At 47.2% G+C, this 523377-nt stretch overlaps 4 protein-coding genes, 1 long non-coding RNA gene and 1 pseudogene across 18 annotated transcripts; 3 read left to right on the top strand and 3 right to left on the bottom strand.

Annotated features, from left to right (window-relative positions):
- Positions 1–48376: 48376 nt before the first annotated feature.
- EVC2 (EvC ciliary complex subunit 2) lies at positions 48377–194263 on the bottom strand. 6 transcript variants are annotated; one of them, XM_063619376.1, is made up of 23 exons: positions 193962–194263; positions 183132–183186; positions 179897–180063; positions 174548–174616; positions 172458–172644; positions 166581–166690; positions 162507–162560; positions 146337–146471; positions 144038–144177; positions 121752–122076; positions 112788–113027; positions 109546–109721; positions 106776–106935; positions 103251–103705; positions 99204–99408; positions 96148–96270; positions 71277–71504; positions 62723–62937; positions 61186–61273; positions 54380–54576; positions 51512–51634; positions 51207–51308; positions 48377–49066 (listed from the first exon to the last, which is right to left on the bottom strand). In XM_063619376.1, exons 1-23 carry the CDS (start codon positions 194187–194189, stop codon positions 48799–48801), a joined length of 4050 nt encoding a protein of 1349 aa, XP_063475446.1. In that variant the 5' UTR covers positions 194190–194263; the 3' UTR covers positions 48377–48798. The 6 variants fall into 6 exon arrangements, with proteins under 6 accessions (XP_063475446.1, XP_055101629.1, XP_063475447.1 ...); XM_063619377.1 differs by lacking the exon at positions 48377–49066 and adding an exon at positions 50572–50678 and having other exon boundaries at positions 193962–194227; XM_063619378.1 differs by lacking the exon at positions 48377–49066 and adding an exon at positions 50572–50605 and having other exon boundaries at positions 193962–194227.
- LOC129464438 (cytochrome c oxidase subunit 5B, mitochondrial-like) lies at positions 58590–59072 on the top strand (annotated as a pseudogene).
- Positions 134612–158842, top strand: LOC129464440 (uncharacterized). Its single transcript, XR_008651594.1, has 3 exons — positions 134612–134774; positions 138831–138954; positions 158648–158842. It is a non-coding gene; the product is annotated as an uncharacterized lncRNA (long non-coding RNA).
- Positions 194264–202674: 8411 nt separating the features above from the next.
- EVC (EvC ciliary complex subunit 1) lies at positions 202675–322709 on the top strand. Of its 6 annotated transcripts, none has more exons than XM_063619725.1 (25): positions 202689–203028; positions 217222–217343; positions 225285–225368; positions 227585–227817; positions 230064–230148; positions 239018–239116; positions 242505–242642; positions 245428–245586; positions 250143–250359; positions 251099–251247; positions 253592–253690; positions 278978–279190; positions 289003–289112; positions 292278–292488; positions 293810–294016; positions 297456–297600; positions 300248–300359; positions 303725–303851; positions 305067–305160; positions 305891–306002; positions 306513–309775; positions 312984–313030; positions 317359–317534; positions 320610–320764; positions 322216–322709. In XM_063619725.1, the coding sequence occupies exons 1-21, from the start codon at positions 202824–202826 to the stop codon at positions 306592–306594; spliced, it is 3003 nt and encodes a 1000-aa protein (XP_063475795.1). In that variant the 5' UTR covers positions 202689–202823; the 3' UTR covers positions 306595–309775; positions 312984–313030; positions 317359–317534; positions 320610–320764; positions 322216–322709. The 6 variants fall into 6 exon arrangements, with proteins under 6 accessions (XP_055101409.1, XP_063475795.1, XP_063475796.1 ...); XM_063619726.1 differs by lacking the exon at positions 320610–320764 and adding an exon at positions 314103–314474; XM_063619727.1 differs by lacking the exon at positions 320610–320764 and adding an exon at positions 309923–309986.
- CRMP1 (collapsin response mediator protein 1) lies at positions 314476–387916 on the bottom strand. Of its 3 annotated transcripts, XM_063619744.1 has the most exons (15): positions 385038–385107; positions 384474–384694; positions 361216–361304; positions 355422–355606; positions 349684–349848; positions 344975–345036; positions 342941–343021; positions 336552–336620; positions 334739–334859; positions 332948–333104; positions 330164–330305; positions 329324–329494; positions 322186–322365; positions 319207–319372; positions 314476–315544 (listed from the first exon to the last, which is right to left on the bottom strand). In XM_063619744.1, the coding sequence occupies exons 2-15, from the start codon at positions 384504–384506 to the stop codon at positions 315453–315455; spliced, it is 1713 nt and encodes a 570-aa protein (XP_063475814.1). In that variant the 5' UTR covers positions 384507–384694; positions 385038–385107; the 3' UTR covers positions 314476–315452. The 3 variants fall into 3 exon arrangements, with proteins under 3 accessions (XP_063475814.1, XP_055101410.1, XP_055101411.1); XM_055245435.2 differs by lacking the exons at positions 384474–384694; positions 385038–385107 and adding an exon at positions 387411–387916; XM_055245436.2 differs by lacking the exons at positions 384474–384694; positions 385038–385107 and adding an exon at positions 383076–383440.
- A 4757-nt stretch (positions 387917–392673) lies between these two features.
- C16H4orf50 (chromosome 16 C4orf50 homolog) lies at positions 392674–522669 on the bottom strand. 2 transcript variants are annotated; one of them, XM_055245430.2, is made up of 15 exons: positions 520364–522669; positions 515818–516386; positions 509747–509885; positions 505882–506421; positions 492073–492202; positions 490552–490679; positions 486100–488574; positions 477928–478092; positions 473674–473730; positions 471435–471617; positions 465166–465214; positions 462740–462861; positions 454508–457342; positions 423500–423658; positions 392674–400448 (listed from the first exon to the last, which is right to left on the bottom strand). In XM_055245430.2, exons 2-13 carry the CDS (start codon positions 516102–516104, stop codon positions 457097–457099), a joined length of 4521 nt encoding a protein of 1506 aa, XP_055101405.1. In that variant the 5' UTR covers positions 516105–516386; positions 520364–522669; the 3' UTR covers positions 392674–400448; positions 423500–423658; positions 454508–457096. The 2 variants fall into 2 exon arrangements, with proteins under 2 accessions (XP_055101405.1, XP_063475790.1); XM_063619720.1 differs by lacking the exon at positions 505882–506421 and having other exon boundaries at positions 515818–516219; positions 520364–521295.
- Positions 522670–523377: the final 708 nt, after the last annotated feature.

Genomic DNA, 523377 nt, shown 5'->3' with positions numbered 1-523377 from the left:
CTTACTTTTGGCACCCTCCTGTCTTCCACCTGGCTCCACTGTCACTTCCCAGAGCTTTTTCCTCTGCAGGTGCCATTGTTTCCCAGGGTCTACCCTCCAGTGGCATGCTCAGTCCTCATTCACCCCCTTCAGAGCCACCTTTCCATGATCTCCAAGTTCCAAATGAGTTTCGCCCTTCCCTCATCTGAACCCCCACTCCCAGTAGAGCACTGGCAAGAAAGCAATCTGACTAAAGAAATCCATTCCCATGCAAGAATTTGTGTTAGGATTTACCTTGTGAATGGAAATTCAGGTGCACCGGGGCCAGCTGTAGACCAGTGGTGCACCAGGACATGCTGACAAAACCGAGTCAGGGTCCACGCTGTGAGTAGCAAGGATCTAGAACTTCTGCCTGTGGCCAAACCAGCCATGCCTGTTGATTTCTGTATCGTGTGTGGTTGTTCTCTTGCTACAACTGCAGTGCGGTGCAGCTGCAACAGAGACCCTGTGGCCCACGATGCTGAAAATATTTATCACCTGGCCCTTTAGAGAACAAGTTGCAGAGTCCTGATCTAGAAGACACATCTGGGACACTAAGTGCATAGATGGCAAATGCACATTTGCTTCGCTCACCTGCAAAAGCCAGGGGGTCCCAGAGCTTGGCAATTCAGCCCTGTGGGTTCCCAGGGGGAAGAATTTGCAGGGGAATGTATAGTCGATTTGCCCTCACCGGTTGACCCTTGAGCTTTTTCCAAACTGGGGCCTTAACCAGTAACGCTTCCCAGGTCAGTATTATTGAAAGTCTCTGTATTACTCTGTTCTCACATTGCTATAAGGAACTATCTAAGACTGGGTAATTTATAAAGAAAAGAGATTTAATTGACTCACAGTTCCATAGGCTGTACAGGAAGCCTGGCTTGGGAAGCCTCAGAAAACTTAGAATCATGGCAGAAGGCAAAGGGGAAGCAGGCATGTCTTACGTGGCTGGAGAAAAAGGAAGAAAGAGTAAAGGGGGAGGCGCTACATACTTTTAAACAACCAGATCTTGTGAGAGAACTCACCATCAGGAGAACGGCTGGAGGGAAATCCACTCCCATGACCCAATCACCTCCTGCCAGGCCCCTCCCCCAATATTGGGAATTCCAATTTCAAATGAGATTCAGGGCCGGGCCCCATGGCTCACGCCTATAATCCCAGCAATTTGGGAGGCCAAGGTGGGCAGATCAACTGAGGTCGGGAGTTCAAGACCAGCCTAGCCAACATGGTAAAACCTCATCTGTACTAAAAATACAAAAAAATTAGCTGAGAGTGGTGGCACATGCCTGTAATCCCAGCTATGCAGGAGGCTAAGGGAGGAGAATTGCTTGAACTCAGGAGATAGACATGGCAGTGAGCCGAGATCATGCCACTGCACTCCAGCCTGGGTAACAGAGTGAGATTCCATCTCAAAATAAATAAATAAATAAATAAGATTTGGGTGGGACATAAATACAAATCATATCAGTCACCTTCTTCTTGTGACCCTCCTCCCATGTAACCAGGCACTCCCAGAAGTCCTCTACACAATCTCTGCTTCATGTAGTTTGGTTTCCATGGTACTTGTCACACTGCCCAGTTGATGGTTTTGTGTCCCACTTCTCCCTGCCGCAGGCTGTGGGCTCCATAGGGTGGGCTATGCACAGGCGGCCCCCAGCACAGAGCTGCCTCAAGGCGGGTCCTCAGTCGATACAGAAGTTGCACAGACACGCTCACCCTAGCCCCCAACTTGAGCCATGTTTAGCAAACACCCATCACTTTGATGATTCAGCCCATGCACTGTGCCTCTCCTGTGGCATCATTTGCTATCTGTCCCCTTTCCTCTTCCAATCTCAAACATGAAATCACAGCACAGTCTCTTCCATGTTTAATTAGTGACTGTCACAAAGAACAGATAATCTGTTTCTTCCTGGGTGATCACAGACAAACATGATTAATGCATTTCCCTCTCGGTGTCTCTGCATTTCTTGTTTATCCCCTGCCTCTCTCAACACCCATTTTCTAATTCTTTCCACCCAGCAGGGAGAGTGGCAAGTCACACATGAGCCTTTCCTGGGAAGCATAGCTGCTATCCTTGCATCATCCTAATTCTAAAAATCGATTTGTGCAGCCACCTTCTGTGCTTAATTCAATAGCATTTTCTAAACAAATTAATTTCACACATTGTTTTAGTCTGAATGTTTGTGTCCTTCTAAATTTCATATGTTGACATGTCAACCTCCAGGGTGATGATATTGAGAAGTAGGGTCTTTGGGAGGTGATTGGGCTATGAGGGTGGAGCCCTAATAAACAGAATAGTGCCCTAAGAGATGTCAGAGAGCTTTCTGGCCCCTTCTACCATGTGAGGACGCAGGGAAAAGGTACCAAAAAGTGGATCCTGCCAAGACACCAAATCAGCCATAATCCTGGACTTCCCAGCCCTCAGTACTGTGAGAAGCAAATTTCTGCTGTTTGTAAACTACTCAGTGTATGATATTTTGTTATAGCAGCCTAAATAGACTAAGACACACATCATATTTTTAATTAATTCTTGACAATTAAGAGTGAGGTTGGGAAGTTCTCTAACAAGAGTTTTGGCTAAGACCAAGAGAAATCTGAGTCCTTCCTGATCAATCAGCTTTCTCCATCTTTCTCAAAGCTCTCTTCTGTTCCCCACCACCACACCATGTTCCCAAGAGAGTCAGGGAAACCGCAAAATAAGAATCAAAAAGACTATATCAATATTGAAGCCCCAACATATAACCCTGCTAGAAGGTCAAGTCAAAGCAAGAAGCACAGTATCAAAACCTTAGCAAGGCCCTGGAATCTTCCCAAAATTTCATTTTGGCACCAGCAGACTCAAGGGTGCCAAGCACAGCAGCCCAATCCATTAGTAATAGTGGCCCCATCAATGGCTCAGGTTCAGACCTGTCAGAAGGGACATTTCTCTTTCATTGTGGGAGAAATGAGTAAGGGTGCAGACATGCCTGGCAGAGGAAAATGTACAGAGATTCCCTTTTTCTTTGTATTACTAAGCTGTCAGAGAGTCCTACTCTCTCACAGAAACCAAAATCAAATAAACCCAGAATGTATTCACTTGCCTTCTAGACATCTTCTTCCATAGAATTTCCCCGGTCACTCTTTGTGGTCATGACAAGAATATATTGGTGGATATGCTCTTCTATATGACATTTTTGTTTTGTTTTGTTTTTTGAGACAGAGTCTCGCTCTGTCGCCCAGGCTGGAGTGCAGTGGCGCAATCTCGGCTCACTGTAAGCTCCGCCTCCCGGGTTCATGCCATTCTCCTGCCTCAGCCTCCCGAGTAGCTGGGACTACAGGCACCCGCCACCGCGCCCGGCTAATTTTTTGTATTTTTTAGTAGAGACGGGGTTTCACCGTGGTCTCGATCTCCTGACCTCGTGATCCACCCGCCTCGGCCTCCCAAAGTGCTGGGATTACAGGCGTGACCCACTGCACCCAGCCTTATATAACATTTTATGTCTATACCTCTGAAGTATTAGCCCCAGAGCCCTCCAAGCCTCCATCTTGGAGGGCTCTGGATGTTACTAAGGTCTTGACACTGGCCCACCTGCCCACACAATAACAGGGCAACCTAGACAGGGGAGCTACCTTGGTATGCTCAATGAACACCTTTGTCAAGACCAGCAAGTTGGAAAAGAGATGATGGAGGATGCATTCCAGGCAAAGAAGACCAACAGGCAAAGGGCCCTGAGTTCAGAGTTACCCTCAGTTCTTCCAAGAACAGTAAGGAGGCCAAGGTGCTGGAACTTAGTGAGTTGAGTGAAAAGTGGTACAGAGGTAGCTGCTCAGCCAAGCAGGACCAGATTATGGAAGTCCTAGGGAACCCCGGGGAAGAGTTTGGATTTGTGTGATGAGATGCCTTTGAACTGTTTAGGGAGGGGAGTGGCCACTGTGTAGACAAAAGACAAAGGGGTAGGGGTAGGGACAAGGGTAGAAACTGGGAGGATACCAGTTGGATGGATGATACAGCAATCCAGGAGAGACACCATGGCGGGGTGGCTCAGTGGGGGAACCCTGAAGATGTAGATGGATCAGTGATGTAGAGCACATCACAGTGATCTACCACTACATCACAGTGGCTCTCAAATAGATGGATCTGAGACATTTCTGGAGAACTTGAAGGTTGGATTCGGGTGATAAAGAAAAGAAGCAGGACTTTAGAGTCAGACTGACCTGGCTGTGTTACCTCGGACCAGTAATTTGAGATTTCTGAGTCTCAGTAATAATATGTTAGAAAACCAGCATGCAGATTAAATAAAGTCATGTATTTAGAGCTCCCATTGCCTGACATGCAATATACACTCTGTGAGATGTATCCTCTCCTCTCCTTCATCTCTCTCGCAAGAGCAATAAACGCTTTAGAAGCTTTGGGTTGAGCTCTTTTCTCGCATCTGCTTCTCTTCTCAGGGAGTTGGCTTTCCCTCTGCCCAACACCCATACCCTGCCTCTTCTTCCCCTTCAGCCCCCGATTCCCACACTTTACCTCTCAGATAAAAACATCAGCCTTGTTGAAAGGAGATCCTAGTAAGAGTCTCTGCTGTGGTCTTCTGAAAAGATTGCTTGTTTGCAAGAGGATTTTTCTAAAGGTGTGCGGTACCTATCTGCTTTCTGCTACAAGCAACGGAAAACCCAACTCTGACTGCCTTACAGGAGGATAAGTGTTACCCACTTAATAAGGAGTCCAGCCAGGCACAATGGCTCAACCCTTGTAACCTCAGCATGTTCGGAGGCCTAGGCAAGAGGATCCCTTGAGGCCAGGAGTTCAAGACCACCCTGGGCAACAAATTAAGACCCCCATCTCTACAGAAAAAATTTAAAAATTAGCCGGACACAGCGGCATGCATCTGTAGTTTCAGTTGTTTGGGAAGCCGAGACAGGAAGATCACTTGAGCATAGGAGATTGAGGCTGCAGTGAGCTATGATCACGCCACTGCACTCCAGGCTTGGCAACAGAGCAAGACCTGATCTCTAAACAAACAAACAACAACAAAACAATGAGTCCAAGGGAGGGAAAATCCATGGCACAGAATGGGGTTTAGATCAACATCATGGGAGCCCAGGTTGGTCCATCTCACTGCGGTGATGTCCTTAATGTGCTGGCATTGTTTTCAAGCTGGCAGCCCTCGTGGTTTTAGGTGGTGCCACAGACATGCACATACTATCCAGACACAAGAGCACTCAGGGGACATAGAAGGGGCTCTGCCCTCCTATGGATCTCTCTCAAAGCAGAGAAGTTTGTACCAGAGTGCCCTAGACTTTCCCTCATAACTCACCCGAATTTGGGTCACAGGCCCGTCCTGAACCAATCATAGGCATGGGGATTGGGATTGCTATGATTGGTTTATGCCAATTATAATCCACTCTCTTAACCAGGAGATGGGCTCCCCTTCCCCTGTGTGATGTGGAAATGAGAGACGCACGTGGCCAACATTGAAGTTCTGTAAGGAAAGAGGAGAAGATATGTTGGCTAAGCACATAGCTCTTAACAGAGGGAAACTGAGACTTCATTGAATTTGAGAGAAATCATTACAGTTCTGTTAGCAATGGTCCCCACATAGACCTTTCCAGCTTTGATTTACCAAAGAGAGACAAAAGGCACGGAAATTATAACTTTGTGTTTTCTTATTGTTTCATCACATAAAATCCCCTTCTGTGAACACAATTAGCTCATAGTCGTTTATGCTCTATGGTGACTATAACTTGCCAGGCTTCAGCGCATCAGAGATGGAGGACCCATGAAGAGCTTGGACAAAGGGAAACTGGTATTTATTGAGAACCAACAACATGCTGGGCCCTGGGCCACGTGCTCGGCCTGGATCATCTCATTTGATCCTCAGATTTCTGCTGGTCAATATTGTTATCCCCTTTTAACAAAGGAGGAAACTCAGATCCATTCTCTCATACCACAGAGTAGCTTTCTGTACATGATGAATTGAAAAACTGCCCTCAGTGGGTCTCTAATCCTAAAAATTAGGCACCTAGAGAGAGAGAAAGACTGTCTACTGTGTCTTCCATGTCCAAAGTCTCAGAAAATGCACTCAATACCCAACTTGGTTGAGGAAACAATCCATCTACCAGTCAGGAGTTGCCAGGGGGCTGTACAGGGAAAAGCATGGTAGTCATCCTGGAACCCTATGGGCTGGACTCAGAGATCACCTCTAACAAACAGAGCATGGAAAAGGAAAGCAAGTAATGTTAAAGTGGAGAAACCCAGCAGACCCCACCTAACCAAGTGATCAAAGATATCACTGACAGAACAAGTCACGTTGATATCATCTATCCCCTGAAAAGATATGATGGGAAGGGCATTTCCGTTCTGTCATACACTTCCGAAACATCCACAACTTCAGCCTCTCAATGAAAACACATCAGATAAACCTCAATTGAAGAACATTTTACAAAATACCTGACCATCACTCACCAAAGGATCAAAATCATGAGAGATAAGACAACAAAACAAGAAATTACACAGATGACAAGAGATGAAGGATAGCTGACCGTTAAATGTGATGAGGTGCCCTGCATTGTATCATGCCACAGAGAAAGCACATTAGTCGAAAAACTGCTGAAATCCATATGAGTCTATAATTTAGTTCACAGTAATGTCTCAATGATAATTTCTTAGTTTTGACAAATGTGCCATGGTTATATAAGATGCTGGAATTAGGGGGAGGTGAGTGAAGGGTATATAAGAACTCTTTTGTGCAATCTCTGGAGCTCTTTGATAAAACTAAAATTATTTTAAAATAAAAAGTTTTTGAAAAATGTCTGCAGAACTGCCTGGCATCAGCCCCCCTGACATCATTCCCTCTACCCTCACCCAAGCAGTAGCATCATTTTTTTCTAAGACTGACCTTGGAATTCTGCTTTCTAAAGAAACAAAGATACTCCTGAGAAGGGCAAACTTTCTAATTGTAGGTATTGGTGGAGCTCACATGTGCAAGGAGAAGCATCACCCCTTCTGTCTGTCCTGGTCTGTACAGACTGACATCAAGCCTGCTGGCTGAGAGGTCCCATCCCCAGGTGGAAAACTCAGCCAACCTTCCCCTTGTTGGGGAAGCTGAGAGACCATACACAGCCACACAAGCATGGCAGAATCCATGGGGCCACCTATGTTCATCAGCTTGGTCCTTTATTGATCAATTGAAAGCACAGGCCAGGATCACCCAGGCACTGGGGGGAATCAGTAGCACAAAAGAAAGGGAGCAGGCAAGATACACACAGAGAAGCTCTCCACAAAGGACACAGTTGATTTGGGGAAAAGAAGAGAACTTTAAAAGATTGAATTCATCTCCTCAGAAAGATTTGAGAGGACACTGCAGCCATAAAACAATAGAACAAACTACTCTGAAAAAGAATGAAAGAATATGAAGGAATTTTTGAAAGGTGATGGCAATCCCAAGTACATGGAGAAAACAGAGACCACACAAATTTTATGGAGGTATTAAATTATCACTTGTACCCAAAGACTATATACATCTATTACGCATCAGTAAAAGTTTTTTCAATTATTGCCAAAATAGAAAATTCAATAAAAGAGCTGAAAGAATAAGTAGGATAAATCCCACAGAACTTCAATCATCTCAATAAACACAGAAAAAGCTTTTGATAAAATCCAACATCCCTTCATGATACAAACTCCCAACATCCTGGGGATTGAAGAAACGTACCTCAAAATAATAAAAGGCCATCTATGACAAATCCACAGCCAACATCATACCGAAAGGGCAAAAGCTCAAACTATTCCCTTTGAGAACTGGAACAAGACAAGGATGCCCACTCTCACTACTCCTGTTCAGCATAGTACTGGAAGTCCTAGCCAGAGCAATCAGGCAAGAGAAAGAAACAAAGGCATCTAAATAGCAAAGCTATGTCCCTTTGCTGATGACATGATTCTATACCTAGAGAATCCTGAAGACTCTGCCAGAAAGTGCCTAGAATCAATAAGTCAATTTAGTAAAGTTTCAGGATACAAAATCAATGTAAAAAATCAGTAGCATTTCTATACACCAACAATGTCCAGCCTGAGTGCCAAATCAAGAACATGGTCTCACTTATGATACCCACAAAGAAAATGAAATACCTAGAAATACAGCTAACAAAGGAGGTAAAAGATATCTTCAAGGAGAACTGCAAAACACTTCTGAAAGAAATCAGAGACCACACAAATAAATGGAAAAACATTCCATGTGCATGAACTGGAAGAATCAGTATAAAAATGGCCATACTGCCAAAAACAATTTATAGATTCAATGCTATCCTATCAAACTACCAACATCATTATTCACAGAATTAGGAAAAAAAACTATTCTACAATTTATATGGAATTTGGTTTTGGAAATTTTATCAAAAATGTCAAAAAAGTTAAAATAATTAATTAAAACACGATCATAGATCATGACATAATACCAAAGTGACAAAAGATTTCAGAGGCAAATACAGAAAGTTGCATCGCCATTAAAAAAAAAAAACCAACTTTAGCTTTGTTAATATTGAGAAAACTTAGTTTACTTAAGTAATCAAAGACAATAAAGACAATGTGAAGGGCAGGAAATTATTTTAATTAAACACAAAATCTCTGTTTTCTAGGCAAATTACTTCAAGCATAAAGAAAAACACTTTGGCCAGGTGCAGTGGCTCACACCTGTAATCCCAGCACTTTGGGAGGCCAAGGCAAGTGGATCATATGAGGTCAGGAGTTCGAGACCAGCCTGGCCAACATGGTGAAACCCCATCTTTACTAAAAATACAAAAATTAACTGGGCAGGGCGGTGCACGCCTGTAATCCCAGCTACTCGAGAGGCTGAGGCAGGAGAATTGCTTGAACCCAGGAAGTGGAGGTTGTAGTGAGCAGAGATCAAACCACTGCACTCCAGCCTGGGTGAGAGAGTAAGACTATGTTTCAAAAAAAAAAAAAAAAAAATTTAATAAATCTCTTATCAAGAGCAGATCAATGATCAAAAAAAATTTTGTCCTCTTAATTGAGAAGACAAAATTCCAGTTTTGCATCAGTTTGCTTATGATATTAAGGGTCATTTTTAAAATGCTTATAATAAATTCATTCAGTTTAGTCAGCTTGACTGTATAAGATTCTCTCTTTAGCTCTCTATCTCTAACATTTTATATGCATCCAGTTTTTATCTTTTATTTATTGATTCATCCTGAAACAACCTTTTGAACCTCAAAACTGATAAAATTATTCTTTTCCTCAACGATAGCAAAAAAACACAACTTTATTCCTTATAACATCTCACTTTCATTGTAGCTTTTCATACTGAGGTATTTCCTTTATGATTTCTAGCATTTTTTGTATTAGAATTCTTAAGTCTTAGTGACTTTAATTTCTAGTAAAAACTAGAAAGCCAGGAAATAAGCAATTGTAAACTTCTATGGATTTGTGAATGCATTATTTCGTTACTCCTAGAAATATATATGCTTCATTGTTGTATAGATTTTCAGTGTGGCACAGGACATATTTATTAACAGACCCGAATATCTTTTGTTATTCTGTAATAAGAAGCCAAAAGAATAGAAGGTTAAACTTATGTTCAGCAATTAATGTTTCAGCATTATATCTTATTTGGAAATGATCAAGATATTCAACAAATGTCAATCATTTAATTTAATCATGTACAATTTTAAGGTTTTAGCTTGCAAAAAATATTTTGGAAACTAGTTTTAAGTACACATATTTTATAAAAACATAATCATTGTTGAAATGGTCATTTATAAACTTTTGCCCTGTTCACATTTATTAAGGCTACTTGGTTTTAAAAATCATGTCTGAATTGTTAATGAAGACTTCATGAGACATTAAACAAAACTAGTCATTATCTTATTTTCTTATAGACAAATCAGCCAAGTATCCAAAAAAAAAAAAAAAAAAGAAACAAAGACAAAGGTACAACATATGGCTCTTTTCAATTTTTAAATTGTCATGTTTTTCATACATCAAGCAACTTATTATTTATTATTTTGTTCTTAGGTTGAATTTATAATTGTATACTCTTAAACATACATAAGCTTTTAGATTAGTAAGTCCAGGTAGAAGAAGCTGTACGTGTGCGTTATATTTAATGTTGACAATGCAGAAAACGTGCCTGGTTTAATTAAATCAGCAAACTTTAAATAGGTTTTTATTTACCAAAGATTATCTAAAACCACGTGAACTTGAAAAACACTTAGGTTAATTTCTCTTTTTCTGAGATAACAATTTATGTAAGTTTTTTTTTTTTTTTCTTTTAAGCCAAATCTTCACCTAGGTACCAATATGACAGTTACTTAGGATGAGAGTTCTCTTAAAAAAGAATACTTTTAGATACAAAAGTCCAAATCTTCAAAGGTATACCTACTTCAATTTTGACTCAAAACTGATCATCCTTTATGGTTTAATCATGGACAAAAGAGGCATCCATAAAGAGGGTACAAAAGTCCCACCCCCCCAGATCCAAAGTTTCTTCCAAGGATACCTAAGAAAGTAAAGACCCTCATTGCTAACAGGGCAACAAAGGCTGAGACAATTATGACAAACTGTCCTGAGAGCTGGCGCAGTTCATACAAAGAGACACTTCATGTTTCAGAATCCTGGATTGCTGGCTAACTGCTGGCCACAAGCCCAACAGCTTGGGCCCCAGGCTGATAGAAACCAAAGAGCACATTTTCACTGATTACAAAGCCAAACCTTTATGACTTCAAAGAAGATGGAGAGTCTGATACAGGACAGGTGAGCCTCAAAATAGGGGATCAGCCTGAGAGGGTTCTTGGCTTCACCCAGGGAAGAACTCAAGGGTGAGCCAGTGGTGAGAGAAAGCAATGTTTATGAAGCCACTGCTGCTCCTTGCAGAGCAGGGCTAACCCATAAGCAGTGTGCCCAGAGTCAGCAATGTATAAGCTGTTGGCAGCTGTATTTATACCCACTTTTAATTATATGCTAATTAAGAGATGGATTATTCAGAACATTCTGGAAAAGGGGCAGAGAGCATCCAGAACCATATATGGTAACTTCCAGGCCATTGCTATGGCCCATTGCCATGGCATGTGTAAACTGTCACAGCACCCATGGGAATGTCTTTATGCTAATGAGTAGTGAGGGCAACTAGAGGTCACTTTCATGGCCATCTGCTTATTTTGGCTGGCTTCTTCACTGCATTCTGTTTCAACCATATCCTTTCAAACCAGATCAGCGGGGTCATGACCAGAAAACAAGCCTTGCCAGCCTCCTACCTCAAATCTAATTAATTATAATTTTCCTCCTTATGACAACCCACACAAAAGACAGAGATAAGAAAAATAAGGACTTCCTGGGAGGCTGTGGATCAATTACCAATGGACACCCAGAAGCAAATTCACAAGACTCACAATTCAAAGAACCAATTTTTTACCATTTTTTTTCCTGTCAGTTGAATTTGGGAAGGAAGGAACAAGCAAAAATTTTTACCTTCTTCTTTCAATTGGACACTACAGACGGAAATCCAGGAGAGCTGACCTTGGTAAGAATTCCTACTTTCTTCCATCGTTTATTAGGTCCCTCAGGATCCCATCTGTAGGCTCTAGAGTGAGTCAGAAGGTGCTCAACCTTTTAGGACAGAAACTGTTGGGACAGAAGAATACTCCTTCACCCTTTCAGGGTCCCAGGACGGTCCAAGAATTAAATTGACATAACGTAGATTAACACGAGCAAAGTACAACACAAGTTTTACATAGCATAGGAGCCTCATAAAGAAATAAAGATGCAAAGAAGCTGTCAGAGTCAGTTAATTCTTTACCAGATTTGACAAAGAATTATAAACTGTAAACATGTGATCAGGCAAAGGGTCTTGGGCTAGGGTGGTTAACTGGATAGAGAAGTAGCCAGCATGACAAGTGTTAGTTGAACAAGGCTCATTTGTACAAAATTCGTTCCACTTCAACTTTCTTGTCCTTCGTGATAAGAACCTTGCTTCTTCTCTAGTGTAGGGAGGACACCTTTCACATGGGAATTTCATCTTCTGCTTTTAAGAAAATGACATTCAGACTGATCTCTTTGCACCTGCTGTTTTTCAAGTGCCTTTAACTGAAATAGTCAACCTACCAAAATAGCATATTTTAGCCCCTTCAGGAATGTTGATTTTGTTTATTTTCATGCATTGCTTTTATAATTATAAAAGCTCATTTTATAATTATATAAAAGGAGACCTGGGAACACCAGCCTTCTTCCTTCCACATACAGGAACTGCAGACACTGCAGATAAAACACAGCCAGAATGCTTTGCTGCCAGCTGGACCTTTGACCCAAACCCCAGTGCGACTGTCTCTAGTGCTCACTCAACTGGAATGCATCAATGAAGGTCACTTTCTGTCCAGATCATGGAGTCTACATGAAAAGAATCAATGCAATCCTGTTTTTTTTTTACTGCTTTCTCTCTCTCAATTCTTGGATTAAAGAAAAACATAGCAGACCATGATGGTGCCCAGCTCAGACTCCCTCTGAAGCCTTTTACCAGCCCTGTGCATCCAGCCTAGCCCCTGTATGCCCTGCTGCTAAGGGTTTCCCCTGAGCACTGGGGCCTTCCCTGGAGAGCTGGAACAACTTGGCAACTCATTCTCAGCCCTTCCCATCCCCACTAACCCACAGCCAGTGACTGACCATTGGGGGAATATAAAAGCCCAGCACCTGTGCTTTGGAGAGGACAAACTCTGAGATATCATCTCTGCTTCAGCATACCACTCAAGACCAAGATGAGGCTGGGGTATCACCCAAGATGATACACTTGTTGAGTCTCCTCTCCTCCCCTATTTGTCCCCCACCCCCAACTGCCTCACTGGTACATCTTGGGAGCACTTCCTCAACAAATCCCTTGCATTGAATCCTTGGCTCAGGCTCTGCTTCTAGGAGAATATGACCTACTGGGGACAATAGTAATGCTGAATACAGTGGTGAACCAAACCAAGCAGCCTTTGACTTCATGAAGCTAATGGGGAAGAATAACTATCATTTCATTGATTGGATGCTTGGCACAGGAGGAGTGAGTACTTATATTCATAGATGAATTCTGTCAGGCAAGGTTGGGGAGTTGCTTCAGCCATCCTCTTTGGTGCTTATTCTAAGTGTGCTGTTTCCAGCATCCCAGCTTCTCAAAGGCACTGTGCTGCCTTCAGACACAGGGCCTATGGAAAGTGTGTCCACATTTAATGGGAGGTGGAGAGCCAACCTTTGCCTTTGTGCCAAGTCTCCTAAGAACAAACATGCGGAGCCTGCTCCCAGATGGACAAAGTTCCAATTCCCTTTGTCTTCCCTTTACAAGGCAGTCTCCTGAGACTCTGCCTTGAAGAAGTAGGATTGTGTCTGATGTGTTTATGTTTGTGGGGTTTTTATGTGTTTTCTTTTTTATCTTCCCTAGGAAAACAGAACTGAGCATCGGCAAAAAGCTGAGAATGACAAGCTCAGGGGATGAAAGACTGCCTTTCCCCCCAATTCTGAGCTTTTCTGACAGCTCCCAGCTGGGAGAAACCAACATGATGAAAAGAAAAAGAATACTGGAGAAGAGAGAGGGTGGGCAGAGCCACAACCTCATCCTCCCAGTGGTTCCTCTTGAGTTTGATTTGACAAGATGCCTTCCTACCCAGGTGACCCTGTGGGAACGTGCCAGTACCTCACCCCATGACCTCACTGAGTCCTCACAACAAATCCAGGGTGCAGATTTTTTTCCCCACTTGGAGATTACAAATTGAAATGCAGAAAGGTTAAAGAGCTTGCCTGAGGTTGCTTAGATAATAAAAGAATCTGGATTAGAACCCAGACCTACCCAGCTCAACAACTGAGTCCTTTTTTACTGGATTACACCGATCTCATGGGCATAATTTTATCTACAGTCTCTCTCTATTCCACTGTTTAAGATAAATCCTGTGAGGGTTAAATGAGATCCTGCATGTTCAGCACTTAGCCTGGAGGCTGGTGTGAGACAAGCACTCTATAAATGCTACCTAGCATTGTTATTGCTGTTGATGGTGTTGCTGCTGTTTTTGTTATTGTTACTGCTGCCGCTGCTGCCGCTGCTGCTGCTGTTGCTGCGGATTATGTGGCTGCTGTTTTTGATGTTGTTGATGACAATGTTTTCAATACTGTTCTTATTATTGTTGATACCACTGTTGTTGCCATTTTGTGGCTGTTGTTGCTGCTGATGTGCTGCTACTGTTGCTGTGATTATGCTGTTGACATTGTCACTGTGGATTTTGCAATGATGCTGTTGACAGTGTTACTGTGGATGTTGTGGTGATGCTGTTGACATTATTACGGTGGATGTTGTGATGATGCTGTTGATGCTTTACTGTGGATGTTGTGATGGCGGTGTTGACACTGTTACTATGGATGTTGTGATGATGCTGTTAACACTATTACTGTAGATGCTGTCATGATGCTGTTAACACGGTTGCTGTGGATGTTGTGATGATGTTAATGTTACTATGGGTATAGTGATGTGCTGTTGACACTGTGGGTGTCGTGTCACGATGAGGCTATTGACACTATTACTACAGGTGTTGTGATGATGCTGTTGATGTTGTTTCTTGATACTGTTATGTTGCTGTTGATGTTGTTACAATGGAAGTAGTGATGATGCTCTAGACACTGTTTCTGTAGATGTTGTGATGATGCTGTTGGCATTGTTACTGTGGGTGTTGTGATGACGCTGTTGACATTACTGTGGGTGTTGTGATGATGCTGTTGATGCTTTACTGTGGATGTTGTAATGGTGCTGCTGACACTGTTACTGTGGATGTTGTGATGATGTTGTTAACATTGTTACTATGGATGTTGTGATGGTGCTGTTAACACTATTACTGTGGATGTTGTGATGGTGCTGTTGACACTTACTGTGGATGTTGTGATGGTGCTGTTGACACTGTGGATGTTGTGATGGTGCTGTTGACACTTACTGTGGATGTTGTGATGGTGCTGTTGACACTTACTGTGGATGCTGTGATGGTGCTGTTGACACTTACTGTGGATGTTGTGATGGTGCTGTTGACACTTACTGTGGATGTTGTGATGGTGCTGTTGACACTTACTGTGGATGCTGTGATGGTGCTGTTGACACTTACTGTGGATGCTGTGATGGTGCTGTTGACACTTACTGTGGATGTTGTGATGGTGCTGTTGACACTTACTGTGGATGTTGTGATGATGCTGTTGACACTTACTGTGGATGCTGTGAAATGTTAACACTGTTACTATGGGTATTGTGATGATGTTGTTGACACTATTACTGTGGGTGTTGTGATGAAGCTGTTGATATTGTTTCTCTGGATCCTGTTATGTTGCTGTTGATGCTGTTACTGTGGAAGTAGTGATGATGCTCTGGTGATGCTCTAGTGATGATGTTTCTGTGGATGTTGTGATGATGCTGTTGGCATTGTTACTGTGGGTGTTGTTATGATACTGTTGACATTACTATGGGTGTTGTGATGATGCTGTTGACACTGCTACTGTGGATGTTGTGATGATGCTGTTGGCATTGTTACTGTTAATGTTCTTGCTGATGTGGTTGACAGTGCTATTGTTGCTATTTTTATTCTTGTTGCTGAGATGTTATTCTATTATTGTTGTTGCTGCTGTTGGCACTACTGCTGTGCTGCTATTGTTGATGTGATAATGTTGTTGATGTTATTAATGTTGACGTTGTTGTTGATGTTGGTGTTAATATACCCATCCAGATTCACTGCTTTTGTTACACATTTCCATACCAAATTTAATTTAGGCATAACTTACTAGTCACACAAGGATCTATATATAGCTTACCCCTCATGTTTCCATAGAGGCCAAGAATTTCCATTCCACTCTCCGGGAGAGATTTTGAGAGCCATCTGTAGCCTCTGCCTCCTCGCTGAATGGGGCACGCTCCTCTCAGCCATCCCTTTCAGAAATCTGTGCTGGCCAATGGTACATGTGACTGGGAGAATGAGTCTACCTCATTCAGGGGGTAAAGTAGGAGGAAACCCATATGGCTACCCACCTCAGGTACATGGGTCAATTCAGCCTTTCAGCGTGGCATTTTCATCCTCATGTGTCTCGCTCCTGTGTCTTAATTGGTTCAAAATTAGGAGATGAAGAAAGAGGTGCTATATTTACCTCCAAGACACCAACAAAGTCTTCATGATATAATTCAATGGCTTTTTACCTCCCCAAAGAATCCTTTCCTTATTTATACAACCCACAATGGTCTCACCCACCTATGAAGTTTTATAGCAGTTTGTTATTTACTCACATGCCAATAAATATTGTGAAATATGTGAACCTGGCTAGACTGTGAGCTCCTTCAGACTAAGAACATATCTTAAACATCCTCTCACTTATTGTGGTTCTAGACACATAGTACGTGCTCAATAAATGCTTGTAAAGTGAAATACATTGAGAGCTTAATACTTAGGATTGTTCCCATGTGGCTGAGTTTTTATGCCATCCTATGTTTTTGAATAAAAAATATTAATTGGAAATTTGTGTTCCAGAACTTATATATGATACATGAATGCCCTTGATGATACAGAAATGGGAAGAACTGATTAAGTTCTTTAGGTTTTTGGGGTTTTTTTGTTTTTGACGGAGTCTCGCTATTGTCACCCAGGCTGAAGTGCAGTGGTGCGATCTCGGCTCACTGCAACCTCCACCTCCCAGTTCAAGCGATTCTCCTGCCTCAGCCTCCTGAGTAGCTGGGATTACAGGTGCCCAACACCATGCCTGGCTAATTTTTTAACTTTTAGTAGAGACACGATTTCGCCATGTTGGCCAGGCTGGTCTCGAAATCCTGACCTCAGGTGATCCGCCCTCGGCCTCCCAAAGTGTTGGGATTACAGGTGTGAGCCACTGCGCCTGGCCAGTTCTTCAGTTTCTAAGGTCCGTCAGTTGCTATTAACTTCTTGTCATTACATGCAATTCAATAAAAGCATAATTTCTTACCTTTAGGGGCACTGCGATGGATGCCAGGTTTCCAAAGTTGAGTGTAAAATCCCAAGGGGTTTCAAGGTAGGCCATTCTCCAATGCTTCCTTTTACAACAGACATTGTGCCTGCAGGCTCAAGGGGCCGTGGGGCCTAAAGAGGATCCCATGAACCTTTCCACAGAATCGAGGGTGTGGCTTTGTATAATGCTTACCCCTCATCCCTCTAGGATAATTGTTTATTATTATATCTATTTAAGGAATACAGCATGATGTTCTGAAACACATGGTGAAATGACAACTAGTCAAACAAATTAACATATCAATCTCCTCACATAGTTAATGTGTGTGTGGTAAGAACACATAAAATCCAGTCTCTTACCAAATGTTCAGCATACAATACAATATTATGAACCATAGTCCTCCTGCTGTGCATTAGGTTAGACTTACTCATCCTACATGACTGCAAGTTTGTACTCTTTGACCTATAATCTCCAGGATTTTTCAATTCCTGAATTTGCCAGCAAATTTCAGCTGATTGAGGTTACCAGACAGCTGACTACCTCATAAGGTAAATTACTGTTTCTCAAGTATTTTAAGCTTTTTGTAGGTCTGGGTTCAATTCATACTTACCTGGTGAATAAGGTTTCAGTAATTTACAAATAAATATTGTGTTAATAGTATCATCTAACAGGTGCTGAGAACTTGGTGGGAGCCACACTCACCTAGCAAGCTACTTACCATGCTGAGCAGTTTCATGGATTTTCTCAGTCCTCACTCCTGATAGTAAAGACCAGTGCATCTCTAGCCTTCAGCACTCATGGGCATTTAATTCTCACAATAACACTCTGAGGGTGGTTATTACTGTTATTACCCTCCCAACTTTGCAGAGGAGCCTGGAGCATGCAGGGGTTCAGTTATGTGCCCAAGGCCAGGAGCTATTGAGGGAGTGGCGGCCCATATCAGCTGGCTCTGGAGGCTGTATCAGTGACAAGCAAACTGAGTCCCAGGTTCACTAAGGCATGAAAAGACTTCCCTTGTATTACTCAGGGTGCTCCAGGGAAACAGAACCAACAGAATGTGTATATATGGTCCTCCCTTGGTTTCAGGAGATTGGTTCCAGGACCCCTCGCAGATATAATAAAATGGTGTGGTATTTGCATGTAACCTACAGCACATCCTCCTATGTACTTTAAGTCAGGGGTCTCCAACCCCTAGGCCACAAACCTATCTGGCCTATGGCCTGTTAGGAACCGGGCCATACAACAGGAGGTGAGTGAGGTGAGTGAGCAAAGCTTCATCTGTATTGACAGCCCCTCCCCATTGCTTGCTCTCATTACTGTCTGAGCTCTGCCTCCTGTCAGATCAGTGGTGGCATTAGATTGTCTTAGGAGCACAAACCCTATTGTGAACTGCACATGCAAGGGATCTACGTTGCGTACTCCTTTTGAAAATCCAGTGCCTGATGATCTGTCACTGTCTCCCATCACCTCCAAATGGGACCGTCTAGTTGCAGGAAGACAAGCTTGGAGCTCCCACCAATTCTACATTATGGTGAGATGTGAGATGTATAATTATTTCATTATATATTATAATGTAATAATAATAGAAATAAAGTGCACAATAAATATAATGGTTTGAATCATCCTGAAACCACCCTCCTGCCAGTTCATGGAAAAATTGTCTTCCATGCAACCGGTCCCTGGTGCCGAAAAGGTTGAGGACCACTGCTTTAAGTCATCTCTAGTTTACCTATAATACATAATACAATGTAAATGCTATGTAAGTAGTTTTTACATGTATTGTCTGGGGAATCACAACAAGGAAAAAGTCTGTACACAACATTCATGGGTCTGACTAAATTTTTGATCTGCAGTTGGTTGAATCCACAGATGCGGAACCATGGATACGGAGGGCCACAGGTATGTTGATAGAGATTTACTTTAAGGAGGCTGGGAAGTCCAAAATTTGCAGGGCAGGCAGGAAGGCTGGAGATCCAGAGGAGAGCTGAGGCTGCAGCTACAGCCTAAAGGCCATCTGTGGGCAAAATCCCACTTGCTCAGGGGAGGTCAGTTTTTTCTGCTGTTCAGGCTTTCAACTGACTGGACGAGGCCCACCCACATCATGGAGGGCAACCTGCTCTGCTCAAGCCCACCAACTTAGATGCTAATCTCATCCAAAAACACCCTCACAGAAGCATCCAGAATCATGTTTGACCATATCTCTGGGCACTATGGCCCAGCCAAGTTGACTCATAAAATTAACCAGCACACCCGGTATCACACAGATATAACAGACCCAAGACTCAGGCCCTTGCAGTGTGACTGAGCCTGCATGTTCTTACACACGGGACTGGGAGCCTCTGTTTTCATCAGCTCTGCAGCCCACCCCATCTGCCAGCAAGCAGGAGTCAGATGTGCCCTTCCTTCTAAAGCTGACTGTCCTTGTCCTCTCCCCAGCGGCTGCCTAAGTGTGGCCACTGCTGCCTCTGCACTGACCATCTAGCAGAGAGAGCTTAGCTGCTGTTATTTATTGTCTTTAAGACTTCGTCAAGCACAGCCCTCAGGATGCTCAAGGTGAAGAGCATTGATCGAATCTGTTTCCTGGGCTGCTTGTCTTGGGTGGGAAGCCAAGCATGCGAGCTGAGCAGGGACGGGACCAGAGATGGCCAGCACCGGCAGGCAGTGTGCTGGACTCTAATGCCTGAGTCTCACTCCATATTCAGTACCCCGATATGAGGAAGGGACTCTGACTATCCCCTGCAAAGAAGAGGAATAAAGGAACCGAACCTTGTCCATTCATTCATTCATTCATTCAGCAGATCTGCCCACCATGTGCCTGCATTCTAGATGCTAGAACGTACCACTGACAAAACAGACAGAAATCCTTTCTCATGGAGCCATCATTGTGGTGGAAGGAGACAGACAATAAACCAGCAATTAAGCAAATGACAGTATGTGACAAGCTGATGAGTGCTAAGGGGAGAAATCAATGAGGGGAAAGGGACACGGGTTGGGGAGGAGATGGGGTTGCAATTTTTAATAGGGCAACTAGTGAAGGTCTCGCTGAGATGGTAATGCTTGAATGAAAGCTTACGAGCCACGTGGGTGTTGGAGGAAGAGCATTGCAGAAAGAGAAAGCAGCAAGGGCAAAGGCCCAGAGGCAGCCATGTTCCTGGCTGCTCAAGGAACAGCAAGGGCAGAAGTGGCTGGAGCAGAGCCAGTGTGGGCTGGAGTGGGAGAAGAGGTCAGGTGAGGAATGGGTCCAGTTGGATGGCTTTACAGGGCAAAGAAAGGAACCTGGCTTTTTCTCTGCCTGGGCTAGGAAGCCCTTAAAAGTCTTTGAGCAGAGTAAAGACATGGTCTGGTTTCCATATTCCAAGGACTGGAGGGATTAAGATGCTTGTCTCACGCCCTGCAGCCAGTAAGGGGCAGAAGAGCCAGCCAGTGCGTCTAGCTGTGGATAAGAGCTTGTTCTCCTGCACCACCCATGTATCTGCCAGAGTTCGTTTGCTAGAGTCCATATTGCTGCTAAGAAAGCTGACTGCCACAGCCATGTGAGAAAGAAAACAGGGCATGGGGGAAAGAGGGGTGGGTGTGTGCTAATTCAGGTACGGGGACAAGTCCCAAAAGGCCTACTGGAGGAGGTGATATTTGAGCTGAAACCCGAATGGTAGAAATCAGCCAAGGAAATACACAGAGAGCAGAGTGTTCAGAAATAAATGGTGCAAAGGTCCTGAGGCAGGACCCTGCTCAGAGTCCTGGGAGAGCAAAGAGAAGACAAACGTGGCAGAATTGCGATAAGCAAGGGGGAGATGAGGTCACAGAGGGAGCCAAGAGGCATATCCTTCACGGTCTCATAGGCTCTGGTAAGGAACTTGGATTTTATTCTTAAGAGCGATGAGGAGGCACTAGAAGATTTTAAGCAGGGAGTGATTTACATTTTTAAAAAAGATCAGCCTGGCTGCTCTGTGGAGAAAAGACTGGGAAAGGGCTTACAGGCTGCATGACTGGCACCTCACTTTTTTGTATGAAAAATGACACTGATTTTAGAGAGTTGCTGTATGAAGCTGTGAGAGAATGACATGAGAATGTTAACTCATGGAAGGGTGGGAATTTGTGGGTCCTTTTCACTGACATGTCCCCGATTCTGCAGCAGTGCCCACAGCAGATGCTCCAGCAACTATTGGTTCAGTGAGTGAGTGGATGGATGGATGGATAGATGGATGGATGGAGAGATAGATGAAAAGAGAGGCATCATATAAAGGTGAGAGACTGGGATGTTTCAGTGACCATCAAAAGTTAAAGCATTGCCCAACAGAACCTTCCTCACAGCAGTGAGAACTAAAGGGTTAATGTGACCTCTGAGGATTTTTCTTCCAGAGGACTGTGATGCAGTGCTAACAAATTTCCTGTGACCTTGTTAGGGGAAAATAATAAGCCCCTGCTAATGTATCAGATTAACATGTTTGGGCTTCCTGTTCAGAAACCTCAAACATCTCACCTCCATGTGGTCTGCAGAAAATTATTTTTTTAGATGCAATTGCGTTGAGTGATGGAGGCTTTGTGGCCTCTAATATGCCCACCGGTGGAAGAGTTCTGATATCCCAGTTTTTCCTCTGCAGTTCACAGTGGTCTGGCACTTAGCATAGCATCTGGTGGAGAAAAAAAAAAAAAAAAAAAAGCTAGATTCCTATTTGAATGAACAAAGGAAATGGTTAATGGCCATAACACAAGGGTTTTCTCTCATCTCTATTTTCTAGGGAAAACAGGAGGATTTTTAAAAAATTATCTCCCTTTTCTGTCAGCTGTGAAGAAGCTGCAAGTTTCAAATATGCCACCTTGCTGACGAGCCTTAAGTGATGGGAAGTAGGCAGAGGTTCCCTCAATACCAGTTCAAAGACATTAAAGACCCCTCCCCAGACTCCTCAAAGAATACCATATCCAGCATGAATGTTCAAATCCCCTGGCTGGTCACCTGCAGTGAGGACCGCCCATTGCCATCTCCAGTGAACACAGACATCTCAGCTCCCAGTGCCGACTGGGAGGCTGGACCCTGGAACCTCAGCCCTCTGAAAGTAACCTCTGCTGTAATCCACACCAGAAAGTGGATTTGTCAATGTGCTTGCCTCATCCAATCATTTTTCTCTTCCGAATCAAGGTTTTATGTGAGTGTGTCTGATTCATGAGGCCCAACTCACTTACCTGTCCTGAATCTCGAGGGAAACTGAGAAAGTGAGTTACAGGCTTCTGTTTTAGGGAGGCACGTGTGGTCTCAGTCGGCTCGGACTGCTATAACAAATTATTATAGACTGGGTGGCTGAAACAACAGACAGTTATTTCACACAGTTCTGGAAACTGAAAGGCCAAGATCAGGGTGCGGTATGGTCCTTGGTGTGTACATGCTTAGAGACAGAGGAGAGAGAGAGAGAGAGAGAGAGAGAGAGAGAATCTCCTGTTCTTCCTCTTTCTTTAAGGGCACTAATCCCACCATGGGGGCCCCACCCTCATGACCTCATCTAAACCTAATCACCTCCCAAAGCACCACCTCAAAATACCATCGCATCAGGGGCTAGGGCTTTAACATATAAATTTTGGGGGAGAGGGACACAGTCATTCAGTCCAGAGCAGAAATCATAAAGAGGGATATTTTCCAAATATAGGCTAGATAATTCAAAAACAAGGTAGCCCCAAAGATGCCCATACCCACTGCAGCCTTTCTCTTCTACAGCTGTCTCCTACACAGTGCCTGACACATAGCAGGTGCTCAGTAAGTGACAGCACCTCCTTTCCCTTGCCATGCTTCCCTGTTTAGCCTCTGCCCATCTCTACCTACAGGCCCGTCTGCTTGGGTTCCTGTGCTTGGAATTTTTTCCCATGGACACTTTCACTACAACCAGCACTTTAAATGAAAGAACAATTGAATACAACATGCAAGGTTCACCATATCCAACTTTAGCACCAATTTTAAACATAGATCCATGCAAATATTCAATGCAAATACATTTCTAAGATACCATTCTCTAAAAAATGTGGGTATTGACACTCTACTTATTATATCAGAACCTAGAGTGCCCCTCACCCAAGAGATGTTTAAAGAGCTTATTTGTATTACTTGGTTTCCACCTAATGTGCTTATTTATGTCTTTTGTTTTATAAGAAATGCATTTAATAATTTAGAAGCAATAAGGGAAAATATTTTTACATAAAAATATAAAAACATTTGCACGACAAAAAACATAAAAATTAAAATGACAAACATTACACTGGAGAAATATTTGTAATTTAAATCACAATACACTAAAAGAGTTATTATCCCTAACATATAAATCTCTGTCGGATTTCCCAAAGCCTCAGGAGAAAGAAAAACCCTGGAGAAAAATAAGCTGAGAAGTGAATAGACAATTCACAGAAAAAGAAAAAGCATCTTAATTGTATGAGAAGATGATAACCTTGTCATCTGAGAAAGGTAAATTAAAAGTAGTCTAAGATTGCCAACAAACACATAGTAATAAGGATCAGATTTATCTTCCCACTTGGAAAATATATATATATATATATATATATATATATATATATATATATATTTTTTTTTTTTTTTTTTTTTTTTTTTGAGACGGAGTCTCACTCTTTCGCCCAGGCCAGACTGCAGTGGTGCTATCTCGGCTCAATGCAAGCTCCACTTCCCGGGTTCACGCCATTCTCCTGCCTCAGCCTCCCAAGTAGCTGGGACTACAGGCGCCCGCCACCATGCCCGGCTAATTTTTTGTATTTTTAGTAGAGATGGGCTTTCACCGTGTTAGCCAAGATGGTCTCGATCTCCTGACCTCGTGATCTGCCTGCCTCAGCCCCCCAAAGTGCTGGGATTACAGGCGTGAGCCACGGTGCCCGGCCAGAAAATATTTTTAAATGGACAAAAGGTGCAAAACAATAGTTTTCAAGGTGTTAGACATTAGACAACAAAGGATAGTGACCCTGGAAGGCAGGAGAGAGAATGAGGTGAGCCTAGAGTTGCCCTGCTTTCTGCCTTGGGAGACTTTCCAAGCACTGCTGCAGGGAAGGGAACCCAGGCAGAGCCCAGAGGAGTTCAAGAGATTGCAGGGCAGAGTTTTGGAGAGAGGAGAGCTATGGAGAGCCAGAACACTGGAATCTGCAGGGGGCTATCCTCAACTATTCAGCAGAGTGACATCAGTACATGCATTGAGAAAATTACTTGAGGCCAGGGAGAGAATCACCCAAAAGGATTCCAGGGAACAATATTCAGTGCTCACACCAGCCGGGAAATAGTGCTGTTTCCCACCAGCCAGACTTGAAGACCTTGGAAGTCAGGGGTCATTTGGTAGAGGACTCAGAACAATCTTGTCCCAATAGTGGGGAATCATTAGCCATAGACTAAACATCTTAATAAATTATAAAAGCTAAACTCAAAAGGATCAAAGTATTTCCAAGTTCTTAAGTGCATACCAGAACAAAGCCCAACAATAGTTACAAGAACACAAAAATACTCAGCACCCAACAAGTTAAAATGATTGGCATTCAATCAAGGAATACCGGGCAAGTAAAGAAGCAAGAAATGTGGTGCAAAATAAATAAGAAAATCAATCAATTGAACTCAGTCCCGAACTGACATTATTGAAATTTGTGGGTGTCACTAACACATTTACTAGAGAGAAATTTATGGCACTAAATCCCATATTTAGAAAAGAAGTCTCAAGTCCATGACTTCGGATCCCCCTTCAAGAAAATAAAAACAGGAGAGCATCTTAAACCTAAAGTAAGCCAAATAAAGGAAATAACAAAGATAAGAGCAGATATCGGTGAAATACAAAACAGAAAAACAATGGAGAAAATCAATGAAGCTATAAGCTGATTCTTGGAAAAGATCAGTAAAATTGATAAACCTCTAGCCAAACTGATCTGGAAAGAAATAGAAAAAAAAGAAAAGGAAAGAAAAAACTGGTATCACTATAGATTCCACAGAAATTAAAAGAATAATAAAATATTATGAACAGCTTTATGCCAGTAAATTCAACCAATTAGATGAAATGAATAAATTCCTTGAAGTACATACATTACCAACTGTTATTCAAGAAGAAACAGATACTGTATACTCAAAGAAATTTAACTTTTAGTTTAAAATCTTCCAATAAAGAAAATGCCAGGCACCAAAATTCAAAGGGGGTAATTTGAACAAATATTTAAGGAAGAAATAATAGCAATTCTTCTCACACTCTTCCATAAAAGTTAAGTGAGAATATACTTTCAAACTCATTTTATGAGGCCAGTGATAGCCTGATTTCAAAACCAGACAAAGACATTACAAGAAGAGAAAACCAAAGATCAATATTCCTTGTGAACTTAGAAGCAAAAGTTCTTAACAAAATTTTAGCAAATAGAAACTAACAATAGATTGCAAAAAAGAGTAGTACATCATGACCAAGTTGAGTTTATCCCAAGAAGGCAAAGTTGATTTAATATTTTTTAAAAAATCAATCAATATAATTTACTCTATAAAATGATGAAAAACTAAAATATATGGCCATCTCAATGGGGAAAAAGCATTTGACAAAATCCAATGTCAATTTCTGATTAAAATCATTGACAGAGTAGGAATGAAGGGAAACTCTTCCCTACAGTAAAGGTTATCCACAAAAAACCCACAGCTAATATCACACTCAATGGCGAACAACCGAATTGAAACTAGTGGGTTATATCCGCTCTCACCAACTCATTAAACATTGTCCTGGAAGTTTTTGCCAGTAAAGTAAGGCAAGAAAAAGAAATAAAAAGCATTCAGATTGGAAAGGAAAATTTAAAACTGTCTTTATTCAACACCATGGTTGTCTAAATAGAAAACCTGATAGAATCCACAAAAAAGCCACTAAAGCTAATCAGTGAGCCTAGAAAGCTTGAAAGATTCAACTAAACCAACAAAAACCAATTGGATTTCTATACTTTAGTAATAAAAAACAGAAACTGGAATTTTAAAAGGCAGTATGATTAATAATAGTATTCCAATACTTAATATTTACAGTTGAATCTGAACAAAAGTACACTGAAACCTATAAAACATTGCTGAAGGAAAATTTTAAACATTTAAGTAAATGAAGAGCTAGACTGTATTTGTGGACTGGAAGACACAATATTTGTTAAGATGTAAATTCTCCCTAAACTGATCTATAGATTCGACACGATCTGAATCAATCACAGCAAGATATTTTGGTCAGAATTGACAAGTAATTCTAACATTTGCATGGAAATGCAATGGATCTATGACAGCCAAAACAACTTACTTTGCAAAAGAAAAAAATATATATATCTAACACAACCTGATTTAAGAATTATTATAAAGCTACAGTAATCAGGAAATGGTGCTATTGGTGTCAAAATAAACAAATAGATCAATTAAACAGAAGAGAGATATAGAAATACACTCACTCATATGTATATGGCTGATTTTCAACAAAGGCGGAATTCAATTCGGTGGAAAAAAATACTCTTTTCAAAAAATGATGTTGTACAATTGGATGTGCAAAAAAAGAGAAATGAACTTTGATTCATAGCTTGCACCATATACTACAAAAAAAAAACACACATGCACACTTTAAAATGTGACCTTGAGTTGAGCAAATATTTCTTAGATAGACACCAAAGCAAAATCCATAAAAGAAAAAGTGGACAAATTGGACTTTATCAAAATGAATAACTTCTGCTCTTCAAAAGATACTGTTGAAAGAATGAAAAGACAAACTGCAGAACTGGAGAAAATATTCCCAATCCATATATTTGACAAAGACTTTGTATCTAGAACGTACAATGAATTCTCAAAACTCAAAAATAATAAAATAAACAACCCAAAAGATCTAATCAGACACTCCACCAAAGAAGACAAATGGTTGGCAGGCAAACACATGAAATCCAAATTAAAACTGCAATGAGAAATCGCTGCTTGACTATTAGCATAAGTAAAATTTAAGAGACTGACTACACTCAAGGTGTGTGAGAATGTGGAAGAACCAGAACTCTCCTCCATGGCTAGTGGACTGTAACATGGTGCAAGCACTGTGGAAAGCTGTTTGACAGATTCTTACAATGTTTAATATACACCTGTGATATGTTCTAGCCATTCCACACAGATATATATCCAAGAGCAATGAAAGTTTATGTTCACATAAAGATACACACAAACGTTTGCAGCAGCTTTATCTGTAATGGCTGCAACCTAGACCAACCCAGATTTCCATCAACAGGTGAATGTGTAAACAATTGATGGTACATCCATACCGCTCTGCAATTAAAATAATGAACCACTGATACATGTGACAAGTGGATGAAAATCAAAATAATTATGTTCAGTGAAAGAAGTCAGAGTATATGCTGTTTGGTTCCATTTATATAAAATGCTTTAAAATGCAAACGATTCTACAGTGATAGAGCAGGTAAGCTGTTGCCTGGGTGTGGGCAAGGGGGTGCCCTAGAGGGAGGAATTACCAAGGGCCACAAGGAAATTTTTGGGGAGGATCATGTTTTCTTAATTGTAGTGATGGTTTCACAGCCATATCCATATTTCAAAGCACACCAAAGTGTATATCTTAACTGTGCAATTTATTATATATGAATTATACCTCAATACAGTTTTAACTGCCTTAATATACAATGTCTCACCCATCAGATTGCCGGAATTCTAAAACATGAACACCATCTACTGCTGGCAAACTTGTGGGGAGGCAGAGCTTCTTTTCAGAGAAGCCCTTTAGGTTTTAGGCTCCCTCCCCCAACCAGGGTCTAAGCATTCCCCATCATCACACACTCATCCATGCTAATGAATTTTTAAATTTTAATTTTAGCTTTTCCAGCTGCCTCTGACCTTTTCAGACAGCAGAGTGTTAGTCTGACTGTAGTGATAACATTGCTGTGTAAGAATACAGCTTTTTAAGGGAGGAATCGGGGTATGCAAAAAAAAAAAAAGAAGCCATTTCATGGATTCACTCATTTGCATTCATTCCACAACGATTTATTGACTGCCTAGGAGGTGCCAGGCACTGTTCTAGGCACTGAGGATACAGCTGAGAACAAGCCCCACAAAGTCTTTGTTCCCATGGAGCTGACAGCCCAGCGCCGGGCTACAGACAATAAAAACCCATCAGATCAATAGGGAGTGCGTCCAGTGGTGAGGAACTGAGTGAGAGGGAAGCTCGGAGGGAGTTGTTATTTCAAAGAGCAGGGTCAGGCAGGTCTCAGCGAAAGACAACGTTTGAGCATAGACTTGCAGAGAGCGAGTGCTGGAATAAGATGATTCAGAAAGGTTGAAAACAAGCTTCTTTGAAAGCACGTGGCTTCCTTTCCCTGCGTACGTGTTTGGAATATGCAGGAAGGACTTCACATCCTTGTGTCTCAGCCTCTCCACCTTTCTACCATGGCTTGAAGCAAGGTTTTTGATGTGTATGGGTTTGTTTGCCAATGTAAACTCAGCGTCCCAGGCCTCGCAGTGCCTCTCGCCAGCTTAGCCACTCTGGGCAGGTCAGTTCACATCTCTGAGCCTTGTTTTCCTTTTCTGTAAAAACAGATGATTAGGAATTCACCTGTTCATTCAACCAATATGTATTAAGCAGTTACGTGCCAGGGCCTGTGCTAGGTAGTAGGACACAGTGGTCCCTGCCCTCACTGAGTTTATATCCAGAGCAAAGGACTGAATGTGCGTGCCCCCCTCCCCAAATTCAATTCATATGTTGAAACCCTAATTTCAATGTGATGGTTTCAGGAGGTGGCAATTTTGGTAGGTGGTTAGATCATGAGGTTTGGCCCTCATCCCATAAGGATGGGGCCTTATAAGAGAAGCCAGAGAGCCAGCTAGCCCTTCCTGCCATATGAAGATAAAATGAGAAGGCGGTCATCTGCAACACGGAAGAGAGCCCTCACCAGTATCTGACCATGCCAGCACCCTGATTTCCTGTTTGCAGGTAGGATGTGGTGACTCACACCTGTAACCCCAGCACTTTGGGAGGCTGAGGTGGGAGGATCACTTGATCCCAAGTTTGAGACCAGCCTGGGAAACATGGTGAAACCCCACCTCTAGAAATAATTTTTAAGAAATTACCCAGGCATAGTGGCGCACGCCTGTGGTCCCAGCTACTCAGGAAGCAGAGGTGGGAGGACCACTTGAGCCTGGGAGTTTGAGGCTGCAGTGAGCGGAGATGGTGCCAGTGCACTCCAGCCTGGGCAACAGAGTGAGACCCTGTCTCAAAAAAGAATCTTCATTTGCCAACACCCACAGCTTTGATGGGGACCTCCTAAAAGGGCCAAGAGGCCCATCCCTCTGGGGCCACAACTCACCCTTGTCATCTGAGGAGGATGCAGGTTCATGGAGTAGACTGCCCAGGTTCTAAGCCTGGCTCCATCACCTACACGCTGGAGAACCTGTGCCCAGTATTTGATGATCGTGCCTCAGTTTCCCCATCTATAAAATGGGGATGATAATAGTAGACCTGACCTTGCAGAGCTGTTGTGAGACATTCACAGTTATTACACATGAAGTGCTACTCAGTCCCTGGCCACAGGGTCAGTTGTCAGGATTGGCTCCTCCAAGCCATCCTCGTCATGAGGGCCGTGGCATGGTGTCGGGGCAGTGTGCCCACAGCTGGGCTCACAGGAACAACAGCAGCTCTCCCAGGCCCTTCCTTGGTGTTCCGGGGCCACTGCCAGGCTCGGCAGCATCAGTAACCAATGATTTTCTCTGCCCTGCAATGTAAACAAGTCCTCCCACACTTCTCCCCTCCACCCACACTGTTAAGTGATGCGGGCAGAGCAGAATCCTGTATTTTTCTGACTTACTATTATGCAAACAGAGGCTCCAAGGACTGCAGTGCTCAGTCCAAGGTAACTCAGCTATATTTGGGACAAACTTGCAGGTAAGTTCTCATTTTTCAGACATCCACTCAATTAATCCAATCTCTGGAGTCCCTACCAGGTACTGCCAGAAGCTCTCTTGTTTCCCTGACCTGGAACAGGATACAATTCTGGTCTAACCAAAGTCTCTCCCATCCCTACCCACATTGTACCATCGCCATCCACCCCAAGCCGGCAGGAGCACTCCATAAACACACTCTTCCCTTCTGAATGACACAGTGAAGATCGGGGTTAAATTCTCAGCCACTGACTTCCAAAATAAGCTCTTGAAATCCATAGAAGACACAATTTTGAAGCCCAAAGCATTCAACAGCAAGAAGCTAGCCTACAGGGTTCAAAGTGTTTCACACATCCAGGAGTTGGTGGGGATGGGTTCTTAGTATACAGAGTATACCACAAATAACAAAATTGGCAAAAATACATTACGAAGAAAAACCAGTTTCCTAGCCCAACAAGAGGTAAGGTGCCACGGGGACGAGGAAGAGAGGAGAATGGGGAAAGAGGCTGATGGGAGCGTGCTCCAGAAGGAGTTCCACACCAAATCCCTCCAGGCAGAACCAGGGGGTGGGGGATAATAGGGAATATTATAGAAACCCCAGGTAGGTAAGATGTCAGGGGAACCGGAGAGGGAAATGGCACCTGCTTCTTAATTGCAGTTCCAGCCCCTGTGGGGTTGGCACCAGGGCTGCGAGGGGCATCTGGGCAGGACACTGTCACAGCATCCACCACCCCTGCGTAGCACATTTCTTGTGCCCAGAAAGGGGTGCAGGCCTCAGGTCTCAGGTCTCAGCTAAGCCCGAGGGCTCCAGGGCCATCATAAGGAGACCCAAGCACAGGTGACAGTGTGGGTGCCCTGGTGACCAGTAGAGAGGAGATCGACCACAGAACATCAGGCTGGCAAATTGTGCACCTCCAGGTGCTCATGTGGTGGAACTGGGCACCAGACACCCACTTGCCACATGAAAACTGAAATCTATGGGAGAAGAGGGAGGGAGACACCCCGCGGTCACCCGAGTTTAAACTAAAATTTACTAGGAAATCACTGAATTTGACAGGGCTTACCTGGCCACAACTTAAGGCTTTTTGCAAAATGAATGTTGGCTAGAAATGGAAATGAAGTTGTTATGGGGAAAAAAAAACAAAGAAAAAAATCTGTTTTCACAACCTTTATCTGCAAGTTGTCAAATAGTGGATCAACAGCAGAAGGAATTGATCCGTCCCTGCTTTCACAGAGCCCTCTGAGATTCAAATTTATTTTCTCTGGAAATAATTTGATTATCCATCTCACGCTACCCCCCACACACACGCACGCACACAAGAGGTGCAATTCTGTGGAAAGTTTGGGTACCTCCCATATTCATTAGCCTTCAAAACAAGTGCAACATAATCAGTGCAGGAGTCAGAGAGCCGAGAGTGACTCCGCGGGAGGCCCTTGGCTATTCAATCCTCCCAGGTCCCCAAGAGGGAAGAGTAAACTCCCATAATTCAAAAAAATGAAACAGCTTCAGGACAAATCACCAGAGTTCTCCGCGTATCAATTGGATGTTCACTTTGTAAACTCCAAAAACAGAATCACAGAGAACTAAACAGGGAAGAGAGGGGGTGAGGAGTTACCAACACTGTGGGGAAAACATGGAGTGAGTGACCACCGTTGGATGCTCAGGATTGGGACCCACAGATCAAAACTCGGTTTCTCAACTTTTTCCTCCCAAGGACATACAGGTCCAGCCCTGCAGCCCCCAGGACCAGCCCTGCCCACCCTGGCTCCCTTAGCTTCAGAGCCTCCTCACTCCCATCACTCCAGCCACAAAAAAATCCCTACAGCACTGGCACTGCACCTCAAGCCTGGGTACATGCTGCTCCTTCTGCTTGCAACACCCTTCACTGACACAGCCTGCTCGGCGCTCCAGGCTCAGGTGCAACGTTCTATTCTTCGTGTGGTTTTCCTGAGGCACTCCCAGAAAGACGGCTTCCTTCCACGATGCTTCACAACACCTGTAGATGGTCCTGTATGGGATCTGTGTCTCCATGTAGACACTGAGCTCCTCTCCAGGAGACATTCACCTATTCACTCATTCATTCATCCATCCATCCATCCACTGAACAAACATTTACTGAATATCTACTAGATGCCCATAAATAAATGACACACAGAAATGGTTGAAAGAATAAATAATGATTCCATTTTCAGGCCAGGGAGGTCAGGATGGTGTATTGGAAAGAACACAGGCTTCCAAGTCAGACAGATGAGTTAGAAGCCTGACTCTGGAATTTGCTGAGCTGGTGACTCTGAGGGAATTACTCATCTGAGCCCATTTTCCTCAGATATAAAAATGAGAACAGTAACAGGTAATATTTGCTTCTGATATTATTATTCGTTACTCAAAACACAGAGTTATCAGGAGGAAGTGAGAATCTGTGCAGAAGCGAGGAGCTTCCTGTCCCTGTAAGAGAAGAGGCTGGACCATCTCTGGTTCCCTGCTGGTCACATGGGAATTTGGCAGAGACGAGTTGCCTACACAAACCCTTTCTCCCTTTCTATCATACTAGAGAGTCCCAATTGAAAATGACCTTTCTTATCATCCCTTGCAAGCTGGGGTGCTCATGGGACTTAGTTCTGTATAAAGATTTAGTATAAAGATTATACCACAAATAACAAAATTGGCAAAAATACATTATGAATAAAAATCCGTTTCCTAGTCCAACAGGAGGTAAGGTGCTGCAGGGATGAGGAAGAGAGGAGAATTGGGAAATGATTTGCAAGCAGATGTCACTAAGTGGGGCTTCTGGAAAAGCTCTTTAAAGGGAACTGACATAGCTATTATAGTTTGCTCTTTTGCTTTCTCCATCTGACGGCAGCGGCAGCCTGTCTAGAGTGGCTGCTGCTATCATGCTGGCTGCAGCAAGGAGGCGCAGCCAGGGCTGCAGGAGGCACACTCAATGGAGCTGGTGGGAGCCAGGGACAAGTGGGAGCCCTGTACCTTCCGGATTGGTGGGGCAGAAGCTCCCCTGGTGCAGCCACGGCTGCCCAAGTTGTGACTGTGGAACCAGGCCTCCTACTCCATGAAGCAGGCAGGAGCCCCACCCCTGCGGGCACAGCTACAGCCTCCCAAACCACAGCTGCAGACTCAGGAATCTCTGCACTCTTGGGGGTCCAGGAAGGCCCCCATGCCCTTGCAGACTCAGAAGTGCCTGCTCCCACCATCTGGCTTCTCCCTGCTGTTGGTGCCTGCTCCGATCTCGGAGCAAAGTCAGGGCCAAGTCACAGCTTGGCCAGGTGTGCACACACTTTGGGCAGTGTTGACACACCAGCCCCCCACTGCCTCAGCCCCCTCTGGACTTTAGACACCAATAAGCATAGGAGGGAAGCCAAAGGGGTGCTGAAGGCAGCTTATGGCTGGCCTGCAGGTGCCTCCTGGGCGCCATGAATGGCAGCAGGAGGCAGAGAGGTTCCTGGGTGGAAGGGGGCAGATCCCCAGTGAGGCACCACCTTCAGGCCCTCCTTCAGGGAGGGAGGATCTGAAGGCTGGGGGCCCAGCTGCCGGACCCATGGACCAGAGTGGGAACTTGGGGTGCCTTTTCCGGGCCACTCATGGCCACCTATGGACCAACTGGCATACACTTCCTCCCCTCTGAAGCCCATACAAGCCCCAGGCTCAGCCAAATCTGAGCAGACATCAGGGAGACCAGCTGCAGAGCGGAGCTACCCACTCCTGGGCCTCCTCTGAGCTACTGTGTCACTCAACAAAGCTCCTCTTCACCTTGCTTACCCTCCACTTGTCCGTGTACTTCATTCTTCTTGGACAAAGGATAAGAACTTGGGACCTGCAGAAAGCGGGCTGAAAGAACTATAACACAAACAGAGCTGAAACACACCCCTTGCTCGCCATGCTGCGGGTGAAGAGGAGAGAAGAGCTGCAGCCCTTCGGTGAGCCCAGACCTGGGAGCTCCCTGAGCCAAGGCTGTGACTTCCTCTTTGGGGCCCAGTGGTTCCTGGATTCTCCAAGCCTCCGTGTGCCACCGCATTCCCCAGTGGCAGCCATGGAAGCTACCTGTGGTGCACCTGGACTAGCCACAGCCTCGCGGAGAGGTGGTGTCCATGCCGGCACCTGGAGCTGCCCACCCCACTGCAGAAGCTGGTGTGCCTGACTGTGCACAGTGGCTGGACCCCTCACTGGTTCACTCACACACCCCTCGCCACTCCATGCCTGGCTGCCTTTGGCAGGCATGGGATCTAGGCTGGTAGTGTGAGCCGAGCACAGCCTGCCAGGACAAGTGGGAAGACTGAACCCAGTAGGTCCAAGCAAAACTTGGGCAAAGGTGCCATCAGCCACAGAGATTTCCAGCCAGAAAAATGACACCCCAAAGATCCCTCAAAACTTCTCTTCACCTGGAATGAGGAAGAAATGGTGGGAGCTGCAGTAGCCACTTTGAAACCATGAGACAACGTTGAGGGTGGAAGCCATGCACCTAGGATGACCAAGCAGAAAGATGACATTAATGACATTGTGAAGCTCTTCTCCAGGCCACATTGCCTACTTCTAAGCTGTATGTCACATGTGAGGAAATTAAACACATATTTTATTTAAATCACTACTATTTACATGCAGTGGAACTCAATGTTTATCTGATGCAGAGAGTGTCTGCAGAAAATTTACCCAATCATAGAAAAGTACAATAATTGCTAAGAAGAATCATTTTGTGGTTGATTATTGTTATGTGAAATGGGTTTTAGATACTCCTAAGCCAGAAATATGATTACAAGGTAAAATATGAAAAAATATTTTCTCTATTCCAAACCTGTGATTTCAGATATCATTTTTTGTGCTCTTATCTGATGACAAAGGCAACAGAGATTCATTTACACAAATTTGGAAGCTACCGGAAGGCACAAAGGAAAAATAAAAGAAAATCACCGTAGATGACCCTCCAGGGACAAGCAGTGCTAACATTTACTCTACTTTCCTCATTGTTTTTATTTATCTGTACTCACTTACTAAAACAACAGTCCCTCCCTTCCTTCCTTCCTTCCTTCCTTCCTCCCTCCCTCCCTCCTTCCTCCCTCCCTCCCTCCCTTCCTTCCTCCGTCCCTCCCTCCCTCCCTGAATAGACAGTGATTGAAGGCTGGGTACTATTATTTTATACTGCTTCTTTTTTTATTACCATTATTTACTAAAGCTTTCTCAGGTCATCAAACATTCATTAACATAATTTTGAAACTGAATAGCAACAATAAAACTAACCTACAATTTTTATATTATGATATATTGTTATAATGTCAATATAATTTCATCAATAATACAACACAACTAGCCATCATTGATTAGGCACTTAACCAGTACTGGGTACCTGGGCACAGGAGTTTGCTTTCTATTTTACTCCTAGCAATAATTGGAAGATGAGGACTGTTTCATATCCTCCTTCGACAGGGGAATACAATGAGTAGTAAAGAGGTTGAAGAACTTGTCCAGGGTCTCACAGGTGGTCTGAGGGGCTAAGCAGAGCCTAACATAGGGGCTGTCCCCTGACAATGCCCACATGTGCATCTCCCATTCCGCCACACAGATTTTCTTCATAGTGATTTAAAGCATTTACCCATTTTCCAGTTGATGTGCTCAGCACTGGACATTTAGTCTTTCTGATCTTCACGATCCACTTACTTAGCTAATGATATAGTCACCATTTTACAAATAAGAAAAATGAAGCTGTGAGAGGTCAAACCCTCAGGAAGTGACAGAACCTAGAATGAACCCAGAATTCTGATTCCTAATACCAAGGACTTTGAGGTTTTTAATAAAAGTAATGCATATCCAAAGTTTAAAAGTAAATAACTGAATGAATTTTATGGCATAAGAAAACAGGCCCTGCTCACTCTTCCTTCCCTTTATATGGTTTTGCTCTATCCCCCCAAATCTAATCTTGAATTCCCACATGTTGTGGGAGGTAATTGAATCATGGGAGCTGGTCTTTCCTGTGCTGTTCTTGTGATAGTGAATAAGTCTTATGAAATCTGATGGTTTTAAAAACAGTTTTCCTGCACAAACTCATTTTGCCTGCTGTCATCCATGTAATATGTGACTTGCTCCTCCTTGCCTTCTGCCATGATTGTAAAGCCTCCCCAGCCATGTGGAACTGTAAGTCTATCCAACATTTTTCCTGTATAAATTGCCCAGTCTTGGGTATGTCTTTATTAGTAGTGTGAAAATGAACTAATACAGTAAATTGGTACTGGGAGTGGGGTGCTGCTGAAAAGATACCCAAAAATGTGGAAGCAACTTTGGAACTGGGTATCAGACAAATGTTGGAACAGTTTGGAGGGCTCAGAAGAAGACAGGAAAATGTGGGAAAGTTTGGAACTCCATAGAGACTTGTTGAATGGCTTTGACCAAAATACTGATAATGATATGGACAATGAAATCCAGGCTGAGGTGGTCTCAGATGGAGATGAGGAACCTGTCGGGAACCAGAGTGAAGGTGACTCTTGTTATGTTTTAGCAAAGAGACTGGTGGCATTTTGCCCCTACCCTAGAGATTTGTGGAACTTTGAACTTAAAGAGATGATTTAGGGTATCTGGCGGAAGAAATTTCTAGCAGCAAAGCATTCAAGAGGTGACTTGAGTGCTGTTAAAGGCATTCAGTTTTAAAGGGGAAACAGAGCATAAAAGTTTGGAAAATTTGCAGCCTGACAATGCAATAGAAAAGAAAATTCTATTTTCTGTGGAGAAATTCAAGCCAGCTGCAGAAATTTGCATAAGTAACAAGGAGCCCAATGTTAATCCCCAAGACAATGGGGAAAATGTCTCCAGGGCAGGTCAGAAGTCTTCACAGCAGCCCCTCCCATCACAGGCCTAGAGGCTTAGGAAGAAAAAGTGGTTTTGTGGGCCTGGCCCATGGTCCTCATGCTGTGTGCAGCCTAGGGACTTGATGCCCTGCATCCCAGCTGCTCCAGCCATGGCTGAAAGGGGCCAACATAGAGCTCAGGCTGTGGCTTCAGAGGGTGCAAGCCCCAAGCCTTGGCAGCCACGTGGTGTTGAGCCTGTGAGTGCAAAGAAGTCAAAAATTGGGGTTTGGGAACCTCTAACTAGATTCCAGAAGTTGTATGGAAATGCCTGGATGGCCAGGCAGAGGTGTGCTGCAGGGGGGACCTCTGCCAGGGTAGTGTGAAAGGAAAATGTGGGGTTGGAGCACCCACACAGAGTCCCTACTGGGGCATCATCTAGTGGAGCTGTGAGAAGAGGGCCACCGTACTCCAGACCCCAGAATGGTAGATCCACTGGCAGCTTGCACCATGCACCTGGAAAAGCTGCAGACACTCAATGCCAGCCCATGAAAGCAGCCAGGAGGGGGGCTGCACCCTTCAAAGGCACAGGGGTAGAGTTGCCCAAGACTAGGGGAACTCACCTCTTGCATCAGCATGACCCGGATGTGAGACATGGAATCAAAGGACATCATTTTGGAGCTTTAAGATTTGACTGCCCTGCTGGACTTTGGGCTTGCATGGGGCCTGTAGCCCCTCTCTTTTGGTCGATTTCTCCCATTTGGAATGGCTGTATTTACCCAATGCCTGTACTCCCATTGTATCTAGGAAGTAACTAACTTGCTTTTAATTTTACAGGCTTATAGGTGGAAGGGACTTGCCTTGTCTCAGATGAGACTTGGGACTGTGGACTTTTGAGTTAATGCTGAAATGAGTTAAGACTTTGGGGGACTGTTGGGTAGGCATGATTGATTTTGAAATGTGAGGACATGAGATTAGGGAGGGGCCAGGGGAATGATAACGGTTTGGCTATGTCCCCACCCAAATTTTATCTTGAATTCCCACGTATTGTGGGAGGGACACGGCGGGAGGTAATTGAATCATGAGGGCTGGTCTTTCCCGTGCTGTTCTTGTGATAGTGAATAAGTCTCATGAGATCTGATGGTTTTAAAAACAGGAGTTTCCCTGCACATGCTCTTTCTCTTTGCCTGTCACCATCCATGTAAGATGTGACTTGCTCCTCTTTCCCTCTGCCATGATTGTGAGGCCTCCCCAGTCATGTGGAACTGTAAGTCCATGAAACCTTTTTCCTGTATAAATTACCCAGTCTTGGGTATGTCTTTATCAGCAGCATGAAAATAGGGTAATACACCCCTCATTCCTTTTTCCAGAAACAAGTACTTTCAATTGTTTAGCTATTTCTTATGATTTTAACATTTATATTTCTAAAGGAACATTTGTAACTTCTCAGTGTTTTGTTATCCATTTTACATACTGACCTTCTACTGTGGAGATGAGGACTAAACTCTTCTTCTTATATGTATATACACACATATACATTCTTCCTCTCTCTCCAGATATCTAACGCAATTCAAGCACAATTTAAGTAAACATTTGGCATTTACAACATTATAACTAATAACTAATACATTTTTATTTAAAGCTGAGCCATATAATGCAGTTGAGTTAAATTTCCTTCCTGGTGTACCTTTTTCTATTTCTTAGAGTTAATAACTGGCTTGTATAAAAAAGGCTTATCTTTTGTAGATATATACAAATATTTATGGATGAAATTATAAGGTATCTGGGATTGACTTCAAAATACCCTGGAAGGGCTCCTGGCTATGATAGAGTCACAGAGGCTGAATCTACACTCCCAACTTAAACAACTAGAGAGCTGGCCAAGTTATAGGGAACAGCTATTCTCAGACAGGCAACAGATGGCACAGGACCATGAATAAATGAAGCAGGACCACGAATAAATGAAGCAGAACCACAGCTGCCTTTGATTAGTGCCTGGAGGCAATTTTAAGGCTACAGATCAAGCAGGGGAAACCCAAACAGAGTCCGCAGGTCCAGATGAGCTGAGGAGACAAACAATGAACTGAGACAACTAGAATTTATGAGACAGAATACTGAAGAGGAAGGCGAGGTAGAGAGAGAAAGAACATTAGATAGCAACAGAAGGGCCTCCATAAGTCTTTGAGTGACGATCTGTGCATACAGAGAGGAAACTAACAGAGCAGGAAAAGAAGCACGATACAGTAAGTTCCAAGCAATTCCCAAAGTTCACAAAGAGCCAGGAATATTTCATCTTCCCTCTGGTGTGTGATAGATCAGCTTGAGTCCTCTGATGGATACTGCCGGTATTGGTCCTTTCTCACATTGCTATAAAGAAATACCCGAGACTGGGTAATTTATAAAGGAAAGAGGCTTAATTAGCTCATGGTTCCACAGGCTATACAGGAAGCATGATGCTGGCATCTGTTCAGCTTCTGTGGAGGCCTCAGGAAACCAAATCATGGTAGAAGGAGAAGGGGAGGCAGGCATGTCTCCCATGCCAGGAGCAAGAGCAAGTGGAGTTGGTGGGGGGTGGGTGCTTTTAAACAAACAGACCTTGCGAGCACTCACTCACTATTGTGAGGACAGTTCCAAAGGGGATGGTGCTAAACCATTTATGAGAAATATGCCCCCATGATCCAATCACTTCCCACCAGGCCCCACCTCCAACATTGAGGATTACAATTCAACATGAGATTTGGTGCACATGGACCCAAACTATATCATTGCCTTAATAATGGGAATACATTAACTCTGGACTTTACCATGACAAGGCTAAAAACCAAGTCTCAACAAATCTGTAGAGACAGAAAGCCTCTAGGGCTGGGGTGGGGGTAGGCAGGAACATGAAGTTTTGGGGGAGTGACTATAAGCAGGTACAAGATTTTTGGAGGAGTAATAACATTTTTCAAAAATTAGATTATAGTTATGATTGCACAACTCTGTCAATATACTAAACTGTTCACTTTAAATGGGTGAACTCTAGAATATGTAAATTATATCTCAAGCTGTTAAAAGAAAAAATAAAGCCTTAAACAATTCAACTGATCCCAACTGACCTCACAGCATGCCGGAACAAAATCCAAAACTATTTACAAGTATCTAACAAAATCCAGCACCCAATAATGTAAAACTGCAATGTATGCATGCAATAAAAAATCCCCAAGCATGCAAAGAAGCAGGAAAAGATGACCCATATGCGTAACAAAAGTTCATCAACAGTAACTGACCTGGAAATGACAGAAATGAAAGAATTCACAAGTGAGGGCATTGCAACAACAAATATGCATTGTCATATGCCAAAACTGGAGGAAAAAACAGGAACATGACAACGAGAGAAATGGAAGACAGAAAAAGGAATCACGCCACTTCCAGTTTCAGTCCCAACATGTAAAGGGCTAGGAAGTTGGTGTTCCCACTCATAGGACAAGGAAAAAGTTGAGAAAACTGAAAATCATTGTCTTTTCTTGGACCCATCCGAGAACTGAGATCAAAAAGCCAACCACTACTTCCAAATCTGGAAAGACAAGTTCACCTACAGCGTCACAGCTGAGACCTGCTTATCTGGAGTTAGAAGGTGCTGGAACCATAAGCAGTAAGAAAACTTCATGGTCATTTTAATGAATTGTTGAGGGCTGAAAGTAGATTGGCATAACTTGCCCTGTAAGAAATGTTAGAAGTTCAGGAAGAAACTCTAAGGGCCTGTAGTCTTAAGGGGCCCCTCACACTTTGTTTGGTTTTACCTATAGCAACCTCACCAGATGCTCATGATAGAGAGATAAGAAAGATCCCCTAGTGGCTCTGGGAGAAAGAGTAGAAAAGCAAGCATTGTATAAGCCTGAAGCATCTGCATGACCTTATCCCCTTCCCCAGCACACCACCAGAGGGAAGACATTTTCCTGGCTCCAGCCCCCTCAGTCTTTCCTGTCTCACTTGAGGGAAGTGAGGAGAAGCTAAGAAACACTTGTGAAGGTCACAGCCCGGAGACAGAGAAGACTGGGAATACATTAAGTCTATCATAGCCAGAAGCCCTTCCAGAGTATTTTGAAGCCAATCCCAGACAACATATAATTTTATCCATAAATATTTGTGTGCATCTCCAAAAGATGAGTCCTTTTTATGCAAGCCAACTATTAACTCTAATAAAAACAAAAAGTTACACGAAGAAGGAAATGTATTTAATTCAAATGCACTATATGGCTCAGCTAAATATAAAAATTTATTAGTTATTAATGTTGTAAATGCCAAATATTTACTTAAAATTGTGTTTTAATTGCATTAGATAACTAGAGAGAGGAAGGGTGTGTGTGTGTGTGTATGTGTGTCTGTGCACATGCATGTGTGTTAGGAAGGAAGAGTTGGGTCATCATCTCCATAGTAGAAGGTCAATATATAAAAGCGGATAATATATATATATAAGGTCAATAAAGTAGAAGGTCAATATATAAAAGGGGAAATAAGTGTAGCCACCAAAGTCATTTTAAGTATAATTGATATGTTAAGAGAGGAGATAAAATAGAGTAAGAGAAAATGATTAATCAAAACCAGAGAAAGGAGAAAAAGGGAAGGGTGGGAAACAAGCAATTCAGCAGTGAATGGAAAACACTTGAAAACATGGCCGATATTAATCCAACTATACTAATAAGCACTTACAATGTGAATGGACTAAAAACAACTATTAGAGATTGTCAGATGGATTTTTTAAAGAGATCCAAATATATGTTGTCTACCAGAAACCCACTCTAATTATAAAAACGGAGACAGGTTAAAAGTAAATGGATGGAGAAAGATATACCTTGCTAACACTAACTAAAAGAGAGCTGGGATAGCTATATCACCTTGAGACAAACCAGACTTCAGAACAAGGAAATTTAACAAGGAAAAAGAAGGGGAATACATATGGTAAAGGGATAAATTCATCACCATATATAAGGCATAATATGATAGAACTGCAAGGAAAAATATACACAATATTTTTCACAATATATGCAAATTCAATATACACAAATGCACTACTATAGTTGGAAACTCTAACAGCCCTCCGTCAGTAATTCATAGATCAAGCAGGCAAGAAATTGGAAAGAACATAGTTGGACTGAACAGCACTCTCAATCAACTTGATCTAACAGTTACAGAAGAATCTCTTCTACAAGTACAGAATATGACATCTTCTCAACTTGGGTTGAAGCATTCACCAAGATGGGCCACATAATGACAAACTTAATGGCCGGGCGTGGTGGCTTATTCCTGTAATCCCAGCACTTTGGGAAGCCAAGGCAGGTGGATCATGAGGTCAGGAGTTCAAGACCAGCCTGGCCAACATAGTGAAATCCCATCTCTACTAAAAATACAAAAAATTAGCCGGGCATGGTGGCAGGCATCTGTAATACCAGCTGCTTGGGAGGCTGAGGCAGGAGAATTGCTTGAACCCAGGAGGCAGAGATTGCAGTGAGCCAAGATTGTGCCATTGCACTCCAACCCTGGGTGACAGCGCAAGACTCCGTCTCAAAAAAAAAAAAAAAAAAGACAAAATAATAGCAATTATACAAAATATGCTCTCAGATCACCATAGAATTAAACTAGAAATCAATAAAGGGAAATAATAGAATATAGCATAATATATTCAGATTAAGTAACACATTTCTAAACAACACATGGGACAATGAAGTCTCAAGAGAATGGTAAAAATATTTTGAACCACATGAAAATGAAAATACAACTTATCCCAATTTGTGTAATGCAGTTAAAGTAGTGCCTAAAGGGAAATTTATACTATTAAATGCATATATTAAAAAAGGAATAAAGACTTAAAATTAATAATCTAAACTTCCACCTTAGGATACTAAAGAAAAATGAGTAACTTAAGGCCAAAGCAATAAGAAAAAAAATGATAATAAAAAATAGAGCAAAAATCAGCAAAGATGAAAACAGAGAACATTTTATGAAACCAGAAGCTGGTTCTCTGAAAACATCAATCTAATTGACAAACAGCTAACCAGACTAACCAAGAAAAAAAAGAAAACATGCAAATTACCAATATCAGAAATGAAAGAGCAGTCTCACTACTGATCCCATGGACAGTAAAAGCATCATAAAAGAATGCTGTGAACAACTCTATGACCATAATTTTGGTAACTTAGGTGAAATGAATGAATCCCTTGAAAGACACAAACTACAAAAATTCACACAACGTGAAGGAGATAACCTAAATAAACCACATCTATTAAATAAACTTAATCTATAATTGGTACCCTTCCAAGAAAGGAAGCCCCAGACTCAGATCATTTTACTGGTGAATTTTAGTAAACGTTTAAGGAAGAAATAATACCAATTTTCCATAATCTCTTCTAGAAAATAAACACAGAAAGAATACTTCCTAACTCACAGGGCTAGTATAACTGTAATATAAAAAACAGATAAAGAAAATACAAGAAAGGAAAACTAGAGACCTATATCTCACATGAACATAGATGAACAAATCCTGAAAAATATATTTACAAATTAAATCCAATAATTTATAAAAAGAATGATACACCATAACCAAGTGGAATTTATCCCAGGTATGCAAGGCTGGTTCAACATTCTGAAATCATTTAATGGAATACATCACATCAACAGGCTAAAGAAAAAATCCTATCAATTGATACAGAAATGCATTTGATGGAATTCAATATACACATACGATAAAATCTCTCAGCACATTATAGAGAGGCACTTCCTCAACTTGATAAAAAATACATAAAAAGCCTATAGCTAATCTCATACTTAAATAATGAGAAATTGGATGCTTCCTCTTCAGATCAAGAATAAGGCAAAGATGTCCTCTTACTACTTCTATTCAATATCATATGGGAATCCTAGCTAGTGTAATAAGACAAGAAAAGGAAATAAAAGGTATACAAATTGGAAAGGAATAAATAAAACTGTCTCTGTTCTCAGATGACATAATTGTCTACATAGAACATCTCAGAACTGACCAAAAACAAACAAAAAACCCCCAAAACTAATTGGTGAGGATAGTAAGGTTGCAGGATACAAAGTTAATATTCAAAAATTGATTGCTTTCCTATATATCAGAAATAAATGACTGGAATTTGAAATGTTAAAAATACCATTTAAAATACCACCAAAATAATAAAATAATTAGGTTTAAATCTAAAAATATGTACAGGATCTGTATGCAGATAGCTATAAAACTCTGATGAAGGAAATCAAAATATCTAGACAAATGGAGGAGTAATATTTCCTATTCATGATTTGGAAGATTCAGTATTGTGGAGATGTCAATTCTTCCCAACTCAACCTATAGAATCTATAGGTCTATAGAATATCAATCAAAATTCTAGCAAGTTATTTAGCAGATATTGACAAACTGATCCTGAAGTTTATATGGAATGCCAAAAGACCTACAGAGTCAACACAGTACTAAAGAAAAACAAAGTTAGAGAACTCATACTAATTTCAAGACTTACTATATAGCTACAGTAATCAAGATAGTGTGGTATTGGTGAAGGAACAGGCACATAGATATTGGAACAGAATAGAGAGCCCAGAAATAGACCCACACAAATATAGTTAACTGACCTTTGACAAATTCCAATTATAAGGACATTCTAGAAAAGGCAAAATTATAGAGATAGTAAAATGATCAGTGATTGCCAGGGGTCCAGGTGGAGGAGGTAAAAGATTGAATGTGTGGAACACAGGAAGTTGTTTAGGGTAGTAAAACTACTTTGTATGATAGTGTAATTGTGGATACATGGCACTATGTGCTTACTAAAATGATTGTCTAACATTTTATACAAATTTGTATCATTTTATACAATCATTTTAACAAATACATAATGCCATGTCAATGCAAAATTGACTTTATCATATGCAGATTAAAAACATCATTTAAGAAATCCAGAGAATTCCAGGAAGCAATGCAGAATGTGTCAAAATAATCTAACTGCATTTCAAATGTAAGAAACAACTTTACTGAAGAGGCTGGAAGAAAACGATGCTGACCTAAGTGACTTCGGAAATGAGTGAAGTCTTTAAATGCAAAAGAAACTGCACATAAGTACTCTACTCTACGGAGAAAGTTGTTTCCCACATGGGTCCAGGTTATCAAAACCCTGATAATGCTCCACATATGTACTGGAACTGACCACATAAGTAAATGGCTGGGAAATGATGGGAGCCACATTTTTCACTGTTGGAATGGAGAGGAGAAGGGCCAGGTGTGGTGGCTTATACATCTAATCCAAGCACTTTGCGAGGCCAAGGCGGGAGGATCATTTGAGTCTTGGAGTTTGAGACCAGCCTGGGCAACATAGTGGGAACCCATCCCTACAAAAACGAACAAACAAAAACTAGCTGGGTGCAGTGGCACGCACCTGTAGTCCCAGCTACTTGGGAGGTTGAGGTATAAGGATCACTTAACTCGGAAAGTCAAGGCTGCAGTAAACTGTGATTGTACCACTGCACTCCAGCCTGGGTGACAGAATAAGACCATGTCTCAAAAAAATAATAAAAAAGAAAAGGGGGGAAAGCCAGAATGATCCATGTGGCAATGGATTTGTGTTGGAGATATCAGTAAATTCATATTTAGCATAACATAGACACAGATTATTACATTGAAAATATTAATGGACATGTGTATATAAACACGTTAGTATGTACACATATATTTTCTTGCTCTGTCAGCTTAGAGGGCCTAGAAGTAACAATACTCCAGTAGCAATAAGCACATCTAGGGCTCAGAGTTTACTTTCTAATGCCATTCTCCAACAAAAGGAATCAGACTCCTTGGAGAAATGTCTGATTCTAGGACTGGGACAGGAAATATAAACGATGAGAATCTTTTCTAGTGCTCATCTTTTATAATGCTCACCTTTTAGACCATCTTCTAGTGCCAGAAAATAAGGAAGTACTCAGAAAAACTTAAAAGTCTGCACTGATGGGGTTATGTTAAAGGGATATGGGAGACAACAGAAAGAGCTCCCAATGTTGAAAGCTGGAACAATTAGAGCAACAAATTATTATTGGATTATAACTCAAAGTATAAAATAAATATCCATGAGTCTATACTGATAGAAATAAATAATTGAAAAACTAAATGGAAAAGAGATCATCTCCCATGCAGAATTCCAAATAATCTATGTAGACACTTTGCCCTCAAGGAGGTAGACTTATGTCCCCATTCCTTAAATGTGTGCTGCTCATAGTGACTTCCTTCCAAAGACTGCAGTGTGGAAACGTGGGGGAGTCGTAAGCACGAAGCTGTCCCCAATTGACCCCTACCAGGTTTAACCTCACTCCCAAATTCCCACGGCAGGATTTTCGTATGTGCGTCTTACGCCTTGCATTTACCAATTATTTATTTTTGTGTTAGTCAACGCAACTAGATCGAACTCCTTAAAGACAGAATACACAGGGAGCTGAGCCCCTGCTTGTAAGTAACAAACCCCAAACTTGAGCTCAAGTCCTCTCAGTCCAAGTTCCTTGGAGCTTCTCTCTCACGAGTAGGCTTCTGTGTGAAGATACAGCCCTTCAAGAAAACAGCCTTCACCTAGAATGGCAAAAGGAATGAAAGAACACTTCATTCTCACATTCCTGTGAGGAAACATGAGACTGGGTAATTTATAAAGAAAAGAGGTTAAATTGACTCACAGTTCCACATGACTGGGAAGGCCTCAGGAAACTTACGATCACAGCAGAAGGCGAAGCGGAAGAACAGCACCTTCTTCACAGGGCAGCAGGAAGGAGAAGGAGTGCCAGCAGGGGAAATGCCGACACTTACAAAACATCAGATCTCATGAGACTCACTCATGAGAACAGTACAGGGGAAACCGCCCCCATGATCCAATTACCACCACCTGGTCCTGCCCTTGATACGTGGGGATTATAAGGATTACAATTCAAGGCGACATTTGGGTGGGGACACAGAGCCAAACCATATCAGATGGATTTTTGTAAAGATGTTAAAATATAATAAAATAAGCTACCTGATTGCACACCAACATTTCATCAGACATTACAGACATAATATCTAGTATCTTCACTCTACAACATCCCTACTGTGAAGTACAACATTAGGATCTTTGTTTTACAGATAAAGAGACTGAAGTTTAGAGTGGTAAAATGACTGCTAAGAAGTTGTAGAGCCACAATTTAAACCTGGTCTATCTGATTCCAGAAACACAGGCTTTCCCCAACACATCTTGGCATTATTTTGTGCAGTGAGTTTACAAAAGGTAAATCAGCAGTTAGTGTTTCTCTGTCTATTAACATAAGGAGTTATTATTAGGTTCAAATGCTAGATTTTGAGTGGCTTGGGCACCTCCTGTTGTTGCTAACAGCCTCTTCAATCAGGCTTCGGCCTATAATTTTGAGCCATTTTTTGAAATCTTTGCATGCAATCTACTTTCAACTATGCATAATTCTATCAGAGCCCCTGTAGAAGCCGGAAATTATCAGAAATGCAGGTAATTACCATAAAAAGGTAGAGAAGAACATAGATGTGGTGGACTTTACAGATCCAATTATATCTACTTGCCCAAGAACACATGGCCCTCAAGTAGTGGGGCAGGATTTGAACTCCAGTCTGCTTATTCCCAAGACCATGCATTCTCCACTCTGCTGTCCTGTGTGTAAAAATCACTCCATTTTCTCTGTTCTCACTCGAGGCCCACTGGACCTTCTGATGGATGGGAAAACTGGCGCCATCATCTCTTCTCTCCTGCATTCAAACTGCTTACCTGCACCTTCCCGTCAATGCAGTCATGCAGTCAAGTGGCAGCTGAAGACGGTGCGCAGCTGCTGTCCCCTGGGAGAAGTGCAACCCCAGCGAAGGTCCTTGTCGGGGTGCTGCATGCATGCTGATGGGAAACTGCAAATAAGACTTGGTCTTCTGGTTGCCAATGGAAACGGGACATCCATGGCAGATAAGCATTTTAGTTACAAAACTCAGGTTCAAATTGAGGATTCCTCCCATATAGGTGGTTTGATTATAGGCAAATTATTTAAACTCTGAGTCTCAGCTTCCTTGGCCGTAAAATGGGAATAGGGATACTCACCTTGCTGGGGTATTAGTGATCATTAAAAAGTAGGTTAAAGTTGTTGGAAGGGTCTAGCGGCAACTCTCATGTGATGGGTATTTGATTTTTTATCAATCATCCCTTTTTTCCCTTGCTGGTGAGAGGACTCTCATCCTAACCATCCCCTACTGTCAGAGAATACCCATTGTAATTGTATTATTTGCCTGGCTGATACTATGATATGGCCCAGCCCCAGTGAGACATCACTGGCCTCAGGCACTACTGTGTGGATGGGAAGGGTCAGCATTTACACAAGCTCTTGGTAAAACACAAGCACTTGTATGGAGTCTGTTTATAGGTAACTGTGTGGGGGCTGTTATGTGTCCCTGGATCAAGGCCAGGAGAAAGGACAAGGTTTGGGGGCCATAAAGTGTGAATCCTGATTTTGCCATTTATGAGCTTTATGATCTTGTAAAAATCACTTCAGTTTTCTATGCCACTGAATTTCCTCATTTGTAAAATGGGAAAATAACCCTGATTTGAATTGGTGATGGTAGACCCCAGGGGCTGACACGTTTTGGCAACTGGAGTGATGGAGGGCGAATCTCTCTATTGAACACCACACAGGGAACAAAACGTTAAGACAATTTCAAATAAATGCTTCCTACATAAAGCAAACATGGGTTTTATAATAAACAGCTTTGTGCAAAACACATTTATTTTTTAAAATTCCCTTTATAAAAATAGAATATGTAACAAATACAAAACATAAGAGCAGAGAATCTGGCTATCAACACACAGCCCATAGCTTATGCAGCAGAGGATGGGGTGTGGATTGCAGGGTGGAGGTCTCCTCCAGGGCCCTGGGGAGGTGGGGCTGAAAGGAAGGAGTGTTTATGTCCTTGTGATATGGAAGAGAGGGGGCCATCTGGAAATTCATGAGACAAGATTAAACCAAGTCCGTGGAAGTCGGCATGCACTGGGGGGTCTGTGCCTTCTGCATGTGCAATTTATATTTGTGAGTTGTACATTATAAACAAACACTGGTGGGCAGGAGAAAATCATCCCTTCTGTCTTCAGATGCTCCCTCGGGGCTTTCCCTTGGGCTAGTCCATGCCCAAGGCCCTCGTGGCCTTTTTGGCATTCAGAAAGTTCTTCTTTTTCCTGGGAGGAACGTGCAGTGAGATCTCTGGCTCCTTTGGATTTCTGAATATAAAGAGCTTCTCTCCTGTGTTTAATATATCAATGGTTTCTGCCCCTACAATGGGTACAGGGGCCAGTTCGCCAATGGGCTCCAGTGACAGGTGTGGCCAACTTCCTTTTCCAGAGAATATCATCCTCTCTCTGAGAGGGAGACATGTCTTCTGTAATATGCTAAAGAAATAGCAAAAGATCAAATTCAATATTTTTGGCAGTGTACCCTCTGGAGTGTTCTGAGTTCTCCAAGAGAATCCCTCCTTGGGTCCTGAATTCCCCAACCCAGTGCCATTTTAAGGAAAGGTTATTTTTCCCCTTGGTCACCAGATTGCTGTAAAATTAGCTGAAGCCTATAACAGTGGTGCACTGTAGTCAACTCTTCCTGGCTCATGACCATTCCATTTTCAGGAGTTTTTTGTTTTGTTTGAGATGGAGTTTCGCTCTTGTTGCCCAGCTGCAGTGCAATGGCACAACCTCAGCTCACTGCAACCTCCGCCTCCCGGGTTCAAGTGATTCTCCTGCCTCAGCCTCCTGAGTAACTGGGACTACAGGCGCTTGCGACCATGCCCAGCTAATTGTTTTTAATAGAGATGGGGTTTCACCATGCCGGCCAGGATGGTCTTGGTCTCTTGACTCCATGATCCGCCCACCTCGGCCTCTCAAAGTGCTGGGATTACAGGCGTGAGCCACCACACCCGGCCCATTTTCAGGAGTTTTGCGAGCCCACTGTCGTCATGTTGTTAGCGTGACATCAGATCAGCCATGGTGGGAATATTTACACCATGGAAATTGGCAAATGCTACAAATCAGAAATCACTGCCCTCCTCCCCACCAGCCAACTGTTAAACATTTATGGGCCTCACTCTAAAAGCAGGCTGATGAAACCTGGTTACAAAGCAACAGTTAGAAGTCAGGCAAAATGTGTTTGCCATAGAAGAGTGTGGCACACTTTGAGAATGTCCCATAAAAAGGTTGCTGGAATCCTGGCCATGGGCAGTCCAACCCAACTCCCAGGCTGCTCTTGATAATGATCGTGACTACCACCAAGAGCCCTGTGCATCCTGAAAGCCACAGCGCTCTCTCTCTGCCCAAGCAGGGCAGGACAAGGCCATGTCACTGGGGATGCACCTGCTGCATGTCAATGGCAGGCTTGCTGACCCTCCCAGAAGGTATGTGGTAGATTCCACTCCATTGCCATCACCACTAATTACTGCCCTTGGAGCTAGTAAGTCTGCACAAGGATTCAAACCCAGCTCTGTGTCTCCACCATAGGTCCATGGTGCCTCTAGGCAGAGCAAAGGCCTGCAGAGTGAGCCAGGGCAGTGGGACTATCATGTCTCTTGATCTGTATCCACTCCACTTCTATTAGTGCAGCCTAGGAATGTTCCTAATGGAATATTTTAGAGTTCTATAGAATGAATTTAATTTTCTTTTTCTAGGATTGCATGTACTTCTCTTGGCCAATATCCTGATCTAACTTATCTGAGACTATATTATGATAACCAGGCTACTAATGGTTCCAAGCGTTTTATCATGAATAATCTGTGAAGCTTGGTCTCAGCACCTTCAACTGAGCTCTGAGAAATTGTGGAAGGGGCAGGACTGAGGTAGACATGTCCCTTGAACAGCCACTGTTTCCGGAGTACACACCGATATCACTGCTTAACCCCTTATGAACCTACCTGATGTTGCTTTTTGTATCCACATCTTCTCTAGCTGGAATCACAGAAGACATTGGACAACGGTCTGCAGCAATTTAAGGCCACTCTGCCCCTCACTTCCCTCTGCTCTGTAGGTGTGTGATAGCCACAGCCAAGGAAAAAGGCATTGGGGTGAAGGTAAAGAGTGCAAGGCTGGAAGTTTAAGGAAATAAAGGGGGCAGTGAGGCAGCCCCAAATCTCATGGCCACTGTTTACCAGCTGTCAGCCTGGGGCCTCTTCTTCTGACCTCCCTGAGCTTCCATTTTATCATCCCCACTTTCTGGAAGGCTCAATGCAGCAAGACATGAAAGGACTTTGTGAACAGTAGCTATAAGGAATTCTTCTAATTACATTCCATTAAAAATAGCCATTAGCTAAAATAAATACAGTAATGTAAATGTTCATAAATGTTGAGGACATTCTCTCACTGCTAGCCACAGCTCATCTTCAGCTTCTAAACTCAGCCCACTGAATAAAGATTTGTGGTCTTCAGGGTCACAAATCTTCATCTGTTTGCAGAAACCTCCTTTCCTTGTCACCTGCTGCCTCCCCAGCCTGGCCCACAGGCAGCTTAGCTCACCCCCACCCCAGCCACATGAGCAGGTGCCCATCATTACCTCTGCTTCCTCTTGCGGGCCCACAGCATCTTTTCTAATCCTCTGCTTATCAGACCTCCTCGCAGTTTGCTGTCTAAGGCTTGCCACCAGCTCTGGTGTTTCCTGTAGGCAAGAAGGGAGTCTTATAGTTTCAAAAATATAATCTTTCGCCAGGCGCAGTGGCACATGCCTGTAATCCCAGCACTTTGGGAGGCCGAGGCGGGCAGATCACCTGAGGTCAGGAGTTCAAGACCAGCCTCGCCAACATGGGGAAACCCAGTCTCTACTAAAAAATATAAAAATTAGCAGGGCGTGGTAGTGGGCACCTGTAATCCCAGCTACTCCGGAGGCTGAGGCAGGAAGAATCGCTTGAACCCAGGAGGCGGAGGTTGCAGTGAGCCGAGATCACACCATTGTACTCCAGCCTGGGCAACACAGCAAGACTCCATCTCAAAAAAAAAGAAAAAAAAAAGAATAGAATCTTTAAGTGATGAGTAATCCCACCCATCTCTCAATGCCACCTTTGGTTGCCACTAGGACCCCCCATCCCCAGAGTGTTCACCATTTATTCTTTCACTCATTCACTGCACATCCATCGAACGCCTTCTACAGCCTCATCAAGATGCAACCTCTGCCCTCAAGGGGCCAAGTCTAGGGGATCACAGACAGAAGAAGGCTGACTGGGGATGGGGGAGACATTTGAGCAAAGGGAGCCCTTGGGGCACTCACGAAGGAATGGGATCTGTGCGCTGACTTACATACTGGCTGCCTCCCCCACTGGGATGAATGCTTTACGCAACAGGGCTTTGTCTCTTACCCTCCACGTAGCCCTAGTATCTAAGACAGAGGACACAGTGGGAGCTTCACAAGTGCCTTATGCATATACAAATACAGAAGTTGGGAAAGCACAGGGGAAGGTGGGCTAGGCAGGGAGCCCTAAAGCCATGAAGGTGCGTGGTCCTAGACTGAAGGAGAGGGCGTTGGAGAGTGTTGCCCAGGAAAGTGGGAGGCACCAGGTCAAGCCAATAAAGGATGTGCTAGACTCATTCCCCTGCCTTGGTGACTCACACTTGCTCAGCTGGTGGTGGAGATGGAGCCTTCCTACACTGGGCCAGGCAGGCTCTCTCCCAGGAGTCTAACTCCTGGAGCACAGAAGGGCAGTCCTCTGAAGGCAGCACCCCAGAGAGGACGCCCTGAGTGCTTCCCTGGCCCTGCCCTTCCTGGGGCCTGAACACTGCCTCTTTCCTGGATTCTGACATGGCCCTCAATACACTCCATTGTTGCTTGGATTAATTATTCAGTTCCCATTGCTTGAAACCCAAGACTCATAACTGATGTAATGGCCGGATGCCAGGTGCTGGGGACACAAGAATAGTGTATGCCCTGCCCTCAGAGATTGGGTTAGTGGCCTGGGACTCCAGAGTCATCCAGGCTGCCTGGCCATGAGGCTGGGCAAAGAAAGGCCATGCTCATGCCCATGATGACATTGACCTCAAGCCCTCTTGCCTCGTCCTAGCTTGGCCTGTCCATCTCTCCCCACTGGCCTCTCAAACTAAGCTGGCTGAAGGGGAAGCACCAAAAACAAGGTCCACAGAGGTGGTAGGCAGGCGGAAGTGGCCTCCCTGCAGCCACACACGTTCCTACTCCAGAGTCACCTTGAATACTTGCCACCTGCATGTCCGTGCAGGCAGGCAGGCAGGCAGCGCACTGGGAAAACCAGGCTGTGAAAGCTGGTTTTATTTTTAATATTATTAATAATATTAATATGATTGGCTCCTAATATTCCATGGAGGGGAGTAGCATAGAGCATGTAACTGTCATCCTGTCACTGGACATTCAGTTTGGCAGAGGTGGCCTCCCTCTGGCTCCCTCTTGTTCCTCTGACCAGCCCACACCCAGCCCTCTGACCAGCCCACACCCAGCCCTCTGACTGCGGTCCACATCCCACTTCCTGCCTATGCTGGGCCCCAAGGCCACTGGGAAGGCTCTTCGACCCTGCGGCCTCCTGCCCACACCCGCAGCTGTTGTTCCCTTTTCCCCACCCTCCCCCTCACCCCAGTCAGACTCTATTCACCCTCAGCAGTGCTTCTTGGCTTTTGGGGTCAGATACTCTGATAAAAAGTATCTCTGATATGGAAAACATTACCCCTTTTCTCAGGACAAATGCTATCTACACAGTCATGATGGTTCAGCAGGCTCTCGGGCTCCCAGATGCCCTCCTGGCCTCCTCTGCATCCTTGCTGAGGCTGCGAGCTCTGCAGCCTGGTGCTCAACGTTTTCATCCTGGCCATGGCTTTCCTTGCAGCCTCATTCCCCACCTACTCCATCCTCAAGGGGGCACTGCTGGCTGCCCCCCAAACCCACCTCACTCCACACCCCTTCCTGCCTTTCCCCATAAAGAGCCTTTACTGACCAAATTCACACCTGGGGCGCCATCCTAAAGGAGACTGTCTATGCAGAGTTACCCATAATTAAGGAAAAAATGGGCCCGAACTGAATGTCAAGTGACAGGATGACAGTTACATGCTCTATGCTACACCCCTTAGCATGAGGAGCCAGTAAAAATAATATCCACCTGTGCCACGTGTCAATAACATTGAAAGAATAAAATTTAAATTAATAACACTAGCAGGAAATATAATCTAAGTAATGGGATAAGAATTATATAAGGGGATGTTTGCATGAGAGTTAAAAGGTAAGTAGGAAAATCGCTTGTGCTGTAAGATTCTGAAAGGCAGAATGTAGCAAGGCTGTATCCACAGCATGCTCACTCCATACTCGACACACAAATACACATATTTACATCACAACACACTCACACATTTACGTACCAACACACAAACACATGCTCCCACACTTGCAGACACACACTCATAAAACCCAGCAGAGAAACACATTCTGGAGGAAGAAATGTAACGGCATGCTAGCAGTCATTTTTCTAGGTGGTAAAACCATGGATATTTCTTTCTCTTCTTCCTCTTTTTATGCATTTTTTTACATTTTCTTTAATGGGCATGCATGAAATATTTATGGCTCTGGGTAAACTTATTTTCTTGACTCTATTTAAAAAATAAATTGGTGACAAAATTAAAAAGTATGGACAAAATACATGGGCCTCCCATGACCTCGAGGACTCATGGGGACCCTTCTGGACAGGGACGTGCCCTGGGAGGCAGCCTCTCCACGGCACTCACTTCCGCCTGCCCACGTCGGCCTGCTCCGCTCCGCCATCGCTCTCAGCTGCGTGGTCTGCATGTCTCTCGGTGGCTGAATCCAGCAGGGCCAGCAGCTGAGGCTGTGAGGCTGTGGGCAGTACCACACTGAGGAGCCGGCGAAGTGTGGCCCCGGGCACCACGGCCATCCTCGCCAGGTACGATGCCAGTCTCAGCTCCTACAGGAAACAACAGAGGGAGCTCAGACCCTCGCCGCCTCTCAACTTGAACCGTCATTTTTAATTTATCACATTCTGAGGACATTCTGTCCTGGAGTGATAAATATTTCAGTAGCTTAGTCTGGAAAACATGTTCCCGAACTTTCAGAGCTGTGAAAAAAAAAAAAACCTATTTGGTCAGCAATCTTGGCTCCCCAGGACGCTTCTAAAGCCTCCGTCCATCCCGTCCAGCTGCTCTCAAGTCACTGGGGCAGTACCCAAATCCCCACAGCAAAAGCCCTGCAGCAGGGCGATTCAAAATGAATGTACTTTCTCCTCTTCCTCACATTCTGTGAGGCCATTAGGCACGAGGCAAGCAGTGCAGGCTCTGGAAACAACAGAAGTGTCCCTAACTAGTGGGCGATTAAAGACACTGTGCTATACCCATGCCACAGGATACCACTCTGCAGTCAGAAGAAAGAACTGGAAGGATCCCAGGGGCATTTTGCCGAGTGGAAACAGCCAGTCTCCAAAGGTCACGTGCTGCGTGATTCCATGCATGTAACCACCTGGGCGTGATGAGACTTGGAGCTGGAGAGCGGCAGTGGATGCCAGGGGTGGGGCAGGGGAGGTGGGTGTGGCCTTAAAGGGGCAGCCCAGGGTGGCCTTTGTGTTGGTTAACAGCTCTGTGTCTTGATGATGGTGCTGCTGGTTACATGAATGTACATAGGATAAAATGACAGAGAACCATACGTACATTTTATATCGATGTCAACTTCCTGGTTCTGATGCTGTCTGACAGGAACCATTAGGGAAAACTGAGTGAAACTCTCTGAAACTATACTAGCTTTGTAACTTCTTGTGAATCTAAAATAATTTCAAAATTAAAAGTTTTGGCCAGGCATGGGGGCTCACATCTGTAATCCCAGCACTTTGGATGGCTGGAGAGGAAAAGAGGCCCAAGGACAGAGCTATAGGGTGCCCAAAGGCCATGAGAAGAAGCAGTGTCCAGCAAGGGGCAGCCAGGGGTGGGAGGGAACAAGTCCAGGTGCCGGAAGCCAAGGAGAGAACGTGTTCAGAAGGGTGGGCTGGGGGTCCAGAGACCACAGAGAGGTCAGGAGAAACAAAGACAGGGACTCGACCCCTTGGAAACATGGGGTCGCTATGACCTTGGTAAGTGCTTTCAGTGAAGGCACGAGGAAAGGTGCTGTTCCAAATACCAAAGCTCCTTCCATGTCCTGACGCTCCCCATCCATGGCCTCCCTCCACTGTCACACTGAAATACTCGTTCTTGCCTGACCGTCCTGCTCGCCCAGGCCCCTGAGCCCTTACCCATGAGCTTCCTTCAGCCTAGAGTATATTTCTCCCAAGCTACTCTCTGTCTCTCTCCAGCGCATTCTTTTGGACTCTACATGAGTCTTCCCTGACCCCATCTTCTGGGTCAGGTGTCCCTTCTCTGATCTCGCATTGGTTTTAACCAGCTCTGCTGTAACTGTCCCATTTCTAGTGTGCCTCTGGAACCAGGCTCTTAGGATGAAGTCAGTGACACATGCTTCTGTCCCCAGCACTTAACCCTGTTCCTGGAACAGAGAGAGTGACCAACAGACATTTGTTGGATACAAGATGGATAAACAGTGACTTCATAAACACCCGGCAGATTCACCTCTTCCTGAGGCAGGGTCTAAACCGTTATAGTTGGGATCCCACCAGTCAATGTGGGGACAGGCCAGCCCATTGTCACAGCCCTTCCAGCTCCAGTAATCCTCCAGACAAGTCAATTCACCGGGTCAAGTCTTACTAAAATTGGTGACACAAAAAGCATTCACATGGGTCATGAGCTTTGAATCTGATGCCACCATCTACAGACAGAAATGGACCACAAAGGGTGAAAAGGGAACACTTTTACACTGCTGGTGGGAATGCAAACTAGTTCAACCACTATGGAAAACGGTATGGAGATTCCTTAAAGAACTAAAAGTAGAACTACCATTCGATCCAGCAATCCCACTGCTGGGTATATGCCCAAGGAAAAGAAGTCATTGCATGAAAAAGACACACAGACATGTATGTTTATAGCAGCACTATTCACAACTGCAAAAATATGGAATCAACCTAAGTGCCCATCAGCCAACAAGTGGACAAAGAAAACGTGGTATATATACACCATGGAATACTACTCAGCCATAACATGGAATGAAATAATGGCCTTTGCAGCAACTTGGATGGAGCTAGAGGCCATTATTCTAAGTGAAGTAGCTCAGGAATGGAAAACCATATATTGTATGTTCTCACTTAGGAGCAGGAGCTAAGCTATGAGGATGCAAAGGCATAAGAATGATATAATGGACTTTGGGGACTTGGGGAAGAGTGGGGGTGGGTGAGGGATAAAAGACTACACATTGGGCTGGGCGCGGTGGCTCACACCTATAATCCCAGCATTTTGGGAGGCTGAGGCGGGTGGACTGCCTGAGGTCAGGAGTTTGAGACCAGTCTGGCCAAGGTGGTGAAACCCTGTCTCTACTAAAAATACAAAAAAATTAGCCAGGCGTGGTGGCATGTGACTGTAATCCCAGCTACTCGGGAGGCTGAGGCCGGGGAATCGCTTCAACCAGGGAGGTGGAGGTTGCGGTGAGTCGAGATCGCGCCACTGCACTCCAGTCTGGGTGACAGAGCGAGACTCCATCTCAAAAAAAAAAAAAAAAAAAAAAGAAAAGACTATACATTGGTACAATGTACACTGCTCAGGTGGTGGGTGCACCAAAATCTCAGAAATCACCAATGAAGAACTTATCCATGTAACCAAAAACCACCTGTTCCCCAATTAAAATATAAAAACAAATGTAAAGAAACGGACCATAAAGCAACACAGGGACACAGCTCTCTAGGCAGAGGAGAGTGACAGAGAGGCCCGGAGTGGCCAGTGGACAGCCTCTCTCCCACTTCCTCCCTGCTCCTCTCCACAGGATGAAGGAGCAGCAAGAGGAGGAAGGACAAAGAGAGAAATGGAGGACTGAGCTTCCCTGATGATTCTTTTCTCTGGTACAAAAAGAAAATGGCAAAATATGGGGCTTCCTCCAGACTGGATGTGCTGGTTCATTTTATGTGTCCATTTGGCTGGGCCACTGTGCCCAGATATTCAGTTAAGCATTCCTCTTGTTGTTTCTGTGGGGGTGTTTTGGGATGAGATTAACATGTAAATTAGTGGACTCTGAGGGAAGTCGATGGCCTGCCATAATGTGGCTGGCCTCAGCCATCAGCTGAAGGCCTGGAGAGAACAAGAAGGCTGACCAGTCCTGAGCAGAAGATAATCCTTTCAGCAGATGGCCTTAGGATTCGAACTGCAACTCCTTCCTGAGTCTCCAGCCTGGAGGCCAACCCTGCAAAATTTGGACTCACCAGCTTCCACAATCACGGGAGCCAATTCCTTCAATAGATCTCTTTCTCTACAGAGACGCATCCTATCAGTTCTGTTTCTCTGGAGGACTCTTATTAATACACAGGAGTTGGGAAGAAAGAAATTCAGCTGAATAGATATTATTGGGCAGACTATACAAAGCACCAAGTTGGGGACAGAGAAAAACAACAAGCCTACCTGGTCCCTGCTGCCCAGAGCTTCTGGTCTGGCAGTACTTATTCCGCATAGAGCCAATTCTTCGGCAGAGTGCTATTGTCTGAACATAACTCATGTCTCTTCCAAAACTCATGTTGAAACTTAACCACAAATGCCACTGTTAGGAAGGGGGGCCTTCTGAAGGTGATGAGGTCATGAGGGCTCTGCCCTCAAGAATGGGATTAGTGTCTTATAAAAGGGCTCCAGGGAACTAGCTTAGCCCTTTTTGCCTTCCCATCCCCTCTGCCACATAAGGACACAACTTTCCTGTCCTCCAGAGGATGCAGCAACAAGGCACGATCTTGGAAGCAGAGCGCAGTTCTCACCAGACACTGCATCTGCAGGTACCTTCATCTCAGACTTCCCAGCCTCCAGAATTATGAGAAAATTGATAAAGAATTTCTATTCTTGAGTCGCAGACGCAATGGCTTCAAGGTTACTTCGCAGAGCTGGAGCACAGGCCACGTAGGCCCTGAGGGCTCGCGGCCCCAGTGGCGCAGCCACAGTGCGCTCCATGGCATCTGGAGGTGGTGTTCCCACTGATGAAAAGCAGGCGACTGGGTTGGAGAGGGAGGTCATGCTGGCTGCAAGGAAGGGACTGGACCCATACAATATACTGGCCCCAAAGGGAGCTTCCGGCACCAGGGAAGACCCTAATTTAGTCCCCTCCATCTCCAACAAGAGAATAGTAGGCTGCATCTGTGAAGAGGACAATACCAGCGTCGTCTGGTTTTGGCTGCACAAAGGCGAGGCCCAGCGATGCCCCCACTGTGGAGCCCATTACAAGCTGGTGCCCCAGCAGCTGGCACACTAAGCACCTGCACTCAATTACTCGAAATGTGCTATAAAGTTTCTTCTTTCCAGTAAAGACTAGCCATTGCATTGGCTCCTTCTCCCATAAAAAAAAAAAAAAAAAAAAAAAAAAAAAAAAAAATTCTATTCTTTATAAATTATCTAGTCTAGGAATTTTGTGTAGCAGCAGAAACAGACTGAGATGCATATAGAGTTCACAATTTAAAAGGGCCCACAGTCTAGAAATGAACCTGGGTGAAATTCCGCTGGTGACACTGGCTTTCTGTGAAGTCTCAAAGTAACAAAGGAAAAGGTGGGGGAATCAAAGTTGAGAGTGGGAGATGGCTCAGTTACGCAGAGACACAGGCCGGGGTGGTCATCTGCTTCAGACCCTTTAGAGCTGGTCAGGAAGAGCAGAGTCTGTGCAGCACCAAGCTGGGCTGAATCCCAAGCCCCCCATGAGCAGTGGTGGGCCCTCATGCCCTCACCACCTCTCTGTCCCTCAGTCCCTTTATTCATAAAACAGGATAATACTGCCTGTTTCCCATCTTTCTGCAAGGATTAAATGAATAACAGGCATGGCAGGTATTCAGGAAGCACCAGCTCCTCCCCTGCCCTGTTTGGACACTGTCACTCCAGTGCTAACAGTGGCACCTTGTTTGGTACAGTCAAGAGAATAATGACCCCTCCCCAAAATGTCCATGGTCCCATCCTGGGACCTGTGTAGATGTCACCTTACAAGGCGAAGGGTACTTTGCAAGTGGGAGTAAGGTCAGGGGCCTTGAGACAGTGTGGGAAAGTGGTTATCTTAGATTAGCCAGGTGGTTCCAACATAATCACCACGTGGGTCCTTAGAAGTAGAGACCTTTCCTGCTGTGTTAGGTCAGAGAGAGATGTGACGAGGACGGAAGAAGGGCCAGAGAGATGCAATTTTGCTGGCTTTGAAGATGAAGAAAGGAGGCCATGAGTCAAGGAATGTAGTTGTCACTGGAAGCCAGGAATATCCCCCGGCTGGCAGCCAGCGAAGAAACAAGGACCTCAGTCCTACAACCACCATGGGCCAAACCCTGCCAATTACTTAAGTGAGCAGGAAACAGATTCTCCCCCTAAAGCTTCTGAAAGGCAGGCAAATCTGCCAACACCTTGATTTTAGCCTGGAGAAACCCATGTTGGATTTCAGACCTACAGAACTTTAAGGTAAGTCTGTAGCTGTGATAAGCTGCTGTTTGTGGTCATTTGTGACAGCAGTGATAGGAAACGAATTCATTCGGGAAGCTGGGTGTGCCTGTGGATGCAGCCGGCTGGACATCTAAAAGCGCCCTAACCCCTCCTTCCTGTTGACTCCCTTCTTAGAGGCGGGGAGGCAAAGTGACTCGCACCTCCCCTGCAGCTAGCAGGGCCCACAGGCCAGCTCTCAGGTTGCAAGGGGAATCTGCTGCAGGGACTTGGGGGCATTTGCTTCCTTGATGAGAAAGAACAGACATGGTGGCAGTTCTTTGACCTCTTCCCTCCTTGCTCTGAAAGTTATGGCAGCTGGAACTGTGAGAAGGAACTGTGGAAAGAATCGCAGAACATGACCCTGATGTCACTGCATCAGCAAGCACCTCTCTGGAGTCATGTGGCTCGCATTTACCACTGTCTGAAGTTATATTTCCTGCTACTTACAGACACCAGAAGCACAGGAAGCCCATCGCAGGATGCGTATAAAACCCGATCGGTAGCAGACGGTCAGGTACATGACTGCATAAGGCTCCGTGCACAGCCTCAGGGCTCTGTATCAGGAAGGGAGGTGAGTCTGCAACTCTGGCCAAGGATGAGAAAGGTTGGCTGATCTCAACTCAGAGAGGTGTAGTGTGGGGTGCAGTATCACTGATTGATGGCTCTGGCCCAGTTTTCTCTTACCCACTTTGTTCCTGGTAGAACCTACTTTTTGTATATTAAACTTAGTTAAAGATTGAGAAGAAGGAGAATATTTGGGTGCCTGCCGAATCACAGAAAAGACGTCGACTGGGGCACATGTGATTACGGTTGCAGTTGCCGCCATTAGCACTGATTGAGCGTCCTCTGTGTGCTGGGCCCATGCTAGAGGCTTTGCACACATCTGCTCTGCAGGTTCCAAGGCTGGCTTTTCATCACCATCCTGGAGGTGAGGAAATGTGGATTCTGAGAAAAAGATGAAGTGACGTGCTGGCAAGGGGCGGCCTCAGACCCGGCCAGTACCTTCTCACCTGGCTGCACAGGGTCGCGAAGGTGTCTGCCTCCATGTTTTCCAACAAGTCTTCTAGCACGACACTGTTCTGTTGCTCCTCTCTCAAACTGGAGTGAAAATAAAATACACGTGAGTTCACTTTTGTTATAAAGTGATACTATGAGATCTAGTTATTTAAATAACAAAGAAGCACACATCTAAGCCACATGATTTTAAAAATATGTCCATAGAAAGAGACGGCCTTCCTTTTCTTGCCTAGGCTACTTTGCAAATAACATGTCAAGGAGGGTTCCCTAGGAAGGAGGCTCCTCGAAGTGAAAAGTTTCATGAGAGCTACAAGGAGACTTTCCTATGGCTTTACAGGGTGATCTCTGTGATGCTGCTTTGAAAACTCTGCACCAATCCTCACGGTGATGACCAAGAAGACCAAGATCTGGGGTCTACACCCACATGTGCCCTTGGATTGATGCAAACCCAGAACCAAAGGATGACACCTTTTCACATGAGGCTTCCTGACGCCCACACGAGGGGGTCTGCTTAACACATGCCTTAGCTAATTCAAGTCGGCTTTGTGGATCAGCCTCATGCTCTTCCTGGCTAATACACCCCAAACCTTCTGCAGGTGCAACTCAAATCAAAAGTTTGATCAGAAGCCATCTCCTCCAGGACATATGAATACTATATGCCCTAAAATCCCAGGTTAAATCAAGCCAATGCCTTTGAGCATTTCCCTCCAACCACGCAGATGGGGCACCCTCACAATTATTTCAATGGGACAGAACTGCACTTTGATGCATTTACACAGAAGATCGTGATAGGATGAAAAAAGTCATCTGTAATCTCAGTGCCCAGAAATCACATCCACTGAAATTTGGTCTATTTCCTTCCAATTAGTGTGTGCGTGTGTTTGCAAAAATTAACCACACTGTGTATAGACTTTGCCACCAATCCTTTCCATGTCCATCTTTTATTCACAGTGGAAAAGTATGAAGCTGTTAAAAATTGTGTTTTTCCAAGGATTCTTAATGCCACAGCCAAGGCTAAGTGCCTAATGTGAATTGAAAAACAATGTAAAGAACAACAACAACGAAAAGACTGGGGGTCTGTCTGTTTTATAATTTTACAAAAGCAGGATATAAAATACTATGCTTATGGTGAAACTGCAATAAGGCCTGTAGTCTAGTTCACCGTCTTGTGACAATGTCAATTCACGCATCATTATTATGTCAGATGTTACCAAGAAGGAAAGCTGGGGGAAGGGTACATGGCACTCTCCCTACTATCTTTGCAACTTCTTGTGAGTCTATATTTCAAAATAAAAAGTTTAAAAATATTACGTTTGGTAAAACTTCAATGATATTAAATGTAGAAAAGAAGGGCATCAGGGAAGAAAGAGTACGCTACAAAGCCAGCAGCTCGTATTGGAGCAATGGGATGACACCTTAGGCAAGAGGGTGAGAGCCCAGGTGGGTGCAGTTGGGCTGAGTTGGAGATGCCAGGTTCTCCAGGCCTGCTGGGGACTAATATTTTTGAGTGCTATGGGGCACACAGCATACCTCTGTTGATGTTGCTCCAGTAATGTCTGGCTCTTGCTCAGGGCTTGCTGCAGGACAGTAGAGACCTGCCTTTCAGAATCCACCTCCCCAGGTTCGTTCAGAATCCCGGGACCATCGGCCACCCACTGCTGCCAGCTTGCCAGGGCCTGCTGCTGCTGGGCCGCCTCCTGCTGCGCCAGCTGGTCCTCGAGCTTCCTCTCCAGCTCCTGGAGCTCCTACACAAGGAGGGAGCAGAGGGTAAGCCCCACTGCACAAGGTGGGTGGGGTGGAGGACAAAATCTGACCTCCTGGGTGTCTTGCTACGAGCCTGGCATGACGCTGTCTTGCCTGGTTCCCCATCCAGCTGTGCCACATGGTGCAATGTGAGTGCACCACGATCTCTCACCCCTGTGTCACCTCCATGCCTCCACATAGGCCGTTCCCTCCACCTGCAGTGCCTTTCTCTGTCTGCCTGACCAATCCCCAGTCTTCTTTCACCCCTCGGCTTAAGAAGAACCTCCTTGGTGCAGGGCTCCTCAGCGAAAGGATCCCTGAGTTCCTTGGGAGACGCAGATGCCCTCTCCTCATGTGTCCACTCACTACTCCTTGCATGCACTCCGTTTTCTGTCACCTGAAATCACTGTCCTGTGCCTTTCTGCTAGAGTGTGAGCTCTTTGAGGGCAGGGCTGTGTCTCCTTCTCCCTGCCTGCAAAGTGCCTGGCGGCTGGCACCTGTCACTGCAGATGGTGGGGTATCTGCATGCACCCAGCATGGACGAAAGCCAGGCTGGAACACAGCAACTATGGCAAACACCGCCAGTACCGTCAGGGTGCCGGGCACTGCTCTGTGTACTTTTCATACATGAATCTCACTGAACCCTTACAACAATGCTTCAGAATACATACTCTTAGTTCTCTTGCTTTATAGGTACAGAAACTGAGGCAGACAGAGTTAAATTAATTTGTCAGATGATGTAACTATTGAGTGGCAGATCCTGAATTTCAAGCCAGGCTAGCTGGCTCTGAAATTGTATTCTTAACCACTAGGCTGCACTGTCTCTCCTTGGCCAAACAGAAGTAATCTGCATTCTCGGGCCACCAGGATTAGATGGATTAGATAATCTCACACAAGAAACTGTCTACAGCCTGCTTAGGTGGGTGGTGGGGGGAGGCAGGAGGGCCCCAGGCCTTGGAGAATGCAGGCACATTTTTTTTTTTTTTTTTTTTTTTTTTGAGACGGAGTCTCGCTCTGTCACCCAGGCTGGAGTGCAGTGGCGCAATCTCAGCTCACTGCAAGCTCCGCCTCCCGGGTTCACGCCATTCTCCTGAATGCAGGCACATTTAACTCAGTATTTACCAGATTGGTCAGTACTATAATTAGGACTGGAAGGTGGACAGGGTGTTAAATCCTAAGAGGCCTTGGTTGGACTTCACCATGGGAGGGTGGTCCTTGATCCTTCTAAATAGGTACAAAATGGTCTAATTTTCTGCAAAGAGGTCAAAGCTTGCATCAAACACCCAAAAGGGTCTCAAAGCCCCCTAAAGACTCTGAAACACTATTCAAGAACCATGGCAGAAGAAAATCCGCCAGAGATAGACTGCATCTCTCTGTAGCATGGAGGCCATAGCATGGAGAACCTTCTATCCCACCCAAGCATTTGGGTGCTGAGCCTTCGAGAACTCCGGAACAGGGCTCCCAGCATGCTGAGATGTGGAACTATGACCATCCCTCTCGCTGCAGCACCCACAAGGAAACACAGCCCAGTGGAGTTCCAGCAGTGTGTGCCGTCATACTGTCAGCATGGCCAGGAGCTGGAGGCAGAGACCCCACTTCTACCCAGATGCCAGCCCCAGCCCACCTTGAGGAGAAGGGAGGCTCACACCTGAGCCTGTCTGTGTCACCAGAGGAACAGTGGAACACACAGAGCTTTTCAAGCACCAGGAGAGCCCTGGTTAGGAATGGAATATAAGGTGGAAATGTGTCCCACGGTTTATAATCTGCTGATGGTGTCCCCAAACCCCTGCACCCTTACACCTGCCTGCCACCTGGCACAACTGGAATCTGAAACTTGGTTCTGGAATTGTCTTCCCTTATAGCTGATTTCCTCGCCGGATTTTAAATGCTGAGGGCAGGGACTCAGGAGCATCGCTGACATGTTCTCCTCTCTCCCCAGCAGTCAGCACAGTGCATGGCTCATGGAAGAAGAAACAGCAACAATAATAACAATGATGATGATGATGGGATGACAGCAGCTGGCATTTACTGAATGCCAATATGGTGCCAGATGTATCAGCAGATTATAAAAGTTACATGAATTAGTTTGTTTAATCTTCACAAAATAACACAAGATAGGAATTTTTCATCATCTAATTTTATATATAAGGTAACTGAGGCAAGACAGTATAATGAAATCTCCTGAAATCACAGAGCTGGGCAAGAGGCAGAGTCAGGGGTGATTTCAGGTGTCTCTGACTCTGGGTCCCATCACTCAGCTCTAATGCCCCAGTAATCACTCCACAGGTATCTGCTGAATGAATGAATAGATATATAGATGTTGATGATGGATGGATGGAAGTGTGGATGGAGGGAGGGAAAAGGGAAGGAGGGGAAAAAAGACACAGAAACGGGGAAAGAGAGATAATAGATGGATTGGGGGATTCAGCGATGAACGAGACATGAAAACTCACTGTCTATTGAGGGAGAGACTCACGTCAACAGTTGCAGAGATGGGAAATCCATCATCTGCTTTGGGATGGAGGGTTACGGGAGCTGGAAAAGACCAGCTCTGCCAGGGGGAATCAAGGATGGCTTCACAGAGGAAATAACATTTGGGTTTGTCGTAAAATATGGATAGGAGTTTGCAAGGAGGTAGAGCAGAAGCATTCTAGGCAGAGGTCCTTCAAAGGGACACATGCCTGAATGTGTCTCCAATGCTTAGGGGGCAGCAAGAAGGTCCAGGGGCTAAAATGCAGGATCTGAGAGAGGGAGCAGTGAAAGGTGGGATTTTTAAATGTAGAGCTGGGGATGGGGCTGTGAATCATCACTTTTATTTTTCAGAAACATCGCCTTGGCCACCGTGCAGGGGGGTAACTGGAGTAGGGAGAAAGGAAGGTAGGCAGAAATTGAGGTTAGGACAGGAGCATGGGCTTTGGAGGCAGGTTTAAAGCCTGCTTTTCAGCTGTGGGACCTTGGTGAAATGACTTAAACTTCCTAAGCCTCAGCTCTTTCATCTGTAGAATGGGTATGAAAACGTCATGAGATGGACATGAGGTTTAAACACTTAGCCCACGGCTTTGGACATAATGAGAGCTCCATTGATGCTGGCTAATATCAAGGTTATTTCTGTTGTTCTGGTCTAGATACATCAGACTAACGAAGCTGGGCAGCCAAAGGTGGAAAGGAGAAAGCCCAGGCAGAATCAACAGATGGTGGCCAGTGGTCCATGGGGAGAAAGGCAGAGGGAAGATCAGAAGATGCTGAGGCTGGGCGTGGTGGCTCACCCCTGTAACCCCAGCACTTTGGGAGGCCAAGGTGGGAAGATCACTTGAGGTCAGGAGTTCGAGACCAGCCTGGCCAACATGGTGAAGCCTTGTCTCTACCAAAAATACAAAATTAGCTGGGCATGATGGTGCATGCCTATAGTCCCAGCTACTCGGGAGGCTGGGGGAGGACAATCAATTGAACCCAGGAGGTGAAGGTTGCAGTGAGCTAAGATCACACCTCTGCACACCAGCCTGGGTGACAGTGACTCTGTCTCAAAACAATAAACAAAGAAGAAGAAGAAGAAGATGCCAAGTGAGGCTCAGGAAAGTAAACACACAGCAATTTAAACTGAAATGCAAATACAGTGGGTACCATTTGTTTGGGGTCACATTATCTGTTAGGAGTAAGTCCATCCCATATAAATTTGCCTATCATTGTCACTTGGCCTTCTGATCCAACTAAGCCTTGCATATGTTCCAATTTTGCAAAATGAGCCTAAATCTTTCATCAGATGAGGTACACTTGACACAGTTTTCTTAGGAGTAATTTCTTCCAAAGCATTCTATTTCATGCTTTTTTAATTCTCCTGAATGTTTAACAGCCTAAAAGCCCATTCCCAATAGGAAAGTGGTTTACACAGAATGAGCAAATTGCAGAATGCAAGTCTAATATCTGGAACAAAACAACAGGCTTGTCTTCATTTCAAATGCAAACTCAAGTAAGAGTGTATCATATGCATTGCCTTACCACTCATTTAACAATAAGGCACCATCTGATTTATCAGCTGTTCCCAACTCAGGACACATTAACTCTCTGTTCTAAACAAACTGGAGGTAGGAGTTACTCAAAAGAGTTTTAGGATAAAATCGAAAATGTAAGTGTTGTACTCTCCAATTATTATACTAATAGAAATCAGTGTGGTCTCAAGTAAAAAGCAGAACTATGTGTTTCAGGGCTGTACTGAGGGTGTTTCTTGGGCACTTAGGATGAGCAGATGAATCATGCGCTGGAGGCTAAATGTTCCTGGTGTCTCACTCTGCCCCTAACTCACTAAATGACCTTGGACCTGCTCTTCCCTCTGCAGGCTCTATTTCCTCCATCTGGAATTCAGGGCAGTGATCCGCCTCCATGTTAATCACCTCGAGTGTAATACTTGCTGTGGGCTTTGGCTAAGTACTCTGTGGAGGTTTCCTCCTATTATTAATTTGCTACGGAATTTTATCTTGAATGGGTGTTAAATTCAATTAAAGACTGATATGGTTTGGATTTGTGTCCCCACTTAAATCTCATGTTGAATTGTAATCCCCAGTGTTGGAGGTGAGGCCTGCTGGAAGGTGATTGGATCATCGGGGTGGATCCTTCATGAATGGTTTAGTGCCATCCCTTTGGTGCCGTTCTTATGATAGTGAGTGAGTTATAGTGAGATCTGGTTGTTTAAAACTGTGTAGCACCTCCTCCACTCTCTCTTCCTTTTGCTCCAGCCAAGTAAGATGTACCTCCTTTCCCTCTGCCTTCTGCCATAATTGTAAGTTTCCTGAGGTTTCCACAGAAGCTGAGCAGATGCATCATGCTTCCTGTACAGCCTGCAGAATCATGAGCCAATTAAATCTCCTTTCCTTACAAATTACCTAGTCTCAGGTATTTCTTTATAGCAATGTGAGAACAGACTAATACAGAAAATTGGTACTGAGGAGTGGACATTGCTACAACAATACTTGAAAATGTGAAAGCAGCCTTGGAATTGGGTAACCAAAGGAGACTGGAAGAGTGTGGAGGGCTCAGAAGAATACAGAAAGATGAGGGAAAGTCTGGAACTTCCTAGAGACTTGTTACATGACCAAAATGCTGATTGTGATATGGACAATGAATTCTAGGCTGAGGAGGTCTCAGATGGAGTGAGGAACTCATTGGGAACTGGAGTAAAGGTCACTTTTGCCATGCTTTAGCAAACAGACTGGTGGCATTGTGCCCCTACTCTAGAGATCTGTGGAATTTTTAATTTGAGAGTAATGATTTAGGGTATCTGGTGGAAGAAATATCTAAGCAGCAAAGCATTCAAGATGTGACTTGGCTGCTTCTAACAACCTATGCTCATATGTGTGAGCAAAGAAATGACCTGAAACTGGACCTTATATTTAAAAGGAAAGCAGAGTGTAAAAGTGTGGAAACTTTGCAGCCTACCATAGACAAGAGAATGGGAAAAAGAAGGCTTTTCAGAGAACTTCACGGCAGCCGTTTAATCACAGCCCCAGAGGTCTAGGAGGGAAGAATGGTTTCCTGGGCCAGGCCCAGTGCCCCACTGCCCTGTGCAGCCTTGGGACTCTGCTCCCTGCATCCAGCCTCAGCTCAAAGGACCCCAGGTACAGCTTGGACCACTGCTCAGAAGATGCAAACTGTAAGCCTTGGCAGCTTCCATGTGGTGTTAAGCCTGCAGGTGCACAGAATGAAAGAGTTGGGTCTTGGGAGCCTCTGCCTAGATTTCAGAGGATATATGGAAAAGCCACAATGTCCAGGCAGAAGCCTTCTGCTGGGGCAGAGCCCTCATGGAGAACCTCTACTAGAGCAGTGTGGAGGGGAAATGTGGGGTTGGAGCCCCCACACAGAGTCCCCATTGGGACACTGCCTAGCAGAGCTGTGATAAGCGGGGCACTATCCTCTAGACTCTGGAATGGTAGATCCACTGACAGCTTTTATCTGGTGCCTAGAAATACTGCAGGCACTCAACACCAGCCCTTGAGAGCAGCTGTTGGGGCTGAATCCTGCGAAGTCACAGGGGCTGAGCTGCCCAAGGCTTTGGGAGCCCATCCCTTGGACCAGCATGTTCTGAATATGAGACATGGAGTCAAAGGAGATTGTTTTGGAGCTTTAAGATTTGATGACTACCATCCTGCATTTCAGACTTGCCCCGATGGGGCCTATAGCCCCTTTCTTTTGGCCAATTTCTCCCTTTTGGAACAGGAATATTTACCCAATGCCTGTGGCTCCATTGCATCACTGGAAGTAACTAACTTGTTTTTTAATTTATAGGCTCATAGGTGGAATGGACTTATAATTGTCTCAGATGAGACTTTGGACTTTTGAGTTAATGCTGGAATGAGTTAAGACTCTGGGGGACTGTTGGGAAGGCAAGATTGTATTTCGAAATGTGAGAAGAACATGGTATTTGGGTGGGACTACATCTCATGTCGAATTGTAATCCCCAGTGTTGCAGGTGGAGCCTGGTGGGAGGTGACTGGATCACGGGGGTCCTTCATGAATCGTTTAGCACGATCCCTTCGGTGCTGTTCTCGTGATGGAGTTACTATGAGATCTGGTTGTTTAAAAGTGTGTGGCACCTCCTCCTATTTCTCTTCCTCCTGCTCTGGCTACATAAGACATGCCTGCTTCCCCTTCACCTTCTACCATGATTGTAAGTTTCCTGAGTCCTCCCAAGAAGCTGGGCAGATGCATCATGCTTCCTGTATAGCCTGTGGAACCATGAGCCAATTAAACCTCTTTCCTTTATAAATTACCCAGTCTCAGGGTATTTCTTTATAGCAATGCAAGAACAGATTAATATAAAGACTTATTCTCTATATACTAAAATGATCACGAGTCACTCCCCTTTAATTTGTTAATCAGGTGAATTTTGGAAATGGATGTTTTAACGTTAAACCAACCTTATATTCCTAGAATAAACCCAACCTGTCCATAATGTATTAATTTTTTATAGATGGCTGTATTCTGCTATTTTGTTTTCAAATGGTACATCTATGTTCACATGCAAGATTGAAGTATAATTGTTCTTTCTGGTACTGTTCATGTCTGGTTTTGGTGTTAAAGTTATCTAGCATGATAAAATAAGTTGAGGAATACTCCCTATTTTTCTAACACCAGGAAAAATTCATATATGAGATTGGCAAAATACTTTAAACTTTGGCAATGCTCATCTACAAAACTACTGGAGTTGGGTGTCTTTTGTGTGGGTTTGGAAGATTTTAAAGTACTGAATCAATTTCTTTCATGGCAACAGGGTTATACAGACTTTTTTTCTACTTAAGCCAATTTTGGTGATTTGCATTTTTCTAGGTTTTGAATTCATTTCAGTTTTTGAATTCATCTGTATAAAGTTGTTTCATAACATTCACTTATTTTAAAAAACTCTACTGCATCTATAGTCATGTTGCTTTTTATACTCTTAATATTATTGTCTTTTATATTTTTTAATGGTTACTCTTGCCAAGGGTTTGTATATTTTATAAGACTTTTTTCAAAAAAATCTCTTCACTTTATCAATTCTATGGTAGTTTTGTTTTTTATTTTGTTTATGCTATATTTCAGAAGAAACATACTTTTTTTTTTTTGAGAGGGAGTCTCGCTCTGTCTCACCCAGGCTGGAGTGTAGTGGCGTGATCTCAGCTCCCTGCAACCTCCACCTCCTGGGTTCAAGCGATTCTCCTGTCTTTATAAGTATAACTAAGTAAAGAATCATTAACACTGAAGTGAGAGCATGTCTATTCACAACTTAGGAGTGCTTCCCTCCCCATACCAGGGTTTCAATAAATGTGAGGGTTTTTTTCCTTATTATAAGTAATTATGATAATAATAGATAATAAATGAAATTCTAAAATCTACACATAAAAGACCTAAAATTAGTCACCAAAACAGTTATTATCATAGCTTTTGTTTTACGGATATACCTCTCACATTTTGGAAAGAATGTGGCATGTTGCGATAATGCTAATAATTAGAATTTTTAAAATAATAAATAACCCAATACATTGTTGCATCTAGGATGCTGCTAATTGGAAGATACACTGTTGTCCTCCCTAGCACAATGAAAGAAACAATACTGCCAATGAAACCATGGCACCTGCCAAGTTTCAGAGATGTTAAAATCCAAAAGGGTTACTTCTCAGAGCAATGAAATAGAGCCATCTTTGGTTGAGAGAGTGCAAAGTACTCTCCAATAAGTCACTTCATTTAATCCTCACCACAATCCCGCAGCACAGACAGGACAGGGGTTGCAGCCTATTCCACAGGGGAAGATGCAGAGGTAGGTACCAGAAAGAACCAGCTCTGTCCCCCTCTCCTTCCCAGCGCCTGCACTCACCCGGCTGTGCGACTCCAGGATCTGTGTGCAGGCCGACTTGGTCAGCATCTCAGATGCACTGAGCTCTTCCAGGAGCAAGTCCTGGATGCTGAGGAGGGCGGTGTAGGCCGAAAGGGTCTCGGTCACCCGGGCCGCCTTCTGGAACTGCAGAGCAACAAGCGACCGTGCAAAGCCTCCCTCCTGTGCCTCCAGCCGCTGCACTCTCTCCCGCAGCAATTCACCTCGAACCTGGGAGGGGACAGGGATGGACCCAAACCCAGAGAGCAGTGAGTAGAGGAGGGTGGAGGAGAACAAACAGCCTTTCAGAGCTCACAGACCTGGGATTCTGAGAACCACCAAAGGTTTACAATGGAGACACCCTGGGAACCTGCAGGGAGCAATATCAGACAAGACTGTCCCTGCTTATGAAGACGCCAGGGGGCTTGGGGAGCCCAGCCATCCTTCATCCCATATGTATCGTCCTCAAGAGTCACCTGAGCCCATTGCTCTCCTTCTGAAAACACTTTTAAGCCTCTCCATGTCCTAGAGGATGGAAGTTCAACTCCTTAGCATGGGATCCAAGGAGCTCCCCACCCCAGTCCCAGCCAAGGTCCCCCTGGACAGGTCTGGTCTGTTCTTCTGCCCCTACCCCACTCACACATGCACAACTGGGACTCCCCTTCCCAACTGCGTGCTGTGCTGTACACACCATGCACTTTGTGTCTGTGGTTCGTGGTCTTTGCGATGACTGAAATGTCTTCCCATCCTCCCTTCCTGAAATTCTACTATTTGTCCTTTGGGTTATAGTTCCCACTGAAGCGGTCTCACTTCTCTATGTTTGTTTTGTTCCATGTAGGCTTCAAACCAGGTGCCCAGGGTTTACTTGACCTTGGGCAAGTCACTAAGCTCTGCATGCCTACGCTTCTTCATCTATAAAGTGGAGAAAATAATACCATCCAACACACAGAGTTTAGTTTGTTTTTTATCAGAACAGCTTAATTGAGGTATAACTTCTTTACAATAACCTGCACAAATTTACAGTATACAATGTGATAAATTTTGACATATTTCTACCCCTATGAAACCATCGCTACAACCAGGGTAGTGAATACATCCATGTTCTTGGTAATCCCACCCCCTGCCCCCCACTCAGCAACCACTGATGTGCTTTCAGTTACAATTGACAAGTCTGCATTTTCTAGAGTTCTTTTTTTTGATAAGTGAATTATACAGTACCTATTTTTTTATCTAGCGTTTTTTTTGTTTTGTTTTGTTTTGTTTTTTTTAAGACACAGTCTCGCTCTGTCACCCAAGCTGGAGTGCAGTGGTGCAATCTCGGCTCACTGCAACCCTCGCCTCCTGGGTTCAAGTGATTTTCCTGCCTCAGCCTTCTGAGTAGCTGGGATTACAGGCATGCACCACCACGCCCAGCTAATTTTTGTAATTTTAGTAGAGATGGGGTTTCACCATGTTGCCCAGGCTGGTCTTGAACTCCTGGCCTCAAGTGATCCACCTGCCTCAGCTTCCCAAAGTGCTGGGATTACAGGCGTGAACCACTGCACCCGACCTGTCCAGCCGTTTTGACTGAAGATAATTATTTTGAGATTTACCTTTTACCAACTTCTTCTGGGTTGAGGATCTCTTATGCTTCCCCCTTCCCTCCCTTTGTTGCTTTACTAACTATAGCTCTGTTTTGTTATTTTAGTGGCTGCTTTAGGGTTTATAGTACACATCTTTGACTTATCCCAAGTACCTTCAATTGATATATCACTTCACATGGAGTACAAGAACCAAAAATAAAATTCTAAGCCCCCCGCTCAACCATCTGAATGGACCACTCCTCTCAGCAAGGGTATTCCAAAGTCAACCTGAAAAACCAGTTCAGGCCATGATGGCAAGGGGGAGCTGAACATGCCTCCTTATACCCTCCTTTCCTTTTGGAATTTCAGTTAGAACAGACTCTTTAAGTCTGGTAAGAAACATTTACAATCTATTCTCTCTGAAGCCTGCTACCTGAAGGCTTCATCTGCATGATAAAACCTTGGTCTCCACAACCCCCTTAGTGTAACCCAGATGTTCCCTTTTTTTTTTTTTTTATTATACTTTAGGTTTTAGGGTACATGTGCACAATGTGCAGGTTTGTTACATACGTATCCATGTGCCATGTTGTTTTGCTGCACCCATTAACTCATCATTTAGCATTAGGTGTATCTCCTAATGCTGTCCCTCCCCCCTCCCCCCACCCCACAACAGTCCCCAGAGTGTGATGTTCCCCTTCCTGTGTCCATGAGTTCTCATTGTTCAATTCCCACCAGATGTTCCTTTCTATTGACAATAACTCTTTCAACCAATCGCCAATCAGAAAATCTTTTAATCTAACTATGATCTGGAAGCCCCCACTTCAAGTTGTCCCACTTTTCTGGACCAAACCAACGTACATCTTACACGTATTGATTGATGTCTCATGCCTCCCTAAAATGTATAAAACCAAGCTGTGCCCCAACCACCTTGGGCACACGTCATGAAGACCTCCTGAGGTCGTGTCATGGGTGTGTGTCCTTAACCTTGGCAAAATAAACTTTCTAAATTGATTGAGACCTGTCTCAGATACTTTTGGCTTACAAACGTTATGCTAATTTACTTCCATTTCGTGCTTCCTGGTCTTTGTGCTATTTCTGTCATACATTTAATTGTATATACGTTATAAACGTCACACTGCTTTGTTATTATTTTCATTGAAACAAGTCAATCTTGAAAATTTTCTTGTATTGAAGTGAAATGCACATAACATAAAATTTACTACTTTAAAGTCAATAATTAAGTGACATTTAGGATTGAGTAGCCCCCACCTCTATTTAGCCTGAGAACATTTTCACCATCCCTAAAGCAAAAGCAAATGCCATACCTTTTAAGCAATTATTCCCCAGTCTTCCCACCCCCAAGTCCTTGGCAACTACCAATCTTCTGTTTCCATGATTTTCCTTATTCTGGATATGTTATATAAATGGAACTACAGAATAACAACCTTTTGTGTCTGGCTTCTTTTACTTCGCATAATGTTTTCGAAGTTCATCTACCTGTTGTATGCAAACTTCATTTCCTTTTTATGGCTGCATAATATTCCATTGGATGTACAATCAGTCAATTTTTGGAAGATTTTTAAAATTCAAAGAGAATCTAACATAAGTACCCATGTAGTTACCATTCCCATTGCTCATTTTTTTGTGTGGTTCTGTAGCAGGAAGAGCTGCAGACAAAACCCCTCAGACACCGAGTTAAAGAAGGAAGGGGTTTTTTCGGCCAGGAGCATAGACAAGATGCCTGTCTCAAGAGCCGAGCTCCCTGAGTGAGCAATTCCTGTCCCTTTTAAGGGTGCACAGCTCTAAGGGGGTCTGCGTGAGAGGGTCGTGATTGATTAAGCAAGCAGGGGGTACATGACTGGGGGCTGCATACACCGGTAATTAGAAAGGAACCGAACAGGACAGGAATCTTCACAATGCCTTTTTTATGCAAATAACTAATTAGGTCAGGGGTCAATCTTTAACTACCAGGCCCAGGGTGTGGCGCTGGGCTGTCTGCTTGTGGATTTCATTTCTGCCTTTTATTTTTTACTTCTTCTTTCTTTGGAGGTAGAAATTAGGCATAAGACAATATGAGGGGTGGTCTCTTCCCTTAGTTCTAGATTTCTATCTGTTATGAAAATCCTTCTGCCTGATTTCCTATTTCTTGCAGTATGAATCTCTTAGTAAGGAAAACTTTCAGCATTTTAAGTCTAAAAAAATGTATTTCATCTTCATTCTTGAAAGATATATTTTCTGAATAAAGAATTTTAGGTGGCAGATTTTCCTTTTTGTTTTGAAGACATTGCTCCATGGTCTTCTCACTTGCATTATTTGAAATGAGAAATCGGCTGTCAACCTGCTCTTTGCTTTGTAGTGTATCTTACTCCTTTAGTTGCTTTTAAGATTTTCTCTTTATCAATGGTTTGGAGCAATTTGATTATGATGTACCTTGGAAAAATTTTCCTCAAGTTTCTTATGCTTGGGATTCACTGAGCTTCTTAAATCTGTGAGTTTATAGTTGTCATCAAATTAGGCAAAATTTTAGCCGTTAATTCTTCCAATATGTTTTCATCCTTCTTTTTCTCTCCTCTTCTCCAGGAATTCCAATTATCCACACATTAGGCCACTTGAAGCTGTCTCCTGGTTCACAGGTACTCTGTTCACTTTTCTCTGTTTTCATTTTAGATAGTTTCTATTGCTGTATCTCCAAGCTAACTACTTTTTTTCTGCAATGTCTAATCTGCTGTTAATTCCCATACACACACACACATATGTGTGTGTGTATGCAAATCAAACTTCTAGAGAAAAAAATGTGTGATATAGATGTAGACATATATATATATCTTTTTACATCTTCCATATCTATACTTAACCTTTTTGGAACACATGAAACACAATTATAACTGTTTTACCCCATTTATGCTGGAGGTTGCAATTTTTTGTGTGTGAAAAATCAGAACTTGGTGATGCCCTTGAGCAGTACAATATAAATAACTCCCACAAGCTTAGCATTCCAATAGTGGGACACTAGGCATAAATGGGTTAATGCCATTCTCTGTCAATCCTAACATCTGTGTCAGATCTGGATTCGTTTCAATTGATTGATTTTTCTCCTCATGAGGAGTTGTATTTTCCTGTTCATTTCATGCCTGGTACTTTTTAACTGAACTACAGACATTGTAAATTCTACCTTATTGGGTCCTGGATAGTTTTGTGTTTCTATAATTATTCTTCAGCTTTGTTCTGAGATGCAGTTAAGCTACTTGGAAACAGGCTGACCTTTTGGGTTATGTTTTTAAGCTCTTTTATGTGGGACCAGCATAGGGCTCATTATTTGCACTGCCGAGGCAAGGCCTTTTTGAGTACTATATTTGATGTCCTCTGAATTGAGGCTTTCTAGTTTGGATGGAAGGAACTGTCACTATCCCCAGCCTGGTGTGAACGCTGGGTACTCTTTTCTCTAAGTATTTTGGGTGGTCTTTCCCCTGGCTTTGAGCAATTTTCTTCCATGGAAGTGCTAAGCAGGTCTCAGCAGAATACTCAAAGGGACCCAGTGGACACCTGTGGAGTCTTCTCTATGCAGCTCTTTCTTTTCTGGGATTCTGTCCTGTGAAATCTAGCTGACTTGGCTTCCCCAAATGCTTAGCATTGTCTCTTTTACTCAAGGGGTCTACCCTAGTAGACCTGCTGGGTTCCTTCTTGCTGTGCCTCAGCCTGGAAACCCTTTTAGGGCAGTAGGCTGGGACAATGACAGGGCTGAACTCCTTTATTTCTTATTTCTTAGGGATCAGTTTTGACTGCTGCCCAGTATCCTGAGAATCACTGTTCCATAGATTTTGTCTGTTTTGTTTTAGGTGAGGGGTAATTCTGATACTTTTTATTCCATCTTGGTCAGAAGCAGAAGTCCCTCATAGGGTTATTCTGATTATTAAATAATCTAATATTGTTAAGTGCTAAGAACAGTGCCTGACACATTGGAGTGTTTAACAAATGTTGCTGCTGTTGTCCTTGGTGGTGGTGCTGGTGTTAATACTCTTATTACCGAAGGTGAAATATGGTGGGATCTATAAGGAAGGTCCATATATGGTGCTGTGTGGTTTAGAGAAAAGAGAAGGTGGAGGGGTCAGGGAAGGTCGTGACAACACTGGCATTTGAAGCAGACACTGAAGGATCCAGGCATTCAGGAAGAGGAACAGCATGACCAGAGGCACTGAGGCAGGGGGCCCTACAGAGACTTGTGAGGCTGAATTAGATAAAAGCTAAGAGGGAAAGTGGGAGATGAAGCCGTAAAGGTGGGGTGGGGAGAAGAACCCATACTGCAGAGGCCCTGAACTGTCAGGGACAAGAAGGCAGAAGCTTCCCCTCAGACAGTGAGAAGGGCAAGAGAGCTGGATGTCCCTGAACAGGAAAAAGTTGAGTGATGGGCAAGGCATGGAAAGAATTGGGTAAGAGGTGATCAATAAAAATAAAATTCTAAGCCCCCTAACTGACTGAATGGGCACCCTGTTGGCCAAGGAGACCCCAGAAAAACCTTGGAAGTTGAGTTCCCAGCCATAATGGGATGGGAGGTTGGACACACCTTGCTACACCCCCTCCCTCACTAACCATCATTAGGTTTTCTTCCCTAAAGGCTAAACAGAAACCAGCTCTTCCAAAAGACTCCACCCCGATATCAACTAACTGCCTGACACTGCCCCTCCTTTTTGCTGTTTTGACAAAGCAACCAACCAGCATTCCTTCCTGATAACACACACTGACCAGAGTGGTTCTGGACAGTCTATGGAGGATGCTCAGTGAGGGTTTTAGTGTCCTCTTCTTCACATTTTGATGTCAGAAGGTAGAAAACACCACCCTTAGATCATGCTAGCGCCACCATTTTTTTGTACATGGGACCTGTATTAGTCCGTATTTATGCTGCTATAAAGTGAGTAATTTATAAAGAAAAGAGATTTAGTTGCCTCCCCAGCCTTCAGGAAACTTACAGTCATGGCAGAAGGGGAAGCAAACACATCCTTCTTCACATGGCAGCAGCAAGAAGTACCAAGCAAAAGGGGGAAAAGCCCCTTATAAAACCATCAGATCTCATGAGAACTCACTCACTATCACGAGAACAGCATGAGGGTAACTGCCCCCATGATTAAGTTACCTCTCACCAGGTCCCTCCAATGACACACATGGGGATTATGTAAGCTACAATTCAAGACGAGATTTGAGTGGAGACACAGGACCCATGAAGCTCAATGACACTGGTGCATGTTTCTCCTTTCATAAATATTCATGACTCCTCCTATAGCTTATTAAATATGTATATTAAGCCACCCTATTTAGCATAAATTCCTGTTCCCTTTGCCCCTTTCTCTAAGTGCCTGTTTTCAGCTTCTAGCCAGAGGCTATGCTTCCTAGCCTGTCAGAATGGCCACCCTGCAGGCTACAACCCATTATGAGAAATAAAGGTCTCCTTTCCAAATTTATGAACCTCATCATGCTTCAGCTGACAGAAGTCTTCTTTATTACATGCCTGCCATGCGCTAAGGTGTTCACGTTATCTTTGTGTGCTCTCCATCTTCCCCTCTTGGGTGAGTGGGTGGTGGTCCAAGTGTCCAATAAGACCCAGACCCCTGCAGAGGTGCAGAGCAGAGGGCAGAATGAGATGGTCGTAAGGGAAACCTCAAGATTTATTTACGTAAATGCATGCATAAATGTGGGTGAAGTGTAAAGCCTTTTGTATATACTATATGAACAACATGGACAGTGAAATTAAAAAGAAAAAAAAAGCTTCTCCAAAATTCTTTTTTCTTCTTTGGAAAGCTTAAGTTTGTTAGTTCTAGCACCATGAGAATGTGTCTCTAGAGAGGGTTTTAATCCTTTGTCTAGAAGAAATCCGGGGAAACAACACAGATTTGCATTTCTATGAGGTATTAATGACAGGCTTCATTAAATATTCAAGCCACTGAGACTAATACAAATTCATTTGCAAAATGATATGCTGCTAAATACTCTTTAAACAAGAAGTTCAAACAACTTCCTTACTACTTTTCCCTGACAACATGTGGATTTCAAAGGAAAAGTTTCTTCTATGCATTATAATGTCCTTTAAACATATAGTAAAGTCTACCTGTGTCAACCAGCAGAGAGTTATTGGGATTCTAAAGAGTTTAATAAATCACACCTCTCCTTGCCCAAGTTTGGAAACAAATACAACTAGATGCAAGGGTGAGCCAGCTAGGCACCTAATGTCAGCTTTCATATTGATGAAAACTAGATTGGAGAATGTGGCTCACATCTGTATCCAAACAAATTCACAATCCCCCAAGAGTAGGCCTCCTTACCAAATTCATCACTTAAAAAACAGGTAAGAGGGGCTTCCTACAGGAATGCTGGCTCCCAAAGAGGAGGGGGCTGAGCTGAGCCTGCCCCATTCCTTCTTTAATCCCACCAATCACAAATGCCCTCCTTGGAGAAAAGTGGGCCAAGGGATGGAGAATCTAGTGGTGCCATTAGCAACATCCTCCAGTGGCAAGAGAGGCATTGAGAGAGGTCTTATTGTTACAGTAGGTAACTAGTCAGACATGAGCAGGGCAGGAGAGAGCCCCGCCAACTACCAGGAATGTCAGGTGGCCATCAGGTGATGGTCAAGTGGTTGTTAACTGCCTCTTTAAAATAATAATTGGTTACAGCTGGTGCCAGGGAACAGCAGTCTCCCAACAGATAGCAAAAACCTGAAACTGGTGATCAGCAGCTTCCCGATAAGAACTCAGGTGCTGGGCAAGTGGGCTCACACATGTGCACTAAGAGGCAAAATGGCAGAGTATAACTAGTATATCATCTTCTAGGAACATTCTACTGGTAAGGAAGAACGCCTCAAGTGAGCATGTGCACAACTTCTGTAAAAACACTGCATATGTGGCTCCTCCCAAGTGCTGGCAGGTCATTGTGCATGTGAACAGCCCACCCCAAGGGAAGAATCACGGGAGAAGGGATGTGATATGGTTTGGCTGTGTCCCCATCCAAATCTCATCTTGAACTGTAGTTCTCATAATCCCCACGTGTCACAGGAGGTAACTGAATCATGGGGGTGATTACCTCCATGCTGTTCTCCTGAGAGTGAGTTCTCATGAGATCTGATGGTTTTATAAGGGATTTTTCTCTCTCTTTGCTCTGCACTTCTTGCTGCTGCCATGTGAAGAAGGATATGTTTGCTTCCTGCTTCTGCCAGGATTGTAAGTTTCTTGAGGTCTCCCCAGCCCTGCAGAACTGTGAATCAATGAAACCTCTTTCCATTATAAATCACTCAGTCTCGGGTATGTCCTTATAGTAGGGTGAGAATGGAGTAATACAGGATGCAACCCTCCAGAAGTATGCCAATGTATAAAACCCCAAGTCAAAGGTTAAGCTGTGCAGTTGGTCTCTCAAGTCACCTGCTTGCCCCTCTTTCAAGTATGCTTTACTTCCTTTTCTTCCTGCTCTAAAGCTCTTCAATAAACATTTACTCCTGTTTGAAAACTTGCCTCAGTTTATTTCTGTCTTATGCTCCTTGGTTAAATTCTTTCTTCTTAGGAGGCAAGAATTAAAGTTGCCACAGATTCGTACAGATTTGCTGCTGGTAACATTATCAAGAAACTTGCATCCAAACATTGGGAGAAGAAGGCTAAAGAAACACTGCTGAAATATAAATGTGCATTTGAAGATTCCCATTCTAGTGGCTGGTCCTCTTAAAAAGCAGGTTAGTTTAATCCACGTTCTGCTGAATGGGTTCAAGATACCCAGAGCAGGTAAAAGGATGGGAAATGTTTAAAACTCCCTGTGGCATACTGTATCAGGAGGCAAGTAGATTCACTGATGGTCCATTGGGTTAATATTTGTTGAGTGAAATACTATCTTGCTAAATAAGCATCATTAGTGCTTAAATTTTAGACGTAGACAAATTAATTTATATGCCTAGAAAGATACTTCTACCACCCCTATCATCTATATTATCAAACTGCAAATTCCCCAACGAAATGAGGGGCATCACCTCACATCACTTGGCATAGTTTTGCTTTGTTGTATTTTAAGGTTGATCTATTAACTCTTACATACAAACTTACCACTGAACTAGCTGTGTGACCAAGGCAAGTTGCTTAACCTCTCTGAGTCTCAGTTTTTCCTGTGAAAAGGAAATAGTATCTGGTGCCTAGTGAGTACCTACTAAACAGTAGCTGTCATCATTATTACCACTTTACTATTTTCACTATTTCACATCATTATTAAATCGGATTTCTTTCAAGTTGCACAAAAAAGATAAAAATAATGGTTTGCCATATTGAGTGTTTCCCCCTATTTCAAAGAGGCTTCTTCAATTCTAATGATGAAGTACATGCACAATATAAAAAAATCTTTACAGTGGAGATTCCTAGTGAAGAACAGTGAATTTTTAAGATGCATCCAGTGCTTTCTTTAAGGCAGAGGGTAAATATGGGGGAAATGAGAGAGGAAACAACAGTGATAAAATTTTGAAAGTTAGAAACTGGATGACTGATTGGGAAAGAACTATATAGATCCCAAAAAACTGAATCCTAAGTAAGCCATGGAGTAAGCAAGAAGCAACATAATTTATACTGCAGAATCTACCTTCCCAAGTCTCAGAAAATGTAGTCATCAGATACATCTAGAAGTGGGAGGTAAAAGATGGAGCTAAAACAGAAGAAAAGGATAAACATCTCATTAGGAAACAGGCTCCCAGAATTCCCCCACCCATCCTTTGCTCAGCAGGCCACTCTCTTCCCTACACCCAGCAGATGACTGGAGATTTAGTCTCAGGAAAAGTCTCTGAATTTAGGGAAGGAAACTCACGCACATCTGAAAACAGAGGGCCCTAGTGAAAGTTTACATACTGACTACTGAAACCCCAGCTCTCTTCCTGCATTTGGCTTCCCAAATGTTGGGCAGCCAGGCCTTTACCATCTAGACAAAAGACTTGGAGTGGTCTTCTTTGGGAGATTCAACAAGACTTGATGAAAGATCTAAAGATACTCACACTGGAGATTCCCCTACAGAGTGGCCCAGCCCAGCCACCAGAGTGAAGGCCACAGTCTACAAGCCCTGGCTGTAGGCTCAGAGCCTTAAGGCAGTTTCTTATTATCCCACTCTTAAATATCATCAGATCACCGAAGATGACCACATACCTGGGAAAGCCTCTAATGAACACGGAGGTTAAGAGTGAACATGCAGGAATTTAAAAAAAAATCATTAACATTATCAGAAAGATATAGCAAGTGATAGCCTCAAAATAATAAGAGAATGTTTTTTCTTTAGGAAGACAGCATTGGGACGATGAAGAATTAGAAATTGAAAACATAAATGAAAAACTCAATTAAAGGCTTATAAGATAAAACTTAGGCTATCTCCCAGCAAGTAAAGCAAAAAGACAAATCGTAAAAAAAAAAGGAAAAAAAGAAAGAAATAAAGGACAAGAGGTCAACACTGGAATCCTGACAGTTCTAAAAAGACGAATTAGAGAATAGGAGATGTAATCATTAATAAAATTCAGGAAAATTTCCCAGAATTCTAGATTGGTCAAACTATCAGTTGAGTACGAGGGCAGAATAAAAACATTTTCAGTCCTGGAAAAATCTGAAAAACTCCAAAATACTAAGTTTCTTATGTGCCCTTTCCCAGGAAACTAACAAAAGATGTGTTTCACTAAAAACAAGGATGAAACCAGGAAAGAGGGGTGAAGGGAATTCATAGTGTGATCCCAAGATGGCAGCTGTGCATGAGGCACAGAGGTCAATTTCCAACTGGAGCACATCAGAGGCAGAGAGAGAGATGTGCTGTGAAAGATGGGACTAACAGAAGACATGACATGTGTGATGGTCCTGATAGGGGTATTTGGTCTACTATCAAGAAGAGGATTAATAAAGCTGGGCATCGTGGCTCATGCCTATAATCCCTGCACTTTGGGAGGGCAAGGCAGAAGGATTGCTTGAGGCCAGGAGTCCAAGACCAGACTGGGCAATGTAGTCAGAAACCTGTCTCTATGAAAAATTTTAAAAATTAGGGTGGTGCATGCCTGTAATCCCAGCTACCTTGGAGGCTGAGGCAGAAGAATCACTTGTACCACCCAGGAGTTCAAGGTTACAGTAAGCTATGATTGTGCCACTGCGCTCAACCCTGAGCTACAGAGCAAGATCTTGCCTCTTAAATTAAAAAAAAAAAAGGAAAAAGAAGTGGATTAAATTGGTGATAAATACATAGAAAAGTAACCAAAAAGGAAACTAAAGAACAATATTAACTCTAGGAAAACCAAAAAGTTATAAAGTAGAGAAAAAGGATCCCAGTTTTCTACAACATTCAACTGTGAATAATATTTAAGTGCTTATAATCACAGAAACCATAAATACTGATCTAACTATGGTGGGGGATGAGGAAAGAGCTGATATGTGGTCCAGGTTTAGAGAAGAAAAAGAGTAAAATAGTTTCCTAAGGAAACTAAAGGACAATATTAACTCCGGGAAAAACAAAAAGTTATACAGTAAAGAAAAAGGATTCTAGTTTCCTACAAGATTGAACTGTAGGTAACATTTACATGCTTATAATCATAGAAGCCATAAATACTGACCTAACTATAGTGGAAGATAATGAAAGGGCGGATATGTGGTACAGGTTGAGTGAAGAGAGTAAAATAGAGTAAATCCTCACCTTTTATAAAGGAAATAGATAGGAAAAGGAAATAGATAATCCCAAATTATAGAAATCAAGAAGTAGCAAAGCAAGTATGCTATTTAGAGTTATGGAGGTAAGCACCAAAAGACCAAGCTAAACAGTTAGAAGCTGTTAACTCTGGGGAGCTGAAAATGTGTGTGTGTGTGTGTGTGTGTGTGTGTGTGTGTGTGTGTGTGTGTGCATGTGCATGGCTGGGGGAAGCTACTCTTTTTTCAGCACAAGCCTTATAGAATTATTTGACTCTTTAAAAGAAAGGCATGTGTATGTTTGATAAAAATGAAAAGTAAAATTTAAAAATAGACAATCTAAAAAAGTGGGAGAAAAGTTACTAAATTAAAACCATCCAAAGATAGCCATGGTAACCTTTTGGCATGTGAAAGGTACAAACTGAATAGATTAGAAAGGTAAGATGAAGTCTGATCATGAGGCCTTGAATGCCAAGCTCAGGAATCTGAATTTTACTGGGTTCAATGGGAAGCTATGGAATGTCTCTCAAAATGGTGCTTCAGGGAGATGAATTTGACAGAGGCTGCCTCAAGGGATAAGGCGGGGCAAGGGGAGATGTGAGGATAACTGTCTGCAGACTTTCCCAATCTTTATGAATGGATGGATTTTTCGCTTCCCTTCCTAAATGGATTCCCTTTCAACATGCCTTCTTTTCTGAGCTCTTTAAGGACTATCAGGGTTCTCTCTTGTCAGGTCACTGAAAAGCAGCACATTATTCTGATGCTTAAACTCTAGTCCCTTCTGAAGTCAGAGAGTGTGAAGGGCCATTCCTGACAAGAACCAACTACCCAGCTGCAGAAACACAATAGGATGCACCGTCGCTGGCAATCAGGAGTTCCACTTCTGAATGAAGGCATTTCTAGTGAACGGTGCATGCATGACACATCATGAAATCTGGAAACAGTGAATGAATAATGGATGGGTGAACAGATACGTGGTAGATGTGCCATGCAGACAGAGAGCAAGATCATTATAATAAGACCAGAAATAATGGGTGAAGAGGAAATATGGTTATGTCATTTTCATTTATATTTAAGTGTTCCTAAAGATTATTTGTGAGAGATTTGTGTATACGCTGTTCAAAAACAGCACAAGAATCACACCAAAGAGGAACTGACATGTCCTTTCATTTCTGGATCCATCAAATGGATCTGCTAGCTAAATGCAGGGATGGAAATGGAGAGGCCCGTGCTTTAGGCTCTGTTCTACCATGTACCAGCTTTGCGACCTTGGATAAGCCTCTCACTCTTTCTGAGCCTCAGTATTCTCATCTGTGAAATGGAGATAGTAATAGTTGCTCCGACTGCTTCACTACAGAGGGTGTAGGATATATGCAGAGGGTCTAGGATTGTTTAAAACATCAAGGGGTTGAAAACAACCTAAATATCCAGTAGTTGAGAGCTGACGAAATCACTTAAGGCTCACATATACGGTGAAATGCTATGCTGCTGTGAAAAGTAACAAGGGAACTCTCATATATTGATATCAAAAATCTTCACGTTTTGGAGTAAAGCAAAAGGCAGAAATAGATAATAGATAAGTAGATAAGCAGTTGACTCTTGAATAACACAGGTGTGAATTGCCTGTTTCCACTTACATGTGGATTTGCTTTCAATTAAAGTTACGTCAATGTTAAGTGAAATAAGGCAGCCACAGAAAGACAAACATCACATGTTCATACTCATATATGTGAGCAAAAAGAATGGATCTCATGGAGGTAGAGGGTGGAAGGATAGTTACCACAGGTGGGGAAGGGTGTAGGGGAGACGAAAGAGGCTGGTTAATGAGCACAAACATACAGTTAGATAGAAGAAATAAGATACAGTGTTCAATAGCAGATCAGGGTGACTATAGTTAATAACAATGTATTTTCTATTTCAAAATAACAAGAAGGGAGGACTTAAATGTTCCCAACACATAGAAATGATAAATACATGGGGTGATAGATATCCTAAATACCCTGACTTGATCATTATACATCCTATGTATGTAACAAAATATTACCATGCATCCTATAAATATGTACAAATATTGTATCAATTAAAATATTTTAAGTTACGCTGAGTGTGTCTGCGTTTCCTGCCTCCCCTTCCACCTCCTTCAACTCTTCCACCTCTGCCACCCCTGAGACAGCAAGACCAATCCCTCCTGTTACTCCTCCTCTTCCTCCTCAGCCTATTCAATGTGAAGATGATGAGGATGAAGACCTTTATGATGATCCACTTCCACTTAATGAACAGTAAATATATTTTCTCTTCCTCATGATTTTCTTAATAACATTTTCTTTTCCCTAGCATACTGTCTTACACATATTTAATAACACACAAAATATGTATTACTCAACTGTTTATGTTATTTGTAAGGCTTCTGTCAACAGTAGGCTATTAGTATAATGGCATATTTGGGGGGAGTCAGATGTTACACACGAGTTCTACTCATGCACATCATGTGCAGGACTTAGCCGAACACTTGAGGATGCCCTGCAGATCTCTGGAGTGTACTCTGTCTCTTTCTGTTGGAGCTACCTTGTCTTTGGGAACTCTGCTCCACAAATCATAGAAACAACAGCCTCTGAAACTTTGATTTTTGTTTCTTTAACGTGGTGAGCCTGTTGGGCTCCACCTGTGTGGGAGGGGTCAGCACCCCAACCCCCATGTTGTTCAAGGGTCAGATAGACAGATGACAGACAGATAGATGGATGGATAGATAGATAGATACAGACAGACGGATCTATTTCCAATCATTGGTAAGTAAAACATGAACCGCATAATTTGTGCTGTGTCTCCAATCTGCTTTGTGGACTTGCTCAAATATTGAGGCAAGAGAAAGAAGGCACATTCTCTGTCCTGCCCAGGAACTCAGCAAAGAAGGGCTTGGCCAGGAGGCATTTTGAGTGACAGCCTTACAGTCCAACAGATCTGACAAACTTGCCCCAAGCTGAGGAGACTGGCTTGAGGCCAGGGCAGGTGGCCAGAATGTCCCTGCACCAAGTGGACACTGCACTGGGGAGGGTGGTGGGACTGACCCAACTGAGCATCACTTACAGCAACTTTGACATTCTCCCCTCAGGTTAACCGTATCCTTGCTGTGGCATGAGACCTTCCTGTGCCACGGGCACCTGTAGGTTCACAGAAGCCAATCCCCTTCCTGACGGGACTGCTGTAACTTTCAGCACAGGCTGACACACAGAAGGAAAGGACTAGGTCAAACTAAGATGAGGCCCAAACCCCCTAAGCCAACCACAGCAGAGGTTAGGAGACGAGGACGGACCAACAGAGACCACCCCACTGGTACTCCCCACCAAATATTCTCTACAAAATGCCTAAATCTGGTTGATTTTACTTCGAAATGTCTGAGATGCTAAGTGCAGCCTTGCAGACCTCATGACCCGGCTCCCACCCACTTCCTAATGCTTCCTTTTCCACACTCAGCGGAAAACACCCAGCCTTTTTGAGAACAAATCTTTTAAAGCAGACCTAGTATAAAGCCACAAGGTAAGCCTCAATACATTCCAAAGAATCTTTATACATACTTTGATCTCTAACTAAGATGCCATGAAATTAGAAATCAATAACAAATCAATAACACTTTTGGCGGAATCCACAGACAGGCATCACCTTGGTAGTGGGAATAAATTAGTCTTGATTAAACACAGCTGTTAACCCATGCCAACAGCGCTTAAAAGCAAGTCTTCAAAGGATAAAACTGATTCCAGGTAATTCAACTACTTGTCAGAGCTCTAACCCTACTAAAGAGAACACAATGAAATCCAGCATCCAACCCATGAAATTTACAATGCCCAGCATCCAATCAAAAATTACCAAGCATGCAAAGAAGCAGGAATATAAGATCCACAAACCAGAGAAAAACCAGTCAATAGAAATGAGGGAGATGGTGGAACACGCAGATAAGGACATTGAAACAGCAATTAGAGAAAGAAACAAGGTGTAAGAATTGGGAGGCTACAAAGTTGTAATCATTTGTTGACATTATGACTGCATAAAACATCAACGGAATCAACAGATAAATCCTAGGAGGTAGGCGCTTCTATTATCCACACTTGAATGATGAGTACATTAAGGGGGAGAAAGGTTAAATAACTTGCTCAAGGTTACACAGCTAGAACATGGCAGAGCTAGGACTCTGGAGCCAGCAGTCTGGCTCCCGGGACAGCATACAGGAGTCTGGAAAGGCTGATAAAAATTAGTTACATGTTTTATGCCAGCATTGAATAATCTAAAACATATAATCGAATCATTCACAATTACAGCCAAACCTATACTGTGTCTGGGAATCACCATAAAGAATACACAAGACCTTATGTATAAGGTCACCATATGATTTCTCTCCTAAGCTGAGAGAGAAAGGGAGGGCATGGGAAGGGACATGGGGATGATAAGGAAACTGGGACCGTCTCAAGCAAATTGAGATGTACGGTCTCCTTACTCATGAAAACAACTGTAAAATTTCACTAGAGCTCCTAAAAGAAGCTCCAAATAAGAAATATTCTACATTTTTGGATAGGATAGGCAAGTACTAAATGAATCTGTAAGTTTAATGCAATCATAATAGAAATTTATTAAGAAACTTGATTAACTTATTCTAAAATATATATATGCCCTCCAATGCCTTCCAGGCTGCAAATTCTGTGTCTGTGCATTTGTAATCAGTCCATCGGAAGGACCAGACATCTACAGCTGACTTTCCCATTTCTCATCTGGTCACTTTGGCCCCATGGGATAGCTACCTGTGACCAGAACTGACACCTTCCTCCCTTAATCCACCAGCTGTACAGAAAAAGTGGCAGCCAGAGGCTCATATTTGTCGGTCTCTCCTTTCCTCCAGGAATCAGTCACACAAGTCTTTCTGAATTAGTTGCACAGCCACTCGTTCAAGGTAGAGTTACACAGTAGTCAGGAGGGTTTTCTATCTGAAAGCAGGATGCAAACTTCCAAATGCTTGATGAAAGAACTGACTGCTTACCTGAAACTGTGAACATCTCAAAAGTAGAAACTTAAAACTGCCTAGCGCAGAGAAACCACCACACAAAACATTGCCTAAAGAAGGAAGCAGAACGAACAGGCATGGGGGAGAGCAGAGAAGGGCAAGGAGAAGATAGAAAATGGGAGAAAGGGGAGGAGACGGGAGGCAGTGGGAAGAACACAAAGAGTCATCTTGGGAAGTGAAGGCCTTCTCATCCTAACAGCTCCCTGCAGTCCCAGCCACAGGCCTGGGCTATGGAGGCAGACACACCAACTCCACCACTCGATGCTGGTGTGGCTGCGGACAATTCTCCCAATGCCTCCTGGCCTCTCTTTCCCCTTCCGTTGGATGGAAGAGTCCAGACAAGGGCCACATCAATTTGGGGCTGAGGGTTGGCATGGATATATGCTGAAGATTTCAGTAAAGGAAGGGGTCACCCAGCAGGTGCTCCTAGTCCCAGCATACTCTGCTGCCCAACAGTAAAGTCAAAAAGTCAAAGTCCCTCTGGGGACACCACACGGCCTGCCTGGCGTGGGCTCCACAGTGGGCCTCTTGGGCAGTGTCAGCAAGATGCAGCTCCATCTTTCCAGCTTCATGAACTCCAAGGGACCTCCCACTCTCAAGACATGACTGTGATGGTTAATTTTATGTGTCACTGAACTGGGCTAAGAGGTGCCCAGGTGGCTGGTAAAACATTATTTTGGGGTGTGTCTGTGAGGATGTTTCTGAAAGAGATTAGCATCTTTTTATTTTATTATTCTATTTTATTGAGACAGAGTCTTGGTCGGTCGCTCAGGCTGGAGTGCAACGGCGCAATCTTGGCTCATTGCAACCTCTGCCTCCCAGCTTCAAGCAATTCTCCTGCCTCAGTCTCCCAAGTAGCTGGGATTACAAGTGTGCACCACCACACCCAGCTAATTTTTTTGTATTTTTAGTAGAGACTGGGTTTTAACATGTTGGCCAGGCTGATCTCTAATTTGACCTCAAGTGATTCACCTGCCTCGGCCTCCCGAAGTGCTGGGATTACAGGCATGGGCCACCATGCCAGCCTGGAAGAGATTAGTATCTGAATCAGCACATAGTAAAGATTACCCTCCCCAATGTTGGTGGGCATCATCATTCAGGGCCTGAATAGAACAGAAAGTTGGGAAAAGGGTGAATTCTCTTTCTCTTCCAGAGCTGGGACATCCGTCTTCTCCTTGCCCTTGGACACCTAAAGTACTCCTGGTTCTCTGGCCTTGGGTCTCTCAGACTTAGACCAGCAGCTCCCCTAGTTCTCATGCCTTGAGACTGAATTATACCACCAGTTTTGCAGGTTCTATAGCCTCCAGATGGCAGACAGTGGACCTTCTCAGCATCTATAATTGCATGTTCCAATTCCCTGAATAAATCTGAAAAAATATCCTCCTATCTATCTGCCCATTTACCTCCCTATCTATCTATCTATCTATCTATCTGCTATGGGTTCTGTTTCTCTGGAAAACCATGATTAATATCATGATCAAGCAACTCTTAGTTATGGGCATTCACAGAACGAGAGCTGTCATTTTTCCCTCTGCAATTATCCTGCAAATAAAACATCTGAACAACCGCCATGCAAGTGCTAAGAGATGTAATCGATCAAATTCAGCAGGAACATCAAAGCTGTCAACTCAAGAGTGCCTATTCTCTTGGCACCTGCCACAATGAAATAGCCAACTGTGAAGATGGACTGTCACGAAAAGGTCACAGATGACAAATGCCTCGTGTCTGCCTTTCTTTGTGAGGCCTGGATCACGTAGCATGTGGAGCTGCTCCATTAGTGGGAAAGAAGACGAGCACTGCAGCCCACTCCAAAGTTAAAAGGCACCTCACAAAAGCCCTGCAACTAGTGGGCTATCATTGTCACAAGCCGCATTTCACAGATGCAGGAGCCAAGGCACGCTTACCCTGCAATGTCGCACTGTGGGAAATAACTGTCATTGTTTGGTGAAAACATTCTTTGACAGTTCTGATCAGGGCATGTGGTCAGGAGGTGGCGTGACAGTGGCACAGCACAGAGAGCTTCTGCTTCCCATGCTGGGTCTGCCACTGCCTGGCTACATAAAGGAACCTGGGCGAAGTCACTAACATCTCTGAGACTCAGTTTCCACGTTCATAAAACAGGGACGTTGATGGTTCTTACTTGTGGTGGAAGTTGGGAAGGGTAAAGCACGTAATGAACAAGGCACGGGTCAGCATAGCAGCAAGAATGCAGGTTTGAAGACCAGTCGTGACCCTGCAATCACTTCACCTCCCTATGCCTCAAAGTCCTTATCTCTCATAGAGCAATGACAGTGGCACTTCTGTTACAGGCTGTATGAGGATTAGAGTGGATAGATGGAAAGCACTTAGCTCTCAGTACACCTCACTAGCATATATATGGACTATGGACGTACATATAGGTACTCACATTTAGAACTCACATGTGGATGGCTCAGATGTACACACACACACATACATATACCTCTATTGTATGCATATATTAATACATACACATACACACATATACAGTGTCTAGCAAGGTGCCTGGCACTAAAATGCAAACAAAGGAAGTAGGCACCATTCTTACTAAAATGCCATCATATTTTAGGAAGGGAGGTAAGTTCTTCAATCAGTGCATAAGACAAAAACGAAATCTAAATCACCCTTGGAAACACCTTGGGGAGCAACAACTGGCCAGTCCTTCCTCCAGTGCTGGAGCAGATGGCTGTGTCTTCAGCCCAGGACCAGGTGAAGGGTCTGGCTTGTGCATGTGGGCTGGGAGGTAGGACAAAGATCTGCCCCAAATGTAAACCATGGACGTGAGCTCAGGGCAGGGGAGGGTGCCAAGACAGGCTCAGGGAATCGCAGACCTCCAGCTCCCTTCACCTCCCCGTCCCTTGAAGGCCTCTGCTCACCTGCCGGGCTCACCTGCCTGGTTCAGCTGGTCTTTACTCTTGCACTGTGTTCTTCTTGGTCAGTGTCTTATGTCTTGCTCCTTTTTCCTTTTTTTTTTTTTTTTTTTTTTTTTTTGCCAAATGCCTCTTGTGGAACTTCCTTAGGTGTCTATGAATGTGTGGCAAGTAGACTAGGATGGGTGAGCTGGAAAGGCCCAGGTTTCCTATCCAAATGGACGTGGCTTTGAGTTGCAAGGGTCACAACCCATTAGTTGGATGGTCCTAAACAAGTCACACAGCCCCCTGGTGATGCTGTCCCTCATGTGTCAACTGGATAAGGTGGCCCAGTACACAAGGATTCCCAAGGCAGGCTGTCATTGTGTGTACCCTCTGCAGCATGGAGATCCTCAGACGTCTCTTCCCCATTTGCCTTGGATCCCTTGTTCATGCTATGGAAGAAGTGATAACTAGTATGTTACATAGGACCAGGATGCCAGTGTGAACTAGGAGACGCTGCACAGAGGGCTGAGGCAGACCTGGTCACATCACATGCCTGGTGGTGGACCCTGGGTTGGGCACTAACCTTTTTGAGCTTAGAATGGACCTCAAGATGCCGTTGTTGCAGCAATGTGATGAGTGTGGAGATTCATGCTCATGAAAAGCATCAGCTGTAAGACTGGTATCTGACAGGAATTTGATAGAGACTAGAAACAGTTTTTCTTTTAGTATCACTATGTCATATTAGTACAGTGTACTAAGCCTATTTAATTATACACAGAGCCCTCTTCTATACACTATCATGAAAGCAGAGGCCTGGGAGAGTAATAAACTTCTAAAGGACCATAAGTGACAAACAAAAAGAATGAGGTTAAGGTATTTTCAGTAATAATACTGAGTCCTGGAATTAAAAACTAAAGAATAATTGAAAGAAACTAAGAAAGAAAAGTGGTAATGTGAGGTATAAAGCATTGAAAATGTCTAAATAAAACAAAAATCCTGAACAGGGCAAAAACAAAGAGAAAAAAACTAAAAGGCAAAGAAAACAATATTCTATACTTGCCACCAAGAGAAAATGTAAATGGTTGTGAAAATAAGTAATCTGAAACCTAAGTTGCAGAAACTTTAAATTATTGGGTACCTTAACGGAATATGATTATAGGGCCTGAGTCATGTGACAGGCAGCTGTAACCTAAGCTGCTGAGCTTTTGTTTCTCTGATTACAGATTAGCCTTCTTCCCAGACTACATTGTTTTGTAAAATGCTGTAAATGACTAGAGGGCATCAGAAAAGACCCCTTCCCTCAGCACTGTTGATCTTCCTTATAGATTAACTTCCCACTTCTCTCACACACAGACTTCATGGCTATCACATTTGCCAAGACAGAATGTTAAATATACTCTTTTAAATTGGAAAGGAAATGAAAACAAGCCATACAGAAAAGAAAACAAACCGTAACTAATTAAACTGTTGTAACTTATAAACTAGCCTTGTGTAGAAAATGTTGTAATCCTGTTAAATCTCTTTATTTTATTCTTATACAAGCAAGACCTTAACTTTTAGCTTTAGAGTGCTGACCCCATTTCTCTGCAGTCTGTATTTCCCAGATGGCAATTCCCAGGTTTTCTCTTGGATAAACTCTCGAAAACTGGGTTCTGATTCTTTCAATTATTTCAGGTTGACATGGTTTTAAAAAAAGAAAAAGAAAAAACTACAGGAAGGAATGTGCTTAGTTCCTTCTATTAAAATGACTAGTTTTGGCCAAAAAGGAGATGGGTCTGCTGGTTCAGGATCCGTAAGGGATTACAGCTGGGCTTTAGGAAGAGGGTGCTCCCTGCTGCAAAGGAGAATTAATTGGAAGGAAGGGGGAACAAACAGGAAACAGGAGGGAGCCTGCTGCATGTATCTAGGCAAAAATGATGCTAGGCAAGGCTGGAAACAGAGGAGATGGATTAGAAATAATTATGAGAGGCCAGGCGTGGTGGCTCACGCCTGTAATCCCAGCATTTTGGGAGGCCTAGGCAGGCGGATCACGAGGTCAGGAGATCGAGACCATCCTGGCTAACGTGGTGAAACCCTGTCTCTACTAAAAATACAAGAAATTAGCCGGGCATAGTGGTGGGCGCCTGTAGTCCCAGCTACTCGGGAGGCTGAGGCAGGAGAATGGCGTGAACCCGGGAGGCGGAGCTTGCAGTGAGCCGGGATTGCGCCACTGCACTCCAGCCTGGGTGACAGAGCGAGACTTTGTGTCAAAAAAAAAAAAAAAAAAAGAAAGAAAGAAATAATTATGAGACAGAGCAGGGGAGACGAGGTAGGGGCCAGGGAGGGGTTATGGAGGATGTTGAGGTCCAGCCTTGAGCCACTGGGTGGGAGCAGTGTGGTCTGCACCTGATGTCCCCATGGGTTACCACCTCTGCATCACCTTCTCGCTCAGACATTCATCCTGTGACTCTGCTCCAAGAGTGCTGGTGAGATAGCCCTTATCTTTCTCAGCCTGGCCTTTAAGAAGGTTCCTCCACGGGGCTGCTCCCCCATCCACTGGCCATGACCCAGCACTCCAGAAAAGCAGCCTTGTCAGAGCTTCAGCCCTCTGGATTCCCTCTGTGCACTGTGGCCTCCAGCACAGTCCAGGATACCCACTCCCTCTGCCAAACCAAACCCCAGCTTTCCCTTCACCTGCAGCTCTTCTCTGACAAGAGTCACCTTCACTCTGGCGGGTTTCGCCTCTTACAGAGGATCACAAAGCAGCCGGTACTCAGGGAAATGCTTCCTCTGCCCCCAAGTGTGGCTATTTCCTCCCTGTGCCAGGAGCTCAATGTGCACAGAACCCAACCTCTCTCCAGCTCTCTCCTCTTCTTGCTGTAAACTGGGAATAAACTGGGACAGCTTGGCTTACCTCTCTCACTTCTCTTTGGGACCCTGACTTCTGCTCTGCTTCCCTAGGGGTAGGCTGCCCCCAACAAGGAAACCCCTAGTGATATTGTGATTGGGTGATGGAGTTTGTTTAATTCTCAGGTAGTTTAGCAAGCCCACTGGCTCTCACATTGATGTATACCTCTTGAATTAGCCTTTAACAATAGGGAAGATGACATTTTGCCTCTGTCTGCCTAATCTTTGTCTTACTGTTCAATTTCATATAGAACCTAGGTGAGAATAGGGTTGCCACTTCCTGGATCCCTTAAGACATCAACAACCTGGACACACCTGATGGGAGACACTGAGCCCAGAGCAGTTTCTATGGCTCTTGGCCAGATCATGCATTCGTGTTCTGAGAAATACACCAGCACTAAAATAAAAACAAGCAAAAAAGCTAGAAAAAGGAGATAGATGGAAGGTAAGAACAAAAACAGCAGCTCTAAAGCATGGCTTCATACATTCATTCACTGAACATACTCCTGTTGGGAATCCACCCTTTGCAGGGTGCTGGGGAAGGCAGACAGGCACCCAGGCTGCGGTCACATAGCGTCTACTCTTAAGCAGCACCTTTGCAGAGGAGACCTTGCCTCCTTTCCTACCTACAGTCCACCCCGCTGCCAGCCTAATTCACCTGTAAGGTCACATTATCTAATTTCTTTCCTTAATAGCACTGATGACAGTCTATCATTTTAAGTGTTTATCATCCATTTCCCCCAACTAGAACGGGCTCTCCTCTACTGGAGAGCAGGAACCAGGGCTGCCTCAGTCACTGCTGCAACCCCAGAGTTAACTGACACAGTGCCTGGGACACTGTTGCCTCCCCAAAATACTTGTGGAACAAATTAACCATGTGATAGGTACTATGGTAAGGAAGAGTTGGAAGTGGGGTGGAATGAGTGGGAACATCTAGGATGTTTGGGTAAGGCTTCTTGGAAGGGGAGACATCCAAGAGCTGAGGGAACACCTCAGGACAGCAAGGACACAAGTTATTTATCCAGGTAAATAAAGGCGGAAAAGTAATTCCACAAAGACAGAATACAGATTAAAGCATCCTAGGAGACTGTGTGGTATGTGCTAGAACATCACGTATGAAATGGGGCTGGGCCAGGCACAGTGGCTCACGCCTGTAATCCCAGCACTTTGGGAAGCTGAGGTGGGCGGATCACCTGAAGGCAGGAGTTCGAGACCAATCTGGCCAACATGGTGAAACCACATGTCTACTAAAAATACAAAAATTAGCCAGGTGTGATGGTGGGTGCCTGTAATCCCAGCTACTCGGAAGACTGAGGCAGGAGAATCACTCAAACCCGGGAGGCAGAGGTTGCAGTGAGCCGAGATCACACCACTGCACTCCAACCTGGGTGACAGAGCGAGACTCCATTTCAAAAACACAAAAAACAAACAAACAAACAAAATGGGGCTGAAGGGAGAGCCCGGTGAGTTTGTGGGAGCATGGAGGAGAGTGTGAGAGAGAAAAAGAATGTGATGGAGGTGAAATGGCAGATGCACACGCCCCAGGATAGAGCCAGGCACAAATACAGCAAGTGACTCAGCCAGTGGAGGCAGCACCCGAGGTGAAGCCTGAAGGATCCTGTGAGATCCCCAGGCTGAGAAGTGGAGGGAGAGGGTTCCCAACAGAATGCACAGGGAAAAGGCCTAGGGGGAGGGTCTTCCAACTCTTTCTTACCATAGCACCTGAGTGAGTGAGTGGTTGCGTGGAAATGGACGGCACAGTCCCAAGGGCTCTGTGTGCCTGCAAATGTGTCAGCTATCAGACCAGCCCCGCCATGTGCAGAGAGAAACAGTGGGTAAAGCAGATGTACTGACCTTTTCCACCAGGTCTTCAGAGGCCTGTTCCTCACAGAGGTGGATTTTGTCTTCGATGCACTTCTTCAGAAGCTCTCCCTTGCTTTTACTCTTGGACCGTGACTTTCTCACCTTGGACTGTTGCTGGAGAGGGGTTGGGGAAGACACTGCTAAGAACGCAATCACCAGCAAGTCCATGCAGCCCCCCAGGGCTTTGCAGGTCAAGAGAAGTTTCTGCAGCTCCCAGAACTGCAAAACTCTGCCTTAGGCCAGAGAGGGGAGGAGAGAAGTATGTTCTTCTGGAAGGAGCTCAGTTTCAGAGCCTTTGATCTTCACATAATCTGGTGGGCTCCTCCCACCAAAGGGAGCAGAGGGAGCCTGGTGGGCAGAACCTCAGCTCTGCAGTCAGACAGCAGACCTAAGCCGTGTCCACCTCCTCACTAGCCACGGGACCTCAGACCTGTCAGCCTCTCTGAGAAGGGGACGCGATGAATGAGGTCCTTGTTCTTGCAATGCTTCCATGACAGTGGAGAAAACAGTCTGAAAACATGGAAACTAAATAAGGACACTAGGAGCAGAACCACGTTGGCGGACGGGACCTGGAAGCCCGTGGTGTAGACTGGGGCTGGGAGTGGATAGCCCTAGAGAGGGCCAGGCAGGGAGCCCATCGGGCACATCTCTGCCCATCTCCCAGGCATGATGTCAAGCCGGTAGCCTGAAACTGGCCTTGGGAGGAGGATTTACACCATGGAAATGGGCGAATGCTACAAGGCAGAATTCCCTTCCCCAACTTCCCTCTCCTCTGAGAGCTTTCCCAGCACAGGGCTGGTCAGGGCCCAGGCCACAGGGAGCCTTGAGGCCATGTTGGAACTTGGATCCCAGCTCAGAGGGCCGCAGAAAGGGCTGAAGGAAGAGGGTGGTGAATCTGACTTGCACATCTCTTTAGAGTTCGCAAGTAGCTTTGAAACTCATGTCCGTGAGTGGTCTGGGAGCCCTGGGGGCCCAGCAGATGAGGTCGAACAGTAGACACTACCTGTTTTGCGGGCCTAGATCAAAGAGAAGTGTGCAGGGAAGAAACGCAGGGGTTCCCTGGCGGTGACACAACAGGTGGGTAAGAACGGCCAAGTGATAGGGAATGCACTAAGCATCCACTAACATTGCTCCACCTGGCCCCATATACCCTCATTACACCCATTTTACAGACGAAAACATGAGGACTAAAACAACAACTTTATCCCCAGGCCTTGGTGCTTAGGAAACTGAGAGCAGGCTCTCCCACCACCTTCTCTGCCGCTATCTTGGGACTGAGCAAGTGAAGGGAGCTGAGGCTCCATCCGTGCAAAAGCATGACCGTGCTGGCCCAGCCTTCCCGCTAGAGAATGTGGAGCGAGCACCTTCATGACAGGGAAGATGACATCTGTCTCCTCTGAGGCAGTGGCCACAGCCATTTCCATCTGAAAACCAAGCACCTTGGGCAACTTTGAAGGCAGAAACTTCATTCCTGCCGGGACTCACCAGCTTCAAGGTAGGGGAACCAGCGGCTCATGGACTCCCTCCCCTCGCTTCAGTGAAGTGAAAATTATTTTCCCCCGTTGTTCAAAAATATTTAAAATTTTTGATAATTTACTCCTTACTCTTATTCTGTATCTCCCACATCCTTGTAAGAACAGAAGTAGGAAAAAAAAAACAGTACTTAAAAAAAAAATTAAAAGAATGTCAAAGATTCCAAGTTGTTTCTGCATCCACTGGTTTATATTCAGAAATAATATGTCTGAGTTTTTTTTATTTCTCTGAAGGAAAAGAAGTGAATTTAAAGTCAGGAAACACCAGCTCCAAGCCCAGTTCTCTATCTCCCATAGGGCCACTCACTTTTCCTCTGCTGGGCTGTTTTCTCATCTGTAAAATGAGACACCATATTGACCTCTTAGCATTGCTGTGAACTTCAGGTGAGATCATGTAAGCTTCAGTGATTTTCATATGTTTTCAGTCTCAACTATTATTACTTTAAGAGAAGCCCCGATGTTTTGTACACATCTGGTGCTTGGCTGGTGGGATGTTTAAGCCAACAAAATTTACTGCGCACCTACTATGCACTTAGCACCCTTGAGTGGTGAATGGGCCGCAGAGCTTACTTTTAGTGGAAACCCAGAAAAACGGGAAGTCAAGGAACCAGCACATTTCAGATAATGATAAATAAAATCATGAAACCCAGCATGTGATAAAGTATGCCTAGCGAGAGGGTAATTTTAGACAGGTGCTCAGGGAAGGCTTCTTGGTGGAAGTGGCATTTGAGCTGAGACCTCAACGGCCTACAAAGCATATACGTGGCAGAGAAAACAGAAGTTCGAAGGCCTTATGTTGGGAGCCCCAGAAGCAGAGCCCGAGGCAGGGATTAGGTGCACGTGGTTTCCTGAAGGAGTTCTCTTTAGGATCAACCTGTTGGGGAACAAGGGAACAGGACAGGAAAGGGAAGAGCCAAGCAAGGCTGTGGTCTCAGGTAAAGTTGAGCCTAAACTGGTCCCTGGGGGCTTTGGAGCAAAAACTGCACCAAAGAACTGTCTGCCCTCAGGCACATAATAGCTGCTCATTAAAAGGCAGCTGCCAGTCATCATCCTTTAAGACCCTGTGCAAAAGCCCCTTTCCCCCACCCACCTGAGCTGAGTTGAGCAACCCTCCTCTATGCCATATAGAAAGGCCTTTTGTACCCAGAGTCAGTCATTAGCTGTGGCTGGAGGAGGGGGCAGGAGAGACAGAGTAATATCTCAGGCCAGGCAGCTTCCATCAGGAGAAGATTGTGGCTGAGCGAGGCTGACACTTATGGCTGCTGGTGGATGGTGCAACAGCCCAGGCGTCAGGATCAGGGCATAGCACCAGCAGTGTCCACTATAGACTTTAAAGTTGGGACAGCCCTGGAGATTCCTGGAATAGCTGGACACCAATGCGGCCAGAGAGGAGAGGACGGGGGAGCATGAGGTGAGATGGGCTCAGGGTGGTGGAGAGGCCACACCCTCTAGGGCCAGCAGCTGGGAGATGGCCCTGCTTCTGTAATCAAGAGGCCACTGACAGGTCCATCCTACCTGCAGCTCAGGGGCAGCCAGGGCCTGGTCCAGCTTCATGAACTCTGCTTCTCGCCACGCAGTCTGAAATTGCTGCAGCAGAACTCGGGCCCGGATTTTGGGGAGGGCCAAGCTCCTGTCCATCTGAGCAAAGCAGCCATGGACCTCCTGCTTCATCCTGAGCAGCTCCTCTTCAGACAGGGAGAAGACTGAGGAGCAGAGCTTCCTGGGAGGAAGAATAGAGACACGCTCTTACACAGAGAAAGCCTGGGGGCTGGGCTGGGGTGATGAAGCCAGAGATGCAAAGCTCATTCCTCAAATCCATGTCTGCAGAAACAGCACTGGCTCCTTAATCATGCATTCCTGCCACACGCATTCCTTGAGCACCTAATGCATGTCGTGCTGCATAGGACATTGTATTGGAGCTAAGAATGAGAGCTGAATGAGGCCAGGCTGTGAGGGGGTCTTTGAGGAGGCAACAGGCCTTCCAGTGCCCACGACCTTGCAATTAACCTGGTCTCACTTCAGAAACAGACCTGTAAACAAAGTGCTGTCTGTGGAGCCTGGCCAGCAGCATTCTCTATGTAGGACCAATGGACAGAGGAGAGACGCACAATACTCAGCTCAGGGAGGTCAGGGAAATGAAAGTCCCTTATGATTGGTTCCGAAGGGTAATGACTGACAGCTATCATTCAGTGAAAACCGATTCCATGCTGGGAGCCATGCTGAGTGACTTAGTGTTATGGGTTGAATTGTGGCTCCCAAAAAGATATATTCAAGTCCTAACCTGGGACCTGTGAATGTTGGTTTATTTGTAAATAGGGTATTTACAAATGTAATTAAGAAGTGAGCTAAGATGAGGCCATACTGGAGCACAGTGGGCCCTTAATGCAATATAACTGGTGTCCTTATAAGAAAAGAGACAAACACACAGGGAGGCCATCTGACATGCGGGCAGAGATTGGGGTGAGACATCTACAAGCCAATGAGCGCCAAGGATTGCCAGCAACACCAGCAGCTAAGAAAAGGTATGGAACAGATTCTCCCCTGCTGCCTTCAGAGGGAGCACAGATCTGCCAATGCCTTGATCTTGGACTTCCAGCCTTCAGAACAGCGGGAGAATATATTTCCGTTGTTTTAAGCCGCCCGGTTTGTGGTACTGTTATGTTACTGCTAAGAAACAAATGCAATGACATCATTGCTGTTCCTTACACCAAATTACAGACAAGGAAATGGATGAACAGTCCCTCTTCCTTTCCAGCAAGGCCCACAGCCCACTCTAATGGAGAGAATGGCCACACAACTGCTTTCTCAGCCTCAAGGGGGCTGGTTCTGGCCCACGAGATGTAAGAGGAAATCTGCTCAGAAAGTCTGGACAGAATTATTCATTGAACAAAGATTCTCTGTAGATTTGTTTGAATGTTCTGGTTATGTTCTGCCAACGCAGCCAGCATTGACGGACGCTTTAAAATTCAGAATTATCTGCAGAACACCCAATGTGGTTGGCCAGAGTCAGCTTTACCATACCCAAATCTCAACGTGGGAATGTGGCTCTACAAGAAAGGTCTCTCGTGGAAAGAGAATGAGACCTTCAGAGACCACGCGAGCCCTCTGCTGACAACAGTCTGAGGCCTGACCCCATGTCATGTGACACCCGTCTTGGGTTCCTCACTTCATGGGGCCCAACGATTTTTAAAGCAACCTTTGGAAACTGCAGCAGCCCCCTTGCACCTTCCCTTGTGCAAAGCCTTTGCCCCGCTGTCTGCTGATTATGCCAAACCCAAAGTGAAAGCAACTCTGAGATGACTCTCAGTCATTATTCCTGCCACTTTCAAACCAGATCGGCCCTGAGCACTCTTGTCTTAATCCTCTGTTACGTAGTGCCAAGAGAATACAGAAATACAGGGGCGAGATCTTTGCCCTGAAGGAGTTTGAAATCAAGACAGGAACTTCGGAAAGAAGGCTCAAAGACACACTTTCTCTTGCAAAGATATTCCTCATTATTTCCTACTTTAGCCAACCAGTTTTACAGCAACCCCATCTTGGTTGAAATTGGAAAGCTTCTAAAAATGTGTTTCAAATCTATTGTGCAAAGCCACTTTTGTATAATGCCTCGGAAATAAAGGCTGCAACCTTTTAGAATCTTAAATAAGCAAAGTATATAAGCAGACTCACATTGCGTGCATTGTGAGTTGATCCTCTTTAACCCTTGGAAAAATCACACGCTTTTCTGACAGCCAAGTGAGAGTTCTCTTTTTCCCATTAAATGGCTAAATCAGCAGTGGCTTTAGTAACACTCCCTGCAAAATGAATCCAAATGAACTTGAAGAAAATGACCAGCTGGTAATAGGAATGCCAAAGTGAATTCACTTGCTGCGAAGAGTCCAAAGCAAGTTTCAACATGAGAAGAGAATTTTCTGGAATGTAGGCTAAGCTGAATAAATACTGTTGAGGGCAATTCATGGGAATAGGAAATGGCATTTAAGGATCTGATTTTTATGGACTAAGAGAAGATAGAATCTTGTTTTCTTTGTCAAGAAAGCTAAAGCTAACAAGGATTAAAAAATAAATGAGGCCAGAATCACAAAAGAGAGAGATGGGAAAGGGCCAAATGTCACTCAACGCAAACCGAGATAGTATCAATCTTTGCAAACACGTGGGGACCTATTTTCCTGGTAGCAAGGTCAGACCCCGGGGATGCAAACTGTATAGGAAAGGAAAGGACATTAAATGGTGGAGGCCAGCAAGATTCTAGGAGATAACTTCTACAAGGGAGGAGGGAAATTGCAGACAGATCCTATGTCCACTAAAGCGTCCAAGATGAGCCCAGGCTCTTACATAAACATTGTCTTCACATTTAAACTACTTGATAGTGTCACATACTGCCAAAAGCACCTTAAATGATTTGATTCAGTTTTTGTCGTCTTCATTTTACAAGTGGGAAAGCTGAGGCCCAGAGAGGTTAAACAAGTTGCACAAACATAAGTGGTGGTCCTGGGTCTTTTGGTCTACATTGCCCATGTCTCATTCTACACTGGCTAGGTTAGAGGCCCCTCCAGTTTCCAGTCTGTTGCCAGCCCCAAACAACCACCAAAAGCTCTGTTGGTCTCTATTACAGCACAAAAGGCTCCCTTCCTGGGCCAGGCCAAATCCCAGCGTGCACAAAGAGCTGGCAAATGTTTCCGGGAAGTAAAGGACTGTGGGCACTGGCCCCTCTGGAATATGACTCCCAACTTGTCTTGTTTCCACCACTCTCTCATGTCTTTAAAAAATTATTTGTGAAATTTATCTTGGGGGGCTAAGCGGGAGGATCGCCTAAGCCCAGGAGTTTGAGACCAGCCTGGGCAACAGGGTGAGACCCCGTCTCTACAAAAAATAAGCTAGATATTAAAAATAAACGTATCCATTATTTTCTAGTTACTGCAGCAGGAGTGTTAGGTGTGGTCCACTGCATCCCACTCAAAAGTGGAAGTCATTACATGGCTCTTGAATTAATAATAAAGATACATAGCCCGAGGGACCAGGGATGAAGGGGCCAGGTGAAAAGATGATGCAGTGTGGTGGAAGAACTAACACGCAGGTCAAGATCATGAGCAGCCTTGACGCCTGGTGAAACTAGCAGGGCCTGGAATGGCCTAACCGCAAACTCCCCTTCCCCCTCTGCGCCTGTGGATCATGTCCCCTCCCCAGGTCCCCCCAGGGAACACTTCTTATTAAGGGAACCAGCACATTCCCATTTATCCCTGAGTAGCTCCCTGGAGTTATTCAGCCCAGGGAATTATTCAGACAAGTCAACCACATTTTCCCCTGGAAGCCAGGAGCCACCCATCCTCGTTACTACAAACCCTGTGGGCCTGGTTCTGCACTCTGCTCAATCCTTGTAGGGTCCTGCATGACACTCGAGGTCCTCCCCGCGGGGCGTGAGTTTATATGACTAATTAACGCTGGTAATCTCATCTGTCTGGGGCCAGGTGTCTGATGCTTGGCCATCCCCACAACCACAGGGCAGGAATCTCCCCAGCATCAACGGGGTGGGGAGGGGTGATTAGGACCTGCAGGGGCACTCACATGAAGATCAGGTGCTCCCAGCGTCTCAGCTCCGCCTGCTCCTCCGTTGCGGCCTCAGGAGCATCATCCTTCAGTCTCTGCCTCACACTCTGGACACCCTCCTGGTCCCTGTCCCTCTCCTCTCCCTCCAGCTGCTCAGCCCGCGCAGCCATCTCCTTGCCGTGCTCCTCCAGGATCTGCTGCAGGAAGAGCCAGGGCACGCTGCGCTTGAGCAGCTCCTGGGTCATGGCTGAGTTCTGCAGGCGCCGCAGCTCGTCGGTGGCCTTCTCAAACAGCGAGAGGGTTAGGGTCCTGAGATCGTCCAGGGCGGCCTGGTCCAGACGCTCCTGCAGCTCCTCCAGGGCGGCGCCGTGCTCCTCCATCAGGCTCCTCCACTGGCGCAGGTACTGGCCGGCATCCTCAACCGCTTGGAAGGTCTCGCCGATGGAAAGCTGCTCCCTGCGCTGCTCCCTGTGCTGGAGTTTCAGAAAAGAAAATTACGTGGGGGTGGGGCTTGGCGGGTACAGCCCTTTGGCTGAAACACTTTATTACAGGAGGCACGGAATGTTTATAGACTTTTCCCCAACAATCTCACATTTGGAAAGTTATTCTGTTTTTTTTTTTTTTGAGATGGAATCTAGCTGTGTCGCCCAGGCTGGAGTGCAGTGGTGCGATCTTGGCTCACTGCAACCCCCACCTCCTGGGTTCAAGCGATTCTTGTGCCTCAAACACCCAAGTAGTTGCAATTACGAGCACGTACACCATGATGCCAGGCTAATTTTTTTTTTTAATTTTTTTTTTTTTTTTTTGAGATGGAGTCTTGCTCTGTCCCCCAGGCTGGAGTGCAGTGGCGCAATCTCGGCTCACTGCAAGCTCTGCCTCCCGGGTTCACGCCATTCTCCTGCCTCAGCCTCCCGAGTAGCTGGGACTACAGGCGCCCGCCAACACGCCCGGTTAATTTTTTTTTGTATTTTTACTACAGACGGGGTTTCATCGTGTTAGCCAGGATGGTCTCGATCTTCTGACCTCGTGATCCGCCCGCCTCGGCCTCCCAAAGTGCTGGGATTACAGGCTTGAGCCACCGCGCCCGGCCGGCTAATTTTTTTTAAATTTATTTTTTTAAATTTATTTGTATTTATTTATTTATTTTTGATACAGGGTCTCCTTCTGTCACCCAGGCTGGAGTGCAGTGGCACTATTGTGGCTCACTGCAACCTCCGCCTCCCAGGTTCAAGTGATTCTACTGCCTCAGCCTCCCCAGTAGCTGGGATTACAGGTGTGTACCACCACACCCAGCTAATTTTTGTATTTTTTGTAGAGCTGGGGTTTCACCATGTTGGCCGAGCTCCTCTTGAACTCCTGACCTCGAGTGATCTACCCACGTCAGCCTCCTAAAGTGCTGGGATTACAGCTGTGAATCACTGCACCAGGTCTAGAAAGTTACTGTTAAAAAAAAAAAAAAAAAAAACAGTAGAATCCTTATGTGTTCACCATTCATCGAACATGTATTTGTCGAGTAGGTAAAGTACAGGAGACAGACTGCCTAGGTTCCAGTCCTGGCTCCCCCATTCACAAGCTGAGTGACCCAAAGCAGGTATTTTACCCTCTCTGTGCCTCCATTTCTCTATCTGTAAAATGGGGATAATAATAGGACCTCCCTTTCAGAATAGTTGTGAGGATTATGTGAGTTACTTAATACACATACAGCTCTTAGAAAAGTGCCTGACATAGAGTAATTTACGCCAATAAATATCTGTTAGTGTTATTACTATGTGCTAGGCACACAGGATCTGCAAGTTGTAATATTATAAAGGGGGAACCAAAAAGCTAAGATCATTGAGAGACAACTTAAATGAGGTCAGTGAAGTTTTTAAGGAAGAAGATCTAAGTGAGATCTAAGAAAGGAGGTCTCATCTGAATCAGGTTAAGAAATGGGGAAAGAACCTTCCTGGGAGAAAGAACAGTTGGTGCAAAGGCCCCATGATGGGAAAAAAAAATGAGATGTATAAAGATGTCCATTATGGTGTTATTTATAACAGTGGGTCCACAGATAGTCTTGGTTCTATTTTGAGAGGACAGAAGATGCTCTTCCAAAGTAAGAACTCAATGAATGTTAGCACCAACCATTATCATTAGTCACTCAAGCCAGCACTCCTATTCCCTTGCCCATGCAGACATTACTAGTCTACCATAACCCATGTTCATGGGTCCTGGTGACCAGAGAGTGTCAATTCATTCATTCTACAAATACGTACTGAGCACCTACCAGGTGTCAGGCAGTGTTCTCAACAGTGGGGATGCAACATAAGTTTTTGCCTTCGTGGAGCTACATCCTAATTCTGGGCCACTTGTAATGTTTATCAAAAGTAGCTGCAAGAAATAATATTCACAGAAGACTTCCAGAATCTCCTATAAGATGTGGAGTCCATCCTTCTTTCTAGACACTTACCTTGGATCAGGCAAGACAGTAGGGAAATGGAGCCCTGGGCCCCACTGTTTTAATCCCTTAACCAGTGGCTCAGAGATTAATGGTGTGATGCCCAAAGATGGCAAAGATGGGGTATGCATCAGTGATCAAGGTCAGAATCATGGCTTTCTGTTGGGTCCCAAACTTGGTAATAAAGAGCAGAGTTTCTATTGATCAAATTTGAAAGTTATTCTTCATCCCCTCCCTGCAAATGGTGTCAACCAACTACTTGGTTGTCACCCTGCATGTCCCATACATTCCCTGAATCTGTCCTTATCCCCTGTACTCAGGGCTCTGTGTCAGTTTAGGCCCTCATCCGCTCACACCTGGCCAAGAACCAGAGCCTCCCATGGGGTTTGTATTCCCAGGTTCCTCAACTCCATCTGACATGGTGCTCACCTCAGCTTCCTAAATCACAGATCTGATGTCTCTCTCACCTCCTGAAGACCCTTCAACATTCCCCACTATCCTTGGATGGAAGGTAACCCCTTAGCCCAGCACATCATGCCCTGATTGACTTGCTGCTGCATTCCCTTCCAGGCCCTACCCTCGTCCCTCTGCACACTCCAGCCTCATCATATTCTTAGAGTCCCCAAATACATGCCACTCATGCCACTTACTATTTGACCTTGACCACAACACACACACACACACACACACACACACACACACAAACCCAGTGGTATCTCCCTCATAGGGTTAATATAGAGATTAAACAAGATATCTTACATAACACGCTTAGCACAGTGCTCATTAAGCACCCAATAAATGTTAGCACCTACCATCATCATTAGTCACTCAAACCAGCATTCCTAATTCCCTTGCCCATGCAGATATTACTAGTCTACCATGACCCTCTGCTGTGCTTGGGCTGGATAAGAATTGTAGCATCCTGCTGAACACTGCATTCCAAAAAGTCGCTACCAATCAACAGTAGATGGGACATCATGGTGTCTGCCCAGCTGCCCTTCTGATCCTAGTGCACCAATGGCAATGTCTGGCACAGTAGCTGGCACTTGATAGGTATTAGAAAGTGCTTATGCAAAAAATAAATATAAATAGCATCGTGCCTTATATACCTTTTGTAGCAACTCTCGTCTTCTCTTAGTTATTAATTTTTGGTGGAGCTTTTTCTTTTCCTGCTTTAAGTCATTGTCCATCTTCTGCTTGATTGAAAAGACTTCTGTCTGAGCCCGCTCCAATAGCATTTCCATCTGGTCTTCATCCAGGTACCCCGCTCTAGATGGAAAGGATGTAAAGTTAGGAATGTGGTCTCCAAACTCACCTGTAGCTTAACTGCTATTGTGCCTGAACACTCAACTCCATATTGGTTTTGTTTGAATCAGAAAATCTTTACTCTCCAGAAGAATTACGAGAATGGGCAGCTAAGACATTACTAAAGTACTAGCAGAGTAAGGGCAGAGAAAGCTCAACACAAGAGAGACATCATTAGAGTGGAAGTTGGCAAGAGTTCTGGGAGAAAGCAACATTTGAGAGGACCACTCTGGTGCAGACAGAAGTTTCCAAAGGGAGATGGTGGATTAAAAATCCTGGTGTCAAGAACAGCACAAACAAAGTCAAAGAGGCAAAAGCAGGGAATACTCTGTGTGACGGTTAATTTTACGGACCAACTTGACTGGCCCAGATGAAATGTTCTTTTTTTTTTTTTTTTTTGAGATGGAGTCTAGCTCTGTCGCCCAGGCTGGAGTGCAGTGGTGCCACCTCGGCTCACTGAAACCTCTGCCCCTCCAGGTTTAAGCGATTCTCTGCCTCAGCCTCCGGAGTAGTTGGGATTACAGGCGCATGCCACCACGCCCAGCTAATTTTTTTGAATTTTTAGTAGAGATGGGGTTTCACCATCTTAGCCAGGCTGGTCTTGAACTCCTGACCTCGTGATCCACCCGCCTCAGCCTCCCAAAGCGCTGGGATTACAGGCGTGAGCTACTGCGCCTGGCCAAAACATTCTTTTTGGGTGTGCCTGTGAGGGTGTTTCCAGTGGAGATCAGCATTTGAATCAGTGGACTCAGTAAAGCAGATGGCCCTCCCCAGCATGAGCAGGCATCATCCAATATGCTGAGGTCCTGAATAGAACACAGAGGCAGAGGAAAGAGGAATTTGTCCCTTTTTTTTCTGCCTTATAGCTTACAGTGGGACCTCTCATCTCATCTTTTCCTGCCCTTGGACTGGGACTTACACCATCAGCTCCCTCTGGTTCTCAGGCCTTCAGATTTGGACTGAATTATACCATTGGCTTTCCTGGGTCTCCAGCTTGCAGGCAGCAGATGATGGGATTTCTCAACTTCCATAATCGCTTGAGCTAGTTCCTATTTACATAGGAAGCTATTTGTATGGCAAGCTGGAAACAGCAGATGATGCTGTCCATATGTTTATATATCCTGTTGGTTCTGTCTCCCTGGAGTACCCTGACAAGTACACTCTGCTACCAGCATTACCACTATCATTCCTAGACTGCCTGCATCCCTGGGCTGAGTCCCCAGCTTGGCCCAGGGAAGACTCTGAAAGGAGGTTCCTTGAAGGAATGAACAGGTGAAGGAATCAGTAGTAGATACACGCTTTAGAAATATAATTACGTCTTTTAAAATAGAATTTGAAAAGAAGAGATGAAGCATCTTTCCCTGGTGACTGCTCACAACCAGCTGGTGGGCCCTTCAGTTCAAGGCAAAGAACTGTTTCTTTCACTTGAGTGCAAATTAAAATCAGGAATGCCAAGTAAATTGCAGTGATAAATTCATTAGCATCTTTAGGTGGGGAGTGTTTGCATAATTTGCACCTTGCCGAATCCTCACTAAACAGAGCAGGAGAGGGTCAAAGTCCCAATAAGGTTACCTAAGTAGCAGAACCACAGTAAAACAACAGATTATCATAAGAAAGCTGCTTTACAGTCATGTCCCTATTCATTTCAGAGCTTCTTGTAACCTAAAAGAATAAATTTTGTTCTTTACAATTAAGTCACCTCAAAGAATGGGTGAGAAGGAATGCTGGAGAGAGGCAAAGGATGGCACTTAGAACTCTGTGACACCACCATACACCTGACCACAGGATCCCAGGTGCTGCTCATTTGGAATCCGAGACAAGCATCTCCATATTTATACTTCGTGTCAAAGGTGAATGCGAGAGCCGGCAGTGTGCTAGATCTTAAAGAGAAGTGGGCTCTTCCATCACATGGTCCATGTGAGCCTCATCACTGATTTCTCCAGAATATGTTGTTGGAATTCTGCCTGAAAATAATCCGGGGTGGGGAAGTGTAGCTACATCAAAATTGGCCATGAGTGGGACTCATTATACAGTTGTCTAGACTATTGCATATGGTTTCAAAATTATGTAACACAAAGGATTTTCATAAGATAATTCCTTAGAAATGATAAGTGAGGAGCAGTCAGCACATACGCTGAATAAACAGAAGTAGTGGGTCTCCAGTGAGGAAGGTTTGTGTCAGGCAGTTCATTTGTGCCGTGGTGTGAATGTCACCTTCAAAACTTGAAATTTAATTGCCATTGTGACAGTATTAAGAGACGGGACCTTTACGAGATGATTAGGTCATGAGGGATCCACCCTCGTGAATGGATTAATGCCATTTCTGTGTTAGTTATCACAGGAGTTTGACCCCCTTTTTCTCTCTGCCTCACACATGCACTTCCTCCCACATGATGCCCTTCCACCATGTTATGATGAAGAAGGCCCTCACTAGATCTTGAACTTCCCAGCCTCTAGAACTGTGAATCAAATATATTTCTTCTATTTATAAATTACCCAGTCTGTGGTATTCTGTCATAGCAGCAGAAAACAGACTACGACAGTTTGCACTGTTGGGACAGTGTTGAGTGGTACCTCTCGTGCTTCTGAATGAGGTGAGTCAGCTGGGCTGCAGCGGTGCTCAGAAGGCCCTGCACACGGGTCTCTGATGACTGGAGGTTCTGGACCAGATACTCCCTGTGGCCAAATCTTTTACTTAGATGATATCTCTTACTAGCCTGGAAAAAGTCCATTAACTCTTCTACATTCTCCTGTCAATTAAAGAAAAATCAAGAAAATATGCCTAATTAAAATTTAGAGCATAATCTTTCTAGACATTTAAAATATTATTTTTCCTTTTATAAGAAAATACACAAGAAAAGAAACATGAGAATTAACACCTTTAACCTCCCTGCCTGTAACAGAGGCTTATGAGAAAATTACATACAAATAAGAAATGGGGGCTTTGAAAAGTGCATTCTAGACCCAGATGGTAAAGAGTTATCAGAACAACTTTACTGCCCTATGGAACATAAATTTCACTCATTCAGCCATTTATCCTTCACCCATGCACACACCCTTTCCACCTGTGGAGTTCCTACAAGTGCTGAGCACCAGCATGAGGTGCTGAAGTTCTGGGAGAAGTCAGCCATCAGCCCAACCCCAAGGAGCTCCCACCACCACAGAGGAGACAAGACCAGGATGGGCACAAAGAAAGCAAGAAGGTTTTTCCTCAGCCTACAAAGTGAACAAAACCCAGTCAAACACAGGAGAGTAACAACCTAGCTAATGCGTGGTGTGTTCTCTAGACCTCACACGGGGCCAAGACTGTTTCACGTCTCATCTAACTTAACCTAGGGAGACAGTACTGTTATTCCCATTTCACAGATGAGGAAACTGAGTCCACATCAGACAAATGGCTGAGCAGGGATTTGAACTCAGCAGTCTAATTCCAGGACCTATGCTCTAATATCATAATAGGCTGCTTCCAAAAATCCCACTTTAACCAGAGGCATAGTAATGAGACCAGGAACGTCAGTAGAACTACTCTATGGACTGGCCTGGTTGTCCTTTTTCCATCTGTGGAAATATCACCCATACAATGGATAACCAAAAGTGTCAACGCTTTGTTCAACAGGGAACACAGGACAGCATGGACGTTCTCCTTCCCACATAAGAGCTGTAACATCTCCACATCTCAACACTTGGGGATTAGCACCATCCAGTCACTGAAAAGCTGCATGGTCAGTCAGGTGTGGCTTCACACACAGTAGCATCTCCCTAAGAGCCACTGGCACCAGAATCCGTATAATAGGAAGGTTGCAGCAATGTTCCTGTCTCCACAGAGTGGGGCCCATGCGTGTTGACTGACGGGAGCCCATGTCGTAAGGAAATTCAGAATTGGTATCCTTAAATACTCTCACAGCTCTGGTCAAAAAAGCTTGTACGGCAGTACTGTTATCACCTGTGGAGTTACTTTTCGGCATAATATCATACACAATAGCATGCATTCTTTTTAACTTGAGTGCTCTGGCATTGAGAGTCAGCCACTGCTCATCATGAGAGTAAAATGACAACAAATCTGTGAATATCTAAGTAATGCCATGGTGTCTGAATACCAAGCTATGAATACGACAGAATTTGCGCTTTGTGTATGCTCACTGAGGATTTAGTGGGAAAAACCTAGATTAAATGGAGGGGGGAGCTCGTTCTCTTTCTGTCCTGGGTGCCTTCTGGGAGTGGGAGGCTTCTGACAATTACTTGGTCTCCTCCTGGGATGGCTCTGATGTCTCAGCCCTCACGCACTCAGCCTGGTGCTGGCTGCAGGTCCCCGGAGGATGGGCAGGGCCAGCCTTTGTCTTTGTAGTTGGGTGAATGCTGAGGACCCGCTCACAGACGCAGGGAAGGCCACCTGTGTCCACACCTCCTCTGGATGTTCCAGTTCATCTTTCGCCACTGTCTTAGCAATGGAGTAACAGAGGCTGGTCATGAGCCTTGATTCACCCTAGGTGGATGTGGCTCATTCTGCTATGGGTGGAATCTGTCCTTCTGGCACAAGTAGGGAATTTCAAAGTGGGAAAATTAACCAGAAAGCCAACTTTCTGGAATGATTTTCACTTATAAAGATAAAAATGAAATAGCAGTGTCCACCACATCGAAAAAGCACTGCTCAAGAACCACAGTGATGCACTCGTGACTGTGAACACATGACTGGACTGAGGAACAAATCAACCCCTGTGGGCCTGACTCTGCCAGATGCTGCTCCAAGGCCTCCAGCACCATCCAAAGGTACCCTTGCTGTTCTAGAAACAGAGGTTGGCTCATAACCTGGAAGAGGCAGCCTGTCTAAAGAATGACATTTGCATTTCTCAAACATCTTATTGACAGTCAAGATAGAAAATTCCATAAAGTAAAATAAGAGTCTGCTCACAATTACTCTTACCATCAGCTAGAGCAAGCTATCAGCACCCGCGATACTGCTGGGGCCAAACAACAAAGCACATTCTTGTAAAGCAGTGATGTCGCTCTGTGTGCCTGTGTGTGCACGCACTTGTGCATGTAAAATCCCTCACACAGGCCGCCTAAGAATTTCCACAGTGATGCTGACAGTTTCAGATAGACTATTTTCACTACCGCCTAAGAAATTATTCTGTTCGGCTAACAACATTCACACTCAAGCTGACATGCAAAAATACACAAATCCATCCAAGTATATCCAGGCACAGATACTAAACCCTACATATACATCAATACATGCACACATACATGCATGTATATATATATATTTTATTTGAGACAGGGTCTGGCTTTGTCACCCAGGCTGGAGCGCAGCGGTGCTATCATGGCTCACTGTAGCCTCAACCTCCTAGGCTCAAGCAATCCTCCCATCTTGGCCTCCTAAAGTGCTGGGAGCCACCAAGCCTGACCTATATTTACTTTCCACTGCTCTATACGTTAAACATATGTTATGCCAAGCACTAACTTTCCATGAGTCAGCTCATCAAATTTCCATCACACTCTTGTGAGTGTGGGAATTCTATCACACTTATATTATAGGTGAGGAAACTAAGGCTCAAAGAAGTGAGGTAACTTGCTCAAGTTCACACAGTAGACTGGTGGTGGAATTGCAATTCGAATCCAGGTCAGCCTGAGTTCAAGGCCTGTACTCCAAGCCTCATTTTCCCTGCTTACTGGAAACCCACACACCAAGAGATAGAAGAGAAAGCTCACTAGTGCACAGTACAAAGGAGAGGCAGGACCGAACTCCGAGAGAGGAGACATTTACTGAAACAATTCAGAAAAACTACTTTTCCATCACAGCCAGGCTGATTTATTACCTGTATTTTAGAATAATTTTGCAGCAGCGTTTTAGCTGCCTCTGGCTTCAATTCCCCTTTGAAAATAGCACTTTTTATCTGGGTAAAAAAGATACTGTGCAGTTCGTTTCTCTGGAAAACAGCCAGCTGTCTGTGAGCTTTGGCAAAGTCTTCTTCTTGTTGCAAAGCGAGAGACTTCCTCAAGTGCTCCTGTTCCAGGCCATGGAGGGTCCGCAGAAGGTTGTTGCACTCTACAGCAGACTGGAGAGAGGAGAGGGAGCGCGTGAGAAACTGACACACTGAACATGCACCTACATGTGCATGTAATGCAATGTGTACAGGCACATGTGCACACACAATTTGTACATGAACACACAGATGCATACACATATGCATTACAATATATACACACACGCACATGCAGTGTGTGCGTGCATATGTGTGCACAAGTACATGTGCACACACAGCATATACACACGCAGCAAAAACAATGCACACACACAGACACACACGCAGTCCCAAGCTGACAATAATGAGGTTACTAAGCCCTGGAATATGCTGTTCCAATCTGTCCTCCCCTGTTATCTAAATGCTTTCTAGAATAATCTCAGAGCAGAGTATTTACAGGGGTGGAAATCTGCAAATCAAACTGCTAGAAAATAGCCTGCAAAAAATGGAAATCTTTTTTTTTAAAAAAATGGAAATATCTTCACTATCAGTGGATCGTGCTGACAAAATTATTTCCCCTATCTTTCATTCTCAACTTTGCTGAAGAGAAAAATACCAGCAATCAGGCCCAAGTGCAGATCCTTTGGATAAAGAGAAGCAAAAGAGGTGTTAAGAAATGGCTGCTTGGATGCCTGCATAGTATGAGGTCCTGCGTGAGGAAAGAAACGAAGCTCCCCTCTACTGAGCTCCTGATCCATTTGCATACGGCCTCCCCCCAATTATCTCAGTAAGGAGCTGAGATATCAGAGGGAGCTGTTCTTCACTCCACATGGGTAGGCAGGATTCTAGAACGGCCCCCGATTCCCAGCCCCCAGTAGACATGCCACATAAATTCCCTCCCCTTGAGCATGGGAATGAATCTGATTAAGTCACTCCTGTGATTGGTTTACATTATATGGCAAAGTTAAGGGTGTCTTGATGATGTAATTAAGGTCACTAATCAGTTGACTTTGAATTAATCAAAAGGAAGACTCCTGGGTGGGCCTGACTCTTTAAAAGAAGCACTGGAGCCTTCCTAAAGAGAGAGACCCTCTCCTGCTGGCTTTGAAGAACCAAACAGCCATGCTGTAAACTGTCTCCGCAGAAGGGAAACTTCTGGGAGCTGAGGGCCTCAGTCTTGTACCCACAAAGAAGTGAATTCTGCAAACAGCTTGAATGAGCTTGGCCCAGGACCCTAAGCTCCAGAGGAGAATGCAGCCCAGCCAAGACCCTGATTGCCAGCCTGCAACATCCTGAGCACAGGTCACAGTGAAGCTGTGCCCAGACTCCTGACCATGGACACTGAGACAGTGTCACTAATGTGTGTGGTTGGTTAGGCAGGAATAGAAAACTGACACCCTCCATTTTATAAGAGAGGAAACACAAGCTTAGAGAAGGTAAGAGCTTTCCCAAATTCTCACCCATGCTCAGCTAGGGGAGGAAGCGTGTTGAAAGCAAGTGTTCAGGCTCCAAGCTCTGAAACCACTCCAGGCAGTGACAGTGGAGCTTGTTGGTGAAGCGAAGGCAGGGAAAGGCTTACGCGTGCAGGATGCGTGGGTACAGCCATCCCAAATGGCCAATAGAGGCCTGGCCTTGGGAAGCAGGCAGGTGTGGCATCATGCCATGGCTGGGCTGAGTAGAAGCCCAGGGAAGGCAGAAGGGGCTCCGGTGCAGAGGGCAAGGGCCAGAGCTCCTTCAGGCTAAAAAAGGTCGGAATGCTCTATCAGCCACCAGAATTCTCTAGTTTCAGTAAATAGCATCACCTGCTCCCCAATTTCCGAAGTCACAGACCTGCTCACCTCCACTTCCAATAACTCACAGAAGCTCACCAAGGTGATATGCTGATCTCTAGCTTTCTCTGTCTCTCCAGTCCCTTTTACTTATTGTTTGATTTGTTCAGAATCTGGGCCAGAAAGACAAGCATTATTTAGAGGCTTCCAAAGAGGTCCAAGGGCCAACAAGTGGCATCCCCTGCCCTGCGGCTGCTCACAGCAAAGCCTAGTGGATGACAACAGGGGCCAGGAGGCTAGAAGTCAAAGGCTTTTATGTGCATCCTCTGGGCAACTCTGTCAGGACCCGTGCCCATACTAATGGTTTGCCTTGCCCACCAAATAACAATTCAGTCTTTTTAAGAAGCTGATTTTATAACAAAGGATTAGATTCGACATAATGAGTCACTCTATTACAGAGAAATGGTATTCACAGCTGACTTGATCTAAATCAAAGGATGCAATTCACCAACAACCAGGAGGGTGGTCAGGACCCTGAGTCTGGGCACCGCAGGGGCATTCCACTACGAATGACTAGCTGGTGCCCAGTTATGTCGGTTCATCCATCAAAGTGACCTTCTTTTTTTGACAGTATAGAATTTGACAAGTCCCAAACTTCAATTTATTTTAATTAATAGAAATGAAATATGGGGTAATTTCCATTTAGCTTCTCACAGGCAAGATAAAAAGCAGACACACACACACAAATCCTAAAATAAAATTTTGGGGCTTTTTTTAGAATCATATCTCTGCCGAAGAATAAAGTATGAGGCAATGACGTATTTGTGCCATAGTGAAACACTCTCTAAAATACATGTGGACAGGACTCCCATGCCCACTCCAAAAGGGAGTTCAGAGCCTTGCAGATGTGAGTTCCACCCCTGACCTAGTTCAACCTCCTATGCCAGATATGAGAAAACTAAGCCCTAAAGCACACCCCTGGGCCTGCCAAACAGGGGAGGTCATGTTTGCAAATGAGTGAGGCTGCCTGGTGTGACAGGCACTAGGAAGTATTGGGGACTGGGGCAAAGTGCAAAGAGCACGCCCTGCCTGTAGGAGCGGCCTCCATCCCGTCCACCAAAGGGCTCTGCAGGAATATGGACTCAACACAGCTCAGTCTTCTCATCCTTTAGCTGGAAATCTGGGTTTTCTTACATAAAAGTTTATATTTTAAATATTGTCAACAAATGTGTTTTTTTTTTTATTATTTTTGAGACAGAGTCTCACTCTTTCGCCCAGGCTGGAGTGAAGTGCTGTGATCTTGGTTCACTGCAACCTCTACCCTCTGGGTTCAAGTGATTCTCCTGGCTCAGCCTCCCGAGCGGCTGGGATTACAGGTGTCCACGACCATGCCCAGCTCATTTTTGTATTTTTAGTAGAGGCGGGATTTCACCATGTTGGCCAGGCTGGTCTCAAGCACCTGACCTCAGGAGATCCACCTGCCTCAGCCTCCCAAAGTGTTGGGATTACCACACCTGGCCACAAATGTGCATTATAAAGGAATGTGAAAGTAATGATTACTCACCCCTAACCCGCTATTGAACTTCTCAATAAAAAAGACTTCAGGGAGATAAGGCACATGTATCCTATGGCTTCCAACACCTAGAAAAGCAAGTGTCCCCTGGAGGGAGTGTCCCATGGAGGGAGTGGGGGGCATAAACCTTAAGGGAGGATACAGAAGTTCCACTGTGAGAAGCACAGGCCTGCATCAGGCTAGCTGGAGCAGCTACCGTGCATGTTGACTCTACAGCATCACAAAGTGAAATCCCGCTCAAAAGTGATGACTGTGCTGTCGTACTCCCCATACTCAGCAAGACAGGCAAACTGTAAAAATGTTTTATAAAAACAAATCCATCAGAAACGGTGAAAATGTCAGAATTCTTGTGCTGAGGACAAAGACTCACCCAGGGGTTAGAAAGCCTCAGGCAGCCCAGGGCAAGCTATCTGCTGGGCCTCCTTTTTAAGTGGCAGAAAAGCAGCAGAGAGCCTGGGTATAGAAGACGAACCCCAGAGGACGGACCCAGCTCTGAACTGGATGCAGGAAGCTGGGTTGCCAGTCACTTCCACTCCAGGCTTCGGTTTGCCCACCTTCAAGTAGAAAGAGTTCACATTCTGTGTTCTATGCCACGGGCATCTTTAAAAATTACATTCAGTTATGAATCATAGTAAACCCTTGTCCAAGGCTGACTCAGTGCCGAGCAATGGCTGAAGTACTACACGAGAATTAACTTACTTATTCTCACAACAGCCCTCTAAGGCCTCAGGCATCATGATTATTCCTGTCTTAAGGATGGGGAAAGGAGAGCCAGGGTGACTGGGTAACGTGCCTACTGGAGGAAAAGAACGAGGAAATAAACCCCAGCAACCTGCCTTCTGTGCCTATATCCCCCAATACTCTCCCTAGGGCTTCTCAATGGAGAAATGCGCTGAGAACTATAAGGCATTATATATGCATTTAAATATTATAATATGAACAAATTTCAGCTCTACACTAATTACAGTCAGCTCTCTGTATCTGTGGGTTCTGCATCCATAGATATAACCACGTGCAGGTAAAAAATTTCTGTGTGTATTGAACATATACAGACTATCTTTTTTCTTGTTATTCCCTAAACAGCATTCCCTAAACTACTTTTTATGTGTTTATATAAACTATTTATAACTACGTAACATTTATATCGTATTAGGTATTACAAGTAATAGAGATGATTTAAAGTATACAGGAGCATTTGTGTAGGTTATGTGCAAATACGACACCATTTTATAACAGAGACTTGAGAATTTGTGGATTTTGGTATCCGTGGAGGTGGGATACCGGTGGGGAGGGTCCTGGAACCAATGCTTCCTGGGTATCAAGGGAGGGATGACTGTACTGTACTAAACTTTACTCAGTATTGTACTAAACTTTACTCAGGAAAGCTGATACTGCTCCTTTTGCTTTTCTTTTTTAAAACTAATTCTTGGTGGAATAATACATCTAAAATATTTTTATGTATTTTATTTAAAGATGACTATAACACACGACAGATAATTATAAAGTAGTCTGTGGTTTTGTGAGATGGAATAACTTGCATGGACTGGAAGGAAACTAGTTCTATTAAATTCTGCAGCTCAGATACTATTTCTGGAAACAGACTGGTTCAAATAAGGTGGCGGCTTGTCTTTGAACAGAGTGACCTAGGAAATTTAGAGTGATGGTGCCCGCCCAATACACACTGGCGGGCATGGTGGTGTGGGTGGGAGAGAGGTTGCAGAAAAGCCCTGGAGAGGGCAGGGTCAGGAAGCCCTGAGGAGGAGAGGGACTGCGTGACAGATGGGAGTAGGCCACGGACCCAGCATCCTATCCTCACACTCTCTGCATAAGAAAGCATTGCCCCAGGCAGTCTTTTGATAGCAAAGGCACTAGAAACATTCTAGATGCCCCACAGGACAGGTTCACATGGGGCGCACAGCAGGGCGGTGTAACCTCCACTGCAGGAGGGGGCAGTGTGCACAGTGGTTGGGGGCGTGCTGCTGGACATGAGGCTGACTGTCCTTGGGCAGGTGAACCTTCCCCAGCTCAGTTTCCTCACCTGTCAAAGTGAGATCCTCTCAGTCCTTACCTCACTGAGTTGTTGTGAATGCTAAAGAGACAGTCAATGGGATGTGCTTGGAACAACGCCAGACACACCGTGCATGCTAAGGAAGAATGAGCTGTCATTGTTATCCATCGTATTTTTTAAAAGTATTTAATAAAATCAGCAAATGTGTATACTGTGATGTAAAGTGAAAACAAGAAATATATACAATTATACAAACTGCATAATCCTTACTTTATAAAAATAAACGGATAAAGCAAAAGGCTAAAATGTATGCCGGCACCTGAGGGCAGGTGTGAAGGCCGCCTGAGCCATCCCTGTATCTCCAGGGTTAGGTATACAGTAGGAACTGAATAATGGGCCGAATGAATGATCCTCTGCCATTGAGTGGTGGGATGGGCTTCCCTTTATTTTTTTTGTTTTCAGGGCTTCTTCTTTTTAGCTTTGGATCTGAAATCAGATAGCCTTTCTGTAAGGGGCCATATTTTAGACTTTGCCACCTGAGGTCTCTGTTACGTATTCTTATTTTTGTTTGTGTATTTGATTTTTAAAACTCTTTAAAAATGTAAAAAACAGTCTCAACTTGCAGGCCACATAAAAACAAGCTGGGCAAGATTGGGCTCTTGGGTCCTTGTTTGCTGACTGCTGCCTTAAGGTACTGTCCAAGCCTCCCTTGTTGAGCATGAAGTATTTTTAAAGGTAAAAACAATTGGCTGTGCGTGGTGGCTCATGCCTGTAATCCCAGCACTTTGGGAAGCCAAGGTAGGCAGATCACCTGCGGTCAGGAGTTTGAGACCAGTGTGGCCAACATGGCGAAACCTTGTCTCTACTAAAAATATCAAAATTAGCTGGACGTGGTGGCGGGCACCTGTAATCCCAGCTACTCAGGAGGCTGAGGCAAGAGAATCACTTGAGCCCAGGAGGTGGAGGTTGCAGTGAGCCAAGACTGCACCACTGCACTCCGATCTGGGTGACAGAGTAAGACTCTATCTCAAAAAACAACAAAATAAATTGTAACAGATTTAGGAAAGAATCAAAAGAGAGATAATGGGATCATTTAGGGGCTGAATCACAGAACAGTGCATTCAATACATTCTTCCTAAGGGCTCAGCTCAAGGATGCGTGATGTTGAGCAGCAGTCATAGACAGGGCATTAGAGGGCAGTGTCGGCGAGGGAGGCTGCAGTGGACTGAATGGTGACACCCCCACCCCCCAAAAAAGGTATGTCTAGATCCTAACCTCAGGACCTTATTTAGAATAAGGGTCTTTCCACATGAAATTAATTTAAGATCTTATGAGATCATCCTGGATTATTTAGGTGGGACTAAATTCAACGACAAATGTCCTTATAAGAGATAGGAGATGAAAGGGTTACCAGGGAAAAGGCCACAGGAAGACAGAACAAAGATTCAAGTGATGCAGCTACAACCCCAGGAACACTCAGAGCCACCAGAAGCTGAACCAAACATGGAAGGATCCTACTGACAACTAGATTTTGGACGTCTGGCCTCCAGAACTATTATGTAACAGAATAAATTTCTGTTGTTTTAAGCCACTAAATTTGTGGTGATTTATTATGGCAGCCACAGGAAACTAGGACAGGAGAACCTAAAATGAGATGGTTCTGAAGGTAAGGGAGGCCCCAGGAGCAAGAGAGCAGGTGCAGGCAGGACAGTGAGGACCTCGCCCCTTTTCTTTTTTTTTTTTTTTTTTTTTTTTTGAGACGAAGTCTCGCTCTGTCACCCAGGCTGGAGTGCAGTGGCTCGATCTAGGCTCACTGCAAGCTCCGCCTCCCGGGTTCACGCCATTCTCCTGCCTCAGCCTCTCCGAGTAGCTGGGACTACAGACGCCCACCACCACGCCCGGCTAATTTTTTGTATTTTTAGTAGAGACGGGGTTTCACCGTGGTCTCGATCTCCTGACCTCGTGATCCGCCCACCTCGGCCTCCCAAAGTGCTGGGATTACAAGCGTGAGCCACCGCGCCCAGCCAAGACCTCGCCCCTTTTCTTTACTGCTCATCCCATGTCTGACCACAGATGACCATCTGTGAGTCACCAGTTGTTAACAAGAGAGCTGCTTATTTACTCCCAGGGGCATCCGTAGATGGCCACAGTCTGCGGAAGGGAAGCTGAGTTCAGAAGCTTGTTCTTAAGTAGTTGGAAGCCCTCCCTAGGGGAGTAGATGTTCAGAACAGGATATGCAGGCTCAGGTCACATGAACTGAATAAGCCATCTCTTTCACAGAGGAAAACAGAAATCAGGTTTGATTTGGTACACTCAGGAAAAACTCTAGTTCTTTCAAGGCAGCAACTGACACAACTTTTGGAAAAACAAGAGCTGATTTCTGAGCAGTCTAGGCCAGCCCTGGGAAGGCTGACCAGTGAGAACTCCAACCGAGCACTGTGAGCTGAGAGCCTTCTGCAGCCCATGGGCGCCAGGCAGCTGCTTTTCCTACATTGCTTCTCCCACTCACCCTGAGAGGTGGCTTGCCATTAGACTTGCAGTGCCTAATTAAGGCCTTCAGGAGCAGAGACGGAATGTACTAGACTGTGAGTCCAGGTTTTTCTGACTCTAGAGCCTGTGCTGGAGAGAACTGTAACCTAACAGGCTATATAGTACAGAGGAGGACAAATGGACTCTGACATCACAACTTTCTGTGAACCATGCCCTCTACAGACGTGCTCTGCTATGAATGAAGCCTTTCTTCTCTACCCATGAATTCTACAGCAATGTGAACATACCTCTATTATAACATGACTGAATAATGTCTCATTTTTTATGTGTACTGATTTTTTTATAAGATTATGAACTTCTTGAATGGAAGAACCATGTCTCATTGTTCCCTATACCTTCACTGCCTAGCCCAGTGCCTGAGAGACAGTAAGTAATCAACACATTTTTGCTAAATGAATTCTGGATAGATGGATGGGTGGATGAATGATAATGGGCAGATAGGTGGATGGGTAGATGGATGGAAGCATGGGTGAATGAGTAAATGGATGAGTGGATGGGTAGATGGCTAGATGGGGAATGAGTGGATGGGTAAATGGATGGGTGATGGGTGGCATGGATGGGAGAGTGAATGGATAAATGAGTAGGTGGATGAACAGACAGATGGATGTGTAGATGGACAGATGGGTGAATGAGAGGGTGGATGAATGGATAGGTGCACAGATGACTGGATGAGTGGGTGGATGGATAGTAGGCGAATGGGTGGATGGATAGATGATGATGGATGGACGGTGGGAATGGCTGGATGAATGAATGGAAGGATGAATAGATGAATGGGTGGATGGTTGGATGGATGATGGGTGGATGGATGATGGGTAGATGGATGGAGGAGGCAAATGGACAGATGAGTGGGTAGATGGATAAATGACAAATCCCTGAGAGAAAGGGAATTGAACGCCTTCCTTTCAGACCTGTCTTACCCTCTCACTAGCACGTTTCAGCAACTCTTCTGCTTCCTCCATTGCCATCATCTCTCTCTGGTACTGGTTTTCCATCTTCTTTCCTGTTTCCAGGTCACATTCAGCTGTCAATGCCACCATCTTCCGATCGTACTCCTCTTGTATTTCATTTTCCAGCAACAGAAACTGCTTTTTGAAAACAGCACTCATTTTTCTCTCTACTTGGGGTGAGAGGTGGCCACTGCTGGTAAGATTTTTCAGTAGAAGGGCAATGACATCCTTGCTGATTTGTGTTCGACAAGCCTCCAGATCTGCATCTGCCCGATTCAGGGTTGCAATCTCCAACCTAGGAAACACAAAAATCAAAAGAATTCCATTACATGAAATTGCAACAGAAACCAAAGGTCTTTCAAAGCTCTGAGGTTTTAAATTATGTGCAGGCAAGGGCTTTCTTCATCTTCCTTTTCTTCCTTTCCCCGCTCACTTCTGCTTCATCCAGTTATTGAAGGCCACTAGCTGACTCTTACTTAGTAAATTTGTAAGGTACCACGTGATGTACAAAAAGGAATATAATCAATATAAGACGTTTTTGTCAACAAGTAACAAGTCAACAACAACAAGGAAACCAAGGGAAAAATGGACAGCTAATATATTTGGAGGATTTAAAAATAAAGTTTATTTTACTTTTCTTCCCATTAAAAATTAATTTATGGACATGACTAGTACATGTAATGTCATATCCTGGATGGAATCCCAGAGCAAAAAAAAGGACATTAGATTAAAAACTACGAAAATCTGAATAAAGCATGGACTTTGATAACAACTGATACATGATCACACTGTATCAACATTGATTTGTTAATTTTAACAAATGTAACAGACTAACAGAAAATGTTAATAATAGGGGAACCTGGGTGCAGGATATATGGGAATTATCTGTATTATCTTCTCAATTTTTTTGTAAATCTAAAACTGCTCTAAAAATAAAGTCTACTTGAAAATATGTATGAGGTAGTTCACAGAGTCACAGTGTTCTGAAACTTGACTGGCGGTAGTTGCAAAACTGTATATACTTCCAGTAACACATCAGACTGTACTCTTAAAATGTGTGAATTTTATGCTATGTTAATCATACCTCTACAAAGCTAAGAAAAGCTACATAAAAAAATTAATTTATGTACATGGTAAAAATACATCTGAAAACAAAGACAAATAGAAAAAGAATTCATTCACTGTGAATCCATCATTCAATCAGAACTAATGAAGGCATTTAGTTATTTTTTTTTTTATTTTACTTTAAGTTCTGGGATACATGTGCTGAACGTGCAGGTTTGTTACACAGGTTTACATGTGCCATGGTGGTTGCTGCACCTATCAACCCGATATCTAGGTTTTAAGCTCCTCATGCATTAGCTATTTGTCTTAATGCTCTTCCTTCCCTTGCCTCTCACCCCCTGACAGGCCCTGGTGTGTGATGTTCCCCTCCCTGTGTCCATATGTTCTCATTGTTCAACTCCCACTTATGAGTGAGAACATGCAGTGTTTGGTTTTCTGTTCCTGTGTTAGTTTGCTGAGGATAAGGGTTTCCAGCTTCATCCATGTCCCTGTAAAGCATATGAACTCATTATTTTTTATGGCTGCATAGTATTCCATAGTGTACATATGCCACATTTTCTTTATCCAGTCTATCATTGATGGGCATTTGGGTTGGTTCCAAGTCCTTGCTATTGTAAATAACGCTGCATGTCTTTATAGTAGAAGGTCATCATTCAATTAGAACTAATGAAGACATTTTGTCATATTTTCTTCCAGCCTTTTTTTCTATGCATATTTTTTTCATAAATGTCCACTATTTACACAGATGCATGCAAATACAATTTTACCCTCTTTTTTCCCAATTAACATGGTTATAAGTATCTTCCAGTGGTATTTAAAAATTAAATGCTTCTTTACAAAGGTTGCAAAATATTTTATCATGTGATACACCACCATCCAATGACCATTCTTCTATTGTTGCACATTTGGATTACTTGCAAATTTCAAAATCTAAAATAATCCTGAAGTAAATTACTTTTTACAGAGCGCTTGATATTCACAATAATTTCCTCAGTACAGATTCCCACGAGAGGAACTGCTGGGCCAGATGTCAGCGACATCCATAAGTCTCCTGGCACATCCAGACAAACTGCTTTCCAGAAGAGACCCCCAGCCATACATCAGGATCCTCACACTTAGCCCCACCCTCCACCATGTCAAACATCTTTGATAATTTGATTTGGTATATGATTGTAAGAATACAAGGATTTTAAGAAAACTATTATAAAACTTGCAAGGGCTTAAGTATATGACTTCCACATTAACCGGGTTCAAAACTCGTCAATATTGACCAATCTTGTTTTCTCTACTGCCTTTAATGTTTGAGCAATTTAAAGCAAATATCAGATCTGTCATTTTACCCATAAACACCTCATTGAGCATCTTTAACTGTCAAGGAGTCATACGTAGACAGACCGATCAACAGACAGATGTGTGTATGTCTATCTAACAAGTAACTTGTCTACATGAATACGTACATGCATATCTACTTTACCTAACCTGGTTGCTAAAGGGTGGTAAAATATACTACCCCAAAATGTGGTGTTCTGGCATACTAACTATTTTCAGTTAAAGACACCTCAAAAGACAAACAAACTAGCAAGTATCAGATCACTCTGAGCTTCAACCTGTTTCTTAAAAGCAAAGGGATAAAATTCCCACGTGAAGGATGCCATCCCTATATTGGAAGGAAAGCAACATTCTTATCATCAAGCATGAAAACTTGAGACCAAGACAATTCTATAAAAATAGACCTGGTTAAAATAATTCTTATCCTTCTTTAGCCTCACCACGTAATTTAGTTGTTTTTTTCACAACATGCTGTTCTTTGTCCAACTCAGTATATTACCATTCACCTCTAACCGCATCTTTGGGTCTTCATTTCCTTATGTGGGCTCCAGTGTCGTGTCAAACTTATACTAAATTTGCATGTTGTTTTCCTGTTAATCTATCTCATGTCAATTTAATTCTCGGGCCCAGCTGGAGCCCCTAAGAGGGCAGAGGTAGAGTGTGACTACCTACACTGTCATTAGTATATATAAAATATTGAAAACAGGCCGGATGCAGTGGCTCACACCTGTAATCCCAGCACTTTGGGAGGCCAAGGTGGGTGGATCACTTGAAGCCAGGAGTTTGAGACCAGCCTGGCCAACATGGTGAAACCTCGTCTCCACTAAAACTACAAAAATTAGCCGGGTGCGGTGGCAGGTGCCTGTAACCCCAGCTACTCAGGTGGCTGAGGCAGAGGTTGTAGTGGGCCAAGATTGCACCATGGCACTCCAGCCTGGGTAACAGGGCAAGACTGTCCCAAAATAAAAAAGAATTAAAACAATCCCAATAATTAGAAATGTCTAGTTACCTGCCATTATTCAGACTACCTCAAGTGCCTCAAAATGTCTTTTTACAATTGAACATTTAATTCAAGAACCAAACAAAATCCCATAATGCCAGTTAAGTTTCCTTTATTCTAGAACATTCTGGCTATCTTTCCTTCTACAGCATTGATGTGTTAGGGAAGTCAGGCCACCATCCTGCAGAATGTCCCATGTTCTGGATTTGGCCAGTTGCTTCCATGGATGTCACCGTACCTCTCTCTATCCTCTGTATTTCCTATAAACTAACAGATCTAAGACCTTCATTCAATTCGTTTTCCTTCTTTTTTTTTGAGTGACCTTTAAAAATTGAGACAAAATATACATATATAATTTACCATCTTTTATTTTATTTTTTTAGACGGAGTTTCACTCTGTTGCCAGGCGAGAGTGCAGTGGTGCGATCTTGGCTCACTGCAACCTCTGCCTCCCAGGTTCAAGCAATTCTCCTGCCTCAGCCTCCCGAGTAGCTGGGACTACAGGCACCTGCCACCATGCCCGGCTAATTTTTGCATTTTTAGTAGAGACGGGGTTTCACCATGTTGGCCAGGATATCTCCATCTTTTGACCTTGTGATCCACCCGCCTCAGCCTCCCAAAGTGCTGGGATTACAGGTGTGAGCCACTGCGCCCGGCCACCATCTTTTCTTTAAGTGCGCAGTTCAGTGGTAATAAATATCTTTTATTTATATTCTTGTTTTCCTTCATCTAAACCTACCCCTTTCCATGCCTGGGCTCCAGTAACCACTATTCTATTCTGTATCTTCACAAGGTCCACTTTTTTAGCTCTCACATATGAGGGAGAACATGTAATATTTGTCTTTCTGTGACTGGCTTATTTCACCTGACATAATGACCTCTAGGTCCATCCACGTTGCTTCAAATAACAGGAATTTGTTCTTTTTTACGGTTGAAAAACATTCCATTGTGTATTTATACCATATTTTCTTTATTCATCTGTTGATGAGCACTTAGGTTGATTTCACATTTTGGCTATTGTAAATAGTGCTGTGATAAACATGAGAATGCAGATATCTCTTTGATATATTGATTTCCTTTCTTTTGGACATATACCCAGTAGTGGAATGGCTGGATCATATGTTAGTTCTATTTTTAATTTTTGAGGATTCCCCTACAGTGGTACTATATTCATACTGTGTGCTTCCTTTACGTCCATACTATAGGGTAAGGCTAGGGTGAATCCATAGGTTCAAGTGGTGCCAACATGATCCCTGCATTATAATATTTCCCATCAACCATGCATCTAATGATTTTAACATCCACTTCTTTTTTTTTTTTTCTTCACTTTTAAGTTCAGGGTAAGTACAGGTAGTACGGGTAAACTTGTGTCATGGGGGTTTGTTGTACATATGATTTTGTCACACAGGTATTAAGCCTAATACCCATTAGTTATTTTTCCTGATCCTCTCCTTCCTCCCACTCTCCACCCTCTGATAGGCCCTAATGTCTATTGTTCCCCTCTATGTGTTCATGTGTTCTCATCATTTAGCTCCCACTTAAAGTGAGAATATGCGGTGTTTGGTTTTCTGTCACTGAGTTAGCTTGCTAAGGATAATGGCCTTCAGCTCCATCCAAGTTCCTGCAAAGGACATGATCTCACTCTTTTTTAATGGCTGCATAGTATTCCATGGTGTGTATGTACCATATTTTCTTTATCCAGTCTGCCATTGATGGGCATGTAGGTGGATTCCATGTCTTTGCTATTGTGAATAGTGCTGCAATAAATATAAATGTGTACATGTCTTTATGACAGAATGATTTATAGACCTTTGGGTATATACTCAGTAATGGGATTGCTGGGTTGAATGGTAGTTCTGTTTTCAGGTCTTTGAGAAATTGCCACACTGTTTTCCACAATGGTTAAACTACTTTACAGTCCCACCAACAATGTATAAGCATCCTTTTTTCTCCACAACCTCGCCAACACTTTTTTTTTTTAATTTTTTTTATTTTTTGAGACAGAGTCTCGCTCTTGTCAGCGAGGCTGGAGTGCAATGGTGTGATCTTGGCTCACTGCAACCTCCACCTCCTGGGTTCAAGTGATTCTCCTGAGCCTCAGCCTCCTGAGTAGCTGGGATTAAAGGTGTACGCCACCACGTCTAGCTAATTTTGTATTTTTAGTAGAGACTGGGTTTCATCATGTTGGTCAGGCTGGTCTCGAACTCCTGACCTCAAATGATCCACCTCCTTCAGCCTCCCAAGGTGTTGGGATTACAGGCATGAGCCTCCACGCCCGGCCTATTTTTTGACTTTTTAGTAATAGCCATTCTGACTTGTGTGAGGTGGTATCTCATTGTGGTTTTGATTTGCATTTCCCTAATGATCAGTGATATTGAGCTTTTTTTCATATGTTTGTTGGCTACATGTATGTCTTCTTATGAAAAGGGTCTATTCATGTCCCTTGTCCACTTTTTAATGGCTTTTTTTTTCCTTGGGAGACCAAGGGAGGTGGATCAAATGAACTAAACAATCAATTGTTATCTAGATCCATGATTTCATTAGGGGTTTAAAAATGCACATTGTCTAATTCTATCATTTCTTCTGCATTTTTTAAGCTGAAATTCTTCAAAAAAGAACTTTCATCAATAATTCTGTTACTCTGAAATAAAGTTCATAGAGATTTATAATTATTTCTCTTCTATTTTATCAATTGTCTAATTAAAGGGTTGGTGTCATAATGAGTTTGGGTTTGTTTATCAGCTTGTTTTGTTATGTTTTAGCATGAGAGCAAAGGTTTATAAAACTTTTCGCAGCTTCCTGAGAATCTGAGTTTTAGTTAACTCTTACTCAGAAATCTACTAAGAGGACGAATATCAAACAGGTTACCAGGCAACATGGCTTATGGTAAAAATAATGCCAGATTGGTAAATTACACATGGATGAGAAGACTGGGAAATAAACTAAATACCTAACAGGGATGCCATACTTTGTACCTCCCTGACGAAGATGACTCTTGGAACTGGGCATATCTCTTGCAGGAACCTTGGAAGCTATGTCTGTGAGTTGTTACAAGAGATATTGCCACCTGTGGGGTAGGAATATTTTAAGTCAGAAAGACTCCTGCACCTGCTTGATATGGATTGCATCTCCCTGCACCTGACCTGTGTCACCTGGGAGGAAAATATCCCCCAAACAGTTGTGTAGGCTGTTGTGTGACCTGTGGCGAGGATACCCACAGGGGAATAATGCTGTCCTCACAGCAAGCAGTGTTGCAGCCCCTCAAACCTTCTGGGTAGATGAGGCCACGTATGTCCTGTAAGAGTCTTGTGAGTTCAAATGTTTAGCTGAACCTAGGAAGCCCCACCGCCTCTGCATAGTGTCACTATGAAATTGAAGATTTTTATATATTTGGTAGGTTTTGATCAACTGCAGTCTTTATTCTTTTTGATGCCTGAATTTTACCATCTTAGATTAAAATAGCTTCCGTCCCCTTAAGACACAACTTAGCCTAGTTTTAAACAACAGCTCATTCATTTGCTACTTTCATTTTCTCAAAAAGTGCTTATTGAACATGTGTCTATGCAACGAGTGCTTTGCAGGTTACAAAGGAAGAAAGAAACACAAGAGCTGCCTCAAGGCAGTGTGTGTATGGCTAAATGTCAAATGAACTAAACAATCAATGTTGTACAAGCTCAGAAAACAAAATCCCTTCTCTACTCTGAGATGACAGAATGGATTTCACACCTTAAACAAAGACTTACGTGGCAGGGAGGACAGTACCCCCACAAAGACATTCACAGCCTAATCCCCAGAACTGCAAACACATTAGGCTTCATGGCAAAGGGGAATTAAGGCTACTCATCAGCTGACCTTAAGACCGAGATCAAGAACAAGGCCTTTTAAAATAGGAAAACAGGCAGAAGAGGGGTCAGAGTTGGAAAATGCCATGTGGTGAAGGAAGCCGACATAGGAGTGATGACATCAGCTTTGGAGATAGAAGAAGGGGTCCCAAGTCAGTGAATGTAGGCAGCCTCAAGAAGCCGGAAAAAGCCAGGAAGGGAACGTCCCCTAGAGCTGACATCTTTTTTTTTTTTAATTGACAAGTAACAGATGTACACATTTTCTGGGTCTATGTGATAATTTAATACATTCATTTAATGTGCAAAGATTTAATCAGGTTAATTGGAATAGCCATCACCTTAAATATTTGTCTTTTCTTTATGCTAGAAACATTAGAATTCTTCCCTTCTAGCTATTCTGAAATGTGCAATAGATTATTATAGATGATAGCCACCCCACTGATCTATCTAGAGCTGACATCTTGATTTTTACCTGGTCAGACCTGTATCAGAGTCTGACCTCCAGAACTCTATAATACATTTATATTGTGGTAAGCCACAGAATTTGTGGTAATTTGTTACAGCTGAATAGGAAACTAACACACCTTACTTAACCACTCCATCCATCATTCATTAATTCATTAAGTTACATGAGCAAATGTTGCGGCTGCTTGTGTTGGGAAAACGGCAGGTGCTGTACCAGGTGCTTTACCGGTGGTTTGCTGTGAAAGCACCTGCTAGCTAAGGGGCCTGGGTAAAGAACTTAGTTTCCACACCAGCACAATGAGGACCACCCTCATAGGTTGTTGTTCAGAGTTAAAGAAGAGAAAAAACAGAAGGCACACAGCACAGCCTGGCATTTTGCTGGTTCTAAATAATAACAGTCTCCTCATTCTTGGTTCTTCCCTCTCACAGAATACTGGCTGCAGAATAGAGTAGGTGCCCACAGCTCACCTTCCCAGCTGCCTGGGAAGACAGTCCCAGAGGCACTCTTCACTGTAACAGTTTTAATGTTAATCACTATGGATAATCTGTCAGAAGAGGTGATGATAAAAACTGTCAGCGTGTTCCAAAGCCCCAAAAGACAAGAAAATGTCCCTCTAAATCGATTAAAATACCATGCCACTAATGAAGCCAACTCTCATCCATTAATTTCCCAAAGGGCTGCAAGAGAGGAAAACAAATATTAAGAATTCTTCATTTCCATACAGGATCAGGTCCACTGGTGAAGAGTTAAATTTTCATTGCCCCCTATGGCATTTTGCCATTTTTAATTATTCAGACAACAACGAAATACACATATTTTTCCATTCCCCTAAAAGTCCCTAATGATCCCATGAGGCGGACAGAGACATTTTGGGTTACATATGCTGGGCTCTGACTCTCGGGCATCTTTACTACTTCAACAGCCCGGCAAAGTTAGCAGGATTCACTCACTGCTTTCCTAGGAACATTCGTTTTTTGAGTTCACAAAAATGTCATCTTGTCACTGTGCTTCAAAGATGAACATATTTTCTCTGGCCAGTTTTGCCAAATATACAAACTGTACAAGTGATATTCCTCCTGGAAGTGACTGGAGTTTAGAATCACGTCCAGCACACAGGAAGCACTTACTAAATGTAAGCTATGAAAACTTGCCAATGATAACATCTTTCAAGGGAAACAGTACCGCTTAAATTATCCAAAAACTGATTAATACTTTGATTAGCTACTAATGATAAAAAAAAGAGAGAAGATGACATTAATTCTTTCTTCTTACTTATTCACATAAAAATTAATCCATTTCTCACCAAATGGCAAGCAAGGTGTCAGAACAAAATTAGGATAGAATTTGATACACATGCAGCAAATGTTCTCCAGAAAGTGAAGGAGGACTCATTAATCAACATGGTGGATAATGAATTCAGAAGGAAAATGAAATCACCATGGCCATTTTTTTATAATATAAATCTGGCATCTCCAAGGTAGCAGGTATAAGCACAACAGACCCCCAAAACCAGTTCAATATGAATGAAACCGAAATTTTCCTCATCAGAAGCTAATTCCAACAGACAGATAATACTGTAAGATTCCTCTCTGGGACCGTCAATCATGTTTATAAACTGTCCATTTGCGGGCATGGCAATGGAAATTTGGGGAGAAAAATACCTCCTGAGTATATTTGCTGTCCAAATTGTAATGAGAGGTTAAATGAGCGTAAAAATAGTCACCTACATGAGCAAAACACCAATAAGACTTACGACAAACCATTAAATTTCTAGTTTGGTAAAACCTAGACTGCAAGGTACAAGAAGTCAGCAGTTTGCATCTTTCCTCGCTGACAATTTTCCTCTTAAAGATTTCTGTGTTTAGAAGTGGGATTGGGCCTTCCCTCTCCAGGCCTCGAGCTACTCCTTAAAGGGGGCAAAGGTGCACACAGATGCCACTAACTCTTCCCTCCTGGGGTTTCACTGCCCACTCCCTACTCCACCCACTGGCCAGACTGTGACAGAAGGGTCAGCCCTGGAAGAGGCCAAAAGGAGAAGAGGGACTACCTCCCTCTGCCTCAAATCCTCCCTGTCCTTCATCCTAATCAACTTTTCCTGGGTGATATTTTATTATGTTTGGAAGCACGGGCTTGGAAGTCACATTAACTTAGCTTCTAATTTCAGCTTTACCCCTCAGGAACCGCATGAGCTCACGTGGGTTATTCATGTCTCTGAGCCTAGTTTCCCTGTTGGCTATGTGAGAATATTATCACCTACACCAAATGAACATCACTGAGAGGATTAGTAATAGTGCCTCTTATGATCAGGCTTTGTTTTAATCGCTATGTTTGTGTATGTATATATATATATATATATAGCCATTTAATCATCACAAAAAAATCTTATAAGGTAGGTGACTAACATCTCTCTTACAGGTGAAGAAACTGAGGCATAGAAAAATTAAAATACCTTTTTCAAAGTCATATAACTATTAAATGACAGAACTGGGATTTGAACCCATGACATGTTGCTCCGGAGTCCTTGCTGTATCACCTGTCCTACTGTCTCAAAACGGCACACACGAAGCACTTAGCCCAGTCTCTGGCCCAGAACAGACACTGGAAAATGTGATTTCTCATTGTTGTTGCTGTTGTTATGTCTGTCATGTCTTTCTTGACATCATTCTTTATGGCATAGAAAAGAAGATGCAGGGGAAACCTGATAAACACATGGATGGATGGGTGGATGGCTATATGGGTGAATGGACAGATGGGCAGATACGTGAATGGATAGATGGAAGGATGGATGAGTGGATGGGTAGACAGATGGAGGGATGGATGAATGGATGGATGGATGACAGATGAATGGATGGAGGAATGCATGAGTAGGTGAATAGATGGGTCAATAGATGGCTGGCTGGATGGAAGGAAGATTGGATGGGTAGATGACGGATAGATGATAGATAGATGTGTGGGTGGATGGATATATAGATGGATGGATGATAGGTGGACAGGTGGGTGAATGGGCAAATTGATAGATGGGCAGATGGGTGGATGAGTAGATAGAAGGATGGATGGATGAACAGATGAATGAAAGAATGGGTGGGTGAAAAAGATGGGTGGATGGATGGATGGAGGGGTGGAAGGACAGATGAGTAAATGGATGATGGATGGGTGAATGAGTAGGTGCATGGGCACATGGGTAGGTGGAAGAACAAGTGAATGGGTGGGTGGGTAGACAGATGGATGGATTAGTGGGTGAATGAATGACTGATAGGAAGGTAGGTAGAGAAATAACATTTGAAACTCTTATTTGGAAAGGCAAAGTGTGCGCCACCTGAAGGTTAGATGACAATCACAGGAAAGAACTGTAGCATGGAAAATGTAAAGGTGGCTTTAGAAATGGAATAAACCTTGGATGTCAGCTAAGTAAGTCACCTTTCCAACCAATACCTGGGTTTTCTGAACATCTTCTCTGCCAGGCATTCCCCAGCCTCTGCTATGTGCACCCACCACAATGGGGAGCTAGCTGCCCCTCCAGGCTAACTCCCCTTATAGCGGAGCTTAGAGAAGTAGAAAGGCCTGCTTCATAATTAGGTGACATTTGTCTCCCTAAAATTTCCATCATTGTGCCAGGTTCCACTGTCTTACCCATGACAACCTTGCATATATCTGATGATTATAATCAGGTGATCACAAAATATCACCAATCCAGGCTAAACAGCCTTAAGCATCTGACACGGAGCCTTGCAAGCCATGGTGGGGATTTGAGTTTTACCAGGGGACAGGGGGAAGCTGGCGAAGGCTTTTCAGCACAGGTGACCCAACCGGGTTCACTGAAAAGGTGCCTCTGGCTGGTGTGTGAATGGACTGGACGGTCAGGGATGGACGTGAGTTGGTGGTAGAGGCCAAGAAGGAAATAGCAATGGCTGGGACTCAGGTGCTGGTGATGAGGTGTTAAGAGGTGGAGAGCTCCAGGAGGGAGAGGGGAGAAGTCCCGAGCAGGGACCAGTGTGGAGGTGAGGAGAGGCTGCGTCAGGATGGCACTGCAATTCAGCCGGTTGTTTGTGGTAAACACCATGTTTACCACATGTGACACTGTATAAATGGATTTCCGGTTAAGGACAGATGCACCCTCCGGGGACTGTCAGCTGCCCAGCACTGAGATGGAGAACTGCATGTGTTTCCTGTGGCTGCTGTAACAAAGTACCACAAAGTGGGTGGCTTCAACCAACAGAAATGTCACCTCACAGCTCGGAGACCAGAAGGCCGAGACGAAGGTGTCAGCTCATGCAAACGGTAGGCAGCTGTGCCAGGAAGTTAACGTCCTCAGGAGCATCCTCCAGCCAGCAAGGGCTTGGAGCTGCTGGTGGATAAAAACCCCAAGGTGAGGGAGATGGCAGGGAGGGTCTGCAGCCTTAGACGAGGATTCTTGTGACTCAACTCAGAACCAACTAGAGGATGCATCAAACTAGAGGATGCATCATTGGGGTACTCTGCTGTCCTGCAGAAGTTCTCAAACTATTAAGCATCAGAATGACCAGAATGATTTGAAGATATAAAATGCAGCTCCCTAGGCCTGCTCTCAGGTTCTGGTTCAGAAGATGTGGCTTAGGGAGATGTATTTGTTTCGTAGGGTACTTTCTTACGTAGCCAAGTACCATCAGCTGGATGGCTTAGAACAACAAACATTTATTCCCTCACAGTTCTGGAGGCCAACGGTCCAAAGTCAAGGTGTTGGCAGGGATGGTTCCTCCTGTGGGCTGTGAGGGAGGATCCGTTCCATGCCAACTTGGTGCTGCCAGCAACCCTTGGTATTCCTTAGCTTGTAGCTGCATCATTTCAGTGTGTGCCTCTCTTCACATGGGGTCCATCCTGTGTCTATGTTCAGATTTCCCTCTTCTTAGGAATATACCAGTCATGTTGGATCAAAGCCCACCCTAATAGTCTCACCTTAGTGAGGTTACAACTGCAAAGATTACACTTCCAAATAAGGTTACAGTCACTGTCCGAGGAGTTATGACTTCAACATAGCTTTGTGAGGGGACACAATTCCACCCATGACAGCAACCCTGAAGGGACTGCAGTCCCTCTCCATCCATGACAATATCCAAGTAGAAATGGGTTGGCCATCTATTAGGCATACCAGAGACTATTCCTGCTGTAGCCAAGAATTTGGGCCGGATGACCACTAAGATCCTTTGCAGTATCCATATTCTAAGATTCTGTTTTCCTGGGAAGGTGTAAACTGCTTTATCTTCAGGTTAGCTCTTAACTCATGAGCTGGGACAATGCTCTTTCCCCTAGGAAAGGTAAGGCCATGGTAAAAAGTCTTTTCCTCTGGACAGAAAAGGGGCATTTGGTAAAAACTAGGGAAATCTGAACAGACTGTGAACTTTAGCTAATAATAATGTATTAATATTGGATCATTCACTGTAACAAATGTAGCATGCTAATATAAGACATGAGTACTAGGGGAAACGGGGTCTGGGAGATATGGGAACTCCGTATTCTCGTCTCAATGTTTCTATAAATCTAAAACTGTTCTAAAAAATAATCTATTACGTAAACAAAAAGTACAGCTGGACTCCTTAATGCGTGCCTGTTACAAACGAGGCCCACCCTCTCTTCAGCACTGAGATGCCAAGAATCTGGAGCTGCAATGGGAACTTGAAACGAGCGGCTGAAAACAGGCCGGGCATGGTGGTTCATGCCTGTGATCCCAGCACTTTGGGAGGCCGAGGCAGGCAGATCACCTGAGGCAAGGAGTTCGAGACCAACCTGGCCAACATGGTGAAACCCCATCTCTACTAAAAATACAAAAATTAGCTGCAGGTGGTGGTGGGCGCCTATAATCCCAGCTACTCAGGAGGCTGAGACAGGAGAATCGCTTGAACCTAGGAGGCGGAGGTTGCAGTGAGCCGAGATTGTGCCACTGCATTCCAGCCTGGGTGACAAAGTGAGACTCCGTCTCAAAAAAAAAAAAAAGAGGTTGAAAACAGCCTATATATCCTATACGGAGAAGAGGGGGCCTGGAGTCAGCCCTGGAGCCCAGGGAAGGCCCCCTGGCAGAGATGGCAGTTTTTGAGATGGGGTCTCTCAGAAGCTCCTCTTTGAGAGAAGAAGGAGGGCACACATGAATTTCTCCGGGTTCTGGAATCCACAGTGCCAGAGGGGACCTCTCACTGGAGACGCCTCTCCCTTGCATTTACATCCTTGAGGTTTCAACTTAGCAGTCAGCTTCTCCGTTCCCTAAGGCGACTCTGCCCACCTGCCTTTTCCTTGCATTTCCAAGGGTTTCCTCCAATCCTTGGTGGGCAATGGCAGTGCAGGCCAGGAGCCCAGGGGCATCACTGCGGGGGTGGCTGGAGTTTTGCTGATGTTTTCTGAATTCTACACTGTGCCTGGAGTAAGGAGAATCCTATGGACTGTGCCGTTGAGGAAACTTGGAACCCAGGCTTGGCTTGGGCATGTGGGTCACGGTTAATCCGTGTCCAGGGGTGTAAGCACCATTCCAGGCCGCTGAAGGAAGCCACTCTGTTGTTGAGTCAGGCCCCGCTGGCCATAACTGAGCAGAACGAGCAGTTGGGGACAGAGTGAGAAACATGCTGAGTGTCATGGGTGGGGTGGAAGCTGCCACTGCAATGCTGGTTCCACCTCGCGCTGTACGCTGCACCATGCTTCTTGGCACATGAGTCTTCTCTTCCTGCAGACAGTGGGTATTGAGAGGCTCCCTGCTTTTCTTGGCTTCCTCCCTGGCACCCAGCCTACATCATGCCTAGCGCTGAGGGAGAGCACAGTAAACACTTGCCAAAAGAACAGAAGGTGTTTTTCAGACAGAACTCCTCAAGAAATCCTCACCTTGCTGGCAGATGACAGCGAGAGTTGCCGTGGGAACCCAGCAGGCGTTCCCTCTGCTCTGCTCTCCAGTGACCCCTTTACAAACCCCATAAGAACCCCATCATTTCGGGTGCTGCACAGGAACCTGCCACCTCTCAGGAAATCCAGAAGCAAGGATCAGGTTTGAGGATAGGGCTACTGTCCATCGTAGCTGACCTTTGCTCCTGCCAGCCATCTGGTGCTCCAGGTGAACTCTGATACTGATGCATCCAGAAAGGTAGAAGGGCCTAGACACAGGTTATCTGTATCATGGGGCTGGAGTGAGGAGGGATTCAAGGGTCCACGAGGACCCCCTTTCACAGACTAAGGCCTCTTCCCTGCCACCACCTGTATGTCCAGCCTCCTGCAGTCTCTCCTCTGGCACTCGTTCCCTCTGCTGGAAATGCCTCACACACATTCTGACAAGTCCTAATGGCCCTTTAGACCCAGCCCAAACATGCTGGTTGAGGTTCACCTGGTACCGCCAGGCCTGCGCCACCCAAGGGACAGGGTTTGGTGTGGGAAACAGACACAATCCGAGCATCACAGACTGTGCTGAGAGCCTCAGAGGCAGAGCACGCATACACAGCCCCTGGCATGGACCAAATGCTTAATCCACATGTAAAAAAAAAACGGAAGGAAGAGAAGGAAGGAATGGAGGGAGGGAAGAAGAGAGGGAGGCAGGGAGGAAGGGAGGGAGGGAGAACAGAGTTTCAAAACAGCTTAGAACTTGGAAGGGAAAGAGAGGGGCATTATTTATGGGCCTCGTAAAACTGACCACCACCCCACAACGATCTCCAGTGGAATATATCACAACAGGTCATGAAGTGAGATGGTTCAATCCCAGAACTATTTCGTGAGCATCTGCCATGTGCAAGGAACCAGGTCTATCCCGCTCAACTCTGAGGGAAGTGGGGGAGGTGGGCGAGCTGCATTCTAGACTCAGAGAAGAGCTGCTTCCACTCAGACCTTAGGCTCTTCCCTCTTTGTGAGTCTCCTCTTGCATGATCTAAGAAGAATCTCCACCAAATGGTCCACAAACAGCCAGGAAGCACCAGAGGATGTCCTGGCCTTGGAGACAGAACACCTGGGTTTGAGCCCTGGACCAACCATTGCTGATGGACAGGTAACTGTTCCCAGCATGCCAGTGTCTAAGAAGACCCCTCAGCTCCTCAGAAACATTCCATAAACCATTCTCTGACACACCCCATCGAGTCCTCTAACCGACTGACACCCTCCTTTCACTTCTTCTCGAGGTCCCTCAAGTCTCCACTTCCTTCCTCATCCTCTTGAGATATTGTGATCACTTCTACCCAAAGATTTCCAGCCCTAATTCCTGGAACCTGGAAATATGACCTTCTAAGGGAAAAGGGCCTTTGCAGATATAATTAAGTGAAGGATCTTGACACAAGGAGACTATGCTGGATTATCCAGTGAGCCCTAAATCCAGTCCCAAGTGGCCTCCTAAGAGAGAGGCAAAGGGAGATTTCATACACACAGAAGAAGGGGAGGTCACGTGCAGGCAGAGACAGAAGTAAGTTGGCCACAAGCCACGAAGTGCTGCAGCCTTGGAAGCCCCAGAAGCTGGCAGAGGCAGGAACAACCCTCCCAGAGCATTTGAAGGGGGCATGGCCCTGCTGATACCTTGATTTCAGCCCAGAGAAACTGACTGGGAACTCTGGCCTCCAGAACAGTGACAGGGTGAGTTTCTGTTACGTGAAAACACCAAGGTCAGAGTGATTTGTTACAGCAGCCACAGGATACTAATACAGCTAAGTCCCTATCCCTCTCCCTCTCACCTGGAGAAGCTCTCCAGCTCAGCTCTTGTCCTGGCACCGGGATGAGGTCAGCACTGCATCGCATTGTATAGATAAGGCAACTGGAGTCACCAACATGGTAAGTGGCAGAAATGGGACTCAACCCCAGCAGTCAGGCCTGGGTTTTAACCACTGGGCTCTATGCCCTGCCTGCCAGTGGCCTCCATGCCTCCATCCAGACCACTGAGACCACTGCAGGGGAAGGCACCTCGTCCAGGCAGGGAGGCCCACCAGCCTCACACGGGCACTCCATGCTGCTCGGCAAGTCTGGGTTTCTCTAGTAAGCCACTTCCCCATGGTCAGGACTGTTTCACACTTTTTACATTCCCGCCTTTTCCTCCCCTGCTGTCCTTACCTTGAACTTCATTGAGAAGCATCTGACAGGTTCATCCCATGTTCCCTCCCCAAGCCACACACCTGCTGCATCTACACAGACTCTGCCGTCCTTCCTACCATGATAGATGATGGCCCAACTCCTGTCCAGTCCTTCCATCAAACAGAATCTCCCTGCAAGAGTGTCCCAGCCACAGGACATCCTTGGAGGAAGCTGGGTAGCCTGAAGAGCCACATCACATCTGGAAACATGTTGTGTTGTCTTCTGGTTTGAGTAATGCTGCACCTCCTCCTAATCTTTGCTATCATGTATCTTATAGCCTCAAATTTTCTCTGCAGGCGACTTTCCACCAAGAACACCATTGTGTAGAGGCACCTACTGTGCCAGGCACTGTTGGAGGCACTGGGGATGAATCAGCAAGCAAGACAGAAGGTCCCTGCACTCACAGAACTTACTGCTCAGGTGAGTAAGATGAAATACAACAACATTAATTGAAAAAAAAAAAAAAAAAAAAAGAGGTAGTTTCCGGCAGCCTTGAGTGTTGTGAAGAAAATTAGAATTTCAGGATAAAGAATGGAGGCAGTGCTGCTGTAGGGAAGGCCCCTCAGTGGCTCTGATGACTCTTCAATCTCTGTGCCCTCTACACCTCCCACCCTGGCCTGGTCCTTTTTTGGGTCCTCAAATGTCCACATCCCTTCCCACCTCCTGTGCATGCTGCCCACTCCAAAACGCTCATCACCAGCTCTCAGCTTAACAAGCCTCCTTTAGAAGAGTCCTCTCCAAGATTCTTTAACAGAGCCCCTTGCCCCGTCATAGCTCTGACCATAGTGTAGAATCAAAGAGTTACCAGCGCATGGGGTTGTGTTTGCTTGTGTACGCTCAATAAGGACAAAAACCAAGACTCTTACTTGCTAGTGTCCGCCAAACAAGAGTCTTGGATCTACCACAGTGCTTGGTGCAGAAGGAGACCTCAGCAAGAATCTGTTGGATTCATCAATCCATTAATTGCTTTTTTAAAAAGTACTGCATGCATGAACCAGCAACCCAATCAAAGAACAAGTGAACAAAGAACCTTGGATGAGTTGTTTAATTTCCTGGGCTTCAGGTTTTTAGAGATGAGGAACAAAATCATTTCTCTAAAGTGTTTACAAAGAATAAAAAGAGTAGTAGTTGTAAAAATATACCATATGGTTGGCACATAAAAAACTACTAAACACACATATTTAAAAGCCTCAATTTGACAAATACTCATGGAACACTTACTTTGTACAAACACAATTTCGAGATAGTTTAGAAGCAATGTTGGTAGCATCCAGAAAGAGTCCTAAGCTCGTTCTAATAATAGAGGAAACAGACATAGATCTGAACTTCTTTTTTTGTCTTATGTTCTTTGACTCTGAAAAATCTAAGCTCAGTCTTTTCAAAAAGCTGTTCGGTCAATAGAAGAAAAGATTGAAAACACTCAGGCCTAAGCCAAATCCATTACTATCTGTGTGACCTTAGGGAAAAACCAATAAACCTTTCTGAACCCCAGCTTCCTGATCTAAAACGAGAGAGTGGTGAGAATTAAATAAGATCACAGGCGAGAGGTGTGTGGCAGTGGTCAGGCCCAGAGTAAGGCTGGAGCTAAAACACGCTCGGCACTCCATGCCCCTAGAAGCTTCCAGGACCAGCCAGTCCTGCCCAGTTCCTCCCTCCTCCTGGTCCCAGCATGTGCTGGGACTGAGTCCACCTCCATTATAACCACGGTCAAGGAGCCTGATAAAAATCAAAGGAAATATTCCTTCCTCAAATCCTCTCTGTAAGAGACAGCCTATGAATAAGCAATGTAAAAGATAAACCACCACGCACACCTAGGAAATGCTCTTTGTCAAAAATAACTCAGCAGGATAGAGCAAAGTTACGGCTCTGATGGGGCTTGAAACGAGAGGGCAATCAAGTCACCTAATGGCATATTTCGAATCCCAGCTAAGCTTCATGTTAGAATTACAAATGGGATAACTGATCTGCCAGAGAAAAATGCTATTTTTAGTGCAGAGTGTATCACAGATTTCCATGCATACTAAGCTTCTGCCATTCTGAGTGACATTTTCTTTCTGGGAGCATCTAAGCAGGACTACACAGCAAGATGGAAAGATTAAAAGTAATTGGCAATGCTATAATTGAAAAAAAAAGGCTGGGTTCTTAAAACTAGTGTCCAACCACAATGCCTGAAACTGAATTGGCGTTCAATAAATATTGAATGTTGGGACAGGAGGGAGGATGGGAAGCTGGGGGAGAGGAAGAGAGGAATGAATTTAGCTCACAAGCTGAACAGTCTCGGTGCATGCTTGATAATCAATGCTAAACACTCTTCAGGCAAAATAAGACAAGCTCCCAAGAGAAATGAATATAAAATTCCAGAGGTACAAGAACAAAATCATTATAAACTTCAACATTCCTATTGTACTCAAGCATCAGGACTGGCAAACTGCAGCAGCTGCTTATAATTTCATATAATGTAGGGATAAAGAAAGACTGGGCTTCTTATGCCCCATCACTTTTTGAATAAAAAACAAAGACAGGAGGATTAATACTTTCCTATTTTAAAGTATTAATTACTTTAGTCGGAAGGCTATAGAGTACCACACACTTGCAAATTAAATATCCAGGTGCTGATTGCATGATCCAAATCATTTCACTCTAGTTTTCATTTTCATGTTTTGTAAGAAAACAGACTTTTAGCTCTGAAATCATTTGATAATTAGCTGCTCACACCACTTAATATAATAAGTGACATTTATGAACCTCTGCCAATAACTTCGCCTCCCATTGCTCGTCCATTTCTCCCTACTACTTCAGACAAGGTGGCAAATTTTAATTTGTAATCCTTGGCATTCTGATTAGGGAATTAAGTGAAAACGAAGAATGGCATCTGGATGGCTGCACAAGGCTTAATTAACCAAGCCAGACAACTCTGGCACCCAGAAATGGATTAACAAGCCCTGACTCCCCTCTTGGTGCAAGGTCAGCCCTGCACTTACGAGGCTCCAGGCTTGGCTCTTCACCAGGCACTCAGTGAGGAAGGAGCAGCCATTCAAAAAAGAGGAGAGTCCCTTTCTTCTGAGAACAGTCACTGAGCTCACAAAGTGGCATCAGTCAGACATAGCAGAGCTCTTCTCTCAGGCCAGTAAGTAGTTGCTCCTGAAAAGGATGAGGCAGAGCCATTTCTGGTTCTACCTAGGATCTGCCACTTTGTGTCACAGGACACCATTTCCTGGACCCAGGGAGATAGGATCAGGAAGCTGCTCAGTTTTGCTTCCCAGGTCTCCCATTTTCAGTATGCTTTCAATTCTCTTGAGAAAGACTCAAGGAAGGGCTAATCACCCTGACCACTTCTCTTTAGGGTCTGCTAATCTGACCAGGGCTCACAGGCAGCTATCACCATAAGGATGCATCCCCATCACAAGTCTCTTTCACATCATTACACATGACAGTATCACAAGGCTCTAGGTTATGGGTTCCCCATTTGAGAGATAAGAAAACCAGGCTCAGAGAAAGTCTGTAAAATATAAATGTGCCTGAGCCTAAATAGTGAGGAAGCTCAAGTTCCATTCTTCACTCACTACATGTATCACTGTGGGTAAACCTCTCAGCCTAGCTGAGCCTCAGCTACCTCAACTATCAAACACTGAAAATAAGATGCCATACCAAAAAGCAGTACCAAATTAAATAAGGGGTGTGACATGAGCACCAAATTAAATAAGGGGTGTGCACATTTCTAAATGCGACATAAACATAAGGTATTTTATCTGAAAACATAAGGCATTACAGTTTATTGTCATCTTGATGATTCCAAATTCACAGAAATTATCCTCCAGTGGGTAGTGAGTGGACAGTAAGCCACACACCTTTAATCTAGAATAAAAAAGGTTTCCTATAAATGGAATCCAATTTGAAGGGTTCACATTTGGCCCCATTATTAATCATCAGCAGTCTAACAAGAAAGCAAAGAATGTTAAAATAAAAATAATCAGATATACCAAATAAGAATTTGATCTGGGAGAAATGAAGCCCAGCTTTGAATGATCTCAATCTCTGATTGGATTAATATAATCCATAATTATGTTGCTAGCCACTCAGAAGAAGATAACATCACCCTCGCCCTGAGATTGTCTTCTCAACTTCCTATACAATGTCTAGCACATAATCAAAAATACACAGAGATACGAGACAAGAAAATATGATCAAAAACTGAGTGGTACTCTAGATAACAGACACAGAATGAGGGTATAGATAATAATGTCTTCAGTCAGAGACTTCAAAATAATTTTGTTTGGGAGTAAATAAAAAAATAAGATTGAGATTTTTGGCAAAAAAAAAAAAGGAAAATTACAGAAAATATAAAGAAGTCATCTTAAATATCTGATGAAAGGAAAGAAGGAACGGCAAGACCATGCTGATGAACCTTATCTAGTTAAGGTTACCTATTAGACTGTGACCCACGTGTCCATCCAGGAGAAATCTTGGACAATGATTAAGAGCCTGGACCATGGAGCAGATGACCTGAGTTTAAAACCTGACCCTATCATTTACTACTATATGCCCTTGGGCAAGTTACTTGATCTCTCTCAAGTTCTCATCCATAAGATGTTACAGAGAGCAACACCTACTTCATGGGCTTGTTAAGAGGATTATACGAGTTAGTTCTGTAAAGTTCTTAAACAGTGTCTGGCACTATCTGCTATTGCACATAGGGAGTATGATGTTAATATTCATTAACTACATAAGAAGAAATGAATTCAGTTCAGCACACACTCACATCACCTGGTCTAGCCTCTCACCCCTGCTGCCTCTTCTTTATTTTCTATACTCAATACCCCAATCTGCACATCAGCCACACTTGGCTACTGACATCTCACCAAACGCACCTTGCTCCTTTCACATCCTTACATCTGCCCTTTCTTTCCTCTGTCTGAAAATTGTTTCCACGCTTAATCAACTTGGAAAGCTTCTTCATAAGCTTTCAGAATCAATTCAGATTCTCTCCCTCTTAACTAATGACTACTAGACTTAATACCTGGATGATGAAGTAATCTGTACAACAAACCCCCTGTGATATGAGTTTACCTATATAACAAACCTACACACATATCCCTAAACTTAAAAGTTAAAAATAAATTTTAAAACAATTTTAAATAATTAGTTCAATGCCACCTGCTCTGGGAAGCATTTCTATGACTTTCTCAGAAGTAATTACTTCCTCTTCTGTGCTCTGCCAGCCCTGACCGTCCCATTAGCATGGTGGTCACCCAATTTTGTGGTCACTTCTGTTTATGTTTCAGTCTTTCCTACTAGATCAGACTTCCTTAAAGCAGGAAGTATGTCTTCTACACCTCTTTTCCTAGACGCCAAACATCCAGTACATAGCAGTTGTTGAATTACGACTACAGAGTGACGAATGATTAACTGAATGAATGAAATATACTCAGTGTTTGGCCTTATGTCACTGTCGTTAAAACATTCATCACATCTGTGAAAATATAATGGGATTTAGAATTCTTACTCTTCTAAGGCTTGAAGCATGCTCCCAGGGTCCTCGGAAGACAGAATGTCTATCATTTGGTCATTAAGGGAAAGGTCCTCATTCACGCCATCAGCTGAGGTGAACGGCAAGGGTTCCAGCTTGCTCTCATACTGCCAAACCTTCAGGAGAATTGCAGAAATAATAATTGATTGGGCTTTCTTGTGAGTTCCATGTGCTGAGAAAGCCAGGAGGGAAGGCCAGGGGTCTGCAGTCAGAGCACCCAATCAGCCCCACCCCTGTGACCACGGTAAACCCAGACAAACCTTTGCAAATGTCCCCGAGCCTCCGTTTCCTCTACAAAGAAATGGGATCATAATTCCAATAGCCCTGCGTGAGGATGTTGTGTGGGTAAAGTGGAACAATGGACAGAAAGAACTTTTCAACCTGTAAGACCTATAAAATATTTCACTATCATCATCTTTATCATTATCAGGTAGAGGAAACCTCACAACGGGTATGGTGGACCTTGACATCAGAGACCTGGCTGGTTTCTAATCAGAATATAGGATTGAGCAGGGCGTGGTGGCTCACGCCTGTAATCCCAGCACTTTGGGAGGCTGAGGTGGATGGATCACTTGAGGTTAGGAGTTGACACCAGCCTGGCCAACATGGTGAAACCCTGTCTCTACTAAAAATACAAAAATTAGCCAGGCGTGGTGGCAGGCGCCTGTAATCCCAGCTACTCAGGAGGCTGAGGCAGGAGAATCGCTTGAACCCAGGAGATGGAAGCTGCAGTGAGTCGAGATTGTGCCACTGCACTCCAGCCTGGGTGAGAGTGAGACTCTGTCTCAAAAAAATAAAGAAAGAAAGAATATAGGATTGTGAGCTGGAAGTGACATTAGAGATAACTAAGCCCAACCCTCTGATTGGATAAGAGATATATCTGTTTTGTCTCCAACATCATTAACTCTGCAAAAATGCATGATAGCTATAGCTAACCTTTAACAATTCTTGTCCCTGTGCCAGATATTATTTTCAGTGCTTTCTTTGTGTTATCGTGAAGCTGTTACAACAACGAAGTGTTGGTGCTCCCACTTTACATATAGGAAAACTGAGGCCACAGAAGTGAAATAACGTTAGTGAAGGTGACACAGCTCAAAAGAGCCCGGTTGATTTTTGACCCCAATCCAACTCTGAAGGCTGCCTTCTGTTTTAGTGCAGGCCACTGACCACCACTACGCTGGCAAAAAAATAAAGAAAAATGTGAGAAGAGTTCATTCTGTGACGCCAGGGAAAAGGTACTGCAAAGTCTTCAGGCCTTAAATCAAATTCATACTCTTGCTTTCCTCTGTGCAGTTCTCATGATCTGCCTTAATCTCTGGAAAATGAATCCTGCTCTGACATCAAAGCAGCAGGGTGCGTTTAGTTCCTCTGATAACAGCTTTGGGAGAATCAGTACAAGGTCTGATTAGATGGGACGTTTTTCTTCTCACTTTTGCCCGCCAAGGAGATTGTAGGCTGACCTCATTTTGAAATGACAATCCTTTCCTCCAAGAAGCAGGGACAAAATGAGCAACAGGCTCCTCACACAGGCTGGGGCGGAATTTCCAGCCTCCAGAGCCCCTGGGCAGGACTAAGTCCATCAGGACCCAGGTCCCTGATGAAACACACCCTTTAACAGCCACCTTCCCTTTCTGCCTCTCTTCCCACCCCCTCCCCTTATGTCCTGGGATCACTTCCCACATAAACTATTTGAATTGGAATTCTAGTCTCAGGTGATGGGCTGCGTGTGGGTGACGGGGTGCGTGTGGGTGATGGGATGCGTGTGGGGTGACGGGATGCGTGTGGGTGACGGGATGCGCGTGGGGTGATGGGATGCGCGTGGGGTGATGGGATGCATGTGGGTGACGGGCTTTGTATGGGGTAATGGCTGCAGCGGTTCTCCCCCTGGTTGCTGGTTAGAAATTTTAAAAACGACTAAACCAGGCATGTTGGTGCGTAGCTGCAGTCCCAGCTACCTGGAAGGCTGAAGCAGGAGGATTGCTTAAGCCCAGGAGTTCCTAGTTGTAGTGTTGTGTGATTGTGCCTATGAATTGCCACTGGACTCAGCCTGGGCAGCACAGCAAGACCCTGGCTCTTAAGAAAAAAAAAAAAAAAGAATGATGGGGATGCATCCCAGAACAAACATCAGTTTTGGAGGTGGGCCCTGGGCATGGGGTTTTGTGCACAGCTCCCTCAGCGATGCTGGTGGGGATCCAGGGCTGAGACCCACAGAAGTGGGGGATGAACTTCAACCTGACATCCACCACCTTCCAAACCACCCTCAGGGAAGACTCACCCGATGTCTGGTGAGCATGTTTCCCTTCAGACACTGATAGCGAACCATGAGGAAGAGGGCAGCCCAGGTCAGCACAAGGGAGAAGAGGAAGGCGATGAAGAATCCTGCTGCGTGGAGGCCATGGTGCGGCAGAACCTGTGGAGACAAGACGAGAGCAGGATTCATGCGTGGTCAGACTGCATGTCTCCCAGGCCACACAGATGATAGAGTGTCAGAGCAGACCAAGCAGGGAGCCAGGGGACTCACTTGCATTTGAGTCCCGCTCTGCCAGCTACCAGCTGGCTACCTGGAGGCCCTCGCTGGTCCTCTCTGAGCCTGAATTTCCTCACTCAGTGCATGACAAGACTGTCAAAGACCTGAGGCATGGTGATTTGCACACAACAGCATCATCCAGCCGCAAGCCTAGCACATCACAGACACTCAATAATGTTAAGTTCCCAAATCAAATACACGATAATCCGAAGGAAGCACTAGGGATCTGTGACATTTTCTGAGAATCATGGGTAGAATTTTGCAGATGCCAGAGGAAGAACCCATGGCACTCTCACCTTCCCGCTACCCTCTATAACTTTAGATTAAATAATTAAACGCCAATTTTTACGGTATTACATTTAGAGAAAATCTCTTGTCTTCTGACTGGTGAGATTAGTGGGCCACATTTACCCCCACCCCTCCTTCCCTGCTTCTGCCTTCCAGCATTTTTTAAGTTTATAGCATATATATTTTGTTCTGCAACCAGAATTCAATCCTGATTATTGTTTATAGGTTAATCCCAGCAACTACAAATTTTAAAAGATAATATTATTATTATGATTAGGCAAATGTTGCTCACTGCAGAGTAAAGTAATTGGATCCAATCCTGTGTCACTAAATATCCGCCCCTCAAAGGAGTATGTTCCTAATTCAGTCCCTTTTCTCACACTTTATCAATTATTCCAAATCAGGCTACATTTTTAGTTTGCTTCAATGTGAATTAGCACTTACTTGTGTGACATTTTGTTTTTCCTGAAGTTTTTCATGGCGTATCTTTTTTCTTCCTAGCATACACCCATGTTCGTAATAATACTATCTGTTACAGAGAGTCAAATTTACGTTTTCTTAAAGTCATCATTCCAGAGTTCTCTGACTTTCTGATCTAATCAGACCTGGCTACTTTCTAGGTTTTCTGGTATCATAGAGAGCTTTTTCTTTTTCTTCACTGCCTTCTATATTGTCACAGCATTACTCATTGAAGAAAAACTGTTTCTTGGATCCCATTTCTTCCTTTTTCTTGGATAATTCTTTTTTATTTTAATGAAGTATCCTAAGTATCTATTTATTCTCAAGTAAGTTTGTTTAGAGAAGATGTTCTTTTCTCACATCTGGCAATGCTGTCACTTAGTTCTCAGTTTGATTGACAGTATGGCTGGCTACATAATTCAAGGCTAAAATAACTTTCCCTCAAAATGTTGATGGTGCCACTCTACTGTCTTCTGACAGAAGTGTGCCTGATGACCTTTTAGAAGGATCTGTTTTTGTTTTCTGGGTGCTTTTTAAGATTTCCCCCTTTTCCCTATAGTTCTGAATATCTTAACATTTAAAAGAAGATATTTGAATACATTTCTAATAATATATAAAAAGACTTATATACTAATGTAACTTTGCAAAAAATACACACAGTATAATCTCCATTTCACTAAAATAATGTGCATATATAGATATACATGTGTAAATTATACAGAAAATCCTCCAGAATTTTATTTGAATGTAATTTCTTGATGAGCTTTTCCACCTTATTTATGCTTGTTTTCTAATATTTCTGCAATGGCTAGGTATTACTTGTGTAATAAGAGATAATTATTATTATTACTACTATTATTATGACGATTATAAAAAAAAGTAAGGCAAATTTGATAGATGAAAATCACCCAGACTGCTGAGGCTTTGTCAACCCAAATCACAACCCAACTTCTTCCTGTTTTCAATCCTGCTCCTTTCTTTTTCCTTTCATAGGGGGTCACTGATTGTACCAAGGGTCCCCAAGGCCACCTGCATACAATCCCACCCACAAGTATGGTTTATTACAGCAAAGAGATACAAAGCAAAGTCAGAAAAGGGAAGAATGGAGTAAAGCCCAAGGAAAACCAGGCATAAGCTTCCAGACTCCAGCGGAGTCACAAAAGACGTGCTTAATTCCCCCAGCGAGGGGTTGTGACAACTCATGTGAAATATTTTCTACCAGGGAAGCTCATTAGTGACTCAGTGTCCAGGGTTTTTATTCGAGGCTGATCACACAGGCACCCTGTGCCTGGCATGTACCAAAATTTCATACTCCAAGAAAAACAGCAGGTAGTCAGCATAAACTATAGGTGTAAAAAGCAGTTCAGGCACAGGGAGCCACTCTTAGCAGTTTTAAGAAGATGGGAATTCTGAAATCCACGTTTCCAGACATCAGCCCAGGATCAATCTTGTAAGAAAGCTTTTCTAAGGATAGCAGCCTTCAGTTTGATATGCTAACTCTTCTCTGCACAATGGAAAGCATATTATACCCCCAATTCTGCATCAGCATCTCTCTCCAGAAAAGCCAACCTGTGACAATTAATTTAATTCAAAATGGCTCCAGACCATGGGATACCGAATATATTGTTTAGGAGCTAGAAGACAATTAGCCTATTCCTCATTCTTGCAGCCACAGTGCAGACTGTAGTCAAGGTTACATTTTTTCTGACAGACCAATGAGGCCACCCTGACCTTCTAGATTGTCAAAGCTAAGTTAGGTCAAAAACAGGAGCTTCAGTTCAAATGCTTATTGAAACCTGAATCAAAGTGTGATGCCACTTATAACTCACCTTTGATAAATCAGCCTCTGTCCACAGAGGCTGTTATCAGAGACTGTCAGAGAACCAATTCTGTTTTCTTGCTCTAACATCCTCCTGATCCTAAATCTTGAATTTTGATTAGCACCAAAATGAAATCCAAGTACTCCATTTGTTCTAGACATGTCCCTCTGCTCCCTAAGCCCTGATTGTGTACCTACTAGACAAGAAAAAAATCGATAAGTGAATAAACATAAATAGCATTGCATGGAGGTTATGTCAAAATATTGATGGAAACTAAAAAAAATCTGTCTGTAAAAGAACACAGTAGCTAAAGATCAGCAATCTGTTTTCAAGATTGTTAATCGTTTTTTCATCTTCGAGAAGAGGGAATGGGAGGTAAAGGGGATTAACAATTTTGGTCACCTACAAAACGCCAATCTCTGGGCTAGACAAATGTAGTGAGTTGAGTTGAGTTGTGCTCTCCAAAAAGACATGTTGAAGTCCTAACCCCAATAGCTATGAATGTGACCTTATTTAGAAATTGTCTTTGTAGATGTAGTCAAGTTAAGATGAGGTCATACTGGGTCACAGTGAGTCCTAAATCCAATGATTGTGTCTTCATGAGGAGAGGACATTTGTAGACACACACAGAGAAGATGGCCATGTGAAGATGGAGGCAGATACTGAGTGATGCTGCTATAAACCAAGGATTTCAAGGAATGCTAAGGATTTCTGGAGCCACCAGAAGCTAAGAAGAGACAAAGGAAGATGCTTCTCCAGGGTCTTTATAAAGAGCGTGGCCCTGCCTGCCTACACCTTAATTTCAGACTTCCAGCCTGCAGAACTGTGAGAAAATTAAATTGTTGTTTTAAGGTACCAAGCTTGTGGAGATTTGTTATGGCAGCCTGAGGACACTAACACAATGCTTCATATACTTTACTTCATTCAATCTTCTGTAATCCCGTGGAACACATATCATCCCTGTTCTACTGATAAACAAATGGAGATGCAAAGAGATTAAAAAATTAATTGAAGTCCACAGCTAAAACAGAATTAGTTCTGCTGGACTCCAATGTCTACATCTGTCCCACTAGAGCTGGACACTACTTACTGTCCAGGGGGCTGTTTTTCTAAAATATTTTTAGTCCTAATCTCCCACACCATGGTAGAAGTTAGTTGTATGATTGACATTACATATGGGCAGCATCACTCTACTGTAAAAGGCAGGAAAAGAACTCTCTCGTATGTTCCTTCTCCCCTTCTGTCTCCCTGCCTCCCTCCCTCCTGCTTCATGAAGTGGAAGTGGACAGCTGAGTCAGGCTACCTCAAATCTCTTCCTCTTTCCACTTCCAGCTTCTAAATCCACATCTTGAGATCTTACTTTCCTTTGGCCACAAGGGCATTGCCAAGAAAAACTGAAGAGTAGAGGTACTGTGGGCAGTTCAGTGGAGCAGGGTCTAGATCAACGCTTAAAGTAGCAACACAGTTGTGGGAATGGAAGCCTGGATCTAGCAAGAGGGAAAAACCAGGGCCAGTTCTGCAGATCCCATCACCTTTCACACCCTTCTCTTACAATTCCTGCTTACTGACACCAAGTGACAAGCAAACCTAGGTACAGCCTACCTCCATGGGGCAAACCCACTCATGACCCTCACTTTCTTCATTTATCTGTGTTGTTAAATTATGTTAGGTCCTGCCCTGCCTACAACGCCTCTACTCTTCAATCTTCTTCCTCAGTGAAGAATGACCAAAGAAGAGTAAGATTTCAATATGTAATTTTATGAGAAGGAGGAGGCTCCATATAATCACTACCATCACTATCATCACCACCAACATTAATATTACCACCATGATTATCAACATCATCAATATCCCCATCATCACTACCTTCACCATCACCATCATGATCAACATCTTCATTAACACCATCATGATCACCATCAGCAGCAGCATCACCATCAAATTCATCATCACCATCACCACCATGACCGTCACCACCATCACCATCGCCACCATCAATATCAACATCATCAATATCTCCATCATTTTCATCTTTACCATCACCATCAACACCATCATGATCACTATGAGCAGGATCTCCATCAAATTCATCATCACCATCCCCACCATCACCATCACCATCACCACCATCACCATCGCCACCACCATTATCAACATCATCAACATCCCCATCACCATCATCTTCACACTGGCCATCACCACCATCACTATCAACATCATCAATATCACCATCATCTTCACCATCACCATCAACACCATCATTGTCAACATTATCAATATGCCAATCACCTTCACCATGACCATCACCACCATCATTATCAACATCATCAATATCCCCATCACTATCAATATCCCCATCACCATCAACACCATCATCAGCAGCATCACCATCAAATTCATTATCACCATCACCACCATGACCACCACCACCATTACCATAGCCACCATCATTATCAACATTATCAAAATCCCCATCACCATCATCTTCACCATGACCATCACAATCACTATCAACATCATCAATATCACCAGCACCATCATCTTCACGCCTACCACCATCAACACCATCATGACACCATCAGCAGCAGCATCACCGTTACCATTGTCATTTCAGAGAACATGTATTATGCAGATACTAAGCACCAGGGATGGATCCAAGTGCTTTACATGTATTAATCCATTTAATCTCCACAATAATACTCTGTGATGGGAACTATTTTAACCCCCACTTTATAATGTCATTGTAGAAATAAGTTTTTAAAATGGCCCAAGGTCACAGAGAGAGTAAGTAGTAGACCCGAGACTCACATCCAGCAGTTGGGGCTAGTGGCCTTCATACCCCACCTGCCTCTCCTAGGCTGGCCCTTTATCAGTAGCCCTGCATCGAGCCATCAAGGGTTTGTGCCCCTGTTAACACTTTCATTCCCACTCTGAGTATGCAGCTCACCTTTTGGGGGTGAGGGAGTAGTAGCAGGGCAGGATTTTGGAACTCCTGAGTCTCTGGCCAAAAGCCTTCCTAATCCCTTCAAATTTTAATTTTGTCCACAGACCAGGCTTTATTCCCTTTTTAATATTTCAAACAATACCTTATTTATTTTTGAGATACAGTCTTGCTCTTGTTGCCCAGGCTGGAGTGCAATGGTACAATCTCGGCTCACTGCAACCTCCACCTCCTGGGTTCAAGCAATTCTCCTGCCTCAGCCTCCCAGGTAGCCTGCCACCATGCCCAGCTAATTTTTGTACTTTTTGTAGAGATGGGGTTTCACCATGTTGGCCAGGCTCATTTTGAACTCCCGACCTCATGATCTGCCCACCTCGGCCTCCCAAGGTGCTGGGATTACAGGCGTCAGCCACCACGCCTGGCCTCAAACAGTATTTTAAGTGCAGAATTCTTACATCCATTTCACATGTGTAGAAACCAAGGTCTGCTATAATTTTGTTTGCCTGAAACTCTCTATTTAAGTGGATACATCAAGTGGGCTGCCAGGTTTGACCCCGTGTTTTGATGTGACACTACACTTTCCTGATGTTAATTCAATGAGTCAATGGAGCCCTGTACTGGGTGCTGGAAGAATGAGGAGGAACCAGAGCCAGGCCCTACTCAAGGAAGCTCACAGCCCCACAGAGGAATGAACAGGCAGGCAGATGCTGATGCCACAGTGTGTCTGGGCTGAGGCTGGGGAGCCTGGAGGACTGGGGGAAGGAGGGGAGCTCCTCTCCTAGCTCAAAGGACAGGAGAAGGCTTTCCAAGAGGTGATCCAGTGGGCAGAGGAGAATGAGCTGGGCCAGGGGGAGGGCGAGCCTGGAGAAGGACTGGCCTGAACAAGGCCTGAAGCCAGCAAGAGAAGCAGCCCCAGCCCGACAGGGCCTTCAAGAGCAGGTTAGGGATTTGCTGTGTTATCCTAAGGGAATCAGGGGAACAACTGAGAGGCTTTAAGCCATGAAGAAACATAGTTAGATCAGTATTTTAGAAAGACAACTCTGGCCGCTGTATGACTTCAGCCTGGAGGAAGGTAAACCTGGATGCCAAGGGAGAAATGGGGGGCATGAAAAGAGGCTGCAGGAGGCAACAGGACACGCCAGCAAGGACCATGGAATTTGGCCTTTGATGGGGGTTCAACTCTTAGATCCACTCCCTTCCACACTGTGGGAGACTGGGTCTCCCCAGCCCTGATAGGCAATAGGTTAAAAATAGAATTACCATACAACCCAGGAATTTCACCCCCAAGCATACACCCCAAATAATTTAAAACAGGTATTCAAACAAAAATCTGTACTCCGATGCTCACAGCAGCACTGTTCACAATAAGCCAAACATCCTGATGAATAAAGAACATGTGTATATCCATATAATAGAATATTATTCAGCCATAAAAAGGAATGAAGTTCTGGTGCATGCTACAACATGGAGGAACACTGAAAACGTGATGCTAAGTGAAAGACGCCAGACACAAAAGGACATGTACTGTGTGATTCCACTTATCTGAAATGTACAGGATCGGCAAATCCAGAGACAGAAGCAGATGAGTGGTTTGCCAGGGGCTGGGGGAGAAGGAAATGGGAAGTCACCAATGGGTACCAAGTTTCCTTTCGGAGTGGGGAAAATGTTCTGTAAGCAGACAGTGGTGATGGCTGCACAACACTGTGAATGTAGTAACTGTCAATAACAGTAAATGTTATGCTGTGTATACTTTACCACACACACAAAAACAGTGCCTAATGTTTAGGGTTATGGTACACAGAAGTCAGTAAATCTGAGCCGCTATTACTACTACTGTTGTTGGCTGGTGGGAAGGGCACAGATCAGGAGACAGAGTCAACGGAGTGTCGTGATGGAATGGATATGTAAGAGGCCAGACACGGGAACCAACAATGTCCCTGAATCCAGCTCGGGGGGCGGGATGCTGGTGGGACCCACCGCTGCAGTGACGAGTTCAGAACCGGAAGTGGCTGAGAGCACCAGAATCAGCCCCATGTTAATCATACTTCTGAGATTCCTTTAAACATGCTGCAGCCAAGTTCCACTGAGAATCACTATAAGTACAGATTCCAAAGAGCATCTTTACCTTAAACCTCATTGTCTAAGAATAAAGAAAAAGAGATGGTTATCCCAGCTTCCCATCCCCCAGAGTCCTCCTCACTTTCCTTCTTGTCTCTGGAAAAGAATCATCCGCGATTACCACCCTTTAATCACATATTAGCAGGAGCAGATGCCTTTGATGCATTCTGTCACTGCATTTATGAAGAGCGATGCCGGATAAACAGGCCTTTCAAAACGAATGCTTTAAATGCTCAGAATCCAACACCAAGTTACAAAAGCATGATGAAGAATTGTTTACAGAGTTTGACTTCACTTATATACTAAATATATTCATAGTCTTGTGGATGGCGAGATGTGAACATGTTAGCAATGGTTCTCCCTGCTGGTGGGATTATGGCATGAAGCTATTTTATTCTTCCAACTTTTCTGTACGTGGAGGGTGGTGGTAAGAAGAGGACATTTCTTCAAAATGCCCACAGTGGCCTTATATTAAATCCCACCCACCCAACCCTTCAAAACACAGAAAATGCTTGATGAACACGGGAGATGACATGAATGTTTCCTCCAGAACAGTGTCTAGGAATCATTTACTTGAAATCTTTTACTTTGAGCTTGAGACCCAAGAAGCAGAGAGGTAAGTGGCTTGCTGGCCCTTGTCACACAGTCCTTGAGGGGCAGCCCTGAGGGCAAAGAGACCCTTGGCCTCCCAGCTGACAATATGGGCAAGAGTGAGATCTCGAAGGTAATCACAGGCAGAGACAATCACACTTACCAACGCAGCTTTGCTAATTTACCAATCTAGCGAATAGCATCTGGAGTAGAGAACACATCACACAGCATGATTCTGACTGCAATGATGTTGAGTTCTGAACCTGGCCAGTTCCCAGAGCCTCTCTGGACCACAGGTTTTTACTCTAAAATGAGAAAGTTGGACTAGATAATCTTTAAGGTCTCTTCCAGTTCAACAATTCTATTCTGATGTCAACAAAAATGTATTAAGTGCCATCCAGAGAAATAATCTCAACTTCACACAGTGCCAGGCTTTAATAAATGATCCAGTGCAAAGGACCCCAGCCAAGGGCACAACTAGCTGGCCAGGGGAGGGCTAGGGCATCACAGTGTGCAGACGCTGGTCAGGGTCCAGAAGGAGGTTTACAAGTTGCCCAAAGAACAGGTAAGATAAGAACAGGATGTGCAAAACCAGAGCGTAATAGAAAACAAAGGCACCCAGTGGCCCTGGGAGATGGTTAGCAGGGGTCAGCTTTCCTGACGGATCCTGAATGGGGGCCCCTCAAGAATAGAAAGCAGGCAGCTTTGTGTTTTAGGCAAGACCACTCCAGCGTGGACAATGGGCTGGGTAGGGAGGAAAACGAGGCAGAAAGGATAGGAGGCTGGAGCAATAATCAAAACAAGAAATGCAGATTAGGGCAATGGTTAGAATGTCCACAGAGAAGGCAAAAATGATAACGTGCAATTGTGTACAAACCCCCAGGCCTACAAATCCAACTCACGGCCATGTGATTTTGCCTACAGAGTGACACGGGCCACCACTGTGCTTCAAGGGCATCTCGTAAGCCTCGTCTTTGGGAGATTCTCATATCGTAGACAGCTAGCTATTGTGGCATTCCATCTCTCATAAATTAATGTTAAGATGTTCTTTATTAAAAAAAGATGCTCTTTACATATTAAAAACATGAATCTTTTGTCTCTTATGTATATTACAAATATTTCCCCAAGTTTTTCACTTATCTGAGTGCTGTTTTTAAATGTAAAGTTTGTAACTATGTGTACCTAAATCCACCGTTTTCTCCAGATCATATCCTATTAGCCCATATTTACTTTTTATAAATTGTTATATTTACTTAGATTTTAATCTAATTAGGAAATTCATCTTTATCTTTCAAAAGACCCATTCAGTTGTTACCAAGTTCATGTATGATACATCCTCCTTCTCCCATTGGTTTAAAACATATTTATAGATGTGTGTGTAGATTTTATCTCTTGTTCCATTGGTCTGATGTTTCTTGTAGCAGTCAAATGCTGCATTAATGTAGCTTTGTAATATTTTTAATATCTGCTAGGGTAAACCTCCCAAATTACTCTTCATTTTCAAAACCTTCCCATCTGGGTTCATAATTTATATTTTCAGATGAAACTATGATTTTTTTCACATCCCCTCTAAAGTCCCATTAAAATTAGTATTGGAGGCTGGGTGTGGTGGCTCACGGCTGTAATCCCAGCACTTTGGGAGGCTGAGGTGGATCACCTGAGGTCCGGAGTTCAAGACCAGCCTGACCAACATGGTGAAACTCCATTTCTACTAAAAATACAAAATCAGCTGGGCCTGGTGGTGGGTGCCTGTAATCCCAGCTACTCAGGAGGCTGAGGCAGGAGAATTGCTTGAACCCAGGAGGCAGAGGTTGCGGTGAGCTGAGATCGCGCCACTGCACTCCAGCCTGGGCAACAAGAGCAAAACTCCATCTCAAGAACAACAACAAAATTACTATTGGAATTGCACTCTAAATGAATTGGGGTACCATCACAATTGGTTTAAATGTCTCTCTGATTAGACCTGAGATCCTGGCAGCAGAACACTGTGACCTGTTCTCCTGGTGCCCAGCACAGTACCCGGCTCTTTCATGGGCACATGTGATGAACACAGAAGGGGATATCTAGTGCCATCTGAGACCTGCATTCAATGTGTGATTCTTATTGTCTCTCAAAAAGACAGTACTCTCATCCAGGGGACAGAAAGGGGAAGATGACTTCTTGAGAAAAAATGAGAAACAATTTCTTGGGGACTCGTTTTCCTTGGCTGACATGTGTCAGTTTCACCCTCAGGAAAGTAACAGGAAATTAAGGAGATAATGGGGTAGCTCCCAAATGCGGCAGAATCTCTGTTTACACAATGGAAGCCTCACGTCTTTACCCTGTATTTTTAAACTGCCTGATGCAAATGTCAGGGGTGCTGCCACCCTCCTGGCAAGCTCATCCTATTCATCACCATTACACCTGTCTGGTGTAATTCCACTATCTCTTCAGGTCCCCCCGTCAGCCCTGCTGGAACACTTGCTATGACTGCCATGGCCTTGCCTCACCCTTATGTATGTGTCACCCAGTAGTGTTTGGTTCATGCCTGACCAGCAGTCAACACTGGCTTAACCTAGAAGTCAGATCTTCCGCTGCCCGTTCTCCAACTTTAATTAAATTTTACCTTCAAGACCTAATTGAATTCTTTCTCCTCCAGGAAGCCTGCCAGTCCACCCAGCCCATGGAGTTCCCTCTCTCTCTGCTGTCAGTGTCCATGGTACAAGCAATCTATATTTCAGGTCACAAACTCACAAACTCAGTGAGTGCTGTGCATTCTTCGGTCTTTTTTTTTTCATGTACTGCCTCATTGTGAGGGTGGGGATGGTAGGTGACAGGCAACCCGAGTGTCCATGCTGCCGCACACTCCATTACTTCCTAGAATCTTGCACTGAGCCTGACATATACTTATAGCACCTGTGTGGCCCCCGTGGGCACTGGAGCATGAGGCCCTGATGCAAAACATTCATTTTCAGCATCACAGAACATTTGGCACAGCTGTGTTGTTCTCATGTGTAAATAATAGTAATAATACTGCTGACGACAACAGCTGACGTTTATGGAGCCGTCACAGTGCCGGGCACTGTGCTGAGTACTTTACATCCCTTGATCCATTTACCTCAACAACCATCCTATGAAGTGAATATTGTTATTACTCTCATTTCACAGTTGGGGAAACTGAGGCCCTCAGAGGTAAGTGACGTGCCCAGGGTCACATGCAATCAGTGGAGGGACAGGGATTCAAAGCCAGGCCTTATGATCCAAGGGTCTGCTGGGCCCACACAACGCCATAGGGCCACCCTGTGCGTACACCTCCTCTCCCCACTCAACAGGGAGCTCCCTGAATGTGGTCCACAGCCTAGGGACACCTGTCTTGGCGGCTGGTGTGGCTGAAATCCAGCCCCAGCTCCACGGCCAGGACTTGCATCCACAGGTCTGCATCCCAAGGGGCAACTATTGCTCTTTCTCCTGAAGGCAACATGCAGGTGACGGGAAGCCTGGAAGACCTCAGCATGGCTCAACTCCATCCACAAGTGAGCCTGCGGCCGCAGGGAAGAGCTCAGAAATACCCTTACATGAGCATTCTCTGCCTTTCATTACACTCATACAGCGACCAACCACCTCCTCCTGAGCCGCAATCATCGTCGTTGACGACAATAAGCTCAATCACGGCATATTTACCTGTTGTGTGCCACCTACAAGGTACCGCACAGTGGGGGACACGGGCGGATCCGACATGGCCTTCCCCGCCAGGAGCTCACAGGCTACCAGGAAGACTTGTTACCAGTGCACCTGACCGCCCCACTAAACTGAACACTCGCCTAATGCCAGCCTTGTGCTTTCTCTTCATCTCTCCTGTGCAGGAGTCTGGCTCTCTGGGAGGTGGTGTGGCCCAGTGCCTGAGAGCAGGGCTCCGGAGCCAAACTGCTTGGGTTCAAATCCTGGTCCTGCCACTTACTAGCCATGCAGAAAAGAGTTAACATCTCCAGCCAGAGACTGGCATCCTCTGAAAGCCCTTCCTGTAGGGCTGGGCCTCAGCTGACGCCTGGGAACATGGATTTTGGGGTTTCCAATATTTTCTGGTAAGAGTGACTCTCTGTTTTCAAACAGTCTGTGCAAACAGTGTGGCTTATGCTGAGCACCTGCTTTCCTTCTGGGAGTCTGGAATCTTGGTATATGCCAGGCAGAGAGTGCCTACGTGGCCAGCCCCCAGTGAAAATTCTGGCACTGAGTCTCTAAGGAGCCTCCCTGGTAGACAATACTTCACACGTGTTATCACAACTCATGCTGGGGGAATGAAGCATACCCTCTGTGACTCTGCTGGGAGAGGACTCTTAAAACTTCCAGGTGATTTTCTCCAAACTTCTCCCCATGCAACTTTTCCCTGGGCTGATTTTGCTTTGTATCTTTTCATTGTAGTAAGTCATAGCAGTGGGTACAACTACAGGCATGCAGCACCTAACAACGAAGAGATGTTCCTAGAAATGCATTGTTAGGTGACTTCCTCATTGTGCAAACATCACAGAGTGACTTACACAAACCTAGATGATCTAGCCTACTACACATCTAAGCTCTATGGTATAATCTATTCCTCCTGGCTACAAACCTGTACAGCATGTTACTGTACTGAATACTGTAGGTAACTGTAATACATGCTAAGTATTTGCATATATAAATAGATCCAAGTATAGAAAAGGTACCAAAGCCTGTAATCCCAGCACTTTGGGAGGCCGAGGTGGCCGGATCGCTTGAGGTCAGGAGTTCAAGACCAGCCTGGCCAACGTGGTGAAACCCCATCTTTAATAAAAATAAAAAAACTAGCTGGGTATGGTGGTGGGTGCCTGTAATCCCAGCTACTCGGGAGGCTAAGGCAGGAGAATCGCTTGAATCTGGGAGGCAGAGGTTGCAGTGAGGTGAGAACGTACCACTGCACTCCAGCCTAGGCAACAAAGCAAGACTCTGTCTAAGAAAAAAAGAGAGAAAGAAAAGAAAAATATGTATAAAAGACAAAAAAAAAAAATACACTTGTATAGGAAATTTACTGTAACTCGAACTTGCAGAACTGGAAGTTGCTCTGGGCCAGTGAGTGAGTGAGTGGTGAGTGAATGTGAAGGCCTAGGGTATGACTGTACTCGACTATGGACTTTAGAAACACCGTACCCTTAGGCTACACTACATTTATTTATTCATGTTGAGACAGAGTCTCACTCTGTTAACCAGGCTGGAGTGCAGTGACATGATCTCAGCTCACTGCAACCTCCACCTCCCAGGTTCAAGCAATTCTCATGTCTCAGTCTCTGGTAGACAATACTTCACACGTGTTATCACAACTCATGCTGGGGGAATGAAGCATACCCTCTGTGACTCTGCTGGGAGAGGACTCTTAAAACTTCCAGGTGATTTTCTCCAAACTTCTCCCCATGCAACTTTTCCCTGGGCTGATTTTGCTTTGTATCTTTTCATTGTAGTAAGTCATAGCAGTGGGTACAACTACAGGCATGCATCACCTAACAACGAAGAGAAGTTCCTAGCACCACCATGCTCAGCTAATTTTTTTTGTATTTTTAGTAGAGACCGGTTTAGCTATGTTGGCCAGGCTCATCTCGAACTCCTGGCCTCAAGTGATCAGCCCACCTCAGCCTCCCAAAGTACTGAGATTACAGGCATGAGCCACTGTGCCTGGCCACTAAATTTATTTTAAAAATACATGCTGTGCAGGTTTCTTCAGCAATAAGTTAATCTTGGCTTATGTAATTTTGTATTTTTTATTTTATTTTACTTTAAGTGCTGGGATACATATGCAGAACGTGCAGGTTTGTTACATAGGTATACATGTGTCATGGTGGTTTGCTGCACCTATCAACCTGTCATATAGGTTTTAAGCCCCACATGTAATTGCCCTTAGCCCCCAACCCCCAACAGGTCCCAGTGTGTGATGTTCCCCTCCCTGTGACTTTATTACCTTTGTAATTTTTTTTTTTTAACATTTTGACTCTTTGGTAATAACACAGCTTAAAATACAAACACACTGTACAGCTGTACAAAAATAGTTCCTTTCTTTATATCCTTACTCTGTAAGCTTTCCACATTTTTAAGGTTTTTTTAAAAAAAACTTCTTCAACTTTTTTGTTAAAAACTAAGACACACACACATTAGCCTAGTCCTGCACAGCATCAAGATCAATATCACTGCCTTCCACCCTGACACCTTGTCCCACTGGAAGGTCTTCAGGGGGCAATAACAGGCATGGACCTGTCATCTCCTAGGATAACAATGCCTTATTCTAGAATCCCTCTTGACGGACCTGCCTGAGGCTGATTTATAGGTAAGCTTATTTTGGATTTGATCAGTGGAAGGGATACACTCTAAAATAACAATTAAAAGTATGTATAGTAGGCCAGGCGTGGTGGCTCAGGCCTGTAATCCCAGCACTTTGGGAGGCTGAGGCGGGTGGATCACGAGGTCAGGAGATCGAGACCATCCTGGCTAACACAGTGAAACCCCGTCTCTACTAAAAATACAAAAAATTAGCTGGGCGTGGTGGTGGGCACCTGTAGTCCCAGCTACTCGGGAGGCTGAGGCAGGAGCATGGCATGAACCCGGGAGGCAGAGCTTGCAGTGAGCCGAGATTGCGCCACTGCACTCCAGCCTGGGCGACAGAGCGAGACTCTGTCTCAAAAAAAAAAAAAAAAAAAAAAAGTATATATAGTAAATACATAAACTAGTAACATAGTCTTTTAGTATCATTACCAAGTATTACATTTTGTACATAATTGTATGTGCTAGACTTTTTATGATTGGCAGCACAGTAGGTTTCACACCAGAATCACCAAACAGGTGAGTAAACGCACTGTGCTACGATGGATGTTACACAACCACATTATCACTAGGTGACAGGAATTTTTCAGCTGCATTGTAATCCTATGGGACCACCTTCATATATGCAGTCCACTGTTCACCAAAATGTCATTATGTGGCGCGTGCCTGTATATGTAAGTCCCATGAGTCAACCTAGAGAATCATCGAACCCGGGGGTGGGTGTTGGGGACCCTGACATTCTAGCCATGGGATCTTGGGCCAATCACTTGACTTTAATGTGCCTCGGTTTCCCCATCTAAAATGGCAGAGATTTTAAAATAGAATCTGTCTCACAAGACTGTGGTAAAGATGACATAATTCCACGTATGTAAATTGCTTAGAATGCTTGGCACCCAGTTTTAAGAAACGTGAAGTGTTATTACCTGGTGAATTAACACTTGGTGAATACATGAAAGAGTGAACATGTGAGCTGCAAATGATTAAACTGAAGAACAGAAATGGAGAAGTATTAATGGTGAACGGCAGAAGCAGAGAGACCCGCCCACAGACTGCAGGCTTTGGGAAGATCTGGGAAAACACAATGTCACCAGCACCTTGACCTATTGGCAAACACTGGGGATAGGTAGAAGCGTGGCTGGACAGTAGCACAGACAGGCAGTGGAGCCTCAGCCTGTCCCGCCCACAACTCACCTGCCTTGTCCAGGTGGAGGGTTGTCCAGGGAAACCAGTCAGATAGCCTCAGGGCACACAGGGGACCTGAGAGACTGCACAGAGTCCCAGTCTCAACGCGTAACTGGGGGGCCAAGGCCAGCAGCTGGCCACTCCCCATGGCTCCAAGGATAGGCAGGACCCACATAGCACAGGTGTGCCCTGACGGTGCTCAGGGCATGTCATGTCTCTTACCGTTATGTTTTCTTCTGCTGTTATGGAAAAAAGTGCTTTCAGCTGTGTTCTGTTCTAGAAAAGGAAAAAAGAAAACACTTTCAGCAACAGTTTGGGGTCTGACACATGGGATAACATTTGGTGCGATTTCCAACCCTCCAAGCCTGGAGCTACAATCAGCCCTAACTGCTGCACAGGTCAGAGCTTGTGAAGGTCTCACCATCGGGGGAAGGGCCTGTGGGGATAGGATCCCTCCCTCTCTACAGGAGGCCGTGTGAAATCCAAACACCAGCTTCACTAACATCCAAAGAAAGTCATGGCAGCATGCCCTTGTGGAGAAATGCTTAGGGTTGGGCGCTGACTCCAAGCCTGTGACCAAGGCAGGTCATCTCCACTCTCCCAGCGTTTGCCTCCTTCACAAAGGTAGACGGAATCCTGGGCTCTGACTGCACTGCACGTGTTCTTCTCTCACTCAAATGCACTTGATTCTCCAAGCCCCAACCCGCTGTGGGTCTATTCCTAATGCTCTCTAATATTCCTCTGCTGAGAAGATACAGGAAACAGAAAAATAAAGTGTGTCATGGTATCCACCTGTCTAACCGCATGGTGACCGAAAAGACCCACCATGAGAACATACTTCTTCCTGGGGGTAAAGGCAGAATAGCTTGCCACTGACAGGCCATCTATAGGGTGGTGGTTAGGGCCAGGCTGTCTAAGTTCATACAGGACCCCACTGCTCACCAGCAGTTGGACCTTGGGCAATGTATTAGCCTCTCTGTCTCTCTGTTTTCTCATCTGTGAAATGGTAATCATATTCAATTCACAGAATTGCTACGAGGATTAACTTAGGTAATATAGAACCCTGAAGAGTGCCTGGCACTAGGGAGCGCTATAAAATATTACTGCTATTGGTGGCTGTAGGTAGTAGTAGTAACATTAGCAGCAGCAGCAGTAGTAGTAGCAATAGCAGGCCAGGAGTGGTGGCTCACGCCTGTAATCCCAGCACTTTGGAAGGCCAAGGCAGGTGGATCACCTGAGGTCAGGAGTTCAAGACCAGCCTGGCCAATGTGAAACCCCATCTCTACTAAAAATCAAAAATTAGCCAGGTGTGGTGGCAGGCACCTGTAATTCCAGCTACTCAGGAGGCCGAGGCAGGAGAATGGCTTGAACCCAGGAGGAGGAGGTTGCAGTGAGCTGAGATCATGCCATTGCACTCCAGCCTGGGTGACAAAAGTGAAACACTGTCTCAAAAATAATAATAATAATAATAATAAAATTTTTAAAAAGCAATAGCAATAGTAACAACAGTATCATTATATAGAACCAGACTGGCTGGGCGCGGTGGCTCACACCTGTAATCTCAGCACTTTGGGAGGCCGAGGCGGGTGGATCACCTGAGGCCAGGAGCTCGAGACCAGCCTGGCCAACATGGTGAAACCCCGTCTCTACTAAAAACACAAAAATTAGCCAGGCGTGGTGGTGGGCACCTGTAATTCCAGCTACTCGGGAGGCTGAGAGAGGAGAATCGCTTGAACCCGGGAGGCGGAGGTTGCAGTGAGCCCAGACTGCGCCATTACACTCCAGCCTGGGTGACAAGAGTGAAACTCTGTCTCAAAAAAAAAAAAAAAAAAAAAAAAAAAAGAACCAGACCTTGGGACTTAGAGCTTGCAGCCCAGTGAGCTCAGCAACCCATGTAATTCTCATTACAGACACGACTAAGGCATTTTTCTGTGACCTGAGCTATGCTCCTCCCAAGGTAGCAAATCTCCTGACCCATGCCCTACAGATGTTATGGCAGCAGCACTAGGAAGCAGTGGGACTTCCCAAATCCACCGTGGGCCAGCAGGTGACCTCATGGAGGCTTCAGAGAAAATCAAAATACCCTAAGTCCTCTTTTCATAGCAGGGAAATGGAACAGTTTTAGAATATGACTCTAAAGAAGAGACACCTCTGAGGCATTCATTCACTTGGCCTTTTCTGTTGAGTTACCTCTGCTTTGGAATACGTACGGTGCCTTGGAGTCTCAGGGTCTCCTGAGCTGGAGCCTGAGGCTAAGTTCAGAGCCCACATTCTAGTACATTCTGCTGTGTTCCCACAGATATGCAGATAGGAGCCTAAAGCGTGCTATCAAAGCTTGTCTTCAACTCTTTGTAAAACATAAATCCTCACTCCAGTAAATGCATGCAGTTACATGTTTTAGTTCCCAGCATGAAGCCAGAAAACACGGACCAAGTGGGATTCAACGCAATGTTACTGAGCACCTATTATGTACAGGGTTCTCTTTTTGGCATTGGAGACACAATTGTGAATAGGACACACTAGGTCCCTGGTTTCATGGAGCTGACATTCTAGTGAGGAAGGGAGGGGGTTCCTAAGGGGTAGAGTCAATATCACAGACAGGAACCAAACAAAGTAACAGATGGGACTATTTCAGGGTGGGGCAGGGGAAGCCACGAGGAAGGTCCTCCCGGAGCATGCAGGGAGCCAGGCTCCGCGGAACCACAAACCTCCCCGTCCAAGCCAGCCCGGCCCAGGAACACACACACACAGCTGCCCAGGAACACACAGGGCCGGCCGGGAACACACAGGGCTGCCCGGGAACACACAGGGCCGGCCGGGAACACACAGGGCCGGCCGGGAACACACAGGGCTGCCCGGGAACACACAGGGCTGCCCAGGAACACACACAGCTGCCCGGGGGCTTCGTGATCCTGAGGCTCCTGCCTGAGGACATGGAAGCTTCCATTTCATTTCATTCAGAGTTTCTGATTTGCTTTCTGATGGTTACCTTGTCTTTTCCTTATCATTATCTTACCTTATCTTGCTAATTTACTTGGTTTCCTGTCTTCTGAAATTGCTGAGATTTCTTCTGGACCATTTTATCCCTATTTTCAAAAATCTGTCTTTGTTCTCTATTTTTTTTAACTTTATACTGAATTATTTTCTGGGAGAATTGTCCTTTCCAATAGTTTTATGTAATTTTCTTGTATCTTGTACTTAGCCTCTTTCATGTTATCTAAATTTATCTAAGGTTTTTTGTTTTGTTTTCCCCTCATTGCAGCAGAACCCCCACACTGGCCTCGCAGCCTCAGGGTGGAAGGAGGCCTCAGGAGGAGGCTGCAGGGTACAATCTGATTCTGTTATGTGACCCGGGGCAGTCACAGTCATGCTGTGAGCCGCATCTTCCATGTCCGTGAATAGGGAAGACTTTCTCCAGGGGCTGAAGCCACAGTAAAATGACAAAAAGAAGCAGAGCATCATGATCTCCTTGAAGTCAGGGACCACATCTCCTCCAGCCTGTACCGGGGGTGGGCAGCACCTGCCAGGACAGGCAGCCAGCCAGCGTTCACTGCATAAGTGAACCCACCACAGGGGCAGTGAGAGATGGGGAGACTCACAGTAATGGTGTTATGGGCCAGACTGTGTTTCCCAAAATTTGTATGTTAAAGTTTGAAGTCCCAGTGCCCTAGGATGTGACTGCATTTGGAGAAAGGGTATTTACAGAGGTAACAAGGTAAAGTGAGGTCACTAGCCTTGGTCATGGTCTTGTATGCCTGGTGTCCTTATAGAAGAGGTTGGGACAGACGTGCAGGCAGGGAAGGCCTTAGGAAAACACAGGGAGAAGGCAGCCTCCACAAGCCAAGAACAGGTCTCAGAAGGAATCAGCCCTGCAGACACTGTGATCTCTGGCTTCCAGCCTCCTGGACAATACATTTCTGTTGTTTTTAAGTCTAGTCTGTGGTACTTTGTTATGGTAGCCCTGGAAAATTAATAGTAATGGTAACTACCAGTTAGTTGCTTACAGTGTGCAGGACACAGGGAAGAGAATTCACATGTACTGATTACCTATCCTTATGATAACCTTGTGTGAAGCCCAGAGGGGTTAAGTAACTTAGGCAAAGTCACATGGGCATTACTAAGGGAGCCCGGCTCATGGCAAGGTGTGTGAGACTCCAGGGCCTGTGCCCTTATCTGCTAGGTGGCATCACTGAAGGAAGGAAGGAACAGGTCTCCTGTCTGTCTGAAGCGTCCCTGTTTCTAAAACAACCTCTCTTGGCAGTGGCAAGACAGAGATTAAAGTAACAAAAGTAATACCCGTGACGAGCTCTGAAAGGTGAGTTGGGCAGGAAGCTTGAGGCTCTCCCCGATCCCGAGGTCTCCAGCCTGGAGCGTGGCTGCGTAGCTGACAGCAAAGGCATCTCCCGCTGTGCAGAGAAAAGCACGCGTGACTCAGGGAGGGCTTGGCCATGCCCCCGGCTGTGCCCCACCACACCCCAGACACATCCTGGCCCCTGGCGTCAGTGGTTCCAAGGGAGGTCACCATGGCAGTGATGCCTGCAGCAAGGAAGCCCTTTGTATTGCACACAGCTGGGTGCAGGGAGGGAATTCTCTGAGTGGTAAACTCGGGAGAGTGAGCTGGGTGGACTCCTGGACTCCCAATCCTGACGTTTCCATTCGCAAGTAGGGGTGCACTACCCGCAAAAGGGCTGGCTCTCCCAGCCCTTTCTCACTGTGCAGCGCACCTTGAGAGGTGACAGTGTGCTGGCAGTCCTCACAGCCCTCACTCACTCTCGGTGCCTCCTCTGCCTGGGCTCCCACTTTGGTGGCACTTGAGAAACCCTTCAGCCCACCACTGCACTGTGGGAGCCCCTTTCTGGGCTGGCCAAGACCGGAGCCGGCTCCCTCAGCTTGCAGGGAGGTGTGGAGGGAGAGGCGCAACGGGAAATGGGGCTGCACGTGGCGCTTGCGGGCCAGCTGGAGTTCCGGGTGGGCGTGGGCTTCGCGGGCCCGCACTCGGAGCAGCCGGCCAGTCCTACTGACCCCGAGCAATGAGAGGCTTAGCACCCGTGTTGGGTGGCGCAGACACGTAAGGTACCACAAGATGGCGACAGTTCCGGGTTCTTCCTCCATCTCCACACCTGACGCAATGTTAAACCCGCCAAGAAAGACCCAATAAGGGCCGGGCGCGGTGGCTCACGCTTGTAATCCCAGCACTTTGGGAGGCCAAGGCGGGCGGATCACGAGGTCAGGAGATCGAGACCACAGTGAAACCCCGTCTCTACTAAAAATACAAAAAATTAGCCGGGTGTGGTGGCGGGCGCCTGTAGTCCCAGCTACTCGGAGAGGCTGAGGCAGGAGAATGGCGTGAACCTGGGTGGCGGAGCTTGCAGTGAGCCGAGACTGCGCCACTGCACTCCAGCCTGGGCGACAGAGGGAGACTCCGTCTCAAAAAAAAAAAAAAAAAAAAAAAAAAAAGAAAGACCCAATAAGAAAATAACACCTCCCCACCTCCCACTCCCCCTGCTCATCCCCAGGCCCGCCCCCCAGACCCAATCATCAATACCCACGTAGCCCTAAGGGATATAAATATCCCATCCCAACAGCACTCTCTCTGCGTGACCTGACCTGACTCTGCTAATAAAGATCTCTTGACTGTGTTTGGTGTGCTCTGGGTCTGCCTTTACTGTTTCAACCCGGGCCAGCGGCTGTGGAGGGTGTACTGGGTCCCCCAGCAGCACCAGCCCACTGGCACTGCGCTCGATTTTTCGCCGGGCCTTAGCTGCCTTCCTGCGGAGCAGGGCTGAGAACCTACAGCCCGCCATGCCTGAGCCTCCCACCCCCTCCGTGGGCTCCTGTGTGGCCCCAGCCTCCCCGATGAGCGCCGCCCCCCGCTCCACAGTGCCTAGTCCCATCGACCACCCAAGGGCTGAGGAGTGCGGGCGCACGGTGCAGAAGTGACAGGCAGCTCCACCTGCAGCCCCGGTGCGGGATCCACTGGATGAAGCCAGCTGGGCTCCTAAGTCTGGTGGAGATGTGGAGAACCTTTATGTCTAGCTCAGGGATTGTAAATACACCAATCAGCACCCTGTGTCTAGCTCAGGGTTTGTGAATGCACCAATCGACACTCCGTATCTAGCTACTCTGGTGGGGCCTTGGAGAACCTTCATGTCTAGCTCAGGGATTGTAAATACACCAATCAGCACTCTGTATCTAGCTCAAGGTTTGTAAACGCACCAATCAGCACCCTGTGTCTAGCTCAGGGTTTGTGAATGCACCAATTGACACTCTGTATCTAGCTACTCTGGTGGGGCCTTGGAGAACCTTTGTGTCAACACTCTGTATCTAGCTACTCTGGTGGGGACATGGAGAACCTTTGTGTCTAGCTCAGGGATTGTAAACGCACCAATCAGCGCCCTGTCAAAACAGACCACTCGGCTCTACCAATCAGCAGGATGTGGGTGGGGCCAGATAAGAGAATAAAAGCAGGCTGCCCGAGGCAGCAGTGGCAACCTGCTCGGGTCCCCTTCCACACTGTGGAAGCTTTGTTCTTTCGCTCTTTTGCAATAAATCTTGCTACTGCTCACTCTTTGGGTCCACACTGCTTTTATGAGCTGTAACACTCACCGCGAAGGTCTGCAGCTTCACTCCTGAAGCCAGGGAGACCACGAGCCCACCGAGAGGAACGAAGAACTCCAGACGCACCGCCTTAAGAGCCGTAACACTCACCACGAAGGTCTGCAGCTTCACTCCTGAGCCAGCGAGACCACAAACCCACCAGAAGGAAGAAACTCCGAACACACCCGAACACCAGAAGGAACGAACAACTCCAGACGGGCCACCTTAAGAGCTGTAACACTCACCGCCAGGGTCCACGGCTTCATTCTTGAAGTCAGTGAGACCAAGAACCCACCAATTCCGGACACAACCTCATCCCATAGTAAGTTTGGGTAGGCCGTGCTCAGCCCATCCTGCACGGGAGACGCTGTACCAGGACTGGAGGCCTTCGCCTGATGTGGCCAGGTGGGTGGCGGAGCCTGTCTAACTCTGCCAGTCACTGTTCTCACCTAAGCTTGTCCTCCAATCTGCCTTTCTCCCTAACAGAGTTTACTTATAGCCCTAAAATGCCACAGTATGCCTCATTTCTCAATGTATGCTCACTTGGCCTAAGGAATCACTGGCATTTTTGTTTTAAAAATCTTCAACATTTTCATTTTTATTTAAAATTTTTATTTATTTATTTCTGAGACAGGTTCTATGCTGCCCAGACTAGTCTCAAACTCCCAGGCTCCAGCGATCCTCCTGCCTCAGCCTCCTGAGTAGCTGGGACTTTAGGTGTGGACCATGCCCATCTCATTTTATTTTTATATATCCTAGAGCTAAGATAACGAACGTAAAGTGATAAAGATAATGGCAGTGACAATGACAATGACAGGTAAGGTAGTCATAGTCAGACCTTCCCCATACAGTGATTTCATCACTCTCCACGTGCTGCACCTGCATTAACCCAGCTGATCTCCACACACTGCCCTGAGATGGATGGAGAACATGTGATTTTCTGCAACATACAGAGGAAGAAACTGAGACTGAGAGACAGTGACTGGCTTAGGATCACCCCGCTGATGGACAGGGAGCCACCTGACCCTCTGGGTCCCATCATCTTTTCCCCAAACAACACTGGCTCTAATAAAAGAGAAGCACCAAATAATAATAATGATGAGGTCAGAATGTCAATGAACTGGGACCTGACTGGTCATTTGATTTTACAGTTATCTACTTATGCTTTGGGAAAAAAAAAAAAAAAAGTCTCCTGAAAAAAAAAAAAAAAAAAAAAAAAGTCTCCTGTGCCCCAAGGTGAAAATCAATGTCACATTCCTTGGCATAGTGGTGAGTTCACAGATAAATATGATTTGGACACTGCCCTCAGGGAATGTAGAACCCAGTAGGTAGAGCTAAGCATGGGCATAAATAACAAGAATGGAGCAACAGGAATAAAAATAACACCAACAGTGGCCGGGCGTGGTGGCTCACGCCCGTAATCCTAGCACTTTGGGAGGCCAAGGCAGGTGGATCACCTGAGGTCAGGAGTTCATGACCAGCCTGGGCAACATGGTGAAATCCTGTCTCTACTAAAAATACAAAAATTAGCTGGGCATGGTGGCACACGCCTGTAGACCCAGCTACTTCGGAGGCTGAGGCAGGAGAATCGCTTAAACTCAGCAGGTGGAGGATGCAGTGAGCCGAGATTGCGCCACTGCACTCCAGGCTGGACAACAAGGAGGAAACTCCATCTCAAAAAAAAAAAGAAAAGAAAAGAAAAGAAAAGAAAAAAACACCAACAAAATACCTCTTAACACCAGGAGCCCAGGAGCACTTTCCACAGCCGGGCTGCGTCACACTGCTTTAACTCCCTTACCCTCACAGCGCCTTCCTAGGTAGGTGTTATTAGCATGCCCAGAGAAGAGATGGAGAGCCAAGGTTCAGACACATGCAGTGTGCACGTGCCAGAGCAGAAGTCCATGAATTCACGTGTGGAAAGTGCCTAGAATAGCACTAGGCTCCAAGCAGGGAAGCAGGAAGGGGCAGGTAATCTCTGTGGAAGTTTGGAGGCAGAGGGGTGACTTTGGGACAAGGGATTGGGTAGGGCTTTCTAGAAAAGGTGACACCAGGGCCAGGTCCCACAGAATAGAGATGATTTGTATATTCGGAGTTGGGGAGAGGTGCTTTCCTGACCCACACAAGAGCAAGAGTAGATGCTAGGAGATAGGAGAAGGGTAGGAAGCTGGGTCTGGCAGGAGCATGGACCATGAAAGGTCTGCGGGGAAATGAGATGAGAGACGTGCAGGACCACAGGCTGGAGAGGGTGTTGGACACCTTCCCTTTACCAGGCAGAGTGATTGGGTGACATTGTCTCCTTGATTCAATCTCTACGACTCCACAATGGACTGATATTCGCATGACCAGAGCACTTCAATAGCTTTCCAGAAGCCATGTAGCTTCTCAGTCACAAGGCTGGGAGTCACCCAGGTCCATCTGAGGCTGTGTCTATGCTCTGCTCGTGGCTCCGTGCTCCATGCTTTGAACACGAGTTAAGAATAGCGGATTCATCTTTACATCATTGAAGGCAGGAAAGCACTGAAGGTCACTTAGCTGGGACATCTCATAACAACTTTTATGACATCATTTAAATCAGAGCCAGCAAAAAGGTCACTACTTGTGGGCAAGCTCCACTAGTAGCTTCTGTCAATAATAGCGTGTGAAGGAGGATTCTGAGGCCTTATCTAGGCTCAGAGGGAAGGAGCAGCACGACCGATGAGCAATGTGTGCCGTGAGTACGGCGGCATGGAGTCGGTAAGAGTCCAGGCGTGTGAGAAGCATGACGGTTTAATGGTTACCAGGGTGCACAGGGAAGCCACACTGCCTGAGCTTGACTCAGCCTTGACAGTGGCCAGCCCTACGACCTCGGGCAAGCTTCTCAGCCACTTTAGTCCCAGTCTCTTCACCTGTAATGAGGTCCTACTAAGAATAAAAGATGTCTTTGCCCTCCTAGGGAAACTGAGTTCTGAAGCCATGGTACCAACTGAATCCCAGAATTGGTTTTAAACCTGCTTAATTGACCACTAACAACCCACCTCAGGAAACGAACCTCTGAAAGCCAACGAGTGAGGGTGGCAGAGTCTACAGGCCAACCAAGCAGCCCTGGAGTTACCCCAGTGAACATGCTTGAATACACCTGAACACACCTGGACAGCTCAAGAACATGCTACTGAGACGGATGTCAACCCACTCCCACTCTGTCCAGCACAACCCAAAACAAACTCTTCATCTTCCTGAGTGATGATTAATTTTGGTGATCTGAGTGACAGGTATACTGAGGTCCACTGTAAACTCTATCTTTGTGTATGTTTGAAATTTTTCATAATAAAAATTGACTATATATTTTCAAAAATTTCCCACAACTCTTTCCCCAAATCCAACATCTCTCTAAGATAAATGAGAAATTCAGCTTTTTGGTTACAGATATTGAATGTGGTCTCTTTTTTTGATAGTCTAATAGTAAGATCCACTGTGAGGATTAAGAGAGTGAACACGTGTAAGGCTTTAAGAACATGCCTGACCCAGAACACATTCACCTGGAAGTATCTGTACATATTCTCACTTGTCATCCCTGACTTCAGAAGGCTTTGCTGTTACCTTGCAGAAACTTCTTGCTAAAAGCCTGGAATCCTTCCGAGGTCCTGTTTCCGATGGAGTCCCGAATGGTGAGACCAGCGATGCTGTCCAGCAAGAGCAGCTCTGAGAGGTTGGCTGACGAAGGTGTCTTGGTGTTGTTAACAAGCAGCCATATGTGGGCTGTCTGTGCTTTGCTTGGCCCAGACACCTAGGGCAGAAGGAGAAGGCATGAGGGCAGATTTACTGACAAGTCCAGCTTCCTGAAATGGGGCATGAGCCCAGCCTGTGCACATTAGGCATCCAGGAAGAAGGAGGGTAGCACGGTCTCGCAGACGTTCTGGGAATTTATCAGGCTCCATATGATTTCAAAGACCCCCAAGAGGGTTTTGACCCACACTTGCCAAGCTGTTGCTTGGAGACAGTTTCAAAGAAACTGAGATGCTGAAATGCAGTGAAATCATCCCTGCAGATAATCCTAGAAGAAAAAATCTCCAAGTGCAGAACAGTCAGGTTGGGGAGATTGTGACAACCAGCGTTACCAAGCAAACAATGGCTCTTTGGCACTTAGTTATTTTGAAGATTCAGCCTCAGCCCAGGGTCTATGATGGTCATGTGATCTCCAGGAAGGACCTGAGCAGCTCATCTGCCTCTTGGATCATCTCCCACATTCAGGCTTTGCCCAGCATGTGTCTCAATGGCTCTACTGCCGGAAGCCATCCAGTGGCCCATGCAGCAGGCTCATCACCTGGGCTCTGCACTCTTGCCCTGCCTTCCTCTCTAATCTTGTCTCCCAGCTCTCCCGCACCAGCTTCTCCCCAGCTCTGCTGAAATACATGCAGGAGCTGGAAAAAAGAGAAGGAAGCAATGTGTGTGCTGAGATGAGTGAGCTCTGGAATATAAGAAGTGATAAAAGCAAGCGTCAGAACTGTGTGTGTGATATACTGCCACCTATGTGAAAAAAAGTGGGGGAGAAAGAAGGTACACTTCTGTATACACGCATGTGCACACACTTATAACTGCATGCATATGGCAAAAAAAGTCACTAGAAGGATATACAAGAAACTAACACTGATTGCATCCAGGAAGGCAAACAATGTAGTTGAGGGCCTGTGATAAAATGAGGGTGGCACAGGAAAGGCTTAAATCAGCAGGCCTGGGCTGTCCAAACCCTCCACATTCAAGAGAAAGGACCGGCCCTTCACCAGCTCCTGAGAGCCTGCAGAATATGTTTGCCTGATTACAGTGTGGGTTTTTTTTTTTTTTTTTTTTTATGCCTGGGTCCTTTGATCCACCAGATAGCTGATGCCAATGATTTGTGGTGGGTGCCTTGGACCCTGCTGTACTGAAATGACCTCTGGAGGGGCTGGAGAATGAGTAACTTGAGGTCAGTCTCATGGGTGCTCCATGTCTATGTGACTGAGCCTGAGAAAAACTCTCGACCCCAAGGCTCCAGTGAGTTTCCCTGGTTGGCAATATTCCATCCGCACTGTCATACATCATTGCTGGAAGAACTAAGCTCCGTCCACACAACTCATCCACTGAGAGAGGACAGCTGGAAGCTCATGCCTGGTCTCTCCTGGGATCTGCGACATTCACCTTTTTCCTTTCCTGGCTTTAATCTGTACCCTTTCTCTGTAATGAACTGTAACTGAGCAGAATGGCTTTTCTGAGTTCTGTAAGTCCTTCTAGAAAATCACTGACCCTGAGGCAGGTGCTGGAGACCCCTGACACAAGGATGATATGTGGGATTAGTAACCATCTTGTGGGATTAGGAAGGTTAAAGACCTAAAAAACATTAAACGACTTTGAAAACTGTCAGGTACCCTATTAATGATAATAATCTGAAACAAAATATATCATACTTTTTTCCCATTCTAAATGATCACTGTGGATTTTTGCTGACAATTATTTAATTATAACAAAAATAATCTCAGTCCTAGGGTTGCCATATGAGATATCAGAGACCTTGCTGTTTGTTCATTACTCATGTGTCTAGACTTGTGTAGGTAAGCCCATGATTTATAAGTTCTTAAATACATGACTCTACTAAAATGATCTGGGCAAAATCCAATTATTTTCTCTTCAAATATACAACACCAATGGAAACTTACCAGTGCACATTTCTGAAAAATTACTCCATTCTCAGAAGTCCCTTGAACTTCTCTTGAAATGTCCCCATACTACAATAAAATGTGAAAGTTATTAGAAAATAGAAAATGAGAAATATTTCATGCTATATATATTTAATAAAAGTACAAGATAATGAAATTTTTACAGAGGGTAGAAGGATTACTGCTACTAATCCTTAAGTAATCTTGAAGTCTTATTTTTAAAAGAGCATTAAAGGATTGGAAATTAAAACTTATGGAAAGAAGAATATGGACATGAGCTTACACCACAGTGTATTCCTGGTCTGGGTGCATGTGTGGGACATCTGTTGTCACAGGGCTCAGCCAACCAAGACTGATATACCAGCAAGGGGTATGTGGGCAGACCAGTGAAGGTATCATTTTACATGTACCGGGTGCTTCCCAGGTGTGGGCTGACAGTACACCTGTGCACCACGGTGCGCTGGAACAAAGGGCAGTGTGTCTGGGGGCTGGGGGCAGCCTCTCTGTGAGCTTGATCCGTCATCAACATAGGGAATCCTCCCGCCAAGGCTTGGCTGCCTCCAGCCCTGCAATGGCTCAGCTTCCTCCAGCCCTGCAATGGCTCCTATGAAAAGGTTCCAAAGGAAATCCAGGGCTCATCCATCAAATACAAGCCTCCTGCTGCCCTTGAAACCACAGGTTTCCTTTCCCTTTGACTAATAACAAATATCTGTTCATTTCTGCTCTTGCCATACTCCGTAGCTACCCCAGGGCCCTGCAGTATCCACACACCTCCTTTAAATGGGACTAGACCCTTACTTCATCAAGGAAGCTCTCCTTGGCTCTCCTTGCTGTGATGACCACGTCTTTCCCACTCTCTGCCTTGAGCACCTGTCACCTGCAGTGGAACAAGCTGTATTCTGAGTCACGGACTCTGGCAGCTCTCAGTGATATTAATAATCATATGTTTTGTTTCTTTTTTATTTTTATTTTTATTTTTGTAGAGATGGGGTCTTGCTGTGTTTCCCAGGCTGGTCTTGGACTCCTGGCCTCAAGTGATCCTCCTGCCTTGGCCTCCCAAGGTGCTGGGATTGCAAACATGAGCCACCACACTGGGCCTAATAACCATGAAATGTCTGTCATTGGCTGAGGGCCAGGCATGGCACCCATCACTTTACACACACGAGTTCTATTACTCCCATTTTATAGATGAGGAAACTAAGGCTCAGAAAGGTTAGCACTCTTGCCAAAGGTCATGCAGGCAGGAAGCTCGAGACTCTACCCATGCCTGTGTGACTCCAAATCCTGTGATCTTTCCACAACACGCATTCCCTCTCCACGGTGTCACCCTCTCATTGTATAGAAAATTAACAAAAATGATTATCTCAATAGATGCAGAAAAGGCCTTTGACAAAATTCAACAACGCTTCATGCTAAAAACTCTCAATAAATTAGGTATTGATGGGACGTATCTCAAAATAATAAGAGCTATCTATGACAAACCCACAGCCAATATCATACTGAATGGGCAAAAACTGGAAGCATTCCCTTTGAAAACTGGCACAAGACAGGGATGCCTTCTCTCACCACTCCTATTCAACATAGTGCTGGAAGTTCTGGCCACGGCAATCAGGCAGGAGAAGGAAACAAAGGGTATTCAATTAGGAAAAGAGGAAGTCAAATTGTCCCTGTTTGCAGATGACATGATTGTATATCTAGAAAACCCCAGTGTCTCAGCCCAAAATCTCCTTAAGCTGATTAGCAACTTCAGCAAAGTCTCAGGATACAAAATCAGTGTACAAAAATCACAAGCATTCTTGTACACCAATCACAGACAAACAGAGAGCCAAATCATGAGTGAACTCCCATTCACAATTGCTTCAAAGAGAATAAAATACCTAGGAATCCAACTTATAAGGGATGTGAAGGACCTCTTCTAGGAGAACTACAAACCACTGCTCAGTGAAATAAAAGAGGATACAAACAAATGGAAGAACATCCCATGCTCATGGGTTGGAAGAATCAATATCGTGAAAATGGCCATACTGCCCAAGGTAATTTATAGATTCAATGCCATCCCCATCAAGCTACCAATGACTTTCTTCATAGAATTGTAAAAAACTACTTTAAAGTTCATATGGAACTAAAAAAGAGCCCGCATCGCCAAGTCAATCCTAAGCCAAAAGAACAAAGCTGGAGGCATCATGCTACCTGACTTCAAACCATACTACAAGGCTACAGTAACCAAAACAGCATGGTACTGGTACCACAACAGAGACCTAGATCAATGGAACAGAACAGAGCCCTCAGAAATAATGCCTCATATCTACAACTATCTGATCTTTGACAAACCTGACAAAAACAAGAAATGGGGAAAGGATTCCCTATTTAATAAATGGTGCTGGGAAAACTGGCTACCCATATGTAGAAAGCTGAAACTGGATCCCTTCCTTACACCTTATACAAAAATTAATTCAAGATGGATTAAAGACTTACATGTTAGACCTAAAACCATAAAAACCCTAGAAGAAAACCTATGCAATACCATTCAGGACATAGGCGTGGGCAAGGACTTCATGTCTAAAACACCAAAAGCAATGGCAACAAAAGCCAAAATTGACAAATGGGATCTAATTAAACTAAAGAGCTTCTGCACAGCAAAAGAAACTACCATCAGAGTCAACAGGCAACCTACAGAATGGGAGAAAATTTTTGCAACCTACTCATCTGACAAAGGGCTAATATCCAGAATCTACAATGAACTCAAACAAATTTACAAGAAAAAAAAAAAACAATCCCATCAAAAAGTGGGCAAAGGACATGAACAGACACTTCTCAAAAGAAGACATTTATGCAGCCAAAAAACACATGAAAAAATGCTCATCATCACTGGCCATCAGAGAAATGCAAATCAAAACTACAATGAGATACCATCTCACACCAGTTAGAATGGCCATCATTAAAAAGTCAGGAAACAACAGGTGCTGGAGAGGATGTGGAGAAACAGGAACACTTTTACACTGTTGGTGGGACTGTAAACTAGTTCAACCATTGTGGAAGTCAGTGTGGCGATTCCTCAGGGATCTAGAACTAGAAATACCATTTGACCCAGCCATCCCACTACTGGGTATATACCCAAAGGACTATAAATCATGCTGCTATAAAGACACATGCACACGTATGTTTATTGCAGCACTATTCACAATAGCAAAGACTTGGAACCAACCCAAATGTCCAACAACAATAGACTGGATTAAGAAAATGTGGCACATATACACCATGGAATACTATGCAGCCATAACAAATGATGAGTTCATGTCCTTTGTAGGGACATGGATGAAACTGGAAACCATCATTCTCAGTAAACTATCACAAGGACAAAAAACCAAACACCGCATGTTCTCACTCATAGGTGGGAGCTGAACAATGAGAACTCATGGACACAGGAAGGGGAACATCACACTCTGGGGACTGTTGTGGGGTGGGGGGACGGGGAGGGACAGCATTAGGAGATACACCTAATGCTAAATGACGAGTTAATGGGTGCAGCACACCAACATGGCACACGTATGCATATGTGACAAACCTGCACATTGTGCACATGTACCCTAAAACCTAAAGTATAATAATAAAAAAAAAGAAAATTAACAAAAATGCCATTTTCCAAAGAACACAGGGACAATATGCAACAGCATCAGCCTGCCCCAGGCCTCTGATTCAGTTGAGCTTCCATCCACCACACCCACCCTAATGCCTTTTTAACGTGCTAGGACCCTAAGAGAATTTGCCAAAGCCCTCGAGCACGGACCTGGCTTTCTCTTCTTCTGACCTTCATATAGCATCTTGTAAACAATAACTAATAAATACAGCTTGTGGTGCAAATAAACACAGAAGAGATGACTGAGTATGGAGGGTGCTGCCTGGTGAGGTGACGAGTTACCTGCAACTGGAGAGGACTGGAAAGAACAATGAGTACTGTAGCGGGTTCAGAGATGGCCCCCAAAGGGCATGTCCGTGTTCTGATCCCCAGAACCTGTGCATGTGTCCTTCCTTGGGAAAGAGGTCTCTGAAGATGTAATTAAACTAAGGCTCTCAAGAGATCATCCTGGACTATCCAGGTGGGGCTGACATCCAATGACAAGTGTCCTTATAAGTGGTACATGGAGAAGACACAGACACAGAGGAGGCCAAGAACAGATGGAGGGAAAGAGTCTAGCGATCCAGCCACAGCCAAGGAAGGCCTGGAGCCACCAGAAGCTGGAAGAGGGAGGAGGATGCTCCCCTAGAGCCTGCAGAGGGAGCGTGGCCCCGCCAGCACCTTGCTTCCAGACTTCTAACCTCCCCAGCAGCGAGAAAATACATTCCTGTTGTTTTCAGCCATGCTGTTTGTGGTCACTTGTTACAGCAGCCCCAGGAAATTAACATCACTACTTAGCAGGGAGCCCAAAAAAGGGCCCTTGGCCATCGTAGCTCATTGGCCAAGCTCAACGGTTCTCATACCACGTTAAGTCACTGAATCCACGTTACATAAAACAGGACAGAAAACACAGCAAGAGTATGGAGCTCTGCCACTTCTACCTGTGGGACATGGAACTAGTTTCTTAATCTGTCTCATCCTCAATTTCCCATCTGTAAAATGAGAATAAAAATATTACTGTTTAAGAAACTCGGCCGGACGCGGTGGCTCACACTTGTAATCCCAGCACTTTGGGAGGCCAAGGCGGGCAGATCACGAGGTCAGGAGATCGAGACCACGGTGAAACCCCATCTCTACTAAAAATACAAAAAAAAAAATTAGCCGGGCGTGGTGGCGGGCGCCTGTAGTCCCAGCTACTCGGAGAGGCTGAGGCAGGAGAATGGCGTGAACACGGGAGGCGGAGCTTGCAGTGAGCCGAGATTGCGCCACTGCACTCTAGCCTGGGCGACAGAGTGAGACTCTGTTTCAAAAAAAAAAAGAAACTCATAATGAGGCTCAAGTGAGATTATACATAGAAAGTGCTAAACCCAGTGCCCAGCCCATAGTAAATGCTTGTGAAATGCTCACTGCTCTTATGGGCACAGTCATCTTTAATAGCTGGGAGTCACTCCGTCTGGTTAAAGCACAATCCAATCCCTGCTTCAGAAACACCAGATGAGGCAGCCTAATGCTGAGTCAAACCTCCTCTCCATCTAAATACTGTATGTTGTGTAGCAGAAACAGCACCTTGGAAAAATAAATGGATTTGCTCCCCAATGATAACTATATTTAGTGAAAGATGAGGAATAGGGTTTTTTTAAGCAACAAAAGCTTGTGCCATTTTATACATAGCCCAAAATTGGTTTCTTTCCAACTTCTGGTATTTGTGTTAAAGTATTGAACTTACTACTTACCAGGTGGTGTGTCATAGGAGACTCTCTTTTAAATAAGTTCTTCTTAGGCCAGGAGGGTATAAAAGCAAATAAGGAATGAGCCCATGGTCCACTAGAGGCTGCAGAAGTTGAGAGTGAGATAAAGACTTCCCTTTTCTTGTCCAATTTCATTCCAAGTGGTGCTTCCACTGCAAAAGAGCAACACGCACATCTTATATAATGTGGAAAGACAGTAAGACATAGAGCTTAACCTCTAATAACAGACTACAGGGTACATGGAAGGCACCTGGAAGATGTTTGCTGGGTAAGTAAATGAATGAATGAATGATATCATCTCTTTGCCAGGAAAATGAGACATGCTCACTGGGACGCTACAGAACTTAAGAGCATTTTTCAAAGCCTCATCTCCTTACCTGGGTTGGGCGGCCCCACTAGGAATCAGAACCGCTGGGCAAGAACGGTGCCTGGGGTGATTCTTGCACACATGACATTAGACAGTCCTGGGCTCGAGTCCTGGCTCTGCCCCTCCAGCTGTGAGTCCTTGGGCATAACCTCTAACCTCTCTATACCTCGGTTTGCTTAATTCTAAGGCAAACAGCATAGGTCTCACCTCACTAGGTCCTTCTGGGCACCTGCCTACTGCAGAGTAAGCCCTCAGTGAACACCACCAACCACCATCCTAAAGAGGATGTGTGCATGGCCAGACACAAATGCCTGCTGAGCCCTCCAATAGGAAATGACTCCCGGGCCGGGCGTGGCGGCTCACGCGCGTAATCCTAGCACTTTGGGAGGCCGAGGTGGGCAGAACATGAAGTCAAAAGATCGAGACTATCCTGGCCAACATGGTGAAACCCTGTCTCTACTAAAATACAAAAAATTAGCCTGGCGTGGTGGCGCATGCCTGTTGTCCCAGCTATTCAGGAGGGTGAGGCAGGGGAATCGCTTGAACCCGGGAGGTGGAGGTTGCAATGAGCCGATATCATGCTGCTGCACTCCAGCTTGGCGACAGAGCAAGAATCTGTCTCAAAAAAAAAAAAAAAAAAAAAGAGAAATGACTCCCTTAGATTTTTCTCTGTGTCAATACATTTGGAAAGTTCATGAGCATTGTGTGTAAAGCACAGGAATGTCACTTAAAAGGTCCTGGCTGGGCTGTCGGGTCCCTCTTCAGTGGATGTGGCCCAGGTGCTGATCAGCTGTGGGACCTTGCACAAGTCAGCTGAGTTGTCTGGGCCTCAGTTCCCCTCACCTGGGAGTGTGGTTAAGATACCAATCAGACAGGGCTGTTGTCTGAGCAGCCAATCAAATGCCACACTGCACATGAAAGTGCTTAGATGTATCCAATGCTTCAAGTCAGCAATTTTAGTTTTGAAATGACCTGGATGGTGGCATTGCGCCTTCTTCAACATTTGTCTTCTATTCAAATACAAACTAATTTGACTGAAAATAAGAGGTACTTTTCAGTCTTTCTTACCCAGCATATTGATGGTAAAGACTACAAGTGCTTTTGAAACTTTCTGTAGAATTTCAAAATACATGCAGGAAAAAAAAGTAAAATTTGATAAAAAAGTTGTGGAACTGGGTCCTAGATTAAATTACAGTATTTTTTTCCTTCCTTGGGTTGTATCTGGGGGTGATTCAGTTCCTCGGGGTGGGATGGGATAAGGGCTCCTATTGCATCAAGCCTCGGGGAATTGATGGCCCTCGCCATGGAAACAAGTGAGTGTTCCACCAGGTCAGCGGCTGATTCAGAGCCATCAGGAATGTCTGAGTAGAGCGCATGGGTGCAAGTGAGACTGGAAATCCATCTCCGGACCCCAGCACAGCACCTTGGGCCAGGGCACAAATGCTTGTGCAGCAAGCATGCAGGACATAAAATCTTAAGGCCATACCTTACCCTTAAGCGCTCCATCTCTGGTGCACCCATTTATGCCTCTCTGGCTCTCCTGGTCCTCAGCTTTAATGAAGACTCCAAGATGATCCCTCCCTTCAGAGAGGAACCCTCCTCTATTCAGCAAGAATCCCGCTCAGTCTACAGAGCTAAGTGGGGCCCACCCGAATCCCAGCCCATCCCATTCCCCAGGACACCAGAGTTAGGCACAGAACCCAGAAAACCCCAGCCAGTGGCCCCAGGGATAGGTTCAGGGACAGGCTGGGGACCCACACTGAGCCCAGGGGTCTGCACTGGAACTGTCATAGCCACTGGGAAGTCTGTGCTGCAGGTGCCAGCCATGAGGCTCAGGAGCTGGGGACTGCCCGTGGCATCTTTCTCGTCATGGGGAAAGGACGGACCTGCCTGCAAAAGATGCTCACCAGAGGCAGGGCGGCTGAGAGGGAAGGAGAAAGGCAGAGCCGTAGGAGCATTGAGAACTTTGTGCTCCCGGGTCCAGCAGTGCCAGGGCCTGCGCGTTTCAGTTACAGATGCCAATCAATTCCTCTTAATGAAATGAGTGTCAGTTGAATTTTGACCACTGAGTGTGGCAAGCTGAATAAAGGTCCACAAAGATAGCCAGGTCCTAACCCCATGAAGCTGTGATTGTTATCTTAGGGTCACAGACACTTTGTAGATGTGATTCGATGAAGGGCCTCGAGATGGGGAGATTGCCTGGATTATCCTAGTGGGCCCTAAATGTCTTCCCAGATGTCCTTATAAGAAGGAGACAGAGATTTGAAAGACAGAAGAGAAGAAGGCCAAGTAACTACTGAGGCACAATGCCATGCTGATAGCTTCCAAAATGGAGGAAGGCAGTATCCCTAATCCAGCCCTAAGGAATGCAGGCAATGTGGCCATAGATGCTGGAAAAGGAGAGGAAATGGGTTCGCTTCTGGAACCTCCAGACGGACCAGACAGACACCTTGACTTTGTCCAGTGAAACTGATGTTGGACTTCTGCTTTCCAGTACTGTAAGAGAATAAATGTGTGTGGTTGAAGCCACTGTTTGTGAACATTTGTTAGGGAAGCCACAGGAAACGGATACACCCAGTTAATCCGCACATTCTGTTTCATTCACCAAATGCCTTCAGGGGATATCAAAAAGGGCCTACCTCACCCCAGGTTCCACTGTGCACTAACGCTTCAGCCAGCTTTGAGGTGGAGGCACACTGCCCTAGTTCTGTAAGGTCAGGGAATGATCTACTTGCCCAAAGTAGAGAGGTGCTGGAAGGATCAGCAGAGTGTGAGGGAGCTGGAGGAAGGAGGGCTTCAGGCTTCTGGTTTTTTCATGCTCAAAACAGGGGAACAACCAGAAGAAAAACTCACCTGCAGTCTTAAAGTGACAGCATTCCACTTTGGGCCAAATCATACAGGGCAAGTCCTAAAAAATTCAAAAGACACAAAGTCATTAATGGAACACATACTTGTGAGAAGTGGTACTAAATAATCTTTGTAAATGGCTCACATGGAGAGGACATGCAGTTTTTTGTTTTTTTTTCTTTAGACAGAGTCTCGCTCTGTCACGCAGGCTGCAGTGCAGTGGCGCAATCTCGGCTCACTACAAGCTCCGCCTCCTAGGTTCACGCCATTCTCCTGCCTCAGCCTCCCATGTAGCTGGGACTACAGGCGCCCGCCACCACGCCTGGCTAATTTTTTTGTACTTTTAGTAGAGACGGGGTTTCACCGTATTAGCCAGGATGGTCTCGATCTCCTGACCTCGTGATCCATCTGCCTCAGCCTCCCAAAGTGCTGGGATTACAGGTGTGAGCCACCACGTCCGGCCAAGGACCTGCACTTTCATCCAGAAGTGTGAAGTAAACTTTTCTAAGTCAGCCATCCCCAGCAGCTTCTGAGTAAAGAATTCCCTTCTCTTACCCAGGGAAAGAATCAGCACCCTCATGAATGCATTTCTGGGAGCTGTCAAGGGAGGCCGCACCATGTGATTGAAATGTATTATCATTAGACAGACCTGGGTTCAAACCTCAGCCCTGCCCTCCATCAACTCTTTGGACCCTGGGTAAACCAACAGCCTGCGAATTCCCAAGATCCTGCAAGTTTCCAGGGTGGTAAATAAGACACTAGATGAGGCGTGGAGAGAACTGGACTCTAGCTGGAACCATTTATTCACTGTGTGTCCTTGGCTAAGTCTCTCAGCCTCTCTGAGCCTCAGATCCCTCTTCTGAAAAGTGACCTCAAAGCCTCCTCCGAGTCTGCTCGGCCTCATTGGTGATGAAAATTGGTCTAAACTGAGCCTGGCGAAACCCTTCCAATTTACCTTTGTGAATCACTGGGCTCTAGAAAGACTCAGACCTCTCTACTGAATAATAATAAAAGCTCTCCCCGATGGAACCTTCTCCATGTGCCAGTGCTTACGCTATATGCACCGAGTGAACTGTACAAGTAGTCCCTATAGAAACGCATGAAGCATTATACTCATTTTACAGCACTATCCCCAGTCTACGGTAATGAGATAACTCACTCCAGAGCCTGGCACGCCAGCAGCCTGGCCCAGCACGTGTGCTCACCCTGCACGCAATGGCTGGTTTCTGTGTAACAGAAGGAGAAAGATGTGTGTGTGAGCTGAGCGGGATGCTCAGGCCTGGCTTTGGGTCCAGTTCTGATGACTAGTCCATGTGGCTACTGTTCACGTGGCTCTCACGCGGGCCAGATGCCACAGAAAGCTTGAGATGGGACAGGATCGATGGGACAACTGTTGTGGCCACTGTCTGTGTGTTTCAGACTCAGTCCTTACAGGCCTCCAGGACCCTGGCTTGGGCAGTTCTGCTGGTGTGACGTAAGCCCAGCTGGGCTGGAGGCTGATTTTCCCCCAAAGGCGTGGAGGAGGCCCACCCACAGAGATGGAGACTCATGGAGGGACACAGAGGAAATGATGGAAATTGCAGAGACAGAGGCAGAGACAGGCAAGAGGTGTGGGAAGAGGGAAAACGGGTGCAGTTCAATCCAGACAGCCTTCTACCAAACACACCCCAGCATTCCCCATTGATGGAGCCAAACATTTGGCTTCAGTTTGTTCACACGGAGCTTATGTTATGTTATGGACAGCATAAAGAATTCTATTTAAAATAGTAAATTATGGTACAAACATTCTATGGAGTACCAGGCAGCTATTAAAAAGAATAAAGCAGCATGATTCAGAATTCCACTTCAGGACATATATGCAAAATAACTGAAAGCAGGGTCTTGAAGAGGTATTTGCACATCTGTGTTCACAGCAGCATTATTCACAACAGCCAAAAGTGGAAGCAAGCCAAACGTCCATCAGTGGATGAATGGATAAGCTAAATGCAGTCCATCCATAAAATAGAATATTAGGCAGCCTTGGAAAGGACAACATAGGGAGATTCCATCTCTACAAAAAAAAAAAAAAAAAAAAGAAAGAAAGAAAATTAGCCAGGTGTAGTGGCACATGCCTGTATTCCCAGCTACTTGGGAGGCTGAGGCAGAAGGAATTACTTGGAGCCCAGGAGGTCGAGGCTGCAGTGGGCTATGATCATGCCACTGCACTCCAGCCTGGAAGACAAAGTGAGACCCTCTCTGAAAAAAATAAATAATAAATATTAATAATAAATAATAGGGTGGGTACAGTGGCTCACGCCTGTAATCCCAGCACTTTGGGAGGTCGAGGTGGGCTGATCACTTGAAGTCAGGAGTTCGAGACCAGTCTGGCCCACATGGTGAAAACCTCCCTCTACTAAAAATACAAAAATTAGCTGGGCATGGTGGTGGGCACCTGAATCCCAGCTACTTGGGAGGCTGAAGCAGGAGAATCACTTGAACCCAGGAGGCAGAGGTTGCAGTGAGTGGAGATTGCGCCACTGCACTCCAGTATGGGTGACAGAGCGACACTCCGTCTCAAAAAAAAATAAAAATAAAAATAAAGAAATAATAATAGGGGAAACTATGTATGTGTGTGGGCGGAGGAGGTATATGTGAACTTTCTGCGCTATGTGTTCGATTTTTCTGTAAATCTAAAACTGTTCTAAAAATTACAGTGTATTACTTAAGAACAAATACATCCATGTGGTCTCTCATATGAACATTTGCCAATGGATGGCAAAGCATCCATTGGATGGTGCACTGAACTCCACACAAATGTATGTTTGTACAACCTCTGTCCCCTGGAACTTTCTATCCATTCTTTCAACCAGCACCTGCTGTTTGTTAGGCACTGTGCTAGGGATCACATGTCAGGCAAAGCAGACCTGGCCCCTGACCTCGCCCAGGGACAAAGCTCTCCTTACCAGTGGACATTGCCACTCAGGAAGAAGAGGCAGGTTCCCAGGGAGCAAAGGACCCAGGCTGACCTCCATGAGAACCCTGGGCCAGGCCTCCCAGGGCAGTCTCGCTGGTTTCTGGGCATCTCTGATTCTTGTCCTCACCGCAGTCCCCAGCCTGGGGAGGTGCCTCTCTGGGGACTCTGGCCACTCTGGGCAACTGCTCCCACAAGCACCATGCTAGGTGCAGCCCATAGCACCTTCCAATAGCCAGCCTGCCCCTCCCTGTCATCCCTCTCTCCAAGCTGACACAGCTCCTGTTGAGGTCACTACAGCCACTCCAAGGTTCCACTTAATGACCAGTCCTCCTCATCGCACACACTTACCAGCAGCATTGGGTATGTGCTTATTCCAGCTTCCCGTGGCTGCTGTACAAATTATTGCAAATGTAGTGGCTTAAAACAATACACATTTATTCTCTGATAGTTCTAGAGGTCAGAAGTCTGACATAGGTCTCAATGGACTGAAGTCACAGTATTGGCAGGGCTGTGCTCTTTTCTGGAGGCTCCAGGGGAGAACCCATTTCCTCTCCTTTTCCAGCTTTCAGAGACTGCTGCGTTCCTTAAGTTCATGGCCCCTTTCTCCATCGTCAAAGCCAGCAGTAGCTGAGTCCTTCTCACGTTGCATCTCTCTGACCTTCTTCCAACATCTCCTTCTGACTCTCTCCTCTGCCTGCTTCTTCCACTTTTAAGGACCCTGATGATTACATTGGAATCATCAGATAATCCTGAATATATTCCTTAAGATCAGTTGATCAGCAACCTGAATTCCTTGTATAATGTCAACTCCCATGGCCATGAAACCTAACATATCCACAGGTTTCAAGGTTCTAGACGTGGGCATCTTTGGGAGCCATTATTCTACTGACCATGGTGAGCCCTTTCTCCCTTCCTGAAATGCTCTCCACCCTTGACCTTTGGATCACAGTCCTGGTTCCCTTTTACAGGGGCCACATTTTCTCCACCTCCTCTGTTGGATCCTTTCCTCTTCCTTTGTTTTTTGGTTTTTTTTTGAGACGGAGTCTCGCTCTGTCACCCAGGCGACAGAGTGCAGTGCCATGATGTCCGCTCACTGCAAGCCCCGCCTCCCGGGTTCACGCCATTCTCCTGCCTCAGCCTCCGGAGTAGCTGGGACTACAGGCGCCCGCCACTAGGCCCGGCTAATTTTTTTGCATTTTTAGTAGAGACAGCGTTTCACCATGTTACCCAGGATAGTCTTGATCTCCTGACCTCGTGATCCACCCGCCTCGGCCTTCCAAAGTGCTGGGATTACAGGCGTGAGCCACCGCGCCCGGCCTGGATCCTTTCCTCTTCCTACTCAAAAGTCCTGGGGTTGTTCCAGGGCACTCTCTCCAGTCGAGAGTTCCTCCTGAGGTGAGCTCATCCAGGCCCTCAGATGTTAAAGGTCATTTATACACCAAATATTCCCCCATGTAAATCTCTAGTTCAGATTTCTCCCCCCAAATCCAGACTTGAATGCCTAAGAGACAGTCGAACTCAACAGCAGTGATTTCCAACCTGAGGCTGCTGCACATTAACCAGTGGCATCTCCTTTCTCCTATTTGCTCAGGCCAAAATCCTTGGATTTGTCCTTGAATATTCTCTTTCTCTCTCTCAACCCAGAACCAATCCCAGTAAACCCCACTGGCTCTACCTTGAAAAAACATCCACAATCCAGCAACCTCTCAGTAGCCCACCATTACCTCCCCAGTCCAGCTCCCCTCCATGGCCCCCTGGCCTCCTGCCTGCCTGCTCGCCACTTTCCTGCGCACACATCTGCCTACCATCTATTCTCACCCCTGCCACGGGGGTGCTTGGACAGGAAACATGAGAGTGGGTCACTTTCTTGCTCAAAGCCCATCCACAGTGTCCCATCTTACTAGGAACAACTGTCGGAGTCCTGGCCAGAAACACGGCCTTGCCCATCCCTCACTCCATTCGGGGATCTGCTCAGCTGTCACCTCCTTGAAGCACCTTCCCTGCCCATCCTGTCCATATCACGAGTGCCCCTCATCTCTCAGACCACTCTGCCCACTGTGTGCATCTCTACAGCCCCAACCACCAGTGGACACACCGCATAGTAACATGATTCCTGCCTTTTTCCTGCTCCAAGAATGCAGGTTCCTCAAGAGCTGGGGCAGGTCTTGGTCTGCCTTGTCCTGTTGTATCTCAAGCATTTAGGACAGAGCCTGGCACCTAGAAGGCCCTCAATAGCCATTGTGAATGAATGGCCCAGAGTCCTGGTCTCTACTCCCCCCTCCACTGCCTCCTCCCCTTCCAATCAGCTTCCAGTAGAACGGTCCGCATTGATGAAAATGGTCTAGAATTTGAGCTGTCCAATATGGTAGCCACTAGCCAGACGGGGTCATTTGAGCATGTGAAATGTTTAAGTTTAGCCATACATGGCTACTGTAGTGGACAGTGCCCTTTTAGACCATCTGGGAAATGGTTGTAATTGCCTCTTAGTTCTCCCTTTGTAAGAAGAAAGGGATGATAAATTAGCACAGAAATCTTGTGTTCAGGTTTACGAAGCACTTTCTTGTAGAGCCTAGACACTGACAACAAGTGCTTTGGGTTAGGCAAGTCTGGGCGGGCATCTTCACCTCACCCAGAATCACTGCGGCCTCAGTTTCCTCATCTGTAAAATGGGTATATTATACCTTCTTCATAAGGAATTTTAAAAGATTAAACCAGAAAATAAATGTAAAGCTTAGCATAGTGCCCAACACAGAGTAAATACACAGCAAATATACAATTGTTATTATTGCTATTATTACCACATATTATTATGTATTGCCATTCAGTAAGTCCTTACTTAACATCGTCGATAGGTTCATGGAAACTGTGACTTCAAGCCAAATGGCATACTGTATAGCAAAACCAATTTTACCATAGGCTAGTTAATAAAGACAAGAGCTAAGTTCTTACAGCACATGGTGCCTCTTTTTGCTTAAAGTCAAAGTATCCAAGAACCTATTGATGTTCCCTGAGGACTTACTGCATATCATTGAAACTATTATTATCACTGCTCTTGTTACTGTTCTTATCATCACCAACATCATCATCTCTGATAATGCCAAGAAGTAACTATAAAATCGCCACTTTGTAGATGAGGAATGTGAGTCTCAAAGCTGGACCGAGCACCAACTTCAGGAGAATAGAGACTCAGACACATTGAGTGCTATATCCCCAGGAGTTGCACAGAAGCATCAAGAGTACCTAACAAATATTTATAAATTGACACATGAAATGCTCAAGTGTCCACAGCTAGTAAACAGTAGAGCTGAGGTCAGAACTCACATTTCTAGACTCTCAGCCCAGGTTCCAATCCCTCAGCCACTGCCTCACCACTTCCTGCCAACCTCAGTTACTTCACTTGCATTCATTCATTCAACAAATACTTTTGATCACCTACTATGTGCTATTTTGAAAATGAGGATACACTGCCAAACAAGACATCAAAAGCTCTACTCTCAAAACACTATTTAGGAAAATTACAAGCAAAATCATAGTATACTATATATATATTATACAAACAAAACAGTAACATACCATATATAATATATTAGAAGGTGATAAGAACAGTGGAGCAAAATAAAGAAGGAAAGAGGGGCAGAGAGTAATGGGGGTTGCCATTTTAAATGGGGTGATGTTGAAAGGCCTTACTGGGGTGACAGAGTGGCTGTCAGGGTATCAGGGGGAGGAGCATTCGTTCAGGCAGAGGAAAGATACATGCAAGGGCCCTGAGGTGGGAACACACCCAGGGTGTTGAAGGAACACAAGGAGGCCAGGGTGCCTGAGCAGAGCGAGTGAGTGGTTTCTGCTCTGGGGACAATGGGAAACCACCGTAAGCTACTCCGTGATGAGTGGCATAATAGCCATTATAAATGGGACACTCTGGCTGCTCAGTTGAGAACAGAGAAGTACTCAAGGGGAGACGCAAGGAGGTCAGTCAGGCGGCTCCACAATAATCCCAGAGAGAAGGTGGCAATTCAGATGAAGATGGTGTTTGTAAAGACAGGGAAAACTGTGTTGATTGTGGGTGTGTTTTGAAAATAAAACCCATGCGATGTGCTGACTAAATGTGGGGCTTGGGGAGAGGGAGGAGGGGAGGAGGGTGCCAAGGCCTTTGGGTCCAGCAAGAAGAAAGACAGAGGCACCACTAGCAGGAAGGGAGGCAAGGGGCAGGATTTAGGTTCTGCCTTGGTGCATGAGTTGTGGAGTGCCTGTGAGCCTCCACGGGCCATGTCAGGTAGGCATGCAGATCCACGGTGGAGCTCAGAGAAGGTCTTGGCTGGAGATGGAAATTTGGGAGCTGCCAGGGGATAGATCACCAAAGGTATGAGTGTTGACAGAGGGAGGAAGAGAACCCAGCACTGAGTCCTGGGGTGCTCTGGCCATTAAAGATCAAGTGAAGCACATATATCCTCAAGATCTCCATCTTTCCTGACCAAGCTCTCAGGAAGTTTTGTTTTGTTGTTGTTGTTTGAGAGAGGGTCTTGTTCTGCCATCCAGGTTGGAGTGCAGTGGTGAGATCACAGCTCACTGCATCCTTGAACTCCTGGTTTCAAGCCATCTTCCTGCCTCAGCCTCCTGAGAACCTGGGAATACAGGCATGTGCTATTACACCCAGCTATATATATATATATACGTTTTGTAGAGATGGGGGTCTCACTATGTTTCCCAGGCTGCTTTTGAACTCCTGACCTCAAGTGATCCTCCTGACTTAGCCTCCCAAAGTGTTGGGATTACAGGCGTGAGCTTATTTGACTAACAGTTCCCTTAACTCGGAATTCCAGGGCTGCAATTTTGAAGCTATGGTAATTACACAGTGTAACAGATAATGTTAACATCATATCTGGCTGACTTTTTGTTGTTCTTTTCTACAAATTTGGGACACACCCAATCCACTGAACTTGGCATCACAACCAACCTAAATTACTGTTGTGTGGTACTTCAAGTAAAATAACAAAATGATACTATCAGCATAATGAAATGGCGAAAATGATTAAAGGATCCCATTCTGAAATAGACACTTATCTTTCAAAGGGGCCGGGTGGTTTCTTTCATCTCTAATTCTTGGGACATCAGATAGGCTTGCTACTGAGCACTGATTTCTCCGACTTGTTGGTCTTGGGACTCCTTTACACATTTTCCAATTATTGAAGACTCCAAAAAACTTTTGTTTGTGCTGATTATATTTATTAACATTTACTCTCTTTAAATTAAAGGTGAGAATATTTTAAAGTGTCTAGTGATTCATTTTAAATAGGAATAACAATGCCATTGCACATTAACATAAATAGCATATTTTTTGAAAACTAAATAAACTAAAACTGTTTTATTTTCTAAAATAAAAAAAGTGAGAAGAATGGCATTTTTTTACATTTTTGCAAACCTCATCTATGTCTGAGTTAATGGAAGGAGCTGAATTCTCAAATCTGCTTGTACATTAAATCTGCTGCAACATCACACCTCCTGTCGCCTTGGAAAACCCCATCGCACAATTGTGAGAAAATGAGTAGAAAAAGTAAGTAATATCTCAGTATCTCAGTATTACTGTGAAAATAGCTCTGACTCCATGGACCCCTATAACAGTTCAGTGACCCCAGGGTTTCCCTGGGCCCCACCTTAAGAACCACTGGGGAATAAAATGCATTCCCAGTGGGCATCAAATGATGAAATTAAAAAAGGTAAAATCCCTGCCCACAGGAACTCACAGTCCAGCAAAGGAAACAGACAAGCAGCCCAAACAATGTGGTAAATGTTCTCACCAAGAGATATCCCAGCATCGGGGGCCAGAGACTTGGAATATGCCAAGCCCCTCCTACATGTGGGCCACACCCATGACGATGCCTCCACCTGGGATGCTCTCTCCTGATTCTTTCCCTGGCTAAACCTGCCCATCTTTCAAGTCTCGACTGATCTCCCAGACTAAATGACCTCCTTCCTCCACCCTCTCTCACGGCTCCCCACCCTCCTCCTCACAGCAATCACTGTGTGCAATTAGGCATTGGGTCTCCCAGCCCCCTGCACACAGCATGGGACTTAGCAAAGGTGCAATAAATATATATGTATAGATACTGAATGAATGGATGGACAGATGGCATCAAATAATTACAATAGGAAGAACTAACCTGTGCCTTTGGGAACTGTCCTCTGGAAACAGCCCTTACACCATTGCTTAGAAGAGGAAGCAGAGACCCTGAGCGTGACTTGCCCCAGGCCCCACAAGAGGGAGTGACCAAGGCTGGGACACACATGGCTGGAGTTCTTTCCTGCACAGTGTGCAGAAGGGCTGTCCAAGACAGGCCCAGAGAGATGGAGGAAGGCTGGTCCCATGAACAGCTGGGATGGGCGTGGGCAGGGCCAGGGCCCAGGGGACGTGCTCAAGATGCCAAGGGCACCTGAACACAGGTGCTCATTCCCAGATTCCTGCAAAGGCAGGGGCAGCCCTTGAGGGTGGGGTACTCTAGACCCACCATGGTCCTAGATGGTTTCAGGCTCTTCCCAGTAGGCACCGTCCCTCCCTTCTGGCAGGGACCACCCTCAACACCACTGTGGCTGACAGTTCAGTGTGCACCAGGATCTTCTGACACTGGCTTCCCAGAAGGAAGAGCTTGTGCAAGGCAGGTGAGGCCAGGCACGCAGGCTCTGAACTTGAGGGCCAGGGAGAGAGCACAGGACAGGCCTGGGGACGAGGCTCCCTGAGCCTTGGTTTTGTCACCTGCAAACCAAGATACTCCCACCTCACAGGGCAGATGCAAGTGAAAGGACCCAGGGAACATGTTCTGTCATTGGACTTTTGAAAGCTCAGGACACTGACATGGCATTTCTCCAGTGAAAACCTAAAGACAGAAAGGGAGCAGGGCCTCTTTTAAGAGACTAAACCTCTGCCAGTGTCGCAAGTGTCCTGGGGTAGAGAACACAGCAGGACAAGACCCACCACCCTGGGAGAGAGGTGGGAGGACCTCAGGGCAGCATCAATGCGCCAGACCACTGGCCAGGGCAGTCCTGGGAATAGAAGCCTGGGTGTGCTGCCAGGGGCAATAAGGTGGAGGAGGGAAGAGTGCCAGCATGGGATGGGGGTGGCAGGATGTCTACCAGGACAGACCACTCCAGAGGTCTGGGGGAAAATGGATGGGAGACGTGGGAAAACCATCACCAAGGGCTGGAGGTGAAGTGGTGGGACCTGAAGCCAGGGGGTGGCAGTGGGGAAGGAGGAGGGGCAGACATCCGAGCTGATTTGGAGGAAAAGGCACTAGGACTGGTGACCAGCTTTGTGGGGGCAGGTCAAGTCTAGGGTTACAGCCAGGGATCTATCCATGCCTTTCGAGTTTAGGACCACAGAGGGAGGGCCAGGGTGAAGTAGGAACTGGCTAAATCCATCAGCCAGGAGAGTTCAGTCACCTAAGAGTCCAGCCAAGAGTCTCCACTTTTAACAACCGCTGCAATTTCCCAGTGCTGGCCTCTGCAAGGCGCTCTGCATGCGTGAGCTCATCTAACCCACTTCCACCCTCTGGGGTGGACGCCGCGACGGCCCCGTTTCAACGATCAGGAAACTGGGGCACAGGAGTGACCTGCCCTAGGTCGAAGCTCGTAAAATGGAGAGCAGGATTCGAACCGGAGTCGCTAGTGAAGTCCAAGCCCGCAGCTGCCACGCCCCGAGGAAGGTCTCCAGTTTCCCTCCAAGCTTTCTGGCTCTGAGCAGGATACACCTAAGGGCCCCGAGGCACCCTATTCAGATCCTGCCCTCCCTTCCTCATTCCTTGCGAAATACTAAGGGTCCTCCCTGCCACCGCCGGTGTAGATGCAGTCAAACCGCTAGAGTCAGAGTGGAGCCTGGGGGCGGGCCTCCTTACCTGCGTGCTGCTCTCGGGCCCCGCCCCGCTCCGCCCCGGAGGGGTCCTCAGGCCGGGCCCAGACGCAGGAACCACCTGGGGATCCCGGGGTGGCTGCGCGCCGAGGGGGCGCCAGCGGGGACCTGAGCTGGCGGCGAGACAGCCTCGGCCCCCCAGCGCCAGGGCCACCGCCAGGAGGCCCCCGGCCAGCACCCACGTGGCGCACCCCCGGGAGCGCGAGGGGCCCATCTCCTGCCGGGACCCGCTACCCCAAAGCGGAGGGTGCCGCCGAGTCGCCGGAGCTTCCGGACCCCAGGCCCGCCCCGCCCCGCCGCCGAGCATGCTCAGTGCGAGCCGCCGCGGAAAGTTTTCTGGAACCAACACCCGCATCTGGGGCTTGGCGGGCCGGGAGGTGCCGGACGGGCGTGGGAGGGGGAGAGTGAGCTGGCGCTGCCCGGGCGCCGGGCGGCCAGGCCTGGGTTTGCTTGCGCCCAAACCAAATCAGAGCGGGTCATTCCCCTGCTCCCCAAGGTTACCAAGGGCCCCTCCGCTACTGCCTACCCGGGTCTGTAAGCCTCAGCTCAGACGCACTTCCCCTGGGAACGGGTTCCTGACACACGGATGTGAATCCAGAGTTTCCCTATCCCTGCTTAGAAAACGGAGGCCAGGAGTCCTGGAGCACCCAGAGGGTTCAGGACAGCTCAGGGAGGAGGGGGTGGCGCGGAGAGAAGGAAAAGGTCCCTCACTTCCGGTTGCAGCCCAGCTGAGCACCCACTGCCCGAGCCTGCCGTGGGTCAGCCCTGGGCCTGCCCGGGTGCCCCTCGCATTCCCAGTGGGAAACAGGCCAGCTGCTGGGCCACCTCTCTGGGGACCTAGAAAGAGGGGAGCTGGTGTCTGAAGTCGCAGCCCTGAGCAAGCTCTCCCTGAACTCTCCGCGGGGACAGGGATTTGCTTTGCCAAGGGAGGCAGGAGGAGGAGAAAGACTCAAAAACGGGACTGGTGGAGCCTTTTGTCCACTTCCTCATCCTGCCTAGGTCCTGGGTGACAGCTGACACCTGTTGACGGGAGAGGGCTCCACTCCTGCCAGCCTTCCTGCGGGGCAGCCTGTTAGGCTGTCTAAAGTCTCAGGCCAGCGAGCCTGGGCCCTGGCAGCCTCTCCCCCCATAACCCAGACCATCCAAGGACAGGGCTTTCCTGACCTAATATGGACAAGGCCACGGGGTTTGAGAAGCTGAGAATTTATAAGCCAGGTTCCCCACACCAGGGGGTATGTGGCAGCTGTCAGCATGAGACAAGGCCACAGGCTAAATGCCAAGCATGTTGCTGGACTATTGGTGTTATTTGACACTCAGTAATTTAAAGGTTAATTTAATAGTCAACAATTTTATAGTAAAATAACCCTACATTTTAAAAATCTTCTTATTACTATTTTTTATGGAGTCAGGGTCTCACTATGTTGCCAAGACTTGTCTTAAACTCCTGGGCTCAGACAATCCTCCACTTTAGCCTCCCAAAGTGCCAGGATTACAGGCGTGAGCAACCACACCCGGCTGTAACACCACATGGAAATACCCAGTGTAAAACAAAATCGTCAAGTTATTGCCCCCATACACGTCCCCAGGAACCTTGGAGATGCTTCTAAGGAAATATATAAGAAGCTCCACATAGCAGAGTTTGCCCTGAAGCCAGGCACAGGTGTAAATTGGACAAGAATTCTGTCCCACTCCTTAATTGCAAGACCTTAAATGAGTCACCTCTCCTCTCTAGCTGTCAGTTTCTTCATTTATAAAAAAGATGACGAATTTGGGTAACAGTTCCCATCTTGCCATGAGGAAATGATGAAACAAACTAGAAACAAGCTGGACATCCAGGCTGAAAGGACAGAGCCCTCCTCTGCTGAAGCAGATCCCCATGGTGTCCGCTAGCCCGGCCCGCACAGGGAATTAAGCTCCACAGGGTAGGAGCACACGTGTGTGTGTGTGCACGTGTGCCCCTGCGTGCAAGTGTGCAGTCATGCACATGCATGTGTGCTTTACCCAGGCACCCAGGACAAAAGCAAACATCCAGTAGCTACCCCATAAATGTTTGTTTAAAGCAAACACAGAGTGATGAACTCGTCTAATTGTTTACCCCTCTACACAACTGTGAGATACTCACTAGCCTGGACACTGCCTGGCTTTCGGCTGGCCTATCCCCCAGGCTGCAACACACACACAACAGATTCTCTCCAAGTGCTGAGTAAATGAATGATGGTGCAGTGTCCTGGTCCTAGTGGGAAGCGGGTATAAGGGTCTCTGTCAGGCCCCTGAGCCCAAGCCAAGCCATCGCATCCCCTGTGACTTGCACGTATACACCCAGATGGCCTGAAGTAACTGAAGATCCACAAAAGTAAAAATAGCCTTAACTGATGACATTCCACCATTGTGATTTGTTCCTGCCCCACCCTAACTGATCAATGTACTTTGTAATCTCCCCCACCCTTAAGAAGGTTCTTTGTAATTCTCCCCACCCTTGAGAACCTACTTTGTGAGATCCACCCCTGCGCGCAAAACATTGCTTTTAACTTCACCGCCTATCCCAAAACCTATAAGAACTAATGATAATCCATCTCCCTTCGCTGACTCTCTTTTTGGACTCAGCCCACCTGCACCCAGGTGAAATAAACAGCCATGTTGCTCACGCAAACCCTGTTTGGTGGTCTCTTCACAGGGACGCGCATGAAATTTGGTGCCGTGACTCGGATCAGGGGACCTCCCTTGGGAGATCAATCCCCTGTCCTCCTGCTCTTTGCTCCATGAGAAAGATCCACCTACGACCTCAGGTCCTCAGACCGACCAGCCCAAGAAACAACTCACCAATTTCAAATCCGGTAAACAGCCTCTTTTTACTCTCTTCTCCAACTTCCCTCACTATCCCCTAACTTCTTTCTCCTTTCGATCTTGGCACCACACTTCAATCTCTCCCTTCTCTTAATTTCAATTCCTTTCATTTTCTGGTAGAGACAAAGGAGACACATTTTATCTGTGGACCCAAAACTCCGGCGCTGGTCGTGGACTGGGAAGGCAGCCTTGTCTTGGTGTTTAATCATTGCAGGGACACCTCTCTGATTGTTCACCCACGTTTCAAAGGTGTCAGACCATGCAGGGATGCTTGCCTTGGTCCTTCACCCTTAGCGGCAAGTCCCGCTTTTCTGGGGGAGGGGCAAGTACCCCTCAACCCCTTCTCCTTCACCCTTAGCGGCTAGTCCCACTTTTCTAGGGGGCAAGAACCCCCAATCTCTTATTTCCACACCCCAACCTCTTATCTCTGTGCCCCAATCCCTTATTTCCGCACCCCGACCCCTTTCCTGCTTTACTGGAGGGTAAGAACCCCCAAACCCCTTCCCTCCGTGTCTCTACGCTCTCTTCTTTCTGGGTTTGCCTCCTTCACTATGGGCAACCTTCCACCCTCCATTCCTCCTTCTTCTCCCTTAGCCTGTGTTCTCAGGAACTTAAAACCTCTTCAACTCACACCTGACCTAAGACCTAAATGCCTTATTTTCTTCTGCAATGCTGTTTGACCCCAATACAAACTCGAAGGTAGTTCCAAATAACCAGAAAACGGCACTTTCAATGTTTCCATCCTACAAAATCTCAATAATTCTTGTTGTAAAATGGGCAAGTGGTCTGAGGCGCCTGACAGCCAGGCATTCTTTTACACATTGGTCCCTTCCTAGTCTCTGTGCCCAGTGCAACTCATCCCAAATCTTCCTTTCTCTCCTGCCTGTCCCCTCAGTCCCAACCCCAAGCGTCGCTGAGTCTTTCTAATCTTACTTTTCTACAGACCCATCTGACCTCTCCCTTCCTCGCCAGGCCGAGCTAGGTCCCAATTCTTCCTCAGCCTCTGCTCTTCCACCCTATAATCCTTTTATCACCTCCCCTCCTCACACCCGGTCCAGCTTACAGTTTCGTTCCCTGACTAGCCCTCCCCCACCTGCCCAGCAATTTACTGTTAAAAAGGTGGCTGGAGCTAAAGGCATAGTCAAGGTTAATGCTCCTTTTCTTTATCAGACCTCTCCCAAATCAGTGAGCATTTAGGCTCTTTCATCAAATGTGAAAAACCCAGCCCAGTTCATGGCTCATTCGGCAGCAACCCTGAGATGCTTTACAGCCCTAGACCCTAAAAGGTCAAAAGGCCATCTCATTCTCAATATACATTTTATTACCCAATCTGCTCCCGACATTAAATGAAACTCCAAAAATTAGAATCTGGCCCTCAAACCCCACAACAGGACTTAATTAACCTCACCTTCAAGGTGTACAATAATAGAAAAAAGTTGCAATTCCTTGCCTCCACTGTGAGACAAACCCCAACCACATCTCCAGCACACAACAACTTCCAAACTCCTGAACCGCAGCAGCCAGGCATTCCTCCAGAACCTCCTCCCCCAGGAGCTTGCTACAAGTGCCACAAATCTGACCACCAGGCCAAGGAATGCCTGCAGCCCAGGATTCCTCCTAAGCCATGTCCCATCTGTGCAGGACCCCACTGGAAATTGGACTATTCAACTCACCTGGCAGCCACTCCCAAAGCCCCTGGAACTCTGGCCCAAGGCTCTCTGACTCCTCGGCTTAGCAGCTGAAGACTGACGCTGCCCGATCACCTCGGAAGCCCCGTAGACCATCACGGATGCCGAGCTTTAGGTAACTCTCACAGTGGAAGGTAAGTCTGTCCCCTTCTTAATCAATACGCGGAGGCTACCCACTCCAAATTACCTTCTTTTCAAGGGCCTGTTTCCCTTGCCTCCATAACTGTTGTGGGTATTGATGGCCAGGCTTCTAAACCTCTTAAAACTCCCCAACTCTAGTGCCAACTTAGACAATACTCTTTTAAGCACTCCTTTTTAGTTATCCGCACCTGCCCAGTTCCCTTATTAGGCCAAGACACTTTAACTAAATTATTTGCTTCCCTGACTATTCCTGGATTACAGCTATATCTCATTGCTGCCCTTCTTTCCAATCCAAAGCCTCCTTTGTGTCCTCCTCTTGTATCCCCCCTTAACCCACAAGTATAAGATACCTCTACTCCCTCCTTGGCGACCGATCATGCACCCCTTACCATCTCATTAAAACCTAATCACCCTTACCCTGCTCCATGCCAATATCCCATGCCACAGCATGCTTTGAAAGGATTAAAGCCTGTTATCACTCGTCTGCTACAGCATGGGCTTCTAAAACCTATAAACTCTCCTTACAATTCCCCGATTTTACCTGTCCTAAAACCAGACAAGGCTTACAAGTTAGTTCAGAATCTGCACCTTATCAACCAAATTGTTTTGCCTATCCACCCCGTGGTGCCAAACCCATATACTCTCCTACCCTCAATACCTCCCTCTACTACCCATTATTCTGTTCTGGATCTCAAACATGCTTTCTTTACTATTCCTTTGCACCCTTCATCCCAGCCTCTCTTTGCTTTCACTTAGACTGACCCTGACATCCATTAGGCTCAGCAAATTACCTGGCTGTACTGCCGCAAGGCTTCACAGACAGCCCCCATTACTTCATCAAGCCCAAATTTCATCCTCATCTGTTACCTATCTCGGCATAATTCTCATAAAAGCACACGTGCTCTCCCTGCTCATCGTGTCGGATTAATCTCCCAAACCTGAATCCCTTACAAAACAACAACTCCTTTCCTTCCTAGGCAGAATTCTTTTTTTTTTTTTTTTTTTTTTTGAGACGGAGTCTCGCTCTGTCACCCAGGCTGGAGTGCAGTGGCGCAATCTCGGCTCACTGCAAGCTCCGCCTCCCAGGTTCACGCCATTCTCCTGCCTCAGCCTCTCCGAGTAGCTGGGACTACAGGCGCCCACCACCACGCCCGGCTAATTTTTTTGTATTTTTTAGTAGAGACAGGGTTTCACCGTGGTCTCGATCTCCTGACCTCGTGATCCGACCGCCTCGGCCTCCCAAAGTGCTGGGATTACAAGCGTGAGCCACTGCGCCCGGCCCCTAGAATTCTTACACAAGATCCAGGACCGCACCCTGTAGCCTTTCTGTCCAAACAACTTGACGTTACTGTTTTAGCCTAGCCCTCATGTCTGCGTGCAGCAGCTGCCGCTGCCTTAATACTTTGAGGCCCTAAAAATCACAAACTATGCTCAACTCACTCTACATTTCTCATAACTTCCAAAAATCTATTTTCTTCCTCATACCTGACGCATATACTTTCTGCTCCCCGGCTCCTTCAGCTGTACTCACTCTTTATTAAGTCCCACAATTACCATTGTTCCTGGGCTGGACTTCAATCCGGCCTCCCACATTATTCCTGATACCACACCTGACCCTCATGATTGTATCTCTCTGATCCACCTGATATTCACCCCATGTCCCCATATTTCCTTCTTTCCTGTTCCTCACCTTGATCACGCTTGATTTATCGATGGCAGTTCCACCAGGCCTAATCGCCACACACCAGCAAAGGCAGGCTATGCTAGAGAACTAAGCCACTAGCCCGCCTCTCAGAACCTCTCATTTCCTTTCCATCGTGGAACTCTATCCTCAAGGAAATAACTTCTCAGTGTTCCATCTGCTATTCTACTACTCTTCAGGGATTATTCAGGCCCCCTCCCTTCCCTACACATCAAGCTTGAAGATTTGCCCCCACCCAGGACTGGCAAATTAGCTTTACTCAACATGCCCCAAGTCAGATAACTAAAATACCTCTTAGTCTAAGTAGACACTTTCACTGGATAAGTAGAGGCCTTTCCTACAGGGTCTTAAAAGGCCACTGCAGTCATTTCTTCCCTTCTGTCAGACAAAATTCCTCAGTTTAGCCTTCCCACCTCTATACAGTCTGATAACACACCAGCCTTTATTAGTCAAATGAGCCAAGCAGTTTTTCAGGCTTAGTATTCAGTGAAACCTTTATATCCCTATGGTCCTCCGTCTTCAAGAAAAGTAGAATGGACTAAAGGTCTTTTAAAAACACACCTCACCAAGCTCAGCGACCAACTTAAAAAGGACTGGACAATACTTTTACCACTTTCCCTTCTCAGAAGTCAGACCTGTCCTCGGAATGCTACAAGGTACAGCCCATTTAAGCTCCCGCATAGACGCTCCTTTTTATTAGGCCCCAGTCTCATTCCAGACACCAGACCAACTTAGACTGTGCCCCCAAAAAACTTGTCCTCCCTACTATCTTCTGTCTAGTCATATTCCTATTCACCGTTCTCAACTACTCATACATGCCCTGCTCTTGTTTACACTGCCGGTTTACACTGTTTCTCCAAGCCACCACAGCTGATATCTCCTGGTGCTATCCCCAAACTGCCACTCTAAACTCTTGAAGTAAATACATAATCTTTGCTGGCAGGACTATGCTGAATCTCCTTAGGCACTCTCTAATCAGATGTCCTAGGTCCTCCCAATTCTTAGACCTTTTGTACCTGTTTTTCTCCTTCTCTTATTCCATCTAGTTTCTCAATTCGTCCAAAACTGTATCTAGGCCATCACCAATCATTCTATATGACAAATATTTCTTCTAACATCCCCACAATATCACCCCTTACCACAAGACCTCCCTTCAGCTTAATCTCTCCCACTCTAGGTTCCCACGCCGCCCCTAATCTCGCTTGAAGCAGCCCTGAGAAACATCACCCATTCTTTCTCCATACCACCCCCCCAAAATTTTCGCCGCCCCAACACTTCAAGACTATTTTATTTTTCTTATTAATATAAGAAGGCAGGAATGTCAGGCCTCTGAGCCCAAGCCCAGCCATCGCATCCCCTGTGACTTGCACGTATACACCCAGATGGCCTGAAGTAACTGAAGATCCACAAAAGTAAAAAGAGCCTTAACTGATGACATTCCACCATTGTGATTTGTTCCTGCCCCACCCTAACTAATCAATGTACTTTGTAATCTCCCCCACCCTTAAGAAAGTTCTTTGTAATTCTCCCCACCCTTGAGAACCTACTTTGTGAGATCCACCCCAGACGGCAAAACATTGCTCTTAACTTCACCACCTATCCCAAAACCCATAAGAACTAATGATAATCCATCTCCCTCAGCTGACTCTCTTTTCGGACTCAGCCCACCTGCACCCAGGTGAAATAAACAGCCATGTTGCTCACACAAAGCCCGTTTGGTGGTCTCTTCACACGGATGCCCATTAAAGTCTCTTTATGCATTGTCTCAGAGGGGAGTGGGTATATGGGTCTCTATACTCTTGGTCCTAGTGGGGACTAGGTGTAAGGGTCTCTCTACCCATCCTCCTAGTGGAGACTGACTGTAATGGTCTCTCCACCCATTGTCTTGCCCTTCCCTGGGAGAAAATAAGACTAAAACAGGAGTCTTCGCGTGAGCAAGTTCAGAGGCGTGGAGGGCGGGGTGGCCCCGGGAAGGCTGATGGGTAGAGGTTAGGGGCAAGGGCAGGGGGTTGGACTTGAATTGGTCCCAGCGTCTTCATCAGGAGGATGGGCGGAGCACCCACCACGAGGGTTATTGAGAAAGTTAATGAGATCATTAAGCTAAATGCTTAGCATATTCTAAGACTCAATAAAGTTAAAGAGCCTTCCTCGCTGGTCGGGGTCTCTCTTTCTCCCCAGGAACCCAGGAGTCCGGGTGGAAACCGGGCCCCCTCCTGAAGGGTCCGGGGCTGGGAGGCGCGTCTCTCGCTGGGCATGCTCAGTGCAGGGGCAGGGCTGGGGCGGGGGTGGCTGAAAGTTTTGAGCGGTGATTCAGGCTCCTCCCTCCGGCTCGGCGAAGCAAGGAAGGGGAGAGGAGCCGGAGTCAGGAGACTGCACAGGCCGGAAAGTCTGCGGAGCGCGCCAGGCCCCTGGCTCGCCCGGGCTCCAAGTCCCGCGTCGCCGCCCTGGCGGGGACGGTGCAGCAGGCGGCGGGATGCGGCGGGGCGGCAGCCTGAGCGCCCCCGATGGCCCGCGGCGGGGCGGCCTGCAAGAGCGACGCGCGGCTGCTCCTGGGGCGGGACGCGCTGCGGCCGGCGCCCGCGCTGCTGGCCCCAGCCGTGCTGCTGGGCGCCGCGCTAGGCCTCAGCCTCGGCCTCTGGCTCGGCTGCCGCGCGGGCCGCCCGCGCCCGCGACACCAGGTGGGTTGCCGAGCAGAGAGCGGCGGGGCGGGGCGGGGAGCGCGGAGCGCGGGGCGCGTGGCTTCTGGGTCCTGCGGGCCCGGAGCCCCGGCTCTGCGACTCCTTGAGCCTGGTTGGGAACTTCGCGCGCAACCGCTTAGGCGTCTGGTTCCCCCTCTGCTCCAGGAGGGAGGTGGCGGCGTGACTAAAGGGCATTGGCCTGGGGTCCCCTGCGGTGCCTGTTACATCCCACTCGTTTGGGTGATCCTAGACAGCAGCCCAATTGCGCCACGCCTTGGTCTCCTCATCTGCAGCACCAAGGGTTTGGGCAGGATGCTGGCCCCGCTCACCGTGGTGGACAGAAGGACGGCTGGGGCTCCCATGCCTGAATGCCTATTCCTGCTTCTGCCTCTTCCACCGTTGCGGTGTGGGTTACGTCGCCCGGCCTGAGTCCCAGCCGCCACATTGGCATTCATTTTTTCATTCATCCCACAGTAAAAGTTTTCGGGCACCTTCTACAGCCAGTCACTGGCCTAGGGACCACATTCATGAGCAGGAGAGACCCTGCCTTGCCTGCTTGAGGTTCACAGCCTCAAGGAGAAGGACGAATTGCAAGTTTGCAAGTAAACTATCGGTTATGACACTGCATGGGGAGTCTGCGATGGAACGCTGGCAATGCTAGCGTTTATTAAGTGCTGTGTACCAGGCACTGAACTAGACCCTCTGCCTAAATGATCTCAATGAATCTCCGCCACAGTTTGAGTTGATTTCATGAATGCCTCTGCTTTGCAGATGAGGAAACTGAGGCACAGAGAGCTTAAGTAGACACTAAAGTGACAGACGTGTCTAACCCCAAAGCCACTGTGTTCTGCATGGATGAGGGTCGGGGTGGCTGCCTAAAGGAGACCAGTGGATGCTTCATATGCAAGTGGCCCTCATGGAATTGGCTGTGCATGGCAACACCTGGCATGTGGCAGGCATTCCATCAATAGTGGTATGGCCACTATTTTAGGTCCTTGCAAGCTTCTGCCGCTTTGGGGTGGGAGGAGAGTAAAGTCTGCACGATCAGAAACAAGATGGTGTGGTCTTGCTACCCCCATTTCTGGCCCCTGGGAAGAGGAGACAGATCCTGTGCGGGTTCCAGGTAGGCACAGGCTCTTTCAGAATGTGGTGACTCATGGAGAACATTACACTGCAAAGGACTGATCAGGGCTGAAGCTGAGACAATGCAAGATGCTTGTAGGTGAGTTGGGGGTTGTCAGATCCTGCTGTTGATTAAGAGACACTAAGAGATGCTGGCTTGTTGCATGGAGGGCGAAAGGGAAGTAACACACAGACTTGGCTGGGTGCCCTATGCAGTGTTTATAGACGTCTGGTTCTTTATTCTCCGGCCCACGAGGTGGAGGAACTGCCATTATCCCCACTTTACAGTGAGGCAGTGGATGCTGTGCAAGGTTATTTGTCCAGGGTGCCACGATGAGTAAACAGTGGGGCTGAATTTCAACCCTAGTTGGTTCGAACCCTAAAGCCAGAGCCTTAAGCATCTGCTACATGGTGAGGTGGTGGTTAGTATCCCATTTGCTAGCTGAGTCAGCTGAGGATTACCGGGATTAACCAAGCCATCTGGGTTTGCACAGCTAGTCAGTTGAGGGTGATGGCGGCTCAGACCAGGGTGCAGCCTTGGAGGGGTCTGTGGCTCAAAGTAGGACTAATAGGATTTTCTTACAGTTTGATGTGATCCTTGCAACAACCTTCTTTCTAATGAGATTCGTTTCCTCCTGTCTCCTCCCTCTAGTGTTTATTTATAAAATGTACGTCAGACAATATGACTCTCCTAATTAAACACCTCCAGTGACTCCTGGCTTCCTGCAAAAGATAATGCCCGGGCCGGGCGCTGTGGCTTATGCCTGTAATCCCAGCACTTTGGGAGGCCAAGGCGGGCTGATTAACTGAGGTCAGGAGTTCGAGACCAGCCTGGCCAACGTGGTGAAACCCTGCCTCTACTAAAAATACAAAAATTAACTGGCGTGGCGGCAGGAGCCTGTAATTCCAGCTACTCAGGAGGCTGAAGCAGGGGAATTGCTGGAACCTGGGAGGCAGAGGTTGCAGTGAGCAGAGATTGCACCATTGCACTCCAGCCCAGACGACAGAGCAAGGCTCCGTCTCAAAAAAAAAAAAAAAAAAAAAAAAAAAAATTAGAGACCAGCCTGACCAACATAGAGAAACCCTGTCTCTACTAAAAATACAAAATTAACCGGGCATAGTGGTGCATGCCTGTAATCCCAGCTACTGGGGAGGCTAAGGCAGGAGAATCGTTTGAAACCAGGATGTGAAGGTGGCAGTGAGCCGAGATCATGCCATTGCATTCCAGCCTGGGCGACAAGAATGAAACTCCATCTAAAAAAAAAAAAAAGATAATGCCCAGTTTTCTAGCATGGGGCATACAATGGCTTACCTTCTCCGGAGCACCTACCCTGACGCACGTGTGCCCAGCCACTTGCCTCATCCTGCTCTCCAGCCACTCAGGACATTTCCCTGTTCCCCGTACACCTCTGCACTTCTGCACATCTGTTCTCTCTGCCTGCACTGGCCTTTCTCAGACTCCATCCTGCTCAGCCCTCAGGACCCAGAGAGATCACCTTCTTAACCAGGGAAGCCTTAACCTTCCGCGCTAGATCAGGTACTTCCCTGCTTTCTGGGTACTCTTTGTTTTCCTCCTCTATTCCAAGACACAATTTTATCTTGCACTGCTTTCCTTTTGCTGTTTTTGTTTTATTTTCTTATTTTAACTCATTTCATCATTAAATCTGTTTTATTTACATCAAAGTTGTTCATGCACATAATTTAAAGTATTAGTTCAAAAGGAGCAATAGCCCCACCCATTTTCTACTTCTCAACAGTGGTCTTGTTAACTCTTTCAGCTGATTATTTTGGGAATTTACTTCCCGTTTCTAAATAACATGCCTATATTGCTGCTGTTGGCATTTTTTTTTTTTTTTTTTTTTTTTTGGCTGCGTGTAATAGCCGTTGACCCTCCACTATGGAAAGGAAGAGGACTTAGCTCTGTTGCCTCCCCTCCTCCATAAAATGTCCACTTATCCCAACACCACCAGCACACTCCCGATAGGTTATAGGGGAATTTGGTTAAATTAGTATTCAGTGTTTCCATTATTACAATTCTGCAAACATTATTTACTGTAAGTTAATGATCAGTTATGGTTATGAATACCTTCTTTTCTTGCACAACATTTTGTTTTTTCCTGAAATTAATAGTTACTCTCTTTTTTTTTTTTTTGTTTTGTTTTGTTTTTTGTTTTGTTTGAGATAAGGTCTCACTTTATTGCCCAGGCTGGAGTTCAGTGGCATGATCACGGTTCACAGTAGCTTTGACCTCTTGGGCTCAGGTGATTCTCCCGCCTCAGCCTCCCAAGTAGCTGGGACTGCAGGCTTGCACCACCATGCCTGGCTAATTTTTTTTTTTTTTCTATTTTTTGTAGAGTCAGAGTTTTGCCATGTTGCCCAAGCTGGTCTCAAATTCCTGGGCTCAAGCAATCCTCCTGCTTTAGCCTCCCAAAGTGCCAAGATCACAGGTGTGGGCCACCACATCTGGCCTCGGTTTTTTCATTTGCTTAGAGTCTGTGTACTTATCATTCATTTAACTCTTCCCTATATATGTGCCTTTGTGTTCAAGACGTTTGAATGCATTAGATATTTGATCCATTTTATCTTCTTGAGAAAAATATCTCTCCCAGAAACATTCTGACAAGCTCTAGTTTCTGCTGGTCATTCTCTAGACAACTCTCTAAAGTGTGGACCAGACCAGCAGCATCAATATCTTGGGGAGCTTGATAGAAATGCAAATTCTTGGGCTCTACCCCAGACTCACTAAAGGAGAATCTCTAGGGATGGGTCCAGCAAGCTGTGTTTAGTAAGCCCTCCTGGTGATTTACATGTTCTTAAAGTTTGAGAAGCAGCTACTCATCATGCTGGGACTTTCTGACGTCTCTCCTGGGTTGAATCCTGTTTCAGGGATTCCCTGGCACTCCCCTTTCGTTAGCTAATTTCATTGCATGCCTGGAGCACATCCTTCAGTAGCTTTTTCGAAAAGGGATGGATGCAACTCTTCAGAACTTCTATGTCTGAAAATGTATTCTTCTATCTTTATACTTAATTTGGTAACAATAATTAGATTGGAAATAATTTTGCTCCAGAATTTCGAAGGCATTTTTCCATTGTCTTTTTTTTTTTTTTTTTTTTTTTTTTTTTGAGATAGAGTCTTGCTCTGTCACCCAGGCTGGAGTGCAGTGGTGCAATCCTGGCTCACTGCAACCTCCACTTCCTGGGTTCAAGCGATTCTTCTGCCTCAGCCTCCCGAGTAGCTGGGACTACAGGTACGCGCCACCATGCCCAGCTAATTTTTGTATTTTTAGTAGAGACGGAGTTTCACCATGTTGGCCAGGCTGGTCTCGAACTCCTGACCTCATGATCCACCTGCCTTGGCCTCCCAGAGTGCTGGGATTACAGGTGTGAGCCACTGTACCCGGCCTCCATTGTCTTCTAACTGTTGTAGAACCAAACTGGGTTCCACTCACCTGGCACAGTAGGACCAGATAGTGACACTGAGGTTTTGCAGGGGTAAAAAGGAAGGTGTTTATTCACAGGGCACCAAGCCAGGAGGACTAGGCAGCTCACGCTCAAATCCTCACCTCCCCGATGTCTTCCAGGTGAGGTTTTTAAAGGTAGAGGTAAATTTCAGGAAAGCAGAAGTTACAGGCAAAATTGTAAATCAATACATGAAGGTTACAACTGGTTTTGGCCTAAAAGGGCCGGACATCTTGAAGTGGAGGCTTGCAGGTCAGAGGTAGATTCAAAGATTTTCTGATTTGCAGTTTTGTCAAGGAAGAGAAGATTTGTTTTAAAATGTAGGTTCGGCAGAAAAGAACCTTAACTCGGGCTCCTGGGCATGACTTCCTCTGGCCCCCCCAGGAAGAACTTTATAACAAAGAATGGTGCTCAGAGTTCAGATCTCAGATAAGTGGCAGCTGAGGACCTCAGCCATGGATCCTCAGAGTGGATCCATTTGATGGGGGTCCAGGTTTCTGAAAAACAACTCAGGGACATATGTTAAGATGTTATCTTTAATTTCTACAGGGAAACCAAACATCTCCTGACTCTAACTTCCTTGGCTATTGTTTTAAGCTACTATTACCTTCTTGCTTATCAAGTTGCTGATAATTTCCCTTAAAGAAAGTCAGGATTTTCCTTTATTTCCAGGCTTAGGGCAAGGGATTTGCAGGCCCCTAAAAAGGGGGGGACTCTGCTTCATCTCATAATTTCCATGGTTGCTGTTGAGAAAACTGATTCTATTCTGATCCCTGATACTTTACACTAAACTTCTTTTCCTTTTGTTCCTCTGTAGAATCTTAAAGAACCTTTACCTTTGCTACCAGTAAGTGAAATTGCACCACGATGGTCTTGGTGAAAGTCGTTTGTCAACCACGGTGCCAGGCATTTGGAACGTCCTTTTGTTTTTGTTTTTTTTTTTTTTTTAATTTTATTATTATACTTTAGGTTTTAGGGTACATGTGCACAATGTGCAGGTTTGTTACATATGTATCCATGTGCCATGTTGGTTTGCTGCACCCACTAACTCGTCATTTAGCATTAGGTATATTTCCTAATACTGTCCCTCCCCCCTCCCCCCACCCCACAACAGTCCCCGGAGTGTGATGTTCCCCTTCCTGTGTCCATGTGTTCTCATTGTTCAATTCCCACCTATGAGTGAGAACATGTGGTGTTTGGTTTTTTGTCCTTGCGATAGTTTACTGAGAATGATGGTTTCCAGTTTCATCCATGTCCCTACAAAGGACATGAACTCACCATTTTTTATGGCTGCATAGTATTCCATGATGTATATGTGCCACATTTTCTTAATCCAGTCTATCGTTGTTGGACATTTGGGTTGGTTGCAACTCTTTGCTATTGTCAATAGTGCCGCAATAAACGTAAGTGTGCATGTCTCTTTATAGCAGCATGATTTATAGTCCTTTGGGTATATACCCAGTAATGGGATGGCTGGGTCAAATGCTATTTCTAGTTCTAGATCCCTGAGGAATCGCCACACTGACTTGCACAATGGTTGAACTAGTTTACAGTCCCACCAGCAGTGTAAAAGTGTTCCTATTTCTCCACATCCTCTCCAGCACCTGTTGTTTCCTGATTTTGTAATGATGGCCATTCTAACTGGTGTGAGATGGTATCTCATTGTGGTTTTGATTTGCATTTCTCTGATGGCCAGTGATGATGAGCATTTTTTCATGTGTTTTCTGGCTGCATAAATGTCTTCTTTTGAGAAGTGTCTGTTCATGTCCTTTGCCCACTTTTTGATGGGGTTGTTTGTTTTTTTCTTGTAAATTTGTTTGAGTTCATTGTAGATTCTGGATATTAGCCCTTTGTCAGATGAGTAGGTTGCAAAAATTTTCTCCCATTCTGTAGGTTGCCTGTTGACTCTGATGGTAGTTTCTTTTGCTGTGCAGAAGCTCTTTAGTTTAATTAGATCCCATTTGTCAATTTTGGCTTTTGTTGCCATTGCTTTTGGTGTTTTAGACATGAAGTCCTTGCCCACGCCTATGTCCTGAATGGTATTGCATAGGTTTTCTTCTAGGGTTTTTATGGTTTTAGGTCTAACATGTAAGTCTTTAATCCATCTTGAATTAATTTTTGTATAAGGTGTAAGGAAGGGATCCAGTTTCAGCTTTCTACATATGGCTAGCCAGTTTTCCCAGCACCATTTATTAAATAGGGAATCCTTTCCCCATTTCTTGTTTTTGTCAGGTTTGTCAAAGATCAGATAGTTGTAGATATGCAGCATTATTTCTGAGGGCTCTGTTCTGTTCCATTGATCTATGTCTCTGTTGTGGTACCAGTACCATGCTGTTTTGGTTACTGTAGCCTTGTAGTATGGTTTGAAGTCAGGTAGCATGATGCCTCCAGCCTTGTTCTTTTGGCTTAGGATTGACTTGGTGATGCGGGCTCTTTTTAGGTTCCATATGAACTTTAAGTAGTTTTTTCCAATTCTGTGAAGAAAGTCATTGGTAGCTTGATGGGAATGGCAATGAATCTGTAAATTACCTTGGGCAGTATGGCCATTTTCACGATATTGATTCTTCCAACCCATGAGCATGGGATGTTATTCCATTTGTTTGTATCCTCTTTTATTTCATTGAGCAATGGTTTGTAGTTCTCCTTGAAGAGTTCCTTCACATCCCTTGTAAGTTGGATTCCTAGGTATTTTATTCTCTTTGAAGCAATTGTGAATGGGAGTTCACTCATGATTTGGCTCTCTGTCTGTGATTGGTGTACAAGAATGCTTGTGATTTTTGTACATTGATTTTGTATCCTGAGACTTTGCTGAAGTTACTAATCAGCTTAAGGAGATTTTGGGCTGAGACAATGGGGTTTTCTAGATATACAATCATGTTATCTGCAAACAGGGACAATTTGACTTCCTGTTTTCCTAATTGAATACCCTTTATTTCCTTCTCCTGTCTGATTGCCCTGGCCAGAACTTCCAGCACTATGTTGAATAGGAGTGGTGAGAGAGGGCATCCCTGTCTTGTGCCAGTTTTCAAAGGGAATGCTTCCAGTTTTTGCCCATTCAGTATGATATTGGCTGTGGGTTTGTCATAGATAGCTCTTATTATTTTGAGATACGTCCCATCAATACCTAATTTATTGAGAGTTTTTAGCATGAAGGGTTGTTGAATTTTGTCAAAGGCCTTTTCTGCATCTATTGAGATAATCATGTGGTTTTTGTCTTTGGTTCTGTTTATATGCTGGATTACATTTATTGATTTGCATATGTTGAACCAGCCTTGCATCCCAGGGATGAAGCCCACTTGATCATGGTGGATAAGCTTTTTGATGTGCTGCTGGATTCGGTTTGCCAGTATTTTATTGAGGATTTTTGCATCAATGTTCATCAAGGATGTTGGTCTGAAATTCTCTTTTTTGGTTATGTCTCTGCCAGGCTTTGGTATCAGGATGATGCTGGCCTCATAAAATGTGTTAGGGAGGATTCCCTCTTTTTCTATCAATTGGAATAGTTTCAGAAGGAATGGTACCAGTTCCTCCTTATACCTCTGGTAGAATTCAGCTGTGAATCCATCAGGTCCTGGACTGTTTTTGGTTGGTAAGCTATTGATTATTGCCACAATTTCAGAGCCTGTTATTGGTCTATTCAGAGATTCAACTTCTTCCTGGTTTAGTCTTGGGAATGTGTATTTGTCGAGGAATTTATCCATTTCTTCTAGATTTTCTAGTTTATTTGCGTGGACGTGTTTGTAGTATTCTCTGATGGTAGATTGTATTTCTGTGGGATCGGTGGTGATATCCCCTTTTTCTTTTTTTTTTTTTTGAGACGGAGTCTTGCTCTGTCGCCCAGGCTGGAGTGCAGTGGCGCAATCTCGGCTCACTGCAAGCTCCGCCTCCTGGGTTCACGCCATTCTCCTGCCTCAGCCTCTCCGAGTAGCTGGGACTACAGGCAACTGCCACCACGCCCGGCTAATTTTTTGTATTTTTAGTAGAGACGGGGTTTCACCGTGGTCTCCATCTCCTGACCTCGGGATCCGCCCACCTCGGCCTCCCAAAGTGCTGGGATTACAAGCGTGAGCCACCACGCCCGGCCTCCCTTTTTCATTTTTTATTGCATCTATTTGATTCTTCTCTCTTTTCTTCTTTCTTAGTCTTGCTAGTGGTCTATCAATTTTGTTGATCTTTTCAAAAAACCAGCTCCTGGATTCATTCATTTTTTGAAGGGTTTTTTGTGTCTCTATTTCCTTCAGTTCTGCTCTGATTTTAGTTATTTCTAGCCTTCTGCTAGCTTTTGAATGTGTTTGCTCTTGCTTTTCTAGTTCTTTTAATTGTGATATTAGGGTGTCAATTTTGGATCTTTCCTGCTTTCTCTTGTGGGCATTTAGTGCTATAAATTTCCCTCTACACACTGCTTTGAATGTGTCCCAGAGATTCTGGTATGTTGTGTCTTTGTTCTCGTTGGTTTCAAAGAACATCTTTATTTCTGCCTTCATTTCATTATGTACCCAGTAGTCATTCAGGAGCAGGTTGTTCAGTTTCCATGTAGTTGAGCGGTTTTGAGTGAGTTTCTTAATCCTGAGTTCTAGTTTGATTGCACTGTGGTCTGAGAGACAGTTTGTTATACTTTCTGTTCTTTTACATTTGCTGAGGAGAGCTTTACTTCCAACTATGTGGTCAATTTTGGAATAGGTGTGGTGTGGTGCTGAAAAAAATGTATATTCTGTTGATTTGGGGTGGAGAGTTCTGTAGATGTCTATTAGGTCCATTTTGTGCAGAGCTGAGTTCAATTCCTGGATATCCTTGTTAACTTTCTGTCTCGTTGATCTGTCTGATGTTGACAGTGGGGTGTTAAAATCTCCCATAATTATTGTGTGGGAGTTTAAGTCCCTTTGTAGGTCACTCAGGACTTGCTTTATGAATCTGGGTGCTCCTGTGTTGGGTGCATATATATTTAGGATAGTTAGCTCTTCTTGTTGAATTGGTCTCTTTGCCATTATGTAATGGCCTTCTTTGTCTCTTTTGATCTTTGTTGGTTTAAAGTCTATTTTATCAGAGACTAGGATTGCAATCCCTGCCTTTTTTTGTTTTCCATTTGCTTGATCTTCCTCCATCCCTTTATTTTGAGTCTATGTGTGTCTCTGCACGTGAGATGGGTTTCCTGAATACAGCACACTGATGGGTCTTGACTCCTTATCCAGTTTGCCAGTCTGTGTCTTTTAATTGGAGCGTTTAGCCCATTTACATTTGAAGTTAATATTGTTATGTGTGAATTTGATCCTGTCTTTATGATGTTAGTTGGTTATTTTGCTCGTTAGTTGATGCAGTTTCTTCCTAGCCTTGATGGTCTTTACAATTTGGCATGTTTTTGCAGTGGCTGGTACTGGTTGTTCCTTTCCATGTTTAGTGCTTCCTTCAGGAGCTCTTTTAGGGCAGGCCTGGTGGTGACAAAATCACTCAGCATTTGCTTGTCTGTAAAGTATTTTGTTTCTCCTTCACTTATGAAGCTTAGTTTGGCTGGATAGGAAATTCTGGGTTGAAAATTCTTTTCTTTAAGAATGTTGAATATCGGCCCTCACTCTCTTCTGGCTTGTAGAGTTTTTGCCGAGAGATCAGCTGTTAGTCTGATGGGCTTCCCTTTGTGGGTAATCCGACCTTTCTCTCTGGCCGCCCTTAGCATTTTTTCCTTGATTTCAACTTTGGTGAATCTGACAATTATGTGTCTTGGAGTTGCTCTTCTCGAGGAGTATCTTTGTGGTGTTCTCTGTATTTCCTGAATCTGAATGTTGGCCTGCCTTGCTAGATTGGGGAAGTTCTCCTGGATAATATCTTGCAGAGTGTTTTCCAACTTGGTTCCATTCTCCCCGTCATTTTCAGGTACACCCATGAGACGTAGGTTTGATCTTTCCACATAGTCCCAAATTTCTTGGAGGCTTTGGTCGTTTCTTTTTATTCTTTTTTCTCTAAACTTCCCTTCTTGCTTCATTTCATTCATTTCATCTTCCATCAGCAACACCCTTTCTTCCAGTTGATCGCATCGGCTACCAAGGCTTCTGCAATCTTCACGTAGTTCTCGAAACTTGGCTTTCAGCTCCATCAGCTCCTTTAAGCCCTTCTCTTCATTGGTTATTCTAGTTATCCATTCTTCTAATTTTTTTTCAAAGTTATTAACTTCTTTGCTATTGTTTTGAATTTCCTCCCATAGCTCGGAGTAGTTTGATCCTCTGAAGCCTTCTTCTCTCAACTCATCAAAGTCATTCTCCGTCCAGCTTTGTTCCGTTGCTGGTGAGGAACTGCGTTCCTTTGGAGGAGGAGAGGTGCTCTGCTTTTTAGAGTTTCCAGTTTCTCTGCTCTGTTTTTTCCCCATCTTTGTGGTTTTATCTACTTTTGGTCTTTGATGATGGTGATGTACAGATGGGTTTTTGGTGTGGATATCCTTTCTGTTTGTTAGTTTTCCTTTTACCAGACAGGACCCTCAGCTGCAGGTCTGTTGGAGTTTGCTAGAGGTCCACTCCAGACCCTGTTTGGCTGAGTGTCAGCAGTGGTGGCTGCAGAATAGCGGATTTTCATGAGACCACAAATTCAGCTGTCTGATATTTCCTCTGGAAGTTTTGTCTCAGAGGAGTACCTGGCCGTGTGAGGTGTCAGTCTGTCCCTACTGGGGGTTGCCTCCCAGTTAGGCTGCTCAGGGGTCAGGGACCCACTTTAGGAGGCATTCTGTCCGTTCTCAGATCTCCAGCTGCGTGCTGGGAGAACCACTACTCTCTTCAAAGCTGTCAGACAGGGACATTTAAGTCTGCAGAGGTTCCTGCTGAATTTTTGTTTGTCTGTGCCCTTCCCCCAGAGATGGAGCCTACAGAGGCAGGCAGGCCTCCTTGAGCTGTGGTGGGCTCCACCCAGTTCGAGCTTCCTGGCTACTTTATTTACCTAAGCAAGCCTGGGCAATGGCGGTCGCCCCTCTGCCGGCCTCGCTGCCGCCTTGCAGTTTGATCTCAGACTGCTGTGCTAGCAATCAGCGAGACTCCATGGGTATAGGACCCTCCGAGCCAGGTGCGGGACACAATCTCCTGGTGTGCCGTTTTCCAAGCCCATTGGAAAAGCGCAGTATTAGGGTGGGACTGACCCGATTTTCCAGGTGCCGTCTGTTACCCCTTTCTTTGACTAGGAAAGGGGACTCCCTGACCCCTTGCGCTTCCTGAGGGAGGCAATGCCTCGTCCTGTTTCAACTTGCGCACAGTGCGCTGCACCGACTGTCCTGCACCCACTGTTTGGCACTCCCTAGTGATATGAACCCAGTACCTCAAATGGAAATGCAGAAATCACCTGTCTTCTGTGTCGCTCACCCTGGGAGCTGTAGACCGGAGCTATTCTTATTCTGGAATGTCCTTTTGATCGAGAATTATTTTCTTGATTTCTCTGATGATTCTTTTCCTTTTATATGTTTTCTTCTTCTAAGAACTCCTCTCATTTTTTTAGGTGAATTGGGCTTCCAATCTTAGTCTTTCTGTGTCACTTCGATTCTCTTTGTCTTTTTTACGTTACCTTCGGAGAGACGTTTCTCAACTGTATACTTGTATTGAGTTTTTCATATTTTCAATTTTGAAGAGTCATTTTTTTGTTCTGAGAATGTTCTATCCTGTTCTTATTTTATGAATGAAATACCTTTTCTGATCTCTTTGATAATATTTTAGTTGTTTATTTGTTTAAACTTTTATTCCCTATGTAGTGCGTTCCCTGCTTGCTTTTTCCTTTTGTTTGTTTTGGATTTTATCTTTTATTATTAGAGTCTGTCCTTCAAATGGCTGGTGACCCTCTAGACATTTTCAAGTGATGCTGATGCTCCCTCTGTGGGATATATATATTTTTTCCTCAATGTCTTTACTGTAGGACACTCTGACTGGGTTCTTCTTTGCAGGACCCTTGTACTGGCCAGCCATGGTTGGTAAACAACCCCCCAAATCTCTTGCCTCATCATCTACCCCAAGACCCACCCCAGACTGCTGCATCTACACAGGTTTTTCTCCATAGCCATCATGGCCTTGCCTCCAAGGCCTTTGCACTTGCTGTTCTCAGTCTCTAGAATGCTCCTCTCTGAGATATCTCAATGGCTCACGGCCTCACTTCTTTTAAGTTCCTTCTCAAATGCCACTTTGTCCAAGAGACTTTGTCTCCCATCATCCTTCATTCCCCCACCCTCCACTGTTACTCTAGAATACGATTGTCCCTGAATTACTATGTATTTTTTCATTTGTTTGCATTTTTCTTCTCTCACTGCAATGTCAATGCCACAAAAGCAGAGGCTGTGTATTTTGTTCATTACTCTATTCCCAGTACCTAGAACAAGGCTTGACACAAAGCAGATGCTTGGTGATAGTAGCTGATTAACTCAGTGACAAACTGGTGATATTTCTTCAGTTCAAAGATTATATTCATGAGCAGCTAGTGATTAAAGAGGAAGTTGAGAAGTGTCTGGGATAACAGAATTTTAAATATAGTCTATTCTCCTTATTCATGGTAGTTATGTTCTGTAAACTCGCTGAGAACACAGCATTAGTGAATACTGAACCATTTGCTCGCAGAGGAAAAACGGGGTTAGGTTCCTACAAGCCTCTGGTCGCAACATTTCCATTAACCAGTCAATACATAGCATAGTTTTATGTATGTTTCTGTTTAAAGATACCTTATGTAATAGATATTTTTAATTTATTAACAGTGGACTCACAGACATCAGCACTGTAACTCATACCTGAATGAAGCTTCTGTAACACACCCATTTCTCCAGAGGGCATGTCATAGTTTTCTTGTGTTTCAGGAGACTAGACAGCACTTCTGCACTGTGTTTGGTGGTTATTTTAAACAGTAAAGTCACTGAGAAAAAGCACAGAAATGCAAAAACTGTGCTACTAGAGTATGAAAAGGATGTTTGTTTATAGCATGAGAGCAGAGACAAGAAGGCAGAGTGCTACCTTGTTCCGTCTCAACTGAGCACGTGCATGCCAGGCAACTCAGATTGTTCATGCTCTGTGTGTATCCGTGAATAACTGTAAAAGCTCCATGAGCATTGGTTTGGGGGTTATAAATAAATTTTAGCAAGTACAGGAATTGGCAAATACAAAATCCATAAATAATGAGCACTCATTGTAGTTCAGAATAGAAACTACTCTATAACTTAAGGTCACCTAACATATTTTCTTAAAAACCATTCAATTGAATGATCAAGATCAACAGGAAAATTAATATGCATGTGCCATTTCCCATGCTTAGTTGTTAAATCCAAAGAGCTCCCAGTCCAATGGGGTCCCCAACCTAGAAGAAAAATGGAACGAGCTTTGCTCTGCCTCTTGCCTCAAGTCCTGAGGGTGCACTGAAATGGGGCATCCTGGAGGCCTTAGGGGAACTTCTCAGGAAGGTGACCTGTGCAGTCTTGAAGGATGTGTAGCGGACCCCACGTGGGGTGGGAGGCATCACACACAGAAGACCAAGCTTGAGAAGCACAGAGGCGAGCAGAAGTGGCCGATGGACTGGGGGAGTTGACTGGCAAAAGTCACAGTGGGGACCAGGCCGACTGACCTCAATGTTGTGTTTCTATCCACCCCCAACTCCTGACCTTTCGGTTTTAGAAAGACGACACTCAAAATCTGCTCAAGAATTTGGAGTCTAATGCGCAGACCCCCTCGGAAACCGGCTCCCCATCGAGGAGGAGGAAGAGAGAAGTGCAGATGTCGAAGGACAAGGAAGCTGTTGATGTAAGCTTGGTGTTGGTGTTTGTTTGTGGAGGCACATGTGGGAGGTGGGGTATTCCCCCTGGCAGCCAGGTGTCATGTAGACAAGCCTCTGACAGATACAGTTTCTCAATGGGCTGCTTTTCTGAGGCATAATTTACATACAATCAAATGCGCAGACTTTAGGTTTTACAGTTTGATGAGTTTTGACAATTGCATACCCCTTAGAACCAGTACCCCCCGCTGAGAATGTTTTCATCACCCAGCAAGTCCTCTAGTGCCCCTTTCGGGTCACTCCCCACCCCCACACACTTCCAGAGGCATCCATGCATGGGATTGCCATTGGTTGGTTTTGCGGTTCTAGAACCTTATGCAAACGGAATTGTGCTGTTCTGTGCCTGTGTTCCCTCCATAGAATGCCTTCAGATGTTTCCCTTTCGTTGTGTGTATCAATAATTTGCCCATTTTTATCGCTCAGTGGCAGTCAACTGTATGGATGTGCCACGCTTTGTTGATTGCTCACCATTTGGTGTGTATTTCATTGATGGACTGGGCTGTTTTCAGAATTTGGCTGTGATGAATAAGCCTACTATGAATGTTGGTGCATAAGTCTGTTTATTTTCATTTCATTTTACTTCCTTTAATTAAATCTCTAGGGGTGGGGGTGCTGGGCCTCTGGAAGAGATGTTAAAAAAATTCTCTTTGTTCCTGCCTGCCTGGAACCTTTATCCACAGAACATCGCTTTCTGGGTGAGCCCCGTGGGTGGAGAGGATGTGACATTTCTTGTCACCTCCTTGTCCCCTAGAAAGTACTGCAGGCTTCCTCTTCTGGAATAAGGGGAACAGATTGAACTAGCATTATTTTTTAGCATCTACTTATGCCAGGCAGTTTTACACCGCTCACCTGTGAGTGATGCCAACACTCGCGTGAATGATCTCTTGCCCTTCTCTCAGCAGCCAGGTGAGGCTGATATGATTTATATTCCCATTTTCCAGATGAGGAAGCCGAGGCTCAGACGTAGGCTGCTTTCCTGAGTCCCGCAGCTGGGGAGTAGCCAAGCTGATATTTGTCTTTGGGTTTGCCAGGCCCCTGCTCGGGAGTGCTGCATCCCCACACCTGACTCCTAGCCTCTGCCCCTTTCCAACCTGTTCCATCCTGTTCTACAGCCTCAGCTTGCCACAGAAGAAAGTGGGCTTGGGATTTAAAAACAGATTTCCCCAAAGATCCAAAGTCAGTAGGGCTCAGCTTCTAGTTACTCTGAACAATCACCTTTTGCCTCAGCCCTGCATCTCCCTCCCTGGCTGGTGAGATCCCTGTGGAGGGGGGCATTGCCCTGCCCTTGGCCAACATGGACGGGGCGGGGAGAGATAGGGAAGCCTCTGCTGCTATCCCGGGACATGGCTTGCAGGAGACGAGTCTGGAACAAGCAGGTTTTTAACTTTACCCTTGGTAATTATTAGCTTGATAATGGGCATCTGCTAGATGTAGCTGAATAGTAGTGAACAGGTAAGACATTACTAGGCAGGAAAATATGAGTTAACTTTACAGCAGGGTAAAAAGACTTAGGTCTCCCTGCAAACACTGAGCCCCTGTTTGAATGTGCCCTGTGCTGTTTCTGACACTGTGTGCTTGCCTCTCCACGTGTGTCTGTGTATGTACCTGTCCATCACTCTCTCATATGTCTCTGTGGGTCTTTGTGTGTCTTTGTGACAGTATGTGAGCGGCAGTGCACGGCATCTCCCTGTCTCTGTGTCTCTCTTCCCCTCCTCTCTCTCTACTGCTCTGCCCCCTCCCACCCTCTCACACTACTAGAATCTGCTGACAGATGTGAAAACAGATGTCCACCCAAAAACTTGTACACAAATGTTCAAAGCAACACTATTCACACTAGCCAAAATGTAGAAACAATCCAAATGGAAAAACTGGAAAAATAAAATGTGATATATGCAGACATTGGAAGGTTATTTGGTCATAAAATAAAATGAAGGGCTGATCCATTGCTACAACCTGGATGAACCTGGAAAACATGCTAAATGAAAGAAGGCACTCACAAAAGACCACATGTTATAGGATTCCATTCCTGTGAAATGTCTAGAACAGGAAGATTTATACAGACAGAAAGTAGATTAGTGGTTTCCAGGGGCTGGGGCAGAGGAAGGGGAGGGATGGGGTGACAGTGAAAGAGGACAGGGTTTCTCTTTGATGCCATGAAAATGTTTTAAAGTTGACTATAGGCTGGGCATGGTGGCTCACGCCTGTAATCCCAGCACTTTGGGAGGCTGAGGCGGGCAGACACTTGAGGTCAGGAGTTCGAGAACAGCCTGGCCAACATGGTGAAACCCCATCTCTAATAAAAATGCAAAAATCAGCTGGATGTGGGGGTGCGTGCCTGTAGTCCCAGCTACTTAGGAGGCTGAGGCAGGAGAATTGCTTGAACCCAGGAGGCGGAGGTTGCCGTGAGCTGAGATTGTGCCACTGCACTCCAGCTTAAGTGACAGAGCGAGAGTCTCTCTCAAAATAAATAAATAAATAAAGTTGACTATAGTGATGGCTGCACATATCTGAAGATAGGGAAAATGATGAAATAGTATACTTTACATGAGTGAACTGCAGGGTGTGTGAATTAAATCTCAATAAAGCTGTTAAACAACGCTGCTCACACATAGGGTACCCTTGAATGTGATGAAAACAGTGCTGGCTTTGGAACCTAGAATCCTGGAAGCCAGTCCCAGCTCTGCCACATGTTTGCTGTGTGATGTTGGGCAGGAAGCATAACCTGTCTGAGCCTCAAGTTTCTCATTTAAAATGACGGCAGTGATGGTGCTCCCCCCGCCATCCCCGAGTCACCCAGCGCTGAGTTGATGCGTGTGAACATTCCTGTCACAGAATAGGTGTTCAATCAGTGTTTGCAGGGGGGCCTAAGAATTTCTACCCTGCTGTAAGTTTATTTTTTTCTGCCTAGTAATGTCTTTCTTGTTCACTATTCAGCTACACCTAGCAGATGCCCATTATCAAGCTAATAATTGCCAAGGGTTAAGTGAAAGATCTGCTTGTTCCAGTGACTGGCTTGTCAGAATGCTCTTGCTTTCTGCGGACTGAGCTTGTCAAAATATGTGGTCAGGGCTGCTTTGGCCCAGTGGGTTGAGCTATAACTTTCTTGTCCTCTAGTGCACAGAAAACCAGGGCCTTGTGGTTCCTGCCACGCCTTGGATGACCTCTGTTTAATGAACAACTTATCTCAGCCGAAAACAAACAGAAAATTCCAGAAGGCACTGAGGCATGCTATTCCACAGCCTCCGTCTCTCCATCCCACTCCTTTGCTTTGGAGGGAGGGAGAGTGCCTTTAAGGATGCATTTATGCATTCTCTGAAAAGAACCCCTTTATATTGGTGATGGAAATGGCTTTTCCTTTCCTGCAATTATACTTTAACCAATTTTCTGAATAATTGCATTGCTCCAGCTGAGGAAGTTTTACCTTGTAGATTTCGCTGCAACCAATTTTCTAAATAATTGTATTGCTTCGGCTGGGGAGACTCTCAGAATTTGGAGGACACCTGACCTTAATGAGGAGAGCTTTAAAAAACTTAAGGCAGTGGCTCCTGTTCAGGTAGCAGAGCCCGCTCCTTCCCTGATTTCAGGTGTCACATGCTCCTGCGTCCTTCATCCTCTGGCAAAGACCGTGACCGTCCTTGGGCTGGCCCTGCAGGGGTTGCAGTCTGCAGGTAGACAGATCAGATGGAGCCTTCCTGCTAGCTGGGATGTGTTTCTGATGCCCATTTCCCGGCTCCTCCATCCCCAGGTGCTGTGCCTACAAGTCTCGGGTGGACCCTGCACCAACAACATCCTTTCCTTTTTTTTTTTTTTTTTTTTTTTTTTTTGAGACGAAATCTCACTGTTGCCCAGTCTGGAGTGCAGTGGTGCGATCTCAGTTCCCTGCAACCTCCTCCTCCTGGATTCAACTGATTCTGCTGCCTCAGCCTCCTGAGTAGCTGCGATTACAGGCATGTGCCACCACACCCAGCTAATTTGTGTATTTTTTAGTAGAGACGGGGTTTCACCATGTTGGTCAGGCTGGTCTCGAACTCCTGACTTTGTGATCTGCCCGCCTTGGCCTCCCAAAGTGCTGGGATTACAGGCGTGAGCCACCGCGCCTGGCCCTTTCCTTTTCATAATTAGGTTTTTGTTTTGTATTCCCCTCTCGAAGGTCAACTCCTGGGAAGCAGGGATTTTGCTTTTCTCTCATGGTCACCCTTTTCTTTGTCCTTTCTTTTCTCCCCTGTTTGTAGGAAGTTAACAAATGCACAGGGCCCTTTTGCTTTTGTATCTTTCCCTTGAGCAAATGTGTCTCCCCTGGACAGCCAGGGCTGGTGTCCTGGGTGTGACCTGTGAGGTCACAGGGACCACGCTCAGATAGGCCCACTCTTGGCTGGTGGAGTCTGCTGTCACTATCTTAAAATTCTTGATCATTATTAAATAAGAATCCCCATTTTCATTTTGCAGTGGACCCTGCAAATGAGTCCTGAGTTCAGCCTTTTCCATCTTCCTGCCATTCCTTGTTCACTGACAAAACTCCAAGCAGAAAGTGGGCCAGAATGCAGGGGATTGAGAGCAGGTCAGGCTCTGTACCCTCAGGTGAGAGGGAGGCCAGGAAGGATTTTAAGAGGCACATCGACGGAAATTCATGTTTCAAAGAGCATTCCATTCCCACAGGGAGAATGAATTGGAAGGTGTTAACCTCTGATCCTCAGTTCGCAGCACCATAAGGTGGGCATGATAATAACAGTCCCCACCTTCCCAAGCTGACTCATGTGTGATAATTAAATGGGCAAACATGTATAAGGTGGCTGGAGATGGTAGACCCTCAATACAGGGATGAGGAGCTGGTTAGGAAGTGATTGCAGCCCTTCAGGGTAAATATGTTGGAGGCATAGGCCAGGGCCATGGATTCGAGAGAGATATAGGAGGTTAGGTTGATGGGATTGGTGGTCGGTTGGATGTGGGGACTTGGGATGTGGGAGTGCGCGGTGCCTCAGTATCTGATGTAGGTTCCTGAACATGGTGAAGCCAAGCCCAGGGACCTTCTCTACGAACCCCCCACTTCCCTTTAAACTTCGTGGCACTTACTCTTGCTCTTATTCGCATCATGTTGACAGAGCCAGCATGGCATCGGTTAAAGAGGGCGGACCTGGGGCCAGCAAAGCTGAGTTCAGATCCTGGTTCTAGCAATGATTAGTTGTGTGACCTTAGGCACGTGGCTTCACCTCTCTGTGACTCATTTTCTCTGTCTGGAAGTGGAGACAGTGGCCTCTGTGGCAGGGTCCTTGGAAGCTTAGGGAGGTAGTGTACGTTGGTGGTTTTCCCTGTTATTTTTTTTTTTTTTTTACTTCTTGAAACCTTTTCTTCAACTTTTATTTTAAGTTCCGGGGTACATGTGCAGGATGTGCATGTTTGTAACATAGGTAAACGTGTGCCATGGTGGTTTGCTGCACAGATCAACCCATCACCTAGGTGTTAAGCCCAGCATGCGCTAGCTATTCTCCCTGATCCTCTCCCTCCCCTCTCCCCTGACAGGCCCCGGTGTATGTTGTTCCCCCAACCCAATGTGTCTGTGTGTTCTCATTGTCTAGCTTCTACTTATAAGTGAGAACACGTGGTGTTTGGTTTTCTGTTCCTGTGTTAGTTTGCTGAGGATAATGGCTTCCAGCTCCATCTATGCCCCTGCAAAGGACACGATCTTGTTCCTTTTTATGGCGGCATAGCATTCCATAGTGTTTATGTACCACATTTTCTTTATCCTTTCTCTCACGGGTGGGCTTTTGGGCTGATTCCATGTCTTTGCTATTGTGAATAGTGCAATGAACATACACATGCATGTATCTTTATAATAGAATGATTTCTATTCCTTTGGGTAGATATCCAGTAAAGGGATTTCTGGGACAAATGGCATTTCTGCTTCTAGCTCTTTGAGGAATCACCACACTGTCTTCCGCAATGGTTGAACTAATTTACATTCCCACCAACAGTGTAACAGTTTTCCTTTTCCTCCACAGCCTCACCAGCATCTGTTGTTTCTTGACTTTTTAATAATTGCCATTCTGACTGGCGTGAGATGGTATCTCCTTGTGATTTTGATTTGCATCTCTCTAATGATCAGCGATGTTGAGCTTTTTTTCATACGTTTGTTGGCCACGTGAATGTTTTCTTTTGAGAAATATTTGTTCATGTCTTTTGCCCACTTTTTAATGGGGTTGTTTTATTCTTGTAAATTTAAGTTTCTTGTAGACTCTGGATATTAGACCCTTGTCAGATGGGTAGATTGTAAAAATGCTCTCCCTTCTGTAGATTGTCTTACACTCTGATGATAGTTTCTTTTGCTATGCAGAAGCTCTTTAATTAGATCGCATTTTTCAGTTTTTGCTTTTGTTGCGATTGCTTTTGGCATTTTTGTCATGAAATCTTTGCCTGTGCCTGTGTCCTGAATGGTATTGCCTAGATTTTCTTCTAGGGTTTTTATGGTTTGGGGTTTTACATTTAAGTCTTTAATCCATACTGAGTTAATTTTGTATAAGGAATAATGAGGAGTCTTCCCCCATTCTTGTCACCCAAGTCTTTTTGTGAGTTGTAAGGTACAGAGAAACGACAAGAACAGGAACCCCTGGTGTGGAGCATCCCTCCCATGTTGCTCACAGGACATCACGGTGCAGCTCTTCCTGGAGACGTATCTAAGCCACGGTGCTGGCTCAGTGGAGGCTGTGTCAACACCCCAAATTAGGAGCAAGTGATCAATCCTTCTGTGTTTCCCACGATAGGATGTCTTATACCAAGGTGAACTTTGTGATTGGAAATTGGTCATTGGTGATGGAGCTCACTCTTCAAGACATGGTTGAGAAGCACTGGAATTGACACAGATGCAGTTTTCTTCCATCAGTGTGTTCAGAATTGCCCAGTAGAGATTTCTCATGGTCTGTAGCGCCAGGCTTCGCGCTTGCCTGTCTGCTTATCTTCATTCACTATCTGGTTGTTTCCAAAGCATTGATTCAGCACTGACTTTACAAAGTGCAGGGCTGGGGTGAGGATGACCCAACAGGAGAGAGATGCAGAGGATGTGGGGATATAGGGCAGGCCATGGATAAGTCCATCCAGCTTCTTATTAATGAGTCAGGGGAGGTGATTCCTGAGCAGGATTTGACAGTGGTGCGTTGTGCCACTATACAAAGCAGCCCACTAATGAGTTTCTTCTTTTTTCTAGCGACTCAGCAGGGTGCTTCATGTATGTGGTCTTCGAGGGCAGATACTCTGCTGGTTTACTATCCGGGAAGACTGAGGTTCAGAGAACTTAGAAGACTTGCCCAACCACTTCCTTTTGTTTAAGGGTCTAATCCCAACTCTTGTGTGAATATGACTGCATGTGCTTATACCCCTGGCAATGCTAAAATTATTTTGTGTGTTTGCTTTTTGTAATTCCTTAGGAGACTCTCCTGTTAATTAGTCTAAAGTTATTCAAATCCTAATTTCTTCCAAAGCTGAAGAATTGTAGTTAAATGAACATTGTGCCATTCTCTTTTGATAGCATTTGTCTGTTCATCCATCTATCCATATACCCATGTATTTTTTCATCCACCCATCTATCTCTCCACCTTTTCATTCACCCATCCGTCTGTCCATCCTTCCAACCACCCATCTATTCATCTGTCTACCTATCCATCCATCCACCTGTCTATCCATCTGCCCACCCACCCATTCATTCACCCACCCATCCATCCATCTATCCATCCATCTGTTTGTCCACCCATCCATCCATTTTCCTTCTGGCAAGGAAGAGCTAATATGAATCTAAATGTGCCTATCATGGTCTCTTTCTGAGGCTGCTATGACAAATGGGATGTGGCATTTTGGAAAAACTTGACAACTTATCCTTCATTTTACAGAAAGTTTCCCATGCCTTTTGTGTTTTTCCCTCCCAGGAATGTGAGCCGCCTTCCAACAGCAATATCACAGCATTTGCCCTGAAGGCCAAAGTCATCTACCCCATCAATCAGAAGTTCCGGGTGAGAGTCCTGAGCTCCATCGTAGAAAGCCAGTTACTTCCATCATGTGCCAGAGATTGGGAGGAAAGTGGGGGGATTAACTGTGTGATGTTTGGTCCTGTTTGAGGGTTTTATGGCAAGTTGTTTTAACAGGGGTAGTTTTGAGGCTTTGTAATGGAGCAAAACTTAGGGTTAATCTGTCTTACAGCAGTGTTATCAGGAACAGGACATGCCCATAGTAACCACGGTAAGGAAGTTCCATGGTTCCTTGTATCCCCAGGGACACAAGGTGACAGCACAGTAGGACAGCTCCCTCTCTGCCTTTTTAACACTAATACAAACACTGATACTGACTCAGTTCTGAGCACTAATCCTCATTCACAGAGCCCTGGACTAATGCCAGCAGCTGGCACTTACTGAACACTTCAGTGCACAGGGCCAGTGTCGTGCTAAGTATTTGTCATGCATTAGGCATTTCAGCTTGGTGTTATGCCTATCAGGTAAATAATGTCTCCACTTTACACGTAAGGAAACTGAGGCCCAGAGAGGCGAGTGACCTGAGGTCACATGACAGGAAGTGGCAGAGCCAGAGTCAGACCCCAGCACCTGGCTATGGTTACACCTTCCATGGCGCTTCCAGGAGCCCTCAGCCTGGGAGGTGCTTTGTGCAAAAAAGTTTCCTAGTGAAATAAGTTTGAGAAAATGTGGCTTGCCTTCTTGGCTAGGCAGCCACACGCCAGCTGAGAACTCAATTACTGTAGAAGTAGGAGAGAATGGACAGTGGGGAACTGCCATCTCCAGGGATCATCCTGAGTAACTCTCACCATCCTCTCCTCACAGGCAGTCTCTAACCAGTCACCATGTCCTTGTCCCTTGGGTTTAACCTTCCAAGGGTCACAGCAACTCAATCCTAACCCCATCTCAGCCATTCACCGTGTGGTGTTTCCTGACTTCTCCTGCCTCAGTCTCCTTATCTGTGAAATGGGGATGATGGTGCTCCTGCCTCGCCCAGTTGTTTGGGTGTTACACAGGATAACATACATAAGGGCTCAGAACAGTACACAACATCTAAGCACTCAGAACATGTTAAGATCTTTCCATTATTAGTTGCTTTTGAAGACAGCCAAAGCCTATTGGAGGTTCTGAGAATTCCTGCACCAAAGGAATATTTCACCTTGTTTAACACAGGCTTTCCTGAACCAATTTTTCCATGGAACCTTTGTGGTGAGCAGTAACTGGCTCATGGAACTGTTCCCTGGAACCCACATTGGGAACCACGTCCTTCACGTGGTTGAAGGGTGGGATGGGTGGGTGGATGAAAGGCATTTCTCCATCCTCTGAGTAGGCCCTGCGTGGGCCCTGGGGATCATGCCGTAGTCAGCAGAGCGTCAGCCCCACCCTGGAGGCCCTCACTGCCTGGGTGGATTGGAATACACTGAGAGTACAGGACAATGCATGATGAAATAGGCAAGAGGCAGATGCCCAGGGACCTGTGGAGCCAGTATGGGGTCCAGGATCCACGCCTGGAGGAAGAGACGCTTCTGCCCCGCAAACAACAAATGGTGGGTGTTTCAGGTAGGGGGACCAAAGTCTGGAAAGGCCCAGAATTATGAAGTGACCAGGAGCATCTAAGCCAGAGCCACTTCATTGTGGCTCGGGCACCCAGAGGTGGATGCTGACATTTACTGGGCCCTCTAGCCGTGCCAGGCCCCAGGCTGTGACCTCCTGTGGGCCTAGTGTGCGTGGTGCTCCAGTTTCTTGATTAGGAGCGTGGAGCCTGTCGGTGGGCAGAGGGCAGGAGGGTGACTCCTGCTCTGTGCAGGCAAAGGACAGGTGGTTGGCAGGATTCGTGGAGGGAGCAGGCCAGGGGTCAGACAGCAGGGAGAGAACTGGGTCAGGGCAGGCGGTGGCTATGGAGGAGGTCAGAGTTGGCAGCTGGGAGGAGGGTGCGCTGGGTGTCTGGGGCACAGATCCAGGTTGGCAGTTTAGGGGAAGGAGCCTGGTGCAGAGGGCCTGGCCTTGTGAGGACAAGTGAACTGTGATTCGGGCCTCTGGGGTGTTGGTGTGGCAGAACCTGGGACGGAAGCTCTGTGGTGTCTGCTGGCACCCTGGCCAGTCTCCTCCAGGCAGACCTTCCTGTGAGTGGCTAGCGTGAATCACTGGTAGAATTATGAATACTAGATCAAATCCCTGAGGCATCACACGGACTGAGCATGACTTTTCTACTGCCACCTCAGCCTCTGGCCGATGGCTCCTCCAACCCATCTCTGCATGAAAACTTAAAGCAAGCTGTTTTGCCACACCAGCCAGTAGAAGCCTCTCCTTCCAGCAGCCTGGGGAGCCTGAGCCAGGGTGAGAAGGACGACTGCAGCTCCTCATCCAGCGTCCCCTCGGCCACCAGCGACGACAGGTTTCTTAGCCGCACCTTCCTCAGGGTGAATGCCTTCCCTGAGGTGCTGGCCTGCGAGAGGTAAGGATTGGGGGCAATGGAGGATGAGGCTTCCAGTCCTCTTGGAGTGGGCCGGGGGTCACATCATTGTCAGAGGAGGAAACAGAGGCCCAGAGAGGTTCAGTGACTCTGCCAGGGACACACAGCGACCCAGCGTCACCGTCGGAGCCCCAGATGCATTTGTCACTTCCTGTGCCGTATTGCCCAACACTGGGGTTATGGAGTCAGGCCTGAGCCCCGGGGAGAGATGACAAAGAGGCCTCATTTAATCACTGGCGTGCTCCCAGCCACTGGCGAAGTTGATTAAGTGGGTACTACTGAGTACTGGGCAGAGTGCTAAGCACTTTACAGGGATTAATGATCTCATGAGGATTTTGCCCAGTGAGGGGGAGCCTGGGACAAGTTCAGCAATCAATAAGTATTAATCAATGAATGAAGGAATTCCTCTTAACACCCCTATGAAGTTGGTACTGTCATTTCCTCCAGTTCACAAAGAATAAAGGGAAACACAGAGAGGCTGCGTGACTTGCTGGTCACACAGCAGTGAGTGATGGAGCCGGGTTTGACCCAACCCAGAGCAGGGCTCCGCATGTGGTAGGGGCTTAAGAAACTCAGCCTGGCTGCATAGTATTCCATGGTGTATATGTGCCACATTTTCTTAATCCAGTCTATCGTTGTTGGACATTTGGGTTGGTTCCAAGTCTTTGCTATTGTGAATAGTGCCGCAATAAACATACGTGTGCATGTGTCTTTATAGCAGCATGATTTATAATCCTTTGGGTATATACCCAGTAATGGGATGGCTATGCAGCCATAAAAAATGATGAGTTCATGTCCTTTGTAGGGACGTGGATGAAGCTGGAAACCATCATTCTTAACAAACTATCGCAAGGACAAAAAACCAAACACCGCATGTTCTCACTCATAGGTGGGAATTGAACAATGAGAACACATGGACACAGGAAGGGGAACATCACACTTCGGGGACCGTTGTGGGGTGGGGGGAGGGACAGCATTAGGAGATACACCTAATGCTAAATGACGAGTTAATGGGTGCAGCACACCAACATGGCACATGTATACATATGTAACAAACCTGCACATTGTGCACATGTACCCTAAAACTTAAAGTATAATAATAATAAAATAAAATAAAATAAAATAAACTCAGTCTGGCAGGTTCACACACCAGGCCTCAGGCCTCTCTCTGCTCCAAAATTCCGTTGAGTCCAAGGGGTGGGATGATCCAGGGCACAGACTCTACTCAGGGCTGCTGCAAAAAGACTGGGCTCAGCGCCTTGAGCCTGAAAGTGGCCCAGACAGAAGGGACTTCATTGAAGAGGGGCCTTCTTGGACTAGGCAGCCCTGGCTTAGAACGGCTTTCTTTCAGCATTTGGACTTAGAGGATTTGAAACTGTTTGGGTGGGAGAGTCATCATTTAAAATGCATTTGCCTATGAGGGAAAAAAGGTCAAAGACTTTTACACTCTGCCATGTATCTGCCCCGTTGACCCTATGATGGTCACTTGATTTCTCTGATTCTCTCTTCCCTGAGTCATTTTCTGCATCTGTAAAATGGGCATGAGAATGTCTCCACTAAGACACCGAGGAACAATAACATGTGATGATAGACATGAAAATGCTTGAGGTTGGGCACCGTGGCTCATGCCTGTAATCTCAACATTTGGGAGGCCAAGTTGGGTGGATTGCTTGAGCTCAGGAGTTCAAGACCAGCCTAAGCAACATAGTGAGACCCCATCTCTAAAATAAAATACAAAAATCAACCGGGTATGGTGGTGCATGCGTGTAGTCCCAGCTACACGGGAGGCTGAGGTGGGAGGATTGCCTGAGCCCGGAGGTGGAGGCTGCAGTGAGCTGTCATTGTACCACTGCACTCCAGCCTGGGAGACAGAGCAAAACCCTGTTTCTAAAAAGATAAGTAAATAATTTTTTTTTAGAAAATACTCAGAGGAGGAAACGTCATTTTTATTTCTCTCCCTTCCCTCTCTCCATTGGTTTTCTCTTGGAAGTCCCAGGCAGCTATGTCTCTGACACCTACTGTTCTCTTCTGGCCATTAGTGGGTTTCAGACAGCTCATTTGATCCCTTCTTATAAACCTGGAGTGAGTGTAAGGACCTCAGCATGCTGCAGAATGAGAGTTTGAGGCAGGGTGTGCTGTGGCTTGTACTGATTAGGGACATGCCAATATTCTTACTCTTCATTTCCGATACCCTGAAAGTCTTTTCCGATTGTCATTTTATTTTGCAGTGTAGACATCGACCTGTGTATCTACAGCCTTCACTTAAAAGACCTGCTGCATTTGGACACGGCACTGAGGCAGGAAAAGCATATGGTAGGTGGAGATGTTCTCATTCCCTCCTTTTCATGGGGACAGGAGCTGAGAGACAAGGACTCTGTGTGCAGTGAGTCCCAGAGACCCTTGAGAGGCAGACATCAGTGGAAACAGAGCCACTGTGAGGTGGGGGAAAGCGTCGCTGTCAGGCATCCAGCCACAAAATGGAAAAGCACTTCACGCCTGTTGGTGGGGCATGGCCTTGACTTTAACCAGAGCTTTAGGGGCCTCAACAGAAAGATGAGTGCCTCCTCCCGGGGTACACCTCCTGCTGGAGATAGAGATAAGAGATGTTTAAGAGAGAACAATATTTTTAAAGGAATGATAATAATGATAAGAATGTTTATGAACGTGAATTTTCTTGAGTCTTGCTATGTACTAGGTTCCAGGAGTATTACACTTAAACCTCAGACAACCCAGAGAGGCGGGTGTCATTATCATCTCCACTCTAAAGGTGAGGAAACTGAGGCACAGGGCGGAGGACTTACCACAAAGTTATACAGCTGCAGGGGTGGTGCCGAGATGAGAAGTTCAGTACCTTTTTATGGGGCCACGTGTTCTCTTGACTGAATGAACAAGAACTCAGAACTGTGGATGTGGGGAAAACAACATTAGTCTCTGCCAGATGTACCTGGCCTCTGATTGAATCAACCGTGGACCTGAGCTATGGGAAGCCAGAGAGACGAGTCCCACTGTAGCTGCAGAACCCTGGTGGGTTTAGTCAGGCATCAAGACCACAGGGGTTAAAAAAAAGTGTTATTTCTCCATAAGGCACATTCTCTGAATTACTGAATGAGGGATGAGACCCTACAGAGAGAAGGCAGATGAGAGAAAGAGGAGAGCTAGGAACAGAGGTGGACAGACACACAGATATGTCTACAGGGCACTCTTATAAACTGGAGAAGGGTAAGAATGTCACATTGGAGGCCACACTTGGTGGCTCATGACTGTAATCTCAGCTTTGGGAGGCTGAGGTGGGAGGATAGCTTAAGCTCAGGAATTTGAGACCAGCCTGGGCAACATGGCAAAACCCTATCTCTACCAAAAACACAAACAAACAAACAACACTTAGCCTGCTGCAGTGGTGCGTGCCTATTGTCCCAGCTACTCAGGAGGCTGAGGTGAGAGGAACACTTGAGTCCAGGAGATGGAGGCTGCAGTGAGCTGTGATCACACCACTGCACTCCGACCTGGGTGACACAGCGAGATCCTGTCTCAAAAAACAAAAACAAAACAAGAATAGCACACTGGGGATGTGCCTGGAAGAAACTTGGGCTCTGTGTGAGCAGGACTGACTGGCCTCGTAAACGGTTGCCAATGTTTGAAACCGTAAATATGCTAGAATTCAAGAAATAGAGCATGGCCCTTCACCCCCTCTACCCCCAGCCCTGTGGAGGTCCCTGGATGGGGGCCACCAGGCAGCCTGTGTCTGTGTCTGCAGCCTGCCTCGGTGAGCTACACCTGGCCCTGGCTGTTTTCTCCAAGGCTCCATGCTCCCTGGGAGTACCAGTTGTTTCTGGGCTCAGAGCCCATCCAGTTGGCGAGCACAGTAGTCCTGGCTGGCCTCGCCCCACAGCCAGCAAGTGCCCACAGGGAGCAGCTTGCAGTCCTAGAGGGAGTGTTCACCATCACTCACCATCCAGCACGGGGGCTTGGCCTCTGCACACTGTCAGGCATGGTGTCAGACACCAGGGGCAGCCTCTGCCTTTATGGAGCCCACTCTCTGGGGCAGTGGGGAGGGCAGTAAACAGATGTCACAAAATAAACAGCGGCAGGCAGCATGACAAAGGCCTGTGGCAAAGCATCATGCGAGTGTGAAGGGGGCACCTGAGAGAGTGCAGAGCTGGGGAGATGGTCAGGCTTCCCTGCGGGGAGTCTCGTGGGCAGAAACCCAGGGAAGTTCCAGGAGCACTGGATTAAGGGACAGAAACCTGGACTCTAGTCCACCCTTTGACAACTAGGAGCTGTGTGACTTTGGGTAAGTTGCTTCACCTCTCTGGGCCACTTTAGGAAAGGCTTAAAGAAAATATCCTTTCAGCTATTGCTATATGGAGTTACTGGGAATTCAAGCTGCCCCGCTTTGAGAGGGTTCTGTGGGTAGAACTCTGGGCTCTATGTCACAGCTGTGTGGCTGGCATGGTCACAGCAGCAATTATTCTGCATGTCCACTCTGGTAGGCTCGGTGCTTTAAATCTTTTACTTTGAAGCTTTACGTGCCACTTCGCTAACAAGGAACCTGAGGTTCAGAGAGGTTAAATCACTTGCCCAAGGTCACACAGCTGATGATGGCAGAATCAGACCTGGACAAGGTCTGTCTGAGTGCAAGGCCCCTGTGTGCCCAGGTGTGGCCCTGCACGCCAAAGATGCTTGGGAGAAATGTGTTGCACGTGTGATTGGCACCGCCCTGAGAGAGCTGCTTCCCAGCACAGTCCTTCCTGCTCTGGGGAGCATAACTCTATCATCGCGTGCTGGGACTGTAAGAACCTGGTGAGCCTCTGGGAGCTGTGCTGCCTGGAGACCTAAATACTCTGTTTCTCTGGTAGAGATGAGCTGGGGTTCAGAAGTTATTCAGACCACAGGAGACCCTCATGCATCCCAGAAGCTTGGAGCTCCCCGGCTGGCCCTGAGGAGGAAGAAACTGGCTCTGGGCTTGTCCAAGAGGCAGGAGAAGCTGGAGCGTAACTCTATAAACAGTGGTCAGGATGAGAACAGATTGGGGACATGGAGGAAGGTTAAATAAAGGGGAGCAACAGCACTAGGGGGTTCTCATGGTGCTGGAATATTACTTTGATTGTGGCTGCACTTACGTGAATCTATACATGGGGTAAAATTGCATAAAACTACACACACACACATGCACACACACACATGCACACATGTAAATGTGCATAAAAATGGGTGAAAACTGAATAAGGTCTGTAGACAACAGTATTCAACCAATGGCAATTTCCCAGTTTTGATACTGCACCATGGTGACATCAGAACCACCCCTGGGGGAGGAGCACACGGCACTTTGTGCAGGCACACCTGGCGTTATTGCATTTCACTTAATTGTGCTTCAGAGATGCTGCATTTTTGTTACAAATTGAAGGGTTTTGGCAACTCTTCATCCAGCCAATAGACTTCTATTGGCTCCATTTTTACAACAGCACATGCTCGCTTCATGTCTTTGCGTGACATTTTGGTAATTCTTGCAATATTTCAAACTTTTTCACCGTTATTGTGTTATGGTGATCTGTGATCAGTGACCTTTGACGTTACGATTGTAATTGTTTGGGGACACCACAAACTGCGCCTGTATGAGACAACAAACTTAATTAATAAATGTTCTGTGTGTTCTGACTGCTCCACCAACTGGCCATTCCCTCTCCTTGGGCCTCCCTATTCCCTGAGACACAGTAATATTGAAATTAGGCCAGTTAGTAATGCTGCAATGGCCTCTAGATGTTTGAGTGAAAGAGAGTCGCGTGTCTCTCACTTTAAGTCAAAAGTTAGAAATTGTGAAGCATAGTGAGGAAGGCAGGTCGAAAGCTGAGATAGGCTGAAAGCTGGGCTTCTTATACCACACAGCTAAGTTGTGAATGCAAAGAAAAAGTTCTTGAAGGAAATTAAAAGTGCTACTCCAGTGAACACAAGAATGATAAGAAAGCAAAATAGCCTTGTTGCTGATATGGAGAAAGTCTGACTGGTCTGCATAGAAGATCAAACCAGACACAACATCCCCTTAAGCCAAAGCCTAATCCAGAGCAAGACGCTAACTCTCTTCAATTCCGTGAATGCTGAGAGAGGTGAGGAAGCTGCAGAAGAAACATTTGAAGCTAGTGGAGCATGAGGTTTAAAGAAAGAAGCTGTCTCCAGAACAAATAAAAGTGCAAGGTGAAGCAGCAGCAAGTGCTGATGGAGAAGCTTCAGCAAGTTACCCAGAAGATCTAGCAAAAATCATTGAGGAAGGTGGCTGCACTAAACAACAGATTTTCAATGCAGATGAAATAGCACAATATGGTCATGGAAGAAGATGCCATCTAAGACTTCATAGCTAAAGAGGAGAAGTCAATACCTGGCTTCAAAGCTTCAAAGAACAGGCTGACTCTCTCTCTAGGGGCTAATGCAGGAGATGACTTTAAGTTGAAGCCAGTGCTCATGCACCACTCTGAAAATCCTAGGGCCCTTAAGGGTTATGCTAAATCTACTCTGCCTGTGCTCTATAAATGGAACAACAAAGCCTGGATCACAACACAGCTGTTTATAGCATGGTTTAAGCCCACTATTGACACCTACTGACACCTATTTGAAAATAAAATTCTTTTCAAAATGTTACTGGTCATTTTCAAAACCCCTGGCCACCCAAGAGCTCTGATGAAGATGTACAAGGCAGTTAATGTCATTTTCATGCCTGCTAACACAACATTCATTCTGAGCCCATTGATCAAAGAGTAATTTCAACTTTCAAGTCTTATTATTTAAGAAATACATTTCCTAAGGCTATAACTGCCATACATAGAGATTCGTCTGAAGGATTTGAACAATGTAAATTGAAAACCTTCTGGAAAGGATTCACCATTCTGGATGCCATTGAGAATATTCATGATTCATAGGAGGAGATCAAAATATCAACATTAACAAGAGTTTGGAAGAGGTTGATTTCAATCCTCATGAATGACTTTGAGGGGATTCAAGACTTCAGTGGAGGAAGTCATTGGGAATGTGGAAATAGCAAGAAAACTAGGATTTGAAGTGGAGCCTGAAGATGGGACTGAGCTGCTGCAATCTCATGATGAAACATGAATGGATGAGGAGCTGCTTCTGTTGGATGAGCAATGAAAGTGGTTTCTACAGAAGGAATCTGCTTCTGGTGAAGATGCTGTGAACATTGTTGAAATGACAAAAAGGATTTAGAATATTATGTAAACTTATTTGGTAAAGCAGCTGCAGGGTTTGAGAGGATTGACTCCAAGTTTTAAAGTTCTACCGTGGGCAAATTGCTATCGAATAGCATGGCACGCTGCAGAGAAATCTTTTGTGAAAGGAAGAGTCAGTTGATGTGGCCAACTTCAGAGTGGTCTTATTTTAAGAAACTGCCACAGCCACCCTAACCTTCAGCAACCACTACCCTCATAAGTCAGCAGCCATTGAGACAAGACCCTCCACCAGCTAAAAGATTACAACTTTTTTTTTTTTTTTTTTTGAGATAGAGATCTCAACTCACTGCAACCTCCGCCTCCCAGTTCAAGCGATTCTCCCGCCTCAGCCTCCCAAGCAGCTGGGACCACAGGCGCGCACCACCACGCCCAGACAATTTTTGCATTTTTAGTAGAGATGGGGTTTCACCATGTTGGCCAGGATGGGTCTCAATCTCTTTTTTTTTTTTTTGAGAGACAGAGTCTCGCTCTGTCACCCAGGCTGGAGTGCAGTGGCGCGATCTCGGCCCACTGCTAGCTTCGCCTCCCGGGTTCACGCCATTCTCCTGCCCCAGCCTCTCCAAATAGCTGGCACTACAGGCGCCCGCCACCACGCCCAGCTAATTTTTTTTTTTTTGTATTTTTAGTAGAGATGGGGTTTCACCATGCTCTCGATCTCCCGACCTCGTGATCCGCCCGCCTCGGCCTCCCAAAGTGCTGGGATTACAAGCGTGAGCCACTGCACCCGGCTGGTCTCAAATCTCTTGACCTCATGATCCGCCTGCCTCCGCCTCCCAAAGTGCTGGGATTATGGGTATGAGCCACCACGCCCAGCCCAACAACTTTTTTTTATAATCATCTTACGCTCAGATGACCATTAGCATTTTTTAGGAAGAAGATATTTTTAAAATCAAGGTATGTACTTTTTTAGACATACTGCTATCGTACACTTAGACTGCAGTATAGTGTAAACATAGCTTTTATATGCACTGGAAAACCAAAAAATGTTTGTGACTTGCTTTATTGTGATATTCACCTTACTGAGGTGGCCTGAAGTCAACCCTACAATGTCTCCATGGTATGCTCGTATTATTTTTGTACCTTCATTTGAGTCTATAGCTATCTCAAAGTTGGCACTATGGAAAAGGAGAGGATGAGGGCTGTAAACATTACTGACTCATTTGGGGTCAGGAAGAAAGTAGACTCAAAACTAACATCTTGCAAAAATAGTGTTATTATATCTTATACCATATCAGTCTTCAGTGGGTAGAAAGCCAGGACACCACTTTCTCCTTAGAGCTCATTGTCATTGGCAAATATAATGAAGGTTGGTGGGCAGAGTTCTGGGTTCAAATCTCAGCTCTGTTGCATGTGGCTGTGTGGCAGGAGGCAAGTGGCCCCTGCAAGTTGCTGGGCATTTTCTCATCTGTAAAATGGGGAAGATGGTACCAACCTCCCCGCATGCCATGGAGATCAAGTGATAGTATATATAATACATACATCAGGCTGGCCCAGAAGAGTGATTAACAAGCCTTAATCCATTAAAAAAAGGATCAAAAACTGTGGCCCTTGAGCCAAATCTGGCCATGCCCCTTCTTTTCCATATTGCCTTGTACACCTGTGTGGCATATGCCACAACCACAGAACTGAGTAGTTGCAAAAGAGATCATATGGCCTGCAAAGCCAAAAAAATATTTGCTATGTCACCCTTTACTGAAAAAGTTTGCTAACCCCTGCATTTAAAAATGCCTTACCAGGTGGGATGCAGTGGCTCATGCCTATAATCCCAGCACTTTGGGATGCAGAAGCTGGCAGGTTGCATGAGTTCAGGAGTTCGAGACCAGCCTGGGCAACACAGAGAAACCCCGTCTCAAAAAAAAAAAAAAAAAAAAAAAGCCTTACCAGTTCACAAAAGAAAAAGAAAATGCCTTATTATATCTAAATGACCTTTGACAAAGAGGCAAAAGCACTTCAATGGAGGAATGATAAGCTTTTCAATAAATGGTACTGGAGCAATTGGACATCCATAAACAATAACAGTGACAAAAGAACCTCAACCTAAACTTCACACCTTATACAAAAATTAACTCAAAAGGGATCACATACTTAAATGTAAACAATAAACTATAAATGTTTCAGAAAAAATACTGCCAGGCATGGTTGGCTCGTGCCTATAATCCCAGCACTTTGGGAGGCCGAGGTGGGTGGATCACTTGAGGTCAGGAGTTTAAGACCAGCCTGGTCAATATGGTGAAACCCTGTCTCTACTAAAAATACAAAAATTAGCCGTGTGTGGTGGCACATGCTTGTAATCCCAGCTACTTGGGAGGCTAAGGCGGGAGAATCACTTGAACCCGGGAGGTGAAGGTTGCAGTGAGCCAAGATTACACCACTGCACTCCAGCCTGGGCAACAGAGTGATACTCCATCTCAAAAAAAAGAAAAAAGGAAAGAAAGAAAAAAATATAAGAGAAATTCTCCAGGATTTAGACCTAGGCAAAGAGTTTTTAGACTTGACACCAAAAGCGTGACACATAAAAGGAAAAATTAACTGGAATTCATCAAAATTAAAAACTTTGCTTTGCAAAAGACCTCGTTAAGAAGATAAGAAGACAAGCTACAGAGTGAGAGAAAACGTTTGCAAAACAGATGTCCACCAAAGGACTAGTACCTAGACCAGAGAAGGAAATTTCCAAACTCAGCTGAAGACAGGAATCAATCCAGTTACAAAATGGGAAGGACATGAACAGATATTTCACCAAAAATGATATATAGATGGTAAGTAAACACATAAAAAGGTGTTCAATGTCATTAAGCCAGCATGAAAATCCAAGTTGAACTCACAATAAGATATGACCACACACTTGTCAAAATGGCTAAAATAAAAAATAGTGACACCACCAAATTCTGGCAAAGATGTGGAGACTGGATCACTCATACATTGCTGATGGAAATATAAAATTTCCTACAGCCATACTGGAAAATGTTTTGGCAATTTCTTATCAAACTTGCAATTACCAGAAGACCCAGCATTTACACTTGTGGGCATTTATCTCAGAGAAATGAAGACTTACATTCACATAAATATTCACAGCAGCATTGTTCATAATAGCCCCAAACTGGAAATAATCCAGATGTCTTACAAGGGTGGATAGATCAACAAATTGTGGATACAACCCCCTCTGTACTTCCTGGGTATCCACACTTATGGGAGGGTTCTTCCTGGTTTAAAGGATGTCTCCATCCATTGAAACAGGAGACTGACATGGATAACTTTGCATTTCCAGTTCCATGTAACTATCCCGCTGATTCCTTCTTCAAAGAAGCAAACCCTCCTTTGCTGTTTTTTTTTTTTTTTTTTGTGAGACGGAGTCTCGCTCTGTCGCCCAGGCTGGAGTGCAGTGGCACAATCTCGGCTCACTGCAAGCTCCACCTCCCCAGTTCACGCCATTCTCCTGCCTCAGCCTCCTGAGTAGGTCAGACTACAGGCGCCCGTCACCACGCCTGGCTAATTTTTTGTATTTTTAGTAGAGACGGGGTTTCACCATTCACAGGATGGTCTCGATCTCCTGACCTTGTGATCCGCCTGCCTCAGCCTCCCAAAGTGCTGAGATTACAGGCGTGAGCCACCACGCCCGGCCTCCTTTGCTTTCTATATTTTCTTCACACATGGAAATGGGGGATGTGGAGGGCCTTGCACAGAGTAAGCACCTAGTATTTGTTGAATACATGTATGAGGAAGAAACGAAGCTTTTTAAGGACGCGTCATGAAAATGTAATCCATTATGGGCCGTTGTCATGATTTATAATCTGAGGTCCTTTCCTTCAGCAAAAAATATATGTGAAGAGAGGGTGAAAGAGAAGAAAAGAAGGAGAGAGGCAACGAGGGAGGGAGGGAGAAGAGACAACAGAAAGCAAAAGACAAAAATATCATTGGTTAAACTTTTGTTATCTTTCCTTTCTTGGCAATAGATGTTTATTCAGATTTTTAAAATGTGCCTCCTTGACCTTCTTCCTAAAAAGAAGTCAGATGATGAATTATACCAGAAGATCCTTTCAAAACAAGAAAATGTAAGTAAGTCTTCAACCTATGTTTCAAGGTAACTTAAAAATAGTTTATTATAGTATATACAACTTATGATACAAAAGTATTTTTCTTTCATGTATAAAATAGCTTATTACAATATATACTTTTTAACACAGTATAGTGAAATATAAAAGTTTGTATACAAATATTTAAAAAGTGTATTATTAAAATTTGGAATACTATTTACAGCAAAGAGAAGAATATTGGTCATATCTACTACTCAAAGACGGTCACTGTTAATGTTTTTTCTGCACACGTTTGGGATATTTCTAAAGACATAATTTATTGGTTATAGCTATGTATACTACTTTGTATTCTATTCTGAGTCTTTTATGGAGAGTTTATTTTGTTTCATGCACAGCAGAGTCAGGGCTTGGAGTCAGACTGGTTAAGGTTGGTATCCTGGCTTTATCTTTTACAAGCTCTCAGAATACTAGTTTCCTTTTTGTGTAGTGAGATAATTCCTGTTCTGCGAGAGTGCAGAAAGAATAAGAGAGATGTGTATGATACACCTAGCAATGTCATAGTTGGCTGTGAATATGTGATGGCTGCTGTCATCCTCATTATCACAACCACCACCAAAATCATCATCATCTTCATTATCACCACCATTTTTATTTTGTACCACCATCACCACCACTACTACTATCACAGTTCTCTTCTTCATCATGTCATTGTTGTCATCACCGTAACCACCATCATCTTTGCTGTTGTCACCACAGACATCATCATTCTTTGTCTTTACCACCATCATCATCCTCATGACCACTACCTTCACCAACACCATCACCATCCTTATGTCCTCATTACCATCATCATGAGCATCATTTTTATCATTGTTGTAATTATTGGCATTCTCATTACTACCATCACCACCATCATCATCTTCATTACCACCATAATCATCATCACCATCCTCATTACCATCACCACTACCAATGTTGCAGGGCAGGCAAGCTCCAGAATAGGGTTTAGCCTGGGAGGGTACTTGGCTTCACCCAGGAAGGAATTCAAGGGACAGCCAGTGGTGTTAGACAGTAGTGTTTCAGTGAATGGTGGCACTCCTTGAGGAGCAGGGCTAACCCACAGGCAGTGTGCCCAGAGTTGGTAACATATGGGTGCTTGGCAACTGTACTTATACTCATGTAAACCTGCTTTCAATTACATGCAAATTAAAGGGCAGTTCATTGCAAATTGAGGGACAGGTTATTTAGAAGTTTCTAAAAAGGGGACAGTAACTTCTGGGTTGTTGCCATGGAAAGGGGTGGTAACTTTTGGGTTGTTGACATGACATTTGTAATCTGTGGTTGTGCTGGTGGGAGTGTCTTATGCTAATGAGCAATGAGGGCAGCCAGGGATCACTTTCATCACCATCCACTGGTTCCTGCCGGTTTCCTCACTTTATCCTGTCTGGACTAGATCCCGTTTTGATCAGCAGGGTTGTGATCAGAAAACAAGTCCTGCCAGTCTCCTACCTCACCTTATCCTCACCGTCATTGTCATCATTATTCTCATTACTACTATCACCAGCCTCTTACTGTTCATCCCCTGCCATCATTTTCATTATCATCATCATTGTTATTCTCATCATTTTCATTACTGCTATCATCATCGCATCATTGTGATAGTCTTCATCAGCACCACCATCACCACCATCTTTATCATCTTTACGGCTACCTCTACTTTCACCTTCATGAGAGTCCTCATCGTCATCATCATCATCATCCTTGTTCCCACCACCGTGAGACCTGGGTGTTTGGGAAGGAATGTTTCTTCTTTGCTCCACTGGATTCCATGAGGAAGGATGACTCACTGCATCCCAGGAAGGAGGGAGGACATCATCGTCTTCATTGTCATCCTCAGTATCACCACCATGGTCATGGTCCTCAGGCAGTGCATGTCATGCGTGACATACATTATTTCATTTAAAAGTTATGACAGCCCTGTGAGTGGCCATTGTTATTTTTGTTTTACAGCTGAGGAAACTGAGACTCCATGAATTCAAATGACTTTCCAGTGGCAAAAATGATAATGATGACGATGACATTTATAATGGTATTAGTAATAATGAAACAATACTGTCTGTTATAATGGAAAGAATAAGAGCCTTGGAGTCTGCAGACCTCAGATCACATTCCATCTCTACCAGTTAAACAAGGCTGTCTGAACTTGAACAAGCATGTTAATTATAATAGTGGCTACTATTTATTCAGACAGTCTAGCCAAGTGATTTAAATGCATAATTTCATTTAACACTTGCAGTGACCTTAAAACTTTCAGAAGAGGACAAGGAGTGCCCAGAATTTGGAAGAGTAAGGACAAGCCTAGCACTGCCCCTTCCTGCCTGGGCGTCTTTGGACAAACTATCTTACCTTCCATAAACAAGCTTTCTTACCTTCCATAAACAAGCTTTCTCACCTGGAAATGGGTCGTAATTTCTCTTTTGCAGAGATGCCATGAGGATTAGAAAACACATATGGCCTCAGCTTGGGTCTTCAATAGTAGTTTATATCAATGTTATTTTTCCTAGTGAACCTTGACCCATGTCACACTGTTGGCTATGTGACAATGAACATAGACAAAATAGAACTGCCTCCCACACTCTATCTTGGGGTTTGTAGGACTCTATACTTAGGATTCACCTTTTCCTTCCTGAGTTGAGAATCATTTGAGAGAGTCAGGACGACAGATAGAGAAATGTAGCTTTATTACTGATTAGAGGCCAGCTTGGAGGACGTGGCTTAGATGCACAGCTCTCATGGCTTCCTAATACTGAATCCCAGAATTCACTCAATTGCCTAGCTAGTCATGGGCAATGCTGGGCCACCTCAGGCTTCCCCACACATAAACAGGGCCTTGGCTACCCAGCTCACTCTAGGCTGATATAACACCAGAGCAGTGGCCTCCCCTGATTGGCCCATCACAACCAGGAAGAGGCTGGGCAAGTTTCTGGCCTTTAAACCAACCAATCAGATACACACTACTTCCTGCCCTGGGGTGTTGTTCTTTCCTGGGAAAACCAGAAGAGGAGCAAAGAAACATTTCTTCCCAACCCACTGGATGTCATGACATTTTCCAGGACTTCATAATGATTGAAAGATACTATTTTATTTATTTGTAAAGTATGGTCTAGTTTTTGTTTTTGTTTTTGTTTTTTTTTTTTTTGAGGGAGGATATAGAAGAAAATAATCCATTATTCTTGAGGCTCTATGTTTAACGAGAAAATGGGTCAAACCTCATGTACAACAACCCACAGAGCATTTAACTGTTGTTTAAAAATATTTTGTGAAATGCGAAAAATAAAAGCATTTATTTTTCTAGAATTTAAGACACACTAAACTTTGTTTATTTCCTTCTTTTTTTCTTCTTCAGGATTTGGAGGAACTAGAAAAGGGACTTCGGGTCAAACTGTCAAACACAGAAATGTCGGGGGCTGGTGACTCTGAGTACATCACCCTGGCTGATGTGGAAAAAAAGGAGAGAGAATACTCTGAACAGCTAATCGATAATGTGCGTGCCGGACTTTCTTTCCTGTACACAAATTTTGGTTTCTAAAACAGTTAAATTGGCTAAATTAAAGAGATGATAGTTAGAAGTGTGCCTAATACTTGAATTCCCCTATCGCATTCTGCCCTTGAGGCAGGATCCAGTTTCTGATGCTAAGTGATAGGGAAGAAGTAATTAAGCAGCAAAGATTCACAAAGGGAGGTTTATTTTTTATATCATGAATTATCCTCATTTAAATTTCAGATTGGTCTTTTTATCATTCAAAGCAAAGATTGCTATAACCCCTGATGTCATCACTGCCCTTTGGAATAGAGTAGAAGAAAGCTGCTAGGCATCGCTCGTGAAAGCAAGTTTTAAATTCCAGGCAGAATGGCTTCTCTGAAACATCTTTTTCCTTTATTTTGGGTTCCACCACCCCCTGTTCATATATTATGTATTAAACAAACATGTCCTTGGCACTTGCTCTTCACCAGGGATTGTGCTGGGCACTGGGGACTCAAAAATCATTTAGACATGGCCCTGCCTGAGAGAAGCCAGGAGAGACAGACAGGTGAGCAGATGAGGGCTTCACCAGGTGACACGTCTTGTGATAGAAGGAAGCACAGGAGAAGGCCGGAGGCAGGCACAGTGGAGGGAAGAATTCATTTTACCCCAGGCTTAGGAAAGCCTCCATAGAAGAAGGGACCATAGAGAGGCTGGCTGGGAGAAGTGTGGGTGCTGGCCAGTGGTGGGGCGGAGATGGGAGCTAAAGAGGGCTGAGAGCAAGTCGAGGTAAGGTAAAGCCAGAGGGATCTGGCCAGAGGGCTTGTGTCTTATGCCAGTGAGGTGGGAGTCACTGAAGCTTTGAAGCAGGGGGTGGCTGAGTTTAGCTTCTGCTTTAGAAGGGCTGCCCAGGCACTGAGTGGAGGGTGGTGAAGAGCTACTGGGCTAGTCCAGCAGGAACTTTATTAAGGCAACTGCAATAGGACGGAGAGGTGAGGAAACGTGCGAGAGAAGCTATGGTGGTCTACCATGGGGTGGCAGGTGGGGAGGAGCAGGGGGTCCAGGGTCAGTGCTGCTGAAATAAGGGCCTCAGAGCAAGAAGCTCATGGGAGGGAGGTAGCCAATGCTCCTGTCCTCCGAATAGGTCCAATATTGAGAGGAGAGGCTTGGAGATGGAGGGTCTCCATGAGAGCCCAGGTTAGAGGACCTGGAGGGCCAGAATGTTCTTAGAACTGTGGGCCGGGATACTAAGGAAGAGGGCCAGCCTGGATTCCAGTAGTCCACAGAACCCCCAGCGCTGTGTGCAGTATCTTATCCATGTCTGCCTTTCTCAGGGACAGGGTTCAGAGTTTTCATGAGATTCTCCAAAGTATTGGTGACCTCCAAAAATGGTGACCTCTGGCCTAGAAGTGGTGTGTAAAATGGGAAGAGAAAAGAGCTTGGTGCCAAATCCTGGATCCTGCCCATATTTAAGGAGGAGGGGATGAAAAGAATTGGGACAAGAAAGCAGAGGAGGAATTGGGTGGGCTTTGCAGAAGCAGGAGAAAATCATGTCATGGACGCCAAGAGAATCAGGAGTTTGTAGGCAGAGCGGGGTGTGCAGAGTTGGTGGGGGACAGTCTGCAGTCTCATGGCAGGTGGAAGGCCGTCATCTGATGGCTTCAAGGGGAAGAGCAGGGTGAGAGTGTGAGGGTGCCAGGCAGGTTCGAGGTCCCTCCTGGCAGGGATGAGAGGAGGAGCTGACCAGCAGCATGTATGGGGTTTACTGGGAGGCAATGGGGCCCGGAGATGGGAAGCCGCATTGATGGAGGGCATTCATCTGGGTGCAGACTTCCTCCTGGCAGAGCTAGACCGACGCCGCAGTTGAGGCTGACAGAGTTTCATGATCTTGAGTCACAGCAACAAGATCAGCATGGGTTTCTGGTGACACTAACCCCTGCCCCCTCCCATGCCTGGTCCAGCCAGAAGTGTCCATTTCAGCCTCTGAGAGGCTGAGCCAAGATGGAGGCAACCTCAGCCATGGAGTTAAATGGACCTGAACCAAATCCTGGCTTTCACTGGCTCCATGACCTCTGACAAGTGACCTAACTCCCCCGAGCCTTTTCCTACACCTCCAGATACATACTTTATCATGATATCAAATGTGCGAAGCACAGAGCCTGGCGAACAGCCTGCGGGCCATGAGGGAAAGTTGTTCCGATTCCTAGTGTCATTGTCCTTAGAGGTCTGACTGGCTGTGATGGTGCAATTAAACCTCCTGCATTCTAAGCCACTTGGGAATTCCCAGCTCTGCTCCTGCTAAAATGAGGGGGAGGGAAGATTTTAAAGCAAAATGTTTTCATGGTCAGCATCCTCTCTGCCATAGTAAGCTTTTGCACTTTTAGGACAATAATATTTAAACATCTGTTTATGCTTTTACTTCCAGGAAGTATTTAATCCCTTTTAAAATTCCCAAAGCTTCCGTGAGCACATTGTCACATTTCATCTGCCCCTAAGTAGCTGTAATGACCTGTGCAAGAGTCTGTAGGCTGGACAAGCTACCGCTTTCTTTCCTTAGCAGCAGTGCTTTCGTGTCTGCTGAAACACGGTTGCAAAACTGACTGACACCTGCAGTGGAACCAGAAGGAACTTTACTTGTTGCCAAGTATCTTGGTGATTGTTGCCAAGATAAACTCACTGAAATTGTAGAATTGTTTAGAATCTTTGTTTGTGATAAGGAGTGAATTGTAATTCCCGAGCACGCACCGTTTGGCTTTCTTAAGTAAGTTTTTCCCCTCACTTCTTGCTGCTTGTGCTCATTTCACAGATGGAAGCTTTCTGGAAACAGATGGCAAACATCCAGCAGTTTCTTGTGGACCAGTTTAAGTGTTCCAGCTCCAAAGCCCGACAGCTCATGATGACTCTGACGGAAAGAATGATTGCAGCCGAAGGGCTATTGTGCGATTCTCAGGAGCTGCAGGCTCTGGTAATGCTGGAGGGGGCGGGAGGGAACATAAAGATATTCAGACTAGAGATTTGGAATTCCGAGGCTTAACATCATTAAATCTAACAGATTCATGTTGTAGCTGGTTATATAGAGCCTCAGGGAAAAAAAAAAACAACAACAGTAAATTCATTCATCTATTTATTTACTTATCCATCCATCCACCCGCCCATCGATGCTTCCATCCATCCATCCATCCACCCTTCCATCCATCTACCCATCCATCCATCTGCCCTCCCACCCATTTATCCATCCATCCATCCATCTGCCCTCCCACCCATTTATCCATCCATCCATCCATCTACCCATCCATCCATCCATCCATCCACCCGTCCATCCATCCACCCATCCATCCATCCACCCATCCATCCATCTGCCCTCCCACCCATTTATCCATCCATCCATCCACCCACCCATCCATCCATCCATCCACCCACCCACCTATCCATCCACCTACTCATCCATCCATCCATCCACCTACTTATCCATCCATCCATCCATCCATCCATCCATCCATCCATCCATCCATCCATCTATCTGATGATTGAAGGCTCTGGAGCATAGAACACTGTTCCTAAACCTGAAATTACACATTGAAATTATCTGGGAGCTTTAAAAAGTACTGATTCTTGGGCCCCAGATGGGTCTCCGTCCCAGAGTTTCTGACTTAATCAGACTGGGGTGCAACCTGGCTGGGCATTGGGGTTTTTAGAGCTCCCCAATGATGATGGTGGGCTCTGGGGTTGACGCCCACTGGTGTAGACAGAGCATTGATTTACTTTCCTGACTGCCCTGTTTTGCCTGCAGAGTTCTTTAACAATGCCTTTTCCTGGCCTTCATTCTGAGGTTCTGATGTGATTGGTCTGGAGTGGAGGCCCTGGCATTGAGGGTTTTAAAACTCCCTGAACTATTCTGATGGGAGGCCAGGGATACAAACCCCTGGTGCATGGATGTCCAACCTTTTGGCTTCCCTGGGCCACATTGGAAGAAGAAGAATTGTCTTAGGCCACACATAAAATACACTAACACTAACGATAGCTGATGAGCAAAAAAAAAAGAAAAAAGGTCCCTGCTTATTTTTGTGAAGCCTGCCAACCACAGAGAAGCAAAAAAGTTCTCAAATTCAAAGGGTTGGACACCGATGGGAGAGAAATCTGCAAATCCAGCTTTGACTCTGGGCTCTGTTGTTTGGAGCTGTGTGATCTTGAACACATTACTTAACCTCTCTGAGCATCTGTTCCTCTATTTATAAAATGATAGTTGCTAAGAGTTGCCACAGACCGGGCCTGGGTAGGTGCTGAGTGACTCCTAAGACCCCAGTCACCATTGGGTTCCTCTTGGTACACATTAGGCTCATCCTGTGTGTGCCAGTCAGTGTGTACTAGGCCCAGGGAACGAGCCCTCTGATGCTGCTCTGCACCCATTTCCCTGTCTTATGCACCAGCCCGTGTGGCAGCTCGGCTCAGAACCCTCCATTGGCCGCCCTGCCTTCAGCACAGACTCAGCTCCTCAGACCCGTGGGAAAGCCAAGCCTCGGCAGATCCTTGCCTCCCCTTGCACACCGCAGGTCTCTCCCAATCCGCTCTGCTCCTCCCAGTGTGATCCACAGACCACAGCATCGGCAACACTGGGAGCTGGTTAGAATGCAGAATCCTGCCCTCCACCATTCCCAAGCAGGATCTGCGCTTTCACAAGACCCCCACATCCACACAGTTGTTTGAGAACTTCATATGCTTTTTCTCAGCATATACACACATGGCCTTCTTTTTCTCTCAACACTACCAAAAGATAGGCCTGGAAGATATTTTATTGACAGCACACAGATAAGGAGCCCACTCAGTGACCCACCTAAGATCCCCATCCTGTCTGATGACATCGCTGAGCCTGGGCCTGAAGCCTCCTGGTTTGCTGCCCAAGCCCCTTTGAATTGGATTTCAGTTTGATAAGGCTGCTGACTCATATTAATGCTCTGCAAAGGTGAAAGACTTTTCTTCCTATATTTTTTTCTTTTGCTATCAGCAGGATATTGATGCAGAAAAAAGAAAATACATCCTTAGCTGACTCTGGCCAGAGTATCAGCCAATAACTTCCAAATAGGAAGAAGGAAAGGGATCATCCAGTTTAACAGCATGACTGTCCTTCAGCCAATGTTTAATGAGCACCTACTGTGTACCACATGCTGTTAATGGAAACCATATTGCAGAGGTTAGGAATGCAGGCTCAGGGAAGAAACTGGAGCTCCCACTGCAGTCTTGCCACTCATTAGCTGTGTGATCTTGGGCAGCTAATTTAACCTCTCTGTGACTTGGTTTCATCGTCTGTGAGATGGGGGCTGTGATAGCACCTGCTGTCTCACAGGATAGTTGAGAGTGTTAAAGACTTGGCAGTATGTAAAGTTTTTAGAGCGGAGCCCAGCAAGTAGGAAGCATTCAGTACTTGATAGTCATTAGAGTCCCGCAGGCCATATGTCAGCAGAAGAAATAGACAACAACAAATTATCGTAATGATGCGTGGACAGGGCTACACAGTCTATGTTTGTATAGAAGAGGGATGGATTCACTATGCCTGCATACCGGGCACCAAAGGGGAAAAAGATTGCTTCCGTATCTCAGAAAACAGAAGAGTTGGAATTCCCAGAGCGACATCCCATCTTCCTGGCCTGGGCATTTGGTGCTGGAATGTGCATCTCTAAATATTAAAACTGGAAGAGCCCTTCAAAGGGACCCTGATGGTCATCAGATTCAGGTTCTTGAGACACACAGGAAAAAAACAGCTGCCAAGACAGATATGGGGACTGGCTGTAGATAATGATGAAAACAGCTGACACTCAGGGAGGCTCACTGTTCCCTGGCTGTTGTTCTCAATGCTTGACGTATTTTGACTTACTTAATCCTCACGTCAAATCTGTGTGGCAGGGGTCAGGTCAGGAGCTTGTGCCCAGGTCCTGGGAGCCAAGTCTGAGCCTGGCACTGTTGAGGACTCAGCCACATGTCAGAGCACGTCAGGGCCCCCTTCCCCCATTCCACGTCCCTCTTCTCACGCAACTCTCTCCACTCCCATCCTTCCTCCAATATAAGCGCATCGATTGCACCACCACTGCCGACCCCAGCCAGCCTGTGTTGGGTTCTCAACATCCTCCTATGCTCTTTAGAGGTGTCCAGAGGCCGCCCTTCCTGCGGCCCACCCGGCACTTCGGCTTATCCTCTTGCGCCCTCTAGGGGTCACAGGCTGCTGGAATGAGCCTCACTGTCCTTGTCCATCACTGGGGGATGTTCTTGCCCTAGTCTTGTGTTGTGGGAACAGAGGCCAGTGCAGCTCAGCGCACAGTGTGGCCGTGGCTGGTCAAGGGGACATGGGCGACTCAGGCCTGGCCCCTGTCTTCAAGGGCTCTCAGTCTAGGCTAGGACTGCCCCTCACAATCACCTCCTCGAAGACGGGAGCCCTGGGGCAGTGGAGAACAGAGTAGGGGACGAGTGAGGGTGGGGACAAGCAGGGAAGGGCCACAGAACCCGTGAGGACGAGAAGGACCTGGCCGGGCAGGGGAGTGAGAGGAGGCAGTGAGGGTGTTCCAGGAGGAAGTCCCCGCGTGCGCAGAGGCTGGGCAGCCGGGAGCAGGCAGGTGTGCAGGACAAGGCCCCACAGAGCTTCCTGCACCATGCCCGGGACGCTGGACTTGATCTCAGGGCAGCAACAGGAGGGTTTGGGGCCATGGCTGACAGAACCATCAGCATCTCTGAAAGGTCCCCTGGTTTGTGAGGTGGGGGCAGAGATGGGAGGCTGGGGAGCAGGACTGGCCTGTGGCTTCGGCCCAGCACAGAGGTGCCTAGGCCTGAGCCTGGCGTGGCTGGGAGTGGGGGGTGCAGAGTCTGTGCCGAGGGAGATGCCAAGGCCCCCTGCCTGCTCCTCCTTTCCCCCTTACTCTCATTCCACAAGCAGCTGCTTTCAGGCATGCAGGGCCCTTGGCTGCCTCAGGTTCACATTTCCCCCTGTCTTTTCTCAGAGTCTGTGAAATGATGAGGTGGGGCTGGGGAGGGCCTTCTGTAGAATCTGACTGCGGGGAGTCATGTTGGAAGCCAATCATTCGAATCTTGGCCGTTCTCAGCAGTCAGGCTCTGGGGCTCTAACGAAAGCCAGGAACTGCTGGCACTTTGCATTTCCTCCGCAGCCCTGTGGGGGCCACAAGGCCAGATTGGCCGGGGGAGATGACTATAAGCCAGGTGGCGTTTCCTCCTTGACTGTTTGCAAATCTGGATTCCCTCCTAGGAGGGTGGCCCTCTGGGGAGCGCTACTGGCGACTAAGTGCCTATATGCTAAGCAGCGTCAGCCTCCCCACACCCTAGGCGAGACACTTAATCCCACCTCGGGGGCAGACCCAGATCTCACTCATGAAGGAGAAGGGGAGTTATTCCTCTGAGCTCCGCTCTCCCAGGCAGTGCCATTAGTTAATGACCCTGGTGGCCTCTTCCCAGCTGTTAATTAACGTGCCCTGCTGGTTCCCAGAACACCCCAGCTATGGTCCTGTGTGTTTCTTTTTGCAGGATGCCCTGGAGAGGACGATGGGGCGGGCACACATGGCAAAAGTGATTGAGTTTCTGAAGCTGCAAGTCCAGGAGGAGACCAGGTGCCGGCTGGCTGCCATCTCCCGCGGCCTGGAGCTGCTGGCTGGTGAGGGGAAGCTGTCTGGGCGGCAGAAGGAGGAGCTGCTCACGCAGCAGCACAAGGCCTTCTGGCAGGAGGCAGAGCGCTTCAGCCGGGGTGAGCCGTGGGCATGGGTGCCACGGTCCATGACACTGGCCTTCTGGGTCCTTGGGGCTGTGCAGTGAGAGGGCTGGCAGCCTGGGGCAGTGTGCCCATGACGCCGGGCACAGGCTGCCTTTCTGCTTCTGCCCTAGGGGCTGGGTCACTGGGCTGCTCTCTGGGGCACTCTTTCCTTCTGTGTACAGCAGAGTCCATGAGGGCTGCTGCCCAGGGCAGAGGTCACCTGCTGCACTCACTCACCAGGGATTCAGGCTGATTGAGTCCCCATGTCCTGCAGCAAAGCCACCAGGAACTGCAGAGGGACAGAGGAGGGTGAAGGGTCTCTCACACTAGAAATTTATACAAAGTGGCCCCTGTCGCCCAGTGGCAGCTCATGGTCATGCCGGAGTCATGTGGCCCTGCTCAGCGGCAGGGTGGGTGAGGGTGGGCCATGGTCCAGCGTGTGGGGCAGGAAGGGGAGCCGTGCGTGTGTCCCACACATGCTCCTGCCCCAAGGCTGACCTTGGGGTGGGGGGGTGGGCAAGGCTCAAGACGTAGAGGCATCTGGGCTTAGCTGAGGTCACACTACTAGTGGGACCTACAGAAAGAAACCCAGGTCTGTCATCGGCAGGGCGGGCACCATCTTCCCAGCCAACACCAGCCTCCCCAACCTCCGGACAGTAGAAAGCACGAGGGTCCCCACTGAAAGTCTGGCTCACAGAGTCACCTCCTGTGCTGTGGCTTTTTTCAATCCCAGAGTTTGTCCAGCGAGGCAAAGACCTGGTCAAGGCATCTCTGGCTCACCAGGTGGAGGGGACGGCAAAACTCACGCTGGCCCAAGAGGAGGAACGGAGAAGCTTCCTGGCTGAGGCCCAGCCAACTGCTGACCCGGAAAAGTTTCTCAAGGTGACTCACATCCCCAGCCTCTGCACGTGTGGGTGAGCCTGTTGTAGCTCTGTTCCCGTGACTGAGCACGGGAAGCCAGAGGTATTCATCAGGCATGAGGTTGTCTCCCTACTTCCCATGTGTCAGCCGAGTGACTGAATCTCAGTCCCTTAGCCCCTACGTCCCTAGGGTCCTGGTGGACTGTAAGCCGGTGATAAGAGTTGTGCTGCCCTCACTGGGCTGCTGAGAAGAGGAGGGGGTAGGATCTGTAGAGAGCTTGGCAGAGTGCAAACGCATGGCAGGAGCGCACAGATGGTGGCAATGGCGTGAAGGGAGCAGTGTGCGGTCCAGAGAGGACAAGCATGTCCCAGAGAGTAAGGCAGGCTCACACACCCAGGGACAGGGCCCTTGTGGGTCGGCTGCAAGTCCAGGAGAAGGAAGGGAGCTCCCAGCCTTGCATGTGGGGTTGAGTGGTCAGGGCCAGGCGGTGGCCAAGGTCGGAGGTACCTTTGGTCTTGCCTGAGAAGGGGACAAGAAGACCTGAAGGAGGACAAAAAGCAAGATGTCACCTTCCAAGGAAAAGGAGTCAGCTGGCCCCAGTGCAGGCTCTAAGGACCTGGGCTCGCCAGTTATCAGATAGACCACCAAGCTCTGGTTTCGCTCTGTTTGCTTTCACTAGTAATGGGCAGTGGGGCTGGGAGAGGACCAGCTTGTCCGTGACCGTCTTGCAGGCTGGTTAGGCACTGGGCGCTGAGGCCAGCCACACCTGGGTTTGGGTGCTGACTCTGCCACTAAATAGCTGGGTGACCTTGGGCATGTTGCTTACCCTCTGGCCCCTCAGCTTCCACATCTGTGAAATGGGCATAATGGCACCTATATCACAGCGTTGTTAGGATTTAGTGAGACTAAGGAAGGGGCAGCCCGAGCCTCACTGTTTGCCTGGGTCTGCCTGCCCCCCATCAACACTTGGTACAGCACATCTCAGTTCTGCCAAGGGGTGGACGGCACCATGTCTGAGTCCAGGCTCAGCCCAGAATAGAGGCCCAGGGGCCCTCCCTGGGGGCCAACCTGGTGGTGGTGGCACCACTGCAGTGAGAAGCCAATGGAGGGGTCCCCTGAGAACAGAGGACAGGCCTCTAGGTCCCTGGTCCAGCTGCCTCCCTCACCCAGGGAGCCTCTTCCAGGCCCACACTTGGATCTTCTGCATTTGCCACAAAGGGATAGGGTAGATTTTCCATCTTTGAGACCCATTTGAAATAAGAGGAAGATAAGGCTATTCAGCTCCTCATTGCTTGGATATTTCTGGGCCCCTGTCCTTGACGTCACAAAGCCCAGTGTGAGTCCAGAGTGTGGAGACAGTGCCTGGGTGACCTCGGTGTCCCAGGGCCTCGGTACAGTCCTCAGAACGCCTCGGCGCTGGCGTTCAGGACACGTGGGACGCAGGCAGGGAAGGGTGAATGAGCGCATGTGTGCATGAATGAACCAGGACATGGACAAATGGGCAAACAAGCGAATGAAGGAAGGAGGATGGAATGGGTGGGAGAATGAACGAATGACACCAGGCTCCCAGCACACACTCAGCACCCACCTTTTTCCAGTCCTGCCCTTCTCTCTCATCTCATCTCCTGCCCGTAGCATCATCCAAGATCCTCGGGGGTTTACCTCCTAGTCTCTGCTGCTGCTCGCTGAGCCTGGCTCCCCATCTTCCCTCCAAGGAGTCCTTCCTTGTCCTTAGAGACTCCATTGAAACATCTCCCCCACAGGGAACTTTCTCCTGGAGCCCTTCCCTGAGAAGGGTCTGTTCCTCTGTCCTTCTGCCCCGCCTCGCCCCTCTGCTGGTGCCGGGGCCTCTGCTGCTCTGTTTAGGGCTGGCTGGGTGTCCCTCTGCTGATGCCCAGGGTAGCCCAGTCTCCTGCTGCTCTGCTGGGGTCCTCAGGGAAGGGCCTCCACCACGTGGTCAGAGTGGGGCCTGGCTGGTTGCTGACTGCACTGACCTCCAATCGCCAGTCTGTGTCACCCCTGCTGGGTTCCCATCAGTGGGTCTCCCATGGCCTGGGTGGTCAGAAAGTGATGTCTGCGTGGCTGCAACCAGGACAGAGGGGTGACAGAAGTGGCCCAGTGGCCCCTCCTCATCCTGGGTTTAACAAAAGCATGGTGGTTTGTGGTGTTTCCTGGAAACTGGATTTGCTGGCCCTGGCGTCAGTTGTGAAAGCCATGTGACAGCCCCATGCCTCAGTTTCCTTGTGTGTAATACAGGCACCAACATCCTTCTTTCTAACCTGAGACGCAGGGGACGGTTGGAGAACCTTCTGGAAAAAAAAACCCTGCATGTTTCTACCAGACTCAGCTCTTGTTTTCCTCACAGGCTTTTCACGAGGTCCTGGAGAGGCAGAGTCTGATGCGGTGTGACCTGGAGGAAGAGGAGCACGTCAGAGCCACTGAGGCTGTGGTTGCGCTCTGCCAGGTACGTGGCCTCCATCGGGACCAGCAGAGAAGCCCCAGGGTCTGTGTGTGTGTGAGAACCTCACATCCTTCTGGCCGGGGACCCCAGAGGTGGTTCAGGTCCAACCCCAGCACTCGTTGGCTGGTGATCCGGGCAGGCCACGTCCCCTCCATGTGATCCTCCTTGTCCACGTCGGAAACCGAGGCGGTTGGCCTTGGTCCTCTCTGAGGCACCATCCATTTCTGGGGTGCTGAGGATTCTTATCTCCAAACATCCCTGTCAGCAAAGCTCTTTGGAAATCAGTTCTCCCCAGGTGAGAAATAGGCCCAGGATTTCTGGGTGTCATCAGTGTAAAGTGGTGATGAAGAAGGGGTTCTGGGCTGAAATGGGGGTGTTGGAGATCACATGCCACACCACCTCTTTCCCCTGTGCAGCCATGTGCAGGTCTGGGGTGGGGAGGTGAAGCCGGCCATGCTTGCCCTGCAGGGTGGCTTTGAGAGAGCAGGAGAAGGCACCCGAGCCCTCCTTAGGGGCAGGAGTCACAGGATGCCATGCTGAGCCAGACAGAGCCCCCAGCTCAGGCAGCACCCTCAGCTGTCGGAAAGGCAGGAGTGTGGACACCGGGCTGTGAAAGAATCAACAAGTGGGTGTTGGGCAGCACTGGGAGGAGGAGACGGCCTGGGTCTGTGTCCTGGCTCCCTGCTTCCTCACTGCGTGACCACAGGAGCATCACCTGGTCTCTAGCTCTCAGTTTCCCTATCTGTGAAATGGGGACAGTCATAGTTCCTCTTCATGGTGTGCCAGGAGGACTGTGTGTGGGGCCCCGAGACAGCAGCTGGCACTCGGGACACCCCAGGGCACGTTGTCTCCGGTGACAGCTTCCCTGCTTCTGAGTGCAGAGGAAGGGCAAGGGGCTCCTGGGTGAATGTGACGTCAAGGACAGCAGCCTGCAGGAGGCAATGCTGAGCCAAGCATTGGATGAGACCAGGCCCAAGTGGACAAGAAGTCAGTGGGCATCCCCAGCAGGGAGAAGCTCATGCAGTGGTGGGAAGTGCAACTCCTCACCCGGATGGGAGCTGCCCTGGGTTCAGTCGTGTCTCTGTTAACCTGCTAGGGCTGCCGTGGTGAATACCACTGACTGGTGGATTAAACAAAAGAAATGTGTTCTCTCAGGGTTCTGGAGGCTGAAGCCCGAGATCACGGTGCCAACAGGGTTGACTTCTGGTGAGGCCTCTCTTCCGGGCTTGCAGACAGCTGCCTTCCCGTTGCCTCCTCACATGGTCATTTCTCTGTGCTTGGAAGAGTGGAGGGCAGGGGAGAGAATGAAAGAGAGGGCTCTGGTCTCTCCCTTTTCTTATAAGGACACCAGTTCTATGGGATTAGGGCCCCACCCTGATGACCTCATCTAACCTTAATTACCTCCTTAAAGGCCCTGTCTCCAAATACAGTCACATGAGATATTGGAGGTTAGAGCTTCAACATAAGAATTTGATTACTTAATTACCTCCAAATACAGTCACATGGGATATTGGCGGTTAGAGCTTCAACATAAGAATTTGATTACTTAATTACCTCCAAATACAGTCATATGGGATATTGGAGGTTAGGGCTTCAACCTAAGAATTTGGGAGGGAGACACAATTTAGTCCAAACAGTGTCCTTCAAAACATCATGTCCATCTGGAACCTCAGAATGTGGCCACACTTGGAAATAAGGGCTTTGCAGATGTAATTGGTTAGATGGCACAGTTGGTTAGGTCCTACTGGATTCAGGTGGGCCCTAATTCTAATGGCTGGTGTCCTTATAAGAAGGCCATGAGAAGACATACAGACACAGGGAAGGAGGCCATGTGAAGACAGAGGGAGGGACTGGAGTGATGCGGCCACAAGCCCAGGAACACCTGCAGCCACCGAAAGCCAGAAGAGCCCAGGAAGGGCCCCTCCCAGAGCCTTTGGAGGGGGCGAGGCTCTGCCAACACCTTGGTTTCTCATACGGTTGCCCTCCAGAACTGTGAGAGAATAAACTTCGTTGTCTTAATGCACCCAGTTTGTGGCGCTTTGTCATGGCGGCCACAGGAAACTAAACGGAAACCGATCTTTGTTCAGAGCTAGCTCCTTAAGTATCTCTTGCGTATTTGATTATTTAATTCTCATGAGATTCAGGAGGAAGACACTGCATTTTCCTTCCTTTCCAGATGAGGAGTGAAGAAGTGTTTTCTCCAGAAATGGGTAGGATGGGGTTCAATTTGTCAAAGCCCTGGGGCCCACAGACAGGAAAGGAACAACTTTGTCCCCAGAGGAATCAAGACTCAAATCCCTGGCTGCGCATGAGGAAACCGAGTTATAATCTTCCTCTGAGTGCTAACATGCTGTGTGACCTTGGCTGGTTACATAACCTCTCTGTGCTGGCCCATGTATCTTGCCCGGGTTTTACACAGCCAGCAAACAGGGAAGATGAGATTTAAAATAAAGGCTTTCTAATGTTAGTGCTGATGTGCTCACCCCAAGCATGCTGCTCGGTGTGTTGACGGCTGTTGTGAAACCTCGGTTCTTGTCTTTTTATTTTAAAAGAATGTAAACAAGAGACCACAGCAAAGGGGATGCAGCACAGAGCAATTTATTGCAAAGGAGAAAGAATGTTCTGAAAGTTAGGTGCAGAATAGACAGGATGCCCTGGGAGATGATTCAGAGCAGATGAGACAGCCTTGACTGTTACCGAGGAAACTCCGTTTCTGGGGAGTCTTATGTGATTATTCATAAGGGGGTGGGAAGAAGCGTTATTAGTAAGCATGTTGCGGGGCGGGGCGGGGCGGGGGGGGGGGTCCTCTGAGTGCACATGCGCAGTAGCTGTACACACTTGTTCATACATCACATGTCTCATTAGCATCTTAAGTCTCCATCCAAGGGTGTGTTTTTTACTATTATAATGAGCAGAGGGTCAGTCTGAGGACAGATAAAATCAAAGCGCATGTGCCATCTGCAGGAGACGTTCCCTACTGCAGGTAACTGTGCTTGAAAGAGCCAGACTACAGTGTGAATGCTGTGCTTGGAAGAGTGGAGGGCAGGGGCTTATTGTGTTGATGGTTTGGTCGCCGCATCCCAAGGACATGGTCACTTCCTTGACTACCTATCCTGCCTCAAGTGTGGGCTTGGAGCATAACGGTGAAGCCCAGGCTCTGGAGCCAGACATCCTGGGTTCAAATCCCAGCCGGGCCACTTATTGTCCCCTGCCGGAGGTGGGACCAGGTGGCCCAGAGGCTATGGGGTGGGTATCAGCAGCATTCTCCTCCTCACCTGCTATGGTAGCTTATTGGATTCTCACCCATCCTCTCTAAAGCAGTTCTCAAACCTTGCTGTGCATCAGAATGTCGCCAAGATTGAGGAAATTGAGTTACAGGTTAGATCACTTGCTCACTATTACACAACCAGGCTGACAGCCTGAATAAAACCCTATCAATGATTGCTGCAAAGTGTAAGCCAAGCAGTAGATAAATGTAAACCCAGAACATCTGAGACGGGTCTCAGTTAATTTAGAAAGTTTATTTTGCCAAGGTTGAGGATGCGCACCTGGGACACAGCCTCAGTAGGTCCTGATGACACGTGCCCAAGGGGGTCCAGGCACAGCGTGGTTTTATACATTTTAGGGAGACATGAGACATCAATCAGTATATTTAAGAAGTGCATTGGTTTGGTCAAGAAAGGTGGGACAACTTGAAGCAAAGACAGGAAGACTCAAAGCAGGGAGGGGCTTCCAAATCACAGGTAGGCGAGAGATAAACAGTTGCATTCTTTTGAGTTTCTGATTATCCTTTCCAAAGGAGGCAATCAGATCTGCATTTATCTCAATGAGCGGAGAGATAACTTTGAATAGATGGGAGGCAGGTTTGCCCTGAGCAGTTTCCAGCTTGAGTGTTCCTTTTTGCTTAGTGATTTTGGGGACCCAATATATTTTCCTTTCACAACAGGAAAGTGCCTGGCCAGCCCCAGTGGGTGCTGGTAAATACATCAGTTTCAATAAAGGATTGTCAATGATGCCAAAATGACATCCTTAGGAAGTTATGCATTTGGTTTTTCCCTGTGTGGGCCTAGTTGCTGGGCCTGTGAGAGCTTCAGCGAAGAAAGTGAAGACAGCCTTTTAACGTAACGTCAGGAAAGGGTGACAGGTGTGACGAGGGGTGATACCTGCTGGAGTCTGTCTCCTAGGAGGAGGTATATGAAATGTACTGCATAAGAAGGTGTCGAGGGACACAGTGGAGATGGGCGTGAAATTCTCCACATCTATGTGGGTGTTTTTTTTGTTTGTTTTTTGTTTTTTTCAGACAGAGTTTAGCTCTAGTTGCCCAGGCTGGAGTGCAATGGTGCGATCTTGGCTCACTGCAACCTCCGCCTCCCAGGTTCCAGAGATTCTTCTGCCTCAGCCTCCCGAGTCGCTGGGATTACAGGCATGTGCCACCACGCCCAGCTAATTTTGTATTTTTAGTAGAGACAGGGTTTCACCATGTTGGTCAGGCTGGTCTCGAACTCCTGACCTCAGGTGATCCACCTGCCTTGGCCTCCCAAAGTGCTGGGATTACAGATGTGAACCACCGCTCCCGGCCTGGCCCAGGGCCTGTGTCAGCTTGTCTCCCAGAATTAGTCTGGAGGGTTTCCTTAGATTTACTTTGCCATTTCATCACAAGCCTTTAGGTTCCAGGTTGCTTGGCATATTTTACATTTCCTCAATTTGGAAATTTTTGCCTTTGGTTACTGGAAACTGCTTTTCCTGATATTCCATAGGAGCAGGCTAAAATCCTCCATTGCCGATTGGAGAGCTGGCTGCACCCTCCTGGCTGGGCGGCCTTGGGCCAGAGCCTGGACTGCTCTGAGCTCTGATTTCCTTCTCTGTGCAATGGGGACTGGGAGCCCATTTACCTTGGTGGCTGGGGGTGCCGAGGAGAGCAGGTCCAAGGCCCAGACCTGGCACATGGTAGGTGCTCAGTGAATGCCTCCCAGTCTGCCCCACAGGGAGCATGATCTCAGGAGATGCTGAGCCCAGTGGGGATGAGCCCAGATCTGGGTCCAGGGTCCTGGGTGTGAATGTCAACCACCAAAATGAATGACTGAAGCAGGTGTCACAATCAATCAAGGTTTATTGAGCCAGCTTGAGGGTGCACCTGGAAAAACACAAGTCACAGACTTGGCTGTTTTTTCCAAAGAGGTTCTCAGGAGGCTTAATATTTATACATTTTCCTTTAAACGGGGGAGCGGGGCGGGGGGGAGTGGTTGGGGGGCAGGGCAGCAATGAGAGGAACAGTTACACACTTGAAAGGCTTTAGTTAGTGCCTAGTAAATCTACAGTTTACGTAAGATCAGGTGAACGTTTGAAGAAAAAGAGAACAGAGGAAGCAGGCGTCTCATCTTGTCTTTGTTCTGTACCTGGGAAGATAAGCCAGCCATCAACATGATCAGCATGGAGTCTTTTGAAAGGGCTGGTTTCTGTTTAGTCCTTAGGGAGGAAAGCCTTATGGTGGTTGGCTAGCGAGGGAGAGGGTACAATGAGTTGTGTTCAACCTCCCATCCCGTCCTTTACGGCACCGGGAATTCAGCTTCCAAGGTTTCTCTGGGGTCCCATTGGCCAAGAAGCCCCAATTGTTTAGTCAGTTGGCAGCTTAGAATTTTACTTTCCTTTCTCAGTCTGTTAACCAGACACCTTGGGAGAGTTTGTGCATTCATTCATTCATTCATTCAAGTATTGTTGAGCACAGCTTTGTGCAGCATGTGCATGCTTGGGGTTGCAGCAGCAGCAGCAGTGAGGCCAGTGTAAGGGCAGTGGGGAAGCTGGGGAGCAAGGCAGGGAGAAAGGGGCAGAAGAGGAGGGGATGAGTCCAGAGCGCCTCATCTTGGAGGACTTTGCAGACCGTCCCAAGATAGTTGCATTTACTTCTGAGTGAGACAGGAAATCACCAGCGTGTTTTGAGCAGGGAAGTGACTTGCTTTATGTTGTACAAGGACCGCTGTGGTTTCCATGAGGAAGACAGACTGTAGGGGCAGAGGCAGAAGCAGGGAGCCCTGGTAGGAGACTGCTGTGGCCCATGAAAGAGATGGTGCTGCCTGACGGGGCAGGGAGAAAGCCTGGAGCTTTGTGTCTGTTTGGACAATCGATATCCCGCCTCCTCTCTGTTAAAGTGGAGCTAATAGGCCTCCATATGGGTATCAAGAGGTTTAAATAATCTGACATGGGTAAAGCATATAGAAGAGTGTTGGGCACACACTGATACTCAAAATGTATTCTCGGCTGGGCGCAGTGGCTCACACCTGTAATTCCAGCACTTTGGGAGTCTGAGGCAGGCAGATCACTAGAGGTCAAGAGTTCAAGACCAGCCTGGCCAACAGGGTGAAACCTCATCTCTACTAAAAATACAAAAATTAGCCGGGTGTGGGTGCCTGTAATCCCAGCTACTCGGGAGGCTGAGGCATGAGAATCGCTTGAACCCAGGAGGTGGAGGTTGCAGTGAGGCGAGATCACACCACTGTACTCTAGCCTGGTGACAGAGTGAAACTCCGTCTCAAAAAAAAAAAAAAAGAAATATTCTCATTCATCATCATTCACCATATAGAAAGGTGTCTGTGCACAGAACAAGCTCTCAAGGTACCCTGCCTTGCTGGCTGGCTGGCTGTGCCCAGGCCCAGGCACACACAGGCATCATTTTACCCCTTCTTTGGGCATGACACTGATCATGATATTGCAGGCACAGTGGCTGTGAGATACATTTGATGGTCACCTATATTAATTTGTTCTCACACTTGTAATAAAGATATACCCAAGACTGAGTAATTTATAAAGGAAACAGGTTTAACAGACTCACAGTTCCACGTGGCTGGGGAGGTCTCACAGTTATGGCGGAAGGCAAATGAGGAGCAAAGTCACATCTTACATGGCAGCAGGCAAGAGAGAGCATGTGCAGGGGAACTCCTCTTTATAAAACCATCAGATCTCATGAGGCTTATCCACCGTCACAAGAACAGCATGGGAAAGACCCACCCCAGTGATTCAATTACCTCCCACTGGGTCAGTCCCATGGCATGGGGATTATGGGAGCTACAATTCAAGATGAGATTTAGGTGGGGACACAGCCAAACCATATCATAACCTAATGGTTCTCAGGGCTGCAGAGAAAAGTGCATTTTTTTGAATCCCCACTGTCTCTCGGCCTCTAGACAGTCCATTTTTAGTTCAACTGGGATGGATGCTGTGCAATTGCGTGAGCTCTGTGGCTCGGCACCTCACGAACAGGTTGCTGCACCAAACCCAGCATCATCCCAATAACAATGGGGCTCTGGGCGGAGTTTGCTGTCATCCCATTCCAGGGGCCACACAACCCACCTGTTCATTTGGATGTCATGTCTGACTGTCCCCTCACTGCTATTTCTCTTGAAAGGCTCCTGGGAGAAGGTGGTAAAATCACAGCCCCGTCATGCAAGGACTTCTCAGCTTCACACTGTCCCAGGAAGTTAGGGCTGAGAAAAAGGAGAGAAAACATTCGACTCCATCCTTGAAGAACACAGTCATAATAACAGGTGCTTATGTAGTGTCTGAGAGTAGTTCCCAAAACACCTTCACTTCTTCTGATGTCAGCTGCAAGTCTGGGGGTCCTGAAGATCCCCCTCAGGCTCTTTAACTCACCAGAGGGACTCCCAGCGCTCCCTGACAGCTGCTGTGCTCAGGGCCAGGCTGATGATAATGGCAGGCTACAGACTAAAGTCAGCCAAGGGAGAGGCATAGGGCTCCAGGAGGGCTCCCTGCACAGAACTTCTGAGTGTCCTCTCCTGGTGGAGTTGGGGGCAGCACTAACTCCTCCTGGCCACAATATGTGACAAGGCACACAGTGTCACCAAGCAGGCAAGCTTGCCCAGGCTTCAGTGTCCAGAGTTTTTATTGGAGCTCAGCCACATTGGCATGGCTGACCTGCCCCGCCCCCCACCCACACACACAGCTGCCCTGCAGCCCTTCAGAGGTCAAGCTGAGACAACATGCCCTAAGGCCTCCCTGCCATAAATCACAGTGTTACTGTAGACTGTCAAGGCCTCCAGGTCAGCAAAGAAACTCCAATCAGACCAAACATTCCAGGGGCTGAGAGGTGACCTACCAGGGGCTGAGGACAGAGGCCAGACCCCTCTTAGGTCAAGATTATATGCTGCACAGCACTGGAAGTCTAAAATGTCTGTTCAAGGTCACTCAGCTGTGGCCTAGGAGTCAGGCCCAAGACTCATAACATTCAGTGGGAAGTAGTGATTCAGGGAACACAAGAAGGGAGAAGGAATGTGCCCTCCTTGATGGGAGGGCTGAGGCTTATTCATTTCTCTACCCCTGGGGTCGTGCCCAGGGGATAACCCACTGTAGACAATCAGTCAATATTGATGAATACACAAATCAATCAATCAGTTAATGTATCAATGAATTGGCTGGGCATGTTGGCTAACACCTGTAATCCTAGCACTTTGGGAGGCCGAGGTGGGCACATACACCTGAGGTCAGGAGCTCAAGACCAGCCCAGCCAACATGGCAAAACCCCATCTCTACTAAAAATACAAAAATTAGCCAGGCATCATGGGGTGTGCCTGTAATCCCAGCTACTCGGGAGGCTGAGGCAGGAGAATTGTTGAACCAAGGAGGCAGAGGTTGCAGTGAGACGAGATCGCACCATTGCACTCCAGCCTGGGCGACAGAGCGAGACTTCATCTCAAAAAAAAAAAAAAAAAAGAAAGAAAATATATCTATATCAATGAGTCAGCTAAACGATTATCATTCTGAAGATGGCGTATTAGGTATTAGTTTTCTATAGCCACTGTAACTAACAACCACAAACTCAGTGGCTTAAAGCAACACAAAGTTATGTTACAGTTCTGGAGGTCAGAAGTCTGATATGGATCTCACTGGGCTAAAATGAAGGTGTCAGCAGGACTGACTCTTGGAGGCTCCAGGGGAGAAACGGTTTTCTTGACTTTATCAGTTTCTAGAGGCCACCCGCATTCTTTGGTTCAGGGCCCTTTTTTCTATCTTCAGGGCCAGCTATGGCACCACTCCTGCCTCTGCTTCCACCATTACATCTTCTCTGACTGTAACCCTCCTGCCTCCCTTGTTCACTTATAAGAACGCTGTGATGACATTGGAGCCAACTGTGTCATCCAGGATCATCTTTCCATCTCAGGATCCTTAACTCAATCCCACCTGCAAAGTCTCTTTAAAGTTCCATGCTCAAAGGTTCCAGGGATTGGGATGTAGACATCTTTAGGGAGACATTCTGTGTACCACAGAGAAAAACAGTACATTTCCAAAGGGTGAACAAAACTTGTTTCTTTTTTTTTTTTAATTAACTAATTTATTTTTTTTAATTTTATTATTATACTTTAGGTTTTAGGGTACATGTGCACAATGTGCAGGTTTGTTGCATATGTATCCATGTGCCATGTTGGTTTGCTGCACCCATTAACTCGTCATTTAGCATTAGGTATATCTCCTAATGCTGTCCCTCCCCCCTCCCCCCACCCCACAACAGTCCCCGGAGTGTGATGTTCCCCTTCCTGTGTCCATGAGTTCTCATTGTTCAACTCCCACCTATGAGTGAGAACATGCGGTGTTTGGTTTTTTGTCCTTGTGATAGTTTACTGAGAATGATGTTTTCCAGTTTCATCCATGTCCCTACAAAGGACATAAACTCATCATTTATGGCTGCATAGTATTCCATGGTGTATATGTGCCACATTTTCTTAATCCAGTCTATTGTTGTTGCACATTTGGGTTGGTTCCAACTCTTTGCTATTGTGAATAGTGCCGCAATAAACATACGTGTGCATGTGTCTTTATAGCAGCATGATTTATAGTCCTTTGGGTATATACCCAGTAATGGGATGGCTGGGTCAAATGGTATTTCTAGTTCTAGATCCCTGAGGAATCGCCACACTGACTTCCACAATGGTTGAACTAGTTCACAGTCCCACCAACAGTGTAAAAGTGTTCCTATTTCTCCACATCCTCTCCAGCACCTGTTATTTCCTGACTTTTTAATGATGGCCATTCTAACTGGTGTGAGATGGTATCTCATTGTGGTTTTGATTTGCATTTCTCTGATGGCCAGTGATGATGAGCATTTTTTCATGTGTTTTTTGGCTGCATAAATGTCTTCTTTTGAGAAGTGTCTGTTCATGTCCTTTGCCCACTTTTTGATGGGGTTGTTTGTTTTTTTCTTGTAAATTTGTTTGAGTTCATTGTAGATTCTGGATATTAGCCCTTTGTCAGATGAGTAGCTTGCAAAAATTTTCTCCCATTCTGTAGGTTGCCTGTTGACTCTGATGGTAGTTTCTTTTGCTGTGCAGAAGCTCTTTAGTTTAATTAGATCCCATTTGTCAATTTTGGCTTTTGTTGCCATTGCTTTTGGTGTTTTAGACATGAAGTCCTTGCCCATGCCTATGTCCTGAATGGTATTGCCTAGGTTTTCTTCTAGGGTTTTTATGGTTTTAGGTCTAACATGTAAATCTTTAATCCATCTTGAGTTAATTTTTGTATAAGGTGTAAGGAAGGGATCCAGTTTCAGCTTTCTACATATGGCTAGGCAGTTTTCCCAGCACCATTTATTAAATAGGGAATCCTTTCCCCATTTCTTGTTTTTGTCAGGTTTGTCAAAGATCAGATAGTTGTAGATATGTGGCATTATTTCTGAGGGCTCTGTTCTTTTCTATTGATCTATGTCTCTGTTTTGGTGCCAGTACCATGCTCTTTTGGTTACTGTAGGCTTGTAGTATGGTTTGAAGTCAGATAGCATGATGCCTCCAGCTTTGTTCTTTTGGCTTAGGATTGACTTGGCGATGCGGGCTCTTTTTTGGTTCCATATGAACTTTAAAGTAGTTGTTTCCAATTCTGTGAAGAAAGTCATTGGTAGCTTGATGGGGATGGCATTGAATCTATAAATTACCTTGGGCACTATGGCCATTTTCACGATATTGATTCTTCCAACCCATGAGCATGGAATGTTCTTCCATTTGTTTGTATCCTCTTTTATTTCATTGAGCAGTGGTTTGTAGTTCTCCTTGAAGAGGTCCTTCCCATCCCTTGTAAGTTGGATTCCTAGGTATCTTATTCTCTTTGAGGCAACTGTGAATGGGAGTTCACTCATGATTTGGCTCTCTGTTTGTCTGTGATTGGTGTACAAGAATGCTTGTGATTTTTGTACATTGATTTTGTATCCTGAGACTTTGCTGAAGTTGCTAATCAGCTTAAGGAGATTTTGGGCTGAGACAGTGGGATTTTCTAGATATGCAATCATATCATCTGCAAACAGGGACAGTTTGACTTCCTCTTTTCCTAATGGAATACACTTTATTTCCTTCTCCTGCCTGATTGCTCTGGCCAAAACTTCCAGGACTATGTTGAATAGGAGTGGTGAGAGAGGGCATCCCTGTCTTGTGCCAGTTTTCAAAGGGAATGCTTCCAGTTTTTGCCCATTCAGTATGATATTGGCTGTGGGTTTGTCATAGATAGCTCTTATTATTTTGAGATACGTCCCATCAATACCTAATTTATTGAGAGTTTTTAGCGTGAAGGGTTGTTGAATTTTGTCAAAGGCCTTTTCTGCATCTATTGAGATAATCATGTGGTTTTTGTCTTTGGTTCTGTTTATATGCTGGATTACATTTATTGATTTGCGTATGTTGAACCAGCCTTGCATCCCAGGGATGAAGCCCACTTGATTATGGTGGATAATCTTTTTGATGTGCTGCTGGATTCGGTTTGCCAGTATTTTATTGAGGATTTTTGCATCAATGTTCATCAAGGATATTGGTCTGAAATTCTCTTTTTTGGTTATGTCTCTGCCAGGCTTTGGTATCAGGACGATGCTGGCTTCATAAAATGTGTTAGGGAGGATTCCTTCTTTTTCTATGGATTGGAATAGTTTCAGAAGGAATGGTACCAGTTCCTCCTTGTACCTCTGGTAGAATTCAGCTGTGAATCCATCAGGTCCTGGACTCTTTTTGGTTGGTAAGCTATTGATTATTGCCACAATTTCAGAACCTGTTATTGGTCTATTCAGAGATTCAACTTCTTCCTGGTTTAGTCTTGGGAGGGTGTATTTGTCGAGGAATTTATCCATTTCTTCTAGATTTTCTAGTTTATTTGCATAGAGGTGTTTTTAGTATTCTCTGATGGTAGATTGTATTTCTGTGGGATCATTGGTGATATCCCCTTTTTCATTTTTTATTGCATCTATTTGATTCTTCTCTCTTTTCTTCTTTATTAGTCTTGCTAGCGGTCTATCAATTTTGTTGATCTTTTCAAAAAACCAGCTGCTGGATTCATTAATTTTTTGAAGGCTTTTTTGTGTCTCTATTTCCTTCAGTTCTGCTCTGATTTTAGTTATTTCTAGCCTTCTGCTAGCTTTTGAATGTGTTTGCTCTTGCTTTTCTAGTTCTTTTAATTGTGATGTTAGGGTGTCAATTTTGGATCTTTCCTGCTTTCTCTTGTGGGCATTTAGTGCTATAAATATCCCTCTACACACTGCTTTGAATGTGTCCCAGAGATTCTGGTATGTTGTGTCTTTGTTCTCGTTGGTTTCAAAGAACATCTTTATTTCTGCCTTTATTTCATTATGTACCCAATAGTCATTCAGGAGCAGGTTGTTCAGTTTCCATGTAGTTGAGTGGTTTTGAGTGAGTTTCTTAATCCTGAGTTCTAGTTTGATTGCACTGTGGTCTGAGAGACAGTTTGTTATAATTTCTGTTCTTTTACATTTGCTGAGGAGAGCTTTACTTCCAACTATGTGGTCAATTTTGGAATAGGTGTGGTGCAGTGCTGAAAAAAATGTATATTCTGTTGATTTGGGGTGGAGAGTTCTGTAGATGTCTATTAGGTCCACTTTGTGCAGAGCTGAGTTCAATTCCTGGATATCCTTGTTAACTTTCTGTCTCGTTGATCTGTCTAATGTTGACAGTGGGGTGTTAAAATCTCCCATAATTATTGTGTGGGAGTTTAAGTCCCTTTGTAGGTCACTCAGGACTTGCTTTATGAATCTGGGTGCTCCTGTGTTGGGTGTATATATATTTAGGATAGTTAGCTCTTCTTGTTGAATTGATCCCTTTACCATTATGTAATGGCCTTCTTTGTCTCTTTTGATCTTTGTTGGTTTAAAGTCTATTTTATCAGAGACTAGGATTGCAACCCCTGCCTTTTTTTGTTTTCCATTTGCTTGATAGATCTTCCTCCATCCCTTTATTTTGAGTCTATGTGTGTGTCTGCACGTGAGATGGGTTTCCTGAATACAGCACACTGATGGGTCTTGACTCCTTATCCAGTTTGCCAGTCTGTGTCTTTTAATTGGAGCATTTAGCCCATTTACATTTAAAGTTAATATTGTTATATGTGAATTTCCTCCTGTCATTATGATGTTAGTTGGTTATTTTGCTCATTAGTTGATGCAGTTTCTTCCTAGCCTTGATAGTCTTTACAATTTGGCATGTTTTTGCAGGGGCTGGTTCCGGTTGTTCCTTTCCATGTTTAGTGCTTCCTTCAGAAGCTCTTTTAGGGCAGGCCTGGTGGTGACAAAATCACTCAGCATTTGCTTGTCTGTAAAGTATTTTATTTCTCCTTCACTTATGAAGCTTAGTTTGGCTGGATAGGAAATTCTGGGTTGAAAATTCTTTTCTTTAAGAATGTTGAATATCGGCCCTCACTCTCTTCTAGCTTGTAGAGTTTCTGCCGAGAGATCAGCTGTTAGTCTGATGGGCTTCCCTTTGTGGGTAACCCGACTTTTCTCTCTGGCCGCCCTTAACATTTTTTCCTTGATTTCAACTTTGGTGAATCTGACAATTATGTGTCTTGGAGTTGCTCTTCTCGAGGAGTATCTTTGTGGTGTTCTCTGTATTTCCTGAATCTGAATGTTGGCCTGCCTTGCTAGATTGGGGAAGTTCTCCTGGATAATATCTTGCAGAGTGTTTTCCAACTTGGTTCCATTCTCCCCGTCATTTTCAGGTACACCCATGAGACGTAGGTTTGGTCTTTGCACATAGTCCCAAATTTCTTGGAGGCTTTGTTCGTTTCTTTTTATTCTTTTTTCTCTAAACTTCCCTTCTCACTTCATTTCATTCATTTCATCTTCCATCACTGATACCCTTTCTTCCAGTTGATCGCATCAGCTACCGAGGCTTCTGCAATCTTTGCGTAGTTCTCGAAACTTGGCTTTCAGCTCCATCAGCTCCTTTATGCCCTTCTCTTCATTGGTTATTCTGGTTATCCATTCGTCTAATTTTTTTTCAAAGTTTTTAACTTCTTTGCTATTGTTTTGAATTTCCTCCCGTAGCTCGGAGTAGTTTGATCGTCTGAAGCCCTCTTCTCTCAACTCGTCAAAGTCATTCTCTGTCCAGCTTTGTTCTGTTGCTGGTGAGGAACTGCGTTCCTTTGGAGGAGGAGAGGTGCTCTGCTTTTTAGAGTTTCGTTTTTCTGCTCTGTTTTTTCCCCATCTTTGTGGTTTTATCTACTTTTGGTCTTTGATGATGGTGATGTACAGATGGGTTTTTGGTGTGGATGTCCTTTCTGTTTGTTAGTTTTCCTTTTACCAGACAGGACCCTCAGCTGCAGGTCAGTTGGAGTTTGCCAGAGATCCACTCCAGACCCTGTTTGCCTGGGTGTCAACAGCGGTGGCTGCAGAACAGCGGATTTTCGTGAGACCACAGATTCAGCTGTCTGATAGTTCCTCTGGAAGTTTTGTCTCAGAGGAGTACCTGGCTGAGTGAGGTGTCAGTCTGTCCCTACTTGCGGGTGCCTCCCAGTTAGGCTGCTCGGGGGTCGGGGACCCACTTTAGGAGGCATTCTGTCCGTTCTCAGATCTCCAGCTGCGTGCTGGGAGAACCACTACTCTCTTCAAAGCTGTCAGACAGGGACATTTAAGTCTGCAGAAGTTCCTGCTGACTTTTTGTTTGTCTGTGCCCTGCCCCCAGAGGTGGAGCCTACAGAGGTAGGCAGGCCTCCTTGAGCTGTGGCGGGCTCCACCCAGTTCGAGCTTCCTGGCTGCTTTGTTTACCTAAGCAAGCCTGGGCAATGGCGAGCACCCCTCCCCCAGCCTTGCTGCCACCTTGCAGTTTGATCTCAGACTGCTGTACTAGCAATCAGCGAGACTCCGTGTGCATAAGACCCTCCGAGCCAGGTGCGGGACACAATCTCCTGGTGTGCCGTTTTCCAAGCCCGTTGGAAAAGCGTAGTATTAGGGTGGGACTGACCCGATTTTCCAGGTGCTGTCTGTTACCCCTTTCTTTGACTAGGAAAGAGAACTCCCTGACCCCTTGCGCTTCCCGAGTGAGGCAGTGCCTCGCCCTGCTTCGGCTCATGCTCGGTGTGCTGCACCGACTGTCCTGCACCCACTATTTGGCACTCCCTAGTGAGATGAACCCGGTACCTCAAACAGAAATGCAGAAATCACCCATCTTCCGTGTCTCTCACGCTGGGTGCTGTAGACCGGAGCTTTTCCTATTTGGCCATCTTGGCTCCACCCCCCAGAAACTTGCTTCTTGACCATGAATACCCCGATTTTCTGGGCAGTAACGTATTGGAAGCAGATCTTGAGAGGAAATGATAGAAGCCTGGGCACCACGGACCTCCCCGTCGCTGGGAAGCAGGCGTCCGTGGGCGCTGCAGAGTGTAAGGCAGTTTCCATGGTCCTTTATTAGGCTTAAAGGGTTATACACCATGACCAAGAATGCAGAGACTGAGAAAAATAGCCTGGGTGATTCATATCTCCCTTTACAGTAACAGGCTAAGGGAATGTGGCTTTTTATTTTATATTATTATTATTATTATTATTATTTTGATAGGGAGTCTCACTCTGTCGCCCAGGCTGGAGTGCAGTGGCGCGATCTTGGCTCATTCACTGCAAGCTCTGCCTCCTGGGTTCACGCCGTTCTCCTGTCTCAACCTCCCGAGTAGCTGGGACTACAGGCGCCCGCCACCATGCCCGGCTAATTTTTTGTATTTTTAGTAGAGACACAGTTTCACCATGTTTGCCAGGATGGTCTCGATCTCCTGACTTCGTGATGCGCCCGCCTTGGCCTCCCACAGTGCTGGGATTACAGGTGTGAGCCACTGTGACTGGCTGTGGCTTTTTATTTTAATTTAGTAAAACTACTGGGGTAAATGTGTTTTGTTTTCTTTGCAGAAGTACAACTCACAGTGCCCTTGTATCATATGCTACCCCTCTTTCCTTTTGGTAATTTTCACAACCATCTTACCTCCTTGCAAAGAGGTACAGAGGGGAGAAGAGTCATTCAAGAAGCAGACCAGGTTATGGGCCCATTTCAGCTGTATACCTGCTGTGTGGCCTAGTTCATATCACTTAACCTCTCTGATCCAGGAATTCTTGTCTACCTTCCTTTTAAGTTCTTAACCATATGAAAGAGCCACTTAACACCCCAGAATGCATCCTGTTGCTCTCGAGAAGAAGTCCAACATCCTTAATCTGGCCCATCATGACCACTTAGGCCCATCCAGCCTGTCCACAAGATGCCCCCAACCTGACCCAGAAGGTCCTTCTGGCCTGACCTATGACGCTTCCACCCAAGCTGGCCCACAGAATCCACCTGTCCAGCCTGGCCCATGAGGTCCACACAACCTGGCCCACTCATCACCCTTCCTAAAGTTCTGTCCCTTGCTCCCTGACTTCCAGCTGACCTCAGATATCTCTCAGTTCCCCCATGAGTGCCCTTGTCCATCCCACCCCAGTGCCTGAAACTGTCTTCCTCCCTTCCCTGGGCTTTGCCTGGCCAGCGCATTCTTGCTCTTTGAGTCTCAGCTGAAATGTCACTTCTTTAGGGGAGCCCTTCTCTAACCTCTCCCCAGACCTGTCTATCTTAGGACTTTCATTCTCCCATTCATCACATATGTCACAGCCTGTGGGGAGCATGTGTGCAGTGTCCCCTGTTGGGCTGTAAACTCCCTCGGGTCTGGGTCCACACCTGCCTCGGTCACCTCACTGTCCCTGGTACAGGGCCTTGCCTGCAGTAGGTGCTCAGGAGACATTTGCAAAATGAACGTATGCATGCTGTGAGGATGAAACACATATTTATCTCAGAGCTTTCACGTTTAGGACCCCCTCCATTTACTGCTGTCCAGGTAACTATGATCAGAGTCATGCTGTGTAACAAGACACCTGGAAACCCAGGGGCTGGAAACAGCAGTGATTTGCTCTCATGGTCTGCAGGTTGGCCAGCAGTTGGCTGATCTAGGCCGGGCTTGATTAACTTGACTCAGCCTTGCCTCGTGTCTCTCCCATCTTCCCCCTAAGACCTGTGGACTAGCCTGGGCATGTTCTTCTCATAGCAATAGCTGAGGTCTAGCCTCCAAAGCAGCACACCTCACTTCCACCTCATTCTGTTGGCCAAAGCAAGTTACATGCCTGAACTCAGTGTAGCAGAGGCAGGGAAGTGCTCTCCATTCACCCTGAGAAGTCCCTGCAAAGTTATGTGGTAAGGGGCATGGGTGCCGGGAGAGAGACTGGGAGGCGGTGCACTGAGCTGCCCGGGTGTTTTGTGGGATCCCCCATAGTCCCTGCAAGTTTGTAGTGCAGGTATCCTCCCCTCCTTTTTAAGGGAGTTGGTCCATGGTCATGCTTCTGTTGGATGGCCCAGCACTGCAGGTGCCGGAGCTCCTGCCCCTTGTTCAACCCACTTTCCATTTTTAAGAGACCTAAGCTCACCTGTGCTCTCCAGGACCCACTTGTAGGGGGAACTTGAGCACACTTTACTCTGAAGTCATTAAAGTTGCATCTTCAGAACAATCAGGCTGGGGTCCCCTGGGAACATTCTTGGTTCCTGTGATGAGGAACAAAAGTCTCCCAGGGGCCAGACCATGTACAGGGCATTCCGCAAAGATCCATTCCATGGACTGTGAACCTTCGTCAGTGCATCTTTAGCCCTGGCCACATCCTTGCCTTGCTTGAACCCCACCATGGTCCAGTCTGCCAGGTCTCCACTCGGCAGTGTGTATTTGGGTCCTTCGTATGGTTTTGGCCCCCTCACTAGTCCTGTGCCTCCCCAGCACTCTATACTTCAGTCCCACTGGGCCACCTGCCCATTTCTGGCCTTGTACCTCTCCTCCCTTCCCTCCCTCCCATCTCTCCCCTCCTCCTGCTTGCCTTGCAAACAACTGAAACAAAAACTGCCTCTGCTCAGAGGGAATTATTCTCACCTCTTTTCCCCCAAATGCTTTGTTCCTAGAATGACAGTAGCAGTGGATAACACTTCTTGAGAACCACACACTAACGTCTCCAACTTTTATCTAACGATACTAGCTAGCATTTATTTTTTTTTATTTTTATTTTTTTCTATTTTTATATATATTTTTTGAGACAGAGTCTCGCTGTCGCCCAGGCTGGAGTGCAGTGGCGCGATCTCGGCTCACTGCAGGCTCCGCCCCCCGGGGTTCACACCATTCTTCTGCCTCAGCCTCCCGAGTAGCTGGGACTACAGGCGCCTGCCACCTCGCCCGGCTAATTTTTTTGTATTTTTAGTAGAGACGGGGTTTCACTGTGTTAGCCAGGATGATGTCGATCTCCTGACCTCGTGATCCACCCGCCTCAGCCTCCCAAAGTGCTGGGATTACAGGCTTGAGCCACCGCGCCTGGCCAATACTAGCTAGCATTTATTAAGTACTTGCTGTGTGCTGTGAGCCAGCCAATCCCCATAAATCCTTTCTAATCCTCATAATCAGCCCTCAAAGCAGGTATTATCAGCCCCCTTTGACAGATAAGAAGACTGAGCCTTGAGTAGGTTAAGGAAGCTTTGAAAAGCTCTAGACTATGGGTACCTTCCCTGCCCCAAGTCCCTGCTCTGTGAGAAACCTGGGGAGGGCAGCTGGTGGTTTGAATGAGGCTGCAGAGGAGACACCTGAGTGAAGGAGCAAGTACAAAGTGAGCAGTTTATATTTGCCTGGGCTGTGTGTGCTTCTGTTTGAGGGGAAGCGGATATCCCCCTAAGCTTGGGGGGTGAGGCTCAGGGCCAGCCTCTGTCCTGACCCCTTTACACATACTGGGAAAGCAATAATGCAAATTAGTTCTGGTTCTATTTCAGGCACAGAATAAATCAGTATCTCCCAAGTGACACATGCCAGCATTAGTGGGAAGCGATGTGTTTTATGGCCTGTCAGACCATGTGACAAAGAATGCAGACTTGAGTCTTTCCAAGGAGCAGACAGGATCCAGCACATTTCTTATTAGAAGGAGCCTAAGCTAATGGACCCTGTTGTTTTTATAAAGCTAACCCTTCTCTAATTTACAAATCCCGCATAGTTTTGTGATTTGACCATTGTGAACAATAAAGAAAAAGGTTTGTCCGAACCACTGCTGTAGAATAAGAGAGTCCAAGAATGACAGTCAACTTAAAAATCTGTCTCCTGGCAGAAAATTGGGATTCTCAGAGGTTGGAAAATAATGTCCATCATCCCCATTCATTGAAACTGTTTTTATTGTGAAATATAACACATATGAATAAATAAAGCATAATCTTACAAATTAACAAATGATTATTGTAAAACATTTACGAAGTCATATAGAGCAAGAAAGAGAATGCAGCTTGGACCCCAGAACACTCCCAGTGCCTCCTCCCCATCCTAACACCCTGCCCGCTCCCAGGAACCATCATCCAGCTGATACAGAAATCAGATCCTTAGTTTGATTTACAGTTGTAAATCTCAGAGCACATCCTGGACATTGTTGGGCAGCTTTGGCAGTTTTTGAACTTTATATAAATGGAATTGTACAGCATGTGCTTTGTCCCATTGGCCTTTCACTCAACTTGATATTTGAGAGATCCATCCATGTGGTTGTATGTGGCAGTAGCTCATTCTTCCTCATTGCTGTGGAGTGTTGTGTTGTATAAATACACTGCTATACATTTACCTATCCTACAAGTGATGGGCTTTGGGGTCTTCTTGTGTTAGCCTATTACACATTGGCTGATGTGAACTTTCTTGTAGAAGCTGTGTGTATATATTACTCTTGGATATACCAAAGAGTGGAATTACTGGATTAAAGAGTATGTGTAGCTTCAATTTATATCCCATATAGTTATTGATTAAGATTTGGAATTTATAGGTCAATTTGAGGAGAATTAATGTCTTTACAATATCAAGTCTTCCAATCCAGAAACATGGTATATTGCTACATTTATTTAGGTCATATTTAATTTAGTTTTTCTTAATATTGCTTTGTGGTTCCTACCATTAGGTACAATATGTAATATAGCTGTTGTTTTTTTCTTTAATCAAGTTAAGGAAGTTTCTTTCCATTCCTAATTTGCTAAGTGTGTTTCTCAGGCATAGCAATTAAATTTTGTAAAATGCCTTTATCTTCCTCTACTGAGGTAATCGGTGTAATATTTTTCTCCTTTATTCTGTTAATTTGGCAAATTTCATTGATTTGGTAATGTTATTAACTACATACAAATTTATGACTTTTTCATTTTTCCAGTGAATTAAACCTTTTAGCAGCATTAGGAAATGACCCCTTTGTGTCTAGTCATATTTTGTTTTGTTTTTCTTAAAGACTATTTTATCTGCTATTCATGTAGCAAAAAGTGACCTTGTGTTTACTAGATGCTGGCTCTTCATTTATTCATTCATTCACTCATTCATTCTTTAAAAAATATTTACCTGAGTAGCATCAAGGTCATGGGCACTGGAACCCAGCGGTCAGAGCTGTGTGTAAACTTGTGCAACTTTTTAACTTCTCTTTTACATGTAAAGAGGAAGCCTCAGTTTCCTCGTCTGTACATTTCTTCCATCAGTTTTGGAAATTTCATTATCTCTTCAAATACTGCTTCTACCCAGACTTTCCCTCCAATCCTTCCGAGACTCCAATTTAACATGTTGCACCTTCCCATTGTATGTTCTGTCATTATCTTTTCCTCCATATTTTCCATCCTTTAGTCTCTCCTTGCTTTGTTCTGCTAGTTTCTTCTGATCTATTTTCCAGTGTGCTAATTCTCTCTTCAGCTGCACCTAAACTGCTATTAAACCTGTACATTGAGTTCTTAATATTGTACAATATTTTTCAATTCTAGAACTGCTAGTTGGCTCTTTTTAAACTAAGTAGTGTTACTTTTATAATTTCCAGCTCCTTACTTAAAGGTTTAAGAGTGGTTTTTAACTTCATGAGCATAGTAAGCATTGATATTTTAAAGACCATGTCTTGTAATTACATGCTGACTTGTAATTACTCTCTGAAGTACCTGTGGGTTTGTTTCTGATGCCCGTTGTTTGTGTAGGTCTTTGAGCATGTTACCTTATCTCCTCATGTGTCTGTTTATATTTTGTGTACTATATTTCAAATTGCACATTTATTTGTAGAAATATTTTCAGGTATATAGTGATACTGTCCTTCTCCAAAGAGGATTTTCCTTTGCTTTTGTCAGATATCAGCACCTCTAGTGATCCAGGGTCACCTTAATTCAAAGTCAGGGCTTAAAATATCCTGGGCAATCTAAATAACTTGACTCCAGGTTACAGTTTTTATAATGAGTCTGGACTGGTTCCCTTCCATTTTACTAATATTTCTCCAGTGTGGCTTTTTGGATACCAACCCTAAGTGTGGAATGGTTTACCGGGCCCCCACCCATAATGAACAATGAACTTGAACTTTGGTCCCCTGACAGCTTCAGGCTATCAAAAGGCCTGCTCAGCTGTTCAGCCATCCCCTCTGAATCAACCAACACTCCCTAGGTAAAAGCAGCCCAAAGGCTGGGCATGTCCCTCCAGATGTGTCTTCTTAGACCTTGGCCCATGTACTCGTCACAATCTTGTTAGCTCTTTGCAACTTTTATGAAGATTTAATAATTATTTTGTCCACTTATCTTTTTCATTCACCCCTAGTGAAAAGATTGGTCCAAGTTATCTGGTTAGCCATATCAGAAATATAATCTCTAAATCTTTTAAAAGAATGTGGGTTCCATATGCCCTTGTCATGATCACTTTATTCTGACCAAAGTCAGGGTTGGCCGTGAGCTTAAGAGTGTGGCATTCATTAGGTTGAATTAACATTAATTTGAATGAAATTTAACTTATATTCATTGAGCACAGCAAGTATGACCTAGGTACATTCACCATACTAAGTGTATGTGTGGGACTATGTTTATTTTCCTTTCAAAAAACCAATTATCCATGTAGCACACTGGCTAAGGGTATGAGTCCAAGAGTCCAATGGCCAGGACCTACCATCTATAAACTGTGTTCCAGTGACTCATCTTCTCTGTGCCTCAGTTTCCTCATTTGTAAATGATGATAATTATAATAGAATGCCTTGATTGAACTGTTGTATGGATTGAGTGATATTATGCAAAAACAGTGTTCTTGACTCAAATTAGTAATTCTTAACAATTATATTTATTATCACCTGTCATTTTCTGGGGACTCTGCTAGGCCCTGCAAATGCAAAGGTGGTAAGAGGAAACTCTGTGGTCTTGTCCATGAGAAGGACAATCATACAACCAGTGCCTGCAAAGGGTGGTGAGTGCTGGAAGGGCAGCAGCAAAGGAGGGGCACCTCTTCAGGGGTCCTTAAGATGACCAGGTTCAGTGGTTCACTAGGACAGCTCATGGACTCAGCCTGTAGTTGTACCCATGGCTAAGACTTATTGCAGTGAAAGGATTCAAAGCAAAATCAGCAAAGGGAAAAGCTACAAGGGGTAAAATCCAGAGGAAACCAGGCACAAGTTTCCAGAATCCTCTCCCCATGGAGTCACACAGGATGCACTTAATTCACATGAGTTGTGGCACCATGTGTGAAATGTTGTCTACCAGGGAAGCTATCTTGAGCTTAGAGTCCAGGGATTCTGTTGGGATCAGTCATACGGGCACATCTCCTTCCTGTCATGTACCAAGATTCCAGACTCCAGGAAGGAAAGCAGATGTTCAGCTAAGCCACATTGCACCTAATGAGACCCTGTGGTCAGGGTGCCTTGCCAGAAAAGGATACCTCGAATTGATTTTTGGAACATGTGAGGAGAGTTTCTGGGCAGAGGGGAACGTGGGTGCTCTATTTGTGTTGGGGCATGGCGTATTCAGGGACTGCCAGCACGTGCTTGGTTGGGGAGGATATGAGATGTGGGTGCAGACCCTAGCGCGACAAAGCTGCTATCTCAGGGAGCTGTGGTCTAGGGGGATGACAGATAAACTGTGGCTTAGATACCCTGGTAGGCTAACCAAACAGCTGGTGGGAGCTTGGGGTCAGAAATGCCCATGTTAGTGGCCCAGGGGAGGCTCCAGAGAAGGGATTATTTTGGAGGGATTTTCAGGGTGAGGAGTCCATTGTAGGTGTGAAGTGATTGGAGATGGGGCAAAAGGAGTGGCTTTAAAAAGCTCCTGGGCTGGGCGCGGTGGCCCACACCTGTAATCCCAGCACTTTGGGAGGTCAAGGCAGGCAGATCATTTGAGCTCAGGAGTTCGAGAGCAGCCTGAGCAACATAGCAAAACCTCGTCTCCACAAAAAAATATAAAAAATGAGCCAGGCATAGTGGCATACACTCCTATAGTCCCAGCTATTTGGGAGGCTGAGGTGAGAGGGTCACCTGAGCCCAGGAAGTCGAGGGCGTGATCACACCCCTGAACTCCAGCCTGGGCGACAGAGGGAGATCCTGTCTCAAAACAAAAAGCATCTGCATGATGAAACATGCAATGAGATGCCATTTATGGGTGAATGAACACACACACCAAAAGCCACCTTTATGAACATGATATGCAGGGGAAGTAGAGACCTGTAAACTGGAGAGAGGGTCACTGCATTCATGGGGATGGCTGTCTGAGGCTGAGAGGGAGGGGAAAGATTGCAGGGAGCCATAAAGAATTCCAACTTAACCTGTAAAGTTCCACGTTTTTTGTTTTTGTTTTTATATTTTTTGAGATGGAGTCTCTCTCTGTCACCCAAGTTGGAGCACAGTGACACAATCTCAGCTCACTGCAACCTGGGCCAGCTTCAAGTGATTCTCCTTCCTCAGCCTCCCAAGTAGCTGGGATTACAGACATGCGCCACCATGCCCGGCTAATTTTTCTATTTTTTAGGGGAGACAGGGTTTCACCGTGTTGGCCAGGCTGGTCTCCAACTCCCAACCTCAGGTGATCTACGCACCTCAGCTTCCCAAAGTGCTGGGATTGATTACGAGCATGAGCCACCATGCCCAGCTATCTGTAAGGTTCCATGTTTTTTTTGACCAAGTCTCGCTCTGTCGCCCAGGCTGGAGTGCAGTGGCACAATCTTGGCTCACTGCAAGCTCGACCTCCCAGTTTCACGCCATTCTCCTGCCTCAGCCTCCCACTTCCATGTTTTAAATGAAAAAAAAAAAAAGATGTGAGTGGTGGATTCACAGGTGTTTAATATTATTATTGTGGTGTGGGTTTGTTTTTCATAGTTTTTAGAAAGATATTGGGGTGGGGGAGGTGGGATGAAGGCAACAGAATGATGAGACAAGAGGCAGGACAGCCGGGGCCATCTCTGAGCTGCCCGGAAGCCCTGCTGGGTGATCCTGAGTGTGAGGGGAACAGAGGTCTTGCACGTTATTTGAGCCAGGAGGACTCATGATAAGACGTGAAGTTTATGGAAATAACTCACTTAAGCATGGAGGGTGGAAGGGAAGACAAAGAGACCAGTGGGGATTGTAAAAATAATCTAGACAGTGACCCAGGGGAGGCCCTAATGATGGTTTTGAGGAGATGCCAGAGATGGAGAGCTCACTGGGGGAGGAGAGCAGGTGCGAAGCTTGGCAAGGAGAGCAGGTGCAAAGCTTGGCAAGGATAGCAGGTGTGAAACTTGGCGAGGAGAGCAGGTGTGAAGCTTGGCTGAGTGGGGCTGAGAGGGCTCTAAGGTGACGGGTGCATCCCAGGGCTGTGCGTGTGTGTGTGTGTAGGAGTGTGTCTATATGTGCAAGTATGTATGAGTCTATGTGTGATTCATGTGAGTGTGTGTGCACTTGTCTATGCATGGATGTATGTAGGAGTGTGTGCATGGGTCAAATGTGAACGAAAGTGTGCATGTGTTCGTGTGTGTGTGCATGTGTGTATATGTGCCTGTGTCTGCATGCATATGTGTATGAGTAATGTGCATGTGTCTGTGTGTACAAGTGTGTGTGCATGTGGGGGAGTTACTTGTATGTGTGTCTGTGCATGCTTGCATACGTGTGACTTGAGAGTTCCTGTCTGTGGATCTCCTTGTGTCTTGCGGGAGGCTTGTGGAGGAGAGGCAGAGAGCAGCTCAGGCCCCACACGGGGTCCTGCCATGACCTGTAACCCCATCTGTGGTTCTCGGCTTCAGGAGCTGTACTGCAGCACCGTGGACACTTTCCAGAAGTTCGTGGACGCCCTGTTCCTTCAGACGCTCCCTGGCATGACTGGCCTCCCCCCGGAAGAGTGTGACTACTTGAGGCAGGAAGTCCAGGAGAACGCTGCCTGGCAGCTGGGGAAGTCAGATCGCTTCCGGAGGCAGCAGTGGAAACTCTTCCAGGAGCTCCTAGAGCAAGACCAGCAGGTGCGGGCATTTGGGAACCCAGGGGCTGGGGTCTGCATTTTAGAAACACATGAAGAAGCGTGAGAGATCTCACATCCTGAACACCCACTAGTGCCTACTGTAGGTGCTCTATGGAGATGACTGTTGCATCCCTTTCACAATGGCCCACCACAGGGGCGGGATGAGAGAGCAGAGCCCTCATCTCCCTCAACAGGAAGTCGGAGATCATACCTTAAGTTGATCGATCAAGAAGAACAGCAAAGCTTGTTCCTTAGAATGAGAGAAATAAGTAGCCAACCAAATGGCAGGAAGGAAAGAGGTTAACAGGGAGTGGGCTCAGTGGGGGTGGGGGAAGTGGCACACACAAGACTCCTGTTTTTCCATGAGAGTCTGATTATTAAGACCATGGATTTATGCTGAGACAGAATCGTGACCCCTCAAAGATATCTATGCTGTGTTCCCTTACAGGGCAAAAGGCAGGTGCAGTGGAGTAAAGGATTTTGAGGTAGGGATGTTTGTGGGTTATCCTGGTGATCCCAGCGTAATTGCAAGGGTTCTTACAGGAGATAGGCAGAAGGGTGGGAGTCAGAGAAGGAGGGTTGATGTTCTAAGCAGAGGTCGGAATGGTGTGGCTGTGAGCCTAGGAACTCTGGCTGGTTCTAGAAGCTGGAAAGGTCAAGGAACACATTCTCCCCTATAGCCTCCAGAAAAGAGTGTAGCCTTGCTGACACCTTGATTTTAACCCATTAAGACCCATTTCAGCCTTCTGGCCTCAAAACTGTAAGATGGTAGATTTGTGTTGTTTTCAGCCACAGCTTGTAGCAATGTGGAACAGCAGCAATAGGAAACTAATACAATACACATTGATTTTTTTTTTTTTTTTTTTGGAGATGGAATCATGCTCTGTTGCCCAGGCTGGAGTGCAATGGTGTGATCTTGGCTCACTGCAACCTCCGCCTCCCAGGTTCAAGCAATTCTCCTGCCTCAGTCTCCCGAGTAGCTGGGATTACAGGCGCATGCCACCACGCCTGGCTAATTTTTGTATTTTTAGTAGAGAAGGAGTTTCACCATGGTGGCCAGGCTGATCTCAAACTCCTGAATTCAAGTGATCTGCCCACCTCAGCCTCCCAAAGTGCTGGGATTACAGGCATGAGCCATTGTGCCCAGCCCACATTGATTTTATCTTTAAAAAATTAAAAACTGTTAAAGAAGGCATTTCCAAATTCAGCATCCACCAAGACCACCCGCCAGTCCTTTCTCCCCTGCCTTCAGCCCTCTAGAGGCTGTGAAACTAACATCCTCAATATCCATATCCCTTGCAACTAGCCATGGCTGAGTGACACTGCTCTGGCCTTTGAAACAAGGCAAAGGGCTTCTGTTTCCTGTTAACAAAGCCGGTTTTGCTTGGAGCAGCCCCCTTCTTCAGTGTCCCATTCTTCCTTCCTAGAATGCACGGGAGGCCTGGAGGTGCATCAGCCTTTGTCTGCCCTAGAGGCAGCCTGCGTGAGCCTGGTGGGCTCCAGATTGTGGAGCAGTCTTAGCCCCAAGCCCCTGGCGATGCTGTTGAGCCATTGCCGCAGCCCTGAACCGCCCGCCCCTACATGCTTATTGTCAGAAACAAGCCTTGTTTCTTTAAGTTGGGTTTGCAATTAGTTACAAAAGACCAGTCTGACTGATGCATCCATCTAAAAGAGGTTTCCTAAAACAATTCCTTGGGGCAATAGAAGGTACAAAGTAGATAAAGGAAAGCATTGTGTGAATACATGACCACTCACAGCTGTGGGGACAGGCACAGGGCCTAGTTGCCTGCCCGAATGAATTCTTAGACCTCCTTCTAGTTCATTCAGTCCTCTGTCAGTGGCATCCGGTTGCCCTGTCGTAGGTGACTTGTCTGTCTCCTGCATTTGGCTATGAGTTCCTTGAGGACGGCAACCCTGATTTTCAGCCCAGTGGCTGCAATATGGTAAATGCTCGGGAAAACTTGTTGCATTTCCAGCAACAATAATGCAGCTTTGGAAATGATTACAGTGTTGCCTTTGCCCTGTATTCTTCTAAGGGATCTAAATGAAGCTGAATTCATCCAATTCATTCCAAATCCTGGGCCACAGACCAATTCATTTACAGTCTTTGGGGAGGGAGGAGGACCTGGGCCTCAGTGTCCTAGAAACCAGGTGAACCTAATGGGCCTCTGAAGTGGACCCACTAAATGAGTGTAGGGGCCTTTTAGAGACCATTGTGGTTTTGCAGCCAGGCCTCTAACCTCAGAAGCCTAAGACATGGGTTTGAGCCAGAGCAGACACATTAATGGGCTGTGTGACTTTAGCCAGTGAGCTGACCTCTTGCAACTCTGTGATTTTACACAACTTGCTAAAAATACCTCAGAACTCCAGCTTCTATGTGAAAACTAAGGGTCACAATATCCAAATGATTGCATTGAGATAATGCAAGTAAAGACCTTTTGCACAATATCTATTGAATCATTTAATGGTATTGACAGTGAAGGAATCCAGAATTTCATTTCTGACAAAACACCTATGATTCATCTAAAACTCCCTGGTTAGGAGTCTTAAGTTATTTTAGGCAAATAGTAGACTATGCACAGCTCTGTTTTTAATGTTTTATTTGTTTACTTTGTGAGCATATGATTGTGAATTTTTCTTGGCGTGTGGGGAAGGTTTCTGGCTGAGTTTTGCATGCAGGAAGCAAGCAGGAGAGTTAATGACCTCATCAACTGATTGCATAAGTATGACCCAAGACTGTTTTCTCAAGGTGTCTATGTCATAGTTAATTTACTGATTACTTAACTGCCTTACATTAACATATGATAGCTGGGCACGGTGGCTCACACCTATAATCCCAGCACTTTGGGAGGCCAAGGCGGCGGATCATGAGGTCAGGAGATCGAGACCATCCTGGCTAACATGGTGAAACCCCATCTCTACTAAAAATACAAAAATTAGCCAAGCATGGTGGTGGGCGCCTGTAGTCCCAGCTACTCGGGAGGCTGAGGCAGGAGAATGGCGTGAACCCGGGAGGTGGAGTTTGCAGTGAGCTGAGATCGCGCCACTGCACTCTAGCCTGTGCGACCGAGCAAGACTCCGTTTCAAAAAAAAAGAAAATAACGCACCATAGTTAGAGATCCACCTGCCATATTTCCTCATTGATGAAAAAAAGAGAAATGAGCTCTCTGTCGTTTAGATGAATATTAGTCATGAGAAGAAAAGCACCAGCGAAGCTATTCATGGAAAATCAAAAACACAAATTGCCTTTCCCACATTGTTTTCTATCCAAAAAGACAGTGGTCGTTTCATATCCCATTGCTCAGGGAAGTTGTTAAAAATTATGGAATTTGTGAATTACGCCGTTGGAACAGGTTGTAGAATGGTGTTTCTCAAAATGTAATCTGCTCTAATGCAGATTTCTGGGCTTCTCCCAGTCCCCTTGCTGTAGGCAGCTATAATGGCTCCCTAAAGAGGCCCACATCCTGATCCCTAAAACCCGTGAATATGTCTGGTTACAAGGCAAAAAGGACTTTGCAAATGTGATTAAGCAAAGGATCGTGAGATGGGGATATTCTCCCGATGATCTGTCTGGGCCCCATGTCATCACAAGGGTCCTTATAAGTGCAAAAGGAGCAGCAGTGCCAGAGTGAGGCAGTGAGGAAGACTCTGCAGCCATTGCTGGACTTGAGGATGGAGGAAGGGACGGTGAGCCCGGGAATGCAAGTGCCCTCTAGGAACTGGAAAAGGCAAGAAAATGGATTCTGCTCCAGACCCTCGGGGAGGAGCGCAGACCTGCCGACCCTCATTTCAGGCCTCCGATCTCCAGAAGTGTAAGGTAGTAAGTGTTGTTTTAAGCCAACAAATTTGTAATAATGTGTTACAGCAGCCACAGGAAACTAACACACCAGCGGGTAGGAGTGGGGCAGGGAATGTGGCAGTTGGTGCACTCCTTAGCATAACAGTAAAGAACACCAGTGCTAGAGGCAGTCTGTCTGAGTTTGAATCCTGGTTCCCCACCTCACTCTCGTCTCCCTCTCTCTCTGCACCCCACTCCAGGTGGTTTTCATCATTTCCTCACCAAGTCTGCTCTCCTCTGTGCTGAGCTTTCAGGCCTCCTCTTACTGGACTCAGTGGTGGCGTTTGGCCAAGTTGGTCTCTTCCCTCCTCCTTGAAACACCCGCTTGACTCTCTTGCTTCTCCTCCCAGCCCACTTCTTTCTCCTTCTCAGTCTCCTTTGCTGGCCCCTTCCCAGCTCCTTAATTTCTGAACACTGGAGAGCCCTGGGGTGCAGTCTTCAGTCCTCTTCTTTATCTACATGCACTGTTTCAGTGATCCCATCCAGTCACACACCATCTGTATTAGTTTTCTAATGCTGTGTAACAAGTAACCCCCAAACTAGAAGCTTAAAACAACATGCACTTACTGTCTCTCAATTTCTGTGGGTCAGGGGTCCAGGCACAGTTTAACTGGGCCCTTTGTTCAGGGCCTCTCACAAGGCCACATCCAATCTCTGGGCTGGGGCCAGAGTCTCATCTGAAGGCTTGACTGGAGAAGAGTCACTTCTGTGCTCACTTACATGGCTCTTGTCAGGTTTCAGTTCCTCAAGGTCGCTGGACTGAGAGCCAACAGCTTCCAAATTTATACGCTGAGCTCAGGATCATTCCTGAACTCATATCTACGTGAAGTCTCCAGTTAGATGATTGACAGACATGAGAAATTGGTGTGTCAAAAACAGCTGTTGTTCTTCCTGCCAACCTGCCTTACCCACAGCCTTCCTCCATTTTTCTACTAAATTGGGGCAAAAACCTTGGGGTCATCCTTGACTCCTCTTTCTTTCACACCCTACATTGGTTGACAAGAAATCCCATTGGTTTTGCCTTCAGTCTAATCCTGAATGTGACCACTATTCAGCACCTCCCCTCTTAGCACCCTGGTCAAAACCACTCTTGTCTGGGTTACTGCAACAGCTGACCAACTGCTCTACCTCCATTCTCAACCCCCAGCCAGAGTGATACTTTTAAGACAAGCTTGTCCAACCCACAGGCTGCATGCAGCCCAACACAAATTCATAAACTTTCTTAAAACATCATGAGATTTTTTTGCATCTGTTTTAGCTCATGAGCTATCATTCGTGTTAGTGCATTCTATGTGTGGCTCAAGTCAGTTCTTCCAGTGTGGCCCAGGGAAGTCAAAAGATTGGACATCCCTGTTTTAAGACATCCTATATGCCACTAATTTTTAGGATACATATTTAAAAATGTTTTAACATCCCTGAAATCAAGATACATTTTAATTTAATTGGCAGTGACTTTTCTCTGTTAGTGATACCGGAAATAATTGGGCATCTTACAGTCATCAGCACAATAGATTTGATAGGGAACACTAAGTCACATCATGTTGCTTCTCTGCAGAACCCCCAATGGCTTCTCATTTCACACAGCATAAAAGCCAGAGTCCTCGCCACACTCTGCAAAGCCCACCATGTCAGGTCCTGGCTGCCTTCTGACTGCACCTGCATGCTGCCCCCAGCCCCGCTGGTTCCTTGCACTCCTCTGGCTTTCTGGGCGTGCTCCTGCCTCACTCCGTCCTGCTCTGGGTCTTTGCTCCATGTCACCTTCACAGCGAGGCCTACTCTGACCATGCTGTTTAAAACTGCAATGCCCCCCTCACCCCCAGCACTCCAGTGTTTGCCTCGGGAGTTGATTGTAGAGTCCACCCCACCTAAAAACCCTCCCTGTTTCTTGGAGGACACTAACAAACTTTCAGCACATATTAGGCATCAATCAATAGCTCTTTCCCTTTCTCCCCATAATACATGAGAGTTTGAAACAAAGAGTAAAACTTACTTGAGGCCACAAAATGACCTGGCAGCAATGACCAGCACTCTAGCCCGAGGAAGCACTTCTTCTGAATGTAAGCATTTACAAGCCTGCATTTGATGATGCTGAAGGGGTTTGTGTAACAGCTGCAGGCACCATCTGGTCCAGAGATCTTGACCTTATCGATCATCATCGAATCCTGTTGCTAGTTTAAGCTGCATTCTCAAAACACACAGCAAAGACCCCTATATACTTTAGTGGCAATGCAGACTCACCTTTCAAAGAATCAAGACTGGCCAAGCATGGTGGCTCACACCTGTAATCCCAGCACTTTGGGAGGCCGAGGCGGGTAGGTCGCCTGAGATTGAGAGTTCAAGACCAGCCTGGCCAACATAGTGAAACCCCATCTCTACTAAAAATACAAAAATGAGTCGGGCGTGGTGGCATGCACCAGTAATCCCAGCTACTTGGGAGGCTGAGGCAGGAGAATCACTTCAACTCGGGAAGCGGAGGTTGCAGCAAGCTGAGATCGTAGCACCTCACTCCAGCCTGGGCGACAGAGTGAGACTCCATCTCAAAAAAAAAAAAAAAAAAAGACGACGACCGTGCAGAATTTTCTAGAACGTTCTGGTTTCCCTAGCACTCTGACAGATTATTGTAAACTTCTCACAAGAGGAGTCAGAGATGGGATTTAATGAAATGTTCCAGATAGCACAGTGTAGTTTTGTGAGAGTTAAGTGCAGGTGCTATGAATCACAGCGTCCACCAGAACTGAAGTCTAGGCTACAAGTGCTTCTGTCCAGGCCTCCGTGTTTAATTTGCATTCCAAATGCAGCATGCGCCATCTCCAGGATGCCAGAGGTAGAGCCTTTTACAAAGCCATGGAAAAGGGACGGATTCTCACCTTAAGGATGGAGTCCTTGGTTGTAGAATGGTCTTGCTGAGTTAGGTGCATCTGGTGATGTCAGATCGTCAGGGAGGAGCATGGTGGATTTAGAAAATATTTCAGCTTTGGAGACAGAAAGATGTAGATTTCAGTTCCTGCCCCACTGTTTATTAGCTGTGTGACCTTGGACTTCATTGGAATGTGCTTGTAACGTGTGTTCTTTTCAAAACAGAGGAGATTAATAGCCCTAAAAATAAGACACTATGAAACAAGACAAGGCACTGAAAAAATATACTTTATGAATGAAGATTATAGTCATGAGGCCGGGAGTGGTAGCTCACGCCTGTAATCTCAGCACTTGGGAGGCCGAGGCAGATGGATCACTTGAGGTCAGGAGTTCAAGACCAGCCTGTCCAACATGGAGAAACCCTGTCTCTACTAAAAATACAAAACATTAACTGGGCGTGGTGGTGGGTGCTTGTAATCCCAGCTACTCGAGAGGCTGAGGCAGGAGAATCACTTGAACCCGGGAGGTGAAGCTTGCAGTGAGCCGAGATCTCACAGGAGATCACTTAGCCTGGGCAACAGAGCAAGACTCCATCTCAAAAAGAAAAAATTATAGTAATGAAAACAGAAATCTAATTGGATTAGTTAATAGAATAGCAGATTAAATTGTGGCTAAAGAAACAATGTGCGAACTAGAAGATAAATGTGAGAAGGTGGTCCCAGAATACAGCTCAGAGATCTAAAGAGATGGAAAATACAGAAGAAGAGACATGGAGAATAGGATGACAAAGTCCTATAGGAGTAGAAGAGATATCTAATTCTATAGAAATAAAATAGACAATTTTTAAACAGTGAGAACAGAGGGAGTGAGGGAAATAAGAAATAATACTGGGCAAAGGAACATTGATGATTCAAACAATGAACTGAAGAGTTTAGAAATGAGCAGTTTAGATGAAGAGTTTAGAAGACAGTGCAGAACCAAAATAATGAAGAGCAGTATCCAAGAGCAGAGAGAACACTGGAATCCTATTTCTCCTTCTAGTCTGGGGGAGGGCAGAAGTATTAACTTTATATTTACAAATTAAATATACAACTTAAAAACTGAAGAGTAATCACGTGGAAGAGAAAAGAACAGCCCCTCCCATCCAGGAGCCAGCCTGTTACTCGCAGCTGGGCCTGGGATTCTCCTATTAACAACCAACCACCGAGCATCTACATGATAAGGCCCCTCTGTTACATGAAAGATGGAGCCAAAAATGAGACCACCCTGCCACCATACCTGAACACAGACCAAACGTGAACACTGTCCAACTCCCCACCCCTGAAATGCCCAGACACCCCATCCTGGCTGAGCCAAGCCAGGCTTCATTAAACCCTCCCCAAATCACCTCCTACAGCCCACACCTGGGCCTTTCTAACCCCTCTACACATTCTCCCTTGCTGCATCAAGTGATAACCCAATCTGTTCAGCCTTAGGGGAGCTCTGATGGCCTTTGCAGTGCATTGACAGAGTAAAATAACTAAGTAGAATATGTGACTTCCAAGGTAGAGAAAAAAGTATCCCAAAATGCAGGTTAGACACCTAAAAATGGTGAATCCAATAAAAGAGAAAAACAAGTTGGGAAGAATGCACATTTCATAATATCTAGAAAACACAAGATTAGATGGTGGAAAACAAGTCCAAGCGTACCATTAGTCACAATAAATACTAGCAGATCCATTTAGATTGCTAAAAAACACATTTCCTAATCTAGCTATGTGGCATTACAGGAGACACAGCTAGATCATCAAAAGTTAGAAAGTCAAGGGAAGGAAAACAATATCCCAGGCAAATATCTACCAAAAGAAAGTGCATGATACTAAGATCTGACAAATTATACTTTAGGCAGAAAACATTTTTTAGGGATAAAGAGAGTCATTACATAGTGTAAGAGGAACATTCAACAATTTAGCCACAAAACACATGAAGCAAAATTGGACAGACTTGAAAGACGAACAAATTGAAACCATGATGGAAGATTTTAATACCCCATCTCACAGAAAATAACAAACCGATCAGACCATAAGTCAGGCCATGAAATGATCTGTTCTGAACAACACAGTCAATTAGGATGAGCAGATGCTCCTACATCGAATTTTATGCACCATATTTATGGATAGATAATATGAATGTCTCTATTGAAAAGCCAAAAGGATCTACAAACTGTCACAGCTATGAAGATTGCTCTGAAATGTCACCACATACAAAATCAATATCCCAAACCAGTAGATTTCCTCCATACCAGCAACACCCAGTGATAAAGAAAGATCATCTTAAGAATCAAAGCCATAAGCTACCTAAAAATAAGTTGACCAATATGTATAAGAGCTTAAGGAGACGTTTATAGAATGTCATTGAAGGCATGAAGAAAAATGAGAGAAATGGCATGTTTTGGGGTGGAAAACTCAGTTTTCCAAAGATGGCGATTCTCTTCAAATTGATCTGTAAAATCAACCCAATTATGAGAAAATTCCAAAGAGTCTTTTTTCCCCTAAACTTGACCAGCTGATCCTAAAAGTCATATGAAAGGAAAAGCAACCAAGAATAGCTAAGGCAGCTTTGAACAAGAGGATAAGGCAGGACCTAGCCTCGCTGCATTGACGTTTAATTGCTACAGTGTTAGCAAGCATGGTATTGGTGCAGAAATAAACAGACCAATAGAACAAAATACAGAAGCTGGGACCAGATGTGTGTGTATATGTTAATTATACAAGACAAAGTGGCATTAGAGGAAAGCCAGAAAAAAAATAAATTATTTAATAAACATTGTTGGGACAATTAGTTATCCATTTATCCAGAGAAAATTAGATCCCTTCCTCACTCCACAGAAAACAAATTTTAGATACTTCAATTTAGAGTATTTAAAATTTTCCTATTTGCATTTTTCCTAAATGCAAATAGGAAAGATTTTAAGGTTTTAGAAGAAAATACAAGAGAAAATGTTAGTGAAATCGGGGCAGAAAGGGATTTAAAAAAGAAACAAACACACACACACAAGAAACAAAATGCACAATCCAAGCAAGCAGGATTGTTGAAGTGAGTAACCACATACCTGCTCTGTCCCTCTGTCCTGAGTTCAGGTGTGGATGGAGGAGTGTGCGCTGTCCAACGTGCTGCAGACACACCTGCGGGAGGACCACGAGGGCACCATCCACGGCGTCTTGGGCCGACTGGGTGGCCTCACTGAAGAGTGAGTACAGCTCCCTGAAGGCCCAGGGCTTTGTGTCCTGCATGATGCTCCGTGCGGCCTCAGCGTCCTCATCTGTACAATGGGCGTGCTGACTGCCCCTTGGCTTCCTTTGAATGTAAATGACTTAATGTTTCTTAGTCTCGATTTCCTCATCTATAAAATGGGCTAATGATATCTATTTCATAGAGTTGTCTGTCATAGGAACTTTTTTAAACAGCTTTTTTCAGGTATAGTTTACATACATTTATTTTACGAGTACAATTCAATGATTTTTAGTAAATTTTACAGAGTTCTACCCCATCACCACAATCCAAATTTAGAACATTTCTATCACCCCAAAAATTGCTACATAGCAATTGTAAGAAGATCTCTTGTGCCCAATTGCAGCCACTTCCCAATTTATTATCAGGTTTTATATTCATTTTTCACGTTTTTGCTATAACTATTAGTGCAATATGGTCTTTCCAATTTGCTGGAAAGTATTTTTTTCCTTCTTTCATATGAGAAAAAAATATATATGTATATATTTTTATATATATGTGTATTTTTTTTTCTTTTTTCTCAAGACAGAATCTCGCTCTGTCGCCCAGTCTAGAGTCCAGTGGCACAATCTCAGCTCACTGCAACCTCCCTCCGCCTCCCGGGTTCAAGTGATTCTCCAGCTTCAGCCTCCCAAGTAGCTGGGATTACAGGTGCCCGCCATCATGCCTGGCTAATTTTTGTATTTTTTGTAGAGATGGGGTTTCACCATGTTGGCCAGGCTGGTCTCAAACTCCTAACCTCAAATGATCCACCCACCTCAGCCTTCCTAAGTGCTAGGATTACAGGCGTGAGCCACCATGCCCAGCCGAGAAAAAAATTTTTGATATAGCTATTTTTTAGTTTTATTTTTTCAACTTCTATTTTAGATTCAGAGGGCACATGTGCAGGTTTGTTACAAAGGTATATTGGGTGATGCTGAGGATGGGGTACAGCTCCCATTACCCAGGTAGTGGACGCAGCACCCCATAGGTAGTTTTTTAACACTTGGCCCCCTCTTGTAGTCCCCAGTGTCTATTGTTCCCATCCTTATATCTATAGGTGCCCAATGTTTAGCTCCCACCTATAAGTGAGAACATGCAATATTTGGTTTTCTGTGTCTACATTAGTTTCCTTAGGATAATGGCCTCCAGTTGCATCCATGTTACTGCAAATAACATGATTTCATTATTTTTTATGACTGTATAGTATTCCATGGTGTATATATACCACATTTTCTTTATCCAATCCACCATTGATGAGCACCTAGGTTGATTCTGTGTCTTTGCTATCGTGAATAGCACTGCAATGAACATATAAGTACATGTGTCTTCTGGTAGAATTGATTTTCAATTTATTTTCCTTCAGGTATCGATATAACTATTTTTTAGTTGCCCAGACCTTGGCAGAAAACAAATTGTGTATGCCATCAAGAAGCAGGTGTCTAGCTATGGAATTGGATAATACAAGGGAAACATCAGAAGAGGATGGAGGCTGGGTGTGGTGGTTCACATCTGTAATCCCAGCACTTTGGGAGGCCGAGGTGGGCAGATCGCCTGAGCTCAGGAGTTCAAGATCACCCTGGGCAACATGGTGAAACCCTGTCTCTACTAAAATACAAAAAATTAGCTGGGCGTGGTGGTGGGTACCTGTAACCCAGCTACTTGGGAGACTGAGGCATGAGAATTGGTTGAGCCCCGGGGGCAGAGGTTGCAGTGAGCTGAGATCACACCATTGCACTCCAGCCTGGGCTACAGAGTGAGACTCCGTCTCAAAAACAAACAAAGAAGAGGATGGAAACATAAGTAGGCTTGGACCAGGGACACCTGGTGAGCCATACTGAGGACAACAGAGCGATTGGGGAATTTGTCTAGCCTGAAAAGCTGTGTCTTTTAATTGCATTAATATTTAGTCCATTTATGTTTAATGTAAATCCTCATGCTGATATATATTTGGGTTTTCATATCAGTTTTTGAAAATTCTCAGATGTTTTCTCTTTAGATCTTCCCCTGCCCATTCTCTCCCTCCTCTCTTTCTGGGACTCCAGTGACAGAATTTATGAGGCTTTTCCACTTTATCCCATATGTCTCTTACATGCTACTCTGTATTTTTGATTCTTTTCTTCTCTGTGGTTCAGCATGGATATTTTCCTTTGAGGTATCTTCCAGCCACTCTCTCTTCAGCCATGTTTTATCAGCTGCTAAACCCATCTCCTGAGTTGTTCATGTCAGTTATTGCGTTTTCAGTTCTAGGATGTCCATTTGATTCCTTGTATAGTTTCCAGTTATCTGCTGAAATTCTTCATCTTATCATTTAATTTCTGGAACATACTAATCATAATTAGTGTAAAGGTCATGTCTGACTATTCTGTTTTCTGATATCTTGTGGGCATGTTTCTGTTGTCTGTTTTTCTCTTTATTTTTAGTTAATTCTCCTCTATTTGCATGTCTGGGTATTTTTATTGGATGATGACCACTAAGCATGAAAAATGGTAGAGATAATTTAAGACTTTAAATGATACGATCTTCTTCCAGAGAGGATTTATGTTACTTCTAGCAGGAATTTCGGATAGTGGAAGATTCACTCCACCCATGTTGGAATTTAGCTGATTCTGAATTAGGTCTTAGTGGGGAACGGCTTTTATTCCTAGGATGAAGGCACCCACCAAAAAGCCTGGAGCGTTTTCCAGCCTCTTCTTGGCAGCTGACTGTCAGACCTCTGTTCACCTCTCAGCCTCTCAGCAGACACCTCAAGTTATACAACCAAATGTTGAACCTCTCTGGCAGGCTGAGTTTTTTTACATGAATCACTGAAATAGGAACTCAAAAATAGCTCAAGATTTCAGCTTTGGATGTGCTGATTTAGAGTCATACCATTAATTCTAGTGGCTGCATACCATAGGCTGCTGTACACATGTATTGGACAGCCCGGCAGGATGTGATGAGGTTAAAAAGATTAATAGACAAGCAGATGGTGGCGTGGTGCCCAGGGAGCACCCATGCCTAAGAGGATGGCAGCAGAGGGTGGTGATTCCAACCTGCTTCCTTTTGGAGGGGCTTCTTGTGGGCTGTGGCTGTTTGGGGAGCTTGTCACTGGCTCCATGAAGCCAAGGGCATTGACCCCACCCCTCACCTGCTTTCCTCAAAGGTCCACGCGGTGTGTCCTGCAGGGGCATGACCTGCTGTTGCGCTCAGCCCTCCGGAGGCTGGCACTCCGTGGCAACGCCCTGGCCACCCTGACGCAGATGCGGCTGTCGGGGAAGAAGCACCTCCTGCAGGAGCTGCGGGAACAGCGTGCACTGGAGCAGGGGTCCTCCCAGTGCCTGGACGAGCATCAGTGGCAGCTGCTCAGGGCCCTGGTAAGACCAGCATGGTGGCCCCACCCATTCCAGACAGACGGTGCCCCTGCAGCAGGCCCCAGCTTCCAGCAGGTTTGCCAGAACCCGAATCCTACCACCCCTGGTGCTGCAGGGTGGGGTATTCATTCGCCAGGGGCTGCCATAGCAAGGTCCCACAGACCGGGCAGCTTACACTGCACACATTTCCCTGCTCACCATCCTGGAGGCCAGAATTCTGAGATCAGGGTGTGGGCAGGGCCGCTTTGATTCTGAGACCGCCCTCCCTGGCTTGTAGATGACGGTCTTCAACCTGTGTCCTCCAGGTCCTTCCTCTGTGGGTGTCCCATCTCTTCTTATAAGGACACCAGGCATATTGGATCACGGCCCACGCTAATGACCTCACTTGACCTTAATTACCTCCTCAAAGGCACTATCCACTTACTGACCTCCCATTTTGAGGTACATGGGGTCAGGGCTTCAACATATGAATTTTGAGAGGACACAATTTAACCATAACAGGTGGAGACAATGGAGCCCCTATAGGGGCCACCCATGTACCAAAAGTTTTTAGTATCACTGATATAATGAGAAATATACTGGAAACACCATATGGAATCAGAGGGGGACCGGTGCAGTTGTCACTGGGGGTGTGATAGAGGAGGCCTCTGTGGTCTCTTTGAAGTGTGATAACAGATCCAAAGAAAGAATTAGTAAGTTGTAGAGCTGGGAGTTACACCCAGGTGGGCTGGCTCCAGGCCTCCTGCATGTAGCCACCACGCTCTGGGAGCAGCTGCTGCTCTTTGACCCACGAATGAGGCATAAGCCGACAGTCTCTTTAGCTCTATCCAGGCAGGACTCACGGACCTCGCTCCAGCCCCGCTCACTTCTTTCTCTCTTATTTCTACAAATAAAGGCAGTCCTCGGGGCCCTGTGTGCCCTGCCTCAGCTTCTGTGATATCCTGAGACTCACATCTGGCTTCAAAACCTGGTTCTGCTGTGTGACTTTAGAAAGTTACTTCTCTGAGCCTTCGTGTCCTCCTCAGTGCTAGTGTTTAGGTCTCATGACGTACTAGAAGGATGAGCAAGACCCCCATCTTGTGAGGGGCCATAGATGGTACTGGGCACACAGTTGGTGCTCAATAAATGCCCTTTTTCTGGGGACACAGACACCTAACCTCATCCATTGATTTTTGCAAGCCCAGAGGCCACCTCTTTCTGCCCTTTCTCTATCCCTTTTCCAACCCCTGGGCCCTGGATAGGACCAGCCCCACATCCCAGGCCTGGCCAGAGCTTCTCTGTGAGAGGAGTACTTGGCCCCTGCTCCCAGTTTTTTCCCTTCCAGGAGGCGCGTGTGCTGGAGGAGGCCAGCCGGCTGGAGGAGGAGGCGCAGCAGACGCGGCTGCAGCTCCAGCAGCGGCTCCTGGCCGAGGCCCAGGAGTTGGGGCAGCTTCTGCAGCAGCACATGGAGTGCGCCATTGGGCAGGCGCTGCTGGTGCACGCACGGAATGCGGCCACCAAGAGCTGGGCCAAGGACAGGGATGACTTCAAGGTATGCACTGACCTCTGTCCCTGGGGACACCGAGGGCAAGAAGGTTCAGGGTAGGGTCCATGCCTGGGTCTGCTCCTTGCCACACCGTTCACGGAGCTTGTGGCCTAGTAGACTTTACCTGACTTCTCCATGACTGGATTTTCTCATCTGTAAGATGGGATCTTCTCCCTCGCAGAATGGGGAGGATCAGTCGCAGCAGATCACAGGTTCTGCTCCTGCTGTTAGGCCCTGAGCTGCATTGTCCTGAGCACTGGCTCTGCTTTACAGCAGCACTGAGTGAGACGTGGTGTCACCCAGAGCCACGCAGCTGGTCAGTGGCAGAACCAGGATCCGAACCCAAATCCCTCTCTCAGAAAGAGAGACGTGTGCTTTCCCTGCCCCTGGCCGCCTCTGCTGAGACATTGGAGCTTTCCGGAGTTCATCCTGACGGCTGAGCAATGCCGCTAAAAATCAGTTCAGCTTGAGTAGACAGTGGTTTAACTCTTTATACTGACAATAATCATAAATAATAGTGATAAAAATGATAACAGTAAGAAGTCACATTAGCATTGCACTTAAGTCTAACTAAGGGCTTTTTCCTATCTCATCTTGTTGGATTTTCCCCACAATCTTTGTATAGTCAGGATCATTTTTCTTCCCATTGGGAAAAAGAGGCCTACGATTGGGCAAAGGATACATTTCCAGCCTCCAACCTAGTGAGTGGCAGCGCGGGGGCTGCAGGAGAATGACCAGCACACACTCTGCATCTGCCTGGTGCCTCCCTTACAAGCTGTAAGGAGAGGTGGGGCGCCCCTTACAGCACCTCGCTCCCTGCAGGCCACTGTAGGGATGGTGTCTGTGGCTGGCAGACAGTAGCAGGTTACAGCCCTGTGCCCAGCAGGCAGCCCTGGCATCGGGAAGTGCAGGAGCCCTTCTAGGAGCCCTCCAAGGGGTTCCTTTCTTTTTTTTTTTTTATTTTTTGAGAGAGTCTCGCTCTGTCGCCCAGGCTGGAGTGCAGTGGCGCAATCTCGGCTCACTGCAAGCTCCGCCTCCCGGGTTCACGCCATTCTCCTGCCTCAGCCTCTCCGAGTAGCTGGGACTACAGGCGCCCGCCACCATGCCCGGCTAATTTTTTGTATTTTTTAGTAGAGACAGGGTTTCACCGTAGTCTTGATCTCCTGACCTCATGATCCACCTGCCTCGGCCTCCCAAAGTGCTGGGATTACAAGCATGAGCCACCACGCCTGGCTGGGGTTCCTTTCATCTCAGTAAAATGAGTCACTTTGCGTGTCTGTGCAGCAAAGAGGCTGGACTCACATTTCTGCAACACCCTGTCTTATTCTAAATATCTCACATTTGCCTCAGATTATCCAAACATTAGGGCTGTGCCTGGCTGGCGATGTTGGGAATGTCACCCCGTCCCTAAAATTGTTCACATGTTACCTAATAGTAAATGCTCGCTGCATGGAAATGGAACAAGATATAGGGGTGTCATATTTTGTCCTCAGCTTCCCAGAGGGATTTTGAGTTGAGATTGGAAAATGAGTACCACCACAACTTCACACTTACAAAAAAGTAAAAGTAAAGTGAGGCTGGGCGCGGTGGCTCACGCCTGTAATCCCAGCACTTTGGGAGGCCGAGGCTGGCAGATCACGAGGTCAGGAGTTCGAGACCAGCCTGGCCAACACAGTGAAACGCTGTCTCTACTAAAAATACAAAAATTAGCTAGGATGTGGTGGTGTGCGCCTGTAATCCCAGCTACTCGGGAGGCTGAGGCAGGAGACTCACTTGAACCTGGGAGGCGGAGGTTGCAGTGAGCCAAGATCACACCACTGCACCCCAGCCTGGGTGACATAGCTAGACTCTGTCTAAAAAACAAAAAACAAACAAACAAAAAACAAACATTGAGTTTAGTTTCTAGAAGAATGGTCATTTATTCAGCCTGTATTCAGGGGCTTCCTGGAACACTAGCGCAAATGTGTGTGCCGACAGGTACGGGGAGACTGGCCAGAAAAAAACTGAGGAGGAGGAGAGAAGGGGTGGCCAAGGATGGACAGCCTGGCGAAGGGAGGAGAGGTGGGTGCAGAGTGGGGTGTCCGCCGCTCTACTGTGGCAGGAACGCAGGTGCACACAGGATGTGAAGATGTGGGTGGGCTTGCTGACCTTCGGAAAAAGAGGATGGGAGCTCCCGATAGGAAGTGCAAGGCTGGAGCCCAGGTCCTTGGAGGGGTGGAGTGGGAGCCCCCTTTGCAGATGGGGCAGAGGAGAAGGAAAGAACCATTGGCAGTAAGGGATGAGCAGGGGCTCGGGAGTTTGAAGAGCAGCTCAGACCTGCACTGCCACCCCGGGCTGTACAGTCTCCTCACCTCCGCAGCCTCCGCTCCACACCTGTGTGCTCAGGCACCTTTCTCAGATGCTGCAGTGAGAGTAAGTGGGTATTTTTTCTTACCCAAAGCCTTGCACCGTCCAATAAACATTTGTCGAAATGGGGATGAGCTTTTCTGGCTTTTGCCTATCCTCTTATGAAGAAAAGGATGATAACTTTGTCAGTGCACAACCAACACATCCCCAATCATGGGATGTCTCAGGGTCTCCTGTCTTTTCTGCTTTGGTCTGAAAGTGTATCATGTAGAAATGCATGTAGCTGCAAGTAACATGGCTCAAAGAAATAGAAGTTACCGCATACCACAGGAAATGTGGAGGTGCGTGACCCAGGCTGCCACAGTGGCTTTGTGATGTGACCAAGGATGAGGCTCTTTCTTTCTGACCCTGCATTCTTGCTGTTAATTTGTTGCTTCATAGTCTTAAAATGGCCACTGTCACTCCAGACATCAGGGCTGCATTCCAGGCAGGAGGAGGGAACAGCAGTCTTTCACCTGCCGATCCTCCACCTTAATGTTTAGAAACAGAAGGCCTCGGCAGGGCGTGGTGGCTCATGCCTGTAATCCAAGCACTTCGGGAGGCCAAGGTGGGCAGATCACCTGAGGTCAGGAGTTTGAGACCAGCCTGACCAACATGGCAAAACCCCATCTGTACTAAAAATACAAAAAAGTAGCCAGGCCTGGTGGTGCATGCCTATAATCCCAGCTACTTGGGAGGCTGAGGCAGGAAAATCACTTGAACCTGGGAGACGGAGGTTGCAGTGAGCCGAGATTGTGCTCCAGCCTGGGTAACAGAGTGAGTCTCCATCTCAAAAAAAAAAAAAAAGTGGGGAAGGCCTCTTAGCCGACTTTCCGTAACATCACATTTCATTGGCCCTAAACATCCCTGACCTAGAAGATAGGATTCCCATGACTAGTTTAAACCAGCCATGCACTCTCTGCCTGCTTCCTGACTAATCCAGGTTGGTGAGTAGGTGGAAGATCTGAACCAGGGCACGGGGAGGCAGGGACTGGATGGGCCGTGGGTGGCTCCCACATGTGACTTCTCTGCTGTCCCCGTCCTTCCTTTCTCCCCTCAGAGGACACTGATGGAGGCGGCAGTGGAGAGCGTCTACGTGACCAGCACTGGTGTCAGCCGCCTGGTGCAGGCGTATTACCAGCATATCGGAAGGATCATGGAGGACCACGAAGAGAGAAAGCTGCAGCACCTGAAGACCCTGCAGGGTACGGGACGCCCCGCAGGGAAGCCCTGGAAGAGACTGGCAATGTGTGCTTTTAGTCTGGGGCACAATAGGATGTCAGATGTTGTGAATTTTATTTTTGGGAATATAATTATTTCAATGTTTTAATGTATTTATCCCCTGCTTTGTCTCAAAAAGCCTTTTTCAAAAGGCACTTAAAGAAACATAGGCATAAGGACACATCCAGTGCAGTGGGAGTGTTTTAAGTCAATCGCTCAGGACAAGGATAGGATACGGAGATAGAGTCAGGGCCAGGGCTTATCTAGGGCAGCAGTCCCCAGCCTTTTCAGCACCAGGGACTGGTTTTGTGGAAGACTATCTTTCCACAGACCAGGGTGAGGGGGAAATGGTTTCAGACGATTCGAGTGCATTGTATCTACTGTGCATTTTATTTCTATTATTATTACATTGGAATATACAGTGAAATAATTATACAACTCACCATGGCCCCTGATCTAGGACATCTGCCTGCAAATCCTAATTAGACGTTCACTGATTTGTCTGTGAGCTTCCTGGTGGTCAAAGAGATGGACACCTACTTAGTTAAAGCCACCACAGTGACCATGAGCCCAGTGGCCCAGGGGGTGTTCGAGACCCCAAGAATTTTCCTGCATGGGTTCTTGTAAAAGGTCACCCTGGCGTGATAGAAAGGATGGTATCCCCAGTTCCGGTAAGATACAGATAAGCATGGTTGGAAGCCAATTTCTTAAACGCCACTTCTTATAACACCCTCCCCTGAGTCCAGAGCTTCCAAGCAGGTGGGATTCCACTTCTCTGATGGGCTTTGCCTGTCATGTCCAAGGACTAGAGTTGGAATCAATCCTGGGAGAGTCTTCCCTGAGAGTTTCTCCTCTCAGCTGAGCCCAGAGGCCACCTCTATCTTCCCCTTCTCCTGAGGAATTTGAGGCCTAGATTCAAATAAAATCTGGGCACGTTCCCAGAGATCTGCCAGGTTTTCCAAAGGAAGAGTTGGGCTCATTTAGCAGGAGACAGACATGATTTCTGCTACTGCAGAACATTCCAGAACTGGGGCATGTCTCTGTCCCTCGGTAGGCCTTGGTTTCCCCATCTGTGGGACTAGGGTTGGACTGCCCCCCCCACCCCCCACTCCCATCTCCCCTATGCACCCTCTCAGCTCTTATTTCCTGCTTCCCTGATAGCCCAGCTCTAATGCAGGGATTTCACAGTAAACACATTGAAACAATATAGCTTAACTTAAGCCACATCAACTCCCTTTTCCTTATTTAGTAATCTGTTTTATTTAAGAGTCAGAAATGCAGCTGGGTGAGGTGGCTCACATCTGTAATCCCAGAACTTTGGGAGGCCGAGGTGGGCGGATCACCTGAGGTCAGGAGCTCGAGACCAGCCTGGCCAACATGGTGAAACCCTGTCTCTACTAAAAATACAAAAATTAGCCGGGCGTGGTGGTGGACGCCTGTAATCCCAGCTACTCAGGAGGTTGAGGCAGGAGAATCGCTTGAACCCGGGAGGCAGAGGTTGCAGCTGAGACAGCACCATTGCACTCCAGCCTGGGTGACAAGAGCGAAACTCTGTGTCAAAAAAAAAGGAGTCATAAATGCTTGCCCCTAGAGGCCATCTGGGTTAAATCACTCTGTAAGTGCCAGCAAGCTCTCCCAGCTAGTTAAGTGTGACAGGTCTCCTGCTGTGGCCACAGAAGCTTGAGTTGGGTTTTTGGAGGAGAGGTACCTTGAGGAGGTAGTCCTATAGTTAGCTGTCCAAACCAGGGGCTCTATTAATAATTAGGCTGGGCTGACAGATCTAAACCATGCCTGTCCTAGGCAGCCTCATCATTTCACCTTTTTTTTTTTTTTTTTTTTTTTTTTTTGTGAGACTAAGTCTTGCTCTATTGCCCAGGCTGGAGTGCAATGGCATGATCTTGGCTACTGCAACCTCCGCCTTCTGGGTTCCAGCAATTCTCCTACCTCAGCCTCCCAAGTAGTTGGGATTACAGACACATGTCACTACGTCTGGCTAATTTTTGTACTTTTAGTAGAGACAGGGTTTCACCATGTTGGCCAGGCTGGTCTCGAACTCCTGACTTCAGGTGGTCCACCCATCTCGGCCTCCCAAAGTGCTGGGATTACAAGCGTGAGCCACCTCGCCCGGCCTCACTTTACTTTTAAAGCTTTTAAAAGCCAAGAGTTTTCTGAGCAGCTTAACCTGCAAACAAGAAGGAGCTCCAAGAAATGGGGCATAACTTCAGAGCCCAGACTTCCTAGCTCCTTGGAGAGCACCCACTTCAGCACTGTGCCCTCACTCTGCCTGGCCAATCACTTTTCCTTTACAGTGTGGCTTTTAAGCTCTTTGTGGTGCCTTCTCAGTGTTGACTTTTTCTCAGTCGGCCCTCCTTTCTCCTGATACAAGAAAGCTAGAGGTGGAGCAGGTGGAGCAGGTGGACAGGGCGCATCATAGTTTCTCTCTGCAGTGCCTGGTCCATGATGGAAGCTGTGTTGTTTGCGCACACAATGCCCTGTCCCTGTGCTGGTGGAACGATACACTCTTTGAGAGCTGGTGTGTCCCACTTACCCTGCACCCCAGCACCTGCCCCAGACCTGGCACAGTCGATCCTCCAAACAGACCCCTTGATTGTCCTGTGTTAAATGGTCTAGGTGAGAGGATGGAAAATTACAAACTGCGGAAAAAGCAAGAACTCAGCAACCCTTCATCGGGCAGCAGGACGGCCGGTGGTGCTCATGAGACCTCCCAGGCAGTCCACCAGAGGTGAGGTCCCAACTGAGCTCCCACGGAGGGGTGTTCTCTACCCCTTCACGTGGCGTATCTCTCTGTGGTGCCGTCAGCAGGTGCCATCGCGTGCATTACCCGTGGACTTGGGGGCCATCGGCCTTCCTCACCCGCTGCCTCTGTCCTGGTCTCTGCCCTCCATGCAGCACCTGGAATGGCACCTGGCACAAATGAGTGAGCAGGTCAAGGTGTGGTGGCGGCTTCATTCCCAGGTTTAAGTGGCATTCACAGCCCGGACACAGGTCTAAGCCATGTTTAGACACGCGCCTCCCCTCTCGTACTTTGGGCATTTTCAGAAGCAGACCTTGACGAGGATTTGGGGGCAGGTTGTTTACCTGGGAAGTGACCTGCAGAAGCACAGTGAGAGGGCAGGGAAGTGAGGAAGAGGTGGCTGCTTCCTGTAACTGTGACCATCACAATGAACGCAAATGTAACAGCCCAGGCCATGCAGACTCCCTGTCCCACAGTGCTGGAGGTCAGAAGGCAGGCTTGGCTCTCCTGGCTTCTCTGGGCCTCGCAAGGCCTGAGTGAAGGGGCCCGCCAACCGGGCTGTTCTTAGGAGGCTGCTCAGTAACAGGTGTCGAAACGCCCTGCTGCAGGGTTTGCACAGACCGAATTTGCCCTGACTTTCCAGGCTCCCAGCAAACTACGGTCCGGCAAGTCCTCAGATGTGGGGCACAGAAGCATCACCCAGCTTTCCTGCGAAACTTGCAGGTTCTGGGCCCACACCTGGAGACTTGGGCTCAGAAAGTGTGAGGGGAGCCCAAGAATCTGAATTTTAGCTGCACCTCTCCCCACCAAGGGATTCTGATACATGTGGTCCAAGGGCTTCACCAGGTGATCCAAGAGAAGGAGCCTCAGCAGCCACCTGGGCCAACCTGCCTTATGGAAGAGGAAAAGGAAGCCCAGTGTTGGGAGAGGGGGTGCATGAGCCCATCTGTGACTCACAGCTTATGTATGGCTGTTGACGCCCTTCCCTCCCTGCCACACCTCCTTGAATTCAGAGAGGCAGTTTCTTTTCTTTTTATTTTTTTTGAAGGAGTGACAGTACAATTTTGTGACATAGCTATATTGAATAGTGAAGTCTGAGCCTTTATTGTAACATCACCCAAATAGTGTATGTTTTACCCATTAATTTCTCATCATCCACTCCCCTCCCATTGTCCCGCCGCCCTTCTGTGTCTCTGTTGTCCATCCTTCCCCTCTCTCTCTTTTTTTTTTTTTTTTTGAGACAGAGTCTTGCTCTGTTGCCCAGGCTGGAATGCAGTGTCGCAATCTCAGCTCACTGCAACCTCCGCCTCCCGGGTTCAAGCGATTCTCTTGCCTCAGTCTCCCGAGTAGCTGGGATTACAGGCGCACATCACCATGCCCAGCTAATTTTTTTGTATTTTTAGTAGAGACGGGGTTTTACCATGTTGGCCAGGCTGGTCTCAAACTCCTGACCTCAGGTGATTCACCCGCCTTGGCCTCTCAGTGCTGGGATTACAGGTGTGAGCCACCGCGCCCGGCCCGTCATTCTATTCGCTGTGTCCATGTGCACACATTATTGGGCTCCCACTCATAACTGAAAACATGAGATCTTTCTGTTTCTGAGTTGTTTCACTTAAGAAAATGGCCTCCAGTTCCATCCATGTTGCTGCAAAAGACATGATTTCATTCTTTTTCATGGCTGAGTAGTATTCCATTGTGTATATGGACCACATTTTCCTTATCCAATCCTCCATTGATGGACACTTAGGTTGATTCCATATCTTTGCTATTGTGAATAATGCAATAAACACACGAGAGCAGGTGTCTTTCTGATACACTGATTTATTTTCCTTTGGGTAGATACCCAGTAGTGGGATTGCTGGATCAAATGGTTGTTCTATTTTTAGTTCTTTGAGAAATCATGCTGTTTTCCATATGGGCTGCACTAGTGTATGTTCCCACCAAAGGTGCATAAGTGTTTCCTTTTCTCCACATCCTCATCAACGTGTTATCGTTTGTCTTTTTAGTGATAGCCATTCTAACTGGGGTGAGGTGATATCTCCTTGTGGCTTTAATTTGCATTCCTCTGATGATGGGTCATGCTCAGTGTTTTTTCACATGCTTCTTGGCCATTTGTGTGTCTTCTTTTTTTTTTTTTTTTTAAGAATGTCTATTCATGTCCATAGGCACGGTTTCTAGTGGAACTCGGCCTCCTTGAAGGTGTGAGAGAGGCTGCAGTCTGGAGCGCTGGCCTTAGCTGGGCCACATGAGTGATTTGTTTACTGTCCACCCTCCTTCTTGCCACTCAAACTAGAGCTCCATGAGGACAGGGACTGTGAGTCTCTGTTCACACCTTTGTCTCAGAACCCAGCACAGCACCTGGCAGGCCAGAGATACTTTAATGAAGGAATGAGTGGATGGAGGGAGGGACGGAGGGAGTGAGGGGTGGAGGGATGGATGACGGGGTCTGTAGGATGCACAGGAATTTGCTGGGCAAAAACAGAGGAAAGGCGTTACTGGCAGACAGAAGAGGTAGGAGCAGGGTGGCATTTTCACACCTCGGAGCACTCCACATGCACAGGTGCCTGTCCATGCTAAAGGTGGCCCTGCCTTCAGATCTAGAAATTCAACCCCTTTCAGAAAATCTGCCCTAAAAGATGGGAAAGAGGCAGGCAGGGAGCAATAATGGAAACAGGGTGGCTGGATTTGGATGTTCCTGTTTGCTGAGGACCTGAGGGCATCCAGAGAGGGAGGGGGGCCCTGGGGCTCAGGGACCCGGCCTCTGCTCCAGCTCTGTCCCCCTCTCTGAGAGTAACAGGGCTGCCTGCCATATGCGGGATTTCCCAGAGGCTGCATCCCAAGAAGCTTCTCATTTTACGAGGGAGGGGCCAGGGCAATTCTGAGATTTGCAGTCAGGGGTGGGTAGCCTGTGGCCTCTGGTGCTTTTAGGAGAACGCTCCTCCCTGGGGTAAGATTGTTTTCTCATGAGAAGATGCCACCTTCTGCTCAGCCACTTCACAGATGTGTGTCCTCAGGGAGACCCCCACCTCTCTGGGCTTCTTCCCCCTGGCTTTTCTACTCTGTGCTGCTGGTGTCGTGAAGCTCCTCCGAAGATCACATGCAAAGTGTGTGGGCAGGACTCTGTAAACTCCCGCGTCCACTTTGTAAAGAGCGTCCACTTTGATGGAGAGGCAGCCTGCCTGTGGGGACTGGAGCTGGGGCTGCTGTGAATGGTGCCCCCGATGGCCAGGCCCCACTTGGGGCTCCCAGGGATCAGCGGCCTCCCTGCCTTCCTTCTCCCTCCCTCCCTCCCTTCCTTCCTCCCTCCCTTCCTTCCTGCCTACCTGCCAGCCTGCCTGCCTTCCTCCCCACAGGATGCTGTCCCAGCAGAAGAGGTTCCTGGCCCAGTTCCCGGTGCACCAGCAGATGCGTCTGCACGCCCAACAGCAGCAGGCAGGAGTCATGGACCTTCTGGAAGCCCGGCTGGAGACCCAGCTACAGGTATAAGTTACAGAACTGGACCATCAAAAAGTGGTGGTTTAAAGAGGAGCAGAAATAGCCGAAGCCAGCCTGTGACCGCGGGTCAGCCATGGGGACTGTTGTGAGGGGACCCCTTGGTCCCTGCACTTCCCTGCCTGTGGCATCGTTGACCCACAGAGTCTCACCTGCTAAGGGTGTGTCGGCCTCACCTTAGGACCCTGAGCCCCTGGAGGGCAGGTGTGGCCTGTGTGGATCCCTCCAGTGGCTGCAGCACCACAAGCAGGGCCAGGCCCTGACCAGCTGGTCAGGCCTCATCTATGGAGCTGACAGAGAATTGAGCATTCCCCTGTGTGCGCATGGCCACCAGGAGGCTTCCGGTGTAATGGTGACCTCTGTGTCACTCAGGCAGTATTGGTGTTAGCTAAAGTTTACACTTTATTTACAGCAAACAGGAAGCTCAGCTCTCATGATATAAAGTGCATATTTCATCACAGAAAATCCCATTTGTGTGAGGTTATACAGTGAGATGTAAGGTGAGAGTATAAAGTGTGGCTAAGCAAAGTGGCTGCCTTTAAAAAAATCAAATCTTCCAGAATGGAAGCATTTAGCAGAGTGTTGGCCCTTTCAGAGTGTTCTCCACTGGCGATGGCAATCGCAGAGTGACAGTGATAAGAATACAGCAGTGGTGGCCGATAGGTACTTATTGAGGGTCTATGATAGACAGTCATGAGCTGAGAGCTTTGCACACACTTTCCAACAAAAGAGGTTACTGCTATTGTCCCCATTACAGATGGACAAACTGAGGCACGCATGGGTTAAGTTGCTATCCAGGGTCACAAAGTTAATGCGTCATGGAATTCTGGTGTGTCTGTTTACACCACGGTGTTGGCAGTTAAGAGCCCAGCCTGTGGAGTCGGGCAGAAGTGGGTCCCATCCTATTCTGCTGCACCTGCTCCAGGCAGGTCACTGAGGCCCTCTGACCTCAGTGTACTCTGTCAACTGAAGACCGATGGCCGGTGTGAGTGAGGACCCACAATTATGCAGCAGGAGCTGGTAGATGTCCGTGTGTCCTCCTGCTCCTCTCCTCTCTGGGATGTATCTTAGAAAATTCTCCTCCATACTGGGGACGTGGTCCCCAGTGGCCAGCCTCGAGTGTCAGAATTCACTCAAGTGGAGAGGGATTTAGAGAAGTCAGAGGGAGACCCAGCTGAATGCTCCTCTCTGCGTGCATTTCAGGAAGCTGAACAGAACTTCATCTCCGAGCTGGCAGCCTTGGCCCGAGTGCCCCTCGCTGAAAGCAAACTGTTCCCCGCTAAGCGTGGGCTGCTGGGTGAGTCATAGATGCTTGCACTGCAGCGGGAAGCACTCTGGGCTAAGAGATATGGGTTCCAGTTCCACACTGGCTGCTAACTGGCTGTGTGGCCTTAGGCATTGTGCCTAGGCTCTCTGGGCTTTTGTGACCTTGTCTGTAAATGAGCAGGCTTGGCTAGGCCACCCCACAGGCCCACTTGCTCTCTAGCATTTGATAATTCCAGTTCCTGGGTCTGGTGTTCACTGGCTGTGCCCCCTTACTGACTGCATTTTTCCATCTGTAAAGTGGGGATAATAAGCCCTCCTCCCACCCCTGGCCAGTGACAGTTCAGTAACATCACAGGATGTTTTAACCTGGTAATGGGAGAGTGACTCAGAAGGTGGTGTAAGAACACAGAGATCTACTAAAACAAAAGCTATCACACTGGTGCTGGGTTTTCAGTTGCTTGCTGCTTCATTAAGTCTTCCAGTCAGCTGGGTAGAGTAGAAACCCAGGGCGAGCCTAGCAGACTGGAGCTCAAGCCACAGCTCTGCCACTTACTGGCTTGTGCAGGCTTGGGAGAATACGTCACCTTCCCAGATCTCAGTTTCCTCATTAGTTGAGTGGCTGCAGTAGCATAAGGTACCAAGCACACACTTGGCCCACACAACATGCTCAAAAATGTCAGGCTGGGTTGGCGTGAGGCTGCACGAAGTTGTCACTTGTCTAAAGTCACAGAGCCATGCCTGGGTTCATCTGTCCTCTACAGAGAAGCCCCTAAGGACTAAAAGGAAGAAGCCCCTGCCCCGGGAAAGAGGGGACCTGGAGGTGCCCAACGATGAGGACCTTGCCTCTGGGGACCACACCTCAGGCTCACTCAGGTACGACTGGGCCCCAGGCCTATTGCCTGTGGCTGGATTTGGTAAATGCACTCAGCTGCTGTGTGCCAGAAGTCTGGGCAGGAAAATCATCAGTCCCCTCAGAGGCATTAAATGTAAAGGTTTAAGAAATGACAGGTATGAACGCAATTTGTGGGCAGTAAGCCATGATGATACCAGGGGTGCCACATGGCTGTTACCCTTTCTGTTTGTGTCTCATTTGGCCAGATGAGCCTTGACCTACCTCCACACCCCATTGGCATCCAGCCTGAAGTGTTGGGCAGTCAGTCCCCTGTTTGACCAGGGCTGGCTGTGGTCATGGCACTTGGATGACCTCCTACCCAAGAGAGGGAAACGGGTTTTATTTGTTTCTTAACAACCCATGTCAAAGTGAAAATTGTTTTGATCACCTTTGGCTGCATTTTCATTTAATCCAATTGGGTAAGTTATGGCATCAGGATGGGCATGGAGTCAGCATTCTAATCGGCTGCCTTTCTTCCCTATTTTAAGCAGCAAAAGGCTGAGTCAGCAAGAAAGTGAAGCTGGGGACAGTGAGAACTCAAAGAAGATGCTAAAGAGAAGAAGCAACTTATAGTTTAAGACCAGTCAGCGGGACAGGACCTGAAGCCCTGGGTCTGGGTGTGAATTCCGCCTTCCCTCCTGCAGTGCTGAGACGCAGCAAGGACAGAGAGGACAGCAGCATCTCTAGGCTCTTCTGAGAGGGACGGAGAAAGAAAGAATCGAAATGTGCCCTAAAAGCATAAATGAGTATGGTGGGCGCTATCTCCTGAGAAAATTAGGCATTCCCGTGTTGGAAACACGTCTCTGTGAGTTTGCATTTCATTTGGCTTGGAGCCCTGGCTCGATGCCTCATGGATCTTTCTCCCTCAGGAGGGACCTCTCGAGGGGTCCGAGCCTCAGGCCAAGGACCCCTGATGCAGACTCTGGAATCCCTGGCCCAAAGGCCTGTCCTGGCCCATCTGGGGCTGAGGACACACAGATACATAATGACACCTGCAGAAATGTATTCTCTGAGGACACTTAGAATATGAGGAAGAGGGTGTGGCCCAACCCTCACTTCACCTGGGGAGGGGCTTCTTCCAGACAGTACACACCCTGCCCCTGCAGAGAGATGTCGTGGGGGCACCTGCTCTCCCTGATAGATGTTGACAGCATCCAGAAACTTCCAGACCAGCCCTCCCACCACACCCAGGAGAGGCCGTTCCCACCTGGAGAGAAGCTTCCAGACCAGCCCTTCACACCACAGCCAGGAGAGGCCTTTCCCACCTGTAGAGAAGCTTCCAGACCAGCCCTTCACACCACAGCCAGGAGAGGCCTTTCCCACCTGGAGAGAAACTTCCAGACCAGCCCTTCACACCACAGCCAGGAGAGGCCTTTCCCACCGGGAGAGAAGCTTCCAGACCAGCCCTTCACACCACAGCCAGGAGAGGCCTTTCCCACCGGGAGAGAAGCTTCCAGACCAGCCCTTCACACCACAGCCAGGAGAGGCCTTTCCCACCGGGAGAGAAGCTTCCAGACCAGCCCCTCGCACCACAGCCAGGAGAGGCCTTTCCTGCCTGGAGAGAAGCTTCCAGACCAGCCCCTCACACCACAGTCAGGAGGAGCTGTTCCCACCTTGAGAGAAGCTTCCAGACCAGTCCCTCACACCACAGCCAGGAGAGGCCTTTCCCACCTGGAGAGAAGCTTCCAGACCAGCCCCTCACACCACAGCCAGGAGAGGCCTTTCCTGCCTGGAGAGAAACTTCCAGACCAGCCCCTCACACCACAGCCAGGAGAGGCCTTTCCCACCTGGAGAGAAAACTACATACCAGCCCCTCTTACCACAGTCAGGAGAGGCCTTTCCTGCCTGGAGAGAAGCTTCCAGACCAGCCCCTCACACCACAGCCAGGAGAGGCCTTTCCCACCTGGAGAGAAAACTACATACCAGCCCCTCTTACCACAGCCAGGAGAGGCCTTTCCCGCCTGGAGAGAAGCTTCCAGACCAGCCCCTCACACCACAGCCAGGAAAGGCCTTTCCCACTGGGAGAGAAACTTCCAGACCAGCCCCTCACACCACAGCCAGGAGAGGCCTTTCCCACCTGGAGAGAAACTTCCAGACCAGCCCCTCTCACCACAGCCAGGAGAGGCCTTTCCCACCTGGAGGGAAACTTCCAGACCAGCCTCTCACACCACAGCCAGGAGAGGCCGTTCCCACCTGAAGGGAAAATTGCTCCTTTGGTGGAGGTTAGGGACTGTCACCCTCAGCACTGTGAACATATCGGGCGAGATCATTCTTCAGGAGAAGGAGCTGCCCAGAACATCACAGGATGTTCCAGTGTCCCTGGCCTCTGCCCACCAGATGCCAGCACTCCCACCAGTCGTGGCAGCCAAGAATGTCTCCAGACACTGCCCCGTGTCCCTAGGGTATCACCCACTGCGCTGAGTCAAAGGGTGCCTGCCCTGGTCAAATCCAGGACATAGCCATGGATATGTCCACAAATCCCCAGAACCTAGTGAGCCCAATGGCTCTGGGAGCCCCTGTCTCAGGGATTTTCTGGGCCATTTGTGACTTTTCATTTCTTAAAACCTGAAATAGACTCTCTTAGTCAAGAACGAGTGACTCCTTCCCAGAAGTGGCCAAAACTTAATCATCAGCGCTCTTAGGTTCCTCACCCATCAGCCAGTGGGCTCTCCAAAGTTAACCAACAGCTCCCTCTTGTGGTTCACTAAAAAACTTCGTTATTCCATGGAGTTGTGCAAAGCTATGGCTTCCTTGGTGCAATATTCTTAGAACCTGCTTTGCATAGAAATCACTTTTTTTTTCTTTTTTTGAGACAGAGTCTTGCTCTCTCGCCCAGGCTGGAGTGCAGTGGCGCGATGTCGGCTCACGGCAATCTCCACCTCCCGGGTTCAAGCGATTTTCCTGCCTCAGCCTCCCCAGTAGCTGGGACTACAGACGTGTGCCACCACGCCCGGCTAAATGTTTTTTGTATTTTATTTTAGTAGAGACGGGGTTTCACCATACTGGCTAGGCTGCTCTCGAACTCCTGACCTCGTGATCTGCCCGCCTTGGTCTCGCAAAGTGCTGAGATTAGGCGTGAGCCACCGCACCCGGCCAGAAATCACTTTTATATTGTCATATGGGCCCTCTGCACAGAGCCCGATGGCTCCCCCAAGGGAAGCCTGATTTTGTGACGTGTGTATGGTAAATGCAGGCCTTCCGGCAGCACCATAATTGGTCAGTTACCCTGAGCCCAAAGCTCTGAAAGCATCTGTGGAATGATCAGGGGACCCTTCTCCTCTGAGAAGGCTCCCACCTGCCTCCCCGCCACCGAGCTTGTAGCCTGACTGCCTGGCTGTCGCATGGAGCATTTTGCTTCTGGGGTGTCTTCCTTAGCCAAAGGGAATGTGTCATTTGCTGCTCGACCCTGGCCCACCCTTGCCGCTCAGCTGTTGTGCTGGGCACAGTCTGGGGCACAGGCCTCCATGACGAGGACGCATGGGCTGTCGGTGCTTTCATCCGTCACAAACTGGCACCTGTACCTGCCAGCGGGAGCATGATGGGGACTTCCACGCTGGAATTGCTCCCTGATCAAAATGAGATATGGCTATCTGGAAGACACTGCATGCTAGCCAGTGTACCTGGGCACAGACTTGGGGCCACCCTGAAGCTGATGAAGGCCTGAAGGACTGAAGGGCTGAGCCACATGAAGGCAACACTCAGGACCAGGGGAGAGAGAAGAGGATCGGCAGTGCAGCCCCAGGACGCCTCGCAGGTACCCTGCCTCCATTTTGGTTACCATCCCCAGTTCTTATTATGGGCTGTGGGCTGTTATGGTGATGGATGGATGTGGATTTGGAAGGGAACCATGAGAGATGATGTATTATGATGAACTTGTGCTTTAATTCTTTGGTGAAAATAGCACCCTCTGACCTGTACTTGAGACCCCAGGATGAAGCCAGTGTGGTTTTTTGTACTCTTCCAGGGTGAGTACACTCTCCCAGGACCCTCCTGGCCAACCAGGGGTCACGTTCTGCACGGCATTCCTTCTGAGGCCCTGGCCAGAGCGATGCTTATCTTGCTGCTGCCACAGAAGCCTCTCCTGCCCCTGCCATCTGCCCATCACATGTTCTCCAACACAAATCTGCCTGGCCTTATGGGCGGCGTTCCCTGGCTCTTAGGAGAAAAAGCCAGATCTTTACCATGGACCATGAGGCCCAGAGAGGTCTAGACTGAGCCCACCCCTGCGGCCTAACAGATGCCCTTCCCCTTCACTCTGCACCTGGCCCCTGTCTCCTCTCATGGCCTCACATGGGCCACACCCCTGCCCCCCACTGGGCCTTTGCTCATGATGTGCATTCTTTCTGGAAGACCCCTGCCCCCTCCCCAGCCCTCTGCCCAGTGGCTCCTAGCCACTCCTTACATGGAGTCAGGACTCACATCTCCAGAGATCCCCCCTCTGCCTCCAACCCTGAACAACATCAGGGCCCCCCTTAGATTCTAGGTCCTGTGTTCTTTGCTGCTGGGACTGGGGTGGGGTCGGGGGGGGCGGTGGTATAAATAACCTTCCTTTATTTCTTGTCCAAGTTCAGAACTATACACAGAGGTGTACAGCGAGACCCACATAAACAATCCCACTAAACCCAACTCAACTGGCCCTTACCTGAGTCCTCCAAATGTCCCAGGCTTCCCTAGTGTCACCTGATTTGCAGTGGCATCAGCGGGAAAGGGAACAGTGGTCTTAAGGATTGCAGCTAAAAGATCTGACTGTGGCATTGTAAGCTATAAGGAATGTGTCAGTGAACCCGTGGCTAAGCCCACTCCTGGGCCTTGGTGGGGGTCTGTGCACAGGTGTCAGAAGTGTGAGCTCCATTAGCTTTACAGTGAATCAGCTGTGGGGCACAGAGGTCAAGCTTTTCCTCCACCCTATGAAGGCTCCTTGAGAAAGAACTGACCAAAGGCAGACCAATAGGAAAAAGAAAAGCATTCCAATGTAATGTGCATGGCATGGGGAATTGCAGGAGAGTGATGGCCCCGCACATCAGTGAGGTCCAGGTGCTTCCACACCCTCACAGGGAGATGGGAAATGGGGGAAATGTGGCTGTTTAGAGGGTAAAGCATGATTTATAGGGGGAACGAATCGATCCAGAGGCAGGCACTGTCTTGGGAGTAATCCTTCCCAGACTGGCCAATCAGGTATTTCTCCTCCCCAGAGAAGAATAAAAGAGAGGGAGACGGGCTAGGGAAGTCCCCTATGCTGTCCCCCAGAGAGTGGAAGCCCCTCCCTCTATGGAAACCAGAGGAGTGGGAGATGGGATTCTCTATTCTCCCCTAAATGTTTCCTCTATAGCCCTTAACAGAGTGTGCAGTTTGGTGCTTTGAGTAATCATTTGATTCACACCTGACGTCCCCCCTGGAATGTACACTGTTGACCGGCCACATGCCACCTGGCATATAACAGGCATTCATGGTCACCTGGTGGAAGGAAGGGAGGGAGGCCTGGGAACATTCCTTTCCTCCCGTGGCATATGGATTGGAAGGAATGGAGGGAGGAAGGCTGGGTATATACTTTCCTCCTGTGGTGTATGGATTGGAAGGGAAGGAAGGGAGGGAGGCCGGGAATACTATTTTCCCCCCGTGGCTTATGGATTTGGCTGTGTGTCAGCATTACCCAGGGGCTCATTAAAAACAACATTCTTAGCCCCATCCCAGAGATTCTGAGTCAGCAGATTGGACAGGAGGCCTGGGGATCTGTGTTTTCCCCACTGGGCTCTGAGGAAAGGCAGGGCAGGTTGGGAGAAGGAATCAGTGAGGCTGAGGCCCCAGCCTAAAGGTCACAGGGACACCTGGCCCAGGAGAAGTCCTCTGCACCAGGCATTTGCCCACATGGCTACAGGTAAATGTTGGGATACGGAGTGTTCTTTTTTGCTATGAAACTGGAGTCATGGAGGTCCTAGTCGACATTCTTCCTTCCAAATACAATGGCCTGGATGGGGGAGGGTGGTGGCTATAGAGGCTTCCTGCACCGTGTCGGGGCTCTTGTCCATTGTAAGCCGGGACCCCAAGCTACCCACGTGGTGTTTGGCTCCTGTCTGATAGGGAAAGACTTTGAAGTCCACATCCAGGCATAATGGATAGCCAGGCTGCCTGAGTGGTTTGATAGATCTCCCAGAAAATTCCCAGATGGGCCATGGACGCACAGCCGTGCCACAGCTTTCCTCCTCTTGGGAACAGGCTACCAGCGAGAGGCTTTACTTTGAAGCCAGGTGCACCAGGGCCCCTGTGTCTTTTCCTCTAAAATCTCTGCAGGCCTGCACTAAGAAAAAATAGAAACTTCAACTTGCTAAGAGCCCCTTTTGCTTAGGAAACTTCTTTTCATGCTTTTTCAGTTCATAAATGGACTTGATTGGAATGAACCTTTAGGCAAATGACATTGTCAATGGGCAACATCACAGCCACACTCTGCCTTGGAAAGAGTAACACAGAGGAGGGTTACGCACTTATGTCAGAAGAGCAGCTCTGTTGAGTCTATAGAGATTTGGCCCCAGGCTAAGGGTAGCACCTTCTCTTGTCCCCTGTCTATGATCAAGGTGGCCAAACCAACCCTGGGGGCTAGAACATGGTAGACCCTGCTGGTGACATCTGAAAATGGTTCAGCTTTACATAGATGAGGGAAAAGTATGTGCAAAGACCTTGCCCATTCTGTCTCACTTTTTAAGAGTCAATATGCAATCTGGAGGCAAAGATGGACAAACCAACTGATGTGGTTTGGCTGTGTCCCCACCCAAAATCTCATCTTGAATTGTAGCTCCCATAATTCTGTGATGTGGGAGGGACCTGGTAGGAGATAACTGAATCATGGGGGCAGTTTCCCCCCATACTGTTCTTGTGGTAGTGAATAAGTCTCAAGAGGTCTGATGGTTTATAAGGGGAAACCATTTTCACTTGGTTCTCATTCTCTCTCTTGCCTGCCACCATGTAAGACGTGCCTTCTGCCATGATTGTGAAGCCTCTCCAGCCACATGGAACCGTGAGTCCATTTAACCTCTTTTTCTTTATAAATTACCCAGTCTTGGGTATGTCTTTATCAGCAGAGTGAGAACGGACTAATACACCAACAAATGCAGAGGGGCCAGAACCAGCCCTTCCTGGGACATCAGAGCTAACAGTTAAGTGGTCTGAATTCCAAGCCCATTTACTTCATGTTGATAGGTTGAAATTGGCCATGGCGAGAGACATACGTTGAAACTTAATACCCAATGTGGCAGTACTGAAAGGTGGGACCTGTTAGAGGTGATTGGGTCATGAGGGCTCTCCTTTCATGAATGGATTAATTCATTCATAGATTAATGTATCAATGAGTCAATGGATTAATGGGTTATCATGGGAGTGGGACCAGCAGCTTTACACTCATCCCCCTCACCATGTGATGCCCTGCACTGCATTAGGACTCTGCAGAGTCCCCACCCGCAAGAAGGCTCTCACCAAATGCACCACCACCACCCCAACGTTGGACTTCTCAGTCTCAAAGTCTGTAAGAAATGAATTCCTTTTCTTTATAAATTACCCCATCTCAGGTATTCAGTTACAGTGATGCAAAATGGACTAAGACAGAAAATTGGTACCAGAAGTGGGGTCCATAGAACCTAGCAAACACTACAGACAAGGGCTTTCTACCCCACCCACCTTCACCCATTGTTCAACATTGATTTGGCGGCACACTTCTGGACCACTGAATCCAAAGGGTCTACACAGATATAAATCACCTGACTTACAACAAAGGCCCCACTGCATCTTAATGGGGGAAAGAATAGTCTTTGCAATAAACGGTGTTGGGTCAATGGGAGATCATATGGGAAATGGAGAACCTTCAGTCCTACCTGATATTGTACATAAAGATTATTGAGAGATGGCCCACAGACCTAAATGTGAAAGATAAAACTTCTAGAAAAAACCTAGAAGACTACTGTGGTAGGCAGAATAACGCTCCCCGTCCCTGCCACCAAGATGACTACATCCTAATCCCTGGGCCTGTGAGTATGTTATGTGACATGGCTGGGAAACATCAGCAACTTTGCCTGATGTTTTTATCCCTCCTTTAGCGTATCTCTAGCTCATGGAAATGGAAGGAAGAAATGTGACGTTTAGGAGGTTGGAGCTTCCAGTCTGAGGCTGATCCATACAATACAAGAAGAAAGAGAGCCAGGAAAGGCCAAACAGGAGGGAATCAATGCAAGATTTGAGCCTATTTTATGGAAGCCCGCCCATCGGCCGTCTTCCCTCTCCTCCTTGGGTCTCAGGAACTCAGCCTTCAGAAGTCATGAACTGAATCTCTCCTCCCACCCCCACATCCACCAGTCCCTACCAAGAGTGAGTCCTCAGGAAGCAGCCACCACCATTCGTTATCATGTGGGGGGACTGCCAAGCATTCGTACCCAATCCAGACACCACTGAAATGAAAGTGCCCTAGTCAGGTCAGTGGGCAGTTCATTTTCTTTATTTTTCCACAAGCTTTGAATTCAGAAATAAGAGCCACAACAAGTTGGTTGTTAAGTAAAAATGGGAGTGATTACAAAGGAAAACTTTGTACAAAACTTTAAAAATCTGACTGCCCCATCAACTGCCTCGGAGGGACCAGGACTCAGGCCACCCAGGGGCAGCCATCACCCCCCCATCGTCAGCCCCAAATGGGGATGGGGAGACCTCTTTCTGAGTGTGAACCTGGCTCGGCCTGAAGCCTAGAGCTGGCTTGAAGAACACACACAGACCAGAAGACAGCACGGTGAGTTACAAGTGCCACGGAGACCAGGGTTTCTGACACAGGATGTGGAGGATGCTTCTCTGCAACCTAGTGCAAGGCTTCCCCTGCCATTCCGAGAATTCACGGCTCTCACAGGTGGAGGTGGGGCGAGCTTCTTTCTAGTGTGGACCAGAGGTGGGGGCAATGAGTAAACATCTTCACTGTAAGAGTTTTGGGACTGCCCCTCAGGGCTTGAGGTCTCGGCATCGTGTCTCAGTCAGTCCTTGGCGATGTCCCCTCAGACGCACTCACAGACTTGCATACGTAATTTAGTAACATGCATCAGCTATCCTAGAACATCTACAGGGTGCAAAGGAACCACCACTCAGAGAATCATGGAGCCAGTGGAGTTAGAAGTGGAAGGGACAGAACAAGACAATGCTAAAACCTGTGGTTCACTAGGAAGGGGGAATGAAAACGCCATGCTCCGAGGTGGATTCAGCATGAACACAACTGTGGGGCAAGGAATTTCCAAGCAAACACACCACACTAGTACCACTTCTTCCTAAACAGAAAAGGGAAAGAGCATCCTTCGACTTCCCCCTCCCTCCATCAGCACCAACTAAAACTGTGGGTTTCAAAAACACTGACAGGAAAAGGGATGGACATGATTCCCAGAATCCTTCAGGCTAGCTCCTCCGCGCATCCGCATTCAACCCAGGCTGGTGATGTTGGAGCGGCCACCAGGGGGCGCCACGATGCGGTGGCCGGTGCGTCTGGGATTGTTGTCATCTATCTGGGCACCTGAAAGAGAGCGCCAGTCGCTGCTGGATGGGATCTGTTACCATCAGTTCCACGCTGCTCCTGGAAGCCATGTACTCTGCCATGCCCCCCACCTTAGCTGAAGTCGTGACCCCTCCCCATCTTCAGGTGTTCTCCACTGGACCAACCTTCTTCATTCAGGGCTCAGTCCAGGACCAGCCATGGGAAGCTCCCTGGCCTCCACAGAGTCCACTGCTCCCTCTTCTGTGCCCTTTAGTCCCTGGGCTCTCCCTACTTCAGCCCTGACCACTTTGTGTTGTTCTTGTCAAAATCCCCAGTAAAATCTGACATTCCTGAGACAGGTGATCAAACACTTCCTGAGTGCCTACTGTGTGCAGGCACACATTTGGTGCTTTAACATGTTACTGCATTTAGGGCACACAATCATATGAACGGGGTGTTTGTACTCCCAACTTATGGGTAAGCAATTTGAGGCTCAGGCCACGCGTCTTGCAGGACACAAGTGTTGGGTGGGGAAGCCAGGATTGAAGCCCAAACTGGTTGGTTTTCAAAGCCCATGCTCTTAGGCACAGTGTCCCACACTCCAAAGGTATTTTACATACTGTGTGTACACATTTGTATATGCATGTGCATATGTGTGTGCATGTGAACTACGCAAGCTGGATTTACTTCCCTCATTGGCAATAGGTGGATCTGAAGGGGGGTGTGGTGTGCAGAGGTTCTTAATTTTAATCTTTCAGAACCAACCATCCATTCCAATTTTACATATTCTCTTGCATAAAGATGTAAAATTCTAGCAGCAAACTCAGTGCCTGGAGCTCAACAAATATTTATTAAATGAGTAAATCATGAAGGGTGGATGATGCTGAAAGGTGGCAAGTATAGAGTCCTTATCAGGGAGGGGAAGTCGAGCTGGCGGAACCAGGGAAAAGCAAAAAGAGAAAGCAAATAAGCTGTAAGTCTGCCTTTCTTCATGGTCTAGAACACAGTCTTCCTGCACAAATAACTCACAATCTTCCTGCACTCAACTTATCACCAGACCCTCAGCTAATAGAAAGATGTAAGTTAGCTCACTGCAAACGCAGCATTATCAGTACTGCACAAAGCCCTCTTCAGCACACAGCACAAGCACCATCCTATAAAATCCCCAGCAAGCCTTTGTTTCCTTGTAGTCAGTCAGCTCCTCTTGCTGACCTACCCACTGCACCCTTTCATACTTTTTCTAATAAGTCTGACGTTCTTTACCTACAACTGTCTTGGTGAATTCTTTTTACTAGCTGTGGAACACTGGCCCCAGATAGTTGCCACCTGCAACAGGAAGGAGACTCAAGTTTTAGTGCTAATCATGCCTTGAATTTGGGCAATTTGGAGTAAGACACCACCCCACTCCCTTGGCCTCACTTCCTTTTCTGCACAGTAAGAACAGTAGACTAGATGATCCCCTTCCAACTCTGACATTATATGATTTGTCTATGTAAGCCACTGAGAATTTGGTTCAGAGTACTGACTTTTCTTTTCTCCCATTGGTTCACTGGTAGTATGTCTTCTTGCAATACAAGAATCCCCTAAAGGCCTGGAATTAGGCCTAGCACTTAGTACCTTTTTCCTTATAACCATCTGTACCTTGCTGGTTACATATCTGTACTTTGAAAATACCTGCTGGAAAAAGGACACTAGTATAGTTTGGACTTTTGTCCCCCAAAACCTCGTGTTGAAATTTGATCTCAAAGTTGGAGGTGGGGCCTAATGGGAGGTGTTTGGGTCATGAAGGACAGATCACTCATGAATGGCTTGGTGTCAGCCTCACAGTAATGAGTAAATTCTTGCTCTATTAGTTTTCAGAAGAACTGGTTGTTAAAGAGCACCTCTGCCTTCTTCCTCTGTCGCCATGTGATCTCTGCACACGCTAGTTCTCCTTCGCCTTCTGCCATGCTGGAAGTAGCCTGAGGCCCTCACCAGAAGCAGATGCTGGCACCATGCTTCTTGTACAGCCTGCAGAGCCGTGAACCAAGTAAACCTCTTTTCTTTAATTACCCAGCTTCAGGTAATCCTTTATAGCAATGTAAATGGACGAAAACAGACACTAATTCATGGTACAGCTCTATAATGTAACATACGCAGATATTAAAAAGGGCATCTGTGAGGTTGTTACTGATGTTGGAAACCATCTATGTTATTGTTGGTACCAAATGAAGTCACCTATCAACCTGCCAACAGGCTGGCTGACAGCAGTGGTGCTGTGGGCCTCAGGAGGACTAAGAGTGAAACTGAGAGAACGAGAGTGGGGAGGGGCCCTTCCAGGAGGCTTTTAACTTCATTGTTATTCTTGTTCTAAGAGCAACGGGGAGGAGGATTTTCTGTCCATGTTTAATTGCATAACTCCAGAACAGAGGTCCAGTTTGCAAACTCCTTGAGAGCTTGTCTTGTTGCACCCAGACAGCTTTTCCCAGGATTGAAGCCAATCCCTCTTTTGCTGACTGAGCATCACATGACTATTAGCATTCTATTTAGGGTCCATTTTGTGCAAAAATATTAAACACTGGAAGCTCTTCCATGAAAGTCTTATGGAGAGTGAGATGAATGGGGAGGCCTCCCTGATTCTTGCCCCCTCTGCATAATCACTGAATCAGACACTTCCTGAATGGATAAGAGGTTCTGCCACCACGCAATCTAAATTGATAACGTCATCCTCTCTCTCTCTCTTTGCCCCTTCCACTCTCTCTTTTGCTAAGCATATCGCCTTTCCTGACCAGGAGTTAGCAAACTGGTCCATTGACCAAATCCAGCCCACTGCCTGTTTCTGTACAGTCCATGACCTGAGAATAGTTTGTACATTTTCAAATGGCGATTGAATATAACATCCTAGTTGTTGACATCCAAGATGTTGCCTCTTAGCTTACAAAGCCTAAAGTATTTACTATCTGGCCTTCTAAGAAAAAAAATCATCATATTCTTAGTACCTAGCACAGTGTGGAACCCATGCAACGCCTCAAAGAGTTTGCAGGACAAAATTCCAATTCAACTTTCTCAATGTGTGCGTGCCTGCCCTCATGTGGCCATCTAACAAAATCGCAGATACACCACCCTGAGACCTCAAGAAAGTTAGGAGGGATCAGGTCAGTATCTAATTTTGTTCCCACACATTTGTTGAGCACCAAGTCCTGGTATTTTGACACTGGATTTCTTGGGGCTTCCGTTTCCTCTTTAAATAAATAGAGTATAATGTTACTCTATGGAGTAGTGAGGATAAAATAAAATCATGGGTTATGAAAGTGCTTAGTACACTGCAGTGGGTGAACAGGCTAAAGACGTGCGCAGAGCGCATGCCCTGCGAATGGCGGCTACCCTCATCTCTTGTTCATCCCCACCACTCCATGTTGAAGAGTGTGGAAGTGTCCCCAAATGTGTGTAAGGATGAGCACTGGGACAATTTTGGTACCTCTCTTTGTAAACCCAGATCACGTACCACCATATTGCCCCCCTAACATGGACCCCCCTCTGCTTGGTGACCATGCCAGCCCACTCTGCCCCACCAGTGAGAACAGGCTCGGGTGGGGCACACTCCCTTCCCTGCTTCTTCATCTAGTGTCCAAGGCCACGTGTCCATTTCCTCAGAAGCAGCAGGAAGGACTCGGCCTGAACTGCTGCAGTTGTGGGGAGCCTGGGCCACCAGTCGTTCCTACCTGATAAGCTGAAGTTGGACTGGTGGAGGTTTCTGATGGGTGGGGGCTGGTGTTTAGAAGGCGAAGATTTGGCTGAAGGAGCGGGAGTTGCATATTTGGGTGTAGCTGGTACCTCATACACAGGACCGTCATACATGCCCCTGGAAACCCCTTGCAATCCAAAAACCTAAACAGAGGAAGGGAGAGCGTGATTGATCGACTCTGTGCACGTGTGCCCTTCTGGGCAGATAAAGCAGAGCCCTGTGGGCGAGAGAGAAACCTGAGGTCACTTCGAATGTGCATGCACACACACACACACACACATTTGCACCTCACACACATGCACCCACACACAGGCATTCATACACACAAGCATGCATACACACACATCTACATACCCACATGCGTACATATAGATGCACACACCACACACATGCACTCACGTACATGCAGTCATGCATATATATATGCATGCACATGCAGTAAACATGCCTACACAGTAGCATACACAAGTGAACACGCACATGCAGTAAAAATGCCTATAGTAGTATACACAAGTGAACACGCACACACACTTAAACACATGTACAGGTATTCACACTCAAAGGCATACACTCACATGTATACACATGCATACATGCCCACACACATACATACACACTCATACAGATATACACACCCGTATATACACTTACACACACGTATACTCATACACATACACACAAAGCTTCATGCAGGAGGACCCCAAATCCCTTCCAAGAAGAAATCACTTTCCCCGACACTGCTGTCTACCCACCCCCGGAAAGGACCCCTGAATCCCAGACAGGCAGCAGCAAAGGGCCCATCTTCATGTATGTTCTTGCAGAAGTCAACAGCAAGGCAAAGATTTGGGGGGGCAGGTAGTTTGTTGGGAGATGGTTCCAGAAAGGGGGAAGGAGTGGGGAGGTGAGATAGGGAGGGAGAAAACTCAGTACAGAGGGACAAGGAGTTGGCCAGGTCTGTGGGGGCAGGGCTGGGGACGCCATGGGGAGCACACCTCCGCACCGGCCTGCAGGAGGATGGGGAAGGAGGGCAATGGAGCCACAGCCCCAGCCCCATTGGGAAAGGGTTGTGGGGGCGGAGACCCTGAAAGCAGCAGGGCTTCCAGGCAGGAGGCTGTCAGCCTGCTGGGAACGGCCAACAGCAGCCCAGGTGACCTCAGGGGTGGCCAAGGTTGGGAGGGCACCTGCTCCAGACTCTGGAGAACAGCATGTGTTCAGGGACCTGTACAGGGTCCCAGCATGAGTCAGTGGCAGTGCCCTAACCCAACATGGGGCTTCATCCTCTACAGCAGGTGACAGTGCCCTGACCCCAGCCCTGGCTCCCTCCTCTGCAGCAGGTGATAGCAAACTGATCCCCAACTCTGGGCTCCTGTCTCTCCATAGGAGGAAGCCTCAATTTTAGCACTAAGTTCAAAGACCCAGCACCTGCACATCACGTCGACAGCCCTCCCCTCTGTCCCTGGAGCCCTGCTCCCCGACTCTCTGAGCCTCACTGTATCCTGTCCACTCTCCTCTGTGGCTGCGGCACTGCTTCCTGGGTGAGGCCCTTCATCACTCCCTGAAGCTCAGGTGGCCAGAGGCAGGCTCTGGTGCAGGTCTCTCCCTCACCTGGCCTAGCTCCTGCAGGCATGAAGGAATCCCTGTGCAATGGGACCCCCGATCCTGTTGCTCCTGCAAACTGCTGTCTTGGCATTTGGGGTCAGATGTCTGCTCTCACGGAAGCTGACTGTTAACCGCAGGCCTCAGGTTCAGACCAAGAAGGAAATGAAGCCAGCCAAGGGGTGTTTCTGCCTCTTCGGTGGGTGTCCTAGCCAGGGATCTCCATGAGTCCCCTGTCCTCACATGACCTGCTGCCTGTGCCTGGCCTTGTCTCGGATCTGACGTGTTGCTGCCCCATCCCTTGCTTCCCCATCCGGTGCGAAGCATCTGTGTGACTTGGTGTCTTTGACCTGGTGCTACACCTTATGGAAGCTGGGGAGGGACCAAAACCAGACGCAGAGCCTCCCAGTCGGGGCTGGAGCCTGGGAATGCAGGAAGGTCTCTGGACTTTTCCATCTCAGTTGGTGCCACTTAAGAAGCACACAAAGAGCAGGACCACACAGGTACACACACGCCACACACACACACACTCCAACACATGCACACACATCCCCAAATGCATGCATACACATGTGCATGCATGTACACATGCACACATAACACACACATACACACATGTACACACATACACACACACACGAAGCTGGCCTTTCTGGCAAACATCAGCTGTCTCATGGGGAAAGCAGCTGCCATGGGGATGGGAGGGCCTGGCTAGGGAAGATGTTGGCCACGGGTGGGAGTCTCTCTCGGCTGTGAGAAAGTTCCCTCCTCTGAGTTGCTCTAAAGTTAGGAATAGAGCCCACTCCTTCCCTTTGACAGATGTCCTGAGGTCAGTGCTAAGGTTGTTCAAGGAAAATAAGGAACGACAGGGCAGAAACATCAAGGGAGGAAGGAAAGGAAGAAAGGGTGGATCTGAAGGGAGACACCAGGGGTAATGCCTTGCTGCAAAGGGCCAGACCCGAGGGTTCTGGGCCGTGACTCTGGCTAAGCCCTTCATGGCTCTGGGCTGCAAAAGGAGGATCACAGCACTTCCAGTGGGTGGGCAGGATTGCCTAAGACGACTCAAGACAGCACCCAGAGCAGCTTGGTAAGCGTCCTTCCCATGATCCACCCACCCTCACGGGTGCACACCCCTCTAACAGTTTGCGAAGCCCGGGAACTTGCAGGTCCTCATTTGATGCTCACTCCTGTCCTGAGACAGGAGCCCAGACCAGCGTCTCAGCCCATTTAACAGATAAGGAAAGGGAGGTTCCCAGGGCGATGACATTATTAACTCCGCACACGTCAGATCTCGATTCCCCAAGAGACGCTGTCGGCTCTGGTCCCACGGGTGGGCCCACTCCCCTGCAGACACACTCACCTTATTCCTGATTTTGACGCGCTGGTACAGGTGCTCCGGGAACGGCTTCCGGGGAATGAAGCGGCCCATGCCCTTGTTGACGTTGATGTTTCCGTCTTCAAAGACGATCTTGCCCTGGCTGATGACCACTAGTGGGGAGCCGTGGCACTCCATACCCTCGAAGATGTTGTACTCCACCGCCTGCACCAACAGCCTCAGCGTTACTTCCCAGGGTTTGCTCTGCTCCAATCGAGCTGTTCATAACAGCGATTTTGCCTAACATTATATCATAAGTGTGTTCCAATGTTTTTTTTTTTCTCTCTAAAAATACCTTTTATTGACTGTGTAATATTCCACTGTATGGTCCACAGTGTATATAACCAACAACTCACCATTGGGCATGTCGGCTGCTGGTGGCTTTCTATAATCAAATCAATATTGTTCTGGGGCATCACAAACAGGAAGGGGGTCCCCCTGGGGTTATGCAATGTGGCTGCTTTGACTATACTGGACATAGAAATAAATAAAATGTTCTTTATTTAAAACGTCTCTTTAAATATTTTTTTTCTCTAGGATAGGTTTCTAAAATCAAATTACTGGGTGAAAGAACATGAGCTGTTTTAAAGCACGTGTGCCATATGGCCGAATTATTTTCCCAAGGGTTCAGACCAATTGACACTATATCGGCACTTACCCCCTCCAGCATTGGGTAATGCCATTTTTTTCTTTCTCTGCTAATGTGAAAGACAAAATAACATTTCCTTTAAAACACACATTTGGCCAGGCGCAGTGGCTCATGCCTGTAACCCCAACTACTCAGGAGGCTGAGGTGTGAGAACTGCTTGAATCTGGGAGGCGGAGGTTGCAGTGAGCCGAGATCGTGCCACTGCACTCCAGCCTGGGGGACAGAGCGAGACTGTCTCCAGAAAAAAACAAAACAAAACAAAAAACACACATTCTTTCCATTATTCTTAAAGTGAATGCTTGACAGTTGGGTGTCAACTGTCACCAACCGCTTTTTATTATTTTAAAAGTAGGTCACATACATGGTTGAAAAAAATCAACTGGTAAAAAAGATATTTGATAGAAAGGTAAGTCTGTCTTCTACCTGAGTCTGAGACACAGACCTTGAAAAGTTTCTTCTTTATCTCTAGGTATATCCGAGGCATGAATAATTGTCTGACATATACACATCTCTATACAGACATTTCTCAGCTTAATTTTTCCTTACCTCCGTAATTGTTCCATATCAGCACACATACAAAATACTTTTACACTGCTATACCGTATTTCATCAGAAGGATGTACTACCATTTATATGCCCAGTTCCCAAGGATAAACCGTTGGGTCTTTGCCATGCCTTTGCTAAAAACAATGCTGAAACAGACTTTGCATCCACAATCTGCACACGTGAACATGTTTCTAGATGTGGAGTTTGGGGCCAAAGAGTAAATGGATTTTCATCTTTGACAGATTTGCCCTCCGAAAAAGACAACACTAGTTTCCATTCCCAACAAAACTGTGAGCTTACCTGACAGCCTTTGGTAAACAGTATCTATGTATATTAAACTCCTGATCTCAGTTGCTGGCACAGGTGAAAAATACTATCTCTAGGTTGTTATTTGCATTTGTGACTGAGACTGGGTCTCTTTTTAAATCAACATATGCCATTTCTATATTTCTTACTGTGTCACTGTGTTTTGCACATTATTCTATTTCTCAGGGTCTTGGCATTCTTCTTACTGATGTCTAAAAGTACACACTCACTGTTAAAGAATTTATCCTTTGTTATGTGTGTTGCAAATATTTCCTCCCTCCCCGGTCCTCTGTCTCTGGAACTCATATGAAGTAATTGTTTTTGCCACACAGATTATTTTGTATAATTTTTGTGTAGTCAATGGTCAAACAGACCATTCTTTTCCTTTACCATTTCTAAGTTTTGCGTCTTGCTTAGCAAGATCCTTTCCCCTTCAAAATTATCATTCTTTCAAAAAATGTGTGTTTTATTCTAATCCTTTCATAGCTTTATTTTATCTTAATCTTTGATCCATGGTTTGATTTGTTTGGTAGTAAACAGTAGGGCAGAGGTTAAGCCTCATGGGCCAGGTGTTCTAACACAAGTGGATGAGTAACTATCCTTTCCTAATTCTAATTGTCTCCTTTATTGTAAAACAAATTTTCATATGCAGTCAGTCTATTCCTTGGCTCTCTTTTCTTGTACCCATGCCAAACTGGTTTATTGCAGCTTTATGACATGTTTTAATAACTGGGATGACTGACAACCCGGCGCCCAGTCTTCCCTTTTTTTCAGAACTATTTCAGCTACTCTCACATTTCCCATCTGGGAACTCTGCTTTCCTAGCTACACAATTAAATTTTCTGATGGGATCACATCAAATTTATAGATTAGATTAGAAAGAATTGATATGTTCATGATATTGGATCTTCTCAGTGTAAAGGTCCTTGAATTTAAGCAAGTCTTTAGTTTTTTATGTTTTTGGGTTGTTTGTTTTGAGACAGGGTCTCAGTCTGCAGTGCAGTGGCACGATCATGGCCCACTATAGCCTCCAAGTCCTGGGCTCAAGCAGTCCTCCTGCCTCAGCCTCCCAAGTAGCTAGGACTACAGGCATGCACCACCATGCCTAGTTAATTTTTTTATTTTTTTGTAGAGGCAGGGTCTCACTATGTCACCCAGTTTGGTTTCAAACTCCTAGCCTCAAGTCCCCCTACCTGAGCCTCCCAAAGTGCTGGGTTTACAGGCATGAACTACCATGCCAGGCCAAGTCTTTAGTTTTTATTGTTATTACAGGATTTTGATTTCCATTCTATTTTCCAAAGTGATTTTTGATTCTTCCATAGAAAAACTATCACTTCTTTATATTGGTTTGTAATCTGATGGTGTTTGATGATTTTTAGGTGCATTCTTGGGGGTTCCAGGCAATCACGTCTCCTACACACAGCTGCTGACACTGTGCCAGCCTCGCAGGACCCAGGCAGACGTGTGTTTCCAGTGTTAGCATTTGCTAACCTAATTCTCCCTCACCCTAAAGTGGCTCTACTATGGAGTGATTTGTAACTGTGCCGGGGGACACATGGATTGTGAATGCGGAGGGGCGGTGCAAGGAACCAGTCACCCATCTCCCAGCTGAAACTGGCCAACCCTTGGGGACCTGGGCTGCTGTCCCTACTCCTGGGTGAGGAACATGCTGTGCTTTGGTGAGAGTCCCAAGCTGCAGAGGTGTGAGGAGGCCCTGGTCATATCACAGATGCCACACCCTGCATTTCACAACTACACTGAATTTTAAATGTCAGTTCCTTCATTTCTTAAAGGTAATATACAAACAATGTAAAAATTTAAACAACACAAAACACTATGATGAAAAAACCTCTTGCCATCCATGAGCCCCAGTTCCCCGGTCCCCTCCAGGGAGGACTGGTTTCTTTTATACCCTTTAAAATGCAGCCAGTCAGCTCATGGGTGCACAAACAAAACGTGGTCCATCCCTACGAGGGGATATTATTCAGCCATGAAAGGAACATGGTACCCATCCATGATATAGCATGGATGATCCTCAAAAATATGATGCTAAGTAGAAGAAGCCAGACATAAAAGGCCACATATTGGATGATTCCATTTATATGAAATGCCCAGAATAGGCAAATCCATAGAAACAGAAAGCAGACTAGTGGTTGCTAGGGGATGGGGGAGAGAGAGGGGGATTGATTGTTCATGGGTACAGGGTTTCTTTTTTGGAGGTGATGAAAACATTCTGGAATTAGTGATGATTGGACAACCTTCTCAATATACTAAAAGCCACTGAATTGTACACTTCAAAATGGTGACATTTATGGTATGTGAATTATATCTCGATAAGAAAGTTTAAAACATCCAGATAGTCTATGAAATACAAACATGTATGCATGCATACCCATGATGTGGCACTTTGATGTGAATGTTTTCCACAAAGATAGGAAAGAATAAAAGTTGTGTTTTATAGAAAAGTAGATCTAAAATCTCATCACTGGCCAATATACAAGAAATGATCTCTTTTCATTGTTAAAAGTAATATATTTTTTAAAACATATAAAAACAAAACTAACCTCTAACAGCATTTCTCAATCCATGTTCTGAAAAAAATTGCAATTATGTGGATGGCATTGCTTTGGACGGAGAAAATGAAGCAGACAAAATCCTTTGGTCAAACCACCTCACGGAATCCTCAACTGTCCTCTTGCTACTATGAAAAGAATTCAAATCTTGCCTCACACAGAGAGGGGATGCTTCCCCAAGTTTAACCTGAAAATAATTACCTCCCAGATGGGTAACCTTGGGTATATTACATATTGTTATGGGTTGAATCGTGCTCCCAAAAAAGACATGTTGCAGTCCTAACCCCCATTACCTCACAATGTGACCTTATTTGGAAACAGAGATTTTGCAGGTGTAATCAGTTAAGATGAGGTCACATTGGGGTATGGTAGGCCCAAAATCCAATGACTGGCATCCATAAAAGGAGAAGACACAGCAGAGAAGGCCACACAATGACAGAGGCAGACGATGTAAGGGATGCCTTACACGCCATGGAACCAAGTACTGCTGGGGACGTCAGACACTAAAAGAGTGGCCTGGAAGGGATCTGCCCCCAGAGCCTTCGGAGAAAGCATGGCCTGGCCAACACCTTGGTTTCAACTTCTACCCTCCAGAACTTTAAGAGACGAAATTTCTTTTCTTTAAACCACCCAGCCTGTGGCACTTTATAACAGCGTCCAGAGGAAACTTACACACGTGTCCTCTCTCTGTCCATTTTCTCATTTATTAATAACAATATACCTAACTTAGAAGATCCTGAGGATTAAATGAGATGATGCATGGGGAATGCTAAGCACGGAGTAACTACAAAACAGTATTTGGCTGGATTGTGATGATCATCAGAGTGCCCACTCCTGAGCATGGAATCTGGTGTGGCCCCGGATCCCACATTGAAATAGTAAGACAGGCTGGGCACCGTGGCTCACACCTGTAATCCTAGCACTTTGGGAGGCCGAGGTGGGCGGATCACGAGGTCAGGAGATCGAGACCACCCCGGCTAATGTGGTGAAACCCTGTCTCTACTAAAAATACAAAACAAAATTAGCCGGGTGTGGTGGCGGGCACCTGTAGTCCCAGCTACTTGGGAGGCTGAGGCAGGAGAATGGCGTGAACCCGGGAGGCAGAGCTTGCAGTGACCCGAGATTGTGCCACTGCACTCCAGCCTGGGCAACAGAGCAAGACTCCATATCAACAACAACAACAACAAAAGGAATAGTAAGACAATCCCAGCTCAGTCTACTTCCTTCTGGGGCCTTGTCCGCTGACCTTTGACTGGCTGACACAGACATTCACGTTCCTTTCTAGATGAGGGTCACCTTGTGAAGCAAGGGGCAGCTCCCACAGCCAGATGGCGGTAGGAGTGCACACCCTCTGCTATGGTTGGAATGTCCCCTCAAAATTCAACTGGACATTTAATTGCCATTGCAGTGGTATTAAGATGTGAGATCATTAAGAATTGATTAGGTCATGAAGGCTCTGCCCTCATTAATGGTTAATGCTATTATCACAGGAGTGAGTGAGTTATTGTGAGACTGGGCTTGTTATAAAAGCAAATTCAGCGTCCTCTTGATATTTCTTTCACACTTGTCCTGTCTTGTCCTCCTGCCCTCCGCCATGGGATAACTCAGCAGAAGGCCTCTGCCAGATGCTGGCATTTTAATATTGAAATTCCCAGCCTCCAGAACCGTGAGCCAAATAAATTTGTTTTCTTTATAAATTACCCAGTCTGTGGTATCTGTTACAGTAGCACAAAATGGACTAAGACACGCTCTCACTGGCAAGACCCTCTCAGACACATTGCATCTCCTATGTGCACAGACCCCAAGCAGTGTGTACACACGATTCATAATAATAAATAATAGAATCGCATGCTCTGCTGGACTGTACATGTGAGTGGCATAAACCTTTCTCCATGGGAAAACGACCTCAGGCACCCCGTTCCCTGGACATGGGGGCTGTGGGAAGCCAGGGAGCAGTGTGTATTATAAGAATGACCTGGATTAGTGAGCCGGACAAGGGTGTGCGCTCCTACCGCCATCTGGCTGTGGGAGCTGCCCCTTGCTTCACAAGGTGACCCTCATCTAGAAAGGAACGTGAATGTCTGTGTCAGCCAGTCAAAGGTCAGCGGACAAGGACCCAGAAGGTCAGTGAGCAGCTACCGAGACTTCTGCTTCTGCAGGCCATGTCTCTTGCAGCCAAGTGGATACTCCAGGGCCATGTCCGTGAGCGGCTACAAGTGTTTCCTGTGGCTTTCTTATGAAACTTCCTTGTGCCTGGTGTCCTGTCCCCATACCTGTGGTCTCCTTCTCCAATATGTGAGCCCAGGGGCCATGGGAACACCCACTGCAGCTCCATCACGGTGTGGCCTGTGTGCTTGCACAGACTCCAGTGAGCCAGGGGCCACTGCGGCCTCTCGGGTCTGTGAGTGTAATTGCTAATCCAGACCCAAGGCCATTGCTGGCCATGCAGGAGGGTGTTAAAGTAAGCCCTTCAGGGAAGCACAGGTGTCTTCTGCCATCTCTGCATGCACCCTTTCTGTGCATGCATCTTTGGTAGGTTGCTGGATAAGCGGAGAAATCAAAGGCATATAAGATACAAAGCAGAGATGGCCCATAACTATGGGCATGGGATGTGAAAAAGTGTGCACTTTAGGGCCAACCCTTTCCTGTCTATTAGCAGCCAGCCACAAAACTGAGTGGGAGGTTTCTGATATACCAACCAAATCCTTTCCAGCTTGATAATTAAATTGAGAACCTTAGACCTAATACTTTCCCTCGCTGAGCCCTGAAGCTTACACATTATAAGCAGTGTCAGATGGCTGGGAACGCACGCATCCATGGGCAGGAGCAGAGAGAGAGAGAGAGAGAGAAGGAGAAGCAGCTTAGCTGAGCCTGCTCAAATCCCTCCTCCCGATCTCTCCAACTGGAGGAGAAATGGGAATGACTGAGTCAGGCTAGATATCAGATCACATCCTAGGTGGAAAATTCAGATATCATTTTTAATCAGTCTTTTAAAATGATTACAATGAAGAATCACTTATCTCAGCAGCTCAAATAGGCCAGGACTTACCGACTTGTGACTTTTGGCTGTTATGGTCTTCACCTTGTCAGGGTCCCAGATGACCACGTCGGCATCCGAGCCCACGGCGATCCGCCCTTTCCTTGGGTACAGGTTAAAGATCTTGGCTGCATTGGTGCTGGTGACAGCGACAAACTGGTTCTCATCCATTTTGCCAGTAGCCTACAGGCAAGACCCACAGATGAGAAGAGCATCTCATAATGGGGCCAGGAGGAGGGGCGGCTGGGCACAAATGGAAGCCTGCCAGCTGCAGCCCTTGCAAGGCTTGGAATTCTCTCCTCTCCCAGCTAAAAACGTGCCATCATCAAGAACCCCCAAGGGCCCAGCCTCATCAGAGAGGACATTTAATTAACCGCACAGAGGTATGTTGACACAAGAGCCACTATGACATCTTGTCCATGTCACCAGGCCCCAGTTTAACAGAAGATTAAAAACCTTTGGTTTCAGGTCAGTGATGAGAGTGAGAGCCAGCTCTTCCTCTGCAACAGGAATTCTCTCTCTACCCACTCAACATCCCAACTGCTAACACGTGTGCACATGCATACACACAGCGTTACAGAGCCATTTTCACAGGAACTAAGACATGGTTGAGAAACAAAACATTTCTCAATCTTAAGATATAAGGGACAAGGGTGACATCCGCGAATGCACAGGCCTCTCCCGGACTTGAGCTACTTTCTCACAAGTTATGCGTTCCCTCCTGCGCTCTCCTAGTATATCTGCTTCCGCCTCCATGTAAGAAGGGAACTTTTAAGAGTCCAGCATGCATAATGCATTGGCTTTCCAGGTAGGGTGTTTCTAGAATGCTCCTGAGAAGAGATCCAGTCTTACCACCGCCTTGTCCCAGACGACGGTCATCCGCTCCTCTATCCCGTTGACACCCTCAGGGATCAGGGTGAAGTTGTCCTTGCCCACCGCCTTCTGGGCAGTGCTGTAGGGACAGTGGCCGCTGCCTGTGACCTGCAAGTCCCCACTGGCAAGGACAAAACAAGGTAGAGTTCAGACCTTAGTTCATTTTGAAGGCAAACCCTGACTTCAGACAGGTACATGCAGCATAGCCAGTGAATGAATGGATAAGGAAGCCAGTGGGTAAGAGAGACTCTCCAGCGTGTGCCTGCACGTGTCACAAGTCAGGGATGCCCCATTTATGTCACTGGCCTCATGCTTTGCACGTTACAAAGCGAGTAATGTGTGCTGACATTTGTCTTCTTGACATAAGGCAGTTGGCATAAGGGCTGGCCAGTGTGTGCTGTGCTTGCAGAACAAACACTATTCATTGGTTACAGCAAAGTGGCACAAGTTCACTGAGATTTACCCTTTTGTCCCCTGGTGTTTTAAAAACAAATACTCTTTGATATATCAGGTGCCCTGAGCTGAACACCTAAGACAATAAAATGAATGGACCAGGCTGAGTGTGGTGGCTCACGCCTGTAAACCCAGCACTTTGGAAGGCTGTGGCGGGTGGATCACCTGAAGTCAGGAGTTCGAGACTAGCCTGACCAATATGGTGAAACCTCATCTCTACTTAAAAAAAAAAAAAAGGAAAAATTAGCCAGGCATGGTGGTGGGCGCTTGTGATCCCAGCTACTCAGGAGGCTAAGGCAGGAGAATTGCTTGAACCTGGGAGGTGGAGGTTGCAGTGAGCCGAGATTGCGCCATTGCACTCCAGCCTGGGCGACGAGCAAAATGTAGTCTCAAAAACTACACTAAACTAAACTAAACTGAACTAAACTAAACTAAACAAATAAAATAAAAATAAAATAAAATAAAGTAAAGTAAAATAAAATAAAATACAAATGGACCATTATTAGTGGTTCTAAATGCAGGGTGAGGACGGTGAGGCTGCCCTCCAATCCAGAGGTCCAGGAAATATTAGCAATTGCCTAGATGCACAGGAGTATATTTAGAAGTTATCTTCACTCGTTTATTCAACAAAATTGTGTTGCATGCTTCCTATGTGCCTGGTACAATTTAAGGCATGGGGAGTGCATCTAAGAACAGAGAGAGCATCTGCATGTGTCAGCTATTCTGAGGGATGGGGGAGTCTGGCAATAAGCAAAGGCGAATGGGGCACATGGGCACTGTCAGAGTGAGTGTCAGGGATTCAACCAAAGCAGGTGGGGATGAGGCGTGCTGGGGACAGGCTGGGGATGCCGTTTCCAGGAGGATAATCAGAAAATTACATCGCTGAGAAGGAGCCTTCCAGCAAAGATCTGAAGGAAGTCATAGGGCAAACCATGTGGTGTCTAAGAAAGAGGGAACTAGCCAGGGGTTCCCATGAGTGTAACGGCCCTGAGGCGGGGTCCTGCCTGGGGTTCAGGGTCAGCATGAAGCTGGGACTGGACCGAGGGAGCCAAGGGCAGAGGAGGCCCAGGGAGGGAGGTTGGTCAGGGTATGTGCACTGGATTGAGTTCTGCCTCGATGGACGTTGTAGGGACTTGGGTTTCACTGGGAAAGGACTTACTGGTTCCGAGCAGAGGGGTGTTTGATCTAATCTAGGTTTTAAATGTCTGAGCACAGACTGTGATGGGTGCGGGGGTGGGGGGTGGGCCTGTGTGGAAATAGAAAGGCTTGGTAGGAATCCAAGGATGATGGTGGCCTGAGCCAGGATGGCCACAGCAGACAGGTGAGGCGTTGTCAGACTCCAGGGCCTCTGGTCTGTGTTCCTGACATTTCCTGAGATGGGCAAGACTGTGGGGGTAGCAGCTTTATGGGGGAAGATCTGCAGTTATTTGTAAACGTGAGCTGCCCACCAGACATCGGACTGCAGATGTTGAGTAAGTCCTTGGCTATGCTAGTCAAGGGTTTCTGTATCATCAGGGGGACAGTGATTTCCACATGGGCACACACCGCTGCCCCCTAGTCCAAGGTTCCTTCTGCCAAGAAGCCCCGTCTCATCCTCCCCTATTGGGCAAACTCCTACTCATCCCCAAGCTTTAGTCTTGATGCCACCTCCTCCAGAAAGCCTTCTGCAAGCCTCCCAGTGGGTTCTGAGCATGCATCTCTGCTTCCAGAGCGGCCTGGACACTTAGCCTCGCTGTGTGGCCTTGCTATTGCTAAGTGCTCTTCCCTCATGGTGGCTAACAGAAGGGAAGGGGCTGAGGTGCTGGGCTCCACAGTGTGCATGCACCACAGCAGGTGTGCTGCAGGCAGCAGCGGCCACTTCTGGCGCCCTCAGTTCCAGGTCCTTTTCCTGCAGTGTCTCATAGGCAGCTCTGCCACAGGTACTGTCTGCTTCCACTTTGAGTAAAATGAGGGAGACCGAGAGATGTTACGGGTGATGTGCCAGGTCCAGGGTGACACAGCCTTGTCTCCATCCCTAATCCTGAGTGCTTTCCCATACACCAGGGTGCCTGCCACAGAGCAGGTGCTTAACAGTAGGTTGGCTCAACAGGAGGTGGTCAATAGATGGGAATGGAACAGTTACTGGATGCCATAGATCTTCAGCTCTCTGAAGGCCTGCTGTAAGCCATACAGGTGCTGTCCTTTCAGAGCACGGGGCAGAGCCTCCTCTACAATCATGAGTCCAAACCAGCCTGCAGATTCCCACCATTAACTCTCTGACTCCAAAGGCCCCAGCTGCCTCCCCAAGCCCCACATTCTCACAGGTCTCACCAGGCCAGTAGGGAGGTCAAGTAGTCAGGCGTGGTGGGGTCCGGGCTCAGGGGAGGGGAGGTCACGAACGCCGCAGCCTTGGCCCAGTTCTTGCTCCAGTAATGGGTGCCATCGGTCCCCAGGCTGGCGGCAATGGGCTCGCCAAAAACTAGGGGCCCTTAGGAGGGGCAAACACAAACAAGCCTGGTTAAAAGCAAATACTCTCTTGAGGCAGATGTCAAAGGCACAAAATTGGAAGACGGTGGAGGGAGAACGGGGCTGGGTGAAGGCCAGAACACTGGCCACTGTTCTTGCAGGCATCACCGCCTGCACCACAGGGACCTTGGGTGTCCGGGCCCAGCTCCACCACATTGTTGGCACCCCGCCACACGCTCCACGGGGCATACGGCAGCTGACTCACCCAGCAACCTTGTGGATACAGCTGTTGCTTTTAGGATTCGGACATTATGATGTCCTTTCATAGATTTATAAGCCAAGCCACAGAGACATGATTTGCTCTCTCAGTTTGGGTTCTGCCAGAAGCAGATCTTAGGAATCTAGTTCAAGCGTCTTATTTGGGAGGTGATTCCAGGAAACACTGGCTGGGGATTGAGGAAGTGACATAAGGCAGGGAAAGCAGCCAATAAAGGGAGATTTCTCATCGAGGCACAGCTGAGGGCCCTGGCACTCAGTCCTGCTTGGGAACTCGTCTCAGGGTCGTCCCACCCCAGGGGAAAGGGAGTTGGATGTGTTTCTATCAGCCCAGTGCCAGAGGGCGGCTTCCCGAGCACTAACTTCCCAGAAGTTACTGCTTGTCTTTCAAGGAGTGGGCCAGGAGGGCTTCTTCCAGAAAAGCCTGCAAGCGGAGGCTGGGGCTCCCCAGGAAAGATCTTTGCATCAGAGACCAAGGGCAAGAGATGTGGCCCAAGACCCTGCTGCCCTTGCCCGAGGCCACCTGCTGCCCAGCAGGAGAGGCGGATGCAAGCTCTGCCCGGCTCTAGGGCAGCCCATCAAGCAGTGCTCTCTGCAGCGAGGGGGGTGCCCTGCATCACAGCTGCCCAACCAGCAACCACTGGCCACATGTGGCTCTTAAGCTGGTGTGGCTGGTGCCACTGAGGAACTAACTTGTTCATTTTACTTAACATTAATTAATTTAAATTTAAATAGCCACATGTGGCTAGTGGCCACTTTATGGCTTCCTGTAGCTCCAGAACCTGCCTGCTTACCCACTCCCGGCTGGTACTGCTTCCAGATTTCTGTAACCTCTCTGAGCCCCGGTTTCCTTATCTTCAAAATGGAGCTAGTTTCAGGCAAGCTGTGCTGTTCTAGCCTCTACTTGTCAGCTTGCCCTTAAAAACACTAAAACAACATATTTGGGGTCCACAGCTGCTCTGTCCAATAAGGCAGTCCTGAGCCACATGTGGCCACCAATAACCTGAGGCTGTGGTTAGTCTGAACTGAGTTGTGTACATGTAAAATACACACTAAATTTTGAAGAGTACAGAAAACATCATGTAAAATATTAATGATTTTTACATTGATGACATGCTGAATTAATATTGGGATCCATTAGATTAAACATAATATATTATTAAAACTCTCTTTAAATGGAGCTGAGCTTATCGAGGTGAATGTCCTAAGGTCATTGGGACCAAAGGATTCCAGCCACCATCCTTGTGTCAGGAGCATCCCTTCTCCACCCCTCCCTCCTCCGGCTGTCTGTCTGAGTTCGGGAGGGAGTGAACTTGAACCTGCAGGACACCCCCTTCCAGGCCCCAGCTGCCCCCAGAAGGCCCAGGGCCGGCTGCATACCTTTCTTCCTGGCCAGAGCGATGATGTCGGCTGCACTCTTGCTCATGACCTTGGTGATGTACACAGGACAGTTGATCCGGCCCGCAATGGTGATGGCCCGGAACACCGCCTCGGCCTCCAGCTGAACAGGGTACACACAGTGTCACAGGAGGGAAGGTTGGGGGGCACAGCTACCACCCATCTCCATTTTCCTTAATTAAATGTGATCAGAAGGGAAATCTGCTCCACCGAATGAGAAGGACATACTGAGTCCAACAGTGCTTGACAGTGCCCCCTGCTCTCCGGGGTGGAGCACTGGTTTCATGCTGGGATACGGCAGCAACATCCAAGCGCTGTACAAGTTTATAGCACTGCCTCCCAGTTCTGTCCTGACCTCACCACGGGCCAGGAACACACAGCTCGTGGCCATCCGTGGACTGTGGAGCTCATGAAGAACACTGGGTGGGATCTCAAGCCCCTCAGGACACGGAACCTGTCCACTCACGTCTGTGTCCCTTGTGCCCAGCAGACACCAGGCCCAGGGCATGGGCCCAGGAGACTCGGTAATGACCTGATGGGGGCATCAGAAAATGTCCTCATCTTGACCAGGCGCAGTGGCTCACACCTGTAATCCCAGCACTTTGGGAGGCCAAGACGGATGGATCACTTGAGGTCGGAAGTTTGAGAACAGACTGGCCAACATGGTGAAACCCAGTCTCTATTCACAAGGTCAGGAGATCGAGACCATCCTGGCTAAGACGGTGAAACCCCGTCTCTACTTAAAATACAAAAAAATTAGCCGGGCGTGGTGGTGGGCGCCTGTAGTCCCAGCTACTTGGGAGGCTGACGCAGGAGAATGGCGTGAACCCAGGAGGCGGAGCTTGCAGTGAGCCGAGATGGCGCCACTGCACTCCAGCCTGGGCGACAGAGCGAGACTCTGTCTCAAAAAAAAAAAAAACAACAAAAAAACAAAAAACACAAATTAGCCAGGCATGGTGGCACAGGCCTGTGCCTAGTAGTCCTAGCTACCTGGGAGGCTGAGGCAAGAGAATCACTTGAACCCAGGAAGCAGAGGCTGCAGTGAACCGAGATCATACCACTGCACTCTAGCCTGGGCAACAGAGAGACACTCCATCTCAAAAAAAAAAAAAAAAAAAAAAAAGAAAGTAAAAAGAAAGTGTCCTCAACTCAAAGGATGGCTTCCAGGGTGCCCACTCCATTCCATGCCTGATCAGCTTGCCTTTCTCCTTCCACGCTCCCTGTGGGTGTGTGCGCATACACACACACACACATGCACTCACACACACTAACATACACACACTCACACAAACACACACGCATTCACACACACACACAGACTCAAACACACACATGCACTCTCACTCACACACTCACAAACATACACACACACACTAACATACACACACTCACACACACACACAGCCACTCCAGGGGAAGGCATCCTTTTCCAAGGCCTGGGAACAGGGCAGGAAGTGGGAGTTGTCTCCTGGGTGCTGGGCTTGGGCATGCGGCTCCACTTTCCTGTCATCCACTACGCAAAGTCCTCCGTGAGAATCCGTGTCCACTTGGGACACTGAAGCACCCGCGGGGCCTTGGAGTGAAGTTCCAGGACCCTGGGAGAGGCAGCACCTCTTCCTGGCCTCTCCAGCCAGCAGTCCCCAGGGTTCCCGGGGAAGACAAGATGGTTTGGGATGGTCTGGGAGAGGACATGGGAAGGAGCTGGGTCCTGGCTGGGCTGTTCCAGCTGGAACAGCATCAAGGTGAGTGCTCAGTGGTGAGTGTCAGAGTCATGCCTGAGTTGAGGAGTCCTTACCTCTTCAGGTCTGCTCAGGGCATGGCCCTCGGGACCCATGATGCCCATCTCTAGGATCCGCTTTTGTTCCTACAAGACAAGAACAAGTGAGTTAGCGACTGGAGGATGTCAGAGCTGGGAGAAGTGACTCCTCCAACCCCCTGGTTAGACAGAGGGGGCAGCTGGGTCCCAAAGAGGTGAGTGGCTTGCACCAGGTTAACAGTGTGCTGGGTGAGGGCAGTGAACTGTGTCTCCTCCACTACACACCCATCCATCTTCCCCTTTGTAGCCGTGCATGGCTCCATCTGCACCTGCTTTATATTGAATCTCCCGGAATCAATGAGAGGAAGCAGGGTTATAAGACACGAGCTTCCAAGACCACCCTCTCAATCTCGGAGTCTCCCTGCAGGCCTCTCCTCTGGTTAAGAAATGTGGTGTTTGGGTGCAACATGGGTATCTTCAACTAGGAATAGTACTCTAGTCTTTGATGTTGAAATCAAAGATCCCGAAACTGGGAGTCCAGATCCAGAACAGCCAGCTCTGTGACTTTGGGCAGGTTGGCTAAGCTCTCAGAGCCTCAGTCTTCTCTTCCGTACACTGGGGATAACAATGCTTGTACTGCAGAGTTACTGTGCTGATCAGATGAACGAGCATATGAAACACGCTCAGCACAAAGCCTGGAGCTGAGTGAGCGCTCGCTCATTCATTGGCAGCCGGCTCTCATACCTACTTCAGCCGCCTCTTCCTGGCATCTGTCTTTCTGGCAGGAAACCACTACCTCAAACTTATCATATCACCTTGAAATGGTTCCCTGGGCTGATGGCCTAGATTCAAATCCATCTGGTCCAAAGTTTCTTTGTCCCAGGAACACTTTAATTTCTAAAAAAAATAAAAACATTTTTTGACATTGCCCAGATGCCAGCTGTGCTGCTAATTTTAACTTCCTCAGTGTCTGTGTCATTGTTCTTGGATGTAACCCCGTCATGAACCCTGGGCCCTATCAACTATGAAAAGAAATCACAATTTCAACTGTGCGTCTATGGTTATTAAGCTCGAGGTTATTACAAGAATATAAATGGGAAACCATTTCAAAGTCTAACAGCTGGGTAGATTTAAGTAAACAATGGAATAATTTCAGCTACTGAAGATGCTGTTTACAAAGCATTTTTAGAAAATGTTTACAAAAAGATTTTAGAATACCGAGAAATCCCTGTGTGAAATTGTTTACATGTCAGTTACTATTCTGGAAGGAAAGAGGAAGTAAGGAGGGGGAGGGCAGGGGAGGGAAGGGGAATGGAGAGAAGGGGAGGAAGGGAAGAAAGGCAGGAGGGAGGGAGAAAAGGGGAAGAAGGGAGGATGAAAGATGACATAATGAGGAAAAACAAAGACAAGAGTAGGATTTCTAGTAGAAAATAATGGACTACACACATGCATTTGTTTCACTGCCTTCCAAAACACACTGAAGTCACAACAGAAAGAGATACACAGGAACCAAGAAAATACAGAGAAGACCACAAGAACAAAATGTTGAAAGCTGGAAAGCAGATGTCCAAAAGGTGACAGATGTGCTGGAGCTGGAACAGCTAAATCTCTGCTGGCAGTGAGGAGAGCCAAGCCCCTGATGTGCCACTCAGGAGCTGGGGGCTGCAGGCTGGACCTCTCTCACACTGGCCGGTGGGAGGGGGGGGGGCGCGTGCACGCCGGAAAACTGTGTAGCAATAACCACTAAAGCTCAATCTACACACACCCTAGGACCCAGCCATTCCTCTCTTAGGTATATACCAGCTGAAGATGTGAACCTATGTTTAACAACAGGCTGAACAAGAGTGGAGCAAGAACAAGCACAGAAGCCTCACGCATCATGGTGCCAAATGTGAAACTATCCAAATATCCAACAACTGGAGAATACATTGTGCAGATTTGTGTGGTGGAATTCTACACACCGATGAAATAGAAAAAGCTAGTGCTATGCCTGGCCAAAGATGGATCTCACACGCCTCGGATTGAGCAAATGGAGCCAGACATAAGAGAGTGTGTGCTGTATGGTTCCATTTTTAGAAAGTTTAAAATCAGCTAAGATTTGTGTGGCAGCAACTTCTAAGATGACTCCCAGTGACCCCACCTCCTGCTTTCCAAGCCCCTGCAGGGTCCCCTCCCCTGGAGTGTGGGCTGGACCCAGCACCTTGCTTCTGAGGAGCAGAACAAGACAAAACGGTTGGGCTGTCACTCCCAAGGTCAGGTTACAGAGACTCTGGCTTCCGACCTGCTCACCTATTGCTTTTTGGTTAATCTGCTCTGAAGGAAGCCGCCTCGCTGGGGCTGCCCATGTGCGAGGAACTGAGGGAGGCCTCTGGCCAGCAGCCAGCGAAGAACAGACCATCACATTTGCCTGACAGCTAGCAAGGAGCTAAATCCAGAAATACACCACCTACGAGAGGCTGGATGCAAATCCTGCACCAGCTGAGCCTTGAGATTCTCACCGCCCCCCACCTGCCACTCACTATGGCCTGTGAGACCCTCAGCCAGAAATAGCTGAGCTGCACCTGGAGTCCGGACCCACAGGACCATGAGATAATTTGCTTTAAGATGCTATGTTCTGAAGTAATTTGTTATGCAATCACGGATGACTAGTACGTTTTGTTACCAGAAGTAGGGTGTTACCATAAAAGATATCTAAATGTGTGGAAGAGGCTCTGGAACCAGGCAGCAAATGAATTCTGAAACAGCATTTTAAATAGCCTTGAATGGACTCTTAGAAGAAACAGGGCCTCTGAGGACATTGCCAGTGAGTCCTCACAGGAGGTGAGAAGCAGCCATAAACAGTCTTGCGATGAAACCAAGCATGTGACTCTACAGCCCCTTGTTAAGAACTCAGAAAGATGAGGGGTGGTGCCTCCTAGTATTATCAGCCACAATAAAGAGATCCTTTAAATAGGGATCTTTTAGGCTGGGCATGGTGGCTCACACCTGTAATCCCAGCACTGTGGGCCGAGGCAGGCAGATCACTTGAGGTCAGGAGTTCGAGACCAGCCTGGCCAACATGGTGAAACCCCATCTCTACTAAAAATAAAAAAATTAGCCAGGCATGGTGGCACATGCCTATAGTCCCAGCTACTCAGGAGGCTGAGGCACAAGAATCACTTGAACCCAGGAGACGGCGGCTGCAATGAGCCAAGATTGTGCCACTGTACTCCGGCGTGGGTGACAGAATGAGACTAAGTCTCAAAAAAATTTAAAAAAAATTTTTTAAGAGACATTTCAAAGAGATGAAGGCTGTGCCTGTGGACCATCTCAGTCAAACTACAGGGCCTCTAGGAAGCTTGCAGTTGTGTCTCTCAGCCCTCTCATCAGGGTAGCGGAGGGATTATCTGGAAGAAGTGGGTGCCTTTTGTCTTACGGTGTGAACCCCAGCGAGATTCACAGGAGGTCCACAGATTTTTAGGAGAGTTGCCTTAGCAAAATATTGGAAGCTGAGACTGAACACAGGCATGTGATATGAAAAGAAGCAACTGGATCCCCAAATTCTTTTTTTTTTTTTTTTTCAGACGGGGTCTCTCTGTCACCCGGGCTGGAGTGTAGTGGCGTGATCTCATCTCACTGCAACCTCCACCTCCCACATTCAAGCAATTCTCCTGCCTCAACCTCCCAAGTAGCTGGGATTACAGACACCCACAACCACGCCCAGCTAGTTTTTTTTTTTTTGTATTTTTAAGAGAGGCAGGGTTTCGCCATGTTGGCCAGGCTGGTCTCAAACTTCTGACCTCAGGTGATCTGCCCGCCTCGGCTTCCCAAAGTGCTGGGATTACAGGCATGAGCCATCGCGCCTGGCTGATCTCTGAAATTCTACTGAGCAAGAAGCAGGCTGAGAAAACCACTTGGATGCAGACATGTACTATCTTTCACGAAAAAGGATGGATGACTCAGAGGATGGAAGCAGGGGCTCAGAAGGTAGAGCCAAGAGCTATGGAGACTTATTCTCAGGCTTTGAGACCCAGTCAAGGAACTGCCAACATTTCCCAGCCAGATTTCAGAACCGCCATGAACCAATGACTCCTCGGTGCCTTCTATTTTCCCCTTTTTGAATAGGAATGTCAGGTCCACCACTGCATGTCGTATGTCAGGAGGGTCGGGGAGATATCTTCCTTCTTTAGCTTCATAGACCTACAGATTATGGGAAATACAGCCAAGGAGCCTCATCCACACCTGGTCCTGGTTCGGATGATGAGATTCCAGACTGTGAGCTAATGCTGTTATGAGATTTTGGGGAACCATGGGAGGGGGTGATTGTAATCTGCATGGGAGAGGAACATCAATCATGGGGGCCAGAAGACAGATTGGGAAGAAGTCTCAGATGTGGCCCTAATAATGCCCACTTCCTGACATTCCTGCCCTTATATAATCCCTTCTTTTTGAGTGTGGGCTGGAAGCAGTGACCTGTTAGCAATGAACAGAATACTCTTGCATGATGGTACTAAGGCATCGTTTGTTTTTTACATTGAATTTGAAAGAATTTCAATTCTGCAGAAAAACTACAAGGACTCAGATAAGAAGAAGGGAAGTCAATGAAGAACCTTAATGGTGAAGCTTTAGATCTCCAGCACTGAACCATCATGTTGTCTTCCACTGCGCTCTGGAACCAGAGGGAACTGGTTAACATCCTAGCTCTACTGCCCGGTGAGCAACAGTAAGCAACTTATTCATATCTGAGCTTCAGTTTCCCTGTCTATAAAATGTGGATAATTATATCTACCTCATGGTGTAGTTGTATCAGTATGTGAAGTCCTTTGCATCATGTCTGGCATTAACTACCTTTACTGGCTGCATCCAAACCTTCCCCTATATGCCTGGTCTTGATTTACAGCATTATAACCAATCCATGCCTCTGCACCAGAGACCCAGAAGCCTGCCTGACTTCTTGCTCTTCTTCCTCCACCCAATCAGTCCATGGGTCCTCTAGACTGTGTTTCCCTCCTGCCATGCTCACCTCTTCCAACTCCCATCTCCTCTCCTCATTTCTTATGAGACTTGCTGAAATAGAACCTAGCTAGTCACCATGACTTCATTTTTTTTTTTTTTTTTTTGAGACAGAGTCTCACTCTGTTGCCTAGGCTGGAGTGCAGTGGCGCGATCTCAGCTCACTGCAAGCTCCACCTCCCAGGTTCAAGCAATTCTCGTGCCTCAGCCTCACACCTGTAATAGCTGTATTCTCACCTGTAATAGCTGGGATTACAGGTGTGCTCCACCACACCCAGCTAATTTTTGTATTTTTAGTAGAGATGGGGTTTTGCCATGTCGGACAAGCTGGTCTCACCCTCTTGGCCTCAAGTGATCAGCTCACCTCGGCCTCTCAAAGTGCTGGGATTACAGGTGTGACCAACAACTCCCAGCTTTCATTCTTTTCCCAACAAATTCTCCACCCCACAGCTAGAATTATCGAAATATGTTCATGTCTCATTTTATCCCAAACTTTTGCATGGCTGCAGTCCATTATGTGTCAGATTCTGAACCTACATACATGATGTCTTACTCTGTTTTCTGATGCTATAACAGAATACCATAGACTTGGTAATTTATACAGAAAATAAGTGTATTTCCCATGGTTCTGGAGGCTGGGAAATCTAATAACAAGGTGTGGGCATCTGGTGAGGGCCTTCTTGCTGCATCATAGCATGGCAGTGGACAACACATGAGACAGCAGGTGCATACCAGCTCAGGCCTCTCTTCCTCTCCTTATAAAGCCACTAATCCCATCATGAGGGCCCCACCCTGATGATCTCATCTAACCCAAATTACCTCCCTAAGGCCTCGCCTCCAAATACCACCAAAATACTAGCTTGTGCATTAAGTTTTCAACATACGAAATTTTGAAGGACACAGTCAAGCCATGGCACATAATATCATTTGATCCACACAATAACACTGCCAGGGGGGTGTTTCTGGATGAAAAATGAGAGTGTTCATGGGAAAAAGTTCCTTGCCCAAGGTCACATGGCTGGGAGATGGAAGAGGCTGGCCTGAAACACGTCCTCCATGCCTGGGCTTTTCCATGATGCCCGCTTCCAATTCCTGAAGACAATGAGGAACACCAGCTTCCATGTGCATTGCCACTGGTATGACCTAGGTTTGCAAAGCATTTTCATTCATATCTTCATTCCCTCATGCAAACCCTTCAAGGTTCAAAGGGCAGTTATATTATGCTCATTGTACAGGTGAGAAAACAGGTTCTGGAGTATATGTGGCCTGCCAATGGTGTGTGAGTGACTCTCATCTGGTGTGTCTGATATGACACCCAGTTCCTGGCTTGACCTTTCATTGTAGAGCCTGCTCACTAACCAATGCTCTTTTATCAAACCTTTTGAAACAAGGAGAATCAGACTGAGGTAGAAGGAGTGGAAATTCTTGCCACTCACCTGAGCTATCAAATCTCCATTTTCTGCATGGACCAAGATCACAGCTCCCAGGCCCTTAAGGAAGGTAAAGGCTTCATAGAGCTACGGAGAGATAAACAGGGGTTGGTGTGAGATTTAAAAAAAAAAAAAATCACAGCGTGTGCACTCATGAAGACCGTTCTTCCACTCACACCCATTCAGTCATTCACCTGCCAGCCTGTGCAGACACATTCATATGGATGGAATATGCTGCTATACAAGTCAGACTTGGAAGGATTGTTCCTTGACCCCGACATCTTGCAGACCCAAAAGCAGGAAGCTGAGGATGGGGCACAACTGGTCCAAGTCACCCCAGGACATGAAGACAGACTCAATCTCAGTGCCTATCTATGCCTTTTGCTGTCTTTTTGGGTTGGCTTTTTTGAAACACCTGTAGGTGTTCATGGCAACAACTGGTCCTGAGAAGTCACTGTTAGTTTTACAGAAATTATCTAACTAAATCTGCTAAGCCTGTACCATAGCCACCCACATGCCACAGAAGATATGTGCATCCTTACACAAATGTGAACCCATGCCTTTTATAGACAATGGTGGGGTGGGGGAAACAAGCTGTCTAATAACTGCAATACTCAGATAATATATAGCATGCCAACCATCCTCTCAGTTAGCCAAAACAGGCCCTCCCCATTGCCCAGTGTTCTCTTCCTGAGGAGAATCTGCATTTGGGCATTTGCCCCAGTAAGGGCCAGAGCCACGAAGCTCCCTCTCCAGGGGCACTTGAATCTCAACTTTGTTCTCCATGCATGCAAGACAACATCCCTTGGGATGTCTGCTTTCCAACACACATCCCTATTTCAGCAAACAGGGAAGGCACATGGAGGCATGAAGCACTTTTGAGAACCCGCACCCAGAGGCTGCTCCATTCCATCCATGCCCGGGACTCCAGTGGTTAGAATGAAACAGGTGAAAATCACAATTATGCCAGCACATCACATGCTGTGTTTTCTATGTAACTGGACCAATTTTCAGCTCTTTGAATGTCTTTTGTTGATTGTATCAAAGGCCTCCAGGACATCTTGGAATAAGTTATTTTCTGTAACCCCAAGTGTTTATTTGAAAGGAAGGACATAAAGTGTTTCTCCCATTGCCCATCTATCTCCATGGTAATAACCAATTACCCTGCTTACTGACGCCTGTATGGCACCATTCTGTGCTAGGCACCATCCTGCACTTTACTCTTCTTATGAAATCATTCAACTGCCGCTATAAAGCAGGGCTATCATGAGCCTAAAGCACAGAGAAGTTGGGAAAGCTGCCCCTGGCTGCACAGCAAGCAGCCAGTATGGCCAGGGCTTGCAGCCTGGCTTGGCTGTAGCCTCCATGATTTTCTCCACCACACTAACAAGCAGAGCAAAGGAAAGTGACGATGAAACACAACTAGGAGACCCAGTAGTATAAGAAGGCCAGGTGTCCTGTAAGTCGTAACTGCTACTCCTGAAGAACAGCTTGCAGCTCCATCTCCCTTGACTTGGTGCATCTATGTAATAATTGTTTGCTGTTGGCAGGGTCAGAAATGTTCCATCTTACAAATGTGAGGAGATGACTTGCTTAGCATGTCGCAGTTGCTGTGAGGGAAGGCCAGGCAGTCTCTCTTCCCGTGTCAGAGCTCATAAATGGTCCCCATCCTTGCCTGAATCCCAGAATCAAATGCAGAGCTTTCAGGAAGTACGGGCTCCTGAGCCCAACACCCAACATCTGGAACATGCACTAAGAATCTGTATTTTGAGCGAGCTCTCCAGATGATGCTGAGGATAAGCCGGGTTTGGGAGCCACCAAACCAGGGACCCCCTTCTGCATGCCAATCACACAGTCAGAAAAGAACAAAGCCCAGCTGGGACAACGACTGACACCATATCACACAGCCATTCCGTGCCAGAACCAGGACTCGAACCCCGCGGCTTCTCACAATCTCCCTTGCCCTGTGCTGCCCGGACTGGCAATGCTGGCCCAGTCCTGCCCAGACAAGAGAGGAGAAGGTGAGTGTGAGGGACCTACCTGGCTGTCGGACATTTGGTAGAGATCCTTATAGGCCATGTAGACTTGGAAGGAATTGACACCTGTTTCAAGATAAAAAGAATAGAAAAATATGCTTAAGAAAAAACAGAAGCATGTCTTTCCAATAAATCAATGACCACAGAGCAGAGTGGTAGTCGCCAGGAGAGATGAGTGCCATGGGGATCCCCAGTGGGGCACCCATCCAGCCTGAGGGTGTGGGCGAAGGTCAAAGGAAGCTTCCAGGGAAGGTCGCACCTAAGCAGAATCTGAAGGTGATGGAGGAGAAAGGGAGGAGAAGAAGGAGGAAGAGGAGGAAGAGGAAGAGGAGGAGGAGGAGAAAGAGGAGAAGGAGGAAGAGGAGAAGGAGGGGGAGGAAGAGGAGAAGGAGGAGGAGGAAGAGGACGAGGAGGAAGAGAACGAGGAGGAAGAGGAGGAGGAAAAAGAGGAGGAGGAAGAGGAGGAGAAAGGGAGGAGAAGGAGGAGGAAGAGGTAGAGGAGGAGGAGGAGGAGGAGGAGGAGGAGGAGGAGGAGGAAAACTCCCCAGGCTGAGAGGGAGGGGTGTGATAAGGATAAGGAAGGGTGTGATAAGCATCTGCAATAAGGAAGATGAAAAGACATTAGTCATGCAGCTTCTAGAAAGTGTCCTAAAGCATGTGGTTTTTTATCCCATTTTTTTAAAAAATTGTGTTTGCAATTCCCATAAAGACATCAACAGTGACAGCTGCTCCGTCAGGGAGAGCTGAGTTCAGGCCTCAGTTGCTGTGTGGCACTGGAGAAGTTACTGCACCTCTCTGGGTTTCACTTTCCCCATTTCTGCAAAGAGGACATTACACCAAACGTGTTGGTTTCCCATCCTGGAAATGCTCTGCACTGGACTGCACAGTACACTCATGACAAATAGCAAGATTTCTGGGCAAGCCCTTCTGACTCAGAGAAGGACGCACTAAGGACCAAGGAAACCAGTCGTGCTCCTCCCTCCTTTCCTTCTCTCCCTCCCTGCTTCTCTCTCTCTTTTTCCTTTCCTAACTTATTCATGTTATAAACACTTATTGAGAGCTTGCTCTATGCTCGGCATGTGCTAAGCGCTTGGAATACAGAAGTTACTAAAGGCATCTTTCAGGAAATCAATCAGCTGGTTCACTGATATTTGATGAAACTCTCAGTGTGCAGGCTCCAGCCATGCAACTGTAAGACGACAAGTTCCTGCCCGTAGGGGGCTCGCCATCTGGGCTGGGGTGTGGGAGTATCAGCAAGTCCACAGGCAAAGACAACTTAATTCTGACGATCCCTATGTGGGGGATGCATGGGGGGGCTGCATCTGTCAGGGGGCTTCCGGGAAGGCTTCCCAGGGGAGTGCAGCTCAGCACGAACAGGAGAATCGCTAGGAAAAGGCAGGGAGACTGTTCCTGAAGGAGCCAGTGCTCACTCACACAGCCCCAAGAGCCAGAGGCAGCCTCAAGCAGATGGGAAACGGAGGTGCAGGGGGCCGGGGCTCTGGGCCCCAGGAACTGGAACAAGCCAGTCTGGAGGAGCAGGCGCATCCTGATGAGCCAGGCAAACAGCTTGCAATTTATTCTGGGGATGATGTGGAATTGCTGAGAGCATTTAAGCTGATTAGAAAATAAAAACACAGCTGGGAGCAGTGGCTCACGCCTGTAATCCCAGCAATTTGAGAGGCCAAGGCAGGTGGATCACCTGAGGTCAAGAGTTCAAGACTAGCATGGCCAATATGGCGAAACCCCATCTCTACTAAAAATACAAAAATTAGCCGGGTGTGGTGGCAGGTGCCTGTAATCCAAGCTACTCGGGAGGCTGAAGGGGGAGAATCACTTTAACCTGGGAGGCAGTGAGCTGAGATCTCACCATTGTACTCCAGCCTGGGTGACAGAGTAAGACTCCATCAGAAAGAAAGAAAGAGAGAAAGAGAGAGAGAAAGAAAGAAAGAGAAAGAAAAGAGAAAGAAAGAGAAAGAAAAAAGAAAAGAAAGAAAGAAAGACAGACAGACAGACAGCATCTAAGAGATAACAAGTGTTAGTGAGGATGTGGAGCAAAGGGAATTCCTGGGCACCGTTCGTGGGAATGTCAATTAGCAGAGCCACCTCAATGGAGAACAGTACAGAGGCTCCTTACAAAACTAAGAACTGAATTACCATACGCTTCAGCAGTCCCACTACCGGCTGAAAATCCAAAGGAATTGAAATCAGTATACCCAGGGGATACCCCCACTCCCGTGTTCATTGAGGCATTATTTATAACAGCCAAGATTACGAAGCAACCTGTGTCCATCAGTGAATGAATGGATTTTATAAATGTGGTAAATGTACAAAATGGATGCCTTAGTAAAGAAGGACATCCTGTCATTTGCAGCAACAAAGTTGAAGCTGTGGAACCCTATGTTAAGGGAAATAAGTCAGGCACAGAAAGGCAAATACCGCACCACCATCTCACTTGTATGTGGCATCTAAAAAGTTGATTTCATAGAAGCATACAAAGTAGAAAGGTTGCTGCCAGGACCTGAGCACCATCGCCATTCGCCTGCTGGTGACCCAGCCCAGATGCGCACGGCACGGGGCTCCCTGGATGCCTGCAGGCAGCACAGACGCACTAGGCCTCACAGAGCCCAGTATCTTTCCCTACAAACTCCACAGCCACTCCAGAGACCCTCCCATCTCAGTGAGGGGCGCCCTAAACGACCATTTGCTTAAGGCAGCAACCTGGGGAAAATTGCTTAGAACTTAACATTAGGTAAGGAAAGTAAGATACAAGACTGTCAGTTTCCTTGGATTGTGACTGTTATGTAGTTGTGGTGAATCACGCAGCAACTGCAATACAAGGATAATGTCTTTTTCTTTTAAAGGATAGGGTCTCACTCTATGAGCCAGGCTGGAGTGCAGGGCTCACTCCAGCCTCAACCTCCCAAGCTCAAGCAATGCTCCCGCTCAGCCTCCCAAGTAGCTGGGAGGCATGCACCACCACTCCTGGCTATGTTTTTTTTTTTTTTTTTTTTTTTTAAATAGAGTCGTGGTCTCACTATGTTGCTGCCCAGGCTGGTCTCAAACTCCGGGCCCCAAGCAATCCTCCCTCCTCAGCCTCCCAAAGTGCTAAGATTACAGGCATGAGCCACCATGGCCAATAATGCCTTCTTGATAGAAAGAGCTTAAACAGACATATGAAAATACAAATTGACAAGTGGGCAAATAATACAATCAGATATTCACATATGGAAAAATGTATGCAAAATGTTGAATGTAATCAGTAAAGAATCGCCATGAAAACCACAATGGTGGTGTCTTTCACCCATCGAATCGGCAAGGATTTCATAGAAGCAATAACGCCCAATGGTGCAAAGGTGCAGGGACCAGAGATTCTGGCATAGGATTTGCAGGGGTACAAGGGGATGCAACTTTCAGGAAACCAATTTGGCAATAAGTGTCATAATCTTGAAAAATGTTAAAACCTTTGACCTTCTAATTCCACTTCTGGAAATCTAAAGAAAAACTAGAAATGCAAACAAATGTTTATACACAAAGATGTTCACCATAACAGGATTTATAATAAAAGGAATAGAAAGCATAAATGCCCAATAAAAAGAAAATAGCTAAGCAAATTAACCATTATATTGTACATTATGAGCCATTAAAAAGTTATTGATGAAAAGTAATGTGACTCATAAAATGTTAAGTGAAAAAAGAAGGGTTCCACATAACAGCTATTGCACAACCACGTAGGGAGAAAATCATCCAAATACACAGGGAATGGAAAGCAATAATCCTTCACATTAAGAGTGAATTGTGATTGGGGGTAGAACCAGAAGAAAACAATCTTTTTCCTTCCATTTTCCAACTTTCTTTAAATATTGGGGATGATACTGTTATTATGAGAAAACAGCACAGGGAAACACACCCTCGCTCTCCTTGAAGCACCACCATTTGAGGCTGCCTCCTCAGAGGGCTCCCTGACTGCCCCTGTCTGGACAGATCGCTCATGCCCTGTCTCTTTCCGTTCTGTTGTTCTTTGCTTCCTTTGTGTCTTCTGATCAGTTCCCCTCCATTCGATGTAACACACACCATAAAGTGTCTACACTGTGCTGGTGTGAACCCAAACAGAGGGGAGCCAAGGTGGGAAGCAGGGACATGGTCCCCTTCCTCATAGAGCTCAGGGTTTGGCAGGAGAGCCAGACAGACAACCCATGTCTCATAATCCAGGAACAATGGAAAAAGTGCCCCAAAGGAGGCCTAAGTAACCGGCACTGGCTCTTGAAGGAATGAAGCAATGGGAGAAGGTAATGGTTGAGTTGGGTCTTGAAGGTGAGTAGCACCGGGCAGGCAGAGGAGAAAGGGCATTCATTCCTGGCAGGGGATCCACACGAGCAAGGGCCTCGCAGCATAGCCAGTTTCAGGGATGGCAGCCAGGCTAGTGATCCGGGTGATGGGAAAGAAAAGCGAGGTTAGATCAGCAAGGGCCTGGCACAGCAGGCTGCAGAGACTGGATCTGCTTCCGAGAACAAGGACACCCCCAGAGGTTTCCAAGGAGAAAAGGATGGACTCTGTAAAGGGACTGGCCTGTTTCCTCACTGTCACGTAGCAGAGTGCAGCTCATAATCAGGCTCAGAACAGATGCAGACAGGGGGATTTTTCACTCCACATAATCTTTGGATCTACCAAAGAACCAGAGATTCCCCAAAACCCCGTTCCGAGGCTTTAACTGACCTTTGTCCTGCACCAGCACCTCCAGCTCCTCCCGAACGCCATTGTACCAGCTTGTGATGTCCACGTGGAGGGAGTAATCACAGCAGGATTTAGTGTCAGCTGCTTCGTGCCACTTCTCGAAAGAGGTCAGTAGGCTGGACCCAGGTTCAGGAACAACATGGTCAACTGGGACAGAGAAATATGCATCATGATGCTTCAGACTCAAGTGTTCCAATGGTAGCCACATCATTACCACTACCACCATCATCGCCATCATTACCATCACCACCATCATCATCATCATCACCATAATTATCACACCATCACCATTATCACTATGACAGCCACCATCATTATCACCACCACAATCATCATCACCATCATTATCAACCCATCACCATGACCATCATTACCATCACCATCATCATTACCATTATCACCACTACCACCATCATCACCATCATTATCACCCCATCACCATCATCATCATGACCACCACTATCATCACCATCATTATCGCTCATCACTATCATCACCTCCACCACCATCACTATCATCATTACCATCATCACCACCACCACCATCCACTATCATCATCACCATCCACTATTATCACCACTATCATTATCACCCCACCACCATCATCACCATCACCACCACCACCATCATCATCATCATCACTATCACCACCACCACCACCATCATCATCACTATCACCACCACCACCATCATCATCATCATCACTAACATTATCACCACCACCATCACCATCACTAACATCACCACCACCACCATCATCATCACTAACATCACCACCACCACCATCATCATCATCATCACCACCATCATCATCATCACTAACATTATCACCACCATCATCATCACCACCATCATCATCACCACCATCATCACCATTACCATCATCACCACCACCACCATCCACTATCATCACTACTATCATTATCACTCCACCACCATCACCATCCCATCACCACCACCACCATCATCATCACTAACATCACCACCACCACCATCATCATCACTAACATCACCACCACCACCATCATCATCATAACATTATCACCACCACCACCATCATCATCACCACCATCATCATCATCACTAACAATATCACCACCACCATCATCACCACCATCATCACCATTACCATCATCACCACCACCACCATCCACTATCATCACTACTATCCACTATCATCACCACTATCATTATCACTCCACCACCATCACCATCCCATCACCACCACCACCACCATCATCATCACTAACATCACCACCACCACCACCATCATCACTAACATCACCACCACCACCATCATCATCACTAACATCACCACCACCATCATCACCATCACTAACATCACCACCACCATCATCATCACTAACATCACCACCACCATCATCATCACTAACATCACCACCACCACCATCATCATCACTAACATCACCACCACCATCATCACCATCACTAACATCACCACCACCATCATCATCACTAACATCACCACCACCATCATCATCACTAACATTATCACCACCATCATCACCATCACTAACATCACCACCACCATCATCATCACTAACATCACCACCACCATCATCATCACTAACATCACCACCACCATCATCACCATCACTAACATCACCACCACCATCATCATCACTAACATCACCACCACCATCATCATCACTAACATCACCACCACCATCATCATCACTAACATTATCACCACCATCATCACCATCACTAACATCACCACCACCATCATCATCACTAACATCACCACCACCATCATCATCACTAACATCACCACCACCATCATCACCATCACTAACATCACCACCACCATCATCACCATCACTAACATCACCACCACCACCATCATCACTAACATCACCACCACCACCATCATCATCACTAACATCACCACCACCATCATCATCACCATCATCATCATATCATTATCACCCCATCATCATCATCACCATCATCATCTTCATCACCACCATCCTATCACCATCATCATCATCCTTATTATTACCCATCACCATCACCACCATTATCATCACCACCATCATCACCATCCTTTTCATAATCACTCCCACCATCATTATTGTCATATTGCCATCACTGTCACTATCATTAACCATAACCATTAGCAATGACATCATCACCATCATCTTCAGTCTTCATTACCACCATCATCACCACCATTGTCATCATCATCACCATCATCGTAACTATTTAGGGAATGCTCACTATTTGTCAGATAATGCCACAAAAGCTTGACATAAGTTCGTTCATTCAATCCTCACAACTGTCCTGTAAAGTGAAAATTAATATCCCCATTTTGCAGATGAAAAACTTGAGGCTGAAAGGGGGGAAAGCAATTGTCCAAGAGCATACAACTAGTAAGCAGAAGAAAGAAGGTTATCCAAGACCTGTCAGATAGTCTGAACTCTTACCCACTGCTCCAAGCTACCTCCTTTGGCACAGAATGCCAAGATGAAAAGGACCTCCGAGACCCAACAAGTTCACTTCATCATCCTTTTTTCAAATAAAATCTTAAATGTAAAGTAGATGAGAAAGGGGAGCCTCCAGTCTTTTAAACCTCCCTTGAGGCTTACTGCCCTGTTTCTTCGCACCCCCACCCTTCACAGGCAGATGTCAAAAAGAGAAGTCTCACCTCTCCTCTTCCCACTCACATCTCCATCCACCTAAAGCATCAGCCTTTGCTAATATGACCCTCACATCTCTAGGTCTAATGGGGAGCATGCAGTCCTCAGTCTCTTGGCCTCTCAGGGCAAAGAGAGTTCCTTCCTCCTTCCTTAAACTCGCTTCTCTCCAGCTTCCATGGCAACGCCGCCTTCTGGCTTTTTCTTTCCTTTGTCCTACTTCTTTGGCTGCTGCTTCTCAATCATCCTGAGGACTCCATCCCCTACTGTTCACTATGCTTACTAACTGGATCCCTTTTCTTTGTGCCAGCTCATTGAAACACACCACTTGCTCTGAGCTACAGAACTCTGAACCCGGTTGTGTTTTTGGCTTCTCCACCAAGATGACTCAAAAGCTCCCCCAAATCAGAATGTCCAAAACCTCATGCAGTACTCTCTCCATCCCAACCCCAGCTGTGGTGGACATCACCAACTAACGGTTCCACAGCCAGAGGCCCAGGTCACCCGTGGCACTTCCTTTCCCTCGCATGCCCCTGTGTGTGACCCAGCACCGAGGGCTGTTGACTGGCCTCCTCCATATCCCTGGAACTGTCCAATTCTGCCCACTCCATGGCCACGCCACCCTCATCTCTCAGCTGAATTATGCAATCGCCTTCCAACTGTTCCAGACACATCCCATCCAGGCCACTCTATTACCGGTCTCTCCAAAACGCAGAACAGTTCACATCTCTCCCTGCTTAAAATACCTCAACATTGCCCATCACCCATATGAGAAAGAGCTACAGCCTCATCAGGCCATCAAGGCCCAGGGTTGTCCTCTCCTTCCAGCCTTGCCTCACAGGATGTCATCCCTCAATCTCGACACCCCTGCGTTGCGGGCCTCCCTGCAGTCTCTGGAATGGGAGGTGTGTTCTCACCTCAGGGCCTCTGCACATGCTATTCCCTCCTCCTGGGGCTCTGCTCTTCTCTGCCCTCTTCTCCCGGTTAATTCCAACTCATCCTTCAGATCCCTGTACGAATGTCACTTCTTCAGAGAGCACTTCCCTGAGACCCTGCCCCTCAGTTCAAAGCACTGTGCACTCTTCTTTTGTAGCAGGAGTCACAGTTTCTAGTCATACATGTGGATGATTAGTGACTCCCCGAGAGATGGCAGTCCCCTTGACAACAAGCATCATTCCTGCTTTTGTTCACCTGGTACAGTGCCTGGTGCGGACAACTCTTAATTAATATCTGTTGAATGAAGATGGGGAAGGGCGGGGACCCTTTCAGAGCCCCGGACTGTGGTCCTTGTGTGCATTCATAGGCTCTTCGTGTTCCATGAAACACACTTTGGAAACTGCCCTTCACAGGTGAGGAGGATAAGGCTTACAGGGCAGGGCTCCCCAGGGTCTCACAGCTGGTGATGCAGAAAAGCAGGGGACGTCCCAGGAACCCTGGCTCCTCGTCCAGTACTCTTTCCCCTGCCCTATGCAGTCCTCCTGAGCCCAGAACTTTCCGTGCCCATCTCTCAGAACTCTCATGTCCCATGCACTACATGAAGGAATCTCATGTACGTCTCCAAACCACCCTAGGCACTTCCCACCATAAGGCCCACATTACAGACGAGGAAGCTGAGGCTCTGAGAGGCTGAGTGCTGGCCACAGTCATGCAGCTGCCTGCTGAGTGCCAGTGCTCAGGTTCAAACCCTGGCCACTGGGATCCAAGTCCAAGTCTAGATCCTCCCATTTCCCATCCAGCAGATCCACGGGCTGCCCTTTGGAAGAGGGATCAGGACAGTGCTTGCCTCAGAAGTCGAGCCCCACCCTCCTGGCTCAGGGACTTGGCAAACTCTGCCCATGGCAGTGGGCTCCAGCCCACAGACCACGCTTCCAAAGGGACTCCTTTGTGAAGGAGCGGGAGAGATGGGCAGGGTTGGGGCCAGCTTACAGACAGGCTGCCTGAAACTGAAGAGCCTAACAGTTGAAAGAACACTTACAATAAACTGTGGCCTATTTAATTAAAATTGCTTATTAAAATTAATCCAAGCAAAAGCAGCTCTTCAAAGTCAACACAAGAAACAGCAATCGGGCTGCAGAGGGCAATGCAGGAGGAGTCCAATTTCCCAGACCAAGCACTGTTGGGGAGTGGTCTCATTGCCCACAGTGTTTCCTTCCCTCCCCAACCTCACCAGGGCTCTCTGTGGCACAGTGTGCCCCTGTCAACACTGGGCTTGGCCACGTGACTGACCTTGGCCAATGGAATGTGGGTGGAAGTTGCAGCATGGAAGTGAGGAGATGAGGCAGTGAGAGAAGAGGCAAGTTTCCGCCAGAACCCCCTGCATTCTGCCATTCACCAAGAGAACAGAGTGGCTGGGGAGTCACTGGGTCCAGAATGGGAGACCCATGGTGCCCGAGTCCAACCCACAGCTGAACACAGCCACTCCAGCCCCACACCCACTCCTGCACACCCTCAAATGAGAAAAACAAGTGTTGCTTGAGATTTGGGGGCTGTTTGTTACACGGTGTTATCACAGTATTACGGCAGCAATACTAATACAACCACTTCCCAGCTGCGTCTCCTTGGGCAAGTTGCTTCACCTCTCTGAGCCTCTATTCTCCCATCTGTCACAATATAATACCTATGTCACTGGTCCTGAAACCACAGCCATCTTCACATCATGTTGAAGGACTTTTTCTTTTTTGCTTCATCTCCCCATAATCCATGTCTTCTTTACTTAACACTTTTCTTTAAACAAATTTTGTTTCTAAAAATCTAAATGCGACTTCAGTCTCATGCTAAGCAATTATACCAATGAGATGTTGTTTTATTTCAATATTTTAAAAATAATTTTTTAAATTGGTGCCTATAAAACCATATTGTTTATTAAGCCATCTTGTGTGGCCCCAGTGGCACACATGGTATATACTCTGCAAAACAGTGACCTGTGTCATAGGGCTGAGGGGAGAATGAAATCCAATGGCACCCTGGGCAGAGAGCCTCGAACACACTGAGCACTTGTGATGCTGATGATGAGGAGGAGTCCTCACAATCTATGTCCCTAAGGCATGGGACAGTGTCACTCACTGATCATCGTGGTCCCGCCCACCAGTGCTGCCCTGGTCCCTTGGAAGAAGTCATCAGCCGCAGTCATCCCCTGGGAGGGCTTCTGCAGGTACGTGTTGACATCGATACCTCCGGGAATAACCATCCGCCCGTTGGCTTCAATGGTCTTCACTCCACCAGGAACGATTAAGTTCTCTCCTATTTGTCTGGAGGCAAACAACAGAGACAGCCTTGATTCTTAAAGGAAAAGTAGAATGGGCAGTCAACCCGCAGCTTCAGTTCTGTTAAATAAACATTTCTGAGCCAGGCTCTTCACAAGGCCCTGGGTAGACAGAGATAACTCAGGCAGGGCACATGCCCTCAAGGGGCTCATAATCTAATAGGAGGTAAGGCAGGTGGGCAGACTGTTAGAACCCAGTATAGCAGAGACGACGAGGGGGCACGACGAGGGGCCCTTTCATCCAGCCTCGTTATCTAAGAAGGCCTCCAGGTGGAAGGGGTGGCAGAGCTCAATCCAACAGAAGTGAGACCAGCATGATGCACGTGCTGACCGTCACGTCTATTCTGATGTAACAGGTGCCTGAAAACTTCCTTTGGAAGGAGGGTAAATTCCAAATGGGGAAGGAGGGAAAAGAGCCTATGAAATGAGAAACCAAGCCCCCAGGGATCTCCGTGGGTGACTTATTGATGACCGTGGCTTCTGGTTTCTATTTGCTGGCACCAGAGTCAGGAGGTCTGTCAAGGCACTGGGGGAAGAGGCTCAGCCAGAACCAGGAAAGGAACCCTGCAGCATCCAAGGTCTAGGTCTGGCTCAGACCATGAGATCTGACTGCGGGTGATTTTTATTTTAAAAAAAATCCAATTGTTGTGAACTCTTGAGATTGGGCAGCATATTAATTTTTTAAGTCACATAAAACCCTAGTAATAAAGACACAGGAAGACGCTGCTTCAGTGACCAAAAGTGCAGCTCTAGACAGAATCCACAGCCAGGCAGCCAAGACAACAGCCTCTGCCCTCCTGGGCTCCCGGGAGAAGCTGGGCCAGCAAGCAGGCCCCAGCTGGGGCTCCTCTGAAGAAGTGGGTGCCACACACTGTCCTCTTAACCCAGGAAATAAGCCTAGGACCGCACAGTGCCAGGGACAAGGTGGACACCCAGAAAATGTTACCACACATGTCCACCTCCACGAGGATCACCACCGCCGCTGCTTTTAATAACCAATCCCTTACCCCCAGAATGTCCACCGCCACTGTTTATACTAACCAATCCCTTACCCCCAAAATGTCCACCGCCACTGCTTATACTAACCAATCCCTTACCCCCAGAATGTCCACCGCCACTGCTTATAATAACCAATCCTTTACCCCCAGAGTGTCCACCGCCACTGCTTATACTAACCAATCCCTTACCCCCAGAATGTCCACCGCCACTGCTTATAATAACCAATCCCTTACCCCCAGAGTGTCCACCGTCACTGCTTATAACCAATCCCTTACCTCCAGAATGTCCACCACTACTGCTTATAATAACCCCAGAATGTCCAACTTGACTTAGGGAAATCCTGTCTTCCCCAATCCTCCTGCCATCCTCTCCAAACATGTGGGCTTGCCCAGAGCTGAAGGGAAAGGGGTCGGGAAGACACCTGACCCTTAACTTAAAAGGAACAGCAACTGGAGAACAGTGTCTTCTAAGCGCATCACGGCTTCTCTCATTGAAGGCTCACAACCAGCTCTAACAGAGGACAGGGTAGCACCCCAAATGCCAACTCAGGCAAAGGCCTGGGCACGGTCCAGGCAGAAGGGCCGCTGGCAGTAGACATGCATGTGGTGTATCTACACAAGGGCACGGACCCACACGTGAGTGTCAGCGGAATCACAGCTCAGCCTGATTCAAGCCTGTAACCAAGTCACCATGCTGTGGGGGCCAACAAGTACTCCAATGAGAGGTTCTTTTATTTATTTTGGAGACAGGGTCTCTATCAGCCAGGCTGGAGTACAGTGGTACAGGTCATGGCTAACTGCAGCCTCAACTTGCTGGGCTCAAGCAATCCTCCCGCCTCAGCCTCCCAAGTAGCTGGAACTACGGGCGTGCACCACCATGCCCAGCTAATTTTGTTTTTTAATTTTTTTTGTAGAGATGGGATCTCTCTATGTTGCCCAGGCTGATCTTGAACTCCTAAGCTCAGGGGGCCCTCCTGCCTTGGCTCCCCAAAGTGTGTGAGCAAACATGCCTGGCCTTTTTTTTTTCCCTTTAAACTTTTTTTTTTTTTTTTTTTTAAAGAAACAGGACATTTCCTGAGCAGCCTGGTTGGCCATAGTCCTAAGATGCTTGATGTTCAACAGTGAGTGCCATCTCTGCAGCCAGAGGCTCTTTCTTACCAGGCACAATCATAGCCTCTTAACAAACCCTCTCTGGTCTCCCACCAGCAACCCTGCGAGGTAGGAGGTATTCCCATTTTGCAAAAGAGGACAACACAACTCAGAGAGGTGTAGTGACTCATCCAAGGTCACACAGCAAGTCAGCAATGGGCCCGGATTCAAGCCCAGGTCTCCCCAAGCCTAATATCAGAGCTCTGACCAGCAGGCTTTACTGCTGCCCTGCTTCCCTTATATAGGAACCAGATTCTCCCTGAACTGGGATTACACTAAACAGGACCCCCAGTGAATCAGAGGGACTCACTGAATGGCGCTCAACAGCAACGTCCTGGAAAGGGAAAGAGGAGAGAGGAAGCTCAGCTCAGCGAATGAGACAGACACCCCTCCCCCAACACCATCACCTCACGGTGCAGAAGAAACTCTCAACCACCGGCACTAGATTCACCAAGGCTAAGCGAATTAAATGGAAACCTTGATGAATCATAATTCAATGAATCACAACAGCTGAAAGGCTCTTAAGAAAACTTGGCAAATGGCCACAGAATTAAAGGATTCTTGAGGTTTCATTCAAGTGAAGGAAAATAATTGTGCCTCTGCATCCCAGGTGGTCCCTGGGGTGAGCACAGGTGGTCCCTGGCTCTTCCACACCTACCTTTCTCAGCCTGCAGGATGCACGTTCAGAATAAACACCCAAGGGCCCTGCGAGGCCTCAGTCACCGTCACTCACTCAGCTTCACAAGGCCGGAGGAAGACTGCCTAACACTCAGAGAGCTTCTCAGCAACGGGTTCAAGTAAAAGGGGTTTACGACCAAGAGGGGCTGACAGATAATGAATTTAGGGAAACTGCATATTTCCTCAACAGCCTGGTTAGCCAGAGTCCTAGGACTCTTGATGTTGATACGTACAGCAGGCACTTAATGAATGCAGCTCACTCGATGGCCACTTGCTCCATCTGTATACCCCCTGCGACTGCAGAGCTCTATAAGGGGGCCTGGCCCGGGAAGGACGGGGGTGGGTGTGGTCAGATCAAACTTCCAGCAGCAGGTGGTGTGTGGGATGCGGGGGCCCATGAGATCATTCTCAGGGTCATTTTACCTTTCAGGCTTCAGAAGCCCAGAGCCCCCCACACAAAGGGGTGTTCCCTCGGAGTTGCTTTCTCTCTATCTAAGCCATGGTTGAGTTAGAAAACCTCATTTTTTGACACATCCTGACACCCTTCCCCACCCCCAATCTGCCTTCCTGACCGTTCGGGATCCAGGTGCCCTGCAGCTGACAGGAGCATCCTCACCACCTGATGGCCAGCATTCATTTGTTTACGCTTTCCCTGAATCAGCACTCCAGGACCTACAGGTGCTGGGCCCCGGGGCGGGAGCCACAAGGCAAGGCCCTGGTCAAGGAGCGATGCAGTGTGACAATGGCTGCAATAGACAGCAGCTCACGGACTGTGGGGACAGAGGGATGCACCCCACACCGTCTTGGGGTCAAGGAAGGCTTCCTGGAGGGGAGGAGTCGCATGAGCAGGGCCCACAAGGACAAACAAGAGATGAGGGGAAGGCAGAAGGGCAGGGGAAAAGGCGTTCCAGGCAGGGGACTGATGGGTGCAAGGCTCTGAGGTGACAGCAGCCTGGCAAGTCCCGTGAGTCCCGAGTTTTCATTATGGCTGGAAGAGCAAGCAAGGAATGAAGCCAGAGGAGGGGAGGCCGGAGCTGGATTTGAAATGGTCAAAGTCTGGGACTAGAATTGGGGGGTGGGCTTGGGGGAGGCAGGGAGGGCTCAACTGCTCTGGGTATCCCTCTTCACTGGGTGATTTGCATATGTGGTCCCTTTCAATGCCCCCAATACTCCACAGCCCCTTTCCCCAAGCCTCCTCCTCCTCCATCATCATCCCCAAAGCCCACACGGGCCCCAGGATGATCCTGTTAAGTGTCAATCCCTTTCTGCCTTTCCCTACCTCCAATTCCCCTCTGCCTTTCCTTCTTGTACCAGCCACTCATGCTGGATCCTGAAACAGGGTCCTGCTCTTCTCTTCCAGATTTCAAGGGAAGAGGCTGAGCACCCAGCAAATCCAGGTTACGACTCACAGAAAGAGAAGTGCACCGATCCTCACCCACCAGTAAAATGTTAAGGCCAGCCAGGCGCGATGGCTCACACCTGTAATCCCAGCACTTTGGGAGGCCGAGGCGAGCGGATCACGAGGTCAGGAGATTGAGACCATCCTGGCCAACATGGTGAAACCCCGCCTCTACTAAAATACAAAAGAGTAGCGGGGCATGGTGGTGCATGCCTGTAGTCCTAGCTACTCGGGAGGCTGAGGCAGGGGAGTCGACTGAACCCAGGAGGTAGAGGTTGCAGTGAGCCGAGATAGCGCCACTGCACTCCAGCCTGGCGACAGAGTGAGACTCCGTCTCAAAAAAAAAAAAAAAAAAAAAAGGCCGCTGCCTACAGACCCCTGCCTGGCGTTATGGACTGAATTGTATCTCCCAAAATTCATGTTGAAGCCCCAGCCCACCCCATGGGACTACCTTTAGAGACAGGGCCTTTAAGGAGGTGATTAAGGTTGTTAAGGTTGAATGAGGCCACAGGAGTGGGGCTGTAATCCAGCAAAACTGGTGTCCTTAGAAGAGACCCCAGGAGTGTGCACACACACAGAAAGGGCCCTCTGAGGACAGCCAGAAGGTGGTGTCTGCAAGCCAGAAGGTGGTGTCTGCAAGCCAAGGAAGAACCTCCGGAAGAAGTTCAGGAAGGCCTCAGGAAGAACCAACCCTGACGGCAGCTTGACTTCCAGCCTCCAGGACTATGAGAAATAAACTTCTGCTATTTAAGCCACCCAGCCTGTGGCATTCCATTCCAGCAGCCAGCGCTGGCTAAGACACCTGGGTTGTCGTAAGCAGGGCTGAAGAGGGAGCCAATGAGAAGAAAGTGAAGGAAACTCCAGCCCCAATGTCTATCTTTTCTTTAAGTGCCAAGGCTGGGCTTGGAAGCCACACATTCCTCCTTCCTCCCTGCTCCGCTCAACCCAATTCCAGAAACTGTGGGTAGGTGGAAGAAAGAGCTGTGAATTCCGTTGTCTTAGGGTGGAATCTGGGCCTTGACCCTAACTCACCCCGTCATATGGGGCCAGGTACCCAGACTCATTGGCCTGCCGCCTCCAAAACCACAAAACAGGAAATGTGTCTGCATTTTGCAGCCTTTGTGTGAGCATTGCATGAGAGGAGCTGCCTCGGCCATGTGGCAGGGAGCCTAGCCCAGGAGGGCACCTCAGAAACACCAGCCCCTTCTCTACCCGCCGCGTGCACCCCCCCCAACCTCTGTGAGGTCTCTACCCCGAAACACAGGTACACAGCCCCATCATTCTAGGGTAGAATGCCAGCCTTCTGTTCCATCTAAGGCCAGGCAGCCTGGCAACACAGGTTTCTTAAAAGGTCCGTTTTGATCAACCCACTTGATAAGTCCATCCTCCAGGTAGACGTCAGCATAAAGGGATTGGTCATCGTTGATGATCCGTCCACCTTTGATGAGGAGTCGGTCACTCTGCAAAGCAAGGCAAAGTATTAAGGATCCTTGGTGAAAAGCCAGGAGAAAGTTTTTTCTTTTTAATTTTTAATACAAGAATTATCAAATATTTTCAAAGGTAAAGGCATTTAACTGCCCCACCCCAGATTCATCACCAGCTTCAATACTTGTCTATCCAATACTTCCTATTCTCCTTTCACCTTTCTCCTCTCTCACTTTGTTTTGTTTTTGCTGAGGTGTTTTAAAACAAAGCACAAGCACTGTATCTTTCCACCTATAAATACTTCACTAGAGCTCTCTCACTGTTAACCCATTTCCCCTTTGCCCCGAGACATGAGTGTGGGCAGCAAGCTGCACTTTTTTTTTCTTCTAAACAGGAAAGGGGTAAGGACTTTTTAAAGAAACAAAACCAGAATCCATTATCCCAACGACCCAATTAACTTAATACCTTTCTTATCAGTCAATAATCAGGCCCTCTTCAATGTTCCTTGATTGTCTCATAGACGTCTTTTTGTAGTTGGAGGGTTTGAATCAAAAGCCATACCAGGCCCCACAGCACACCTGCCTCATCATCTCGGCAGCCTCTGTCAGCATCTGCACTGGCCCCTCCTCCCTTTTGAATGTCATTCATTTGTTGAAGAAATTGGGTCATTTGTAGAACAGGGAGTTATCCAGGTATTATTAAATATGATAATGATCAACTTAGAGACATTTTAAAAGATAGTGAAGAGACTAAAAAAGAAAACCCCACTTTTCCAGTACAACTCCCAGCTGACATTCTGATGTCTCCCCACTCTTTTTCCTGTTTGCTTCCCCCACAGTGCACACATCCACTCACTCATCCAAGCACCAATCAGCTACCGACTGATGCTCTCAGCTCCAGAGGGGACCAGGCACAGAGCTGGAATCTGCTTTCAGGGGGTTGACAGATGGAGAGACAGATGTTTATCAAGTCATGGGGTATGTGGGGTTGAGGAGGAGAAGAGTGGGGACCTGCCATGGAAGCCAACCAAAGGGGCTGCCAACCTTATCTGGGGCGTCGGGCAGAGAAAGCACAGACCCAGAAAATAAGTCTAAAAAAGAGTCTATACTTCCTATATCTACACTCTGTATGACTATAGATAGATAAATGGATGTGTCATTAGAGGAAGGTGGATAAACACACACACACACACACACACACACACACACACACACACACACAGGATTGTATGAGTATGTCTGCGTAAATATTCATGTATTCAGATGATGTTCCCCGAAGGATGTTTTCAATCCCCTAGCCTATCCTAAGGGCACAGACTAGGCTTTCAACCCTCTTCTATTTGTCAATACCATTCCAGAATGGAACTCAGCCACAAACATGTTTATGCATAAACATAAACAAAGCTTCACCATATGGAGTGTTCCGGGCAGAGGGAATGATATGCAAGTCAGAACCCAGACCATTATGGGAACCAAAAAGAACACAGTTCTGTTCTTTCTGCATTTTACCATAAGCACATCCCAACTTGCTGTACATTCTTCATGACTATATATATATATAATTTTTTTTTTTGAGACGGAGTCTCGCTCTGTCGCCCAGGCTAGACTGCAGTGGCACGATCTCAGCTCACTGCAACCTCCGCCTCCTGGGTTCACACCATTCTCCTGCCTCAGCCTCCTGAGTAGCTGGAACTACAGGCACCTGCCACCACACGTGGTTAATTTTTTGTATTTTTAGTAGAGAAGGGGTTTCACCATGTTAGCCAGGATGGTCTGAATCTCCCAACCTCATGATCTGCCTGCCTCGGCCTCCCAAAGTGCTGGGATTACAGGCGTGAGCCACCGTGCCCGCCCCACTTCATGGCTATATTTTTTAAATAATCATAAAATACTCCATCTCAGGGATACATAATAAATTGTTTAATATTTCCCCCATGGTTGGTTACTGAAGTGATATTCTGTTTTGTACAGTGATACGTATTTTGCTGCAATGAACTTTTTGTGCACAAAACTCCTTCCTTAGTTCGAATGATTTGTTAGGCAAGGTTCTCAGAAGCTTAACAACTGGGTCGAACAACGTAAACCTTATTTACAGCCCTTGATAAAGATGACCAAACAGCTTTCCAAAAGGAATGCCCCATTCTTTGCATGAAAACACTAAGCACTCTTGTTTATTATTAATGTTTGTTACTTTGTGTTCCTTTTCTTTTTTCTTTTTTTTCGAGACAGAGCCTTACTCTATCACCCAGGCTGGAGTGAAGTGGCGTGATCACAGCTCTGCATCCTCAAATTCCTCAGCTTAAGTGATCCTCCAGCCTCAGACTCCCGAAAAGCTGAGACTATAGGCAATGTGACACCACACCTGGCTAATTTAAATTTTTTTTGTAGAGATGGGGTCTCAGTGTGTTGCCCAGACTGGTCTTGAGCTCCTGGCTTCAAGCAATCATCCCTCCTTGGTCTCCCAAAGCACTGGGATTACAGGTGTGAGCCACCGTGCCTGGGCAATTTCCATTTCGTGAAGGCTTGTAATTTTTTTCCATGTGCTTATTTACCATTTGTATTCTCTCCAGGCTGGAGATGTGATGAATAAGATACAGTGTCTGCCCTGAAGCCCATCCCTTGCGTGGGGAAGAAAGAAGTAAATTGGGCCAGGCGCGGTGGCTCATGCCTGTAATCCCAGCACTTTGGGAGGCCGAGGTGGGTGGATCACGAGGTCAGGATAGAGACCATCCTGGCTGATACAGTGAAACCCCATCTCTACTAAAAATACAAAAATATTAGCCAGGTGTGGTGGCAGGTGCCTGTAGTCCCAGCTACTCAGGAGGCTGAGGCAGGAGAATGGCATGAACCTGGGAGACGGAGCTTGCAGTGAGCCGAGATTGTGCCACTGCACTCCAGCCTGGGCGACAGAGCGAGACTCTGTCAAAAAAAAAAAAAAAAAAAGAAGTAAACTGACAAGAACAACCCACAGTAGGTGGTGGTCTGACAGCAGAGCCTGAGTCAAGAACCTGGAGGCAGGTGGTGCATCTGGGAGGCGGTTCCAGGGACTGGAGGGAGGGTATCCTGTTCACTAAATGAATCCAATAAAGAGTGCATATTGACCTGGCTAGCACTGTGGGCAACTAGAGCTTGATCTTGCCAAGGCTGTCTGAGGAAGTGCACACAAGGTACTTCAATGGTCCCCTGGACCAGGTCCCATGGTCTTATGGCATCAGCCACATTGCCCTGCAAGCCCAGAGAAGAAGAGTTTAACCCAAACTAAGGAATCAGAAACACATCATGCAGTCGGCTGCTCAAAGCTTCTTGCATCAGAATCATACTTCCCTCAGAGTGAATGCCAAGGTCAGCAAGACCCCAGTTAATCTGGAGTCCCAGGATCCTGGCAGTCTTCCTGCTCTTACTTTCTTTGGGCCCTGCTTGATGTTACTTAGATCTGAGTGCCCTCCGCTCAACTTCCCCTGTTTGGGACAACACACACCATCACCCCGCCAGCTGACCCTACATCCCTTACCCGTTTATGTATTCACAGTACTTATAGCACATCTGGCAGACTATGTATTTCTAGGTCTGTCTAAAATGTGACTTGCCACGCTGGAATCACAGCGTTGGTGTGTTACCCCACTGGCAGTGCAGGACACGACTCCCCAGGGGACACATGACACAGGCGTTGGTGGGGACGGCACTGCCTGGAGTTTGCACAGCACTTGTCTTTACTAGACTGTGAGCTCCACGGGGGCAACGGACTTTGTCCGTTTTCTTCACTGCTGCCTCTCCGGCATCTTGGACACAGCCTGGCTGGCTGGCTGGGTGACTGAACTGATTCTTGACAGATGAATGGGTGAAGATGGAGAGAAAGGCGTCACAGCTGTGAGCCGAGGAAGAGCAGTGTGAAGAGGCACATCCTGTTCTTCAGCAGGAGGGTCTCTGGAGGAAGATGTTTCAAGGTAAGTTGCTCCTAGGCCCCACAACCTATCTGTACCCCTAAAAAAGATGTGTGCATCCCCAGGGAGGAAACTCACCAAGCCTCTTGACGGCACTCTAGGACCAATGGGAAAAAGAGGCCCGGGCTCTGCACGTCCAGGAAGCACCCACAAGTTGGCGTGCATGTTTCCCCGGCTCCAGAACAGGAAACATAAGTCACCAGCAGCTGGTGCATGGCTTCTGGAACACGGCCGCCCCGCAGGCACCCATCTGCCTTGTCACATTTAATAGGGGGCTTTTCGGGCTCAGCCTGAAAGGTGGTATTTTAATGCACTGTGTGCCAGAAGATCGGCCCAACCTGCTATGCTCTTCCTAGAATCAGATGGTGGAGCTCGTGTTCAAATCCACCCCCTCCCTAACTACCAACAGACACTGCAAGCAGGCGCGCCCAGGGCACCAAGCCCTGAGTGTCTCTCAGGTGCTGGTCTACTTCTGAAAAAATAAGCCCATAGGAAGCCAAGCACTGATTCAACCTCTTCATGTTCTTTCTTAAAATTAGTAGTTCCTTTGCCTCTTAAACAAGCATTTTCAAAGCCGTGTGCTTCAGAACTCAAGCTCAGAGAGATTTTAGTAGGTACAGGCCCAGACAGGGGTTCCCTGGTGCCGTGAGTTTAGAAATCTCCAGGTTAAGGCCGGGTGCAGTGGCTCACGCCTGTAATCCCAGCACTTTGGGAGGCCGAGGTGGGCGGATCACGAGGTCAGGAGATCAAGACCATCCTGGCTAACATGGTGAAACCCCTTCTCTACTAAAAATACAAAAAATTAGCCGGGCGTGGCGGCGCACGCCTGTAGTCCCAGCTACTCAGGAGGCTGAGGCAGGAGAATGGCGTGAACAAGGGAGGCGGAGGTTGCAGTGAGCCATGATTGCGCCACTGCACTCCAGCCTGGGCGACAGAGTGAGATTCCCCACCCCCTACCCCCCCAAAAAAAGGAAAAAAAAAAAAGCAATCTCTGGGTTAAGCAGAAGCAGTGATGTCTTTATGACAGAACTTTTCAGATCTTTGCCTCTGCTGATATTTGATATGAATATTCAAAAGGAGAACTGAGTTGATATCTTTTCCAAACTCAGGTCCCTTTGTGGTGTGGAAAATCTGAAGAGATATTTTCCCACAGAAGAGACCGTAGGAAATGGGCTTTGAAGGAGTTACGTGCTTCGTGGCCATTTGCATGGAATGGTCAATGTGGAATGTTAGGTCTGATCCCACTTCCCAGGGAAATGAGGTCCACGGACAGGTGTAACCTCCACGTTCACACAACTAGTTAGGGTGCAGGCTAGAGCCAAGGGCTGGTTCCTAACGGCCTGTCCAGCATTCCAGCCACCAAGCCAGGCTTCTGTCCCATGTTTAAACATTCCCAAACTCTAGAATCCGTGACACCTCATAAGAAGATAGAACTTAGAACCCTCCCCCACTCAAGTAATAAGATCAATGGGCCTTGCCTTCTAAGGCTGCCTTTCTCATGCAGCAAATATGAGTGCACAGAACTGTATACTAAAAAGTAAATGTTACATAATATATGTTTTAAAAATTAATAACACCAACTTCACACATTTATATAAAAAAATAATACTGGTGCTGTCTGTTGCCTCTCACGGGATTACTGTGAGGGGAAAACAGCAGATGTGAACAATGGTACACTCTGCATAAACATTATTATGTATAAACTAGGCCGGGTGCGGTGACTCATACCTGTAATCCCAGCACTTTGGGAGGCCGAGGTGGGCGGATCACCTGAGGTTAGGAGTTTGAGACCAGCCTGGCCAACATGGTGAAACCCCGTCTCTACTAAAAATGCAAAAATTAGTTGGGCATGGTGGCAGGCACCTGTAATTCCAGCTACTTGGGAGGCTGAGGCAGGAGAATCGCTTGAACCCAGGAGGCGGAGGTTGCAGTGAGCTGAGATCGCACCACTGCAGTCCAGCCTGGGCAACAGAGTGAGACTCCATCTCAAAAAAAAATTATTATGTATAAACCTTGAAGAAATAAAGCATCTCATGAAAAACTCAGCCAAAGTCTAACAGCTGAATTGATTAACTAGGGCGTGTCAGAGATGCCAGTTCATTCCACGGCGACAGCAATGACCTTTAAAGCAAATCATGTTCTTGTGTCAGCGCCGCTTAAAAGCAAAACGTCCACACTCAGACAGAGGTGGGTTTGGATCCTGACTCCACTTATTATCCATGTGACTTACGGAGCCTCAGTTTCCTTGTCTATGAGATGGGGATAATCGGCTCTGCGTCCTAGGCGTGTATTCGAAGTGCTTACTCAGCCCAGGCCTGGCCGGTGAAGAGCTCATTGTTCATTCTCAGCCATTTTCTGTGGCTAGAACTCCATGCTATAAATCATTGTTTAAGGATGGGTGTAAGCAGCTTAAATGCAGCTTGTGCCCTCAAGGGGTGCTCAGGCCAGTGAGGGAGGCTAAGTCAACAGCTGGCCTTTGCCGCCAGTGTGGGAAGTGCAGAGGGCCACAGAACACGGAGGCAGCCTCCACGTCAACTCTGCTAAGGGGGAAAGCATTCCCTCTAAGCTTAGAGGATGAGTAGGTATCAGCCACACAGCAAAGGCGAAAAGGGATCCCAAGAGAGGGAAGCACATGGTGTATTAGTCCATCCTCACAATGCCATAAAGAAATGCCTGAGACTGGGTAATTTGTAAAGAAAAGAAAAGAGGTTTAATTGGCTCACGATTCTGCAGGCTGTACAGGAAGCATGATGCTGGCATCTGCTTGGCTTCTGGGGAGGCCTCAGGAAACTTACAATCATGGCTGAAGGCAAAGTGGGGGGTGGGGGGTGAGCACCTCACAGGAAGAAGAGAGAGAGTGGGGAGGTGCCACACTTTTGAATAACCAGATCTCCTGAGAACTCACTCACTGTCACAAGAACAGCACCAAAGGGGGAAATCCGCCCCAGTGATTCAATCACCTCTCTCCAGACCCCACCTCCAATACTGGGCACTACAATTCAACATGATATTTGGGTGGGGACACAGATCCAGACCATATTGCGTGGGGAAAGACACAGAGGTCAGAAGCAGCCTGGCATGCCTGGGGATCTGTAAGTGGTCTTCTTTGGCTGAAGGGTGACCTCAAAGTGGGGAATCTGGAAAGGATTGCAGAAACCAGATCTCAGGGACCCAGTGCCGTGTGTAAAGGGGAGTTTGGGCTCCATGGTGAAGGTCATGGAATGGTTTTCATCAGGGAGGAACCAGAACATAGAAACGTTTCCGAGCTAAGACATCACATGAGCGCTGGGTGGAAATGGAAGAAGGGAGAGGAATCGTCTTTATCTTCTCCTCAAAGCTGGGATTCCTCAGTAAGAATATGTGGCAGCCAAGTTTGCAACAGGTATCAAAGGCCTTAACAATGTTCATGTCCTTTGACCCATAAATTTAGTGCTGGGAATTTGTCCTCCAGAAAATATCTAAAACAGGGTCACAAAATGATACACAAAGACGTGATCCAGAATTAATTACAATGGTATAACCACACCAGTAATGAAGTATCATTCAGCTACTACAGCTACTAAAATATTTTCCAGGAAGTTTTAAGCACGAACAAAAGTGCTAGATAATAAAACGTGAGGAGAAAAAGCAAACTACAAACTTCTGCGTTAGGAATTCAAAAGGAAGTGGATCTGGAGTCATTGGCTTCCCCTACGGAGACTTTGGGGTCCTCCCCCATGATCTAACCGCCAGTATAACGCACAGCTCTCTCCCAATGCACAACCCTCCCCCAATGGTCACAGTTCATGTGCCCATCTCTCATTGGGCTGGACACCCCTTCATAGCCAGGGGAGTTCTATGTATTTCATCTTTATATCCTCAGGAACCAGCCAGGACCCTTACACAGTATTTAGCAGATGTTTGCTGAGCAGGAGGGGAAGAGGGAGGCAACAGACAAGAGGCAAGGAAAGAGGGAGAAAGTAGAAAGAGAAAGTTTGAAAAGAGAGGGAGTGCAAAGGAGAGAAAAGGAAGATGAGATAAAAGAAGGATAAAGAGGAATGGAAAGATAGAAGGAGGAGGAAAGAAAGGAGAGAAGAGAGAAACAAAGGGAGAAAAGCATAGATGGACACACAATAAATCTCTCTTTTCTGCTTTTCAAATTCCTGAAAACCTAACCCCATTGGCTGGGAGAGAAGCCTGACAAGTGCAAAGCCTGCACACTACAGATGCTGCAGGAAGGCGTCCTCGCGAAGACTCTACCAAAACCCTGTTGGGCTGCATTCGTGTCTCTGCTGCCAAATGTCTCATGAGTCAGAGGAGCAGCCAGGCAGGAGAAAGGGATTCTTCTCCAAACCTACTGTTATCTCCATCCAGCCCCCACTGGGGGGAGAGAGCTGACATTGACAGGACGCTTTTGTTCTTTTTCACAAACATTAAGCATTAGGTTGAGCTCTGCTTACAAAAACTAGCCTTTAAAGCTTCAGGCATTTTTTTTTTTTTTTTTTTTTTTTTTTTTTTTTTTTTTTTTTTTTTTTTGAGACGGAGTCTTGCTCTGTCGCCCAGGCTGGAGTGCAGTGGCGCAATCTCGGCTCACTGCAAGCTCCGCCTCCCGGGTTCACGCCATTCTCCTGCCTCAGCCTCTCCGAGTAGCTGGGACTACAGGCGCCCGCCACCACGCCCGGCTAATTTTTTGTATTTTTTTTTAGTAGAGACAGGGTTTCACCGTGGTCTCGATCTCCTGACCTCGTGATCCACCCGCCTCGGCCTCCCAAAGTGCTGGGATTACAAGCGTGAGCCACCGCGCCCGGCCAGCTTCAGGCATTTTTATCCACAGAACAAAAAAACAAACAGCAGCAACCGCAGTCAGCCTCAGCTCAGTGGGGAGGTTCTGGATGACAGTGAATGTTCTGCATCACTGTCTATTCCTGAGTGAGGCATTAAACCTCCCCGGGTTTTTGTTCTCCCTCTTGCATGGTGGGAATAAATCTGTCATCTCCACCATGAAGGTGGCTGTCAGAAGGCATACAAAATCTATTAAGGTCTAGATTTCAGAAAAAAAAAAAAAAAAAAAAAAGAGATGGGATGCTATTCTTATCCAATCAACCTCTATCCAAAAATCACTGGTTTAGCAACCTTGGCTATCCGAAAAATAGCAGAGAACCAAAGCTGTTATTACAGTGACAGAGAAAAGACCGTGGCTATGTCATCAAGGAGGGGAAACTTGAGCTGAGTTCCAAAATATAAATAGGAGTTCAGAAATCTAGAAAAATTGGGAGAGGAGAAGGGAAGCATCCCAGCCAAATAAACATTAGATACAGAGACGCCGTCTTCTGAAAGTTCCAGGTACTGTGGGTAGGTGAGGAACAGGTGGGGATTGGTGCTGTCCGCGGTCCTGAATTGACACTGGGCACAGAAACCGTGAGTTTTCTCCAAACCCTGATGCTGAAGACCCCTCAGCCCCCTACCGCATCCAACCTTACAGTTTCTTACTGCTTTTCTTTCTCAGCTTCTTTAAAAAGTCTTGTTTCAGCTGGGCGCGGTGGCTCACGCCTGTAATCCCAGCGCTTTGGGAGGCCGAGGCGGGCGGATCATGAGGTCAGGAGATGGAGACCATCCTGGCTAACACAGTGAAACCCCGTCTCTACTAAAAAACACAAAAAATTAGCCGGGCGTGGTGGCGGGCACCTGTAGTCCCAGCTACTTGGGAGGTTGAGGCAGGAGAATGGCGTGAACCCGGGAGGCGGAGCTTGCAGTGAGCCGAGATCGCACCACTGCACTCTAGCCTGGGCGACAGAGTGAGACTCCGTCTCAAAAAAAGAAAAAGTTTTGCTTCAAAAATTCTTCTTTTGGCCTTGCAGAGTCAAAATAATCATGACTTATGTTTCCAAGTGGACAAAGCTGGCTTCAAGTACTTTTCAGTGTTGGTAGATCAAGACCTTACACTACTTCCAATACTTTAATTCTCCCACTCCAGGAAGTTGGGGTGAGGGCAAGCAACTCCCATGGCCCCCACGTGCTCCACTAGAGCAGTCATTGGAATCATGAACAGGTGGGTGTCAACATAGGGTCTCAGAGGCCATGCAAATTCAGATGAGATTGCCTGATTCCTCAGTGGGAAGGGCAGGAAATCTCATGGTAAATGACCAGTCTCTTCTGGAAAGATGAAGAAACTCTTTCTTTCCAAAGAGAAGCAGGGAAATGAGCCTCAAAAAGATCAAAGGAGCCCATTTTGTAGAAATGTGCTTATCCAAGCATTGAATGCAGGGGGAACTGCTTTCTTTTAGAACAAAGGAAATGTCAAGGTGGGTTTTGAAAGTTTTTAGTCCTTTAAAAACCACATACTCATGATGTTGAGGCTCACATTCGCAATTCAAAACTTCAAGATGATCGGTACGCATACCCCCCCGCCACCCCCCTTCCTGAAAACTGACAGCACGACACCATGGCCCAGCTGGTCCTCAAAATGCCCTGGAATTGCCTGCTAAAAATTCCCATCGGGGCTTTTATCAAGATATTCATTCACCAGATCTAGATTACAAGCCAGGAATTTATATTATTAACAAACATCCCCAGGTAATTTCAACACAGACCCTCTGTGGCAAGTCCTCACCATGCCCCAAAGTGGGTGCGGTGCAGCCCCCCTGCCCCACTGACTGTGGGTGTGCTGCCCATGTGACCTGCTTTGGCTGGGAGTGCACCAGTCTGAGCACAAGCTTTAAGGGGCAGGTGGGTTCAGCTTTCCTTGACAGTCCACCTCCCGCCATGAAAACACAGGACCCAAATGGCAACCGCAGAATGAGAGGATTTGAGGAGCACACCTGACCCCAACAGAAGACTGAAGACAAATTGAGCTGAGCCCTGCTAATAAGCATCTACCACCCACAAACCCAATGCCATAAATAAATATTTGTTGCTGTAAGGCACAGAGTCTAGGAGGGGTGTTTGTTAGGCAGCATCATCGCATCAAAGCGAATTAATACATCGTAAAGGTTCTGTGCTGGGAGCCACAGGGGTTGCTGCATGAGAGGTTTTATAGCTCAAATACGTCAAACTTCCATGACTTGGTCCCTACCTTGAATAACCAGAGCCTTCCCCTTGAGCAAGCTCCCCGCTCTGGCCTCCTTGCAACGGCAAGTGCTGCCATCCCATCCAGCTGCACACTCATATTTATTCACAGAAACCATCCATTTGCCTTTGATTTTGCCTACGGGGACAGCCTGTCAGCCAGTGGCCCTTTGCCACACTATCCAGGAATGCAACCCACGCAGTGGCAACCAGTATGAGCCTGAATCTAATTAACACACATTCGTTCCCCCTCTCATGGGTAGGGGACAGGGTGGCTTTCCCCCCTTCATGAATGGGAGATACAGGTGGTCCCCATGGACTGCAGGACTTTTTTTTTTCCGAGATTATGCCTGTTTCCATGACAACTGCAGTTATAAGTGCACAATTTCAGGTCCCACTGTACCAGCAGACTTTCAGGGAGCACTCCCTGATGGACTGAATATCTGATTTTAAAACAGCACACCTCTGTCACAACCCCAAGAGTGGGCAGGGCCTGCACGCTGCATGGGGAAAGATGATGCTAGCTGCATGTGTGATTGGTGACTTGACCCATTTCTCTGTGTTCTGGTCTGAGCTTCTTGCTTTATAGAAAGAAATCTGAACAGAACTCCTTTGCCTTAAGAAGTGCACATTCCTTAAACTCATATGAAGGATCAGTTCTGCATTACATGGGTTTTCATTTTTAATTCTTAAATCACCTTAAAAGTGGGAATAAGTATGACAAGTGAGGAAACTCAGAAGTAATTTGCTCAAGGTCACACAGCCAAGAGATGGTACAGCAGCTAGGATTTGAACCGAATTCCACCTGGCACCTATACAGAGACCACCCCACTGCCTCTCGGTGGTGAGACTAGAACAGTGTTCTCTTCAGTGTACCTAGTTGATGCATCTGAGCCTCAGTTCCCCACTCTGTAAAATAGGGACAGGCAGCGATAGACTACACTTATCTGTTCAGTGTTTATCAAGTACATACCCCAGGCCTTACACCTCACCTGCCCTCTTGACACGATTATTGTGAAAGTGGTCAAAAGTGGTTAAGGCAGATTAAATGCCTCTGAAAACTGCAAAAGACTTTCTAGGGGAAAGACATTGCATGCAGAAACCTGTCACCTAATAAACATTGCCAATGCCTCCTGGGAGCCAGGTGCTTATATTTACTCTCTCCTTGCATGCTCATTTAACAAAGAGGCGATGTTTGGATATGAAAGCAGAGGCCAGACTGCACCTAACAACATGGGTGCAGAGGGCAGACTACCTAGGGTCTTACGTGGCCCCACACCTCCAAACTGTGTCACATGGGTGAGTTCACCTCTCTGTGCTTCTGTTTCCCATCAAATGCAGAGGAAACTTTTGAATAAATGAAATGAATTAACCCATGGATAGCACTTCACACAGTGCCTTATTTTTTTTTAATCCTTGCAACGTGGGGTAACAGATCTCATTAAAATGCTCAGTTCCATTTTCAGCTTCTCTCTAATCTGTCCCACCTCAAACCTAACTCTTTTTTAGATCTTGTTGCATCTACTCTGGAACTGTTCTAATACCTACCTGCTGACTTTCACCTCCCAATGCACCTGCCCCAGTAAGCCCTCACCCCATCTCCCTGACACATAATATCTTGTCCGCTCCATATGACAGGCAGAGTGACCTTTCTGAAATGCAAATCCAACCATGCCTCGCCTCTCCTCAAAATCCTTCACCAGCTTGTCCTCATCTGTAGGACAAAGCACACCTCCTAGGCTCTTCCTGGCCTGAGCCCTGCCCTCTCTCGGCCACGCCCCACCACATCTATCTACACACACCACACTCCGCCTTCCTAACTGCACCTTCACAACCTGTGCCTTCATCTGTGGCCTCCCTGCAGCATGGATCTCTGGCCACATCTGCTCTGTTCATTGCTTTCCAACTTCTTAGTCACGTGCAGTGTCTTGAGTCCAGGATCACAAGGTCACTCCTTGGAGTTCCCACAACATGAGGCTTGCACCTCTGGTCAGCATTTGTTCATGACGCTCATTTTCCAGCTCACTTTAATATATCTTATTTCCCCCATGAGACTGAAATCCTTGGCACCAGAGACAGCAGCTTATTCCCACATAGCTTCTTAGCAGGGTGATCTTTGGCAAGATACTTAATCTCTGTTGGCTTCAGTTTCCTCATCTATAAATGGAACCCATCAAAATACCTACCTCACAAGATTACTTGAAATAATATGTAAAAGCACCCAATACACTGAACACTGGCCTATGAAGTCTAACATTCTATGCCAAATGCTCTAACATTCTATGCCAAATGTTCATGCATTTGAGGATGCAGGAAAAAGCTTCGATTGCTTTTATCAGCTTCTCAGAGGAGTTGACGGCCTTAGGAAGCCTTTAAACTAGTTAAGAGGTCCCCAATAATTCAAGTTTTATTTAGATTCCTTTTTATTCTGCATGTTCAGAAATAAAATATAGCAAAACAATGAGATGAAAGGAAAGGAAAATGAAAGAAAGTAAAGGAAAACCTAACACCGTATGTGGAAATCATGATAGAGGAGGAATAAAGAACTGGAGTGGTTTTGGAAAAGAGAAGGTCCTAAGTAATGGAGAAACATCTTCCAGTGCCTCTAGGAATAGCAGTGTGGAAGAAGAAACTTGGGAAGACTCTGAGAACAAAAGTAGGGCATGAGGCAGAATCCCACTCTACATAAAGAAGAGCCTTCTAACAACAGAGCTGTACAAGAGTAAAGCAGGTTGCCATGTAAAGTGGTGATCTCCCTGTCATTGGAGGTATGCAAAGAGAGCATACTGGGAATTTCTGCACTGAGGGCAGAATGGTGGGGGCAGGGGAGAAGCAGTAGACAGACACTTTTTCCTTCCTCCCTAATTGTACAACATAAAATTTTACATAATTTAAAAGTTCCATTCAACCTTGAGGTTATAGAAATCAAACATTTGCTGAGATTTTATTAGACCTTAAGCCCTAAGAGTCTATGGATACGGTATGATCTAAAAATACACAGCAACATAATTTGGGGGCAGGTTCAAAATTTCCTCAAATAGCCACCTTTTTGCTGTATGCAATTCTGCATCAGATCCAATGAGTCTTCCCATGGAATTGACTCCAAGTTCCAACACCAGGTCATTATTTAGTCAAGGCCCCAGGGAGAGGGGAAGACGTGCAATGTGCTCGTGTGTAAAAAGTACGTTTTGCAAAAGCTTCCTATTCGATTTGAAATGCAGCGAAGCCCATTACTAAACCAAATCTGCCCTCTCCCCATTGTCAAAGCACCACTTCAGGGGCCCCCACACCTTCTTTTCTCTTTGAGCTCCAAAACTCCTCATGCCACCTCCATCTCCTTCTGCATAGTAACTACCTTCACTTTAAATCCATAGATAGTGCCTTGTTAAGGAAGACTAAATGCAGTTGTGGCTGAAACCTCAATCAGCAAAGAAGTCCACAATCTTGGTCCCATTCACTCACTCACACAGTGTGGCATCCCCGCTGTGAATCCCCAGTGTTCCTGAGGGGCTCCTGAGGAGAATCAGACAATTTCCCAGTCTTCAAAGTATCCACGGTCAAGCGGAGCAGATGGACATGAGCAACAAGCCAAAGATACTGAAATCGAAGTGCTCACCACCCCCAGCCCAGGAAGAGGGATCCTCTATAGAGAATGGACACAGCTGATACAAAGGCAGAGGGCCACACATGGTGTGCCAGGTCAAGGTGAATGCTCTGGATGCCTGGGACACAGGCCCAAGGAAGGAGTGGGGAACTATAATCTCATATATCCACAGACATTGCTTTCTTCCTTTTAGCTGCTTGCTGTTGTTTTCTAGACCAACTTCTCTATGAAGCATCCAAGATCCCACTCCACTTCCCAAACTACCAACACCAATTCAGAGTTGTTTCTTCTCAGAGCAAAGCTATGATTTGGTCATTACAGCTCTCTAGGGCGATGGTTCTCAACCTTACTGTATTCAGGACATACTTCCAAATCACATAAAATTTTGCAGCATTCTTGCAGGATTAAAATTACACCAAGTAAGTCTGCAACCATCACCATGCCCGCCCACTACAGTGTGACTGTGGCTGTCTTACAGGTCTATAATAGCTCTGATTGCACTTGGTTACTGTTCAGCACCATGGTGCTGTCCACTGCCCTGACCATGTTCTTTTATATGCTCTCAGGGCAAAGTCCTCTGGTGTTCCTCTTCCATGACAAGAGCTGACTTTTACTTACAGCAAATTAGACTGTATTCTACATCTCTCTGCTTGTGAATACTCAGGGCTCCACCTGAGAGATGCTACAATAATTTGTAGACTTGGTTGTAGCAAACATAAACTTTAAATGCTGATCAAAATTTAGCAGCACATCTGCAGAGAATTTTTTTCAGTACACCACTGTGCTTGCAGCACATAGGCTGAGAACCACTGGTTGTTGAAATAGCTTGCATTTTTCTGTCTTCTACCAATACCTTTTGTAATGGGCCCCTGATAGCTATCTCTGTCCCTTGCCTCTCACCCTCATTCCAATCTATTCCTTATTGTCCATTGAGACACCTCAATTTGGAGCTTGCTACCAAATCCAGTTCAACCTAAGAACCAATGGTGGGATTTTTCTTCCAAACTCAATCCCTGTGCTTCCTGACCACCTCATCATCAGCTTCCATGGGTGTGTATTAGCATCTTTTACATGTCAGAACTTTCACATTTAATCCTCACATCTCCTCTAGAAAGACTGACTTTCTGCTTCTCTCCCACTGATTTAGAGCTTGATCATACAACTTGCTTTGGCCAGTACACTATCAGCAGATGTGAAATATGCTATATTTGAGTAGAAGTTCTTAAAGATATTTCAGGTTGCTGCCAATCTCTTGTGCTTTTCTTCTCCTTCAGCCTGGGTTTCAAAGTGAGGAGATGCAAAGAGCAGACTCACTACCGACCAGTAAACAGGGGCAAAGTTACAGCCAACCCACAGCCCTCATGTAGCATGAGCAAAAAATAAGTGTATATTGTTGAGACCTTGGGGTTGAGTGCTATGTAGCAAAGCTAATACACCATCCCACAGTAATAATAATAAGAGCTAATCCACATTGTATTTAATATGTGCAGGCACTATTTTAAGCATCTTACACATATTAAGTCATTTAATTCTATGGGGAAAAAATCTTAGGAAATATCATTCTGATTTCCAAACATAAATCTGTACAGATAAAATTGATGTATAGAAAGAATAAGTGACTTGTCCAATTACACAGCTAGTAAGTAAAACAGCCAGTATTCAAAGCCAGATAGTCTGAGTTCAGAATCCACATTCCTACAAGCTGCTGTCATAATAACAGCCTCTTACCTCAAGAACTTCCAGTGCCTTCCTATTAACCACAGAAGAAGATCAGAGTGGCCTAGAACTTGGAACTGAATTATCTAATCCAACTCTCCCTGTCAAGAAAAGGAATCTAAGGCCCAGGGAAAGAAAGTGACTTGCTCAACATCAAATAACCCATTCATATCTAAGACACACTTAGAACCCACGTGTTATTTCCATCCCCTTGGGTGCATTCTGCCTGATTTTCAAAGCTTTATAGAATCCCCCCATAGCCCCACCCACTCACATGTATTTCCAGTTCTGCATCCTCTGATTCACCTGTGTGAAATATTCCACCCACCTTGCATGCCCTTCCCTTCCCTCAACCAATCAAGTCCCTCAACACCTGGCTGATGTCATCCTCCAAATCCCAAGAAGCCATCTCTTGTTGCTTCTGCCAGGGCTGAGTCATCTCTTCTCTGAATTCCTCTGACACCTGTGCCCTGTTACGCAGCCTGCCTCCCTTCCTTCCTTCCTTCTTTCTTTCCTTCCTTCCTTCCTTCCTTCCTTCCTTCCTTTCTTCCTTCCTTCCTTCCTTCCTCCCTCCTTCCTGTCTTTCTTTCTCCTTTTTTTTTTTTTTTGAGAGAGTCTCGTTCTGTCGCCCAGGCTGAAGTGCAGTGGCATGATATCAGCTCACTGCAACCTCTGCCTCCCAGGTTCAAGCAATTTCTCCCGCCTCAGCCTCCCGAGTAGCTGTGATTACAGGTGCCCGCCACCATGCCTGGCTAATTTTTGCATTTTTAGTAGAGACAGGGTTTCACCATGTTGGCCAGGCTGGTCTCAAACTCTTGACCTTAAGTGATCCGCCCACCTTGGCCTCCCAAAGTGCTGGGATTACAGGCACCCTTTAGTCTTTCTTAAGTTGTTTTATGTGCATGCACTTTGTCACTTAGATGGCAAGATAATTAAGGTCAGGGACACACACACACACACACACACGCTTGCCCACCACACCTGCTGGTTAGCTACCATTCTGAATTTTCATTTCCTCAAAGACACAGCCTGAGTTTTCAGAACAGAGCTATGACCTGTTAGGTATTTACTATGTGCCATGCACACTCATGTATGTTGTATTGTGTGTGCTCCATGTATTCAGTCTTGGCCATGTTCATTAGAAGAAATGGGCATTCAGGGTTAAGGTAGCATAGTTATGTCACTTTCACTTTTATGTCCCCTCTGAGACATTTTTAAGAATTTGATTTAAACAAAATAATGTTTTCCCTAAAAATGGTCCACTTCTCCCTCTCTGATCATGACCTTGACATCATGGAGGGTGTTTGCTTCTCTGCCCTGGATGACAGATGCTCAGAGTCAGTAGTGGATGACTAATCATGGACACTCCAGTGTTCTAATCACTGGCATATTTGTTCTGTCCTTCCTTGATCCTCAGTCCTGCTATTCGACTTCCATCTGATTTCACCATATGCATGACAAATCACTGTGGACATCTCAAATCCTTTGTGTAAAAAGGCAGGGAATCCACTGGGTATCCATAGATGGGCCGAATGTCACCCTTGGGAAAAAGCATAACAGGCCTCACACATTTTTTGCATACTTGCAAATTAGAGCAACTAATCCAGCCTGATGTGATTTTTACTTGATCTTTCTTTCCTGATCATCTTCACTGTTTAATCAAACACACACACACACACCCCCACACACACAAACACATTTAAACACCAAAGACATACACTTACATTTACATACACACTGGCACTCACACACACAGCTATGCACACACACACACGGGCAGTGGTTTTCCTAGCACACAGACCAGCCCATCTATCCTCCCTGCTTGAACGTAAGCTCTCCTTCCTCCACTGGCCAATGAAGAACCTTTACAAGCCTCTGAATCTCTCTGAGCCTCAGTTTACTCTTTGGGAAAGAGGGGTGATCTACCTAGGCTGCCTTTCTCACAGTACCGTGCTTAGAACTAGGTAAGAGATAATGGCAATTGTGCCGAATGCTTGGACTAGAGCAAAAACACATGTGACCGGTACTCATGAAGCTTTATTTTTAATAATACTCCGTCATCCTCATGGTGGACACTCTTTGCTCCTCTCACAACTGAGCAGGCCTCCCCCCTTCGGTGGCTCTATTCAGAGCCAACAGCTTCTGCAGGGCTAGGAAGCCATGTGCCTTTGTTTGCTCAGAGCCACACCCAGGATGCTCTACTCACTGCAGTGGGCACAAGAAGCCGCTTCAGCTAAGTTAATCCCCAACTGTGCCATTCATTAAAAAAAAAAAAAAGCCACGCATGAAAGAGAGCTTTATAAATATTTCAAACAGCCCTTGCGGGCAGGAGCTAAGTGTTTCTGCTTTTTTGCTCTTCCGTCTCTAACCGGCTACTATATTATCTCAGAAAACATGGAAAAAAGAGGAAGACACCACCATCATCGTCAACATGAGCAGAACGATCAGCCTCCTTGCCTTTGCGATGCTGCGCCCCTGCCTGTGATGCCCCTTCACCTCCCCCACTCTAGCTCCCACCTCTCCAGTCTCTGAACTCACTGGCAAAGCTACACCCTTATCCCCACTGTGCAGATGAGACAGCTGAGGCTCAGAGGGGCACAGGATGACCCAGCAACAAGCAGGTGGGGACCTGGGGATGAAGCTGAGAGCTATGCCTGCTACCCCAGCACTTCTTCCCATGAACCACACTTGATCCTTTCTAAGCCCCCAGGTCTCTCCACAGGCCACACACCATGGCTGTCAGAAACATCTCAACTGCCTTCATGATTTGATTTAACTGTGCAGAGGTTGCCCTGGGAAGCAGAGGGTGGGCTCTCCGGAGGCCGTCTTTCCTTCAGTTTCTCCAGCATGCCAACTCCCTTGCTGCTGGGGTCCCACGGGCTCCACGAAGAACCCTGCTCTCCTCCTATCCCCTCTGTCTCCCCTAGGACCAAGCTGAGTCTCCCTGCTGGGGTCTCCTCCGCCCCTCCATATGATACCCTTAACACTTCACTACCACTTCAGGCTGAAATGTCAGCCTTGGCTAAGCTCTAGAAGGGCCAGGGCAAACGCATTCACCTCCTTCCCACTCTTCCTGGCACCCAGCACTGTGCTTGGCATGGCAGTCATTTGACAAATTAATGCAAACCCACTAACAGCCAATGGGTTTGCATTAACTTGTCAAATGCCTACTATGGAACAGGTTAAGGTGCAGCCATTTGAAAAGCCACAGTGCTCACCCATTTGTTACATGGTATTTAAGGCAGGGATCTGGTTCCTATCACAACACGTGTATGTGTGTTATTAGCAAAAGGTACTCAGGAAGATGAAAGGTCCCACAGTGAAGCCCCATACAAGTGGATCCTCTCTGATTTGTTGAAGGTTTTGATTTGTTTAAAACCACAAACCCTTCTGGCTGATGTGGGCCAAATGAACACAAATGATCCTCATCAAGGCCCTCTTTCCCAGGAACTAAGCATAACTTACAGCCTCTCTCCTTCCCATGCTCATTGAAATCACCTTTAGAGGCTGCTGGAACCACCCATTTGATTTCTCTTTACACACAAGTTGACTAATTGTTTCACATGAAGAACTAAAGCAGCAAGACCTGTCAGCAGATCTGAAGCCCTTGTCATGCACCTAGCACACTAAACGCTTTGGAGGGTCACCTAGGATGTTCAGGAGTCCTGTGAAGGGGCCTACATCGTACAGCAGAGCATTGAGGTTCAGAGAGGCATCAGACACCCAGCTCCATCAGCTGGAAAAGCGTAGGCATCTCCACTCCAGAGGGTGACAGCCAGTAGGCCCAGTGCGCACTTCAGCTTAGCAGACTGGGACTGCACACTTTCGGAGGTAGCATCCCACAGACCTGCCTTGCAGGCCATCCTATTAAGTTTCCGCCTTGGAGACTGGGCACCTGAGAGCACTAGAGACCTGCTGTGGGCACACAGCCTCAAATCCAGAGCTCCTGACTCCTGAGTCACTGCCTCACCCTTGACCCCATCACCTGCCTCAGTTCCCTTGGGAGGCAGGGTTAGAGGGTCCCAAGGCAGGGACTTGCTCAAATATCACCTGCCTTCTTCTCACATTGCCCAGGAGGAAGCAACCATATGTCTTCTAGTGATTCTCGACCAACTACAGTGTTTACGAATGGGCCACTTACACCTCTACGTCTCAGAGGGCAGAGCTGAGGGACAGAGAAGAGGTGGTGCCCACCCTCCGGATGGGGGCTTGGCAGAGGCCTGCTGGCAAGAGCGGAGGCTGGGCCCTGAAGGAATTTTCTAACTCAAGACTCAGCCCAGAGCCGGGGCGGATGCAGGACAGTGCAGGGGAGGCAGGGGGCCTGGGGTCTCTCTTGACCTTCCTGTGGCGGAGGCCTTCAGCCTATGCTCCAGCCTCAGGGAGCTTTACGTGGGTAATGCCATCCACAAAGCCTTGCTGCCACGATTTAAAGAAACAGGCCTGCAATACACAGGACAGGCCACCGGCAGGTGAGTGGAAGTGTCAATCCCTCCGCCTACCTAAGGCTGCCCTCTGGCAGGTGCCCTGTGACTGTCCAGGAGCCTGAATTTTGCATAAATGAGCAGGCTGGGTCTCCCTCCAGTAGTCAAACCTCAGGAGTCACCCTGGAGGATTCCACCACGCCCAGAATCCCGCCTCCCGGCCCTGGGCTGCTCCTGCATACATGGGCTCCAGTGGTCCGCATGGCTCAGGAACAGTCAGGCTCCACGCTGATGCCAGGCAGGACCTGGGGCGGAGGGCCAGCTCCTGACCGCTGCGCCCTCAGCTCCCCACCCCGAGACAAAGCGTAAAGACGGGGGTTCCTTTGTTTCCGGCCACACCCAGGGACGCAGCCCGGCTGTTCTGCCTCCACCACCGTCCCCACCCTCTCGCGGCCCAGCGTCGGCAGCATTAACCCTTCCCGGGCCGCAGCCGCCAGCGTCGCCCCATTAGGTTATTTTTAGCTGCGGGGAGGGGTGGACCGAGCTTCCATCATGGCGCTGTCCCTAGGTCCGGACTTCCACTCCATCAGTAAAGGCGGGGAGTGGGGAGCGCTGGTTGATCTTTTTCCCTCCTCTGGCTGGGGAGGTACTGGGCTGTGGGGTGCATGGGCCGGACGGTGCGGGGGCCGAGAGAAGGAGGCTCAGCTCGCCCTCCCACTCCCGCGCGAGGCCTGCGGGAAGGGGGTTCGGACCCCCGCCCCTCCCTCTTTTGTTCGGCTCCGCATCCTCCCTGTCCACGCCATCCTCTGGCACATCCCGTGGGGGGAGGGGGTGGCAAGCCCGCGGGGAGAGGGACTCCCGGCTCCAGCCCCGCCCCGCCATGCGGGGCTCCCCCACCCCCATTGTCCCCAGAGGCTGGGGGAGGGGGCTGAAATCCCAAGACCGGCCCCGCCCCACCCGCGGCGACGCAGGAGGCCTCGGGGGCCGCCCCTGCCGGCGCCCAGTGGATCTGGACCCTGCCGGACGTCCACTCCCAGCCCACAAAGGCCAGCGCGGGGCGGCGGGGGCGGGGGCCGCTTACCGTGATGTGCGGGATGCTCTTCTTGCCCTGGTACGACATGGCCCCCTCTGGCGCCCTCGGCCCGGCCGCTGACCTGCGGAGCTGTCTGACTCGGTCCGGCGCTCTCGGCCCCGCTCCCCGCGGGCGCGCTGACAAAGGCCCGGGAGGGATAGAGAGAGGGACGGAGGCTCGGCGCCCGTGGATGCCCACGCGCGGCTGCCCCGGCTGCTCGGCCCGCCCGCCGCCGCTCCGGCTGCCAGCACCGCCCGGCTCGGCTCGGCGAGGAGGGCGGGAGAAGGAGGAGGGAGAGGCGAGGGCGGGAGGAGGGGGCTGCAGACAGCTCCTCCCGGCGGCGCGGAGCGAAGCCCGATTCGCCCCTCTCGGCTCGAACCAGGAAGCGCTTCCCTTCGGATCTCCCACTCCGCCCCCCGCCCCCCACCCGCCCAGCCCCGCCGACCCCCGCCCTGCGCACACGCCCTTGGCGGGCCCTGGCCTCGCTCTCGCGATCCAGAGAGTCTGGTTTTCAGGGCTCCTTTAAAAGAAAAAGACGGCGCGGTCAGGGCCCGCGGGCGGCGCCACAGGTGTGCGGCCGCGCGTCTGGAGGCCTCCCCGGAACATCTGCGGGGGTGTGGGGGGAGGGAGTGTGGGACAGGGGCCAAGGATCAGCCCAAGCTGCTGGGAACGTTCTTGGCCCTCCAGGATCGCACCCAAGGACCGCTCCCCTCTTGCCTCTCCTTCCATAGCCTCCGTTTATCCTTCCCGAGTGCCACTCCCTGAATGCACCAAGCACTTTTTCCATCTCGGACCCCAAGCCTTTATTCACGCCGTACCCTCTCCCTGAATAGTCTACCCCAGACAAAAGGCTGCCCACTCCCCTGGACCCATCTCCAATGCCTTCCCCACCACGAAGCCTCTCCCTGCCACCCTCTCCATCCTAGCATTGAACCAGCCCTCCCTGGGGGCCTCTAAGGTGGAACCCCCTAACTGGCAGGGGGAACGGCAGGGACAGAAGGGTACGGCCTTAATTAATGCTGACCTGTTCTACTCCAACAGCAGCTCCCTGGCCACACAGCAGCCTGACATTGGGGCCAACAGCTCACCCCACAGAATTGCCTCCAAGACAGCAGGTGTTTGGAGGGCTGGGCCACTGGCACCAAGGTCTCCACAGCCCGGGGACAAGCTGGGAGTCAGGAGGAGGACTAGGGTGCTCCTGCCTCACAGCAGTGTGGACACCAGCCCCGGAGTCCATGATCCAGATCTTGCTCCAGAGGGAGGTGGGCAGGAAGCCAGGTCACAGCTTGACAAGGTTCACAACAGCAGAGGGGAATAGATGAAAGATGGAGGAAAAGGGGAAGCCCCAGCAAGCCCCCACCTCACTGGACAGGTGCCCCAAGTTCCCAGGCAGAATAAAACACCAACCTTATCCACCACTTCGTTGTTCATTTTCTGCATGCGAAATCCAACCCCACAGGTCCTATGAAACGATTCACCTTTTCTGCTTTCAAGTTGCCATCCAGAGCGAGGGTGGCCTAGGCTTGGTACAGCTCCCCCAGCACCGTGGTTGGGGGCTGGGGCCCTGACCTCCACCACCCCAGAGGCCAGTCCCCTAATCCAGGGCAGGAGGCCATAGACACCTGGGCCTTAAAATAGAGGTGAGGTTTTAGCTTCACAGAGAAGCCAGCTCAGTATCCCAGGAACACTAGGCATAATTTTCCCATTTTACAGATAGGAAATTGAGGCTTACAGAGGTAAAATGATGTACCCCGGGTGCAAAACATATTAGCTGCAGCAAAGCAGCACGGAGATGCCAGGTTCCCCTACACTCTGTTTACAACTCATTTCCCTCCACGCATTCATGCATCCCTGGCTCTCCGCGGGGCCTAAAATCCTTGTCAATGACCGGAAATTGCAGGTGGGGACACTGTCCCTCCCCAAGTCCTACACTCCCTTCCTTGGAGTTGTTAAGTCCTAGGTTCCACGTACCAGGGCGTTCCCTGGGGTCAGTGTGGAGATCTGAGCAGAAAGCTCCCAGAGCAAGGGACAAGACCACGTGCGTATCAGGGGGAGGAGCATCCGCCCGCCACTGGCCAAACAGATCGCTGCTCCCAAGCAGATTTCGCCGGTACAAAGCGCCGCAGCCGCTCAGCCTCCGGCAGCGGCAATCGTTGCGCCTGCGCCGCAGAAACCCCTCCTGCAGCACAGGGAGAAGCCTGGTGGGCGGGGGGGAAGGGCCGGGGCACCCGTTGCAAAGCCCTGGAGCGGTGAGGCCCGCCCCGGAACTCGAGCCCGCTGTAACCCAAGCCTCAAGGCCGCTCTGCCCGCAGAAAGTAAAACCCTCCCTCCGTGGAGATCGCGAGCCCCTGAGTTCCACAGTCGCGAAGCTCGAGTGCTTTCGGAGCCCCGGGCGCGCCAGAGGCGCTGCCTTTTGTCCGGTCCCTGAGAAGCCATGGAGAAAGGCAGAGGGGACCACAGGGAGAAGAGGAAGGAGTAGCGGAGAGGAACGGGAGAGATGAAGCGACCAGCGTCCCCAAGCGTCAGGGCGCAGCTGCGGGGCTGGCCCAGGCTGCGCCCTGGGGGAGATGCTGGCGTTGGTGACATTGACCGCAGCTCCAGAGGAACTCTCCTTGGGACAGCTACGGGCCGTGCACAAAGCGCCCTCGTCTCCCTGGTACTCCACCACGCTTTGAGGAAGGCCGGGAGAAGACGGCCACCCCCATCTGACAGATGGAGAAGCTGAGGCTCAAGAGAGCAAAGCGCCTTGGCTGGAAACCCGGATTCCCTGGTGCTGGTCCGGCTTCTCGGCCCGCGGCCCAGAAGCCTCCCCATCGGGCTCGGGAGTTTGGATCCCAAGAGAGGTCGGACTACCAGGGAAGGTAGTGGACAGGGGGAGATAAAGAAGGGGTGGGGGAAGAGGAGGCTGGACTCTCGCACCGTCTCCCTTTCTGACCACCCCACCACCACACACACACACACACCCTTGCTGTTGGACCTCTCCCTTGCGAGGCTCCGGCTTCAGGACCACGGAGAGCTCTGGAGCTACAGAAAGCCCGCCCTCGAAGGGATGGGGCCCGAAGAGGCCCACACCGTGTCTACCAGTCCCCTGCTCCTATTCCTCCAGGAAGCCCTCCCAGATACCTGCCCCGATCAAGCTCTGCTTCCCTCCAGGCTCACTCTGGGTCACTCATAGCATTTAAGAGCGGAAGGTTTAATTAAAATGATAATGATTGTAATAAAAGTCAACAACAAACATTTATTGAATGCTCACTACCGACCGGCATTATCTGATTTAATTCTCACAATGAATCCGGCGCTCACTCTAGCCTGGGAACTTCTGGAGGGTGGGGGCCAGGTTGCTGAGCCAGGGACCTAGCGCCTACCCTGGGCCTGGCACCTAGCAGTGCTCCGGCATCCAGGTCTGGACCAATTCGAAAGCTCCCCAGCCCTCGGATGCTCCAACTTCCGTTTTTCTGGCGCCTGACCCTGGCTCTCGTCGGTCCGTCCAAAGGCTACGTCGTCCATCCGCCCTTCTTTCCCCAGTTCCCTGGTGACCCCCAGCTCAAGAGAGAATACCCACAGGGCCCAAGCCCTAGCGTTCCCTCTCCCTGATCCTCCCGGCCCCATGCTAAGGTCTGGGAGGCTAGAGACCCCAGTTCAAATCCCAGCTCTACCTCCACCTTGCTCTGTGAAGCAGGCACATCGGTATGTGCTGTGGAGCTCAGGAGTGCCCCTTGAATCTATTGGCGCTTGAGGGTAGGGGTTTACGGCTCCAACTGCCCCACGAACTAAATCCTTAACCAAATCCTTCCCCCCAGCAAGCATGAGGGGAGCGGTCGGAAAAAAGCTCCTTCCAGCTTTAAGCTGTGTGGCCGCAGGCGACTCGCGGAACCTCTCCCGGGGCCCGGCACACAGTAGGTGCTCTATAATTACTACCGAGTGAGTGGATGGATGAATGGACCAACGCGGAACGGAGCTCCAGTTCTTTTCACAAAACAGAATGAGGGGCCTGGGTTAGATTCATCCCAGAGGTTCCTTCGCGTTTTAAGTGTCCATGCGGTGGCTTTAGCCAACTTCCCCTCTCAGAACCTCGCTCTCCCTTTCTGCAGAAGAGGAGCCGGGACCAGATCCGGGAGATCCCTTCCGAGTCTCACGGACCACGCCGGCCAGCCCCCACCGAGTCGCCCCAGCTCTGGGAACCTCTTGCACGATGAGGTGGGGGAGGGGCCGCGCCGTGGCTCTCCCCAGCCTGGCGGCCGCTGCCCCAACACCAGGGCCAGGGCATGGCCCTCGGGCGCCCCATGCCCTGGGTCCTCCCGGGGCCCGCCCCCCTCGTCCGGCCCGCGCGCGCCCCGAGGGTACCTGGCCATTGTCCCGGCCGAGGGGCAGGTCGCGGGACGCGGGGCAGCGGATGCGCAGCGTCGACGGCCGCTCGTCGCGCTCTCCGGGCGAGCTGACCGCAGAGCCCGAGGGCTCGCTCACGTCGCTGGCCGTGTCCTCGCTGCCTCCCGGCCCTGGCAGGCCGACCGCGTCCGGCCGGCCAGCGCTGCGCGGCGTGCGCGCCGAGCCGCGGCGGCCCACGCTGTAGGCGTCGAAGTCGATGGTCTTGTTCTCGTAGGCGCCCTCCACCGCGGCGAACATGCCGCCGTACTTCTGGCGCGGGGTCTGCGCCGCGCTGCCCGGCCGCGCCAGGTACACGGGCAGGTCGTCCTCCGTGTTCCACGCGCGCCGCCGGTCCGCCATACCCGTCCAAGGCCGGCCACCCACCGCGCTCCCGCCTGCCTGCCCACCCGCGGCCCTGGCCACCGCCGTGCGCCGCGCTCCGCGCCTCGGTGCGGGCCTGCGGCGGCCCCGGCGCGACTGCGGCCCGGGGAGGGGAGAGGCGGGGCGGGGTGCGCGCCGGGGCGGGGCCGGGGCGGGGCCTCCGGGCGGCTGCGGGCTAGCCGCGCGGACAGCTACAAAGGACCGGGAGGCGGGGATCGCGGCTGGGGCGGGGAGGGACTGTGACGCGCCAGAGCCGCAGCGCGGAGGGCGGGCCACGGCACCGCAGTGCCCTCGCCGCACTCCCCACTCTCCGCCCCTAGGCGGAGCGCAGGGCGCGAGGAGAGCGCGGGGCAGGAGCTGTGTGCGTATACTCGCGCGCCCACACGCCCTGGAGGCACACGCGGGTTCATACCTGCACACCAATTACGCCAAACACATGAGAGATGCACAGATATGCTGGCACACACACGAGAGTCAATCACACATGCTCTCCGGAGATACATAGGGGCTCGATCGTGCACACCACACTCAATGTTGCACACACATACACATATATGCTTGTGCACATTCCGAGTTCATTACAAACACACAACAGAAATCCTCATTGTCTCACAACCCCACTCACACACAGTATCACACCAAGATTAATTGCACAACTGGAGAGGCACATACGTTGGACACACCGTTCATTCCGTCAGTATTATTTTGCTGAGCGCCCACTAGTGCCTAGCACTGTTGCAGGAGCTGGGAACAGAGCCATGGACAAAATAGACCAAGTGCCTGCCCTCCAGGAGCTGACCTGCTAAGGAGGGGAATTGGATACGAAAGCACCCATATGGTGGGCCAAGAGGTGGTAAGGGCCAGGAAAGGTGGTGCAGCAGCCAAGAGGGACATGCTAGGGGCACACTCCGACAGACACATAAGAGAAGCATATTCTTGCATGAGAACCAGTGACACACACATACACGTGCACGCCAATGACACCACACAACACACCAATATCAAAGGCAAGCTCAGGGCGATTCCACACATGTGCATCATAAACTGGCAACAGGACGCCCACACACAAGTCCACACCGGGAATAAAGAAAGTCAAAAGCTTAAATGAAAACGCTCCAGAGAAAGGCACACAGAGACAGAGATGACCACACACACACAGCTGGCAGTCAACCAGACAGACAGATATTCCCTCATTGGAGGGGCACAGTCCACCTTTGTTGCTCCTGGAGCTTGCAGTCTGGGCGTTCTGGGGTTCCTCTGTTGTGGAGGTCGCTCTGCTGGGGCTCTCCTCTAAGGCCAGACACCACCTGCCTCCTATAGACACCTTCCCTTATTTCTCCACGATTATCAGGCAGAGGATCCTGCAAGTCCCTGGGGACCCTGCAGTCCCAGCTGCACTTCCTGGAGAGGCAGAATCGCCAGCTGCCGACCCCCTCGTCGAGCCAGTCTAGACAACCAAAGTCAGGACTGGGTGGGGACTGCAGAGGGGAGCATCAGTGCTTCTTGCAATGTCCCCCCACTCACAGCCTTCCATGCTGGGAGCTGTCCCTTCAACCCCGGGCCCTGCCAGCTGCAAGCCAGAGCTCCCGCAGTGTGGCCAAGCTCCAAGAATACCAGACAGACAGATGGATTCATGTTCTTGTTTTATGACTCTTGGGCCCCATGGACTTAGGATCCCGGGGCCATCAGATCCGTGGCCTCAGCTGACACCTCCCTGAATCTACTGTCTTTCAACCCTGCAACAAGGGGTCTGTGCAGCAGGTAGGTATTGTTACCTGCCCCCTCTTGGAAGAGGAAACAGGAGGGGAGAACTCCCTCAGGGCCTCAACCTCAAGGAGGTTCAGCCAGGCCTAGAGCGTGGGCTCATCCACTCGGTGGGCATTTAGCAAGTTCTTTTTCTATGCTTGAGAGAGAGGCTAGTGTGGGGACACAGATGAGTATTTCTAAGTCTCTGCCTTCAACAAGTGTATAGTCTAACGGGGGAGAGAGTGTTGAATGTGAGAACAGAAAGTTCCACACACAGCCTCCATCTGCCTTCCACCCACCACAGCTGCATCCTGGCTCCTCTCTCCTTGTGTCCCTGGGTCCGCTGTGCAGATTTGCCAGAGGCACTCCTCTTGAGGCCCGTCAGCCTCCAGGCTATCTTGCAAGTGTTTTCGATTTTTCAATGAAAATTTTTCTCTGTCCTGTGAAATACTATTCCCAGCCCATTCCAGGAAAGAACAATTCATGTTGAAGACCACGTAGAAACTTCTAAAACCCCTCAAATGTTCAGGGTGACATAACCCAGAGAAATATCAGAAAACTCAAGAACCTGAGTTAGGCAAACTTTGGAGGCCAGGCCTCCTATTGCATGCTTGAATCTGCTCTCAATATCTTGAGGACACAGTCTCTCAGGCTTTGCTGGCCCTTCCTTCCTCTTCAAATCTCTCTCACTCTGACCTCTGCTTCTGTTCTCTGATCTCCTTTCCTCAGACTCCAACTCTCCCGCCTCTCTCTCACTTAAAAGGACTCTTGTGATGACACTGACTCCACCAGGTGACCCAGGATCATCTCCACATCTTAAGATCCTTAAGCACAGCCACAGAGTCCCATTTGCCACGTGGAGTAACATGGGCAGTAGTTCTAGGGATTCAGGTGTGGGCATCTTTGAACATCATTATTCTGCCCACCACAGTCCCATATGTAATCTTACTGCTTTTAAAGAAAACCCTTTCCATTGTGAGAAAGGGCTGGGCAGTTGCCAAGACTAGAAGGAGTGACACGAGGAAGGAGCTGAGAAAGGGCTGTCTTTATGCAGAAGCAGGAAAGGATCTTCATAGCTTCTGCTTATAGAAAGTTTACTACATGCCCGGACCATTGTAAGCGCCTAACAGATAGTAACTCTTTCATGCCTTGCAGCAACCTTGAAAGTACCATTTTAGCCTCATTTTACAGATGAGAAAACTGAGGTTCAGAGACATAAATAACCTGTCCAGGGTCACAGCTGGCAAGTAAGACTTCGAGGTTTAAACAGAGTAGTCTGGTGCCAGAGTCCACATCGAAACAACTACCCTTTCCTCTCCCCACGAGCCTGACTGAGGTGGTCCCACTGGGAGATAGGAGATAAAGGGACCTGGTTTAGTCAGAAGAGTCTAAGTGGTTGAGTTAGAATCCTGCTTTCTATGCAGTCTTGGGCAACTAATCATTCGACATTCACCTAACACACCTTTGTGGCGCCCATTGCGTGTCACTGACTTTATATCACTTCCTCTCACTCTTTTCTCCCCGTGCAGAGGAGGCGATCGGACCCTCCTGAAACTGCATCCTGTGCATAAGGGTACTTGCACACACAGTTCATTTCCGTGCATCATGCTCTGCCTCATACACTGCTGGCTCCCTCAGGCAGCCCCACATGGCAAACCAGACCACCTCCATCTTCAGGCTGGAGCGCTGAGGATGACAAACCTTAAGCCCATTGCTCAAGTGAACCACCGGGAAGTGACTAACCTGGGATTTCAGCTCAGGTTTGTCTGAGTTTTTTCCACACCATCTCATCTCAAGGTCAGTAACCCAAGCGCGCAACAGAGAAATAGAAGTAGGAAACAAAACCCAAGAAATGCACCGTCCAGTTTGCAGGGCAACAGAGAGGAGCAATATCTGCCAGGGACCGACAGAGGCAGCAGGGGAAGCCTGACCCCATCCCGACGACAGCTGTGACCTCCCTCATCCCCCAACCCATCCTCCAAGTGCTCCCAGTCCTCCAGGGAAGGAGTTCTTATAGGTGAATTACAGCACTACATTTGGTGAAGGACAAACCTTGAGCTCATCCTCTCAGACACGAAACCTTCTTCCTGGGTGATGGCAGAGAACAGAAAGGGACATGTCAGATGGGAGAGGACAAGAGGCCCGTTCAGGTCCAATGTGGATTTTGTTTCAGAAAAAAAAATAAAATAAAATAAAAAATAAAAAATAAAAAAAAAAATTCATTCATTCATTGCAAAAAGAATGTTTTCAAAAAATGAAGGAAAGGGGATTGTAGTTTATCATCAGGGATATAGTAATGGATTATTGTCCTCATCTCAGATATAAGAAAAGATGTTCAGAGAAGTTAAACAAGCTGTTTGGTTATATGGCCAGCAAGTGATAGAGATGCAGTTCAAATCCAGGCTCATTTGACTTTTAAATGTCTGCTTTTTTCTGTGGCCTCCAAATTCGTACATATGGGACTGTGGTGGGCAGAATAATGATGCTCAAAGATGCCCACACCTGAATCCCTAGAATACTGCCCATGTAACTCCACATGGCAAATGGGACTCTGTGGCTGTACTTAAGGATCTTAAGATGTGGAGATGATCCTGGATCACCTGGTGGAGTCAGTGTCATCACAAGAGTCCTTTTAAGTGAGAGAGAGGCAGGAGAGTCGGAGTCTGAGAAAAGGAGATCAGAGAACAGAAGCAGAGGTCAGAGTGAGAGAGATTTGAAGAGGAAGGAAGGGGCCACAAGCCAAAGAATGTGGGCAACTCTAGGAGCCAGAAAAGGCAAGGAAATACTTTCTTCCTGGGGCCTTCAGAAGGAAGGCAGCGCTGCCAACATCTTGGTTGTAGCCCAGGGACTCTGACTTTCAGAACTACAAGATAATGAATGTGAGTTGTTCTTAGGCAATGGGTTCATGGTCATCTGTCAAAGCAGCAATCAGAAATCACTACAGATATATAATGGATTATAAAGGAAATCATTTAATTATTTGTGCAAAGTGGATTTAAGTATCAAGAAAAGCATTTATTCCCCACCAAAAATCAAGGGAGTCCTACCTCCTTTGCCTTTTTGTGTTACGTCAGGGTCGACAACACTTTGTAACAAACCATCAATAAATAAAACATTCAAAAGGGAAAAAAAACCCTTTAATTGTGAAAAAGCATACATTTTAATGTACAAAATTACACAAATTATACATTTAACTAACATAGAAAAATACATCTCAGTAACAAGAGAAAATGCCGGCCTATTTTACACAAAGGGAGCGATCATTACAAATCCTGAAAACCCAGAGGGAGGGTTGAGCCCGACCCACAACCGGTCGGGAATCCAGCGAACATCTCCACGGACTGATGGTTTCACTGCAGGCGGGCCCCGGAGGATAGCTGCCCCAGGAACCGAGGCAGGTCCTGCTGAAGAGCTTCCGGAGGGGAGATGTATGGTCCTGTCTCTGGACCACTCCCATGTGAACCAAGGCGGCTCACTCCGGGGAGGGGCAGGACTTGGCCTGCCAAAATTCTCAGCCTTGAGTTTATGAATGAGGGTGCATAGGAGACCTTGTAGATTCATGCAACCGCAAGGTGTACAGTTATTGTGCATTTGGGATTCAGCAGGAAAGTACACAGTTTCTAAACTGATGTCTGTGCTTCACAGCTTTCATGTGATTTCTGCCCAGGATTCAACCTGGAAAAACTAAGGAGCCCACAGAGGTTCTACCTAAGTGAACTTGCCAGCCTTGCTTATCGCTCTGCCAATGACACTCACGCCTCTTCCCTGCCTTACCTGCAAAAGCTGGTTGTGCAAACCCGAACTGTGGAAGAGATCATCTTATTCCCCCAACTCAGGTTGGTAGGATAGGCCCCAGCCTCCCACCAAAATGTGTTTGTGCAGAGCCCATTTTCAAAGGGGTGAGGGAAGGCTCCCAACATCCGCTGACATGCTGAGTGCTTTAAGAAACGTGCTATTTCTTTAATCTTCACACCTTACCCACTATTTCCATGGAGGACTTTGAGGCTAAGAGAGGTAGGTACCCTGTCCAAGCTTGCACAGTTAGTCGGTGGCAGAGCCGTCGTGTGTCTGGCCCCATAACTCACTCTCCTACTTCTGTTAGGTGCAGATCTTGTCCTTGTCCATTAAATAATTAATGATTATAAAGTCACTGCATAGACATTTATTTCCCCCATCACTTTCAATGTCCTATTTATAAATAATGTATTATATTACTTTAAAAAGAAAATACTGACTCAAAGTTGATATCAGGTTTTCAGCCATTTTTAACAATCCCATTAATTTGTCTCTCTCTTCCCCTGTTCTACCATCACATAAAGGGATCATCAGCCCATGCTTGGACACAGCCTGCTGGTGTTTTCACAGACAAAAAAAAAATGGTGTTGGAAAAAACTCATTTTTGAGCTATCAGTTCTTCCATTAGTCTTTCCATTACTCAATACATTACATTTACACTAAGGATGCAGAAGTCAGAGTAGGATTTAGGGAAGTTCACACAGGAAAGAGAAAACCCAATCCTTCAATCCCAAGTCTACTGAGTTCTTGAAAGCGGTTTTAGGTCCAAGGTACAAATTATCTGTTCTTAGAAATTCCCGTAACACAGAGAAGAGAAGAGGACTAAATACATTAACAAACCCCAGGGATCTTTTCCTTCTACACCACCTTAAGGCACCAGAGAACTTCCAATAATTTATTTCAAAGCCAGGTAGGAATGCAGTTGGCCATTGGTGCACATGCTGAAGACAAATCTACTTTTGTTTGCTTACCCAACTGGCAGATATATCTATCATAGAATATCTCTTTCTGGATATTCTGGAGTTTAGGATGCAAACAACTGCACCCAAGAGATTCATTTAGTGTGTCTATTGTACCACCCAATTATATTATCTGAACTTTCATGGAATTGTGCAGTGACCAGTCACCAAGAGCTCAGCTCCAGGCTCTGCCACAGTGGAGCTCAAAGCAGTAACACATCATGCATTTCATTTCTGTAAGAACCACCAGCTGTTTAAAAGGCCCCCTGAGGGTAGAGTTACAAAGCCAACTCATGGTCAAAAATACTCCAAAGATGAGAAGTTTCCTCCTGTAGACTCTGAGGACACATTTCTTTCCTAGCTAGCAGCATAAATAAATATGAGTCTAACACAGAAGAAACCCACAGTAGCATTTTAGAACTTAATTAGCACAGGGAATGGGGGAGTGGAAAGAGACTATGTGACTGTATTCCCATGGTTCTCCCCCAGCTGCCCATTAGAATCACTGGGGAGCTTTTCAAATAGATCTCTGCCCAGGGCCCCACCCAGTACAACTTGATTTCAGTGGCCTGGAGTGAGGCTTGGGCGTCAGTTTTTTAAAAATCTCTGCAAGTGAGTCCAACATGCAACCAGGGTGAAGAATCATCAGTACGGAATGTGGTCTTTACATCCTTCAAATGACCTGGAGGGGGTAAGTGGCAGGGCTGCAGCCCCTCTTACCCTGCCTGGACTCCCAGCCCAGAGCCCTTCCCACTGCCTGGCACTATCTCAACAGAGAAAAAAAGGTTGTGTCTAAAATATGTCAGAAATGTCTAGCACCCTATTCTCAGAAGTTGGCTGAGTTCTCAGAAGGTTTCACATTTCAGACGTAGAATTTCACCCTGGAACCAAAGGGGAGCTGTGAATCTCTTAAAAGAAGCTCACCAGCCTGAAGGTGAAAAGCCCCTCTCAAGTTTATAAAAGTTTACTCAATAAATTCCTGAGTAAAACAAATGGAAAGGACCTCAGCTGTAAAAGGACTTGGGTTCCCTGTTCTCTGCAATGATGGGCAACTAAACTCATATAATAATCTCATTCCAAAGCAATTCAAAATTTTTTATTTTTGATCAGCTTTGATGCTTGATTTCACACTGAGAAACTAGGTAAGGAAGGCTATGGAAGGGTGGATTTAAAGCTCAATCATGTAAGTCTAGCCACAAAGTAGGTGAGTTTCCAAGATATCCTGGGATTCAGGGCTTCCCCAGGGTGAAATGCAGGCATGAATTCCACACAAAATGAAAGAATTCCTTAAACTAATATCTATTGCTAGATGATGCCATATAGATTGTAACCCAATAGAAAATTAATTGCATCAGACCAAGACCTAAAATTCTGAATCAGAAGAGCCTGCCCCATGGCACAGTTGGAGAATACTGCATAATGACATCCAAACCAGGTTCAGTCCCATTTGCAGTCAAGTGGCTTTGTCACTGGACCGCAGATGTCAGTTAACCTCATCTGGGAACCAGTTTCCTCACCTGTAAAATGGGGAGGAGAAGGATGCTTACACTAGATGAAGTCTGAGCCTGTCTCCATCTCCAACAATGGATGTTTCCAGATCTGTCACCTTAATCACTGCCCTGCTGGCTTGCCTGGGAAGGGCAATGGCAGGGCCACTCTGAGCACACAGCCCACATTGGTCTGCAGAGCAATCAAACCACACTACCTCAGCGTGTCCTCGCTGCCGCCACACCTCCGACATACCTATTTTAAGAACAGTGCCTAGCAGTTCATGGGGAAACGTTGCTATGCCAACTTGCTGGCTGTTGCTAATCATAATCTATGAATGTGCAGTACAACCATCTGACGAGTATTTCTTCTCTTCCTTAGCCTGTGGACTTTCTTCCAAATTGTCATATGACAGATCACCTCATTCATAATGGCACACAGTAGGTGTATAATAAATGTGCATTAAATTAATGACATGAGTAAAGTATACGCACAACATGTAAGCCTGCAAAATGCCTTGCCATCCAGTTTTTCCATTACTGCGCACAGTAGGTGCCGAGATGGGTATCTTATTATCTCCATTTGTCCAGCAAGTAAACTGAGGAGGGGAGGCCACTTTCCCTAGTCTCGGAGCCAATAAGTTGCAGAACCCAGATTGCAGGCTAGCTATTCTGGTCCTAAACCCCAACCTGTTTCTCCTACATCGGGTGGTCTCTGTTATCTCTCTAGAAGAAAGTCAAATAACGCCAATCCTGTATATACATGTAGATCTTAAGAGTTTACAAAGGGCTTTCCATCCACATTCCCATTTCATTCAAAGTCTAAAGGTAAACTAAGAGGCAAGGCTCTCTGGGGCCCACACCTGGCCCACAGGGTGCCCTGTGTGCAGTGGGATGGACTGTTCACCACAGGAGTGCTTCACTGGCCTTGCCCAGGGACCCTGGAAAGGACTGAGGGGATAACAGAAGCAGCTCAGGTGGGCAGGATCACCATGCTGCCTAAAGGTCGGGGCCCAAGACAGGTATATTCTCTGGTACTGGCAGAGAAGTGGGTGGGGTCCAGATATGCCAGAATCACACAGACAGCAACAGATGAGCCTTCCAGGTAAAGCCAGGGCCCTTGGAAAGGCAGCTCAGAAGAGGCCCTTAATGAGAACTCATGGAGCGACTGACCGATTACGCAGAAGCCCACCCACCAGGGCAGCAATGTGGTCCACTCTGTTCTCTCCCAGAACCCCAGGGCCTATTGTGGTGCCTGGCACTTAGTGGTGCTCAATCAATGCTTGTTCCCTGAATGAGTGAATGAAAACTGGTGACTGACAAACCTCAGTGGGAAGCTGGAAACCACACTTTTCCTTGTTCCCTTTTTTGAAGATACTTGGAAAACATGCCATCTTTTTAACCTAGAAAACAGATTTCTGCTGGGAAAGGCAAGGAAAGGAATTAGACTTCATTTAATGTCTACTATGTGCAAAGCACCTTCCGTTTCTCATTTCCCCCTGTGCTGTCAAGGACAGTGATATTTTCCCCACTAAACAATGGAAGAGTTTGCAGATCAGAGAGATGGGCTCACCTGCCCAGTGCCCTCAGTGGCTAACGCGTCAAGCTTAGGTTTTGAAACCAGGCCAACAGACTCTGAAGCTGGTCGTTCCCATGATGTTACATCTCTTCCTGGGTTGTGTCCTGCAGGAAGAGGATTTGGAACCCTTGGACATGACCTTACTTGTTAAGAAGTAGCATTTGTGAAGCGTCTGCTGGGTGCCAAGCCCTCTGCCGGATGCTTTTATTTTCTTTCCCTGCCTCAGTTAATCCTTGGAATAGCCCAGTGGGGAAAGGTGTGGCCCCTTTTCCTGTCTTGCAAATGGGAAAACAGACCCCCAGATGCTAGGTTGCCTGACATGGCCTGTGCTCTTAGTAACACCCCTTCCCATCCCAACTGCATTCAATGGTCAATACACAGCATCTCCTTCTGTCTTCACAATACTTCACGAGGCTGCAACAGAAGGTGCCATTTCTCCCATTTTCCTCCAAAGAGGAAACTTAGGTTCAGAAAGTTTAAGTGCTTTGTCCCAGGGACGTGGGACAAGCAGGTGGCAGAGCTGGAAGTAGAATCAAGGCTTTGCAATGCCCAGTTGCAGGCCCTTCCTGCATTTCAGCGGTTGTATCACTTCCTGGCCTGTGAGACCTTGGGCCCCAGCCACCCTTCCTCCCTGGGCCTCTGAACCTTCACCCATAACATGAGGGTGCTGAGCAGGCGAGGTGTCACCAAGCCACAGCCTGTGGAAACCAGGCAGGTTTTGCAGTGAGTGGAGGGGAAAGGAGTGGGGGCCCTGCAATCCACTGGGTGGGGTGCCTCTCAGTGCGGGAGGGAGCGAGCTGGCTTCATTCATCTCTGACTGTGGCCAGGCAGATCAAAGTCCAATGCTGTCAGATACACTGATTTTCCAAGAGAAGCCGGAAATCCAGATTTGTATATGAAATCTCTTGGTTTTTAAATGTCACTTGCTAACTCCAATATTTAAAAATGCAACATAGGTATTTGTACACCTGTGTTCATAGGAGCAATATTCACAATAGCCAAAAAGGTGGAAGCCACCCAAAGGTCCCTCAATGCGTGAATGATAAACAAAATGTGGTCCATCCACACATCAGAATATTATTCAGCCTTAAAAAGGAAGGAAACTCTGACACATGCTGCCACATGAACCTCGAAAACATTGTGCTAAGTGAAATAAACCAGTCATGACAGGACAAAGACCGTATGATTCCACTCACACGAGGTCCTAGGGTGGTCAAATTCATAGAGACAGAAAGTAGAAGGGTGGGTGCCAGTGGCTGTGGGACAAGGAAATGGGGAGTGAGTCTTTCATGAATATGGTGTTTCTAATTTTGCAAGATGAAAAGGTTCTGGAGATGGATGACGGTGATGGTTGCACCACAATGTGAATGCACTCTGTGCCACTGAAATGGATACTTAAAAATGATTAAGAAAATACATTTTAGGGTTTTAGAGAAACGTACCTTCTTAATCATTTTTAAGTATCCAGCTCAGTGGCACAGAGCGCATTCACAATTAGAAAAAAATTAAAGGTAAGCCAAACATGATACATTTGTGGGCCAAATCTGGCCCAAGGGCTGCCAGTAACCACTGTGGACTGGAAACTCTCTAAAGTCTGTAATGTGATGTGGGGCCTGCCTGTTGCTCACCCAGCACTGACCACTGCCCCAGGTTCTGCGGAGATCTGAGACACCCATGGCCAACTCCATCCACCAGGCCTGACTTCCGGGCACCACCTGCTGTCTCACAGCAGCCAGGGCAAGAAAACATGTGGCTCACTGACGTTTCCCTGCTCAACAGCTGGAGTTTCACTGCATCTTCCTGGGTGATGCTGAGATTTCACAGGTCACTGTCAGGCCCCTGGCTGCCAGTGTAAGTGGGCCTCACAGCCATGCAGTTTACAGGGAAATGGTGTCAGAGGAAGAAGACTCTCTGGGTCCAAGCACAGCAACTGGGCTGCGATGCCCTTTAACTGCAGAGCAAAAGGAGCTGAGATGAGGCTGCATGCCTGGGCACTTTGGGGTGCTGTGGTCAGTTGGGCGTAACTCATGGACACAAGCTGAGAGAAGAAGAGCTCTTCACTGACTCTGGAAGCAAGAAGGCTGGGTGTGGAAGCTTCCCGTCTGGCCAGAGCCTGCCCCTCAGTAGGAACTCGCAACTGGAAGGCTGTGCCACACCCATTTTACAGATAAGGAGCTGGGGCGGATAGAGGCCAAGGGACAGCCTTAAAGTCACCAGCAAGTTGGAGGCAGAGTCCGTCTCTGAGTTTCAAGACAGAGTCCTTTCTGCCTAGACTGGGGTGCTTGGCTACTAGGGTGCTTGTCTACCAGTCTTATTTGCAAATCTGATGAAATCCATGTTCCTTCTCCCTAGGAAAGAGTTCACATGCATACAACTTTTTGTGCAGGTTGGGAACTCCATCCTAGCCCAAGCTTTTTCAGGAGCTCTATAATATCAAGATAACTACTACAATGATTTTTTAAAACCATCATCCTATCATCCCCTCATCACCCATCTTGGATGGAAGCTATGCAGAATGGTAAATCAATGAGTCCTTATGGCAGAGTGCATTCCAGGACAACCGTCAGTGAAATACCTAAGTTGAAGGAACTGCATTTTACAAACACAACAAGGATCCTGACACGTGGAAAGAATCTTACAGTGTTCAGGTGCTTTTCCAGCCATTAGCTAATTTGGTTGTCAGAGCAAAACTGTCAAGTAGGTATATGACCCCCAAACAGATGAAGAGGATGTTGGAAGAAGGTAAATTATTTGTGCACAGCGACCCAGCGCAGGTGCAGCAGAGCCGACAGGTCTTTGGGACTCCAGACCCGGCTTCCTGCCACTCATTCATGGCATTAAATATGGGCTTCTTAAAGTCAGCAGCCATCTCTTGGGTCCCCAGGTTGGTATCATACACAGTAGAAATATTCCCTATTAGTGACTTGAGACAGGAAGATGCTTGCTTGGCTTATAATTTGGCTCACTGGAAAGGATCATAAATCATAGGCCACCTCTGCTCTGTTGGTCAGTTGAGAAGGATGTAAATATTTTCCAGCTTGCTGTGTTTGCCCCTGTGTTGTCTTCCTTCCTGCAATGACAAAATCAGGGAAACAGGTTCTTAAAGGGAACATAGCAACCGGTGTGGCTTCTACATGAAGCCATCCACATGCACACACCTTTACGTCACTAGGAGACCTGCTTTAAACTCCATATGTGGTGGACTTATATCATGCAGTATCTATCATACAATTATCAGCTGCTCTCCAGAAAAATCATAGCTTGGAATTATTAGATAATGCTCTCTTTATTTGGGGTGCTTCACACCCTTGACATGATATGGAAATTTTATGTTACTAAGCATTCATGCACATTGTGTAGAGAGGGTTTCTAGCTTTCAGGAGCCTCTCAAAGGGGCCAATGGCCAAAAGAAGGTTGAGAACAACTGAAGAAGAAAGAGACAAATTAGGGTGCTCCGGGATGTCTTCATTTGGGCACCTGCTGTGTAGTAGTCTCTGTGCTAAGCACAGGGGATGCCCTGCTTGCCCTCCTCAGGTTACAGAGGGTGACACAGGAATCATCAAACAAATGCGGGTCCCAGGTGCTGCCGTAAAGGAGGAGGGGTAACAGTGGAGGTGGGGGCAGCAAGAGTTGGTGTCAGGGTGTCAGGGGAGGAGCCTGCAGCCTGTGCAAAAGCCCTGGAGAGAGGGAGGGAGCAGGAGAAGCCGGTGTAAAGAAAACAGAGAAGCAAAGAGCGATGTGGCAGGAGATGAATCTGTGACGGTTGGCAGCATGGCAGATGCTGGCATGGAGAGAAGGGGGGGAGGGGACTCCAGACACCGTAAGGGCTCAAAAATTATTTTGCAAGGGGAAAGGAAGGAAGAAAACGAAGGAGGGTGAAAGAAAGACTGTCTGGAGACGGTGACATTCGAGCAGTCTTGGAGACAAACAGGAGTTTTCTGGGCAGAGGAAACAGCTTGGGCAGAAGCCAAGAAGTATGGGAGAATACAGGCTGGGAGGGGCTCAGCACAGCGTGAGTAGCGGAGAGTGGGTCTAAAGAGCGCAGTTTGCCAAGAAGAGCCTTCATGGATGCGCCGGATTAATAAACATATCTGAGCAATGTGACAGTGTGCAGAGAGGGACCCTAGGAAAATCAAAACCCTGTCTGTGCACAGCATCCCTTTGCAGTCCCACAGTTGCCCCATGACTGACTTCACCAAGCCAGGCTTTGCTGCAGTGCTAAGGGTCTCAGAGCTGGGCAGAGATGGCTCACACACAGCTCGTGGCCGCATCCATCCCAAGGGTGTTAGTGAGGAAGCCAACCTACTCAGGGCATTGTTCGTGTAGGTGTCTTTAGTCTCCTTCTCAAAATGTATTTTTATCTATCTGTAGGTACACAGCTTCAAATCCTTTTTTGAGGAAGGAATAAGCAAGACAAAAATAAACCAAATTTAAATCCTTGAAGCTTATAAGACCATTGGTATCCAAACTTATATATAAATCAGAATCACTTGGAGAGCTTTACAAGAATTCTGATTCTTAGGCTCAATCTTAGATTGATGAATTCTGTGTTCATGAGGCAGATCTCGGAAATCTGTGTTTCCAATGAGTTCCATGCTCATGCATTAAGCTGGGGGGACTCTTATGTGTTAAGCTCATAAGCACCTGGCATCTGGGTACTGCTGCAGTCAGTGATGCTCCACTACGAGGACAAAGCAACAAGTTAAGCTTGTAGTAACTGTCACTAGAAGCAGGTGGGTGATATCAAACACAAGAAGGCAACATTCTTTCCCTACATTATACATGATAACATATAGATACTGCATTCACCAATAAGTTAATGGAGCAACCGTTTAAGAAGTAGCAAGTACCACAGGGTCGCTTCCAAAATCCATGTGGGACACTAAAAGATGCTAATTTCTGGTAAAGTTTCACCTAAAAAAATTACAAGAATTATAGATATCCAACATCTGAAAGACAATCATCAGATGCAATAAATAGGATAGATCACTTCTGGCGGGGGGGGGGGGTGGGTAGGGTCATGTAATAGGAATTCTAAAAGAAGACTTTAAAATATTAATGATCACAATATTTACATATATGTTCTGTAAATGAAAAATAGAATAACTGATAGATGATCTCTACAGGCAAGCTAAACAGTAGACTAGACACAAATGAAGGCAGATTTAGTAAGTTGAAAGGCAGATCTGAGGAAATCATCCAGAATTCAGCCCAGAGAGATAAAGAGGCATATGGGGGCTGGGGGAAGAGGTGCTCTAGATTGAGTTGTTAGTAAAGGTCTTTCTGAGAAGGTGACATTTGAGTTGAGACCCAAATGACAAGAAAGATCCAGCCATGGAAAGCAATAGGGCCAGGGGTCTTGGGCATAAAAGAGAGAAGTGCAAAGGCCCTAAAGCGGGGTCAAGCTGGGCAAGAACAGGTTGGCATGTTCAAAGAACAGAAAGCAGACCCCTGAGGCTCCACTCTATGAGAAGGTGCCATGAGGCAGAGGAGACTGCTCTGCATGCAGTCAATGAGTAGAATCAGCTCAGAAAGCTGGTTAACAGGAGACATATTTCAGTTGAAGGTAAAGAAGGACTTTTTAACAACAAGAGCTGACCATTCACTGATTCACTCATTCATTCATTCATTTGCTTGTTTATTCATTCACTCATTTATTTGCTCATTTTCAAGCACCTACTATATGCCAGGCTCTGTGTTCAAGGCTATGGAGAATGTTGAGATGAATAAAACCCAGACACATGTGTCCTCAAGGGCCTTATATCTGAGTGAGTAAAACAGACAAGCAAGCAAGTATAATGCCAGAACAGAAGGAAATGCTGGGTTACAGAAGTAACAGTGTGCCAAAGAGAGTCAGACGAAGGATCCACTTGAGAAAGCTGACTAAGACATTATGACAAGGTACCTGCAGGAAGCTCACTGCACTGCACTGCACATGTGAGGATATCAGAGAGGACCTCTGACTTTATCCAGTGGGCTTTGTGATGTGACGATTCTATAAAACCACAGCAGGCATTCATATGCCCTGGGGAGTTGGGAGCGACTAGGCTACAGCCTCCCTTCAGAGTCCAGTGGAGGAAGCAGATGTGTGAAGCAGACAATGGCAGACTCCAAGCAGGGAGACGACCATGCAATGGGGAGGGAGAAAGCCCTAGGGTATCAGAAAACGAGGGCAAAAATGGGGACACTAGTCCATGACCTACTTAGTTCCAGACCTTTGTGAAGACAAAAGCTCCTCAATGAAAGAACACCATCCGATAGGAGAGATCAATACATACGCGACTGCCCTTGACACCATTCACCTAACTCCCAAGGTCATGTAGCCTTCAGTGGGGATGCATAGGGGATGTTGGAAGGTCATACTTGGGGACCATTCTGCCACTGCCCTTTCTCTCACTCTGATCTGTAAATCAAAGAAGAACCAGCCTGACCTACTTCACAGATTTAAAATGCCTGGAAAGTATAGAATGGGGGCTACCTGCTCTGTCATTCACTCCCCTGAATGGCCATTGTCCCAGCCCAGCCCATGACTGCCTCTTAGCTGGACCACAGAGAGTTTCCTAACCAGGCTCCCTGCTTCAGGCTGTCCCCACACAATCCACTCTACACAGCAGCCAGAATTCCTGAGAAGCTGATGACATCATGCCATTGTTTCAAACTACCACATGTCTTTCTCTGCTTTTAGGATGCAGCCTAACTTAGCAAGACTTACAGAATATCCTGTCATGTCTAGCCCTGCCTATGTCTTTGAGTCCATCTCTTGAAATTCAAGCCCTTCTACGTCATGCAGGGGCCACATGACCTCCTTGCAGGCTGAGCACACTGGCCTTGACCACCAAAAGCAGCGTTAGGTGTCCAGAGGGAAATAAATCATCTAGCTGTTGACTGCAGCCAGATCTTTTGCCCATTTTAAAATCAGATTGTTTGTTTTTCTGTTGTTGAATTGTTTGAGTTCCTTGTATATTCTATATAGCAATGTCTTGTTGGATGTATAGTTTGCAAATATTTTCTCTAATTCTATAGACTCTCTCTTTACTCTGTTGATTGTTTCCTTTGCTGTGCAGAAACTTTTTAGTTTGATATAATCACAGTTGCATATTTTTGCTTTTGTTGCTTACACTTTCAAAGTCTTATTTATAAAATCTTTGCTCAGACCAATGTCCTGAAGTATTTCTCCCATGTTTTCTTCCAGTGGTTTCATCGTTTTGGGCTTACATTTAAGTCTTTAATCCATTGTTGATTTTTATAAGTGGTGAGAGATAGGGGTCTAGTTTCAATCTTCTGCATGTGAGTATCCAGTTTCCCAAGCACCATTTATTGAAGGGATTGTTCTTTCCCCAATGTATGTTCTTGGCACATCTGTTGAAAATCAGTTGGCTGTAGATATGTGGATCTGTCTCTGTGCTCTCTATTCTGTTCCATTGATCCATATGTCTGTTTTTGTACCAGTACATACTGTTTTGGTTACCATGGTTTTGTAGTATATTTTGAAGTCAGGGAGTGTGGAGCCTTAGCGTTTTTTCCCCCCTCAGGATTGTGTTAGCTATTTGAGGTCTTCTGTGGTTCCATGTGAATTCTAGAATTTTTTTTTCTATCTCTGTAAAGAATGGCATTGGTATTTTGATAGGGACTGCATTGAATCTGTAGATCGCTTTGGGTAGTATGATAATTTTAGCAATATTAATGGAGCTGAGATTTTAAACAAGATCTGTCAGACTTCAGGACCCATGCGCTTGAGCAAGACACAGAGAAACATACATAAAACAACCCCAAGAGAAACTGTTCATGAGAAAATGTGAACAGAGCAGGTGCTGACCAAGGACAGGTTAAACCCAGTTCAACTTAATGTGATTTTTACTGAATACAACATGGTTCCAACATATTTCCTCAGGGGATAGTTAGCATTTCTCATAGGGAATTAAATCTAAAATTTAAGCCTTTCAAAAAGCTTCAAAATTTAAGAATCTCGTCAATCTGTTCCATCTGGTCACTAATTTTTATACTTTAAGTAATGTTTGTGTTTATGATCCACATTATGCTATAAACAGAATTGGTGTGAATTGTGGTGTTTTTAAGTAACATACTAGTTATTCCTAAGGAATTATCTAGAGTGTGTCCTCATATAATCAGTTGAGGAAAGAGATTTTCAAAGAGAAAATGACCCCACAATAATCACCCCGCTCGATCATGGCTGAGCTTGGAGTGGCCTCCCCAATTCCTCAACCAATAACCTCTCTACCTCAGCCCCTGCCAGCATTCTTCAAGAATCTTCTATGTGTGTAGCCCTGGGCAAGAAGCTTTTTTGGTGTTTGAGGGGAAATAAGAGAAAGTCCCTGCCCTTAGGTGCTCTCTTTTTTTTTGTCAGTGGGGGTGGGGGGGATGCCTCTCTATTCAATTTGAAAGTAGCACCATGTCCCTATTTGTCTAACAGATGTTTCATCAGAGCCAATGGGTTTCTTCCCTTTTTTTTTTTTTTTTTTGAGACAGAGTCTCGCTGTGTCGCCCAGACTGGAGTGCAGTGGCGTGAACTCGGCTCACTGCAAGCTCTGCCTCCTGGGTTCACGCCATTCTCCTGCCTCAGCCTCCCAAGTAGCTGGGACTACAGGCGCCCGCCACCACGCCCAGCTAATTGTTTTTTGTATTTTTTACTAGAGACAGGGTTTCACCATGTTAGCCAGGATGGTCTCGATCTCCTGACCTCATAATCCACCTGCCTCGGCCTCCCAAAGTGCTGGGATTACAGGCGTGAGCCACCGCGCTTGGCCTCTTCCCTGTCTATTCCTTTTGAACTTGTGGGGTTTTCTGGCCCTTCTCAAAACCAGAACCCCCACATCGAGCATCTGTGGTGGATGGTTACCCAAACATGGATGTGTCCTCTGATAGGCAGCCCACCAGCTGTGCCAGGGAAGCCTGTTTCATGGACAGCTCTAACTATTGGGGAATTCGTTCATGAGTGAAATTACAATGAGACTTGCTAGAATGTGTGTGAAGCCAGGGAGGGAATGCTTCACATGTCACTTAAAACCCCAGCAAGGGATCCCTTTACAGAGAAGGGCCTCTCTTCAGATAGGTGAGCCCAGTTCCCTGGCTGTCTGCAGGTCCCTCAGAATGAGAAAACATGCAGAAAGGCCCAGCTTGGCCTGCTTCACCGCTCAAGGTGGCAGGATCCATTTTGCCTGCCCCAGGTAAAAAGATGAAGAGGAAACTTGCTGCTCTCAGGCCCTGGTGGGGAACAGAAATGGAGAACCACAGTGGTGAGCTAGCAAATGTTTAACAACTGTCTCTCAAAACAAAAACAAAAACAAAAACAAAAACAAAAACAAAACAAACAAACAAAACACTGGGCCTGGTGGCTCATGCCTGTAATCCCAACATTTTGGGAGGCCGAGACAAGCAGATCACAAGGTGAAGAGATCGAGACCATCCTGGCCAACATAGTGAAACCCCGTCTCTACTAAAAATACAAAAATTAGCCGGGGATGGTGGTGCGTGCCTGTAGTCCCAGCTACTAGGGAGGCTGAGGCAGGAAAATCGCTTTAACCCGGGAGGTAGAGGTTGCAGTGAGCCAAGATTGCGCCACTGCACTCCAGCTTGGGTGACAGAATGAGACTCCGTCTCACAAAAACAAAACAAAACAAAACAAAACAAAACAAAACAAAAAAACCACACAAACAAAAACAAACAAACAAAAATACCAGACCTGATTTTCGGCATTTTTAAATTTCTGTGGTGTAAACCCTCCCACCATGGCTGATTTTAAGCTGCTGATATGTTGGTAAGAGATGCATGCAATTGGCTCTCAAAAGGCAGGAAGAGCCAGCTCCAGTCTAGCACTCCACTGTGTGTGTGTGTGTGTGTGTGTGTGTGTGTGTGTGTGTGTGTATTTGGGGAAGACATACATGTAAGAATGAATGAAAGGATGCATGAATGAATGAGAGCAGGATACCAATTTTGCAAATGTAATAGGAAAGAATTGGAATGAGCAAAATATTTTTATAACTGCAGCGGATAGGCCTTTATGAAGAAAATGAGCTGGGATGAGTGTACAAGGCATTTTCAGCAGTGTTTCCACCAAATTACTTTCAAGGAAATATATCTGTCCTTGTAAAAGGGGTATGATGGTAAAAGAGTGCACCAGTGTTCTAAAATGCACCCAGTATTTTGTTTTAATCAGGTATGGTAATGTGACAGACATAGAGACAACTGTGTTTGAAAGAAGAGTTTATTACTCACAGTTCCCTAGAGGAAGGGGCATGCCACACCATGCAGGGCCACAGAGGGAAGCAGGAGGCAGAGGAGTGCAGAGAGAGCCTGGCCCAGAGCCTTTATTGTGAGTTCTGCGGGAAGAAATGGGTGAGGCAGGGGAGGCAAGCCTGAGCATGCCCAGGACTGGAGAGTTTTAAAATTGTTGCATGCTCTGGGTTATATTTCCACATGTTCTCTAGTTGTTTGACACCTGGGCCTGGGATGACATGTGGCCAGGGAAATGTTGGCTTGGTGCGTTAGATAAAGGAGGAGACTGGAAACCTGCCAGGCTCTAGATTGTCTGGCTTGCATATGAAAGGCGTGCTCACAGGGGAGTCATTTCCGTTTCTAGAAATTAGCCAGCCCTGGCAGGGGCCGTATCTCTCTGGCCAACAAGGCCCCAAGATGGCAAAACATCACCAACTATAGAAAATAAAACTTTATTAATACAACCAGCTTTGGAACCGACTACCTGTGTGGCCTTGGGCAAGTGACTTAACCTCTTTCTTCCTCAGTTTTCCCATCTGTAAAATGAGGATGACAATGCCTACCTTATAGGGCTGGTGTAAAGACTCAGAGGCCTTAGCAATGGCAGAGCTGGCATCTGATCCTGGGAAACTACTGGAAACTCCAGGCCATAGCTCCTTGATGAGGAGGAGGCCGTATTTCTAGTGCTCTGCACAAAGCCTGGGGAATGGCAGGCAGGCAATGACTATTCTGGGAATACATTTTGAGTGAGGGTAGTGGTGGTCAGAGCAAGCTCTAGTGTGTAGAAATAGCATATACTATGAAACAGATGAACCTATTCAATTTCCATGAGCTTCCTAATCACATGGGGTATGGAAAATATAGATGAGATAAAATGCTTTCTTCTCAAAATGCCCTAATCTTTGTTTCAATATCAAGATTCATTAGGGCCATTTTCACATTCGCTGTTCGTAACATTCTGGTCCAATTGATGGATTCGTTCAGGAGTCTGGGTCCCTTTGAATCTCATTACACTAGGGCTCCTGGGTGTATTGATCCTATTTAGAAATAAGGCAATAAATCGTCCACAGACGTTGAGACCAAACCTCCAGGCTGCCAAGGGAAAGAATACAGAAAGCAGGGCTTTCTCGCCGCATTGTCTGCTTTTAATTTAACTTTTAGCACAAGTTTGAATTTCTGAACCAACAATAGGTATCAACAGCTTTAAAAATGTTTATTCCCTTGGAGATAATAATTCAATTTCTGAGAATCAATCTCCAAGAAATAGTCTTCTATGAAGACAAAGATTTATAGACAATGATAATCATGTCATTGTTTATTATAGCAAAAAAAAAAAAAACAACCCAGCAGCCCAAATGTTCAATAACAAGGGTTGAGAAAGGTTCATGTTATGTAATCATGAGAAGTAAAGTTTATGAAGACCATGTTAGCATGAAAAAATGCCTACAAGACTAGATGAAAAAGTAGATAAAATTATATCTTGACTATGATTATGAATATTGTATGGAAACTTACCCATGGGGATAAAAAAGAGTATGAGCCAAGAGGTTAACAGATTTTGTTTTTATGGGTTTTTTTTTTTTTTTTTTCTGGAGTCTCGCTCTGTCGCCCAGGCTGGAGTGCAGTGGCGCAATCTTGGCTCACTGCAACCTCCGCCTCCTGGGTTCACGCCATTCTCCTGCCTCAGCCTCCCGAGTAGCTGGGACTACAGGCACCCGCCACCAAGCCCGGCTAATTTTTTGTATTTTTAGTAGAGACGGGGTTTCACTGTGTTAGCCAGGATGGTCTCGATCTCCTGACCTCGTGATTCACCCGCCTCGGCCTCCCAAAGTGCTGGGACTACAGGCATGTGCCACTGCACCTGGCCTTTTATGAGTTTTAATGTTTTCTTAACTGCTTTTCTCTGTTTTCTAGTTTTTCTGTAATAAGCATACATCACTTAAAATTGATTATCACAGTTTGAATTTTTAATACCTATATAAGTATACCATGTTCTCTCTTACAAAGCCAGCATACCTATCTGAAGAAATGTGTGCAATGGTGCTCCTCATTTTTCATGTTAGAAATACGGAGAGGGTATAACATCCTATTCTACAGCATGAAAGTTATTTGTACTTGATCTCACTTGGACGTAACAACCTTGAGCTTGTTTGACAAGGCTGAGTCAGTAACTTAATGTAGGCTGGGATTTGCTTATGCACACAGAAATGCAGATAAAAGCCATTTCCATCACATCAAAAATCAGATGAAGGTGCCATCTCATAGTCTATTTCCCCACTAGGATAAATTCTCCTGTATTTCTAATGAGTTTTAGTTTAATCTCCGTTTTCTGTCCGGTCACTTCCTTGATCCAATAAGTAGCTCAGAAAGTAGTTACTCTAAATTCTACACCTAAAAATATAATCTTCAATACACAGGACAGGCACTGCAAATGTCTCTCTCCTGCTTCCATTTCAACTCTCCTCCTAACCACCCTCCAGAGAACAGCCAGAGGGAGCTTTCTAGACTGTAAATCTAGCCCTGAAATAACCCCTTCCTGGGTCCACCTGCCTTAAGAGCCTCAGTGGTCCCCAGGGCCATGCCAGGGCCCCCCTTCATCTTGCCTGTCAACATCACCATTTCCCATCATTTTGTCCACACACTCTTAGGTTTGATCATATCTAGTTCCTTCCATTTTCAGACCCAGTTTGTTCTTGATACCATTATGTGCACACCTGCTACTAGGGAAAGACATGGTTTGTTGGCCAACCCACAGCTACTCCCAGTTCCTTTCTCCTTTGTCATCTCCTAGACTAGAGATTGGAAAGAGGGATCTTGGCTCTTAGGTAGGAATGACCATGGGACACATTTGTGGGCATCCCTGGCCAATGTATGCTGGAGGTTTGCCTTTTCCTTTCTTCTTGGGACACGGTTGTGAAGACTGAAGCCACAGCAGCCACCTTGCAACATGAGGCAATGACCACCAGGAAGAAAGTCTAGCAAACTGAAGACAGTGGTTCTGAAGGATGGAAAGCAGCTGAGTGGTTGGTGGCATCACCAAGCTACCAAACCAGCCCTGATGCCATGCACTTTGGTTTCCCTGATGAGTGGGTAATAAACACGTGCTCATTTCAATAGGATGTGTCCTGTTTCTTGCAGCTAAGTGTCTCCTGCTTGACTCACTCTTCCCTCACAGGAGGTAAGTGCAGTGCCTGCAACATTCTAGAAGTTCAATCCAGGTTACTTCCCTCTCCTCTTTTTCCTGAGTGATCCTTTTAGGCTACACTTACCTGCTGGGAAGTACACTGTACCTAGAACCATGGATCTCACTGAGATAGACCAGGTTTTGTATCTGCATGCGCAATTTGGCTGCTTGTGAAAGGAACCAAACTGACGTTGCCTAGGCAAAAATGGCACAGGAAGGCGAGGCTAGTCCCGTAACAAGGGATCGGTGTGCAGCTACCACAGGGGCAGAGCTCGGCTCCACACAGCAGTGACCAGGGACCCAAGCACTGCTAAGAAGCCCTACCATCTTCCTGGTTCCTGTGGGCTGTGACTTCTTTCTTATTCTGCCCTGGCTTCCCTCACTGGACAGGGAACAGATGCACCAACAGCTCCTGGTTACTCTGGGGGGTCCATGCAGAGAGAATCATAGTTTCAGAGTGAAGAATTCCCATCGCCTTGCCTGGATTTGGTGTCTGGCTGTTGACCAATCAACTAGGAGAGGGGTGGGGCTTAACCACGCAGAACAGGCAGCCTTGGGTCCCTGCCCACCACAGAGAAGAAGGCTGGGAGCCAGGACCTGCCCCCAGAGCTCAGACCCCAGGCACTGGTTTGTTCTCCCTCACATCGCAGCCCCCTGCCTTCTTCCCCAGGACACAGAGGAGAACCAGGTTGCCTTCAGGGCAGGGTGACACCCCCAAGGGCAAAGCTATTACTCTGCAAGTTCCTAAAAGCTGCCTGTCTTGGATTGGGTGCCCTCAAAAGCAGACCCTGAGACCCGGACAGGGGTGCAGGTGGTTTATTTGGGAGGAGATCCCAGAAGTAGGAGTGAGGGAGCAGGGAGGTGAGACAGGGAGGGCAGAGAAGACAATATCCAGATGGGTACTGAGGTCAGTCCTGCAGGAAATAGGGTCACGGCCCCGAGAGCACTTCTGTGAAGAGCACAGAAGGCCTTGCAGATCTTCTGCTTAGAGGACAGGAGCCTCTGCTTGAGGTGGGCACAAGCAGAGTCTGAGCTTGCCAGCAACAAGGCACTGCAGCTGAGAGCAGAGGCAGGCTGGGGACAGTGCCATCGGGCCCCAAAGGCATTGCTATGTGGACTGAGGAGGGTGGAAATCCAGAGCTGCCTTTCCCTAGAAGTTGGAAGTTTTCCTGGTTCGACACCAAATTAGCCAAACCTAAGTAAGGATTTGGCCACAAGAAAGTGGATCCAAGATTTCCAGATCACCTACATCATGCCTACGCTACCAGAGGCCCCCACATTTTCTGATGTAATTCTCGAATTGTATGAATACTGTATCCTTATCCCCCTGTTATAGATGAGGAAGCTGAGGCTCAAGAGTCATTGAGGTGAAACCCCGTCTCTACTAAAAAATACAAAAAATTAGCCGGGCGCGGTGGCGGGCGCCTGTAGTCCCAGCTACTGGGAGGCTGAGGCAGGAGAATGGCGTGAACCCGGGAGGCGGAGCTTGCAGTGAGCCGAGATTGCGCCACTGCACTCCAGCCCGGGCGACAGAGCGAGACTCTGTCTCAAAAAAAAAAAAAAAAAAAGAGTCATTGAGTACCTTGTCTAAAATCTGAGAAGGTGGACTCATTCACACAGCCCCGCTCAGCCAGCCTGGGGCTGCAAAAGCTAAACATTTTAAATCTTTAAAATAAAATGTGTCTGTGAACCATAATATACAGGAAAGTATAACTGAAAAATATACATGATCCTTCTTAAAAAATAAGAACCTGAAGCCATTGATGCAGGAGAGTCGCAGGTTTCAATTCCTGTGTTTCTTTTTTTTTCTTTTTTCTTTTTTCTTTTTTTTGAGATGCAGTCTCGCTCTGTCACTAGGCTACAGTGCAATGGCATGATCTCAGCTCACTGCAACCTTTGCCTCCCAGGTTCAAGTGATACTTCTGCCTCAGCCTCCTGAGTAGCTGGGACTACAGGCACGCATCAGCACATCCAGCTAATTTTTGTATTTTTAGTAGAGACAGGGTTTCACCATGTTGGCCAGGATGGTCTCCATCTCTTGACCTCATGATCCGCCCACCTTGGCCTCCCAAAGTGCAGGCACGAGCCACTGTGCTCGGCCAATTTCTGTATTTCTACCGAAAGCTATAGTATGGTTCTTTCTTGAGCCTTGAAAGCACACACCCAACCCCAGAAGGCATTTAATTATCGAGCACTCCAGCGTTTCCGCTGCGCCCACCCCGGGTCCTGGTTTGCACAGGTCATTAGAAGTCATCCTGCCTTCGACTTCCATAAATCATCCCAGGCCAAGCAGGGGCCCAGGCGAGAGGTGGCGTGCAATTGGCACAGAATGCAATGAGATGTGGCTGGTCATTCATCAGAGAGCCGGGGACTGGCCCGACGCAAATGATGACTAAGAAAAATGATTCTAGGGCCTCAAGGATGAAGCAGGTAATGCAAGGGCAACATTCGATAAAGAAACTGGGCTGTCACTTCTGCTGTCAGGAAGCTATGGGAAGAAGCCCTCAGAAATATTAGGCCCCCAGAACTCAAAACTCAACCACAAGAAACAAAAGAGGAGGCGAGGTCATATCGTACAACCACCTCCCACCACAGCAGGGATGGTGAGCTTCAGTTATCACACAGCAGAAATAACATCGGCCAGTTCAAATCCAGGTAGCACAATTCACACCTCAGGTCTTATTTCACAGATGGGGAAATGGAGTCACAGAGCGGGAGGGCCTCGCTCAAGGCTATGCACCTATTATAGAAAGCAGTGCCGCTGGAATTCAAACCTGGGTAATTTCACTTCAGAACCACATTCCTAACTGGTTCACACTGTCACCTTTGGAAATAAAAACAACCCAGTGTCCTCCCACAGTTAAGTATTTGCAAGTGGCTGAAGTGGGCTCATTCACTGGTCATGAACTGGGCTCCTGGTCTTCGTCCAGCCACAGTGGCTGCAGCCCAGAGAGGAGTGGAGCTCAGGGCTGTGCCTGGTCTGGGCTTACCTTGTGATTTTCAGAAGGAAGCTCTAAGGGAAATGAGAGAGCAAATCCCATCTTAGCTGGGGCTTGTAAATCGACTTTTTGCTGCATCCAAGCATCCCAAAGGCACACTAAGGAAAATGATGACCTCTCTCAGCCCTTCTGCATTTAGCTACTGTACTTCCTTTGCAAATGGGCCCCACCACAGAGGTCACTCAGCTGGTGCTTCTCAGCCTGGAGGCATGCCAGAACCACTGGGGAGCTGCGAAAAGTGTCCATCCCTGGGCCATTCCAGACCAAATGAATGGAGTCTCCTGGCGGGGACTCCAGCAATGCTATCTTTTAAAGCACACCCCTCCCAGGTGATTCTAATGTGCATCCAGAGCTGAGAATCACTGGTCCAGACTGCATTCCTCTGCACAGATGGGGAAACTGAGACCCGGAGGAGTCAAAGGGCTTGCTGAAGTCTCGGTGCTTCTCAAGAGAACTTGCTGCTATGGCTCCTGGTTGGGACAGACATGGCTTCCTCTTTCCCAGGTGGGACATTGCTAGTGAGTGGTAGCGGGGAATGCTGGGGTTCGGGGGCAACGTCAGATCGCAGGACTCCTCTCTCATTCAGGGCCCCTGGCTGTGCCATTTCCGGAGCTGAATGTATTCGGGGGCCTGTTTCCAGTTCAGAGGAGCCCCAGGCTTGAGAGTTGGCAGATCCAGTGCCTGGTTTCCATGGCTACCACAGCTCAGGAAGGTTCTAGAAGTCTGGATGAACTGGCGTGGGGTGTGTATCACTTTCCAGGTGACACATTAGATCTTCTTTCACTCACTCCGTGTAGGCAGTGGACTGAGGCAGGGGCAGGTGGCGGTGGGGGGCACACCCTTTCCTAAGGGGACTCACCTGCCTCATGCCTCGGCAGCCCCACAGAGACCCTGCAGGAGGCCATGTCAAGGATGTCTCCCAGGAAGGTTTCCCAGAGCAGCTATCAGCAGAAGCATGGGTGGGGAGGAAAGCTGCTGTCTCCAGAATCTCCCTTCCAATGCAACCACCCTGACCCCGGGTCAGCAAATGCCACGCTGAGACACTGAGTTGTCAGGCTTTTGCAGGGCTGGCTGCTGCAAACAAGAATTGGTACCTACTGGGCCCTGGAGGGACCACACCAGCTGAAAGCGCTGCCATGGCAGACAAGAAAATGCTCTCTCGCTGAGCTCCCACAAAGCCCATGGGAGAAGACGCTTCACCAGAATCAACTCTGAAATAGGGGTTCCTTCCGGCACAGGTGGCCCTCCGTATCCATGGGTTCCACATCCATGGATTCAACCAACCAGGGACTGAAAATATTCAAAGAAAACTTAGTCTGTGTTCAACACGCACAGACTTTTCTCGTCATTATTCCCTCAACAACACAGTATGACAACTATTTAGAGAGTATTTACATTGTATTAGGTATTATAGTAATTATAAGTATTTTAAGTAATAGAGATGATTTACAGCACACAGCGTGTAGGTTACATGCAAATGCTGTGCCATTTTCTAACAAGGACTTGAGCATCCTCAGATGTGGGTCTCCTTAGGGGTCCTGGAAACAATGCTGCATGGATACCAAGGATGACTCTATGTGCATTAGTGTTTGTTGCATAGCAGTTGGGAGCCCAGGCTCTGGAACGAGACTGCCAGGTTCAAATCCCACCTCTGCCACTCACTAGCTGTGAGATCTGTTTTTACATCTGTGAGGAGGGTATGACAGCCATGTCTACTTTGGAGTTGGTTGCGATGATGAAGTGAGTTGAGGTGTGCACCTGGTGCCTATAACAGGGCCTGGAACATGGCAGGTACCTACTTCATGCTGGTTGTGATGATTATCTCAGCGTGGAGGATGAAGGGAGAGAATAAATATTGCTTTTTTTTTGGAGATGGAGTCTTGCTCTGTCACCCAGGCTGGAGTGCAGTGGCACAATTTCAGCTCACCGCAACCTTCACTTCCTGGGTTCAAGCTATTCTCCTGCCTCACCCTCCCAAGTAGCTGGGACTACAGGTGTGTGCCACCATGCCCGGCTAATTTTTGTATTTTTAGTAGAGATGGGGTTTCACCATTTGGCCAGGCTGGTCTCGAACTCCTCACCTCAGGTGATCCACCCATCTTGGCCTCCCAAAGTGCTGGGATTACAGGCGTGAGCCACAGCACCTGGCCAAATATTGCATTTGGTTTTCCGAGCACAAGTACCATGACGGTAGAGCAAACGCAAACAACTCTGTGCTCAAAAACTGCTGACTGCAAAGGTGTGCTGTGAGCTCCGAGGGGTACTAGATTTTGGTCTCACTGGTCAGGGCAGAATGGCTGAGCCCGTGGGAAGCCTCAGGTTGTAAGGTGCTTCCAGGAGTGGCAGGAGCAGTGGACAGTCACCCTCACACTGAAGAACTCTGACCACAGCCGGGATTTCTCTGGGATGTGGCCTGCTTAGCTGAGTGACCTGATACCTTGACACCTGAGCGACTAGCTGGTCCAGGAAGAGCCAGGCAACGTCCCAGGAGCAGTTCCAGCTCCCCATCCATTGCTGGGCCCTTCCGCGCTGAGGGAGGATCCCAGGGGATGACAGGTGTCCGGCGGGGATGTGTGGTTGCCTGTGATGGGCTTGATGACGTGTCATCCTCCTGGGCTCCCTGACAGACTTTTCAGTAAATCTGCATTGCTCAGTCCTGCCATGCAAGTGGATTCTGTTCAGGAACTCAGAAAGAAGCCAAGAGCTGCCTCCCAGTCAGGCGGTGGGCTGGGGGAGGAGCCTGAGGCCCCGGGACAAATGGCCTCCGGGATATATATACACACATGCGTGTCTGCATGTGTAGATGGTGGCACATGTTCTGTGCACATATAGGGGAAGGGATGAATGCCGTGAGACAGTGCAGATAAAGTAACAGAATGCAAAGTTAGAGTTGGCTTCCAGCTGACGGACCCTGCCAGCATCAAAAAGCAGGAGGGCTTCGATGTGGGGAAAGCTTCCAGGGAGGCTCGGGGGCGGGGAGATGCTGACTGTGTTTCAGGAGGAGCCACGGGGTGGGTAAATTGGCAGGCAGAGCTGGAGAGAGGAGGAGGAGGTGGGGACACTCGAGAGGGTGGAAAGCTTCCATGGTAAGGTAGAGAGTTTGGATTTTACCCTGCAGATAAGAGGGGGCGGATATAAGAAGTATTTTTGCACACAGGAGTGATATAAAAAGTGCTGCCTTTCTAAAGAAAGAGCAGTCTGACGGCCGGTGCTGGGAGGTGAGGAAACGGGGCCAGGGAAAGCTGTGATAAGGGTGTGGCCAGAGGGCTGCCTGTGAAGGCAGGGAAGGCTCAGCTACTGCATCAGGCACGAAAGGCAGCAGAGTATCTCTCTGATCCCACTTGGAAGAAAGCCCCGGAAGGAACCTAGTGACTAGGAACAGCAGCCCCTGCTCTGCCCACAACATGCTGCTTTCTGGTCAAGCAGGAAAGATGAGAGCCCAGAGGAAATACACGCTTGAAACACATCCCGGGCGGCTGCCCCAGCTCAGATCCCAGTGGCTGGAAGATGAGCCTGCAGGGTGAAGGCTGTCAGAGCCCAGAGCACAGGGGCCTCATGCAGGGAAAGTTAATCCCAGAGCGGCTGGCTGGGACCCACTGCAGTGCACGTGACAGTGATGGATGAGGACAGAGGATGGGCCCTCCCATCTCCTCAGAACCCCAGCAGGTGTGTCTTTCAAAACAACTGCCTGAAAAGATGCAAACCTTAACTCCGTGTTTCCTACACAATGAAAAACAAATAACCTTGTGGGTCGGGTAACCCATGCCTGGCCCTCTACTGCACAGAAGTCAGCTTTCACTGAGTTGGTCCAATTTGACACTTACTTATCAAACACCTTCTAGGTGCCGGGCCCTGCATCAGGTTTTGGGGCTATGCTGGGAAATAAGACAGAGTCCTTGGGGGAATCGGACCCCCGGAAAGGGGCAGGCATGGCATGCAATGGGCAACTCTGCAGAAGAGGTCTTCGGGGAGTGTGCCTTGCTTGTAAACTGCCTATCTAACCATCTCACCTGTAGATGGTAAGCACCATGAGGGCAGGAGAAGGGTTGTCCTCCTGTCCCCTCCAGCTCCTGCATCCATGGCAGTGCCCGGCTTGGAGCAGCCCTCGTGGCATGCTCATCAAATGGGCAGATGGATGCTAGACTCCAGGGTGGGAAAGGACCCAGGGAGTTTGCTGGACTCCAGCCTCCTGGCTCTGAGTAACACACAACCCACGGTCTCCTCATCAGCTCTCTCTCCTCCCAACCCTGCCCCATGGTTCTGAGAGACCTTTGAAAGGCAGGAGCCTAGACCTTCACCTCACCCCAGCTTCTCTCCCAGCTGCCCTAAACTGTAATTAGTAATCATCATTCTAAACATTTTGATAGCACTTCAGCATTCACAAACCACTTTTCACACTATCTCCCTGGGATCCCACAGAACTCTAAGGAGGGACACAGAATGAACTTTCCTTCAGTAGACGCGATTTTCCCTGTTCCAGGAGGGAAAGGGACCTGACATTTTGCACGTGTAATTAATTTAATTATCTCAGCAACAATGCAAGAGAGCGATTATAATTCCTGTTTTATAGGTGAGAAACGGATATTCAGGGAGGCTACAAATGTGGCCCAAGGATTGCAGCTAAAGGGTGGTGGAGCTGGGATTCGAACCTGCTTCTGACTCCAAGTCCAGTAATACCAACAAGAACAAGGACAGAAACAATGACGGCAATGAGCCCTGAGTGTGTGAACTCTGGACCAAGCGCAGAGCCTGGCACCTCACGCGTGCTACTAATTGTGTTCATTGCTAAGAAGGGGAAGAGGGATGCGGATTAGACAGACTCAGGGAGGAGGCTTTTGTGGCAGGGGTGGCTGGGGACAGGTGTGCATTAGTGCCTGCCTGGACCCCACCCCACCAGCACAGGTGCAAGCAGATGGAGAGAATGATAGAAGGGAGGCAGAACCCACAGGGCTGGGCGAGGGATCGGGGGTAGGGGTGGAGGGGAGAAGGCTGGCCTTGTGCCAGGCATGATCCATCAGTAGGGAATGTGGGAGGCTGTGTGGTCACTCCTAACCCATTCCCTCCCACCGATCTTCCTTCCAATGCCTCCAGCCTGTAGACTTAGGCCACACACATTGAGAGCTGTGATGGTTAATATTGAGTGTCAACTTGATTGGGTTGAAGGATGCAAAGTACTGTTCCTGGGTGTGTCTGTGAGGGTGTTGCCAAAGGAGATTAACATTTGAGTCAGTGGACTGGGAGAGGCAGACCCACCCTCAATCTGGGTGGGTGGGCACCATCTGATCAGCTGCCAGCGTGGCTAGAATAAAGCAGGCAGGAGAAGAGGGAAGAGCAGACTTGCTGAGTCTTCCAGCCATCATCTCTCTCCCATGCTGGATGCTTCCTGCCCTTGAACATCAGACTCCAAGTTCTCCAGCTTTTGGACTCTTGGACCTACACCAGTGGTTTGCCAGGGGCTCTCAGGCCTTGGGCCACAGACTGAAGTCTGCACTGTCGGCTGCCCTGCTTTTGAGGTTTTGGGACTCGGACTGGCTTCCTGGCTCCTCAGTTTGTAGACAGCCTATTGTGGGTCTTCACCTTCTAATCATGTGAGTCAATACTCCTTAATAAACTCCCCTTCATATATGCGTCTATCCTATTAGTTTTGTCCCTTTAGAGAACCCTGACTCACACAAGAGCCAAGAGGCAAATGGAAACCAAAATCGATTTCTGATTAAACTGCAGGAGCTGATGGCTTAGGCTTGAGGCCAAAAGTAGGGGCTCCTGGACCCTCCCCACATCCAGCCCTGGAGGCCTATCTTAGGGAGAACTGGCATGGGCACAGCACATTCCCAGCCTGCCCCACACCCAGGGCCAGCAGGAACAGAGAGCAGGAAAGGCCGAACGGTCTGTTGGAGTCTGAGCAAGGGTAGAGAAACCTCCTGGCCTGGTCCCGAGCAGGAGCCGCTGTGAACTCCCAATCCCTGGTTACAGGGCTCTCAGTGCTGAGGGCCCAGGGCGGGCCTGGAGCAGCAGCCCAGGTCTTCTTCCATCAGAGTGGGGAAGGAAGGAGGAGGGGCTCCTGGGCTGGGGACCGAGATCAAGTTCCACGTGGATGTGGGGAGAGGGGTATCCACTTGCACAATACGGAGCGGCTTTATAGACGAAGATGCCAAGTCCAGCTGTAGCTCTGACTTTCAGTTGCCCACGGAACATCCAAGTGGGAACAGGAAGGTGCATTATTACAGAACAGCAGGTCAGAGGGTCTGGAGCTTAGCAGGGAGGTCCCAGTGGGCGCCAGGTGCCAGGGCAAGGGTGGAACCCTGGGAAGGAGCACTTGGGTGGCAGGTGTGCAGCTCGGGAGGAAGCCTGGGAATTCCCTGGCCAGGAAGGGGAGTGGGAGAGGTTTGGGAGGCGGGGCAGGAGGTTCTCAGCAGTGGCCATGTACCAGGTGGGAGAGGACCAGGAAGCTGCCTTTGGGTTTGCCAAGATGTTGGTCTGGGCCACTTGGGTTGGGAGGGATAGGCCAGCAGAGGGAGTGGAGAGAGATTTCACTGAGTGGGGAAGAGAAGGGACTAGCTGATGGAGGGCCTTCTAAGATGGGCAGAGGGGAGGGATATGGCGCTCAGCGAGGAGAGAGCCACATTCCCTGAAGCAGCAAGGAGGTGTGGTGGGGGGTGAGCTCTAGTGGGGAGGGCTGTTGGGGGACCCCCAGGCCACAGGCTCCCCAACTCTCTTTGCCAAGGACCATTCCAGGCAGGGAGGCACGGGGAGCCCTGAAGCTTGTGTGGGAACTGGTGACCATACATTCCACAGCGCGAGAACTAGCAAGATAAACTTGAAGCAAGGCCACAGGGCCTCAGGACCAATGGTCGCCCTGTTGGGAGGACGGTACCAGTGGACAAGGACTGGCAGAAACAGCCAGCCTGGCCCCGGGAAACGCCAAGAGGAGGATGACTGTGTCCCACGAGCAGATCCTGTCCTTTCGCCAAGCATAACACTAGGTTTCTATGGCAACCTGCCTCTCCCACCAATGTGAGCTTCCACCCAGCAATGCCTGAGCACGGCCCTGTGGTCACAGAAATGCCCAGGGATGGCCCTGGCCTTGGGGGGGGCCCACGGTCTGGTAGGGGAGACAGACACCTACACCAGGGTTTGGGAGCAAGGACCAGGTTTGGGGAAGCACTGAGCCAGGCCCGGGACCCACCCTTGGGAGCGGGGGATGAGCTGGAGTTCACCAGGTGATGGAAGTTGGGAAGGGGGTCTTAAGGACTGGGGAGGGCTGGGAGGAGATGCAGACCCAGGGCAAGATCTCGGCAATGCAGAGAAACCTGAGGCCTCACAGGGAAGGCTGTGACTGTGGGCAGAGAGGGGCTCCTGTGGAGATCGGCAACTGAGTCTGCCATGCAGAAGGCGGGGCCACGCACAGATCCATGCACATGACATGATAGCTGGAAGGAGGGACTCTAGGGGGTTTCCTTTTGCCCAATGTGTCTTTCAATAAGGTTTAGATTTTTATAATGAGCACCTATTAATCTAGTGACCTAAACACTCATAATAGTCAAAAAATGAAGACAACGAAAATGTTCATCAGCTGGTGAATGGATAACCTAAATGTGGCCCATCTATCCAGGGGAACATTATTTGGCCACGAGAAGGAATGACGTGCTGTCACCTGCTATGGCGGGGGCTGACCTTGAAAATGGGACGGTAGGTGAAAGGAAACAGACGCGAAGGCCACGTGGTACATGATTCTATTCACACGAAGGGTCCACAGCAGGCAGACCCACAGGGACGGAAGGTGGACCGCCGGCTGTCAGTTACCCCAGAGCGTGGATGGAACAGACAGGGACTGCCTAAAGGGCCTAAAGGGGACAGTGTTCCTTTTTAGGATGATGAAAATGTTCTGAAATTAGTGGTGATGGTTGTACAACATTGTGAAGAGACTAAAAGCCACTGAACTGTGCACTTTAACGTGGTTCAAATGGTGAATTTTACGTCATGTGAATTTTGCCTCAATTTTTTTTTTAAAGGGCAGATGACCAAGCACAGTAACTGTGTCCCTGGGCCCACAGACAATATTTTTTAAGCCAAATGACAAGCGCAATAAAATGGTTGAAATAAACCAGGCTATAAGTTCAAAAGCAGCCCCCAGGCCCACCCTGCCTGCATGACCACTCATCCTTCCAGCTGTTTCCCACACCGACAGGAAACCTGAACTCTGGCCTGAGGCGGAACCAAAGTGGCTCTGCAGCTCATCCATATTCATTCATTCACTGACCATTCATCCGATCAGTAAATATTTTATGACTGCTTTCCATGTGCCCATGTTTCTGGTGAAATGCATGGAAGTTCCTGCTTTTACGATGCTTACTGTGGAAGGGGAAGACAGGGAGCAGATGCATGCTTGTCAGATGGTGGTGACCACAAAGCAAGAGATGGAGGTGGCAGAGAATGACTGGTGGGTGCAGTCTGCCCTGGAGCTAGCTGTGCCTGGAGGCCAAAGGACAGGCCATGGAAGAGAGACTGCGGAATCAGGGCTGAGAAGCAGGTCTTATGGCAACAGCTCAGAGGGTCATGTGTGCAAAGCCTCCAGGCCTTGCTCCTTTTCCAGCCCATCTCTGACACTGACCACTCCCCTCTCCAACCACACTCAACTCCCTGCAGTCTTTCTAACCTCTCCCCCATGCCCCTTTGTTCCCCCTGCCTGGAGCTTACTCGCTTGCTTTCTGTCTCTGCCCTCTGCTTGATGACTCCTATCCAGTGACATGGCTTGGCTCTGTGTCCTCACCCAAATCTCATCTCAAATTGTAAACCCCATGTGTTGAGGGAGGGACCTAGTAGGAGGTGATTAGATCATGGGGGAGGTTCCCCCATGCTGTTCTGGTGATAGTGAGGGAGTTCTCATGAGATCTGATGATTTGAAAGTGGGAGTTTACCCTGCTCTCCCTCTGTCTCTCTCTCTTTCTCTTTCTCTCCTACAGCCATGTAAGATGTGCCTTGCTTCCCCTTCTCCTTCTGCCATGATTGTAAGTTTCCTGAGGCTTCCCCAGCCATGCGGAACTATGAGTCAATTAAACCTCTTTCCTTTATAAGTTACCCAGTCTCAGGTAGTATCTTTAACAGCAGCGTGAGAACAGACTAATACACCCATTCTTCATGCCTCAGCCAAGACATGGCCTTCTCCAGGAAACCTTCCTCAAATGCACAGCCAATCCCCTCCCCAATACCTGCCTGGGTCCCTCCCCTGGGGTCCCAGAACCCCCATGTGCCCTGCCACTGATGTGTCCTGAGTCGACAAGCTCCACTGCACAGGAAGCCTGCCTCCCTCACCTGAGTACCAGTTACGGCTTCCTGCAGGCCTCTGCAAATACGGAGCTCACATTAATGCGTGGAACTTGCAATGTATTAAGGAACATAATGTTTATGGTCCTCTATAAAGGGTAAATGTTCATAATACACCTGAAAATTTAATTCAGATAGCGCTCATTACGGCAAAAATAAAAATCTTTCACAAAATTACTCGGAAACAGTATCCATTTTCTATTCACTGAGTGTCTACCATACTCAGGATCCTGGAATACAAACTGCAAGGTAATCTCATAAGGTCAAAGGCAAAAACTGTAAACAAAACCTTTCATGGGCTAGCTCTTGCTCTTCCCCTCTCATACACACACACACACACACACACGTGCACACACACACACACACACACACCGAAGCTACCTCAGACAGCAGCAGCTGGGTTCCAGGTCACCAAGGGACTTCGTGGAGCAGATGATGAAAGACCTTCGTGTGCTCTGACCAAGTGCTTATGGAAACCAGCCGGCAGATCTGTGTGCTGACAGGGACAGGCACGGAGAAGTCGTGACTTCCCATGAGGCTCTGGAGGAAGAAGGATGGGCACCGGGATGAGCTGAAGGCATGAACATCCTGCATGCTTCCCAGTGAGAAAACATCTCCCTGGGGCCAGAAGGCATTCTACTGCAGACGGCACCGTCTCCTGTCACTTCCAAAGATGCAGTGACTTATGGTATACAGACACAATTCCTAACAGGGGAACCTCCAAATGACCATGTCAAATGCTTTTTTAAAAACTTTCTTGTTTTTCCCTACTAGAGATGTTTTATGTGTGCCTTACAGATATTTGGAGAAAGAGATAAAAACAAAAAATAAGTCAACCTTCCCAGTGTTTTGTGTGCTTTCAACAAAATTGAGATAATAACATTTCTGGGGGGTTTTGACTTTGCATTCTAAGATTTCCCCAAAGCATCATCTTTGTAGCAGTGATTGCTAACAACTGCATCATTTTCCCACTCATCATTGCATAGCTACCTCCTAACACTGTCCCTGATACCCACAGTAGGCATTCGATAAAAATGTGCTGAACAAATGTGAAAAGGCCACTATTTCATGGAGTGAATATGTCACTTCCTCACCCATTTCCAGGAAGTTGGACATTCAGATTGTTTCTAAGAACTCACTATTATAAATCACACCATGATAAATCCTGCAGTTAGTTAGATCTGTGTCTCGATGACCAACCAAGAACCCCCAGAGCAGCTAGTACTGGTCAGTTTTCAAAGGTGTGAATATTTTTCAGGCTCTGATGCGCCTGTCGGCAGACATTTTTTTCAAGCCCATATCTGCATCAGTTCGAAGGCGGGAAGTTATGTAAATATTCCTTTATCCCAAACCCAACAACCAAGGTAGCCAGAATTTACATTTTCTTTTGCAAAAGCGAGCACATTCTCCTTTAGGAATAACATTAAATTTCCTTGACTTTTATGCTCAATATGAAATATGCACTTTTATAAACGAGAACTGACTGAAGTGAATTGTGTTTTAATAACAGGGACTTGTACTGGAAACAAAAGGACAGAAGGAAAGGAGAAAGGAAATTTACAATTTACTTCTTATAAGCAGAAAAAATAAAAGTGAGAAACTCCAGGAAATGCAGCTTTTATGAATGAAGCACGCCCTGAGTAAATAGAGTGGCAGTGAACTCCAGGCTGCCCAGAGCTCTGTGAGCGCCAGCCCTAAAAGGCACTTGTGAAATTCCCCATCTGTGTGCACCACCAAATAAATAGGAGAGAGTCAGAAGTTCAAGAGATTGGTCCAATTATCTCATTCTGCAATGATCTAATAAAGGGCAATTAAGTGTTGAAGATGCTAGACCATTAAGCTGTGTTGTGACAATAACCAGCTTTACATATTAGCTACCCCACAGTGAGCAAATTTTACTGGGCTCTACTAGAGATGCCAAGTTAGAGGTGGCTTTTACTTGATAGGTTTATATCCTCGTGAATGTTTTTGGCCTTTAAATTGTGCTCCTGTATCTAACAGGACGCAGGTGATACTTCCAGGCATGATCACAACCAGGTGTTTCTGATAGAGAAAACACTGGGCTCATGACAGAGGCTGCTCCGTAAGGTGGGGAGTGTGGGTGTGCAGTGCTGAGAATCGGGGAGCCTGGACTCAGTGTCCTGTGGCTGCCTTCCCGTTGACATCTCTCTAGGCCTCAGATTCCTCCTCTGTTCAACGAGAATGTTAGATTGGATGGTCTCTGGGCACCTTCCATTTCTTTGGAAAAAAGCAACCAATTATAAGAGGTAACATTACCTACTGAGTGTCTTTATGTGTCAGGTGCTATTTGGACAGCTCTATAGGGATTAACCCTGACTTCCGGCCCCCATCCTTGCTTGACTTCCTATCCCTGCAGGCTGACTCTCTAGCTTCTGATATTGGCTCAATCCACCACCAGACTTTTTTGAACCCCTTTCTTATGTTCAGCTGACCACTTCATAAAGTTGTTAGAAGAATCAAAGTGTTCAGGTTTTGTGAATCTTGAAACACTAGACAGTTGTAATAACTTTTTTTTTTTTTTTTTTTGAGACGGAGTCTCGCTCTGTCGTCCAGGCTGGAGTGCAGTGGCGCAGTCTTGGCTCACGGCAAGCTCCGCCTCCTGGGTTCACGCCATTCTCCCGCCTCAGCCTCTCCGAGTAGCTGGGACTACAGGCGCCCGCCACCACGCCCGGCTAATTTTTTTGTGTGTTTTTAGTAGAGACGGGGTTTCACCGTGGTCTCGATCTCCTGACCTCGTGATCCACCTGCCTCGGCCTCCCAAAGTGCTGGGATTACAAGCGTGAGCCAATAACTTTAATCAATGTGTCTGAGCGGTGCCTCCCGTGTCTCACTGTGGGCACGTGTGTAGCAGCTCTGCATAGAGCAGGCGTGGAGCAAGTGCCGCTGGGGCCCCGCCCACTCTGGGTGGGTCTGCTCATCACCCTCTGGCTATCTCCAGAGCCGGATCCCCCTCCATGAGTGAAACATACGTGTTACGGTTTACAGTGTTGCACTCAACTCCAGTGCCCGTCTCCCCTGGGAGCATGTGAGCACCATGAAGACAGGGACCATGCTTAGATTCACCTCTGCTGTCCATGATGCACAGCATGGGCCTGGCAGGTGCTCCTCAAAATGTTGAAAGACATAAGAGGAAGAAGAGTGGTGGGAAGCGGAGAGGCAAGGGGTAAAGGGATAAAGAAGTAAAGAAGGGAGGGACAGTCCTGGCCAGGAGTGCACAAACGCCTCGTGCATAAATGAGCAAACAGTTCAGGTCCAGCTGGCAAAGCTCACATGAAAGTGGGAGTGCCTAAATCCGTCTCAGTGAGACTAGGATGAAAGAGCCATGTCCCGGATCCTTCAGGTCACTGGAATCCACCTCTGTCAGGCCCAGCCGAAAAGGAACTCCCCAAGACTGAGGCTGAGCTGAAAACACCCCCTGCAGTGAGTCTCTGCAGACTCAAAGTCCAGGCTACTTGGCTGGTGTGTTCCCGTGACCTCAGGGGTTTGTATTCAGGGCAAAGGAAAGAGAACCAAGAGGTGGCCCCCAAGCACTGATGCACAGGTGCAAGGGACACCTTGTAAGTATCAGTTAGGGAATCTATGAGCGGTGTTTGTTTCCCATGTGGAAGAACACATCTTTGCATTTGAACAGCGCTTTATGGTTTGCAAAAACTTTTCACTGTCAGTTTCTCAGGTGCGAAGATAAAGTGATTTACGAGGCTTCTCATTTCACAGAAGAGATAAAGGAAGTTTAAAAATATACAGCAATTTTCCCTAAGGTCGTGCAGCCCTGGCGAGGCCGAGCTGAACTAGAAACCTGCCCTCCGCACTTCTAGCCTGCCATGTTTCCACGCTCCAAACACAGGCTCTGCGCGGCTGTTTTCCTCCTGTCCTTCCACACATCAGCCATCAGCAGCCCCTGTGATGTCTGAAGGGGAGGCCCACTCCACCCTCCCTGCAGGGGGATCCCTCTCGTTCAGCTCTGCCTCCTCCAGGAAGGCTTCTGAGGAGCCTAAGGTTTGCACACCCCTCCCGCCCATCTTCCCCGTGGATCCAGGCTCTCCTTTAGGCTTTGACACAGAAATCACCACCCCGGGGTGTCACTGTCTCATTCAATGTCACTTCCTCCTTCTATTCATTGATTCCAGAAAATCAGCAGAGCACACAGAGAAGGGGAAGCCAAGGCTGGAAAGGGGAGCCGAATTGTGCAAGCCACACAGAAGGGCAGAGGAGAAGATAGGCAATGTCACCAGCTGAGTGAGTATTTACAGAGAGTTGTCACCTGACCCTGAAACGCTAAGCTCTTCTCAACGCCCCCCAGCCCCTGCCCCTGCCAACTGTCTCTAATTTCCATGCAATGTTTGGCCTCCTGCCCCTCCTCTCAGGTGAGAAAGGCAGGTGTAACTTACTAACCTGCCAGGTGTAAACCCACTGGCCGGCTGTCTTCAGAGGCAGGTGAACCATGCACACAGTTCTTGGCTGAATGCCCAAGAGAGCAGAAGCGTGTTGCATTTCCACTCTGGCACACTCTTTCCTTGGCCCATTTATGGAGCACGCATATGAGCAGCAAGGCTGGGCTCCCTAAAGAATCCAGCCATCAAAGAGGGAGGCAGGCAGGGGACAGCTTGTCTGGTGCTGTCCAGGTGCCCAGGTCCTGAACCTGAAGTGACCAGGTGATCATCTACCTGGAGAAGGAAGGCATCAGACTGTGGTGGGAACATGACAGTGTTTGTTTGTTTTGGAGACTGGCTGGAGTGCCGTGGCTCCATCACAGTTCACTGCAGCCTCGACCTCCCAGGCTCAATTGATCCTCCCGCCTCAGCCTCCTGAGTAGCTGCAACCACAGGTGCATGCCACCACGCCCAGCTAATTTTTATTTTTTTAATTTTTTATAGAGATGGAGTCCCCCTGCCTTGCTCAGGCTGGACTTGAACTCTTGGGCTCAGGCAATTCTCTTACCTCAGCCTCCCAAAGTGCTGAGATAACAGGTGTGAGCCACTGCACCCACATTACAGTATTAAAAAAGCAAGAGAGCTGGATTTCGATCCCAGATCTGCAGAAATAGAAGGTATATTTTTTGAACTTCAGTTTTCTTCTGCACAGAGGAGAATATTACTAGTTAGCTTCACAAATTGTTACAGGGTTTAAATGAGATAGTGCATTTATAATGGTGGTGCAGCTCCTGGCATACAGCAGCCACTCAATAAATGGCGGAAACCATATTATCATTAATATTAAAGACCATCATTTTCTCTCGGGCTTATAGTTTTTGTAAACAAATTTCTCCTCAGAAGAGTTGCTCCCAGCACCAGGGATCAGGACCCTGACACCAGAGCCCTGACGGGAGCCTGGTGCTGCCTGGTGCATCCTAAGCAATCCCAGTGAACCTCCTCTCTGCCACTGCATTTTCTCTTCCATGCGATGTCTTAGCTGCCCTCGTCTCTCACAGAGGGTGGAAGAAGGATCAGATGCTGGGATGCGTGTGAAAACACTTTGTCAAGAGTGCTTTTGAAAATTAGCTTCATGGAACATAAGTGCAGTGTTTGCTTACTACCACCCCACTTAGAAACTCTGGAAGGCTCCCTACTGATTCTGGGAAAAGATCCACGGTCCCGAGTCTGCCACTCACAGAACTTTGGGATGGGGCTTTTCCTACTTCTCCAGCCTCTATGAATGGCAGCTCCTGCCTCCACCTCCCGTCCCTACTCCCATATTCCCCGTCTGCTGTGGGGCTGACCCCTGACCCTGACTCTGGGCTTTCCCAGCACACACTGGTACACACCAGACTCCACACCAGTTACCTGCTCATGTGGCTGGAGTCCCTGAGGGCTGGAGCTATGTCGCTCATCCCCGTGTCCCCGACTCCAGCACTCGGCCAGCACAGACCCTCTAATGTCTGCTACTAAGTGAGCTGGGGGTAAGGGGCATGCTCAGCAGGAGTTGTTTTGACTACGATCATGCCTCCCTGTGGAGCTCAGGTGCCCATGGGAAATGGGCTGGACATAGCAAGGTCCCCTCTGGCCCAGACCCCCTTGAAGGACACTGTTCCCAAGACCTGCACTGACGCAGCCCTGGGAGGCATGGGAGTGAGCCAGGGATGGTGAAGTCCCTTCCCAGATAGAATAAAAGCCAATGTGTGGGTCCTGGTGACAAACCTGTGGGGGAGAAGAGTGGGAGGAGGAGGTCAGGAGAGGACGAGACAGGAAGAGGAGAGGGAAGGAAGAGATGACAGAGAGGAGATCAGAAGCAGGAAGAGAGAGAAGGGTGTCTGTGAGCAAGAACCACCTCCCTACTCTTTTCTTCTAAAACTGGAGCAGCAGCGTGGTGTAGGGTTAAGGACACAGGCTCAGACGTCTTCCCACTCCAACACAGCCCCTGGCAATTCACTTCGCCTCCCTGCACCTCGGTCTCCTTATCTGTAAGAAGGGGTGAGCAGCTCACTGGATGGCTGTGGAGAATAGACTGCTGCATGGTAAGGTGAGGTGAACGGTGTTTGGCGGTGACCCGGGAGTCACGGCTGCTCTGAAACTCCACGACCGCCCACACACGCTGGCCCTTTCCAGGTCCTCGCTGTCGTTATTCTCTTCCTGCTCAGACGGCATCGCCTGCAGATTCCTCTGCAAGCTTCCTTACATTGGAAAACTCAGCACAGAGTTTAGCATTTTAAGTAAATCAAGCTCCACTCCTCCATAAAAGGACTTTGTGTGGCTTGTCATCCCTGCAGGAGAAGCTCCAGGCTCGCTGGTCTGGCGCAAGTGTCCTCTGCTGTCTGGCCCCTGTCTACCTTTTTTCTGTGTCCTGCCACTCCTCCCTGCACCCTCCTCCCGGCCACACTTAACCCCTGGCATGTTCTTCACCCATGCTTTTTCCTCAGCTCCAAACCACCTGCCCCAGGCCAGCTACAGGCCCTGCACCCTTGCCATAGCCAGGCTGGAGCACAAGCCTCCCTTCCATGTTTGTCTGGCTGCCCTGGCCCATGAGCTCCTGAAGCCTGGAACCAGGGTTTACTTGTAAATAAAAACAGCAACAACAATAATAATGGCATTTATAATAATAATGCCAGTAGCTATTATCGTGTACTCACTTTCATGGGCCAGGATCCAGGCAGTGTCTTCCCATAGCCTGAGAGGCAGCCCGGTATAGGCTTAAGCGCATACATGTGACCCTAAACTGCCTGGGTTCAAATCCCAGCTCCTTACATTTCTGGCTGGGTGACCCCAAGCAAGTTACTTAGCAGCTCTGTGCTTCAGTTTCTCCAGCTGTAAAACATGGTTAATAGTGTGCAGATACAGTTGTCATGAAGGCTAAATTAGTTAAAATATGGAAACTGCTTAGAACAGCACTTGGCACACAGGAAGCTCTAGGTTCATGATTGCTGTGGTTAAGGTGGCCTTATTTTTTCTTCTACAGGAGGAGCAGATCTCACAGGTCAGTAAAAGAAAACCCACATGAGCGATGGTGCCACTGCCACTCCTGGAAGGCTGCCCTGGCCTCTGTCAACCAGGGGATGCAGTTCGACATGGACACAGACAGAGTCAAGGAGCTGGAACTGAGCCAAGGGCCTTGGAGGGCTATCCCCTCAGTAACAGGGGGAATTAGAAGATAGAGAGGAAGTTTGTCCTGGCTTGAGTTCTAGGTGAGGAGAAAAAAGCCATCCTTAAGAAGATGTAACCATAGTCCTATATCTCATGAGAATTTGGGGTTGAACTCCCTTGAGCCTGTGATATACTCGGGACTGACGTTGAGACGCACAGGATTCCTGCAGATAAATCCCCAGGGCTGGGTGTGGTGGCTCACGCCTGTAATCCCAGCACTTTGGGAGGCAAGGCAGGCAGATCACGAGGTCAGGAGTTCGAGACCAGCCTGGCCAACATACCACTAAAAATACAAAAATTAGCTGGGCATGGTGGCGGGCGCCTATAGTCCCAGCTACTCCAGAGGCTGAGGCGCGAGAATTGCTTGAACCCAGGAGGTGGAGGTTGCAGTGAGCCAAGATTGTGCCATTGTACTCCAGCCTGGGTGACAGAGTGACACTCTGTCTCAAAAAAAAAAAAAAAAAAAAAGCCCCAGAGGCCAACATTACAAAACACCCAAGAAAACAATCTTTTATGAATGAAGACATAAGATGTATTTGTCAGGAAGGTTAAGTTCCCCCAAGAACATCAAATAGTAGAACTATTGAATAGAGATCATAAAGTGGCTTCTTAACATAATTAAGGTAATGTCTAACTAACTTGGATATGGCACTTACGATGGGACAGTACAACTCTAAGAGCTTTATCTATAGTGACTTATTTAACCTCAAAATAATTTTAGGTTATTTTGGTAGGTGGGTGGAAGGAACCCACTTTGGTAGTAGGTGGAACTCCCACTTTAAAAATGATGAAACTAAAGTATGGAAAGATCACACGGCCTGGATTTAATCCCCAACAGTCTGGCTACAGAGCCTTCATGCTGCAGGGGGAAAAAAAAAATGAGCTTCAGGATTTATCTAATGAAATTACCTAGAATATAGCTTAGAAAGACAGAAAGAGGATGGGTGTGGTGGCTCACGCCTGTAATCGCAGCACTTTGGGAGGCCTGGGCGGGTGGATCAACTGAGGTCAGGAGTTCGAGACCAGCCTGGCCAACATGGTGAAACCCTGTCTCTACTGAAAATACAAAAATTAGCCAGGCGTGGTGGCGGGTGCCTGTAATCCTGGCTACTCGGGAGGCTGATGCAGGAGAATTGCTTGAACCCGGGAGGTGAAGGTTGCAGTGAGCTGAGATCGCACCACTGCACTCCAGCCTGGGCAACAATGGCAAGATGCCATCTCAAAAAAAAAAAAGACAGAGTTAGATATAAGTTAGATATAGAGGTTATGAGCCACAAAGGAAAAAATGGAGTCAGTCTAAAACTGTTAATAGGAATTTCAGAAGGAAAGAAAAGACAAGGGGTTTAAGGTGTAATATTCAAATACATAATAACAGAATTTTTCAGAAATGCTGAAAGATACAAATTCTCAGATTCAGAAATCATGGACCCCAAGTAGGAAAGATAAAAATGAATATTTATCTTATAGCAGAACTCCAGAATCAAAACGACAAATAGAAGATGCTAAAAGCAACCAGAGAGAGAGAAATAGATTACCTAAAAGTACATAGCAGTTACACCAATAACAGGCTTCTTCATGAAAGCCAGAAGACAGTGGAATAGCATTGTCATATTACCAAGAAGAAATAATAGAGAATCTAGAATTCTATATTCAGCTAAATGATCACCTAACCATAAAAACAAAATAATGACATTCTCAGGCAAAGACTGAGAGGTGTTTACTGCTAAATGCCTTGCTAAAAGAATACTAGTAAGGAATGTGCTCCCGGGAGAACCAAATTAAACTCAAAAGAAAAAAAAATTCAAGAAAGGATGGCAAGTAAAGAAACTGGTAAATCTAAAAAGTATTAACTATATAAAATAATAATAGTGGCTAATGTGAAAAGTATAAAAATAGAGTGAAAATATATTCCTGGGAAATATGAAAGATGCCAGGGGAGGTATGAAAATTAAAGCCTTCTTAGGATTTTCTGTGTGTGAGGAAGTTAGAGATGTCAAGCCGAGAATGCACACTGAAATATTAAAGGGTAGCCACTAAAATAATAGAAATATAATGTACACCTAGGGTGAAAAGTAGAATAAAGAAAACTTAATCAGTTGTATATAAAGCAAGAAAAGGGAAAAATTAGAAGCATAGCAAAGGCAGGGTAAACAGTAAGCACACAATAAGATGATGGATAAATATATATATATATTTATCAGCTATAATATATATATTCTGATATACATATATCAGTTATCATAATCATTATAATGGACTAAACTTTCCACTTAAAAGACAAGGATTGTTCTAAGCTTAAAAAATTTAAAATACAGCTATATGCTGTTACTAGAGACATACTAAAAATATAAAGACAGAGAAGGATTGACTGTAAAATAATGGGAAAAGGTGTACCAAGCAAATACTAGCCCAAGAAACTCAGAATAGCCATATTGACATTAAACAAAATAGACTCAAAAGCACAAAGCATTATTAAAGATAACAAAGGTTACTACCTAACTGTAAAACAAAGATTCATAGTATAATAGAAAAATACTAGACTTATAAGCACTAAATATTAATAATATAGCCTCAAAACGTATAAGGCAAAAACTAAGAAAATTAGAAAGAGAATCGCCATAGTTGGGTATTTAAACACATCTTCTTCAGAACTTGACAGATCAAGCAAACAAATGTGCCAATGAGGAAACAAAGAAAATTTGAAGACCACGATGAAGAAGTTTCATGTAATGGACATATATATAAAGTCAGAAACATTATTGTAGTAACCAAATACGTAATATTTTCAAACATACATGGGACATTTGCCAAATGCATTTATAATATTGGAAATAGAGCAAGCCTTGACAAGTAAAACAAATGGAAATTATACGAACCATATTCTCTGGTTACAATGGAATTAAAACATAAATAATAAGAATAAAATAAGGAAAACCCCACATATTAAGAATTTAAAAGTATCCTTCTAAGTGACTCATAGATCAAAGGGACCATAACAGGAATTAGGAGAATCATACAGTCTTTGTCACCAAGGGGCTCTCTCTTCAATAACCCCCTCCAACAAGTTAACTATTACAATGTGCCAAGTAGGACCCAAAGATCCAAGGGTCACAGCAGGAGGGGCCCTCTGATCTAAGGAGGCGGCCTTAGGAGGGGGAAAGACAAGCCTTCCCACCATTGGATACCAAAGCCTGGCAGAGACAAAACCGAAAAAGAGAATTTCAGACCAATATCCTTGATGAACATTGATGCAAAAATCCTCAATAAAATACTGGCAAACAGAATCCAGCAGCACATCAAAAAGCTTATCCACCATAATCAAGTGGGCTTCATCCCTGGGATGCAAGGCTGGTTCAACATATGCAAATCAATAAATGTAATCCAGCATATAAACAGAATCAAAGACAAAAACCACATGATTATCTCAATAGATGCAGAAAAGGCCTTTGACAAAATTCAACAACGCTTCATGCTAAAAACTCTCAATAAATTAGGTATTGATGGGACGTATCTCAAAATAATAAGAGCTATCTATGACAAACCCACAGCCAATATCATACTGAATGGGCAAAAACTGGAAGCATTCCCTCTGAAAACTGGCACAAGACAGGGATGCCCTCTCTCACCGCTCCTATTCAACATAGTGCTGGAAGTTCTGGCCAGAGCAATCAGGCAGGAGAAGGAAATAAAGGGTATTCAATTAGGAAAAGAGGAAGTCAAATTGTCCCTGTTTGCAGATGACATGATTGTATACCTAGAAAACCCCACTGTCTCAGCCCCAAATCTCCTTAAGCTGATTAGCAACTTCAGCAAAGTCTCAGGATACAAAATCAATGTACAAAAATCACAAGCATTCTTGTACACCAATCACAGACAAACAGACAGCCAAATCATGAGTGAACTCCCATTCACAATTGCTTCAAAGAGAATAAAATACCTAGGAATCCAACTTACAAGGGATGTGAAGGACCTCTTCAAGGAGAACTACAAACCACTGCTCAATGAAATAAAAGAGGATACAAACAAATGGAAGAACATTCCATGCTCATGGGTTGGAAGAATCAATATCGTGAAAATGGCCATACTGCCCAAGGTAATTTATAGATTCAATGCCATACCCATCAAGCTACCAATGACTTTCTTCACAGAATTGGAAAAAACTACTTTAAAGTTCGTATGGAACCAAAAAAGAGCCGCATCACCAAGTCAATCCTAAGCCAAAAGAACAAAGCTGGAGGCATCACGCTACCTGACTTCAAACTATACTACAAGGCTACAGTAACCAAAACAGCATGGTACTGGTACCACAACAGAGACATAGATCAATGGAACAGAACAGAGCCCTCAGAAATGATGCCGCATATCTACAAGTATCTGATCTTTGACAAACCTGACAAAAACAAGAAATGGGGAAAGGATTCCCTATTTAATAAACGGTGCTGGGAAAACTGGCTAGCCATATGTAGAAAGCTGAAACTGGATCCCTTCCTTATACCTTATACAAAAATTAATTCAAGATGGATTAAAGACTTACATGTTAGACCTAAAACCATTAAAATCCTACAAGAAAACCTAGGCAATACCATTCAGGACATAGGCGTGGGCAAGGACTTCATGTCTAAAACACCAAAAGCAATGGCAACAAAAGCCAAAATTGACAAATGGGATCTAATTAAACTAAAGAGCTTCTGCACAGCAAAAGAAACTACCATCAGAGTCAACAGGCAACCTACAGAATGGGAGAAAATTTTTGCAACCTACTCATCTGAAAAAGGGCTAATATCCAGAATCTACAATGAACTCAAACAAATTTACAAGAAAAAAACAAACAACCCCATCAAAAAGTGGGCAAAGAACATGAACAGACACTTCTCAAAAGAAGACAATTATGCGGCCAAAAAACACATGAAGAAATGCTCATCATCACTGGCCATCAGAGAAATGCAAATCAAAACCACAATGAGATACCATCTCACACCAGTTAGAATGGCCATCATTAAAAAATCAGGAAACAACAGGTGCTGGAGAGGATGTGGAGAAATAGGAACACTTTTACACTGTTGGTGGGACTGTAAACTAGTTCAACCATTGTGGAAGTCGGTGTGGCGATTCCTCAGGGATCTAGAACTAGAAATACCATTTGACCCAGCCATCCCACTACTGGGTATATACCCAAAGGACTATAAATCATGCTGCTATAAAGACACATGCACACGTATGTTTATTGCGGCACTATTCACAATAGCAAAGACTTGGAACCAACCCAAATGTCCAACAACGATAGACTGGATTAAGAAAATGTGGCACATATACACCATGGAATACTATGCAGCCATAAAAAATGATGAGTTCATGTCCTTTGTAGGGACATGGATGAAACTGGAAAACATCATTCTCAGTAAACTATCACAAGGACAAAAAACCAAACACCGCATGTTCTCACTCATAGGTGGGAACTGAACAATGAGAACTCATGGACACAGGAAGGGGAACATCACACTCCGGGGACTGTTGTGGGGTTGGGGGAGGGGGGAGGGACAACATTAGGAGATATACCTAATGCTAAATGACGAGTTAATGGGTGCAGGAAATCAACATGGCACATGGATACATATGTAACAAACCTGCACATTGTGCACATGTACCCTAAAACCTAAAGTATAATAAAAATAAAAATAAATAAAAATAAAATAAAATAAAATAAAATAAAATCACACACACACACACAAAAAAAAGAAACAATATTAGGGTGGTTTTGTAATCAGTTTACTAGGTCCCTTGAACAGGCCATTTTTTTCTCCCTGGGCCTCAGGTTCCTCAAATGAGATGGATGAGCTGATTCATCTCCAAGTCTCAGATAACCTTTTTTAAATTTAATTTTAACCTGTCCTCAGTTTTAATTCTACTTAATATCACACTAATCAAGACAAATTTTTCTCTCCCATTTCCAAATCTATCAAACTCCTTTCATAATATGATATCAGTTTTCTTTTCTTTTTTTCTTTTCTTTTCTTTTCTTTTTTTTTATATAATTTAAGACAAATGATGCCTCTTTTCCACCTTTGCTTTCCCCTAATCCTCCCAAGTTTGCTGCTGTGACAGATGACGTCTCCATCAAAGAGCTTGCCTTCCTCTGCCTGCTCATGCTTCTCTGCTTTTTTGATTTATGAAAGAAATGGGGGCAGGGCTCAGTGGCTCACGCCTGTAATCCCAGCACTTTGGGAAGCCAAGGCAGGTGGATCACCTGAGATCAGGAGTTCAAGACCAGCCTGGCCAACATGGTGAAGCCCTGTCTCTACTAAAAATACCAAAAATTAGCTGGGCGTGGTGGTGGGCACCTGTAATCCCAGCTACTCCAGTGGCTGAGGCCGGAGAAACACTTGAACCTGGGAGGCGGAGGTTGCAGTGAGCCGAGATCGCACCATTGCACTCCAGCCTGGGCGACGAGACTGAAACTCTGTCAAAAAAAAGAAAGAAAGAAAGAGAGAGAGAGAGAGAGAGAGAAAGAAAGAAAGAAAGAAAGAAAGAAAGAAAGAAAGAAAGAAAGAAAGAAAGGGAACACAGCAGTCTCCACAACCAGACAACACCCTCTGTCACTGTCCCCTCTCCACTAGTTTCCCATCTCTTTCAATCCTTTCTCCACAAGGATCCAAAATGGTCTTCCTAAACCACAAGAAGTCCTTCTCTGTTTGAAACTCGCCCTTGGCTTTGAGGGCACCATGGGGTCAAATATCAACAGCAGCCAGGTGAGAGCCCAGTGTGCTCACTGACGGCTTCTCTGGCAGAGCCTTGAGACTGATCCTTTTCTTCTGGGCATCTAGACTATGGAAAACTCTGCTCTGCTGTTCAGAGGCTTTCTCATTCCATTTCCTACTCCCCACCCTGCACAGCTTTGGAATGTGGCAAACGTCTGGAGGAGAAACCCACCCTGGCCTTTGAAGCCCCTCAAGTCTCTACATCCCCATCAGTGGTCATTGCACTGAACCAGGCCTGGATCCTCAGCCCTGTCCCCGGTCCCCAGACTGTAGAAAACCCCAGCAGGAGAGCAGCACTGACTGGCAGAAGATCTCCCTTCTCCAGGATTTGGCTCTTTTAGTCCTCACTGCTTCAGCAGTGATAAGAAACCACCAACCATGCAGTGGTTCTGGCCAGTCTACAAACAATATGCGGAAAGGGTTTTTGCATCCTCTGCCCCACCTTTTGATGTCAGAAGGCTGAAAACACCCTCAGATCATGCTAATGCTGCCATTTTTGAACGTGGGTCCCATGCAAAAGCATGAAGCTCAATTGCACATGTGCATGTTTCTCCTTTCATAAATATTCATGACTCCTCCCATAGCTAATTAAATATGTATATTTGGCCACCCAATTCAGCATAAATTTCTGTTCTCTTTGTCCCTCACTGGAATTGCCTGTTTCTGGCTTCTGGCCAGAGGTTATGCTCCCTAGCTTGCCAGAATGGCCACCCTGCAGGCTGCAATCCTTTATGGGAAATAAAGCTCTCCTTTCCAAATGTATGAACCTCATCATTCAGTTGACACACTTGTAGAAATCTTCCTTCTTATTTGTAATTCATTATACTGTTATGGTTTTCCTAGAATTCTGCAATTCTCACTGACAGAAAGAACCCAGGTGCCCTTCCCCCAGGCCCTGATCTGCAGCCTGAATCCCACCATCTCAGATGCCTTAATGGCTTGGCAGACTTGGCCTGATTATAGTATTCCTGGTGACAGTGAAGTCCTCGCCTCACCATTTTGCTATGTGGATAACATCTGTGGAAGTTGAAGGGCTGGTAAGTAATCAGGGCCTCAAAATGTCATTTCCTGCCAGCAAAAGACTGTTTGCAAAGCTGGTTGCAAGAATCCCTCCCACCTCTGTGTGCACATTCATTTGCAATGTGACTCCCCTGCCCCTCCCAGCTAGAGGTGGAGTCTAGTTCTCCACACCCTGGACTGGCCTTGCCACATGCTTAGACCAATAGAAAGATGCAGAAATGACATTGTGAGAGATTTGAGCCTGGGCCTCAAGAGACCTTGAAGCTCCTGCTCCCTTTTATGGAACCATGCCTTTAGACCACCATATGCAGAAACCTGAGCTAGTTTCTGGAGGCTAAGAGGACACATGGAGCAGAGATGAGCATTCTAGCTGAAAAACCAGTCAACTGATGGCTAGCACCAATGGCCAGACACAAAGCCCTCCTAGACTACTCAGCCCCAGAAGAACTATCTGATGAATGACCCAAGTGAGACCAGCAGAAAACCACCCTGCAGAGCCAATCTACATCTAATGTGTATACATGAATATATAAAATGGTTGTGGCTTTAAGCCAGTGAGCTTTAGGGTGGTTTATTACCCAACCATATCTAATTTATCTTCTTTCTTCTAATTAATAAAATGTTCTGATAATGATGATGATGATTTACATTACTTGGGTGCTTCCTTTGTGCCAGATTCTATGCTGAGTGTTTTATAAGTTTAAAGCTCTTGTCATTCTGACAACAACACTGCGAGTTAAGTACTATCATTGTCCCTATTTGCTCACAAGGAAATTGAGACTCCAAGAGATGAGGCAACTTGGCTACAGTTGCAGAGCTTGCCAGGAGCAGAGCTGAGACCGGAACTCTGGCATGCTGGTTCTGGTTCCTGCACCCGTTGCTACTCCTTACATTGCTTCTCTCTTATTCTACCATCTCCTCCCTCAACTTCCCACACCCTCATCTCTCATCCTCATAACTATTCCCTGGTACCTATGTAAGACGGTAGGTAGGGAGAAACTAACATTTATTTGTTAAGTATTCATTTTTCCAATAACATTTCCTCATGCCTGCAGTGTGCCCAATACTCTTCTAGAAATTAAGGGCACCAGTTTCTACAACACAGAAGACAGGGCTTCTGCTCTTAAGAGTCTAAACTCATGCCCAGCACATGCTAAACAGTCCAAACACATTTCTCTCCTATTTTACTCACTGCAGCCTTGTCTGCATTGTACGGAGGAGGCTGAGGGGAATAAACTCACTCAAGGTCACACAGGGATTGGAACAAAGGTTGGCCTGGCCCCAGACCAAGGCTTTTTCCAATTTACAATGGGACTCCTCCTCCTCTCACTTTCACTAGGTACTCCTTGGGACAGTAGGGTCCAAGTCTTCTCTTAATGAAATACTCCATTTCCTTTCTTTGTCTTTCTTGGGTTTTGGTTTCAGTCCCAAAAGCGTCTCCAATTATCAATGTTTATTTTTTAAAAGTGGCTTTCAGCTCAATTGTGCATGCATTTACGGAATGCCAGGCATCTACCAGGCACTGGAGAAAGGGTTGCTCCTGGGGGAATCTCAGTCCCAGCTGCCTAAGGAAGCTTTAGGGAGAGGTGGCAGCTGATTTGAAATAATCAGAGGTGTGGGGCGGGTTACAAATGGATTGAAAAGGCCTCCTTTCCTGCATACACAACCCCAGGTAGCAGCAACAATCAATGTCAGACAAATCAATAGCAGCATCCACAGTGCCAATCTGGTTTGCTTAGAGCTAAGATCAGGAGCAGGGTGGTCTGGGCACAGTCCAAGGCCTTGGGGCTCATACAGGACCTGAAGGGGTTTGATTCTGGCTTTGCTGATCCCTGTATGACTTGGCAAGTGACTTGTCTGCTCCAAGTTTCAGTTTCAACATCTGTGAAATGGGAAGCAGTATCAGTTTCTTGGCATCATTTAGAAATTCAATGTGACAACACGCATGAAAAGACCTTGGAAAACGCCCAGCACAAAGTAAGTAGTGGGGATGAGCGAGGGAGGCTTAAATAATTTTACTGAAATAATAATAACATCAAATATTTAGTGAAAACTTGCTTTATGCCAGGCCCTGTTCTAAGCACTTTACATATTTAGTTTGTTTACTCCTACAAGAGTATAAAAAAGGTGCTGCTCTTATTCCCATTTTATTTAGGAAGAAATGGAGGCATAAAGGGATTAAGAACTTGTCCACAGCTTGAGAGACTATTCCAGAATCCATTATCTTAACCAACATGCTATCTTGTCCCTATAAAATAGCATGTCAATACTGCATGTTGAATGAGACATGCTTTAAATATCATCACATACAGTACGATCTCGTTTTTTAAAAAGCCTGGATGTGTAAGGATAAATGTCAAAATGTTGAAAATGAACATTTCTTATTGGTGGAATTCCATGTGTTTTTGTCACTTTATTTTAATTTTCCAAATTCACTCAAATACATATATATTAATTTTTATAAGCAGAAAAATGTTGTTTAAAATATGTTTCTTTCTCTCTGCTGTGCCAGGCTTGGTTAGGCACTAGGCATATATGAAAGGATATTTTATTATCCTAGTGTTCCAGGCAGGATCTTGGAAAACTTCTAGGCTGAGCCAGAATCAATGCTCAATAAACATTTGGCCTCATTCCTCACAGAAGCAGCAGCTGTTTCCATGTTGCTACGTGTCCGTTAGGCACCCTCAGTAGGCTTCTTCTTAAAGTGATCACATCTTTTCTAAAACTGTTCTGAACACAACAGAACTGAACAGTATCTTAATGGTTCTGTTTCTTTGCATCCACTTTGAAGCTAAGCCCCTGAGTTTTCCCAGGGGTTCACATTTGGAATAGCCATATTTAAGTTTTGGATTTTACTGGCTATGCACCTTTGCACTGATGTCCAAGCACCAGGGGTGATGTCTGGGACAGCCTGAAGGTCCGATTTCCAGGGAGCTGGGGGATCAGAGGAAAACCAGCCTCTTCCCTTCACCCCAACTGTGTAATCTTGGGAAGATTCCCAGACCTCACTGTGCCTCAGTTTCCTAATCTGCAAAATGGGTATCCTCTTCCTTGTTCCTCTCTCCTCACAGCTGTGACACTCAAACAAGAGCACACATCAGGAGATGCTTTACAAACTGTGAATTCCTATCTGAGAGGCGGGAAGTACTTTTGAGCATCTCAGCTACGAAGCCTCTAACACACCCAAGACGTAGAAGTCAGAAAAAGGACAGGAAATTGAGAACCTGACAATACTCCTTTATCAGCTCCAGAAATCACATTCAGTTAGCAAGCACTGCCCTGTGCAAGATTAGACTCATCAGACTTCATCTTATTTCGTTAAACTACAAGTTCCTTTTGAGAGTGAAGATAAACCCCCCACAGCTGTCTAGATACGAAGATGGATGCTGACAGGGCATGGCCAGACAGTGGGGGCCAAAGGTCCCCCTCAAGCAGTCCTTGCTTACCTGTCATGTTACAGCTGGGCAGTCCCACAGTGGGCTCTTTGGGAGGCCTCTGGCAGTCCCCATCTGAACCCTGTCTCTCTTGCCACATGTCTCTGACATACAGAGACAAATAGACACACAAAACCCTGGCGAGGAAGTCACAATACCTGCGCTCTGGGCATCAAGTGTCCCTGCCTCCTGGTTCCTCCCTGCCCATGGAGAGTCATAGTGACCAGTCTCCAAGCTCCCTTCTTCTCTCAAAGGCTGGGCTCTCAGCTTCTCCTAGCTTTCCCTGGGGAATTCCTCCCTCAGCCCCCCATGGAGGCTGGAAGCCCCTTCTTGCCCCTCAGCCCTCTGCAGGGGAATGACTTGTTTATATGGCTCATGACTCTGTCTCATTCTCTCTCTCCTTCATTCTCTGCCCCCCAGGAGTTATCCCCCTATCCTGTGCTCCCTGGCACCTTGGAGACGCTAGGTGAACCTTTGTGGAATGAAATGATCGATGGAACAAATAGAAGGAGTGAGTGAGGAGGCAGCCCCCAGATAGAAAGCATGGCCCAGAGTCACATGGCCCACCCTTCGCTATAGCTGGTGAGCACAAGCCAAACCCTGGTTCATACCTCGGAGAACCTTCTGGAAGCCCCATTGGAGGAAGCAGCATCCCCCATGCCTGGCCTGTGCTGGGATGGAAGATAAGGATTCAGCTTGGTACCCACATGAACCAGATGCACCCACACCCTTGAGGAGCAGGCAGCCTGCTGGGAGACAGGCAGGTGACAAGGAAACAGAAGAGGGCAGCTGGGACAGGGCTCAGCGGTGCGGCGGGAAACGGAAGCTGGCAGTTCAGAGGCCTGGGGCAGAGGGGTCTGGGAAGACTTCCCCGAGAAAGGGAGATCAGAGAGGAGAGGACTAACACTTCCAAGCAGCCAAGATGGATGAGCCAGCCTGCTGCCTGATTGACTTGGTCCTTACCAAAGTCTATTCCACACGGAAAGAAATGGAGGCACAGGCCACCAAGACCTGCTCCAGGTCTTGTAGCTGGTAAGTGGCATGGCTGAAATTCACACCAAGGCTCCACACCTGTCCTCAGATTTCCAGAATGATTCTCCACAGGCCAGAGGCTCTAGCACTGGAGCGTGCGTGGGGAGGTGCCTTGGGCTGACGGTTTTGCAGTCCTTCCTGGGAGGAGGAAGGTCCAGGTCCTCCGAGCCCCCAAGACGCCCCTGCATGAAACAAGCTGAAGCAGCGGGAGAGGGTTTCCCTTAGTAAGCAGCTTTCGGATTTGAGTGCCTGGCACTGGCATGACATCTTAATCAATCTTCCCACAGGGCTATTCACGATTCAGCTTGGTACCCACATTCCCGGGGGACCCCACAGCGGCTAGAACCCAGGCCCTGGCTGAGGCCACATCTCAGGGGACTCACTTCATTTTCTTTTATGTCCTCTCCTGCATTTAAGTAGCCTGGCCCGAGTGCTAGTGCCCGGAAGAGGGGAAACCTCCCATTTCATTGACAAACATGGCTCCTGAATGTGAGCCTGGCACCTGCAGATCGGAGACCCACATGGAATCTAGTGAGCAAAATGAGTCCACGGGGCCCCGTGGAGTTGGGGCGGGTGGATCTCTTCCAAGGCCTTCACTTTGGAGATGAGGAAACAGAGGCCCTGAAGGGTGAGGCCTGCCCAAGGAGGTGAAGATCAGACTTGCCCCGGCCCCTGCCCCCTTACCATCAACCTCCTTGTTGCCGTCTCAGTTGCTTCTATTAATCATTTGAAGGAAACCTGCATTTTTCTTGACCAGCTGGCAGGCTGGGCCCTGGGCTGGGCTGGACCTCGGGCCAGTGCATCTGCCTTCTGTGTTTTCTCACACTCGGCTGTCCTGCTGGCTGTTGTTCTGCTCAGCCAACGGGAGGCACAAGGAGAAGGCTGGAGAAAGGGAGGAAAGAAGGTTCTAGAACTTACTCTCCACCCCATCAAGAGTAGGTCCCACAGAGGCCAGGCTCCTCTATGGCAGCCCCCAGCTCTAGCTCTCCCAGCCTCCAGGAGTGGCAGCACCCTCTCCCCGCCCTCTGATCCTAGGGTGGTCACTGCTTCCCACGCTTGCCACCCTGTTCACCCCTTGTCCTGCCCCTGAGCAGGACACACCCTCTGCTTCCCAGGACTGCACAGTCAGCTGTAGGAGCTCCCGGGGTGGGAGGATGGCAGCCAGGCCAGGGCTTGAGGGGGCCTGGAAAGGACTGGCGGGAGGGTTTAGTGCCTTCTTCAAAACCCAAAACCCCTAGACCTTCAATGCACCACCTGTGCTGAATATGATAAAAGACGTGTGTAGAAAGTAAAAGTTCCTCTTCAAAGTTTCCCTTCTCGTTCAAGAATAAATCACAAGTGTTAGAAATAATAGTTTCTTTTAAAGACTAACTTCATGCTAGACATGCTCACAGGCATGTAGTACATTCTATGTCCTTGTACTTTAACCAAGATGTCCATGCTGGACACGCTCACAGGCATGTCCCAGCTTGCAGCCTATGCCCCTCCCTTATTTGGGAATGTTATTACTTTCCTAAGTCCTTTCATAAGCAACTTCCTCTTTTCCTTTGTGTTTCTATTGCCTTTACCTATTTAGAAAAGTTTTAAACTGTTAGCCAATCGGGTTTTAGTTTAGATTGTGTGGTCTGGCTCCAGCCAATGGAGACAGGACACAGTAGCAGGGACAAACTGCATAAGGAATAAAAATTGCTTCCCTCCTTTGTTCGGATGTGCTCTCCCCATTATTACATCTGCGATGAGCACCCTTTCTGCAGAAAGTAAAGATTGCCTTGCTGAGAGAATTAAATTTATGTTCAAGTGCTATTTCTTTGTGGCACCACGGAATACGCATTTACATATAACAACGTGGGAGGTGATAACACACATGGTGCTCTTGGCCAGTGCCCTTGGAGAGACCACCATTTAAATAAAGATGACAGCCAGGGAAGGTCACAGGCTTGGCCTGCACCCCATCAGAATTCCCACTGACTCATTCATGGAACCTATTCAAGATGAAAGGTGGAATATTCTGAACAGTAATGTATTATTTTATTCTTCTTTTTATTATTTGAACAAATAGACTCCCTCAGTCACCTCTTTCCTGCTGAGACCCCATTCATGAGATGAGGAAGCTGAGCTGCATGACCTCCAAGAATAAAGCTGAGCTGTGTGACCTCCAAGAATGGCCTCCCTTACTGACCCCAATTTGAGCAGTTGGAGAGTTTTATATCAAGCCCCCAGCAGGGTTGCAGATTTGTTAAGAAGAACACAATGCCCATGGCCCTGGAAGAGGCAAATGCTCTTAGATGAGGTGGCTGATGAGAAAGGAAGTTCAGCATAGGAGGAAAAGACCTGTGATGCTTGGGGAGCGTTGGGGAAAAAGAATGCAGCCTCCAGAAATATCCCTGACAGCCAGGTGACCTGTCCATGCAGGCACGCGTGGAATGCAAGCTCAAGCAACAGATGGGAAAACAGCCCCCCAAGAGGCTAGGGAGCCCCTTCAAATCACCAACTGGTGAGAGGCAGAGGCAGCTCCCGCACTGCAGCTCCGAGGGCCTCCCATACTCACAACCCTTCCTTTTGCTGTCTCTGAGGTCCTTTTCACTCCCACTGGAGCCTCATCCAGGCTGTATCCTAACACTTCTCCAAGTCCCGGAGATGGAAGGAAACCCCAGGATATCGGCTGGATCGTCCCCCTGGGAGCCCCTGATAAAATCAGGACTGCTTTATCTGCTTTCAGTTTCAAAAAACTAAACTTAGAAAGTCCAAAAGTGGGAGCTGTCAGCCCAGCCCCCAGGGTCCCTGCCAGCCTCTGCACGAGATCAGATGCATCCAGATGCAGGCACCTCTTCCAGGCACTCCTCACTTCCAGGAGGGTCTGTCCCCTATGTGTGCCCACAGGATCTTGTCAGTACCTCTACCTCCATGGTCAATTTGGGACGAATCCACCAATGTACCTGTTTTTCTCTCCCACAGGTCTGTAACAACCCATGGGGTTGGGGACACTTCTCTCTGTGACTCCAGCAAGAGGCACAGAGCAGGCAGTTAGTAAACACTGGAGACTGAGAGAGTGAGGCTCACACATCACGTAAGCTTTGCAGGTGCAAAAATTCAATTAACTGAGGAACTGAAGAGGGGGCAATGGGAAGTGCTGCTAGAAGGAGTCTTCCAGCGGATAAGTGATGGAAGAATGATATTATAGGACACCTCGAATTCGTAACTAATGAGCTCATGATCTAGGTATTGGGCATTAGGGATGCTAACATCACAGAAAAAGAGAAAGCCAGGGCTGGGCACGGTGGCTCACGCCTGTAATCCCCACACTTTGGGAGGCCAAGGCGGGTGGGTCACCTGAGGTCAGGAGATCAAAACCAGCCTGACCAACGTGGTGAAACCCCACTTCTACTAAAAATACAAAAGAGTGCAGTGGCTCACGCCTGTAATCCCAGCACTTTGGGAGGCCGAGGCAGGTGGATCACCAGGTCAGGAGATCCAGACAATCCTGGCCAACATGGTGAAATCCCGTCTCTAATAAAATACAAAAAATTATCTGGGTGTGGTGCCATGTGCCTGTAGTCCCAGCTACTTGGGAGGCTGAGGCAGGAGAATCGCTTAAACAGGGAGGCAGAGGTTGCAGTGAGCTGAGATTGTGCCACTGCACTCCAGCCTGGTGACAAAGTGGGACACCATTTCAAAAAAAAAAAAAAATTAGCCAGGTGTGGTGGTGGGCACCTGTAATCCCAGCTGCTCGGGAGGCTGAGGCAGGAGAATCACTTGAACCCGGGAGGCAGAGGTTGCAGTGAGCCAAGAACGCACCATTGCACTTCAGCCTGGGCAACAGAGTGAGACTCCATCTCAAAAAAAAAAAAAAAGAGAAAGAGAGACGGCCAGACATTTGCCCCTGATGGAAGAACTTAACACCACCTTTAAAGGAGTTTTGAAAATAAAACCATTGAATCTGGATAAAATCAAAGCTCTAGAGCTAATGGCCAATTCAAGGACAGACAGCAGAGGGGAGAGCGCAGCAAACACCACAGCAGGGACACAGCAGCAAGACCCCCGCCCTGCGCACATGAAAAACTGTAGCACAGTGACCTGGTTTCCTCAACAGCATGCTACAAGAAAATAAAAAGAGAAGGAGGCAGAAGCTATAGATGAAAAGACTTTAAAGACACACCACCAGTGTTCACAGATTGATGAGTGAACAAACAAGATGTGCTTCTCCCAGACAAGGGAAGATTATTCACCCTCAAAAGAAGGAAATTCCGGCCCACACTCCAACACGGATGAACCTCAAAGACACTACCGAAGTGAAACAAGCCAGTTGCTCACAAAAGGACAAATATTATGTGATTCTGTTCAGATCAGGTCCCTAGAGTAGCCAGACTCATAGAGACAGAAAATGGATTGGTGGTTGTCAGGAGCTGGCAGAGATGAGAATGAAGAGTTAGTGTTTAATGGGAATAGAGTTTCGGTTTGGGAAGATGAGATGGGTTCTGTGGGTGGATGGTGGTGATGGTTGAATAACAATGTAAATAAATGTATTTAAAGGTTAAAATGGGAATGTAAATAAATGTACTTAAAGGTTAAAATGGGCCGGGCCCAGTGGCTCATGCCTGTAATCCCAGCACTTTGGGAAGCCAAGGCAGATGGATCATCTGAGGTCAGGAGTTTGAGACTAGCCTGGTCAACATGGTGAAACCCCATCTCTACTAAAAATACAAAACAACTAGCTGGGCATGGTGGCGGGTGCCTGTAATCCCAGCTACTCCAGAGGCTGAGGCAGGAGAATCACTTCTGGAAGGCAGAAGTTGCAGTGAGCCAAGATCGTGCCATTGCATTCCAGCCTGGGCAACAAGAGTGAAACTCCATCTCAAAAAAAAAAAAAAAAAAAGTTAAAATGTAAATAAAATGTAAACTTTATAGGTTGGTGCTACTTTTAAATAGCAAAAACCGCAATTATTTTTGGACCAACCTGTATGTTCTGTATATTTTATCACGAAGACAGACAATCACAGTGTGAAGACCTTATTTATATTCTGATTCAAATAAACTGCAAATAATTTTTTAAACTATAAAACTGACAGACCACTTAAAAATTTGAACACTGATTGGATATTTGATGAAGTGAAGGAGTCGTCATTTGAGGTGTGACGGTGGTATCATGACTGTTTAAAATATGAATTAAATGATATGATATCTAGCTTTACTTCAAAATAATAGGAATGGAGAGAAGGGGGTGCTGTAGAAATGAAACGAGATTATTCTTGAATTGGTCATTGCCGACGTTGCCGATGTGAGGTTCCTTTTATTATTCTGTGTACTTTTGTAAAGGTTCGAAGTTTTTCAAAACAAAATATTTTCAAAAATGGGGTTGAATCTGTTCTTTCACTCGCTAAGTCCTCCTGGGCAAGCTACTTCACCTCTCTCCTGCCTGCCTTCTTCAACCAGTTTTCCACTCAAGATGGCACTTCCTCCAGGACGCCTTGACTGATAACATCCAATAGAAAAGGTCACCCTCCTCGTTTCCTACTCACTGTCTCCACCCTGTTTTTCTTCCCTCACAGCATCAATCAGGACTTGAAATTACACAATATATATGAATCTGTGTGTAGCCTTTCTCTTCCTGATGACTTGTTCATAGCTGAATCCCATACACCAAGAAGCATGACTGCACATAGGAGACGATCAGTAAGCATTGATCATGGGAATGAATGAATGGAGTGGATGAATGAATGAATGAATGAATGGATGGGTGGATGAATGAATGAATGAATCACCCACGGCATTAAGGCAATGACAAGAGTCCCTCCAGGTCAGCATAAGCATGAGTGAGATAAGGTGCTCAGCCCACACACAGAACAGAGTAGGGGCTCATGGCCACAATTTCATCCCCAAAGCAGCATGTGCTTTTCTTGCACTTGTTTTCATGGACCCTCAGCTCCTAGCTGGATGGCTGGCTGTCTTCTGGACCAGAACTAGAGTCCCGTCGAGAGTCCCCTCATTCTATCTCACTGCTCCCAAACCTGCCAACTTGAAAGTTTCTCTATGCCATGAGCGTCCTATTTACAAACTACAAAAGGTAGTTTTCTGTACAAGGTTGAGAGACTATCAATCATTCACAACTTAGTGTGAAATAGCTAAACCAAGTGGCTTTTCTCATAACAATATAGTAAAGCCACCTGCATTGAGGGAATGAAGCGGGGGTGGGTGGCACATGATTGTGAAACAAGAGAGACTCTGGAATGAGAAACTGAGGCTCAGAGAGGCTATGTCACTTTAGATCCCAAAGCTAGTTAATGACAGATCTGGTACTGGTATCCCAGTCTGTCTCATTCCAAGTTATTGTTGATTACCCTGCAAACCAACACTCGGAGAATAACCTTCATGAGCAAAGAAATACAAATGTGAAGCTGAGAAAGGAAGTCACTTTATCTATGGGGTGAAATTTATGGCCCTGTTAATAATGGCACAGATAAAATTCCATAATAAATGGTCTAAGACAGACGGTATGAAATAAATAACAGTCCTTCCAACAGAAAAATAAAATTTCAAAGCTGAAGAGAGTCTAAAGTCTCCCTGCTCTACCACCCTCCACACTTCCTGTTTCTTCTCCATCCCTTCCTATAATGCATTCACTCTCCGTCCTACCTACCTTCTTGCTAATCCAGACCTCTTCCTCAACCCCAGCAAAACTCGGGCCCTCTCCTCCTTCGGCAGCAGGTGGCAATGTGGCAATGTGCAGGAGGAGCTGGGTTCCAATCCCTCTCCTCCTCTGCTCTTCCCTGAACCATTGCCTTCCTACTCCCTCTACTCCCAAAGCAAAAATAAAAAGGATGATAAAATTTTCTCATCTAACAGAACTTGCACTAGAGACAGTGAAAAACAATAAAATATGTGCTTGGAAGTGCCATTAAAATAAAATGAAGCAACTAGTTCATGGAGTCATTCAACAAGCATGTATTGAGCCCTGGGAGGAGGCCAGCACTGTTCTAGGCACCAGGGATGGAGCTGCCAACGAACCAGGGTCAGGAGTCGTAAGAGGCAGCTGGATCCCGGGTGGAGGCGACAAGACCTACTGATGGAGGCGATCTGAAGATAGATGGGTAGATGATAGATAGATACATAGATAGATAGATAGATAGATAGATAGATAGATAGATAAGAAGAGAAGGATGAGAGAATAGAAGTTAAGTTACTTTTCAACTTTCTTTGCTCTACTGAATTTGCACAGAAAGCCAATGAGAAGCCAGCTGAATTGCACCCCAGAATCCCAGAAGGGCTGGCAGTGGGGACGGCAGGTGCCTCCAGAGCAAGGGAGCAGGGCGAAGTGCATGAGCACTGGCTGGCCCCTCCTCAGAAGCAGCGGGGCTGGTCTCTGGCCCCAGGCGGCACAGTCAAGGGACCACCGCTCCCCACCTGGCTGTGGGTGGAAAGTCCTTGGCTGGGGACCTCCATCCACTCCATCCACCCCTTCCCTCACCACTTCCCTTCCTTAAGGGAACCTGGGGGGAGATATTCCAAACTGCCTAAAAGGTCAAGCGCTAAAGAGAGAAACGGGCTGGCTCCTTCGAGGACTCCATCGTTCTTTTCTGGACGTCTCTACTTAGATCCTCAGGGAGAAGCCAGAAACAAAGCCGGGTTTCCGGGAGAGGAAGGAGCGTGCTCAGAGAGGCCACGGACATGCACAGTTCCCGGCACCGGCACTCCCTCCTCCAAGAACAACTCGTTTTGGCACCGGCTGCGTGTGTCCACCTCTGACTCCACTTGAATTCCCTATCATAAGTATTGGTTTTGCCTAGAAATATTTTATGCCATTGTGAAGATATTCAAGGAACAGCCAAAGGGAGCCAAAAGCTGCTGGGAGCCTGCTCTGTGATGAGCACTATTTTCAGGTGGCTGCTTCTGGTCTTGACTCCTGTCCTGCATGGGGTGTCCTAGGTCTGCTGTGAGAGGCAGGAGGCTGGATGCTCTCAGTTCTTCCTCCTCCTGCCATAGCAGAGGAGTGTGAGTCCCCGCCCCACTGATGTTCATGCGACTTACTGTGGCATGGAGCGGGCCTGAATCCCAGCCCTCTGCCTGAAGCAAAGCCTCCCAGCTGAGCCCAGCCTGGTCAGCCGAACCCTAGCCGAGCTGCAGACCAGAGAGTGAGAAAGAATGGCTGGGAGTCACTGAGTTTGGGCTGGTTTGTTACACGGTAGTATTGCGGATACAGTTGACTTACACAGAGAGGTTAAATGACTCACCTAGAGACACACAGCTATGAAGCAGCAGCTCCACGACCATCCCCACTGCTTTGGGTCCTTGTCCAGTACTAACCTGGCCTCAAGCTGGGCACGGGTGGAGTCACAGTAACTTCCTAAAGGAGGACCCAGGATGCAGGTGCTGGGACTATTTGGGGATAAAAGGCAGGATGCAGTGACAGCAGTATCCTAATCCCACCAGTGAGCAGAGAGCACCGTCCCATCATCCCACGGCAGGACTGCTCGCAGGCCAGGTCCTGGGAGAGTGCCAGCCTCCTGAGTCTGGCAGGAGGGCGCATGGGGGCAGGTCCAGCCCCTCTGGCACCATACAAACTAAGCTGGAGGGCCCTGCTGGGAGGCCTCGGGGACTCCAAGACCTGCCCACCCCAGGCTGCTGACTCAGCATCGCTAGGTCTGAGTCAGCAAAAAACACTGTGCTGGGCCACACAGTGCCTTTGTGCAGAATTGCAAAAACATGCCCGCTCCAGGTGGACATAGGTAGCAGGGCTTGGCCAGGACGGCTGAGGCAGCCTCTGTAAAAGGCACTGTTTCCTCCAGACAGGCACAGCCCAAGGAAAGAGTATTTCAGCCCCTTCTGCCCCTGGACCAAGTGACTTGCTTAGGACACAACCTGAACAACCAGACGCAGTAGCTCTGGAAGAGCGGGGTCAATGCCTCTTTGGTTCCTGCTGCTGACAGTGAGCCCCACCCAGCAGCCAAGCTAAGAGCTGGCTCTGCCTCCCCAGCTCCCAGGACAGCAACAGCACACAGTAGGCCCACAGCAGTCAGTGTGTGTGCCATGGATGGACTATCAGTGACAACAGGGAGTGGCTACTCTAGGCTCCTGTCTGCAGCCTCCCCTTGTGTGTGTCAGGCTAGGGGTGGGGTATTGATCTGGGGTCTGATCCAGTGTCCAGCAAACACCAGGAACCCAGCCCCAGGGCTGGGCATGGGGAAGCAGAAGCAGCTGGGAGCCCAGCTCCCCCCACCCCTGACCTCAGCCCTGCACCTGCTGCCCGATGCTAAATTACTCTCGGCCACTCAGACAGAGCCATGGCTCGAGGGCCCCAGGGAGCAATGGGCTGAGATTCTGTAGCAGATGAGGGAGTTGATGTGTGTTGGGAGGGAAAGGAGAGGAGAAAAGATGGACTGGGAGGATGGGGGAGGGGGATCAGCTCCAGGCAGCAAAGCTGACCTCCACTCCCATCTAGGGCTCCCTGGGCAGGCAGTGCATGGAGAGGGGAGGGCTCTGGAGTGTCACATGCCAGCCTGTATTTGATTCATTCGTTTTTAAAGGGTCAAATCAAGTAAAAGTTACTGGCCCAAGCAGCAGGGATGCAAATTCTTCCAGATAAACAAATGTGGACATTTAGGGAACAGAAGATGCCCAGCTCAGCCCACCTCCAGAAGGCCCAGACAAAACAACCCTCAAATCCAAGGGAAAGGCTGTTCCAGAAAAGACAGACCAGTGGAAAGGACCAGAGATGCTGGTTGGGGGAGACCCGAGAGAAGCCTCAGCAGCCGCAGGCATTGAGCTCCTGTTACTTTCAGGATTAAAGCTGAGAAGGAAACCTCCGGACAGGCTCGTTACAACCCCTGCAGACCTCTGCTGACCTGCCCTGTGCACAGGCCCGAAGCAGCAGCCTTGCTTCCCTCTGACCCCTGCTGTCTTCCTCGTGAGCTCTTCAGCTGTGAGCGTGTCTCCCTCTGAGCGCCTGCCCCTACCTCTCCTTCCCACCCGCACCTTAAGTGATTTGTTTTCATTCTGTTTTTTAAAAATGACAAGCATGGAGATAAAGCAGTGGCGGCATTTCTGTAGCTCTAAGCATGTCACAGGGCCCCCCTTGAGTGCTTCACAGACCCTAACTCACTCACACCTCACCACCGCCCTTGGAGGCAGGCAACCCCATTTTACCAATGAGATCACAGAGGCAGGGAGAGGTAAGGGAAAGAGCTGGGGTCCAAAGCCAGGCGGGGGTGTGTGCTTGGCTCCTGGGTCACCTGCCTCCAGCGTTACGGGGGAAAGGATGAGGGGTGGTCACACACCTCGGCTGTGAATGCCACCGCCGGGCACTGGCCACGTGATACCTTTCAAGGCTCCATGAGATAAGATGATGTCACAGGGCTGTAATTTCCATTTTCCCAGGAGGAAGCCAAGCCTGAAGGGGCCAGGCAGAGGGCCCATAGCTGCCGCGTGGTGGATGGGGATAGGAACGCAGGACCATATAAGCCTTCCTGGCTCAGCCCAAAGGCCACTTCTCAGCGCCTCACCAGCCTCCAAATTGCCCAGCGCTCTATCAGTCATCCCCGGCAGCCAGATCCCAGCTTCCCAGCTGAGGTCACTCCTGCTTGTGAGCACCTGCAGGTGGAAACACAGCTGGCCCCTCCGGTGGAGTCAGCAAGCAGACACCTGCTTGCTAACTCCCATCTCCCCCACTCAGAAGCATCCTCGTCAGCACAGCGCCCTGTCTGTGATGCTAAATAGAATCCACACATCACAGGCAGGTGCTGGCAGGGTTGGGGGCCCCAGGCACCCCCAAGCTCTGCAAGTAGATTAAAACACCGCTACCACTTCAAAGAGGGTGAGGAGTGGAGTTTGGCCAAGGCCAACAAAATGACAAATGTTAACTTCCTCTGACCCAGGATTTCCTCTTAGCAATTTACCCTCAGATACACAGTCATGCATATAACCACGGGGATAGGTTGTGAGAAGTGTGTGGTTAGGTGATTTCCTCATTGTGGGAACATCAGAGAGGGTCACACAGCAGGATCACAAAAAAGGCAATGTCTTCCTTCTGGAAGCTTCCACTCCAGGATTACAGAAAGCCATGTATCTCTACCACCATTTCCTACCCCAACCCTACCTGGGCTTTTGCTCATGATTTCTCCTAGCTTGGAGGCCTCCTCTCCCAGGCTGATCCCTGCTCATCTCCAGGACTCAACTCAGAGGGTACTTCCTCCAGGAAGCCCTCCCTGACTGCTCATTGGTCAGCCGCCCACTCCATGGCCCCTGGGCCTTGTGTTGTCCCTGTTCATGTTACTCGGCTAGAGCAAAATCTGGAGGACAGGAACCTGGAGTGAGACTTCTGTGACCAAACTGCAGCCCTTCACCTGTCCTGACAAGTGCTCAGAGAAGCATCTGCTGAGCAGAACTCCTTTGCAGCTCAAGCAGAAGGCCTCCCAGGAGCACAGGAAAACAAGCCAGGCAGCAGGGAGGGACCTTGCACTAATGCTTCTGCTGCTTGGCCTCAGGCCAAGCCAACCCTCTCCTCTGATTTGCTTAAAAGCCGAGGTAGGGCCCCTTTATGCAGTGGGGGAGGGGTGCATTTACCTTGCAGGGTTTAGGGCTCCGCCTCCAGGGAAGTCCACCATTGTTGTTTGCTGACAGTTCGTGTGACAAATTGTTTTCTGCCGCAGAGCCAGGCTGGACCGCCTGAGACCAGCTCCTGTGTGCCAAGTTCCTGCCTGAACCTGCTGGGGTGCCAGAGCAGGTCCTGCCCCCGGAGCATCTGATGGATGGCAAGGAGCCACCACGTGCACTTCCAAAGGCTGGGGTCTACAGACCAGGCGAGGGGAGTCCGCCATCCTGTACTGTGCCCCAGGGAGCCACGGCACAAAGCTTGAGCGGACCCAAAGTGCTAGACCCAGATGGGAATTCATGGCCTGGCAGAATAAGTGGCTCTGCCTTGGAAACATGATTTATTAGGGAATCATTGTGTTAAGCTGCAAAGGTCGTCTTGGTTTGCTTTAATGGATTTCCTCGGTTGCCTTTCTGCCCAGGCCCAGCACGTGAGCACGGCAGAGGGGGGCATGAAGTGACAAGACACCGGATGTCTGAGCTCCTGGGAGTCCTGGAGACCAGATGTGGTGGCACCACGCGCTGGCTCAGCAAGGGCTCAGCTGGCTGTCCTCGACTGCACCGGGTTTCTGTCCTCTCTCTGTCATGTTCCTGATGCTCAAAGCTAATGACATTGCCCCAAAATACAGAGGGAGGCAGAAGGCGGATCACCAAACCAGTGCTGCAGGTCACTTCCTGCTTGGAAATTGTAGGGAAGCCCTAGGGTGGTGGAACCGACACAGGGATCACCGCAGTGGTTTCCAATCTGGGGATCCTTGAGGGGTGGTAACGGGGCCACAGGGTCTCCAGAGGGGTCCCTGAAAACCTAGGTGGACAGCATCATCTTTACTTCTTCCCCAGCAGCATCCAGCCAGACACTCGCCCAGCAGTCACTAAATGCATATTGAATAAATAAATAGATCTGTGGGTAAATCAATCCAGGAATACATGGATGAATGTGCTAACCCATCAGGAAACTCCATAAACGAATTTAAAGGGTGGAACTCAATGTGCCGAGGCCGCGTTTCTTAACGTCTCAATGGCTCCCCAATTTTCCTCGAAATAAAACCCACTAGTTTCTATAATTGTACAACATAAGTCACATGAGATGTTAACATCAGGGGAAGCCCGGGGAAGAGTCTACGGGAACTCTGTGTAATTTTCATTTCAAAACAGAAAGCTAAACTATGTTAAAATAAATCTATGCACTTTGACACTTCCTGGGGAGCCCTCAGTTCCTTGTCCCTGTCCTTGTTTGTCCTTCCATGAAGGGACAGCCACTTCCAGGAGAGGACAGAATTGGACAGGTAGCGGCTTTGGCCTTTCCCTTAAGCCCCTCCGCAGCCCCTTCCCAAAGTGAGAAGTGACATCTCTGGTAGGTGAGCCTGGGTCAGGGTCTGGTGTGTGTCATCCAAGCCCCCAGACTCTCTTTTTGGGGGGCTGCCCTCAGGATAGAAGTGCTCTTCTCCTGGGTCGCCCACCTGATTCGGGGCATGAGTCTCTATTCTCGATGGAAGGAAGGGGTGCTGGATGGGACTGTTTGCAGCTGGCTTGACAAGAGCATGCTTTGCCCACTTCCCCGCCAGGGGCACATCCACAGTTCAGTTTTATACCTCAGGGCCTTTGCACGTGAGTTCCCTCATACAGCAGCACCCTTCCCACCTCACCCACGGGACGATGCCCAGCCATTCCTTCGTGGCTGACTTCCAATTCTCCCAAGCCAAGTAGAACAGACCCTTGCCTTCATCCCATCATTCAGGGCACATGTGACACTCGCGTACGTGCTGATTTACTCACAAGAGTATCTCTCCCATTGTCCTGTGAGGTCCCCGGCGCCAGGATCAACATTGACTTGTCTCTTCTCCTTCATGCCACATTGCCTGGCATCCAGTGGATATCAATAGACGTTTTTGGAGTGAATGGACTGATTAGAAAGTTCTGGTTAGTTTTAACGTTTTTAAATGTAAAATATATAATGACTTAGGTGTTTCACTTACTAGACAAAAATTCTTTTAAAACGTGGGAAGGACCCTGGGGGCAGAAAAAATAACAAAACAATTCTCCATGGCTGATCATGTTCGGAGCTGTGAGATCTGTCCTCGGCTCTCGACCTCAGCATTGGCGACCCTTGGGCTGTAATTCTTTGATGTAGGAGGCTGGCCTGGGTATTGTAGGATGTTTCATAGCATCTCTGGCCTCTACCCACCAGATGCCAGTAGCAGCGTCCCAGCTGTGACAACCAAAAATGTCTCCAGACATGGCCAGATTTTCCCTGGGGGGCTAAAACTGCTCCCAGTTGAGAACCTCTGGACCAATCATTCAATAGGTTTTGGTACAGTAAATATTTCCTATGCTGACTTGACATAGCCAAAGCCAGACTCCTCAGAATTTGCCAGGCACAGGCCAGCATTTCTCTCAAACTCTGACAATGAACACAAAATCCCAAAGCCGAAGACAAAACCACTTGCCACTAAATGAGGGCTTTGATTGCTACCAATTTCTTAAAGCACTCTCTGAAGGTTCTGCTTCAAATATTTATGGAGTCTATGAAATGGCTCCGGAGAATGAGTGGCCCTATTACATTTATAACTCCAGTGGTGATTTATGGACCTGGGAATTGCTGCAAATGCTTTGTCTAAGCTCTTGGTGAAAAGCCAGGATCCTCGCTGGGCTCAGGAGCTCGGAGGGTGCTGAGACGTTATCGACTTGGAGGGCAGGACAGGGCATTCCACCTTTTTCTTGCAGACGTTGCGTGGGGAGTCCCGGTTCCACAGTGACTGCTGCCAGGCACGTTCCAGGATCAAGTGTGGACACCAAGGACAGAGGGAGCTGCAGGCAAGAGGACAATGAAATGGTCTCTGTGTCCACATGTTTGTAAAAGCCCCTCCATTCACAAGTTTAATCAAAGGAAGAGATGACAATGATAGCTAACAGTTACGGGGCACTTTCTGTGCCTGGCACCAAATACTCTTCACACATTGGCTCACTTCCTTTGGTGACAGTTCAATGAGACACACGCTGTCATCACTGCATTCTGGGTCAGAAAATGAGATTGGGGCAGCGTGAGGCTCCCTCTCCATGTCATGTGGTAGGTGCCTGACAATACAGTCATGAGCGGGCGTTCCTGTAGAGTGGATATCCTCTATAAATTTTCTCCTTCCCAGTGATAAGAGAAAGTGACCTTCCCTTGAAAGGGGAAGTAATGTCTTGCTGGTTGCAAACCTCATGCCCAGCACATCTCGGGGCTTTCCCCAAATGTGCCGTCTTACTTGCCTTCACTTAGTTCCCCCAACAAGCTATCATCAGGCCCACTTTATAGATGAAAACCCACTTAACAGTTTAAGAGATTCTAAATGCCTTCACTAAATGTATTAGCTCTGAAGTGGCTGGCTTCAAGTTCAAAGCCAAGCCCATCTGATTTCAAATCTCCGCTCTTTCTACGTCTCCTTTCCAGTCACTATTGTACCTGTGATCCCTTCACGACCAGCATCTCACACCTCTCAGGCACCTTCCCTGCAAATGACAGGAAGGACCACCTCACTAGGTAACATGGTAACATGTGAGTCCTGCTAATGCCTCTTCTCCCTCCTCTGAAGGGTGTGGCAGGTGTGTCGGTGCCTTGCCAGACAGATGAGCAGAATGGAGCCAACTTCTCCACCAGTCCTGGGAGGCAAGAGCAGCCGCAGGTTTGCAATGAGCAGGGCCTTTTGCCTCACCGGTGGAAGACGGCTGAAAAAGAGGCTGGACAGCAGAGGCAGGGAATCGGCGATCACTATGTGCCAAGCCTGACCTTGTCCCTGCCCTCAGCACTTCCAATCCAGTGGGAGAGGCAGACACATAAACTCAATATTATGCTGCAGTGTTCAAGCCCGAAGAGAGACCCACACAGGTGCTGATGAAGCCTCCAGGACGGAAGTGCTGACTGCACATTGCGGAGCTGGGAGGGCCTCATGGAGGCAGTGTCTGAGCTCGGCTTTTGGGAAGGAGCAGGATTCTGTTATGTGTTTAAAACACAAGGTCATTCCGGGCTGACTAATGTGCGCGTAGGAGTCTGGATTCCATCTTATAATAATAATAATGATAGTCTGCCAGGCTCATGCCTGTAATCCCAGCACTTTGGGAGGCTGAGGTGGGTGGCTCACCTGAGGTCAGGAGTTCGAGACCAGCCTGGCCAGCATGGTAAAACCCTGTCTCTATTAAAGGCGCTACCTGTCCAATTCTGTCCCCTCCTGGAAGTGGCTGTCCCTTCATGGAAGGACAAACAAGGACAAGGACAAGGAACTGAGGGCTCCCCAGGAAGTGTCAAAGTGCACAGATTTATTTTAACGTAGTTTAACTTTTTGTTTTGAAATGAATGTCTCCACTAAAAATACAAAAATTAGCTGGGTGTGGTGGTGCACGCCTGTAATCTCAGCTACTCAAAAGGCTGAGGCAGGCGAATCGCTCAAACCTGGGAGGCAGAGGTTGCAGTGAGCCAAGATCGTGCCTCTGCACTCCAGCCTGGGCAACAGAGGGAGACTCCATCTCAAAAACAACAACAACAATAATAATAATGATAATGATAGTTTAAGCCATATGAAATTACTGTTTCTGAGGGAAAGAGTAGTATAATATTGGCAATTTGCTAGGGTTCAATCTACAACAGTGAACATTTACTGAGCTCTTGCGATGTATCGTTCCAAGCACTTTCCACATATTGATTCATTGCATCTTTACAAAATCCAAGGAGATAAGTGCTATTATTATTATCCCATCATACAGATGAAGCAACAGAAGCCCAGAGAGGTGAAGTGCTGTGCCCAAGGCCACACAGCTAATAGGAGCCTGCTGCAAGATTTGAACCCAGGCCATACGGCTCTCAAGCCTGCCTGATTCCCCACCACAGTGACAGCTGAACCCAGGGATGTAATGTTGGATCTTCAGTGGCTGAGTGATAGGATGAGGCTAATGATATAGAGGGCGAAACATTTCCTCACTCACTAAAGATTTGTCAGCCTTTTCAGGACATGTTTGCGTACTCTTAAGCTCTCTTCTTTTTTCACTAAGCTCAACCGTACAGTAATAGAATTGTGTGACATGCGGCAAATTTAGTTACTGCCCTTGAAAACTCCATGGCCTCATTTTCCTTGTAGGTCACTAAACCCCTGGTGTCATTATTTAACAAGTTTGTTTTCAGCATGGGAAGCTCTTCCCCCAAACCAGCCCAGATACATGGCTTGCAGTCTGTTTTTGCCCAGGGCAGGCAGCTCTGTTCCCAAATGCTCATGACGACTGGACAGAACCAAGACTGCAGCGAAAATGCAGTGCTGGGAACCAGGAGCACGTGCCGTGCGCCTTCCAGAGAAACAGCCTGATGGTCCCTGTCTCTGGCTAACTACTTACCCGGCAAGTGCTTCTGAAGGCCTCCCATGGGCCAGGTACCATGCAAAGCATGGGAAAAACGTTTAAATTGACATTCTGCCATCTTGCTGCAAAGAAACAGAAGTCCTCTATGGACTTGAAATGATTTCCGACAGAGGAAGGGTTTCCAGTCCAGTGGCATTCTGTGTTTTTAGTGATAACTTTGAAGAAAGCTGAAGAACACCTGACAAACTTGGAACCACAAGGGTATTAAGATGCATTTTTGGTTTATCCATTCATGCAATATATTACTCCAACTATGTCCTCAAAAGCTTTGCTGCAGGTTTCTGGCCAGTATCACTGAGAGCAGACATTAGAGGGTTCGTTCTCACACTGAGCTCCAGATTGGAACTTTGAGGGAGGGAAGAGGGACTGCTCCTCTTCCCGCAACCCCGCCCCATCCAGGCCACGCCCCATCTGGCCACAGAACGATCAGAGGGCCAGCTCCGGAGCCAGGCGCCCCGGGTTGGGAGCCCAGCTCTGCCGCTTATGAGCTGGGTGACCTTTGCCCCCTCTATGCCTCACCTTTTCTCACAGGTAAAGTGGAGCTGATGCTGATATCTATTTGGTGGGCCCTTTGTGGGACTGGATGAGCCAATGTCGGCGCAGTAAGATTTGGGTATGTTTTCTGTTTCGCTGCTGTTGCTATCACTGTCATCATTATCCTCTTCTAGTCTCCTCTCTACCTCCTCATACTTTATACTCCAGTGATGTTGCTTGCCATGCCTCCAAATGCCTCATGGACACTCACCCTCCCGTCTTTTTGCAAGTGCTCCCTTCGCCTAAAATATTTTCTTCTTTTTTTTTCTTTTCTTTTTTTTTTTTTGAGATGGAGTCTCACTCTGTTGCCCAGGCTGGAGTGCAGAGACACGATCTTGGCTCACTGCAACCTCTGCCTCCCAGGTTCAAGCAATTCTCCTGCCTCAGCCTCCCGAGTAGCTGAGACTACAGGCATGTACCACCATACCCAGCTAATTTTTATATTTTTAGTAGAGACGGGGCTTCACCATGTTGGCCAGCTAGTCTCAAACTTCTGACCGCAAGTGATCCACCCTCGGCCCCTCGAAGTGCTGGGATTACAGGCGTGAGCCACTGCGCCCAGCCTGCCTAGAATATCTTCTACCTGTTGCTGATGAGGTAGATCAAAATAAAAAATCAGAGGTAATTATCCTAGGAATGATCAAAGCTTTGTTTTTATTACTAGATAAGAAGTCATTTAAAATGAAGTTTACCCATCAGAAAAAAAAGTTTAAGGTCAATAACAATAGCTATCTTTTTTTAATACCTCCTCTATTTTTGATTCCAGGCACTATAATAAATACTTCATATGCATGATTTCATTGAATTGTCACAACAAGCCTGAGAGGTAAATATTGTTGTCTCTTTTATCTTCTAGATAAAATAAATTAAAGTAATCATGGAGACAGGAAAGAAGCCATGGGGATAAAAGAAGGGAGAAAAATTACAATCGGCTGAAATAAAATGAGTAAGAGCAGTTTTCCTTCTGAGTAATGGCTGCTTTCTCCTTTTTACTGTGAGCACCTCTGGTGTGCCAGGCACACACTCAGCTCTACCTGCCTGATTTCTCCTCTTAACAGTAGGAGGCAGGCAGCCGCCTTTCACAGCTGACAGTTACGTGCAGGCAGATGAAGTACCTGCCCAGCATCACACAGAACTAAAAAGGGGTAGGGCTGGGACTTGAACTCAGATCTGCCAGACCCCAAAGCTCATAAGTAAAGTAAGTTTTCTCTGGGAAGACAGAGGGGAGTGCTGCTCTGGCAATGACTGATTAGGGTCTTTGGGACCAAACCTGCAGTATGTGCAACTAGAAAAGCTGGGGGGAAACGTAACAGAACATTTGTCTGAAGCCATCTGAGAGCTACCAAGGCCATGAGGACTTGTGAGACCAAAATTGAAAACAGAACAGAAGCCAAGAAAAGCGAGCAGGGCACTTGAGGACCTATTTCCCCTCGAGGTGAAGGCAGGGTCTGTGCAGGAAGGAGCCAGCTGAGAGGGTGAAAAGCGAAGGAGAGCTCTGAGCAGCCTCTTGGGGCCGACAGGGGAAAGGGCTCTCAGATACTCGACAGGCTTTTATGCCCTAGGAGTGAGCGTGAACCGGAAATGCAGCAGACCTCCTGAGCACTGGAACTCCTCTTCGACTCAGCCCTGATGTGAGGAAGATGGCCTGCCCTGAGCAGAACAGAAGAAGTCCTCTGTGGATGGAGATACTGTCAGGCCTCAAATTGTGTCATCAAGGTTTCATACATGATGTCCAACATCCACTAAAAGTCGCCAGACCAGCCGGGTGTGGTGGCTCATGCCTGTAATCCCAGCACTTTGGGAGGTCGAGGTGGGCGGATCACGAGGTCAGGAGCTGGAGACCAGCCTGGCCAACAGAGCGAAACCCCATCTCTACTAAAAATACAAAAATTAGCCGGGCATGTTGGTGGTGGGCGCCTATAATCCCAGATACTCAGGAGGCTGAGGCAGGAAAATCCCTTGAAACCAGGAGGCAGAGGTTGCAGTGAGCCGAGATCGTGCCACTGCACTCCAGCCTGGGCAACAGAGCAAGACTCCATCTCAAAAAAAAAAATGTCACCAGACCTAGGACACATGATTTGACCAGAAACAAACATTAAAATTAGATCATAGAAGGAGACTGAGGGTGAAACCGGGGGGCTGTTCTGGAGTCGGTTGTGTTCTATTTCTTGACCTGGTGGTGGCTTTCTGGGTGTATACCGCTTGGATAATTTGCTAAGCTGTAAATGTGTTGTACTTTCAATAACAAAGTTCATTTAGGAAATGAGGTGACAGGTGCCTTCTCACCTTCAGAGAATCCAGCTGGGCTGTCTGTGCTGGCCACTCCGGCTCGGGAACAGGCCGGGACTCTGAAGACAATGAGCTTTGGAGGACACTGTCCATTTCAGGATTCAAGAGGTATGTCTGAGCTGGAAGGGAAAATTCTCAGTCAAGCCTCCACCCAGGAACCTAGGTGAAAAGTCTACAAGTGTCTGAGCCCTGTCATAACCTTCTTCACTCTCTAGCCATTCCCAGATCATTCCCAGTTTCCATGCCCCGGGGCAGAGGTCCTCTCAGATGCCTTTGAGCTCTCCAAGGACCTCACCCATACGCCTCTGATGGTGCTGTCATGATCTTGGGGCATCCCAGAAAACTGCCTGCCTGCCTACCTCACCTTTCCCTATCTGGCTGCAAGCTCATTCCATGCAGGGACCATCACCTTTGCAAGCTGGCTTAGCTTCGTAAGCCCAGCAACACCTGTGCGGGATCTGGCACGTGGCAGCCCTCCAGAAATGTCCAACAAAAAAATAACCCAATCAGTCTAGCGCGTTTCCTTCTTTGAAACGGGATGAAGCTGAGCAAGAGAGGGAAGGAGACTTGCCTGGGGCCACAGAGAGAAAATTAGTGGCAGAAGCAGACCAGCTAGGATCTGCGCCTCTCCAACTGTGAGAACAGGCACCAAGTCAGGCTGTAGGGACAGAAGGCCAAGGCAGAGAAGGACAGGCCCATCCTGAGGCGTCAAAGACTGAGAACATGTTTCTCTGCTCCTGTCCTGACATCCTGCTATGTGCCAGGGGCCAGACACTCCAGAGGAAGTTCATATTACCTTCCTCTTAAAAGAGTGTATGGCTCAGAGAGGTTAATGAACTCATCTAAGACCACACAGCTGGCAAGAATAGAATCTAATAATAAGAACCACTAGATGAACAGATCTCAGTAGCAGCTCGGTCTTAAAGGTAACACCATCCACACATTCTACACGTTTTTATCAAGCACCTGATCCGAACACAACACTAAACAAATCCTTAGGAGCCCCATCCCACCCCCACACTGAGGGTAGTAAGCTGCGCTTCAACAAGGCCCAATCAAATACCACCTGTTCCCCCAAAACTATTGAAATAAAAAAGAGTAAAACAAGGCCCAGGAAAATTCTGTCTGGTCAGGTAGCAGCTTCATTTTCTTCCTAATAATAAAAATAGGCTGGGTGCAGTGGCTCACGCCTGTAATCCCAGCACTTTGAGAGGCCAAGGCAGGCAGATCACATGAGGTCAGGAGTTCAAGACCAGACTGGCCAACATGGAGAAACTCTGTGTCTACAAAAATACAAAAATTAGCCAGACATGATAGTGGGTGCCTGTAATCTCAGCTACTCAAGAGGCTGAGGCAGGAGAATTGCTTGAACTGAGGAGACGGAGGTTGCAGTGAGCTGAGATCATACCGATGCACTCCAGCGTGGGCGACAGAGCAAGACTCCATCTCAAAAATAAATAAATAAATAAATAATAAAAACAGCGGAATTAAAAAAAAGCACTCATGTTACCAACTCTCTGAGTAACCACGGCTAGTAGTTTAGTTGCTGTCCTAGCTTAAGTTGCAGATCAGACCCAGACGTGCACATCGAATTATACAGTTATAATTATATGAAACATTCCATATCCTAAGAGTTGTGTGTGTGTGTTTTCTTTTTTCTTTTTTTTTTTTTTTTTTTTGATGGAGTCTCGCTGTTTCGCTAGGCTGGGGTACAGTGGTGCGATCTCGGTTCACTGCAACCTCTCCCTCCCGGGTTCCAGCCATTCTCCTGCCTCAGCCTCCCGAGTAGCTGGGACTACAGGCATGTGCCACCACGCCCAGCTAATTTTTGTATTTTTAGTAGAGATGGGGTTTCACCATGTTGACCAGGATGGTCTCCATCTCTTGACCTCGTGATCCACCTGCCTTGGCCCCCCAAAGTGCTGGGATTACAGGCGTGAGCCACTGTGCCTGGCCCATATCCTAACAGTTTTAAACTTAGTAGAACACGGTAATTCCCATGCTGTTGCATGGCGTTTCTCAGTACCATTTTAATGACTATGTTGTATTTCACTGATTATATAGGTTCATTAACAATACTGAGGTTTCCCTCTAATTTTTCACTATTATAGATGCACTGGCAGGAACATGCCTGTCCACAGAGTCTTTCCACATACAGAATTATCTACTTAGGATGAGTTTCCAGGAGTGAAACTCTAGCACTGAGGAATTTGAATGTTTGTATTTTTCCAGTTGTGTTCTCTCATTGTGAAATAAGAAGGCAATGCCACATAGGAAAGGGGGAGGGAGAAGTGGGTCCCATTCCTTTTAGTAGCATGAACGCGACAGTGGGCATCTCCCCCCTGGCCCACCTGTCACAGCGTCCTGCTGGCCTGGACTTTTTCTGAGCACACAGACTTTTCCTGATCAAAAATCACACTGACCTCTTAAAGCTGCCGTCATCTCAGACTTGACGTCCGGGTGGTGGCTTGTCTGCAAGAAAAGACATCTTGGCAGTTATTCTGCATGGCTCTGGAGGGACAGCCTTGCACAGAGGACTGCAATTGGACCAAGCAGGGCCATCACCCCTCCCCGAAAAAAACTGCATTCTGTGTAGGACCAGCCCTGCCTGTGTGCATGAAGACCTCCCTCCTCTTCTCTCCAGGACGCTCAAAGGAAAACAGGAATTGGTTTTGCTCTTAGGAAACATGGGCACAAAAAAATGATTCCATTTCCTTTTCTCAAATTAAATCTCCAAATGGAGACAGTAATAAAAGTGCTTTAGAAACTGCTATTAAAAAATATTTTAATGAGGACATCCGGTGCTCTGATGTCTCCCCTGAAGCCCCTGATTCAATCACCCAGGAATTCAGGTCGGGCTTGAATCTGAGTGCACCACCTGCACCGCCGCACAGACCAGTGTCCTCCTGGTTCCGCACTGCACGGGGCAGGTGAGAAGTGAGATGGCAATGATCACTCAATTGGTTGGCCCACGGCCCCCAAGTGGTTGAGCAAGAGCAACTGCTGGATCTTCAAGGCGGGTTAGAGTTGTTTCCAGACCAGCAGCCTGGATCCCGCTTCCTCTTGGGTGTTTCTGACGGGGCAGGGGCCTGTGTGCCGCGCTGTTTTGATAACTGTCTTTCCTGTCTCCACTTCCAACACCCTGCTCACGCTCTTCCTCCAGGTATAGGAGGCCATCTCCATGTCTGGAAGGGCTCTGCCCACTCTCTCTGTCACTGGTGAACTTCTACTTAGATGTCAAGGCCCAATTCAAATGTTGCCTCCTCTGTGAAGTCTTCCCTGACTCCACCTGGCAGAGTTCAGCCACTTGCCTCTCACACAGCGCCTCCTATGCTGCAGTGACACCTGGGCTCTATGAGGGTCCCCTCTAACCTGGATTGACTGGTGGAAGGCCTAATACTCTGGGGCATGGGTTATGGCTCAGCCGTCTTCTGGTAGTGACCGGATCACACCAGCACTCCTGGGAGGCTTCGGTACCAGGCACAATGCCTGCTCCTGAACGGCGCTCTTAGAGCACTTTGCTGTCACCCTTTCAACAGTGTTGTGTCTTCAAGCACCCTGGACTCTCCCACCCCCGTGCCTGTGCCCATGCAGGTCTTGCAGCCTTGAGACCTTCACTCCATCCTTCCAGCTGTTAAATCCTGCTTTCTGTCCTTCGAGGCCTGGTCTGAGTGCTTCCTACTCCAGAAAGCATATCCTCCAATCCCTCTCTCTCTCCTCTCTGCTTATTTCCAGGGCTTTGAATGAATGCCTTTTATTGCCCCTGGGTTTAGAGTCAGGTGTGTCCTCATTAGATAGAGGCTCCTTCAATGCGAGACTGAGGTTTTGTTTGCCTTCGTAGAGGATACACCGGCAGAGTAGCCTCAAGCACACTCAACTGACTTCTGGGTGGCCCTGCATTCGGTATGTGGTTGGGTTGCAAGGACCCTTGTCTCTTCCAGCCCCTCAACTACCACATTGGCCTGGAGTGGCTGCAGAGCCGCCGGGCTTTCTCAAGTTGGGTCCTGCCTCTGCCACTCACTGATTCCATGCCAAGTCAATTGAATTCTCTGAGCCTCACCCTCTCCATCTGCGGAATGGAAATACAGTACCAATATGTCCTTTGTAGGGGTCCACCAGAATGACATGAGAAGGAACGTCCACTGAATGCCAGTGACACAGAGTAAGGGACAGATGAAGCCTTGTGCTACACTCTCCTGAGCCCTGCCTCTCTCCCCATGCAAACTTTTAGGGGAATATTCCAAGTTTCATAAAAGACAGGAGTTAAAGAGAAAATAATTGCCTGGATCCTTGGAGGCCCAGGCTTGGGGATTGCTGATTTAATGAACTGGGGGAGTTCAGGGCTTTGAGGGACAATTCTTCAATTGTCTGAGTATGACTGCTCCTTTTTTAGACCAGATTCCATTTCCAAAGGCCTGCAACTAGATCTCGTTGACAAATACCCAGAGGAAAGCAGGAGGTGGCAGGAGGAGGAAACAGCAGAGCAAGAGGAGGTCAAATGAGCATCTTCCTTACTAGGTCACCTACCTCTTTGCCCCGACTGGATGACTCTCCCCTGCTAGTGTACCCAAGGCCCCTGGCTGCTCCCAGGGGAGCAAAACTGACGTTTTGCTTGAAGGTGCCCCAAAAGCTGTTGGGTGCCTGTGTGTGACAGGTGCTGTGCCAGGCATTTGACATGGGGTCTTTAGTCTAATTCAAACCTCACAGAGCCCCATAGGGTACAGCAGCCCCCACCTGGCCTAAGACAACAGGTGGCTTAGGTAGGTGAAGGGCAAGTGCCAAGTTCATGAGATGGGTCATTATTTAGAATCAGGGTGTCATCATCTGCAGGTGAATCTCCGTGCCCAGGGAGAGGACAGGAAACCACCCAGCTAGGAGCACAGGAAGCTCAGGAGTTCTCTGTTCTCTGACGGGACCTTCCATCTGTGGAGTGGACCACAGGCCAGACCCTAGGGGTGGGCAGGAGAGCCAGCTGCCATCTTAGCCAGTGCTGTGTCCCAGGTGAGCCCCGGCAACCCTCTTCTCCTCTCCTTTGGTACCTGGACCTCTGCCTCCAAGGTCTCAGGGATGGGGAAAGGGGACGATGTAACCGAATACAAATAGCAAAAGTGTCTCATTTCATGCTTGTGAATATCAGCAGCCTAGGTCCAGGCAAAACACAGGAAAAAAAAAAAAAGGTCTGCTGGGGCTAGGGGTCAGGGGGGCATAGGAGAGGAAGCAAAACAGGCCCAAGAAGGTGCCCTGAGCCCTGCTCACTCAAGGCGTCCAGGGGACAAGGTGGAATTAAGAACTCCAGACAGGTTTTAGGAATCTGAGAACAGCAGGAGCCTGCCTGCCCTGACGGCCCATCTCCAGCTAACATCAGGGAGGCGGCAAGACCCGTGTTCTCAGCAGAAGGAAGAGTGACCTCTGCCGTGGCCAGGCTGACCTCGTGGGATTCCCTCCATCTCCAGAACAGGCACCTGAGCTGGAAAGAACCAGCAGAGCAGGAGGAAGGAAGCCAGGGCAGAAACAAGGGTGACCCATGGAGACTAGTGACCCGGATGGCACAACAGCAGATGCCAGCACCGACGGTGGCGCCAGGACCCGTGGCCCCCAGCCTATCACCACAGCCTGCAGAAAGTGCACTGGGGCCGAACGAACTGAGGCTCAATTTCCACCACGCACCCAAACCAGGAGCAGAAAAGAAAATGGAAATACAAAGACTCAGTCACGTGCAGGGAGGGGAGGTGGTCACCGACTGCTGCCTGCATGGGCACCAGGCCACGCCACCTCCTCCTGAAAGGGTTGAGCTTAGGGGCCCCAGCCCGAGGCCCAGCCCCCACCCCCTCAACAGCCCTGGGACGTGCTGAGGCTCAGGGTCCTCCGTGGAGCTTTGCAGCAGGATGCTGGGAGGGTGGAGTAAGCAGATCCATGGAGAGTGTGCGAGGGGGACGGCAGCGTGAGCCTGGGCCGCCATGGCTTGGCTGGATAAATGAAGGCAGCCTGTTCGGTCAGGACCCTAGCCCAGCCCATGCCTCCTACCCAAAGGCAGGGGCCAGAGAATGGGAGCGTCTCAGGACACTGTGGGCAACAGGAGCCCAGGACCCTCCAGGGGTGTTCCTAGAAGGTAGGTACATCAGCCCTCCACTGCCTGGCTGAAGTTCCCAGGACCTGTCCCTTGCTGCTCTGGCACTTCTCACCCCCAGCTCATCAGAGTCTCCCCAGCCATCCTGGCAGTCCCCCTGGGCTCCTAGCCAGAGCCCAAAGGCCTCCATCGGGAATTCCATCTGTGTCCTCTGAAGCGAGACTTACTGTCCATCAAGCAAGCAGCACTACACCCGCTTCCTGCCCGGCTACCGGTAGGAGGAGTGGCCAATGCCACTCCCACCCTGCTCTCCACTAAGAACCAAGATGCAGACACCCTGCCGGGGTACAGGTGCCTGTGGCCTCCCATCAGCCCAGCCTCCCCCGTCTCCTCCCCTGCGGACCACACTGCAGCCAGCCTGGAGCTCTCTGAATTTCTGAAACATATCACAATTTTTTTTTTTTCACTTTCAAAAGGTCTGGCAGGGACACCCTGGTCCACGGAAGCATGTCCGGGCCCAGAAGCACATCCTTATAGGAGATGAATGAATCTGTCCGATGACGTTATTATAATAACTCTCCCTGCTCTCATTCTGGCCTCTCAAGTGACAGATGAAGAAATGAATGAAAAAATTTGATTTTCCAGATAACTCAACTATAAGGAGAGAATATGCTGACAATTTTTCATCCATTCATCAGATACTTCAACCTGTGTAATAGTTCTATTTCTCGCAGGAAATTTAAAAATTAATATTCCATTGTATACATCATTCTCTGTGAGTTTGGTCATTGTAAGTCAGCCTATCCAACCACAGTGAACATTTCAATTCTAGTTCCAGGGCCTGTGAGAGTGAGGAGCAGCCCTTGGAAGGTGGGCCGCTGCTATGATGTCCCCTCAGCAGCCAGCCAGCCGGCCTTCCAGGGTGACACCTGCTGCATTTGCTATTTGATACTTTCACAACCTGGAACTCTGCTTTCCATTTTTTTTTTTTTTTGACGGAGTCTTGCTCTGTTGCCAGGCTGGAGTGCAGTGGTGCGATCTCGGCTCACTGCAACCTCCACTTCCCGGGTTCAAGAGATTCTCCTGCCTCAGCCTCCTGAGTAGCTGGGACTACAGGCACGCACCACCATGCCCAGCTAATTTTTGTATTTTTAGTAGAGATGGGGTTTCACCATGTTGGCCAGGATGGTCTCAATCTCTTGACCTTGTGATCTGCCCACCCCAGCCTCCCAAAGTGCTGGGATTACAGGTATGAGCCACTGTGCCCGGCCTGCTTTCAATTTTATCTCACTTAACCCCCAGATATCTGGCCCCTAGTGGATCCCAAGGACTATGCAGGCACTTTGACAAAATTCTGCTCTCTTTTCTCACCCTTATTCTAGTTCTGAAGGAGTCTTGTACCCCTCGGGCAAAGAGAAGAGCAACAGACTGGGAGTCTGGGGCTCTGGATTCAAGTTCTGCCTATGAATCGAGTCAACAAATGGCCTTGAACATGCCTCTTGGCCTCCAGGCCTCCATCTCTGCTGTGCAATGATTTGGACCACAGGGGACCTCTCAAGGCTGTGAGGGAAAGGAAGGGTCAGAGGAGGTTGGCCTTGCAGAGACCAGGCTGGGCAGAGCTGCAGAGGGAGACTCAGACTTGGTGCCAAGGGGCTGAGAGCAAGCCCTATAGGCAGAGCCTGGAGGGACCGTGGAAAACAGCCCCAGCTGTGTTTACTGTGGGAGCTGGTCTCGCCCGTGCACATAAGGAGCGGAGCTAGTCTGGCGGGGGCGTTGCTGGCTTGTCCCCGGGAACGGGGCTGCAAGTATGTGTGTGGGCAGGCACGGCTGGGCACCGTGGGTGCTGACTGTAGTCAGGAGAGCTGGCACTTGTCCCCACGTGCACTGCCTGTGTGACCCGGAGCACATCTCCTAACCTCTCTGGCCTCAGTTTCCTCTTTTGTTGACCACTGGGAGAGGAGATTCTCATTCATTTGGTTCATTATTTCATTCATTCAACAAACATTCTTCCAGGTTTGTGGCAGATTCTCAGAGCCAGGCACTGGGAAGACAAAGATGGCTATGGAGTGGCTCTGGGCCCATTGGAGAGGGGCCCACAAACTCCTGCAACAGCGGGAGAGCTCCCTGCTCATGCCCTGTCACGTGGGGCCACGTGCAATGGAGCAGAGGGAAGGCTGTGGCTAACTCTCTGGTCTGCGGGGCTCAGAGCAGGCTGCCTGGGCAAGGTCACACCTGTACCTTGAAAGATGGACAGGAGGTCATGGAGCGACCGAAGCAACCTGCCAGAAGAAGTGGCCAGTGCACAGGTCCCGGCACAAAAGACCCGTCTTCTGACACACACGCAATGAAGCTTGTATGACGCTGAATTACAATCACTGTTTACATCTGTGCCCTGCACCATTTCCTGAGCAGTGTAAAGGGTAAGGATTGCCAGATGCATCTTCCCATGCCCACCCAGGGCATGGGCACGGGCACAGAGGAAAAGCCAGGGGGTGTCTTCTTGGGTAGTGTCTGTGGATGGAGGGAGGGAGGAAAGGAGGGGCTGTTCCAGTCAGGCAGGGGCATGCAAGGGACGCGCCCACACTCCCATAGGAAGCAGAGACAGGGCCATCTCTGGGACTTTACCTCTGGGACTTCCGGAGCCAGGAAGGCGGCCGCGTACTCAGCCAGTGCCACGTCGTTGAGCATGTTCTGTGCCAGCTCGGAGAGCAGGAGGTTCCCCAGCCCATGTCTGTGCAGCTCCTGCAGCAGGTGGGTGATCAGGCGGTTCCTCTCCCGGCACTTCTGGACCAGGGAAGCTATCTTGGCCTGAAAGGGAGGGAGGCCATGGATGCCGAGCTCCCACCAAGGCTGCATGGCTGAGCTGGGGGGCTGGGGGCCAGAGGGTCAGCTGAGGCCCCTGCTCACCATCTCCAGCTCTGCCTCAGCTCAGCGGAGCAGCCTCCTCCCTGCGACGCCTCCCTGCCCCCAGAAGCCAGGCTGCTTTCAGAGCAGACGGCCACAAACCCCCAGGGGTTCTGCACTGCCCCTTCCATGGGGTCTAGGCCCAAGGCAGCAGGGGTTAAAAGCGTGGATTCGGGCCCCACCACGGACCAGCTCTGTAAGCAAGCTCCTCTCTGCACCTCGACTTGCCCATCTGTACAATGGGGGTTGTCATGGACACCAGGATAAAAGGAGACGGTGCAGGCAGGCACCTACCGAGTGTCGTGTTTCTATCCTTATCTCACATTTCGATAGCACTTTAAAAGGGATTGCGGTCTCCATTTAAAGAAATGCTCCACAGCAAATGATGACGATGAGAGGGGGGAGGAAGGGAAGCCTTGCACTGTGGGAGCCTCAGGGTCTGCTCTGCACCTTCCCAGCTACCACGTCTGCAGGGGCTCGGCAGGAATTATGACGATTTTTATTTTACAGGCGCCAACTCGAGGCTCAGACAGACATGGAAATGTGGGGTGGGAAGTAACTTTAGGAACTGTGTGGCTCATGTTTCTGATTTGACGGCTGACGAAACTGCGGCCCCAGAGGGAGGATGACTCTGCAGGTCGGCGGGAGTCCAGGGCATAACCAGGTTCTGCTGATGCCCAGTCCAGGGCACCTCCCTCTCCACTCTGCCCTGAGGCCAGAGAGAAAGAGCAGAGCCCCAGCTGCTCCCCAGATCCAGACCCATGTTTGAGATGAAACGTGTTACCTTAACCAAATTCTGTGTCCTGCTAGCAAAGAACATATTAAACCCCATGGGCGAGTAATGACATTTCCAGGAATTGATCTTAAACATAAATGTCTAGATATGTGGAGAAAACCTTTCTGAGAAAACCTGTAAATCAGCCGGATATGGTGGCTCACGTCTGAAATCTCAGCACTTTGGGAGGCCAAGGGGGGTGGATCACCTGAGGTCAGGAGTTTGAGACCACCCTGGCCAACATGGCGAAACACTGTCTCTACTAAAAATACAAAAATTAGCCGGGTGTGGTGGTGCGTGCCTGTAATCCCAGCTATTTGGGAGGCTGAGACAGGAGAATCACTTGAACCCGGGAGGCAGAGGTTGCAGTGAGCCAAGATCATACCATTGCACTCCAGCCTGGCTGACAGAGTGACACTCTGTCTCAAAAAAAAAAAAAAAAAAAAGGACATCACAGTGTTTGTATACAATTAATGATACAAAAGAGAGAGCGATAGAAAGGAAGGGGCTTGAGCATAGAGCGCAGGGGTGGTGATTTTGTGGACGAAGGCCTCTCGCGCTTCACCCCAGCATGAACAGTGCAGCCTCAAAGGCTGGGACCCACCTCCTAGGTCACCCCATGGAGTGCGAACGTACGAACGTACAGCAGGAGGCAAACGTACAGGCATCGTAGGCTGTCAAACACATGGGAAACGTACTGGAGGAAAAGACATGGAACTGCCATGTGCAAGCAGGAGCTGCTGCTTTCTGTCTCCTTCATTCTTCTTTGCGGTTTTTTTTTTGTTTTGTTTTGAGTCAGGGTCTTACTCTGTTGCCCAAGCTGGAGAGCAGTGACGTGATCTCGGCTCACTGCAGCCTTGACCTCCTGGGTTCAAGCAATCCTCCCACCACAGCCCTCCCAAGTAACTGGGACTATAGAAGCATGCCACCATGCCTGGCTAATTTTTGTATTTTCTGTAGAGATGGGATTTTGCCATGTTGCCCAGGCCAGTCTCAAACTCCTGAGCGCAAGCAATCCACCCGCCTCAGCCTCCCAAAGTGCTGGGATTACAGGTGTGAGCCACCATGCCTGGCCCTATCCAGACTTTTACACAATACAAGTGGATTACGTGTCTAATAGGAAAAATACTAAACTCTCTTTTGTTTTGAAAGAGGCATTTCATATTGATTTTATGAACACATTACCTTCAGGGGAGTCACCGCCAACTTTGCTTCATGTTGCTTTTTCTGAAGTTCTTCAAGCTGAAATAAAAGCGACATTTTTGACAATACTGCACTGTCACTTACCACTGTCCAGAGCTTCCCCAGGCAAGCCGGGCTCAGAGCAGCTGGCGGTTTCCTGCCCTCTTTACCCTCACGGGGACTCAGTGCCGGGAACAGGGGCCTTTCCCACCACCTGCCTGGCAGGATCAGGGGAGGACAGATGCTCTGAATATTCAAGAATCAGCTCAGCTGGGCGCAGTGGCTCACGCCTGTAATCCCAGCACTTTGGGAGGCCGAGGCGGGCGGATCACGAGGTCAGGAGATCGAGACCATCCTGGCTAACACGGTGAAACCCCATCTCTACTAAAATAATACAGAAAAAAAATTAGCCGGGCGTGTTGGTGGGCACCTGTAGTCCCAGCTACTCAGGAGGCTGAGGCAGGAGAATGGCGTAAACCCGAGTGGCAGAGCTTGCAGTGAGCCGAGATTGCGCCACTGCACTCCAGCCTGGGCGACAAAGCGAAACTCCGTCTCGGGAAAAAAAAAAGAAGAATCAGCTCTGCCCAGCTGCAGTGGCTGCGGCCAGCTCCAAGCCCTCTTCTGAGTCTCCAAGCAGCCCGGCAGTTTTCTGGTCTTGTGATAAACATACAAGTTCCTGAGCCAGACAGCAGGGGTCCTAATCCCGGCTCAGCCAGTAGCTAGAACTGAGATCTTGTGCAAGACACTCTCTCTGCCTCAGTCTTCTCATCTGTGAAGGGGGCTCATATGAGTGCCCATCCGCTGGTGAGAACTGTAGTGAGGATTCAGTAAACCCATTCATGTAAAGTGCTTAGAACAAGCCCTGGCACCTGTCAGTGATCAATAAACTGATGTTACTATTAGGCGCAGACGAAAGCTGGACACAGATTCTTTGAGACTGCTCCCCATGGAGGGGGTTCCTATCCCCTTCCCTCAGATCTGGGCTGGCCTGAGATGCCTTGACTCATAGAACGCAGTGGAAGTGGCCCTGGGGCCTTTGTGGGCCCGGCCTTGAAGAGGACTGGCAGCTTCCACTTTGGGTCTCTTCTGTTTCTGAGCCAGGATTTAAGAATTCCAAGTGCTCGCTGGGGACACCGTGAGACATGACAGAAAAGTGGGAAGGCACCAGTGGGAGCTGCCTTCCGCCATCCTGTAGAGGGGCCAGGACGTGAGTGAGGCCACCGGGGACCCCCCAGCCAAGCCTGGCATCCAGCTGGATACCACTAAGTCATGCCCACTGATCCCCTGGAGGGCGGAACGGCCTAGCCGAGTCCTGTCTGATTTCTGGACCTGTAAGATACAACAAAACAGGTGTCGTCTGAGTTCTTCTAACTCTCTCAGTCCCTTTGTAGTCAGTCAAATAAAAAGCCACAAGCCTCTTCCTCACCCCCAACCTCTTCTGACCAACATACCCATATGGATCAGAATGTGTGTATATGAAATTATACCGTGCAAAAGGTCTTGTATCTTGCTTCATAATTAAATAATATGCAAGATTTTAAAAGAATGAGATCAGTTTGTATGTGATACAAAACTTTTGATGTTATTGTCACATTAACACATAGAAACTGACCTCATTCTTTTAAAATCTTGCATATTATTTAATTACAAAGTCAAAACAAAATTGATTTAACCAGTTCCTTGTTTATGGAAATTTATATTAGTTCTGTTTCTTTGTTTTACAAACAAGATTTCAATGCATATTTCCATTTATCTGTTTTGGCACACCATTCCTAATATATTCAAAGAGTAAAATTCCAGCTTTAAGCAGACTGTCTTATATTCAAAAGGCACTCAATCATATATGCAGGCTTGGATTAAACCTTCTGTCTGCTTCAGTTTAGGAAATAACATAAATATGCCACAGTGAGATAAGTATTGGGCATTTGCAATCAAAAAGTGAACAAGAAGAAATTAAAAAGATAACCTACAGAATTGGAGGAAATATTTGCAAATCATGTATCTAAGAAAGGACTTCTATCTAGAACATAAAAGGAAATCTCACAACTCAACAAAAAGAGAGTCAATTAACCCTATTAGAAAAATGGGAAGAATCTGAATAAACTCTTCTTCAAATAAGACATACAAATGACCCACAAGCACGTGAAAAGATGTTCCACATTATTAGTCATCAGAAAATACAACTCAAAACCAATGAGAGACAATCTCTCACTAACTAGGATGTCTATGATAAAAAAGACAGCTAGTAGCAAATGTTAGTGAGGATGAGAAGTTGGAACCTTCCTACACTGCTGGTGAGAACATAAAATGAAGTTATCAGAGACACTCTTCCTCTTTAAAGCAACTGCAATTGAGATGTTCAGGAATTACATTACAAAAATTTCATCATAAAACTGAGAACTACAAAAAAGAATCATAGGGAAATTCTCGACCTGCAAAATAGACTAACTGAAATTAAGAACTAAAGTGAGTTTAAGAGTAAATTAGATTCATCCAAAGAGTATTATTTAGCTGGAAGAGAGATTCGAAGGAAATATTGAAACTGAGCAGAAAGAAAAAAGAATGAAAATAATTTGAAATCTACTTAAAGTCTAATTCATGTGTAACTGAACTTTCCACACACACGCCCTCCCCACAGGCCAGTGACAGATAAGAGAAAAAAGCAATACTAGCCCTTGTGTTGGTTGAAGACACGGTGAACAAGACACACTCATTTATTGCTGGGGGCATGGAAGTGGATACCACTACTTTGGAAAGCAATTTGTGATATATAGTTAAGAATCAACAATATTCCCACCTTTGGAGCCAGTAGTCCCAGTTCTCTGAACTGTTATATATAAACAGTTATGTGTAAGTTCATAGAAATAGCTCTAGATGCAACAATTGGGGAATAGCTAAGGAAACCACATCCACCCAATAGATTACTACACAAACAATCATAGACAAACAATCATAGATTACTACACAGTCAAACAATCAAACGTATGAAGACTATGCAGCCACATGGACAAATGAACGCAAAACTCTACATATAACATGCTTTGATCTTACAAAGAACACATGGGAGAAGAGCTAGAAAGTATACCGTAATGCTGAGGCTGTATTTTTCATCCATCGACTTGTCCAAAAGTTGTAAAGTTGCTAACATTCAGGATAACAAGTTATGGGCAAATGAGTAGACTCGTTTCTTCTTGGCGGGAGTATAAATGATGCTATAATTTTGGAGGGTTACTTGCCATTACCTATCACAGTTAATGATTTATGTATCCTTTCTTTTGCTAGAAATTTGCCATTTAGATATACAGCAGAAGTGTCTGCCGAGAGAAAGAGAAAAATGTTCACTGGAGCTGTGTTTGTAATGCAAAGAAACGGAAACAACTTGAATTTCCACAAACAAAAAACTTGATTAAATAAGTTATGATTTGGCCTCATGATGGCATAATTAACACACGATTTTAAAGGAATGAGGTCACTTTGCATGTGTTGATATGAAATACAACAAGATTCTTAGTTAAATGAGAAAATGAAAAGCAGAATAGTTTTGTACAGTATAATTTCAAACATGTACACATAGACACACATTCAGAAAGTGGGGAGATAGAGTTGAAAAAATATTGGAAGTCAGAAAATGTTGAGGTTGAGGAGAAGGAAAGCTTTTATATTTTAGATGATTTAGATTTGCAGACAGTTGTAAGAAATAATACAGAGAGCCCTCTTGTACATGTTTCTTAGAGACAGGGTCTTGCTCTGTCGCCTGGGCTGGAGTGAACCTTGTACATTTTGCCCGGTTTCCCCCAGTGGGAATATTTTGCAAAACTATAGTGTCATGTCACAACCAGGAATTGAAATGGCCACAATTCACTGATCTTTTTCAGACCTCTCCAGTTTTACATGTGTGCGTCTGCGTGTTAAGTTCCATGCAATTCTGGTAACTGTATAGGTTTGCATCTGCACCACTGTGTCATAGTCACACCCACTTCCTTCCAACAGAGGAAGGGCTTTGACTTTTATTTATATGACACTGTAAACCTGCTTGACTTTTTGAAGAAACCACATATGTGCATTTTTTAAATTTAACAGTGACGGAATCATAGAGCCTGCGTTTTTTTTTCTGGTACTGTCCTATACTTTAAAAATCCAGTACCTACTCCCAACTGGCTGGGTCAGGGAGATCTCAGCAAATCCTTGTTCACTTCCAAAACGCCCTGGGTGTGGGAGCCCTGGCTGACAAGAGGGGAAAGAAAGCACTTCCCACACCTTGGCCTGGAGCTCCTCCTGGAGGCGGGTGGCCTCGTCCAGAGACGCCTGGTGGGCAGCAGCCTGGTCCCTGAGCTGGCACTGCAGGGTCAGCACCCGGTGATGGAGCTGCTGGGCGCGCACCCTGGGATCCTCCTCAGTAACCTCGGCCTCTGAGTCCTGGAGCTGCAGAAAGCACAGATTTGAATGAAATGTTTAGGTTATCTTCCAAGCAATTTGCCTCAGCCAACAAACTGTACTTGTTTCCCCACTCCTTAGTGTTTTTTTTTTTTTTTTGGCTTTTTTTTTTCCCCCGCTTACATTTCTCTTACAGTAAAACAGTTTTAGAAGATAAGGTAGCAGAAATCACTCCCAATCCAATTATCCTGCAGAAGCTTTATTATCCATAGATTTTCTGCAGACTTCCTGCTAAGCCCCTCGACATGTGCATGTATGGGAGTGGGTGGTTCTGCTTGGTTTCTGGAGGGGGGCGTTGGGGAGGTCCTGGAGAGCCCCAGAATAACAACCTGGAATATTAGCTTCAAAAATATGTGCAGTGGGGTGGCATTCCAGAATCTGCTGTAATAGATGCCAGTCACTGTTATACTGAAACAGTGTGATGAGTGAAATAGAATGTTCCAATCAAATTATGAGATGCTTATGATGCTAAAGCATAATATATTTATATAAAACAGAAGATACTATATCTCCCACAGGCACTTTTCTTAAATGAATACACAATTGCCTGTCACTCTTCTTGGATCTAACGTGAGATTAGCGGGTTTCATTCAGATGCCAAAGGGAATTTCTGGGAGGGAGGACAGTGAGAGAGAACAGGCTGGCTTTGCATTGTGGGAAGTGTGGCAAAATGGGAGAGGTGCTACTGCCCCCAAATGGTTTTGAAGTCTAAATTCTTATTTTTTAAAATAACTCACATACATACATACACACAAGCATACATAAACATATATACTAACATATTTTTCTACATAAAATTTAAAATATGATATATTTCTTTTGTTTTCTGCTTTTCCCCCTTAACAAAATGTCCTGGGCGTTTTTCCATGTTACCAAATACTGTTGAAAATGCTGTTATTAGTATATACGCAGCCTCCTGGGGCCGTGCTGAACACTCAGATTATTCTAACATCTTGCTGTTATAATTGGAACTGTGACAAAGGCCCTTGTACATAAATACTTGGACATACCTCTGATGCTTTCCCTGAGACCATCGGGGGGTATTTCCGGGTCAACAAAGTGAGCATCTTTTTTTTTTTTTTGAGATGGAGTTTCGCTTTTGTTGACCAGGCTGGAGTGCAATGGCATGATCTCGGCTCACCGCAACCTCCACCTCCCAGGTTCAAGCGATTCTCCTGCCTCAGCCTCCCGAGTAGCTGAGATTACAGATATGTGCCACCACACCCGGCTAATTTTGTACTTTTAGTAGAGATGGGGTTTCTCCATGTTGGTCAGGTTAGTCTTGAACTCCTGACCTCAGGTGATCCACCCGCCTCAGCCTCCCAAAGTGCTGGGATTACAGGCATGAGCCACCACGCCCAGCCCGACATGAGCATCTTTAAGCTCTTGGTTCATGCTGCTAAGGCGGCCTTAGAAGGGAACAGCACTGCTAAAAGTTCCGTTTGTGAAGATTTAGGAGCCCAGAAACTCAGACGGTTCTCAAATGCCCTTCCCCCTTGCGATGGCAGCTCTCTTTTCCTTTAAGGCAGCTTCCCTGGGAATTGTAAGGCCCCCAAAACTTATCCTGACCTAGCAGGGGTAGGTAGGAGGGGGAACCCAAGCTACCCTGCTTGGGAAAGAGAGACGAGGGAGAAGAGGAGGAGAAGGAACAATTCAGGTGACTCCAGGGCTGCTGGGGCATCTCTCATAATAAAATATACAATACCAGAAGATTTTTTTTTTAATTAATAGAAATATACACCACATGGGCCTGAGATGCACAGGCTGGGCCCTGTTAAGAACAGATGGGTGCTCCGAATGGTCCCGTAAAATTCAGCTTCAAGACTTCAAAACAACTTGACCTTTCTGGGAAGTACATTGCCTCCTCTGCCTGCCTCCTCTGCCTCCCTCCTCTGGCAGTGACTTGGACCAGAGCTTTGTCCCATGGGTCCTCAGAGAGCACCCAAGTATCCTCTAAAGAGAATGGCTGTGCGGGTGGGGCCAGCCTGCTGTCCCATGGGACCACCCCACACAGCAGCCCTGTGAGCTGCCCAGAGAGTCTCCTGCTGTCTAGCAGACATCATGAGCATGTGTGCAGGGTGTACGCTGGCCTGAGATGGGCAGTGGTGACACTGCCCTCCAGGAGCTCAGGCTGGTGTGGAGAATGACAGGCAGGTAGTTCAACATTCAATACAGCCTGATAAAGGGAAGCCAGGAGGCTGTGACAACCTGAAGGGGGCACTGAACAGAGACATCATCCAGTTGGGGGATGGCAACTGTACAACAACCACATTCTGAGTTGGGGGGACAGTACCAATTGGTAGCATTTGCCAGTTTCCATGGTGTGAATATTCCCACCATGACTGACTGCAAGCTACCAAAATGGTATCATTGAAGGCAGAGTTGGGAGGAGACACACATGAGTTGGGAGAAGACACACATGAGTCGGCTCTGACTTGTCTCTGCACAGAACCCAGCCTGGGGGTGGGGGCAAGCTTTCCAGAACAGATGCCCCCCAACAGGAGACCTAGAGGAGAAAGCTGGGTTCAGGGAGGGGTGGATGAAGAAGGTGAAGAATGAGGGCAGAGGTGGCAGCATGGAGTGTGGAGGCTGGGGGTATAAGCAGCAACAGTGGAAGCTCCCGAGGGTCTCAGGGGCCAGAACACTGCTCACTGTAGGAAGTTTGGATCTCATGCCCAGTGCAGTAGGAAGCCACAGAGGGGTTTAGGTCAAAGAGTAACACATCAGGTGTTGGTGACTTCCGGTCCATCACCAAGTCCCATGGACTCCAGCTCCAGTTTTCACTGCAAATTCCTCAACCCCAGTGTCACCTCTTGGCTATCCAGCCACCAACTCCTCTCAACTGTTCTCCTTCAATCCACCCGAACCATTGTTCTTGGAGCAGACAGATCTTTTCACAGGATAAACTGGGTCACATTATTCTGCTCAAAACCCTCTGATGGCTTCCTACCACATCTAGAAAAGATCCAAACAAGGGCCTGCAAACCTTCTGCAACCTGCCTTGTGACAGCTTCTCCAACCTCATTTCACACTACAACCCTCCTTCCATTGGAATCCAGCCATGCTGGCTACTTTCTGTTTTTCCAATGAGCCAGCCTCTGTCCTGCCTCAAGGCCTGGCCACTTGCTTTTCCCTCTACCTGGAATGCTCTTCCTTGCTGCTCTTTTCTAACCTTCAAAGTCTCAGCTCAGCATTCAACTCCTCAGATTTCCACACTCCTACTCACTGGTATTGGAAAACTATAGAATCTGGGGAGAATATATACAAGTAATGCTTTGCAGGCATTGGAAGATGACTGGTACAGGGCCACAATCCTTAATAAAAAGCATGCACAACAAGGCAGGCTCCACATTTTCCCTAGGTTTCTCTCTGAAACATTTTCCAAACAAAGGTGCTGAAAATAGAGCCCAAGCTGAAAGTGGTGGTCCTGCTAGATGGAGAAATAGAACTTGGAGTTTAGGGATGCTCAGACTGCTGGGGTTTGTGGGACAAAGTAACAGGGAAGAGAGAGTTGCAGAGAATAAAAGCCCAAATACTGTCCTAGAAATGTCCCTTGGGTCCTTGGCTGAATCATAAGCTATGTGACACAGTAGAAGACTCTAAGCCTTGCAAAGAACAGCAGCTTGGAAGTTAATTGGTGATGAGATGTCACAGGTCACACACTTCTGAGAAGATGGCAGAGTTCTGGCAAAGCCAAAATGGAGAGGACTTGGTGAATGCTGTGGAACTCAGCTGATATCACTGACAGGCCATGCCCTAAGAGCAAGGGCCACACCTTAGTAGTAATATCAAGCCCTACTAGGTCTGAGGGCAAAACTTAAATAGGCCTACACAAGAATAAGATGATCTGCTGATCATGCAACTATCTGTCAGAATAAAATTCACTCAACATTCTTTGGAGAAAGACAATAATCAGGAATCTTCATAACATACACAATGTTCAACATAAAAGTCTTTGAAATTCCTAGACATGAAGAAGCGGAAAAATGCGACTGTTAACCAATAAACAAAATAGTCAATAGGAGCAGGCAAAGAGATGATCCAAATATTGGTGTTAGCAGCAAAACAAACAAACAAAAAACCTCAAGGTCTTCAAAATAATTATGATCTATATATTTTTTAAAACATAGGAAAAATAAAGAAAATGGATGTGAAGATGGGCTATTTCAACAGAGAACCAGAATCTCTTTTTAAAATAATAAAATGGATATTCTAGAACTGCAAAATACAATAAATGAAATTAAGAAATCATTGAATAGATTTAACAGAAGATGGGACACAGTAGAATACAGGATTAGTGAACTAAAAGGTCAACAGAAAATCCAAACAGAAACACACATTTTTAAAACTGATACAGGATTTTTGAAAGATGTGAGAGAGAGAGCCAAAAAGTCTGAATTTCTAGAAGGAGAGGAAAGAAAAATAGAACAGAATGAAATATTTGAAGAAATAATGTTCAAGAATTTTCTAAGTCTGATAAAAAGACATAACTACACAAGTTTGAGAAGCTCAAAAAAAAATAAATAAAAACAAGCAGGACAAAAACAAATAAAACCATATCTAGGCACATTATAGTGAAACTGCCAAAACTCAAGGATAAATAGGAAATTACAAAAGCAGTCAGAGATAAAACAACACATCTATTTCAGGGGGAGTGAGGGAGAAAAACAACGACAATTACGACTGATTTCTGGACAGAAACTATGAGAGGCAGAAGACAATGGAATGAGATCTTTAAAGAGCCAAAAGAGCAAAATGCCTGGCTACCTAAAATTCAGAATCCAATGGGAAGAAAAAAATTTAATGAAGGTTAAAAAATTGTTTGCATAAAAAGAAATATGAGAAAATTAATCACCAGAAAATTCTCACTACAAAAACCCCACAGTTCTTAAGGCAAAAGGAAATCAGAGCCACAGAGTAAGAAAGAATGAATAGCACAAGAACATGTAAAGATATGGGTAGATGAAAAAGATACGATTGTTTAAAATAACAGTGACTTATAAGATTTATTCTACGTAGGAGTAATATATAACAAAAATAAATAAAAAAAGTAAAAAGAGAATAAATGAAATTAAACTACTGAAAAATTTTTGCATTAATCGGGACACGGTAAAAAAGCTAAAGTAAATTTAAATAATTACTAGATACATTTTGAAATGCTGAGGGTAACCACTAAAAGAATAATACTAAAACATAAGCTGATGGAGAAGAAAAATAAATAACAATATATAATTAATACCAAAAACAAAGGGAGGAAAGAAAGAATAAAAGAAAACAGAACAGATGAGACAAATAGAAAAAGTAGTAAATAAATAAAATAAATTGGCTGGGAACAGTGGCTCACATCTATAATCCCAGCACTTTGGGAGGCTGAGGCCGGTGGATCACCTGAGGTCAGGAGTTTGAGACCAGCCTAGCCAACATGGTGAAACCACATCTCTACTAAAAAATACAAAAATTAGCTGGGCATGATGGTGGGTGCCAGTAGTCTCAGCTACTTGGGAGGTTGAGGCAGGAGAATCACTTGAACTCGGGAGGCAAAGGTTGCAGTGGGCTGAGATCACACTACCGCACACTCCAGCCTGGATGACAGAGCGAGACACCATCTCAAAAATAAATAAATAAAAATTAAAGAACATTATAATATATAGATTTCTAAATAACATAACTAAAAAGAGAAATACACAAATGCACACTCAGAGTGGAAGATTTTAAAACATGTCTTGGTTAATGACAAAACAAATAGACAACATATCAGCAAAGATAGAAGAGATTTGGCTAGGACAATTAACCAGCTTGGCCTAACTGATATGCAACAATCAAACAATATTCATTCTTTACAAGGGCATGTGGGATATACCGTTGGCCACAGACGATAACCCGGTCAATAAAACAAGTCTCAACAAATTTCGGAAGACTAAAATAATATACTGTATGCTTTCTGACAGCAATGAAATAAAACTAGAAATAAAGGACAAATGTATTAACTGAAAAATTACAGAGATGCTTAGAAATTAAGCAACATATTTCAAAATAACCCATGGGTCAAAGAAGAAATCATAATAGAAATTAGAAGCTATTTTAGGTTTTTTGCTGTTGTTGTTGTTGCTTGTTTTTATTTCATCCTCTTGGACTTTAATTCCTAAATCAGTAAAACAGGGCTAGCTATAACAATGTCATTTTTTTTTTTTGAGACGGAGCCTCGCTCTGTTGCCCAGGCTGGAGTGCAGTGGCACAATCTCGGCTCACTGCAACCTCCACCTCCCAGGTTCAAGCAATTCTCCTGCCTCAGCCTCCCAAGCAGCTGGGACTACAGGGGCATGCCACCACGCCCAGCTAATTTTTGTATTTTTAGTAGAGATGGGGTTTCACCATATGGGTCAGGCTGGTCTCGAACTCCTGACCTCATGATCCGCCCTCCTTGGCCCCTCAAAGTGCTGGGATTACAGGCGTGAGCCACCGCACCTGGCCCTAACAATGTCATTTTGAGGCAATTTTGAGGAATAAATGATAGTATATAAATTTCCTGGCACATAGTAGATAGGCAATACATATTCCTTATCTCGAATCCTTAGAAACTATTTTGAACTGAACAGACTTCATCTCAAAATGTGTGGGATGCTTAGAGAGAAATTTATAGCTTTAATTGCATAGATTGCAAAAGAAGAACAGCTGAAAATCAATGACCTAAGTTTTCAACACAAGAAGCAAGAAAAAGAACAGCAAGTTAAATCAAAAGAAAGTAGAAGAAAGAATATAATGAGGCCTGGCACAGTGGCTCACGCCTGTAATCCTAGCACTTTGGGAGGCCTAGGTGGGTAGATTGCTTGAACTCAGGAGTTCGAGACCAGCCTGGGCAACATGGTGAAACCCTGTCTCTACTAAAATACAAAAAATTAGCAGGGCATGGCGGCATGTGCCTGTGGTCCCAGCTACTTGGGAAGCTGAGGCAGGAGAACTGCTTGAACCTCGGAGGTGGAGGTTACAGTGAGCCAAGATCCCGCCACTGCACTCCAGCCTGGGTGACAGAGCGAGACTCTGTCTCAAAAATAAAAATAAAAATAAATAAAAATCTAAGAAGAAACCAATAATAAAATATAAACAATAAATAAAATTAATAAAACTAAAAACAGATTCTTTGAAATGATTAATAAAATTGTTGGGGGCAGGGAGGAAAGAGAGAAAGGAAAGAAGGAAGAGAGAGACAGAGAAAGAGGGAAAGGGAGGCAGGAGGGGGAGAGCAAGAGACAGCAAGATGGAGAGATAGAGAAGGAGACACAGAGAGGGGAAAGGAGGGAGAGAGGGTGGAGCGAGATGGGACCAAGAAACAGAGATAGAAAATGGAATGAATGAATGTAAGGGTCTCAACACTAAATATCCTACACATATTTACACAGGGTGTAAATATCCCACACATGGCCACCATAGGAACATTATGAGTGTTTTATCCCAGGACTCCCAACAGTCAAGAACTGTCCACAGATGAGGAGAGTGACTCAGAGAAGTCTGCATGTGGCCTAAAAGTCACAGCTCTGCAAGCACAGAGCCGGGTTGGAACCCTGTTTTCTCATGCTCTACAGTCCATTGTTCTTTTCACTGCAACTTTCAAGACCCAATGTACAGAATTAGGACTTGGGCCACTTGAAAAACCCCAGGGTTGGAAAATGCAAGATCTGATCTTAAAGTGTGAACACTCCCTAAGTGCCCTCCTGGAGCCTAAGAAGAGGGGCAGGCTTGAATCTCCCATGGCAGGTGGGAACAGAGATCCCGGGACCAGAGCGCCCAGGTGTGAGTCCCTGCTCCATCCCTCACTGGCTGTGCGACTGCAGTGACTGCATTTCTCTATTTTCTTTGTACCAACCTCTTCTCATCTGGTAAGTGGAGAGAATGATTGTACCTCCCTCACAGGACTCTGGTGAATTGCATAAGTGAATGGGGTGGCCCCTGGAACAGAGTCACGTGTGATGAGTAAGCAGATATGCAGACCCAACCTACCGCGGGGCCGTTGCTGGGGGACCTCAGAGCTTGCCCCTGAGCCTCAGAACACCTGGGCCTCTTCTCCTCTTTCTCCAAATGTGCTTCTTTCACTCTTGCTCCGCCGACATCTTGCAGGGCATTGGCTCCACCAGCGTTTCTCCAGACCAGTGATGGAGGGGGAGAATCAGCACCGCGTCTGGAATTCCCGATGCCTGTGGAAGGTCCTGTCTGCCCTGCAACCAGACTCGTTTCCTCCTCCAAGGCTGGTCCACAAGCTCTTGAAAGCAGCTGTCCTGTGAGTGGAGTCACCTGCACCTCTTTGTCTACAGCATGCATCTTGGCTTTTCCCTGGAGGTGCTCCCTTCCCCTAACTAAACGCCCCTGATCCATGCTCCTCTGCAAGGTGACTTCCCTCTCCAGGACATGGACCCTGCGTAGAAGGTGCTCGTTCTCCCCGCTTAAGGCCCGGATCATGTCTTCTATTCCTAGCACGATATCCTTTATCAGCCCTTTATAACTGACGCCAAGCTTCAAGATCAGCGTCTGGAGCTTCCAGTTTTCCAGGGTGACTTGCTCCATCGTGTCTTTGGATTTCCTGACACTCTCAGACATGACTTTCTGGAGTTGGCCCAGATTCCCTTTCAGTTTTTCATTTTCCTCTTCAAGGTCCAAAATTTTGCCATAACTCTTCCCATTGCAGTCTTCAAGGTCAGAGATGGCCTGTAAATATTGGTCCAGTTCTTTCTTTAACTGAGAGATGTCCTCTACCAGCCTGCGGTTATCCCGCTGGAGCCTGGATATTTTTGTCACCTCTCTCTCTCTCTCTCTTTCAAGGGCGCACACTCTTTCATGGAACCTCTCTTGGTCTCCGTGAAGTTTGGTGTTGTCGTGTAAAATCTGGCTTCTCTGTTTCTTCAATCCAGAAATGAGCTGACGAAACCTGCTCCTCACTCTCTCGAGGGCACCCCAGGGCTCAGCAGGCCCCTGTGGAGGGTTTGGGCTGGCTTCAGCCCAATCAGGCAGTGTCCCTGGGTTATCAGGAACTTCGCTGGTGCCCAGGGCCGTGGTCTTTCCCGGCTTATCACCTTCACCACTCTCTTTAGGCTTTGCTTCTTCGTCGGAACAAATACCCTGATTTCCCCAAACCTGCTGAGAGTGAGCTCTGTCCCCGCCACTGTGCCACTTCCGAGCAAAGCTCCAGTTCTCTCCCCCACACGCAGAGGCTGAGCGCTGCCAGCCCCTGCTGCCCGGCTGCAGGGCGGACAGCTGCTGGAAACAAGCCTCCACCGCCTGTGCAAGCTCATCAATTGTGAGTGCACACCTGTCGTGTCCTTTGCTCACAGCCTGTGGATGACCATGACCAGTGGGCTCGCCCCCGTCAGCTGGTAAGGCAAATCTGGGAAACAGTGGCAAACCTGTCTCTCCCACGAAAAAAAGCATTTCCTTGCTGTCATGTTCCTGGGAGTCAGGCTCCTCGGGGGCACGCCTGCATCCCGGACTGGACGCTTCTTGATGTGGCACCTCCTCCTCCTCCTCTAGCCCTTTGTCCTCCAGGCTTTCTCCTGGCAGAAGCGGAGCATTTCCAAGCCACACTTGGTTTTCCTCCTTGCCCCTGGCTGTCCTCCCAATGGCTCTGCCTCTCCCTGCAATGAGCGGACTGTCTGTTGGCCACGGCTCTGTGGTCTCGTGAGCCCTGGAGAAGGTGGCTAGGGGCGCTGCTTCCTCCTTCTCTGATGACAGTCCTCCTCGGAGACCCCAGACATATCCTTCCACCCTTTCCCTCCTTCTCAGGGATTCGGGACCCTCCTTTGATACTGAGGCCTCCCCCCGTAGAAGAGGCATCAAAAACTTCTGCCAGGGCCCAGGGCGGCAGGCGGCGGCCTTAGTCTCTGAAGCCCCATTCTGGCCCTGCACGTCCTCTGCGGCTCCAGCCCCATTCTCCAAGCTCAGGTTCTGACGGCTTTCCTGACTCAGCTGGTGCTTGTCACCAAGGATTTTCGCATTCCTGCCCAAAGTCCCCCTTGCCTCCCCGTCTTCAGTTCTCCCCACTAGGCTTCCTCCTCCATTGTTCCAAGTGTCTTTCAGATCCCTGGGGTGTTTTTTTGGAAATCGTTGATTTGAAACATGGGGGTCCTCGTGGGAGAGGGAGGCTCTGCGGCCTCTTGCCTGGTGACAATCCCAGCTGGGGTGTCCTGTGGCTTTGGGAGGAGGCGGGGACCTGGTGACCAACTCTTCTTGGGTTTGTTGTCCGTCTGAGGGAACCTCCTGGAGCAGCAGTGGTGGCCAGGAAGTGGAGTCCCCAGCCGGCTCCCAGAGAGGGAGTGCGGACGTCTGCACCAGGAGAGAGGCCTCTGCAGCCGGGTCAGCCGCTAGACTCTCTGAAATCCGGGCCAGGTCCATGGGGAGGAGTGACTCATCCAAGCACTCCCCTGGGGGGCAGCCACAGACCAGGAGAAGAATCTGTTCATCCAAGCTGGGCTCTGCCAGAGTAAGCTACGAATGGAGAGAGAAGATGAGGTGTGAAACAGCCCCTTCCTCCATTGAGCACCCCCACCCCCACTCACCTCCTGGGGTTCTCCGTGTTTCCTCACCAGCTGCACAGGGGACAAGCTCTTTCCCACACAGGACACAGCTGGTACCGCCCCAGGGCCTTTGCACACGCTCTTCGCTCTGCCCAGAACGTCCTTCCCCCAGATACCCTCATGGCTCACTCCCTGGCTTCATTCACATCTCAATGCAAATGTGACTTCCTTGAGAAGGCCCTCCCTGACCGCCCTCCCTCACTCTCAGGCCATCCACCGCACGTCATCTTCTCCCACAGCACCCTCCATGCCCTCACACCATATTACATATTTCTGTCTATATCATCTAACTCCCCCCATAGCCCTGCCCCATCCAATCCACTAGTCATGGGCCACATGGAGCTCCTAAAATGTAAAGTAATTAAATCAAGGTTAACATTCAGTTCTGCGGTGGCACTAGCCCCGTGTGGCTTGTGGCTACCATCTTGGGCAGCACAGACGCAGATTTTGAGCAGTGCTGCAGAAGGCTGTCGTGGATGGGGCTGGTGCAAGCTGTCCACTCCCTGAGGACAGGACTTCATCTCTGTTCAAGTCCTGGGCCTAGAACAGTGCTGGGCACACAGGAGGTGTTTCCTCCATATTTTTAATGTATTTTTATCTTCACTTATTCAATGTGTTTATCCAGAGAGGAGGAGCCCAGCTCACAGCAGAGGCCCCGGCTGGGCTGAGGGAGGCCTGAGGATGAAATTTGCCTTGAGCTAGGCTCACTGTGAGTCCCCAGGGGCTGCTCCCAGACCTGGCAGGCTGCAGGCAGTTCTAGGTGTAGCCCCTAGAATAGCTGGGAGAGGCTCAGCAGGTCTAAAGACACAGATGAGAAGGACACAGGGAGCATCTCAAAGGACAGAGGGGCTCTGAGCCTTTGGAGGTTGACATACCAGCAGGGGAGCCCCTTCAGGCAGAGGGGGCTTGAAGGCCAGGATTGCTGCCCCTGCCTGGAGGGGCCACTGCATCCCTGCTCCCTGGAGCTGCCAGTGGGCAGCACCCCATCCTCTGTTGTCTTTGCCTTTGTCTGCAATGTCCTTGAATCCAGACACCAAGGCACTTCCCAGCTGCCCACAGAGAAAAGAGCACTTGCCCCAGAGAGGTACAGACCTAGAGACCTGGCTTCAATCCTGGGTGTGACCTTGAGCAAGTTCCTTAACCTGCTGGAGCCTCAGCTACCTCACCTGTCAAATAGGCCACCTCCGTGTTCTAAGACATTGCCCTGGGCTTCAAGGGAAGGGGGCGGTGAGGAGCGGGGCATATAGGGATGTGACATCCAACAGCAAAAATAAGAGATGCGTCGTGAGCGGGACATGAATGAATAAAGATATAACGGAGGGCCTCTCTATTTAGAACCACACAACCACAGCCGGGCTCGCGGGCCCCAGCACAGCTCTGTTCCTCAGGGTCGAGAAGATGGAAGTGGAGAAAGGCTATGACTGCCTCAGCCTCAGAGTGAGCCGCGGGAGGTGGGTCGGGGCGCAGGCTCCTGACCCTCAGGGCCAGCATGGGGCAGTGTGGGCCGTCGAGCCTGGATCTCAGAGTCCACCTCCAAGCTGGGGGCCTCGGGGAGTCACAGCAGCCCTTGGAGTCTCATCTCTTCTCCAGAGCAGAGGTGGCAGCAATGCCTCGTGGGTGCCAGGAGGTGTCAACGAGATGAAGCCTGTTCCATGGCAGCCCAGGCCTGGCACCCAGTTAACCCCCTTCCTCCCCACTCCCCATCCAGATCTCAGGATGTTTCATTTCCTCTCCTCAAGTCTCTCTCTCAACTACTTCCAGAATGTTCTTCCAGACCTGGAGCTTCTTTACCCCTCCCACCTCCTGCAGGTGGCTACATAGCCTGCATGAGGCAGGGCTGAGGGGACCCGAGGCACTGCACACACTCGCAGAAAGCCTCTGGCATCACCTGTTCACGGTTGGATCCCGCCAAGTCTCCGGGGAGCTCGCTTGTGGTCTCTGGGCCTGGAGCCAAAACAGAAGAGGCCCGTCCAGGCCTGATGCAGCTCCAGGTGCAGGGCCCCTCCGGGGACTGGCCTGGAAAGCAACAAGACCCTGGGGGTTACAAAGACGCTCCCAGGGACTCTGCCATGATTGCCTCTAGGGACCATGTCCCCTGGGCTTGGGTAAGATGGCACCCCCGCCACCCCCGACTGTGAGCCTCCCAAGGACAGACTGATGACCACCAGCACCTTGGTCAGGGGAGGAAGCTGAGGCTCAGAGACGTGAAACAGCCAACAGCAGGTGGGCAGAGACCCCAGGGCTCCATGCCACCTCTGCGGCCCACAGACTCCTGCATGGGACAAAATCCACCAAACCTTTCTAAGCCTCAGCATCCTCATCTGTCAAACAGGGTATGAGCCTCATCCCAGCCCTGCACAGCTGGCATGAGGACACATCTGCCCTGGGTCGACGTGGCAGCTCTGCTCCCCAGAAATGAGATAAAGGGAGAACGCTGGCTGCATCAGTCAGCAGCACCACTGTGCTACACATACCCGGGATAACGCCATCCCTAACAGCCCTTGAGGTTGGAGGGCTGGAAATAAACCACAGATGCCCAGTTGGCTGCCATGGTTGTCAGGCTCCCTGAGTGCAGGGGCACTGGAAGCCATGGCTGAGGCTGTTATGAGATATTGGCTCAAGCCGGGTGCGGTGGCTCATGCCTGTAATCCCAGCACTCTAGGAGGCTGAGGCAGGCGTATCACATAAGGCCAGGAGTTCGTGACCAGCATGGCCAACATAGCAAAACCCTGTCTCTACTAAAAATACAAAAGTTAGCCAGGCATGGTGGTGGGAGCCTGTAATCCCAGCTACTTGTGAGGCTGAGGCAGGAGAATAGCTTGAACCCGGGAGCTTGAGGTTGCAGTAAGCCGAGACCACACAACTGCACTCCAGCCTAGGTGACAAAGCGAGACTCCATCTCAAACAAACAAACAAACAAACAAACAAAAAACCCGAGAGAGAGATATTGGTTCACATCAGGGACAAGAGGCTTCTAAGCCCCAGCAGCTTCCAGACCTGCCAAGTGCGATTCTCACTGCCTCACACTGGAGGTGTCACCTGGGAAGTGAGGGGACAGGACGGCTCCCGGCCATCATACGGACTTCTGTGAAAGCATGTCCCTGCTGCCAACCTGCTGGCCTGTGAGGCCCCCTGGCTGGCACCCTCCCGAGGGCCAAGGGTGTGAGACTGTGTTCAGCTGAGCCCGAGCCAAAGGCCCCTGGTGGAAGCTGCATACTCTGATCCCACCTGCAGCAGCTGTGTGACCCTGAGAGAGGGACCCTACTTCTCTGAGCCTCGATTCTTGTCTGTAGAGAGAGGGACCACCCCCTCCCCCTGCATCATCGGGACACGATGAGGAGGAAGTGAGCTAGTTATTCAGTGGGTGCTGCCCGGGACCCGTCCTGCACGCACCGCAGTACCCGCGCACCTGCTGGGGCCCTTTGTCCGGGGGCATCATCGGACCGCAGGGAGCTCTGCCAGTCTTGACTTCTGCAGGGGTCCAGGGCCTCCTCCCTGGGCAGGGGCAGTGAGTCACCCTGAACACAGCCCAGAGCGTCCTGGAGGAAGACAGGGGAAGTCAGGAGTCATCAGTGTCCTGGCTGAAGTGTACACTCCAAGCCCATCCCCAGGGGCCCCTCCCCAGCAGGGAGCTTGAGTCCCTTCCATAGGTGAGGAAACTGAGGCTCAGAGGGCAGAGAGCTCACAGCCTGGCAGCACAGCCCCGGCCTTGTGCTTTTGGTTCCCCAGGCCAAACTGCCCCCTCTTAGCACTCGGACTCCTGTCCACAGACAACGAGGGCAGCATTCAGTCCTCGGAGGAGTGTGTCTGTCCAGCCAAGAAGCACCCAGATCCCCTAAAGCAGGGTCATGGACCAGACTGGTACAGTCCATGGCCTGTTAGGACCTGGGCCTTATGGCAGGAGGTGAGCAGCGGGTGAGCAGGCATTACCGCCTGAGCTCCACCTCCTGTCAGGTCAGCAACGGCATTAGATTCTCATAGAAGCGCAAGCGAGGGATCTAGGTTGGGTGCTCCTTGTGAAATTCTAACTAATGCCTGGTGATCTGAGGTGAAACGGTCTCACCCTGAAACTATCCCCCGCACCCCCTGCCCATGGAGAAAATGTCTTCCATGAAACCAGTCCCTGGTGCCAAAAAGGTTGAGGACTGCCGCCCTAAAGGGCACCAAAGGCTCCCAGCTCCACCCTTCCTGTGCAGGGGTCCAGGGCCTCCTCCCTGGGTGGGGGCAGTGAGTCACCCTGAACACAGCCCAGGGCACCCTGGAAGAAGGCACCTTCCTGTGCAGAGGTTCCTTCCATGTCCCACCCAGGGAGGGGGGTGTCTTCCAGGGGGTTTGGACCGTCCCGTCCTTCAACTGTCAATAAGCTCCAAATGCGACTGCCCGGTACCTTGGCAGCGCCCTGTCCCCTGGACTTCTCCACAGTGTGGAGCTTCCCCAGCTGCCGCCCTGCTGCAGATCAGGATAATTCAGAGGCAGCTCCTTCCCCCCTGCTACAGGGTAGAGTTGTGGGACTGCCAAAAAAAAAAAAAAAAAAAAACTCAGCTGTCACCCACCACCCACGAGGGGCTGGGCACAGGTCTCCTCTGGGTTCCCACAGTCCCGGCTGCTTCCACTATGGTGCTCCAGCCTGGCGCTGTTGGCTGGCTCACCTACCTACTCCACTGGACTGTGGGCTCCTTTAAGAAGAGAACTTGGCTTCATTTTGTCTGCACCCTCACCCTAGCCTGTATACAGTAGGTGCTTAATAAATGTTTCATCATTGGGTGGACAGATAGAACCTGAGGAAAAGTAGATGTTTTAGATTTACGAGTGCATTCATTCAGAAAACCTTTATTAGGCTCCTACTGTGTGCCAGGTGTGGTTCTAGGCCAGGAGGAAACAGAAGTGAACAGGTAAGTGCCCTGTCCCCTTCTCACTTGCTCCCCAGGTCCTCACCTTCTCTCAGCAGACCCAGCATCGGACTCCTGGCTGGTCCTCCTACCTCCTTCAGGTTCTTCTTGCAGCTACCAGGGAGACCCGCTGATCACCCAGGCTTCCCTTGGCTCCCCTCTGGCTACAGGGTCAGCATGAATGCTGAAATTAGGTACTGGTGCCCATCTGTGGGCTGTCATTGCTGCCTGGGCACCTTGTTCCCACCTCTACAGCTTTGCGCCAGCTTCCCCTCACAGCAACCTGCTTGCCTTCCCCAGTGAGTCCGTGGTCTCCCTGGCCTCTGCACCTTCCCATATGCTGTTCCTGCCACCTGGCTGGTGCATCCTTCTTCGGAGGGGCCTTGATCGCTTGCCTGCTGCAGGCAAAGCTTTCTCTGCTTCTTGCTCCCGGCCCCTCCCTTCCACGCACCACTCAGCCCCCAGCGATGGCACTAAAATGGAAACTGGATCTGGCTGCTTCCTGCTTCTCACCCTTCGACGCTTCCTGTTACACTGAAAGAGAACCCCCCGCCAGCCTCACTGCCCCCACCTCCACCCTGCTACCACCACCCATGTCTGTGCTCCTGGAAGGGACTCTTCTCCCCACACCTCAGAGCCTTTGCACATTGTCTGGACCTCTCTTCCCACCCTCCTCCCCTTCTGGGACCTGCTTAAAGGCCGATCCTTATTGAGGCCTTCTTTGGCTTTCATCTCCTCCCACTCTGGGTTGGTGGCCTCCTGTTGATCTGTATGATGGTTTGGGTCTCGTCCATTTCTTCTCATAGGCCAGGGGCCTCAGCACGGGCCACATCATGGAGTCACCCAGAAACTTTAAACAAGAACCAGTGCAGAAGCCTCAACCCAAACCTATTAACCTAGAGGGCCTGGGCAGCGGCATCCTGTCCTGACGGCCACCTGCCTGCACCCAGAGGGCCTGGCTGGCTGCTGCAGCTGTCCATGTTCTCACGGTCCCATTCAGCTGCCTCTTGTCTTTATCCATTTGGTTCCCACTCAACCAGAATTGCACATTTGTCAGCTGCTTAAAATCATCATTGGAGTGAGAGGGAAAAGAGAAAATGAAAGAGAGGAAGAAGGCATCAAAGAAAGGAAGTGAAAGAAGGTGAATGACAAAGGAAAAGGAGAGGGAATAGGATAAGGAAAGGAAGAGACAGAAATTCAAAGTGAAAGCAGGAAGAGAGAGAAGTCAAAGGAAGAGGAAGGACTAGATAAATAGAAAAAGGAGGAGGCTGGGGAGGCAGCGTGGAGGCCTCTCCATAGCGCAGAAGATAGAAATGGTCACTGGTGGTGTATTTTTTGGATTGTTATCATACCCAGGCTGACTTCAATGCAATTCAACAAATGCTTGCTGAGCACCTACTATGTGGCAGGCCCTGTTCTGGAGCTGGGGACACAGCCATGGATAAACACACCTAGATCCCTGCCTCGAGGAGGTGACACCCAGTGGAGACAACCTAGAAGACAACGCTGTACTGAAACATTGCCCATTGTCTAGTTTACTCCCTCATGTCACAACCAATGAAGGCAGTACTCAGTGAGGGTGAGCCACTTGTCCAAGGTCACACAGTAAGTCGATGGGAGAACAGAAGCAGAGCTCAGGTTTCTAAACCTGATCCGGAACTTTCTCTCTCCCAGCCTGCTCTATCAGTCCATCCTACATTTCAACCCTCAAGAAAACATTTGCCTGTAACTTAGTCTGGACCCAGCTTTCATGTGCAATTATAAGCAAAAGGAAGAAAATGAGAAATATCAGGATATCCAGGCATAAACACGAACGTGTTAGAGGCCCTTCTGGGCTTTTTTCTATGCATAGACATTGCGAAAGTTCTATTTATACAAAATGTAAATTTTTACTTTGTGAATTTTGCATTTAATGATATAGAAGGATCATTTCTCTACAGGGTCTTCTGCAGTGTGGTTTTTATAGCTAACTAATATTCTCTGCTATAAGGGAGAGGAAAAAAGGGAGATAGTTCCAGATCAAATCAATTCCCTCTTATTGGGCAGTTGGGTTGTTTTGAATTTTTACCAACTATAAGCAGAGCTGAGATAAACATGACTGTACATGACTCTTCTGCACCCTCCAATCACTTTTCGGATATATTTGTGGAAGTCAAATGGCTGAGACGCAGGCACAGATCTTTTTTAAAGTCACTTAATACTTATTGGTTGACAGCCCTTCCAAAGGGATGTGTTCATTTATACTCCTGATAGTTCAAACACCACATGGCTGCAGGCCCTTTTAACCTTTGACAGATATACAGAAGAAAATGGGATCCTGAAGTTTTTCTCATTGGTGTTACTTTTTAACTAATGGAGCTGACCATATTTTTTTTAATAAGACCACTGGCCATTTTGTACTTCCTTTTATATTATTTGCATGTTCATCCCTTTTGCCTGTTTTATTTTTTGACATTATTAACACTGTTTTTTTAAAAGCTCTTGCTTGCTGCTGGAGTTAGAAACAAATGCAAAAAACTGCACAAAAGCAAGCAGTGAGCAAGGCTGCCTGCAATTCACCCAACAACAAAGAGATTCACTTAGCTGCCACCAGGGGTCACTCTATGCACACTGCCAGGGCACAGAGGCCGGTGGGATCATTCAGTAACTCCTAAAACCCCTGACACTGGATCGTGATCTCAGCTCTGGGATGACAGTGGACAAGGACTTTTTAAGAGCCTGGCTTTTCATCTCTCTGCATGAGCATCTCTGGGACCCTCCAGGCCAGGCACAGCCCTGTGCTGCCCTCTGCCGTAGCATCATTGTAGTGTCATGGTTTGCACCTGTGTCTGTCTCCTCTATAAGCTTTTGGAGGGCAAGGTTCATGCCTGGCTCACTGTGGCTGGGACATGGCAGGTGCCCAGTGCACGCTCACGGGAAAGCATTCAGATCCATCTGCAGATCAACCACGTTTGTCTTGCCAACTATGAATGGTTCTTACTTCCTTTTACCCTGAGCAGAAACCCTGTCCCCAAACTCCTCCCCATGTCAGGGTTTGTCCTTGCAGTGGCCCGTTCCTCTGGGGATCCAAGCAGGTTCCAAGTGACCTGCTCTGAAACATGTGACCTCAGGAGGAAGCATATGACCCTAGGCAAGTTATAGGAATCCTCCAGACTACAGGTTTGTGGACAGGGCACTGCCCCGGCTACCTTGCAGTCCATGAGTTCCTGTTTAGGAAAGTGCTTTGTGAATATGAAGCAAAGGAAACACATTCCTATAATGACTGCCCTTGCCATAGTTCACACCACGGCTCCCAGAGCACATCAGACATAGCCGAGGGGTCACTGTAGGTGGGGCCAAGCCTGTGCCTCCTTTCAGATACTGCTGCTTCCACTTCCTTGGGGACGTGACTTTACCTCCCTTCCTCAGTGTCCTCCTCTGCAAAATGAGTATCAATAATTCTACTGCCTCATAAGCTTGTTGTGGAGAACGCAACACATTACCACGCCGGGCAGGTAATAAACACTCCAAAAGCTGATGAAAGTCAGCTTTCGTGATGATTTTCTATCTGTGGCACACATCTCTGGGACTAGACCCTCCCCACCATTTCCCCAATTCTATGCCTCACTTCCGAGCGTTGCCACTGTGAAGCAGTCCCTTCAGCCAGAAGCTTCCTTTTCGCGTGGGCAGTGGAGCAAATAACTTCACTGATGCATCAATGCACTCACTCATCAAGCATTTCACAGCTGGTGGCCAGGGACTGGGAATGGAGCTAAAGTGAATCAGTTTTTGATGATGAGGGGCTCACAGCTGAGGGGGTGGGCATCTGGGCACAGTGAACATCAGGGCCACCAGAGGTGGCTCGTGTCACCACGGAGGCACTGAGCTGACGTGAGATCAGGGAAGTCTTCCAGAGGAAGCAACATTCCCAACAAATAAAGAGAAAGTAGCAAGGCTTTCCAACAGCCTGAGTGGGGATGGGCACTAGAGGCTTCCAGACACAGGGAAAGCTTACAAGGCAGAAGAGCCTGGCACATTCAGGGACCTGCAGCTCAGTGTGACTGAAGTGGCATACGGGGGACTGAGCTTGAAGGAGCAGGACACCAGGGGCCTTGAATGCCGTGGATAGGAAGTTGAACTTGATCCTGAGGCCGTGGGCAGCCATGGCGGGGTGCTTATGGAGGGAGATCCTTTGACAGTCACCACCGCTGTCCAGAGCAAGGTGCTGAAGACCTGTGTGTGGCTCTCGGTCCTCCTGGGTCACTCCCAGTCCTTTGAAGATGCACTGGCAGCCTTGGGCAGTCACACAGCATGCAATGCTCTCTGGACTCTGCAACTTCACAGATGTGCAAAGGCCTGGAAGCCAGAGCCATGGGCCACTGAGGCTCATGCAATTTCCACCAAGACACGAAGGGCCGCATCTGGCTTTGCAGTTTCCTTAGCGATGAGTTCTAACACTTTAATTTTTAAATTCCAGGCTGCGTTCAACCTGAGAGCTGGTGGCTGGCTGGCGCTTCATATTTCCCAGTGGCCCTCTCAGGAGGAATTCTTCCTTTCCAGGCAGCCCTTTTTGACCTCAAGATGCTGTTTGTGGGGCATCGGCTTCCCTCTGAGAGATGGACAGAGTCTGGCAGCCTTGTCACATGCTGCAGCCTGGGTCCAGCCCCTACTCCAACACCAGGGTCCTCCCCCAGTGACCCACGGACTCCACAGGGCTCGTTTCCTTGCCTTTCCTCTGCCCCTACCCCCTTCACCCAATCTGTTTTGTCATCTTGTGGGGCAGGGTCTTGTCTCACTCCCCAGCCCCTGTACTGAGCTCAGACTGAAGCCAAGAACACGCACCAAGTGGGTACCATCAAATACTGACTGTTGACCTGTTGACCAGTATTTACTGAAGGAACAGGGCGTGGGACACAGCTATGGGATCAGCCCACCAAAGGGCAAATCCTGGTCCCACCATATTACAGTCTGAATTTTCATGTCCTCCCAAAACTCATCCGTTAAAACCCACATCCCCAAAGGAATGTTATTAGGAAGCGGTGCTGAGTCCCCTCCAAGGACAACCCATCGGTAAGTGGCAGGACAGCCCACCAGAAGTTAGAGCAAACGATACCAGAAATACAAAAGCAATGATAAAATGGATACACACAGCCAAAGCAAGCCTCTTGCTAGTCGAAATTCTCCTAAACTGGTTTTTCAAGGGCCATGGTTTTAGATTGCTAGAAGGCAGAATCATTGATTACCCAATGACATTTTTTCTTTTATTTTTTGAGACAGAATCTCGTTCTGTCGCCCAGGCTGGAGTGCAATGGTGCGATCTCAGCTCACTGCAACCTCTGCCCCCCAGGTTGAAGCGATTCTCCTGCCTCAGCTTCCCAAGTAGCTGGGATTTCAGGTGCATGCCACCACGCCTAGCTAATTTTTGTATTTTTAGTAGAGTCAGGGTTTCACCATGTTGGACAGGCTGGCCACTTTAGGTCAGGAGTTCGTGCTCCATGATATTTTATGCTGAGAATGTTATCCAGCGTTTGTTCAGTGGGGTCCTGCAATCACGGTCTCTTGGGTTCTTCCCTCTGACACCACCAGGGAGACAATTGCCGCCATTTCTCACCCAGTAGAAATCCACAGGGGAGGTGGCATGTCCCAAGAAACTAGTGTCCTAAACGAGCCGAGAAACCAGATCATCTGTTTGCAACCTCACAGGGCTGAAAAGGGGCCTGAACCCACACAGGCTCCAGTAACTGAGAGTCAGTGCTATCTTCCCTCCTTGCACTTAATAAATATTCACCCAGCACCTCTTCCGTGCCAAGGACTGTGCTAGTGCTGGGAATGCAGCAGAAAATAAAGAGGACAGTGCCTGTCTTGCAAGATGCATGTTTTGGTGGAAGTAAATGAATGAATGAATGAATGAATGAATGTATAGCATGTCAGTGTGCCTGCGGCACTCAGCAAACAGCGGGAAGGCAGAGCGCACCCAGCCCCAGCCCTGCCCTTAGGAGGCTCAGCCCAGCACTGACAGCAGTGCATGTGAGGGACCTGGTCAGGGAATACCTGGAGAGGAAACTCCTGGTCAGAGCATACCTGGAGGAGGAGAAGAGACCATAAGCCATCATCTGCCACATAACTTTGTGGAGTGGGTTGAATTGTGCCTTCCCAAAAGAAATAGTACCTGAGAGTGTGGCCTTAGTTGGAAAATACTGTCTTTGCAGATGTGATCAAATTAAGGTGAGGCCATACTAGATTAGGCTGGATCCTAATGCAATAAAGATCTGGTGTCCATATAAGAAGAGAAGAGACACAGAAACAGACACACAGAGGAAAGAGGCCAAGAGAAAATGGAGGCAGAAATCAGAGTGATGCGTCTGCAAGCCGGAGATTGCCAGAAGCCACCAGAAGTTGGGTGTGGCAAGGAGCAGACTGTCCCCTAGAGTCTCAGGAGGAAGCACGGCCCCACTGCCACCTTGATTTCCGACTTCTGGCTCCCAGACCTAGGAGAGAATGAATGTCTGCAGTTTTAAGTCAGCAGGTTTGAGGTACTTTGTCACAGCAGCCCCAGGAAAATAACACGCTGTGCCTTGCCTGTTTCCTCAGGGCCCAACCTGCAGCCTCGGGAATACCCTGGGTGACCTGGCCCTTACCTGCAGCAGTTAGCTCCAAGCCAGCTGGGCACACCTTGCCTGCCACTGTCACACTGTGTCCCCAGACCTGTGGCTGGTTGGGGCCCCTCCTGCCCACTCAGACAATGCTCTCCTGCCCCAGAGCTTCCCCCCGCCAGGTGGGCTCAGAGCCCCAGCAGCCTGACTCAGGGTCGCTGCTGGTGCCATCCCCATGCCTTTGGAGGGTGGCTGTCAGCTGCATGAGCACCCACCTCTGCCTCTGGGAAACTCCCAACCCAGGAGGCTGGGTGGATATGAAAGGAAAGGCAGGGAATGGGAATTACATTGGGGCCTCGCTCCTTGGTTGTGTGACCCTGGACAGGACACTGCATCTCTGAGCCTTCTGCCTCCTCTATGAAGCAGACAGGAGGATACCTACCTGGCCATGTTGCTTGAGGATTAAGTGAGTAACAGATGGACAGCTCCCAAGATGAAAGCCAGCCCCTTCCCCTTGCCTCCTCTCACATCCCAGGTCTTCTGCCAGCCGGGGGCTTCACCCACCTGCTCTGCCCTGCAGCAGACCCAGGTAAAGGGTCTCAGCTCCTCGGCCCAGAGAGCCGCCCCCAGATGGCCCTTTGCACAAAGCCACTGCAGTTCTCTCAGTCTCCCCAGCCTATGCACAGGCTGCTGGGTACAGGAGCTGGTGACCACAGACCCTGTCCACCCCGGGGACCTGTTGGCCTGAGCTCCCACCAGCCATGCAGGCAGCTCAATGGTGACAAATTACACTCACATCTAACCTACTCTGGTCCAAGATAAGCCCTCAGGAAAAACAAATAAAAAGTCAAGAGAGAGAAAATTACAATATAGGTAGTGAGGTTGATTTACTCAACATCCTACTAGATGAGCACAAGCCCAGGAAGAGATGAGGAGGAGGGTGGCAATGGTGATGGTGATGGTGATAGTGATGAGGGTGGTAATGGTGATGATGGCGATGGTGGTGATGATGATGGTGATGTTGGTGATGATGGTGATGGTGGTGATTGTGATGGTGATGTTGGTGATGATGGTGATGGTGGTGATGGTGATGGTGGTGGTGGTGGTGGTGATGGCAGTGATGGTGATGGTGATAGTGATGATGGTGGTGGTGGTGATGGTGATGATGATGTGATGGTAATGGTGATGATGGTAATGGTGATGATGATGTGGTGGTGATGGTGATTGTGACTGTGATGGTGATGGTGATTATGGTGATGATGTGATGGTGATGGTGATGATGATATGATGGTGATGGGCTGATAATATGATGGTGATGGTGATGGTGGTGGTGATGGTGATGATAATGAAGACAGTGATGGTGATGATCATGGTGATGATGGTGATGATGATGGTGATGATGTGATGGTGGTAGTGATGATGGTGATGATGGTGATGGCGATGGTGATGGTGATGATAGTGATGATGATGTGATGATGATGATGGTGATGGTGATGGTGGTGGTGGTGATTGTGATGGTGATGTTGGTGATGATGGTGATGGTGGTGATGGTGATGTTGGTGGTGATGGTGGTGATGGCAGTGATGGTGATGGTGATAGTGATGATGGTGGTGGTGGTGATGGTGATGATGATGTGATGGTAATGGTGATGATGGTGATGGTGATGATGATGTGGTGGTGACGGTGATTGTGACTGTGGTGGTGATGGTGATTATGGTGATGATGTGATGGTGATGGTGATGATATGATGGTGATGGGCTGATAATATGATGGTGATGGTGATGGTGGTGGTGATGGTGATGATAATGAGGACAGTGATGGTGATGATGATCATGGTGATGATGATGGTGATGACGTGATGGTGATAGTGATGATGGTGATGGTGCTGGTGATGATAGTGATGATGGTGATGGTGATGATGGTGATGGTGATGATGGTGATAGTGATGATGGTGATGGTGATGATGGTGATGGTGATGATGGTGATGGTGATGATGTGATGGTGATGATGGTGGTGATGGCGATGATAGTGATGATGATGTGATGGTGATGATGGTGATGGTGGTGGTGATGGTGATGGTGATGATGATGATGGTGATGATGTGATGGTGATAGTGATGATGGTGATGGTGCTGATGATGATACTGATGATGGTGATGGTGATGATGGTGATGGTGATGATGGTGATGGTGATAATGTGATGATGATGGTGGTGATGATGATGATGGTGATGATATGATGGTGATGATGGTGATGGTGATGATGATGTGATGGTGATGATGGTGATGGTGATGATGATGGTGATGATGTGATGGTGATAGTGATGATGGTGATGGTGCTGGTGATGATAATGATGATGGTGATGGTGATGATATGATGGTATGATGATGATGGTGATGATGTGATGGTGATGATGGTGATGGTGATGACGATGGTGATGATGGTGATGATAGTGATGATGGTGATCTGATGATGGTGAAGATAGTGATGGTGGTGATGATGTGATGGTGATGATGGTGATGGTGATGATGCGATAGCGATGGTGATGGTAGTGATGGTGATGGTGATGGTGATGTTGGTGATGATGGTGATAGTGATGACGTGATGGTGATGGTGATGGTGATGGTGGTGATGGTGATGGTGTGATGATGCTGACAGTGACAGAAGCTAGATTCGACTGATCACTCAAAATATACCGGGCACTGAGCTAAGAGCTTTCCCTGTGCTTTCTCATTTCATTCTCACAATCAGGATGCACTAGTATTATCATCATCCCAGTATTAATCCCATTTCACACTTGGGAAACTGAAGCACAGAGAATTCAGGAACCCATCCAAAAGCATCTCAGGTGGTAGGAGGCAGAGCTGTGCTGGAATCCTCCATCATCTCCGCTCTCATTCCCGCCTGCACCTCTGAGTGTGAGCATCTTGCTCCACTCCAATGTTGAAGGCTCAGCATTCTACACTCCACAGGTTCCTGAGTTGCAACTCTGCTTTCTCAGCTACTCTGCTGATGAGAGACCGAGGCAGAAGTGGCTGGGGACCACACTTGATGGGCAACTTAGGGAGCTTTCAAAGAAGTGTGACTGTGCAGGCCAGCCTAGAGCACAGCCTTAAGAACGGAGCCCCACATGAGGTGCAGTTCCCCTGGGTCACTGGGACTTTTATAAGAGGAAGCATGAAACCTTGAGAAGGTCACAGACACACAATGACAAGGATCCAGTGAGCTGATGGCATAGAATCTACTAAATCCAGCCACTGCTGGTGCCCCAGGCTCCTCAATAACAAACTGACCCCAGGATCTCAAGGTGCGGGCAGCAGGCAGAAGTCACGGCTCTGCTCTGGCCATGTCCTCTTGCTGGCCAGGATACTTAACAGCTGGTGCCTATGATGTTGTCACTTAAACTTCCTGGGTCTCAGCTTCTCCATCTGTTCAATGGGTAGACAGCACCTGTCTCACAAGGCTGTCCTAAGGATTACATGAGAAAACAGAATGGCCAAGACATGAGCAGGTACTTCCTAAATACATAGGTGCTCGTGCTATCTCCCAGATAACCATCTTCAAGAAATAGCAGGTCGCTATTTCTGAGAAGTGCAACTGTACACAGCAGCCTGCAGTGCAGCCTTGAAAGCCAAGCCCCATGTGAGGTGCAGTTCCCCTGGGCCACTGCGACTTTTACAAGAGGAAGATAGGATGAATGGAGAGATTGGGGGAAGAAGGACTTAAGCCCACAGTCTAAAGTCTTATGTTTAGGAAAATTACAGAGAGAATTTTAAATGACATTTCCATCTATGCACACTTGTTTTCCAAAATTACAGCAAGTTGCCAATGTTACACACTTTGTTTTCCTTTTATCTGATGAACATAAGGAAGAAGAACAAACGGGAAATGTACGACAGTGAGAATAGGAGGATAAAGCAGTAAAAAGGTCAACTAAGACCACCGATGAAGCCATTAATACATTACTACAATCCTGAGAAAATTCAGATCATTTAAGGTTCCAGGTAATTTTAAATGGATTGTCCAGGTTTAAAGATAAATTTTATTTCCAAAAAATGAGCACTTCTCTTTGGGCTAACGTTGCTCACTCATTTTTCCTTAAATGCAAATTGAGCCACAGGAGAGAAGCAGGCTGTAGATCTCTTTGTGGGAACTGTGTTAGTGCTTCCATTGCAGAAGGCAGGCTGCTACAGTAGAAATGATAAACTTTGGACTCTCATCAAATTTTGATCACATTCCAGTTCAGTCCCTTAATAGCTGTGTGACAACCGTTAAAAGATGCTGTCCTCTGTGCCTCAGCTTCTTCAAATGCAAAAGGAAGATGCTAATATCACCTGCCTTCATAAGCATTAAATGAAATAATGTCTTTGCAAACACCCAGTATGGAGCCGAGCACACGGTAGGAATACATAAAATGTAAGCTTTTACCCTCCCCTCAATCAAATGAATCAATACATGTCCAGCCTGCCCTCCAGAGTTTAAGAAGCTTGCCCAAGGTCACACAGTGAGTAAATATGCAAACCAGAAAGAGACCCTACCCTGTGTGCTCTCAACTCCACAGTCCTGGGGCCCTCCTGTGTGCTCCTATGGGGACTGAAGCTACAAAGACCATCATGTCTGGACCCTGCCCTCAAGGAGTTCACAGTCTAAAGAGGGAGAACTGAAGATGCACGCACAGAATTGCCATCAGGGTACTGTTGTCACCTTTGGTGCTACAGGTAAAGTGGGAGAAGAGGTGACTGCTTCCAGAGGAGAGGGACTGGACTTCACAAGCACATATGAGTCCCATGGCACAGCATGTTGAAGATCTTGTCTAGTGCAGGGCCTGGATGTCAGCAGGAACTCATTGGATGTTGGACAGATGGATGGACAAGAGTGAGTGGACAATAAGGGATACAAGGTGGCTGGTTGGCTGCCTGGCCAGTGGCCAGAAGGGTAGATAGATGAACAGATGGTGTGGTGAATGAGAAGATAATGGAACGTGGCTAGACAAGTGGGTGGGCGAGTGCTAGGGTCTGAATGGCTGTGTTCCCCCCCCTACCAAATTTATGTTGAAATCCCAATCCTCAATGTGAGGGTGTCAGGTGGTGGAGTCTTTGGGAGGTAATTAGGTCGTGAGGGTGGAGGCTTCATGGATGGTATTAGTACCCCGGAAGGCTCCCTCTCCCTCCTGCCCTGTGAGGACCCAGTGAGAAGGCACCATCTGTGAACCAGGAAGCAGGCCCTCCCCTGACACCAAATCTACTGGTGCCTTGATCTTGGACCTCCAGCCTCTAAAAGTGTGAAAAATAAGTTTCTGTTGTTTATAAGCCACTATCTATGGTATTTTTTATAAAAACCCAAACAGATTTCAACAATGGGAAAACAAGTGGTTTAGTAAGTGGGCTCATAAGTGGCTGCGTGGACAAGCAGGTGTTAGGATGAAGGGCAAAATGATGGTGGGTAGGTGGGAGAGTGGTTGGATAGGTGGATGGATGGATGATGGGCAAGTGTGTGCATCTGAGGATGGACAGATGGGTGGACACGGTTGGTGGATGGGTAGTGAGGTGGGCGTGCACTGAATGAGTATGTGAGGTTAGATGGGAGGATGGGTGGGGAGGTGAGTAGATGCAGTGAAGGACGATGGACAGGGCTGGCAGGATTGGACGGGTGTAGGAAGAGGAGCCCGGGGAATGGATGGGTCAATGACTTGACCAAGTGGCTGGAGGAGAAGGAGAAAGGCAAAAGATCACTCCTGCCCTGGGTTCCCGCCACTTACCAGGCTGCAGTGACCAATAGGGGCCTGAGCTTCCAACTCCTCTCGCAGGCACTGGTTCTGCTGGGCGAGGTCCTCCACCTGGCCCTGCAGGCCGATCTCTGACAGCTTCAGCCCATAGATGCAGCAGCGCAGCTCCTCCAGCTGCCCGCGGAGCTGGCGCTCAGTGGCCCTGTGCTCCTGCAGCCTGTGCGCCGCCTCCTCCCGCTCGCGCTCGCTGCGCTCTGCCCTCGCCTGCAGGGCGCGCAGTTCCGCGGCCGCCCCGGTGGCGCCCTGGGAGCCCGGGGCCGCGGTGTCCCACTGGGCCAGGAGGAAGCCCGCGGCGCGGCAGAGGCGCCGCACGTCGCGCTCCAGCCGCTGCACCTGCGCACGCAGGACGCGCTCCTGCTCGCGCACCAGGCCCAGCTGGCGCTGCTGGGTCCGCCGGCAGCGCTCCAGGGCCGCCGCCTGCTGCCCCAGTGCCTCGTCCTTGCGCCGCAACCGCTCCTGCAACCGCCGCAGCCGCCACTGCTGCCGCCTGGCCACGCTCTCCTTCTCCCGGATCTACAAGTTGGCAGTGGATGAGGGCGTCAGCAAGCCCAAAGGACACACCATGGCTCACATTGATCCTGTCTTGACTTAACATTTCCGTATTTTGTGCATGGTGCGTTTTTGCATTTTCTGCATTATAATAGTGCATCAAAGTACTATCTCTTTGACTGTTTTGGCATCCTCTTAAATTTTACATGGAGGCAAGTGTCTCCCTCACTTCATCCACCCTAGTCTGGGCCCTGCACCTTCAAGAGCTCCCTGGGTCCTGGAAGGGAGCTGTGCAGGTGGCAGGATGGCCATCAGCGAGTACACACCCTGAGCGTCGCTGGAGATGTCCCGATACTGAATACGTCCGCACCTGAGTGCACACAGCTGCTCCGGAGCCTCCCGCGTGTCCCCACTTCCACCCCAGAACTGCCCCAGAGATCCCCATTTCCTACCTACAGGGTCAATGCTTGGCCCACCCAGGGTCAGCTGGCCCCAGCAGGTGAGTCACGACACCAGTGCCACAGCAGCTGTCATTACTGTGGACACTCTACCTGGAGGGAGGTATGTTACCAGCCTGAGAGACACTCAGAAGTGACTTGCATATCACGCAGCTAAAATTCACTGCAGCCAGGATGCCAAGCGCCTTGTATCTGACTCATGCCTTTTCTTCTTTCATCTGCCCACCTGCCTGGCCAGGGAACACATCTGCCTCCTCCCGCCCATGGGCCATGAGCTGGACTGGGGTGCACCACCCACTGCGAAAATTAGAGCCGTTGCCTACCTTTCAGAATTAATTCAAGCAAAGGGACAGAACTACCTCTACGTTAATCTTTCAACTGCCGTCACTTGCCACTGCTCTTCTGCCAGGGAGCTTCCGGAAAACAAAAACAAACAAGCCAAGAGCAAACGTGAAAGAGGAAACCTGGGAACAGCTCAGACAAGCTTTGTTTGATAGTTTTGGGGAACATGGGGCAGATAAAAGTTGGGGTTAGAGTCCCTGGAGGAGAATTCTCCTGGTCTTCCTGAAGGCGTGTATTCTGTAATGATCTTTGCATGGTGCCTGGTGGAGGGATTTCAGAGCCTAGATGGTCTGCCTTTGACAGCTTTCAGAATGACCGCAGGTCACTACAGAAACAAGGCATCTTCATATGCAAATGCTTACTGGAAACATTGACGGCAACAAAGCAAAACTGCTATTTGGTACATACAGGTGCGAAGGGCATGGAAAACTCGCTCATGCACTCCTGCAAAACTCACTTCAAAATACAGATGTTTGTAGTGACAGACTTAGGGTTAGAGGGTTGGGGGCTGGGTGGCAGCTGGGCCAAGGGGCAACTGAGAGACCCTAAGCAATTTCCCTGTCACTTTGAACATCTGCCGCCCCTCTGGAAATGGGGTTTTGTGATGAGTCTTTCCCAGGAGCATACACAGCACATGAGACAGATTTAATAAGATGACACGTGTAGAAAAGGGCTTAGTGTTCCCCTGCAGAAACTGCTGGTCCCTGCAGTACCTTTCACTCCCTAACAGCATGTCACTTGCTGTCACCCTCATCTTTTGCCCCTCATCACATTGTGAACACCATTACAGGGCTGGGTCCAATTCACCTTGGAAATCCTACATTCACACAGGGCACGGCTCAAAAAGTATTTATGACATTTTCCACAGAGACATCACATCAGTGGCGGAGGAGTCCCACTCAACACTACTCTACGTGTGTTAAAACTCCCTTCCAGATGGTAATGATGAGGTACTATGAGCCAAGGAGGAGAAGTAACTCGATTTTCTGCACCTGAAGTTCAGTATAAAGGGGAAAAAAATTCCACTAGGATGTCTCCCTGGCATCTCAAGGACTATTTTCAATTTATTTGGAATCCTTATATTTCCACGTCTACTTCTATTTCAGCTAATAGCTATGTCAAGTGCTTTTCCAGCTTTTCTGACAGTTTCCCACTATAAGAAACATGTATGAAACACCTATGAACATCATGCCCATTATACACACACCTGTGTGCAGCTGAAACAGGTTTCTCAAAACAGCACTCCCTCTAGCACGTGCGATGTGCTTTTATATTTCTAAGTCTATGTTGATTTGATTTTTAAGTGCTAGTTGTGAGCCCCTGAATAGATCTCACATCCCACAGATGGGTTGCAACCTGCAATTTGAAAATCTCTGGCTGCATTCTAAATAGCAGCAGACTAGAACAGGATGCCTCCAGCGACCGTTGGGTGCCGCATGCAGCTACCTTGGCGTTTTGTGGTTTTTGCCTCTGTAGCCTTTCCTAAAAGTGGCCTGCCCTCCAGCCCCATCGTCCTTCCCCTGGAAAATTTCAGTAATGGCTAATAATTATAAAAGCAGATAGTGTCATTTAAATACTTACTGTTGGGAGTCTTTTACATGTATCAACTCATCCCACACAACATCTGAGGGGGTTGATACTATATCATTCCCACTTCACAGATGAGGAAACTGAGGCCCAGAGAGGTTAAGTCATTTGCCCAAGGTCACACAGCTAGCAAGTGGCAGAGCCAGGGTTTGGCTCCAGGCCTCTGCCTCCAGAGCCCCCCACCCTTAACTGCCCACTGCTTCTCCAGGGAGCTCTCGAACTTCTCCCCCTGCCTCCATCATCTCTCTCTCCCATGCAGGGAGAATGGCATTCCCCAAATGACCATCTGACCCCAAGGCTTCCCTACTTAAGTCCTCTAAAGCTTGTTCCCCATTGTATTCAGAATTGGGCCATGCAGCGGAGTTGGCCACCTGGCCCCTCTGGAACTTTCCGACTCACCCACTCCATCCCCAGCACGGTGATATCCTCTGTGTTCTCCCACATCTCTGTGCTACGGCCCATGCTGTCACCCACGCCTCACATGCCCTTCCCAACAAGGCCCAACTCACATGGTCTCAGCTCTCTGTAGCTCTCCTCAACTCCCCCAGCCCCCTGAACACATGCCATGGGGGATCCCACACTCCTCCATGGCACCCCACATCCAGGTTTAGAGTTACTTGTTTCTTATCAGTCTCTCCAATCTGCATAAGAGCTCCAGAACCCAGGAGTCCTGCATCAGCCAACTCCTGTCCTTAGGCTGTGACCTGGCGCTGAGGTCCTCAGGCACAAGAGCTTCCAGCAAGCATGCAGCCCCCACAGATCACAGCCCCTACCCCCACATCCCTGCATGCCCCAGGCCCCGAAGTCACGCCATGCACCATGAACTTAGGGTCTCTCTAACCCTCCTGACTGGGCTCTCCCAGGCCCACCCTGTACTGTCTTTGCCCAACTGCAGCTGCTACTGAGTTCCCACGGCTCTGCTGGACAGGAAACAGGGACTGGAAAGGAGAAGGAAACGGTACCTGGCTGGCCAGCTCCCCCTGCAGCGCCGCCAGCTTCTCCTGGGCCTGGAGCCAGGCGCTTCTCTCCTGGGCCACGTGGGTGCTCAGCTGGTCCACCTTCCGGAGGAGTTTCCTCTCTGACAGCTCCAGCTCCTGCATTCTGCACCATGGAAAGCAGGGACGCACTTGCTCAGGGTGCAGTCAACATGGCCTCAGGTTTTGCAGACACCAGGGTCAGATTATTATTATTATTGTTTTTGTCGTTGGGCCAATTTGATGTTCTGACAAAATTACATTTTGCATAATATTCATGTATATAGTTCTAAAGATTATCTACAATACTTCAAAGACGTCATTTGAACAAATAAGTACCATGCATCAGAAATCTTCAATGTCCTCACACCGAAGCCAGTAATTGCAGATTCAGGTAATGCCAACTCAGAGCACCTGAGCTTGAGCCATTTAGGCTAAGAGCTTTAACTTGGTGGTTTCAATGAATCCTCACATTACCAGCCTGCAGGTGGGTTCTGCTACCCCTACTTCACCCATGAGGAAATAGGATCAGAGGGGAACTAGGATCAGACTTTTGCCCAAAGTCACACGGCATTATAGAGTCTAGTCGGTCTTACTTCCGGACTCAGCATTGTCATCCTCTGCTCTGCTGTCTCCCATTTTAGCTACATTCTTATAAACCTAAGGAAATGATTGAAATTCAGAAAAAGGTTTCTGCAACTGAAAAAAATTAATTTCTGAGTTACTTAGTCTTCTAGGTGAGAAGCTGGAAGTGGCTTAACTGTCTGTTAGGAATGGCTAAGTCACAGGAAGGCTTTGCATGGTCTTGCAAACACACTGGGGCTATGTCACAAGCAGACGTGAACCCAGACTGAATGTGAACCCTGAGTGCAGCTCTATGGGAGGGAGACACAAGCAGCGTGGGGGGAGAAAGTCTGAAAAGAAGGACCGGACTCCTGAACCTACAGGGAGAGGAGGCACTGAAAAGACTGGCCAGTCTCCCATTGTGCCTAGTTTCCAAGTCCCCTTAATGGGTCAATCTTGCCTCTATAATAGAAACCATGATACATGTGAAGGTGCATTCACAGCCTCCATGCCTAAGCTCTGCATATCCTCAGTCCTTCCCCAGGTCCACGCTGGGCACCTGCACATCCAGGACAGATACTGTTGCCCTGGGTGAAGAACTAGCTTTGCCTGCTGGCTCTGCCATTCACCAGCCATGGGGTCTTAACAGGGCCAGTTCAGCACTATGACCCTCAGTAACTTTATCTATAAAATAGAGGTCATTAACCTTGTTCAGTAGGTTTTCATGAAGATTAAATTATATGATGCATTATTATTAATGATAAGGCCAAGAGTCCCTCTCCTATCCCAGTTCTCATGCCCTGAGGAAAGGTCTCAAGGGTGGCAGACCAGAGTGTGCTCTCTGGTGAGGATCATAATCAACATCCTTCCAAACTGGACCACAGGAGCAGCTCCAGTTAGCCAGAGTCAGGCTGAGCACTTTCCGATGAGTTATACAATATGGGGAGATTTGCTAGGAAAAACAAAAGCCTTTCTTTCTAGTTCTGAGACCAATCTGTAACAATAAATGTGAGAATAGTATTTAATTCTGATATGATTCCTAATCTTAAACGGAGCAGAAAATGACGAATTTCACTTTGGCAGGGCAAATTTTGGCCGCAAGTTTATCCAGGCCCTAATTCCTGGAACCTATGAATGTTACCTTAAAATGCAAGAGAAACTGCAGATAGGATTAAGTCAAGGATGGTGACATGGGGATATGGACCCGGATTCGCCAGCTGGTCTCTAAGACCAATCACCAGTGTCCTTGAGAGAGGGAGACAGAAAGGGTTGAGTCTAGGGATGGCAGCGTGGCCACCAATGTGGGATTGCACGCAGCTGGCTCCAAAGATGGAGGCAGGGCCAGGAGCCCAGGAATGCAGCTCTAGACCTGGAGAAGACCAGGAAATGGATTTCCCCTCCAGCCTCGGAGAGGGCTTGGCTCCACTGACAGCTCGACTAGCTTAGGAAGACTCATTCCGACTTGTGGCCGCCAAGCTTGTGGTGACGCGTTACAGCAACCGCAGGAAGTTAACACACTCACAAATGTGACATAGACAGTGAAGGACCACTGTTCCCTGATTAAACCAATGACAAGTGCGGATGATACTTTTACTGTGTTTTTAGGTTTTTTTATTTTTATTTTTATTTTATTTATTTATTTATTTTTTGAGCTGGAGTTTCACTCTTGTTGCCCAGGCTAGAGTGCAATGGCGCGATCTCGGCTCACTGCAACCTCCGGTTCCTGGGTTCAAGCGATTCTCCTGCCTCAGGCTCCCAAGTAGCTGGGATTACAGGCATGCGCCACCACGCCTGGTTAATTTTGTATTTTTAGTAGAGACAGGGTTTCTCCATGTTGGTCAGGCTGGTCTTGAACTCCCAACCTCAGGTGATCTGCCTGCCTCTGCCTCCCAAAGTGCTGGGATTACAGGCGTGAGCCACTGTGCCCTACCTTGTATTGTTTTAAGGATTAATTATGTTAATACTTATCAAACCTGTGAACAGTGGCTTGGTACTGAACAAGTACTCAGTAAGTGCTTAGCTGTCATTAATTTTACTGCATTTAGATGGGGAATACATATGCAAAATGATAGTGTTATGAAGATGGGAGTGGCATTTTCTTCCTCACATTTCTTACAAAGCTGTTATATTATTTTGAGAAGAAATACTTTTGTGCTTCAACTCTTTAATTAAAGTGAACCCAAGACATACTACAAGGCCTTTCCCCTGCCCCAGCTAGACCCAAATACGTTGTGACATTCACCTGAAATCTGTGCTCAGAATTGTGCTTTCAGACCCTGGCCTCAGCTTTTAGCAGCCCTGGATCACTTGGTATTTCATCCCTCAGCCTCAGTTTACTCATCTGTCAAAGGAGATGATGTCACCCTATGCATCACAGGGTCTAAGAGAACCAAGATGGGGCAAGTATGGGAGGGCCTAGCCCTGTGCCAGCTCCCTTTTCTCCTCCCCCGACCCCCTCTCCTGCAAGATGGTGTACCCCATCTTTAAAGACAACAGAGGACTCGAGCCCACATTCCCCCACAGGCTCAGTCACAGAGGCCCCTCCTCCCTACAGCTCATGGTGTCCCCCTGGGAATCTCTGTCTCCCCCTCCCATGGAGGGGTGTCCTTTGGCTGGGGTTCCCTGCCTGTCTTCCTGGGGTCCGTTGATCTTCTGGTTTCCACCACCAACCTTTCTAGAAGATTTGAATGTACAACCCTGTATGGGCCTACGCTGCTAGTCTCTCAGGCCAGGGCCCTGCCTTCCCCAGCTCTCAGCACCCAGGACTTCTGTTACGGGCTCAATGCATCCCTGCAAAGCTCCTGTGTGGAAGGCCTAACCCCCAAGTTCCTTAGAATGGGATTATATTTGGAGACAAGCCCTTTCAAAGAGGCAATTAAGTTGAAAGAAAGCCATGAGCGTGGGCCCGGATCCAATCTCACCGGGGTCCTCGTAAGAGGAGGAGATGAGGACACAGACTCACACAGAGGGATGACCACGTGACGACACAGGGAGAAGGTGGAGTACACAAGCCGAGGAGCGAGGCCTCAGGAGAAACCAACCCTGCCGACCCCCCGAGCTTGGGCTTTTGGGCTCCAGAAATGTGAGAAAATAATTTTTTGTTAAGTCACCCAGGTCCGCAAATAATGCCATTTCATTATAAAGTTGATGAGAGAAAAAAAAAAAAAAAGATTCCCAGCCAGGGCCACTGTCTATGTGGAGTTTGCCCATTCTCCTCCCCATGTCTGTGTGGGCTTTCTCGGGGTACCCTGGTGTCCTCCAGCAGCCCAAAGCTGTGCACGTTAGGTGAGCTGGCGTGTCGACATAGTCCCACCCTGTGTGAGTGTGCACATGGGTGTGAGTGTCCTGTTCAGGTCTTGTACCCTGAGCTGCCGGGAGAGGCCCCAGCCACCTGTGACCCTGAACTGGAACAACTGGGTAAATAATCATCTTACTTGTGTTTTTTTGAGTCTTTCTTAAATTTAAATTTATTTGAGCCTTTCACTTTTATTTCAATGTTTAACATTAGAAGTGTTTGGGGTCTTTATCTCAAAGCTTGGTGATGTTTTTGTGACCTGAAATATGCTGTAGGAACTTAACTCTTATTTGTACCAATTAGCCTACGGTCAAATTAGTTTTGTGGCCAGGCGTGGTGGCTCATGTCTATAATCCCAACACTTTGGGAGGCCAAGGCAGGCAGATCGCTTGAGGTCAGGAGTTCGAGACCTGTGTGGCCAACATAGTGAAACCCTGTCTCTACTAAAAATACAAAAATCAGCTGGGCGTGGTGATGGGCACCTATAGTCCCAGCTACTCAGGAGGCTGAGGCAGGAGAATGGCTTAAACCCAGGAGGTGGAGGTTGCAGGGAGCCGAGATTATGCCACTGCACTCCAGCCTGGGTGATAGAGTAAGACTCCATCTCAAAACAAAGCAAAATAAAAAAACAAAAACAAATTAGTTTTGTTGTATGCTGCTTCACTTAGTTTCCAAGAACCTATGGACAACGTTCAGTGAGGACTTACTGTGCTTTGTCATGGCAACCCAGGCAAACTAACATAACTTAGTATATGACTCTTGGAGGGTAAGTGCGTTGCACAATGAATGAAAGAATGGGCAATCACATAGAGTAACAGAATAATTTTTCTGATTTGTGAATTTCTTCATGCATAAAATTTTACCAAAAGGAAGAAAAGTAAATCACATGTGCATACACATTCAATGGCCTGCCTTTACTGAAACAAAAGCAAGTACAAGAAAATGGGGGAAGTCCCACAAAAGTTCAAGGCACGTGGCTGCTGAGATTTGAGTAACCTGTCAGAATCGATCCCCGCCGTCACTGCACTGGGCTTCCATGCTGGGTTTCTCTGATCTATATGCAAGGCCCCACCTCGTTCTGCCAGTCTGGGTGTCAAGACATTGTCAGGAAAGAGGAAGGGCTTTAGAGAAAGACCTGGATTCAAATGCCCCACCTTGGGACCAGGTCAGCTCCATCAGGCAAACAGAGCCCACACCAAGAAGTTCTACAGAGAGAAACGAATGCGGAGAACCTATTTCAAAGACCACAGCAGAGTCCAAAGGCCAGACAGAGATGACAAGCAGCCTGGATTAGCAACTGCCGGAAGCCACTTCTGCCCCTGGGGCTGGACAGCCACACAGGGAAGAGATGATGTTACCAGGGCAGGGCGGAGCAGCCAGGCCACCCAGCGGGAGCTGGGACCACAGAGGAAGCTGAGAGCACGTCTGAGTTACAGCCACAGTGGGAGATGTCACTGTGGGAACAAGAGTGACTTTATTTTAAATGCTAATCCAGCACGTGACTCTTGACTAACCCTGAGTCCACAAATGCCTCCAAGATGTGGAGTTGATATAGTTCTCTTTAAATAGAAACACCTATTCGTTGTGAGTTTCCTCCAAAACAACCCTTGTCGTGGCAGAAACCGTAGGCTGTGATGCCTGTAGCCACCTATGCAAGCCTTCCAGAGCACACATGCTTTTTCCCCAGGATATAAGCCCCGGGTTGGGGGTGGAAAGTTTGCTCTGTGGACGTCTACTTGTCTGGCAGCTGCCTAAAACCATGCTTCTGTCTGCAAGTTCCCCTAAAAAAATCATCCCAAACTGACAAACTGGATTTGTCTGCCTCTTTCTTTGGTTTCTCAGTTCCTTCTGCACTTCCAGGTCACTTTGTACATAGGGCCTTTTCATGGAACAGTCACCCAGAGAAGAAGAGAGGGAAAAGACCTGGCTTCTCCCTGCCTCCCTCCATTTCAGGGCCTCCCATTGGCTGCACCTACATGGAAGCCTTTGAGCAGAGGAGCCCGGGCAGCCTCATCTGCAGGTACAGAGCAGAAGAAGGAGGGTGGGAGGAGCAGAAGGCAAGTGACTGCGTGGGCAGGTTACGTGCCTTTGGTGAGCCGGTTTCCCCAGCTGTGTGGTGTGATTCAACACACCACAGTGACACACTCTGATGGCCCTGGGGTTTGTGAAATACACACAGAGATCAAAATGGCATCGCTACCTGCTTCTCATCCCGGACTCTGATGTCACGTACTTGTCCTCCGCTGCCGACAGCTTCTGCTCGGAGGACTCCAGCTGCCTCCTGAGCACCCCCATATCCACGTCTGGGCGACCAGCTGCTTCCTCCTGAAGACATTCCCACTCCTCAGCACTATCTTCCATGTCCTGGAATATCCAGGATGTGTCAATCTTCACATCAATGTTCATTGTGTCCAACCCCTCACTGCTGGGGGCTCTGATGACGTAGCTGAAACTCTTCTCAGTCTGTCCCTTAGCTGTTGGCTCCATCTCAGAAATATTTCATGGGGCAAGACTTAATAATAAAATTAAGTGAGTTTGCAACATTGACTTCCTGGAGATTTCAAGGTGGTGTTTGTGACTTCAGATTGTTCAGGAAAATATCCTTTGAGAAGGGCAAGAACAGGTGGATTATTCATGAGTGGGTGACTTGGGTTTCATCTGCACAAGCGTCATACAATATGAATGAAAGCCTCTCGTTTTACAAGTCAGCATGCCAGAACTCACATAAAGCAATAAAAAGTTGCAGAAAAATCACTTGAGATGAAATGCCTAGTGATGAACAGAGAGGAAAAATAAGACCTCCAGGTAAGGCCATCAGATGTTAGAGACTCCCAGTAGTCAACGAAGCTTATCTTTTTACCACATAATGAATAAGGTTCCACACCTTCTCTTTGAGCACAGCACATATTTTTCAAGGACCTAGAGTTTGCTAGGGGAAGAGGATGGGAAATTTATGCTGCCCTGGGTGCCGTCTGTGCCCGGGGCGGGGACCTCTCATGTCTTACCTAGTCCAATTCTCCCGGTGACCTTATGAGGTGGGGGTTAACATGACCATTATACAGATGGTCAGATGGAGGCTCTGGAAGGTGAAGGAGCTTATCCGGGTTCCACAGGTGGGATGGGAAGTAGCAGAATCAGGATTCAAATATGGATCTGACTCCCAGACTGGGGAGTGTGTGTTCTGACACAGGAGATACAGTAATAGGTGAGCAACGAGACTCCAAAATAGGAGCAAACGCGTCCTTTGGGCACCCTGAGGAGGGGGAGGGAGCCCGAGGCTGAAGAGATTGTAGGAGGAATGGGGAATTACAGCACAGAGAGCTGGGGAGGAGACTCCCCCAGGTGGGGAGCATCCTTAGGCCACAGCCCCGCACAGAGAGGCAGGACAGGTGACGGGAACAGGAGGACCAGACTGAGCTGGCCCGGTGGACACACGGAAGGAGGAAGTGAGGAGTGAGGACAGAGGAGGCTGGGCGCCATCTTCTCTCAGGCACTCAAGGACTCTGGCGTTTCTGTGGGCCCCTGGGAGAAGGCAGGTGCCCCGTCAAATGTCATTTTGAGGATCGAGCACTCTGGGGTTTGCAGGAGCGAGATGGAGGCAGCTGGACCTGTAGGAGGATGCAGCGCCACAGACCAGGCCTGGTGCAAAGAGGCGTCAGGACCGACAAATAGAAAGTAAGAGGCTTCTGTCTCCCTGTTAAAAATAAGAGACGTCCCCCCTCCCTTTTCTTAGAGCATCTACTTTAGAAAATTTGTAAGTTCTTTCTTTGTCCCTTTGAAATATGTGTGAATCCTTTTTAAAGCGAAATAAGCCTTTTGCCAGCTTTATGACTCAGGAATGTTTCCCTGAAGGACCTGGGCACCGCCTCTTTGAGATGTAAATTCGAAGGAAAACAGCGCCCCTAGTGTTCAGTGGGAGGAAGGAGCCTAAATGGGCAGGAGCCTGGCTCCAAGATGCAAAACCTGTCACAGGAAGTGACGGAAGGGTGGAACCCAGGTGCAGGAGAAGTTTTTTTTTTCCTTTGTATAAAACAAATTAATGAACACAGAGGGTTGCCCTAGTTGCCAGGTGAGTTTAGGATGAACCATGTGAAACAATGACGCTATCAAGTCCTTTTCCGTAGGGATGAGAGAGGATGTGTGCATGGATTGTGCCTGCCTGGCTATGTAAAAGGGTGAGACGTCTTTCTGTCTTTGCAATCTCTCAGTGGGTTGCCTGTAATGCATCTCATATCTTGGTTTAATGCTTATTCAATAATAAACCTTTTTTTTTCTTTTCTTTGTGATGAAGTTTTCTGCACTGGGAGAAGCTTTTGTCTTTAATCATATTTTCCCAACAGTGGCCAATGTCTTGTTGGCCACAAGGGGTTTCCGTGGACCTGGGGCGGTCAGAGGTGGGGGACGGGGGTGCAGTGGAGCCACTCAGATCCCAGGTGCTGGGACCAGGCTGCCTGGGTTCCAGGCCTGTCTCCATCGCTTCTCAGATGTGATTTTGGACAAATTACTTAACTTCTCCAAAAAAAGGAGGGTAAAAATCGTGCCTAAGTGAAGAGCTGTTGAGGAATAAATGAGTCGATTCCTGCAAAGCCCTCAGCAGAGCACCTAGCACACACTAAATACAGCATGCTGTTTGCTGGGTGGGGACAGACGCAACACTGTCCAGCCGTGTCCAGCTTTCACGCCTACTTGCCGCATGATCCTAGGCAAGTGACTTGGTCCCTTGCAAAATGAAACTGACAGCAGTCCCCGCTCCCCGCTGAGGCGATGACTAACTGAGCTCTGGGGCGGTGGTGGGGGGTGGTGGCTGGTCCTGTACCTGCACTGCACCATGAGCCCCCAGGAACATCAGCCAGGAGGAGCCAGTGCAGAGCTGGAGGACTGAGTGACAGCTGAAGGCAACAGCAAGAGACTGAAAAATTACCCCAGGCCCACCAAGGGGAGGAGCTGTTCCAGCCTTTCCTTGGGAGCAGCCCTGAGGGAGGGCACGTCCTTCCTTCTCACCTAAGGACAGGGGAGCAGGCAGGGCCTGTCCCGGGGAAGTGTTCTCAGGCTTTTTAGGTAAGTGACAGAGGCTCTTGGGGGAAGAAGAAGGTCAAACAGAGAAAGCCCATGGTTTACTAACATCTGTGGTACCCTGGGGTGAAGATCTGAGCCTGCAGGCCCCTCAGAAGTGCAGGGCCTGGGCGGGAGAAGGGGACAGATTGACGTGCAGATGTAAGGATGGGGTTCTGCCCCCTTGGGATCCTTAGGGAGGTTCCCTGAGACTGAGGGTGGTGACAGGGAGGACACAGGCCACGGAAGAAATCAAGAGTCCCCGTTTCTGCTGGAACAACAGCCCCTGAGAACTGGGGGGAGGCAGGGAGGAACGGAGGGAGGTCTGGCCGTGTGAAGACCTGGGCTCCACCCTACTTCAGAGCCGGAATCTGGGGCATAGAGAAGGGCCCCACAGAAAGCCCCAAGAGTCCAGACAAATGGGCAGGGGGGAAAAGGACCCCACAAGGGCACATTTGCGATTTCCCACCCAATTTGGCAGACCCCTGGCAACCCCTGTTTAAATGTGAGAACATAACCAAATATCAGACTGGCCATTGTTTGTCCTGGGAGTGTCAGGCAGGATTGCTTCTGGTTACAGAGGGGTTATGGCAGGTGAGGGAGAAGCCGGGGCCACAGTCCTGGATGCTCCCGGCAGATAGAGGAGCAGCGGATGGGGGCAGATATTGAATTTTCTTGGGAAGGATGGGAAGCCGGAGCTGAAGCGGGGTGTGCCACCAGCCAGGGTGAGCCCTGCCCCTGACTGGGGGAGGGGTCCACCCGCCCACATGTTTGTGTTCCTCCCCTCCCCTCAGGGCCCAGCACCGAGCTGGGGCCAGGCTGCGTAGGATCTCACACCCTTGAGTGTGAGCTGACTCTCAGGGCATCCGTGTGAAGCACAAAGCCCATTTCACCTAAGGTGCTAGGCACGGGCACTGTGCGTCTCAGCCAAAACACTTGCGGCCAGCTGGAGACCCGGAAGGGAAGTGGGGTTCGGCGAGAAAAGCCTTGCACCCATGGGGGAACGACCTCCCAGTTTGTCCAGAACCTCCTCCATTTTAAAACAGGAAGTCCTCTGTTCCCGGAACCCCCGCTGTCCTGGACAAATCAGCCTGGCTTGTCCCTGCACAGCTGGTCTCCCGGCCCCAGCCCCGGCCTCGGCTCCTCAGCCCCCAGGAGGCTGCCAGAGTGGCAGGGACAGAACGCTGTCTGATCCCTCGACTTCTGTGCCCCAGCTCCTCCCTGGTCACCTTTGGCCTACAGAGGATTGAGGTGTAAGAGAGAGAAGCGGAAACCTATGTTTGTACCACGGACATCTCTCTGCCAGGAACGTTCAGGGCTGGCTCTCCACTAAACCTCCCAGCTGACTTTTGGGCAGGGCTGCGCTAAAGTGTGGAGCCACACTTCTCCTTTCTACCTGAGGAAGTGACCTTGGGTTCCCCAGATTTTGTAACTCTGCTGCCCTGGAAACCACATATGTGTTACTACACAACAACATCCAAAGCCCTGGTAGATGCGCCTGACCTGGGCACAGGGCTGTGGATGAGGGGTGAGTGCACTGGGGCACAGCACAGCTCTGAGGCTCCCTGCATACTGGGGTCCTTGCAACCAGAACTGTGCCTTGCAGGGAGCCGGGAAGCCACGGCTGGGACTGTGACAAGAAATGCTGGTTCCTAACAGGGACTCTGGATTTCTATGCAGGGAAACTCCCATACCTGCCAGTGTGAGCCTCATGCTTCCTCCTGCGCCGCCTCTCGGAGGGCCAAAGAGAACGGGTCCTGGCCCCGGGCCGGCCGTATGTACTCCTCCGAGGACAACTCCCAAGGAGAGAACAGCAGATGCTATGTCTCCCACCAGCAGCCACGGTGGCCTGTGGGAGCCTGCGGGTCTAACCGTCCAGCTCAGACCTCTCCCAAGGCCATGCATGGGAACTATCACTACCATTCCTCAGAGCGGCAAGGACATTGCCAGTGCAACGTAGCAGGAAGAGGCCGGGCTGGCAGGGACAAATGGGTCTGACATCAAAGCCAAGGCCATTTCAGTCGCATGATCTGAGAGGGAGAGCCCAGCAGACACAGACACTGCCCTTCATCCGCTGAAGGACGGGGACAGGCAGGCATGAGGACCGCACTCCTGCAGCGGCTGCAAGGGTGCTGGACCGACATTCCAGAGACCCATGGGTGCCCCTAGACTTCTGCCCGCAGAAGTTAGCACAGCAACGCCTCTTGTGCTTCCCGGCCAGAAAGAGTAAGCGTGCCTTTGTTTTCACTCACTGTGTGATCCCACACTCCCATCGCCCCCTAGGCTGCTAGGATGCCTGTGTTTTCAACCGACATCAGTTTGTTTGTATTTCATCACCAAGTGTTGGTAAGTCACAGAGGCTGAGCCAGTGGGTGCTTTGGGGTTTTGACTTCAAAAGAGAATGGGTAATACTGGGCCATCCTGGTGCATGTCTGCTTAGAGATGGATCCTGGGATGTGGTGTGAGCAGCCCTCCCCAGCTGGCAGGGCCCCTTCTGTGCAGGGTACTGTGTCCTTCTCCATCCGTGGATCTGGCCTTCTGAGAACTTCTAGCTCCTCTGTCGCCTTCACCCCATGAGTTCCCTCAACTGCCTAAAATTCAGTAATTTCCCTTTTGTCCAAAGGTCCTTCTCACCAGAGACCACAGAACTGCTCCTTCCACCTGATGAGCAGGGCCTGAGCCCGTCCACCTGCAGCCAGCTGAGGATGGCCCGGCCTGGCCCTCAGCCGGCTCTTCCCATGCAGACACAGCCAGCCTCCTCGTCACATTCAGTCTTCTATTTCACTTCGTCTATTCTAATTCCAAATATCTTCCCGTGCAGAAATTTGGGAGAGGCATCCTGTGAGCAGGTGGCTTCTTCTGGAGATGCCTCCACCCCCTCCAGCCTAGAATAACAACAGGAACATCATCAGAAAGGAACTTGGGGAATTTCCTCCTGGGCTGACCGTCCCCAGCTGCGTCCAGCTCTCTGTGGCTGTTCCACTCCATCCACTCTCCAGAGGCCTCCAACACCCTGACAGCTCTCCCGGCTCCATCCAGGGGTGGCCTCCCAAGGCAGGAAGATCTCACTTCCCCCCCGCAGTGGTGAGAGCAGGACCTGGTCTCGGGACCACCGTGGAAATAACCTAGTTCCTGCAGGTGCTTCAGTGTCTCTTCCTTGGCAGCCCCTTGCAAATTACGATCAAGATGCAATGCAGGCCCAAGTGTGGCCTGGTTGGTGGTCATATCTGCTCTATCAGTCCTCAGTCCACCTGGTCCCAGGGACAGTCATGCTCTGGGACTTTTGCTGTGTCACACCCACAAGAGTGACAGAGTCCTCGGCCTACCTTCAGAAATCTGGGGTCCCTGAGGTCAGCTTCTCCATGATGGGCAAGGCTCCAGCCCCTCCTCAGAGTCCTGCCCTCTCTCTCTGGCTGCCAGCTGCTAAATCCAGCTGTGCACAGATTCAGAGGTTTTGCTGACCAGGACTTGAACTGGGGTTCACATTACAAGGACACTTGCAAGTCGCTCCGGCAGACAAACTCCAGGACGAACACAGCACGGTTCGTGGAGATTTATGTACACAGGGCAGAGATGGCACCCACCCGGGTCCAGCTGGACACACACACTGCGGCCTGGGGAGGCATCTGGCATGGGGACGAGGACTCGGGCCTGTCCCCAGACAGTGCGGTGGCTGCCGATCCCTTGGTTTCTGGTAATTGCACTTAGTTTCCTGGCATTCAGGTCTCTGCCCCCTTGGGCCTTCAAGGTGCCAGAGCTGGGACATGGATATGGTTCCAAGTTTGACAAAATCCCCATCATCCCTGCCGAGTCCTTACGGCTTGGGCTGGCCAGGACCCAGCCATGCGTCCAAAGGCTTCCCCTTAAAGCTATTGTCAAATATACATAAATTCTGTTTGCAGTCTCTGGACTTTGAATAGCTTGTTTCGCTGTTGAATTTGGTTTGAGTGGGGTTGGGGTTGCCGTAGGGACTCAGTTTATTCCATAAACTTTTTCTATCCTGTAAGAGTAAAACATAATTTGAAACGACACAAGAACCAAGGGTTAAAATGGCTGGAGGACCTCTTGGCTTTATCTGCCCCCTGCCCCTAAAGCTGAGCCCTGAGGGACCTTCCCCCAGGAGAAGCAGCAGCAGCAGGATCAGATCCCCCATCCCCCAACACCCACCCACCCCTGTGGTCACCCCACCTCTGCTCAGATCTGACTGAGTGTCAGCTGTCTTCTAAGACCTGAAATCCTTCCTTTACTCAGTCCATAAACATTGAATGAATATGACCATGTGTCCAGCACTGTCCCAGACACTCGGGTACAGAAGGTACCAGACCAAAGCCCTTGTGGACTAGGGTCAGCCTCAGGGACGCCCATGAGGACATCAGGCAGGGCCCTGGCCTCGGAGCTCAGCCTAAGGGGTCCAGGTAGCTAGTGGGTGCTGCAGGCATCCCCGGAATCCAGGGGGCCCTCAGCCTGGGCTGGATTCAAAGACAGAACTCTAGAGTGTAGGGGTCCTGGTAGCCCCCGGCTCTGAAATGGTCACTCTCAGGGAGAATATGTAAGGGTCCAGGTGTCTAAGGTGGGAGCTGGGTCCTGGGGACACACAGGGCTCAGTGGTCAGAGGAGGACCAGATGCTGACATGGCCTTATTCCAGAGGTCCCTGAGCATGGCACAGGTGTCAAAACCCAGCACAGGACAGGGGTGAGAGGGGGAGGG

The sequence above is a fragment of the Symphalangus syndactylus genome, chromosome 16 (genome assembly GCF_028878055.3).
Source record: "Symphalangus syndactylus isolate Jambi chromosome 16, NHGRI_mSymSyn1-v2.1_pri, whole genome shotgun sequence".
Classification (NCBI taxonomy): domain Eukaryota; kingdom Metazoa; phylum Chordata; class Mammalia; order Primates; family Hylobatidae; genus Symphalangus; species Symphalangus syndactylus.
The sequence above is the reverse complement of the archived record's forward strand: the minus strand, read 5'-3'. Positions and strand labels throughout refer to the sequence as shown.

Bases quoted from the DNA above. Each gene is read 5' to 3' on its own strand.
- EVC2 (XM_063619376.1), bottom strand. From the start codon at position 194,189: ATGGGCCCCTCGCGCTCCCGGGGGTGCGCCACGTGGGTGCTGGCCGGG. The intron at 162,561-166,580 runs GTATTACTTTTG...TTCCTTTTCTAG, and splicing joins CCTTTCAGAGCTCGTCACGG to AACAGAACACAGCTGAAAGC. The intron at 109,722-112,787 runs GTAATAAATCAG...TTTAATTGACAG, and splicing joins AAAATTATTCTAAAATACAG to GAGAATGTAGAAGAGTTAAT.
- EVC (XM_055245432.2), top strand. From the start codon at position 202,824: ATGCGGCGGGGCGGCAGCCTGAGCGCCCCCGATGGCCCGCGGCGGGGC. The intron at 242,643-245,427 runs GTGCGTGCCGGA...CTCATTTCACAG, and splicing joins CTGAACAGCTAATCGATAAT to ATGGAAGCTTTCTGGAAACA. The intron at 305,161-305,890 runs GTGAGTCATAGA...TGTCCTCTACAG, and splicing joins CGCTAAGCGTGGGCTGCTGG to AGAAGCCCCTAAGGACTAAA.
- CRMP1 (XM_055245435.2), bottom strand. From the start codon at position 387,791: ATGGCGGACCGGCGGCGCGCGTGGAACACGGAGGACGACCTGCCCGTG. The intron at 355,607-361,215 runs GTGGGTTGATCA...GTTTGCCTCCAG, and splicing joins CTGGAGGATGGACTTATCAA to ACAAATAGGAGAGAACTTAA. The intron at 343,022-344,974 runs GTAGGTCCCTCA...ATCTCTCCGTAG, and splicing joins ACCAAATGTCCGACAGCCAG to CTCTATGAAGCCTTTACCTT.
- C16H4orf50 (XM_055245430.2), bottom strand. From the start codon at position 516,104: ATGGAGCCAACAGCTAAGGGACAGACTGAGAAGAGTTTCAGCTACGTC. The intron at 488,575-490,551 runs GTGATGCCAGAG...CTCCATTCGTAG, and splicing joins CGGGATCCAACCGTGAACAG to CTTACTCTGGCAGAGCCCAG. The intron at 462,862-465,165 runs GTCAGTGTGATT...TTTCCCTTCCAG, and splicing joins GATGACGGCAGCTTTAAGAG to CTCAGACATACCTCTTGAAT.